Raw genomic sequence first — 474,592 nt, forward strand, 5'->3', positions numbered from 1 at the left:
TCTAGCACAGGTGGAGAAGCAGTCTACTTTGTTAAGATGTCAGGATTCAATTTTGCTATTGTACAGCCTTATGTCAGAGTGATTAAGAGGTGGAAGGAGGTAGAGGAGGAGTCAAATAAATCAATGACATTTTATCAATTCTTGATAAAATATTCTCCCTTTTTTTACTTTGATGGAAGAAATATTATTTTGGGACGAACGGCAGAAAGTAAACAAGACGTCCTCCATGAGCAGTCAATTCCACAAGTTGTATCCAATCTCAGAGGTGGATGCCTCTTCTCTAGAAACTATTTTTTGGCACTACTGCACAGACCAATGCCAGGATCAATGGGTGGTTTCCACAGTCAAGTATGACCACTGCTGGACTTTTAACCATCATCTTCCTCTGTACTTCTTCATGCCCACCAGCCTGTCAAACTCTCTGTAGAAAGTAAGTGTCCTCTCCCATTATTTACAAACTCTGAAGCTTCCACATGCAATTATAGCAGTGGTTACCTCAGGAAGATGTACAACATTTGACTTTTCTCTGTTTCTCAATCAGAAAAAGACTGGAGTCTGGAGGCCAGTTATCAACTTAAAAATTGAAAATTTATCTGCCTAGAAATTTTCAAAATAAAAATGCTGCTGATGATTATCCAGGCCATGCAGTCAGGAGTCGGTAGACTTGCAGGATGCTTACCTTCACATCCCTATCATCAATCCTGACGTACAATTCTACTCCTCTAGGGAAGGTAACTGCATATAAGGTCAATGTTGCTGAAAGCAATTGCCTCCTCTGTGACAAAAAGGTCCACAGATTTCTTACTGGAAAAAAGTGCCCCAGTGTTACAGGTCAGTGAAATGAACAATGCCCCAGTGTCATTGGCCACAGGGAGAAAAATATGCAGCACTGGTGGGGGGTGGGAGACATAAAAATACCCATCAGTGGGAGGATGAATGGCACATAGTTGATTTCTCTGCAAGAAAGAATACCCCATTATTGGTCTCAGTTGGAGAAGGAATGCACTAGAATTAGAATAAATGGTTACTTACCTTAAGAGATGCTCAGTGGCCCACTCCCCTGCATGAAAGTGCAGATGAAATCAGCACAGCAACTTTACAGGCAGATCGCTCCATACTACAGGTGGCCATTCCATCCCAGGAAGATTGGGCCCATAGTATAATCTATTACTGGATTACAGTAGACAGTTTCACTTGCCCTTATTTAAAGGACTTACTGTCAGTGTTCCTAATACAGAGGGGACTGTCTGGGAGATGCTCTCACTTTCGCACTGTCACTTTTACAGACAGATCCAATTTGCATATCAGGAGCACTAACAGTGTCACATTCTTTATTCTGATATAACACCCTGTAGTGTAGATATTTTTTTCTGTACACTTAGAAGTTTGCTGCAGCCTGGGTGTGACTCAACCTGGGTGTGAGTCAGCAAGGTTAGTTTAGGTTAGAGCTGGAGGGCTCTACAGTTCAGTTTTCTAGTACCTCCCCCTGCTCTATTGATTTGGAGAAGTTTCTAGAAGCCAGTGGACAGAGGTGAGGAGAGGCTATTTATGGCAATCTGATTAATCCCACGCAATAGGCCTGGCAGTGTGGGAGATCAGACCATAAATATGGGAGCACCTGGTCAGCAGGGGAGTCAGGTGGAAGATGGAGTGAGGAAGTGCTGCTAGTGTGGAGCCTGGGAGGGGACCCCAGAGGAGGAGGGTCTACCTACAGGCTTGGAGCGGGAAAGAAGGCCACTCTTCCATAGTCTACAAGGAAGGACAGCCTGTCGGCAGTGAAAAAATGCCAGCCCAGCGTAAGGCCTTTAAGAAGCTTTACCTTTACAGCTACAGGAACAGGACAGTGTGAGTTCCTCTACACCCCCTTGGGCCTACAAAGGAGAGAGCAGTCAAATGCAATACCCAACTAGTTCTCCCTGGGACAGCATTTCCATGTGTCTAGGAATCCTTTACCCTGGGATACTCTTCACAACAGCCAGGTGAATGAGGAGATTTTCATTTGGGGTCTGCAGAAGGTTCATTTAAGGGGACTAACTGCTCCTAGAAAAGACTGTGAGCTGATCGAATTTTTCCAATTTTTGTACATAAGAAGTTTGTTTTCAAAGTTGTTTCAGTTCCATTGGGCGTCCCATATACCCCTAGACCTCATCCAAGTTGTTAACTCCTAATAAAACAACAAAAACCAAGCTCATGGACTGTTTACTGACTTTGGATTCAAAAGTGAAAAAAATGTGTGTTGCCTGGCTGTGCAGAGCTTAGGGGGAAAAAAACTCAGTGGCTTCTGCGGTGGTAGTGCTACACTTACACTTTTTTAATATACTTCCAACAGGGATGAGCTTGCTGGTGTTTGGATCAAATTTTGATTCTTCCTGCTTTTGTCTGAACGCCAGACTTTTAGCCTGTTTAGCAAGAGATGAACTTGGTATATTGTTGTGGGTTTTTCTCTTGCTGCTATACATGATAGCTTCCTTTTACAGCTGTCAATGGTTGTTAAGGAAGCGTCCTTAGCAGCCATGACCTCACCATGCCTCATGCATTTGCTAGCTGGGAATCCTCTGCCATGTAAACAAAGTGGCCTTGGATAGCATAAAAAGAAAAAAACAAAACAGCACGGGTTTTCACCCCCATATTTCATAACGTGCCCTGCAGGTCTGGTATGAATTTTGATAAGGACCCCGCACAAATAAAATAAAAACATGGAGTCTCCTCTAAACCAAATCTTTTTTGACAAGTCCTTTAATAAAAAAAAAAAAAAAAAAATGTCCTATGCACGATGTAGATCCATTGTCAATCACATCAGCAAGCAATGACGACTGCCTGCCCCTCTATTGACAGATCTGGCATATGACCAATGTCGGTTTTGCTGTAGTAGGTTGTATACATCCTACAGATGCGCCACTTCTCAGGCAGGGTCAGAGCATCCCCCAGGCTTGTTATTTACAAGAATCTTGCATTTTTAATGTGGCATTTTATGTATTAAAATCACTGCTTTTGTTTGCATCTAATCCCTCAAAATGTTAACTTGTGCTTCAGTGGCCCTCACATCAAAACCCCTTTACCCCAGGAGATGTTACCCATCCATAGTGCAACCTCTCAAGAGAGCCAGCTATTGCCACTGCACCATACTTAAAGGCTGATACTCTTTATACATGGTGCAACCTACATTCCAGAGTCAGGTTTTGTGCACTTTGCACATTGTTTTTTTCCTTATATAATAAGCTCCAAGATTTTAAAGTGCAGCTAAAGGTCAAGGGATCCCGCTCTAGGACATAAATATTTGTGGGGTAAACCACCATGGAGATGTAATATTTTTAAATTTAGGTTCACTTTAATGTAAAAAAAATGTAAAAAGGTTTTCTAACAGTAAAATAATACATAATGACCTTTAAATTAATCATTGTCAGCCACATAGACAAAAAAGGCAATAAATTAAGGATCAATTTATTAACTCAATAACAAATGTATTCATTATAAATTCTAAGGGGCCTGTGTGGGAGCTTCCCAGCCAGAATGTAAATGATGTCATCTTTCCTTAGTTTTTGTTTCCAAGTAGCCCAGGCTATGATGGGAGTGAGAAAGAAGATGTAAATTTTAGTCTAGCCTCAATAGTTGCCAATGAACTAGCCAGGCACTCTCACTTTATTCATTGAAGACAATGGCTTATCTCTCTGAGCATGCCTAGTACAGACATTCCCCCAGCCCGTAAACTGTGAACAAACCTGTTTGTACTGTTATACAGTTCAGCACTGCACAGATAAATCCTAATTGTTATTCAGCTCCTTAGCATAAGCTCCTGGCATAGCTCACAGTCTTCACTGGTACTAAGACTGTCTAAAATAGCAACAAGAATGCATGCAACCTAAGACCCAGCGGGGGGACGGGAATAATTGTATCCTGTAATCTGGATTCTGAGTGTGGGACAATTTTATAAAGTTTCAGAAATGTTCAGTGTAATGTACTTTCTCCGAAGCTTCTTCAAGGTAAGCCATATTCATTTCTCCTAACTATGTAAAGAATGCTTCTCCCTAATAAGCGAATGTCAAGGCTTTCTGAAGGAATGCAGAAAAGCAGTCCTGGAAATAATGCTTACTAACTGCTTTAATCTATTGACCAGCTCATTTTTTGTATGGGATTTGTTTTGTGCCGTACAAAACTCTAAGCAGTACAAAAAGTTCTCTCTTGCTTAAGTACACTGTTTAAATAAAACAAAAAGTTTATAACTTTTCTCTATGTGGTTGGTTTATTGTGTTATTTAGTTATACGACTTCTTTTTTTGTCTGGCTCAATTTAAATTAAGTTTTATAATACCTGTGAATATCAGCATGTGATTATTGCTAAACACTGCACATAACATGTGCAGGACAAAATCACCTCAAGCAATATCGCATTCAGGTGCAAGCATTTATTTTTAGTTAAGGGTGGAAAGTTTGTAATGAACGGGTTTAGTTTACATCAAGGTCCAAAAATAGTTTGATTCTATGCACCTAGAAATAGATAAAGGGAGGTGTATGCTTGGGATGAAACCTCATTAGAGGTGTGGGGGAGGATTGTGTATAAAATTTAATTTGAAAACTTTTCTAGGATTGCTCTATGATCATTTTAAAATCAAGCAGCACATAGTTAGGTGATGGAGGGGTCGATGTTACAGGTGCTCAGAATCTCCTCCCATGAGCAGCATCTATTGAATAACATAGCAAAACAAAGTAATTTTCTAGAAGAGAATAATCAATCATCATTGCCAATAAAGTGCCCATTGTCAACCCTGATTTGCAGCAGCTGAAAGATTGACAGACGCCAAGACTAAAATAAGTCATGTGATTTCCCCCCCCCCCCCACCCTCAAAACACCTCAGAATGAAGTTCATTCATCCAACTCGCAGTGCATAGCCCTTGTAAATGTGTGTGTAAGGCTTTTTCAAATCATATATTTGTTATAGACGTGATGTTTTGTATTTGCAGATTGTTTACATACACAAAATATGAAGAAAGCAGGTATCCTTTCTAATACTAGACCAGTCCTTAAAATAAATTTCAGGTTTCAGGGAACCCTTGCAAAAAACATTTCACTGGTGGTTAGTGTGAAGAATGGTCCTTTACATTGATGGTCAGTAGAAAGAATGTCCTTTACATTGATGGTCAGCAGGTAGAATGCCCCCCCCTTATGTAGATGGTCAAAAGGAAGAATGCCCCCCTTACACTGATTGATGGCCAGTAGGAAGAATGCCCCCCTTACATTGATGGTTAATAGGAAGAGTTCACACCTTACATTGATGGTCAATAAGAAGAATGTCCCCTTACATTGATAGTCATTAGGAAGAATTACCTTCTTACATTGATGGCCAGTAGGAAGAATGCCCCCTTACATTGACTGCCAGTAGGAATAATGCCCCCTTAAATTGATGGACAGTAGGAAGAATGCTCCCTTACAATGATTGTCAGTAGGAATAATGCCCCCTTACATTGATGGTCAATAGAAAGAATGCCCCACTTACATTGATGGCCAGTAAGAAGGATGTCCCCCTTACTTTGATAGTCAATGGGAAGAATGTCCCCCTTACTTTGATAATCAGTGGGAAGAATGCCACCCTTACCTACATCGTCAATAGAAAGAATGCCCCTCACGGTGGTGGCATTCCACCCTTATAGACAGCTAAAAAGTACCCTGATTTTGTGCTGCTGGGTCTGCCAAGTATCAATGGCCCTGGAACCATGGAGGCGCCATCAGATGGAAGGTCAATCAAAGTTGAAGTAAACCCTAGAAACCTCTGGAGAACTGTGGGGCTCCGTGGAATGATGGTTAAGAGTGATATAATAGACAAATGCCCATGTACTGTTTACAAAAGCTATTCTTCCTGTCACAAACTCTTGTTATTATCTAGAACAGTATTTCTTGAATGTAGAACACTATCTACCTTTTATAACGACCATTTAACAGTTAACTCCAGGTATGTGTAAGTATATTTCATGGAAATCCAAAGGTGTGTACATCTTTTTGTAATACACTTATGTGGTTATCGGTACTTTACAAGCAGTTCCATAACTAAATGCTTTTAAAATAGCCAACGTAAGTGAACCATTTTGTTTTGTGTAAACCTGAGTATTTTTGATAAGCACAAGTGACCTTAGGGGTACATAACACACAATGGTGGAACCATTGACTCAGAATGTTGTTTTTTGAGGATGCATTGGGCCACTTCTATGCAATGCCAGTAAAGGCCAGAAACAACAACTTTTTTTCATGTGGAAATGTTAGTATAGGTTTTTAGTAATAAAAATGTTCCTGAACAATTTTTTAAGCAGAAATTCTACCAGGCAGGATATGTGAGTTGTCTATACCAGCCTTTCTCAACCAGAGTTCCCAGGCACCCTGGTGTGCCTTCAGGCTTCTTCATGGGTGCCTTGGCAAAATGCCCAAAAATTGTATTCAAGCCAGCAGGTGGATCAATTCTGCCTTTTAGTACACAAAGCCACAGGTTTTCATTGTGCACTTTTATTGCCTTCTAGCTGCCTGCATCCTAACAACCATTGACATCATAAGTTGATAAGGAGGACGTGGGGTGCATGCACATCATCTTTGTTTGCCCCTCTCCATCAGCACTGGGGTCACATTAGCGGAGTGAGGGAGAGAAACAGAGAAACACACTGGACTACTAGTCGGTACCAGTGTGCAAAGGTGTATTTGCTTTGGAAGAATAAATCACCTCTAACGTTGGGTGTACAATAGTTTTTTACATTTTAGAATGGGGTGCCTTGAGTTTGTTCAGAATTTTAAAGGGTGCCTTGAGATTATCCATAATTTTAAAGGATGCCTTGACTAAAAAAAGGTTGAGAAACACTGGTCTATACAATATTATCTCACACATTGTTATCAGCCCTGCCCAGTTCTCCTTTGTCAAGGTGACAATGCTGCTTCTCCATGCATACAGTACAGCAAATGTGTGTTGTCACCTAGGGACAGGAAATGTTACTGGAAGGATCACTAGGTGGCAATTAAGAAAAATGGCTGAAAAAAGAAAACCAATGCAGCCACCACAACAATGAACTAGTAGCTGCAATATACTGTATATCATTCAAGTTCTTGGGTTTAGATACACTCTAAGTTACATAGGTTCTTTATGAAACATGGCTGACTTGTAATTAACTGTATAATAGACTGTAAATACATTATGATTCATAAATTATTGTCATTGTTTGTGGATGGGAATTTTTAAAGATGCTTCAGTTTAGTGTATAATAACTTTGTGCGTATATGTTTAGTGCCATTTATGAGCGGTGTTCAAGCGGTGTTACACAAAGTAACAAGTCAGCTATGTAAACATACATGTCATCCTTTTCTAGTATGTGTAATGACTAGGTTGTTACCAGATGCACTATTGCTGAGTTTTATTGAAGATTAAATAATCTGTGGTCTTCTGGTTGATGTATGTAAAATAACCTGTACAGGGGCGGAATGACAACTCATGGGGCCCCCATGGCAATAGGGGATGATGGGGCCCCTGTGTCCTCGCCCACACCCAAAATAGCCTATGAAAAAGCCAATGAAAGGTACCAGGGGCATCTCATGGGGCCCCCTACTGACCCGAGTGCTCAAATGGTCAGTCTGAACCTGTACCAGTAAGGGTACTAATATAGCTGACATTGGCTTTCCTTTTCTTTGCAGTCTGTTTTATGATCTTCCCCATCGTAGGTTATATCAGAGGCTTAGTGTTGGTATTTGGCACTATTTTCTGAGGGATTACTGAGGAAAAAGTTACCATGTTTAGTATTCAGCAGAATATCTTCTATACAGTGCCTACATTTTCAGCTCTGTTTAGCTCTTGTAAGCCAAAGGAAATTTTAGATACTATACGTATACTTATCTGTTGCACTGCATTGGGCATCGTTGACCAGCGCTGCCCAATACAGCCCAATGGGGCTGGTGTGAATGAGCATAAACAAGGCTGCTTGCCTTAAGTACCATTGTTTCAGTTCAGTTCACACCAATAAGTCGTAGGAAAGGTTGCAATTTTATGCAGCGCAGCATATTGCAATGTGTTACAACACATCACAAGGCATTGCTGTGCATAGAGTTGAGGGAAATGTCATTTTGTGACATTTAAATAAAGTTTAAGAAAAAGAACAATGCACTGCACACCAGTGGGTGTGCTTTATACAGAGCATATTGCATGCTGGCTGGTATGACTAGGCCCTGAAGGATAACTTCACCCAAAAGTAATATTTAGTTATAGGTGGAGTCTGATGTGGACTCCAGCAGTGACAAGTCCCTGTTATTTTCTAATCTCCTCAACTGACTGTTCCCAAAGAGGCCAAGTTTGGAAAATCCAAATTAAGTTCTAGCTTCACCAAATCCAGGCAAATAATAGAGGGATTATACTGTATGTCTATGGTTACCCTAAGAGGCTCTTCCCTGCAATTTTCATATATCATCCACAGCCAACGCTGCAATTAAATGAAAAGTCCACCTGACTTTGAGGATAAAATGTAACCAAGTACAACTCCGTGATTACAGAAGAGTTTCTGTTTTGAAGAACTGCATAACATTGAATGAAGTAGGAAGCCATATCTCATCTACAGTACATCACATAATATGGCATAAGGTCAGGGCCAGATAAGCACAGAAAGCTTGGTGCCTTAAAGCGGAACTAATGTCGCGCGTACTAACCTCTACTCCAGTGGCGTCCTGCTCCCTTGTCAGCACCAAATCTTCACCCAGTCTTTTTCTGGGTTTGGCATCTTTCCCCATCTGGACTGGCCGGGCCATTATGACGTAACTCACACACATGCATACGGGATTTAAAGTGTTAATAAACCCAGTACACAGAACATGGAAATGCAATTATTTTAGTAAATATAAACTGATAAATACCTTTTCTTATCAGCATTATATAGCAGTAGTGTGACTTCTATCAGTGTCTGGCTGAGCACTGATTAAATCTTGTAGGAGGTGTTTTCATTCTCCTCTGACTGTCCTATGGGGCTGCAGGACCCCTGACTCCCTGTCCGTACAGTGCAGATTGGTCCTGTACATGCACCCTCCCCAAGAACAAAAATTATCTAGCAATACACACCAAACTGAGCATGTGTCGAGCGCCTCCTAGATCTCTGTACTATCATCAGATGGATTGGGGACTGTGGAACAAGGGGAGGATCAGAGAAGACAGGATCAAACAGCCTTTTTACACAATGCAGAGGATTAACCCCTTAGGATCCACAGTGAGTATAACAAGCATGCTTTACTGCATATACAGACTGATTTTACTGTTGTGGGTTTAGTAACACTTTAATTCATCCCAGCACCAAGGTGTGCCAAGAGGCTACATTAAGCAGCACATGCACAGCTTAGTGTTCATTCTAAGATACCTTTGAGATGGGGTAGATTCTGTTCCTAACAGCAGTGGATCAGTTCACAGCTTATAAACACTCTAGGCAGGAGAGCACCCCTAGAAAACACAGTTCAGTTGAAATGCAGATAGGCAACGAGAGGCAGTGTGCCAACAGCGTCTGTTTCAGAGCACTGAGTACTGCCTAGCCGGTCAGGTCCCAACGGGAAGGCTTACTCAAAGGATGGCAGAGCTGTATCCTGCCCCTTCTTGTCTGGAACGTTTCCCTTCTGCTAATCATAGACATGGTCTCTCTCCCTGCACTAACTACTTTGCAAAAAGCACACCAAAACCTGGGGGCAGGGACCTATATAGGCTCTGTTGACCCAAGATGGCCACCAGGGATCACTTGGATGCAACTTAGCCAACCAGAACACTGCTTCCAAGACCTAGGAAACCATAGAGAAACCCCATTTCCACTCACTTCCTCTCCACTTGTGGTAACACTCAGGTCAAGTGCCACCTACAGTGGAGAACACAAACCACGCCTGCCTGCAAACAGACTTCGCCTGTTCGTTTACACCCAACTACCCTCCAATCCACCTAAATGGAAGAGGATGGATCCACTTCTGGTTTTTTAGTGAACCAGATCAGACTTGGAGGCAGGTGGGAGTCATTTCCAGAATGAATGGACCTTCTGAGAAGGTCCGCCTGACAAACTGACAGGTGGATCTAATCAGCTTGTCTGTGTGAAAGGGGCCTAAGGCAATTTATTTCTTGAAGCGGATCTTTACCTTTACAATTCTGCATCAATAATATCCTGGCATATCACAATATTCATACACAGTACCTCTTTCCAAATCGTTTATCGTTACGATAAGGATAAACCATATCCTTTTTCTCCATGAATAATCCATATACATCCTCTGCTTAGTGACCCTGTAATCCATTTTGAAACGGTTTCTTACTTTTCCTGCCTCCTTGTAACATGCTCTGTGAGCTCCCACACCTCACCTTTTCCCACTCACTTCCATTTGCTTCATGCTACTTGTGCACATTATTTGCAGTCACATGCCCAGTTCTATAGTGGAACTATGAACAAACTTAGCCACCCTATACAAGAAGTCGGATCAAAGCAGCAATAAAAAAGTAATTTGGAGGAGGATGAGAACAATAGAAGTTATTTTTTGAGTCAAGAATACATACTTAAATATACCTATATATAGGTACCTATACCTAATTATACCTAAAGGCAAAACTTTTTTTGACAATTGCACGGTCATTCAACGCTGCACCCAAATTAAATTTACGTCCTTTTTTTCCAATGAATAGAGCTTTCTTTTGGTGCAATTAGATCGCCTGTGCGATTTTTATTTTTTGCGCTATAAAAAAAAAGACCGACAAGTTTGAGAAAAAAACAGTATTTTGGACTTTTTGCTATTAAACATGTCCAGTAAAAAAATTTTAGAAATCAAAGTTCTTCATAAATTTAGGCCAAAATGTATTCTGCTACATGTCTTTGCTAAAAAAAATCCCAATCCGTGTAAATGAATTGGTTTACGTGAAAGTTATACCGTTTACAAATGGCAGTATATATACTGGGATTTTTTTTTTATTATTATTTTTACTAGTAATGGCAGCAATCAGCGACTTATAGCGGGACTGCGGCGGGCATTCTGACACTGGGGAGAACTGACTTTGTGTCACTGACATCCCCAGTGACATCAATACAGTGATCAGTGCTAATACAAAGCACAGACATTGTACTAATGGCACTGGGCAGGAAGGGGTTAACATGTGGGGTGACCAAAGGGTTAACTGTGTGCTGTTTTATTGTAAACTGTGTGTGTGCTTCACTGTAAGCACACTGTTTTACATGGCTCTCCTATGCAAACCCATGCATAGCAGTGTGCAGGAGCTGACAGGGGAGAGAATTGTATTGTTTACTTACAGTTCTCTCCCTCCACCGCTAATGCTCCACGATCACGGGGTGCCAGCGAGTATGCACCGGCTGGGACCCGGTGATTGACAGCCGAGGCCGCGAATGCAAAATCCCATATAATCCCATCACGACCAACAACGCCACCATCAGCCCCACCACGCAAGCCAGAGTACTAGGTGTCATTCTAGACTCCAATCTGTCTTTCCAGCCCCAGGTCCAATCGCTGACAAATTCATGCAGACTCCACCTCCGCAACATCTCCAAAATACGCATGTTCCTAACTCCAGAAACTACAAAGCAACTCATTCACTCCCTTATTATATCACGACTTGACTACTATAACTCCCTCCTCGCCGGCCTACCCCAACACAGGCTATCCCCGCTTCAGTCTATCCTGAATTCTGCGGCCAGACTCATCCACCTTACCAACCACTCTGTATCCGCCTCCCCCCTCTGCCAATCCCTCCACTGGCTTCCGATTGCCATAAAATTCAAAATATTAACATTAACGTACAAAGCTGTTCATAATACTGCCCCAAACTACATCACCGACCTGATATCCATCTACCACCCAAAATGCACTCTCCGCTCCTCACAAGACCTCCTTCTCTCCAGTTCCCTGGTCTCCTCCTCCCATGCCCATCTCCAGGACTTCTCCAGGGCTTCCCCCATCCTCTGGAACTCACTACCCCAATCCATCAGACTGTCACCTTCCCTCCTGACCTTCAGGCGCACCCTGAAAACCCATCTCTTCAGAGAAGCCTACCCCGCCCTCACCTAATTTGCTGATCTCCTCTGCTCTTCCCACCACTCCATCCCCACAGCTATTTCCTCCTGTACCACTCTCCCCTCCCTCCTAGATTGTAAGTTCCAAGGAGCAGGGCCCTCAAACCCCTCGGATATTGTATTGTATTGTTACTGTACTGTCTCGTGTACTGTCTCCCATTGTAATGTACAATGAGCAAACCGTTGGCGCTATATAAATACTGTATAATAATATATATATATATGTGTGATTTTGCGCACCCCTGCCACCCTCTAGCAGTATATCTGCTATAGGGCGACGGGAAAGCGTTTAAGGAGATTCACCCTCTCTATTTTTCCCATTTATCATTATCACTGAAAGTGAAAGTAAAAGAAAATCCCAAATTTTGGGTTGTCCCCAGAAAAGTAATAGAGAGGAAATCTTTTAATTGGGACGCTAGTTCTGGTGGCCTGGGGGTCCCCAATTAATTCCCTTAATTTGCAGAGATTTCCTCTCACTTCCTGTTTGGCTATGGGACAGGAAGTGAATGTAAATCTCCCCAATGGGACAAAGAGGGCAAAAATATACCTTACTGTGGTTATAACCCTCCCTTACTCTATCCATATTTTTTTTAAATGTTTAAATAAGGCATTTGATAGGTGTTTGCCAAGCGTTAAAATCGCACCACAAATGCCTATATGAAGTTTAATGGTATTAACGCTCTGCAAACGCCTTGCAAATGCCTCACAAACACCCCGCAAATGCCTGCCAGGCATTTGAGGAGCGTCAACATAGATTTGAATGGGAGGCTTCAACTCCTTCTGACTGGACATGAGGCATCAATTTTACAGTGACGTGACGCTAACGCTTCAGTGTGAACAGCACTGTGAGCTGCCTTGTGTAGAATTTTCAGAGGCGTTTGAGGAGCGTTAGAAACGTTTCCCAAACGCCTGTCTAACGCCTGCTAACAAAGCTAGTGTGAACTTAGACTTACACATTACTTAGCACACATGAACCTACCATGACAAATAGATCTTTAGATAAAAAATGGAAATCGTTTTCTGTATTATTCTGTTTATTTGTGCCGTGGTTCTACCCACATCGCGGCCCCTATGTCACCTGTGGATTAGCAGATGAAACAACACTGAATGCCAGGGGAAGCAGACACCTGAAACTCCTGGACAAATAACATGGGATGATACTGCTGGCAACTTTGCATTGTAAGAGATATAAGATACCAAAAAATATTTTATAAAAAAAGCAACACTTAAACTGAGGGTTAACAAGGGGTAAAATTCTTTTACAAAATAAAACTTTTTTTTTCCACTTACCAGTTTGCTTGACTGGCATTATGTGCCACTCGGGGAAAACCTTTCAATTACACATAAAATAACTCATTTAGGCCTGGTTCACACCCATGCGTTTGTTTAATGCCTTTATGTAGAAACGCACTACAGTCCATTTAACATGGTTTCCTATTGGACATGTTTGCATCTATGCATTTTTCAGCCTCTTAACTTTTGGAAAGAGTCAGGGTCTTTTTTAAACGCAACACAGTGTTTTTGTAGTTCAATAGACTTCAATAGACACGGGGCAGAAAAATGCATGTAATAGTTTTTGATGAATTTTGGTTTTTTTGCAAGTAAGAAAGTATTGACTTTGATGCCTATCTGGATGGGTGCAACTTTGATACAACTTTGGATGGGTGCAACTTTGATACATCTTTTTTTCTAAAAGGAAAGTATGATAGCTAAGTTCATGTAGTGTGACTTTGATGTGACTGTACACTCTCTGGCACTCAAGTAGCATCAAATTTGCACCAAAGTAGCACCAATCCAAAGTTGCATCAAAGTCACACCCATTCAAAGAGGCATGATAGTTGAATCCAAGTCGCATCATAAGTCGCACCCATCCAAATTCACATCAAAATTTAACTAAAGTGGCATCAAAATCAATACTTTCTGATTGCCAAAAAAAAACAAACACAAAACCCATCAAAAACGCGTTCAAAAACTCAAAACGCACCGCAAATAAACGCGTTGATGGCAACACGCAGAGGTGTGAATCTAGCCTTAGAATTAATTGTTCAATGGAGAGCCTTTGTCAGGACTCCTGCAACAGAGACAATGACCCTGCTGTGTAACAGGCTGCTTTATGAAGAAGGCTTGAAAACAGTCTACAGGCATTCTTTTTTACCTATACTGGTGTTCTGACAGTAGCTCTTGAATAACACAGCTTGCAAACGCTGTTTGCAGGTTTCATTTATACAGAACCTGCTGTATGCACTACTGAAACACCGACTGGGACCCGACTGTCAAAATGTGAGCCAATCCGGGAACTACTTCTTCCATAGCAGTGTCTATAGGCACAAGCCTACTGTCCAGCCCTAAGTACAGCATATCATTTGAGAATATTGGCGGGTCTTTGTGGACAGTGGTAGCACATTGATATGAGTGACCCTAAGTACAGCATATCATTTGGGAATATTGGCGGGTCTTTGGGGACAGTGGTAGCACATTGATATGAGTGGCCCTAAGTAGAGCATATAATTTGGGAATATTGGCGGGTCTTTGGGGACAGTGGTAGCAAATTGATATGAGTGGCCCTAAGTAGAGCATATAATTTGGGAATATTGGCGGGTGTTTGGGGACAGTGGTAGCACATTGATATGAGTGGCCCTAAGTAGGGCATATAATTTGGGAATATTGGCGGGTCTTTGGGGACAGTGGTAGCACATTGATATGAGTGGCCCTAAGTAGAGCATATAATTTGGGAATATTGGAGGGTCTTTGGGGACAGTGGTAGCACATTGATATGAGTGGCCCTAAGTAGAGCATATCATTCGAGAATATTGGCGGGTCTTTGGGGACAGTGGTAGCACATTGATATGTGTGGCCCTAAGTAGATCATATAATTCAGGAATATTGGCGGGTCTTTGTGGACAGTGGTAGCACATTGATATGAGTGGCCCTAAGTAGAGCATATCATTCGAGAATATTGGAGAGTCTTTGGGGACAGTGGTAGCACAGTGATATAAGTGACACTAAGTAGATCATATAATTCAGGAATATTGGCGGGTCTTTGGGGACAATGGCAGCACATTGATATGAGTTGGATCAGTGAATGCTCTTTGCTATCTTGTCTTAATTTTAGTCCTGTTCACATATCTGACTTCACAACCATCAGAACGAGGCACACAGGCAAACTACGTAACTGACTACTACTGTGGGGGTATTTATTTTTTTCCATTTTTTTTATAGTATCATATTGGCAAGTGCTACTCATAGGCCACTGTGTTACCCATGTTTAAAACATTATTACTAAAATGGATAAACATGGGGGATCTGGTTGTTCAGAAGCAAATATTTATACAATGAAATCCTATAATATAAACATACTTTTTTTAATATGACCTCGATAATCAGGGGATCTATTATTGTTCCAGGTCTTCATGTTATATAATACTCTGTGCTAATGAGGACATCGCTAGGCTTGTCACTGAACCATGACTACATGCTTATTAGTCACCCTGCCTTGTGTAGTGTTTATGTATAAAAAGAGATTCTATAGCAATTCTAATCAATTTTGGAATGACACTGTGCACAATCTGCACCCTGAATGGACAGAACAAAAAATAATATGCAGAAAGGATCGATATTTATAACCTAACCTTAGTACCTTAGTAAATGGTATATGTGCAGACTTGGAATGCTTATTTGTGCAAATGTAACCACTTGTTGCGCAGAGCAATTTTAAAATTTTTCACATATGTGTAAAAATCTTTTTTAATAAAATTATAGTTAAGTGTTATAAAATGAATTCAAACATCATGTACAGTATTTTCTGAAAGCAGAGGCCATGGAGAATGAAACAGTAGTTGTTGCAATTATTTATGTCACACAATATTTGCACAGCTGTTTATCCAATGCAAATTTTCAGTTAACCACTTGCCTACCGGGCACTTATACCCCCTTCTTTACCAGGCCAATTTTCAGCTTTCAGCGCTGTCCCATTTTGATTGACAATTGCGCGGTCATGCAACATTGTACCCATATGAAATTTTTGTCATTTTTTTCTCACAAATAGAGCTTTCTTTTGGTGGTATTTAATCGCCACTGGGCACTTTACTTTTTGCGCTATAAACAAAAAAATTGCAAAAAAAGTTTTTTTGTTTCTATTATAACATTTTTCAAACAGGTAATTTTTCTCCTTCACTGATGTGCGTTGATGAGGCAGCACTGATGTGCGTTGATGTGGCAGCACTGATGGGCACTAATAGGCGGCAATGATGGGCACTGATAGGCAGCACTGATGGGCACTGATAGGCAGCACTGATAGGCGGCACTGATAGGAAGCACTAATGAGGTGGCACGGATAGGCAGCACTGATAGGCAGCACTAATGAGGTGTCACAGATAGGCGGCACTGATAGGTGGCACTGATAGACAGCACTGATAGGTGGCACTGACTGGCATCACTGCTGGGCACTGACTGGCGGCACTGCTAGGCATTGACTGGCGCAACTGGTGGGCACTGACTGGCACAACCACTGGGCACTGACTGGTGGCACTGACTGGCAGCACTGCTGGGCTGCACTGATGGGCACACGTGGGCACAGGTGGGTGGCACTGGTGGGCACATGTGGGTGGCACTGCTGGGCACAGGTAGGTGGCACTTCTGAGCACAGGTGTGTGGCACTGCTGGGTGGCACAGGTGGGTGCACTGCAGGGCACAGGTGGGCGCACTGCTAGGCACAGGTGGGTGCACTGCTGGGCACAGGTGGGCAGAACTGGTGGGTGGCATTGTTGGGCAGCGATCATCAGGGCATTGATCATCAGTGCCCTAATCATCGGTGCCGATCCCTGCTCTGACAACTGCCGGTTCTCGGCAGTACTTTCCTTGCGCTCTGACAGCGTGAGGAAAGTGCAGCCGAGAACTGGCAATTGCATTTCCCGGTGATCAGCGTGTCCTTCGACACGGCTGATCACGTGGTAAAAGGCCGCTGTGACTGGCCTTTTACCACATCACGTGATCAGCTGTGTCCTACGGACACACCGATCATGGAGATCGCCGGGTGCGTGCCCCCGGGGGAGCACAGGGGAGCGCGTTCTGGGAGGATGTCATATGACGCCCTCCCAGAACTGGCCGGCCGCAGTGTAGCTGTCATTCAGCTATCTGCGGTCAGCAAGTGGTTAAAAATAAACTTGTATGCATTTTAGTGCACACAAACACAATATAATACCAATTTTTTTTGTAAAATATAAAAGATAATGTTGCGCCAAGTAATTACATACTAAACAAAGTATAGATAAACTATGGTACCTAAACATTTCCCTAGGTGACACTTTCAAAACCTTTTTTTTTTCAGGTTACCAGTTTAGAGTTAAAGTGTTACTAAACCCACTACAGTAAAATCAGTCTGTATATGTAGCAAAGTATTCTTGTTATACTCACTGTGGAACCTAAGGGGTTAATCCTCTACATTGGGTAAAAAGGATGTTTGATCCTGTCTTCTCTGATCCTCCCCTTCTTCCACAGTCCCCAATCCATCTGCTGACAGAACAGAGCCTTGAGGGCAAGCTGCACATGCTCAGTTTAGTGTGTATTGCTAGTGATTTTTTTTTTTCTTGGGAGAGTGCATGTGATCAGCACAGGGCCAATCAGCCCTGTCCAGACAGAGAGTCAGGGGTTATGCAGACTCATAGAACAAACAGGGGAGAATGAAAACTCCTCCTACAAGCTTTAACCTGTGCTCAGCTGGACACTGATAGAAGTCACAAGACTGTTATATACTGCTGATGAGAAAAGGCATTTAGCCGTTTATATTTACTAAAATAATTGCATTTCCATGTTGTGTGTACTGTGGGAGACCAGATATAGTGAATGCAGGGTCCTGGGTTTATTAACACTTTAAATGTGAACTCTGGTGCTAGAATTCTTGCTCTCACTCTGAAGTTTGCAGTGATACCTCACTAGTGCAATCACCGTTTACATATGCAGGCAGGACCTACATGCACGTTTGTATTTGCACATGAGCACAGGGGGACGGAGCACTTTAATTTTTTTTTTAACTTTATTTATTTTATTTAAATTTATTTTGTACACTGCTTTTTTATTTATTGTTTTATTCAACGTTATTGCTATCCCAGCTACTGGTCAGTAATGGACAATAAACAAAGAACTGAAAAAGGGAGTAATAAAATCATTTTCACTTTTGGCTTCATTTGTCACAGAAGAAGGGGAGGAACAAATGTTCCTCCTTTTCCTCTGTTCTCAGATGACCCAACTGCTTGCAGCGGTGCTGGGCTGTCCAGTACAGTGGCAGGCGGCAGTCCTGTAAAAGCTATGTTTATCTCATGATCTGCTCATCGTTGGGCTGCACAGCTTTTGCAGAGGGCAGCACTGTGAGACGGACTTAGCAGGCCCATCCACTACAGGCTGCCTGCAGAAAGCAGAGGCCGATACAAGATACAATAGAAGTGAGAGAGCAGCAGTGACTGGTTTTTATTACAGGAAGCTTGCAAACAGAGGAAAGTTTCACACTGGATTACTGCACAGATCTGAAAGAAATACACAGAGCACACCAAGATTCAAGTAACAAATACACAACTCTTGTATTTAGACAATATTTGCTTATCCTGTAGTTCAACTTTAAAACCTAAATACATTCAAAACATATTTTTAGTTTTGAATAGAGTGTGGTTAACTCTATTTCTGTCCCCAGTTGGGATATTCCTCCTCACTTTTTATTTGACAAGTGTCAGACAGAACAGGAAGTAGGGGAAAATCTCCCCAAGAGGACATAAACTGTCAATGTCCCCATGTCAGCGATAAATTCTCACTTTCTGTCCAGGTGACTGGTGTCGGACAAAACAGATAGCTAGGTGAAATCTCAGCAGGGATACAAACAATATTTAGAATTTGGCAGATGTTCTAACCTTTTCTTTGTCAACAAGTAAATTTTTTATTTTGTGGCTGGAATTGGGCTTTAATGTTCTTTATCCACTTGATTGCTGGCAGGTTTTACAGCCTTCATGACTAGGCCATTTTTTGCTATTCATCTACAAACAAATGGTACACTATATTGGCAAAATATTAGGACACCCCCCAAATCATTGGATTCAGGTGTTCCAATCGCCTCCATGGACACAGCTGTATACAATCAAGCACCTAGGCATGCAGACTGCTTCTACAAACATTTGTGAAAGAATGGGTCGCTCTCAGGAGCTCAGTGAATTCAAGCGTGGTACCATGATAGGTTGCCACCTGTGCAATAAGTCCATCCATGAAATTTCCTTGTTACTAAATATTCCACGGTCAACTGTTAGTGGTATAATAACAAAGTAGAAGCAACTGGGATCAACAGCAACTCAGCCACAAAGTGGTAGGCCACGAAAAATGACAGAGCGGGGTCAGTGTATGCTGAAGCGCACAGTGCGCAGAAGTAGCCAACTGTCAGCAGAGTCAATAGCTAAAGGTCTTCAGATTAGCACAACAACAGTGCATAGAGAGCTTCATGGAATGGGTTTCCATGGCCGAGTAGCTGCATCCAAGCCTTACATTACCGAGTTCAATGCAAAGCGTCGGATGCAGTGGTGTAAAGCATGCCAACACTGGACTCTGGAGCAGTGGAGACATGTTCTCTGGAGCGACAAATACCATTTCTCTGTCTGGCAATCCAATGGACATGTCTCGGTTTGGCGGTTGCCAGGAAAACGGTACTTACCTAACTGCATTGTGCCAAGTGTAACGTTTGGTGGAGGTGGGATTATAGTGTGGGGTTGTTTTTCAGGGGTTGGGCTTGGCCCCTTAGTTCCAGTAAAGGGAACTCTTAAGGCATCAGCATACCAAGGCATTTTGGACAATTTCATGCTCCCAGCTTTGTGGGAACAGTTTGGGGATGGCCCCTTCCTGTTCCAACATGACTGCACACCAGTGCACAAAGCAAGGTCCATAAAGACTTGGATGAGAGCGTTTGGGGTGAAGGAGCTTAACTGACCTGCACAGAGTCCTGACCTCAACCTGTTAGAACACCTTTGGGATGAATTAGAGCGGAGACTGCGAGCCAGGCCTTCTCGTTCGACATCAGTGCCTGACCTCACAAATGCGCTTCTGGAAGAATGGTCAAACATTCCCATAGACACACTCCTAAACCTTGTGGACAGCCTTCCCAGAAGACCTGAAGCTGTTATAGCTGCAAAGGGTGGGCCAACTCAATATTGAACCCTACGGACTAAGACTGGGATGGCATTAAAGTTCATGTGCGTGTAAAGGCAGGCATCCCAATACTTTTCCCAGTATAGTGTACTGTATATATAATTAAATTTTCATTTATTCCTTTTTTTTTATACTATTAATGGCAGTGATCAGTAACTTATAGTGGGACTGTGATAGTGTGGCAGGCAATCTGACACCAACTGACACTTAGTGAGAACTGACTAACTCACATTACCAGTGACACGAATACAGTGATCTGTACTAATACTATACACTGTCACTGTACTAATGACACTGGCTGGGAAAGGGTAACCTTTTGGGGTAATCATGGGGTTAAATGTGTGCCTAACAAGTGTTAATGTGTGTAATGTTTTCTACTTTTTACTAAAGATTGCTTTGTTTACTTCTGCCTGCTTTGCAGGCAGAAGAAACACAGAGATCATTCACTATTTACAGAGACCTGTGTTTTTTGTCAACACAGGGCTCTGGGCTGTGATTGAATACAGCTGATGAGCAGTTCCCAGCACTGAATCATTGGCCGGGACTTGCTGACTAAGTCCTGCTGTGTTCAATCACAGCAGAGTTGGTTGGCGGAGGCGCGCCCTAACCTGAAAGAAAGGTGCAACATACAGGTACATTACTGTACTGTGGCAGATCAGCTGTGGTTATAATTAATTGAATATTGATTAATTGTTTCTTTTATTACACTGAAACTGTCACTTTGACTAGCAGACAATGACATTCTAGCTGTTGGGAAGACAGACTATGTATACAAATCTATACATTTTTATCATAATATTTAAAAAATCAATGTAGTGAAAAGTTGTTGTTTTTTCCTAAGTTGGTATTGTTTTTTTGTGAAAAAATAACTGTTGCACCTGGTGTTATCTATAGAAGGAAAACAAAGCATAGACACATTCATACAGAAATATCTCCACAAACAAGCAAATCTGGTTTGCCTAAGTGTGTCAAGTAATAAGGTTATACCAGGGAAACCAGAGAATGTACTCAATGATAACTCCGCCAAGCATTATATGTCGGGTATAGAGCTTGGAATGTCTTAAAACTCTCTCTCCTGTCTATTTGAGGCAATTCACATAACACATTGGGGGATGATGCTGTGGACACTTGTTTGGTGAATGGCCAAGCATAGAAGGGGGACACACGACACCAGCACTGGTGCTTGTCATACCTTCAACGCTGATATCAGTGGGGGAGTGGAAGTACATTGGGAGTTGTACTTTACAACAAAGTTAAAGCTGGCCTTAAAAAAAATTAAAAGATTCATCCATCCACACAAATGGTGGATGGAGGATTCCCCCCGCCGGGATGTAGTATTCTGACAGCAGCTCCCGTCACTGTCAGAATACACTGATCAGCTGATTGGCTGAAGCAGGGAACAGGCTGTGGCTCATCAGGAAGCTACAGCCAGTTACCAAATCCAAGATGGCAGTGTGGAAGAACAGAATTGGCAACATAGAAAACAGCATTGGACTTCATGAGCAGGTATATGTTTCTTAAGAGTCAGCAGCTACAGTACTTGTACCTGCTGACTTTTAATTTTCCTTCAGTTTGGTGTAGTTCCTCTTTAAGAGAGCCACAAATATTGTGCTAGAACCACTCCAACTGTTCACTTCATCAGCTGGTGGACTGGATTGTGCCATTGGATTTCCATCTACAGCTTGGCCATGCATCTGATACTGCTGGTGGTCATGGCCAAGTTCTGTGTTCTCAGGCTGATTCAGGTTGACTTTTCAAATAAAGTAAATCTATCTTGAAATGAATATGGGGGCTGACATTGGTGATTTCATTTTGAAAATGAAAGTCCACTGGCTGTATTGGTGAGCCTTAGGTTCAATACTTTTCAAGTTACTGACCAAGAACAAGTATGCAGATCAGGAAAGATAGATGCCAGCACTTGAACACAGGACAGCTGGTGAAACGGGCTGGAGGGAGGAAACTGCGGGATCAAGGGACAGGTAAGTGGCTGTTTTTTAAAACTCAGCAGCTACTGTTTTTGTAGCTGAAACTTTTATTTTTTAACAGTGTGACTGGAACTCAGCTTTAAAGTTTAGATAAATGGAAGACGTCTTACCAATTTGTGTTAATTGCTTTGTATGCATGTATAGTGCAGGGATCAACATTAACATGGAGAGGTTTGAAGTCCACTTGCCAAGGTATGTTTCAAAGAGTTTCAGCCTACTTTTATTTGTCATTGACTTTGAATAACACAAGATCCTCGCACAACAGGCATATTCTAGCCCAACACAACATAAAAGATTTTCCAGCTTCCTGGCTTTTTGTTATACAGAATTGTTTTTGCCCAGGGAGGCTGACACTGGAGCCAAAAAAAACATTCAAGTTCTAACCTCCTTGCTGGACTGGCTCTTTCAATCTGTAGGTCAAACTCTCAATCTGTATAAAAGTAGTGAGTCTTCAGTGGTGGATGGTTATTTGGTTAGAAAAACAATCTAAATCCAGCATCACATGAACACCTTGATGCATTTTGCACATTTATTGTTATGGGATTATGGCTTACTTCTCTCCATAACCCTTTGCTACTCTTCAATATGAATAGGCATCAATTCACTACGCTGCATAATTATTGGATCTGGGTTTGTTATTGTAGCTCACAATAATTTTCTCATTAAAATTTTCTGTAAATAATGAATATCAGTTTTGCATCACTATTTTTTTGTAGGAAATATTTTATCATTACAAGTCTGTATTTCCCACTAAGAAACAATAAATCTTAAGAAATCTTTGTGAATTTACAAACAAAAGAATACAAAAATCAACACAATAGCATACACCCAAAGACATGCTGGTAGGTTAATTGGCCTCTGTCTAAATTGGCTCAAGTATGTGTATGTATGAATGTAAGTTAGGGACCTTAGATTGTATGCCCCTTGAGGGTTAGGGACTGATGTGAATGTACAATATATGTATGTAAAGCGCTGCGTAAATTGACGGCGCTATATAAATACCTGAAATAAATACATTCCATTAACCAGTACTATACAGGCTAGCATTTGTCTTGTGTGTTAACATACTTTTCTTCAGTTTGAATGGGCTGCCAACATACCTAGCTTGGCTAAAACTGCACCATACCTTGCTGTGTATTGCGCCGAGCGGCAGTGCAAGTGCGTTGCTTTACTGCAATGGAGTGTCATACGGAATTAGGAGCACAACAGTGTTCTAATGTACAGTATGTACCACAATAGTGTGAACCCTGCCTGAATGAATCCATTTTTTTTTAATTCTTAAAGGTGAAAGCATAGCAGTAAAAAATGAAAGCATGCATTATGCTTTCATGATGTCATAGCACCAATGGCTAGGTGCTACTAGTTTTTATTGCAGATGTTGTTGATGCTGCAGCCTAGAGTAAATCCTGCAGATTCCATAACTATCCATGCCTTACAAACTGTCCATAACACTGAGCTACTCCCTTATAGTTAACCCTCCCGTGCCTGAACCTGTAGAGGAAAAGTTAATTTTTGGAACATGTTACATGTTCCACCTGTAATTAGGGCGGTACATGGATCATGTTCCAACTCCTGCCTGCTCTCTACTTGACCCCCCCATGACAAGGGGTGGGGGATCTTCTCCCTGTACCTGCTGTAAGAAATTAAAAATAGAGCAGCCATGCGAGGCTCCGCCCACACGGCCTCGTCATTCATTTACAAAGTTCTGTGAATTAATGAACTACAAGTACCGTTGGCTGCCTTGGCCGATGACTTGTAGTTCCCAATGAACTTTGAGGGTGCCGGTGAGCTCTCTCGTAGTTCATTGCTTCTTCCTGCAACTCAATACCTGCCTGCCCGTACGAGGTTCGAGTAGACAGCTGCACTGATTGTCTGCACCACTGCAGATCAGCAGATTGTGAGTGCAATGTCTCACAGGCTGCAGAGTAAAGCAAAAAATAAATGTACATTCTTTTACCTGCAAGGCTTTGTTGGCAACCCTCTTCTTATATACATATATATCTTTCTACTTAGATTTCTAGTTGGAATTTTTTGAAAGATCTGTAGACTGCCCTACAGCTTTAAATGTATCTGTACAAGTACCAATGTTATGGTGCATGGGATATATACCGGTATATGTAGTGTCTAGTAGAGTTTTTGATGATGCCTTGGTATTTTCTATAGATTAATACAGTCTTCTTCAAGTTTTGAGGAGCACTGTCACCCTCTTCCCCTTGTGTGTGACCTTTGGGGCTGTGGGCTGGTTCCTGATTGTCCTCTCCGCTTTTGTGAGAGTATACCCTGAATATGATACACAATTATTGTTTCCTGTTTTTGAAAATGTAAGTCTATCGATATACATCTATCTATCTATCTATATATATATATATATATATATATATATATATATATATATATAATTTGAATGTTGGAAAGTATATATCATGTTATTTTGTTTTTTTTGTGTGCTTTTAGCAGCAAATCACAACTATACCCCCTGAACCCCTGAAGAAGCTACAGTGCGAAATGTGTCAGGACCAGGAATATCCTCCCTTTCATAGACTGGAACATAGTGGCAAGCAATATATGATATCATCTGTCTATTTAGGAGGGGAAGTGCATTTTTGGGGTTGTGATATTGAAGGTTCTGTTGTTTCAGTATACTTTGATTTTATCTTATGGGAATATGGAATACCCTGTTAATTTTTAAACTAGTTGTACAATAAAAACTGTTTATTTTATTATAAATAGTGGTTGTTATTGTTCTGAGAGAATATATCAGCACCTAAAAAATCCCAACTTTTAACAGTTTTCCTATTGACTGGTTTTTCATATTTAGGGATGTGGTGGCTGAATGCACCAGCCGGACCTAATATTACTTTCATGTTTAATATTATTCTGGATATTGGCTTTAAAGCCTATCTAAACCCAAGAACAAAAAGTAACATATTGAAGCTTTCCAGTCCTTAGATGTGGCTTTTCTTCTTTCAGGCTTTCTATTTTTTATTATCACCTAATGCTCATGCCAGTAACACTTCCTGTCCTAGGGTGACAACGCTCATTCACTATACTGTAGTTATGGAGCAGCATTGTCACCCTAGGTCAAGAAGCATGTCAGGACTACAGAGCACATCCCTCTCCTTCTCTCCATTTCATAGACCAGCATTTCTCAACCTTTTTACCCCAGAGGAACCCTTAAAATATTTTTCAGGTCTTGACAAACCCCTGCTAAAATCAATTCATCCAGAAACAGCGGAAAACTGATCAGCGGAGAGCCACACTTGCAAATGGATTAAAAGACCTTTGGTGCCACATTGCTGACTCTGTCAAGTGGCATTGGCCTTGCTATGCAGGCACCATCAGATGGGATGTCAGTCAGCTAAGGCACAGCTAAGGGAACCCCTAGACACCTGTGAAGGAACCCTAGTTGAGAATGGCTGTCATAGAGGAGAAGTGTTTGGGAGCTCACAAAGAGAGCTGGGAACAAAACTAACTGATAACATTGTAGCACAAGCAAAGAGCACAGGAAATGTTCAGCTTAATAGATTTCTGGCAGGATCAACATGTATTTTCTTGCATGTATTAAACAGAACAAAACACTTGTCCATGGTATAATTTACAGACCAAAAGGGTGAAAATAAGAAAAGTTCAGTGTTTAGGAATAGGGTGTATTCACATGGGTGCAGAGACCCATATAGTGTCTGTTTATGTTCCTGGGATTGAGATATGTACTTTCCACCAGCAGCCTGCTGAAAATCAATGACATGAGCAGCTGTAGAGATCTTCCTGCACATATGAATATTTACATTCTTACAGGGACAAATGCACAGTCCTGGATGCAGTCTGTCCATGCATCTGTTCCTGTAAGATTGTAAACGGATGTGCAGGAAAATCCATACAGCCGCTGCATCTGTCTGCCTCCTGTCATTGATTTTTAACAGGCTACTGGCCGGATTTGATTGGTACATCTGTCACTCCCAGATGCATAAACACATTGTATGGGCCTCTGTATCCATGTAAATGAGCCCTAACACTTCAGCCTAGTACACATGGACCTAATGTCGGACGGCATCGGCTGGTTCATTAAAAACCGGGTGACATTCAGCCTGTGTGTACAGCAACCAGCCTGACAGAAGCTGGCTCTGTCGAAGGGGCATGACCGAAAAAGGACTGCTGATTGCCTCTCGATCAGCGCTCACAGCCAATGGCTGAGTGCTGTCCGGTGTGTTCTAGCGGGGGACCGTCCCTTGTCAGAACACAATAGCTCACATCAGATTGTTAGTACAGCAGCTCCTCCTGAGCTCTGCAGTTTTTTTTTTCGTTCAGCCTCCTGGGTTGAACGAAAGAAAACTGCTAGTGTGTACCAGGCTTTAAAGCCTCCAGTTTTATCATTTTGTGATATTCCTTTTATCTCACAATCTACTTGTGAGTAATCTGTTTGTCAGTAACTTGACTTCCTCTTCTCGGTGCCTCCCTCCCCACCTTTGTGTCTTCTTCGGTCCTATTTTCCTAATTAATCCCATATTCACATATCCTCATTAGTAAATCCTAATGCAGAATTTGTCTGGGCCTGGCAAACCAGCTTTTCCAAGTCACTGGGGTGTCTCCCGCAACTCTCCGCCACCCTGTCATGTCTCAATTCCTCCCTCAATCAAGGGGTGGAGAGCAGCTAGTAACTGCACAGAAATAAAACTCTTATAAGAAGACATTGGAGTCTGGTTAGTCATCAGAAATGCCATAAACTCTGTTGCAGACAACGTGATTAAACTTCTCAATTGAGGAAAATTTGATTTGAGCCTTCTTCCACTACTGGACTATGGTAATGTTACTTTTTCATGTTGCAATGTGTATGCTCGCACCATGTATCTGAGAAGGGATGTTTCCACTGGTAGACAAAGGTTTATCACTATCCTCTTGTAACCTTGCAGTGAGACAAAAAACTAAATATTTCAACGCATTTTTTTCAAAGCATATTTTTCTCACGCACAGCCAGGCTCAGAAGTATTGTGACAGGCAGACTCACGGCTGATAATTTGTATCTATTTGTTGCACTATGTGACTCACAAAGGGATCACTGAGCTTCTACAAAGCTTTACTGTTGGCTTATTAAAGCATATATAATGATTATATTGATGTTTCTGTTGAGTTTTTATAGATATTCATATTCACTAACATTCTTGTTATTAAAGGGTACTTCGGGTGAAGTTTGCTTTTAATATTGTGCGTGTTTTTGATTAGGAAGAATAGTAAATTATTGCAAATATGTTATAAAATTAATCGCAAGTCACCCTCTATGGCATTTCTCACTCTTTTATATATATATGGAAGCATCTTAAACTTTATGTAACATGGACCCCATTTATTGTAGTGCCAGGTTTTGTAAGCCAACTGAGCCATGACCTAAGGCTACAGTGTACTAATTGATGGCTGACTTTTCATTACCTTCTACAGTTTCATTCCTGTAAAAGCATATTTTTTTTTTTTGTTATAAGTAACATACATTGGAAACTGTTCAACAACAAAGGAACAGAAATTAAGTTTAACCAGAAGTAATTTGTATTATAATTACGGATTACGGAACGCCAAAAGAATCAATTTTTTGTTTTTAAAGTTCGTACACTTCAGTTGCTGTAACTAAGCCATTTCATGAAATAATTGGCAAAAAGCTAGATCCATTTGTTGATAAGAACTAATATTTTGACTCAAACCAAAAAAAAAAGTATTTTAAGTTCTTAATCAGATGATACAGGCAATTAAAAATATGGGACAAATACGTCCCTTGGTCCTCAAAGGGTTAAGTCAGTGGAAGAACATTTTAGCCCACAAGTTTTGATCAAGGTGCTCACATGTTAGTAAAAAACTACTTAACACTCCTACCAAAAGCGTAACGAGAACCTTCAGGGCCCCACTACAAGAAACCATAAAGGGCCCCCCTGTCCCTCCAGCCGAGGCCCTTCCCTTCAGCCCACGGCCATTCCCACTGATCCCCAGGCACTTTACTCCCATCATGGGACCCTTTATTACTTTCCAGCAAAGGGACCCTTTCACATGCTCTGCAGTGGGTCCCTTTCCTGCCTTCGTGGGGCCCCCTTCACGGTGGCAGAACACCAGGGCCGGTTGCAAGTGCAACCTTTGCAACCTTGGTAGATCCAACACTGGTGTCAGTAATTTTTTATTTTTGTTAATTCATTTTTTATAATTTTTTTACCATTTTATTTTTGCAATTTTTTTTAGGAGCCCACGTTGGGGGGGGGGGGGCTTTGGTGAGATATCAGGGGTCTAATCAGACCTCTAATGTTCAACCTTTGAGACAGTAAAAGGAGATTGAGAACACAGTCCTCACAGCTGCACAGAATGAATGGACAGGAATAGCTCTGTACTGAGCTTCCCGTTCATTCATAAACTGAAGTATAGTAAACTGTTGCCTGCACAGAGTCAATAATTGGTACTGATCGCTGACTCTGTCCATTTAGAAAAGGAAGGGGCCGGGTCTTTTAGATTGTAAGCTCAACGAGCATGGCCCTCTGATTCCTCCTGTATTGAATTTTATTGAATTCTATTGTAACTGTACTGTTTGCTTTCACATGTAAAGCATTGTGCAAACTATTGGTGCTATATAAATCCTTTATAATAATAATAATAGTAATAATAATAATAATACATTCTGTTCTCTGTCCTGAAAGCATCCCCCACAGCAGCCAGTGGGAGAGGGGAGGAGGAAAGCCAGCAGTGCTGGGGGGGGGGATCAGGGGAGCACACAGGGGCCTGGGGCTGCAGTACCTATATAGGAGGGGTGGCGGAGGTGGCATATAGAGGAACCAGTGCCTTCTATTTTCCTCTTTCAGGCATTCAGGGGCTGCAGGCAGGAAATAGAGGGCATCAGTTCCTCTATATGCCATCCCTGCTACCCCTAATATCCAGATGTACAAGGGAGCTACACAGGCCCCCTGAAACGTGGGGCCGGGTCACAATTGCGACCTATAGGTACGTCCCTATTTTCTCTTTTAGCTGAACTTCAAGTTAAAATCGTCCCTTGCAGTGAATCTGCCCCTGCACTGCAAGGATGAAATGTTTTTTTGCATCTAGGGGACCCAGAAAAGCAGTTTAGCTTACCTGGTCTTCCGCTACCACAGGCTTCCCCTATGCTGCAACACTGGTCTTTGCAGCCTCCTCTCTCCTTTGCTCTGGCAATCGGATAACCCTGACGTCATCAAGCCTGATGCAGGGCCCATAGCCTTGTACTGGACAGGAAAACACCATGGAAGATTCACTTCTGGGGCTTAGGGGAGCAGATGATCAGGTAAGTATAACTGTTTTAACTGTCTTTAACTGTCCCCTTGACCTAAACAAGCATTTAACTCTTGCAATGTGGGAGAGCTCTACTGCAAGGGAGCATTTTTACTTTCCTTGGAGTCGGGCTTTAGGATCTGACTATACAACCTTTGTACAATCAACTTTGAATTTGCAAAACTATGTAATATGAGCACCTTTTATCCTACATCATCCAACCAATAGCTATGTAGTCAGGCAGACCCTTGCACTATCCAGGACTCAGGAAATCTAGAGGCATTTGTTCCATCAGAACAAGGTGTTCTCCAATTCTTCAGGCTTATGCTAGAGACAGGCACTGTGTTGGACTTCTAGTAGTCCTGACAAAACTACAGTCCTTCCTGGATTCATAATCTCACCACCCAGATTACAGGATATCCCACTTTATACATTCTGGAATCCCTCGTACTTCCTTCCACATGCAGCCTTATCAGAAATTTCTAACAATTTTGCTTCTCAATGCAACACAATCAGTTATCCCTCTATATTGGAAATCTCCCACATCCCCTAGAATCATAGTGCTCCCAACAATTCACCTGTGGGCAGTGCAAAAGCTAAATGGTTAGCACTTCTGCTTGGCAGTACCAAGATTGTTGGTTCAATTCCCAACCACAGCACCACCTGCCTGGAGTTTGTATGTTCTCCCTGTGCCTGTGTGGGTTTCCTCCAGTCTCCCATACTCCAAAGACATGCAGGTAGGTGAATGGCCCTAGTATGTGTATATATGAATATAAATTAGGGACCTTAGATTGAATGCCCCTTGAGGGTTAGGGACTCATGTTCAAATTGTCAGTGCTATATAAATACATAGAATAATTCCAACTTTGCTCTGATGCAAAGTAACAGTTACAAAAATATGCTGTCAATTAGCAATATTTGCCAGTTCTGTCCTGAAACATCTAATACCAATCCAACACTTTTTCTTATTCTCTCTCTTCTCTTTTAGTTTCTTCATCTCCTTGCCCACTTATGCACTTGACCTGCCTATTACAACCTTCACCTACCTTAGATTGCCCTTTACAGCTCTCACCCTTCATTCTAATAGACATTTATCATGAACCAGATTTCCTCTCACAAAGCTCACAATACACAACTCCTTCTATTTCTTTTTATATTTTAGGGAATCTATTCTAGTGATCCTCCCTTATATGCCTTAATACTAAACAGTTGAGTTTATAAAAAAAAATAAATAGCCAATCGCCCAGTGAAAGGGCACGTACATGTGTTCTGTGCGAATGGGCCAAAAAATGAATGTAAATAGGTTATACGCCGTGTTCTTTGAATATAAATTGTTTATTTACAAATGGAAAATACTACATTTGGCCACTAGATGGAAATAAATATCACACAAATTTCCTCTAATACTTAGCTCCATCGAGTGGCCAAATACTGTATTTTTACTTTTGTACAGCACATAGTGTATTTACAGTTATCAGTTTTTGCCCCATTCGCACAGAACGACTGTACATGCACTTTCACTGGGCAAAGGGATGTGTGAATTCTTTATAAATGAGCTCCTAAGTATCCTTAGCACCTGTGATGACTTGTTTCCTCTTTCTTTGGGAAGCGTTGCTATGTTTGTATCTTTTATGGTTGTGTGATCACTCCCTGTAAACTTTCTCTTCTTTGCAGATTGGATGAATAAAAGTATGTGTTCCCCAGGGGGCAAATGTGAGAATGAGCAGTAAGGGCTTGTTGATACCTTTGCTTATCACTGGAGAAGGAATGCATTCATTGTAGGAAGTTTATTTAACAATAGATAATAGGAGTACAATATTCTGCATTTTGGAAGTTCAAGGATATCAAACCTACCAATGTTTGTGTTAGCAGTGAACATCTGGAAGAAGAAAAATGAGTGTACTTTCAACATGTGACTTATTATAGTAGTTATAGGGATTATCAGACTGCTCAGGTGCAGGCTTAGTCATCTAAGTCTCAATTCACTAAGCTAGATATGTTATTTTTCTTACAGCTGGAAATTACAATCACATAGCTAAAAATAACAATCATTAGAAAGAACTGGAATTCTGTAGCCTCAAAATAGGCATTTTTTGAAAAGAACAAATCCTAGATGTTTAAATTGCAATCAACTCCACCCAAAACAGACTAAACATTTTCAGTGGTGCTTGGGAAACAGCTATTTGTGGCATATCTGAAGATAATAATAGATATGTGATATTTTAATGTATATAGTATGTGCATTGTATTTCCAGAGTTTTATTTTAGGCAAGCATGTTAAAAAGGATCAACAAAATGTAAATTATTTTTTAAATATATCTACAAGTGTTCAAAACCTTCTTTGTTTGTATAACATGTGTACATGGGGGAAGCCATATTTTCTAATTACACATGCTACATTTAAAAATGACAAACTGTAAATGACAAGTTACTGTTCTTTTCTGAGAGTACACGTGTGTGAGTCACTCGACTCAGCTCAGTGAAAACACTGTACTCCTGGTGTGGCTGATATTGTTTATGGCAAACTATTAATGGACCAGGGTTCACTTTCTGTTTTTAATATTTTGATAAAACTATTTATTAAAACAAGAAATAAAACAGTAGCGTTTAGGGCAATAGTGGCAAACCTATGGCAGACTGCCGCAGCGGGCACGCAGAACCCTCTCTGTCGGCACGCGAGCCAAGTCGCACCAGGAGCCAAGCACTGGATAACAACGCACATAGGGATCAATGCACATGCTCGGAAAGGAGTAGTGGCGCCAGGCGATGACGTCATAAGCCGCGACTCATTAGCTGCGACTCATCCGAGCTTGCGCATGGCCCGTCAGTGCGCTGCAAAGGATATATATATATTGGACTGGCTGTGAGTTTTAATACATTCATTTTTATTAACACAAGATTTTAGCTTGTGCTGGTGGTCAATGGAACTTTGCCCCTTGTGTTGGTGGTCAGTGGAACTTTGCCCCTTGTGCTGGCGGTCAGTGGAACTTTGCCCCCTTGTGCTGGTGGTCAGTGGAACTTTTGCCCCTTGTGTTGGTGGTCAGTGGAACTTTGCCCCCTTATGCTGGTGGTCAGTGGAACTTTGCCCCCTTGTGCTGGTGGTCATTGGAACTTTGCCTCCCTGTGCTGGTAGTCAGTGGAACTTTGCCCCCTTGTGCTAGTGGTCAGTGGAACTTTGCCCCCTTGGGCTGGTGGTCAGTGGAACTTTGCCCCCTTGTGCTGGTGCTCAGTGGAACTTTGCCCTCTTGTGCTGGTGCTCAATGGAACTTTGCCCCCTTGCGCTGGCGGTCAGTGGAACTTTGCCCCCTTGCACTGGCGGTCAGTGGAACTTTGCCCCCTTGTGCTGGTGGTCAGTGGAACTTTGCCCCCTTGTGCTGGTGGTCAGTGGAAGCTCTGTTATTGTGTTTTTCTTTTAAGACAAAAGACACAGCGGATCACGTGATGAGGTAAAAGGCCAATCACAGTACCCTTTTACCACGTGATCAGCTGTGTTCAATGACACAGCAGATCACGGAGTAAATACAGTTGTTGGTTATTGGCAGCATTTTCCTCACGCTGTCACAGCATGAGGAAAGAACTGCCAATAACCGGCAGCTGTCACAGAGGACATCAGCACTGATCATCAGGGCACTGATGATCAATGCCCTGATGATCAGTGCCACCCACCAGTGCCTCCCATCAGTGCCACCCATCAGTGCCCCCCAGCAGTGCCTCCTCATCAATGGCCACCAGTGCTGCCTATCAGTGCTGCCTCATCAACGCACATCAGTGAAGGAGAAAAATTACCTGTTTGCAAAATTTTATAATAGAAACAAAGAAAACCTTTTTTTCAAATTTCATTGTTTTGTTTATAGCGCAAAAAATAAAACATCCATTGGCGATGAAATACCACCAAACGATAGCTCTATTTGTGTGAAAAAAATTATAAAAATTTCATATGGGTACAGTATTACATGACCGCGCAATTGTCATTCAAAGTGCGACAGCGCTGAAAGCTGAACAATGGCCTTAACACGAAGGGGGTAGAAGTGCTCAGTAGGCAAGTGTTAATGTACGGGTTGTTTTCTCTAAACTAAAACCTCAGTATTCAGGTTTAATTGCAGTGTTGGCACTTTGCGATAAATAAGTTGGTTTTGGGTTGCAGTTTGGGCACTCGGTCTCTAAAAGGTTCACCATCACTGGTTTAGGGTGAACTTTGTGTTTTATTGTAATTTTATCTTTTAGTTGTATCTGCCTGTTCTCTCTCTCTCTCTCTCTCTCTCTCTCTCTATGTATATGTGTATATATATATATATATATATATATATATATATATATATAGCACCTTCAGCACTGAATGTATGTAATGGCAAGGGGTGCTGTTGGATCTATTGTTGCTGGCTGCTGGGGGATATGTTTTTGTGTGATGGTCTACTGTTGCTGGGGGGGTCTATTGTTGCTGGTGGGGGATATATTGTTGATAGGGGTCAATTGTTGCTGGAAAGGACCTACTGTTGAGGTAGGGGTCAATTGTCTATTGTTTGCCACCTGCTGGAGAGTCTATTTATGCTGGCTGTTAGGAAATCTGTTGTAGCTTCTGGGGGTCTACTGTTGCTGGGGTGGTATTTTGTTTTTGGGGTCCATTGTTGCTGGAGGAATCTATTGTTGCTGGGGAGTGGGGGGTCTATTGTTGATGGCTGCAGGGATTTATTTTTCTGCTTTTCTTGTTATCATTAACAAATTCCATACAAATTATTCAGCACTACAAAATGATACTGTATTATCTAAAAGGAGCAGTACTGGGAGGTGAGTATGGGGGTGGCGTCAAGAAGTGACTCAAAAGGGGGAGGTCCTGCACCTATTTTTTGAGAAAAAAGCCATATCGATATATATATATATATATATATATATATATATATACACCCACAGTCTTTATTGATTATTGATGACAGAGAATTCCCAAAGCACTTTGTATTAGCTAATTAGCTAAAAAGACAGCACAGTAACCACAGATCGAGACATCTAAATAAGGGATGAGTAACTGTAATATTTCAGTTCAGTTCTGTGTAAAAATTGCAGTCTGAGTTACTGAACTCTGTAACAGGAATTTTTTCCAAAAACTCTACAGTGGGGCAAAAAAGTATTTAGTCAGCCACCAATTGTGCAAGTTCTCCCACTTAAAAAGATGAGAGAGGCCTGTAAATGGCATTATAGGTAGACCTCAACTATGAGAGACAAAATGAGAAAAAAAATCCAGACAATCACATTGGCTAATTTGGAAAGAATTTATTTGCAAATAATGGTGGAAAATAAGTATTTGGTCAATATGAAAAGTTCATCTCAATACTTTGTTATATATCCTTTGTTGGCAATGACAGAGGTCAAACGTTTCCTGTAAGTCTTTGCAAGGTTGGCACACACTGTTGCTGGTATGTTGGCCCATTCCTCCATGCAGATCTCCTCTAGAGCAGTGATGTTTTGGGGCTGTCGCTGGGCAACACGGACTTTCAACTCCCTCCAAAGGTTTTCTATGGGGTTGAGATCTAAAGACTGGCTAGGCCACTCCAGGACCTTGAAATGCTTGTTACGAAGCCACTCCTTCGTTGCCCGGGCAGTATGTTTGGGATCATTGTCATGTTGGAAGACCCAGCCACGTTTCATCTTCAATGCCCTTGCCGATGGAAGGAGGTTTGCACTCAAAATCTCACGATACATGGCCCCATTGATTCTGTCCTGTACATAGATCAGTCGTCCTGGTCCCTTTGTGGAGAAACAGCCCCAAAGCATGATGTTGCCACCCCCATGCTTCACAGTAGGTATGGTGTTCTTTGGATGCAACTCAGCATTCTCTCTCATCCAAACACGACGAGTTGTGTTTCTACCAAACAGTTCTATTTTGGTTTCATCTGACCATATGACATTCTCCCAATCCTCTTCTGGATCATCCAAATGCTCTCTAGCAAACTTTAGATGGGCCCGGACATGTACTGGCTTAAGCAGGGGGACACGTCTGGCACTGCAGGATCTGAGTCCCTGGCGGCGTAGTGTGTTACTGATGGTAGCGTTTGTTATGTTGGTCCCAGCTCTCTGCAGGTCATTCACTAGGTCCCCCCGTGTGGTCCTGGGATTTTTGCTCACTGTTCTTGTGATCATTTTGACCCCATGGAGTGAGATCTTGCGTGGAGCCCCAGATCGAGGGAGATTATCAGTGGTCTTGTATGTCTTCCATTTTCTAATTATTGCTCATACAGTTGATTTGTTCACACCAAGCTGCTTGCCTATTGCAGATCCAGTCTGCCCAGCCTGGTGCAAGTCTACAATTTTGTTTCTGGTGTCCTTCGACAGCTCTTTAGTCTTGGAGTTTGGAGTGTGACTGTTTGAGGTTGTGGACAGGTGTCTTTTATACTGATAACAATTTCAAACTGGTGCCATTGATACAGGTAATGAGTGCAGGACAGAGGAGCCTCTTAAAGAAGAAGGTACAGGTCTGTGAGAGCCAGAAATCTTGCTTGTTTGTAGGTGACCAAATACTTATTTTCCACCATAATTTGCAAATAAATTCTTTCCAAATCAGCCAATGTGATTGTCTGGATTTTTTTTTCTTATTTTGTCTCTCATAGTTGAGGTCTACCTATGATGCTAATTACAGGCCTCTCTCATCTTTTTAAGTGGGAGAACTTGCACAATTGGTGGCTGACTAAATACTTTTTTGCCCCAATGTATCTGCTGGCTTAAAAATACAACATATTGAATTGTAAACTGTTTTTACCGTTTAGGAAAATTTTTTTAGCCCTTATACTACAGAAAATATGCGATAAACCCATATGCATTCACTTTAAGAGACAGATTGCTCTTAGCCACTGAGGCCTTCCTCTAGTGACTAATCCACAGAACAGCAAGGGAGAGAAAGAAAGGTAAGTATATGCATCTATGGAGGTCTGAATTAAATGGAACCTGCAGCTTTACCCCTCCATTCTTTTCGAATGATGTCCCAATGCACATTTTTCAGCACCACTTAACACATGTGCATTTCAGTACACCACAGTGCATAAATATCACACATTGATTTGTGTTCTCCACAGGAGTGAACAAAACCTAAGGTAAAGGCTGCCAATAAAGCTTAATATATGAGCTCAGTGAAAATAGACTGGACATTCCCTTTAAAAAATAACAATTTAAAAATCAACAAGGGAGATTTGATAAGGAACGGAGGAGAGGAGAAGAGAGGAGAAAGAAGGGGCAATAGAATGGGAGGAGGACATGTGTGCAACCAGAGCCACACGAATCACGAATATCCCAACTGGAGTATTTGACATCTTTGACTTTATGGATCACTGGTTCATGCTTTGTATTTGGGGGAACAGGTAAATTCAGTCCAGAAGAATCACGTTTTATGGATATAATCTCTTTGGTTGGCCCTTAGCTTAATTTCATCACCTTGGCAAACTACAGACTTGTGGGAGGAACAACAGTTTGATTATAAAATAATGGACTGCATGCCTTTGTCGCATTAAGTAAATGTAGCAATAGAGAGTGCTTGTAGCGCTTCACTGACATAGGGGTTAGGCAAAGGACAAAGCAAGCAACATCTGATGGCATTTGGACGTCTATCAATTTAAAAATTCAGTACTTAACTTGCATTCAAAAGTCAGTGAGAACCATACAAGGCCAAAAATCTTGAATCAGAGACCCTTCCTTTTCCCGTAATCTCCAACACATTGGGGAACTCTGTAGGAACAGTTTATGTAAGAACGTGGAAACCCGGTACCACCTGTTTAGGGTTTTTTACCCCATCTCCTGGGTTTTGCTTGAAATTGATGCCCTCTGGGTCCAAGGGAGGGTTGATGCCTGTATGCAGGCAGTGAGCCCTTAGACTGGCAGATTACTAATTCGGCTGTATAGTTTGTTGAAAGATTTCTCCGGCAATAAATGAACTAGTAATCAGTTGCTTTCAACCCTTCAGATAACAGCGTACAAAACGCTCTACATGGCCTCATAGACCACCACTTGGAAAAATGCCTCCCAGGATGTTTTTGCTACTGAATACAAAGAGGCTGTGTTACTTTCAATGAATTATCCCGAAGTATCTGCTAATTAAAAATAAAGATGTTGATTTGAGATAGTTATTACATTATTATAAAGGTTCACACATAAACAGAATACACACCCCAATGACTGTGCAGAGTAGCTTACAGTGCTTATCATTTGTATCATTTATAATGTGACTCCCACAGGGTGCTGTGTATTCCTGGCATAGAGAATATATCATTTCATGGGAAAAAATTGTTAACTCTTGCCATCCAAGGCTTCCTCTGCCCACGTAAAGCTAGCGCAGAGGGTTTAATAACCGTTCCTAGTTGGTTCCTTCTATTAAAAAAAAAAAAATGTGAAAAAATAGAAAGTATGTATATTTATTTTAGGTACTTATATAGCGCTGTCAATTTATGCAGTGCTTTACACATATCTATTGAACATTCACATCAGTCCCTAACCCTCAAGGGGCGTACAATCTAAGGTCCCTAACTTACATTCATACACATATTAGGGCCAATTGAGACAGGGTCCAATTAACCTACCAGCATGTCTTTGGAGTGTGGGAGGAAACCAGAACACCTGGAGGAAACCCACACAAGCACAGGGTGAACTCCATGCAGGAGGCGTCATGGTCAGGAATTGAACCCATGACCCATTTACTGCAAGGCAGACGTGCTAACCACTAAGCCACCCAGAAGTTACGATTTAAATCATTTCTAAACCCCAAAACAATAATGTAATATATTGCAGCTCACTAGCCCTGAAATGTGGTGGCTGTATTAGTTTTCTATTTTGAGGACTTTTGCATTGTGGCAATGCATGTTTCATGCGCTGCTGCATTGGTGTGTCATTCATTTTGAAAGGCACTGCACATTTGTTTCAGCTGCTGCAATGCACCATATTGTATTGTAGTGCATGGTGTTAGATATTTTGTGACACATCCGATTTTTTTGGGACATTTTGGTGCATTGACACTATTTTCAATAGGTTGCCTTAACACAATGCGGGATAATGCACAACGTAACCCACATTAATGCAATTGAGTTAACACACCACACAAATTTACATGTACGGGAGGTCACCCCTTCCACAATGAAGTTTGCCAACTGGCTTTACCTGCTTCATGCTCCCATAGGTGCAGCTGACAAAATACCACATTAATGTGTCTGCTGTTGCTTCTGCAGGAACTTCAAAATCTTCAGAAGCAGAATGGAAACAAATATTAGAAGACAAATTCTAATGGTGGGACTAATAAAGTAGGCTACAGAGAATTAGAGGCCTTTGACCTTATGCTCTAGGACAGCAAGCCCAGATCGCGGGTTACCAACCCGCCAGGGGCGGACTGACCATTTGGAAACTCAGGCACTGCCCGAGTGCCCGGGGTCAGTAGGGGGCCCCATGAGATGCCTTTGGTACCTTTTTCATAGGCTTTTTTGAGTTTGGGCAAGGACACAGGGGCCCCATGATCCTCTATTGCCCCATGAGCTGTCAGTCCGCCCCTGCAACCCGCTATCCAAAAGCAACAGTGCGCATGGAGCTGGCAGCAGAGGAAGCAAGGAACTGCAGAGGGAGCAGGAGCTGCTTAAGCTGATGCTTCCTCTGTAGCGCCGACTCCTGTCCCAGGCGGAGTGATTCCAAGTGCCTGGGACCTCCCTAGCAGCCTAGAGATGCCAGCTGAAGCTGGAAAAGAAAAAGTCAGTTTGATAAACATCACACAGGTTTGCAATGGGCATATTAGGACTTTTTAGGCAGCTTTCACACTCTTCTACGGGTGCAGCGCAGTGCATCTGAGGCTTTTCCTGAGGGTTAGCTACGCTTACCTCTCCCTCCCCCCAGCATTCAGCAGCTGCAGGCGAAATATGTTCATTATACTATTCAGAATAAAAAAAAATAAAAACTCTGCACCATATAATTTAATTGTGGCCCGCAACCAGTTACCAAATCACTCTTGAAAAAGTTGAGCACCCCTGTCTCAGAACATTGAACATTAATATTATTCTGGAGATAGGCTTTAAAATATAAACCCCAGAATAAAAAAAGTATATTGCAGCTTACTAGTTCTTAGATGTGGTGGCTGCGATAGTTTTCTTTTTTCAGGGTTTTTTTCTTTCTTGTCACCTGATGCCAGTAACAGGGTGAAAACTCAACATGATGAAGCAGCTTTGTCACCATAGAGCAGTACTAAAACACCTTCCCCATCTCCCTGCTCCATTAAACAAAGGGAGGGTACTCTAATCCTCAGACAGCATTGGAAACAATGCAACTGATAAAAATGCAGCACAGAGTGCACATGTCTGTATCAGCCAAGATTTCTTTTTCAAGATCAACAGGTATTTTTGCACTTATTAAGCAGAAATCGCAAAATGCTTTCACTCATATATGTAAAAAGAACCGCGTTAGAACAGTTCTTTGTTAGGGTTTACATTACGAATGAGATTGTACTTGTTCCAAACCAAGTTTGGGTCAAAACTCAGAAGTCAGCTGTCATTCCTGAGCAAATGAGCTGTGAGTGAGGGATACCCCACAGGTGATGTACACAAAGGGGTGGGGATGCTTGTGACATCATTGACCTAATATGGTCACATGGAACAGTAGCTAGGGTGTTCCCACCACTGAAAAATAATATGAAAAAGAAATCGATTCACGTTGAGTAAAACAACATCAGCTGGTAGTGAATTAACACATGGCCAATTATTTTTGGCTATGTATATTTTTATACTTTAGTTTTAGATAATTAACGACTGCATTGATTTCTCAACACATGTCTGTTTTATGGGGATGTGACAGAGGAAGTAATAAGTAATAGTTAAAGCTTAATATTGTGCAATTACTTTTGTAGTTTGGCACCATACATCAAAATTAGGGATGAGGTTCAGGAAGGCTGCTACCATGGGTCAGAGACAAATCACGCAGGTTTGAGATTTATTAAATCTTAACCAAATATATGTGCAGATTTGCCTGGAAGAATTCATAATCCACTGCATGGTCTTTGAATTATGACCAGAGGAGCCAGAAATGGACTATTTGGTTAGTTAGACCCTGCACTATTAAAGAGGGGGACAAAGCAGTCATAGTGTCAAAGAATTGGAAGCTGCTGTAAGGAAATGCTAGTGAAAGCTGACAATCTACATAGAGAGAGTTTAGGGTAAGTTAGGAAACTGTCCTTTAACCACCTCCCACCCACCATATAAGGTAATGATGGGGGCAAGGCGGTTCTGTCGTTCTGGGAGGATGTCATACGACGTCCCCCCACTCTAACCGCGCATGCGCGATTCCGGGGGCGTGCAGGGCTGCGATCAGTGGTGCGCTGTGTCCCTCAGACACAGCGGATCACCGATCCACGGAAAGAGCCGAAGATGTCGGCTCGGTCATGTGATCAGCTGTGTCCAATCACAGCTGATCGCATGTAAATAGGGAAATGCCAATTATCGTCATTTCTGTCCTCTCAAACTGTCACGCTTACAGCTCGAGAGGAAAGAAGAGCCGGTAATCGGCATTCCACAGAGAGGACATGTACACTGATCATCAGTGCCACCTGTCAGTGCCCATCAATGCCAGCTGTCAGTGCTCATTAATGCCACCTGCCAGTGCCCATCAATGCCACATATCAGTGCCTAGCAGTGCACATCAATGCCACATATCAGTGCCCATCTGAGCTGCTGTTCAGTGCCACCTATCAGTGCCAGTCAGTGCCACCTATCAATGCCAGTCAGTGCCACCTATCAGTGCTAGTCAGTGCCACCTATCAGTGCCAGTCAGTGTCGCCTATCAGTGCGCATCAGTGCCACCTATCAGTGCCCGTCAGTGCTACTTATCAGTGCCGCCTAACAGTGCCAGTCAGTGCCACCTAACAGTGCCAGTCAGTGCAGCCTATCAGTGCCAGTCAGTGCAACCTATCAGTGCCGCCTATCAGTAGCATATATGAGTTCTGTCTTTCAGTGCCCATCAGTAGTGCCTGTCAATGCCCATTAGTGCAACCTATCAGTGCCCATCTGTGCAGCCTATCAGTGCCCATCACTGCAGCCTCATTAGTGCACATCAGGGAAGGAGAAAAGTCACTTATTTACAAAATTTTATAACAAAAACTAAGAAAAAACATTTTTATCTCAAAAATTTTAGTAGTTTTTGGTTTGTTTAGCAAAAAATAAAAAACCCAGAGGTGATTAAATACCACCAAAAGAAAGCTCTATCTGTCTCAAAAAATTTATAAAAATTTCATATGGGTACAGTGTTGCATGACCGCGCAATTGTCATTCAAAGTGCGACAGCACTGAAAGCTGAAAACTGGCCTGAGCAGGAAGGGGGTATAAGTGCCCTGTAGGCAAATGGTTAATTTTGATTGCTATTTTTTTTTGTCAATCAACCCCTTTGCTGCCCTTTTTTTTATTATTATTGGGTGGCTTTTTTTGTCTTTTCATTTAGAGAGTTTTTTTTAATTCCATGTTTATAGTGCCTTTATTTCAGGTCAAATTCTTTTTTGTACAAGGTTTCACAAAAGTGCACTTTTGTTTTAAGGGGTGGTATTTTGGGGTTTCCATTGATTCCCTGAGTTGCTATGGTCTTTTTTAAGTTTGGGGTGCTCAAAGTGGAGCATTCACTTGTTAAAACAATCTGTTCTTGTAGCTGCCTTTTTTTTCACAGCCTTCCGCAACATCATTTGAAAGAAAGTGCAAGAACAGTGTGAACCTAAACCACAGCACATTACATCACTCACAATTGCTGTACCCCCCAATCCCCATATCTAAAATAAAAGTTAGGCACATACCAGCTAGTTCTATTATCCCTGATTAAAACTGCTATGCTGTCCACCAATTTCACACTGCTGTATCGTCATAAATATATTCATCCTCAGAAATATATTCATTCTTGCAGTAAAACCCCAGCCTGTTCTCTTTGTCTCTGGTAAACACAGAACATGATGTAAAACAGCACACAGTTAACCCTTTGATCGTCCCAGATGTTAACCCCCTCCTGCACAGTGGCATTAGTACAGTGTCAGTGCTTTTTATTAGCACTGATCACTGTATTGGTGTCACTGGTGATGTCAGTGATACCAAGCAGTTCCCTCCAGTGTCAGACTGCAGTCCCGCTATAAGTCGCTGATCACCGCCAAATTAAAAAAAAAAGCCCAGTATATATACCGCCATTTCTAAACACTATAATTTACACATATTGGGATTTTTTTAGCAAAGACGTAGCAGAATACATTTTGGCCTAAATTTATGAGGAAATTAGATTTTTTTTTACTGGACATGTTTAATAACAAAAACTCAAAAATATTGTTTTTTTTCTCAAAATTGTTGGTCTTGTTTTTTATAGTACAAAAAATAAAAACCGCACAAGCGATCAAATACCACCAAGCTCTATTTGCGTGGAAAAAAGGAAGTGAAGTTAATTTGGGTGCAGAGTTGCATGACCGCGCAATTGTCAGTTAAAGTAACGCAGCGCCGTAACTCAAAAAATGGCCTGCTCAGGAAGGGGGGTAAATCCTCTGGAGGACAAGTGGTTATACAAAATTGAAGAGGCACATATCCCCCATGGCATTACCCAGCTTACCATGCCTTTTTTACAGTAGTTTGTCTATTAGTCCTAAAAATAGCCAGAATGTAAAAGAGAAATAGGACTAAAGTTCTTTTGGCCCCACATTTCCTATAGCTCACAGGAGTGCACTAATTCTGTACTTCTGTAACCCATGTTCATCCATCAGCGGGCGTTATGTCCCTGAGCCAGTCCACGCTCTGGAGAGATCCCAACTATTGTCAGGATCCGCCCAGATTTCTGACTGGCAGCTGGCGAGCCACTTAGCCATCTTAGTGAGCCACTGAGAGCCTGAGCCAGCTGCTCCTGCTCCCTCCACAGCCCGGTGCTCCAGCGAGTGATGAAAGGGCAATGCACAGAGCCAGCTCTATGGTCACTGACCACCAAGAACTGAGCTACCGGTGGTCTTTGATCATCATTCAGGGGACAGATACAGCATCCACCTAGATGAATATGAATGTTTGTTTTTTCAATTCCTGAACTTCTCTATTAACAACAATATTCCCCTCTAATTTCCAGTTTGCCAAACCCTTGGTGAATTCAACTTAGGCACATTAGCACATCACTAGTCATAATTAGTATTCACATCCAATCAATTAAAAGGGGGTATCAATGTACATTTCTGTTCTTAGAATATTTACAACTGACCCATTGCCATGATTTTCTGCATTTCCAAATGAGGCAAAATGCATAGAAAATGCTCTCCAGAGTAAAAATGCACACAAGCTGCAGACTAAGTGGTATTTAATCCTCTTGTTCTGTTCATGTGTATCACTCCCCCAGGTGCCCCCACTAACCTGGCAGCTGGTGCTAATCTATTGTACAAAATTGTCAGGTGTAAATGTAAGATGAATAGGTCATAACTAATTCTATTATTATGTCACATTGGTGTTATATTAAGGCGTCATATTGTTTTCTATTAGGTTGGTTCTCTGTGGATTGTATCTTTCTTATAATTTAATATCCAAGTGTTCCCTGCGTATTTTAATCACTATAATTTTAAGTATATTTACTTTTAATGGAATTTTGCATCCTAGCTATTATTTTTTGCTTATCTACTGTGATAAGACATAAAAATTTTAATGTGTTCATATTGGCTATGGTTGGATTAATTTTCTTGTTTGTAAAAATTATATATTCTTTTATATTGTTGGCTGATAATATCATAGCTATATGCATATTTTCCATTTAAAGCTGAGCTACAACTTTAAACACACAGATACACAGTTGAAATGCAAATATGTGAACTGTCATATCCCCAAAAGGATTTATAACTCTCTTAAGCCACTTTTGTGAATCATAAACCTCTGCCAGATTTCAAAGTCGAGAGAGTCAGAAATACAGGGATATCATCACTACTATGTTCAGATAAACAGACAGGACATCAGTGTAAGTAACTAAACAGCAAACACAGAGTTTAACCTTTTGATGTCAGGTCCATTACTAGAGATTATGAGGGATGCTCCTGGCTGTCTTGCACTGCACTCAAGCTGTCCCCTAGGTCCCAGTCTTCTCTAAGATTTTGGGTATGTTGGCTGTTAGGTACTCACTCAGTCCCTTTAAATGGCTCCTTGAGTCCAGAGAGCTGCTGCATGGGCCTTGCTGTGGTACAGGCTCATTTAGGCTGGGAGTCCCCAGCTAAGCCTAGCTGGAAATGTGGCTAAGTGAAGTCCTGGAGCCTTCTTCTCTTCTGTCTCTTTCCTGCTACTCTTTATCTTGCTTCTGTCCCTGGGGGCAGAGCTCCCCAGCATAGAGGGCCCCTCCAGATGATTGGACCCCAGATTCTGCTTCTTCACACTGCAATGCTTCTGAGAATTTATGGGATGTAAACCAACCCTTCTGGGTCCTGCCTCCCCAAGGATGTGCAACTATGAATAAAATATGTAGTCAAGGACACTTGACACTGTGCTGGATTGATGTCAACTGAGTGTGTTTTAAAGATACCTATCAAGAGCTCCCTCTTTGGAATATATGTTCCTTGACTACCTTGACCACCATGCTGCTTTTATGGTAACTTACATTGGGTCTGAATGGTTCCCCATTGAGAAGTTGGTCCTTCTACTTTACATTGGCTGTTTACTGAATGTACCAGAATTTCCCACCTGAGAGGGAATGGCTTCACCTTGGCATACTTATTTGCACCTCTATGGGCAACATGCACATGCTATGAATTCCAGTCTACCCTACTGGCTCACATTATTAAAGATTAGGAATGGGTTCCATTGTACCGAAGTACAAAGTTGTTTTTACAGTACTCAATTTATCTTCTAAATGTCCATACAAAGTCCTTGACTACATATTTTATTCATGGTTGTGCATCTTCACCCTTTCTTGTGTGCTTCTGACTTTGACTACAAGCTGCAATGTGCACTGACAGGTTCCACTATAGTCACCACAGTAAATCTGTGACATTCAGCCACTGCTAGAGCGAGGACATGTCCTCAGGAGGTTCATACAAAGTTATAGGTTGTGCACAGGGCAGAGAGAGAAAAAATTCGAACAAATTAAGAGGGAAAACGTTTTTGTTAGCAAAAAATATTGCATTCCTGTTTTACTTGAAGTAGAACTAAAGGCGGGCTTGATCTCTCTTGTCTACTCCGCTATTATTTCTTACAGGACACCCCCAGTCTGCTCTTATCATCAGCATTCAACAATCGGAACTCGGGGGTTGTCTAGATCAACAAGACTGGCGGATCATGACTCAAGCGTTGTCTAAATGTTCGAGGAATGTTATTATTTTAGAAAATGCCTATAAGGTCCTCTACAGATGGTATTATACGCCTGCCAGGGTGGCCCATTTTTTTTTTTTTTTTTTTTTAATTTAAATATTTATTAGTTTTTCATATTATTACAAAAAATTCCATAAGAAGAGATAACAATACATATAAATATTCCATACATTTCTACCTTGCCCCTTCTAATAAATCTTTTCTTTCCCTCCCCTCCCAGCCCTTTCCCACCCCCCTTCCCCCTCCCTCCCCTTAGCACGTTCTATACTCTCACGAGGCCCAATAGTTTCTTAATTTATAGTTTTCTATACTTCTCTTTCATTCCTGATTTTTCCCATTTTTCCCATCTTGTATAGTATATTCCCATCCTATCTTCCTGCATATAGTAAGATCTTTCCATTCTACTTATCTGATTTACTCTGTTGATCCAATCCTCCTCCTTCGGCACCTCTGTTTTTTGCCAGAACTTGGGTATCAACCCCTTTGCAGCGTTTAAATAGTACCATATGCCTGATTCTTTATATTTATTTACTGAGATCCCAGCATTGTGTAGAAGACACATCGTTGGGTCTAACCCTATGTCATTTCCAGTTATTATTTCTATTGAGTTAACTATTGTCTTCCAGAAAGCCTGAATTTTCGGACATTGCCACCATATGTGAAACACCGTGCCCTCCTCCCCACAACCTCTCCAACACATTTTAGAGTTCTCCCTCCTCATCTTGTGCTCAATACTCGGTGTAATATGCCATCGTGTCAAACATTTATAATTAATCTCCACGTCTCTCATACTAACATTCTCGTGTATCAATCTATATATCTTGTTCTGTTGGTCCTCATCTAACACCACCTCCATATCTCTTTCCCATTTCGTTATAAAAATTAACTTTCTGTCTGTGTCTAATTCTGTGAGTATTCTATAAACCTTGGCAATACCGTGTTTCCCATCTCTACGTGTTTCTAACAACCTTTCAAACCTATTCCAATCCTTTTTTAATCTCAGGGGTTTTGGTAGTTTTCCAATAAAACATTTTAACTGATGATATTTCCACTCGTCTATTCCAATAAAACTTTCTCCCTTCTTCTCTTTTAATTCTTTAAATGGTCTCAATTCCCCCTCATCCAGTACATCTCTCAGTTGGATATCTTCCCTTTTAAACCATCTACCTGATATCTCATCCTTTCCTGGGGGGAAATAATCAGAATTTACAAGAGGCATTAATATAGAATTGAATTCCCATTTCCTACTTTTGTGTAAATTATCCCATGCCCTTAAAACATTTAAAGTGTAAATACTTGTGCTTTCTTTAATTCTTCTAAGATGTGCTGGGACCCATATCATCTTACTCAAACTAATCCCACTCAATTCGTTTTCAATTTGTACCCAACTCTTCCCCTTGTGGTTGAATGTCCAATCATAAATTCTTGCTAAAATTACTGCTTTATAGTATCTCTTGACATCAGGTAGTCCCATTCCCCCTTTCTCTTTAGTTCTACTCAATATTTCGTATGCTATTCTTGGTTTTTTATTCCTACAAATATATCTTATTAACATTTTTTTCATTATCTTAAAAAAGGCCTCTGGGAGTTTAATTGGGACCATTTGGAATCTATACAGTATTTTAGGTATGATTACCATTTTAACTAAGTTTATACGTCCTATCCATGATGGGTTTCCTCCTTCTAATATTTTTAATTCTTCCTTGGTCTCATTTATTAAAGAAATATAGTTTAATCTATACAGTTGTTTATATGAGATAGCAAGTTTTATTCCTATGTATTTTAAATCTTTTTCTCTCCATGTAAAGGGGAACTCTTTTTGTAGCTTTTCCTTTTCACTCTTTGGTACGTTAATGTTCAAGATCTCTGTTTTTGTTGGGTTAATTTTTATATTTGATAAATCGCCATATTCCTTCAAGATCTTCATTATATTAGGTAATGTTATTCGAGGGTTGTCTACATAAAACAATAGGTCGTCCGCGAAGGCCGCAACTTTATGTTCTATATTTTCTATCTGGATTCCCTTTACCGCTCCACTATTCCTTATCGTAGACAGCAGGGGTTCCAATGACAGAACAAACAGCAAGGGGGACAGTGGGCAGCCCTGTCTTGTTCCATTGGACATTCCAATGGATTCCGACCTCTCCCCATTTACCGTGATAATTGCAGTGGGCTCTCTATATAGTTTACCTATCCACTCACGCATTCTCTCTCCAATCCCCAACACTTCTAAGTTGTCCATCATGAAGGCCCAGTCCACTCTATCGAACGCCTTCTCGGCATCAATCGACAGTAGTACCGCCGGGGCCTTCCCTTTTCTACTTTTCTGAATGAGCATCAGAGTTCTCAACCCGTTGTCTCTACCCTCTCTCCCTGGGACAAAGCCCACCTGATCTCCGTGAATCCATTCAGGCATTAGATCTTTCAGCCTATTTGCTAGGACCTTTGCGTACAACTTAGTATCGGTGTTCAATAGTGAAATTGGTCTATAACTAGAACACTGGGAAGGGTCTTTTCCCTCCTTTTGAATGAGTACAACATGGGCCTGAAGAGATTCTCTTCTACCCTCCATCCCTCCTCCCAGTTCATTCATATACTTCTTCAGCTTAGGTAACAATATTTCACTATATTTTTTATAGTACTTAACTGTATACCCATCCGGACCTGGACTTTTTCCACCCCCTGTACTTTTTAATGCTACTTTTATTTCATCCTGGGAAATTTCCGCATCCAAGGCATTCAATTGTATTTCACTTAACTTTGGTAATCCTGCATTTTTTAAATATATCATCCTTTTTTCATTAATATCCTTTACATTTTCCTTTGAAGAGCCATGGGGGTTAATATTATACAGTTTTCTATAGTATTCCGTGAATACTTTAATAATCCCTTTGGTTGAATAAACCAACTCTCCTTTAGAATTTTTTATCCTTTCTATATAATTTCTATTTTTCTTTTTATTCAGAGCTCTCATTAAATATTTTCCTGGTCTGTCGCCCCATCTATATCTTTCATTTAGTACTTTGTTATATACTCTTCTCCTCTCTTCGTCCATCAATCTCTCTAATTCATCTTTTTTATCCATTAACTTCTGTCTTATTTCCCTTGTTATTTTCTTCTTTTGCATCTGCTCTAGATCCAGGATTTCTTTTAGGAGCCCACTAACCCTCTCTCTTCTTTCTCTTTTCTTCCTTGCTCCCATCGCAATCAGGATACCTCTTATATATGCCTTGTGACTTTCCCATACTGTGGCTGTCGATACTTCCTCTGTCTCATTCTCCCTAAAATATAGCTTGATCTCTTCCCCAATCTTCTGAGCTATGTCCTCATCCAAAAGAAGGGCCTCATTTAACCTCCATCCTAAACCTCCCGTCCACCGTCTTCCCCATCCCATTTTCATTGTGACAGGGGCATGATCCGAGAATGTACTCATCTCTATTTCTATTTTAACCAATAGCTCTATGAGTTGATGATCTATCAAAATATAATCCAACCTCGAATATATCTCATGTGCCTTAGAGAAGAAGGTGTAGTCTCTGTCTCTCATATGCATTATTCTCCAAGTGTCCACCAGTTGGTACTCGTGGATCGCTTTCTTCAAAGCTCTCAGAGACCCACCCCCCTCTCTCCGCACAGGGGAGGTTGCATCCTTTTGGGGATCCATGCAGAGATTTAAGTCTCCTGCTACTATCAAACGCCCTTTTTTAAAGTCCATCAGTTTTTTCAACAGACCCTTCAAATAGATCTCCGGCTTTTTGTTGGGGCAATATATATTGGCTAATGTACACTCGATTCCCTGTAATTTACCTTTCAAAAATAGGAATCTCCCCTCCGGATCAGTTCTTCTATCCTCCAGCTCGAATCTCATGTTCTTTGCCAACCCTATTGCCACCCCTTTTGCTCTTTTAATTGGGGAGTCAGCGTAATACCATGTTGGATAATATTTAGATTTTAATTTCACATTTGACTCTATCTCAAAATGTGTTTCCTGTAAAAATACCACTGACGTTGCCCTGTGGTGTAACTCTTTAAACAACTTAAATCTTTTCCCAGGACAGTTCAACCCGTTCACATTATATGTTATAACCTGTATTTCTTCCATCCTTCTTAAATCTGTCTATCTCTCTTCTAATAAACCTCTTTCTATTAGGCCCTTCTATCGTGTAACATTTTAACCCCACCTCCCCTCCCCCCTCATCCTCCCCCCCAACCCCCATCTCCCACTCCCACCCCCCCTCCCTCCCCCCCTCTCTTCTTTTTCCCCTACCCGTTTTTAGGCTTATAAACTGCCTGCAAATCATTTGTGGATCTATTTCCACCTTTGATTTAAAACTTAGGGCGTAAGCTCCGCCCATGGACGGCTCTCCTCTCCTCCGACCCCCCCAGATCTTTTCTCTCTAACGTCCAGGCTCAAGAAGAATCTTAACTTCCCTCCCTTCACCAGAGTGTTCTGAAGGACCTCAACATCCGGAGGGGAGAGACCAGGGGCGAGAGATGGAAGCAGGAGAGAGAAAAAAAACAAAAAAACAAAAGAAAAAACATAATTTCTACTTAATTCTCCCTCCCTTCCCTCCCCGACCCCAAAATCTCCCTCCCCCTCCCCCCGACCCGCTGCCAGTCCTCTTTCCTAGTAACATCTGTATCTCCTTTATCTTCTTCTTCTTCTTCCCACCCCGCCATCTCCATTCTTTGCAAATCCAGTCTCTCGCAAAAGTCCCTTAGTTCCTCCGGAAATCTCAAATAGGCTGTGACCCCGTTTTTCCAGCCAATCAGAGATGCTGAGATACCCCATCTATACTGCACATTCTGTTTCCTCATTTGCTCCAACAGGGGTCTCAGGGATCTCCTTCTCCATAGGGTCTCTGCTGTTAAGTCTGCATAAATTTGGATAGTCAAATCTCCATACTTAATTAATGATCTTCCCTTGGTCTTCTTCCAAATCTCATCTTTGACCCCAAATTTTTGGAACTGTACAATTATGTCTCTTGGTCTTTCCTTCTCAGTAGCCTGTTTGAGCTTTCCTATTCTAAACACTCCGTCTAACTTGATCCCGTCTGTTTCAGGTCTATCTCTTATGGAGTTCAAATTTTTTTTCACTAGTTCATATAGTGTTTCGCCTTTTGCAGTCTCTGGAATTCCTTGTACCCTAAGGTTACACCTTCTTTCTTTATTTTCTTGGGCTTCCATCCTATAGGTCAATTTTTTCTGAGTGTTTTCCAATTGGTTTATTTTTTTCCTTAAGTTATCAGAGTTTTGGGCCTGAATTTTAACTTTCTCCTCTGTTTCTTCTATTCTTGATAGCAGGTGCCCTAGGTCATTACGAATAGCTGTCATTTCATGTTTTATCATTTTTTCCAGGTTCTGAAACATTTCTATCATCTCCTTTTTGTTTGGTGCTTGTAGTTCCCCATCTGGTTCTCTTTTTCCCGAACCATCCTCTATTTGTTGGCTGCAGCTGCTATTCATGCCCAATGATAATCTCGGACTATTACCTGAACTAATGTCCATTTCCCCTTTTGTGCTTGTGCCCTGGGCCCTTTCTGGCGTAATATTTCCATATGATGTAAATTTCTTTATTGTTCCTGTTTGAGACCCTTTGGGCCCTGCTGCCTTGGGACCCTTATTCTTCATATCCTCTGTGAAATTTCTGTTATTAAATTTTTTTTTTTTTCTTTCTATATCCTCAAGATGGGATTGTACCTCTCCTTTATAATTTCTGGACCAGACAAACTTGCAATTTTTTATGTTTTATTTTCCTAGAACACCTGGGCCTCCTCTCTTCTTCTCTTCTAACCCCTGGAAATCCTCCCCTCCCCTTTCACCACCTGGTCTTCTATGTCACTCTGGGGTCCACAACACAGCAACACAGTAAGTCCCCAGTAGTTCTCACTCACCCTTCCCTTCTCAAGACGGTAGCTCCATGCTTGTACGGAGGGCCATCACTGCTGCTCAGTCCTGGGGGGGGGGATTTCTCAGGGTTTCCGATGTTGTGTTGTTTTTCTTCCCCTCTTCTTTTCCTTTCCTTTTTCCTCTCTTCTTCTTTTCCTCCTTAGGGTTCGTCCCAAGGAGGCAGGATGGGTTTCCTGGTATTCCTGGCTCCACCAGGCCCAGTTGCGGACAGCCAGCTAGGTAGGGGGGTATAGGCAGCAGTGAGCGTCTCCCTGTCACATCGGGGAGGCAGCCGGCTTCCAATTTCACACGACTCTCCTTCCCCCTGTCCGCCTTCGACCGGCCGGCTTCCCTGCTTCCCAGGGATGCACCGCGGCTGGTCACGTGCCCCGGCCGCGCCTCCTCGTCTCCCGGCAACCAGGCTCAGCGTCCCAGTCTATCTCCACTGCTCTCCGGCTCCAACCGCGCACCGCTGCCCATCAAAGAAAGCCCACCAGGCCGAGGTATATCTCTGCCATCTAGGGCTCCATACCGCTGGGGGGAATTAAGACCGAAAATAGGGGGGGTCGGTCAGAGAGGGCTCGTGCGAGAGCTCCTAGCTCGAGCTCTCCGCCGCCGCCATCGTCAGGCTCCGCCTCGGAACGCTTTTTGCCAGGATGGCCCATTTCATCCCCTCATACTCACTGACTTGTTTTCAGGGTTGTCAACAAATAGGCACCGTGGCTCATATAAGGCGCTATTATTTAAACCAATATTAGGCCTACTTTGTCCTGAGCAGCAGCTGGCATCACATCTATTTATGGCTACCAAACTAACGATCGCGAGAGCTTGGAAATCCCCCCTTAGCTTTGAGGCAGTCAAGAACAGGATGAATTTTATAATGGTTAATGAGAAGCTAACGGCCATACTGTTGGCCACCCACCCAAAGTTTCTGCAGACCTGGTGCTCCTGGATTTATGTGGCTGAGCCGTCTAGATTTGACCAGACCCTTCTGTCGATATAAGACTCTTCTGGCGCGATCCCCTGGTGCCTTTTATTTGTCTTTACTTTCCTTGTTTCTCCCTTTTTTTCTTCTGTTCTGTTAGTTCTCATGATATCTGCACTGATTGTAATACTCCTAGAGAATCATACTAGCAATATTTTATATACCTGTCGGACTTTCTCGAGAGTCCAAGGTGTAGAATACTGTTATGTATTCAGTAAGGCTCCCTGTTCAGCTTTCCATACCCTTTGTATGCTATTCTTGTGATTATCTTTGGCCTTCGCCTATTAGCTCATTGGTCTCTATTTGTTTGCCATGAATGCAAATTATAAGGTTTCATTTAATCTCTTTATGTATTGTGATTATGTACTTCGTTTATTCCTCTGTCAATTGTTATGTCCTTCATCAGAAAAACTGTATATCTTGTTCTTTTGTGCCAGTGATCTTGTCTTTGACTGTTTCTTTGATGTTGTATTGTCTATAATAAAATCCATTGTAAGATAAGTAGAACTAAAGGCAAAACTTTTTTTTCAGTTTGGCTAGAGGAAGAGAGAGTTATAATCTGTCAGTGTTCTTTAGCCCTCTGTGTTCTGTTGGGGAGATTTCCCTTCACGTCTTGTCCTATAACCAAAAGTGGAAGTGAGAGGAAATGCCTGCTAAGTGAGGGAATCCCTTGGTGTCGCTATGGTCACCACAACTAGTGTCCCCATTAGAATATTTCACCTTTATTCCCAAACAACCCCAAATTTTGGATTATCTTTCACTTTCATTTTCTGTTATAGCATCCTGCACTAGACTGGACAAATTTAGATTTGGGTCTGCTGTACCAAGCTGAGCAGTAAGGTATCCCAAAGCCTGGTGGTTGATTTGCTCCTGCCTGCCTCTGAAATACGTTTCCAGAAATAGAGTGGGAGGGGTTAGTCCCTGGGTTATGAATATTTTTCTGACCTCAGCCAATCCCTAGGGGGTAGACCCAGAAGGTGTGGATGGGGAGAAGATATATGTTTGGGAGGGTCTGTTCACAGCTGTCTCTCCTGGGGCCTCCTCCCATGGGAGGACACCTGTGGTACTGAAGAGCTGTTAAGCCTCAGCATGTGCTTGGCTGAGGGCCTGAAGGAGCCTGGATTAAGGAGAACTTGCTAGAGGAAACTACCTGTGGAAAATTGGCTGGAGAGGTGGGGGCCATATTGCCTGAAGCCTCAGGTTGGAAGTACTTATTTTGAGGGTAGACACCAGAGGTTGCTGATGTGTACTGGGACTGCTCTTATAAAGTCTCAGATTGTTGGTTGTCTCCTTTTTCTCTTACTGCTGGAACCAGGATATTTAAGGAAGATGTCCTATTATAACTGTGAGTGTCAAGAGTATCCTGCACCCTCATCCTTCTACCCGCCTGTGTTCAAGTACTACAATAAATCTTCACAAGATACCCCTAGACTGAGCCTGTGTTTTGTCAGTGTGCTCTGGAACTGGTATCTGGGCCTGGCAACCTCTGAACAAGTAACAGACCTGGATTATTTCCAGTGGCCCCTTTGGGGATTATCGCTACACAGTGATAACAGTAAACAGAACAAATAGAGAGATTGTATTCTAGTACTGCGTCCTAGTGAAACCTGACAGGTGTTCTAATCCCTCTTCTCCCTATCCAAAACTAAAAATAAGTTTTTCGTTTAGTCATACTTTAAAGCGGACCTTAATTCAAAAACACACTTTGTGCCCTTGTATTTCTTCCACCTCCATATTTTAAAAAGACAACTTTTTTGTGTTTATTTACACTTTTATTTCTTTAAATTCAATCATGCCTGCTGCCTCGATTCTCGCCTAAGCAAAAATAATGTAGAGCCCTGTTCCTGATGCCTCCTGGGATATCCACATTAAGTATTCCAGGAAGACTTGGCTTCCACATAGCAGCTGAAGGAGGAAGGACCTGAAGGCACATAACGCCCGACTTGCACGTTTGCCTGTGCATGTGCCATATGAGGTCTAGCACATATTGTTCAATGGTAGATCACACTAGATCTCATAAGGTGCATGCGCCAAGGCCAACTGCACAAGAACAGTTTTTTCTGTTTACTAGTGCACAATAGCAAACCAAGATTGATCTAATAAGGCGTATGCTGTTTGGTTGCCACCTCATGCCTTAAAAAACGAACACATATTAGTTACACAGATTCTGTGGCTGATTAAGGTGGTAATTAAACTCACTTAGTTTCTTATCTGCTATAAATTAGCCTCAGAACCTGTGTAATTAATATGTGTTCAGTTTTAAAGGGATGAGGTGGCATCCCTACACATGTGTCAGATCAGACAATGTTACCTGGAAGATACTAGTGCCGACCCATCGATGACTGCCTTGCCTGATGATCTATAACCCGCGTAATGGGTGCAGCCTCTACCTACGTAATTTGTGCTAAAAGGCTTTTTCAGACAGGCAATTAGGGGGAAGTAAAAGTAGGCGGCTGAGCCACTGTTTTTCACCCACCCGGACTGTCACAATAGAGAACTGCACACGTGACTCATGGCCGCAGCATTTTTAACTCAGGGTGCAGAGTTTGACAAGCAGCACTGCTGTACTCCATGAAATGCATATGAGTGTGGAGTGTGGCATTACAGGGTTAAATTAGGTGGTGAGGAGGCAATATAACACCTCCGCACTTTCTGACAAATGCCCTGAAATGTGATCCGAACATAGGATTGTTCTTCAGAAGGCACCACAAATGTGAAGGAGCCCTAAAGGTATTAAAAGGCATTTGCATCTCTGAAAGCTGAGAGGTATAAATAGTAATTGCAATTAATGTTTTTTTCCATTACCTGTATCATTAGAAAAATTTAATTCACGTGAAATAAAAAAATGAATGTCTGAATTAAAACTTGAGAAAAATGTAGTCACTTTAGCAGAGATTATGGTACCAGTTGGGAGGTCTGTGCACAGCTCCTGGGCAAAAGGAATTGTTTATTCACACTGTGTCTTTCAATAAGGGGGAGAAACACCCAAGAGAAGTTGAGGCATTTTTATTTTATATTTTCCCCTCTAAATGTTTCAAACAATGTTTTTTTCTTTTTTTTGTATGTTGAATGGGCAGCTTTGTAATTACAAAGCATTACATGAAGGCTGATCCTTTGCTTTTAAATCCCCTCTTGCTGGGGCAGCTTTTCTGTGTTGCTATGTTACTATAGTCCTATGCGGAAATGTCTTCCACTCTACGGCACAATTACCCACTTACACACAGGGCTAAGAAAACATTTGTATAGCTAGATTGGGACTTTTCATTTAAAGTACTAGCCAATTGTGCCTCTAAAATGCTATATAAAGATTGCTGTTGTTTTTTTTCTGGAATTTTCAAAGGCTTGGTAGTTAAAATCAGGGTAAGCTAATGAAGGTAGCAGAGGGTCCTTGTTCTTCCAGAGAGGATAAGCACTTCCGACCATCATTCCGCCTTTAAGTACAGTTGATGGCAATGAGATTTAACAGGTGAAAACAGTCAGATGTGCTTAACTCCTCCACACAATGAAGCAGTAAGTGTTTATGAGCATAGAGAAAGCTACTTAATGAAAAACGACCTGATGTATTTTAATTAAAGGGTATTACTGCTCTCGCTATGGAAGAATATGTAATGTTTGTTTACAGGGACTTAGCAGGTATTTCTTTGAAGTAAGTGAATGTAGGCGAAGAGTAAAGTGTCATGCCATAAAGAGCAAAACACCAGAAGTGTGACAGGTGTTTACCCATAAACTATGCCTTCCATGTACAGAACAATTACCCAGATAGCACTTAATGCTATGCCTAATTAATCAAACATAATCAAGCATTAGGCAACAGAACTGTTGCTGTGTAGGCCTAGATTTGTGGAAAGAAATCACAGGCTGGGCCCTAGGGATAAGATTCAGTCTGCCCATTATATCCATTTTTATTCCTCTTATCTAAAAGGGCCTACAGACATTAGAGAACATCTGACATTATTGTCAGGATTAGGAAATGGTAATATATCCATTGGCTGGATGAAACATCTCCAAACATCACTGCCTTGGGAAAGGTGATTGGTCAGGATGGATTCTTCTTGGCAGACCGTCTGTTTTTTTATGTAATATGATGCAACTATGCATGTTTGTAGCATGAGCTTTCTGTAGAAAAGCAGCTTACAGTGACATTAAAGTTTATTTTTATCATACAACATAATAATATAACTTACATATATATGCTGGGTTTTTTTTTATTTTTAAATCCTCCTCTGCATTTACTTGAAAGTGTCCCTCACGCTGACACACTTTCCATTCTATATGTTCCCTGTGTTCCCGCATACCTATCAACTGTCCCGGATTTACCGGGACAGCCCTGGTTTTAAGTTGGTTATCCCACAATGTCTATGTCCTGGGCAGCGTCCGGGGAATTGAGCTCCGTCTCTCTCATAGTGCAGATTCTACACAATGAGAGGGGCAGAGCACAATTCCCAGGACATTCGCCACTTAGAAGCCAGTTTTTCACCCCGGTGGTGGCTAGTGAATGAACAATATTGTGCTGGTGGGAGGAGTTTTACCAGGAAAGTCCCGTTGCCTTGTTACAATAAAAACTACTTCTCAAACTCCACCCACTAGTGTGACATCATTCATTCATTACTATGAGAGAGGCGGAGCTGCAAAGGGTGTGAGGCACATTGTAGCAGAGAGAAGGAAAGCAGATTGTAGCGGGGAGGATCTTTTGAAAGGAGGTGAGAGCCTTCTTCTTGCATAACTTGCAATACAGAAGCACTTACAGAAAATTGTCTAACTGTTCATTCCTTTTCACTGTGTATCTCGGTCCTCTGAGAGGTGATAGCACTGGTGAAAGGGGGAGAGAATGGGGGGCACTGTGTGTGGGGGTATACATGGAGGTCCTCGGGGCCAAAGTGTGTGTTGGGAGAGGGGGATGGGGAGTACTCTGTGTGTTTTACTAGTGGAAGCGGGGAACTGTGGACTTTTCTGTGTCCCCACAGAACTGGAGAACTCTGTGTATTATGGGCTCCTTACGGGTCCCCTGCACTTTGCACTTTACACACTCCTGACCTATGAACTCAGTGGGGTTTATTTACTAAACCTGGTTCATTTAGAATCTGGTGCAGCTGTGCATGGTAGCCAATCAGCTTCTAACCTCAGTTTGTTCAATTAAGCTTTAGCAATGAAACCTGGAAACGCACAAGATTCTGAGTGAACCAGATTTAGTAGATAAACCCCAGTGTGTTGCACATCCCTGCACTCTGTGTATTGTTTATCACTGACCCTTGCACTCTGTGGGATACACATCCTTGAACCTTGCTTTACTCACTCCTGACCCCTTCACTCTGTGCATTACACACCCCTGAACCCTGCACTCTGTATGTTACACACCCCCGATCCCTACCTAGATCGGTCTAGGGCAGGGGTCTGCAACCTTTAAGACATAAAGAGCCACTTGGACCCGTTTCCGAGAGGGAAAAAAAGACTGGGAGCCGCAAAACCATTGCAACATTTAAAACAAATCTGACACTGCATATATTGCAAAAAGCGCTCTGGTCATGAAGGGGGTTTAAGGGCCCAGTAAGCAAAGGGTTAATCAGGGCCATAGTGTATCGTCATAATCACAATCATAGCCTTAGGTCAGTGGTGGGCAACCTTTTTTTTCAACTGAGCCAAATCTCGCCAAAACCACGATTGAAATTTATTTTGAGAGCCACATTTTTAAAACTGAAAATACATCCCCCATATAGTAATTCATCCCCCATAGTAATTCATCCCCCATAGTAATTCATCCCCCATATAGTAATTCATCCCCCATAGTAATTCATCCCCCATATAGTAATTCATCCCCCATAGTAATTCATCCCCCATATAGTAATTCATCCCCCATAGTAATTCATCCCCCATATAGTAATTCATCCCCCCTAGTAATTCATCCCCCATAGTAATTCATCCCCCACATAGTAATTCATCCCCCATATAGTAATTCATCCCCCATAGTAATTCATCCCCCATATAGTAATTCATCCCCCATATAGTAATTCATCCCCCATATAGTAATTCATCCCCCATAGTAATTCATCCCCCATATAGTAATTCATCCCCCATATAGTAATTCATCCCCCATAGTAATTCATCCCCCCTATAGTAATTCATCCCCCATATAGTAATTCATCCCCCCTATAGTAATTCATTCCCCATATTGTGTCAATTCACTTACCTTTGCTCCGCGCGTTCCTCTCGCCGTGTTCCCGCGCCGTTCCGGTCTTCAGGGCGGACTGTGAGAGGAGAGGAGTTCGTCACGCTGCCCCGCCTACATCCTGACAGCCAATGTTTGCCACGCTCCGCGGGCCGGATTAAAAGGTCCGCCGGGCCGTAGTTTGCCCATTGCTGGGCTAGCTGCAGAGTCCTGACTTTTGGGGCGGCCGCCCGAGAGGAGGGAGGGGAGCGGGCGCCCGGCACACAGAAGAGCCGCAGCAAAGGTGAGAAAGAGCCGCATGCGACTCTGGAGCCGCGGGTTGCCGACACCCGGTCTAGGGCAAGACATTTAGGTGCTAGGCTTGTCACATCCATCATTGTGTTGTACATAGTCTGTGCAGGGATAAGAGCTGGGGGAGGGACCCAGCAGCTTCACACGCTATAGGCTGCCTGCAGAAAACTACAGGAGGGGTGGAGACAAGACCAGTTATCCTGCACAAGGAGAAAGAGCAGCAGTGACCGGTTTTAATTACAGGAAGTTCCTGCACAAAGGCAAAGTTTCACACTGGATCTGCACAGATCTGGAAGAAATACACAATACACATCAAGATTCAAAGAAGAATAAACATGATGAATGTATTTAGACAATATTTGCTTATCTCAGGGTTCAGCTTTAGGCTCCATGCACATTGAGCATTTTAATAATGCTGGTAGCGTTAGCTGTGTAAAGTCGCATTTTTTACACAAAAAAATAAAAATTTTGCTCAAAAAACACCCAAAAACACCAGTTTGCTGCATTTTTACATCTAAAAAACATCTCTAGAAACCCACTAGTTCTGGGGGGTTTTTCCAGCCAAAAAACACCCCTTTCAAAAAATGCTGATTAAAGCCTATGTGTGCATGGATACATAGGATAGCATGCTGAGGAGTTTACTGGCTGTGGAAAAAAAATGCCAAAAGCCAAAAACAGCAGCTGTAAAAAGGTCCAGTGTGCATGAGGACTTAGTCCTGCTGTTTTTGGCTTTTTTGTTGATATTTGTTATGTACTGTACACATGCAGACATTGTGGGGTAGTTTTTTATTGTGGCCATTTATATTATTAGCCAGGTGTGTCCATTTCAGAATGGGCATGATTGCAGTGATGAGAGCCCAGAAGTCAGCGTGGGGTTTTACAGACACAGTGGGGAGAGCAAGTAGAAGATAGGACGTGGTTCAGGTGTTAAGAGGGAAGGAGCCTCCTAGAAGAGAAAGTGTGGAGAAAGGGTGCAGGCAGGGGCCCCATACAGCGAACCTGACAGCCCCCCCCCCAAAAAAAATACATGTTAGTATGCTTCATTTATGAATGAACACAGTGAATGATCAGTACTGATCGTTCATTGTGTTCATTCAGGAAAGGAAGCAGTTGGTAAATTTGACATATTTACCAGACCCTTCCCCACTCTCCATCCTGAAGGATCCTATTGTGTGCTTGCAGCTGCTGGTGGGAAGGAGAGGAGGAAAGCAGGCAGCACTGCCGGGTAGAGGCAAACAGGGGGTCCTGAGAAGCAAGGGGAACGTTTAGTGCACAAAGAGGGTTATAGGTGCAGCGGGGGAAATTACTGGAACCGATCCCCTGTATGGCTCTCTCTGCAGCAGCTGAAAGCCAACGGGAGGGAGAGGAGAAGAAGCAGGCTTTCAGCTGCTGCAGAGAGAACCATGCAGGGGATTGGTTCCAGCAATTGCCCCCCCACCCACCATGCTGATCACCCTCCCTGCCCACATCCAATTCATCCAGCTGCCTGGGCCCCCCTGCTGTCCTGGGCCCTGTACAGGAGGACTGGTGGTACCCCCTTATCCACAGCCCTGGGTGCAGGCTCAGTGTTGAGAGGGGGGGGTATCATCATTGATGCTACATGTGACGTATACTAGACCCAAGAAAAAATGTCACATGTTTATACAATCCTGAAATCGTATTTGTGTTTGCAAAATCTTAACATCATCCCAAGATTCTCTTCAGCCCTGTTTTCACTATCTCGTGTTTTATTTAATTTATAGAGGACAATTCTATTACAACAGACTGGGGGCATTGTTTCTATGAACAGTACAATTGATCTGCTCTTTAGCTGCCTGTGTTGGCATTTTGTTGAGTCAGGAATATGTCACTATGCTGCTAGGTCATCTTTGTGCTCATTGGGAATAATGATGCTGATTTATTGTCCAGTAAGCAGGCTGAATGTGGAGAGATGACAATGAACACTGCAAAGCTGAACAGGGAAACAAGAGTGGCATGGTAGCAGTGTGACCAATATGTATGAATCATAAAATTGGCTGAACAGAATTACAAAACATGTGCCAAGTTAAATAGAAAACAAATAGGTATTTCATTTGTGAATATAGTTGTTTACCAGAAATTGTCTGCCCATCTGGGCAAAGTGTTATATCTTAATTTAGCCTGGATGTAACTCTACTCCTTACACAAGACAAGTAATTCTCAATAGGAGGCATTGACTACATTAATCTACCATCATATTTGGCACTGGATACTCTTTGTAAAATGTTTTCTCTGCTGCTCTTGCTTATATTTGCTAACCTGTTTATATTATAAGAATTTTGTTTCTTAGAATTTATATACTTTTAGAATTTGATTAAAATTAATTTGAAATATATTTCCTGCTTCACTGTTTGCTTTTTTTTTGCTTATCTAACAATATGCCATTTAGCCTTTCAAGTCTTTATGCCTAGAAATGTTTCCTTATATACGCTCTATAATATTTATTTAAACTATATTTCAAGGAAATAAATGTGTTTTTTATTTTTGTTATTTATTTAAGACTAAAAATATAATTTTTTGTCAAGTCATTAAAAAGTGGCTTATGAATAATATTTTTCATATCTTTACAATGACAATCTTAAAGGATAGGTTCACCTTTTCATTAAAAGAAAATGCACATTGTTTTGCAGGTGTAAAAATGTGCATTTATTATTTTTTTTCTAAGTAGCCTGTAGAGCATTGCACCCATGATCAGCAGATTGCAGGTGCAATCTCAGGCTCTCAGCGTAGCTGTCTACCTGTACCTCATATGGGCAGGCAGTTACCTGAGAGCAGGAAGAATCAATGGACTACAAGAGCACTCACTAGCACCCTCACAGTTCATTGAGAACTACATGCTGTCTAATAAGCTGGTCTTGATTGCTCTAAAGTGCACATGAATTGAAAGAGACAGCGAGCCTGTTCTTATATGTTTACATAGCCCAAAGTATAACATTCACTCAAAATGTCACTTAAACTGTACATCAGCTCCTCCCTGATACTCCTCATTACAACCACCACCACCCCCATGCTCATTTCTAGGACTTCTCCGGAGCCTCTCACATCCTCTGGAACTCCCTACTTAATCTGACCATCTGTTTCCTACTCTGTCCACCTTTAGGTGATCCCTGAAAACCCACCACTTCAGGGAAACTTATCCCTCCTCCAACGGAAAACCTACTTCTTCCATGAGCTCATCCTTTACAGTTATTACATTTTGTATAACTTTTACATTGCAAGTCGATATGAGCAGGACTCTCCTAACTTTCTTGTATTGTATTGTAACTGTACTGTGTCCCTTTACTTTGTAAAGTTCTGCACAAACTGTCAAATCAGTTCAACCTGAGTGTGTATGTATGTCTACTATTTTCCATATTCCTGTACATTGTATTTGCTAACAAATGCATCTAAAAATGTTTTGAATTTATCTACACTCACCACTGACACCACCAACAGTGTTAGAGAGTCCCACCTCTATACCGCCCTAACAGTAAAGAACCCCTTATGCAGTTTAAAGTAATTCTAAAGGTTTGTTTTTTTTAAATAACAAACATGTTATACTTGCATGCTCTGTGCAAAGGTCTTCCTCTCCTCAAGTCCCCGGTGGGTGCTTCTGGCTCCCCCCCTTCTTGCTTGCTCTGGGGCACTCATGTGTGCTTTCTCTCGAGCCACCTCTGTGTGTCTATAAGATAAACAATACACGGCTCGGCCCCAACCCCATTGCCTCTTCGCTGGCTTTGATTGATAGCAGAGGGAGCTTCTCAGCTAATAAGAAGTGAGAGAGCCATGAGAGCCGCTGTTTTCCTGCACATCACTGAATCAAAGCAGAGCTCAGGTAAGTATTGGGGGGCTGGGGGAGAGCTGCATGAAGAAGTTTTTTTACCCTTATGAATAGAATGCATGAAGGTAAAAAAACTTCTGCCTTTCAACCACTGTCTTTTTTTTAGAGACCTATGATTATTTTCCTCTCAATACTAGATTCCCCATTCAAAGATTTGTTATGTATTGTGATCATATGCCCTCTTAAGTGCCTCTTCTCCACAGAGTACAAGATTTGTAAATGTAGTCATTCCTCATACTTGAGGTCCTCCAGCCCCCTTTTTAGAATTGTTGCTCTTCTCTGGACTCTCTCCAGTTCATCCTTCCTGAGGACTGGTGAGCAGAACTGGACAGCATATTCATGATTTCATACATACAATGAAGTGCTGTGGTCCCATTACATACATATAAATATTGTGCTCTTGATTGTAAGAGCATGATATTAATGTATATAAGGGTGCGCAGCACATCTTTGGGCCGAGCCATGTTCCGTGTATCTAATGAGCACACAACGCTAGCTCAGGAGGGAGCCCACATGGACTATGGGGGTACTTGGTGGGGAGGGAGAAGCCAGGAGCGCTGGTGGGGGAACCCCAGAAAAGGAGGATCGGGGCTGCTCTGTGCACACTCAGAATCTGGTGCAGCCATGCATGGTAGCCAATCAGCTTCTAAGTTCATCTTGTTCGATTAAGCTTTCACAATAAAACATGGAAGCTGATTTGTTTCTCTGCAAAGCTGCACCATATTTTGCATGCTCCAGTTTTTAGTAAAACTCCCCTTCTATGTCCACAGGCCTTCCTCTATCCAAATTACAGCTTATCTCCTGATAGAATGTTAAACGGTTGGTCTGGCAAGAATGGTTCTTCATAAACTAATGTTGGTTGCTAATAATGATACTATTTTAATTCTCAAATTCATGGATATGGTCCCTTATCATTCAATAGTTGACATACAATGTACTATTGATGTTATCTCAGCCCTTTTTTGAATACTGGTACCACATTTACTTTTCCAATCTGCTGGCATCATTCCAGTCAGAAAGCTGTCCTTAAAAATTAGGAACAAAGGTCTGGTTATAACATGGCTAAGTTTTTTGAGAACTCTATGGTTTAAACTTGGAGATTTATTCACATTAGGTTTTCAAGATTTTCTTGAACACAGGTCAGCCACAAGGGTACATTCAATATTTAGGTTAGTAACATTACTGTCTTGTTTGTTATACCCATCCTTTTCATTCATATAAACTGAGGGGAAGAATGTATTTAATACAGTTGTTTTCTCCCTGTCACTTGTGATCAACTTCCCTGATCATCTTTTATAGGACTAATATGTTCTACTATTAAGATATATAAAAAACTTTTGGGGATTTTTTTACTCCCCCCTACAATGTGTCTTTTGTAATGTATTTTAGCCATCTTGATCACACTGATGACCTTTCGGCCTTATATTTATTAAAGAATTGTTTTTCTTTTTATGTTAGTATTTAGTTACCCAGGTTTAACTTTTGTTCTTTTATATTTGTTGCCCAGTGGAATGCACTGACAAATGCCGTAGTTTATTATGTCCTTAAAACACTTCCATTTTTCTTCAGTGTTTTTTGTTGCAAGAATTTGATCTCATTTAGTACCATGCAGTAAGGAGCACAGCTTAATAAAATTGACTCCTTTAACATTTTGTGTTTTTTGCCCTACCCTCATGTCTCCTTTTTCTAGATTTTATAGCAAATGTAATTACTCTGTGATCACGGTTACCTACATTATCCCTACATCCACATCTGCAATCAGCTCTGTGTTTATTTGTAATTAGTAGGTCCAGCAGAACATTATCTCTACTAGGGGCTTCCAACATTTGACTCACAAAATTGTCCTGAATTATATTCAAGAAATGACGACCTTTAATTGAGTGAGCTATTCTGTTTGCCCAATAAACATTAGGATCAAATCACCCATGATTATAACATTGCCCTGCCTCTCTACATCTCTAACTGTGAAAGTAGATGGGTCTCCTCTTTAATGTTAAGGGGCCTATAGCATACACCCACAATTATTTTGTTATTTGTTTCATCGCTTTGAAGCTGCAACCACAAAGACTCTACCCCCTCACCAGCCCCATTAGCAACGTCATCCCTCATATTCACTATCAAATCACTTTTAACATACAAGCACACCCCTCCTCCTCTTCTACCCACCCTGTCCCTCTGATACAGGGAGTACCCCTGGACAGTTGCAAGCCAATCATATGAGCTGTCAAACCAGGTTTCTGATATTTCCACGGAGTCAAAATCATCCTCATGTACCAGAAGTTCTAGTTCTTCCATTTGATTAACCATTATTTTATTATTTATTATGTGTGCATGCCTTTTTTTTTGTACACATCCACATTTTCTCCTTGCACACTTTTAATTCCCTTTAGGTTCAGCATTACTGGTAGCCTTGGAGCTATCCCCACCCCTCCCCCCAGCCCATTTAGGTGCAGTCAGTCTCTGCTGACCGAGCACAAAGTAATCCAATTCTGCAAGAACCCAAAACCATTGTTCTTACACCAGTTCCTCAGCCACTTGTTTAGTTCTCTAAGCTCCTGCTGCCTCCCTGGTATAGCTTGAAGTACAGGCAGTATTTCTGAGAATACTGCCTTGGGGGTCTTTTTCTTTAATATATTACCTAAGTTCTTGAAACCATTTTTAAGGGCACTCCATCTTCCTCTGACTTTGTCATTTGTACCAATGTGTATCATGACAGCTGGGTCCTGTTTGGCAATCACAGTCTTTGTGACTGATTGCCCTATATGTCTTTCTAATTATTGAGTCCCCTACCACCAGTATCTGTTGATCCTTGCCTGCAACCTTACCCCTATCCTAACTAGAGTAGTTATTTTTATAGCAGCTAGGGGAGGTAGTCTGCTTTAGCAATACCACTCCTAAGCTGGTATCTCCAACATCATGCAATCAGGTATATTTATTGGAATGTATCAACTTATGAGAAACCTCTTTAACACTTCTTCATCTACCTTTCCTTCTAACTGTAACCCAACTACTTACCTCTGGAACCTGCACCTCCATACCACCACCCCCCTCTATACTGACCTCAGCTATCCATGTTTTTGATGCTTCATAGAGTTGCTAGCTGATTCTCTAGATCCAGGATCTGGGCTTCCAAACATACAACTTGTTCTCTAGATCCAGATCTGGGCTTCCAAACAATTTCTTCACATCTTACAATTAGACAACGTGTTCTCTAGATCCAGATCTGGGCTTCCAAACAATTTGTTCACATCTTACAAATAGACGTGTTCTCTAGATCCGGGATATGGGCTTCCAAACAACTTGTTCACATCTTGCAAGCAGACAACTTGTTTACATCTTGCAAACAGACAACTTGTTCACATCTTGCACAGCAGTATATTTTAGTAAAATTAGCTCAGGTGTAGTACTTCCAAGAATGCAGTCCTTCCGCATAATCTTATTTTAAAATCTTTTCTTGCCCACTTTTATTATCCACTTACCTACTGGTCACTTTTACCCCCTTTTTCAGATTTCTGTGCTGTCGCACTTTGAATGACAATTGCTCGGTCATGCAACACTTTACCCATATGAAATTTTGATCATTTTTTTTCACACAAATATAACTTTCTTTTGGTGGTATTTAATCACCACTGGGTTTTTATTTTTTGTACTATAAACAATAAAAGATTGAACATTTTGAAAAAAAATGTTTTCTTTGTTTCTATTAAAACATTTTGCAAACAGGCAATTTTTCTCCTTCGCTGATGTGCTTTGATGGGGCTGCACTGATAGGCAGTACTGCTTGGAAATGCTGGGCAGCACTGTTGGGCACTGATGGGCAACACTGTTGGGCACTCTTGGGAATGCACTGATAATCAGGGCACTGATATCAGTGCAGATTTCTCCTTTGACAGTTGCCGGTTATCGGCAGTACTTTCCTCATGCTATCAAGTGTATTTACATAGTGATCAGCTGTGATTGGAAACAGCTGATCACATGGTAAAAGGCCGCTGTGACTGGCCTTTCACTATGTCAATTGATCAGCTATGATTGAAAGGCAGCTGTGACTGGTCTTTCACCATGTCATTTGATCCAAAGAACACCGCGATTGCAGAGAGCGCCGGGTATGCGCCACTGGGGGCACGCGGGGCAGCACAGTCTGGGAGGACATTATATGGCACCCTCCCAGAACTGGACGACTGCCCTGTAGCTGTTATTTGGCTATAGCATGGTCAAGAAGTGCTTGAAATACCACTTCAAAACACATGGCACCTGCACCTCCATATCACCACCCTCCTCTATATTGATCTCAGCTATCCAAGTTTTCGATGCTTCGTAGAGTTTCCAGTTGATTCTCTGGCCAGGATCTGGGCTCTCAGACAACTTGTTCACATCTTGCACAGCAGTATATTTTAGTAAAATTAGCTCAGGTGTAGTACTTCCAAGGATGCAGTCCTTTCGCAAAATCTTATTTTAAAGGCTTTTCTTGCCACTTTTATTAAAATACCACTCCAAAACATGGGTTACCTTGTAAGGGTTATTCAGCACTTCACTTCTAGTGCCACAAACCATAAACACTCATCCCCCTCCTTGCTTTCACCTGCAGTGTCACTTCTCTGGCCTCACTCTTTAGTCATTGTCTGTATCCTCCAGACCAGGTGTGTCAAACTGGTGGCCCTCCAGCTGCGAAACTACAAGTCCCATCATGCCCCTGCCTTTGGGAGTCATGTTTGTAATTGTCAATCTTGCTCATTGGAATATTATTAAAAACATCTTCAATGTGATTTTCACCATTTGTGATGCAAAGTTCCATGTGCTTTGCAAGATTCACATGAACTTAATCCAGTAACTTCACTTTTCCATCAATTTGAGCATATTCATTCATGATGCGTTCCTTCAGGTGATTCATATCTGTAATTTTCATTGCGTACACCTTCTCCTTTAGCATACCCCCAAAAAAAGAAGTCAATGGGGGGTGGGGGTCTGGTGCGCTTATATAGTGATATATTATACATATATACTGTATATACACATAGTGATATTTCCCGTGTGTCCAGACTTTAGGGACACCCTGTATATCTCTATCTATCTATCTAGCTATCCAGGGGCGGACTGACCATTTGGAAACTCGGGCACTGCCCGAGGGCCCGGGGTCATTAAGGGGCCCCATGAGATGCCCCTGGTACCTTTTATCTGTTTTTCCATCCTTCTGTAGGCAGCCATTAATGAGCAATAATTCAAAATATCATCTACCAACTGAAGGCAACAAAAAGCAAAGCATGGACGTTGCGTGAATGTCCATCTGCATAATCCACTTATGGGTTTCCATTTTCAGAAAGTCTGCTCGAGACCTATAATAGCATTGCTTTCCTCTGACACTGCTCTTACTGTCAAGTGTAACTAAGATCGTTATCTACAGTATGTGTTATGTTTAGTTTTACAAAATATGAATCATACATGTAATATGTTCCATAATACAAAAGTAATTTAATACAAGTCATACCAGATTCTTATACCAGTTTCTGGTACTCTGCTGTGTGTTGATAACTGACACTGTGTGTTCAACTCTGGGATAGCAATTAGTGAAAATGAATACTTGCAAATTACATTGTTGGGCCCTTGTAAGCAGGGGTAATTGCGGTTGTAATACTTTCATTTTAGTTATTTTTTTCACATCATATTTTTTTTTCATTTACAAAGTACATAGGAGCAGTGTAGTTGTCTTTTTGCCACTTAATAGTAAGTGGCATATTTTATCACAAAACATTGATTCTGTAGCTTTTTCTGCTTATAGATCACTTTCAAAATTATGATTATCATTATTATTATACAGGATTTATATAGCTCCAACAGTTTATGCAGCACTTTACAACACGAGGGGCCTGTTCTTTAGAGCGTACAATCTGAAAGTGAGGGTCAAGTGATACAAAAGGTTGAAACTATGGGAGATGAGCTGTTGTAGAAAATAAAAGTACAGTTGTTAGGTGGGGGTAGGATAGACTTCTCTGAAGGGAAGGGTTTTCAGGGATCGCCTAAAAGTGGACAGAGTAGGAAATAGTCAGACAGATTGGGGTGGGTAGTTCTAGAGGATGGGGGAGGCTCTGGTGAAGTTCTGGAGATGAGCATGAGAGGAGGTGACAAGGGAGCTAGAGAACAGGAGGTCTTGGGCAGAATGAAGAGAACAATTTAGTTGACATTTTGAGACTGGATTAGTGATGTAGCTGGGGGCCAAGTTGTAAAGCGCTTTGTAAGTTGTTGTTGTAGTCACCACAACACGGGTTCAGGGTAAATAGTCAAAAGAGGATACCTATTCCAGTGATTACTGTCTAAGATAATATTTCTTATCATTTCCTGTTGTTTCTACAGGACAGGAAGTGAAGGCAAATTTCCTCAGACACAGACAGGAAAATGTAAATTGACATGGGCTTTAATTCTTCCAGAACCGAAAATCTTGATTTTTCATACATCTTTAACTTTGTATAACCTCTTAACGACCGCTGTACTATGGACGGGCAAAGTGACAAACGGATATGTCACTGTCTACTTCCAGGTTTGGGGCATGTGCCTGCCCCCCACTGGCACCCACTGTGATTGTACATAGCAGGAGCCTGTCAGTAAGTCCCGGCCAATGATTCAAGTCCAGGACCTGCTGATCGGCTGTGTACGACCACAGCCCAGACCTCTGTGTTGGTAAACAACACAGAGCTGTGTACAGAGGGAGAGATCTAGTATCATTTAGTAAAATCAGCACACTTTACACATGGTTAGGCACACTTCAACCCCTTGACCACCCTATATGTTAACCCTTTCCCAGTCAGTGCCATTAGTACACTGGCAGTGCATAGTATTATCAGTGATCCCTGTATTAATGTCACTGGTGATGTCAGTGGCAATTAGTCAGTGTCAGTCAGTGTCAAATTGCCCACTGCACTTTCGCGACCCCATTATAAATCTCTGATCGCTGCCATTAGCAGTAGAAGAAAAAATTCCAGTATATATACCATACTTTGTAGGCACTATAACGTTCACGCAAACCAATCAATATACACTTATTGGGATTTTTTTTATCAAAAACATGTATTTATGGGGGGCGCTCGTGAGCAGCAGCCAGGATGGCTGCCTATTAATTTACTGTCTCGGCCGCCGGACACATCGGCCGATTTCTGACCCTCAGGGGGGGTCCCTCCGCTTCCTCCCTGGCCCCCTGTCCTTCCAGCACCCTGATGGGGAAAAAAACCCCGGCTGCCCGCACCTCCAGCGTCCAGCGGATTCCCCGTTTTCCGCCCGGGACAACAGCTGAAGCCCTGGCTGCAAGTTTGGGTCCCCTGCCATCACTACCTGCAGGTGAAATGGATCCTGGTAGTGGGGAGGACCTGGATTCTGAGCCATCCCGGCAGTCGTAAATTCCATCCCTGCGGGATGCTGAGCTCCTGCACCGCTTTAAATGTATGCTACAATCAGAATTGTCCTCCGCTACCTCCAAGCTGGCCGACCGTCTTTCGCGGGAAATTCTGGATTTGGGCAATCGGACGAATGATCTCGAGGATAAAATGGATGCTGCAGCCACGGTCATTGAAAATCACAAACAGGACCTGTGCGACCTTAAGAAGGAATTGGCGGACGCACTACTGCGGCTTGAGGATTTCGAAAACCGTTCCCGCCGTGGCAATTTGCGGTTAAGGGGTATTCCGGAAACGGTCACGGATCTTACCTCCACTGCTACTGCTCTGTTTCAGGAGCTGACACCCGCTATTCCCATTGACCGGCTCGAATTTGACCGCATACATCGTTCTTTGGGCCCCAGACGACCGGATGGGCCCCCGACGGACATTATCATCAAGTTTACTTATTACCGCACTAAGAAAACTATCCTCTTGGCGGCCAGAAATAACCCTGATCTTAGCTTCCAGGGGCACCGCTATCAGCTTTTCGCGGACCTCTCTCAGACCACTCTCCAGAAAGCGACGCCAGTTGAAGCCCTTCACTTCGGTCCTGGTGAAACACAGAATTAAATATGCCTGGGGCTTTCCGTTCCGCCTCACCTTCACCTACCAGGGCCGCAGTCATTCTGTGGCTACGCCGGAGGAGGCCCATTCTCTCCTGGAATCTCTACATCTTCTCTCACTGGAAGCTGCTGATCGGAGCCCGGCTCATTCATCTGGATCCTCGGCAAGGCCGCCTCCTCTGGGCCGCATCTGGGAGCGGTCGTCCAACAGGAGGGGGGCTCTCCCTCAGACCCCTTCGCGATCAAGTCCTTCCTGTTCTTCTCCAGGCTGAAGATGCGCCTTGGAACTCCCACATATCGTCTCACCGAGGGACTACCCTGACGAGATCGTGAGTTTGGCCCTTAGGGCCTCCCCGGTTTGTCGACATTCTAGGTTGAGACTGCTCCGGCTTGCCCTTTTGGGTTTCATCTCGGGTTGGGGGGGGTCTCTTCCTGGACTTAGGAATCGGGACTTTTTGCTGCCGCAGCCTATTTTGGGTCCATATGATGGTAATTGGGTCTCCGTTGGTGGCATTGGGTGATGGTTTCCTTGGGCTCCGGAGTGGGAGGTTGACCCGGTGGGCCTGGTTGGGTGGAGGGGGGTTGGCCCCTATGGTTCTCCAGGTTTTTATGGGGAGGTTATCGCGGAGGTTCCTGCTCCTGGGACTTTTAGTTTATTAAGATTTACTATATTCTATTATGTTCATTGCCTTTTTGCCCCCTGAGGGCTTCTGTTTTGATGTTTCCATTTGCAGCCATGTGTCCGGTGGTAGAGTTACCCCTAACTGTATCCTTCATGTGTAGGATGCACGTCACCATTGGTGTGACACGATTGCACTGTTGTGTATACTTTTTGTGTCTTTTTCCTTTTTTCTTTCTTTGTTCTTCTCTTTTTCTCTGTTTTTTTTTGTTTTTGTTTTCTGCAGGGTTCGGGGACGCCATAGTCCGATCGCCATTGGGAGTGGAAATTGCTGGCTGCTTTGGGCTTTTTTCTGCTGAGCGTGTTGCGTTGATACCGCCATGGCCTCACCCCTTTTGAAAATACATTCACAATATGTTCAAGGCTTCAATTCGCCTCAGAAACGGGCTAAAGTTTTTCATCACCTCAAGTCGCAACAAATTGATGTGGCATGTCTACAGGAGACCAGGTTTTCTCAGTCCTCCGCTCCGCGTTATCTTTCACCTCACTATCCCATATTTTACACGGCCTCGGCTCCTGAGAAGCGTCGGGGTGTTCTGATAGCTTTTAAACGCAATCTCCCCTTTGTCTGTGCTCGGAATATAGCGGACCCCACGGGCAGGTATTTGCTTCTGCAAGGCACCCTCTGGGACCAGGAGGTTACCTTTGTCTCTTACTACGCGCCTAACCGTTTCCAGCATAAATTCTTTTCGCATCTTTGCACCATTGTTTCTCGACAATCTAAGGGTCTTCTTCTTGTTATGGGGGATTCGAATGTTACCTTGGATTCCACATTGGATAGGCGATACGCACAGGGAGCGACCCCCTCTCATGACTTGGTGCTGGAGGAACGTATGCGCTCTCTTTTGCGGACGGCGGGGCTAGCGGACGTCTGGAGGGAACTTCATCCAACTGAACGCGACTTTACGTTCTATTCTAATCCTCATGACAGTTTTTGTAGAATTGATCATATATTCATGCAGGTCCAGCAACTCCCCTCGGTCCGGCGGATAACTATTCCCTCCTCACCCTGGTCAGACCATGATCCTTTGGTACTCCTCCTTGCCCTTTCTGGGTCGGAACGACGCCCTTTTCATTGGCGCATCAATGACTCTTTACTGACCACTCAGGCTACCTGCCAAGAAATAGAATTCTTCTTACGGACATACTTTACGGAAAACTCAGGATCGGTCTCTTCAGCAGTGCCCCTATGGGAAGCGCATAAGGCCACGGTGCGGGGTCATGTTATACAGCTGGCTGTAGTCCGGAAGTGGGAGCGGGAACGCCGACTCTTGGAGCTTCATTCTCTTCTGGCCTCTGCGGATGCGCGTTGGAAGTCATCTCCATCCGTGGCCCATAAACGCGCTCGGGACGCTCTGGCGACAGAATTGGACCTCCTTGCCTCTTCGGAGGCGGAACGGGCCTTGCGTTGGACCAAACATTAATTCTATTCCAGTGCTAATAAGCCCGGTCCCATGCTAGCCAGGAAACTCAATTCTGTGGGGAAACCCCATAAACCGATTCGGCTTCGACTTTCCACGGGTGGCTGTACTTCTAATCCCCAGCAGATTGTTTCCCGATTCTCGGACTTCCTTTCGCGCCTCTATGCTGCCCCAGATCCCTTCCCTGTGGCCCAGGCAGAGGCATTCTTTCAGGACCTCCATCTTCCTGGATTAACCGAGGCAGCACAGGCGGCCCTCAACGCAGGTGTCACCGTACCAGAAGTGCTACATGCAATCAAATCTTTACGGTCCACCGCGGCCCCAGGTCCAGACGGCTTCTCCGGTCTCTATTATAAAAAATTCTCAGCCCTATTGGCGCCCTTTTTAGCTGCCTACTTTAATGAGTTACGACAGGGCTCCTTGCCCTCTCCGGACGCACTTAGGGCACATATCTCTATGATTCCTAAGACGACCGATGATGTCCAGGAACCGCAAGCCTTCCGGCCCATCTCTCTTCTTAATGAAGACTTGAAGATATTGGGCAAGATCCTTGGTTTTCACATCAATAAATATTTGTGTAGCCTGGTCCACAGGGACCAAGTAGGGTTCGTCCCCGGGAGGCAGGCGGGTGATAACGTCAGTAAGGTGGTCCATCTTATACATTTTCTGCAACAACAGAAAATCCCAGGATTCATACTGTCCTTGGACATATATAAAACTTTTGATTCTCTATCCTGGGAATATCTGCGGTTTGTGCTGTCTCGCTGGGGTTTCGGGGATTCTATTCTCTCTTGGATTCAAGCCTTGTATTCCTTTCCTTCGGCTTCCGTTAAATACGCTGGGTATTTCTCAGATCCCTTTCCTGTTGGGCGAGGGACGAGGCAGGGCTGCCCGCTGTCCCCGGCGCTCTTTGTCCTGGCGCTTGAGCCACTGGCTTTAGCGCTCCGGACCGACTGCAATGTATCGGGGGTTCCATACGCGGGACAGGAGTTTAAGCTGAGCCTCTTTGCGGACGATGCCCTCTTGACCCTTACTAATCCTCTGACGAGCCTTCCTAATTTGCAACGGGTTCTTGAGCGCTTCTCCTTGATCTCAGGTCTACATATTAATTTGGATAAAACCGTTGCTCTCAATATTACTTTGGCTTCAGATTTGGTTTCGCGCCTACAATCCCACTTCCCTTACCGGTGGGCTTCCTCTTCTCTTGAATACTTGGGCATTCGCTTGACCTCCACCTATGACTCCCTTTTTGCTGCAAATTATTATCCTTTGCTTAGCTCCTTATCTTCTCTTATGCATTCCTGGCAATTTCCGCACCTGTCTTGGATAGGACGGGTTCATTCAGTGAAAATGACCATCTTGCCGAAATTGTTATATTATTTTCGCACCCTCCCAGTGCGGGTTCCCCCTCATTTTCTTCGGTTGCTTCAGGCGAAGTTTATGCGTTTTATCTGGGCCAATAAGCATCCCAGAGTCTCTAGAAATACGCTCTTTGCTCATAGACTCCAAGGTGGTCTTGGGGTACCCAATGTAACTAAGTATTATCAGGCGAGCCAAATTGCCCCGCTGTCTATGTTGCACGCTTCCTCCGATGTTCCTCTCTGGGTCCTGCTGGAACTACCTAATTGTGCCCCTATCGCACTGTCGACACTTCTATGGCTTCCCCCTGCCCTGCGCCCTATGGCGCTGAGTCCGATGTTGCTCCATGGCCTACGAGTCTGGGACTCGGTACGTTACTCCAGTGGCCTGATGTCACCCTTTTTGCCCTTACTTCTAATCGTTAATAACCCTCTTATCCCGCCGGGTCTAGATCACCCGAGGGCATTTTCTTGGTGGGTGGCTCATGGTTTCTCACAGGTGCAACACTTTTTGACTTTTCGGTCCTTTCCCACCTGGAATGTCCTCCGGGAGTCTCGGGATGTTCCCCCAGCGGAATTTTTTCGGTACCTTCAATTGCGGCACTGGCTACTCTCGCTGAGGGCCACTTCTGCTTTCCCATATCAGAAATCTGCCTTTGAACAGCTTTGCCAGCAGCGTCCGGGCGCCCCGGGCCTTATCTCCCTTCTTTACGCAGCTTTGAACAGATGCTCGTCGCACACTTCTCTTTCATATGTAGTTCAGTGGGAACGCGACCTGGGAGTGGCTGTGGATCCGGAGGACTGGAATAAAGCCTGGTCACTCATAGCTAAATGTTAGTTTAATACGACCACGCTGGAAGCAGCCTATAAGGTATTGTTTCGTTGGTATTGAGTGCTGGCTCGTTTGGCCCAGGCTAACCCTGCCTGTAGTGATCCATGTTTTCGGGGTTGTGGCCATCGTGGCGATGTACTGCATATCTGGTGGTCATGCCCGAGGTTGGTTCGTTTTTGGTCTTGTGTGTTTGGCCTCCTTTTCACTTTGTTTCATCTCTCCATACGCCGGGATGCTCGGTATGCTTTGCTTCATTGCCCCATACCGGACCTCTTGGCTCGTCAGCAGCGGTTGGCTTCCTATTTGTTTTTATCGGCCACTAGGACAATTGCTCAGGCCTGGAAGAGTCCGTTTGCACTTTTTCAGGGGGTGCGGGATCGTATGACTACTATGATGCTCAATGAACAGATGTCGAGTATATGCAACGACTCTCAACATAAATTTTTGAAAATATGGGAGCCGTGGTTGCAATATGCCTTTCCCACGCTCCCCCCGGCCAGTGTAGGGAGGTGATGGAGTTTTGTATTGGCGCTCATGGACCCTTGCTCTTTGGTGTGTGTTTTTGTTTTTGTTTTGTTTTTTTGTTTTTTTTTCTCTTTCTTTCTTCTCGGCTCTTCTTCTCTCCTTTTCTGTTTGTTTTGATGTGACAGTGGACAGCTGTCTTTAGTTGCGATAATCTGAGTTTCACTGATGTTATTGTAACCTATGTGCCATTGATAGCCCCTGCGTGGGCATACGTTTTGCCTTATTGGAATTAGAGCGTTGTCTGCTCTATTATGCATTTTCTATTGGTGCAATAGATAGCCCCTGCGTGGGCGTGTTTTTTTGCCTCTGTTTTTATACTGTTTAAAATTAATAAAAACCATTGAAATACAAAAACATGTATTTATAAAGAAATTTGATTTTTAAAAAAATTTGCTTGGTCTTTTTTCATTTTTATCGCAAAAAAATAAAAAATCCAGTGGTGATCTAATACCACTAAAAGAAAGCTCTATTTGTGTGAAAACAAGATACAATTTCTGTTTGGGTACAGCGTTGCATGACCTTGCAATTACCAGTTAGAGTAGCGCAGTGCGGTATAGCAAAAAATGTCCTGGTCATGAAGGGGATAAAACCTTCCGGAGATGAAGTGGATAATGAATGTTGATTTAGATATTAATGGTGAAGCTGAGTTTACATCAATCATCTAATCTTGTGCACAAAAAAAATATTGTCTTTTGATTTTCAGCTCTATATATGGTTGGACATTTAAAGGTAAATTAGCCTTAATTTATCCAATCTTAAATGAATATTCTCTATGCCTTTGGTAAATTAACCCCAGTGCAGGGGTGGACTGACCATTTGGAAACTCGGGCACTGCCCGAGGGCCCAGGGTCAGTAGGGGGCCCCATGAGATGCCCCTGGTACCTTTTTTTTGTAGGCTTTTTTGAGTTTGGGCAAGGACACAGGGGCCCCATGATCCCCTATTGCCCGGGGGCCCCATGAGTTGTCAGTCCGCCCCTGCCCCAGTGCATGCAGTTTCCAGGACCTATCCTGTGATCCAGGCTGTTAATATCAACCAGAGTGCTCGCTCTTGTTAGTGCTTCGGCCCAAGCTTGCACGTTCACATGTACTTTGAAGTTCACGGTATGAGAAGGTGCAGAAAATTAGGATGTTACTTTGGATAACAAAGTTTGAATGAAATTTAGAGGCATCCAAATCCAAAACTGAAATCCCTGTACTGATGTACAGTACAGGGATTTCAGTTTTTGAAATGCTTGGATCCTTCCTGATTTAAATGCTAAAAGCATCCGACCTTTTCCTAACAGCCTTGGTTTCTATGGGACTGTTTAATAGTAGTTTCCATCTACATTGACGCCTGCTGGTGACATATGGTATCACAGCTCAATAAGATAAAATAACTATGCACTATTTTTACTTGATGGAGACTGATTGAAGTCAATGGTAATACAAGTCTTAGACAAAATATCCCATTTAATACAGTTTTAAGCAGTAACTATCTATGGTACGCTGGTGTTTTCCTAAATCTTCCTATATGTTTGATCAAATAGTCAAATAAAAATACGTCCGGGTATTATGTAAATTTAACCACTTGCCTACCAGGCACTTATACCCCCTTCCTTACCAGGCCAATTTTCAGCTTTCAGCGCTGCCGCACTTTGATTGACAATTGCGCGGTCATGCAACATTGTACCCGTATGAAATTTTGATAATTTTTTTCTCACAAATAGAGCTTTCTTTTGGTGGTATTTAATCGCCACTGGGCGCTTTACTTTTTGCGCTATAAATTAAAAAAAGTGCAAAAAATTTGAAAAAAAAAAAAAGTTTATTTGTTTCTTTTATAAAATTTTTCAAACAGGTATTTTTTCTCCTTCACTGATTTGCGTTGATGAGGCGGCACTGATAGGCGGCACTGATGGGCACTGATAGGCAGCACTAAAGGGCACTGATAGGCAGTACTAATGAGGTGGCACGGATAGGCGGCACTGATAGACAGCACTAATTAGGGGTCACGGATAGGCGGCACTGATATGCAGCACTGATAGGCGGCACTGATAGGTGACACTGATGATGGGTACTGATAGACGGCACTGACTGGCATCACTTCTGGGCACTGACTGGCGGCACTGACTGGCACAACCCCTGGGCACTGACTGGTGGCACTGACTGGCAGCACTGCTGGGCTGCACTGGTGGGTGGCACTGGTGGGCAGCACTGGTGGGTGGGCACAGGTGGGTGGCACTGGTGGGCACAGGTGGGTGGCACTGGTGGGCACAGGTGGGTGGGCACAGGTGGGTGGCACTGCTGGGCACATGTAGGTGGCACTTCTGGGCACAGGTAGGTGGCACTGCAGAGTGGCACAGGTGGGTGCACTGCTGGGCACAGGTGGGGGCACTGCTGGGCACAGGTGGGGGCACTGCTGGGAACGGGTGGGCGGGGCTAGTGGGCGCACTGCTGGGCGGAACTTGCGGGTGTCACTGCTGGGCACCGATCATCAGGGCATTGATCATCAGTGCCCTGATGATCGGTGCCGATCCCCGCTCTGACAACTGCCGGTTCTCGGCAGTACTTTCCTCACGATCTGACAGCGTGAGGAAAGTGCAGCCGAGAACCGGCACTTGCATTTCCCTGTGATCAGCGTGTCATTGGACACCGCTGATCACGTGGTAAAAGGCCGGTGGGATCGGGCTTTCACCACATCACGTGATCAGCTGTGTCCGTAGGACACAGCGCTCACGGAGATCGCCGGGTGCGCGCCCCCTGGGGCGCGCAGGAGAGCGCGTTCTGGGAGGACGTCATATGACGTCCACTCAGAACTGGCCGGCCGCAGTGAAGCCGTCATTCGACTGTCGGCAAGAGGTTAATTGTTTTATTATTGTTGGTAATATTATTTAATAAAGTGGACTATGTTTCCTAATTTTAGTTCATAATATTTTTGAATTTTATGTGTCACATGACAATTCATTCATAAACTGTGTGACTAAGTGAGCAGTGTAATGTATGTTGTAGATGTGTTTTTGTGAGCATGGAAACAAGCTTTTGATTACAATCCAAATTCAAGTTTTCATGGTTCTTTATTATTATTATTACTACTTGATTAAAGTAGATGACACAAAACCGAGATTTCATTGAGTCACTTTAAAAGACTCTTTGGCAGCTTTATGGCTGTCACTCTTGTCAATTGTAAGCCTCCAAAGATAATAAATAAAATCTGCAGACAAGTTTTGGCACACATTTTTACCAGAGTTACATAGCTCTAGTAACTATTGCAAATCTCCTTGGAAACCTAAAATTTGTTGAAAGGAGCATTGCAGGTTGTGAATAGTGGCTTCGTTTGGGTGGATCAGCACCATTACATCACTTGTCATTTATATTTTATTCAGTCAATGGAGACATCGTGAAAAGTGATGACCCCTGAGCTAATCCCTGTTTCATTTGTGAGTGTATTAAATAGACCAAAGAGAACAACCCTTGTCTAATGCTAACTGCTATATTTCCAAGGAGACATACATGCACGATTATCAAAAGTACTATCTTTCAGTTTGTAGATATTAAAGCTGGTTGTACATGGCTTGAATTTCCGCTGATTCTTGTACATTGGCTGAAATTTGAGCTGCGGGTGGCCCATCATGACAAACTTTGATCAAGAAGGTAGGTGGAAAATTGTCAGCCGAACATGAAATCAGCAGCAGTATTCAGAAAGTCGTGGGTGCTGGCTGTTCAAATACAATAGCTGGCAGCAGGAGTTTTGTCCATCCATGCTGTTTAACATAGATGGAGTAATCTATTGATTTCTCTGTTTGACTGGTTGAAATAAACTTTATGTGAGTGGTAAGCTTTAGGCAGATAGCCATCAAGCTGCATCTTCAGAGATCCATTAAAGCCCAGAGTACTGATGTAAATAAAAACATGTATAACTGTCTCCATGTACTTCTAGGTTGCACACTGTCTGTATGTACCTCTATATCGCATACAGTCTCCATGTACCTCTATGTCGCACACATTCTCCATGTACCTCTATGTCGCACACAGTCTCCATGTACCTCTATGTCGCACACAGTCTCCATGTACCTCTATGTCGCACACAGTCTCCATGTACCTCTAGGTTGCACACAGTCTCCATGTACCTTTATGTTACACACAGTCTCCATGTACCTCTATGTTGCACACAGTCTCCAAGTACCTCTATGTTGCTCACAGTGTCCATGTACCTCTAGGTTGCACACAGTCTCCATGTACCTCTATGTCACTCACAGTCTCCATGTACCTCTATGTTGAGCAAAGTCTCCATGTACCTCTAGGTTGCACACAGTCTCCATGTACCTCTAGGTTGCACACAGTCTCCATGTACCTCTAGGTTGCACACAGTCTCCATGTACCTCTAGGTCGCACACAGTCTTAATGTACCTCTATGTCGCACACAGTCTCAATGTACCTCTATGTTGCTCATAGTGTCCATGTACCTCTATGTCACACACAGTCTCCATGTACCTCTAGGTTGCACACAGTCTCCATGTACCTCTATGTTGCACACAGTCTCCATGTACCTCTATGTTGCTCACAGTCTCCATGTACCTCTAGGTCGCACACAGTCTCCATGTACCTCTATGTCGCACACAGTCTTAATGTACCTCTATGTCGCACACAGTCTCAATGTACCTCTATGTTGCTCATAGTGTCCATGTACCTCTATGTCACACACAGTCTCAATGTACCTCTATGTTGCACACAGTCTCCATGTACCTCTATGTTGCACACAGTCTCCATGTACCTCTATGTTGCTCACAGTGTCCATGTACCTCTAGGTTGCACACAGTCTCCATGTACCTCTATGTCACTCACAGTCTCCATGTACCTCTATGTTGAGCACAGTCTCCATGTACCTCTAGGTTGCACACAGTCTCCATGTACCTCTAGGTTGCACACAGTCTCCATGTACCTCTAAGTTACACACAGGGTGTTGCGCGAGTCTGCTCTTGGATGTTGTGAGTTCTCTATGTACCTCCAGGTTGCACACAGTCTCCATGTACCTCTATGTTGAGCACAGTCTCCATGTACCTCTATGTTGCACACAGTCTCCATGTACCTCTATGTTGCACACAGTCTCCATGTACCTCTATGTCATTCATAGTGTCCATGTACCTCTATGTCGCACACAGTCTCCATGTACCTCTATGTCGCACACAGTCTCAATGTACCTCTATGTCGCACACAGTCTCAATGTACCTCTATGTTGCACACAGTCTCCATGTACCTCTATGTCGCTCATAGTGTCCATGTACCTTTATGTCACACACAATCTCAATGTACCTCTATGTTGCACACAGTCTCCATGTACCTCTATGTTGCACACAGTCTCCATGTACCTCTATGTTGCTCACAGTGTCCATGTACCTCTAGGTTGCACACAGTCTCCATGTACCTCTATGTCACTCACAGTCTCCATGTACCTCTATGTTGAGCACAGTCTCCATGTACCTCTAGGTTGCACACAGTCTCCATGTACCTCTAGGTTGCACACAGTCTCCATGTACCTCTAAGTTACACACAGTGTGTTGCGCGAGTCTGCTCTTGGATGTTGCGAGTTCTCTATGTACCTCTATGTTGCACACAGTCTCCATGTACCTCTATGTTGCACACAGTCTCCATGTACCTCTAGGTTGCACACAGTCTCCATGTACCTCTAAGTTACACACAGGGTGTTGCGCGAGTCTGTTCTTGGATATTGTGACTTCTCCATGTACCTCCAGGTTGCACACAGTCTCCATGTATCTCTAGGCTGCACACAGTCTCCATGTACCTCTAAGTTGCACACAGTCTCCATGTACCTCCAGGTTGCACACAGTCTCCATGTACCTCTAAGTTGCACACAGTCTCCATGTATCTCTAAGTTGCACAAAGTCTCCATGTACCTCTAAGTTGCACACAGGGTGTTGCGCGAGTCTGCTCTAGGATGTTGTGACTTCTTCATGTACCTCTGTGTTGATGCAATCCCAAAGTCCTAGAGCAAACACCTAGAATCCAAAGCAATGATCCTGTTTGTAGGTAGTGACAGGGAACTCCAAAAACAGTAGAAGACATGCCAGTGGTCACTTACAGAAAGGGCACATCCTAAAGGTGTCTATATCTCAGACAATTCTAGTTGTCTGACCTGATTGCTGTCTTCAGCATTTTCTAAATCCCTGATCTGAAACAAGTTGCTGTCAGTACTGTGCTGTCAGTATTAGCCATAGATAGCAGTAGGAAAGCAACAATACATATCTTTTGTTGACAGTAAATGACAAAAAGAGAGAACACCAGCCTTGTGCAAGATCTTCCATAATACTTTATTAATCAATACTTCTCATATTCGTAAAAGTGCTTTAAACAACGAGCATATAAAATGTGGCATCCATCCAAGTATAGATTTCCTCAGTTTGCCAGTTACAGATAACCCACTGTGGGACCTGTTCAGCTGGTCCCTGTCACTGCCTCAGTTGTGCAAAATGTTGACACGTTTCAAGGGCAAGTCCCTCTTCCTCAGAGCTCTGTATCTGATGAATTGAGGGAATCTACTTGGATGGATGCCATGTATTATATGCTATTTTTCAAGCACCTTTATGAGAAGGATTTACTAATAAAGATTTACTGTATATCTTGCATGAGGCAGATGTGCTCTTTCTTATATTTTGGTGTGTTTTGTGGTTGTATGAAGATTCCCATCTGGAGACAGTTGCCAGGCTGTGAACATCATATTGATAATCCTATTGGAGTTTTTTGAATGAACTATACACAACATATATTTTGTTGTCTAACTGGAAATTTTTGTAGTGCAAGCTTTTGAGAAGCACAGGGGGAGATTTACTAAAACTGGAGAGTGCAAACTCTGGTGCAGCTCTGCAAAGAAACCAATCAGCTTCCAGGTTTTTTGTCAAAGCTTAATTGAACAAGCTGAAGTTAAAAGCTGATTGGCTACCATGCACAGCTGCACCAGATTCCGAGTGCTCCAGTTTTAGTAAATCTTCTTTACTTAGGCTGGCCATACATTATACAATTTTCTGTTCAATTTCTGCCCAATTTCCTTTAGATTTCCTACTTTAGATTTACATACTATTTCAAATATGTAGCACAAGAGCCTGCCTAATTGGATACAATTGAAAGTGTTGTTTAGGTTTGACCTCCTATTATATTGTTTTTGGTAAATCAAAAGCAACAGTCTCAAGAAAATTGTATAATGTATGGCCAGCCTTACTGTATGTGACCACATATTATGCTTTAAAAAGGTACTGTGACTTCGCCAATTCAGAGCAAAGTGATGGTATCTGCATAAAGCCCAGCCCCCTGGGTATTCTTACCTAACCAAGTTCCCTCACCACCTCCTTGCTCTATCATTCCCACTTATCTAAGCATCATTATTGACCAGAGGTGGACTGACCATTTGGAAACTCAGGCACTGCTCGAGGGCCCGGGGTCAGTAGGGGGCCCCATGAGGTGCCCCTGGTACCTTTTCCATAGGCTTTTTTGAGTTTGGGCAAGGACACAGGGGCCCCATGATCCCCTATTGCCCGGGAACCCCATGAGTTGTCAGTCCGCCCCTGTTATTGACTGATGTCAGAGTTAGACAGGGTGATGAAATCATGGCATCCCCCTTGTGAGAGTGTTTAGACCGGGTAATTGGCTACTTGGGGGCAAGCACTGCCTAAAGGGTGAGGTCTCATTTACAGCAATGTCAAAATGTTACTGCAACTGGGACAATGTGTACTAGCATGGTGGCTGACCATATTAACTTATGGCTCAGCAGTCCCGGGGTGGTATGGAACGCATGTGTGAATGAGACCCAAGAGTGAGTCAGCAGCTATAAAACAGTGCAGCTGACCATGCATTAGGTAGTAACCAGGGTCACCTATCTTTTCTCATTTTAGAAAACCTGTCCTGTTGTTACACCAAAAAAGAGAAATCGTACACAGCTCCAAACAATTAAATATGACAAATGTCAAAAACAAGTATTCTAATGTCACCTTAGAGAGAAGAAGATGCAAGATGATTTTCTAATCATACGTAAACATCACAGCAGTGACAGTGTGCAATATTTCTGTCCCTAAACGTATTTATGAAAGTAATTGGCTTTGGTTAATGAAGCAGCAGCTGTTGACTGCCAACTTTTTTCTTAAAGTGTATTAAAAGCCCAAAACATAAATGTATTATATTGCACCTTACCACTTCTTTTTTGCAGTAGCAATCCTATGATGACAACATTCACTCAACCTTCTCAAACAAGATAAGAGTACAGTGTGCTGCCTATCTCCTATTGTCCATAACAATGATTCCTAATGGCACCTCTACGCATCTCGCAAACACAGTTTGTGTTCATGGCCAACAAAACGCAGAGTACAGCAGTACCATGCGTTTTGGTGTGGTGCAATTTCAAAAGTCACTCCTGATGTTCTTTTTGTGCATTAGCATGGATTTGGCAGCCTATTGAAAATAATGGGCTGTCATAAATGCGTCAGAATGTGCAAAAACATTGCGCACTTGGATGCGCCAAGATGGTGTGAACTGACCCAGAGAGAGATCTCTTAGATTGTAAGGCCCAAGGAGCAGGGCCCTCCTAACCCTCTTGTATTGAACTGTATTGTGGCTGTATTGTCTCCCATTATATTGTAAAGCGCTGAGCAAACTGTTGGCACTATATAATAATAATAATAATAATAATAATTTCCCCTCAGCTCCTGTCCTGGGACAACCTTCTTACTAATGAAACGAAGCCCCTGATGGCAGTAAAACCTGACAGGAGTTTGTATCCTAACCCACCCTATCCCAAACTAAAAAAAAGGTTTGGACTATAAGAAACACTTGAATGAAGTAAAGTTGAACATGTGAAAATGGGACATATAGGCCAATCTGTTGTTGGGGCAGGTTTTACGTTCAAGAGCTTGTAAAGACTGTGCAGCTGTGAGCATATGTCCAAACATACTTGAATATCTTAAGGTCACAGATATAATCAGTTGCAGCCTAGGAAGTGGAATCTCCAGTGGATCTCCTTTCCCCGAGGGGTGATTGGCCCACGCTCTCTTGAAATGCAGGCTTCCTTTTGGTTGAATGCTGCCACTCAGCTCCCTACAAAACTGGTAATGGCCTTCTGGACTATTGACCCACTTTTTGCCAGTTCACTATTCCTGCAAAGTGCCTATTAGCCAAGGATGTGATATGGCAAATTACTGGCAAAGAAGATTTTCTATTATTTACTTATATCTGGTTGGTTATGTTTTCTCTTTGTCTGCACTTGTAAACTTAGTCAAAAAATTATATAAATAAGTATATTCACATGAGAGATTCATCTCAGTATTTTTCCCCGGTGACTAAGGGCCATCGCACATACACATTGCAATCAAACCATGCAAACTTTGTATAACCACCTTTAGAGTTACCAAAGGTATGTAACAAGTGGACCTAGCTAAACATCCCAAAAAAATCTGTTTTCAATCAGACATGGCCTTGCAGTACATAATTGTTAGATCTAAAGGTAATAATCTAGGTGACACTGCCTCTCTCATGCTTGTTGTCTGCAGTGGTCACATATCACAGGTTTTAGATATTTTACATTCTTTTTTCTACTCAAGTTACCTATTTATTTTTGTTCCACGCAATCTGTTTGCTAAAGAACAGATTTCAGCTGTATGTCTAAACAGGGGATTAAGTCGCATACCTTTACATTCTGAGTCTTCATCTCTCAGGCCTCTCTCTTTTTTTCATGTAACTGTGTTTATTCTGCTCTGACTACAGTGGAAATGGTTTGCATACTTTTATACATTTACAAAAGCGTGGTTATTTTATATATTTTTATTCCACTCACGAAAGGCAGAACTGTTCCATCTGCAGAATCATGCTTGCGCTATGGGTTTTGGTGAGAATGCAATTCAACCAAAAAGTTACAGCAGGTTTTTTTCTGTGCATTTGAGATGTACTAGCTTACAATTGATCTCTAGATTTAGTAGACATGTAGTTGTTAAGCAGATCTGTTATTTTTCCAAACCAAAAACATAGTTTAGAAAAGGTCAAATTTACAGTATTGCTGTATGTTATTACATGTTGTGGACATGAAAGAAGCAGGGCTTTTTTTCAGCGGGAACGTGAGGAACGCAGTTCTGGCACCTCCAGCACTGAATATATGTAATGGGAAAGGGTGCTGATGTGTACTGGAGGGTCTATTGATGCTGGCTATTGGGGTCTATTGTGGCAAGAGCGATTATTTTTGTTGAGGGGGGTTGCTATTGCTGCTGGGGAGGTCTACTGTTGCTGGTGGGGTATATGTTGTTGCTGGGAGGTCAACTATTGCTGGGAGGAATCTACTGTTGAGGGAGGGATCTACTGATGCTGGCTGCAGAGAGATCTGTTGCTGCTGCTATAGGTCTATTGTTGCTGGGGGGTATTTTGTTACAGGTGATCCATTGTTGCTGGGAGGTCCACTGTTCCTGGGGGGTCAATTGTTGTGGTGGATCTATTGTTGCTGTTGGGGGTTTGCTGACTGCTTTGTTTGACTGCTTTCCTTGTTATCATTAACAAATTCAATACACATTACTTAATATATTCTCTGACAGGGGTAGTACTGGGAGGTGTGTAGTGGGTGGAACCTAGGAACGGTGTTCAGAGGTGGGTAGGGGGCGGAGACAAAGGGTGACTTGGAAAGCAGGAGTTCCTGAACCTATTATCTGAGGTAAAAAAGCCCTGGAAAGAAGACCATTCTTGAGCCCACCCCTCCACCCCTATCCCCAACCAACTACTCCTCTTCTGCTCATACAACCACTTCCCTGTTCACAGCTCCTTCCTCATTCCTGCTCTGCTTCCAGCATAATCTCCCTCCCCTTTTTTGAATCCATCCCTCCTGTATTGCTGTCAACCCAACCTGCTCCCAACACACTCCCCTACTCCTATCTATCGCTCTTGTAGTGCTGTCAGCCTACCTCTGCTTGCAGAACAGCCCACCTCCCTTGCCCCCAATGCATTCCTTCTCTACTGCTGTTGGCCATCCCTACTTCCAACATAATCTCCCTCCCCTGCTCCCAATCCATCCTGCCTGTACTGCTGTCAGCCCACCCTTGCTCCCACCACACTCCTACTCCCCTGCTCCTAATCTCCGTGCTCCTGTACTGCTATTGGCCTACTTCTGCTCCCAGCACATTCCCTTTCATCTGTTCCAATTCCAATTCATCACTCCAGTATTGCTGTCAAGTGATCCCCACTCGTAGCCCTCCCTTTTTTTCTTCTCCTTGTCCTCGCCTCCTGTCCTGCTCTCAGTCCCCCTTTCCAGTCTTTTTCCCAGCCCACCCAACTGTTCCTCTACTAGTCCACCTCTCACGTCCTCTTCTCAGTCCACCACTCTGATCTTCCTTCCATCCTACTCTATTTTTCTTCTCCTAGCCCACCCCTCCTTTCCTACTCTCAGCCCCTGTTCTTTCAATCTTCCACCATACTTTTAGTCTTGTAGCTCACCCTTCCTGCTCAGCTCTCAGTCCCCTCTTCCTGTCTTGCTCCCAGCCCACCCTGCTTTACTTTTCCTAGCCTACCCCTCTTGTCCTGCTCACAGTGACCCTTCCATTCTTGCTCCCAACTTACCCTAATGTTCCTCTCCTAGTTCACCCCTCTTGTCCTGTTCTCAGTTCACCCTTCCATTCTTGTTCCCAATTAACCATATTGTTCATCTCATGGACCACCCCTCATGCCCTGCTCTCAGTTCACCCCCTCCATTCTTGCTCCCAACCAACCCTAATGTTTTTCTAGCCCAGTGGTCTCCAAATTTTGGTCCAGGGGCTGGATATTGCCCTTTGCTTGATTTTATACAGCCCTTGGGGAATTATTCCTGCCACTGACACCAACAGTGGGGCATTATTCCTCCCACTGCTACCAATGATGGGGCACTATTGCTCTTAATGCCACCAATGATGTGGCACTATTCCTCCCACTAGTACCAAAGATGGGGCATTGTTTTATGCCACTAACAGCAAGACATTTTCTACTCCCGCTGGTCACAGTCCAGCCCCCCTAAAGTTTGAAGGACAGTAAACTGACCCTTTGGTTAGAATGTTTGGAAATCCCTGTTCTAGTCCAACCCTCTTGTCCTGTTCTCAGTTCACCCTTTTTGTCTTGTTTACAGTCCACATCGTCTATCTTTAATCCAAGTCCACCCCTTCTGTTATGCCAATTTAAGAATTATTATCTTTTAGAGTGACTACTAACTAGCAGATTTGATCTCAATCTATATTATTTGAAGTACTGTGACTCATGTTCTGGTTTATCTCTGCCTTATTACTGTGATTCCATATCTGAATTGATCAATAGTATAATGGAAATATTTTATTAAGGCTTCAGATGCTATATGGTTCCCATTAAGTCCCATTCCTATAATTTTAATGGCAAGTTCCTCAGGCTCCATTACAGTGATTCACACTGGGTGTTTCTCATTCTAGCCTCGGGAGGTGTTCCAGAAAATTCACTCTGTACCTGACGCATCACATTCTGCACTAAGCAGGCTTATGTTCTATACCTGTGTTCATAATCACCACCCTATTCAAGGGAATAAAAACAATACTCATTTATTTCACCTCACCTCTTGTTCTCGAGTTTAACAACACTGACTATTACTCAGAATAATATTCTCAATGGCGAATGCATTCACACATTAGCCTAGAAATTTTTAGTGTAAATTCCTTTGTCCCTCTATGATTGTGTCTCATTTAGAGCACTAGGTAGTAGCATTCATTTTCATTTTCACATATGTAGAACTAAACCCAATAGCTAAAATCTCATATAATCAAAAACATGTTCATGTCATTGTAAAATGTGTTTTTAGTCTTTTTTTAATCAGCAGCTTTCAATAAAATAGATGGTCCTGCCATGGGGGTCCTTGTCTCTAAATTTTGCTCCTGTGTTGTCACCCTGTCCTGGTTGAGATTACAAATAGACGTGCTGACACACATTGCACAGGCACTGTTGTTACTTTCAGGAAGCTGGTCAAAAGCATTGATGTTCAGACGACACTGGAGAAAATGTATGTTGACAGGGAATGGCTGAAAGATGTTGGAGGAGATTAGCAGCACTGGTAAGCAAAAAGGGAAGAAAATAATCAAATTTTTTTTTTCAATCAACATCCAAAGCAAGCCGTAGATGGTTTGAATCTCAGCCAGTTCAGCAGGAAGCCAAGATTTGAGCCATCTTTGGGTAGGCTAATTGTACCCAAATCGATTGTTGTATGACTTTGACTTGGGTACAACCAGCCTGTTGGATTTTTAATGTGATTATAGACACTAGCAAAAATCTTTGTGTTCTTCTGGCAGGTAGGCCCCCTTCCCCCCTGCCCCCGTGCCTCCCCAAACTTAATAGCTCCACAAGAGGGTATCCCTCCTTCAAAACTGACTGAAAATCATCATCTAGGCCAGCTTAGGGCAGGGTGTCTAAGATTTTGACTTTCCTGGGCCACATTAGGGGAAGAGGAATTGTCTTGGGCCACACATAAAATACACTAAGAGGGATAGCTGATGAGCAGAAAAGGTTGGGCAGAGAAGCTATCGATCACTGATACAGTCATGGCCGAAATTGTTGGCACCCTTGATATTTCTCCAGGAAATCATGTATTTCTCACGAAACGTATTGCATTAACACATGTTTTGCTATACACATGTTTATTCCCTTTGTGTGTATTGGGACAAAACAAAAAAAGGGAGGAAAGAAAGCAAATTCGACATAATGTCACACAAACCTCCAAAAATGGGCTGGACAAAAGTATTGGCACCCTTTCACAACTGCGGATAAATAAGAATGTTACAAGCATGTGATGCTCCTGTAAACTCACCTGGGGCAAGTAACAGGTGTGGGCAATATAGAAATCACACCTGAAAGCAGATAAAAAGGAGAGACGTTCACTTAACCTTTGCATTGTGTGTCTGTCTGTGCCACACTAAGCATGGACAACAGAAAGAGGAGACGAGAACTGTCTGAGGACCTGAGAACCAAAATTGTGGCAAAATATCAACAATCTCAAGGTTACAAGTCCATCTCCAGAGAACTAGATTTGCCTTTGTCCACAGTGCGCAACATTATCAAGAAGTTTGCAACCCATGGCACTGTAGCTAATCTCCCTGGTCGTGGACGGATGAGGAAAATTGATGAAAGATTGCAACGCAGAATAGTCCGGATGGTGGATAAGCAGCCCCAAACATGTTCCAAAGACATTCAAGCTGTCCTGCAGGCTCAGGGAGCATCAGTGTCAGCGCGAACTATCCGTCGACATTTAAATGAAATGAAACGCTATGGCAGGAGACCCAGGAGGACCCCACTGCTGACACAGAGACATAAAAAAGCAAGACTACAGTTTGCCAAAATGTACTTGAGTAAGCCAAAAGCCTTCTGGGAAAACGTCTTGTGGACAGATGAGACCAAGATAGAGCTTTTCGGTAAAGCACATCATTCTACTGTTTACCGAAAACGGAATGAGGCCTACAAAGAACAAAACACAGTACCTACGGTAAAATATGGTGGAGGTTCAATGATGTTTTGGGGTTGTTTTGCTGCCTCTGGCACTGGGTGCCTTGACTGTGTGCAAGGCATCATGAAATCTGAGGATTACCAAAGGATTTTGGGTCGCACTGTAGGGCCCAGTGTCAGAAAGCTGGGTTTGCGTCCAAGATCCTGGGTCTTCCAGCAGGACAATGACCCCAAACATACGTCAAAAAGCACTCAGAAATGGATGGCAAAGAAGCGCTGGAGAGTTCTGAAGTGGCCAGCAATGAGCCCAGATCTAAATCCCATTGAACACCTGTGGAGAGATCTTAAAATTGCTGTTGGGAAAAGGTGTCCTTCCAATAAGAGAGACCTGGAGCTGTTTGCAAAGGAAGAGTGGTCCAAAATTCCGGGTGAGAGGTGTCAGAAGCTTATTGATGGTTATAGGAAGCGACTGATTTCAGTTATGTTTTCCAAAGGGTGTGCAACCAAATATTAAGTTAAGGGTGCCAATACTTTTGTCCAGCCCATTTTTGGGGTTTTGTGTGACATTATGTCATATTTGCTTTTCTGCCTCTGTTTTATATTTGTTCCAATACATACAAAGGGAATAAACATGTGTATAGCAAAACATGTGTTAATGCAATACCTTTTTTGTGTGAAATACTTGATTTTCAGGAAAAATATCAAGGGTGCCAACAATTTCGGCCATGACTGTATATGTAATCTGAGCAATAAAACTTTATTTTTTAAAAATATTTTTACAAAAGTAAAAAGAGAGCAACATAAATCTAGTGCGATATTTCACACTGTTTTTGACAAACTAATCTAATCAGTTTTATGACTATTAGCTAGCTTGACCCCCTCTGTGTGAGTGTAGTATCCCCCCTCCCCCCTCCTTTTGCTGTATCTTATCTGTAGCCTTTTTCCTTTTTTTTTTTTTTTCATCCCTTCTAACATTCTGCTTAAACTTTGTGATTTGTAATAGTACTGCTTGGACTTTGAAGAAGGGGACATACCCCGAAAGCTTGTCCTCAAAATTGTATGTTAGTGCAAATAAAAAAAGTATCACTTGGTTCTGATAAACTAATGAATCAATATACGGTTCAACTGATATAGTAATAATTCCCAATAAATTCTCAGGGTGCTCATCAAATATTTTGGACCTTCATGTGCTTCATCATAGAGAAAGTTGCTCACAAATATAGGTGCTGCCGAAAACTGATGACATGAATAAGGTGACATTGTGAAGAGTGGGATATTTTTCTTTGGGAAGATAGGACTTATAAAAGTCCAGTAAAGAGACACTGTCAAATGTTTCTTTGGCAGCATGTGTTCGCCAAGCATAAACACATTTCTACAAAAAATATTTTTAAAAATGCAACATTTTTAGGTACATTTACAATTTTGTGTCGGGTCACATACATAACCATCTTGAACGGCATGTTGGACACCTCTTATCTAAGGTATTATTCAGTAGGACAAGGCCAAAAATGATCAGCCGCCTGAAGGTGCAATGTGTCTGGATCTGTCCTACGAGGGAGAAACAAAGTGTCAGGGACTTTGTTAGGAGGAACCTTTTCTATGTATTTTTTTTTTCAATCATGATAATATAATGCTGTGGGTCATGGATCTGAAGTGTGATTAGAAGTTCAAAAAGTGGCTAAACATAGCTAACTGTGGCTTAAACAAGGTACATATAAACACAGGAAAAAGTGATCTGGAAGACTTTAGGTTAGTCTTTATGGGCAGTAAGGGGTGGTAAAAACAGGCAGCTGAACTGAGCACCAACCTAAAAGACTGCATGTGTACAAAGCAGGCTGTACACATGCTGTAGCTACAATGCTTTGCTTTATGGCCATGGAAAATCTAACACAGGTTGCAACAGTGTAATTCCATTCAAAGTCCAAACAGAAAAATAAAAAAGGAATTCAGGAGGTGGCTGTATTGCCTTCTGAACACCTGCAAGCTACCGCTCCCCCGTGGATTGCTTTTCAGATGGGCAGTAGAAACTGCTGCACATGTAAACTTAGGTAGCCCATACATTAGTCATTTGTCTTACATTCAACTAGCAGATTGAACAAAAAAAACATTACACATTCGAGGTAGATGGGGGAATGACTCTCACTGTGCTATTGTGTTCTGATGGCAGCTAGACTTCGTCACTGTCAGAATACACTGATCAGCACTGTTTTCTATAGCTAACAGGGTCCTTATACAGAGGTGGATCGGTAGATCCACTTCTGTACAACCAGCCTGCCCATTCATGGGTTAAAATTTGGCCAGTCTCTGCTGAACCAGCCAAATTTAAATTCATGTATGACTTCAGCCTACTTTGTTCATACTTCCCAGTTATCTTCTGTATTTCAAAAAGCTAAGCAAATTAATGTCAGTGTGAATGAGGCCTTTAGATTCCAAGATCACATTTTCCTACACTTAAATGTCCCTGACCTTAAGCTGTGTTTAGATGCATTTTCATGTGTTTAGCCATGTTTATAGTGTCTAATTGGATCCTGGATGCACAAAATTGTATTTTCTCTAAATGCAGCTATACTGCATACAAGCAAACCCTTAGCTTGAAAGGTACCATTAATAAATTATTGCAAGCATTTAGAAATGTCCCCTAAATGCATGCAAACACATATTAACAGTGTCAGTGTGAATGATACCATTAAATTCCAAATGCAAATTGATCAAATAAACACATCTGTACAACAGAAAAGTGCAGGACACATGTGGCGGTTTGTTCCATTTAGTGAAATTAAGGTAAAAACATAAGTGGAATTTAGATTTGCAACATGTTGTAAAGTTTCCTACCGCTGTGTGGCGGCATCATGTGCTAAAATCAGTTCATCTGTCAATCCAATGTTTTGCTTGATGGTGTGATGTGTGTTCAGGCAGCAGGTGTAGGTGCTCAGACATTAGAAAATAGTTGTCAGCATTGCTGTCACATACAATGTGTGACAGGCTGACGTAGCCACCAGCCATAGAAAACCATTAGAATGTGTCTGTTCCACCTGCATTTCTGGGACAGCCATATCACAGGTGTGCCCAGCTTGGCCTTCACTTCTCACATTACTTGTTTTGGGTTCTCTACCTCTTCCAGCAATTATGTATATCATGGGTTTCCAACAACATCTTAAATACGACCTCCAAAATTTTTGATGTTATATCAATTACAGTAATAAACTAGTATTAGTTGTATTTTCACTGAGGGCATTATGTATTAATGCTGAGCTTCTGTGTGCATAATACAAATGTTCTGCTAGGCTAGCATCACATGAATATTCAGGCCTAAGCACTTCTTTTCATTTATATTTTTAAATTTTTTCCACAGGCAAATTTAGGCATTCCTTGTTTTTTATAATCTGTTTTTTTTATTGGATACTTGACAGCCCACAGGCTAAAGAATATATGGTGTGTTCAAAAATATACAAAACAGCTGTTACACATCAATATATATTTATATAGTTCTTGGACTTTTGTTGTTGCTAGCCCTATTTTGAAGTTTGTTTTGGGTATTAAGCATCTAGATCAGCCATTCTCAACCAGAGTTCCTCAAGAGGTTTTTAGGGGTTCCCTGAGCTGTCAGTGATTGACCTCCCATTTAATGCTGCTTGTTCCAGAGCCAAAGCCACTTGCCAGAGATCTTTTTACCACTACAGTATGGATGGCAATTTGACCTCTAACAGATTGGTTTTAGTAGGGGGTTCTTTAAGATTTGGAAACTATTTCAAGGGTGCCATGGGGTAAAAATGTTGACAAAGGCTGATCTGGATCATGCTAATTTTTTTAATATCAAGGATTTTTCTTGCATTTTTCCCCTCCCACCAAGGCTTAGTCATGGAGATCTATATGACTAAGCCCCCCGGTGGGTGGGGTTAAATGCATAAAGAGGCGTGGTCAGTGGAGTAGCACTGGTTGAGGCTGTATGTGACCTTTAAATGCTGGCAATCCTACACCTGGGAACTAAACATCTGCAAACACAACATACTCCTGCTTGGATCAGCACTGTAAAGTTTCTGGAGTCACAAGGATTTCTCTCTATTGAAAACATGGGAATGGTACAATAATAGCAAAGTTCAAGGAGGTTCAAGTAGTCATTGGGGTTGATTTACTAAAACTGGGGAATGCAAAATCTGGTGCAGTTGTGCATGGTAGCCAATCAACTTCTAACTTCAGCTTGTTAAAAAAAAATACCTGGAAGCTAATTGGTTTCTATGCAGAGTTGCACCAGATTTTGCACTCTCCATTTTTAGTTAAATAATCCCATAGAGTGTTACAATCACAGTAGAACAGGCCACAGCTATATGTAGGCATACGAGGTCAACAGTGGATCATACAAATGTACATATACCAGTGTCAGGGTTGCCAACCCCTCCACTACTTTTTTTTTACAGACAAAACCTAGAAAGTTTACTGAAAAGCTGCATTTTTTTTACTGACAACTCTAAATATGACAGAAACTTAAAAGCAAAGACAATCAACATTTAAACAATATGTAGATATTAACAATACCCATAACAAGTAATCTGCTTGGCTTTACAATTAAAAATTCTGTATGACAAAAATGGGAGTGTGACTAAGATTATGAAAGACCTGGAGAAAATTTGGATGGGGCAGAAAAACACATGCTGAGGTGCGTGTAGCACACTGTGGCAAACTATTGCTCTGGCCAGAACCTGAGTCTAGTTGCTGTATACAGGGCCATGGATAAGGGAGTACCACCAGTCCTCCTGTAAGGGGCCCAGGCCAGCAGGGGGCTCCAGGCACCTGGGTGATCAGCATGGCGGGGGGGGGGCAATTATCAGAACCGATCCCCTGTATAGCTCTCTCTGCAGCAGCTGTCTTCTTCTCCTCTCTGTCCTGCTGGCTTTTGGCTGCTGCAGAGAGAGCCATACAGGGTATCTGGGGGTAATTGCCCCCCGTCTCAACGATCACCCTTCTTATGCATCATATATTTCTCTCTACTGCCCAGGCCCCCCTGTGTACCCCCCTTACCCTTGCAGTGCTGCCCGCTTATCTCCTCTCCTTCCCACTGGCAGCTGCAAGCACATAATTAATTGGATCCTTGGGGGAAGGGTCCAGTAAATATGTCACATTTACCATCCCCTTCCTTTCCTGAATGAACACAATGAGTGACTGGTACTGTTCGTTCACAGTGTTCAGTCATAACTGAAGCATAGTAAACTGTGTTTATTTGAGGAAGCCTTGTCAGGTTGGCTGTATGGGGCCCCTGTGGTCTCTAAGAGAAGCCCTGGCTGTCTATACTGAATGCCTATGCCACAGTTTTGTTTACCACTAATACTCCTAATTACTGCACCATAATTGATAATCTCACAGACACACACATAAACCGCAAGAGTAAGGATCATTTTATTCAGCCAACTGTTAGTCTGATATGTGACCTATTCTAAACTGATGGTTGATACTTGCTGCACCCTCTTTATTTTTGGTCCGTTGGCCGTCTCTAGATCTACTTTCTCTTTCCTTCCATATAATTTGTTTATATTAGACCTATTGTCTACCATTTATTGTTGTTATTTTACAGGTCTGTGATTGTCAGAGACAACATTGCTTCATGAGGGCGTGACTCTCTATGTGTCTCTCTATGTTGCTGTTTTTTATGTATTTCTTATACCTCTGTATGTTGTTGTGGGCCTACTGGCCCTGTGCCTTATGTAGTGTTACTTAGACCCTACTACGGGTCTTATATGGGTATCTCTGTGTCTCTTGTATGATGTCTCCCTTTTTTTTGTTGTCTGTTATCAGTTTGTATCATATGACTTGTAATGGTTTGTATGTTACTTTCAACATGCTTAATAAAATCTTTGGTAAAAATCTATTGTTCTCTATGGTGCCTGTTCGTGCGATCAGGATTGAACAATAGAGACCAATTGGTTTTTTAAGTTTAAACTTTTTTGGAGCTTCAAACTTCAAGCTACAAAAACACCCAAATATGAATGCAGCCTTAATGAGACTTTACCCCTGGTTCACATATATGTGGCTGTGCGTTCCGCGTTTTGCTCGGGCACAAGAGCCCATTCATTTGAATGCACTCCCGTGCCCGTGACATGCTGGGAAGAAGTCTCTGCACTTCTTTGGAAAACGCAGCCCGCACGGGAACCTCGGTTCCCAGTACGGTTGCGTTTTCCAGTGCGGCCGGTGTGCCATTAGAACTGATGGCACCCGCCCACGGGTCCACATTCCTCTGTGCAGGTGGTGTGGCTGCACGGATTTTCGTGCGGATCCGCAGCCACACCACCCGCACGGATGTGAACCCAGCCATAGACATTGGACACCCTTTGTTGTGATGCACCTGGAATGTATTTAGTTGATTTAAAGCTGGGAGTTCAATTGGGCCTTATATCTGCTATTATTATTAGTAGAAGTAGTAATAGGAGCTGTAGTTGTTGTTTCACTGATGAATTATAAAGAGCCAGCACCTACAGACTGAGAAGATACAGGGGATAGAAAAATCACATAAACAGGATACAGTAAACGGTAAAAAGAATAACCGTGACAAAAATATCTGTAGCCTTAAAGGGCTTCTCCTTTCAGGTTCACAGCTGGAATGGGGCTGTAGATTCCGGGACATGTTTAGGATAATTAGGTGGTACTAGTGAGATTTTTGTCAGTTCTATGAAAACAAGAGTCCTTTTAAAAGCACCTCTCGTGTTTAAAAACTCTTTGAGATAACATAAAAATGGAAAAACAGATACTGCACAGGCTGAGACGGATGACTAACCCTTTCAACTCCTAATGGCTGTCAAAGAACGCAGTTCCTTGTAGCTTTACCTAACAAAACATCTCGTTATGTTAAATGATTTCAATTATATGTTGTTCTGTCTGGACATCAACATTGTATTTTGCATTTCTTTGTACGCCTGTGTGTTGTTATTGTGCTCTAGTATATTGTAAAAAAACATATACATTAAAAAAATAATAAAATCAGATACTGAAGGGTATCTGCACATACATTTATTTCATTTTCCTGAGTGTCTGAAGAGCAAATATCCAACTTCCAGCATCAAAATCACAACTCTGACATGCTTCCCTGTATTCATTAGTGGGTCTCATTACACTGCATTGAGGGATGCGGGTGTGGGTGTACCCCAGCCTGGTCCCTTCTCTGTTCCTAAACTCAGAATCAGCTATTTGTAGATGGGGGCCTGGGGTTTGCAGACTCATGGGCACACAGGACAACTAAGTCTAGGTTCACACCTAAGCGTTTTCCATAGCGTTTTGCGGAAATGTACAGCAGTCCGTTTAACAGGATTTCCTATGGGACAGGTTCATATCTCATTTAATTTTTTTGGAAGGAGTCAGGGACTTTTTTAAACGCAAAACGTTACGTTTTTGGTTCTATAGACTTCAATGGAAATGCTGCAGAAAAGCATGTAGTGTGTTTTTGATGTGTTTTGCTGTTTAATCTGCCTAGCAACAAGGGAATAAAATGTAAAACGCATCAAAACACATGTACAAAAATGCAAACAAACGCAAACTGCATGGGTGTGAACCTAGTCTTAGGCATATGCAGGATCTACTTGTCTGCTTTTTGTTTTTCTCTTAGCTTAAAAAAGAAGTATGACCAAAGCTGCCTGATAGATGGCATGCCGCTGAGAGCCTTAGCCAACCGCTCCTGCCTCTACCCCAGTCCTGTACTCCAGTTAGCAGAGCAGAGCAGGAGGAGCAGAGCAGAGAGAGGTGACTGACAGTCACTGCTCTCCACTCGAAGTGGACCGAGAACTAAGGCTCCATGTACACTGCAGCTGATAAACTCACGTTTAGGAGATGTTCAGCATTTTTTTCAGCAGCCCCTGAACTCTCCCTAATGTTTTCCTATGTATCCATGTACACTATGTTGTTTAGAGTCGTTTACAGGCAGTTGAACTTACAGTCGTTTTTTTGAACACAGCAAACTTGCATTCAGGAGTAGATTTTATCAGCGTTTCAAACACTTGTAAACGCGTGTAAAGGCAGCTAAGCACGTTTATAAGCGTTTGCGTTTGGAAAATTTTTTCAACCATTTCCAGATGCTGTCCAGAGCCTTTTTTCATCATGAAAAATGCATGCAAAGCATTTTCTCGGTACTCAAATGGACCTGGTACACCATACTTTGAGGTTTCGCATGAAAGAAAATATGTTAGACACTGCTGCAATAATTTCTGCACAGAAATGAGCTGGAACACATCCAAACACCACAAAAAAAAAAAAAAAGACAGCTAATCTCAACAAATACTGCTCTCTCTGCTTCTGCTCTCTCTATATCTCTCAAAATGTCTGATATAGTTAATTTTTTACTGTTTTTCAGTGCATTCTGGGCATTTTGGAAGGTCTCCTGAGGTTATCTTTAAAAAACGCTTCTAAACACAAATGCTCATAAATGCGCATAAACGTGCATTGCAAACGTGGTTAAACAGACGTTTTTTAACCTACGTTTTCCAGCAGTCAGTTTCTATCTTTCAGAAGTGTTTTCCAAATGTCCCGTGTACATTGAGCCTAAGGGATCACTGGTCATGTGATTGCTCAGTTCTTGGTCTTATAGCCAGCGTGGGACAGCTGCATCTAGACACTGATGCTGCAGCATGGAGGTAAGTATTATGATTTGCATTTTCCATATCCCATACTTCTCCATTAAATAGATTTTTAATGTTTAGTTTAACGGGGAGCAATATGATTAAAGTCTAACTCCAGGAAGCCCTAAAATTATCCCGTGCAATGGGGCTGCACCTGCAAGGTTTATCTTTTCATTTTGTCTAGGGGGGAGTGCTTTTACTTACCCGATCCTCCACTCTACCATACTCCAGCGCTGGACTGTCCCTCAGTGCCATACTGTCTAGTGCAAGGCTATGATCCCTGCATCAGCCTTGATGACATCAGGACCTTAGACAACTGGAGCGTGGGGGAAAAGATGCTGTGGGAACAGAGGCAGACTGACCATTTGGAAACTCGGGCACTGCCCGAGGGCTCGGGGTCAGTAGGGGGCCCCATGAGATGCCCCTGGTACCTTTTTCATAGGCTTTTTTGAATGTGGGCAAGGACACAGGGGCCCCATGATCCCCTATTGCCCGGGGGCCCCATGAGTTGTCAGTCCGCCCCTGTGTGGGAATGGGTCTAGCAATACAAAGGAGCAGAGGATCAGGTAAATAACTTGTTTACCAACTCTCCTAGATCTAAAAGAGCAATGAACCCTTGCAGTGCAGACACAGACCCACTGCAATGGATAGTTTTAAAGCTTCCTAGATTTGGGCTTTAAAGTCCTAAAGCTGTTGGGAAGAAGAAGAGGTATTTAGACAGATTGGGCTGAGCTCAAGCCCGATTTAAACGACTCAGGCTCTATAGGGCTGATTTACTAAAGGCCAATAGGCTGTTCACAAGGGAATTTTCCCCAGAGCTTAGGGAATGTGGTGAAATGTCACTTTGCAAAGAATAACTAATCACATGTGATTGGATTATGAAAGTCAGCAGAGCTTCACCTTACTCACTAAGCTCTGACGAAAATTCACTTTCAAAATTCAGCTTTTCCTTGCAAAGTAAATAGTCTATTTGTATTGAGCAAATAACCCCCATGCGTATGGTCAGTGTCAGTTTACCGTTCCTACTAAAGCAAAGGTGTTCCCTCCATGTACTGTGTGCCAAGCTCTTGTGAAGAAAACAGCTATATATAAACATGCCATCCCAATATTATTAATCATACGAGAGACCTGACTCATATCTCAAGTGGTTTTGACGCAGCAGATTCTTATCTTTATACTTCTACTTCATGCATACCCCAGAGCAGTGTCAGCAAGTACAAGATATATATATAGAGGAGCCAATTATGATATTAACACATCAAATGAAAACAATGTAAATGGTTTTAACAAGTACACCCATTTACATTCATGTAGACAAATAAAAAAAAACTTTCCCATGCTACTTTGTTTACTACATGCATGAAATTAAGGAGAAACCCAGCAAAGAAACAGACACATTGTACTATGAGGTGCTTGCCTTTATTTCCCACCCACTTCCCCAATACTGGGGTCAGATGAAAAAAAAAGCACAGGTGAAATGTAACCCTTCTGATGATGTGACAAAAAAACTACAGCTCCACCTGCTGGCTGTCCAGAAGAAAGCGTGACCGAAAAATCTTAATACAGTAAGTCCTCTACTTACGAACATTCGGGTTGAAAACTTTCATAGATATGAACAACCTCCAAGTTGCAAATTTTCAAAGAAGCAAACATGCATTCACATGCCAAATCACGAAAGTAGCTCACGTGTCTGCCGGACATTGTCAGCTGTGTGCACCCTCTGCCACAAGCGGTTGTTCTGCTGTGTACTTTACTGTATAGTACAATAGTGTACAGTAGTACAATGTTGATTTTAAGCCTAGGATGTCTGGAAGCAAGCATAAAAGCAGCGGTCTTGTCTGGTCACTCCATGCCAGATGCCAGCCCCTGTATGTCAGCTGTTGTACTGTACTACTGTACCTTTCAAGGTACTGTAAGATTAAACATCCTCTCTTTACAGTTTTTCTCGTGTTTGTTTTTTATGCATTATTTGTGTGAAAAGAATTATAAACCTTACTTTGTTGGACTTACAAACAAATTGGACTTATGAACGAACTCCCAGAACGAAACTCGTTCGTAAGTAGGGGATTTACTGTATTTTAAATCCTGCCCATAATACACAAAGAGATAAAATACATACCAAACCACTATAGATTCCATTTAAAGACAGAAATAACAAGGCAACTGCCATTTTCAGAAGAAGGACAACATTAGCAGCCCTGCTAGAGGATATGGATTACCTGCTCATTGGCTCTAATTTAACATCTTCTGGAGCTGGCTGCCTTTGTTAGTATAATCCAATTAGTTGCTAGTATTCTTATAAAATGCCCCTTGCCTTTCCCAATTCAGAACAAGGCAGCCAAGTACAAGGTTCATGGAATGTCACAAGGGGGTATGGAGGCTTGTTTAGCAATACAGTGGGACTAATTTACCAAAGGGTTTGCATGTACAATGGGACATTGGTACTGCATGAACAAGCAAAAGAATGCCACATTTATTGTGCACCTGTGATATGTGCACACAGGTTTCAGCATACAGTATATCTATGGAATTTACTAACATGGGTGGTTTGCTATGGAATGTATGCTCCAGTGTCTGAACACATGTCAGTTACTGTGAGGTGTCCAAAATACAAATGTGTTTTAGGGGCTCTGTTATCATACATGTAGGAATAAAGCAGCATTAAATCAAATAAAAAAAAACGCTGACATATGGGACTCCATACACTGCTGATTGGAATTAAGATTACAGTGATAAATATCTGTACGTTCGCAATTTTTGTTTTCATTAGGACAAAAAACATAGCGTACAAGTTTTTTTTTCATATATGCTGATGCCTGACTGGTGTGAGGACCATTTGTGGACCTAGAGTTTATTACAAGATATGCTTTAATCATATATATATATATATATATATATATACATATATATGGAAGATGCTGGATATTCCCTCTTCATCTTTGTAATGCTTATCTATATAATAGTGAAACCTTGGATGGTGTGAACTATACCCTCCCTTTATATCATCTTTGTGCCTCTGACTGGCACTGCTGGGTGCTCCCTCATCTGGTCTGTTTTTGCTCTTGGCTTCATGTGAGTTCCTGATGGGCCTCCACCTGTATAAGCAATAACCTTTATGTTTTGGATGATGTACATTTTTCTGTACTCCCTGATGAAGCTCAGCTTGCGAAATGCGTTAGTAATTACACATCCCTACAATTCTCTTAATATGCAATGCTTCTATATGGTTAAATTGCACCTTCTGTATGAACATTAGCACATTAAGGGAAGGTATTGTATATAGGGGTTTGCTGAATTATGTATGCTGTGAGATTCATTCAGATCTGTTTTTATTGCTTTTATTGGTTATAAATACCCACTTTTTAATATATGATGCTGTAATAAAAATCTGTGGTTTTAAATATATGATGTCTGTGTGTCATCCTCCTGAGGGTGATGTATATGCACATTTAATGCCCCATCTATCCAATTTCTCTTTGTACTATATGTTCTAATTGGGATGTAGTGCTGGAGGTTATGAATCATACCTATTTTTTACGATTTAAGAAAGTCATTTTACTTTTTTGTTTTCATTTTAATTGATTTTTCATAAAAATGTTTGCAGGCACATTCTGTGCTGCACCTTATGGCTAGGTTTAGACCTGCGTCTAAACTGCTGCTCCTCTGAAAGTGATCAGCGTTTGAATCGCTTTTTAGAGCTGTTTGATAGGCAGTCAAATATGAACATCCAACATGGGTGTTGGATATCCAACAACCACGACAAACTAGGACTGTACCATATACCTGGAATATTAGATTATGTATGGAAACATTCAAGTACACATTCAGGTTCACAATCCAAGAGTACCCTGCTCTTCTGTATTTACAATCAAAAGAAGATAAAATTACTGTACATGTAATATTTTGTGGTTTACCAGTCCTTAGATGCACTGGCTGCTTTCATTTTTATTTCAGGCTTGTTTCCCTATATTTTCACCTGGTGATCCTACCAGTAACACATTGCCTGTCCTAGAGTGACAACACTCACTAACTGTACTGTATCCATGGAGGAGCAGTGTTATGTAATGAAAGGGGATGGTGCTGCGCTGAGACAAATAAATCTAAATAAAACTATGAAAGGCGGGAAAATAATAAATAACCCACAAAAACGTGACACATGTGAACCACAAATATCACAAGTGCACTATCATAAGTGAAACAACATGAATGGAAAACACATCCTAAACTCAAGACGTGCCAAAGTGATATAAGTGAACCGAGCATATGGTAAGGGAAAAAATAATGTGAACAAATATGGAAACAAGGGATGAACCGGTATAACAGTGATCAATCCAAAAAAACAAATGTGATATATACCAGTGCAAAAATAAGTATCAGCGAAACAAATATCAAAAAGGAATATAAATGAATGAAAAGTGAAACACAAAAAATGAACACGTCATAAATAATGTCAAAAATGGTGTAAATGTCCACAATACTCCTCCGCCCCTTGAAGACGTCAAGTGACGAAACGCGTTGGGCCTGGCCTAGTGGATGTGACGTTGGAACGTTCCTCCCAGCTGTCGGCTGTTTGATCGCAGTGCAGGAGGTTCGTCCCTTGGTTTTTCCCTTGTGGATGTGGCATTTTAGAGGCTGTCATTGCTGGTGTCGGCTAGACACCTTCTTAGTGAGTGCAATACTTTATTAATAACATTTTACTGGTTTTAAGTGTACTGCACCATCATATCTCTTCTTATTCCTCGAGCTTTGCCCATGTTATTGGAAGATCATTTGCTGCTTAGCTGTTCCATATGTGCTGCCTAGCTGTTCCATATGTGCTGATTGGATTACTATTGGTTGCTGTTCCTCTACTGGGATATCCTGCAGATCATCGCTCCCAGAGCAAAATGCTATCATGCTGGTTTATAATATAATCAGCATATAGCTCTGATGAGTGTATTCATTTCATCTGGTGTTGGATTTGCACATGGGTGTTTGTTTTCAAGATTGACATTAAGTTGATATTGGACTATCACTGTTATGTTATGGTAGCTGGACTTATGTTTATATTTATGAATTCATTTATTTTTATTATTTATCCTTGCATGTTTTGTGAATAATTAGCGCACTTTTTATTTGTACACTAAAAGTCCACAATAGACTCCTATGTGTAAAGTCCAATATATAATTCCCAAATAAACTTGATGGGTGATAGTGAAAGTGATCGCCTTGAGCAGAAATCCACCACTGGCTAAATTGCCTGCTCACCTCCACGCTGCGACCCCAAAGGTCCAACGCACTTCAGAAGCTCTCAGCACTAAACAGATCAGCATCCAATAGGGGTCTTACGCACTATTCCAGGAACCGTCAATCCTCAACAACAGTGGTGGTATCCCCCTCATGGAAAAAAAGCGGGCAGCCTCTCACACGATCCAGTTCAGCAAACAGGTCAGGTGGTAAAGATTTAATCAAGTTGCTGGACTTTTCAAAGCCTGCTCCTGACAGCTCCTTCTCCAACATCCTTACACCACAGTGTGACAGCACTATTTCCCATCATACCCAGCGCTGTAAGCACCTCATGTCTATAACATAACAAGCAAAGGTGTTCTATAGTCCACAGGCTGAAACAGGAGGGTAGATAACATTGTTTAGGATTTCACTGCAGCACAGTTAGGAAGTAATGATTTCTGGATGGATTTACAACAAAATTTGCATTTATCAAGCAAATATAACAAAATGCTTTTTAAATACGCAATTTGTATAAATGTTGTAATCTGCCAGAGGTCCCCTTTAAGGTGGAACGGATATGTAGCCTGGAAAGGAATCTCCCTCCTCTGGATCCTGAGCTGCTCTGCAGCCGTCCTTCATACAGGGCTCTGAAAATTACCAGCTCGATGTGGAGCCAAGAAAGAAGGCACCCATAGTGTAGTATTTCAAGGTTTATTAAATAAGCAAATATAGTATAGTATATAGTATAATATAGCAACCACATGATAAAAATGTGCAAGTTAAAAGTAAAAGCTGTGTAGTAAGCAGTGACCAGCCACAATGTAAGATGGCCGCCGGACCTTCAAGAGGCTCCGGCGGCGTGACGTCATGGCGTACGACTCCTCCTTGGTGTGTTTTGTGCCACGCACATTATCAAAAGGGCACACCCCTTTTAATAACGTCCATGGCACGAAACGCATCAAGGAGGAGCCGTACACCGTGACGTCACGCTGCCAGAGTCTCGTGAAGGTCCGGTGGCCATCTTACATTGTGGCAGTGTCTTTGAAATTGCATGGTGCTTTTGCACCATGCGATTTACATGCAGTTCCCAAACCCGCAAAATGCACTGTGGTTTTAGATGCATGGCCCATGCATCTAAAAATGCAGTACGTTTGCAGTCTCTCATTATCTCCTGTAGTACATCTGCAGTTTCTGGTCATCTTCTGTAGTATGTCTGTAGTCTCTGGTCATCTTCTGTAGTACATCCGCAGTCTCTGATCATCTCCTGTAGCACATCCGCAGTCACTGGTCATCTTCTGTAGTATGTCTGCAGTCTCTGGTCATTTTCTGTAGTATGTCTGAAGTCTCTGGTCATCTTCTGTAGTATGTCTGAAGTCTCTGGTCATCTTCTGTAGTATGTCTGCAGTCTCTGGTCATCTTCTGTAGTATGTCTGCAGTCTCTGGTCATCTCCTGTACTATGTCCGCAGTCTCTGGTCATCTTCTGTAGTATGTCCGCAGTCTCTGGTCATCTCCTGTAGTATGTCCGCAGTCTCTGGTCATCTTCTGTAGTATGTCCGCAGTCTCTGGTCATCTCCTGTACTATGTCTGCAGTCTCTGGTCATCTTCTGTAGTATGTCCGCAGTCTCTGGTCATCTCCTGTACTGTGTCCGCAGTCTCTGCTCATCTCCTGTACTGTGTCCGCAGTCTCTGGTCATCTCCTGTACTGTGTCTGCAGTCTCTGGTCATCTTCTGTAGTATGTCCGCAGTCTCTGGTCATCTTCTGTAGTACATCCGCAGTCTCTGACCATCTACTGTAGTATGTCTGCAATCTCTAACCATCTTCTGTAGTATGTCTGCAGTCTCTGGTCATCTTCTGTAGTATGTCTGCAGTCTCTGGTCATCTCCTGTACTATGTCCGCAGTCTCTGGTCATCTTCTGTAGTATGTCCGCAGTCTCTGGTCATCTCCTGTAGTATGTCCGCAGTCTCTGGTCATCTTCTGTAGTATGTCCGCAGTCTCTGGTCATCTCCTGTACTATGTCTGCAGTCTCTGGTCATCTTCTGTAGTATGTCTGCAGTCTCTGGTCATCTCCTGTACTGTGTCCGCAGTCTCTGCTCATCTCCTGTACTATGTCTGCAGTCTCTGGTCATCTTCTGTAGTATGTCCGCAGTCTCTGGTCATCTTCTGTAGTACATCCGCAGTCTCTGACCATCTACTGTAGTATGTCTGCAATCTCTAACCATCTCCTGTAGTATGTCTGCAGTTTTAAATCATCTCCTGTTGTATGTCTATAGTTTCTGTCTATCTCTATTAATGTGTCGTATTACTCGCTCAATTATTTGGGATTACTCCACTGCTCTGTGAGTGTTAATTATAGTGCAGTAACCTCTAGCAACTAGTCACTAAACAGTAGTGATCTGCTGTAATATCTAGCAACCAATCAGCAATAATGAAGTACAGTAACCTCTAGCAACCAATCAGCAGTGATGATGTGCTGTAGCCTTTAGAAACGAATCAGGGTAATGATGTGCTGTACCTTCTAGCACCCAATCAGTGAGCAGTAATGATAAGCAGAAATCTATAGCAACCAATGAGTGAGCAGAAATAATGTGTTGTAACCTCTAGCAACCAATTGCAATCGCTGCGTGATTTCGAGTCTACCTGCTATTTTTATTTGTATAAGTGGGGGGGGGGGGGGGGGGCAGCAGGAAAGTGTTTGCCCAGAGCCCAATCAACATTAAAGACAGTCGTGCTGTTGTACTGTGTATTTGTGTTAAAAAAGTATCTTCTTTCTTTTTTTATTGCATCCTCTGTGTGAAATACCCGGTGATCCTGCCAGTCCCTCTGCTTTCCTATTTCATACTTACCATGCTTATCATAGAAGCACATCCTTCCTAGACTGGTCAGTTTTATGGCTATGCTGGGAGAAAAGCTTGTGTGTCTTCCAGTGATTAGACTTGTGCTGCCATGTCTCCAACTGCACAGCCATTCACTGGGAACATCAGGGTACTGCTTTCTCCTTGCCTCCTGCTGTCATGCCCCCTGGAGTCTCCACCCCCAGCTTTCTAAGCCCCTTATGCAGCTGAAAACAGAGGTCATGTGCTCACTTATAAAAAAAGAAAAATAAAGGTTTTATTATTTTTTTGTTTATATCTCTACACAAATGTTTTGCCTTTTATTTATATTTTAAACTGAATGGATTGTTTTGAAAGGTAAGGGTTCACATATATTTTAACAAACCAAAGGGAGACAAAAGAAATGTTTATTCTTAGGGTTTACATACAGTGGGGCAAAAAAGTATTTAGTCACCACCAATTGTGCAAGTTCTCCCACTTAAAAAGATGAGAGAGGCCTGTAATTGTCATCATAGGTAGACCTCAACTATGAGAGACAAAATGAGAAAAAAAATCCGGACAATCACATTGGCTGATTTGGAAAGATTTTCTTTGCAAATTATGGTGGAAAATAAGTATTTGGTCACCGACAAACAAGCAAGATTTCTGGCTCTCACAGACCTGTACCTTCTTCTTTAAGAGGCTCCTCTGTCCTGTACTCATTACCTGTATCAATGGCACCTGTTTGAACTTATCAGTATAAAAGACACCTGTCCACAACCTCAAACAGTCACACTCCAAACTCCACTATGGTGAAGAGCAAAGAGCTGTCGAAGGACACTAGAAAAAAAAATTGTAGACCTGCACCAGGCTGGGAAGACTAAATCTGCAAGAAGCTTGGTGTGAACAAATCAACTGTGGGAGCAATAATTAGAAAATGGAAGACATACAAGACCACTGATAATCTCCCTCGATCTGGGGCTCCACGCAAGATCTCACCCACACAAGATCTCACCCCGTGGGGTCAAAATGATCACAAGAACGGTGAGCAAAAATCCCAGGACCACACGGGGGACCTAGTGAATGACCTGCAGAAAGCTGGGACCAACGTAACAAAGGCTACCATCAGTAACACACTACGCCGCCAGGGACTCAGATCCTGCAGTGTCAGACGTGTCCCCCTGCTTAAGCCAGTACATGTCCGGGCCCATCTGAAGTTTGCTAGAGAGCATTTGGATGATCCAGAAGAGGACTGGGAGAATGTCATATGGTCAGATGAAACCAAAATAGAACTGTTTGGTAGAAACACAACTCGTCGTGTTTGGAGGAGAGTTGAATCCAAAGAACACCATACCTACTGTGAAGCATGGGGGTGGCAACATCATACTTTGGGGCTGCTTCTGCGCAAAGGGACCAGGACGACTGATCCATGTACAGGACAGAATGAATGGGGCCATGTATCGTGAGATTTTGAGTGCAAACCTCCTTCCATCAGCAAGGGCATTGAAGAAGAAACATGGCTGGGTCTTCCAACATGACAATGATCCCAAACATACCGCCTGGGCAATGAAGTAGTGGCTTCGTAAGAAGCATTTCAAGGTCCTGGAGTGGCCTAGCCAGTCTCCAGATCTCAACCCCATAGAAAACCTTTGGAGGAAGTTGAACGTCCGTGTTGCCCAGCAACAGCCCCAAAACATCACTGCTCTAGAGGAGATCTGCATGGTGGAATGGGCCAACATACCAGCAACAGTGTGTGCCAACCTTGTGAAGACTTACAGGAAATGTTTGACCTCTGTCATTGCCAACAAAGGATATATAACAAAGTATTGAGATGAACTTTTGATATTGACCAAATACTTATTTTCCACCATAATTTGCAAATAAATTCTTTCCAAATCAGCCAATGTGATTGTCTGGATTTTTTTTCTCATTTTGTCTCTCATAGTTGAGGTCTACCTATGATGCCAATTACAGGCCTCTCTCATCTTTTTAAGTGGGAGAATTGCACAATTGGTGGCTGTCTAAATACTTTTTTGCCCCACTGTATACTTTAATTTAATAAAATAATAAATCAGGCCCAGTTGCTTGCTTTAAAGAGTATCATCTCCCCTCTTGCCCCCCAGATGGGATAATGCCTACTTTATATTCATTACATGTTCTCATTCATAAAGCATAACTTACAACAACAATAATTACTGTTTCCCTTTTTACTTGCTTAAAAATCCTACCTAGCTTTCCCCTTCTAATATTAAGGAGGGAGCCGGGGAGTTAAAACCCTGTCTACACTGTGATGGCTGATCTCATTATCAGTTGTAAACTAAATGTGCAAGGCCATCTTTCCTAACAGAGGGTTGAGAATTTCAAGTCTTGGGTGGTTTATTGTAGGTTGAAGTAAAAAGTCCCAAATCTGTCAGCTAATTGCACATTACAAGCTATTCTGAACAATTTCAAGCTGCCTGCAGAGTCCTTTGTATACAGCCACTCCAAAGAAACAACTAGAAAGGCAGGATTATTTTTAGGGCTTATTCACATGGGCATATGTGTATTTTCTGCAAGGAATGCAGGTACCTTCTGGCAGAGCTAGCAGAAGATCCTGCACCCAAAGTACTCATGGTCAGACAACTACAATTCTTGTAGCGATTTTACTCATGTCTGCATATACACTTTTACATACATTTACACAAGTAAAATCAGCAAATATGTATAGCCCTGGATGCAGCTGTTCCCTACTTTTTGTATGCTGCTAAATTTGGTGCACAATTTAGTTTGTAAAAAATGAAGAGACCCCATTGACTCCTATAGTGATTTGTTTAGATGCATACAAGAATATGCTTTGTACACATTCAAACACGTCATTATAGACACCCATGTGAATGAGCCCTTAGGTATTCTACGTGCATGGCAACACAAACATATAGTGGGGGTTTCTCAAATTTGACTGCAAAGTGGAATAATACCTTAAAGAGGAGTTCCACCCAAAAGTGGAAGTTCCACTTTTCTGCCCCCTCTTCCGCTGCCACTTTTGGCACCTTTTGGGGGGGAGCAGTTACCTGGTTTTGACAGGTACCCGCTCACACTTCCAGCTGAGTTTGCCGCGGCAAACTGAGCCGGAAGTTTGGCACCCCCCGCAGCCCTCTCGGACACTTCCAAGGTCCCAGAGGACTGCAGCCCATTCACAAAGTGCAGCGCAGTAGGAAACCGCCAGTGAAGCCGCAAGTCCTGCCTGTTTCCCTATGTCAATATGGCAGCACCAGCACCCAACAACTGACTGAAGAATCTGCTCAGGGTGAGGACACCACTGGATGCCTGGACAGGTAAGTGCCCTACTATTAAAAGTCAGCAGCCACATTATTTGTAGCTGCTGCCTTTTAATTTTTTTTTTTGGGGAGTTGGCAGGGGCTGGAACTCCTCTTTAATTCACAGTAACAACAAATTGCAAACACATGGATACACCAAGAGAGAAGAACCACACTCTTTACATATAGGAATGTATGAGTTTGTTTATATACTGTCCATAGCTAAACTAATAATGAAACACACAGCATACATGAACTTACGTGAGACAGCATTATTTGTCTCCACTGTGTAGGCACTTCAGAGTACATTGTAGACAATTTGTATATGAATCTCTTGGCTGAGACACAACACTCGGGTTTTCCTATTTATATCATTTTGCATTGCATATATACAAAATGTGGGTGTTACACGAACCAAGTGGTTTGTTTTTAGTAATATTTAAACAGCCAGTTATAACTTTGCTAAAAACTTGTCAAACCGGTAATGTACATGTCTCCCTAATGATAGAGTATAGCAGGAGCAGGCACAATAGCTGTCTCGTGTTTCTCCATACATTACTGAGCCAGCAGGACAGTCCTGACTGCTCCCATATCGTCGGTTCCACAAAACTTGAAGGTAAATCTTTCCATATTTCTATTTATGAAAAAAGCAGAACAGTGTAAAGGTGTCTTAATATGTGCAATTTGCTGTATGTGTCATCTGGATGGCATCCATACACCAGCCATTGTTCACGTCACTGCCAGTCTTGCCCCTTCTTTTTGTTTGAATGGATAAGTGTAATTATATTTGTGCTGTGTTGTTGCAGAAGAATGATTATGTTTGTTTAGAGATCTACTGGATTAATGTTAATTCAGAGCAGAGGTTAGTGTATGTGTTTTTTAAAAAAAAAAGTGCTACCAATTCTATGGAGCTGAAGGTATACACATGCATGGCAACCAACAAGCATTCATGATAAAGATTTACTTGGGATATGCTAATCTTTTCTTGTATGGTTAAGGTGTACACTTCAAGATTGTTTCTGGCAACACAATTTATGTAAACCCTGCTGACTGTAAATTGGTCACTTAGGGGCTGCAGAAAGGACAACTCTAAATGTCAGGTCAGCTTCAGATATTGTCCAGAGAATTAATGCCATCCATTTTTATATACATTGCTTTTTTTTTCATGTATCATCTCACCGTGTATGTACTAGATAGAAAAATGAAGGATTTAGAAGTGACTGCCATTGTGGTACCAGCTAATGGTAATTCAGTTAAGGATAGAAAGATCTCATAGTCTTCTACAATTTATGGGATTTTCCAGTTTGTCACCAAAGTAGGTAAAAACCTTCATTTTAAAAAGTTGATTAGTCAATGGAAAAGAATACCAACTCGCTGGCAAATATCGATGAGTAACAGTCTGAGACTGCCAGTCGCAGTAGCTGAGTCTGTAAAACATTTTTTCTGAGCAGGCATTGACAGGCATTGATATATATAAAATATCTTTTATGAAAATTCATTCAAGATGTAAGAAGTACATCAATGTGAGTGTATGGTGCTTTAATTGCTGGGATCGCTCAACAAAGAACATTTCGTTGGATAAGGCTCCATGTACACAGGACACTTCTGAACGATGGAAACTCACTGCTGGAAAACGTAGGTTAAAAAATGTCTGTTTAGCCGCATTTGCATACCGCGTTTATGCACGTTTATGAGCATTTGCGTTTAGAAGCGTTTTTTAAAGATAACCTCAGAAGACCTTCCAAAATGCCCAGAATGCACTAAAAACAGTAAAAAATTAACGATTTCAGACATTTTGAGAGAAATAAAGAGAACAGAAGCAGAGAGAGCAGTATTTGTTGAGATTAGCGGTCTTTTTTTTTTGTGGTGGTTGGATGTGTTCCAGCTCATTTCTGTGCAGAAATTATTGCAGCAGTGTCTAAATTATTTTCTTTCATGCAAAACCTCAAAGTATGGTACACCAGGTCCATTTGAGTACTGGGAAAACCCCTTGCATGCATTTTTCATGATGAAAAAAGGCTCTGGACAGTATCTGGAAATGGAAGAGTTAAAAAAAATTTCAAACACAAACGGTTATAAACACAGTTAGCCGTGTTTACACGCGTTTACAAGCGTTTGGCACGCTGATAAAATCTACTCCTGAACGCAAGTTTTCTGCATTCAAAAAAAGACTGTAAACTCAACTGCCTGTAAACGATGATGTGTACATGGACACATAGGAAAACATTAGGGTGAGTTCAGGGGCTGCTGAAAAAAATGCTGAACAGCTCCTAAACGTGAGTTTATCAGCTGCAATGTACATGAGCCCTAAGTTGGATAACAAAAGCACACATCTACGTAGTCTTCTTGGTTATGTAAAATTAGATTTTTTAATGTGTACGTAATACTGTATACAAATACTGAATATATATATATATACACACAGTATATATATATATATGTTCATTTCCTGTGACCCCTATGACAGTCCCTTATATTAACACTCACACTCCTTATTTAAGGCATTTTGACTATCTCCATCGTAGTTACCAATCATAGTACCATAGTGCCAAGTCTTTTGTGATCAATGAATGGATGGGACAATGTGTCCATGTATGTACTTTTTTTCAGCAGCAGCAGCAGCAGAATGTTGTTCCATGTTAGCCATCATCAAAAGCAGAGGTTTGGATTTAGGGCCATACCATTTATTGGCTAACCAAACAGACTTTAGTCCAGTGCAGTGTAGTGTTGAGAACAATGTTTTTAATTAGCTAATATCACCCTATATCACCCTAAACCATAATAGTATCACCCTAAATCTAAACTTCTACTTTTTCAGGTCATTTTTTTATTCATTTAAATGTAATTTCAAAATTAGGATTTTTCCATATTACTGTGTCTGGGAGAAACAGAGCACAATTAATTGTTCTGATGACTCACAATGAGCTGGCGAATATTACATCTTACAGATTGCATATATATGCATATATACAAAGGAATATATTACCTTTAATACTCTGGCCTTTACCGCATATGCAAACACTGATGATTAAAACACAACATATGCAATAGTAGTTCCTGTGTAAAATTAAGTAGATGTTATCCATGTCACTGAACGTGTTGTGAAACCTTTGTTGCCTGTACTTTATACAGTGCAACATACAGGGGGTATGTTGGGCTCATGTAATAAACAACAAATGGAGGAGATGTATACTAAGGGATTTATTTACTAAAATTGGAGAGTGTAAATTCTGGTGCAGTTCTGCACAGAAACCAAGCAACTTCCAATCTTTTTTGTCAAAGCTTAACATGTTACTAAACCCAGGACCCTGCAACTACTCTATCTGGTCTCCCATAGTACACAGAACATGGAAGTGCAATCATTTTAGTAAATATAAACAGATAAATACCTTTTCTCATCAGCAGTTAGAACAGTCTTGTGACTTCAATCAGTGTTCAGCAGTGCACTGGTTAAAGCGTGTAGGAGGCATTTTCTTTCTGCTCTAGGAGGATGCAGAACCCCTGACCACTGTCTGGACAGTGCTGATTGGCCTTGTGCTGATCACATGCACTCTCCCAAGATAAAAAAAAAAAAACTTTCCATCTCTAGCAATACACACCAAACTACATAGTTACATAGTTCGTCTGGCTGAAAAAAGCAAAAAGTCCATCTAGTTCAACCATAAAAAAAATTAAAATAAACAAAAAAAGTTATGATCCTTCACCCACAGTTGATCCAGAGGAAGGCAAAAAACCCAGCAAAGCTTAATCCAGTTTGCTCCTGCAGGGGAAAAAATTCCTTCCTGATCCCGAGAGGCAATCGGATATTCCCTGGTGATATTTCCAAACTGAGCATGTGCAGAGTGTCTCCACACGATATGTCTTATCAGGAGATAAGAGGGGGACAATGGAAGAAGGGGAGGATCAGAGAAGTCAGGATCAAACAACTTTTTTACATGATGCAGAGGATTAACCCCCTAGGTTCCACAGTGAGTATAACAAGCATGCTTTAATGCATATACAGACTGATTTTACTATTATGGGTTCAGTAACACTTTAATTGAACAAGCTGACGTTAGAAGCTGATTGGCTACCATGCACAACTGCACCAGATGTTGCACTCTCCAGTTCTAGTAAATCAACCCATAAGGTTCCGCGTCTAGGGAGTTAGAATGTAGCTTTATTTTCTTTTCATCTGTTTGGTGGGGAAAGACATCCAATCTTGATGGCTGCTATTGGAAGTGCAGTACCAAATAGCAACCAATCAGATTTCAGTTTACGGTTTGCAGGGCTTAATCATGACATGGCATCTGTTTAGTTCCCATGGTTTGTTGCATGTAGCACATCTCTGGCTGGCTTTGCACTTGCGTGTCTACATATTAGAATAAAAACGACACATCTGCCCATCTGGTCTCATAGGAATGTGTGCCAGCTTTCCTCACTATAGACCTTGTACAGTATTAAAAAATAAGCAGATAAAAATTGGTACATCTTATTACAACCAATCGGATTCATGCTTTTATTTGAATGCTGTATATGACTAGAAATTTATTAGAAAATGCAAAATAAATGGTTTCTATGAGCAGTGCCACATTTTTGTGCTTTCTGCTAGTGGCATACAGAACCTCATGTCTCAAAAATGATGAAGTAAATACAAATGAATGGCACAATATTATCCAAAGCAGGCATTTAAAAAAAGAAAAATAATTTTACATATTTCCTTAATTACAAAGCATGCAAGGATCTGCAGCTATACAGCAGTTTTGGCAATTTTCTGAAGCCAAAATTGTTAGGATTGCTTAACCTGGTGGTGTTAAATGCACAGACATCATTTTTATTGCTTGTTCACTTACTGTATCTGTGAGCAATGTAACACATACTACATCTGGAATATTTCATGCCATATTGCTGTTTTCTCTGCAATTATGTACTTTGATTATTGTAAACATTTTTAATATAACACCTACAAGAATTATAATACCCTTCAGTTATTGCCACAACATACCTCTATGGAGTTTTTGTGCAGAGAGCATACAGAGATGATAAAGAGTAGCACTTCACTAGAAAGACGTCATTGTGTAGGATGAGGCCTGGCATGTTCCTGGTACAAGTCCAGGCAGGGACACCCAGGATTCCTTACAGGAAGAATCTAAAATGATCAGTTCAGATATTCCAATCAACAAAAAGCATGAGAGAGGAAGCTAAAGTAATAATGTTTAGTTTATCCTTCTTACTGCATAGTATGTGAAAGTACAGTTTATGCATCTCAAGCTTTCTGTCGAGCTGGGAGTTCTATGTCAATGTCTAGTAACATGACAATTTTGTTTAATAAGCAACATTTATTTTTACAAAATGTTGAATCTTTATCATAGTAAGATTATTTTAAATATAAAGCATTAAAGCCCAACTCTGGAACTGTGAAGAAAAAACCCTTGCAGGGGGCACCCCACACTGCAATGCTCGTTAAAGTGGTTGTAAAGGCTGAAGGTGTTTTAACTTCATGCATTCTATACATGAAGTTAAAAAGCCTTCTGTGTCCTGCTTACCCCCCCCAGCCCCCCCCCCTAATACTTACCTGAGCCCCCTCTCGATCTAGCGATATGCACAGAAGCCTCGGCTTTCCCAGATCTCTCTCTCCTCATTGGCTGAGGCACAGCAATCACTGCCTCCCACTGCTGTAAATCGCAGCCAATGAGGACAGAGTGGGGGCCAGGGCCGAGCCACAACTTTATGTGTCTTATGGACTCATAGAGCGGGGTTTGGGAGCAAACACGCATCAGTGGCCCCATAGCAAACGGCTTGCTATTGGGGGCACTGGTCAAGGGGGAGGAGCCAGAAGTACCCACGAGGAACCCAAGATTAGGAAGATCAGGGCTGCTCTGTGCAAAACCACTGCACAGAGCAGGTAAGTATAGACTTGTTTGTTATTTAAAACAAACAAACCTTTGATATTATTTTAAGTCTAAGGGGCAGAGAAAGAGGTGGCATTACTTACCTTATGTCTTTGCTCCAACAGGCTCCGGTGCTGTCTTCTTCTCCCTGATGCTCTGATGCTCAGGTTGTTGGTATCATAGTGTACAATTAACCTTGCATTGTAGGTGGAGGGGGCAGGCATGCAACTGCAGTCAGAAGTGCCTTACAGAAGGGGCTTCATGGCAGTGGTCGCATGGATATAGGGAGCCTATAGGAGCAAGGTAAGTATTACTCCTTGTCCCTGTACCTCTAGATTTAGGGAGCAGCTAACCGGAGATCCAGAGCAGTTAACCGAAGATCCTGCAATCAGAACTGGATTTGCCATTAGGCACAGTAGCCAGGTGCCTACAGGTGGCAGAAACAAAGAGGTGGCTTACTTAAACCTATTTATACATTGTCACAATATCATAAGCCAGGTTAGAACCAATAAGAGAAGACATCTCTATGTAAAATAGGTGATCTTAGAAGCACTGTATTTCTTTTGAGGCCAACGGTTGTGTGCTTACAGGCTCCCAAGATGAAAATTGTCCCTGTCCACAGCTAATGTCCCTAAAAGATATGAAGTGTTCCAGCAGGTAGAGAGATAGATCTGGGTGTCATCAGCATAGAGATGGTATTGGAAGCCATGGGAAGTTATTAATTGGCCCAGGAAGGAGGTGTAGAGAGAGAAAAGGAGGGGCCCAAGGACAGAGCCTTGGGGTACCCCAATGGAAAGAGGAAAGGAGTGGAGGAGTTGTTGTATGTGACGCTGACAGTGCGCTGAGAAAGGTAAGAGGAGAACCAGGAGAGAGCGGAGTCACAGAGGGCAATGGAGTGGAGTTTACTGAGGAGGAGTGGGTGGTCAACTGTGTCAAAGGCAGCAGAAAGGTCTAGGAGTACAAGTATGGAGTAATGGCCATTGGTTTTAGCAGTTAACGGGTCGTTAGTGAGTTTTAACAGGGAAGTTTTAGTGGAATGTTGTGGGCGGAAGCCTGACTGTAGAGGATCGAGAAGGTTGTTGTCGGTGAGGTAGCAATTCAGACGGTTGTGAACCAGAAGCTTGGAGGCAAACAGGAGCAGGGAGATGGGTCTTAAGTTATTCAAACAGGTGGCGTCCAGCAAGGGTTTTTTAAGTATGGGGGTAACCAGTGCATGTTTGAGCAGGGAAGGAAAGGTGCCCATGGAGAGTGAAAGGTTGAAGATGTGGGTTAGAGAGTTTAGGATAGAGCAGGAAGGAGGCTGCAATAATCATGAGGGGACAGTGTCCAGGGGACAGGTTGTGAAGTGGGCATTGGAAAGGAGTTTGGTAACTTCCTTGTTGGTAACAGGGTCAAAGGAGGAGAGTATTGAGTGTGGTGTTGGGCCTGGTATGTTGGAGATCTCATCACAAATTGTATTGATCTTGTTCTTTAAATGACTGTCAATCTCCTGTGCAGTAAATTGGTGGGTGGAGGCAGTGTGGAGTAAGGAATTTAGAGTAGAAAAGAGTTGACTAGAATTGGATGAGAGGATTTTGATGAGAGTGTTGTAGTAGGTTTGTTTAGCAGCATGGAGGCTGGAGTTATATTTGAGAAGGGCAGATTTGTAGAGGGTAAAGGCTTGCAGGGATTTAATTTTACACCATGCTCACTCAAGAGCACGGCTGCGTCTCTTGAGACTTCTGGTGCCATCTGTTTGCCAGGCTTGTGACAGGCGAGGCCTGGTTCTGCGTGTAGAGAGAGGAGCAAGTGTGTCCAGGGAGGATGATAGCAAGTTGTTGTAGGCAGATGTGGCCAGGTCTGGGCAGGACAGGGGCGCAATTTTATCATAAAGGCACTAAGTAGTAGAGTGAAGAAGATCAGGGCTGAGGTGGTGGAGGTTTTTACCGGTAACTGTTTTCTGGTTGGAAGCATGGGAGGTAGGAGGTTACAGGGAGTGAATAGGAAGTGCCTGAGCAAGGACCTTCATGGATGGACCAACAGGTATTATTTTAACAACAACTGCAAACTTAAAAAGATTGAAAATTACTTTCTGATATTACTATAACATGTAAAGCTTATATAAGATTTTATTGATTTAATTTATATCTACATACAGGTGTTTCATGTTTTTCAGAGTATATATTTTAACAGACTTTACCACTCAAAAGGTTTTTTACACCAAAATGCAGTTCATGCTAAACACAAATGCTAAACTTTAAGATGATAACTGGACTATGCCTTCTGTAACTACCCTACAAGTAATAAAATTAAAAAGAAAAGGAACAGCAAGCCAAGATTTTCTGTAGTTCAATTTAAACCATGACAAAACACAAAAGGTTAAGCATTTTCTTTAATAGTTTTTTCCTAAGTGATTACAATTTGAGTAGATTTTAAATAACTAACGCCTATTATTTTGTTGTTTTTAAAATACATAATTAGATTTTGGTTATTTATATAATTAAAGTTTGGTTATTTATTTCAGGAACTTACATGTGTTTATCATTACAGAGTCCTGACGTAACTGAAGATTCAGACAAGCTAGAACCTAATGAAGACCCTGATGCTGAGCACTGTGAGCATGGATACAGTCTAGACCAAGATGAAGATTATTTTGAAACTAGGTCATGCTTCAGTGAAAGTCCATCTGAATTAAAAAGTGAAGTGTTTGAAAGTGTATCGGACATTGACTCAGTGTGCAGCGACACGACAGATGAACTGAACAAAAGATCTGACAATCTTCTACTTGAAAAAAACAAATCTGTGTATTCTGATATCCAAAACAACATTCATTCAAACACATATTTCTCAAGAGACACTCTATGCAGCCAAAATGATCAATCAAAGTTCTCTTTCTGTTCACAAACACAACCCATTTTATGTCAGAAAAGTCTTACATCTGATCTGAGCAACACGAAAACAGAAGATACAGACACGGAACCAACCATAAGAAATGATTTGCTCTTTTCAGATCTAAGAACTAGAGATGATGCAGATAACAATAATGTACCTGTGAATAACCAGCAGGATAATGTAGCAATAAGGGTACACACACAAAGTTGTTTAGTAAGCACTTCAGCTAAACAAAAGGGAGTTAACAGCATATCCCTATCAGAAGGATGTCTATCCTGTGCAAAATCTGATACTTTAACAGTTGCCTATTTAAATGAATATCATCAAAGCCTTCCTAACATTAATTTTAAAGCCACGTCTTACCATACTACAAGTCCAATAATATATAATAATAACACAAGAATCAAGGAGACAAGTGCAATTACAAAGTCTTTCTCTACAGAAAATCTTAATCTGAATACATCTTCTATATGCCTTGATCAGTGTAATGGAATTTTAATGAGGACATCAACGGAAGAAGAAATTGAAGCTCAGGGAGCTAGCTATCAAGAGGACATCCATGCCTCGAAAGACTGGAATAACAGCTCCCAAGATCATTGGACACAACAAGAGCCACTTCCTAGAGATCCACAACATACATTACATGTTGATACAACAAAAGATGATGGTGCAACACCACCAGATACAAGTGAGGATGCTGCTCGGAACTCATTAGTAGCCTATACATTTAATTCTTCAGAGACAAAGACAACAAAACCCATTGTGCCTCAACATAACACAAATGACATTGATAACGCACTGAAGCATGTTAATGGAAAAGAATACAACTCTTCAGAATCAGAACGCACTAATGCAGCTACAGATTCCTCTAATAAACCTGCTGTTATTATAATATCTATTCAGAGAACAGGTGCCCAGGCAACACGAAACAAACTTGATGATATCAACTCTGCTGAAGAACAATGTATAGAGACATTTCATTCAGAAACAAATTATTTACACTATAATAGTGAAATATCCACTCAGGAATGTTCCAGATTTGCTTCTATCAGCGATTTAGACACAGATACGCTGAAAAATAAAGATGTAGCCTGCACAAAAAACAAAACAGAGGACAATAATGTCACTGAAGAAACTATAGATATGAAAGACTTACATGAAATTGATGTAGACCATGAAGTATTACAAACAAATCAAAATATACAAGATCCTCAACAGTGGGATAAGAAGTTAGATGGGCCTTGTACAGAAAATTACACTTCTCTTATTTCTGAAGAAAAATACATGGAGATCAACAAGGAAAATCTTTTAGATGGGCAGTCTACTGTGGACCTAACTGTTTCAATAAATGGACCATGTAAGGCAGAAAATAGCTCTATGATATCTGATACAAAAGACATAAATGTAAATAATGCAGAGAAAAAATCAAATGTTGACCTTTTAGTTTCACCAAATGCTCTTTCATGTTTGTATAGTGAAGAAAGTTCAGATGGTTCAGATAATCAAGAATTCAGTTTCTCAGATGAAGACTTTGATGATGAAAAGGAATGTTATGACTCATTACATAAAGAGGGTAATATGAAGGATACTTTGTGTCCTACACAAATTTCCATTTCTGGGAAAACAGGAGGAGCAGAGAACATGTCTTCTGATACCAGGTCAAATATGGATGAGAACACTACCTCTAATATCTCTAATGGCACTGAAAATGAAGAAAACTGTGAAAAGTGTGAACAATCTAGGAACAGCGTAAAGGTGGAAGATGATACAATAACATATATAAGCAGTGAGTATTCAGTTTTGTCTCCTGTTTCCGAGATACCAGAAGAAGGCCCTGATCCAGTCAAAGTGGAAAATGACACAGAGATAAATGATAGTGTTAAGTCACCAGAAACAAAAAGCAACACAGAATGCAAACCTCTACTATCTCTTAAACCCCCAATTTTAAGCAGTAGGCAGATTGCAAACTTATGCAAAGATGAGCATAACTCAGACTTATCTGATGATGATCTATTTGAAAGTAGTTTTCTGTACAACAGAAGCATGCGAAAGGCCTCTGGGCCTGGAAGAATAGATATGGATAATTTTACTAGACTCAGATGCAATATGTCAAATATCAGTATTCCAGAACCTACTGAGAGATTGCAAAACAATGACCTAACCAAGTCTCAGTCTGAAAGCAATGACATGAAGAGCAATAAAAATGTCGAGAGCAAAGGGTTAAAAGAGAGGTTGTCTTGGGCTCATAAGTCTTTCTCCAGTCTCTTCGATTTTAAAAATCTAGAAAAAGAAAATGTGGCTCAACAAACTGAGATGGATGTCAAGGAAGAAAAGAAAAAGTTGAGAGCTCATCAAATGTCCTGGAGAGCACTACGAAAAAGCAAAGAAAGGGACTCACTTAAAAGACTTAGTGTGCTAAATTTGTCAACACATGCCATCAGCTCAAACAAACCAAGAATACCTTCTAAAGAGAAATTGGAACCTGGCATTGAAAACTTTGAAAACTCATCAGTGGTTCCAGACCTGCTTAGCAGTTCTCCTGCTGAAATGAGAGAAAATAACTGCACAGAATCTAAATGTGACAAAGGTACAACCACACACTCACAAAACCATAGGACTGAAAATGTAGATAGAAGAAGTCCTCCAAAGTGTGGGGCCAATCCAAGGACTTCATTTGATCAGTCTATGAGCTGCTCCACATATAACACAAATGAGCAGCCTTTACTGGGAAAGCATTCGCCCACGACTTCTTATTCTAATATATTCTCAAATTCTGATCTAAACTCTATGCCTTGTCGACCTATGAGCCCGAAACCACAGAGCCAATGGCCTAGTTATCAACGTAAAAGTTTGCGTAATTCCAGGGCCAGTGCTACCTCCATGACTTCTCTTGGAAACTGCTCTCCACTGGAGGGGTATTTGGACTCACAAGAAGCATCTACAGTGTTTAAACCTTGGCCAATGAGCTCTTTAGAAAGTGAGTTCCAGAAAGAGGACAGTGGCATCAGCAGCCAGTCTCAGGCTAGCATATATACTACTTCTTCAACAAGTGACATACTACGTGATGAAGTAAGTATCTTATATTTGCTGAGAATATGCTGTAGATATTAAAATATGCTGGTTTTATTGCTGCCTGTGTCCCCACTAGAAGATTCTCTCTCTGTGTTTGTCCTGGTGTCCATTGTCACTGGGACTGAAAGTGAGGGACTGTCAATTCAGGAGCTGAGTATTTTACTGGGCTACATATAGATTTTAATGGGCAAAATATGGTTACACAAGGTACAATATGCAATATGTAATGGATAGAGTGGTAGCCCCATTCGGAGCCCTGGCAGGCAGTGTCTCAAGTTACCAATAGCTTATCTCATTTGGTGCATGTACACCTGCCAATCGCTGTATGCTATCAGTAACCTGAGATGCCACCGAGCTCCAAGTAAGACTACCTCACTATCCATTACATATTGGACCTTCTGTAAGCATATTTTGCTAATTAATATCACTATATTGATCAGTAAACTACTTACGCAATGATTGAAGGGACAATAGGCAGGGATTGACCATCTTGTGCCTTCTTCAAACAACATTACATATAACCTATATGCCTGTCTGTCCATAATGAAAGGATCCTGTGATACTGTAGAATATGTGCAAAAGTTATCTCATTTTGGAACCTTTATTGCAACTGGAAGTAAAGTCATTGTTTTAAAAATGCTGCTTTTTGTATGACAGAAGAGACTGTGTAGGTCTATTCTGCCATAGAAGCTTCTACTTGCCTGCCAGCAGTGGGAAATTCAATGTACAGTCTCAGTATGAGTGTATGGTGAAAAACTCCCTTGCACATACACAGAAGTTACATCATCTAGACCCAGCCAATCAGGAGTGTGAACGGCCACGAACCCAGTGGAAGACTGGGAGAAGAAGGAAGCGCCAGTGAAAGAGTAGAGCACTGACCTTACATTGATAGAGAGGACTGCTTTCTTAGGTAAGTCTGCCAAAATTTGCAAATATGTTTTGCATGCTGCACATTTTGGCAAAAACCTCCTGGAGGCTCAAAGTCTTAAAAAGAATCTGGTGGTTTTTGTCTAGTTTAGAATTTTTACATTATTTTTATTGTGGAGAAATTGGGAGGCATTCCATGTGATGAGCTGCGTTGGAATTCTCTTGAAATTAAGGGTTATTCCAATCTTGAGTGCAATTAGGAGAAATTGGGAGGCATTCCATGTGATGAGCTGTGTTGGAATTCTCTTGTTATTCCAATCTTGAGTGCTTTTCACTATTCACCATAAATTGACATAAATCAAAAAAAAGTGTCCAAAAAATATATCATACATAAATATGTATAAAAACTTAATTAAAACTTAAAAAAGTCCTTCTTCCCAAAGGTGTATAATGATAAACAAATCTTCTCCCAAAGAAAAATCAATGGTGGATGGTGGAAGCACATTTTTCTTTGGGAGAAGATTTTTTAAGTTTTAATTAAGTTTTTAAACATATTTATGTATGATATATTTTGTGGACACTTTTTTTTAAATTTATGTTAATTTATGGTGAAGAGTCTTGTGTTTTGCACTGTTATATGTCTTTTTCTTTAAATATTGGTGTTTTACACTGTTGCACAGCAGCATACCGGTATCTTTATCACGTTTTAGATTTAATTTAAATTTCTTTATGCGCTGGGGTTCACGATATATAATTGCTTTTCACTATTGTTTGAAAGTGGGGAAAAACCTAATTAATTATGTTGTCACCAGAAAAGCAATAGACAAGAAATCTTACAACAGAGGGCAATTTTCCTGTGAAAACTGTCCTGGAAGAGATTTACCACACTTTTGAAAGGTTTCCTCTCACTTCCTGTTGTTTCCACATGAAAGGAAAGGGAGTGGGACACAGATGGCAAGAAACCTTTCCAAAATGTTTTATTTATTCCCGATCAAAAATACTTTTTAGATATACTTTAATGAATGAGCTGGTTACCCATACCATTCTAAATACGAGGGCAAGGACAGGACATTTATTTTATACAAAAGTATTGTTTTCGTTCAAAAATGATTTATATTGGAAAGTATTTGCAAGCCTGCAGCTCTTTCTCTAATTTGGGAATTGATTTTTGGTTTATGCTGTATTTAGCATTTAGGCAGCATTTAAAATACTTTATGGCTCATTCACCAGGTGCGCTGGGATTGTGTTGCAGTGGTACACACTGAAAATAAGTACTCCATGCAGTACTTATTTCAGTGCAGCGCATAGCAATGTAAACTATCATGACATGGCGCTTCTGTCTGAATGTAACATTAAGAAGTATGAACATAAAGAAAGTAAACAGTGTGCTGCACTGGGATCGATGCATCGGCACTCTTCCTTCCAGTGCACATAAGCGACTATGCGTTCAGAACGTCTGTCTGGGGTGAATGAGCCCTAATGCATTTTAGAAATGTTGATTTTAAAGGCTGTGCAAACTAGCCTGAAAACCAGTGCTCAGGAATGCATCAATACACAGCTCTTCACAGATGGAATTCTATATAATGGTTCTTAGGTATAAGATCAGTGCCATTATAAATAAGAAAATGATGCAGCAGTAAATGTATTAGATGTTATTGAAATGCAGAAATACCTTCTGTCTGAATTACCTGTCAATTGTTTTGCTGTCTGAATATACATCTGAATAGACACAAGTGTTAGTACTGAGGTTCCTGTGCTGCTAAATCCTCTGGCTGGATAGCATTAGATATCCTGATCCACCAGGCCGCAAAGTGAAGTCAGAGCTTGAGCCATATGGGCAAGCTACCAGTAGATGGCATAAGTAGTCAGTAACATTATTGGGAATATTCTCCAGAATAACTAATGAATAGGCCCTCAAAAAGGTTTAGCATGGGTTTCTTTATTAAATATGTCCCGTATGACAATATTTTTTGGTTTTGTATTTCATGCTGTTAGAAGTAACAGAACATAATTACATAAAATGTATTAAGAATATAGTATGAATAGCGCCACAGTGAAAATATATAAATAGCTGCCAGCAAAAATGATGCAAATATAAAAATAGTTACATGAAAGTGTTGTGCTTATTTCTATATAAAAATATAAAACAAAGTGTCGATAATGTGAAGTGAATATACTGTAAATACCACTGTGAATCACTCACACTGTAATTACTGTCATATATAATAAAACATCAATATTGCAAGGTGAGTATACAGTGGGGTAAAAAAGTATTTACTCAGCCACCAATTGTGCAAGTTCTCCCAACCTAAAAAGATGAGAGAGGCCTGTAATTGGCATCATAGGTAGACCTCAACTATGAGAGACAAAATGAGAAAAAAAATCCACACAATCACATTGGCTGATTTGGAAAGAATTTATTTGCAAATTATGGTGGAAAATAAGTATTTGGTCAATATCAAAAGTTCATCTCAATACTTTGTTATATATCCTTTGTTGGCAATGACAGAGGTCAAACGTTTCCTGTAAGTCTTCACAAGGTTGGCACACACTGTTGCTGGTATGTTGGCCCATTCCTCCATGCAGATCTCCTCTAGAGCCACTCCTTCATTGCCCGGGCGGTATGTTTGGGATCATTGTCATGTTGGAAGACCCAGCCACGTTTCATCTTCAATGCCCTTGCTGATGGATAGAGGATACATGGCCCCATTAATTCTGTTCTGTACATGGATCAGTCGCCCTGGTCCCTTTGAGGAGAAACAGCCCCAAAGCATGATGTTGCCACCCCCATGCTTCACAGTAGGTATGGTGTTCTTTGGATGCAGCTCAGCATTCTCTCTCCTCCAAACACAACGAGTTGTGTTTCTACCAAACAGTTCTATTTTGGTTTCATCTGATCATATGATATTCTCCCAATCCTCTTCTGGATCATCCAAATGCTCTCTAGCAAACTTCAGACAGGCCCGGACATGTACTGGCTTAAGCAGGGGGACACGTCTGGCACTGCAGGATCTGAGTCCCTGGCGGCGTAGTGTGTTACTGATGGTAGCCTTTGTTACGTTGGTCCCAGCTCTCTGCAGGTCATTCACTAGGTCCCCCGTGTGGTCCTGGGATTTTTGCTCACCGTTCTTGTGATCATCTTGGCCCCACGGGGTGAGATCTTGTGTGGAGCCCCAGATCGAGGGAGATTATCAGTGGTCTTGTATGTCTTCCATTTTCTAATTATTGCTCCCACAGTTGATTTGTTCACACCAAGCTGCTTGCCTATTGCAGATTCAGTCTTCCCAGCCTGGTGCAGGTCTACAATTTTGTTTCTGGTGTCCTTCGACAGCTCTTTGGTCTTCGCCATAGTGAAGTTTGGAGTGTGACTGTTTGAGGTTGTGGACAGGTGTCTTTTATACTGATAACAAGTTCAAACAGGTGCCATTGATACAGGTAATGAGTGCAGGACAGAGGAGCCTCTTAAAGAAGAAGGTACAGGCCTGTGAGAGCCAGAAATCTTGCTTGTTTGTAGGTGCCCAAATACTTATTTTCCACCATAATTTGCAAATAAATTCTTTCCAAATCAGCCAATGTGATTGTCTGGTTTTTTTTTTCTCATTTTGTCTCTCATAGTTGAGGTCTACCTATGATGCCAATGACAGGCCTCTCTCATCTTTTGAAGTGGGAGAACTTGCACAATTGGTGGCTGACTAAATACTTTTTTGCCCCACTGTATATGTTACAAATCACTGTTGAACATAATAATAATAAAGTTCAATGGTGCTCAAAGCCCAAAAGTCGACAAAATTAGTCAATGCAGACTTATGGGGACTTTTTAGACTTTGAGCACCATTGGTACTTACTATGTTCAACAGTGATTTGCAACATATATACTCACCTTGCAATATTGATGTTTTGTTATATATATGACAGTAATTACAGTGTGAATGATTCACAGTGGTATTTATATTCACTTTACAATATTGGCATAAAATGCAATGTAATAGTTTTAACTATGAACTATTTTAACTATTTTTATTTTGCGCCAACATCACAATCTATGGAATATAATTCTATTACTATATATTTTGAGGCCAAGCTAAAATACCAGCTGACTGCATGGAGCCCTTTTGTGCTGATCCTTATCACTCTGACAAGTACTGCTATGGCTATAGTCCAGCCATAATTGATATTTAAAATACAACTAAAGGCAATTTTTTTTAAAGTTTTGGACAGAGTGGAGATGGATTTGAGCCCCTGTCAGTTGTTATTGCTGTCTGTGCCCCCATGAGGGAGATTCACCCCCCTCTTGTCCTGTTTACCGTCATCATTGAAAGGGAAAGTAAAAGAAAATCCCAATCTTTGGGCAGTGCCCAGAATAGTAATAGAGGAAAGATCTTCCAATGGGGACACTAGTTCTGGTAACCTGAGGGGTCCCCTAGGGATTTCCTTAATTTGCAGGTATTTTCTCTCACTTCCTGTTTTGGCTATGGAACAGGAAGGGAAGGGAATTCTCCCCAACGGGAAACAGATGGTTATAATTTAAGTTTGTTAAATGACTGTTAAGATGAATAGCCCACTGGATTACTTTATCTCTTGAGGACTATTGTGACTGCTGCCCTCACCAAAGAACCCTTTCTGCTTGGGCACTCTTTGGAGTCTTGCGCTTCCTATTGCTGCTGAAGGTGTCTATCCTTACTCAAAAATCAAAAATAAGATATTGGAGATTGAGATTAAAATGGAGTGAGTAAGAGCCTTTTGTAATGGTTACGACAGATTGGCACTACTGGTGTAGTCTAGGCTTCCAGCTGTTTCTGGACTCACACTAACCTTGTCCCATCAATTGGGATTGATGTCTGCAGTTTCCTCAATAGTGGGCACTTCAAAGTGCCTGCATCTTCCTGTGCCTCATTCCAAAAAATGTTCTGCTTCCAAAAGACCCCTAAAGATAGGTGTGCACTATAATCAAGGCTAACCATTGAAAGCACATGACTCTCTACTTGTTGACTTATAGAGTGTCACTCCTAGAAATGTGAAATTTAGCGTCAGAACTCTCTACAGTTGGTTGAAAGTCAACATTTATTTAAATTCTAAATCTTTAATGGTACACAAGTCTGCTAAAATCTTTCTTTGATGATTTATGCTACAGACTATAGTGGATGCCACGGCACCAGAACAAAGACATCATTTAGTAGAGAAACCCAGGTCACATGATCCTGCCATCATGAATCATATTTAAAAAGAAGCAGCCAAGAAAAAGATAATTGTAGAGGCTCTAGATGGTAATGTGATGTAGTTTCCTGCCACGGAGAGGAGATTGCATCAGTAAAACACTCACTAGGCATGGCACGGAGAGCTACAATGCTGCAAGGACATAACGAGAAAAAGGAGCAATCATGTCATTAGAGGGTCTACCACCACTGCACACTCTAAACCAGCCTTTCTCAATCTTTTTGTCATGGAGGAACCTTTAAAATAATAATCTGGTCTTAGAGAACTCTTGATAAAAAGGGTTATATCCACAACTCATGGTGATTAGTAAGTTGTGGAATGTCGTAAATAAAAGAATACAAAATGTAGTGCTTCTTGAGTACTTGACACCCCAAACAGATTTTTAACACCACCAGCAGTATACCACAAAATTATTTTCATATTATATATATTTAATTTATGAAATTGTATTGTCCCCCAACATCAGTAGTCAGTGTAGATATCTCTTACACAAAAATGTCCTCCTTGTATTACCGGTCATTATAGGTGGTAGATGAATTCACCACTGTCCTCTGCTCAAGGAACTCCTAGAAACCTCAGGATGAACCCTGGTTGAGAAAGGCTGTTCTAAATCATGGTGGCACTTCGGCTCATATAAATTGATATTGAGGTCAGGAGTAAAATATAGTGATTAATGTCAGCAATTCTGGCTTCTTTTCAGTAATGTAAATCTAAGGTTTATTGTTTAGGCATATAGTTTGCTCTAGTTTAAAAAAGTCCCTTGACTTCTACTTTAACATCATTAAGGTGAGTGTCAGCACAACCTGATCTTACATAGTTTTTACTTAATACTAATGAAAACAGGATAATAGACCAAATCAAACAACACCTATAAAGATGCAAAGAGAGAAAATACTCCAGAAGAGGAAGACCTCTGAGCTGCTGGTTTTCACTTTCTCTAACACCGATACAACCAATAAAACATCCACATTACCCCTGCTGGCCTCTGCTGGATGCAGGAAGAACTCAGAGAAAAGAAAGACTCAGTCACTCTACAGGAGCTTCAGCTGTGATGACCTATGGGTAAATCAGACAAAGCAGTCAATGAATGTAAACAAGTCAGGAATCTCTAATCCAGCACAAAGCCCAACGAAGAACACACAAGTAAGAATGACATCCATCCTCTTGCTCTGTCCTCTTGTCACTGCTTTCTTGTCTTTGCATGCTCCTTCTATTCTATGAGAAAAGCAAATCTTTCAACTGCACCTGCTTTTAAGTGACTAAAACATGGGGATGGGTAGATAAGCGTGGAGTTACGCGGAGGTGGGGCCTGCAGCCATCCTAAAATTCAAGTTTTGGTAAACTTTCTTTGCCAGACCCCTGAAAAGAAACTACAAAATGGCTTACATCAAACAGTTTTATTAACTTTGGAGGACTGATATGTAAATATTTCAGGCCCTTATCAGAACTGATATATTTAAAGTAATAACAGCATTGTAGGGAATAATAGCTACAGATGACATACTGTACACGATTGATGAGCTCAGACTTGTTCTGATCCTAGGCCGAACCCACCTGAGCAAGCCCACTAGGAAGATGTCACCTGTACTGGGTCAATTAAAGGGGAATTCCCTGCCAAAGATTGCCCCAGTACAGTGACAGCCTCCTGGCGGGCTCACTCAGGTGGGCTAGGACTAGGACAAGGCTTGGACTAGGATCTGAGATCATCCCTACTGTTCAGTAATACCATACGTAATTTCAGCTGTTACCTTTGAAACCTAATTTAGCAGATCACCTACAGATTACTCAGCATCATACCTCCAACTGAAATGGGAAAAGGGGTGCTGTTTAGTGCAAAATGTTAAGACAAAGGATACTAATCATCAATGGTGAGGCTCCTTAACAACTACTTATTCTTTAGCCCTGGTTGACTCTGGATCCAACATTGAAACTGTGCGACTTCACTTGAAGTTGCACGATATCCGATACCGCATGTCAGTGTGATTTCAGGTGTGACTTGGCTGACATCTGTGTGACTTCATGAACAGATGTCTATGCAAGTCTCATCTGAAATCTCAAAAAATAGTGTAGGAACCTTTTTCAAATCGGTGCGGCACCTCAAAGTCGGAGTTGCACTGATTTGAATAGTTCCATTGCTGACAATAGGGCGCGACTTGCCTTGCGATTCGAAACTGTCAAATCGCATGGCAAGTCACACCGATGTGAATCAGAGCTTAGAGTAACATCTAAAAAGAACAAAGGGAACATTTTAAAGGCTGGATATTACAACAGCAATATAGATCAGACTAAACATGAAGGACAGCTGAGGATTTGCGATGGCCTGCAAGGTATAGGAACTAAAATTAAGCTGCCTCATACATATACATGCATCAATATTCCTTTACCTTTATAGTATTCAGTATTCTGGACAATAGTTACCAGAGGCAGGCAGATTTTTGCAGGCAAAGGTGTTCCCAGACCTCCAAAACATTTTGCATATTGACTTCTAAACAAATTCTGCATTTCTAAAACAAATGTTTTGTTCCCATTACAAATTTATATTAAAAGAGTTAGATTCCGACTGAATAAAATTCATGTAAACCATGCAGTGTACCATGACATGGAAGAATTAGACTGCTTGGAGATTACCGTAGATGTGGGCTGCTGCAACTATATCATACAGTTTGCATGCTACCATTAAATTCATAAAAAAAACATGATTTCCCTCAGGATTTATAAGAATAATATCATGGAATCTTTCATGTAGATTCTCTGATGACTATAACATGTTATAAGTTGTTATAAGTTACACAAACTAAGACAAATACAGAAAAGCTTTGAACTAAAACAGCTTTAGAATATACAGCATATATATATATATATATATATATATATATATATTTTGTAGTTCTATTTTAGCTTTAGCTTTCTCATGTAATTGAAAAGAAGGTTGTTCCAAGGTTGCAATCATTATGCTTTCTTCATTTTGGCTGAGTTACTGGAAGAAGCTTTGGTGTCTGGATTCTTGATATACAAATGCTGGTTGAGCATCAGCAACTCACCTGGTAGTGAAGGATAAGCAGGATAGCGCCAGAATATGTACCTTCAAGATGGCAGCTCTCATATTTTAACCCTGACAGATTCCCTTTAACAAAGCACCTAAATAACAATGGTAAAAAATGCTTTAGAAACTCCGCTCTACAGTTAGCATGTGGCCAAAACATGAAGGACAGCCATTGCGCATCAGGGTTGAAGTACAGAGGGAGAAACATGCCATTAACATGCCCTAAGCGGCCATGCAATACATACATAAACTATATTGAAGGAATATTTCCATAGGAAATAACTTGGACCAAACCGTATGACCAAATATTTGAATTACGGAATGTAAATTGGAGATTCTACTGTAATAATGAAGCTCACTATCTCAGACATAATTAAAGCAAACATCATATCATATTTTTTTTTATTTTAGTGAAACCTTCCAAGTTTCACAGTTTCTATCCTCTCTTTTTGGTGGCAAAAAAAGCTTTCGATATTCCACGGTGGTTCACTAAAGTTACATCTTGTTATAGAGATGAACTATTAATCCAGTTTTCCCAAGCAGAGGTGGTGGTGGTGGCGGAATATGGCTTTTGAAGATGCATCACATATACTGTACATGTGTGTATCTTTGTCATCTAAAAGTAGAACCGTAGCCAGGCTGAACTATGATGAACTATTAATCCAGTTTTCCCAAGCAGAGGTGGTGGTGGTGGCAGAATATGGCTTTTGAAGATGCATCACATATACTGTACATGTGTGTATCTTTGTCATCTAAAAGTAGAACCGTAGCCAGGCTGTAGACTTTTACATATTCACATTTTCTGAATAAATAATCAATAAACTTTAAAACAAACAATAGCTGTCCTCTGTAACTACAGACACTGTGGGGTAATTCATCTTCAAATTTTATGCAGCATTCATCACCAAAGAAGCCACTGTTGTTTGGATTCAGCTGTTCCTGGTGTTAACGACCTTCTAACTTCTAATTCTGTCTGACACACCAAGGCTTTTTTGTTGTTATTTATTCAGCAGAGCAAATAACAACAATAATAAGTGCAAGGCCTCTCACCACTCTGAAGTCTACCATGAAGTTCCATCCCTTGTAGTCCAGCACAGTCCCTTTTTCAGTCAGGTTGTCTTCCTGGAGACTACATTTCCCACCATTCCTTGCAGCTCTCCTCAGGCTGAGGGTCATCTTTTCCTCTTAAGGCTGTGACTTAAGCACCCCTTATTACTGTGGCGTCAGCTTCTCCTTCTTCCCCTGCCAGTCCTACTGCAGCTGGGGGAAAGATAACAGCAGCAGCTGTGAGGGTCACCCTGTCAGCACCAGCTCAAGTCATGTGGCCACCAAACAGACAGGCACTGCTAGCCTAGCTACATTTAGTGTTGAAGTCCTGCAAGTCTGGTCTTAGCGCTCTGCTCTCTCCACTAATCTTGTGCACCTACTCTGTACTCAGAGTGATTAGAGGGCTGGAAGGCAGATACATCACTGCAAGGAGGGGGGGAGCAAAACAAGCCAATGAGAGAAAGATAAAAGTGATTTCACTGTAAACTTCAAGGATGGATTTCTCCACAGTGCCTGCAGATAGAGAGGTCAGTGAGGACTATTTACTGCCTGCAAAGAATATGTAATATTTAAATGTCCAAAGCCTGACCACAATTCTAGTTTAAAGTAAGCTTTCTCAAACTTGACATATATCAACTTGAGCATATGATGAAAAAAAAACATAAGTAGAGGTTACTTTTACACAACACAATCAAGGATTTACAGGATGGCTCAGCAAGTAGAATATAACAGTGCCTTATCTGACACACAGGAAAATTTTAAATCTGCAGATAAACGTACCTGTCATTATTTTTGAATCTGCTCACTGTTGCAACATCTAGTTTTTGCTGAACATAACCTCTACTTATACATTTTGTATCATATGATCAGGTCGAATTTCCCAAGTTTGTGACAGATTCACATTGATATATACAGATTGAGGATGGATTCTACATTTAATATATGAATAAAAGAAATTGTTTAAAATTGACACCCTGTTGTCTTGCAGGGAGTGTTCTGTAATAGTTATACCAAGTTTATAGAGCATTGAAACCTGGATCAAAGGAATATGCTACTGTTGCCCATAGCAGCCAGCCAGATGCCTCATTCAGTTTCTGCTCTGTACAGGAAGATCTAATGAGTTGTTATGGCAACATATTCTCTGTCCTCCATTGAACTTTTATTAGCTTTTTATAGTTACAGTACATTTTAATTTCTGTACAGAAGGTGATTGTAGCCGTATTAGTGCATTTGCGACAGAAACAATTGAGTACTGTCCATGATACTTTTTGTATTTGCACTAACATACAATTTTGAGGACAAGCTTTCGGGGAGTGTCCCCTTCTTCAAGGTCCAAGCAGTACTATACCTATAGGTATAGGTAAAGTACTACTTGGACCTTGAAGAAGGGGACACTCCCCGAACGCTTGTCCTCAAAATTGTATGTTAGTGCAAATAAAAAAGTATCACGGACAGTACTCAATTGTTTCTGTACAGAAGGTGAAATTCAATACATTCAGTAGAAAAGTCCTTGAATGAAACAAAAAGCTAGAAGCCTGGTTGTCATGACCAGAGCTTTTTTTTCTTAGAAATTAGATGCAGGTATTCACCCCCCCCCCCCCTTCTGCCAACTCACTGCCTCCTTCCCCCTGTCCCCCAGGTAAGAGAAGTAAAGTGGCATGTGCAGCGTGCTGCTCTAAATGGTGTGTGCGGCCAGGACCCAGAACTGTGTATTGCACAGTGTGCAAGGTTCAGGAATGCATAATGCACTCAGATGTGCAAACTGTGCAGGGAGCAGCGTTCAGGAGTGTATTTCATACAGAGAACAAGTTTCAAGTTTCCAATAAAGATTATGATTGTCTATACTAAGGGTGTACTCCCAATGGGCACGGTTAATCTGAACCATGCTCAAGAACGATTGTCCCCTTTCCTCCACTGGTCTCTGCTGAAAATGTGTTTGAAAGGAGGCATCTCCGGGCATGTTTACACCTTTGCCAACCAGATTGTAGTTGTCTCTTCTTTCGTACTTACATGGGCGGGTTTTAAACATTTATTTTTATTTTTTGCACAAAGATGCAAACAAGGTGCAAAAAATTAAACCTAGACCCAGATAAAGTACAATAATGGGACAGGAGACCCCAAGACTACAACAGTCAAAAAAAGACAAACAAACAAGACCCCGCCACCCCACACAAAAACCGGTCTGTCAATTGACCGCACAGGGTCATGCATTGCATGGTAGGTAGCCTCTCAGGGCTCCAACAAGACACACACAGTCACAGAATAACAGTACCAAAAAATAAAATAAAAAAACACAAACAAAATCTAAACCTTGGAAAACCATTAAACAACCCCCCCCCCCACCCCACCCCCCATTGTACTTCCAAGCTGTGGCTCGCAATGTGAACCAAAAAAAGGATATTCAGATCAGACCAGAGTATGCCTATGGCTAAAGTAGGGTAGAGATTTGGGATCCATAAACTACTTGGCCATATTGTAAAGGACTAATCAAAGCTTTGTTTCACAAACATATCGGCTCAGTACCGAGTTATGTCTCACCAGTTCAATGTATAATAAGTGGAGATATCTAGGGGCCATCCTAGACCATCAAATTAATAGATAGAACTAATGAGACGGAAGAAAGTTATAAGAGGGCAAGAGGAAGGCTCAGGCATTGGCTGAGAAGTTGGTCAGCCGGGGCTGCCAAACCTTGTTGAATTTTCTTCGGCACCCCCTGCTTAGATATGTGGCCTTATAGTAGTGGTCAGGCATGGTTTGAACTCACACTGAAACACACCATATTGCAGATTCATTCAGTGGAAGAGATCAAGCAGAAACTTCCAGATACCTGTTTTCAATGGAAATGATCACCTAACCAGATCCATACAAGTGATGAAACTGATGAAAAGTCATCTTATGTAAGGCAAATGAAGATCAGCATAGCTCATGGGGAATATTCAATTTATTTTATCACAGCAAAGATGCAGACAGAGTATAAGGATGTACACATTTTGTAGGGTCTATTCACACCATTTCCTAGTGGTAAAATGTAAACATTTTACTGAATGAAAATGCATTTTAAGTAGACATTCCATTAATTCCTATGAGGTTAGTTCACTGCAACATAGCACGAAAAAACATGTAACATTCATGCTTGATAGGCAAGCCCACAGCAATGAATAGTGAATGCACTAAACAACACATATTTATATTTTCCAAATGTTTGTGCATGTGCACCATGGAAAATATATATTATAATTGTTTATCCCAAATTTTGAGGAATGCATTAACATAAATCCACATCCATAAACACAAACAGAACTTTTTGTAGATGTTTCACTTCATATGCATTGGTGTAAAAGGGCCCTAAGTCCAGTTAAAGTCACTTTCAGTGTATAACCCCCAATATGAGCAGCAGTAGAAGTATCCATTGTGAGAAGCCTACATTTTGTTATGTTTTGTTATGAACACCTTGAGTACATACTTGTTCCCAGTAGATTTGTACCTATACACTCAACCATAGAGATTAACCATTCATTTCTGATACACTTTTGTTTAACATAACAGAGAAGGGTGTAAACATAATTACTGTATCCATTGGATATACTGTACATTTATATACATGGGATATGTTAATACTGTTGCTGTTGTATAAAGGGGATATTGCCTATTAAGATATGGCAGACACTATAATAAAAAATAGCAAGTAGGGTGGTAGTATTTTAGCCCCAAACTTATGTAATGCAGTAATACACACTCATTTTACTACACCTGTTTTCATACATTTGGCAGGGGCAAATATGTTGCCTGCTCTACGTGTTTTGCTGCACAGGATCCCAAAAGGACAAGAGGCCTTTAAGAGATAGCCAGGCAGTCAAAATAGAGGAGATCCCTTCCATTCACTAAACATCTGGAAGATGTTTATATTCTGTAGTATGAGGTTTAGTTGTGCTAGTTAAGTCAGTAATCGGAGTGATGGAGCAGTGGGATTATAGTTGAATGTGCTAAAGAAAGTGGGTGTCATATGTACTACAAACGGCCTACAGGTGACTAATAGACAGAAATTCCAGGTACGTGACACCGTAATAACAGGGAATAAGAGTAGGACTTAAAAAATATGAGTAGCAGGAAAAGGGGCAATGTCCTATAATAACCAATCAAAAATAACATTTCAATATACTTTCTACTTCTAAACTGATGAAGGCTGTATTGGTTGGTATAGTTCCTGCACAGTTTTATTGGATGAACACTATAATACATTTGCACATTTTACAATAGCTCTATGTTTTGCAGTCTCTTCTCCTTAAACTATTTTGTTGTGCACAGGTAATACAAATCATTACTAACAACATTTCTCTGTTTTCTTGTTGTATATATTCCTAATTTTATTTAATACATTGTTCTTTCCAGTGAACTAATATTTAACACAGTAAACATTTTTTTGTATGTCAGTCTAAGTGGTATCTTATGGTCCATAGGGTGGAATGGGTGGAGAGGTGGGACTAGAGAAAAGCCTTACTCTTCTTTTCCTTCTTAGGTTAGAATGAATGGAAGTAAGTCCACAAAACCGTATGAAATATTTCGCTTTCTTCCATTGAAACTACACTCCTTTTCTCAAAGCACACCAACTAGGCTCGATCTTGTGGGCTGCAGCAGAAGGGTTACATTTCCAGGTAAGTACATTAACATTGTAACATTATTAAAGTGTTATTAAACCCATATCATTAAAAACTACCAATAAATGTTGTATTACATGCTGTTCATACTCGCTTAGTCACTATGGGAGTTTTCTGTATTCTGAAAAAAACCTGGTTGATCCTGCTGTTCTCTGTCTTTCGCTCCTGTCCATCCTGTCCACTGCAGTTGGGGATTCTGCATAGCAGTGTTGGCAGCTAGTGCACATTTTCAGTTTTTAGTGTATTTCTATCCTAAGCACTCCTCCCTATCACATATCAGCAAAAAATCAAGGCTTTAGAACCACTTTAAAGAGACTGTAATACCAGTTTCCTGTAACATATACAGTCTATGACTGCCTCCTAATGCATGTCTCCAGTCTCCAACAACTCCCATAGCATGCTTGGTCATGCATTTTCTTTAACTATCTCCTGTAGCATGTCTGCGATCTCTGATCATTTGCTGTTGCATGCCAGTAGGATTTTACAGCATTCTGTAGTATTACATTTACTACAAATTATGTGTGGCCATTTGGCGATGGCATGGGCCTTGGCCTAGAATGGTAGAGTTGCCAGGGGCATTGTATTCCTACACATCATATCCCTATCAGTCAGTAACTCATATCTGTGTTTAATAAAAGGTTACAGTCTTCTGCTAGTACAACCTAGCTGGGCTCCCTTTGTTGGTGGAATAATGTACTGTGTATTTACAGTTCTTCTGACATGTGAACACCTAGAACTGAATTGCTGGCATGGTAGGACAATAGTCTGCCCTAGTCTTCTAGTTGGTGGCTCTAGGTGTTTTTGCACAGAGAGGGCAAATGATCTCTTTCAGTCTCTCCACCCGGCTATAGCGTACCTTGCATGGCTATGAAATCTGATAATGTTAGTTTTGCACTGTAACTAGCAAACTGACTAAAGGGTAAGAGGGGTGCAGCACAGGACAGTTGGCCTCGGAAGCAGGTAGCCTAAATCTGGTCCTGATCATCTGTGTAAGGAATTTAGTACTGCATTTTCATGACCAGTATTAAAATGTAATATAAAAGTGCTTCGTGCTGAGAGACAATAGTAGCATCACTGACTGAAAACATCCAGCATACTGGGGAATGTCTATGCATTCCATTTAAGAGAAATGTTTAAATTAGAATATTGACATGTGGCCATAATGATCATTCAGAGTGGCCATTTCCTGACCTGTTTACAGCTCTACTAGATAGTTAACCTTACATCTGCTAGGAATCTCTGCTGTCTCTAGATCCTTTGGCTGACAGTATACTATATATTGCTAGCAGTCACATTATTAAGAGTCCATATATTGGGCAGAATGCTCATATTGACTAGACGTCTGGCAGGTCTGGCAATTGAAAAGTGCACTGTAGGCAATACACGTTCCACAAGTCCCCCAGTATGGCTTTACATTTTTAATGGTGCCAGTGTGACTCCATTATTCTTTAACTGTGACTCCAGTTCAGTATAGCTGGCTATACACTAGCAGAATTTCATTCAAAAATTTTCATTTTAAAAACGTTCCTTCAAATTTCTAATCAGTACTGGGGGCAAATCGACATTCGTTTTCAACAAAATCAAAAATTAGAAGGAACAGGATAGAAAATCTTCCTTGAACAAACAAATTTCTAATAATGTATGTGGTTATCATTTAGTTACACTAGTTCCAAAATCAAATGTTAAAAGCAAACGTAATTTTGAAGTACATTCTTCAAGTCATCGAAGGTACTGAGAATTTCCATACGAACGTTCATTCAAAAATCCACTAATGTTTGGCCAGCATTAGGGCAGCTACTGTATTTTAACCTTTCTGACTGTAACCTCCTTTATAACGCATAGCAATGGGACTCGGTTACAAGGTGACCAATGTGATTCTCTGAACTGGCTGGCAAACAGAATACAGCCTTAAACCAGAAACACTTTACATACTACATTGCTGGCATTCATCTCAGTCATAGCCTCTTGGCATCTGGAAGATAAACTGCAGTAGGAGGTAACCTCCCATCAAGGACACGGCTCTGACTTCAACAAGGAGATACTGCCCACACACATTTCTGATGAATGCATACCGACATTGCTTTTGTTCCAGTGTTCTTGCCATTAGATTTTGTTGTTTTATTTGGTGCAAAATATGAGTGCCTCTGTGTGCACTTTTATGTTTAAAATCAATCAAGCAATACGTCCATTTTCAAACAATATCTACATGTCTGCCAGAAGGTATACTTCTACAACATAGTCCTAATTCAGGCATGCTTTTTTCCTGAATGTCGCCTAGAAGGGTATAAGGACTATAAGGCCCCAATGCTGCTCCCCCTTCCACCCACTAAAGGCTACCTACAGAAAACTACAGGGGGGTGGGGACAAGACCAGTCACCCTGTACAAGGAGTGGGAACAGCAGTGACTGGTCTTTATTACAGGAAACAGAAAGTGGCAAACACTGCTTTTGAACACCCTGCTTCTGAAGAAGCATTAGGCAAAACACATTGAACTCTTCCAAAGTCAATATTGTGATTGTTAGATCAATGCCCATTCCTGTATGTTACAGTTACACTTTGTGTCTCGGGTGGCACACGAATTACTGTTGACCCCCAGGTGGAATCTGTTATAAGATGCTGTGAATGAGTTTTTAAGAGTGGTGTTCACAAGGGTTTTTAACAATGGTGAGGTTTTTGTTGCCTTTTTTATACTAGCCACTTTCTGTTTAGTGGTTAATGTATTAATAAAAGATTCAATTTTAGCAGTTGTGTTTGTATTGACGTTCCTTTGAGGCTAGGTTTGCATCTATGCAGACTGCAGTTGCTGCATTTTTTGGGTACATTTTGTGGGTTTTTTTCACACCTGCTTTTGATGCTTTTTTATGCATTTTGTGTGTTGTGTTTTGTGTGACTTTAAGCTGGTTGTTAAGGAGCAGGCGGTGGCCAGTGGCCCTAACAACCAGTAAACAATATGGCTGTTAAGGAGCAGGCGGCCACTGCATCCTTAACAAACAATGAGTAATCAATTGTCAGCATGCTTCGGTCGATGCCATCACGAGGGGCGGGGCCACCCAGTGATGTCACTGAGTGGCTCCATCCTTTAGCTTATTTAAGAGCTGTCAGAAGGTGGGAGCCTTCGTCGGGAGCGGAGCTCTTTCTTTTTTTTCCTTTGGGTCAGCGGTGTTCATTGCAATTGACGTTGAATCTACTGTGGGGGACAATTTTTTTTTTACTTTTTTAATAAAGGACTTGTCAAAAACTGTTTGAGTTTTTATTTACTTTTGACACTTTTTTGGTGAATGAGTATGGGGAACTATGTACCCTATACTCATTCACATGGGGTGGTGGGCGGCCCCCCATGCTGTTTTTTTCCTGATTTTTTTCTTTTTTAAATTGCCAGCAATAGATTTGTTTATAATCAGCTGGCAGTGGGAAACCCACTGACAGGTGATGACTCATTGGTTGTTAAGGACACAGTGGCCACCCACTCTTTAACAACCAGCTTAAAGTCACACAAAACACACACAAAATGCATACAAAAATGCAATAGTTTTTGGTGCTGTTCTATTACATGCAAAACGCAATCTTCTGCAAGAAAAAAAGTCCTGCCCACACATTGTTTGAATCACAGACGGTTCCTGTTGATATTTGAACCGTCTAAGACCAGTCTTTGGCTAGGTTCACATCTGAGTGGGTGTGGGAAGGCATGTAATTGCACGCCTTCCTGCACTTGCAGTGAAAAACGCGTTGCTGCTTAAGTGATGCATGGGAGTACATTAATCCTAATGGCACCTCTACACACCAGGAATTGCACTTAACTGAGTTAAAGTATACCTAAAGGCAAAACTTTTTTTTTACATTTGGGATAGAGTGGAGAGGGATTAGAACACCTATTAGGTTTTTATTGCTGTCTGTGTCCCCATTAGAGAGAATCACCCTCTCTATATGTCATGTTTACCATTATCATCAAAATTGAAAGTAAAGAACACCCCAAATTTTGGGTTGTCCCCAGAAAAAATAACAAAAGGGACATTTTCCAATGGAGACACTAGTTCTGGTTACATGGGGTTAATTGGCAGGGATTTTCTCCTGTTTTGGCTATGGGACAGGAAGTGAAGGTTAATTTCCCCAATGGGATGGCAAGAAATAAACTGCCAGGGGTTATAACCCTCCCATACACTATCTAAAATGAAAAAAAAAGGTTTTTATGATAAGAATTCACACTTGAACAGAATTTTTTTTTAAATCAGAGTTTAGTGTCACTTTAACCACATGCAATCCAATTATCACCCAATTCAGATGAGTCATGTTTTTACATATAATTAGTATCTGACAGGCCTTGTATAGGTATCTGCAACCAAAACTGAAATAGCAGAATATAACATATTATACATTTTGTAAAGTGCTGTGCAAAATGTTGGCATGCTATGAATCCTGTATAAATACCAATAATAATAATAATAATAATAATAAATAATAACGTCTTATTAAAACTGAGCCTTATAATGAAAATGTAAGAACTGGAACTATGCATTTTCTCTTTCTGTAATGAAAATGAGAATCGATAAGCAGAAACTAATTAGAATGTAATTCCTTTCCTACTCGAGAGACACATAAATCTCCCTGTTCCAAGATGAATCAACACTGGGAAACAAATCCAGCGACAACCCAAGGGTTCCATCAATGGGACGCAGCGCAGACATTGTATTGGGCTCTGCAGGGCTTCTCTCACATGTTTCACTCCCAGATAATAGAATGATTCACTTGCCCATCCTTAAGTTAAAGCCATCCAGCTAAGGGCACTGGCAGCAGTTGCTAAGATATTCTGGTGGCACTTGGCCATGTGTAACAAGTGAGTTGGAGCAATGATTCTGCTGATGATTAGAGAATCCCCCTAGAGGCCCCCTATGATGTCAGGTTGCAATCTACAAGGAGCGCCAGGCAGCTCACAATTCAGCCAGCACTACCAGGTACAAGTGCCTGGGAGAAGCAACAAGAGGCTCCTGTCTGCTCCAGCTGCACCGCCAGCCGGAGTGCCCAGATGAGGACTCAGCAGCAATGTCCAAGTGCTTCAATGAACCCTCACAATAGCAGTGGGAGCTCAGGGCTTTCCTCTGGCTCAGATTCTGACAGCAGTAGCTGTGTTGGATGGGGTGGTGCTGGAATGAGAGGACTGCTGTCTAGATACTGGAGTCTGGAGAGCCTGCAGTCTGCTTCTGGTAAGGAGAATTGCTTCTACATCTAGTTCTACAAGGCTGTGACAAGTCATGACATTAATGATGGGCTGAGGGTGATAGACAATGCAACAGAGAATTCAGGAATAACTGGCAAGTGCGAGGCGTTAGAGCTAGTCACAGTGATCACAAGTGTATTTTGTGTTTTTTTCTTTTTAAATGTCTATATTGTTGAAGCAGATCTTCATTTTGTAAACTCAGATGCAATATTATTGTGATTGTAACATTGAAGAAGCTCACAGAATCAGGCTTGTGGAAGTTACTGTAGAATCAATTTACAAAATATCAGGGTGAGGATCTTTATTATGAAAAAAAAAATGACAGTTGAGTCTGATGAGATTTGAAAATGTCATTTGCATGGCTGGAAATAAAGATCCTTATCCTTGTGTGTTACATAACGGCAGAACACATCTAGGGAGGCAATGTGGAGACATAATTCTGGATTAAATACCAGTAAAAAGTTGGATACTAGCAAACTGCTGTATCATCTATTTAAAAATTCTGGGTTTAGTTGATCTGCCAAATGCAGTAACCCTTGACAGTCAATCATATTCCAGTAGACTTCTGTTCAGTGCTCTGGGTTACAGCGATGTGCTGGTTTGCCTCGACACCGAGGATATCTGTATAAGGGATCAGTCGTGCAAACAATATGAAGCTTACGTAAAACTCTTAAGATGGATTTCTTAGAGGCATTTGATGCTTTATGTGATTATTATGAGTATTTGTATTGGTATTTCTGTATATTCGAGACCCATAAAATGTTTGGAGGATGACACATCAAAAGTAGGTGAAAATCAGCAGCGCAGACACCCTGCCCCTCCCCCAGCTGACCTCCTCATCACTTCTGCCTTTGGTTATAGTAATGAAAGTGGACAGGATGTCATTGTGTGACCCTTCTCCGCTTCTTCTGCCAATCTTCAGTGTCAGCAATCATGGCTGTAGTTTAGATCTCAAAGAATAGGTCTCTAAAGGAAACTTATAGTGAGAGAAATATAGGGAATGGCGTTGCTGACCTCTGTCTTAGGACTCATTCACACCAGCTGCTGCATTATACTGTGACTACCGGTGTGAGCTTTGGGGCCTCATTCACATCTGCGTGTAGCAGGAACTCGCGTTCTCGCTCACTTTTTTCACGCATTAACGCATGTCACGCATAGGTCAGCCATTTATTATTATTATACAGGATTTATATAGCGCCAACAGTTTGCTCAGCGCTTTACAATATAACGGGAGACAATACAGCAACAATACACTCAATATAAAACCAATTAATACGGCGCTAAATATGCAGAGTTATATATACCATATAATGTAGTAGCTGACATAGGAATAGCTGACATATATATATAAAGGATATAACATGCATGAAGGTGAGTAAAAACGTGAATAATGTCCTAAATAAATGAACATAAAGTGAATGGTGTCCTTAGTGGGTCACACGGACTTCATGCAGGTGTGAGCCACAATGTGCCAATCCTCTAAGTCTGGGGTGCCCCCTCACCTTCCTGCTCAGGCCCCCAGGGACCAAAGAGCTTATAATGCTGGTAGTGATGATCCTGCTGGTCAATGGATCCTGCTGGTGATAGTAGTGCCACTCACTCCTCCTGGTAGGTCTTAGTAGGGAATGGTAACCTCAGCACTGCCCGTGGTGTCTCTCCGATAGAGGCTCTCCAGTACGGTCACCAGTGAGGCAAGAGAGACTTACATAGTATAAAACCTTTTATTTTGAGTAAAAACAACCAAGAGCCTACTTACACGAATCAGATAGTAAGCAGGCCTTTACACCTCTCCAAGGGTGTACTGTATTCAAAGCTTGGAGCACCAAGATGGCGTCCACGCCGGATGTGATGTCAAGCCGTCAATCGTAGGAAGCTCCTCCTTCTGGCGTATCTACGCGTTACGTCACTCAAACACGTGACTTCATCAGGATATCCTGATGAAGTCACGTGTTTGAGTGACGTAACGCGTAGATACGCCAGAAGGAGGAGCTTCCTACGATTGACGGCTTGACGTCACATCCGGCGTGGACGCCATCTTGGTGCTCCAAGCTTTGAATACAGTACACCCTTGGAGAGGTGTAAAGGCCTGCTTACTATCTGATTCGTGTAAGTAGGCTCTTGGTTGTTTTTACTCAAAATAAAAGGTTTTATACTATGTAAGTCTCTCTTGCCTCACTGGTGACCGTACTGGAGAGCCTCTATCGGAGAGACACCACGGGCAGTGCTGAGGTTACCATTCCCTACTAAGACCTACCAGGAGGAGTGAGTGGCACTACTATCACCAGCAGGATCCATTGACCAGCAGGATCATCACTACCAGCATTATAAGCTCTTTGGTCCCTGGGGGCCTGAGCAGGAAGGTGAGGGGGCACCCCAGACTTAGAGGATTGGCACATTGTGGCTCACACCTGCATGAAGTCCGTGTGACCCACTAAGGACACCATTCACTTTATGTTCATTTATTTAGGACATTATTCACGTTTTTACTCACCTTCATGCATGTTATATCCTTTATATATATATGTCAGCTATTCCTATGTCAGCTACTACATTATATGGTATATATAACTCTGCATATTTAGCGCCGTATTAATTGGTTTTATATTGAGTTGTTGTCTTTGGTGCTGTGGCTGTGGCACTACTAATACAGGCTGCTTTTTATCATTTAATTATTTACATCCACATTTTGGCGCAGGAGATTATCCTTTTCATTTTACAGCAACAATACAGTTCAATACAAGAGGGTAGGAGGGCCCTGCTCCTCGGAGCTTACAATCTAGGTCTCTTGAATGGGCAGCCCTATGCATGACAAAAGCCCCAAAGAACTTCTGTATTTTTTTAAGTGAAGCGTGACGCTTTTTTTACAGTAAATCATGATGCTTTTTTTTACAGTACTTATCGATGCATTATAGCGCATTTGTTGCATGACAAAACACACAGCAAATGCGTGCCTGCTACCTGTGTTTAGGGTGCCAGTAAAGTTTAATGGCATCACAAGCACAATGCGAGTTAGCAGTGCATGTATTTTCGTGCGGCTCGCCACACGATTGGAAACACTGAAATGTAAACAGGGCCTGAAGGGAGCGGTGCTGATTAAAACATTAGCACTGTTTACTTTTTGCCACTTGAAATGTAATGAAATGTCATTTCATTTTTTTTTTTTTTAATTCATTGCTGTGAAATGCGGAGTAGTGCATTACAACACACTGCACTGAGAAAATGTACAGAATGTCCTCCCTTTTTTCATCTCACACCACTGCAGAGAGTCCTATGATGTCAGGTTGCAATCTACAAGGAGCGCCAGGCAGCTCACAGTACAGCCAGCACTACCAGGTACAAGTGTCTGGGAGAAGCAACAAGAGGCTCCTGTCTGCTAGGACTCAAAGCAAATTGCCGTGTGTTTGCTTTGTGCCTGCATTGGGCAACGCTGCCCAGCACAGTACAACGGGGCTGGTATGTACAAGCCTTTAAAGTGTATCTAAAGGTAACATTTTTTTTTCACTTTTGGATACAGTGCATGGGGATTAGTTATTTGTCCTGTTTACCGTTATCATCGAACGTGAAAGTAAAATAAAATCCCAAATTTTGGATTGACACCAGAACAAGAATTGAGGGGTAATCTTCCAATGAGAACACTATTTCTGGTGACCCTAGTGCCACCCCGGAATTTCCTTGCTGTCCTGTTTTGGCTATGGGATAGAAAGTGAAGGGAAATCTCCCCAATGGGACACAGATAGCAAAAACAAAAACACCAAAATGAAAAAAAAAAAAAGTTTTGCCTTCAGTTACACTTTAACTGCTTCTGTTCCGCCCTATAGCAGAAATACTGCTACAGGGTGGCACGGGTGCGCAAAATCATGTATATATAGGTGATTTTGCAGTTCCAGGTAGGGGGCGCTCGGCCATTCATGGCCTTGGCTGTCAATCATCAGGTCACAGCCAGTGATTCCCCACTGGCACCTGGTGTTTTCTGAGAATTACTGACGAGGGAGAGATCTGTGTATAAACAACACTGATCTCTCCCCTGTCAGCTCCTGCACACTGCTTTGTATGGCTCTGCATAGCAGACCCACAATCAGGACCAATGCAGAGAAGATAGCTGGGCAGACTTGGAACAATTCCTTTTTTTGTATCTATGATTATAGCGACAAGGCATCAGCAGATTTTTACATACTGGAAAGCCATGAGGGTTGATACACACAGTGGAATGTAGATGTGTACATGAGAAAACAATGTAATTAAAAGATTATAAATGACACACAGATGACACACTGACCCTTTTCCATAAATCCTGGGGAGGTTTCATTACAAATCACAATAGAAACTATTTAATCCTTCTTTGCAATTCTTCGGAAACATGTTCTACTGGACCGCTGGCAGTTATGTAGCTAATTGGCTGGTATTTATTTATTTTTTTTGTAGTAAGATTTATCACATCTTATACACTAATCACACCTGAAAAAATAACCACATTGAAATCACTTTACTGTAAGGGTCAGTACACATTGCAGAGACTGATCATATTTAAATGCTACATGCTGGGTTTGACAGGTGGCACTACCTGTCACACTCTCCCATGGGAGTGAATAGGACTGTGCCACAGCCATAGGCCAAGGGCTTGCGGAGTAGACATACAATGCAAAATCTCAATTCAGCAGTTAAAAAAACAGGCAAAAAAATGGCAGGGAGCAGTATTTCCTACTGAACACCTGAAAACCTGAGAAAAAAATAGAGAGCACATGCACCAGCCTAGAGTATTATCTCTAAAATCATTTATTAAGTAACTGGAAATATATCTACTCACAACGATGTGACTGACAAGGCACATCAAAGTAATACAATTGGTCTGTTCACTCCACGTGCTCCTGAATGTGGGAGGACATTCACCAAAGATCCAAATGCCTTACAGGTTTTGAGGGCAGTACCCTCTTCCTCAGATCCGAAGCAAATCTCCACTGCCATTTATTCCATCCAAGTGGCTGCCTGAATACCCAAACAGTGACTGCGTGTGATTGGATGGAGTCACTGTTCATCCACCAAATTTCCACCCAATTCCTTTGATTTTTCAGCTGAGTTTTGACAAGTTCAGTGGTGCTGACAGTGTCAACCACAGCTCAAATTTCTGCTTATTCAGCAAAACAGGCCAAAATTCAAGATGTGTATGGCCGGCTTATGGGCCAGTTCACACCACATGCAGTCCAGTGCATTTTTTGCAACATCAAAAATGCATGGAAAGTAGGTTATATGGTTTCTAATAGCATAGTTTACACCAGTGCAGTCAGTTGCAGGGCATTCCAATCCCAGAAAAAAAAGTAGAACATGCAGGATTTTTCCTGCTCTGGACTGTACTGGAACACAGTAAAATGAATAAAAAACTCACTGGAACGCATCCTAGTACAGTGAAAAAAAACAAGAAAAAAAGAAGAAATAAAGCATCTGGAATGCATCCAGAAACGCATCAAAGATGCAACAAAAACGCACCAGAACACATCAAAACAAAAACGTGTTAAAACACACATGCAGAAATGCATCCGAAACAGATCTGGAGTGCGTTTTTGTGGTGTGAACTGGCCTTAAACCAAAACTAAATTTTCCATTCCTTTACAAGTCAAGGAAGCCTCTGATCTGCAGTTGCCATGATGCTGCACCTGAGCTCAGCTAGGACACCAGCCATTTGATGGCTTGACAGTTCGGCTGAGAGCACAAGCAACTGTGACAGTTATCATTCACAGCATTCCTTGAATGTAACTGTTTTGGGAAACAAATAAATTGATGGGTTTAGTTCCTCTGTAATGTTCATACAGGGCATATCAGTGTTTTTCAAAATGCAAAGCTGTGTGTGCAGCTTGGATCTCTCTGTACATCTGCAAGGCTGCATTCACAGCATACAAGTGACATGGAAACGTGAGCAGAAACATGAAATTCTGCCCACATTTCCGAAAATGTGCGAAAACACATGTCGTGTTTGCAGTGCCATTATTTCTTAAAGGCACCCCAAACACGGGTAGCAGTTGCGTGTTTTGTCAAATGTTTTTCACACAAAAAGAACATACAAAAATATGGCACTTGGAATTCTTTGGTGTCTGTTGTGTGACAGGCAGCCCATTCAAGGCAGTGGGCTGTAGCACGACAAATGCACCAAAATGCATGTCGCAAAATCAGGTGTGATGCACCCCTCTCTATGGACTTACAGGCATTATGACAACAGCCCATGCTCATGATTTCTGAGTTTGCTTTTTCAGTTGTTCATGTTCTGTAAGGCAAAGAGGGGACTGGTTATTATTTCTGTTCCCCTTTATGGTGGGACTATCAATACAACCCCCACTCATGTCAATCAGAAGGGCATATGTGATCATTACCAAATCTCATGAAAGTGTATCTATGGTCTAGATGTAAAATTCTATAATCCTTGCCACCTTGTATTGTCAATTATTTTTAGCCTGCTCCTATGATTCTGAAAGATCTCTTTGTTTGTAAACTTATTTTGTGATGATCTCCACACATTTACTTCCCCTTAAAGTGGTAATAAACTCAGTATGCAAATCTTTCCCCCTGTGCATTCATAATATACATACTTCTTGTTTATACCTTCAACATACTCTAAGTCCCTGGTCACAGCGGGTGGACTTGGCATGCACAATGGCAAGTCGTACCCTATTGTCCGCAATTACAGCGGTCATACTGGTGCGGTTCTGACTTTGACGGAGCTGCACCGATTTCTAAAGAAGTGCATGCATTACTTTTGGTGCGATTTGCATTGACATTTGTGTCAGATGTTTTGCAAATCGCACCTCAAATCGGCATGTCCCCCAACTTTGATATCATGCAAATTCACTGTAAGTCGCACGATTTCAAAGTCGGGATCGGTGTGATCGAAATGTAAACCTTTGCTGTTTACATTTCCTTGTTGGGATGATGTAATGCTCCATCTCCAGCACAGGAGTTTAATGTGGTTCTAAAGGCTGCATTAAAGTAAAAAGCATCCCAGTATTGGTATCACCCCCCCCCCCCCCCCCCCTTCACCTCCCTGTGTACTGTACTTACCTGAGCCCAATCTTAATCCAGCACTGCGCCCATCTGCTGCAGCTCTCTCCTCTCTCTCTGCTTACAGGAGCCAGTGGCTCCTGCTGCTGTCAATCAAATCCTGTGAGCATAGAGTGGGGGGCTGGCTGACCTGCTCTGTATGTGTCAATAGACACGCACAGCCTGACTCAGGATCCAGCCCGCAGGTGCGCCCCCATAGGAAGCGGCTTCCTTTGATGGCGAACCAAGAAGAGGAGCGGCAGAGAGTGCCAGCAGGGAACCCAAGAAGAGGAGGCTCAAGGCAGCATGGATATTGCACAGAGCAGGTAAGTATTACATGTTTATTATTTTAATTAAAAAATAAAGCTTTACAATCACTTTAATCTCAAGAATCTCCAGAAAACCTCACTTGGTTTGGCTTGGCTCGAGTTCTGTGTGCATGTGTGAGATTACAGGATGACATCTGTGGAAGAGCAGAAGAAAGGTTTTGGGGGGTAAAAGGGAAAATATCCAAGATGGGAGTAGGGAATAGGATAACACCAAATACAGGAGGCATAACAATCAAGGTGAATAGAGCCATTACTAATGTTAGGGTAAGGCTTGAGAATGATGTCATGACTTTTTCTGGATATGGACTGTAGAGTTTAATACCGCTTTCACCTGAACCAAACCCTTTACATTACTCTAAAGCAGTGGTCTCCAAACTGTGGCCCAGGGGCCAAATGTGGCTCTCTGCTTGCATTTATCCAACCCTTGAGGCACTATTCCCCACCTCTCATACGAGGCACTATTCCTCCCACTGACACCAACAATGGGGCAATAATTCCATAATACTGGCCCTGTATTTAGAAAGTCTGAAGACCCCTTGCTTTAAAGCAGGGGTCTCCAATATTTCTAAGCAAAGGGCCAGTTTACTGTCCTTCAGACTTTAGGAGGACTGAACCAAAAAATGTCCCGGCATCAGTGAGAATAAACAATGCTCCATCTTTGGTTTTAGTGAGAGGAATTGTGCCCCATCGATGGTGTCATTGGGAGAAATTGTGCCCCATCATTGGTGTCATTGGACTCCATTCTTGGTATCATTGGTTGGAATTGTGCCCCATCATTGGTATCACTGGTTGGAATTTGTTAGTGTCAGTGGATTTGAGGAATTGTGCCCCATTGATGGTGTCATTGGGAGAAATTGTGCCCCATCATTGGTGCTATTGGGCTCCATTCTTGGTATCATTGGTTGAAATTGTGTCCCATCGTTGGTATCACTGGGAGGAATTTATTGGTGTCAGTGGATTCAATAGTGTCCCAAGGGCCAGATAAAAGCAGGCAAAGGGCCACGTCCGGCCCCTGGGCTGCACTTTGGAGACCACTGCTTTAAAGGGAAGCATAGAAAAAACATGGATGCTGCAGTTGTAGACTCAGGCAGATAAGAGGTTTGCACTCTTATTTCCCTGACCTGTATACTTGTTTCAGGTCAGTGGCTCACAAAGCGTTGAATCCAAGGGATCAGCATAACAGTCAGGCAGCCTCTCAGGAATGGTTAACTTTCAGCTTCAAACGAAATATATAGTATCATGATGAAACATGTCCAGGTAGTGTCATTTCCTTTTCCTGGATGTTCCTAGCTGATTCCCCGGGAACATGTTGGGTTTGCCTTGCAGCCTCCTCTTAGTACCAACTGTAAAGGGAGCCTGTAAGACAGCAGTCAATAAATGGTGGACTGGTGTCAGCGAACGGCCCCTGCCCCTTAACATAACGTGCCCATCAGAAAGCCCCTTAATATAAATGTGCCCATCAGAGTGCCCCTTAACTTAAAATGTGCCCATCAGCATGCCTCTTATTTTATGTTAAGAGGCACTCTGACTAGTACATTTTATGTTAAGGGGGACTCTGATGGGCCCATTTTATGTTAAGGGGCACTCTGATGGGCCCATTTTATGTTAAGGGGCACTCTGATGGGCCCATTTTATGTTAAGGGGCACTCTGATGGGCCCATTTTATGTTAAGGGGCACTCTGATGGGCACATTTTATGTTAAGGGGCACTCTGATGGGCACATTTTATGTTAAGGGGCACTCTGATGGGCACATTTTATGTTAAGGGGCACTCAGATGAGCCCATTTTATGTTAAGGGGTACTGTGATGGGCACATTTTATGTTAAGGGGCACCCTGACGGGCCCATTTTATGGTAAGGTGCACTCTGATGGGCACAACATAGAATGTTCCCATCAGAGGGCCCCTTAACTTAAAATATGCCCATCAGAGTTCCCTTTAACATAAAATGTGCCCATCAACATGCCCCTTATTTTATGTTAAGGGGCACTCTGACGGGCCCATTTTATGTTAAGGGGGCACATACTGTGGAAAGGGGCACTCTGATGGGCACATGTGATGGAAAGGGGCACTCTGATGGAGAATATGATAGAAAGGGGCACTCTGATGGGGAAATATGATAGAAAAGGGTACTTTGAGTGTAAGGGGGTACTCTGACAGGAATACCTGATGTAAGGTGGCAATGTGATGGAGATACCTGATGTAAAGTGGCACTCTGATGGGGACAACTGATGTAAAGGAGCACTCTGATGGGCACACCTGATCTGATGGGAATAAATGATTGCACTCTGATGGCTACACTGATGGGCACGCCCTATTCGGACCTCGGCTCTAAGAGGACATCTGTAACGGCGGTGTAAAATACATCAACTGGTGATCACACCTAAACATATTTGGGCCCTTAGATCATCTGCTCTGATATAATAACTTGGGCTAATTATATTTTTAAAAATGGATTGATTTGTAATCCACTGAAGATTCATGAGGATGTGATCATTTTACTGCAGTCCACTAAGTGCTGCAACATTTTTCTTTATCACACAGTAATTAAGTAAGGTTTGAGTCACCATGCAAAGATCCTGGCCTTTATGGGATCATCAAAGATGAGACTTAAAGTGTTACTAAACCCACAACAGTAAAATCAGTCTGTATATGCAGCAAAGCATGCTTGTTATACTCACTGGAACCTAAGGGGTTAATCCTCTGCATGTAAAAAGATGTTTGATCCTCTCTTCTCTGATCCTCCCCTTCTTCCACAGTCCCCAATCCATTTGCTGATAGAACAGAGCCTTTGGGGCAAGTTGCACATGCTCAGTGTTGTGTGTATTGCTAGATAGGTTTTTTTTTTCTTTGGAGACTGCATGTGATCAGCACAGGGCCAGTCAACCCAGTCCAGACAGAGGTCAGGGGTCTTGCAGCCTCATAGGGCATTCAGGGGAGAATGAAAACTCCTACAAGCTTTGACCATTGCTCTGCTGAACACTGATAGAAGTCACAAGACTGCTCTTACAGTTGATGAGAAAAGGTATTTATCAGTTTATATTTACTAAAATAATTGCACTTCCATGTTGTGTGTACTGTGGGAGACCAGATATAGTGAATACAGGGGCCTGGGTTTAGTAACACTTTAAGTCTGTAAGTACAAACCTAGGACTTATGTGGTTGTAAACCTCTGAAATTAAAAATGAACGGCACATATCCCTCTGTAGTGTGTACTTGCCTCAATCCAAAGCACTGAGTTTGATTTCTGTCTCCCCTCTCATTCCTCTGTTATGTGAATGAGTCACTTCTGACAGGTTATCTGGACACCACAGAATTTGTGGAGATGGCCCAGCTCCCTATGCAGCAAACAGAGGATGATTGACAGCCTCAGGTGGCAATGTTTCTCTATGAGACTGTGTAGAAGGGGGTGTGTCCTTTCCAGGGGTGGACTGACAACTCATGGGGCCCCCGGCAATAGGGGATCATGGGGCCCCTGTGTCCTCGCCCACACCCAAAAAAACTATGAAAAAGCCAATAAAAAGGTACCAGGGGCATCTCATGGGGCCCCCTACTGACCCCGGGCCCTCAGGCAGTGCCAGAGTGCTCGAATGGTCAATCTGCCCCTGGTCCTTTCCCTCCATTCAGGTATCAGATTGCTCTCCCTGCCCCTTGCATGCTGAAGCTGAGAAATAGCTTTTGATCTGTATGTTTTAGAAGGCTGTAGAGCAGGGGTCTCCAAACTTTCTAAACAAAGGGTCAGTTTACTGATCTTCAGACTTTAGGGGGCCAGACTAGGGCCAGTGGGAGTAAACAATGCCCTATCTTTGGTGTCAGTGGAGGAATAGTACCCCATCGTTGGTGTCAGGGGAAGGATTTCTGCCCAATTGTTGTTGTCAGCATAAGTAATTGTGCCATTTTGTTGGTGTCATTTGAAAGAATAGTGCCCCGTTGTTGGTGTCAGTGGAAGAAATTGTGCCCTATCATTGTGTCAGTGGAAGGAATTGTGCCCTATCATTGTGTCAGTGGAAGGAATTGTGCCCCATTGTTGGTGTCAATGGAAGGCGTTGTGCCCCATCGTCGCGTCAGTGGAAGGAATTGTGCCCCATTGTTGGTGTCAATGGAAGGCATTGTGCCTCATTGTTGGCGTTAATGGAAGGAATTGTGCCCCATTGTTGGCGTTAATGGAAGGAATTGTGACCCATCATTGTTGTCAATGGAAGGCATTGTGCCTCATTGTTGGCATTAATGGAAGGCATTGTGCCTCATTGTTGGCGTTAATGGAAGGAATTGTGCCCCACCATTCGATCGGATCTGCGGATTGAGCATAATAGATCGGAGTCTGATCCATTATGCTCCCCAATCTGCAGATCCGATCCATCCTGCGGGGATCATCGGCTTGCTTTACAACTTACATTTTCGTGGAGTGGGTCCAGTGTCACCCTGTATAGGTTGCGTGCCGACGATTCCCGCAAGATGGATGGGATCTGCGGATTGGGGAGCATTATGGATCAGACTCCGATCCATTATGCTCAATCCGCAGATCCGATCCATTCTGTGGGGATCGTCGGAGGGGGTGTCACCAAGTGTTATCGCACCGGGTGACACCAACCCTAGGGACGCCTCTGTGTACATCTATATTAGAAGCTGTAGCCAGTCATACAGACATACATTTCTTGGTTGAAGGACATCCAGCATCATCTAGCTCTTTTCTTCCTAGCTGAACTGTCCTAGACCCACTCCCTTCATTCATTGGATGTCAGTTATTTCAGTCATAGATGCTCAATATCACATGTGAGTTTTACCTAGGGTGGTCTGCATGCAAATACATCCAGACTAGGAACACCCACTCCTCCATACTGACATCTACCCATAAATTCATTATAATATTTGCATCACTACTCCCACTGACTATATCAGGGATGAGGGCTCTTGAGAGGAGTACTGAGGTAGGGTGATGTTATGTTTTCAGGAAGCTATGTACAACACTCTTCCGACCCCTCCCACCAGCCAAGATCTGCATGCATTGCATAGAGAAGTACAGAGACCCAGTGATAACATCACTGTGTCTAAAATAAGCCATGCAATGGAAATGGAAAGGTTACAAAAAAAAAAGTCTTTAGCATGTTCATGAGAGGAAGGAAGGCACAATATAAGCAGATTACATTGCAGAAGAAGTGGGCAAACACATGCATCTTCTGCTATTACACTGCCGTTCAGATGTTCTGCAAGCTAAGGGGAATACGACATTCTGGTTCATTAGAGGCTGTTAAACACAATCTGAATATATGTATGTGTGGAGACGAGAAATGGGTGGAATCAGGAGAGCTTGTCATCTTGAATTATGGAACTGTCAAGTCATAGTAAGCTGGCATAGACAGGGACTTGGAGAGAAAGAGCTTGTGAGTTATAAAGGTCATTATTCTGTAGACTGCAGAATATAAAGGGAAATGTTCTCTGATTAATGGGCACATCCAGCAAATATTTTACCGGAAAACGAGTATTCATCTCATTGTGTAGAGTACATTACCCTCTTATATTCAAGGATGTTTCCATGACTCAAATGCAGCTTAGAAAAAAAGAGTGCGAGGGCAATCTAGGGGGATCTAGTACATTTACAATGAGGGATCAGCTCTGCTTGTTATGGATGTTCCTCCATAAAGTTCTGTCTCTCCAGCACAGCAGTTTAGTCTTTTTTTAAAACAATTACCAGCAATGGTAAAGTGGTTCTGAAGGCTCAAGTTTTTTTTTATCTTCATGTATTCTATGTATGAAATTAAAAAGCTTCTGCGTACAGCTCCCTCCCCCACCTGCAGCCCAGCAGATCCAGGGAACGTAAGCCATCCGCTCTATAGCTGATTTACTGCTACAAGGTGGAAGTTCTGTGCGTATATAAATGATTTTTACTTCCGCCGTAGAGAACGTGTGCACGCTGCCGGAGTGCTGCTTCTGCTGTGATTGGACACAGCAGAAGCCAATCAACAGGTGCTGGCCAGTGGATGAGCACAACTTTGACTATGTAAACAAGGCAGAGCTGTGTCCTGTCAGCACAGATCTGCTAGATTTTCTTTCTCTGCAAAGCAGGGAATAAAATCTAGCAGATTGCCTAGTAAAAACACCTAACACAGTACACAAAACACATACTGTAGCTAGGCACACACTTTGATCGCCCTGGATGTTTAACCCCTTCCCAGCCAGTCAGGATCGTGGATAAAGGGGTACCACCAGTCCTCCTGTACGGGGCCCAATCTGATGTGGGCAAGGAGGGTGATCGGCACGGAGTGTAGGTAATTACTGGAACCGATCCCCTGTATGGCTCACTCTGCAGCAACTGAAAGTTGGCTCTTTCTCTCCTCCCTCCTTTAGCTGCTGCAGAAAGAGACATTCAGGGCATCAGTTCAAGTAATTTCCGCCTGCCATTCTCATCACCCTCCCTGTGCACCATAGGTTTCCCTCTGCTGCCCATGCCCCCCACCACCGCAGTGCTGCTGGCTGTCCTACATATGTGGCAGTGTCACATTTACCAACCCCTTCCTTTCCTGAATGAACACAATGAGCGATCAGTACTGATCAGTCACTGTGTTCATTTATAACTGGAGGATAGTAATTTTTTTTTTTGGGGGGGGGGGTTATGTCAGGTTGGCTGTATGGGGCCCTGTTGTTTCCAACAGCAGCCCTGCAGCCAGTTTCATTAATACAGTGACAGTGTATATTTCTAGTACTGATCACTGTATTAGTGTCACTGGTTCCCACAAAGTGTCAGTTAGTGTCAGACCGTCCACCGCAATATCGCAGTCCCGCTGATCGCCGCCATTACTAATATAAAAAAGGACAGTATATATACCATAGTTTGTAGACGCTATAACTTTTGCGCAAACCAATCACTATACGCTTATTGGGATTTGTCTTTACCAAAAATATGGCGCAGAATACATTTTTGCATAAATGTCTGAAGAAATTTGATTTTTTTATTTTTTTTTATTGGATATGTTTTATTGCAGAAATTTTAATGGTCTCCAATTGACTTTCAGATCTTGATTGAATTTGGGCATGCACATTGTAAAAATTTGCATATTAATCACATACATACACAAGCTGCCATTGCTGACCTTTTGATAAAAATGTTAGTTGACTGGCTGTTGAGCTGACCCACCAGCTTTAATATATTCTGACTCATTGATGCTGGAACAAGTACAGTACTCAGGCAAGACAGGGAAAAGTCCGTATTTGCTTTCTTGTTTTGGGTCTGTGATTCAAAGTGTTGAGGACGGAGGCTCAGCCAGACAGCCAGGCAGCTAGCATTTTCAAGGGAAAGGTCAGAAAGTGCAGCCTATATGTTTTTCCAATGACAAACTTCCTTCAAAGTGTATGTAAAGCCAAAACCTTTTTATAGGTTTTAGAGTAGGAAAGGGTTAAAACCCCTGTACTTCCTTTTTTTGTTGTTGGTGTCCAGCTGGGGAGACCTTCTCCATTGCCCTTCCCTTCTTTCCAAAGTGAAGTGGCCAGGAGGCGGTAAAAGTAGGAGATTGAACCCTGGCTTTACTGCCCACCTAAACACAAAAAATGAAGTCTCTTAGGACTTTACAAATGCTGCTGAGATTTTGTGGTACCACCAACGAATGCAACCCTTTCAAGTGAATGGGGCCATGCCTCAACTGCCCTGTAAAATCAATCAATGCACATGACTACAGTGCAGTGGGTGGGCATTTTGAGGGTTAAAACAAGAAGTGCAAATGTGACATATCACCTCCTCGACATGTGTCAAACACCCTCTGAAAAGCAATCCACTGTGGTGGCAATTATAACTGTACATGTGAACGAGACCTTAGAGAGTCGTCATCAGAACATATGATCCCTTTTGGTGTGATGACAACTCTAAAATTAAGTATTTCTCCACATTTCCTCTATCCATGATACTGTTTAAAAAGGATAAATAAAGAAGGCAAATCTCCCTGGGGAGGACATAGGCAGCAAAAACTAAACCAAACTAAAAAAAAAAGCAAGTTGCTGTCATTTGTACCATATTGATATGTTACAGGAATTTTTATTGCACCATTCATTTACACAGCACTTTAATAACCTACATTCCCATCAGTCCCTGCCCTCGAGGAGCTTACAATCTAAGGTCCCTCTCTCATATTCATGGACACACTTTCTAGGGCCAATTTGGATAGTAGCCAATTAACCCAACAGTATATCTTTGTTGTTGGAGGAAATCCACGCAAGCAGAGGGAGAACGTGCAAACTCCATGCATATAGCCAAGTACCCCAGTGTCGCAAGGCAGAAGTGCTAACCACTGAGATACTGTTGAGAGTGGCTACAACTGCATTAATTCTCTGGATATCTTTATTAAATCCCTCTCCAAATTCTGGCAAATGACCGCTTTAGCTGCAAGCAGATATGTCAGGAGGAACTTTGGACCTCTGGAGCTTTCTGAGATATGAATAATTCAACACACAATCTGCTTTATTACAATCCCCACAAAATCAAATACTTTTTGGCAGAGCTTCACTGTCATATTTTAGGATTCCTTAGTTTCTCTACACCAAACTTTCAAATGAAAGGGTCAGGCTGCTGTCCCTCATACTTTAGGAGGGCCAAAATGTGGTCAGTGAGAGTAGAAAATGCCCCAGCCTCAATGGGAGTATAAAATGTCTCAAGCTTGGTGGTCAGTGGGAGTAAAAAAATGACATAGCTTTTATGATCAGTAGGAGGAGGAATAGTCCTCAACATGTGTCAGTGGGAGGAATATTGCCTCATTTTTGGTATTAGTGGAGGAATAGTGCCCCACCATTGGTGTCAATAGGAGGAAAAGTACCCCATCATTGGTATTTGTGGAAGGAATAGTGCCCCGTAATTGGATCATTGGTATTAATGGTAGCAATAGTCCCCATAGTTGGTGTCAGTGGGAGGATTATTGCCTCATCGTTGGTATTAGTGGGAGGAATAGTGCCTCATCTTTGGTACTAGTGGGAAGAATAATACCCAATCATTGGTATTAGGAGGAGGAATAGTGCCCCATCATTGGTGTCAGTAGGAGGAATAGTACCCCATCATAGGTTTTAGTGAGAGGAATAGTGCCCCATCATTGGTGTCAGTGGAAGGAATAGTCCCCATAGTTGGTGTCAGTGGGAGGAATGTTTCCTCATTGTTGGTATTAGTGGGAGGAATAGTGCATCATCTTTGGTATTAGTCGGAAGAATAGTACCCCATCATTGATATTAGTGGGAGGAATAGTGCCCCATCAGTGGTTATGGTGGGAGGAATAGTCCCCATCTTGAGTGTCAGTGGTATGAATAGTGCTCCATCATTGGTATCAGTGGAAGGAATAGTGCCTCGTGATTGGTATTAGTGGGTAGAATAGTCTCCACCTTGGGTGTCAGTGGGAGGAATAGTGCCCCATCATTGGTGTTAGTGGGAGCAATAGTCTCCATCTTGGATGTCAGTGGGAGCAGTAGTGCTCCATCATTGGTGTCAGTGGTATGAATAGTGCTCCATCATTGGTATCAGTGGAAGGATTAGTGCCTCATGATTGGTATTAGTGGGAAGAACAGTCTCCATCTTGGGTGTCAGTGAGAGGAATAGTGCCCCATCATTGGTGTTAGTGGGAGGAATAGTCTCCATCTTGGATATCAGTGGGAGGAATAGCGCTCCATCATTGGTGTCAGTGGGAGGAATAGTCTCCATCATTGGTGTCAGTGGGAAGAAACGTACCTTATCATTGGTATTAGTGGGAGGAATAGTCCCCTTCATTGGTGTCAGTGTGAGAAATAGTGCCTCCTCAGTGGTGTCAGTGGAAGGAATAGCATCCCATAATTGCTACTGGTGGGAGGAAAAGTGCCCCATCATTGGCGTCAGTGGGATAAATAGAGCCCAATCATTGGTATTAGGGAGAGAAATAGTCCCTCATTGTTGGTGTCAGTGGGAAGAATAGTGCCCCATCATGGGTTTCAGTGGGAGGAATAGTGCCCAATTGTTTATATCAGTGGGAGGAATAGTGCCCCATTGTTGGTGTTCATGGGAGAAATCGTGCCACAGGGACCAGATAAAGGCAAGCAAAGGGCTGCATTTGGCCCACGGGCCGTAATTTGGAGACCATTGCTCTACACACATCACCTTTTAGCATCATACATATAATCATGTATTCTAGATTATTTTCACAAATTTAGTCTATTTTATCTACCCCAAAACCCATCGATAGACTGTACCATACGTTGGTTTTAATGGGGTCCAGCTGACTATCTGCTATATGTTATTTGGGTCAGTGTTAGTGTAGGCGTTTTAAGTGACTCACAGAGGTGTGTTCTCTGCTTTGCAGACAGGTCACAGTGTGTTAGAAATGATCTCTATTCTGCGTTAATAAAATTCACACTTACATTTGGAAGAAGAAATGTTGTCATGGAAATGCATTGGCAGGAACACCTGATGTTGCACTCAGTACTAAGGAGGCTCAGACGCTGATCACAGATCTCTGTTCATATAGTTCCATCTCATCATCATTTCTCTGTAAATCAGTCTTGTGATAGTTCACACGTTCAAGTGAGCTTGTTTATTGTTTTTTTTTAAATCATTTTGATCTATGAATGTTCTCCAGCCAAAACTAGTAAAAAGAGATCATTCAAAGTCCATCTGGGAGAATCACTGACCAGACCCAGCCACACTGTGGATCAGCTCCTGTAGTTTGTTACAGAGACACAGTGCAAGGCAAACACTTCTAAGAGCATCTCCCTGTATTGATGGTTTTGCAGCCAATCTGTCTTAATGAATGACATGCTGTGACTAATGGGGCTGTCACATTATTCCTCAGGGGTATAAAACTTAGGTGATTTCTTAAAGTGAACCCAGACTTAAAGTGGAAGTCCAGCCAAGATTAAAAAACAAACATCAGAAGCTACCACATCGGCCGTCCTGTATCCTCGACATCTTCAGTGTGGACACCCGGCTGTAACGGCTTGCGGCTTCACAGCCGGGTGCGCTTTGTGAATGGCCCCGTAGTCTTCTGGGACCTGTCACGCATCCGAGAAGACTACGGGGAGGGGGGAGGACAACTTCTATTTCCGATCGCCTAGATGATTACAGTGGAAGTGAAAGAAGGTATCTGTCAGATCTGGGTACCCCCACTCCCCGAAAGTGCCAATCTTTAATAGGGAGCTAGGGACGAAGCCTCAAAGTGGAACTTCCCTTGTGGGTGTGTGTTAAAGCGGTAGTAAACTCATGCACATTAAGAAAAAAAATCTGTATCGCATACTAGCACATTAAAAAATACTTAAAATGAAGCCCTCCAGCTGCATGCTGTCACGGCTTCCATCTTCACCCAGTTTTCCTCGTGGGTTCACGGGCTGCAGCCACTTGAATGGGCAAGCTGCAATGATGTATCTCCTGTGCACATGCCATGGCACGCGTATGTCATTCCTTCAGAGCGCATATGCTGGTGGTGTCACTGGCTGGAGCAACACTGAACATCTCCTAAATGGTGCATGTTTAGGAGATATTCCTTGTACCTACAGGTAAACTCTATTTATTTCAGGTACTTATATAGTGCCATCAATTTAAACAGTGCTTTACATATATATTGTACATTCACATCAGTCCCTAACCCTCAAGGGGTGTACAATCTAAGGTCCCTAACTCACATTCATACACATACTAGGGACAATTTAGACAGGATCCAATTAACCTACCAGCATGTCTTTGGAGTGTGGAAAGATACTGGAGGAAGCCCACGCAGGCACGGGGGGAACATGCGAGCTCCAGGCAGGTGGTGCTGTGGCTGGGATTTGAGCCAGTGGCCCTGGTGTTGCTAAGTGGAAGTGCTAACCGTTTAGCCACTGTGCTGCCCTGTATTATAAGCTTACCTGTAGGTACAAGTATCCCAGTGGTGTTTATTACCACTTTCAGCAAACCCATCTTCCAGACAGTGTGAAACAAGTTGATTGTGAATAATACAGCACTACAGCAAGTATCCTGTAGCTGTTCTTTTGCTCAGGGCAATTTATTCTTTTCAGTTGCCCTGTCTTTGAAGGATATCCTACATCCAGCCTGCTGATGACAGCATCAACCCTAGGTTCACACCCAAGCGTTTTCCGAAGCGGTTTGCAGAAATGCAGTACAGTCCATTTAACATGATTTCCTATGGGACACGTTCACATCTCCACGTTTTCACCCAGTGCATTTTTTTGGGAAGAGTCAGTGACTTTTTTGAACGCAAAAAGTTACATTTTTGGTTCTACAGACTTCAATGGAAACTCTATAGACTTCAAATGGAAACAATGGAAACTTCAATGGAAACACAGCAAAAACCCCCAATGTAGTGGGTTTTTGCTGTGCTTTTCCTGCATTTTGATGCATTTTGCATTTTTTGCCTAGCAACAAGAAAAATTTTTTTAAAAATGAAAAAAAACCATGCAAAACTTATTACAAGCGCGGCAAAAACGCAGTGCAGAAATGTCTGAAACGCAAACTTCATAGCCCTGTTGCATAAGACATCAGCAGTCAGGTGTGGGAAGAAGACACAGATTCACCATCCAGCCTTGCTGCCGGCAGCCTGTAAAGCTCTGTGAGAGGCTGACAACTGATGCAGCTAGACAGTGCACCAAGCAATACTAACATTTAGCCTTGGTTCACACTATGAATTGCACAGTAACTGCAGCACATTCCTGTGCAATTCGTTTGTGCACCACATTCCTGTGCAATTCGTTTGTGCACCACATTCCTGTGCAATTCGTTTGTGCACCACATTCCTGTGCAATTCGTTTGTGCACCACATTCCTGTGCAATTCGTTTGTGCACCACATTCCTGTGCAATTCGTTTGTGCACAACATTCCTGTGCAATTCGTTTGTGCACCATATTCCTGTGCAATTCGTTTGTGCACCACATTCCTGTGCAATTCGTTTGCGCACCACATTCCTGCGCAATTCATTTGTGCACCACATTCCTGTGCAATTCGTTTGCGCACCACATTCCTGCGCAATTCATTTCTGCACCACATTCCTGTGCAATTCGTTTGCGCACCACATTCCTATGCAAATCGCACCAGTATGGTGCAATTTGAGCCCATTAATTTTGAATGGGATCAAATCGCATCGCACCAAAGACAAGCATGTACCAATATTGGATTCACACTGCAACCTGATCGCATGGTCATTTTGCACGACGTGAATTTGGGGTGATTGCACTGACACCAGCTGCAGATTGCAAGGGCAGTGAGATTTGAATGTGGTGCAGGAAACAGCCATGGAGTGTGGGTTTCCCACTTTCTAATTTGAACCTAGGCTTAGGGCAATATATGAATCCCTGAAACGCAAGCGGTCAGCCTTCCAGGCATTCGTTCCTGTGTGTATACTGCCATAAAAAATTAGAACCACTCATGTTACCATCCAGCCCCATCCAGCAGCAGCTTTTTTATTCTCTCCTAGGGCTTTAGAGGCTGCCGGCAGGAGGCTTGATGGAGAAGAGGCCTAAATGTTAATTTTGTCTGGGGTTAAGCTGTAATCAGCAGTAGTATAACAGAGACGTCACCCATTTAGCAGAACATTTGGACCTACCTCAAATGATATGACGCATGTGTTGTATGTAACCGGCACTCCCTAAACATTTTTACTAGCATTTCAACATTTCGACACCCAAGACAAAAAAAAAAAAAAGAAACACTTTTTGGCACACAAACACTCAATGAATGCTGTAGGCAAAACTGTGCATAAAAAGAAAACAGAGGAGCACAGAGGACTTTTGTGCCTTTGCTGGCACCCAATTACAGAATGGCACATTGTTCCATTGTTATTCCTTGATCCGACATCTAGTAAACATATGTGACAGCACTGCCTTCTAAGACATAAAAGTGGCTGACAAAGTAAGACTTTCCTTGCAGTATGTAAGCAGGACAGTTTAACCTGTGAATGGAGTTGTTTCTACAAATTGATTTTGCTGAGCTATCAAACTGCTGAAAAGGGAGGATAGATTAATAATCAGCTCTATTTAAATTTAGTTGTGCCGGCCATGGGGGTTTTAATGGAATGGCTGCAGTAGGCATCAACAGCAATCATTCCAAATAATATTGTATGATTATGCTTGCTGAATGGGGATCAAGCATGAATAAGGCACCTCATGCTTACATTCTGTTTTTACAATAGTCTTCAGTCCTCATGCACCTGTCTTAGGGCTCATGTACACTGTAGCTGATAAAATGACGTTGAGGAGCTGTTCAGCATTTTTTTCAGCAGCCCCTGAACTCTCCCTAATGTTTTCCTATGTGTCCATGTACACTTTGTTGTTTACAGTCATTTATAGGCAGTTGAGTTTGCAGTCGTTTTTTTCAACGCACCAAACTTGCGTTCAGGAGTAGGTTAACCGCGTTTAGAAGCATTCGCGTTTAGAAGCATTTTTTAATTGTTCCATGTCCAGATGCTATCCAGAGCCTTTTTTAATCATCAGAAATACATGCAAAGCGTTTTCCATGTATTCAAATGGACCCAGTACACCAGCGCAGTCAGTTCCAGGTTTCGCGTGAAGGAAACAATGGTAGAATGTGCCACATTATGCTCATGATGGGATCCATAGTGAATACAACCAGAAAAGACAGATCATCTCAGCACATACTGATCTCTCTGCTTCTGCTCTCTTTATTCCTCTCAAAATGTCTGAAATAGTTCATTTTTTACTATTCTTTAGTGCATTCTGGGCATTTGGGAAGGTCTCCTGAGGTTATCTTTTAAAAAGTTTCTAAATGCAAATGCACATAAACACGCATAAACGCGGTATGCAAATGCGGCTAAACTGACGTTTTTTAACCTGCGTTTTCCAGCAGTCAGTTTTCATCATTCAGAAGAGTTTTCCAAACACCCCGTGTACATGAGCCCTTAAGCTGACCATATGCTATACAATCTGCATATATATCTGCATATATAATCTGTTTTAGATCTACCATCAACTATGTAGTATAATGGCTTTTCTGATTTGATACTAATTGAATGGATAGTTTAGGTTTTTCCTCATATTACATAGTTTTGCTAAAGGTAAATGAGTCTATACAATCATATTGTATAGTGTATGTATAGCTTTAAGGATGGTTTACAACAGTTGTTTTCCAGTGCATTTTTAAACCATGTTTGCCATGTATTCCAATGGCCCTAGTTCACACCAGTATGGTCAGTTCCAGTGCTTCCAACATAAGTACAACTTGCTGCATTTTTTTGTTCAGAATGCATCAAAATGCACGCAACTGCACCAGAAAGCGCATTGTCCTAATGAAAATAAAGATTTTCCAAGTGTCCAAATTAAAAAAAAAAAGCAAAATTGCCTCCAGAATGCTGAAATGATGGTGTGAAAAAGCCTTTAATGTTTTTTTACATCCTCGGTCAGTTGAAGTTATTAAACTGAACAAGACCGCATTCAACTCTAAAAAATACATTATGGCTACACTTACCTTACATTTGTGTTCTGTTACTCTTTTTGATTTTTATTTATTTTTTTATTTGTAACGACTGTTTATATATTCTGTTTATATAGACAATTGTCTTTACATTCTAAGGCCTGGTTCACACCAATGCATTTCGCAGAAACGCACTACAGTCCATTTAACATGGTTTCCTATGGGACACGTTCACATCTATATACTTTTCAGCCACTGCTTTTTTGGAAGGGGTCATTTAAATTAAATTTTATTTAAATTAAATTTTTTAAGTGCAATATGGTGCATTTTTGGCTCAACAGACTTCAATGGACATGCAGTAGAAATGCGGGTAGTGCATTTTTGATGTGTTTTGGGTTTTTTGTGTCAATAGGAAGCTATTGACTTTGATGCAACTTTGATGTGACTTTGGATGGGTGCGACTTTGATTTGCCTTTTCTTTTCTTTTTTTTTGCTAATAGGAAAGTATGACAGTTTGTAGATGTGTGGAGGTTATTTTCATGGAAAAAGAAATTAAATGACCTTTTATTGCAGTACTTCAGTCTAAATGGGAGAATAATAAATCTCTATCTTCATGTCTGAAATGAAGAGTTAATAAAGTGTTTTCAAGGAAGAAAGTTGTAGCCTGGGAACACTCCTTGTGGTACGACTCTCTGTCACATATTATCGGAAGATTTCTTGGAGCTTGCCTTATTTTGACATTTTTAGGTCAACGGCAGATGTCAGCGAGAATAGAAAGCTCCTAATCAAGGTTTGCAGACTGGGATCGGGGAAGATTTGTCTGACTTATTTACTGATAGAAAATGTGCAAATCTAGTAATTACAATGAAATCCACTAATGAATGCTATTTGAACCCCCCCAAATATACAATCTGCATCATGGTTATAATAACACACTAATGGGTGTTTGCACATTCCTGGAATGCACAGTGTATTGTTCCAGAGAACTTGGCCACAAGTGTCTTGTGTCTAATGAATGCATTAACTGTAAATGCTGTGTTTCATATAATGGCCTTTCTATGAACTTTTTTATCCCTTGGTCATGTGTACATTCAGTAAAGCCAAATTCTCACACTCGCAGCATAGCAATCATCTTTAAAGAAGATCTTAAAGTTGTTGTAAACCTCTGAAATGAAAAATGAACAAAGCATATCCTTCTATACCATGCACTAGCCTCAATCCAAAACACATGGTGTGATTTCTGTCTGCTCTGTCACTAATCTATCTCACTTTTGATAGTTAATGCTCACACCAGACAATCCCAGGAGACATCCTGACCCCCTTCCCCAGCACACAGCTGGTGATTGAAAGCCACAGCTGTGCATGATTCCCTGTGAGACAGTGGGGGGTTCATCAGATTAGATTCAGCCCCCACCTAAGGAATGTGTGGTATAGTAGGCTGCAGAAAAAAAGAGTGCTGCAAAACACTCCCCCCACAGTTTCCTACACCCCCCACCATCCCACTATCTAAGAGCCAACCTCTTTTGTTTATTTACGTTTTTAAAATCTTACACTTTGCCCTGCCCTCTGCCTCCATCCCACAAAGGTTTGTCCCCACTCCTCCAGGGGAATGACTTTCTGATTTTCAGCTTTATCGACCCTTGTTACAGAAGGCTTTTACTATGACTGACAGCTGTGTCAACAAGTCAGAGAGCACATTATATCTCCTTCAATCACAGCAGAGCTGTACATATGACTTGTCCTGTAGGGCCTGGTTATGACTTTGTAGGCCACATAGGATATAGGGGCAACCTATTTTGCCTCGGTTCCTACTTCACTGCTTACCCAGGGCTTCATCTTTCCATTATCAGCAACCCAAAGGCGTAGCAGAGGAATGTAGGGAAGGCAAATATAAGCAGTTGGTGGAGCCACCATGTAAAGTGAACCTTTTGCTTTGGCCTTCAATGGTAAAGCACGAGTTCATTTTAAGTATTTGTCTTTTTAAAAAGGAGAATTTGAAGCAAAATTTAACAGTAACCCTTTACAGGATTACATAATGTGAAATTAGTACAGATTATATTCTGTATATTTGAGGAGGTCCTGTATTGCAAGTTAAGAACAGTACAACCAGATTTATTGAACTTTACTGCAGGAAAAGCACATCTTAGTCAAAAACATTAGTCAAAATTTGCTGAATGGACATAGAAGGAGTAACAGCACAGAGATTAGGTCACTCTGCTCTTTCCTACTGTCAGCATATCCTACAGCAGAGCCTGATGGCCTCCTGATTTTTCCCCTCCCTTTTGCAGTTAGATTGCTGCTGTGCAGAGGATTACAGAATGTAAGGTCAACTAAAATGCAGAATTGTGCACAAATTACTATAAAAATTCATTTAAACTGTTTAATTATTTCATAACTGCTTTTATGGTGTGTTTTCATGTTTGGCTGGAGTTTAGCTTTAAATGTCAAAAGACTGATGGATCTCAGACAAATGAATACATTGTAGACATAACTGAATTAATAATACATATACTATGTAATCATTACGATTTTGCTGTGGTTACTTTTGAAAAAGATTGGAGAAAAGAAAAAGTAAGGACGATGTGGTAAGGAATGGGAGAGCTCTAAATAGTGTAGCTTCTTTGGCATTTAAAAGCTACAAGTAGAAATATAGTATTACTTACATCTGTGTAAGTTTCAATAAACCATTAAAATGGTATGCAACCTGTCTTCAAACACGTGAAGAATATTTCCATGCAGATCTTACTTTGGGTGGACAATACATGGAGAGAACCAGACCTTACTCCCTCAGGGAGGGCTGTGTCAGGAGTGGTTGTAAGATGGGAGTTTTGGTGGAGCAAAGAGATCTTGAGTCCACTGTAAAAAACAGTAGTTGAGAGTTGCCATGGAATGTTTTATACAGCGTTTTACCTAACTATGACAAATAAAATAGATTTTATCTATTGAATGAAAGATATCGTAAATTGTCTGCTCCACCAATACTGGATACCTCTGGAAAGAGTCAGTTGACCAGCTTATTGTACTTTCCATGTGCACCCAAATTTCTTAAAGAAGCACATACAGTACATTTTACGTTCATTTTTACTGTATTTAATATGAAGAATTCTTCATGTTTTGGCAATAAAAAGTGATTTGTTTGCTCCAGGTGGTGGGGTTCTGGTTTTAAATAGATCCGGTAAGAAGGAGGCCTGCATTCATATGTATACAATTCCATCCTGCTTTCCTAAGACCTGCTGTGTAGTACTCTATTGAATCTTGTATTTTAATATGCATACAGGACTTGTGTGGGCTGAATATACTGTTGTCTTACTCAGTAGTTCCATTCTCCTGCATATTACCCTCCACTTTGGATATGAGCTATAGGCAGGATCAGGATATGTGTCCGGAGGGGCGACCTGTATGTGGAACAAATTCGACATAGTGAGGTTTGCTTTATACTTAGCAAGTCTACTGAGCTACTGTGTTTTAGTCTTCAATTTGTAGGTTTAAGGGTTCAAATAGCCTAAACATCATGGTGACATCCTGTATCACTCACCACTTCAACATAATCCATTCTCATTGTTTGGTTCTACCTGCTACAGAGCTCCTTGTAATATGTGTGCGTGGTAGAAGGAGAGGGACGGGTAGGAGATGGAAATACAGAAAAGGCTTTATAGTGCTAGGAGAAAGGAGTTAAATCCATCCTGACATACAAATATTGGGGGCAGGCCTAGTCATAATGGTCATTTGCTTTAGAACATGTATTGCTGGAGGATTAAACCAATTGGTGGTTGCCATGACTACAATCTCCCAAGATAAAATGCTGTTAAGACAATCATGAATAATCTGTTATTGTGCATTATGGCAGAGCTTTGTCAGATTTCATTTACATACTTTCTTTATTTGTTCTGCTGCTACATATATTTATCCCTCTCATGGGAAGCTGCGGATAGACAAATATGGATGACTATAACACTGTAACACTACAAACAGCTGAACAAAATAATAATAAACTAAAGCTAAGACTATATTAGAGTTGTAACATTGTTGTAAAGGTCAACTATGCAAAGAAACTGGTTGACATGATAATGAGGTCTAATGAACTCCAAACTGTGTGTTTGGGTCATGAAACGTGTTGAGACGTATACATCTGATTGGCGGACTTCAGTAAACAGTTATTATAATTGTGCCTATAAGTTATGAACTAATGTATGTAAAGCGGAACTTCACCCTCTCAATCAACAATGACTATTTTTAATCCTTATGCTGCTAGCAGTAGTAATTAGACAGGAAGATATATTATATTTACTTGTTTTACTTTTTTTTTATACATTTTTTCAGTTACTGCCTGGTTTCCATGCCTAAGCAAATAATGTCTTGCATCCCAGGGGTCTTCAGCAGGGGAGGAAGGGCTTTCTCAGCTAAGCACATCCTCCTGTCTGCATGTCTGAGCTAAGAGCAGATGGACTCCAAGAAGTAAATGCTTCATGAATCATCCACTCTTACTCAAGATGGCCATGGCCAGAAATACTAGGGGGTGATTTTCAAAGTGATTTCTCAGCAAAATAAAGCTTGGAGACATGGATGGATGGGGAAATTTGCTTTGAATACTAAAACTGAATTAAATCATGTTTTTGGTTTGTGGTACCCAGATGCAGTGAAGTTCCACTTTATTAGGAGGCTCAATGCCTGAGGATGTATAGTGTAATTAGCTGCGGAACAATCAGATGAATCAGCCAATGTTTTTTTGAACAATTACTTTTTATCCATACATATTAATAAAAGGATTTTTTATTTAAACATGCAATTGAAGCATATGTGTGCCTAAAAAAGTCTAATTCTCTTTGTATATTTGTTCAAGAGTAAATAGAGGACTCATACAGAACACAGTGCCACACTCAGTTTTCCCAAAAGTCACAAGTTGGTAACAAACATGGTCACATTTAAATCTCATGTCTGTGCTAAGCATTCATGGAAAGTGAAACATTTGATAAAACACAGTCCAGTTTAGGACACATTCAACAAAAAATAGCACAGGTATAAAAAATCCACTAGATAGGGTATTTAAAAGACTCCTAATGAGGCCTGTCGCAAATGGCTATGGTAAACAGTATAGTGGAGTAATACGCATCTGCAAGTCTGGTTTTTTGAACGAAAACTGAACTTTCATACATCTCAAGCTCCCAATTCTATCTTGATTACAAGGTCCAAAAGGCTAATAAGATATATTAGACTACCTAGTAGACAGACATATGGTCTATATCATATTTAGTCTCTAACAAATTGTTATTAATTCCATGAAATAAGATGTTTGTTTTTGGTTTGTGACACCTTGTCAGATTGGAGTATAGATGTATTGTCTCATGAAGTCTTTGTCCTGTGCTAAGTCTGGATATCTAAGTGTGAAGTGCTGTCACTTATGCTGCCCAGCTCTGCCCTATTGCCATGTACAGATGACTCTTGTGTCAGCATTCACCTGTAAATAACCGGAATTCATATGCAAATAACAACGGCATTCATATGTGAATAGCGGCAGCAATGTGGCATTCATATGTAAATAATGGCGGAATTCACCTGTATATTATGCCTCCTGAGATTCCAGCCACCATCACCTCTGCTGAATGCTGCCCACTGGAGAGGTAAACAAGAGGAATGCTTGAAAGCCCTGCCTTCAATTGTGGTCACTGAGACTACTATCAGTTCTGTAAATTTAAAGCACAGTTCCACTCAAAAGTGGAAACTTCGCTTGTTTGCCTCCTCCCCCCTCCACTGACATATTTGGTACCTTTTGGGGGGGGAGCGGAATACCTGGTTTTGACAGGTACCTGCTCCCACTTTTGGCTTTGTTTGGCTGAAGTTGGTTCCCCTCCTTCCTCCCGCAGTCTCCTGGGAACCTTCACAGATCCCAAAAGACTACCAGACCAATCAGAATGCGCAGCGTTTCTCGCGCATGTGCAGTGGGTACCCAGCCGTGAAGCCACAAGCTGTCACAGCCTGGTGCCCACAGTTGTGATGCCATCACTGATGGGAGAAGAAGAGAAGGGACAGCTCGGGGTAGCACATCGCTGGACTCTGGGACAGGTAAGTGTGTGTTTATTAAAAGTCAGCAGCTACAGTTGTTGTAGCTGCTGACTTTGAATAAACACAAAACTGACTGGAACTCCGCTTTAAACACTTGCCCTCCAGAGGATGTTCCCCCCTTCATGGCCAGGCCATTTCTTGCTGTTCGGCACTGTGCTATTTCAACTGGTAATTGTGCAGTTGTTCAATTCTGTACCCCAATGAAATTTATGTCCTTTATTTCACACAAATAGAGCTTTCTTTTGGTGGCATTTGATCACCTTTGCGGTTTTTACTTTTTGCGCTATAAACAAAAAAAGACCAAATTTATTTTTAAAAAAACTATATTTTTTACTTGTAGTTATAAAAAAATATCCAATAAACTCAAAGTTAGTCATACATTTAGGCCAAAATGTATTCTGCTACATGTCTTTGGTAAAAAAATCTCAATACATGTATATTAATTGGTTTGTGTGAAAGTGTCTGACTGCCTACCACATTTATTGTTCCATACAAACACTATACTAGTAATGGGGGTAATCAGCGAACTTTAGCGAGAGTGCGATAGTGTGCGGGCAATCTAACGCTAGCTAACCTTGGCTGGGTGGAGAGCTTACTGATTCTGACATTATCTGATGTCACTACTGGCAGGAATACAGTGATCAGTGAAAAATTTTATATACTGACACTGTACTAATGGCACTGGCTGGGTGATGGGGTGATCAAATGGTTAATAGGGGCAATCAAAGCGTTAAATGTGCTAATCTAACATATGTGTGTAAAATGTAGTGCTTTTACTCGGTGCCATGTTCTCTCTTCTCCCCCTGGACCAACCAGGGGGGCACAGGCGCATTCACAACACCCCAAAACAGGAAGTGACACAAGATTACATCAATTTACCAAGAGATGCCTGCAAAATGCGGGTAAGCGGTTGGCAAGTAGTTAAAAAAAAAAAACCTTAAAAAAAAAATTTCAATATGGCATTTCTATTTTTTACTATACTTTTATCAGAATAGTACAATGTTACCATATTAACATTGTACTACTGTGGGGGGGGGGGGGGGGGGTGATCAGGTATAATTTTTTCATTTTTACACGTTATTTTGCAGGAGAAATAAAGATCATTTCTCCTGCAATGCAAAGGTTGCTGTCATGAACCTAACTCAATCATGAGCTGTCATTTGATAGTGATCTGTGATTGGCTGGAGCTGGTCACATGGTACAGGGTGCTGTGATTGGCCACATGTATCATTTGACAGGTGTGGGCCAATCACAGCTCACTAGGAAGAGAAGCAGAGCTGTTATGAATGAGATTGATTCATAACAGCTTTGCTTACATTGTGATCGTGTGATTGTATAGCGATCACATGATCACCGGGTCCCGTTCACTGGGATCTTCATTCCGCTGTGTCCGCCGGACACAGCAGATATGGGGGGGGGGTACATCAGTTATGGGGGGGTACATCACTTCGCCTGTAGCTGCCGCCCGGGAGCAGTACATTGTGGGCGGGTGGGTGGGCAGGAAGTGGTTAAGCAAAACGGGGGGGGGGGAGGGGTGTGCAGAGGTAAGCAGAAAAGGAATTAGGTTAGCACTGAAATTTAGGATGCAAAGGTGTGGTTATTGATGTATGTCATGTATAGGGCAGCCCATTCATTTCAATGGGCTGCTCTATGTACTGGAAATGTAGAAAAAAAGTCCTTGACCCTTGTTCAAAGTTACACCGAGCCACACAGTGCCACAGCACTGTGAACTTTGCTGCATGTAAAAAAAGCATCAGCAGATGCATGAGGGTGTCATTAGCAATTAAGGGCTGTGTATCTGCTAAAGGGCAGAATGTTTCTGTGGTGTCAGGAAAGCTATTTTGCATGTGTTCCTGACACGCACTAATGTGAACATTGGCTAAATGTCTCAATTACATTGGTGGTCAGTGTATATATTCTCACTACATTGGGGCATGGTGTAGAATCCTTTCATTCACACTTGTTCCTCTTACATTGGTGATCATTGTAAATCCCTCCTTAAATTGGTGGTTACCTTGAATGCTCCTATTACATTAGTGCTCAGTGTCAATCCCCTTTACATTAGTGGCCAGTGTAGAAACGCCTCTTTATGTTGGTAGTCAGTAAAAAATCTTAACTTGCATTTGTGATCAGTGTCGAATCCTTCCTTATAATGGTGGTCCATGTAGAATCTCCCCTTAAATTGGTGGTCAGTGTAAATTCCACCTTACATTGGTGACCAGTGTAGAAATGTATTGGTTCTTGGTGTAAAAATTCCCCATTACATTGGTTGTCAGTGCAAATTCCCCCTTACACTGGTGATCAGTGTAAATCCCCCCCTAAATTGGTCATTAGTGGAAATCCCCCCCTAACATTGGTGGTCAGTGTAGAAATGTCACTTCCCACCCCCATCTAGCACTGCCACTGATCCCATCCACCCCAAGCACTGCCACTGATCCCATCCCCCACCAGCACTGTCACTCATCCCATCCCTCCAGCACTGCCACTTCCCCCCCCCCACCACTGCCACTGATCCCACCCCCCCCACCACTGCCAGTGATTCCATCAAGCCCCCCAGCACTGCCACTAATCAAAATCCCCCCTCCCAGCACTGCCACTGATCCTGGGAGTCCTAGGATCCCTTGAAGTTTTCTGTCTATTGGTGTGTCCCCTAATTTTCTCAGTCCATGGTGTGCAGGCAGTGAGGAGATGATGTGTTGTATCCTTCAACAACCAATCAGTGGGATGTAATTAAGTGCTGTAGCCTCTAGCAACCAATCAGTGAGCTGTAATGATATGCTGTAGTCTCTAGCAATCAATAAGTTGTAATGATGCACAGTAACCAATAACAACTATTCAGTGAGCAGTAATCATGTGCAGTAACCTTTAGCAACAATCTGAGCAGTAATGATGTGCAATAACCTCTAGCCACCAATCAGTGAACTGTAGTGATCTGCTGTAAGCTCAAGCAACCAATCAGTGAGCAATAGTGATGTGTAGTAACCGCTAGTAACCAATTAGTTAGCAGCAATGATGTTCAGTAACCTCTAGCAAACAATCAGTGAGCAGTAATATCACGTACCTGGTGATGGAGGCCAATGGAGAGAGGGCTTCCCTTGCGGCTAAGTTCTGGACTCCCCTGAGAGTGGGACAGCGGGAGTCTGGCCCAAAGTTGCACAGGTCGCCTGTAGCAGTGCTGGTTGTTGGTCCACTCAGAAGCACAGCTGGTGCACGGAGACAGATCTGCAGACAGGAGGCGCCTGTGCGTGGTATGCAAGCCCCTCCGGGATTTGGATGTTCACTGGGTAGTCGGTTCAAGCCAAGGTCAGGTACCAGGTGGGAATCAGAGTGGTTGTAGTCAGATGGGATAGCCGAGGTCCTTCACAGAGGAGCGAGAGAGAGAGAGTATCCGTTAGCCAAGCCGAGGTCAGAACAAGGGTAAATCAGAGTAGGCAGGTCCAGGAGCAAGCTGAGTCGGTAACAGGAAATCACAAGTCAGAATCACAGGAAACAGGAACCAGGAACAGGGCACGGGGAGCTAGAGATCATCCAGCAACTAGAGGAAGTGATGAGCCTCCTTATAAAGGCCGTCTGGCACCAGCCTGAGGCTGATGTGTACTTCTGCGGCCATGTAGAGTACTGGCAGAAACGCCAGATCTTCCAGAACTCCTGCCGTGGACAGGACCCTGACAAGTAATAATGTGCAGTAACCTCTAGCAGCCAATCAGTGAGCGGTAATGATGTGCAGTAACCTCTAGCAAACAATCAGTGAGTGGTAATGATGTGCAGTAACCTCTAGCAACCTATCAGTGAGCAGTAATAATGTGCAGTAATCTCTAGCAACCAATCAGTGACCAGTAATGATGTGCAGTAACCTCTAGCAGCCAATCAGTGAGCGGTAATGATGTGCAGTAACCTCTAGCAACCTATCAGTGAGCAGTAATAATGTGCAGTAATCTCTAGCAACCAATCAGTGACCAGTAATGATGTGCAGTAATCTCTAGCAACCAATCAGTGAGCAGTAAGGATGTGCAGTAACCTCTAGTAACCAATAAGCAAGCAGAAATCATGTGCTGTAACCTCTAGCAACCAATCAGTGACCAGTAAGGATGTGCAGTAATCTCTAGCAACCAATCAGTGAGCAGTAAGGATGTGCTGTAACCTCTAGCAACTAATCAGTGACACATAAGCTGTGCTGTAGCCTCCAGCAATCAGTCAGTGAGCGGTAATGATATGCTATAACCTCAGGCAACTAATCGCAGTCACTGCCTGATCTGCTGCATTGAACTGATTTTGAGTCTAGCTGCTATTTATTGTATGTCTCAGAGCAGGCCGAGAGCTAAATTGCATGGGGGTGGTCCAGGAAAATTTTTGCCCAGGGTCAAATCAATATTAAAGATGGCCCTGCCTGGTATATGAGCTGATCATTATCCAAATGAGGAAACCTTGGTTAATAATTAGTTGTGGCCATATAATCGCAAGCTTGGTAATGGTACCAAGCGTCAAGATCTTTCAGATGTGGTCATTATAATTCTGCAGGACAGTACTGTTCAAGCTGAGCTTTATTGTCATGCAAGGCTACAAGGATAACAACTAGTATTTATTTAATTTCTGAGGGGGAACCCATGCTTTGCAGTCATATGAGAGTTCTATACCTCCGATTTCATGATCTGTATTGTGTCTGCATTTCAGCTATATTACTATAGTAATATAATTATAATAACAGCTTGCCAAGCAAACAAAAGCAGACAGACAGATGTGAACAACAACAGTCTGCCTCACAGCATAGCATACGAGTTGGAAAATGTAGGGCTTTTTCATTTGCATTTTGTGCTGGTCTATTAATATGTCTCTGTAAACTTGCATTCTCTCTAAGTGATGCGCTGTTTCTGTCCTCACAGTGATTACAGATGGATCCCTGGACAGACCATCTCTCACTGATGACATGGGAAGTGATGAGGACCTCTATGAAGATTTACATGTTTCCAGCCACCGGTATGGTGGAGGGGGAGAGCAGCTGGCAATAAACGAGGTACTTAAATTACACACCGTTCAGCTCTTCCATTTTTTAATTCTTTTTGTGTACTTTATTATTTGACCTATATTTATTATATGCATTTTTTTTAACTCTCGTGTCTCATAACATCATATTGGTCAAAAAGTGTAGAAATAATGGGGTTATATTTTGGTAGTGACTTCTTTAAATGGTGAAAAGTGAACCTGCCTCTAATGCACTACATTGTGTGATAGCAGGCCCACATAAGTGTCTAAACATTCTATTTGCGGTTTATTTAAATAGTCCCCTTGACTCCAGGTAGCCTGTAAATCTGTGCATAACATCCGCAGATTTTGATGTCTTACCAATTTGAGGAATTTGTTACAGCAGCCCCTATGTTGAGAAGTCCCACATTCCCCCATGCTATCTGGGACAGAAATGCTGCTTCCATTTTTGCATTAGCATTCTGTATCACAGAGTCTCTTCAATACCACCTAACATGCTTTCTAAGAAGTGCACTCAGAGTGCTTAACACATAGCCACATGCAACCGTTCTGGAGTAGGAGTCAGCAGGGCTAGTCTTTGGTTAAATGGCATCCTGTGCAGACTTTTAGTCTGTTGCTCCCCCTAGTGAGAAAAGCAGGCTTGGTTAAATGCCATGGAACCACTTCCACTGAAGATGACATCAACAAAAGTGGCCTTGTGGCGACATTTCTGATTCCCCACATTCTGGCTTGCCATTGCAGCATACAATACCCATTGCAGAGATTGTCTCACTTTGTCAGAGGGGAAGACTTTTGACAGTAGATCTATGGATTTGAAAATTCTTTTACATAGCAAGAATAAAAAAGAGGGAGTAGGAGAGCAAGTGCTCCAAATAAAAAGCAATACTACTGTAGAAGAATTCCTACTGAATGTTATTGAATTGTAACAAATGTTTTAAAGAAATAGAAAAAGCTTTTAGTGCCTGCCACAGGATGGTGCCCTTGCATCTGTTAGGTTGTATGTACAATAGTTAAAGGTGGCTATATGAATGGCATCCTTGGAGAGAAAAAAAGGCCTTACTGAGAATGAAGATGTTTAGCTTCAGGGATTGAGATGAGCTGAGTACTGAGAGGGAAGATAAATGCAATGAACGGGGCAAGGGCACAAGCCTTCTATTTCTTCTATAAGGTCATTTACACCTAGGAGCTGCAGACCCTATTTCTAAACCATGTGAATGCTGACAAACAGTGGCAAAGCTATAGCCATAACAGCCAACTCAGCTGCTATGGGGCCAGAGGGTGGAAAGGGAGCCCGCTAACCCACATGGAAGAAAAATATATTTGAAATATATTTAAAAAATATTCTTCCCAAATATATTGCCATATATTTGAAATGCTACAGTTTTGGCCATATTCAATATATTTCAAAATATATTTCAATAAATACATATATATATTTCAATATTTATATATATATATATATATATATATATATATATATATATATATATATATATATTGCATGCTGAAATGCATTTTTATTACAAAATATCTGAAAAATATTTTTAAAAATACATTTCAAATATACTGTATGTCTTCAAAAATACAAATCTACATTTTTGGAATGCAGTTACAAATTGTGTTTGTTAAAATTAATTTTTTATATGTTAAAAAAAATCTGAAGAATGTATTTTTAAAAAATATATTTTTACAAATATTTTTCATATATTTTGGAATATATAAACAAAATGCATTTCAACATGCAGTATATATATATATATATATATATATATATATATATATATATATATTATTTATTGAAATACATTTTATTTTATATTGAATATGGCCAAAATTGTAGCATTTCAAATATATGTCAATATGTTTGGGAAGAATATTTTTAAAATATATTTCAAGCATATTTTTATTTCATATGGGAAGGGGGTTGTCTGACGTCTCCATTCCAGAAGAACCAACATCAGATGTACAGGATCATGGTGTTGTTAGACACATCTCCTTTGCATCCCACTTATCTGTCAGTAGATTGGATGCCTTGAGAGCTGCTGGTCATCCTGAATGACCTGTTCTGCTGCCCTTCTATGGCAATTTCTATCCACAGCACTGCTCCCTAATAGTTTGCTGACTGTCTTACCAGCTTTAGTGCTGTCTGTCTTTGGTTTAAACATACGTTATTGATCAGTTACACCATTGTCCTAATTGACATTGACATTTATTACAAAGAGAAGTCCCTGGGGGGATCCCATTAAAATTTTGCTATGGGGTGTCATGAATTTTAGTTTCACCTCTGCTGTTATACCTAGAAACAAATGACAGCTAATCAGATCCACTTCTCATATATCATGAATCAACACAATTGTAGAATTGGTATATTGCAATGTTACCTTAGACAGGAGAATATTTTATTTTGGTTAGTCTTCTTCTTATTTATTCCATTTTAGAGAGGTTCATAACATAAAATCATTTCATCAGATAGTAGAAGTGTCATTTAAAGTGGTTAAAATTCTCTGCATCAAAGTAAAAATCTTTCCACTAGCTATTCTTCCCCCCCCTAAAAACTTACCTGAGTCCTCTCACGATTCAGCTCTGCCCCAGGCTGCAGCAGCGCTGCTTTCTATTCCAGTCTCACTGGAGACTCTGAGAGCAGAGAGGGCCGTAGATTTCTGCTGCTGTCAGTCAAATCCTATGAGGAGGGATGGGGGGCATGGCTGAGCTGCACTGCATGTCTCTATGGACGCACACAGCGTAGCTCCGGAGTGCGCCTGCACTGATACCCCCATTAGCACACAACTTTCTGATGGGGTACCTGCTTGAAGGAGGGACTTCCAAAACAGAGATAAGAGACCACTGTGGGCAATACTATTGCTCAGTGTGGGTATGTATAACATCATTTTTTATTTTAAGTTAAAAAAATTGCCTTTAGTATCTTTTTAACACAATAACTGTTCTGTAGTCCTCTTTTGGAGAACATGTCTGCTTGGAAGTCATTTTCAGTATCCTGAACACTAACAAACGTTTCATATACCAGTAAGAGACATGTACAGTGGTTCAGTCCTGCTACCTTGTTTGGCGCCTTTCCCCACTTTCCATTTGAGCATAACATACTTGATTTCCTAAAGTGTTACCAAACCCAGGACCTTACATTCAATATATCTGGTCTCCCACAGTACACAGAACATGGAAATGCAATTCTTTTAGTAAATATAAACTGCTAAATACCTTTTCTCATCAGAAGTTAGAGCAATCTTGTGACTTCTATCAGTGTTCAGCTAAGCACTAGCTAAAACTTGTAGGAGGAGTTTTCATTCTGCTGTAGGAGGATGCAAAACCCCTGACCTCTGTCTGACCAGTGCTGATTGACCATGTGCTGATCACATGCACTCTCCGAAGAAAAAAAACCCTCTATAGCAATACACACCAAACTGAGCATGTGCACAATACCTACGGTTCAGTCTGTCTTATCAGGAGATAAGAGTGGTCACTTGAAAAAGGGGAGGAACAGAGAAGAATGGATCAAACGGCCTTTTTACACAATGCAGAGGATTAACCCCTTAGGTTCCACAGTGAGTATAACAAGCATGCTTTACTACATATACAGACTGATTTTACTGTTGTGGGTTTAGTAACACTTTAAATGTCCAGTATCAGTTATTCTCATGAATGATAACCATGAATAAACCTGAGCTGACAATAAACATAGTAGACTGCGAGTACATAATGGTACATACATGTGTGTTCAGATATGTTCCAGAGGATCCCAAGAGCCTTTAAAGCTGGGGTGACTAGTTATGCAAATATGAGATGTTTTAGAATCATCTTATTTGTTCCCGTTTCAATGGATTCTGTTTGAATGCTTGAAGCCCAGTGTGGTCTTCTAAGAAAGGTGACTTTTTTGGGGACTTACTTATTTGATTTAGTAGACTTTTAATTAATTAGGGATATGATTTTGGTTGTTGTGTGATGGTTGTAGCATTTTCAGTGTAAGACACAAGCAGTTTTGTTAACTTTTTTATAAGAATAGGACAATAATTTATTTCTTCAAGTGCAGAACTGGCAATATCAATTTGGTTTTCTGAAGAGTGGAGCCCATCCTAATAATGAGTGCAGTGAAATATAAATAAAATTGTGCTAAGATTTTTGGCAGATTGTGGTTGAGCTTAGGTGTATATTATTTATTATCGAGATGAAAACTAAATGTATGTTGTAGCAAAGCTTATTAGGGTGTAAAATATTAACAATCACGGTAATTGATGGTAAATGGGTCATGTGGCATATTAACTACATTGTATGCAGTGCTCAGTGAGCTGCATTGTTTGAACTGCTTTGTAGAGATCTCCCCATGGGAAGCTCTTATCAGAGCTGTTCTAAGTGGTACCAAGACCGGGGGATTAAAACTTCGCAGATGGCCTGGGAACACCCAGGAATCCCTCAGGAGGAGCTGAGTCATTGGCTGGGCTCAGCTGTGCCAAGGGAAGTCTGGTGGGTCTGCCCAGCATGCCTCCCTCACCCACCACATAAAAATAAATAGCTTAGAAAAGGTGATTATAATAATGATGTATTGCCATACTATTCTGTTACAGTTAAAGATGTGAAAATAATTCTTGCATTATTCAGAAAGGTAGTCAAAAGGCAGTGTTGATATACAAAGTGTAATAACCTGGCGCAACCAATGACAATGCATTTGACTACAGTATATTGAATTCTGTTCTGTACTCTTCCTTTTGCATGTTATCACCACTTTTCACAGTACTTAAAAGGCCATCTGTGTTGCCCATAGCAACCAATCAAAACTTTTGATTAAAAATTTAAACCTTTCAATGTAACTTTTTACAGACCGGCCACTGTACATAAACGGCCAGTCAGCTCCCCTATTTTCCTGGGAAGATGTAGTGGTACGTCCTTCAGTAACAGAATGTGTAAGAGGAAAGAAAACCTCCTGACCACAAGCCAGCAACAGTGAAATCTAGAAAAAGTGCAAACAATAATAAAATACACCTCTATAATGTTATCCACCCCTCCACAGTATATGTCAGCCTCATCCTGTCTCTGATCTGACTTGTATATTAATCCCTCACCACCCTTATCCTCCACATCAAGTTATATTGCAAGAATTTTATCAAACGCTGTTGCAGATCTCTACCTATTTCTGCTCTGAAGAAATAGCTGTTTGACCATGTCCTGTGCAGACTGATTATGAATGGAAGGGTCTAGTTCATTTTAATCAGCTGGTGCCAGGGGTGGACTGACCATTTGGAAACTCGGGCACTGCCCGAGGGCCCGGGGTCAGTAGGGGGCCCCATGAGATGCCCCTGGTACCTTTTCCATAGGCTTTTTTGAGTTTGTGCAAGGACACGGGGGCCCCATGATCTCCTATTGCCTGGGGGCCCCATGAGTTGTCAGTCCGCCCCTGGCTGGTGCACTCTCACAGTGGCTGTATCCCTTTAGAAGTAATTAACTCTTAGGCTAGGTTTACACCTATGAAGTTTGATCCTTTTCTGCAGTACGATTTGCATTTTTGCACATGCATTTTTGTTGCGTTTCGCTTTTTTTCTTGTTGCTAGCCAGATTAAAATGCAAAACGCATCACAAATGCAGCAAAACCGCACTACATGCTTTTCTGCAGCTTCTCCATTGAAGTCTATAAAACCAAAAGTGCAACGTTTTGCGTTTAAAAAAGTCCCTGATCTTTTCCAAAAAATGCACCAGGTGAAAACGCTGAGATGTGAATGTGTCCCATAGGAAATCATGTTAAATGGACTGTAGTGCGTTTCTGCAAAACACAAAACGCTGAGGAAAACGCTTAGGTGTGAACCTAGACTTAGGAAGTTTCTCACCAAAAATGACACTCCTGCTGCAGAGGATAACGAATAATTCCTGCCTAACATTTACTAGATTAAAAAATATCCTCTCCCCTCTCCTGCTACCTACACCAACTAACCTATGTTAAAGAAATGTGTATACCTACCTATTTTCAGTCTGCCTCAGTCCAGTCATGTGATCGCGTTCCTCCATGTTAGTCAGCTGCAGGGGAGAGGAAGGACCACCGACATCTGCTGGGACATGGGAGCCTAGGGGTGATGCCATTGCTCCCAGAATTCTCAGCTGACTGACACAGGGGTTCACGTGACAGGACTGGAGCGAGTTGGAAAAAAATAAAAATAAAAAAATAATACATATATTTAGTTTTATTTTTACACAGGTAGGTCAGCATAGGTAGAAGAAGCAGAGAGGGGACTTTGTGTTAAGCAGGAGTTCTACTTTAAAGTATATGTAAACCTTCACCTTGTGAAACAAGCCATTCAGTTGAAAATAGAAATGAAAGGCAAAACATTTATAAATACATATAAAATAGCCAGTTGATACTGACTCTGAGGAAGATGTGTAGCCTCAAAACACATCAGGAATTTGGAGGTCTATAATCCCATTTTAGACACCATCCAGGGAGATTGGTCTGTGCTGTATTTCGTATGATGTGCCTTTGATTTTTATCCTTTTGTGAGTGCTGTATACCACTTTTTATACAATAAACCAATTTTCTTAGGTAATGCACTAGGCCAGCGTGCCCTCTGTTAGTTTTTTTGAATGCAGTTCATTTGGATTTCCCTGGTCCATTGAGGGTAGCAACGCATGCATCCTATAGGCATCCTATGTGTGGTTACAGTCACTGTGGAGTCCATCGTCCAGTGTGGGAGTCAAAGCATTTGCTTGTTGCTTCTGTGGGAAGGGGGGCTGTCAGCACAAGTCTTATCATTGAAATAGCTCCTAGCACAACTAGAGAACTAACCACGCTGTGCTCTCCTGCCCAGTGTGGTCAGCTTTTCGTAGGAAAGCAGAAGGACTGGAACAGGATACTTTTTCATATAAGTACATGGTACAGTAGGTACATACCAGGAATATGAAATGTTGGGTTTACATATTTTTTGAAAGCTGACTTTTATCTTAGTGGAAATTTCTGTGAAAAGTATTGAGCCAATCACACGAGAAGGAACATTTTTGGAAGCGTTTTGTATACCAACAATGTACAGTACTCCTGTTTTTCAGTTTTTTTTTTTAATTGAATTGAACTTTACAGAACATGAGTTTGAAAAGGAAAGGTAATTTTTGATAACATTAAATGACAATGTGGTTTGTGTAGCAATTGTACAATATTTGCTACATTATGTTTTTATTTGCTATATATTTTTTCCCATGAAAGTGGAGTTACCTTTTCCTGTATCTAGTGCACCACTACCAAGGGCCATGTTTTAACCCCCTCATTACCAGCATATTACTTCATTTTAAAACAATTTGTAAAAAATCAGATCACCTTGGGGTATTTACAGTATTTTCCATAATGGGGTCAATTTAGGGGTGTTCATTCTGCCTTGACATTTGTTTTTGCTGTATTTTAAAACAAAGTAAGGGAAACATTTTTTTTTTCAGATTTTGTTGGCCTTTATCTATAAAATGTATATACAGTATTTAAAAAAAAACACTGGTTGTTAAATACCACCAAAAGCAAGATCGTTCAAAAAACGATATAAAGTATATATATATATAAAATTAATATATTCATATACTTCATTTTGGTACAGTGCTGCATGACAGAGAAATTGTCAGTCAAACTATTGGAGCACTGAAAAATGAAATGTGCTGGTACTGAAGTGGTTAACAAAATCTAAAACATTGTTAGGCTCCATGTATATGGGATGTTTGGAAAACACTTCTGAACGATGAAAACTGACTGCTGGAAAATGTCTGTTTAGCCGTGTTTATGCGTGTTTATGTGCGTTTGCGTTTAGAAGCGTTTTTTAAAGATAACCTCAGGAGATCTTCCAAAATGCCCAGAATGCACTGAAAAACAGTAACAAATTAACTATTTCAGACAATTTGAGAGACATAGAGAGAGCAGAAGCAGAGAGATCAGTATGTGCTGAAATTACCTATCTTTTCTGGATGTATTCACTATGGATCCCATCATGAGCATAATGTGGCACGTTCTACTATTTTTTCCTTCACGCAAAACCTGGAACTGACTGCGCTGGTATGCTAAGTCTATTTGAATACATGGAAAATGCTTTGCATGCATTTCTGATGATAAAAAAAAAGGCTCTGCATATGAAACAGTTAAAAAAACTCTTCCAAACGCAAAGGCTTATAAACGCAGTAGCCGCGTTTACAAGCGTTTGGCTTTTGAAACGCTGATAAAATCTTCTCCTAAACGCAAATTTGGTGTGGTCAAAAAAACGACTGTAAACTCAACTGCCTGTAAATGACTGTAAACAACATAGTGTACATGGACCAGGGGCGGACTGACAACTCATGGGGCCCCCGGGCAATAGGTGATCATGGGGCCCCTGTGTCCTTGCCCAAACTCAAAAAAGCCTATGAAAAAGGTACCAGGGGCATCTCATGGGGCCCCCTACTGACCCCGGCCCTCAGGCAGTGCCCGAGTTTCCAAATGGTCAGTCCGCCCCTGACATGGACACATAGGAAAACGTTAGGGAGAGTTCAGGGGCTGCTGAAAAAAAAAAACACAGAAAAGCTGCTAAACGTGAGTTTATCAGCTGAAGTGTACATGAGCCCTAATACTGAATGAAAGAGAGTATCTGATTCCTACAAAGCAACACGTCATTAAGACACTTGCCATTGAGACTATTTCTTGTGTTGCTTAGTCTAAAATTTCACAAAACAGCATCTGCCTTGTGCTTGTAAGGCTTGCTGGGACGTGTAGTTCCACAACAGATGGCAGCTTAAGCTTGGTAACAGCACTCAGCTAGCTGTGCCCAGTACAGCTCAACTGGAGAAATAGGCTCAGTCTGCAGCTCCTTCTAATTGAATGGCTTAGACAGCCTGCACACATTAATCCCAGTCTCTTGATATGTATGCCAAAGCACATAAGGTGACGGCTAGATCAGTCGTATAGCTTTCTGCTATTTTTTTTTAATGAATTCTACACCATAAGCCGAAGCAGTCATTTAACAAAAACAATCTTCTGGAGCCATTTCTAATCTGTTTCAGTATGTCGGCGTACACCTTTCTTCCTTAACCCCTTTTAAACTGATGCGTTTCCTAGATACCATAGTCTGCAGTCAGCTGATTGGCTATAGAGAAAGCCAGTAACTCCCTGTCGACCACTGCTCCACAATGTACGGCGTTTCTGGTAGAGGGATTTCTATACCTCCATTATCCTACTAAGACTGGGAAACATCTATGCTGCTTCTATTAGACTGCAGATGACTTGCTGCAGAGAGGGGATGGAATGCTCTGGGTTGATTTGCTGAATCCTGAAGAAAGGTAATCATTTGTGCCGCACGCACAGCCCTCCACAGAAGACTATGCGGAATAAATAGATCTACCGCCTCTGACAGCTGCACAGCCCCGTCTTTTTGTTTGCGGCCAGCAGCCATTAGGATCTGCACTATTTGCTTATCTCAGGCCAAGCTATGGCAAGGGACCGAGCCAGACAAAAATGGAGCACCCTTCACGCCATCCTTCGCTGCAACATGAACCCCGAAACCCAGCGCATCGTGGTCTTTGTCATCCTGCTCTTTCTCATTTTTATTAACGTTGTGCTCATGTTCCTCCTGGCCTTCTCTTGAGTCAGCCTTGGACTATCTCTCCGGAAGCCAGCATCTGATCAGCAGGTCAGCTTGCCATTGTCTGTCACCAGGTCTCCTGGTCACCTTGACGATGCGTCTGGTACCAAATAATCGCAGCCGACACTTGTGCCTTGAAGACATGCCATTCACAAGATGGAGAGACTTCATTACATAACTGCTGGCACTGCCTTTGTTCCTGCACAATACAATAGTGTTTTTTTTTGTCCGTTTACATTTACATGCTTGTATTTTTTTTGTGTTAAAATGGCGGTTTTCGAAAAAAAAAAAATCAAAAACAAAACAAAAAAAAAAACAGGTACATACAAAGAGATGTTCACAGATATTGGCCTTGGAATGGTCCTTATCCAGGACATTGTGTTTGTTATGGAGCGTCAGCCATAGATTCTCTTCAGGTATTCCAAGAGTACGGAAGACAGGAGCCAGTACCTAACAAGAGCTGTACTACTCTCATCCTCGTTGGGTTCCGGCATTTTTGTAACTGTGAAACCTTATCGTATGCTGGTTCATTATTGCACAGTGACAGATGCCTCAGAGAACCACACAGGCACATTCCTCCTCAGCTAGCATTGATTCCACGCCGTCTTCTTTGGCTGCCATGCACAGGACAGATCTACCATTTATTTCTATTTATTCCATTTTTTTTGTATTTCCTATCGTATCTCCATACATGGACCTGTTATTTTTTTTTTTCTATACACAAAGTAAAAAGAAGCAGTCAGGAAAATACAGCGTGAAAACCGTTAACAAATACCCAGTGTTGAGTTATAGCCAAAAAAGCCTTATGACTGCTTTTTACCATAAAGAACAATGAAGGATGTAGTATTATTTACACAACACATGCCTTCCGGTATGGAGGATTCGGGGTTATTGTAGCAGGGCACATACAAGTAGATTTAGTCTTATTTTGATGCTAGAAAGGCATTTTTGTACGCTTTGTCTGTTGTTAGAGATGATTACGTGGCAAGTCTTTTTTCCCTTGTGGTTTTGGAAATGGTAATGTTATTAAGGTCAGGTTATCATGGCACGTTAGGTCGATTTAAATGTCTTCTGCATTTATTAGCCTGACTGCCAGGATGGGCCATCTGTCAGTGTATGCTTTCACTGTACGACTCCTCTATTGTCCTCGTTTAAACAGATCTTTTGAGAATCAGGAATCTCCAATCTACTTTCACTATTTTATGTTAAAATCTCATTCAGTCATTTTGAGTATAATATGTATGGTGGGTATTGGACAGAATAGGTTGTTTAAAGCTGAGCTCCAGGAATTATTTGTATTGCATAGTTATACTTGTGTTAGCACAATGTAAGTATTTACATCTTATACCTGATGGGGAATCTGACACTCATTGAAGTAGTCAATGCTACTACAGTGATAGCCGTGATCCTCCAGGTCCTTGTTCGCTCATTTATAGAATGCGTTGTATTTTTTTTTTTTTTTTAAGAATACAAGGTGTTTTGTGATTGGACAAGGTGGAGGTCATGATGTCACCACCCCTCCTTTCCACCTATTCTATTTCATTAGAAAAAATACAGTATTTTTCTATGAATGGCAACTGTGCCGAGCGAGCAACACCCTCTGGTCAACTTTCAGATGGGAAGCCGCTAATAGAGGACACGGAAGACTTCTACAGTGCTTTTCAGCTTCCCCAGTTGACCATCAGGTATAAGTAATGCATGCTCATATTGTACCAAGCTGGATTTAAAGATCATACCTGGAATTCAGCTCACCACACATGCAAGGATCTCACAGCCTGACCTGTCTCCAGCTCCAGTGGCCCAATTTTAAAGGGTTAGTTCACTTTTACCAAAAACTGCCTATGCAGATCAGTAGTATCTGTATACGAAAACCTACCGTGCAGCCCTGACTAAAGTTGAATAATGCATTTGATATAGGTGTAGGCCATTTATATACCTCATGAAGCCTGACTGGAACACTTACAGGCCGTGGCTAGGACATTGCTAAGTGAGGCCTAGTCATTACTGTTCATCTCCTCCATCACAGGAGCGAGCTCTCAAACACTAAGCTCAGAGCTAAGGCCTAGTCCTTACCGCTCACCTCCACCATCACAGGAGCGAGCTCTCAAACACTAAGCTCAGAGCTACTACATCGGGGAGAGAGAGATAGCACGTGAGGGGGTTTGAATCAGAGAAAGAGCTCACTCCTGTGATGGTGGAGGTGAGCGGTAAGGACTAGGCCTCACTTAGCAATGTCCTAGAAACGTTATGAAAGTATTCCAGTCAGGCTTCATGAGGTACATAAATGGCCTACACCTATAGCAAGGGCATTATTCAACTTTAGTCAGAGCTGCACAGTATGTTTTTATCTACAAACACCCCTTATCTGCAAAGGCATTTTCTGTAAAGGTGAACCAACCCTTAAACAGCAAACACCTATGTTGCATATGACCAAGTCAACTGTTGGGTTAGCACCATTGCCAAACATTTAAGTCGTATTGGGTGCAAAAAACGTTGCTCAGTGACCACAGAGAAAGAAAATTGCAGTCAGGTGTACATTTTGTAGCATGTCTGAACAGTCCCTAGGTAGCTAATGATGAGGTGGGAAGTTATCCGTACACATGATGATAATCAGATTAGGACTAAAACAACCATTTCTAGCTGATAACTGTCAAATGTAAAGGGCACCATTAGAAAAGCAATCATATGCAACCGAACACTTGATTCTATGATGCTGTTGTCTGCTTGAGTGTACAGCCATATGCAATGTATTTTTCTCTAGAACATTATTCAGACTTTAAATATCGATTTCTTACAGATTTGAGTTAACGTGTGCATAGAAAAATCTGCACAAATATGGGCCTCTGAGTTTGGGCCCAATTCACACAGCTGAACATAGTGTTTTCATACCTTCAGCTTCATATTTGATGACACTTTGACAGTATGTAATACTTTGGTCTTTATTTAATATTTGGGTCAGTGCAAAGAGCAGTGCCAGGTACATCCAATCCCAATTCATCTCCCTGGAATTGGTTGTGCATAGTGAGTCCACTGAAGAACTATTGCTGGGTATTCATGCACTTTGCTCTTATGCCTTATTAAATAAAGATGTTATTAAAGGGAATGTATAATTGCTTTATTAATGGCTTTTTTTGAATGTTTACAAATTTATATACTTATCTTTTATATCTTTTTGTCATTACTTGTAAATAATCTTTACTTTAGGAAGAAAAAAAGAATTCTGGGTGCTTCCATTATACTTTCTTTGTAGAATGTGCTTGGTTTTCTCTCACAAAAGCATCGGCTGTTCACTTTTGGTGGTCTCTTCCCAACTAAAACTTCATATGGGGCCATATGAGCTACAGACAGGTTGAGGAGTGTTGCTCTGATTCATTCAGATTCTTGTTTGTTGTGACTACAGCTGCAAAGCAAACAAATTACACCTGGCTATTCACAGTATAGCAGTATAATAAATCAGTAAACATGTAGAGAAGGGTGCTTGAGTACACCTCCTGCTGGTAAGTATGTAATATTTACATAAAATATTTCATATTTACCTGACTAAAAAGAAACAAAGTATATTTTTAAAATGTAATTTTTAAACAAAAGAAATATAAAAATCTACTGAAACACTCTACATTCCTTTAATGTGAACCTATACTTTGCCCTTCCAAAGCAAATTTAACAGATTCGCTGGATGGCAGGTCTCTTCTGGTTTTTGTACTTCCAGCTGCCCCCCTACTGCCCAATTTGCCCACCAGAGCCCCCTGAAAACACCATTTCTGGGTATTGAGGAACTTGCCTCTCTCCACTTACTACCACAGTGCAGCCAATCTGTAGGCTTGAATGCTGTTATGTGTGGATGGGGGAGATAGGGTTTGACCCATCATCCTGGCACTCATGCAGCAATTTTTGGGGGCTCTGAAGGATAAAAAGGCCATTTGAGGAGCAGATGGAAGGTAAGTACAAGCTACATAGGGTACTTGTTTTTCAGCAAACCAGTTATTTTGTCCTGAATAGGCAAAGTACGGGTCTGCGTTAAAATATGTCTAATTAGTTTAGCTACAGAATTAAAAATGACTTTTCTAGCATCAATTTTATGCCAAAATTGCCTTCAAAATTGGGGCTCTGTGCAACTTGTGTTTGCCCCAGTGAGCACTACAACTTGATATCTTGATATTTTGTGACATATTACAAAAATGTAGACAGTATAGAAGTCCGATGTTCTGCCTAGTACATGTCCCCTTTTTTTCCCAACTTTCTGGTGCCAAAATGTATGTTTTCTTTTGCTAGTCATTGTCTTTTGTTAATGGCTAAAATCTCTGTATGCACTTTCAAAAAAAATAAAATAAATCTCTTTTCTAGACTTCATGAATGTTCCTTTGCCTATATATTGAAAATCTTCACTTCACTTCAATTTTTACCTACACATGGACTGAATATTGGGCAAAATCAGCCAGTAGAGTAGATATTCGGCCCATGTGTACAGGTCCTTGTTTGACAGAAGCCGATCCCATGTGACCAGACTGGAGCGGGTTGGGGGAAAAAATTATATATACATACTGTATATATTTTTTTATTTCATTTTTTTTTTCACACAGCATAGGTAGCAGAAGCGGAGAGGGGACTTTGTGTTAAGTAGGAATTCTACTTTACAGTATATGTAAACCCTCACCTTGTAAAACAAGCCATTCAGCTGAAAATAGAAATGAAAGGCAAAACATTTAAGGATTCATATAAAATACCATTACAAATACCTTTTTTATAAGTGATCACATACCTTCTGTTCTCAGCTGCATAAGGAGCTCAGGGAGGAGAAACAAACAGCACACTGATCTTCCCAGTGAATGACTGTGCAGGGGAAAAAGGGGGGCTGTCAGTACAAGTCTGATCATTGGAATAACTTCCAGCACAGCAGAGAGACTGGCAGGATCACCAGGGATTTCACACAAAGGAAGCTATACAAAGAGAACAGGATACTTTTTCCTACACGTACATGGTAAAGCAGGCACATATCAGGAATATGAAATGTGGAGTTTACATATTCTTTAAAGTGCTGGAATAAGCAAAAAAATTTATTTTTTTTGGAGAGAAGGATTAAAACTCCTGCCATTTTATTTTATTTTTTTTTGCTATTATGCCATATATGTGCAGGAAATGTACATTCACTTCCTGTCCAAGAGGAGCAACCAGAAGTTCAAGGACATTTCAGAAGTTCAAGGAAATCTCCCAAAGCGGTCATGTGACTGCTTTACCAAAGTCAAACGTAAACTTTTTAGTGATAATATTTTATTAGAAAGAGTGAATATATTAAACTAACATTATTTATAGCACACTGAATGATTCAGGATCTTTAGTATTCATGAACACTTTTAGGTGGAACTAAGCCCTCCTCTCCTTTACAACCAAGGAAGCTGCCATCTTAGCCTCTGTTTAATCTACAGCTGACATAGTGCTGCACATGTGATCTGTTATGACACCAGCCATTTGATGACTGTTCAGTTGGGAACACAAGCAACTGTGATAGATATCATTCATATCATGCCTTGAATGTACAATAACTGGTTTGGGAATTTTAAATCAATGGGTTTAGTTCTGCTTTAAGATTTTACCTGTGATCACAGTCTTCATGCAGTCTTTACTGCTAATTCAGATGTAGTGCACATTTAATTTATTATGCGGCCAGAAAAACCTATACACGTGTTACAAATAACAAAGAGGCAGATTCTTAATAGTCAGTACAGGAAGGACCAAGCTGTGTGATTGTACCCTCCAAAACCACCAAATACTCTCACACATTTTGTGGCTGTAATGGTATGACGGACTGCTATAAATGTTTCACACTGGAACATGTTTTCTAAAGTATGCGGAGTGATTTTATACTGAATAAACACCAACGCATGGCTACAGATGAGAAAGCACATTGTATTTGTTATTTTAAAAACTGGTAGCTGAACGTATCCTTCTAAGAATCTTTCCAGAACTTTCATCCATCACAATACAATAGCAAGAAGGGAGGAACAAGGTATTTGTATTTAGATGACTGATCACGAATAGTGACTTATATGAAACACCTGCTGAATAGGGAGGTGAGCTGTCAAAGAATTAGTAAACTTAAATATGTATGTAATATGTTCATATAGCTTAAAGAAAACAAAGTGCACCACCCCATCTCTTTCAGATATAGTTAGATGCAGGCAGGTAAAGTTGGTTAGTGCTTCTCCCTGTCACGGCCATTCTTTTTCCACTCACTTTAGCGTAAGAGAGGTAGACAGTGCACTTTAGGGCCCCTTTCGCACGGGCTGACCGATTGGGTCCGCCTGTCCGTATTTCAGGTGGACCTGTTCAGAACATGTGAAAGGGGCCTAATTTCATAAATAAGCATTGCCTTCCCTACCACTTGGCATGGATTGTCCCATCAAAAGTCAAATATGACTGTTCAGTCATATCTGATTCTTGGTGGTTGTATGGGACAGCTCTCTGGACACCATGTTTGATGCACTTGAAAGCCTTTTCCATAGAGTTTTCATGGCCAGTTTTTTTATGAGGTAGATGCCTAAGTTTTTCTTCAAACCTCCCTGATTGGTCGGCTTTGGACCTTCAGTTATTAAATCAATTTAAAGTATATGTGTACTTTAATTTCAGAAAGAACTCTTGCCTTTTCTACCACCTGGCCAGGACAGTCCTGTCAAGAGTTGAATATGACTATTCAGTCATATGTGACTCTTGGCGACTCTATGGGCCATCTCTCTGGGCACCAGGTCTGCTACGCTTGAAAGCTAGAATTTTCATGACAAATTTTTTTAAGAGGTTGGTCGCCAGATCTTTCCCCTCCTAAGTTGCTCAGATTGGGATCTGTATTTTCTAAATGTATTTAAAGGATATGTGCACTTTAAAGTAGTTGTGAACATACAATGTTATAGATACTTTCTAGTGCAGTTATACCTATGCAGGTATCATAATTGCATTTGGTTAGTTTCAGTAATGATCTTGCTCACCTTTTGTACAAGGTTAAAAAGTTCTGTTATGTGACCATTCATCTCTTCTTCCTGATAGTGGACAGGACACTGGACACTGTGCAGGCAAATGGTATACCTGTATTATATATACTGTTCATCCTGAAGTAACATGCAGGCTGTGCTGGAGCAGGGGGTGTGTTCAAGAGCAAGCTGTGATTTGGGGAGTGTGTGTGTCAGAAGCAGGCTGTGATTGGTCAGGGGCATGGTGGCTGAACAAACTACCCAATACAGGCACGCTGTGTTTCTGCACAGTGTCCTGTACCTCTGAATGGCCAGCCAAAGGATTCAAACTGACCATGCAAGCATGGATCAGCTTGTGCGCTTTGCGTGGTCACTTTAGAACAAGGAAGGAATGTCACTGGCAGGCTCAACCAGGTACTTCAGTTGGAATAAGCACATGAAGATCATTATTTATAAAATACACATATGTGAATACACAGAGAGAAAACAAATAAACAAAACAAATAAATATTTAGGGTAACTTACAAGTGTTGCATTCCCTACCACTTAGCCTGGGCTGTCCCAGAAATTATTTTAGTTTATATAGCTTAAAGAAAACAAAGTGCACCACCCCATCTCTTTCAGATATAGTTAGATGCAGGCAGGAAAAGTTGTCACACTTTTGAAATTATTTTTGTTTTTTAGTTACCTGTCCAGTGTCAGCCCGGCCAAGGTGTCTTTTGCTAAGCTACCAAATTCCCTTCCCTTCTTCTCAGCTCCATAACATAGGATAACTTGTTTTGTAGCCGATAATAAAAACTAGGAGGAACAATTAGACTCCTTGAAATAACACAAAAAAAATGACATTTTACACAAAGAGTAAACATTTCTGACAGCTTTTTTTTACCTATTTACCAGATATAACCAAATGTTTACAATGGTATACTTAAATCTAAACTTTAGTTAGAAAATTAAGTCCTGCTAGATCACTTCTGTTTAAAATCTGCATTCTTAGGTATTGCCAAATTTGGAGAGACTGATCTGTTGACAGCCTTAAAGTGGAATTAAACTGTCCTATCCTTTACAGCCAAGGAAGCTGCTTCTGTTTGATCTGCAACTGCCATGGTGCTGCACATGTGATCAGTTATAACACCAGACATTTGATGGTTTAACAGTTTGGTTAAGGGCACAAGCAAATGTGACAGTTAGCAATCCTGTCATTCCAGGAATATAACTGTTTTTTGAAACCTTTAAATAATTGGGTTTCATTCCAGTTTATGATTTACTGCTATTCAGGGGCTCTGGGCTTCGGCAAAATGACACCCTCCAACAAGAAGAAACAGGGCCATGCTGGAGGCAATTTACAGCACACACTCATTTCAATAGCATAATTAATAATGTGGAATGTATGTTCTTTGCTAAAGAACATTATTTTTTATCAAGTTGTACCACTTTAAATTCAAACTTTAAAGTGTTGCAAAACCGACAACAGTAAAATCAGCCTGTATATGCAGTAATGCATGCTTGTTATGCTCACTTTGGAATCTAAGGGGTTAATGCTCTGCATTGTGTAAAAAGGCTGTTTGATCCTTTCTTCTCTGTTCCTCCCCTTTTTCAAATGACCACCTCTTATCTCCTGACTGAACCATAGGCATGCACATGCTCAGTTTAGTGTATATTGCTAGTGGTTTATTTTTTGTTCTTGGGTGAGTGCATGTGATTAGCACAGGGCCAATAAGCACTGTCCAGACAGAGGTCAGGGCATTTGCATCCTCCTAGATCAGAAAGAAAACTACTCCTACAAGCTTTAGCTACTGCTTGGCTGGACACTGATAGAAGTTACAAGACTGCTCTAACTGCTGATGAGAAAAGGTATTTAGCAGTTTGTATTTACTAAAGTAATTGCATTTCCATGTTCATGTGTTGACAAGAAGCATGCTGATAGTAGAAGAAAGCAGAGTGACAAATGGTTGAGTTATTGGTTGTGCAGTTCTCCTTTCACTGTCCAGTCACAAAACTGGACAGGCTCAGAGGAGTGGGTTGAATGATGCTGGCCATCAGACTGAGGACATTTTGTGCCAGAAAAGAAGTCATATGGGGGAGAGCTCTGGATTGAAAATGAATACTGTAACAAAAGCTGTTTTTTATTGTATCTTTTGAAAAAAACAAAACAAAACCAAATAACAGACTTTCATTGTTGGGGTTAACACATTTTAAAGTAGTGTGCATGTAGAGTTTCTCTGTGTTGTCTCAATCAGGGCAAGAATGTCGATTTTTCTGGAAGCCCCTTGAGTCTCAGACCTTCACACAGTTTTGAAGGTTGCAGTGCTAGCGCAGCACATAGCTGATCATTAGGCAAATCTCAAAACACCATAGCTCAACATACTAATACAATACAGTCAGCATTTAGTGTGTGCAGTTTAACATAATATACATATTGTATAAGGTACAGTACATTGCTAAGAACAGAACAGAACGTAATATGAAGTTTAAAGTCTGGCATAAATGATACATAGTATGGGTATGTATGTATGAATGTGAGTTACCTTAGATTGTATGCTCCTTGAGGGCAGGGACTGATGGGAATGTACAATATATATGCTGCATAAATTGACTGCGTTATATAAGTACCTTTAATCAATAAAGGCCATAAATATGTGTCCATCATAACTGCTAGCAAATCACAATACACACTCACCATCTACCAGCCAAGATGTTAACAGTTCAAGCAACATTACATCATTCTTCAAGAAAAAGGTCTGCAGTTGGATTTTTCAACCAGCACACACATACTAGGACCAATTTAGGCAAGGCCAATTAACCTACCAGAATGCCTTGGGAGGAACCCAGAGGAAACCCATATAAGCACAGGGAGGAAATGCAAACTCTATGCAGTTATTGTCCTGGTCGACATTTAAACCAAGGACCCCAGTGCTGCAAGGCATAAGTAATAGCCACTAAGCAATTGTGCTTCTCTGAAGAGACATTTCAGAGGGCAAAGTATGGCATTATCTTGGATTAAAGCCAAACACCAGGAAAACTGCTCAATACACAGTAATAAATATCTGAAAATTGTGGTAAATGCCAAAGGTGTTGTGATTCTGTTTAGCAAGCCTTGTGATCCACGTCCCCCTAACAGGCTGCACATCTGGGACCTGGAACTTGCTACAAACTACATAGCACATTGTGATCTTCTGAGTACTCACCCCAGCCTGTGACTAGAAAATAAAGGAGCAGCAGGATACCAATAAGGTCATCTCTCATCTCCTCACCCAGTATCCGCGAACACAGAGAGCAGCCCTCAAAGGCTCAGAGTGTTAATTAGCCTTCTATCTCCCATTCTGAGACCTGCAGTGCAGAGGATTCCAGGAGGCTAATATGAAGACAGATTCAGATATTTATGCTAGTTATATGCAAAAAATATATAAGTGGATTAACTGGTGCTAATATCTGATAGGATTAATGCCTAGTACACACGATGAGAAAATTGGACAAAAAATATCGCTTTGGAGCAATCGTCTCATAATTTGATTGTTAGTACACAGCTTTTCAGAGCCAATCACAACAGTCCCTATGACATTAACTAAAGGTACAAGCACAAACATTTCTCTCGTAGGATACCAGAATGAACGATTTTTGTTTAATCAGCACAGTATTTGTCTGCAAAAAATCAAGTGATCAATACCGTGAATGATCGGAAGCAAAAGAATACATTACAATACATTATATCACTTCCAAAGTTGTATTCTGTCTTATGAGACTTTTTGTAACTTTAGTAACCTATTTGTTTTCGATATGAGACTAGAAAGGAAAAAAATTTACAAAACGGACTATAATTCGTCCGATATTCTCATCATGTACCAGACTTAAGGCTTTAATAATGTTTCAGGGTAGTACAGAGAATGACAATCTAGGTATTTAAGGAAAAGACTATACACTGGCAAAAATTGTCACATAAATATTAGATGTGAAGTTCACTGGAAATGACAGAAAATGTGTATTCCCTGACAGCTGATCAGTGATGGCAGCGTGGTGTATGCAGAAGCTCTGTGGGATCATGTCACTATGGATGAGCAGGAGCTCGGCTTCAAAGCTGGAAGTGTCATTGAAGTGATGGATGCCACAAACAAGGAGTGGTGGTGGGGGAGGATCCTAGACAGTGAAGGATGGTTCCCTGCAAGCTTTGTCAGAGTGAGTATTGAATCTGATCCATGCCATGATAAGGAATGATCACTAGATGAAACTTCTGGTACATTATTAATAGAAAATATCAATCATGCCTATAGAAGAGGCCACCTCCTTGCCTTTATAATGAAACATCCATGTGTCATACATGATATATCTTCGCATTAGGAGTCAGGGTCCACCTTAAGAGAAGAAAAAAAATCTATTCAATAGATCGGTAGTCTGAAAACTTCACAGCCTGACAGGGAAGGAGTGACATCACAGACATGAAACTATCACTGAATAATTGGCACCCCCTGTAGCCAAGTTGAAAATAGAGAAAGTGGAAGAAGAAGGCTCGAAGTGATCCATCAGCAGGCAAAGGGATGGCTACAGTCTTCTGGGATTCCAAGGGTAGACAGAAGCAATGCAGAAGACTTGATGGAATGCTTTGAGCCTTCTTCCACTTTCTCCATTTTCAACTTGATGCCAACTGTTTGCAAAGAGCACATGAAACCCATATAGCGCACATTCGCCATTTTCAGTGCAAAGATCTGGAAAAGTGTGGTCACTCCTTCTGTGTCAGCCTGTCAATTTTTCAGACTATATGCTGTATATAGTAAATCACTGTATTACCAACAATATTTAATGATGGCACTGGAAGCATGGACAGTATGCTATCAAACATGAAAATATCAGTCATGCCTGTACAAGAGCCATCTCCTCATCTCTATAATGAAACATCCATGTGTCATATTAGATGTTAGTACTTGCCAAGTTTAATATCCCAGATATGAAAATATCAGTCATGCCTGAAGAAAGGCTTTTTCCTCACCTCTGTAATGACAGGTGTCATACATGACATGACTTCCCATTAAGGGTCAAGGTCCACTTTGGCACCTAGATACATTCATGTCTGTAGTTTGTTTTCTTGATTATTTTGCAACATTACAACAATCCAGAATTTGTGACATAATATTATGGTACAATTTTACACTACACATTTCTGTTAGAATGGCAAGTATCCTTTAAAGCAGGGGTCTCCACATTTTCTAAACAAAGGGCCAGATAACCATCCTCCAAACTTTAGGGAGGCCGGACTGTGGCCAATGGGAGTAGGAAATATCCTGGTGTCACTAAACAATGCCCCATTATTGGTATTAAGGGAAGTAATAGTGCCCCATTGTTGGTATCAGTGGGAGGAATAGTGCCTCATTATTGGTGTCAGTGGGAGGAATAGTGTCCCATTGTTGGTGTCAGTGAGAGGAATAGTGTCCCATTGTTGGTGTCAGTGGGAGGACTAGTGCCCCATCATTGGTGTCAGTGGGAGGAATAGTGTCCCATCATTGGTGTAGTGGGAGGAATAGTGCCCCATCGTTTGTATCAGTGGGAGTAATAGTGCCCCATCATTGGTGTCAGTGGGAGGAGTAGTGCCCCATCGTGCTATCAATGAAAGTAATGTGCCCCATTGTTGGTATCAGTGTGAGGAATTGTGCCATATCGGTATCAATGGGAGGAATAGTATCCCATAGTTGGTGTCAGTGGTAGGAATCGTTGTTGGTGTCAGTGAGAGGACTACTGCCCTATTGATGTGTCAGTGGGAGGACTAGTGTCCCATCATTGGTGTCAGTGGGAGGAATAGTGCCCCATCGTTGGTATCAGTGGGAGTAATAGTGCCCATCATTGGTGTCAGTGGGAGGAATAGGGCCCTATTGTTGGTGTCAGTGGGAGGAAAAGGGCTCTATTGTTGGTGTCAGTGGGAGGACTAGTCCCCCATCATTAGTGTCAGTGGCAGGAATAGTGCCCCATCATTAGTGTCAGTGGGAGGAATAGTGCCCCACCATTGGTATCAGTAGGAGTAATAGTGCCCTGTCATTGGTGTCAGTGGGAGGAATAGTGCCCCATTGTTGGTATCAGTGGGAGGAATAGTGCCCCGTCACTGGTGTCAGTGGGAGGAATAGTGCCCCATCATTGGTGTCAGTGGGAGGAATAGTGCCTCATCGTTGGTATCAGTGAAAGTAATAGGGCCCCATCGTTGGTATCAGTGAAAGTAATAGGGCCCCATTGTTGGTATCGATGTGAGGAATTGTGCTGTATCATTGGTATCAATGGAGGAATAGTATCCCATAGTTGGCATCAGTGCTAAGAATAGTCGTTGGTGTCAGTGAGAGGACTAATGCCCTATTGTTGGTTTCAGTAGGGGGAAAAAATGCCTCAAGGGCGGGATAAAAGCACACAAAGGGCCACATCTGCCCCCAGGTCGCAGTTTGGAGACAACTGCTTTAAAGCATTCTTTCCCAAGTATATCTATGTCTAAGAATAGTCACTTCTATATCTCACTGCAAATACTGTGCAATACTGTACATTCTACTGCATACAGTGCCATCTAGTGACCAAAGTTTGCATAGCTTAGTTCCATTTCATTTCTGCATAGCCTAACATAAGGAGAATGACCCAGTGCTGTCTCTGAGTTATCAAATATTGCCCGTTTTTTACACAGCTCCGTGTAAACCAGGATGAACCGCTAGATGAATATTCCTGCAAACCTGGAGACAAACAACAGGATTCCAGGAATGTCTTAAGACGTCACGGTTTTGGCCCAACAAACAAGGACCAAATGAGAACCAATGTGATAAACGAGATCTTGAACACCGAGAAGGACTACATAAAGCACCTGAAGGACATCTGTGAGGTAAATTACAACCCCTAATTCACTGTTTAATCGCTTGCCCTCCAGAGGATTTACCCCCCTTCCTGACCAGGCCATTTTTTGCGATACGGCTCTGCGTTACTTTAACTGACAATTGCGCGGTCGTACAATGCTGCACCCAAATGAAATTTACATACTCCCCCCCCCCCCACAAATAGAGCTTTCTTTTGGTGGTATTTGATGGCCAGTGCATTTTTTATTTTTTTGCTCTATAAACAAAAAAAACACAGTATTTTTGACTTTTTGCTATAAAACATGTCCAGTAAATAAAATTCAAAAAATAAAATTTTGTCATAAATTTAGTCCAAAATGTATTCTGCTACATGTCTTTGCTAAAAAAAAATCCCAATATGTGTAAATTAATTGGTTTACGTGAAAGTTATAGTGTCTACAAATGGAGGTATATATATTGGAATACTTTTATATATAGTAGTAATGGCGGCGACCAGCGACTTATAGCGGGACTGCGGGAGCGCGGCGGGCACTCTGACACTTGGTGGGAACTGACTAACTGCCACCCCCGGTGACACTAATACAGTGATCAGTGCTAATAAAAAGCACTGACACTGTACTAATGGCAAAGGGAAGGAAGGGGTTAACATCTGGGGCGATCAAACGGGTTAACTGTGTGCTGTTTTGTGGTTTACTGTGTAAGCATGCTGCTATGCAGAGCAATACAAAGCAGCATGCTGGAGCTGACAAGGGAGAGATCTGTATTGTTTACATACAGACCTCTCCCCCGTCAGTGTTCCTCGGCGATCACCGGGTGCCGGTGGGGAATGTCCGCCCGCAAACCGGTGATCAACAGCTGTAGCCGCCAATGACAACCCAGAAATACAAAATCACATATATATACATGAGTTTGCACAGCCCTGCCACCCTGTAGCACTAGTTCTGCTATAGCGCAGTCATGAAGTGGTTAAAGAAGACCTGTCCTGAGATAATACACATTATTGTTCATTCTGTTTTCATGGCATACTGGAAGATGTACATATCAGTTGTCAAAGTGCCCTAATGCCACTGGCAAAAAATGCCATCGGTGCTAGAATGATAATGCCAAATATTACCACAATGATTACTAATTAATACTAGAGTAACAAAACCTTGGAATTCCACATTGATCATTGTTCATAAATGATAAATAAAGTATTACTGAAATCCAGCCTGCCCCTCTAGCCAGCCCCACACAGGCCTGTACAGCGGTAAACATGAGACTATATTATTATTATTATGCAGGATTTATATAGCGCCAACAGTTTGCTCAGCGCTTTACAATATAAAGGGAGACAATACAGCAAAAATACCAGTTCAATACAAGAGGGATAAGAGGGCCCTGCTCCTTGAAGCTTACAATCTAAGAGGGAGGGGCTAGTGGTACAAAAGGTAATAACTGGGGTGATGGACTGGTAGGAGGAATAGAAGATTCCATTATTAACTGAGGGCAGGATAGGCTTCCCTGAAGAGATAGGTTTTCAGAGATCGCCTAAAAGTGAACAGAGTAGGCAATAGTCTGATAAATTGGGGTAGAGAGTTCCAGAGGTTTGGGGAAGCTCTGGAGAAGTCCATATATCTATATAATTAATGTAGGTGCATACATATATACTAAAAAGGTAAGTCATTCTCCTCCGCTCAGATGTACAATGGGACATTTAGCTGCAGCAGTCATGAGCAGGCCATTTGGTGTGATGCTGCAACATTTTGAAATACCAAGTACTGAACACACGTGAGAAGATGGTAATGGTCACTGACTGCAGACTCCTGTCAAATGTACCAGTATTCATTGAATGATTGTCTTCTTGTTGGTAAAGGGTTACATCAAGCAGTGCCGTAAAAGAGCAGACATGTTCACAGAGGAGCAGCTGTGGACTATTTTTGGGAACATTGAAGACATCTACAAGTTCCAGAAGAAATTTTTGAAGACTCTGGAAAAGCGAATTAACAAGGAAGCTCCACATTTGAGTGAGATTGGTTCCTGCTTTCTGCAGTATGTAAGTTCTCGAGTCATTTCCCTCACTGTGTCATTATTGGAAATCTGCATTTAACAAATCTTCCCCTAGCCATTACATTATAGATACAAGACGGAAGAATTTTGCCATTATTTTTCTTCTAGTTCTAATATTTATAAATCATTTTTTAACTCTATATACAATTTATAGAATTGGTTTCATTTTGACATGTCTTTACATGTAAACATTTCTCATCTTTACATGTCTGTTATTAGTACATCATGTAAATGTATTTTGTTTTCTGTGTACTTATTTTTTATTTTTTTTAAGCTCCTAGAAGCTAAATAGTGTCATCCTATGTGTTCATGCACACTATATTAGGCTAGTAGAATTTTTCAAGCTTCAGCATTTAGGAGCAGAAAAAAAAGTTTTTGTAGGGTTTTTGGGAGCATTTTTCCAGCAGAAATGCTCCTTAATTCTCCTAAATACTACTTAAACACTCCTAACAGCTTTTATCTAGCTTTTTTTTCTACCTGTACTGTATAAACGCTTCTAAACACTACTAAAATGTTACCATAAGCTGGCACAAAAATGCTATTTATTCAGCTTTTCTTGAACTTATAAAAAAACGCTAGTGTTCATGGAGCGATATATGAGATTTATGTGCTGTATATTTGACTGGTGGTTGCTACAAATATGTGTTACTTTGTGGCATTTTTCTGATATTCGTGCTTTTTTCAATGTCAGCAAACAGATTTTCAGATCTACTCAGAGTACTGCAACAATCATCCGAACGCCTGCACAGAACTTTCAAAACTTTGTAAAGTGAAGAAGTATGGCTATTTCTTCGAGACATGCCGCTTAGTACAGAAGATGATAGATATATCACTGGATGGATTCTTACTGACACCAGTGCAGAAAATCTGCAAATATCCTTTACAGCTGGCTGAGCTTCTCAAATATACCAACCCCCAGCACAGGTATGTCCAGAGTAATTCATGTGACACAATTTTTATTACCTATATCACACACATTTATTTAAATTGAATGTCCCATTTCTTTTGGCAACCAGGCCACTTGACCAATGTCTATGACTGCTGCATTTTAACCTCTTGCCGTCCACCTGCTGTTTATAAACGGCAGGGCGGTGGCAGTCCAGGGGCCGGTTGCCGTTCCTAAACGGCACCCACCTTTTCTAGCTGTGCGCGCTCCCTGGGAGCGCGCACCACCACGATCCGGTGCCCACTGTGTCCTCCGGACACAGTGAAACACCGATCGTCGGACGGGACCTCTGTACGAGGTCCCGATCATGTGATCACTGATTGGCGAATCAGTGATCACATGCAAAGTAGTAAGCAAGATGTCACTTGTGACATCATTGCTTACTACGTGTGAAATCTGTGAATGATCACAGAGGTCACATGGTACAAGGCTTTTCACAACAGCCTTGTACCATGTGACAAGCTGTGACCAATCACAGCTCACTCAGTACTTCTCAATGACTGCAAGAATGCAGACAGAGAGAGAGAAATGATTGCTTTTACATCCTATATGGGTGTAAAAGCAATCACTGTAAAAAAAAAAAAAAAAAAAATCTTTATCACCCCCCACAAGTAGTACAGTGTCACCATGGTGGCACTGTACTGCTAGGGTGCAGTATGTAAAAAAAAAAATACAAATAAAAAATAATATAAAAAAAATAAAAATGTAAAAAAAAATGTTTAAAAATTATAATTGTTGGTTATAAACTAATTTGGATTTTTTTTTTACTAAAAAAATAACGGAATAAATTTTGGCCAAGATTTATGATGAAATATTTTTTATTTGCAAAATTTTATTAAAAAAAACACTTTTTTTCAAAATTTTTGGACTTTTTCATTTACATAGTAAAAAAAAATTAAAATCCCAGTGGTGAATAAATACCACCAAAATAAAGCTTTATCTGTCTCAAAAAAATGGTAAAAAATTCATATGGGTACAGTATTGCATGACCGCGCAATTGTCATACAAAGTGTGATAGCGCTGAAAGCTGAAAATTGGCCTGGGCAGGAAGGGGGTAAAAGTGTCCGGACAGGAAGTGGTTAATCCTGAAACTTTCATAAAATACTGTTAAGTCTTGAGTAAAGATGATGGGGACAGGCTAAGTACTTACCTCTATGGCACATTGTGAAGCTGTTGGTCATTGAACCCACTCCTGGCTTCTCTGCTGTTGTAAGTGTCTGGGTATTGGACAATTCCTCATCCCAATCAGTTGGGGTTTACATATAGAACATACAAGTGTGCAATAAAGACTGACATGGTCAGAAAAACATCACAGTGTTTACCCTTTATAATAGACACCAAAGGTAATTTTCATTTTAATATTGCAGAGATAAGTCTGTCCCAGTTTACCCTCCACCCTTCAATATGAAAACTGTAGAGCAAGCATCACTAAATGGTGGACCGCGGTCTGAATACGGACCGGGTGACAGTCCTGTCCGGACCATGGCTACACCACTTAGCAGCCTGAGTGGACTCCTCTCCTCCCGCCACTGCAGCTGTTAGAAATCAGGAGGAATGGCAGGGTGGACTCCTGTTCTGTATGTACTCGCCTGCCAACGCTGTAGTGACTGCTGCTGTTAAAGTCACAGCAGGGAAGGGGGCGGGAGGAATGAAAGGAAGGACTCTTCTTCTGAATGTACTGCCTTGCTGCCACCGCCACTGAACTCAGAGCAGGGAGGAGGCACTGCAGGTCTACAGGGGGGGCAGGGGAGGGGAACCAACCTTTCATATTAACAATCGGGTTACTTGCCTTTTAATAAGCAGAGTTGGGCAGCTCACACCCTCAGTGGAGACCTTCAGTGGCTCCTGCCCTCATCCCTGCTCTGAGTTCAGCGGTGGCAGCAGCAAGTCAGTACATGCAGAAGAGGAGTCCTTCCTTCAATTCTTGCTACCCGCTTCCCTGCTGTGACTTCAACAGCAGAGGTGATGATGGTGGCGGCAGGCGAGTACACGCAGAACAGGACTCCACCCTGCCATTCCTCCTGCCCTCCACAGTTCTGAATTAAGGTAGGGGGAAGATTATGGGTGGGAGGGGGTTGTGATGTCATATGGGGGATCTGTGATTTGGGGGGGCTGTGAGAGGGGAACTGTGATATGGAGGAGCTGTTATGTGGGGTGCTGTGAAAGGGGGGAATCTGTGATATGGGGAGCTGTGATATGGGGGACTGTGAAGTGAGACAGCCCCCATATCTTCCCAGCTATGATATGGGGGCTGTGAAGTGAGAGGAGGGAGCTATGATATGGGAGCTGTGAAGTGAGAGGGGTGCTGTGGAATGGGGGGCTTTGAGGGTGGAGCTGTGATATGGAGGGCTGTGAAGTGAGAGGGGGAAGCTGTGATATGGGGGGGCTGTGAAGTGAGGGTGGGGGGAGCTGTGAAATGGGGGGCTGTGATAGAGGGAAGCTGTGATGTGAAAGAGGGGAGCTGTAATACTGGGGGGGGCTGTGATGTGAGAAGAAGAGCTTTGATATGGGAGAACTTTGATGTTAGAGGGGGAGCTGTGATATGGGGGGCTGTGATGTGAGAGGAGGGAGCTGTGATATGAGGGGTCTGTTATGTCAGGAGGGGGGAAACTGTGATGTGGGGAGTTGTGATTGCATGGGGGACTGTGATTGTGATGTGAAGGGGGGCTGTGATATAATCAGGGCTATAATGTTGGGGGGGCTCTGACGTGAAAGTTGTGATGTACGGGGGCTGTGATGGGAAAGGGGGGACTGAGGACAATAATTAGGGGCTGTGATGTGAAAGGCCTGAGTAATAGAAGAAAAATGAAATTCGGATCTCTGCAGAAAGAAAATGTTACTAACCGGACCTCTGTGAATTTTAATTCAGTACCCCTCCTGTAGAGGATTCTTTTCGGAGAGCATGTCTCATTGCTGAATTTGTGCTTAATATGGTACATTCCAATATCAGTAAGAACTTATGTCAGTATACAGTATATCTTTTGAACATATTAACCAGCTTAGTGTTTTTTTAAAGTGATACACTGTAGTTTAGTTTCAGTTTGTAGCTAAAAAGGATTTTTGTAGCTTCCAAAATTTTTTTTCTTAATTTTGTTGCCTTCATCCTCTTAGGGTGATACAAAATTACCACATAAGTAGTGTGGCAGGGTATCTTTTTCATCTCCAGATCTGGTTCTTGTTGTATAGTGGGGTAAAATATATGTTGAGTGCCAGTCACTTTATTATTATAATACAGTATTTATATAGCGCCGACAGTTTGCTCATTAAGGTGGGAGACAATTCACGAGGGGTTCGAGGGCCCTGCTCCTAGGAGCTTACAATCTAGGAGGGACGGGATAGTGGTACCGGAGGAAATAGCTGTGGGGGATGAAGTGGTAGAAAGAGTGGAGGAGTTCAGTAATTAGCTGAGGGCGGTGTAGGCTTCCCTGAATGGATAGCTTTTCAGAGTGCGCCTAAAGGTGAGCAGAGTAGGTGATAGTCTGATGGATTGGGGTTGGGAGTTCCAGAGGATGGGGGAAGCCCTGGAGAAGTCCTGGAGACGGGCATGGGAGGAGGAAACCAGGGAGCTTGAGAGTAGGAGGTCTTGTGAGGAGCGGAGAGTAAGTTTTGGGTGGTACTTGGAGACAAGATCGGTGATGTAGTTTGGGGCAGTATTATGAACAGCTTTGTACGTCAGTGTTAGCGTTTTGAATTTTATCCGTTGGGCAATTGGAAGCCAGTGGAGGGATTGGCAGAGGGGGGTGGCAGATATGGAGCAGTTAGTAAGGTGGATGAGTCTGGCCACAGCATTCAAGATGGACTGAAGCGGGGATAGCCTGCGGTGAGGTAAGCCGGTTTTTATTGAAAAACTCTATTCTAGAAGAGAGAGTTTAGGGATGCAGGATATTCAAAAATAGTACAGAACTAGGGCAGTTATTCTAAAAGTAGCAGTAGTAGTAGACCATTTAAGAGCAGCTTCTTAGCAATTACCATCCCCGTTAGACCATCAAGAAAGCGTGATGACCCAGTGAAGGCTTGTTTGCACCAGCAGTAGCCCCCTGAAGAGCAATCCATGACGATCACTTTTCTGAGAGCATTTGACAGGTGGGGATGAGGTGTAATGTTGGCACCTCACTGACTATTTTAACCCCTAAAAGCCTGCACCACTCCTGTGTAACTATGTGCATTACACATGGCTGTTGAGGGGGATAATTTGTGTTGCAACATGTGCATACTCTCTGTATGGCTGCCTTTGCAGCTTAGGGGCTGGTTGGCTCAACTGCCTGTTTTCACTGCTATTGTGCTTCACTGTTCCTCCTCACAATGCAAGTCTATGGGGTTGATTTACTAAAGGCACATAGACTGTGCACTTTGCAAAGTGCAATAGCACTCTGCAAGTGCTGTTGCTCCAGAGCTTAGTAAAGGAGGTAAAGCTTCCCTCTGCCAAGAATACCCAATCACGTGCAAGGAAAATAAGAAAAAAAACAGCTTTGCTTGCACATGATTGGATTGTGGAAGTCAGCAGAGCTTCTGCTCATTTACTAAGCTCTGGAGCAACTGCACTTGCAGAGTGCTATTGCACTTTGCAAAGTGCACAGTCTAATTGCCTTTAGTAAATCAACCCCTATGAGTTGACCAAACCATTGAAAGCAATGGTGACCCTTCCCTGTGTGGTTCACATTCCATTTAAACAGTCATCAAGCAGAGAGCGAAATTATTATAAATTGATTGATAATACTTTTTTTTTCATGTAGGGATTTTGCAGATGTGGAAGCAGCACTGAATGCCATGAAAAATGTGGCCAAACTGATCAATGAGCGAAAGAGGAGGCTAGAAAACATTGATAAGATAGCTCACTGGCAAAGTTCTATAGAAGACTGGGAGGTAAGTCTCCTTTCACTATTATTATACCAACTCACTCAGGAGACCTGTGATCTTGGGGCTAATTTACTAAAACTAGAGAGTGCAAAATCTGGTGCAGCAGTGCATGGTAGCCAATCAGCTTCTAATTTCAGCTTGTTCAATTCAGCTTTGACAAAAAAAAACTGGAAGCTGATTGGTTACTATGCACAGCTGCACCAGATTTAGCACTCTCCAGTGTTAGTAAAGCCAGGTATACACAGTAAGAAAATCATACAAAAAATGTTGTTGATCAAATGATCGGCCAATTTTCTCTTTGTTGATGAGCAGGATGTTATAACCGATAACGATATTGTGAATGAAAAAATCCGGTTGAACAACAGTGAAAAATGTTGTTTAGCATGCGAACGACCGATTCTCTACACGGTGGTATGACGGTCGTCCAAAAAAAATATATCAAGCTCTATCACACATGAGCAGAAACAGAAAATGACCCAAATGTTTATGTCCAAGGATCCATAAATGCAATTTATTCTGATTAATTCCTAGGATTTATGTTGAATTGCTCGTTCTGGGTGGAAGGGCGTGACTACAAGGTCACACACACACTGCATCACTTCCACTTGTACGGAAGATGTCAACACTATGTATTGCTTGACAAACTATTTTTTTCAATTGGTTAATGTGGGTCACGATTTTGACCCACAAACGAACGCCGATTGGTCGTCGGATCACCGATCGGTCGATTTTCTTACCATGTATTCCTGTCGTAAATCTCCCCCCTTGAGTCTTATCTCTAGTACACCCAATGAGAAAATCAGATGAAAATACCAAATTCAGAACAATTGTCCGATACTCTGATCATTAGTAGACAGCTTTTGAGAGCCAACATTATCATGAAAACAAAACATGAAAACAATCCTCAAGGAAAAAGGGCAACGAAAACAATCTTCGTATGCAACAAAAATGCTCCTAAATACGAAAAAAAAACATGGTTTTCAGGACGTGAGGAGAGCAAATCCACGTGCTGGGACCAATGCACGAATATGCTGCGACACTCTGAACGGGTATAGCCAAAGGTGTGGCAGAGGGGTCACATGTATATGACATCACCTGATTACACACCATGTGCTATGCATATGGGAAGTTGTACAAGCATTTTTCTATGTTTAGTAGCACATTCATTTTCAATGTGAGAGTAGCATGCAAAAAAACATGAAACCAAATATTCACCCATTTCAGTCAAGGCACCCTTTAAAATTATGGACAGTCTTGAGGCACCCTTTAAAATTATGGACAGTCTTGAGGCACCCTTCAAAATTATGGACAATCCCGAGGCACCCTTTAAAATTATGGACAGTCCCGAGGCACCCTTGAAAATTATGGACAGTCCCGAGGCACCCTTGAAAATTATGGACAGTCCCGAGGCACCCTTCAAAATTATGGACAGTCCCAAGGTAGCCATGAAAATTATTGACAGTCTTGAGGCACCCTTTAAAATTATGGACAGTCCCAAGGCACCCTTGAAAATTATGGACAGTCCAAAGGCATCCTTGAAAATTATGGACAGTCCCGACATACCCTTTAAAATTATGGACAGTCCCGAGGTACCCTTTAAAATTATGGACAGTCTCGCGGTACCCTTTAAAATTATGGACAGTCTTGAGTCACCCCATTCTAAAATGGGGTGCCTCAAGACTGTCCATAATTTTAAAAGGTCACCCCATTCTACATTGTGAAAAACTATTTTAATAGTTTTATATAACGCAGCAACATCCACACATGTAGGACACCCAACAGTAGAGGGGATTTATTCTTCCAAAGCAAACACACTTTTGCACCCTGGTACTGACTAGTATTCCAGTTTTTCTCTTCTCCCTAACTGAACTAATGTGACTCCAGCACTGATGGAGAAGGGCAGGGGAGGATTAAACTAGGATGCTGTGCAGGAAGCTAACATCCTCCTTATCAACTGATGATATCATTGGTTGTCAGGACGCTGTCGGCTAGAAGGTTGTTATGGTGCAAAATGAAAACCTGTGGCTTTGTGTAACTAGAAAGCCGGCTTGTTCCACCCGCTGGCTTGTACACAAGTTTTGGACAATTATTAGACATTTTGCAAAGGCACCCCTTAAGAAACCTCAAGGCACCCCAAGTTACCTGGGCACCCTGGTTCAGAAAGGCTGGTCTAGACTATCACTACAAAAGCTGCTATAGCAATCATATTGAGAACTCTCATTTCCCTATGCACACCTAATTATGAAACCCTATTTTCTATAGGCTACATTGCTTTATTATCAATCGTATTACATAATCGCATAGATGTAAAATAATGCATACCTTATATCCAGAATTGCGATTGCACAATGCCATTTAACAATTAAGAAGGTGCAAAGAAAAGCAACCCGTCACCTTCAATTTTCCTTAATAAATAATAAATCAACAAAATGTACACAAAACACAGAAAAGTCTCTTTAGGATCTACTTTAAAGGTTATAATAAAAGCTGAGGTCTCAGTTGTGTCAACCGCAATCAAGGTTCCCTTTTAAGTGTGGCTCCTCTAAGTGTAACTGTTGACCTCTATCACTTCCATATACAAAGTGCAAGAAGGTTATGTTCAGAGCTCTGTATGTCTTGTGATCAAAGATCATCTATTCCTCCATCTGTTATAAGGGTGAAGACATTTTGACAAGAAGTTCGGAACTCATCCACTCCGGTGAATTAACAAAGATCTCACAGCTGCAATCAAAGGGGCAACAGCGGATATTTTTTCTTTTTGATCATCAGATTGTCTACTGCAAAAAGGTATCTTATAAGTAATCTTTTAATTTTATTGTAAAGTTCTCGAACAGAAAACAATGGAACTTTTATACTTACATACAGTATATAGAGTTACTGGTATATTTTAGGACTTAAGTGAGCTGCTCTTGCCACTACTTTTAAACATCTAGTATTACAGCTGAACTCCAGGATAAGCAAATATTGTCTCAATACTGTATAAGAGTCATGTGTATTTTTAGTTGATTCCTTGTGTATTTCTTCAAGATCTGTGCAGTAATCTAGTTTGAAACATTTCCTCTGTGCAGAAACTTCCTGTAATGAAGACTGGTCACTGATGTTCTCTCTCCTTGTGCAATGTGACTGGTCTTGTCTCCACCCCCTCCTATGGTTTTCTATAGACAGCCTATAGTGGATGGAACCTGCTGGGTCCCTCTCACAGCTCTGCTTTCTGCAGTGGCTATGTATAGCGTTGTGATGATTTATTTATTTGAGGTACTTATATAGCGCTGTCAGTTTACACATATATATATTGTACATTCACATCAGTCCCTAACCCTCAAGGGGTGTACAATCTAAGGTCCCTAACTTACATTCATACATCTACATACTAGGGCCAATTTAGACAGGATCCAATTAACCTACCAGCATGTCTTTGGAGTGTGGGAGGAAACCAGAGTACTTGAAGAAAACCCATGCAGGCACAGGGAGAACATGCAAACTCTAGGCAGGTAGTGCCATGTCTGGGATTTGAACCAACGACCCTAGTACTGCCAGGTAGAAGTGCTAACCATTTAGCCACTGTGCTATCTGCAGTTATAAAGATAATTGATGCACACAAAGTTGATTTATATCCTTTCTGGTTATTGAGGAATATATTTAATTGAAATAAATTGTGTCTGGAGTTCAGCTGTATGATTCAGTCCAAATTAGCAATCTGTAGTCAAACTCCCTTACAACCAATCAATAGCTCATCTATTCTTCTAGAGAAGGCCTCTCTATGCCGTCAAAAGATGACAATACCTGTAGCTTGTCTACCACAGTTTACAGTCTGGTGGCCAATCCAAATGTTAGTCTTTTATTTACATACGTGCAAATAATTAAGGCTAGCCGAAACCTTTTATGGACACTAAATGATCAACTTTGCAATACTGATTATAAATTGAAAACATCTTATCAGTTACAGTATATTATGTGATAAAACCATCAAAGATGACAAAAGCAATATTCCTTTGGGCCAGTGTCAGTGGTTGCCGTGTGACATTCAGGAATCTCTCTGCTATCTGAGATATCACCAAATAAGTATTCAAATCTCTATCAAAGCACTGTGCTACCACTGCTCTTTAAAAGATACTATATTGTGTATCGTCCACAAGCAGTAATTATTTCTTCTTAAATATCCTTAGGACATTCTGAGACGGGACATTTTATATTACAAAGGAAAGATCAACATGGATGACATGGAAGTTATTAATGTGGAGGATGGTAAAGATAAGGACTTTAACATTACTGTGAAAAATGCATTTAAGCTGCAGAGTAAAGTCTCTGATGAGGTTCACCTTCTCCTGGCAAAAAAACCTGAACAGAAGCAGCGCTGGCTGCAGGCTTTTGAAGAAGAGAGAAAGCAAGTGCTTCAAGATGAGCAAACAGGTAATATGTAATATGATTGAAGAACACTGGGGATTGGGGCTTGCTACTTCTGTACCGGGGCACTCAGAGAGTACATTATCTCTTCCCATGCTTGCCTACAGCACTTCTCCAGAGCGCCTCCCTTCCTCTGGAACTCCTTAACCCAATTTGTCTAGCTATCTCCTACTCTGTCCACCTTTAGACAATTACTGAAAACTCATCTCTCCAGGGAAACCTAAGACTTCATGTACACGAGTCTACCCTGTCTGCCGACCGCGGGAAAACGCAATTAGTGGCAAAAACGCGGTACCGCAGCTGCCGCGTTTTGCGTTTCCCCACAAAACATTCCTAGAGGGAGGTTTAACCTCACGGCAGCTCCTAAACTCTGCTAAAAGCCTATGTGTACATGGACACATATGCTTTTATGGAGGTGAGTTTAGGAGCTTTGGCGAAAAAATGCCCCAAGCTCCTAAACTCGAGCTTAGGAGCTGCTTGTGTACATGAAGCCTACACCTCCACCAAAAAATTGTACTTCCACTTTCTCAATCAGCTCATACCTCACCGTTATCACTTTTTGTATCACCTCCAAGACTGTAAGCACTTTCAAGCAGGGCCCCTCTAACCCTGTTGTCATGAATTGTATTGTAACTGTACTGTCTCCCTTTTTATTGTAAAGTATTGGGCAAACTGTTGACACTTTATACATCCTGTATAATTATATAACGTGTCCCATGGATCTGCAGTAAAACACTGATGTCTGTATATGTCACTAGGTTTCAGCATCAGTGAAATTCAGCGGAAACAAGCAATGATTAATGCCCACAAACCGCGTCCTGCTGGAAAGCCAAAAGGTGAGTGTCCCCTGCAGTGTGTTTTGCATGCTAATGCCAAAAAATAAAAACAATTTTTAGATGATCAACTACATTAAAAAGTGTATATTAAGCCCAAACTTGTTTTAGTTTAGACTTATTTTAATAACGTTTAACAAAGGTATAAAAAGGTGAGGTATAGAGTATCCAGGGTACATACTGTACTAATGAACATAGCATAGCCCTTAAAGAGTAATGGTAAAAGATACATCGGTAGGCCACAGGGGTGGACTGACAACTCATGGGGCCACCGGGCAATAGGGGATCATGGGGCCCCTGTGTCCTTGCCCACACTCAAAAAAGCCTATAAAAAAGGTACCAGGGGCATTTCATGGGGCCCTCTACTGACCCGGGCCGTCGGGTAGTGCCCGAGTGCTCGAATGGTCAGTCTGCCCCTGCTAGGCCATCAACGTGCAGAACAATTTAGAGAAGAGAACACATCTATAAAACATTGTCCATCAAATGTCTAAAAAAATTGACCAGATTAGACAAAACTTGTTTTTAGTTAACCACTTCGCCATCCTGAGGATTTACCCCCTTCCTGACCAGGCCATTTTTTGCGTTACGTTACTTTAACTGACAATTGCGCGGTTGTGCAATGCTGCAACCAAATGAAATTTATGTCCTTTTTTTCCCACGAATTGAGCTTTCTTCTGGTGGTATTAGAAAAAGACCAACAATTTGGAGAAAAAAAACGATATTTTTGACTTTTTGCTATTAAACATGTCCAGTAAAAAAATTTAAAAATTCAAATTTCGTCATAAATTTATGCCAAAATGTATTCTGCTACATGTCTTTGCTAAAAAAAAATCCCAATACACATAAATGAATTGGTTGACGTGAAAGTTATAGAGTTTACAAATGGATAGATACTGGGATTTTTTTTCTACTAGTAATGGCGCCGATCAGCAACTTTTAGCGGGACTGCAGTGTGCCCGAGCCAACAGGGAGGAAGACTGTTAGTCAGAGATGCTCAGTAATCACCGGGTGCTGATGGGTAATTACCGGCTGGGCCCTTGTGATTGACAGCCATGGCTGTGAAGAGCAGCGCATGTAGGGCACATGCGCAGCTCGCGCGCACCCCTCACCCGGAAATGCGAAATCACGTATATATACATGATTTTGCACACCCCTGCCGCCCTGTAGCAGTATTTCTTCTTAATCTAGTAGGGAATGGTTAAAAAACTTGTTGGGTTATTTCTTGCTGTCTGTGTCCAATTTCCCACTTTCTGTCTTGGAGATGCTAATACCATCTTTTAGAGTTGTCACCAGAAAAGACATCACGCTAGTGACAGCTCCAATATTTTGTCCTTCGTCTTACTTTCCGTTTCAGTGACCAGGACAAATAGAACAGAAAAGGTTTTGCCTTCATACGTGCATTTATAAAGTATTTAGACCTCCTTCACTTTTATCAATTTTGTTATATCGCAGGCTGATATTAGGGTTGTTCTGTGAAAACAGAGTTTTAGAAATGTTTGCAAATTTATGAAAAAGGAAAAACTGAAATATCACATTGGCACAAGTATTCAGACCCTTTGTAACAACACTTGAAATTTAGCACAGGTGCCTCCCATTTCACTGCTGAGATGTTTCTACACCTTGATTGGAGTCCACCTGTGGTAAATTAAATTGACACACACCTCTCTATAAAAGGCCTCACAGCTGACATTGCATACTGTATAGGAGCAAAAGCCATGGGGTCAAAGGAACTGCCTGAAGAGCTCAGATCTGGGGAAGGCTACAAGAAAAATTCTGCTACACTTAAGGTTCCCAAGAGCACAGTGACCTCCATAATTCTCAAATGGAAGATGTTTGGCACAATCAGGACTCTTCCAAGACCTGGTCACCCTGTGAAACTGAGCAATCGGGTGAGAAGGGCCTTAGTAAGAGACGATGATCACTCTTACTGAGCTCCAGAGACCCAATGTGGAGATAAGACAAAGTTCCAGAAGGACAACTATCCCTGTAGCCCTCCACCGATCTGGGCTTTATGGTAGAGTGGCTACACAGAAGCCTCCCCTCATGTGCAAAACACATGAATGCCTGCTTGGAGTTTGCAAAAAAAACTGTTGTTGCAAAGGGTCTTAATACTTATGCCAATGTGCTATTTCAGTTTTTTCTTTTTCATAAATTTTCTAAAACATTTAGAATTTAACATTTCTAAAATTCTGTTTTTGCTTTGTCATGGTGTACTGTGTGTAGATTAATGAGGACAAAAAAATGAATTTTTACAACTGAAGTATCAGGTTGCAAGATAACAAAATTGAAAATGTGAAGGGGGCTCTGAATATTTTATGAATGCACAGCATTTAGGGCTCATTAAGATGGACAATGAGACCCGTCCTTTGTGCTGAGCTGCTTTTGGCTGCATGTTCATCGACCTCGGAGCTGCATGCAGGTAGCCTATAGAAGTGGATGCAGATGCAGCAGTTGCATGGACATAGTCCCATATCTAAATTTGACATGCGGGCAGGAGCAGGTGCATGAATCCAAATGCAGACACTGTGCGTTCAGATTTGTACACTTACTCCTGCCCACAATAAAATTTTAGGTTCAAAAGGTTGCTAGCAAGTGGAATTACACACTGACTTCCTTTATATACAGTATGTGTGTGTATATATGTATATACGGTTACAATGATGATGATCATATGAAGCCATTTATTATCACATAGTTGTTTGGCTCCTTTTTAAATCATAATGATAACAGAATTCACCCAAATGGCCATGATCAAAAGTTTACACACCTTGGAATGTTTGTCCTTGGTACAGACACGCAAGGTGACACACAAGGTTAATATGACAATTAGAGGTTAATGTCCCACATCTGTGGCTTTTTAAATTGAAATTAGTATCAGTGTATAAATAGTCAATGAATTTGTTAGCTCTTACGTGGAAGCACTGAGGCTAGGCTAGATACTGAGCCATGAGGATCAGAAAAGAACTGTCAAAGGTCCTGCGTAACAAGGTAATGGAACAATTAATGGCAGTTATGACTGCAATCTTTCTTGCTCTACCTGTACTTGGCTTGGTATCAAGAGATCCCTGAACTGCAATCTTTCTTGCTCTACCTGTACTTGGCTTGGTATCAAGAGATCCCTGAACTTTCCACTTCTTAATAGGTGATTTAACAGTACTGATTGGCATATTCAAGGCTTTGGACATCTTTTTATGTCCTTTTCCATCTTTATAAAGTTCCATTACCTTGTTACACAGGACTTTTGACAGTTCTTTTCTGATCCCCATGGCTCAGTATCTAGCCTAGTCAGTGCTTCCACGTAAGAGCTAACAAACTCATTGACTATACACTGACACTAATTTCAATTTAAAAAGGCACAGATGTGGGATATTAATGTCTAATTGGCATTTTAACCCTTGTGTGTCACCTTGTGTGTCTGCACCAAGGCCAAACATTCCAGGGTATGTAAACTTTTGATCATGGCCATTTGGGTGATTTCTGTTATCATTATGATTTAAAAAGGAGGCAAACAACTATGTGATAATAAATGGCTTCATATGATCATCATCCTTCAATAAAAGAGCAATTTTTGGCATGATCAACCATCGTTTCAATATCAATGCCAAAATTACACAATTTATGCCAGGGTATGCAAACTTGTGAGCACAACTGTGTGTGTATGTATGTATGCATATATATGTATGTATGTGTGTGTATGTATGTATATATATATATATATATATATATATATCTATATATCTATATATATATATATATACTGTATATATTAGTCCACGTGTAAGATAGTGTTATCATCCTATCAAGATTTAATCTTCTTCATGAATACCATGGAGTCATATAACCACAATGGATTCTTATTATGTTCAATAAATTATCGAAGACTCCAGCTGGGAGTAAGTGAAACCATTTCTAGGGCCTTGTGGGAAGGGGCAGGGACAGTGTTATGAAATCTCACCTCTACAGTCTTTGAGAGATATTGAAAGTAGCAGGTGACTTGATCCACTGGAGTACAACTAAAACTGAAACAGCAATGCAACTGTGTCAATGACAGGTACTCTTTTACATAAACTGAGCTGAATACCTAGAAGAGCTATTAGCTTTGAAAAAAAATGTATTCCTCCCTCTCACATTCCTTAGTCCTTTCAGTAGATGACCTCATAGTATGGGTCTGGTACATACAACTGACAAATAAGAAGAATAGGGGAGTCTTTCCCTTTGCAACACTCTTATCTTACTACAAATAAATAGTAAATCTGTTCTCCTGACCTTTTATATTTTTTTTTTCAGCTGTTAATCGGACATACTATGACTTCTGGATGAGACAGAAGCATCCCACGTTGCCCGCCAACCTCCCCCAGCAACAAGTCTTCATGCTTGCTGAACCCAAGCGCAAACCCTCCAACTTCTGGCAGAACATCAGCCGGCTGACTCCTTTCCGAAAATAAAAAGCAGCTTTGTGTTCTGCTCTTGCCTCCTGTACAAAGAAAGCACTTTACTCACAGTTGACAAGAAGTGCCCGTGCCTGGGACTCCTACTTTTCCTCTTACAGGGCATGGTGCTAGCTGGTACACTACAGTATATTTATTTTTTAAAATGAGTTGGACATCTTTTCCATGTTTTGTTGTTGCTGCCTCTGCCCAGGTCAAGTGGCCCATCCGAGAAGTGTTGTAGTTTCCTCTTTGCTGTTAATGTAATGGACTTTATGTTTGTTTTTACACTGTTTACCAGCAGAATCTTTTATAAACTCCTACTGACCGTATGCAATGGATATTAGATTGAAGTTGATGTAGCAGGCCTCAGAGTTTCAGAACAGTCTGTTATGCTGATAGCAAGCAATCAAAGTCAATGTTGGCCATCCTGCTCTCATTTCAAAAGCAGGTAATATCTGATTGGTTGCGGAGTGGCAACGCAGATATTCATTTCAAACAATCTGATCAATGAGGCCCAGAGATTTAGAACTATTTCTATGATGTTGCAGGATATTAGTGGCCATACTTGTACAAAACACAGGTGTATTCTACACTAGACTGAGGCAATGGCACACATTTGTTCCATGAGGGAAGTTTACAAAGACAGAAGCCATGCAGAAAAGGCTCAGCAAGTGGCTAGCAGAGACATATCAGCTTACAGGTTCTTATTTAAATGTTCCCCTCTAGTCTTCAGAATTTGTTACTGTTCCATAGAACATGTGGTGGTCACCAATTTATTTGGAAATTTGGCAGATTTGCTAATCTACTTAACAAAGAAGACAAAAGTAACACAAATTATTAACATATATGTCCAACCAAAACCCTTTTTTCAGTTTTAGATGGGGTGGGAAGGATTAGACCTCCTATCAGGTTTTTACTGCTGTCTGGGGTTCTGTAAGAGAGGTCTCATCTCACTTCCTTTCCTGCTGACAGTGTTTTAAGGCCCCATGTACGGAGCTGTTAAAGGCCACATACGCTATTTCCATGCCCGGGAAGGCCAGGTGCTCCATACAGCAGTCCCATAGACATGAATGGCTGTGACCAGCTGTTCATAGGTATACCCTGGTACTCACATAAACATGTGCATAGCGTACAGTCATGTTCTTTGAATTTGGACTTTCTGTGTTTGGGGACTACACTTGTGCTTGTTTAGGCAAGTACCAACCTATACCCAGATACAGGTATGGGGTGGCTGTACATAGCACCTGGGCTTCCCCTCTGCAGGGTTGGATGACAGTAGGATTGTGTATAGAATACTGGTTCTCAACCCACCACCAAGCCATGGACTCCCTCATCTCCGCCTTCTGCTAGCTGCAGATCACCTAACTTTCCACAATGCCTCCCAGCTCCTATAGTGCCACCCAACCTCCCATAGTTGCCTGTAGTGCTCCTCAGCCTCGCACAGTGCCCCCAGGCCCTTTAAGAGCCCTCAGTCCCCAAAATGCTTGCCAACCTCCTACAGTGCTCCCTAGCTTGCATCAGAGCCTTTAGCCTGCCTTCAGTGTGCCACCGTGCCCTCCAGTCTTTCATATTGCCCCTACAAAATCCCAGCCTTGTGAAGGGACCCACCCCTCCAACTCCTTCACTGATGCCATCCCCCACAGTTGCCCCCAGCTCCCTGCAGAAACCTCATCCACTACAGGGCCACAAAGTCTGCTGCAGAGTCACTTAACTGGCTTAATTCCCCCACAGTGACACCCAGCCCCATCCAGATCTGTTCTCAGGTTATATTCTCTGCAGATTGAATGTGTGAATGGGATAAAAGACTGCATTATGGCCAATAGCTGGCGCTGAGCGTGCTAGGAAATATGTATGCTCCTCATCTCCATCTAGTGGTCATAATGAAGTATTTTCCACATTCACACATTCTATCTACCCCAATCACACAGAACAAATTGACGTGGCGTTTCGATAGACGAGCATCTATGCAAATGTTTTACACGTACATCCTGTGGCATAGTGGACTAACTTGGTTCCAGACAAACACCTGTGATTATGATTGCTGATGAGGCCTGTAGATTACAAATCTGCTAAAATTTGCTCTATGTATGGAGTAGAAACAAATAAAAAACAATGAAGGGTTATCAAGCAACTTAGGACAGGGTTATAATGGCTGTATATTTCAAGAAATTGTATTTATTGCTGAGTAAGGCAGGGTCAACAGCTAAGTGCTCTAGTAAATATGAGTATGAAGTAAAGAAAAACATCCTAAACTGAAAAGTTCTGAAGAGCTGGACCATCTTTGACATGAATCCACCCTGCCAGTGTGAAGAAGGCCAAAAACTTGTGATCAGATAGTTTTCAATGCAACCAATGTCCATTTAAATATGAAAGCTGCCGTATTTATTGCTGTCTGGACTGAGGAGGTCTTTCTGAATGCCACTGATACAGTAATATAAACTGTTTATTGTAAGCAGCTAGTCTGAAGTCCCCATTTGTTGCAGGGAACTTGCTAATTTCTAAGAGCCAACATAATGAAGTGGTGCCAATCAACAACGTACACATTTAAAACCCTTAAAAGTGTAATTTATATATAGAGATGTATATATATTATAACATTGAAAAACAATGTGCCTAAACTAAGATTGCTGCTTAAGGGTGGCAACATATATTATGGTATGACATAGTACTAGTGCTTTCACCAGAGAAAACCTATTACCATGAAAAGTGCCCTACTGCTATGCACAGAACTCTGCGAATATGAAATATAAAGGAAACCTTCCCTTACCCCTGGTTCACATATATGCGGCCGTGTTTGAATGGACTCCCGTGCCCTGTGACATGCAGGGAAGAAGTCCCTGCACTTCTGAAAACGCAGCCTGCACGGGAACCTTAGTTCCCAGTATGGTTGTGTTTTCCAGTGCGGAAACTAATAACTAATGGCACCCGCCCGCGGGTCCGCATTCCTCTGTGCGGGTGGTGCGGCTGCACAGATTTTGATGTGGATCCGCAGCACCACCACCCGCACATATGTGAACCAGGGCTAAAGGTTAAACATGAAGGTTGTTATTGCTGACTTCTCATTCTACAAATGTTCATTGACTGGAATTTTCTGACCCTTTGCTTTCAGTACTTTGAGCCTCTAATCCAGAACAAGTATGTAAATAAAGATTTGCGACTTTAGGGCCATTTTAGGGTGCAGGGTGTTGTCTGTATACTTTGTATTGTTACAGCATAGGGCACTGGTTACCTTTTTTTAAATTTTTGTTTTAAATGTGACTGATTGTCATTTTATTTACTTCTATGCATTGCAGCTTTCTGTAGTGCAATAAGTTGCGTTGACTGGAGGTGCGGTGCAAAAAAAATGCAGCTTGTTTGCATTTTTACATACCAGATCTCAACACAGCACTGCGAACAAGACACATAGAAAACAAATGCTTTCTTTGTGGCCTGGTGTTGAGTCTGTGTTGATCTTTGCAGATCAGCGCAGCTCAGCTGATGCAATGTGACTGAGCCTTTACTTGTTTCAGGGTAGTGACTCAAAGCATTGCAGCCATTGGGCCAGCATAACAGTCAGGCAACTAGCAATTTAAGAAGGATATAAATTTAGGTAAGTTTAAAGCTGAATTCCAGGTGTGCATGTTTTTACAAAGTTGCACTAGACCAGCTTGGGTCATCGTAAGTATGTACTGTATGTGCCATACCTGTGGAATCTGGAAATCATTGTAGTAGAAACCACTACTATAGTGAATGCGGCTATCTTCCACATCCCATGCTGAGTGGTTGCCCTGCTGCTCAGTGAACACAGGAGGTTGCTTGTACTGCACAGGCACCATTCAGAGAACACTTTCTCAATGAATGCAAAGCGTTCCTTGTTTGGATAGCATCACCATCTTGCATCTCCACCTCATCCAATCAGAAAACACTTTGTATTCATTGAGAAGATACAAATTGTTCTCTGAATGAGGCTGGTGCTGAACGAGTGACCTTATGTGTTCACTTGGCAGCAAGGCAGCTACTTGTCATGGGACCCAAAAGTTAGCAATGATCACTGTAGTAGCAGTGCCTATTTATTTCTAGCTTCCATGGGGATTGGCCAGGTATGACAATTGCATACTTACATTGATCCAAGCTGGACCATTATAACTATGCAAAAACATCCATACCTGAAATTCAGCATTAAGAATTGCAGCTCCCGGATTTCTCCTAGTGAAAGGTTTACAAAAATGTCCTAGCTGCCCATATGGAAGAAAAATATATTTGAAATATATTTTAAAAATATTCTTCCCAAATACATTGCCATATAATTTGAAAGGCTACAATTTTGGCCATGTTCAATATATTTCAAAAATATATTTCAATAAATATACGGTATATATATACGGTATATATATATATATATATATATATATATATATATATATATATATAGATATATACTGCATGTTGAAATGCATTTTTATTACAAAATATATGAAACATATTTTTAAAAATACATTTCAAATACACTGTATGTCTTTAAAAATACAAATCTACATTTTTGGAATGCATTTGCAAATATATGTAAGAATATATGTTAAAATTACTTTTTTATATGTTAAAAAAATCTGAAGAATATATTTAGAAATATATATATTTTAAAAAATATATATTTTTTAAATATATTCTTCAGATTTTTTTTAACATATAAAAAAGTCATTTTAACCTTTAAGCGCTGGCACCTCCCGGCCCTTTAAGAGTTTCAGAAGCCGGAGGCGTGACGGGATTTTAGGGTCGTGATTCGCCGTTACGGCGGTCAAATGATCGGAAAAGGTCCCTATCGAAAGATGAGATCGGGATCTTTCCAGGAGTCGCAGATATATGTGCTGGGAGCACGCAGGGAGCGTGCTCTCAGCACATATGTATTTTTTAATTGCACGCAAATATGCGGGTGCTCAGAGTCAAGGCCCAGACGCCGAGAGGCCACATATTTGCGTGCGATCGGCGTCAAGGGGTTAACATATATTTTTACATATATTTGTAAATGCATTCCAAAAATGTAGATTTGTATTTTTAAAGACATACAGTATATTTGTAATGTATTTTTAAAAATATTTTTCATATATTTTGTAATAAAAACACATTTCAACATGCAGCATATATATTTATTGAAATATATTTTGAAATATATTGAATATTGCCAAAATTGTAGCATTTCAAATATAAGGCAATATATTTGGGAAGAATATTTTTAAAATATATTTCAAATATATTTTTCGTCCATGTGGGTGTTTCTACCCTATTTGACTGTGTAGAGCTTATGAGCAGCAGCCCTGTGTTGTCTACACTGCTTCAAGGATAGAGGTCTTCTTAAGTAGCACTGGCAGAATCTAATTATAAGCGGCAGAGTCTAATTCTCCTCCAGGTAGCGCTACTGATTACCTTTTTAATTACGAACCTGGCTGTGTAATCCAGGGTGCGCTGTCTGGCAGGAGATCTCTCCATATAATGATCAGAAGCAGCTGGGAAATATTCAGGAAGCACTAATGTACACAATGCCAGTGTGCCTCCACACTTATGCAGGCCATAGACGGCTCGTTTATCTGCCGATTTTTCATCTGGAAAACGATACATCGGTCGTTCTGTTGCCACCAATGATTGCGAAAATCGGCCGTTTTTCACAAATTTTCCAGCATGACCGATAAAAGAAATGAGGAGGAACTGCGAAAATCGGCTGATGCCATTGCCCCACTAACAGTGCGAAAATCGGCCGATTATTCTTTTGGATGAAAACTCGGTTGATAAACGAACCGTCTATGGCCTGCATTAGTGACAGTAGTGTCAATAACAGCACACCTGGCTTGGCAACTTCTTTTTCAGCAGCAATGCTAACAATCGCTTATTTTCTGTTTTCTAAAATCTTTGCCATCTTTTTTTTATGTTCTGAGATAATTTTATTTATGATAAATAACACTGATGTACTTTTAAGTGTCTGTAGTAACATCTAGTGGGTTATTTTTATGACTGTTTTGCAATTGTAAATTTGTTCTTTACAGATATGAAATAAAATTGCCTTACACAGGATAAAACATCAAAGCCATAAAGAAAGACAGGAGTTGTATTTGAATCATTATGCTAACATCACCCACATCAAAAGTATCCATTACAAAGTGTTCCAAATAAAAAGGCATAAATAAGTATAGGTAGATGTCACAAGTAATGGTTGAGATTGACAAGAATACCATTCCTTCTATAAATGGGTTCTAACCTCAAGATTGTTGCACATCTTAATTAACCTCTTGCCCAGTGGAAGATTTACCCCCCTTCGTGACCAGGCCATTTTTTGATATGTGGTGCTGCGTTACTTTAACTGACAATTGCGCAGTCATGCAATGCTGTACATAAATTAAATTTGTAATTTTTTCCCACAAATAGAGTTTTCTTTAGGTGGTATTTGATCACCTCTGCGGTTTTTATTTTTTGTGCTATAAACAAAAAAAGATTGACAACTTTGAAAAAAACAAAACCTATATTGTTGATTTTTTGCTATAAAACATCCAATAAAAAAATAAAATTTCTTTATAAATTTAGGCCAAACTCTATTCTGCTACGTTTGCAAAAAAAGAAAAAATCCCAAAAAGTCTATATTAATTGGTTGACGTGAAAGTCTACAAATGGCGTTATATATACTGGAATTTTGTTTATATATTTCTACTAGTATTGGCAGCGATCAGCGACTTATAGTGGGACTGCAGCGGCAATTCTGCCACTGACATCCCCAGAGACACCTATACAGTGATCACTGCTAATAAAAAGCACTGACACTGCACTAATGACACTGGGCACAACGGGGTTAAGATCTGAAGCAATCAAATGGTTAACTGTGTGTTAGGGAGTGATTAAACTGTGTACTGTGTGCTGTTTTACTAATGCAGGCCATACATTGGTTCGAATTCTGAACGAATTTCCTTTAAAAAATTTAAAATTTTGTGCATTTTGTAACCCGATGGTGCCACCACTGATTTAGAAATTCGACCTACCAAGCCTTCAATTTCACCTCATGTTACCGAAAAAAAATTTTGTGACAAAGAATTTTCTTTTCTTTCCAGGTCAAAGCTCATTTCTGTTTTGATTATATTTCCTGTGCAATTCTCCCATTATTGATTAGAAATTAGTTCAATTCTCAACAAATTTCCAACATGCCAGGTCACTCAAATTCGATGGTCAGACGAATATCGTCCGTTTCTGTGGCCCACTAATGGTGCAAAGTTCAAACGAAAATTCTTAGATTTTTTAAAGTAAATTCTTTTGGAATTCGACCCATGTATGGCCGGCTTAAGGAGACCTGCTGCTTTCTCTCTGCTGTGCAGAGATAGAAAGCAGCATGTCCATGCTGACAGAAGAGAAGCCTGTGTTGTTTACACACAGATCTCTCCCCTCTCAGCTTCGCCGATGATCACTGAGTCTCGGCTGGGAATCACCAGCCTGGACTCGGTGATTGACATCCTCAGGAGCCAATAGGGCGTGCCACCCTACCTGGAAATGCAAAATCACCTATATTTACATGATTTTGCACAGCACAGCACAGCCTCCCTGTAGCAGTACATCTGCCATGGAGCGGTGGGCAAGCAGTTAAAGTATAACAACAAACTTTTTTTAGTTTTAGACAGTGGAGATGGATTAAAACACCTATTATTATACAGTATTTATATAGCGCCAACAGTTTGCTCAGCGCTGTACATTATAATGGGAGACAGTACAGTAACAATACAATACACAAGGGGTTCGAGGGCCCTGCTCCTTAGAGCTTACAATCTAGGAGATTGGTTTCTATTGCTGTCTTTGTCACCGTTAGGTAGATTCCCTCTCTCTATTTGTCCTGTTTACCATTATCATTGAAAGTGAAAGAAAATGAAAATCACAGATTTTGGGTTGTCTCCAGAAAAGTATCAGGAGGGGAAATCTTCCAATGGGGACACTAGTTCTGGTGACCTGTCACCAATGGAACACAATTGTCCGGAAAAAAATTCTGACAGGGGTTCCCTCCCTTACCCTATCCAAAATGAAAAAAATGTTTTACCTTTATTTAGGCTCTGTTCACATGCAGGCATTTTGAATCGTTAGCAAATTTGGCGCGATTCCGCCTGCAATTTCAAAATGCGCTGTTAAAATGTCAAATCGCACATCAGCATGTTCAGGTGCCATTTTCAATGGTACCTAAAAACATTTGACGAATCTGCCGTGCTGCAATCACGCAAACCAAATTGCACGATATGTGTCGCCCCAACAGAAGTTCCGGAACTTCTGTTGGTCGACAAACCTCACACGGTCTGGTTTTCAGCAAATGGTTGTGAGACAATCATAGCAGAAGTGCCCTGCATCTTTAGGTGTCATTGGAAATGGCACCTGAACACGTCGATGAGCAATTTGACATTTTGATAGGTCATCTTGAAATTGTGGCGATGCCACACGATTCAAAATGCCTATATGTGAATGGAGGCTTAGTTCTAATTTAAGTTCAGGGCATCTGCTGTGCAAAGCTTTTTTTTTTTTTTTTCCTAATGCCCATGTTATATGAACCAGCACTATGGCCATGCTCTTCAGATCTCTGTATTGGTGGCTCTTTATGTAACCCTGTCCCATTACACAAGTATATGATAAAAGAGCTTACCAAATGTTCAGTGGATAAAGAGGTAAACTGAAGTTCTATGCAAATTATGACTTATGCTGTGTAAGTAAAAACGGACTCCACAGCTCCGTATTGGTCCCTTCATGTTCTAGCAGTAGCAGCGTTTGTGTTTACTTTGTTCAGGTATTTATTGTATATAGTGCCGACAATGTATACAGCACTGTACATACTTAAAGCAGAACTACAATGTATCTGAGCACCACAAACCAAAGCACTGTTTAATTAATTTTTAATACTTAAAGCAAACTCCTCTGTCCATCCATACCTTTAATTTATTTTGCTGATAAATTGCTTAGAAAATTACCCGCTAGTATTGCTGGTAACGATTCATGTAGCTATTACTTCCTGGAATCCATCTGCCCTTAGACCTTTCATACAGGAACGAAGCTGTGCTTAGCTGAGAAAACCCCTCCTCCCCGCCTGAAGATTCCTGGGATGTATGACACTTGCCTAGGAATGGAACTTGGAAAGTAACTAAAGAAATATATAAAAATTGTTTAAAATAAGTAAATACTTTCTGATCTGTGTACTAACGCAAACATAAGGATTATAGTTGATGATTGAGAGAGTGAAGTTCCTCTTTAATTATACAATGTTCCTTTAGATTAAAAAAAAAATACAGGGCCTTTTTCAGCAGGAACATGGGGGAACGCAGTTCCGGCACCTCCAGCACTGAATGTATTTTATAGCAAGGGGTGCTGGAGGGTCTATTGATGCTGGCTGCTGGGGAATCTAGTGTTGTGGGGGCCTATAGTTGCTGAGGAGGTCTACTGTTTTTGGAGATGAGGTCTTATGTTGCTTGGGAATCAGTTGTTGCTGGTCTACTGTTACTGACTGCTGGAGGATCTATCGAAGGGCCCACTTGGCTCGGTTTTCTCTAAAAGGGGTGGTACTGGAAGGTACGTTGGGGATGGAAACAAGGGACGTTGCTCAGAGGTGGTTAGGGGGCAGAGACAAGGGGTGAGTACCTACACCTATTCTCTGAGTGACCCAAAAAAAAAAAAAGCCCTGCCAAAATCCATATAGGTGTAAAGGTCAAACCTAAACAACACTTCACTTTTACATCCAAACAGGCAGGCCCTCGCACTACATAGTTGAAGATAAATGTAAAGGAGATTTGTAATGTATGACCAGCTTCACAGAGAGAACTAGGGTCCCTATCTCACATGACTACATAAAAACTTATTGAGGACAATTCAAAGAGATTCATTTGCCTACCAGCATGTCGTTGGAATGTGAGAAGAAACCCAAGGAGAACATCAGACTCTACGCAGATAGTATCCTGACTTAGATACTGGAAATCGAAGTGCTGCAAGGCAGAAATGCTAACCTCTGAGCCACCGTATTGGTTTACTGCATTTTATTCCAATACTTCTGCTATTCTCAAGTCTTTACTATTCCCCTTCTGGATGCACACACTTTCAAATGTTAATGGTGTACCAGCACATGAAGCATTTTTTTTTTTATTTCATCATACAGTACAGACATAGTTGTAGATGCCTGGGTTATATGCACCAATCACCAACAAATAATCACTACCTATGATCACTATATCAAAAACAGCACATGTGCACGCAGTCTTAAAGTGACATCTTGGGCTGCTGAAGGCAGACTCTTGGCCTAGAAAGCATTGTACCAGCAATAAGCAGATTACTAGTGCCATGCAGAACTCCTAGACCTGTTAATGTAGTTGTGTCCTCATATGGGCAAGCAGATACACACTGACAGGAAGAGTCAATGAATTATCATGGTAGTTCATTGAGAACTACAAGCCAACAGCCGCAAAGGCTGCCGAAACGTGTAGTTTACCCATTCACAGAATACTGTGAATAAGTGACATGGTGGGCAGGCAGGGCCCCCCTTTTTTTTTTTTTAAAATAAATTGTGATAGATAGCAGGGGGAAGAAGATCCCCCCACTAGCTGTCAAAACAGGGGTGTAACAGGTAACATGTTTTGAAAGGTGGACTTATCCTTTAAAGCAGGGCTTAATATGTCAAGTCCTGAACTACTAACCAGGCCTTAAGAGTTACTCGCCACCAACACACCCACAGATACACATACATACACAGAAATACACACGCACAGACACATGTACATACACACAAACATGCGCACACAGACATCTACACACACATATGTACATACACGCAGACACATGTACATGCATACACAGACACACACACGCTAAGTTGCGCTCTCCTCTCCCCTGAAGCCACCACTGGCTGACAGAGGATCAGGTGATCAGAGAGCTGAAATTAGGTAGGCGTGCGTGCACACACCCCCTATAAAAAGTTGTAGTACTTCGTTGTTCACTCACAGAGCTGGGTACTGCACTCTAGGGGGAGGCAGAGAGCACAGCACACTCCTTCCTTTGCTTTCACTGCGCTCAGCTATTGAGCAGTCTGACGGCTCCCAGTGCCACTGACAGATCCGGCCTGAGCTCTGAGCCTGCTCAGCAAGATGGCCTTGGGGGACACACTCGCCCCCACCATAATTTCCACTCGCCATTGGCGAGCAGAAATTTCAAGGCCTGCTTTAAAAAAAGTCTTTTAAAGTGGTCTTTCCAAGCCAAATGCCTTTAATGCTCCCGGTGGGTACAGTGACCTTACTGTGCCTTCCATCAGAGCTGGGAGCTCAAAATACCACAAAAATGCACTCCAACTACCGGCAAGTGTGTTCTTGCAGGAATTCAAGCTCCCAGCTAACCCAGCGGGCAACAGTAGTGAAATACAACGACATTAGCAGGGTTAAGTCTTTTTTTTTCCCCAGGCAAAAGGTTTACGAATAACTTAAAAGCACTAACACTAGATCCCATAAACAAATGAAAACAGGTATATGGCTTTATAATAGATAAAGTGGTTGTAAAAGCAAAATTATTGTTTTTACCTGAATACATTCTCTGCATCAAAGTAAAAAAAAACCTCCAGTTTCTCTTACCTCTTCCTTCACAAGTCCTGCATCGATCCAGCATTGTGCCTGGCTTCAGTTCTTCGCTCTCCTTTCCCTACAGTCACAAACTTGGCCGAGTGGGAGCTATTGGCTCTTGCTGCTGTCATTCAAACCCTGTGAGGAGGGGGCAGGTGGTGGGAAGAGGCCAAGCTGCAGTTTGTCTATGGATGCACGTAGCCTGGCTCATGATCGAGCCCACACATCTGCCTTCATTTTAAGCAGCTTGCTATAATGGCAGACACAGAAGAGGAAAAGTCAAGAGTGCCAACAAGGGATCCCAGAAGAGGTTAAGGGACACGCTGGACAATACCACTGCCCACAGCAAAGAGGTACAACTTTTTTTTTCTTAACTCCTTCCTGCTGGCCCTACGCATATATGAGGCCCCTCAGCAGGTGGAATATGCTGAGGCACCGCATATATGCAGTCCTATGTAAACATCTGTGCCAAGACTGCGCACTCCCAGCAAAGTTACCGGCGGGTACTGAAAAGCTTCCAATGCATACTTGCAATCAGTAGCTTTCCAATCATGTGACTGCCAATAGCAGCTGTCACATGATCAGAATGCCTGCCTCCTGGCATTTAGAATCTCTTAAAGGGCCGGGAGGCAGCAGGGGAAAGCGTTTAAAATAACAAGGCCTTTAGAGCCACTTTAATAGTCAGGTCCACCAGGGCATAACCTTGGGAAGTTGAAATCTATGCATTTCTGGGATGAAGCAGGGAATGGCTGGCTAAAGTGTCCTTACGACAACAAGCTCCCTGGCAACACAGTGGTCACAAAAATTCAGATTATTTCCAAAATGATATGGCTATATTCACATGACGGCATCGGCATGGATCGTTTGCTGCACGCGGAGGCAGCAAAACTTTGCCTCTGGACACAGCAACACTGTGCTATGGCCACATACAAACTGACCTATTCATGGCGGCCAATTCATGTGCACCCAGATCTCCCCTGGACACACACTGACCGCATCCAGGATCAGTTGGTGGCTCTATTCACACTTATCCACTCCAATAAAATCAGGCAGCCGCTCCTGCTCACAGGAGGCAGTGTTTAGAATTGCCAGCAAGAATCTACCAATTCTGGTCAGTGGCTGCCCCTCTGTAGCCTTAAGTGTGGCCAAAAAAAAAAAAAAAAAAAAAAAAAAAAAAAGGCACAAAATCTCAACTCTCATAAGCAACACAAAAGTCAATCTTTATTCAAAACAGTATTAATACATAACAATTGTTACAATAAACGTGCTTTTTAAGAATTTAAATCTGAGCTGATCTAATCACATTATACAAAAAGTATACATAATTGAACTGGCTCAGAATGGGTACACCATCCACTGACTATTGGAGAACTTGTGTAATGTAAGAATGGTACTTTTTATTTTGTTTTGGAAGACAACATTAATCTACATATAAAAAAGTATGGAAACTGCAAGTAAAATAACATTTTACATTTCTAACAAAAATTCCAAAGCCAAAAAAATTAAAAATAATCCATGAACAATGTAATTCATGCTCTAACACTTGCCGACAATGTGGCCAAATAGCCTGTATCAACCATATTGGGCTGACCCTGTTACAGTTTGACAGAAGTGCTACTTGCATTTCTCAGGTCTGTTTAGAATGTATGCTTAAGGAAAATGTATTTGGAACCAAACTACACTGCAATAGGGCTATTCCAAGCAATAAACTGTGCTTCATTTTAGTTTAAAAAAAAAAAAAAAAAAAAAAAGTATAACTGAACCTAGTGGCACAAATCAGAGATTACCAATTCAACAAAATGTCAGCTTTTTGGTTACTTTTAGAGGTGAACTTCATACATAGTTCGTAATAGATCATTGGCTACAGGCCGATTAGGTGACCTAGTATGAAATGTTCTGGTTTCTAGCACTTAGTCTTAAACATCCGCCACTGTAAAAGTTCCTTCTGTCCCAGCTGTTCCCAGTGCTTTGCTGGTCAGCCATTCTAACTTAACAGAAAGTACAATAGGAGCCATATAGCTAACCAAGCACCTTGCAATTGCTATTCAATCTCCTTTAGGTCTTCCAAAACTATGGAATAGCTCAAACAATCCACTCACGTAGGCCATCATACTTTCTAATGGTTGGCAGAACTTACAGTGGATTACTCAATTAGATTGCATAGTGAATGGCAATCTATTTGAACAAGGATCACAGATGTCCATAGTAGGGCACTGGAGACAATTCCATCCATCAAGAAGCTTAAATTGATCTCCACTTAAAATGGCAATAATTGCTTTAGGTGGTGTTTATCACCATACTGTTTACAGCAATCAAACATGATAATACTGTGCAACAATATATAGGAAGATATAGTTTTCATATATTATGATGCAGGACATTTTTTTTTTCAAAAGCACATAACTAGGAACACAGGAATTACATTAAAAATAGATATTTAAAGCATTACATTTAGTACAAAATGTAGCAAAAAGCTGAATTTTGACACTCTCCCTGTTTTAGCCATACAAATCCTGCAGTAATAGGGGCAATGTGGATCCCATGTCTACCATCCACAAATACAAAAGAAAAGTGTACTTCAATAAATGTACGATTCAACGGTGAATATTCTCTGGCAGTATTTTAAGAGTGCTGTTTTGTTAGACTTGCCTCACCCCATGCTTTATAATAAAGATGGCAACTATAAAATCTGACATTGCAATCGTTTAGTAAATGTGGAAGAAAAGGAGTTCCAAGTCAGAGCAGTATCTAGCTGGGTGGAAGGTGGGTGCAGCGCTGTTCTGGGGGAGGATAGCAGAATTACATGACCAGAAAGGTCTGTACAGTCGCTAACAAAAGAGATGGATCCATATACTCAATGCCACAAGCTGGGTATTGGAGTGCGTGATGCGTGTCAAAGTGGTCAGATGATTTGCAGAATTTATAATTTAAAAAAAAAAAAAAAAAAAAAAAAAAAAAAAGTGTATGTGCACATGTGCTAGACATGAAAAAGTTCTAAAGAGTCAGAGGAAAAGAAGAATTTCTGTCCCATACTAAAATCCTTTTGAGATTGTTACACACACACACACACACACACACCTTTCCCTCCTTATTGTTATATATTCTACATGTGGACATACTTTTTCAGATGTAATAGGTGAAATTTCATAAGTCCCACAAATTTTAAAAAGCATGTGTATGCTGCAAAAGGGGAAACCCGAAACATGAAAAGAAAAAAAAAAAAAAGAAAAAAAAAAAAAAGGGGGGGGGGGGTTTGTTAGTTATGTTTTGACCAGCCAGAACGCAGAATTCTAAGATGTTTCACAGGTAATATGTGGAATGCCACTCACAGCTCATACAGCCAGCCTACCAGATACACCTGACATAGGATAGTATCAAAGACTAAACAAAGATGAAATGAAAATCTTTAACCAATATTTAAGAATGATCCATAACATGCACCCAATAGTCTGCCTGAATATTGTCTTCAGGTAACACTGAAAGCATGCATACATTAGGACCAAAGCAGATGTTAAGTGCATTCATCCCCCTGAAAATGAGGTGCCCCTGCACAGAAAAATTATAGAAGCTACAGAAATGCTTGTTTGAAAAAAAAAAACAAAAAACAAAAAAAAAAAAACAAAAAAAAAAAAAAAAAAAAAAAAACACACACGACCTTTTAAGCCTTTACAGATCATAGAAACAAAAAAAACACACAAAATGGGCGAAATTTTGATTATATTTTACTACTTACGGACTGCCAAGTTCCCCCCTAATCTCAGAGGTAATGCTCTGGCATCTAAATGTACAATCACTGTAACAAAGCTCATTAGTAACTCATTTATGCACACTAGAATTAGGAATGTTCAGGATATTTATTTACTGTGGAATGCAAACAAAACTTCTGCACAAAGTGAGCATAAAACTAAAACTTCAAAAAGGAAAAGAAAATCATTTAAATGTAATTACTGTATCGTATGAGCTGAAAGGGGGAACCAATCTCCACCTTTCACTTCCTTTTCTTCACATTTCCTAATGCATAGATTTTTTTTCTCTCCTTAATTTCTTTAAATCAAAGAATGAGCGCATAAGAAGCAGGTCTTGTGTGTTAGCGGAATGCTAAATGTGTCATTTCTTTTACCTGCAAGTAGTGCAGAGTCCATATTAAACACGTTTAAACAGCCAACTTTTGTGTGGCAGTAATTGTACCCCATAATGATATAGACTGATAGAGTTCAAAGCCACACACTGCATCCTAACACCAAGAAATCTTCTTAGTCACACAGCTAGCTGGTCACATCAAAATGAGTCAGCTATTCCTATTTAACACAAAATGAAGAGGAAAAAAAAAATAAAAAAAAGGAGTATTTCTAGTGTGAAGCTGGGTATATTATTCTGAAATACACTATTTTATATGATGTAGTAGATTACGTTTCTCTTTAAAACATGGCACCATTTAACTAGCAACAATCTTCAAAAAAATAAAAAAAATAAATGGTAGAGCAACACTCAAAGTACACACTGGGTGATTAGTCTTGCCTCAAAGTCAGGAGGCCTTCCAAAAGGGTAAAAGGCCTTCAAATCTCTTTACCTATAACCTTTGGATTTTGCATATGATGTTTTTTGCATATGTCACTGCAATAACTGAGCAAGCTTCAGGTTGTGTTTTAACATGCATTCAACTAGATATGGATTGAAACGACTTTATAACTCCCTTTTTATCATTAGAATTAGCTAAAAAAATTGCAAGACTGTCCACAAAACAGGATTTTCATATTAAGACAACCACTAGAGTCCCAAGATGTTAAGATATGCAATAATGGAAATCTTCGAATCCTGAATTAGTGTTAGGCAAAGTGTTGAGAGAATTCAGAAGGAAGAAACTTCTTGCTGGAGGCAGGAATGCTTCAGCACCAACTAATGAGCCTCTTTCTTGCTTGCATATCTTCCATCTTTAAACCTGCAAAGAGGAAAAAAAAGTTTGTTAATCTATCAAAAATACATACACTACACTTAAAAGGAAAAAAAGACTGTATACAGCAAAAACATTACACCTTAAAGTGTTACTAAACCCAGGACCCTGCATTCACTATATTTGGTCTCCCACAGTACACATAACATGGAAGTACAATTATTTTATCAAGTTTAAACTGCTAAATACCTTCTCATCAGCAGTATATAGAAGTCTTGGGACTTCTATCAGTGTCCAGCCAGCACATGTAAAAGCTTGTATAAGGAGTTTTCATTCCGATTTAGGAGGATACAGAATCCCTGACCTCTGTCTGGGCAGGGCTGATTGGCCCCGTGTTGATCACATGCACTCTCCCAAGAAAGAGGAAAAAAAATAAAAACCACCACACAACAAAAACCTCTCTAGCAATACACACCAAACTGAGCATGTGACAACACAATATGTCTTATCAGGAGATTAAGAGGGGGGCACTGGAAGGAGGGGAGGATCAGACCGCTTTTTTTTTTTTTTAAACACAATGCAGAGGATTAACCCCTTAAGCTTCACAGTGAGTATAACAAGCATGCTTTACTGCAAATACAGACTGATTTTACTGTTGTGGGTTTAGTAACACTCTAACCACTTCCCAACCACCTTATAGCAGAAGTACTGCTACAGGGATAGGAAAAAAAAAAAAAAAAAAAAAAAAAAAAAAAAAAAAAAAATCACACGCACGCACAATTTGCATCTCCAGGTAGGGGGCACGTGCTCCCTACCCACACCACTGTTGGCTCCTCGGCATGTCAATCACCGGGTTGATTCTCAGCTGGGACTCAATGTCGGCAGAGCTGATAGGGAAGAGGTCTGTGTGTAAACAACAGAGATCTCTCCCCTGTCAGCAATACAAAGCAGCTTGTCTACATAGTAAAATACACATAGCACACTATGTAAAACACAGCACACTGTTAACCCTATCATCCCAGATGTTAACCCCTTCCTGCCCAGTGTCAGTACAGTATCAGTGCTTTTTATTAACACTGATCATTGTATTGGTGTCATTGGGATGTCAGTGGCAGTTAGTTCCCGCCAAGTGTCAGAATGCCTGCAGCAGTCCTGCAATAAGTCGCTAATCGCCGCCTTAAAAAAAAAAAAAAAAAAAAAAACCTTACAGAATATACACCGCCATTTGCAGACGCTATAACTTTCATGTAAACCAATTAATTTACACGTATGAGGAGGGTTTTTTAGTGAAGACATGCAGCAGAATACATTTTGGCCTAAATTTATGAAGAAATGTTATTTTTTTAATTTTTTTTTACTGGATATGTTTTATAGCTAAAAGTCAAAAATATTGTTTTTTTCAAAATGGTCAGTCTGATCAAATGCCACCGAAAGAAAGCTCTATTTGTGGGGAAAAAAGGACAGGTTTCATTTATGTACAACGTTGCATGACCGTGCAAATGTCAGTTAAAGTAACGCAGCACTGTATCGCAAAAAATGGCCTGGTCAGGAAGGAAGGGGGGGGGGGGGGAATCCTCTAGAGGGCAAGTAGTTAATGTGAGTTCACTTCATACTGAGGATCTGATTTACTAAAACTGGAGCACTCATAATTTGGTGCAACTGTGCTTGGGAGCCAATCAGCATCTAACTTCAGCTTGTTCAATTAAGCTTTGACAAAAAAAACAAAAAAAAAAACAAAAAACAAACCCTGGAAGCTGATTGGTTATTATGCAGAGCTGCACCAGATTTTGAACTATCCAGTTTTAGCAATTCTCCCCCACTGTAAAACCGAACAAGTCAGTCATCAGGGTAGCAGCTCGGACATGAAGAAGCAAAGCCCTGCCTATGCCAAGATGGCCGTCATCACACAGAGAAGACAGCATGATAATTCAGTAATTGGGAAAATATCAGTTACAAGGAAACCACACGCAGTACTGGTTACTAGCCATTTTCCATCTACCTTTTGAGCACAATTCCCAGAGTTCAGGTCCTCGTAAAGGGTTACCAAACCCCGAACAGTAAAATCAGTCTGTGTTATATTGTAAAGCGTTGAGCAATATAAATCCTGAATAATAAGCAGTAAAGCATACTTGTTATACTAACTGTGGAACCTAAGGGGTTAATCTGTAAAAAGGGTGTTTGATCCTGTCTTCTCTGATCCTCCCCTCCTTTCTCCAATCCCTCTGCTGATAGTCCAGAGCACCAGAAGGCATTCTGCACATGTTCAGTTTTATGTGTATTGCAAGAGTTTTTTTTTTTTTTTGGGGAAGGGTCCATGTGATCAGCACAGGGCCAATCAGCACTGTCCAGAGACAGGGTCGGGGGTTATGCAGCCTCAAGACCATCAGAGGAGAATGAAAAAACTCCTCCAAACTTTAACTAGTGCTCGGCCGGAAACAGATAGTCACAAGATTGCTATATACTACTGATGAGAAAAGGTATTTGGCAGTTTATATTTTTTAAAATAATTGAATTTCTATGCCCTGGGTTTAGCAACACAGAATTTCTTTGAGGGGCTTTATTTTAATCAAAATTGTAACAAGAAACCTAAATCCAGAACTAAAATAAACATACATATATAACAATATCCCAAACATGTGCCAGAAGACTTAATTATATAGAATATCATACACTTACACTGGTAGGTTAATCACCACTGTGGTGGGACATAACTATAAGTTGGTGTCCCTGGAGGCCGGTATGCAGGCATTGTGACTTGGTGAGGAGCTACTGCTGTGGGTGAATGGGTGGTCAACAATGTACCTACAAAACAAAAATATTTCTATTAATAAAAGCAACATCCAGATATTATAGCTCCATAATGTACTACTAAAACACACACACGCGGTCACCAGAAAACATGCATGGCACAAACCTGGGTGTTACAAATGGAGCACAAAATGAAATATGCAAACACTATTACTTTACCAATAGAGACCCCAAGAGGGGTAAACATCTACAGAAAAAGCAAAGGCTTGCATATAACTAACTGCTGACATCTCTGGATCTACTGATCGCTTTGTCAAGTGATTTACACTGACAGCAGCCTCAGTTTAGGCATCTCACCACATGTTTAGTGTCGCTCACGTAATTTTCACAGGTTTACTTTACCGTCAGATTGAGCAAACACCAATTTATTTATTTCAGGTACTTATATAGCACCGTCATTTTACGCAGTGCTTTACATATATATTGTACATTCACATCAGTCCCTAACCCTCAAGGGGTGTACAATCTAAGGTCCATAACTTACATTCATACATACACATATTAGGGTCAATTTAGACAGGATCCAATTAACCTACCAGCAGGTCTTTGGAGTGTGGGAGGAAACCTACGCAGGCACAGGGAGAACATGCAAACTCCAGACAGATGGAGCCGTGGTTGGGATTCAAACCAACGACCCTAGTACTGCCAGGCAGAAGTGCTAACCATTTAGCCATCGTGCTGCCCAATCAAAAAATGGTTACACTTGGCTGTTACATTGCCTCAGGTAACACAAAATTTAACTGAAATATGTATAAAAAAAAAACAAACAAAAAACAAAAAAAAGTACCTGACATCGCCATGGTGGTCCCAGCTACCATCCCCATAGCCACCCCACTACCTCTAGGAGGTTGGAGGGGTGCAGGATACATAGTTGCAGGCATTCCATTTGGTTGCACAACAGTGGTGTGATGGATTACGTGTGGAGGAGCTGCGTACAGAGGCTGTGTGTAGTATGTTCCTTGCTGTAAAAGGATAATAAAACAAAAAGACAAACCTTATGTGTTAACAGTTTCCAACAAAGAAAAACTGCATGAACAAAAACCATGGAAAATTTCTAAATGCAGCCACATACTTTACTATCGAATTGTATATTCTCCTAGTCACTGGCTTAGCCAATGGCTACTGCTGCTGTCTCTGAGCCAATGAAGGATGGAGAGAGCTGCAGCTCCTGTGCACAACAATGGACTGAGATCGGGCTCAGATAAGTATAAAGAGGCTTGGGGTTGAGGAGCTGCACACAGAAAATGCATTAAGGTAAAAAAACCTTCAGACTTTAGAACCTCTGTAAGTTCCCTGCTGCTGCAGCCCACCTATCCTGAAATGGCTGAGCAAGTTTTTACTTTTTAATTCCATATCTGTATAGGCCTTTTCAGACTACCTCTGTTCAACAGGGTTGGGGCCTGATGACTGGCACATAAAGTTGAACTGGGGGGGGGGGGGGGGTCACTGAGCATGTCACATGTTCCCTCATACCTAGCATTTTTCAGGGTTCTGCTGTTGGATCAAGAGGCAAGCGAAGAGCAGGGAAGGTTAGCATACACACTGCTATGCAACAAATCCCTGTTTTTAGTATGGGCAAAGCAGATGTCTATTTTACAATTAAATATGTGAAGTCTCACACATTACATCATAGAATTATCAAATGGCAACAAAAAACGAATTTTTCCATTAAAATATACCTTTAGAGAAATACTTATATTAAAAAAAAAAAAAAAATTACCTGTGCATATGGATTTTGCTGAGCATAGGCACTTCGTACTGGGTATACTGCAGTCTGGTAGGGATTTGGGGAAGAAGAATAAGGTGGCACAGCCCCGCTTGTGGGAGAACATGATACTTTGTATGGCGTTCCTGGCGTATATCCTTCAACAACAAAACAACAATTAGCACAGAACTTCTCATCTTTTATTGCTGGAAGAATGTTAGATAAAATCATACAGTTTGGTTACTGATGCATCTCTACTTGCATTTTTCATTGTCTAACTAAAGTATTTATCCCATCCAAAATTCAAGGGTGAGGATCAAGTTATTGCTTAAATTTATATTACCTATGAAGAAAATACAGCTTCATACATCTAAAAAACAAAAACTATACAGTCCTTTCCGGATGTCCTCAGTTATTGTAATATCTACCTGGAAATCACTTCCAATAAGATTGGTATATTTGAGTTGCTGCTGCATCTCTCAACTACTGTATTTCAGAGATTTAAAAAAAAGCTTCCTTTAGTGGTAATCTATATATCAGGAAATGTGTTTGAGCTTCAACAGTCATGGAGGGAATACTAATCAGCCCTGCGGTGGCCATACACACATCAATATAATCATTCAATATGGCTAAACTGGTCAAGACGGATAAAAATGACAAACAAAAGACCCTCCAACCAATCGATTTAATGAGCTCTCGATCCAGTTCAACTCTGCCAAGCTCATGGCAGGAATTTAGTAGATCACTTAAAGCCCATCTCTGGGCTTTAATGTCAGCATATATGAAGATTACCTATTTATCCAGTGCCCTCTGATCCAAGAATATATAGAACGTTAATGAGAAATTGTAACAAACAGTCCTCCTTCAGTGGCTTTCCCAGCTGCATTTCCTGTGCAGGAAAGCTAAAACACCAGAGTCTGCTGTATGTACTGCACAATGACTGGTCTTCAACATCCCCATGTACTTTCTGCCATGGTTTCTGAACTGTAAATGTTTAATAAATCTCTATCCAGCTCAAAAAAAAAAAAAAAAAAGCCTGAATACCTTCAAACATGGTGTTTATTTAGGCATCCAGTGAGGCCAATAGAGATTGTTGATTTTTTTTTCCCCCCCTCCCACTAAACACTGATCTAAATGCAGCCCATTGTTGTTCTTGGGCTTGTGCACACAGGAGTGCAGAACATTTGCGGTTTATAGCTCAGTTAAAAGAAAAAAAAAAAAAATTGAAATTCTGCCCTAATGAATGAAATACTCTCTCTACAGCTCTAAACAGTAAGAAGAGCAGCCATCTACTCGTCATAGCCAGGACACACATCAGTATATTGTCTATTTTCCTTCACTTGGTACTAGAGCAGGAAAAGCAGACTTAAGTGAAAACAGACAAAGTGGGAGAGATTTATTGAAACTGTTGTACTCAGCTGTGCATGGGAGCCAATTTGTTTGTAACTTCAGCGTGTTCAATTAAGCTTTGACAATAAAACCTGGAAGCCGACTGGTTTCTATACATTTTCACCAGCTTTTTCAATGTCCAGTTTTAGTAAATAACCCCCAGTGTGTCCTGCCGATGACAGGAGAACACTGCTTCCCCCAGGAAAGAGCAGATGATGAAACGTGTGCTTTTAAAGTAAACCTATAATGAAAATAAACAGTGTGGTGCAGCTCCAAAAAGGCATCAGAACATACAGTTTCATTTTCCAATCCAAATCAGATAGAGCTCCACAAATTGTATACACAGACTCCCAAAAAAGTGCAATCCGCCTTTCGAATGAATGATCACCAGGAGGAGGTGAGAGAGGAGGCAAGAGCTGGAACATGTTACACCCTTAATACAGTTTTAACATGTTCCAAAGGTGCCTTTAAGCTGTGGAACTAGCGCACTTCTACTCCCTGTACTCTAGCGGCAGCTAGTTGGTTATTCCACGAGGCCCACAACAAATTCTGGACAGCTGAAGAGCAGAAGTATGCTGTCTCTACATTTGTACAGGATAAAGGTTTCTGAATGTACAGGACCCTCAAACTTAGTGGGTCCAGTGATGTAGTGTGCCAGAGCTTAGCAGGTCTGCTAAATACACTGAGGGGACAAGACACGGAATTATACATCAATGGCCATAACATGGATTGTCCAAAGAAATGTATGCAGAATTTGCCTAGACAGGTGATGAAAGGTGTGTGTGAAATCTCAGCCTGTCGGGGATGAGCTCTGTGCCAAAGTCCATTGCATCATTTAAAATTCACTGGGGTAACAAACCCCGTCTTCCATTTTTGACAGATATGCCCTTTAACCACTTGCCCTCCTGAGGATTTACCCCCCTTCCTGACCAAGCCATTTTTTGCGTTATGGCACTGCGTTACTTTAACTGACAATTGCGTGGTCATGCACTGCTGCACCCAAATGAAATTGACGTCCCCCCCCCCCCTCAAATTGAGTTTTCTTTTGATGGTATTTGATTGCCTGTGTGTTTATTTTTTGCGCTATAAAAAAACAAAAAAAAACAAAAAAACAAAAACAAAAAAAAAGGACGACCAACAAAAACCACACAATATTTTTGACTTTTTGCTATTAAACATGCCCAGTAAAAAAAAAAAAAAAATTGTGATTAATTTAGGCTAAAATGTATTCTGCTACATATGTTAGCTAACAAAAGAAAAAAATATGTGTAAATTAATTGGTTTACATGAAAGTTATAGCGTTTACAAAATGGCAGTATATATACACTGGGATTGTTGTTTGTTTTGACTATCGGCGGTGATCAACGACTTATAGCGGGACTGCAGCGGATATTCTGACACTGGGGGGGGGGGGGAGAAACGGACTTGGTGTCACTATCAATACAGTGATCAGTGCAAAAAAACAAAAACACACTGACACTACTAAGTATGTGCACAGCCATCCAAAGCAGTGTGCCCGAGCTGACTGGTAGGAGAACTATTAGTAAACAAAAACATTCTCCTCCCCGTTGGAGATCCTCAGAAATCACTGGCCGGAACCCAGTGATTGACAGCTGCGGCCGCGAATGGTGGCGTGGGTAGGGCTCGTTCACGCACACCCCCTACCTGGAAATGTAAAATCACGTATATACACACTGTACATATTTTTGCTATGGGGCAGTCGGGAAGGGGTTAAAGTCCATCTTAGGGCAAGGTTGAAGCCTTTTAGACCCATTTACAATTTTGTTTTATTCTTTTAATTCCCTTCTACAGCCATCTTCTACCTACTGAACTCTGCCATCTAGGGAGTGTGGGAGGACCACACCACAGGACATCCAATAGGAAGTGTACATTTCACCAAGAGAATGATGTAGGGGGAGGAAAAACTCAGGAACCAGTGTGTCACATAACTACAGAATATTGGCACGTGTAATGGGCTTTTAGGTAGTTTTTGTTAAAACCCGGTAATTGTAAGGGGTGGAAGTTCTGTGGAGCGTCAAGCAAATTATATCTAAAGTGAATCCATAAAAAATAAATATAAGTCTTCACTTGACCAGAGAACTGAGCGACCATTTGAAGTAAATGGATAACAAGTTCAATATCACTGTCTGAACAGCTGAAGTGCATATGAAAGATTGAGGATTTTACACAATTGACTTCTAATCGGCTACAAAACTATCTAGATGTACAACGAGAAGAACAAACACCTTACCTGACGGGAAGGCAGGATTTGCACCAGTGTACATACTGGGTGAGTAAGCAGGAGCTGCAGCAGTATATCCCATTGGAAAGCCAACTGGAGAGGAAGAGGTAAGTTATAAAAAAAAAAATTACAGTAAATACGAGCGATTATATTGAAAAAAAAAAAAAAATATATAAAAGGCTGATGTATAAATGTACAGAAAGACAGTGTTCAATTTGTTAGGTCCAGAAACATTTATATAAAATGAATGCATTGCCCCAACAGCCATATTCCAGCAGCTCTCTAATAGAATCGAATAGCAAAATTTTTTTTTTTTTTTTTTTTTTAAACTGCCCACGTTTGACAAATTCACCCTAAAATGTGCCAATGAAGGTTACATATATCTTGAAGTGATTGTAAAGGATAGACATTTTTTTTTCACCTTAATGAATTTGCTGCATTAAGGTATAAAATGTCCCAAGTAGCAGTATTGCCCCCTCACTTCCCAAATACTTACACATGGAATGAACGGCAGGTACCCTGCAGAACGTTCTGCAGAGTACCTGCCATTCATTCCACGTGTTCAGTGTCTCTGGTACTAAGAACCACTAAGATTCTTTTTCTTGCTCGTTATTCAACGACCCCTCAGGTGGAGTCCCGCAAATACATCCGCTATATGCCCAGGATTGGTCTCCAACATTGGACGTGATGCTCCAGGAACCTGTGAGTGAGGTCTGCTGATCACCTGACGTGTGCCAGATGATTCGGAATACACCCATTCGTATCCAGATGGCCATGACAGGATTTATATACACAAATGCTCTTATTTATTGCGTTTCTAGTTAGTGCAATATTATACAAAAGCTTCCAGCCACCGAGTCACAGATTTCACTTATATTTATCATCTTTTGCATTTGGACTTGATTATGTCATACATTGATCACTGAATGTCACTTCATGTTTATGTTCGCCATATCAATACGTCATAATTAGACAATACCACTATATTGTATCACTTAACCATTTCAATACTGTGCAATTTTACACCTTCCTGCCCAGGCCAGTTTTCAGGTTTCAGCGCTCTCACACTTTGAATGACAATTGCGCGCTCATACAACATTGTACCCAAACTAAAATTTTATCATTTTCTTCACACAACTAGAGCTTTGTTTTGGTGGTATTTAATCACCGCTGGGGTTTTTATTTTTTGCTAAATTAACAAAAGACCAAAAATTTTGAAAAAACACGTTTTTCTTGGTTTCTGTTATAAGTTTACAAATAAATAATTGTTCTTCATAAATTTAGGCCGAGATGTATTCTACTACATGTCTTTGGTGAAAATAACCCAAATTAGGATGTATTTTTTAGTCTGTAGGAAAGTTATAGAGTTCACAAACTATGGTATAGATCTGAATATTGATCAATCCTGAAGTACTGACGGCCAATCTAATTTCTTGAGGTCCAAGAATGTCAGAACAGTACAGATATCCCCAAATGACCCCTTTTTGCAGAGTAGACAGTTCGACGTACTTCATAAGAGGAATGGCGAGTTTTTTGAAGTTGTATTTTTTTTGTCATAATTTTTCGGAAAATGAAAAAATTTAAAAAATTATTTTCACATTTTTTTTTTTTTACTACTGTCACCAGTGCAGTACAGCGTCATCATATAACTGGCATGGCGGTGATCAGGGACACTGACTGGTGACAGTATGAAAAAAAAAAAATATTTTTTTTTTATTATTTTTAATTTTTTATTACATTTTTTTTATTTTTTTTTCATATTTTACTATGACCAAAGTAGTACAATGTTACCATAGTAACATTGTACTACTTTGGGGAAGTGATCAGTATTTTTTTTTTTTACACACAATTTGCTTATAGCAAAGAATTACTTTGCTATAAGCAAGCATTTACCAGAATGCAATCGATTCATTGTTTTTTTTTTTTTTTTGTGCTTAGCTGTGATTTGGTCACAGCTAATCACATGACATGTGCATGTGACCTGCTGTGACCATTCACAGCTAGGCACTAGTATACAATGGATGGCATGAATGAAGCCATCCATTGTATACAACTGTCATGTGACCTGCTGTGATTGGTCACAGCAGGTCACATGGTACCAGCAACAGGAGCCGGTACTCGGATCTGTCATCGGCCGTGTCCGAGGTACACGGCCGGTGACCGATCGCGCTGCTGCGCTGCTCTGCAGTTGCACGAACTGAGCATGTGCGGGAGCACGCCAAATGGCGTGCACCCGGAATGCAGAAGCACTTTTGCCGCCGCCGGGCGGCCAATGGTTAAAGCGCTCCTTAGCGCCTACACTTTTCTATATATATTTTTCACTTTTAATATCTGTTCTCAGTGCTGCATTTCTGTATTACATATTTATCTAAAGGGTCTGAGGTTTCACCTTAATGCTAGCGGCTTGTTACCTAGCGCTCGGGTTTCTATCCTTTTATCATAGATCAAATCCTATGACTAGAGACCAGGGGACGGGGCCGAGCAGCACTCTGCATGTCTATGGATCCACACAGTCTGGCTCGGTAGCAAGCCCACACGTGTGCCCCCATAGAAAGCGGCTAGCTATGTTGGCAAATGGAGATGGGGAGGAGCCATAAGTGCCAGCGGGGGACCCCAGAACAGGAGGTTCAGGGCCGCACTGTGCAATACCTTTGCACAGGGCAGAGTATACAGTTTTTTTAATTTAAGGGGAAAGAAAAAAAAATAAAATAAAAAAAAAACCAAAAAAAAAACAACTTTAGAACAGTTTTATTTGCCGAAACTGGGTAAAGTAACTTTATAGAAGACGCAATGCGCCTGTGCTCAACCACCAACCCTGATTCACCACCACATCCCTGGGAAATGCCCAGGTTTTCCCAAGCATGGTGGACACTCCATCCTAACTCCTATATTCCAGCTTTAGCGTGACGGCTAAGGAGGACTGCACTATCTTGTGCAATTTTTTAATTTCTCAGTAACTTACAGAAGAGTTTCATAGCAGGGAAACACAGGCATGATGACAAGATTCCTATTGTTACTTCTGTATGTTTCTTTGCCTACTATAGGCAATATTAAGGTTTCAGTGTAAAGATAACATATATATACAGGGGTGTGGACATTTTTTAAAAAAAAAAACTACTTGTCCCGCAGGACAATCTACTTGTTCAGATTTAAATGAAAAAAAAATTTCACCAAAACCGCATTTAAATCTGAGGTGCTTTCAGGAATGTCTGGGGCTTTATAGCGACTTAAACATTTAATTTTTTTTTTTTAAACATTGCGCTGTACATCTCCTCCTACCTTCCCTGCCTGTCTCCAGCACCGCACCCAGACACTAGAAGGGAGGGCAGGGACCTTGCAGTGTAATAGGCACCAATTGGGTGCTCCTCAGGAAAGGGGAGTGTCGGGCTTATCCTTTATGCTGCCAAAGCCGTTTTTACATACTTTTTAAAAAATCATTTCAAGCCTGAAGATTACACAAAACCCGCAAACATTTTCTGAAAGCAGAGGACCTTGAGAATAAAATAGTGGCAGTTCCATTTTTTCATGTCGTACAATATTACCGCAAAGCTCTAGAAAAAGGAAAAATGTCAGTAAAAAATACACTCAAGTTCATTTTAGGGCACAAAAAAAACAAAAAACAATAAATTAGTCTATTTTTAAACAGATATCAAACATGTAAAGCCTTGAATTTGTGTGCACTCGTGAAATGGCAACAGACTTCAGTACCCTATATTTTCTATAGCTGACCCTTTTAAAGCCCTTATAGGTCATCAGTATAGTGTTATGGAGGTGGTCCCGAGTTAGAATTATTGCTCTCATTCTGGCATGCGCAGCGATATGCAACATGTCTATCGCAATCAACATTTTCATGAGTAGGCACCCCAGCGCATGCTTTTATGTTTGTACGTGCAAATATGTGGGGTTGGGGGGCCTCAAATTTTTTTTTTGTTTGAGGGGATGTTATATGCTTGGGTGTAACTAATTTTACATTTAAAAAAAACACAGTTTTTTTTTTACTTAAAGTGGAGTTCCAGCCATTTTAGTGTTTATTAAATGTCAGCAGCTACAAAAACTGTAGCTGGCATCTCAACTGTTGGCACCAGGCTGTGACAGCTTGCGGCTTCGCCCTGCACCTCCTAACCTAGTCTGGCAGTCTCCTGGGACCTGTGAAAGTTCCCTGGAGACTGCAGAAGGGAGGAGGGGGCCGAACTTCCGGCACACTTCGGTGTGGCGAACTGAGCCAGAAATGGGAGTGGGTACCTGTCAAAAACAGGTATTTACTCTAAAAGACCCTGGATATATCCCCTGAATGTAATGCAATGTACATCACACGCCATTACATTTTTTCCCAGCCTCAATGGCCAGGAAATCTGTGAAAAGGATAACATCATAACGTCACTTCCGGGTCAGGACAAGGAGGGGACCGGACATGTTCGCTCTCCTCCCTCCCCTCTACAGGAATGGAAGGGGATGGAGGCTGGCACCGTAGTGGGCTGTGTAAAAGCAATCAGGCAGTAGTGCAGCTGCCAGAATGCTTTTACCTGACAGGTGAGTCCTGCTGCTTGCCCACAGGAGGGCTAAAGATTAGGGGTAAAAGGGGAGAGGAAAAAAAAAAAAACTACCTGCCTTGAACCTTGGAACTACATGTCCCGGGCATCGGGACAAATTCAACTTACCTGTACATAAAAGTAAATGGATACTTATGTCAAGCAGATTCAAAATGCAAGTGGACAGATTATGGGTTACTGCAAGATTTATGTGATGGAACAAAGCCAACTAGCTGCACTTCAACTATATATTCAATCGTGTTTAGTCTTCTATATCTCATGAAGAGTACAGGGTCACACCAAGCAGGATCAAACAGGTACATTACTACAGTGCATCCTGCCTCAAATACGGCTAAAAATGCACCCTCCCAGCAACTAGTCCCATGACTTTGTGACTACAGCTGCTTTTACTAGCATAGACACTGCAGGCATCTGGACTCTACATCCCTGTATAGTTTCCTTAGGTTCCACAATAGAAGACAACAGAAAGCGCTTAAGGATGCCATCCCACACAAAACTCTTAAGTCGGTCATAAACTGATCGAAAATTCAGCTGGTTCAGGAACAGGCTGAATTTTTATTCATGTATGGGCAGGCTGGTTGTGCTGAAGTTGATCACTTGATTCATTTCGGTTAAAACTGAGTTCCACTCACACTGTCAAAAAATAAGTCAGCAGCTACAAAAACTGTAGCTGCTGACTTTTAAAAAACAGCCACTCACCTGTCCCTCGGACCTGCAGTGTCCTCCCTGCAGCCTGTTTCAGCAGCGGTCTGGTGTACCAGGCGCCGGCATATTCAGTGTGGGCACCTGGCTGTGACAGCTTGTGGCTCCACAGCCGGGTGCCCACTGCGCATGCGCGAGTAGCGCTGCCCTTCCTGAATGGTCCCGTAGTCTTCTGGTACCTGTCACATGTCCCAAAAGACTACGGGGAGGGAAGGAGGGAGAACAACTTCCGTTTCTGATCGCCTAGGCGATCACAGCGGAAGTAGGAGCAGGTATCTGTCAAATTCTGGTACCCCCCCCCCAAGGTGCCAACCCTTAATGGGGAGCTGAGGACCTGTCTTTAAAGCCGAACTTGCCCTTTTGGGTGGAGCTCCGCTTTAAGCCAGCCTGTCAGGTGTTTTTCATTCGATCACTGCTGACAGTGATTATTGTATTCTGACAGCAGGGAAAACTCCCACTGTCAGAACACAAACTTCGTGAGAGGGATTCCCCCACCAACAATGAATAGGGGAAACTGATCTTTCCTGCACTGCTTAATGTACAGCCTGCTTTACTTTTCCCTGCAGCAGAACAGCCCATGGTACAAGTAAATAAAGTGAAGCAAACACAACTTACCAGGATATCCAATACCTTTGGCATTTGCATATGGAACCCCAGAAGACCCAGGGCTATAGACAGGATTCATGATTTTAGATCTAGAAGGAAGAAAAAAAAACAAACAAAAAAAGAACAAAAAGTTATTACAGTCATGAGGATATTTGGTTCTAAAGGCTCAAGGTTTATAACTCCATGCATGAAGGTAAAAACAAAAAAAAAACAAAAAAACTTTATAATGGTCAACGAAAAGTTGACAGCTATACTGTAAGACACCCATACAAAATTTTTACAGAGATGGGGTCCTTGGCTTGATATAGCTCAACCGTCAAGATTCGACCAGTCCCTCGTCGATATAAAATTTATATACCAGCTTATTTTTATATTTTCTTTTCTCTACCACGGTCCCCCTGGAGCCCCCCCCCCTTTTTTTTGTTTTTGTCGTTGGTGTCTGTTTCCTTTCTCTTTGCTCCTTTCTTTCCTCTTGTCTAGTCTTATTGAAAAGTAACACAAATTGGAAAACTTTAAATGAAGAAAATTAAATATATAAAAATTCAAATGTTAAATAGAGGTGTTTCTGCACTGCAGTCAATAGGGGGTGTTTTTACATTTAAGTCAATGGGACGCGATTTTGCATTGAAGTCAATTATTAAATCGGCACGGTTTTTTTTTTGTAGCAGCAAACCGCAGATAACCTATTTTGGGCGACCAATAGATCAGTGCATCACTAGATATCAGGTATACAGTTCAGAGACAACTTGGCAAGCTATTGCCAATCCATTAAGCAGTGGGCCAGTCAGCCAAGAAGTGCTATGCAAGCTTGGCACAGTTTAATGCTAGAAGTCTGTTGCACAGAGACTCTAGGACAGCTATCCCAATGCAGGTTTTCCAACTAGTGGCAGAAGCAAGCATTCAAGACAATGCTGACAGGTTATGAATAATACAGCCCCAGAAAACCAAGTCGGTATCAGCACCACCACCTATTTCTATCATTGCAGATTCACTAACAGATGCATGAATTACTTCCAAGTCACTTTACCCAATCTGGTAATAGTTTATTTCAAGATATAACTACACCCCCAATTCCAAAATAGTTGGGATGCTAATCTACATAAAAATGGAATGCAATAGATTTGCAAATCTCACAAACCCATTATTTTTTATTCACAATAGAAAACGTCAAAAAAATATCTACACTGAGAAAATGAACACTTAAGAAAAAAAATAAAAAATAAAATTGCCATGTCATCGAAAAGCGCAAATTAAAGCTCTATGATGCAAAGAAGCCATATCTGAATATGATCCAGAAACACTGCTGTCTTCTCTGGACCAAAGCACATTTAAAATGGTCTGTTGCAAAATGGAAAACTGCACTTTGGACAGCCAAATCAAAATTTTACATTTTAGCAACCATGAGTGCAGCATCCTCTGGACCAAAGAGGAGAGGGCCCTTCTGGCTTATCAGCGCTTGGTTCAAAAGCTTGCATCTCTGATGGAATGTGGGGTGCGCGTTAGGACACACAGAATTGGCAGCTTGCACATCTGGAAAGGCACCATCAATGCTGAATCCAGGTTTTAGAGCAGCATATACTGCCAACCAGAAGACATCTTTTTTCAGGGAAGGCCTTGCAGGTTTCAGGAGAACAATGCTAATCGCATACTGCATCTATGACAACAGCATGGCTTCTCATTATTAAAGAGTCGGGGAGCTTAACTGGCCTGCCTGAAGTCCGGCGCTTTCACCAACTGAAAATATTTGACGCATCTTAAAATGAAAAGAAGACCCAGGACTCTTGAGCTGTTAGAATCCCAAAACAGGCGAGAAAAGGTACAACAATCTGGTTGACAATCTGAGACAATGGTATCCTCACTTCCCAGATGTTTACAGAGTGTTGTTAAAAGAGGGAATGCTACAAAACGGTAAAATGGCCCTGACATTTTTTCATTCTTAAACTGTACATTCTCAGTTTTCAATTTTCTTTAACATTCTTTATTTAGAACATACATTTTTGTTAAATACAGAAGCAGAGGAATGCCACCTACACAGGAGTTGACCCAAGTACATTCACAATCGCATAATTATGCAATTGTCACGACAAAACTATATTGAATCAAACATTAAGTCGAGAACCTTGGCCAAATGGTAAATGGTAATAACTATACAAAATGAGATCGGCTCCCTTTCTGCATGTACAGAAAAAGAAACATAAAAGAGGACGAAGAAAGAAAGTAAAGAATGAAAACCAGAGGTACAAGGGTAGGGGGAAGGGATTTTTGAGTCCTTGACACATTCAGTGGCTTGATCACTAGAACAAGTAAAAAGGGACCTGTGGACCCATCTGCAGCAGAACTACCGTATTTGCCGGCGTATAAGACGACCCCCCTACTTTTCCTGCTAAAATGTAGTGTTTGGGCTATACTCGCCGTATAAGGCTACCCCTCTTCCAATGCACACCAGTGGGAGGAATAGTGCCCCATCATTGATGTCAGTGGGAGGAATAGTGCCCCATCATTGGTATTAGTGGCAGGAATAGTGCCCCATCATTGGTATCAGTGGGAGGAATAGTGCCCCATCATTGGTATTAGTGGCAGGAATAGTGCCCCATCATTGGCATTAGTGGCAGGAATAGTGTCCCATCATTAGTATCAGTGGGAGGAACAGTGCCCCATCATTGGTATCAGTGGCAGGAACAGTGCCCCATCATTGGTATCAGTGGCAGGAATAGTGCCCCATCATTGGTGTCAGTGGGGGGGGGGGGGAATAGTGCCCCATTGTTGGTGTCAGTGGGAGGAATAGTGCCCCATCATTGGTATCAGTGACACCAATGATGGGGCACTATTCCTCCCACTGAGACTTGCTGACCCTGTTCTCGTATGGTGCTGCTGCAGCCAGCATATGTGGTTGCAGCAGCACCTCTACACAGAACACTTACCTGCTGCTCCGGCACTCAATTTTCACGGGGCTGCTCGGCTCCGCCCCCTCGCCGGTGATTGGCCGCCTGTGTGCCTTTCCTGAGCTACAGTTCTGGCGGCCAATCACAGGTGAGGAGGAGGAGCCGAGCAGCCGCACGAACATCCAGTGGCCGAACTGAAGGAGACGCCGCGCTTCCTGGACCGGATCGTCGTGGGACTGGATCCAGGTAAGAGACGTCAGCCCCTGCAAACCCCTGTACTTAATGCCGCAGCCCCCCTAAACATGTGTACCGGCGTATAAGACGACCCCCGACTTTTGAGAAGATTTTCAAGGGTCAAAAAGTCGTCTTATACGCCGGCAAATACGGTAGTCTTCCTGGCCACAAACTGCAGCCATGATACTTAGCATTGAATTGATTTCGTCAATCCTTTTCAACCAAATGAAGGGAAATGGGGGAGACTCCTATTTCCAGAGAGATGGTATGCAAGCCCAAGCAGCATTAAGCAGGTGTATTAATAGGCAGTTCTTGTATTGCTTCTTTGTGAACTCTGAGTGGAGCAGTAGATACTTTGCTGGGTCTTCCCCCTAGGTCAGGGGTGGGCAACCTGTGGCTCTCCAGCTGTTGTGGAACTTCTCATGAGGAATTGCAAAAACCGTAAATTACAAGATGACTCTACAGGTCCCATGAGACACTGTAAAACTGACTGTTACAGCTATAACTTGCAGAGGCATAATGGAACTTGTAGTCCTGCAACAACTGGAGAGCCGCAGGTTGCCCACCCCTGCCCTAGGTCAACATCTGTCAAGCGTTTGATAGTCTCTCTAACTAGTGGCCAAAAATTGGCTAGTTATCCACAGGACCAAAAAAAAAAAAAATATGAAGGAACAAACCGCCCCCTTCCTTACAAGGCCAGCAGACCTTCGTTGCCTCCGGATAGATCTGATGTAAGGTGACCGGAACCCTATACCATCAGGTGAGCGGTTTGTATCCCAATTCCTGTTATTGAATGGTGAAGAGCGGTTGGCAAAATATAGAATCTGATCTCTGTTCAGTCGAGAATTTCCTACCCAGCACTTCTTCCCGCTTAAGTAAATATGGTGGTACAAAAAAGAGTCGGCAGGTTTGCTGAGCAATTTGTAGGTCATCCAGATTGCATGAAAGGTGGGGTCAGGGTTGACACAGATCCTCAAAGGGTGTATTGGGTCCCTGATCTATTCCTCTATGGGACAAGCTGGTCAAAAAATGAGTTGCTGTAGTCTCCAGTCATCTAAGGGTGGCGAAAACATCATCTGTATGTCCAAGGGAGACTTCATCACCTGGCCAGCCATGAAATCCCAAAGACGAAAAGTGCCCCAAGATAAGAGGGATAGAAATCTCCCATCAAAGATCCCCAGTGGAAAACTAGGATTGCCCAACACTGGATACGATCGCAAAATTGTAGAATGCACAAGCTGATCACCATCGCATAGTTTCAGGACCCCTATAGTAGCACCTATCAAAGGGTGGGTTTTGATGGCTGGGAGTTTGATGAGATCTAGCCACGGTAGACACTGAAGAGGAACATCCATGAAACACTGCTCCATCTCCACTCATTGTTTGCGATTCCTGTCCCTACACCAGGCAAGGATTCTGTCAAGAAGTACCGCACAGAATAATAACGAACGGGATCTGGGAAGGCCATCCCCCCTACTTTTTTGGAAATAAGGTGTGGGAGATATGTGGATGAGATTTCACACAAACGAAACAAATAAAGGCACTGCAAACCGGTTTCAAAAATGATAAGGGGAATTGCTATTGGGAGCATCTGGAAAAGATACAAAGGTTGTTCATTTTAGGTATTGCATTCTTACCCGTCCAAGAATGAGCATAATCAGCCCACTTGTGAAGGTCTGCAGTTATAGCACGTAGGGTAGGGGGCAAATTAGGTTTGAAAATCTGATCTAGGGTGTGGGTAATCTTGACCCCTAAGCATGAGATAAAAGAGGAAGCCTCCTGGAACGGAAAGGAGGCACAGAGTACGAAACCTAAACCAGAGTATAGAGATGTTCAAAAGCTCTGATTTATGGGCGTTTATGTTGAAATTCAAGAGGGACCTATAGAGTCGCAATTCCGCTAAAAGATTTGGGAGGGTGGCCTCCGGCATTGCTACAAAAAACATAAGATGGTCGGCGAAGGCTGCCACCTTCTGTCTGGCCTACTGGTAATCCCCTAACATTCTGATTCAGTTAGATATGTCTCAAAAACCGTTCTAAGGACAAAATGAATATCAGGGGTGACGGGCCACTCCTGCTGTGCCATTAGACAAAGCAAAATAGGCATAGGTGGCCTCATTGGTTCAAACTGCTGCTAACGGGTGTGAGTAGATGGCTTTGAATTAAGTAAGGAAACCTTGTCCCACTCGCAAATGACTAAGCGTCTCCTTCAGGAAAAGCCAGTCCACCCTGTCAAATGCTTTCTCTGTGTAGGCAGAAAGCAGACAGCTTACATGAATGGGCCCATTGGATGACATTCAGGACCTTGGAGGTATTGTCTTTGGCTTCCCTAGAGGGCATAAAACCCACCTGGTCAGGATGGCCTACTTTCTGAAGAAAAGGCCACAATCGAAGTGAGAATTTTCATGAAGATTTTTAGGTTGGTATTCAAATGCGAGATGGGCCTATAATTTATACACTAGGTGTAATCCTTGCCCTGCTTCGGAATGACAGTTGTATGGGCCTGCAAAGAATCCAATGGTAGGGGATTGGTCCTCAAGGAGGGAGTTGAAGGGGGCCACAAATCTAGATGCAAAGATAGGGGCAAATGCTCTATAGTATGCCCCTGTGGGACCATCTGGCCCCAGGGCTTTCTGAGGCTTAAAGGAGCTTAACTGCAAATTCCTCGGTCAACACTTGGGCACCAAGACCTTCCGTCTCTTCAGGAGAGATCGAGGGTAAGCCCGATTCAGTCAAATACTCTCCAATTTGTCGCTATTTGGTGGTAATTTGAACAGGCGTCAGAGGAGCATTCAGATTATAGAGAGATTATATAGTTGCTATGTTTTCGTGCACAGGACATGTGACTAAGATTAAACGACTCAACTATGCACGAAAACATAGAACTGAGGCGCAGAAAGCTGGCAGCAGGTGCTCTGGACTGATGAGTCAAAATGTGAAATATTTCACTGCAGGAGGAGGCAGTTTGCTCGTAAAGGGATAGAGAGTGGTACAATAATGAGTGTCTGCAGACAAAAGTGAAGCATGGTGGAGGTTCCTTGTAAGTTTGGAGCTGAATTTCTGCAAGTGGAGTGAGAGATTTGGTCACGATCAATGGTGTCCTCAAAGCTGAGAAAACAGGCAGATGCGTATCCATCATGCCATACCATCAGGTAGGTGTGCGATTGGCCCCAATCCTATTCTGCAGCAGGACAATGACCTAAACATGCAGCCAATGTAATTAAAAGATAAGTTCACCTTTTAACAAAAAAAATAATAAAATGAAATTTTTTTTGCAGGTCAAAAAAAAAAAAATGTGCATTTCTTATATTTTGTTTGTGAAGCCTGTAAAGCATTGCAGGCACCCCCCCTCCCGACCGGTCAGTATATTTTCCTTTTCATACATCCCTTATGAGCAAACAGATACTTACTGACAGGAAGGCTTAATGAACTACCACAGCGCTGTGGAGCACCATGGTAGTTCATTGAAAACTTCAAGCCAACAGCTGCAAAGGCTGCCAGGACCTGTAGTTTTCCCATTCACAGAATACTGTGAATTTTTATATTGAGACAGCTAGCGGGGAGAAGCTCCCCCATTAGCTGCCACAACAGGGGTCTGGTCCAATTGTAAAATGTTACACCAGAATATAGGTGCAACATGTAACAAAAGGTGAATGTATCCTTTAAGAGCTATCTTCAGGATAAAGAACAAGGAGTCCTGGAAGTGATGGTTTGGCCCCCCACAGAGCCCTGGTCTCATGGAGTCTGTCTGGGATTACACAAAGGCACAAAAAGATTTGAGGAAGCCGACATCCACAGACCTGTGGTTAGTTCTGCAGGATATTTGGAACAACCTACCTGCTGAGTTCTTTCAAAAACTGTGTGCAAGTGTACATAGAAGAACTGATGCTGTTTTGAAGGCAAAGAGTGGTCACACCAAATATTGATTTGGATTTCTCTTCTGTTCATTAACTCTCCATTTTGTTAATTGATAAAAATACACAATTAACACTTCTATTTCTGAAAGCATTAATTCACACCTGCCTAAAACATTTGAACTGTACTGTATACTGAAATTACACCTTTCATTGTGTGTTCCCCCACAATACAAGGGTTAATAGATTAATAGATTGCATGATCAAGGGGGTGATGAATTTGATAAAATACCTTAGCAGCTGATGCTCCTCTCAGCTCTCTGGAACCTTCAGCAGGATCAGTATGCAATGACATAGGAGAGCTTTGACCGGTTGAGCAAATAGAAGGAGTTTCAACAGGCCAGTAATACAGCACATTGAATGATGCAGATGAAGTATTTCACCTCCTAGTCTGAATGAGCTATTAAACCTTGCAGTGCAGAGGAGGGGAGAATTCCCACTGAAAGCTGAAAATTTCAGTATAGCTGGAGCTCAGCTTTAAAATCTTATGCCGTGCATATATAATTTCAAGACTATATAAGGCCCAACTCCTGCAGACTTGGACATCACTTTGTGAAATTCACTGTGAATGAAGACAAGTGACTTGCATTATAATGTACTTACATATGGACTGATGGTTACTTTAAGTATTCTGCGATATACTGCAGGACGTACATACTTTTAGGTCAGGGGTGTCAAACTGGCGGCCCTCCAGCTGTTGCCAACTACAAGTCCCATAAGGCATTGCAAGGCTGACAACTGGAGGGCCGACAGTTTGACTCCCCTGTTTTAGGTGGGTATTTTGTAATTGTGTTAAAGAAAAAAAAAGCCTTTTTTATTGCATTTATGCTGCAATATTATGAAAGTTCCATAATGACTTATTTTGTTGTTGTATAAGTTAGGGAAGTGGATACCACTCAGAATCAATTGATTCATCTCAGGGTGGATTTGATTTAAATCAAACGGATTTAAATCACAATTTAAATCACTAGTCAGTAAGGCTTGATTTAAATCATAGTTTTCTGCATAGACTAATTCTTGCTGGTATAACTTTAATATACAAGTAGATGAAGATTTTTAGAATAACAACTTTTCATATTAGTTTTTTTATCCCCAGTTAATAGGTTAATCATTCATATTTGGACAACTTTTCTGCTGTACTTAGGAAGGAGAAAAATAATCATTACCTTAATAATAACAATTTAAATAAATTTATTCAACTGAAACAATAACATTACAGCATATGATATTTGCTTAAACATCCATGTTTGTTAACTAATTTGGCTAAACAAAATATATATATTTTAAGAAACTTAGACTGTCAGGCCCTTCCTCCTCACACTTAGTTTCACTTTCTTCTTGTGCAGATCTATTCCACTCCAAACAACCAGAAAAATATTGTTTCTATTCTATTCACTGAACTTCTTGAAACTTAGCACTGAAGGGGTTGATTCTGTATTCATAGGTTTGTAGAAGTTAGGATTAAGGTCTTTCTTAACTCTGTTCATGTTATAACATTTTTGCTGTGAAGAAGAGGCATGTGATCTCCGCTGAGTCAAATTCAGTTTTGAGAACTGCAAAGTAAACCAATCATCTGTGATAATATCTTGTAGGCAGACAAACTGCCCAATAATCTTACAAAAACCTCTGGAAGAGCATGACATTGTGAATGGATTCATGGAATTTATTTGCAAAAAAATTAAACATATACAGCCTTATTCTACATAATTAAAAACTAATCTTTATTTCATGATGGAATAACCTTTGGATAGTAATATATTTTCCTCAAAAAGCATTTTATTCAAAAAAATCCGATTTAAATAAAAAAAATCCGATTTTTTTTATTTTTTAAAAAAAATCTTTGATTTTTATCCACCCCGATTCATCTGCTTTAGTTAATATATGTTCTAAAGCAATGGTCTCCAAACTTTGGCCCGGGTGCCAGATGTTGGCCCTTTCTTACCCTTATCCAGCCCTTGGGGCACCATTCCATCCACTGACTACAACAACAAAGCATTATTCCTGCCACTGACGCCAATGGGGGCACTATTCCTGCCACTGACGCCAACAATGGGGGCACTATTCCTGCCACTGACGCCAACAATGGGGGCACTATTCCTGCCACTGACGCCAACAATGGGGGCACTATTCCTGCCACTGACGCCAACAATGGGGGCACTATTCCTGCCACTGACGCCAACAATGCTGCTTAAGGAAAGGGGGGGGGTTTAAAATGTGGCTCAATTACCTACTTTTTCTGCTTCCCAGCCACAAGTTAAGTGAGCCCGTAGTGGAAGGTTCTCTTGATCCTTTAAAATATTTGCTGGTTGAAAATCTTCCAGCAAATTTTTACATACGCCAATAACATCACCTCAGAGAACTCCCAAGAAAGTTGAACACAGAAACCTACTCTCAGGAAGATGTTATCTACCTCTGTCTGATCCCTGGCTTCCGTCACCCTTTTCTGCCTTCTTTTTTCTCCTTCCCCCTCACCTCAATACACCCCTCAGACATACACACTTCCAATCTGGTGTCAGGTTATTTATAATGTTGTTAAAGCAGAACAAAACCCTCCTATCATTTGCAGCCAAGGAAGCTGCCATTTTAAAGTAGAACTTTAGGCTATAAATAAAAAAAGGGGCGAATAGTCAGGAATTTTAATACAGAAGAGACATGCTTTGTCTTCTGCATTAAAGTTACCTGCCTGTCCGTCCCTGTAGTGAGCCACGCAGGTGCAGCTCACTGTAGAAATTTAATGGCGAATCTGAACTCCTGCGCATGCGTGATGTCATCCCCGCCCAGCCAATCACAGCGGCTGCGTTCGGGACCCAGTAGCTGGCTGCCCGAAGATGTCAGCAGCCCGGTGGGGAGTTCCAGAATAGCGCATCGCAGGATTGGAGAGTATAGTCCCGCTTTAACCTCTGATCTTCAACTGCCATGATGCCGCACATGTGATCAGTTACAAGACATTTGGTTGTTTGACAGTTCAGTTGGGTGAATGCAACTGTTTTATCAATGGTTTAGTTCCACTTTAATGCTAGTTTCAGTTATAAGGTTCTAATAAACAAAAACAGTTCTACATGTTTTACAGAACTAAACCCATTGATTTCACCAGTTTCCAAAACAGTTACATTCAAGGCATGCTGTGAATGAAAAAATGTCACATTTGCTTGTTCTTCCAACCAAACTGAAAACCATCATTTGGCTGATATCATAGCTGCTCATGTGTGCAGCACCATGGTGACTGCAGATCAAATAGCGACCAAGATGGCAGCTGCCTTTGTGGTAAAGGATAGGAGGGTTAAGTTCTGCTTTAATGGGGAAGTAAAACCGATTACGGTTTGCAGAAGCAGTGCAATATGTTGTTAAAACACAATGCGCTGTTTACATTTTTTTCTTTAATTTACTAGTGTCACAAAATGACACTTCGTTCAAGCTAAAGATGAATTTTATACATTACATTGGTCCAGCTTGGATCAATGTAACTATATGTCATATCTGGCCAATCCTCCTGGAAGCTGGATATCGCTGAAGTAGAAACAGATCTCTATTTGCTATGAGTCCCGTGCTGAGCGCCTGCACTGCTGCATTCTGAACACAGGAGGTCAGCAGTGTGACTCAGACACCATTCAAAGAACACTTTGTATGGTCTGAATGACCGCAAAGCATTCTCGGATTGGCTAAGGGGCAGTGTGTGACATCACCACCCCACCTCTCCAGATTGTCCAATCAGAGAACATATTGCAAACCATCCTCTTAATGGCGCCCATGCTAAGTGACTGACTTCCAATGTTCAGAATGCCATCAGGCTGGCCCCTCAGTCGAGGACCCAGAAGCAAACTGAGATCACTGGGGTAGAAGTGTCTACTTCAGTGATATACAGCTTCCAGGGGTATTGACCAGGTATGGTATATACATAAATACATTGGTCCAAGCTGGACTAATGGAACTATGCATAAAATATTTGTACCTAAAATTCTTCTCTATGGCACAGCAGTATATTGTATTATGCTGTTACGAGGGGAGTTGTGTTTCATCAAAAAGCAGACAGGAAGAAGGGAATTTACCCAAACTGGAGAAGCTTTGCAAGGAAACCAATCAGCTTCTATCTTTCATCTTCAAAGCTTAACAAAAACAAGATAAAGGTGTGGGTGAGGAAAGGTGCTGAAGTATGTTACACCCTGAATATGGGGGCAACATGCTCCAAAGGGGAACTCAAATCCTGCCACACCAAAATGTGTGGTAATTTGTTGCCATGTGTTCGGTTTGCACAACTTCTCACAAATCCTAGTCCACTCACTGGTTACCTCTTGCCTCAACTACTGCAACTACCTCCTAATTGGATTACCTTTACATAGGCTACTTACCCCCCCCTTCACTCTATCATGAATACCTCCTGCCAGACTCATCCACCTTATCAACAGTTCAGTGTCTGCCACCCTTCTCTGCTGATCCCTCCATTGGCTGCCATATCCCCAAAAAAATTATTTCAAAATGCTAAAAATAACTTACAAAGCCATCCACAACTCTGCATACCAACCAAATCGTTCTCATCTGTCCTCTCAAGACGGCCTGCTCTCCCACTTTCCTTGTCACCTCTTTCCATGCTTGCCTCCAGGACTTCTCCTAAGCCTCTCCCATCTTCTGGAACTCCCTACCCCAATCTGTCCGGCTGTTTCCTACTCTGTCCACTTTTAGGGCTCTTTCAAACAGGACGGACCTGTTTAGCGGATCCACTAGCTCAGCAGGGGAACTCTCTGCTGAGCAAGTGGATTACAGCTCTGTGTCCCCTCCACTACTGCAGAGCGGACACAGAGCTGCTCGCTCTCCTCAATGGGAGATCGGCTGAAAACAGACCGCCTGTCTGTTTTCATGCGATCCAACGAACGGAAGGGGAATTGGATCCCCATCAGGCCCGGCAGGGCGGATCGGATGACAGTGGGTGTAAACGGACACGTCGATTTACACCTGTTGCTCCATAAAGGAAAATGGAGGTTCCGATCGGGTCCGTCTGAAAAACGGGCAGAGGGACGCAATCGAACGTTCGTGTGAAAGAGCCCTTAGGCAATCCCTGAAAACATTTCTCTTCAGAGAAGTCTATGCCTCTACCTAACAACGGTACAAGTATTTTCTCCATCAGTTTATCCCCCACAATTATTGCCTTTTGAATCTGTTGGTTCTCCCATTTTAGATTGTAAGCTCTAATGAGCAGATTCCTCCTGTATTGAAATGTATTGTAACTATACTGCTTGCCCTCACGTTTTAAAGCACTGCGCAAACTGTTGGCACTATATAAATCCTGAATAATAACTTCCACAAAGTGCCATTAACAATAAACCACTTGCCCTCCAGAGGATTTACCTCCCTTCCTGACCAGGCCATTTTTTGCGTTACGGCGTTGCGTTATTTTAACTGACAATTGCGCAGTCATGCAACACTGGACCCAAATGAAATTTACATCCTTTTTTCCCCACAAATAGAGCTTTCTTTCAGTGGTATTTGATCGCCTGTGCGGTTTTTAATTTTTGAGCTATTAAAAAAAAAATAAATAAATAAAAATTGAGGAAAAAAATTATTTTTTACTTTTTACTATTAAACATGTCCTGCAAAAAAACTCATTTAGGCCAAAATGTATTCTCCTGTATGTCTTTGCTAAAAAAAAAAAAAGAAAAAAATCCCAATACGCGTAAATGAATTGGTTTACGTGAATTACCTGGCAGTTGTGGCTGGAATCTTTCTTGGTCTACCTGACCTTGGCTTGGTATCAAGAGATCCCCGAACTTTCCACTTCTTAATAGGTAATTTAACAGTACTGATTGGCATATTCAAGGGTTTGGACATCTTTTTATGTCCTGTTTCATCTTTATAAAGTTCCATTACCTTGTTACACAGGACTTTTGACAGTTCTTTACTGCTCCCCATGGCTCAGTATCTAGCCTAGTCAGTGCTTCCATGTAAGAGCTAACAAACGCATTGACTATTTATACACTGACACTAATTGCAATTTAAAAAGCCACAGATGTGGGACATTAACCTCTAATTGGCATTTTAACCCGGGTGTGTCACCTTGTGTGTCTGTACCAAGGACAAACATTCCAGGGTATGTAAACTTTTGATCATGGCCATTTGGGTGATTTCTGTTATCATTAAGATTTAAAAAGGAGCCAAACAACTATTTGATAATAAATGTCTTCATATGATCATCATCATTCATTAAAAGAGCATTTTTTGGCATGATCAGTCATACTTTCAATATCAATGCCAAAATGTCATAATTTCTGCCAGGGTATGCAAACTTTTTAGCACAACTGTGCACGTATATGTGTATACACACACACATACCCATACAAAGCAGTATGTAGGAGCCAACAGGGGAGAGAGCTGTATTGTTTACATATAGTTAGACTCCCCGCCCCCCGTCGGTAATGCTTGGTGATCGGGTGCCGGCGCAGATCACATACACGCTCCCCCACTACACATAAATCACAACTTGCTAACCGCCAAAGCTAATGGCCACTACTCAGTGCTCCTACTCCTTGACCTCTCCGTGGCTTTCGACACGGTTGACCACCCCCTCCTCAAAAAACTATACTCTTGGCTTCAGGGACCCTGCTCTCTCCTGGCTCTCTTCCTATCTATCACAGGGCTCCTTCAGTTGTACCTATAACGCTGCCACTTCCCCCTCACTCCCCCTCTCTGTTGGGGTCCCTCAAGGCTCTGTCCTCGGGCCCCTTCTCTTCTCCATCTACACCTCCTCCCTTGGCCAACTGATACATTCTCACGGCTTCAACTACCATCTCAATGCCGACGACGCGCAAATCTCTCTCTCTACCCCTCGCCTCACCCCTTCAGTCTCTGCCTGAATCACCAGCCTACTGAACGACATATCAGATTGGATGTCACTCCACTTCCTCAAATTAAACTTTTCCGAACGCCTAGTTTTCCCCCCAGCCCGCGCCCCCCCAACTTCTCCATCACGACCAACACCACCACCATCAGTCCCGCCCCACAAGCCAGAGTACTAGGGGTCAATCTAGACTCCAATCTGTCTTTCCAGCCCCAGGTTCATTCGCTGACAAATTCATGTAGACTCCACCTCCGCAACATCTCCAAAATACGTCCGTTCCTTACCCCAGAAACTACTAAGCAACTCATCCACTCCCTCATCATATCATGATTTGACTACTGCAACTCCCTCCTCGCCGGCCTACCCCAAACACAGGCTATCCCCACTTCAGTCTATCCTGAATTCTGCGGCCAGACTCATACACCTTACTAAATGCTCCGTATCCGCTGCCCCCTTCTGTCAATCCCTCCACTGGCTTCCAATTGCTCAAGGCATAAAATTCAACTTGCTAGCACTGACGTACAAAACTGTTCATAACACTGCCCAAACTACATCACCGACCTGATATCTAAATACCACCCCAAATGTACTCTCCGCTCCTCACAAGACCTCCTGCTCTCTAGTTCCCTGGTCTCCTCCTCCCATGCCCGTCTCCAGGACTTCCCCCATCCTCTGGAACTCACTACCCCAATCCATCAGACTGCCACCTAGTCTCCTCACCTTTAGGCGCAGCCTGAAAACCCATTTCTTCAGGGAAGCCTACTCCGCCCTCACCTAACGGCCAATCTCTTCCACTCCTCCTACCACTCCATCCCCCACAGCTTATTCCTCCTGTACCACTATTCCCTCCCTCCTAGATTGTAAGCTCCAAGGAGCAGGGCCCTCAAACCCCTCATGTATTGTATTGTCTCGTGTACTGTCTCCCAGTATAATGTACAGCGCTAAGCAAACTGCTGGTGCTATATAAATACTGTATAATAATATACACACGAGATTTTGCACACCCCTGCCACCCAGTAGCAGTATATCTGCTATAGGGCAGCGGGAAAGCGGTTAATGACCCTGCAGCACATGTGCAGAAGAGATGGCTGTTTATTGTGTATTATGCAATTTTGCATGCGTTCCTGCATCACATGAAGGTGACCCCAGCCGTCAAAACATGTGGACATATCCTGCTCTCTCTCCCTGTGTATGCTGTTACCCCTATAAACTACATAATATATGGGGGGGTTCGGTTAGAGTCTCCTAATTCCACTCATCTCAGGGGAACCATAGACTACTGCATCCTGATCAATGCCCATCACTAAACGGAATTCTCTACTACGGATGGATCTCTCTCTATATAATATATATATATATATATATATATATATATATACACATACATACATACACACATACATATATATACACACACACACACACACACACACACAGAGATAGGGGTTGATTTACTAAAGAATCAGACTGCTCTCTGCAAGTTGGTCAAGAGCTTAGTAAATGAAGTGAAGCTTCACTCTGTAAAGAATACCCAATCACATGCAAGGAAACAAAAGAAATTTTTTTTTCTTGCATATGATTGGATGATGTGAGTCCATCTAGCTTTAATAACCCCCCCACTTGTGTTCGATGTCCTGCACACGGTATACACAGATCCTCTCCAACAATGGATATGTACATCACACGGAGAGTCATTGGAGCATCAAACCCCTCTGTGATGTCAGTTCGGGGATGAGTAGTAACGATGGCCGGGGGGAAGGAGGTGTCTGGTCCATTGTGTCCTCTGTGCTGTGAGCCCTCCATTATGTACACACACAACTCCCTCATCACCAGTCCTCTTCCTGTATATCTACAGCAGTTACCCGAGCGCCGCCCTCAGGGAGCAGGCAGGGCGATGCCCGGATGGAGGGACACAGAGGACGGGGGATGCTAGGCCTCATCCCGAGTAGCAGTGATCCCTGTGTATGAACTCCAGGTGACGGCAGCACTGAGCGTCTCTCCCCCCACCTCCGGGCCGTTCACTCACCTACCGGGCTCCGGTCAGGACGCAGAACTCTCCTCACACAACCGTGTCCGGGTTTCTTCCTTTCTTTCTGAAGAGGGGAAATACCGTGCAGCAACAACCTACGGGCCCTTGTCGTCACTTCCTGCCGCAGCCGCCAGCTTCTCCCGCCCCCTCTGCTGCTGTACGACGGCCAGGGGTGGAGCCGGAGCTGCCTGTGTCACGTGGTGTTATTCGAGGCCTTCCCACTGGCTCCAATTATGTTTTCAAATTGTCCGTGTGAATTGTCATGCGTGGGGACACTGGGCGGACAGTGCAGGGAGAGCACAGCATGGAGCTATGACGGCCCCCTGGTAGCCAATTATAAGGACAGAGCAATGCTAGTTGCACAACGTCTATAAAGCCTGTCCATGGACACAGCTGAGCGGGTCTTATCAAACCCAAATTAAAGTAGAACTATAGACAAAACTTTATAGGGTTATAATTCCTGTCATTTATTTTCACCATCTGTGTCCCATTGGGGAGATTTCACTTCCTGTCCCATAGCCAAACAGGACGTGGGGACCCCCAGGTAACCAGAACTAGTGTCCCCATTGGATGATATCGGTAAACAGGACAAATAGGGTGAATCTCTCTAACGGGACACAGACAGCAATAAATCCTGAAAGGGGTTCTAATCCCTCTCCACTCTATACTTTAATGTGTACAGCCAAAACCTTTATCTGCAGTCTTGGGTAGAGTAGGGGAGCGTTAAAGCAGAACTGAAGGCAAAACGTTTTTTCATTCTGGATAGAGTAAAGGAGGGTTGTAACTATTGGGGCTAATTCTCTTCACTTCCTGTCGCATAGTCAAAACAAGTGGGAGGAAATCTCTACAAAGAGAATCCCTGATTGTCACCAGAACTAGTGGCCCCATTGGAAGATTTCTCCTATTCTTGTTCTGGGGGTGGCCCACAATTTGGGATTTTCTTTCCCTTTTGATGATAATGGTAAACAGGACTAATAGGGTGAATCTCCATAATGGGGGCACAGATAGCAATAAAATTCATCCGCACAAAAAAAAGAAAATTATACTATACTTACCATAATTTTCCTTTCCTGGTTCCTATCCATGGCAGCATACCTGTGATAAGCTCTGCCTTAGATTCCTCTCTCAGGACCAGTAAACATATAAAAGAAAGGATTAAGGTATCCCCAGCTTTCTGTAATATAGAGCACCAAGGGAGGGATCGTATGCTGCCATGGATAGGCACCAGGAAAGGAAAATTACGGTAAGTATGGTATGATTTTCTGTTTTCCTGGTGCCTCCATGGCAGCATACCTTTGATAAGTAACTAGCTGAAACGGGTGGGATCATGGTTAGAAAACGTTTTATTAAAAAATAGGATTTTTATTTGGAACAGGCAACGGTCGTTCTGATAGCTTGTCTGCCGAACTCCACAGACGAGAGAGCCCCTTGGTCCACCCAGTAGTGTTTCATAAATATGTATTGGGACGACCAGGTAGCTGCAGTGCAGATGGTCTCGATGGATACATTCACCTGAAGTGGAGACAGACCTGGTCAAACGTGCCTTGATTGAAGAGGGGGGTTCCAAACCACTGGCCCTGTACACCTTATGAATTAATTTGATTATCCATGAAGCAATTGTTCTTGATGAAGCCTCTTTTCCCTTGTTTTTGCACCAGGGGATGTAAAATAGATTAGATAAGTGCTTAAAAGATGCTGTAGCTTGAAGATAGCACCTTAGCACACTGGCGATGTCAAGCTCATGGAGGGTACCCGATTGCGGGTGTGAAAAGCTTGGCAGAGCCCATGGTTCTGAGAGACTGGAAAAGGAAGAAATCTTCAGAACAAATCCACACAGTGTTCTAAGTTCTGCCATATCTGGGTAGAAAGTAATATGGTCCACTTCCGCCCTAGAGCTTGAAGTTCTGACACTTTTACCAGATGATACTGCTATTAGAAAGGCAACTTTTAGAGTCAGATTCCACAAAGAGGGACTCGGACAGAGAAAAGGGTTGGTTGAATAAAACCTCTAGGACAGGGGTGGGCAAACTTTTTGACTTGAGGGCCGCAATGGGTTCATATATTGGACCCGGGGGCCGGACCAAGAGTAGATGAATGATGTGTATGTGTCATCCATAGTAAGTATAGTAATATTCCCCCATAGTAAGCATAGTAATTAATCCCCCATATAGTAATTCATCCCCCATAGTAATTCATCCCCCATATAGTAATTCATCCCCCATAGTAATTCATCCCCCATATAGTAATTCATCCCCCATAGTAATTCATCCCCCATATAGTAATTCATCCCCCATAGTAATTCATCCCCCATAGTAATTCATCCCCCATATAGTAATTCATCCCCCATAGTAATTCATCCCCCATATAGTAATTCATCCCCCATATAGTAATTCATCCCCCCTATAGTAATTCATTCCCCATATTAATTCATCCCCCATATTAATTCATCCCTCATATAGTATTTCATCCCCCATAGTAATTCATCCCCCATATAGTAATTCATCCCCCCTATAGTAATTCATTCCCCATATTAATTCATCCCCCATATTAATTCATCCCTCATATAGTATTTCATCCCCCACAGTACTATTCCCCCCCAAGTAGTAAGCCAAGTCCCCCCTGTGTCAATTCACTTAGCTTTGCTCCGCGCGTTCCTCTCGCCGTGTTCCCGCGCCGTTCCGGTCTTCAGGGCGGACTGTGAGAGGAGCCTAGCTCCCCTCACGTTCCTCACGCTGCCCCGCCTACACACATTCTGACAGGTGATGTTTGCCACGCTCCGCGGGCTGGATTAAAAGGTCCGCCGGGCCGTATACGGCCCGCGGGCCGTAGTTTGCCCATTGCTGCTCTAGGACTACAGACAGATCCCAGGTGGGAAAAGCTTTTTTGAGTGGTGGACATATCTTTTTAATGCCTTTGAAAAATTTAACCATAATTGAATTTTTGGCCCACCTATTGTCTGTTGCCGCAGAGATCGCTGCCACCTGCACCTTTAAGGTGCTCAGGCCTAGACCTAGGTTAAAGCCTGCCTGGAGGAAGGCCAGAAGCTGAGAAGTGGAGGGCAGATCTGGATTGAAGTTCCTGCTAGTTGCAAAAGCTTTAAACTTGTTCCAAACCTTGTCATACTTATTAATTGTAGAGGGTTTTCTGGCTTTGAGTAGAGTCAAAATAACTTCCAAAGAACATTCTAGGGCCTGCAACCTCTGCCTTTCAACAACCATATGTGAAGATTCAACTTGTGAGGACTCAGATGTGTGTGCTGTTCCTGACACAGAAGAAACGGTATGAGTGGGAATTTTATCGGTGAGAGAAAAAAAAAGACTACAGGTGAATACTGATGGTACTTCCAGGAGCTCTCAGCAAGGTCGGCTTTCACCAAAGCCGCATGAGGGCACACTAAAGCTCCCGGGATTAAATAGTGGAAGGGGAAAATGGAAACAAACTCTTCCTCCAATCTGGAAGGAAAAAATAAGAATTCAAGTAAGGGCAAAACAGTTTATTTGCCCATAATGAAGATGGCCACTGCAGCGTCCAGCCGCACTGCGCATGCACAAACTAGGCAGCTGTGGGACCCAGCCGGCCAGCCTGGTCATGCCAGGTGCCCGTGCATGTGCACTGTGCGTAGGAAGACGCCAACATGAAGGAAAGGCCAGAGAGAGGAGCATGCCAACTCTATAGGGGAGAGGAAAAAAAAAACGAAAGAGAAAAGCAGAGGATTGTACTGAAGAGGAAGGAAAGGGTACCTGGGGAGAGAGAGATGAATCACAGCAATGAAACAGGCAAGAGTGGGGAACAGAGGAACAGAGAAGGAAAGTAGGTGAACACCTGGGAAGCCATTGAAGAGAATGGACAGGAATAGCTGCTCTGTCTCCTAAGCTTCAGCAAACACCATGAACTTGTTGGCAGACATAGTGCTTCTGGATAAGCAACATCTGCTGTCCCAAAAGACCCCCAGAAGGGATTCTCTATCTTATCAGTGCCTTTAACTGATAAGGTAGAGCCTGCGGGACTGCGACTGGGAGAGGCTGAACCCAGGTGGAAGCTGCTCACGGCAGAGGTAAGGACAACCAATTTACATTCTCTGACCAAACGGTATGAGGAAACAAAGGAGAATGCTGGGGGTACCTTAATCCTTTCTTTTATATATACACTGGTCCTGAGGGAGGAGTCTAAGGCGGAACTTATCATAAGTATGCTGCCATGGAGGCACCAGGAAAAAGTTTTGCCTTTGTTTAAATTTTAAAACCCACAAGATTGTTTTTTGCTGTCTGTGTACCTTTGGGGAAATTTCACTGTACTTCCTGTCCCTGAAACACAAAAGGAAGGTACACCTCCCAAACTGAGTGAAATTTTCCTTTTAGTTGTCCCTGGAACATTTGCCCATTGGAAATAATCTCCTCTTACCTCCTTACTCCTTAGGCCCCTTTCACATGGTGATCCAAGCAGGTCCACCTGTCAGTTTTAGAGGTGGACCTGAATAGATGGTACATGTATCCCTAAGGACAGTGGGTGTAAACCTTCAATCCAATCCGGTCAGCTAAAAAAAAAAGTGGATCTGTCCTCTCCATCTAAGCAGATCGGAGGGCAGTTAGGTGTAAATGGACAGTCTGTTTACACCCGGCCGCCCATACAGCAGAGCAGAGCCGTGCCCACTCTGCATAAACTGAGTAGATTCAGACTTGTCATCGACCTGCTCTGCTCCGATCGGTCAGGAATCAGCAAACAGATCATCTGCTGATCAAATTGGATTCTGCCCTGTGTGAAAAGGACCTAGCTCCTCTAGGCTCCCTCCGCCCACATTACCACTCCCACAAAGCATCCTATCTAAAGTGCTCCTGGTCGGGGTCACATGTCTTCCCCCATCACATACAATGCACCCCTTGGCGGGGTGGGGTAGCAAGGCAGCCTACTGCAAGGGTTAGGCCTGATAAAGACCCTGATGTAAGGGGGAATTCTTGAGGCCTTCATGTAAGGGGGGGGGGGGGGCCTGATGGGGATTTTTTATGGCCTGTGAATATTTGTAAAATATTCAATGTAGCCCTTGTTCTGAAGTTTGGAGACCCCTGGGCTTAGACTTAGAAGCCTGCCAGAAGTGTAGGCATGATTTCACCATCAAAAGATCTTCCTTTCTTTGGATTTTATATAAACATGCATGTTTGGATCTCCTGAGCATAGATGGACACCTCAGGCACCTGTTAAAGAGACCCTGTCATCAACCCATGCCCACTAAGATGAACGTGTTGTGTGAATTCACTTACAATGCAAAAACCGTGGCTGCCTTTCTTTTCAGAATAAGCAAAGAGATGAAGTGGAGATCTCACCCTGAGTGTAGTAATATCTTTAATCACAGTGAAAGCAGAAGATAAAATACACTCACATGAGTAAAAGTATAAAAAAAAGCCCAGGTCCAGTCCAGTAAGACCTCCAACCATGGCCAGTAGTGGGATAGGAACTGCAAAATGTTTAGAAGCCTGGAATTGGCTCAATGAGACACACCAACAGGGTGTGGTATTTGGCCAAGAGGAGGTGGAGTTCCTCCCATGTTCAGTTCAAAGCTTGGGCAGTAAGCTAGTAGTCGGATTTCCTATCAAAAGGATGCTGCAGACAGAGCCGATGTTCTGCTGTTTCTCCAACACCTCTGGAAGTGTCCAGAGGCTCATATATCCAGCCTGACTTTACTGCTTTTTGTCTTGGCCCTGACATCTTGCAAGAAAGCTTTGCATATTCTGCAGAACTGCTTGGGCCACCTGTTGGTCTCTGCTGCCTTCTTGCTGAGTGTGCCCTTCTTAGCCAGGTATAGAGCATGGCCCTCTGTTCAGTGCACAGTTTCCTGAAGATCCTGAACTTCTGGGCATTCTATCCCCACAGAGCTTCCCAGGGAACTGCACGATCGGTGAGAGTGTCCAGAAGCACCTATAGTTCACTGGTGATCTCCGGGATACAGTGTCAGCCCCCCCCCCCCACCTAGTGCACCAATGGGGTTCTACCTGATATGAGAGTCTGTCCCCATGGCCTGTGGTCCCCTGTTGAGGGCTACATCAATGTTATTCTAGATGAATATGGTTCTCTTGTTATTACCATTATAGTAACAATTGCAATTACAGTTAGTTTACAAGCCTAGGCACTGTACAAGAGGTAGGGAAAAAAGTCATTGTTGTGCAAGCTCATAACTTGGGCTTGCACAGAGTTTCAACTCCCGGGTGAAGCATAAAGGTGATGAAAGACTTGAGAACTGGCAGTTGCTGGTGGTGGTGGTGTGGGGGGGGGGGGGGGGGGGGGTTCTTTCAAGAGAACCTACCACCCTGCCCAAAATAGAATAAATTATGTGAGAAAGTGTAATTTTCATCATCAGGAGAGAAGCTAGAGTTTACATTCAAATTTAAATTCAATTTAAATGCTAACGTGATGATCACAAACAGGAAGTGAGGTAAGAATAGGCTAATGCCTGCTCTAGCGGGAGTGGAGGATATAATATAAACAACATTTACCTGCATGGCACCCCTTGGCACAGGTTAGCATTATGGGCATGTGTCTTTATTACTGACATCTCCAGATTTCTGGGTTCTGTGGATGATTGGATTAGGTTTTTAGGGCTGATTTGTGAAAGCTAAGAAACCTAAGACAAAAGTTGAGTTGTGGGCCATGGCAATACAATATAACAAGGAATCTTGTGTTTGGCTTTTGCTCTAGCTTCAATCTTTAAAATGATCAATACAATAATCATAGGAGCCTAAAGTCATGGCAATATGTCCATAAAAACGTAAAAGTTGTCCATAATGTCAGGAAACAAATTACTATAATCATGTCACAGCACTCTTCTGAACTATCCAACAAAATGTTTAAAGAAAAAATCCGGGCAAAATTATTATTTTCCCATGCAGTGGGGCTGTGCGTGCATGACCCTGCATTCGCTATATCTGGTCTCCCACAGTATACAGAACATGGAAATGCTATTATTTTAGTAAATATAAACTGCTAAATACCTTTTCTCATCAGCAGTTAGAGCAGTCTTGTGATTTCTATCAGTGTCCAGCACAGCACTGGTTTAAGCTTGTAGGAGTTTTCATTCTTCCCTGATCATCCTATGAGACTGCAGGACCTCTGATCCTCTGTCTGCATAGCGCTGATTGGCCCTGTGCTGATCACATGCACTCTCCCAAGAAGAAAAACTCTCTAGCAATATTATTATTATACAGTATTTATATAGCGCCAACAGTTTGCTCAGCGCTGTACATTACAATGGAAGACAATACACGAGACAGTACAATAACAATACAATGCAATACACGAGGGGTTTGAGGGCCCTGCTCCTTGGAGCTTACAATCTAGGAGGGCGGGGATAGTGGTACGGGAGGAATAGCTGTGGGGGATGGAGTGGTAGGAAGAGTGGAGGAGATCAGCAATTAGCAGAGGGCGGAGTAGGCTTCCCTGAAGAGGTGGGTTTTCAGGGGGGTGCGCCTAAAAGAGAGGAGAGTAGGTGATAGTCTGATGGATTGGGGTAGGGAGTTCCAGAGGATGGAGGAGGCCCTGGAGAAGTCCTGGAGATGGGCATGGGAGGAGGAGACCAGGGAACTAGAGAGCAGGAGGTCTTGTGAGGAGCAGAAAGTACGTTTTGGGTGGTATTTGGATATCAGGTCAGTGATGTAGTTTGGGGCAGTGTTATGGACAGCTTTGTACGTCAGTGTTAGCATTTTTAATTTTATCCGTTGGGCAATCGGAAGCCAGTGGAGGGATTGGCAGAGGGGGGTGGCGGATACAGAGCAGTTAGTGAGGTGGATGAGTCTGGGCGCAGTATTCAGGATAGACTGAAGCGGGGATAGCCTGTGGTAAGGTAGGCCGGTGAGGAGGGAGTTACAGTAGTCAAGTCGTGATATGATAAGGGAGTGAATGAGTTGCTTAGTAGTTTTCGGGGTTAGGAACAGACGTATTTTGGAGATGTTGCAGAGGTGGAGTCTACAGGAGTTTGTCAGCGATTGGACCTGGGGCTGGAAGGACAGATTGGAGTCTAGGATGACACCAAGTACTCTGGCTTGCGGGGTGGGACTGATTTTGGCATTGTTGGTCGTGATGGAGAAGTCAGGGAGAGGGGGGCACGGACTATGGGGAAAACTAGAAGCTCAGTTTTGGAAAGGTTCAGTTTGAGGAAGTGGAGTGACATCCAATCCGATATGTCGTTCAGTAGGCTAATGATTCGGGCGGAGACTGAAGGGGTGAGGCAAGGGGTAGAGAGATAGATTTGCGTGTCGTCGGCATAGAGATGGTAGTTGAAGCCATGAGAGTGTATGAGTTGGCCAAGAGAGGAGGTGTAGATAGAGAAGAGAAGGGGCCCGAGGACAGAGCAAGGAGGGATCCCAGCAGAGGGGGGGAGTGAGGGGGAGGTGGTAGCGTTATAGGTAACACTGAAGGAGCGCTGTGATAGATAGGAAGAGAGCCAGGAGAGAGCGGAGTCTCTGAGGCCAAGAGAGTGTAGTTTTTTGAGGAGGAGGGGGTGGTCGACTGTGTCGAAAGCCGCAGAGAGGTCGAGGAGTAGGAGCACTGAATAGTGGCCATTAGCTTTGGTGGTTAGCAGGTCATTGGTGAGTTTGCGTAGGGCAGTTTCGGTGGAGTGTAGGGGACAGAAGCCAGACTGTAGGGGATCAAGGAGGTTGTTGCCATTGAGGTGGGAGCTTAGGCGATTATAGACTAAGCGCTCAAGGAGTTTGGATGTAAATGGCAGCAGGGAGATGGGTCTAAGGTTGTTCAGGTCGAAGGGATCCAGGGAGGGTTTTTTAAGTATGGGAGTGATGTGCGCGTGCTTCAGAGGGGAGGGGAATGCGCCAGTAGAGAGGGAGAGATTAAAGATGTGAGTGAGGGAGCGTAGGATGGAGGAGGAGGGAGATCGTAGGAGTTGTGAGGGGACAGGGTCGAGGGGGCAGGTGGTGAGGTGGGCTTCAGAGAAGACCTTAGTGACCTCTTCAGTGGTAGCAAGGTCGGAGTGGAGTGTTGAGGGGGTTTTAGTGTGAGGAATGTTAGGTGGGGTGGAGGTCTGGACAGTGGCGAGGGAGAGGGGTGTTGAGGGGGTTTTCGAGTGAGGGGTGCTAGGTGGGGTAGAAGTCTGAGCAGCGGCGATGTCCCTATGAATTGCATCGATCTTGTTTTTGAAGTGGTTGGCAATCTCGTGGGCGGTGAGTGAGGTACTGGGTGGAGGTGGGGGCGGAGAGAGTAGAGAGTTAAAAGTAGAGAAGAGCCGGGCGAGGACTGGAGGAGAGGGTATTGATGAGGGTCACAAAGTAGGCTTGCTTGGCAGTGTGGAGGGAGGAAGTGTAGGTGAGGAAGGCAGATTTATATCGGGTGAACGCTAGTTGGGATCTGGTTTTGCGCCGTAGTCGCTCCAGTGCATGACTGCGTCGTTTGAGATTGTTGGTATGATCAGTCTGCCAGGGCTGAAGCAGTCGGGGTCTAATGCTTCGTGTGGTAAGAGGTGCTAACGGGTCTAGAGCGGTTGACAGCGAGTTGTTATAAGCAGTAGTGGCCAGTTCAGGGCAGGAGAGGGGAAGGATACTGTCGTAAAGTTGGTCAGCTGCAGAGTGGATGGAGGCAGGGTTCAGGTTGCAGAGGTTTCACTGGTGATAGTTTGACATTTGGAGTGGTAGGTGTTTGAGGACGAGGAGATGGAGAAGGTAATAAGGTTGTGGTCAGAGAGAGGAAAGAGGGTGTTTGTGAGGTTGTGGGTAGTGCAGAGATGAGAGAAAACAAGGTCCAGGATGTTCCCATCGGAGTGGGTGGTGGACTGTATACACTGTGCGAGTGCAAAAGAAGAGGTTAAGTGGAGGAGTTGGGATGTAGCCGGGTTATTGATGTTGATAAGGATGTTGAAGTCTCCAAGGATGATGGTGGGTAGCTCGGAGGAGAGAAAGAAGGGTAGCCAGGCGAAGACGTCGTCGAGGAAGCGGGGCACGGGTCCAGGAGGCCGATAGATTACAGCAATCCTCAGAGGGGTTGGAGAGAATAGTCGGATGCAGTGGGCCTCAAAGGAGGAGGATAGAGAGGGGGGTTTGGGAGAACTTGGTAGGTGCTCAGCGGTGACAGGAGCATACCAACCCCACTACCTTTTCGACCACTGTGTCTGGCTGAGTGGGTCCAGATGAGACCTCCATAGGAGAGTGCCGCAGGGGAGGTAGAGTCAGTGACTTGGATCCAGGTTTAAGTGATCGCTAGGAGGTTGAGGGAGCGGGAAACAAAGAGGTCGTGGATGGCAGTGAGTTTGTGTCAAACCGACGTTCAGGAGTGCACATGAAAAAGGGGGGGGGGGGTTTAGGGAGCAGAGGGACAGGTATCAGATTGAGGGGGTTGCGGCAGTTCATGGAAGTGGGAGGGTGCCTTGTGGGTGAGTGAGGTGGTGGAGGACCAGGGTTCGGAGAGATGTCCCCCGCGGTTAGAAGAAGAAGGGTGAGAAAGGTGGCATGGGAGCGGGATGTACAAGAGCTCGTAAATCTACCAGTGGAGGTGTGTGGGTCAGTGGGAGAGTGGAGTATCAGGAGGAGGTGGTGAGAGCCGTAGAGGGGAGAAGGAAGCAGTGAGGGCGCAATGTACAGTTGTTTGGGAGGAGCAGAAGGATATTGAAAAGAGATTTTGGGAACGGAGGAGAGGGGTATGAGGAGGAGGAGTAAAGGAGGCATTTTAGGAAGGTAAATGGAGTGGCGGACAGGTGTGGTGGGAAGTTTCTCAGGTTGCTTGGTTGCAGATAGTCTAGACACACCAAACAGAGCATGTGCAGACTTGCCACTGCTGCTCTGTACTATGGCAGATGGATTGGGGACAGTAGAAGGGGGGATCAGAGAAGTCAAGATCAAACATCCTTTTTTACACAATGCAGAGGATTAACCCCTTAGGTTCCACAGTGAGTAAAACAAGCATGCTTTACTGCATATACAGACTGATTTTACTGTTGTTGGTTTAGTAACACTGTAAATGCTGTTTTTTGTCTATGGGCTGAGAAAGTAAAGATATACTTACCTAATCTGCCGATCCTCTAAGCGCAAGACCGGTCTCCACCACTCCTGCCCCCCCCCTGCATGCTAGTGGCCTTGTGAATGGGTTGTTCCGGACGTCATCACACCCATAGACCAGCTCTGGACATGAGGACGGCAGGAACAGTCCACGTGGTTTTCCGGAGGAACGGCGAAATGGGTGAGTAAAGCTTTTCTCTGAGCCCCTCGACAAAACAAGCACTTAAACCATGCAGTGCAGGCACAGCCCCACTGCATGGGAAAATAACAATTTTAACCGGGGTTCTGCTCTAATAAATAAATAAATAAATAAATAAATAAATAAATATATATATATATATATATATATATATATATATATACTGTATATATACACTGAGGGGCCCAAAAAATGTATACACACTTCCACATGAAAAATATATGCATAAAAATGTTATTACTAGATTTCTATAAACATCAAAGTGTAGCTGTAACTCATGTTTGAATTATGCAGTCACACTAGGCGCTCAAAGTGGTCACCATTAGCATCCAGACACTTTTGATTTTGGCGAACTACTGCATGAACCACACCATTTTCTGTACCATGTGTTTACAACCACTCACAGTACTCCATTCTTCGTTCAGGGTCATCTTTATTCATGGCATGTCTCTCAGGATGAACACTTTCCAGTGTGCTCTCTTCACAATATGTTGTATGCTTGATCTGCTAATTCCTGTCTCACATGCACATTGTTTGATCGACTTTTGTGGTGACCATGTAAACTGTTACAACACCATATCCGAGGAAGCAGAACTTGTTACTGTGCGACACCTCCCAGATCACAAATTTGTGTGATTGTTACTTGTGTTGGTGGTTCTGTTCCAAACTCACGTCGCCATGGTCGTCGAACTTCACACACATTTTCAAATTTTTCAAAATTTTCAATATTTACAATACCAATTCAAATGGTCAAGTGTACCTCCACCATATTTAGGGGAAAAATAATACTATGCATTGCTGCCATAATTCAGGCTTTAAAACAGAGCATAGATAACAACTGTTGAAGTGTGTATGCATTTTATATATATATATATATATATATATATATATATATACATATATATATATATATATATATATAATATTACAAAGCAATAGTTATGTGGGTGTTGTGGCATAGCATACTTTCTAAATAAAATTTCTAAAACTATTTATTTGCATTTTATTTCTTTATGCAATTTATGAAATGGGTCAGGGAAGACAGTAAACAAGTATAGTCAAAATACAAGTAAAAGTCAATAACTGGAGAAACAGGTATGCAAGAATGCAGAAACTAACACAGACTAGAGCCTTGGGCTAGAAAATGAACCTACTGCTTATGTAAGGGATGTTAGCAACACAAAATAGTGAGGTGGATTGACAGGGAAGGGACTGGCTATTTAGATTCTATATCAATCAGCTGCTGGGATCTGACAGTGGATGTAGCTTTCTGTCCTGTGCACCAAGGTAGGAAAAACCACATGTTGGTAGAACTAGAAGTAGAAGGTCATCTCTGACACACTAGAAAGTCCAGAGATAGCAATGGCCACATATGCCAATCCTCAAAATTAAAAGTAAACCAGTATTGAAAATCAATGCCATTTCAGGAGATACAAATTTGCAAGCAGTGGATCATTTGTTGCATGAGCCATGAGTGAATGCCTTTATTGCTGTTTGGCTACACAGTGTGACGGTGACCATAGGTGGATCGAAATTTGGCCAGTTCAGCAGAGACCAACAGAAATTTGATTCATGTGTGGTCACTGCAGTTGAACAGAAATTGTTACCCCATGCTGAAATGAGTACCAGAGCTGCATTTGAAAATAAAATCAAGAACCTGTATATTTGACTTGATCTGGTCCCCTTGGATAGAACACTATCTTCCAAGAGATCTTGATAGATCCCTGTTGCTTGCATGATGTGATCCTCTGATGCAGCTCTCCTCTGGCTTAATGGAGAGCTTGCCCTTTTGCATTTTATCCTCTTATTTTTCCTTCATCTTTCTGTACCTTCCTCTCTATATTTTACTTTATGATTTTCATCTAAATCTCACCTACATTTGCTTCACTATGCTTGTTTTCAATAACGTTGTAGCACTACCCCCTTAGGAGTCGCTGAGTTTTATGGGCCCCCCTATAGTCATGCACAGCCAGGTAACATGCATTTTCTTCCACATTTCCACACTGGAGACAGTAAACAGTCCTTGAGCTTGTTTCTGTGATTTTATTGAGGGGTTGATAACTTGGATGGGGTTGAGGGGTGTATTACCCTTGTATTACCCATTACCCTGAGTGCTGGAGAGAACCTATTCCTGCCATATTTTCTTGTAGCAAGAGACAGATGGGTGGTACTTCCTCCATGTTTCCCCTCCTCATTGGTTGCCAAGTCCCTGGGGTGGGTTCTCCTAGGCTTCACTGGGCACCTAGAACAGGGTCACTCACGTGTCATATGGGGTACTTTTACTGTACCATGCTTATCAATGCCCTGGAACAAGGCAGGGGTCGCTTTCAGGGATAACTCAACCTTAAGGCGGACCTCTAACTCAAAGATGGCCGTACACCATGTACACTTGAATAGATGGCTGAACTCTAGTTAACTCTTTTGAGCATCATGTTCATCACTACTGTCACATGTAGCATTTAGGAGCAACACGCAGAGCCAATGCCCTCTCCACCTGTTCAGCGTACCTCTGCTACCTCATTCCCAGTAATGGAATGGAGCACTCACTTAACTCTTCTCCATGCATGCACTCACTTAACTCTTCCTCTTTCATAACTGCACCCAGGCTGGGGATCTCTGTGTGATGATCCGCTCCCATTGCTATGGGAGACAGACCACCAGGGGAGATAATGCCGACAACAACTCCCTCGCTACAAAAGACTGTCCAACCTCTCACAGGTACATACTTCATGACAGACTGCTTGCTAGACCTTAGTTAACCCTAATAACCACTTGCTGTCTTCATACCCCAATGTGTTTACTGAACCAGGTTGGAAACTACATGTGTGCTGTTACCTGCATTAATAACTTCAGACCAAGAAAATTCAAAGTTTAAAAGCTTTACTCAAAAACTTTTGGCAAAATAATTTCAAACAAAGTGCAGTCTTTTCCTATCTACCCCAGTCCATAACTCAGGCTTGTGGCTGCCCCAGCATACCTGCACAGGCAAAAGTCCAGTCCTGGCGCAGTCCATAATGGCCATTCTCCAGCAGCTGGTAGATTTAGGGCAGACCACAGGTCCCAAGAGCCCCCCTACATTGTAGACAGCTTCTGGATACGGTGATCTACTGGACTCTCATGCTGTGCTACATACTGTGGCTTGTCTGTTTCTTTCCTTCCCATGCAGCAGAATGTGTGTCCAGGCAGCAGCCACCCCCTCTTTTTTTAAAGTGGTAGTAAACCGCATCACACAAGAGTCCCGGGCCATGGCACAGTGCTCTGATAGAATGGCACGGGTATGCTGTTCCTTCAGAGAGCATGCGCTGTCTATCAGAAAGGGATTATATCTCCTAAATGGTTCACATTTAGGAGATATTAATTTTACCTACCACTTTAACAACACAGGGAGAAAGGCAGAGCTCAGCAGAAAGTGTGGAAAACTGGGTTAACTCTGTCCCTCTCGGCTGGGGCAGCAGCTGTCTCACTAACCAGCATTTCAACCTACTTATAGAATGAACAAAATCTGTTAGTCAAAAATGAGAACAGTGAAATAGATACCATTTAGGAAAATTGCACTTTACTTTTTTCGACAATACAACTGCTAACCAAAAATGTAGGGGTAAATAGTGTTTATACATACAGTGGGGATCGAACGTTTGGGCACCCCAGCTAAACATTTGTATTAATGTGCATAAAGAAGCCAAGGAAAGATGGAAAAATCTCCAAAAGGCATCAAATTACAGATTAGACATTCTTATAATATGTCAACAAAAGTTAGATTTTATTTCCATCATTTACACTTTCAAAATAACAGAAAACAAAAAAATGGCGTCTGCAAAAGTTTGGGCACCCTGCAGAATTTATAGCATGCACTGCCCCCTTTGCCAAGCTGAGACCTGCCAGTGTCATGGATTGTTCTCAATCATCGTCTGGGAAGACCAGATGATGTCAATCTCAAAGGTTTTAAATGCCCAGACTCATCTGACCTTGCCCCAACAATCAGCACCATGGGTTCTTCTAAGCAGTTGTCTAGAAAACTGAAACTGAAAATAGTTGACGCTCACAAAGCTGGAGAAGGCTATAAGAAGATAGCAAAGCGTTTTCAGATGTCAATATCCTCTGTTCGGAATGTAATTAAGAAATGGCAGTCATCAGAAACAGCGGAAGTTAAAGCAAGATCTGGAAGACCAAGAAAAATATCAGACAGAACAGCTCGCAGGATTGTGAGAAAAACAATTCAAAACCCACGTTTGACTGCACGATCCCTCCAGAAAGATCTGGCAGACACTGGAGTTGTGGTACACTATTCCACTATAAAGAGATACTTGTACAAATATGGTCTTCATGGAAGAGTCATCAGAATAAAACCTCTTCTACGTCCTCACCACAAAAATCATCGTTTGAACTTTGCAAATGAACATATAGACAAGCCTGATGCATTTTGGAAACAAGTTCTGTGAACCGATGAGGTTAAAATTGAACTTTTTGGCCGGAATGAGCAAAGGTACGTTTGAAGAAGAAGGGGCACAGAATTTAATGAAAAGAACCTCTGTCCAACTGTTAAGCATGGGGTTGGATCAATCATGCTTTGGGGTTGTGTTGCAGCCAGTGGCACAGGGAACATCTCACGAGTAGAAGGAAAAATGGATTCAATAAAATTTCAGCAAATTTTGGATGGTAACTTGATGCCATCTGTGAAAAACCTGAAGTTAAAGAGAGGATGGCTTCTACAAATGGATAATGATCCTAAACACACCTCGAAATCCACGGGGGATTACATCAAGAGGCGTAAACTGAAGGTTTTGCCATGGCCTTCACAATCTCCTGACCTCAACATAATTGAAAATCTATGGATAGACCTTAAAAGAGCAGTGCGTGACAGACAGCCCAGAAATCTCAAAGAACTGGAAGACTTTTGTAAGGAAGAATGGGCAAAGATACCTCAAACAAGAATTGAAAGACTCTTGGCTGGCTACAAAAAGCATTTACAAGCTGTGATACTTGCCAAAGGGGGCAGTAAAAGATATTAACTCTGCAGGGTGCCCAAACTTTTGCAGACGCCATTTTTTTGTTTTCTGTTATTTTGAAAGTGTAAATGATGGAAATAAAATCTAACTTTTGTTGACATATTATAAGAATGTCTAATCTGTAATTTGATGCCTTTTGGAGATTTTTCCATCTTTCCTTGGCTTCTTTATGCACATTAATACAAATTCTTAGCTGGGGTGCCCAAACTTTCGATCCCCACTGTATATTTTTGTACAAATATGCAACTTTATCTTTTTCCACTGTTGAAACTGCGATGGTTTGATTTGTATCCAATTTAATAATCTCTGATAATTAAAAAGAAAATAAAATCAAGATGTTCATAATACTCTGTTATTATTCATCTTTATCTGACGGCTGATCTATTGTTCAGCAACAAGATTGGCTTTACTGCCAGACAACGTTGATATCATTCAGTTTCTGATGACCGTTGCATTTGTCTCTCCTCTTTACACAAAGGGAAGCCTGTGAAACCACAGATCCCAGCAGCCCTGTAGGCTGGGAGACTTGTGAGCAGCTGCGTGTAAACAGCCATCATAAGACTGAAGTCAGGAGTGAAGGTGGTGCCCTGAAGAACTTGCTAGAGAGAAGAAAAGCGACAGACAGACAAAACATTGTATGGACACAGTCAGCTGTTAAGGGGAACAGAACAACAACAGGTATGTCACTGTCTCATCTGTAGAAAATAATAAAGTCACATTATAGGTTTTTTATAACAAGGACATAAAAAATATATATAGGCAGCTACTGATACAAAATAGAGACACGTTAACTTCTGGATTTCAGACTTTCCTGTCTTGTCTTAAAAAGAAACATTTCATGTAGGTTTTATTCATAAATCATTGTCATTATTGGTAATTAATAATTTGACATTTGCTCTTGCATTTTTCTGACTTGTTGTAAATAGATCTATGGTTATATGGTTACTCACAACCCATGAATCACGAATCATCGTTCAGTAATCTAACAGTTTTAAGATGGCGTCAGTTGGTTGTGCGTGCTTATTGGACAGTATTGTTTATTGTGTTATGTAATATTGTTGACAATAAAGCCCCAACACTTTTATTCATTATATCATTGTAAGGAGCAACCAATATTGTTTATTGCACTCAGATGTGACTATTTTCCTTTGTAAAGAAAACAAATATCTTTACTCACTTCTGTCAGACTGATGCTGCAGCTGTTCTGTGTCGGCGGCTCTAAGCCCAAGAACTGAGTGATCACAGGACTGCTGATAGTCTGCTCAGAGTGGAGAGTGGTGACTATCAGTCTCCGCTCTCCACTCTGCCTCTCCAAGGCTCACTGGAGAGCTGGGTGGAGATGGGATAGGCGCAGCTGGCTCCAGCTTTTAGCTGTGTGTTGAGAGACAGAACTAGATGTCAATCAGGCAACTAGGTGGATCCTGACAATATTGTCAGGATCCTTCTAGAGTCTGGAGCGGCTCTGCCACGTCAGCTGATAGTGGGCAATAGCTCGCTATATGCTGCCACAGCAGAGCAAAAATAAGTACACTCCTGTGACCCACAAGAGAGGTATAGCCATATTCTCTTTTAAAACCTGAAAAACTGTGCTTTGCCCATGCAGGGCTACATACCTTTTTGGTTGCCCCTCCTATGACTAAATGGAGTGGTGGGGAAGTGAGGTAAAGGCAAGAATATGCTAAGAGGTAGGCAGCTTCATAGTTTGCTTCAATGATGAAGTTTAGGAATGATAATTTTTACATAGTTATGTTGGTCTAGCTTTGACCAATGCAAGTATGTATGTGTCATATTTGTGGGATTCCTGTGGAAGCTGTAAATCACTGTAGTAGACACCGCTACTACAGTGATCTCTACTTGCCTCTGGGTCCCATACTGTGGCAACCTTGCTGCTTACTAAACAAAGGAGGTCCCTTGCTTGGCACGGGTGCCATTCAGAGAACACTTTGCATTTTCTCAATGAACGCAAAGTGTTCTCTGATTGGATGAAGTGGAACTCACGACATCACTGCGTTGCCCATCATTCTATTCTGCATCCTCAAATATGAAAATTTGCCTTATGAAATGTGAATTTGCCTCCTGGTTCCTGTCATCCACTCTATAATTAGTACTGGAATCATTGGCCCTGAGTTTATTGCTTTGGTTTTGTTCACACGAGCTGGGGAGCAGTAAAACAATGCGATTGAGCCTCAGTTTTACAGAACCCAACTATCTGCCTAAACACTGACATGAAGCTGCTAACAGCTGTACAAATCCTGCAGCTGCGATGCACAATTTAGGCAGCATGTGGCTTTCAGCGTACGATGAATGCAGGTCTGTGGGGCCGCATCATAACTGCCCGGCAAGCTTGTGGAATGCACATGTTTGCGGTGCAGTAATGCAGCATCAGGAGGTGAGGAAACCTCGCCCACCAGCCATGATCTGCCTGCAGTACACAGAGAAGCACAGAGAACCCTTGATGGCTTCAATGTGTCTAAAAAAAGGTATGTCATAAAAACAGAATGGTTATATTTAAAAATGTAATCAGAATGTTGATAAGGGGAGAAGTAGAGGCAAGGAAGACAAAATATAGGCAGATAAAATTTTAGTTTTAAACAAATATCTAGTGTTCAGCATATTATGACAGACTGATGAGCTGTTGAAATGACTAAATACTAATTACTATTACCTCCTTGTATACAAGAGAACCTAATCTGCAGTCTAGGATTTGTCTGTTACATCCCTCCCACCATGTAATAGGAATCACAATCAAGCTGACCATAATACAATTTTCTTGTACAATTTAGATTTACCAAAAACCATATACTGTAATATGAGGTCAAACCTGAACAACACTTTTAATTTGTATCCAATAAGGCAGGCCTTTGCACTACTTAGTTGTACAAGAAAAATGTTTAATTTTATGGCCAGTACTTGGTTAGCACTTGGAAGTGATTAGCACTTCTGTCTTGTGGCAATAGAGTTCTTGGTTCAAGTCCCAACCAGGATACTGTCAGCAACATGCATGGAGTATGCATGTTGCCCTGGTGTTTGTGTAGGTTCCTTCCCACACTCCAAAGACATACTGCTAGGTTAAGTGGCTCCTGTTTAAATTCTCCCTAGTATGCATGTGATTGTAAGTTCCTTGAAGGCAAATTGTCAGTGCTAGATTAATACCTGCAGTAAATAAAACCATGACATTTTCCTGGTTCACACCTGCTAAGTTTAAGAGTAGCGGTCACATATCCTGCTCATTAAACTCACCTATATGTACCTGACAGTTAGGGCTTGTTGAGACATGCAGCTAGGGGGTGGTAAAATCAGGCCATTTAGCCTCAGTTTGATCACCCATCTAAACAAGGGTATGTAGTGGTTAGCACTTCTGCCTAGAAGCACTAGGGTCATCGGTTCATATCCCAACCACGGCACTACCTGCCAGGAGTTTGTATGTTCTCCCTGTGCCTGTATGGGTTTCCTCCAGATACTTTGGTTTCTTCCCACACTTCAAAGACATGCTGGTAGGTAATTGGCTCATGTCTAAACTGGCCCTGTTATGCATATTAATGTGAGTTAGGGACCTTAGATTGTAAGCTCCTTGAGGGCAGAAAATAATGTGAAGGTACAAAATATGTGTAAGCCGCTGTGTAAATTGATAGCGCTATGTAAGTACCTGTAATTAATAAATACATACATAATAAATAAATGCAACCAATCAGGGCTATACACATGCCACAAAATGTATATTTCCTGCCAAGTTCACTGGGCCATTGTGCAGCTGAACATAACCTATTCCAGTGTATGGGGCTGCAATGCAACTGCCCTGCAATGCACATGGTTATGGCATGGTGGTCTGCACTGTCAGTATTAAAACAGGTGGTGGATAGGTGACATATCGCCTCTCAGCATCGGCAAGGCAGATCTTCATGGTCGAGGGGCAGCAAGGGCTGCTGCATATGAGAATGAGCCCATAGAGCTAAGGGCGGTTTTATATTGGTGTAACACCCTTCATTAATACTGGTTGCAGGATGTTAAGTGAACACAAGATGGCAGTGTTCTACGGTTCAGCTATGAAGACTCTGTTAAAGAAAAGCCTTGTTGAACTTGTATGCTGATATCAGAATCTTTGTGCTCAGGCAAGGAGTAAACAGACTACATTTCCCAGAACAGCTGACAAAGGGGTGTGAGCATATATATTCAGTAGCCTGGGAACCTTACAGGAAGGAAGTGGATGGTGAAGGACAGATGACGAGTGTGTGGAGAAGGCTGTACAGGATGCTGGAGATCCAGGCCAGGTCAGGCTACCGAGCGGAGAGGTGAAGAGGGATCATGTCGCTCCTTAACAGTGGGACCAATAAAACATGCCTCCCCCCCCCACTGAGGAGCTATCTGCTACTCTACCGAGGCTACATATCGGGTGAGAGGGTTCCATACCCAGATCATCACAATTTTCAAGTGACTGTGTTAAGTTACATTGTTCATTTCAGTTCAGTGCACCTTCCATCATAGCTTATCACACTGAGGCCTAGACTGTCCATCTTACTGCAGCCTACTAATTAGTGCTTTATTAACATCCTAAGCTTCAGGACTTTGCTACAGCATTTGCACCCTGCAGATAGAATCACATTAGTGTCTCTTTTCCAATCTCCTCTAATGCCCAAGGAGCTTCTTCAGACTAGCTCACCATCTTCGAGGTGTCCACCTCTTCTAAAGTCTTCTTCTGCCCTTTTTACAATCTTAGTAAATCTTTGCCTTCACCCTTTTGTTTAAAAGAGATCTCATTTAAATTCAGCATCACTTCAAGGAGGAGTTTTCCTTTTCTGAGACTACCCCATCCTGAGGGAAACTTGCTTTCACACAAATAAAAAATATGAACTTTAATGTGCACCAACTAGGGCCCCATCGTGCACGTAGAAGATTGGACACTTTTGCTAAAAAGCTATACCAAAAAGGGACATTGTTGTTTTTCAACAAAGAATTCACGCCCAGAGTTAAACCCAGTCACCAGCAACTGAGAGCCCAAGAGTGAGTTATTCTGAGTTCAATAGTCCTCCCAGCTCACTTGGGTAAAGACATCTCAAAGCCTTTGACTGATTTTAAATTCTGATCCTGCAGGACATTTGGGAATTGCTTAAAGTGGTACTGTGTTACAATATTTTGTTGAACCTTTTAAAGCATTTAACTCCTATTGCATGCTCATCTACAGGTACAGTTGCAAGAAAAAGTATGTGAACCCCTTGGGATTACGTAGAGTTTTGCATGAATTGGGCATAAAATGTGCTCTGAACGTCATCTAAGTCACAACAATAGAAGAACACAGTCTGCTGAACATAATACTACACAAACATTAGATGTTGCCATGGTTTAATTGCACATAACATGTAAACATTCACAGTGCAGGGAGGAAAAAGTATGTGAACCTTTAGACTTAATAATTGGTTAACCCTCCTTTGGCAGCAATAACCTCAACCAAAAGTTTCCTGTAGTTGCAGATCAGACCTGCACAACGATCTGGAGTAATTTTGGACCACTCCTCTTCACAAAACTGTTTCAGTGTAGCAATATTCTTGGGATGTCTGGTGTGAATCACTCTCTTAAGGTCATGCCACAGCATTTCAATCGGGTTGAGGTCAGGACTCTGACTGGGCCACTCCAGAAGGTGTATTCTGTGCTGTTGCAGCCATTGTTTTGTTGAATTACTTGTATGCTTTGGGTCATTGTCCTGTTGCATCACCCATCCTCTGCGGAGCTTCAGTTGGCGGACAGATGGTTGTACGTTTTCCTGCAAAATGTCTTTATAAACTCTGGAATTCATTTTCCCATCAATGACAATAATCCGTCCAGGCCCTGAGGCAGCAAAGCAGCCCCAAACCATGATGCTCCCTCCGCCATGTTTTACAGCGGGGATGAGGTTTTGATCTTGGTGTGCTGTGCCTTTTTTTCTCCACACATAGTGTTGTATGTTCTTCCCAAACAACTCAATCTTGGTTTCATCTGTCCACAGTATATTTTGCCAGTAGTGCTGTGGAACATCCAGGTGCTCTTTTGCAAACTTCAAACTTGCTGCAATATTCTTTTTGGACAGCAATGGCTTCCTCCGTGGTGTCATCCCATGTACTCCATTCTTGTTTAATGTTTTCCTTATTGTAGATGTGTCAACAAAAATGTTAGCATGTGCCAGAGATTTCTGTAGGTCTTTAGCTGACACTCTGGGATTCTTCTTTACCTCATGCAGCATTCTGCGCTCTGCTCTTGCAGTCATTTTTACAGGACGACCATGCCTAGGGAGAGTAGCAACAGTGCTAAACTTTCTCCATTTGTAGACAGTCTGTCTAACCGTGGACACATGAACATCAAGGCTTTTGGAAATACTTTTGTAACCCTTTCCAGCTTCATGCAAGTCAACAATTCTTGATCGTAGGTCTTCTGAGAGCTCTTTTCTGCAAGGCATGGTTCACATCAGACAGTGATTTTTGAAACCAGTAAACCCAAAACAGGTGTGTGTTTTTTAAGGGCAGGACAGCTGTCAGCAACACATCCAATATCATCACACTGATTGGAGTTAAGGTTGGCTCACTCCTGGCTCCAATTAGCTCTGGGAGAAGTCATTAAGCTAGGACCGCTCATACTTTTTCCTCCCTGCACTGTGAATGTTTACATGTTATGTGCAATTAAACCATGGTGACATCTAATGTTTGTGTAGTATTATGTTCAGCAGACTGTGTTCTTCTATTGTTGTGACTAAGATGACGTTCAGGGCACATTTTATGCCCAATTCATGCAAAACTCCACGTAATCCCAAGGGATTCACATACTTTTTCTTGCAACTGTATCTTTTGTTGTGCTTGCACTCTTATTATTCTGACCTCAATATAACCCAAATACTTGTTCACCCTAAACTGTGTGTGTTTATTTTATGGTTCAAAGCCAGGCGGTCCTCCTGGTCAAAAATTGATGGTGGTGTCAGCAGGGGTTGAGCTTCCAAAGCAGGCCGACAGGTAACCCAAAAATACTCAGTGGCCCTTAAGGGGGTAGTGCTACATGGGTTATATTGCCCCCAGAGTAGGTTGCTATTTTGTGAAATAACATTTGTGTCACCTCATGTGCCAAGTTTAGGTCTAAGCAGATTTCTTCTTTGGGTACAGAATTGTAGAACAAGACTCTTTTATTACATTAATAAAGCGATGCGCCATACATGTATTTGATCCTTGATGTTTATTTACAATAATTTTGGTAGTGTGTTCCCCATATTCATTTTATATTTTTATGGTGACATTACTGTATGTGTTTTGTTGGTTTAGAATGTGAGGAGTAGATGAGCTCAGCCCACCAGCCGGAATGTGTTATCTGTAGAACAGAGGGTTGATTGTGGAAGGTTTCACAGCATTCACTTGTGAAGGGTGGCTAACTTGGAATCTCTAATCAGACGTCTGTATTCTGCAGTATTTCACTCCCCGTTTACTTGTCTTTTGTATTTTCCTCATTACAGATTGTAACATATGGTTAGGATTTATTATAACTTCCAGCCACTTGTTCATTACTGATATCTTGTGTAAATACAAAAGGACATTTTCTTCCTTCTGGGTGATATCAGGAACTTTCTAAAAGAATCATGTGACATTTATCAGTTTGCTGTTTAAATTGTACTCTTTGTCAAGTTAGTTCTCAAATAAAGTAGCAGGGCTGATATAATAAGGGATACTTATTTAGCATAGAACTATTTTTATTAATGACAAATATGTAGGAAGTTATATAATATTTGTACATATATACATGTGTCTGCAGTTCTCTATACAAACATACTGGTATGAAAAAGAGTGTTCCCATTCCTAAAGCATAGCTCCCAACTGTCCCTGATTTGATGTAAACCATGTACCAGGGTGGGCTCCCCAGGATACAGTGAAGTCACGAACGAGGAAAGCAACCCCAATACCAGCTTTTGTCACAACAGAATTTTACTTAGATGTGGCAAATAAACAAAACCACAAATGCTGGAATATACAATAAGTTTACATACACTCAGCCCAAAGGCTGAGACCCTTGTGCTGCACAGCACGGCGCCTCCTGATGGATGAAGGTAGAAGGTGTAGTAATTTACCTACTGGTGGGCACAACTAAGCTGCCACACCTTACCTGTTATTACCCTAAAAGAGCAGGAATCAGTGTATGGGTATACGGTATGGGCTAGCCTGCGGTGCAGCACAACAGCTTACAATCTTACACAAATCTACAGTATTCTCCCTCCCACAACTGGTCCTGTAGCACGTGCCTGAGTATTCCTTCTGAGCAAAATGCCAGTCTGGCTTGAGTTTGTAGGATTTTATCAGTTCTCCAATGTGAAATGTCACTTTAAGTTGTGGAGTCCTTCCAATGATCAGTAATAACACTTGTGGCCTGACACAAACAGAGACCCTAACTAACTAACTATAGGCCTGTCTCAGTCTTATAGGCACCAGCACTGAAATGAGGTGCATGCACAATTCTTACCGACCTGGGTCTGTATTTCAGCCGCTGATGACTCTGAACAGAACAGATGTCTCTCCACTAATCATGCGATATTAGCAGCAATGTATGTTGCTTTGCTCCTCTGTCCTCATCAGCTTCCTGGCAGCAAATCTTCCCCTCTTTGAACAGGATTAGCATCTTGGACACCATCAGCTTCACTCAATGGGATTTCTGATTACGGAGGGCAGTCTTTACCGCTGGATGGCCACGGATTCTCCGATCACTCATCCTTCTCTCTCTCTCCAGTATGGCTTCTCTTTTCTCTTCCTGTTCACTCTCCTTGAGAAAACCCCACCCCTTATTGATTATAGAAATAGCTATGCAGTCTGAGGCTGTGTTAGAAACAGTGACATCTTTTGGCTAAACTGCAGAATGTCAGTCAGAACGTTTTTAATTTACTTCAATCAGTGTTCAAACAATGAAAGCTGTTTCCCCATCTCACATTGAAACAAAGTCCTTCTGTCCCTCTTTCTCCTCATTTGTCCCTCATTTTGGGCTGATCTACAGTGAGGAACAGAAGTATTTGAACACCCTGCGATTTTGCAAGTTCTCCCACTTAGAAATCATGGAGGGGTCTGAAATTCACATTGTAGGTGCATTCCCACTCTGAGAGACAGAATTAAAAAAAAATTTCAGAAAATCACATTGTATGATTTTTAAAGAATTTATTTGTCTTGCACTGCTGAACATAAGTATTTGAACACCTGAGAAAATCAGTGTTAATATTTGGTACAGAAGTCAAACGTTTCCTGTAGTTCTTGACCAGGTTTGCACACACTGCAACAGGGATTTTGGCCCACTCCTCCACACAGATCTCCTCTAGATCTGTCAGGTTTCGGGGCTGTCGCTGAGTGACACAGAGTTTCAGCTCCCTCCAAAGATGTTCTATTGGATTTAGGTCTGGAGACTGGCTAGGCCACTCCAGAACCTTGATATGCTTCTTACGGAGCCACTTCTTGGTTATCCTGGCTGTGTGCTTCGAGTCGTTGTCATGTTGGAAGACCCAGCCACGACCCATCTTCAATGCTCTGACTGAGGGAAGGAGGTTGTTGCTCAAAATATCACAATAAATGGCCCCATTCATCCTCTCCTTAATACAGTGCAGTCGTCCTGTCCCCTTTGCAGAAAAGCACCCCCAAAGCATGATGTTACCACCCCCATGCTTCACAGTAGGGATGGTGTTCTTGGGATGCAACTCATCCTTCTTTTTCCTCCAAGTGAAGTTTAGACCAAAAAGTTCTATTTTGGTCTCCTCTGACCACATGACTTTCTCCCATGCCTCCTCTGGATCATCCAGATGGTCATTGGCAAACTTCAGACGAGCCTGGACATGTGATGACTTGAGCAGGGGAACCTTCCGTGCAATGCATGATTTGAAACCATGACAGCGTAGTGTTCTACCGCCAGTGACCTTTGAAGCTGTGGTTCCAGCTCTCTTCATGTCATTGACCAGCTCCTCCCTTGTAGTTCTGGGCTGATTCCTCAACTTTCTCATCATCAGTGATACCCCACGAGGTGAGATCTTGCATGGAGCCCCAGTCTGAGGGAGACTGACAGTCGTCTTTAGCCTCTTCCATTTTCTAACAATTGCTCCAACAGTTGATCTGTTTTTACCAAGCTGCTTGCTAATTGCCCCGTAGCCCTTTCCAGCCTTGTGGAGGTCCACAGTTTTGTCTCTGGTGTTTTTTGACAGCTCTTTGGTCTTGCCCATGGTAGTAGTTGGCGTCTGACTGACTGTGGGGTGGACAGGTGTCTTTAAAGAGCTCAGACAGGTGCTACTAAGTTAGATTAATGAGTGGAGTAGAGGTGGACTTTTTAAAGGCACAGTAACAGGTCTTTGAGAGCCAGAATTCTTGCTGTTTCTTAGGTGTTCAAATACTTATGTTCAGCAGTGCAAGACAAATAAATTCTTTAAAAATCATACAATGTGATTTCCTGAATTTGTTTTTTAATTCTGTCTCTCAGAGTGGGAATGCACCTACAATGTGAATTTCAGACCCCTCCATGATTTCTAAGTGGGAGAACTTGCAAAATCGCAGGATGTTCAAATACTTCTGTTCCTCACTGTATATAGTTGTATATAAATGCACTAGTTATCTTTCAAAAAGTGTTCCACAGTACTAAACAATTCACCCAGTTTCTAAATTTCTGCACTGGTAAATTTCAAAAGCCAGGATAAAGGAATAGTAGTGGTAATAAAACACAATGGGTTTAACTAACCATTTATTTTTATAATTCTCCTTTAAGGGGTCGTGTTCTATGCCTACATACTTTTCCTAATAGGTTTCCCTTGTTCCTATGAAAAGCGGTTGCAAAGTTCCTGCAGTGTGGAGAAGTACACCTTTATATGTTCAATTCTTGGGACGCATGCGTTTTTTGACCTTACGTGATGTGAGGTCAAAAACTCCAGGTGAGGGCACGTCTGGTGGTTGTTTGGTGGAGGAATTAATTTATATGACGACAGAAGGTTTACCCAAGTTGGAGAGATTGCTGATTTAAGTTGAAGAAAATTTGAGAAACTTTGCATTGACACATTTTCACTATAATGCATGTTCACAATACAGGCGTACCTCAGTTTACAAACACCTCGGTTAACGTAATTTTCAGTTTACGAATGAAAATCCATTGAAAATAATGCCTCGGTTTATGAATTGTTTTCACAATACAAAGCAAGTTTTCCCAGGATGCATTGTGCCTGGAAAGTTTATAGCGTCGGCCCTGTGCCTTTAAAGTGAATTTACGAAGAGTTTTGAACATATAAGACTATTTTTTTACTTTTCTCTAACCTCCAGAATGGATTAATTGGTTTTCAATGCATTTACAAATTTTGTTCGCAATACAAGGCAAGTTTCCCCAGGATGAATTGTGCCTGGGAGGTTTATAGCGCCGGCCCCGTGCATGCTGGAGTCTGTGGGTAGCATGTGGCATTGAATGTGGAAGTGTTGGAGGGGTTTTTGCATCGAGTTTTGGAGCCATTCTGGAAATTTTTAATCATGTTCCTGTACAGTATTTATGCCTTTAAAGTACACTCTATAAAGAGTTTTGAACTGACAAAAGATTTTTTTTTAACTTTTCTGACCTCCGGAACGGATTAATTGGTTTTAAATGCATTCCTATGGGAAACCACGTTTCGGTTTATGAATTTTTCACAATGCGAAACGACCCTGAGAATGCATTAAATTCGTAAACCAAGGTACGCCTGTTATTGATATATGTTTACTATATTTTGCACATAGAATTGGTTTATGTGAATAGAGAAGTGCTGCACGGTTTATTTACTTTATATTCTTATGCACATGTTATGAGTATGCGAGTAGTGTGAGCAGCTTTCACTAGTTTAGAGGGGATTAAGTATACACGGCATAGCTCGTGAGAGACAAAATATTTTTTTGGTTTGTTAAAAAGTGATTTCTCAACAAAATAAAGCATGGAGACATGGATGGATGGGTGAGTTTGTTTTGAATATTAAAAATAAATGGAATAGTGTTTTCAGTTTGTGGTGTTCAGGTACAGTTATGTTCCACTTTAACACCTTTACTACAATAATATTTATTCCAGATAATAACTAAACATTAAAATTTTCCAGAACTGTTGTAGAACAGGAGGCCAGGAACAATTACAAAGTCAAATTTCCAGAGACGAACCAAGAGAACGCTAGTGATCTATCTATGTATGTCTTCCAAACCCTCCTCCTTCAATGCCTTCTAAATGATGGCATGGAATCAGCTTGGAGTACATTCTCTCAGATCATGATCAAATGCAAATGATCTGATTCTTGACTGCATCTGTTGAGAAGGTTGGAGATTTCCAAATTGTGGCATTCTGGATTTTGTCAGTCATGATGACATATTTTATTCATGTTTAGATATATGTTGCCTAGGAGAATGACAATGGGAAATATGAAATATTGAGGATAGCACTTTAAACCTCAAGTTTATTCTGTTTATATTGTGACTTTCCTGGTTCCTACTGGCCCCTTATAACATGCTAATGACATTTTTAAACGTAATATTCCCATTTTCATTGCATACATTTTAGACTCTGTGACCTCATCACTAGTTCTCTATGCTTCTATATGCAATGAAGGCAGATCCTGGCTTTTGAGAGGGGCCAGTAAGATGCTGTACATAGCTTCCTGAAAATATCACAGCACCCTGCCTTAGTACTCCTTTCAGCCCTCAGCCCTGAAATCGGTCTGTGGGCTAAAGCCCACCTTGTTATCTCACCTTGATGCATCACAATAAAGTATTTTAACACCTACTACACTATGGGGGTATCTCTGTTGCCCCCTGGGGGAGTGCTTTAGCCCACAGACCGATTTCCTGGATGGATCATTGCTGCACAGTGAAGGTCTGCCCACCCAGAGGGGTACCACCCACCAGGATTATAGGGGGACCCCTAAAGGAAGAGGACCACCTACACCAGCTTTACACTACCTAGTATTAGAGGGAGGACCACCCCCTATCTGATGACATCTGGATTATTTTACACAAAGTGCTTTTGACATGCGCATCCGGTGAGTGCGCATTACCTTCACCACTATTGCACGAATACCGGACCCTAGAGTCACCAGAGCACAAGAGTTACTTTATTTTGGATCACATTATCATTTGAACTTTTTTATATATATTTATGTATGTATTTGGACTGGTTAAGGGATATTTATCCATACCCATTCATTATATATTTTATTTGTCTTTGCTCTATTTAGCGCTGCGCTTTTTTATATATATTGATGTTCTAGGGTGATATTGGTTACCTTTTTGTGCATAGCAGCTTTTATTTATTTATATCAAGGTGCTTTTACTTATATTTTACACATATAAGGAAAGATTGGACTTCATCTTTAATAATAATCTGAGACCAGAATATGAAAACTACAGGGCAGTGACTCCATATCTGAATGACTGAGTCTGCTGACTAGCCTCTGATAAGTAGAGGAAATCTGTTTAGGATTATTATCTGGTACCAGATATCTGGTCTCCATAAGGTTTCCTTTGCTGAATGCGGTACAACATTTGTGCCAGCTGTCTATAGATAGATTGATGCTTAACCATTTCCCATCCGGTCGCTGTTTATGAACGGCGGGACGGGACACCTCCAGGAGCTGGTTGCCGTTTCTGAACGGCGTCCTGCATCTGAGGCTCGTGCGTGGCTCCTAGAGCGCGCACCCGTGACCCCGATGATCGCCGAGTCCGACGGACACGGCGGATCAAGTGACATGGTACAGGACCAATGAAATCGGTCCTATACCATGTGATCAGCTGTGTCCAATAAGGACACAGTCTAAGTGTAAACAAAAGCTGCATGGTGCGGCTTCCGCCTCCTTCTTGTCAAGGTCCTACCTTTCCTCAGGGCTGTGCTGCTCCATGTGCTGGCATCCATCTTAGGTGTCTGCAAAGCATTGTGGGATCCTTTATGCTTTCAGTCCTCTGCGGCTCCTCCCCCAGGAGGTGGCGGCTTATCTGCTGTTTGTGGCTGTCCATTGCATTAGTGTCCTGTCTGTTGCACAACAGCAAGCTCCTGTTTAGCTACTCTTTGCTTTCCTGAATACCGACTCGGCTTTGGCTAAGACTCCTCCTGGCTGCTGACCCCGGCTCTGGCGACCATTCTTCCTGGCTCCTGATCCCAGCTCTGGTGACGATTCTTCCTGGCTCCTGATTGCGGCTCTGGTAACAATTCTTCCTGGCTCCTGATCCCAGCTCTGGCGACGATTCTTCCTGGCTCTTGATCCCGGCTTTGGCTACGATTTCCGCTGTTGGACTTGCATAGACTCTTGTCTTATTTTTCTATTAATAAACCTACCTTTAATTGCACCTCCTTGTGTGTCTGGCTCCTCGCTCCCTGACACTTCTCCTCACACGGAGTTCTGTCTAAGAGAAGAGAAGGAGCAGATAGCAAAAAGTAGAAGAGAACAAACTGCGCTCCACCTCAGTGACACCTGATCACCCCACAAGTGGCCCTGATTGCCCACAAGTGGCCCTGATTGCCCCACAAGTGGCCCTGATTACCCCCAAGTGGCCCTGATTGCCCCACAAGTGGCCCTGATTGCCCACAAGTGGCCCTGATTGCCCACAAGTGGCCCTGATTGCCCCACAAATGGCCCTGATTGCCCACAAGTGTCCCTGATCGCCCCAACAAGTGGCCCAGCAGTGTTCCTGATTGTCCCAGTGTCCCTGATCACCACATAGTGGCCCAGCAGTGTTCCTGATTGCCACACAAGTCGCCCAACAGTGTTCCTGATTGCCGCAGTGTCCCTGATCACCACAGTGGCCCAGCAGTGTTCCTGATCGCCACACAAGTGGCCCAGCAATGTCCCTGATCACCACAGTGGCCAAGCAGTGTCCCTGATTGCCACACAAGTGGCCCAGCAGTGTCCCTGATTGCCGCACAAGTGGTCCAGCAGTGTCCCTGATCACCGCAGTGTCCCTGATTGCCGCAGTGGCCCAGCAGTGTCCCTGATTACCGCAGTGGCCCAGCAGTGTTCCTGATCACCACACAAGTGGCCCAACAGTGTCCCTGATTGCCGCAGTGGCCAAGCAGTGTCTCTGATCACCACACAAGTGGCCCAGCAGTGACCCTGATTGCCACACAAGTGGCCCAGCAGTGTCCCTGATTGCCACACAAGTGGCCCAGCAGTGTCCCTGATTGCCGCACAAGTGGTCCAGCAGTGTCCCTGATCACCGCAGTGTCCCTGATTGCCGCAGTGGCCCAGCAGTGTCCCTGATTACCGCAGTGGCCCAGCAGTGTTCCTGATCACCACACAAGTGGCCCAACAGTGTCCCTGATTGCCGCAGTGGCCAAGCAGTGTCTCTGATCGCCACACAAGTGGCCCAGCAGTGACCCTGATTGCCACACAAGTGGCCCAGCAGTGTCCCTGATTGCCGCACAAGTGGTCCAGCAGTGTCCCTGATCACCGCAGTGTCCCTGATTGCCGCAGTGGCCCAGCAGTGTCCCTGATTACCGCAGTGGCCCAGCAGTGTTCCTGATCACCACACAAGTGGCCCAACAGTGTCCCTGATTTCCACAGTGGCCCAGCAGTGTCCCTGATTTCCACACAAGTGGCCCAGCAGTGACCCTGATCACCACAGTGTCCCTGATCACCGCACATCGGCCAAGCAGTGTCCCTGATCACTGCAGTGTCCCTGATCACCGAGCAAGTGGTCCAGCAGTGTCCCTGATCACCGCAGTGTCCCTGATTGCTGCAGTGGCCCAGCAGTGTCCCTGATCACCACACAAGTGGTCCAACAGTGTTCCTGATCACCGCAGTGTCCCTGATCAATGCACAAGTGGTCCAGCAGTGTCCCTGATCACTGCAGTGTCCCTGATTGCCGCAGTGGCCCAGCAGTGTCCCTGATCACCACACAAGTGGCCCAGCAGTGTCCCTGATCACCGCAGTGGCCCAGCAGTGTTCCTGATCGCCACACAAGTGGCCAAGCAGTGTCCCTGATCACCACACAAGTGGCCCAGCAGTGTCCCTGATTGCCGCAGTGTCCCTGATCGCCGCACAAGTGATCCAGCAGTGCCCCTGATCACCGCAGTGTCCTTGATTGCCACACAAGTGGCCCAGCAGCGTCCCTGATCGCTGCAGTGGTCAAGCAGTGGCCCTGATCGCCGCACAAGTGGTCCAGCAGTGTCCCTGATCACCACAGTGTCCCTGATTGCTGAAGTGGCCCAGCAGTGTTCCTGATCACCACACAAGTGGCCCAGCAGTGTCCCTGATCACCGCAGTAGCCCAGCAGTGTTCCTGATTGCCACACAAGTGGCCCAAGAAATTAGATGTGTAATTTTTGCCCTTAGAATGCTAACAGGTGCTTATTGGATGTGGAGCCCCTCTATGTGGCCAGACTGTGAAAAAGTCTCACACATTTGGAATCGCCATATTCAGCAGGAGTTAAAGAATGTGTTTTGAGGTGTAATTTTAAGTATGCCTATGCTGTGTAATAGAAATATCTCATAGATTGACAACTTTGCGTAAAAAAAAATACATTTTCATTTTTATTTCACATTTTCCAAAAACCTGTGGCAAAAAATGAAGTCTTCAGAGGACTCCCAATGCCTTTTAAAACATACCTTGGGGTGTTTGCTTTCCAAAATGGGGTCATTTTGTGCGTAATTCCATTGTCCTGATGCTCTATGACCTCCAAAACGGCAATAGGTAGTCAAGAAATTAGATGTGTAATTTTTGCCCTTAGAACGCTAACAGGTGCTTATTGGATATGGAGCCCCCCTATGTGGCCAGACTGTGAAAAAGTCTCACACATTTGGTATTGCCATATTCAGCAGGAGTTAAAGAATGCGTTTTGAGGTGTAATTTTAAGTATGGCTATGCTGTGTAATAGAAATATTTCATAGATTGACAACTTTGTGTAAAAAAAATACATTTTCATTTTCTTTTCACATTTTCCAAAAACCTGTGGCAAAAAATGAAAAAAATGAAGTCTTCAGAGGACTCCCCATACCTCTTAAAACATACCTTGGGGTGTTTTCTTTCCAAAATGGGGTAATTTTGTGGGTAATTCAATTGTCCTGGTGCTCCAGGACCTCCAAAACTGTGATAGACAGTCAAGAAATTAGATGTGTAATTTTTGCCCCTAGAACGCTTAAGGGTGCCTATTGGCCTATGCCGTGTGAGAGAAAAAACTTTTTAAATGACAACTTTGTGGGAAAAATAAATTGTTTACTTTCATCATTTCCCTCAAAAATTGGCAAAAAATTACAACTTCAAAAACCCCCATGCCTCTCATTAAATACCTCAGACTATCTACTTTCCAAAAAGGGGTCATTTGGGGGGTATTTGTACTGTCCTGGCATTTTAGGGCCCCAAGAAATTATATAGGTAGTCAGTACATTAGGATTGATACATTTTCAAATATATATACCGTGGTCTGTGGACTATATACCTTTCACAAAGACTAAATAATACACACTGATTTGGGTTATTTCTACCAAAAAAATGTAGCACAATGGATTTTGGCCTAAATTTATGAAGAAAGTATATTTATTTGCAAAATTTAGTAACAAAAACTAAGAAAAACTATTTTTTTTTTTAAAAAAAAGTGATTAAATACCACCAAAGGAAAGCTCTATTTGTTTGAAAAAAATGATAATAATTTCATTTGGATACAGTGTCGTATGCGTGAGTAATTGTCAATCACAATGTGAGAGCGCTGAAAGCTGAAAATTGGCCTGGACAGGAAGGGGGTGAAAGTGTCCAGACATGAAGTGGTTAAAATGTGTTAGCCAAAAAAGTTTTGTAGTTTTGGATAAATTAGGGAAGAGCTAATCCATATTTTGCTGTCTGGTATTTGTTTGGTTGCTTAAAAGTTGAATAAAGCTAGAGTATTATCCTTCCACATTTTAGGACTTGGCAGCAGTAGTTCCCTAACATTGACCTGCAGGTCAGCTCTGGCTGTTACCAAACTAATAAAGTGAAATACTTAAAAAAGATAGTAAGTCCTATTAGGGGGTTAGCTATATCTTACAATAATAACAAAAATCCTGCAAACCTTAACTCATTTAGGAAAATACCATTAAATTACTCTTTGGGGGTGTATACATTAAATTTTTGCTGTGCAGATGTGACAGACATCTACCAAGTGGGTAATTGCCAAATTCACTCTAATACATGTAGCCGTATATCATCATTGCCATCTAGTGGCCACAATGCACTTTTTTCTGGAGATACCTTAATCAGGAAAAAAAGCCAATATGGCCACTAGATGGCATTGTTGATATAGAAACGAATGATAGAGAAATAAGGCCAATTTTTGTTCTCACTGCACAGATGATTGTCACAGTGAACCTTTTACACATAGGCTCCATAGGCTTCCATTTTTTTTACCCGTTTGTTATTCATGTTCAAATAATTTTTGTATTCTCATCTTCTGTGCCAGTTTATTATGAGATAATGTATTGAAAACTTTAGCAAAATCCAAATATATTACATCCATCTTCCAGGTTTAAACTTACATCGTAAAAACTGATCTATGCCTACCTTTCATACGCTAATTTTAATTCTTTGTTATGAGATACTGTAGTTTGCTACTATTTTTTTGTATGAGTTTTATTTGTATTTTTTTCAAAATACTTTCAAATAATTTTCACAACAGAGGGTAGGTTGGCAGGTCTATATGTACCCAGTTCATTTTTCAATGATGATGCATCATCTGCTGTATGCCAGTATATATTTCAACTATTTATTCAACAAATACAGTATATCTGACTCTGTTTATCCACTTTTGAGATTCAGACTCTACTGTCTCCCCACATAGGAAATGACACTTCTTTCTCACATAGGAGAGGATGTTCCCTGTGTTAGTCTAACAACACCTCAGCAATGCTATAGGGAAGTGTTTTTCAACCAGGGTGCCCTTTAAGGTCCCCCAGGGTGCTGTGAGCACAAGAGTCAGTTTGTCCTGGATCAGAGATGGGTTAGAGGACTCTGTGATCGGGGTGGGACTCTTTGGTGATAAGGGAATCTGATATGATGAGGGGGCTCTCATCTATAAGGGTGATGGGGCCTCTGACTCTGTAACAGGGGGACTCTGTGGTGGTGGGGGGGGGCTCTGTTGTATAGAGGGAACTTTGATGTGATGGGGGACTCTAACATGTAGGTAGGGTTGCCAACTCATTCCTTTAAAACCGAACACATATTAATTACACAGGTTCTGAGGCTAATGTAATGCAGATAAGGCACTAAGTGAATTTAATTACCACGTTAATCAGCCGCAGAGCATCTGTAATTAATATGTGTTTGGTTTTAAAGGGATGAAGTGGTAACCCTACATGTAGGGGGACCTCTGATGTGACGAGGGCCTCTGATGTGAAGGGGGAACTTTGATGTGAAGGGAGGGCTTTGATGTGATGGAGGGACCTCTGGCGTTTATTTATTTAAATTTATTATAGGTACTTATATAGCGGCGTCAATTTACACAGTGCTTTATATATATATATATATATATATATATATATATATATATATTTTGTACATTCACATTGGTCCCTAACCCTCAAGGAGCATACAATCTAAGGTCCCTAACACATATACATACTAGTAACAATTTTAGACAGGAGCCAGTTAACCTAACAGCATGTCTTTGGAGTTTGGGAGGAAACCAGAGTATATGGAGGAAACCCACGCAGGCACAGGGAGAACATGAAAACTGATGTGAAGGTAATTTTATCATATTGATATTTATGTTTTCTACATTTTATACTGGGTACCTTGAGATTTTGCATACTTTCAAAGGGTGCCTCCAGTGGCTATTCTGTTTTAATGCATACAGTCAGTGTGTGTTGTCTAGTGACGCAGCAAGGTTAAATACAAGGCTGTCAGGTCTCATGGGAAAGCTTGCCCTGATCTCAGGTTTTACATTGTAAACAAGGGATACAAGATGCAAATATTGCTGTATAAAATGTTCTCTGATTTATCATATAGGTATATACACCGGGCATGCATATTCACTGGGTATATATAGTCATTCGGCAAATTTAATGTCACTAATTATCAAATATAGAGGATATCATTCCAAGGAATATGCAAATGTATATGTTTGACGGTATAATAACGGTTTGAATTCTATGTACAGAGACAATTTCACAATAAGCTTTCAAAATGTTATTTTTAGTGTAATACATTGTATTACATCAACTATCATGTGATGGTGAAGAGTTGCCCGTGAAACAACAGACCCAAGGGTGACAACTCTGTAATGTAAACTCCCAGCTCAACAACAAGGCTGTAAATACTTTACCTAATCCTCAGTATACTTCAGGTACTTCAGTCCTGCAATCATATTTGTGGCTTCTACAAAACCATACCATAGCAGACATCCTCCAATATGACCAGCAATATGGCACCAGGGGATCCTGACCTTGCTCTGAGCCAGAAACTGAAAAAGGGTATGTAATCTGAAGCATGAACTGGGCTAAGGTGCTATATTTAGGACGTAATCCCTATAGTGGTCATACACATATAGATCTATTCTGCCAATAAATTACCTATTTTGGGGATATAACTGAATGTTTAAAAATCATTCATGCTGCTGCAACTGCATCCAGTCAATTGTTCTGCAATTTCAGGGGTACATTAGCCGATTTCAATAATCTTTTAATTGATATTGAATTTTTAAGGTTAGATTTAATCAGTAAACGTCCGCCATTAGCTCCTGAAAATCATTTTTATTTTCTGTTTGCCACTGCTCTGAGGACTGCTTATATACATAGGAAAACTTTTTACCCTTTTTTTTTAACAATATCATTGATTTTTATAGATATCTGATTGAGAATTGATTGAAATCGGTCACCTGTGTATGTTAATGATAACCAACTAATCTTATTGTATTCAAATCATTTAGTATGCATGATTACACAAATAAGAACATTGGATTTCTTGCCCCACTTGTTTAACATGTGTGTTACATTGGAAGGAGATTTACTAAAACTGGAGCACACAGAATCAGGTGCAGCTATGCATAGTAACCAATCCACTTCTAGGATTTATTGGCAAAGTTTAATTGAACAAGCTGAAGTTAGAAGCTGATTGGTTACTATGCACTGCTGTACCAGATTCTGTGTGGACCAGTTTGCGTAAGTCTCCGCAATGGACATGGCAGGCAAACCCATGTCATGTGTCACAACAAGTGCCAAACACTGGCAAATTTGGCTGTTACAAGCTAAATCTGGGCAATAACTGGCCTGTGAAGGGGTGTCTTAAAGGGCAACTCCACCTTTATTATTTCTAGACAAACATTCTAGATGAGTACTTAATGAAATAGGACAGTGAGATGCATATATTTAGAAATTATTGTCGATATTTATTTTGTGTCATTATATCTGTACAGGGTCTTTCTGCTATGCAATGTTTAAATTTGCTGATTGCAGAGCTATAGGCCTGAATCAGTAGGGGGGTGTCGGACCTCTGCAGAGACACCACTTCTTCCACACAGATACAAGGGTCTCACTCTGAGCTACTAGCAGGGGACAGGCTATTTAGTCAGGATGTGCCTATTTTAGAAAGAGATCACACTAAAGAATGCTGACAAACTTTTTTTGATAAACCTGAATGTATTTAGTCAATTGAAAATGAGAGTTCTTTTGGTCTTTAATCTAGTGTATGTAGCACTACCCTTGTAAGGGTTGCTGGATTTAATTGGGTCCCCCTAAGCTGCATTGCCAGGCAACACGTATTTTCCACACTTGTACTTTCAGAGTCAGTAAAACAGTCCTTGAGCTGGTTTTTAGTTGTATTTATTAAGGGGTTAACAGCTTGAATGTATTGTAGGGGTACATGGGATGCCCAAGGAACTGTAAAACACAAACTTCTCAGCAACTATGTACAAAAAGCGTGGACTAGCAAACTAAAATGTTTACCGATGTACCTCCTCAGACCCCAAATGAATCCTCCTCTTCACCCAGTTGTGCTAAGGGTATCCCTAAGCAACGGGTTCCCAAGAGCTTGCTGTTAAGCAGTTGCAGGTGAAGACTAGTTGGGTATTACATCTGACCGCCCTCTCTCACCTTATCCATCCCAGGGGGTGTAGGAGTACTCACAATGTCCTCGCCTGCTAACAGGTTGGCTCCTTCCCTGCTAACAGGTTGTCCCAAGGAAAAGTTGAGGCATTAGAGATTCTCCCATCCAGCATCTTGCCTGTAGGTAGGCTTCCCTCCCTGGGGCCCCCTCCCAGGCTCCACACTCCAGCCTTTTCTTAATCCATCTTCCTACCCACTCCCCTGCTCCCCAGGCTCTGTGATATTTAAGGGTTGCTCTGGTCACCATGCCCAGCCTCCTGCCTGGGGATTTGCCAAGGTACCTCAAACATGCAGATCTGGACCTCCTCCCCTCCTCCACCCCTGTTCCAGAAAGTTCTCAAGTTGGGAGAGCTGCACAAGTCCTGACCTCTAGAATCACCCAGCCTGTCCTGAGGTGAGCTCCTGCCTCACTCCCAGGCTGACGCATCCCAGGCTATCTCTAAGCCTCTTTCTAAAAAAACATCCAATCCCGCTACAAAACAGCCATGTCTTCACTGGCTGGGGAACAAAAATGGCTTCTCAGCCCAGAAGCAAAGCATCCTATATAAAAAAAAAGGGGAGGGGATAAAGGGAACAAACTTGGAAGGGGAAATGTACAAGTAAATATTTCAGTAGAAAAATAAAATATGTAAACTTTACATGTTTACATTTGCAACATATGTACATCCTGACTACAGCTCCCTGTAGCTAACAGCAGGAAAAACAGAACATGAAGTCGCTGCAACATATGTATAGGCACATATTAAATGAATATGAAGCACCTCCCTCATGAGGGAAATCCTTCATAGTAGTAAAAAGTCTTCTTGTTATTGTGCAAGGGATACAGCCATCCTCAAGTACCTGCAGAACAGGGGAAGAACAAGCATTACAGTCCTAGCTTTAACTAGCTAACTGACTAGATAGGCACTTTAATAAATGTCCTTTTGTAAATATCTTAAGGAGGAGCCCCTCCTGATAAGGTGATAGTGCTAGGCGCCATCCCAGCTTCTCCCCCCCTTTAAATTAACACATTGGGGAAAAATAGAAAGGGATGAGAGTGCAGCCTAGCCTGAAGAAAACAGAAATGAAAAGATCTGCTGGGCTAGGATCCTGCGTCAGCCATGTTTCAGCAGTACTTCCAGGAGTTAGGAAGCCTGACCATTGTGCCATCAGGCTTCCAGACAGCTACTGAGTAACTCTGACTGGGCTGACCACCACACAGTCCCTGTAGATGGCTCAGCCTCTGCTCCATTCCTACTTGATGTCTGGAAACCTGATCCAGGCCTCTTCAGTATGAGACCCCATTAAAGGCCTGGGGACATGCATGTAGTCCCAGAACAAATCATCTAACTATTTTGTTCTGGACTCCTCAATGATGTCCATGATGTTTTGTGGGACATACAGATAGTCCAGTCCCCACTCTAGGGCACCCTTTTCTGTACCTTCCTCTGGAAACAGGAGAACAGGGGAAGCCATCCCTTGTTTCCCAAACCCGGCTGTAAACAAGATCGTGGGGACCGAAGTATCCATTGTTTCAAAGAAGAGTTGTTGGACCTGGTCTTAGGCCAAGAAGAGGCAGTATTTGGATGGGTTCTGTCCTTCTAGAATGTCCAGCTGAGTCTGGTTTGTGAGAACTACCTGACAGTCCCATCAGCTAATCTAAGTCCTCTGTAGTCTCCCCCCCCCAGTCTCATTCTTCCTCAGTGTCATCTGGTACCAGTCCTCTTACTCAAGGGGCCCAAGCTCAATTTGCAGTCTGGGTGACTCCCAATCTGTTCCCCCACCACTGACACTCTTCATTGGCTCACTTGAGGAGTTAGGCTCCTTCCAGATGGAACTGTCAGGGTTGGAGGGTGAGGCCAGGTGGTCTGGAACATGTGCTGGTTTCAACTGGGCAGCACTGGTGGGCACGGAGCCTTCAGCGGTAACTCCAGATTGAAGATAGGTGATGGCAGGCAGCCATTCTCTGCTGCAGTCTGCCATCTGGGCATGTGAGTCATGGTCCCTGGACTCAACCCCGCTCTGTGCTCCAAACTCTAAACACATTCCGGCTCTCCGACTCTGTTTCTCCAGCTTCTCTGTACACAGGCCCGATTACAGGTCCACACTGTAGTTGAAAGGCGCCAGGCTGCTGGGCATCAGCTTACTGAGCAGCTATCCACAGTACCCACACTTGATCAAAGCACTGACCAAGGCAGTGGGCTTCCTGCAGCCAGGACAAACGACACAGTCTCTCTGCTCTCTTGATCATGCTCCAAATGGACTCCTGTGTCCACCAGAGTCACCTCCGACATCTCGGGCCACAAAAACTCAGAAAACATATGTTTGCCACCCTTCATCTTGCTCCTCTTTCTCTCACTCTCAGCAAGCTGGATTTACTGGGCAGACTTAAGGGTGTGGCCATGCCCAGGGCTGTCTTTATTATTGATTGGACCCTGGGCAATTATTATTGAGTTGGACCCAGTGTCCACTCCGTTTCCCCTGCCTGCATGTGAGGGGGGGAGAGAAAGAGAGGGGGAGTTAGAGAGGGGTGAGAGAAGGGGGTGATAGAGAAGGGGGTTGAGAGAGAGAGAGGAGCGATGAGAGAGAGGGAGCGGGGTGAGAGAAGGAGCGAGAGGGGGATGGGAGAGAGAGGTGGGGTGAGAAAGAGGGGGAGTGAGAAAGAGAGAAGAGGTGTGAGACAGACAGAAAGGGAGAAAGAGGGGGGGTGAAAGAGAGAAAGGAGGGAGGTAGGGAGAGAGAGGGGATGGGGGTGTCAGAGAGGGGGAGTGAGAAAGAAAGAGGGGTGAGAGAGAGGGGAGGTGAGAGAGAGGGAGTGGGGGAAAGAGATTGGGATAGTAGAGAGAGGTAGGGTGAGAGAGAGAGGGGGAGTGAAAAACAGAGAGGGGAGAGAGAGAGAGAGAGAGAGGAGGGGTGTGAGAGAGAGAAAGGAGGGAGGGAGAGAGAGGGGTGTTGCGGTGACAGAAAGGGGGGGTGAGAAAGAGAGAGAGAGAGGGGTGAGAGAGAGGAGGATGAGAGGGGGGATGAGAAAGAGAGGGGTGAGAGAAGGGGGATGAGGGATAAGGGGGTGATTGAGAGGGCGGGTGAGAGAGGGGGAGAGTGAGGGGGATGGTAGAGAGGTGAGGTGAGAGAGAGGGGGAGTGAGAAAGAGAGGGGTGTGAGAGAGAGAGAAGGTGAGAAGGAGGGGGTGTGAGAGAGAGAAAGGAGGGAGGTAGGGAAAGAAAGGGTATGGGGGGAGAAAGAGAGAGAGGGGATGAAGGAGGGTGAGAGAGAGGGAGTGGGGGAGAGGGGAGGTGAGAAAGAGAGAGGGGTGAGAGAGAGATAGAAGGGGTGAGAGAGGGGTGTGAGAGAGAGAAAGGAGGGAGGGAGGGAGAGAGAGGTGTACTGGGGTGACAGGGGGAATGAAAAAGAGGGGGGGTGAGAGAGAGGGGGGGGTAGAGGGGGGATGAGAGAGAGGGGTGGTGAGAGAGGGGGGATAAGAGAGAGGGAGGGTGAGAAAGAGGGGTGTGAGAAGGGGGATGAGAGAGAAGGGGATGATAGAGAGGGGGGTGAGAGAGAGAGAGGGGGGTGGGGGAGAGAGGTGGGGTGAGAGAGCAGGGGAGTGAGAAACAGAGAGGGGTAAGAGAGAGAGAGAGAAAGGAGGGAGGGAGAGAGAAGGGTGTGGGTGAGAGGGAGAAGGGGTGAGAGAGAGAGAGGGGGATGAGAGAGTGGGAGTGGGGTGGGAGAGAGAGGGTAAGGGAGAGAGGGGGAGAGACCCCTAGCCCTGCCCCTGTCTGCAGTCCTTCCTGTGCCCCCTGTCTTAGTCCCAGTCTGTGGGTAGGTGAGTGTGATGCCTAGTTCCTACCTCCCACCCGTCCTTATCCTCTGTACATGGCCCCTGGTCAGCCTGTCCTCCTGTTGATGTCGGAGATAGGAGCGGAGAGGAGGTTCAATAAAGAGTCCAGTATTTGGAAGGTGCTGGGGATGCTGTGCCCGCTGCTGCTCACCTGAAGCAGGGAGGTGGTGAAGGTCTTTTCCTTCCTGGGCTCTTGATCCTAGCCACTCTTGTGCTGCTAGCCTTCCCCGCGGCGTCTGTCTCCAGGGCCCGCCCAATCATCCTGCCTGCACGCTGAAGACGCTGTCAGCACCAGAATAAGCTGCCCTGCTTCCCACCACCACTGGACTCTCCATCACAAGGGATTCAAGGAGCAACTGCCTTGGACCCAACAATAATGACTGGGCCCAGGGCAGCTGTCCCTTTTGCCCCAAGTTAAAGATGGCCCTGGCCACGCCTCTCTCTTGCACATGTTGGCTCCAGGGAGACTGCCATGCAAAACTTTTCCTGCGCTTGTGTTAACCTCTGCTTCACCAAGCAGGAGTGTGCTGACTGGTTTGCAGGCTTGTAGAGCACTTTATCTGGGCAGTAACACAAAGACAGTTCACAAACAGTAGCAGAATATTTGGCTGCAGCTATTGTTGGGTAACTGGGGATTGGCCAAGGTACCTCAAACATGCAGATCTGGGCCTCCTCCCCTTCTCCATCCCTGTTCCAGAAAGTTCTCAAGTTTCTGGAAAGGAGGGAGGGCTCCAGAAGTCCTGAACTGTAGAACCACCCAGCCTGTCCTGAGATAAACTTCTGCCTCATTCCCAGGCTCACTCATCCCAGGCTGCTACTCAGCCTCTATCTAAAAAAAAAGAAAACAACAAAACTTAACTAACCTACAGGTGTTATATGTGGATTCGGTAATGGAGGCAAACGTGGATATTTTCTAAAACTGGAGCACTCATAATCTGGTCCAGCTGTGCATGGTAGCCAATCAGCTTCTAACTTCAGTTTATTCAATTAAACTTTGACAATAAAACCTGGAGGTTGATTGGTTACTATGCAGAGCTGCATCAGATTTTGCACCCTACAGTTTTTGTAAATCTCCCCCAACTTGTTTGCAACCTGGCATGAAAGAGCTCTTTCTTTACAATGTTAGTTTTCTTTTATAAACATAAGTTTGCATATTATAATATTTTTTCATTAAAAAAATGTGTATATATATATATATATATATATATATCAATCAATCATAGCTCCAGGCAAACATCTGTTTAACCTGCCTAAGGAAGTGTATTTTTTGTCAGTCGCATTTTTTAGATTTGCAACACGGCACAGCCAAGTTGGGCAGGCAGGAGACCTAATTTTTCTCTCCCCAAGTTAAGTAATACTTACAGGTCTGGTCCCTCCTCCAACCTGTGAGTGGACAGCCGAATACAGGTACTTACTGGTTGTATAAATATAAAGTTTAACAATGTAATACTGCATACAGAACTACATTATCTTGTGTATGTTATAACTGCCTGAAGTTTATGTGTAAGTATAAAAAAGGTAATTGAAGGCATAATTATTCTATTGTTTAATAAGCTTTGTTTGAATGTGAAATAATAGTGCCCAGATTATCTCAGCATGGTGAACAATCTCCAATTATGCAGGATTAACTGTATTATGTAACAGAACTACTGATGTTGGTTTTATTTTACACAATTTGTGTGCTCTGCCTTACCTAGCAACACACTGTCCCAGAAGACAGCTCATCTCAAAGGACAGCTGTGTTTTTCCTAGCCTTGTTAGCACGTGTATGGAGGGGTTTCTTAATTGAAGTGACACTAAACTCTGTGAAAAGTATACCTTATGAAACTGCTTCAAGCTGTGGATGGAAGAAGAAGGATCACTCCACCAGCAAGTGAGAAGAGGGGAGCATGAGTCCGAGCGATTCCAGTGTCAGCAAATACAAGTGAAGGGATGTATGCTGCTCAACCAACCCCAAGAGCAGGGGTGGACTGACCATTTGAAAACTTGTGCACTGCCCAAGGGCACAGGATCAGTAGGGGGCCCCATGAGATGCCCCTGGTACCTTTTTCATAGGCTTTTTTGAGTTTGGGCAAGGACACAGGGGCCCCATGAGTTGTCAGTCCGCACCTGCCCAAGAATCCAGTGTTGAAGAATGGCCTCAGCCGCCGTTCTGGCCACCCCTCTGATACATTTTGCCCCACCCACTGGGGCTTGATCACAGAGGTTAGAGCTCTGTGACCATAGATGTGTACTTGTGAACCTAGGCCTTACTTTAAAGCGGAGTTCCACTCACCCTGTCAAAAAATAAAAGTCAGCAGCTACAAAAACTGTAGCTGCTGACTTTTAAAAAACAGCTACTTACCTGTCCCTCGTTCCCGTGGTGTGTCCCCCGTAGCTCGTTTCACCGGCCGTCCTGTATTCCAGGAGTCCAGCATCTTCAGTGTGGACACCCGGCTGTGATAGCTTTTGGCTTCACTGCCGGGTACCCACTGCGCATATGCGAGTAGCGCTGTGCTTTGTGAATGGTCCTGTAGTCTTCTGGGACCTGTCACGTGTCCCAAAAGACTACAGGGAGGGAGGACACCTTCCGTTTCCGATTGCCTAGACTAAAAGTGGGAGCAGGTACCTGTCAAATTCGGGTACTCGCTCTCCCCCCGCTCCCCAAAGGTGCCAATCCTTGATGGGGAGCAGTTATTAAAGCGGAACTTCCCCTTTTGGGTGGAGCTCCGCTTTAACATTTAGCATTCTCCTTTTGTTGATGGATATGATTTAGTTGTGTATGCGTCTATGCTAAATGTCTGTTTGTTACAACGTCTGTTTGTTAGCCCTCCGAAGAGGGATCCACTGTGAATTGCTTTTTAAAGAGCATTTGATAGGTGGTGAGGAGGCTATATGCCCCTAAAAGCCAGCACAACTTGAATGTGTCAGGTATTGTGAACTAAAATGTTTCAGGCCTGGTATGTGTACACCCTTATCCCCTGACATTGCACCTTAGGCCTCATGTACTCATGAACTCACCTACTTGTTAAACTCTCCTGGCAGCAAAAAAACGCTAAACGTGGCAAAAACACTAGTAAACGCTATACCTCGTTTAGCCACATTTACCTGCATTCCATTTCCTGCATTACCCACATTAGCGCATTTATTCATTTGATTGGCCAGAATATTTTCCATTAACATAGATAAATGCCCGTGCGCTAAACACGGCCAGCATTTAACCCTGTTTACATGCGTTTTTGCCGCGTTTAGGAGCTTTTGCCATTTTTTTTGCCAAAGTCCCTGAACTCAACTCAATAAAAGCCTGTATCCATGTACACCTAGGCTTTTACCAGAGTTTAGGAGCAGCAGAGGTTAGAGACAGATAAACGTTCCTCTTCTGAACGCAAAATAATCACGTTCAGGAGAGGAACATTTTGGGCAAAAATGCTAAATGCGGCAAAAACACGTGTAAACGTGGCAAAATGTGTCTAAATACAGTTAAACGTTAGCCGCATATAGCACATGGGCGTTTATCCATGACAGTGGAAAATACTCTGGCCAATCAAATGAATAAACGTCCAAGCACTAAAAGCGGATAAATGCAGTACCACGATTACATACGGTTTTGCGGCATTTAGCGTTTTTCTGCAGCCAGGAGAATTTAACAACTAGGTGAGTTCATGAGTACATGAGGCCTTATTCTGCGTACATGAACACATAGGCTTTTATTGAGTTGAGTTCAGCTGCTTTGGCAAAAAAATGCCAAAAGCTCCTATATTCACATTTAGGAGCAGCAGTGTGCATGAGACCTTAAAGTGGTTTTAAACCTCAGACATGAAATATGAACAAAGAATATCGCTTTATAGCAGCCTTTCTCAACCTGGGTGCCCAGGCACCTTGGAGTGCCTTGATGTTTCTTCAGCGTGCCTTGGCAAAATGTCTAAAAATTGCCCAAAACCTGTATACAAGCCAGCAGAGGGAACAAACCTGCTTTTTAGTAACACAAAGCCACAGGTTTTCATTGTGCACCATTACGACCTTCTAGCCGCCGGCGTCCTGACAACCAATGACATCATCAGTTGATAAGGAGGATGTCAGCTGCCTGCACAGCATCCTAGTTTGACCGTCCCCTGCCCCTCTCCATCAGTGCTGGGGTCACATTAGCTCAATGATGGATAAAAACTGAGAAACACTGGAATATTAGTCAGTACCAGTGTGAAAAGGTGTGTTTGCTGTGGAAGAATAAATCACCTCTAATGTTGGGTGTGCTACATGTGTGGATGTTGCTGCGTTCTATAAAACTATTAGAATAGCTTTTCACATTTTAGAATGGGGTGCCCTTTTAAAATGATGGACAGGCACCCTATTTTAGAATGGGTTGCCTCAAGACTGTCCATAATTCAAAGGGTGCCTTGGGACTGTCCATAATTTTAAAGGGTGCCTTGGGACTGTCCATAATTTTAAAGGGTGCCTTGGGACTGTCCATAATTTTAAAGGGTGCCTTGGGACTGTCCATCCATAATTTTAAAGGGTGCCTTGGGACTGTCCATAACCTTAAAGGGTGCCTTGGGACTGTCCATAACCTTAAAGGGTGCCTTGGGACTGTCCATAATTTTAAAGGGTGCCTTGGGACTGTCCATAACTTTAAAGGTGCCTTGGGACTGTCCATAACCTTAAAGGGTGCCTTGAGACTGTCCATAACCTTAAAGGGTGCCTTGGGACTGTCCATAATTTTAAAGGGTGCCTTGGGACTGTCCATAATTTTAAAGGATGCCTTGACTGAAAAAAGGTTGAGAAACACTGTTCTATAGTGTGTGCTACTGTGCTTGTGTAATTTCAGAGCACTAAGTGTAGTTCTGTCCGCTGTATTGTTCCTCTGTTACACAACCTGTAATTGACAACACCAGCTCTGTTCATGTGTGCTGTATGAAGGAGGGGGGGGGTGTCCCTTCCCTCCAGTCAGTCAGAGCTCTCCTCACTGATGTAGCTTCAGCTCCCTGCCCCCCTGCTTTTCATAGCTGAGCGATCCTGTGTAAATTCTGCACTTTGGATGTAGGGGAAAGACAGTTGAAGCTAAACAGGTACAACTTATGTAGGAGGATTTGTTTAATCTCCGTGCATCATCTAAGGCCAGCCACTTTACAACCACAGAAGGGGGGGAGTTGATAAAAATGTGTCTCAACTGCATGTTTTTACTGCCCAATCCCAACCACAAGTGTAAACAAGAACCTTAGACTGCAGAAGCCTAGAAAGACCTAAAGCTCAATTTTTTTGTTCATTTTTTTTTCATTTAGTTTTGGATAGATTGGGTAAAGGTTAGATTTTGGGCTTTGTTATGGTTCGTTCCCATGTTTGGATGATTGAAAGATGGTCACCAAGCTGGCAGTGTGAAGCCAAATCTCCAAAACATTGCCAAATACAGAAAAAAAATAACACTTTTTTGTAGAATAGGAAGAAATAAGAACTTCTCACTGGTTTGCTCTCTGCATCCAATCTAAGTGATTTCCTCACTTCCTGTCCTGGTGATAGGTGGTCACCATGAGATGTCAAGTCACAGATGACATTAAACAGATGCTCTCACCTTCCTCACTCTATCCAAAACTAAAAACAAAGACAAGCTTTGACTGGATTTCTAATTTAAGATTTTCATACTATCACTATATGGCAGTATAAAACATTTCAGTACTCTTTTTTTTCTTTTCTTCAGAAGCTGAGGATATGGCTTATGTAAAAAGCGGATGGCTACTTCGACAAAGTAAGTACATGATGCAGTATGTAATAATACATGAAGAAAAGGAAAATATAGCAAATATAAAGTACAGCATACACAATTGCTACACAAACCATATTGTAATGTAATAATACAAAAATAATAAAAAAAAAAAATACAAAAATGAATGTGAAATAATTCCCAACATAAAATGATGCTGCTCCTTAGTGATTTCACTAATACAAATAAGAAAAAAAGAAAAAACAGTGCAAAACAATTTATATATATAATATAAATCAACTGCCAAAAGAACTAAATTGGTGCAGAAATGTGATAGACCCACTCCAAAGTAAGTAAAATTCAATATATTAGATAGGATACAGTCCTCTCCCAAAAAACAAGAACCTTGACCAATGTTCACACCCGTTGTGTTATTTCCACACACCGCACTCACCAGAAATAGGTGAATGGAATGCCTTAAATTATAAACTCAATACATCAGGAATCATAGTAGAACTCAGATCAGCCTCAATCCTCAGGGTTAGGCAGTGTCAGGGCTCCCGGGTGTGACCAGAGGTGTGTGACTGACGCAGGGAAACGCAGACTTCAGATATGTTATAAACAATGTAATTTATTAACACTAACAATACAAACATAAACGCAGTGCAATACTAAAACATAACGCAGTGCAAACAAACCAAACCAACCACCCACAGATAACAGTACATACAATGCAAGCGTCGTCAGGCAGGCCGGGTCAATATCAATTGGGCAGGTAGGTACAGGGGGAGCAAGCGGAGAATGGTCGGGGTCACAAGCCAGGTTCAGCAGGTAGCGGGCAGCGTGGTACAGAGGGTCAGGCAGAGGAGAATGGTCAGACAAGCCAGGGATCAGAGCAGGGTCAGCAGAGAATCAGACAGGAACAGGGAACAGGAACAGGAAACAGGGCCCAGGAGAAACACAACACCAAGGCAGAGTCTGCAGGTCTGAATGTCCCTTAAATACACCAGTATAATTAGTTCCAGGTGTTTGACTGGCAGCAAGGTTGAGTCTCTGATTGCTGGGAGCACCCGCTGGCCAGCCCTGGCACTGCAGCTCATAAGGCAGCTGAGTCCCACTATTGCTGGCCAGTCCATTCCTGACAGTACCCCCCCCCTCAAGGAGCGGCCTCAGGACGCTCCAAACAGTCCTAGCTGGGCAAAATGTTCCACCGCCCGGGTCTGGTAACTGGCGGGATATCAAAGACTGGCACACCGGGCAGAGGCACATCGGGCAGGTTCCGGGCAGAGGCACATCGGGCAGAGGCACACCGGGCAGAGGCACATTGGGCTGGACTCCGGGCAGAGGCACATCGGGCTGGACTCCGGGCAGAGGCACATCGAGCTGGACTCCGGGCAGAGGCACATCGGGCTGGACTCCGGGCAGAGGCACATCGGGCTGGACTCCGGGCAGAGGCACATTGGGCAGGACTCCGGGCAGAGGCACATCGGGCAGGACTCCGGGCAGAGGCACATCGGGCAGAGGCACACCGGGCAGAGGCACATCGGGCAGGACTCCGGGCAGAGGCACATCGGGCAGAGGCACACCGGGCAGAGGCACATCGGGCAGGACTCCGGGCAGAGGCACATCGGGCAGGACTCCGGGCAGAGGCACATCGGGCAGGACTCCGGGCAGAGGCACATCGGGCAGAGGCACACCGGGCAGAGGCATAAACATTAAATTAGTGAAGCGCTTGTATCTCATGAATACAATCATGTGTCTCCATAAAGTATAATAGTAAATCAAAGTGACCACTATATATATAAAAATATGTGAACTCCCTCTAGTGGATAGAAAAAATAATGTCAACTGAAATGACTATAATAGCTAAATATCACACATTAAGAACCTAAATATGTAGTGCATAAATCAGATATACTAAACAAAGTATATATACATGAAAACAGAATAATTGGCCACATACAATGGTGTCTAAATCAAACATAACTAATATATGCCATAAGTGAAAAAGACAATATCAAAGGTGAAAAAATATTCCATGCATGTGACTGTGCTTTAAGCTGGAACACACACGTGATCTCCACTTCTAAGTGCAAGTACTCTCCTTCAAATGGCAGCAATGCCTGCTCACCTCCCTTCCTCGACCCACACAGGGCCTCAAAGCAGTTACCAACTCAGTGGTGTATTCCTCTGGCAGACTCCTTAATCCTCCTCCTCTCTTATGCAACTCATAAAAAGACAAGAAAGCCTTCCATAGTGTAGTAAGTTTTAATAGGCAAAGTAAAAAGTGACAAAGTAAACCACTCACATGCTCCTTTCCATAAACAAGCGTTTTTCCCAGCCTGTGGGTAGATATGCATGCACCTGGGGGAATCCAATATGGCACATCGGGCAGGACTCCGGGCAGAGGCACATCGGGCAGGACTCCGGGCAGAGGCACATCGGGCAGGGCTCCGGGCAGAGGCACACCGGGCAGAGGCACATCGGGCTGGACTCCGGGCAGAGGCACATCGGGCTGGACTCCGGGCAGAGGCACATCGGGCTGGACTCCGGGCAGAGGCACATCGGGCTGGACTCCGGGCAGAGGCACATCGGGCAGGACTCCGGGCAGAGGCACATCGGGCAGGACTCCGGGCAGAGGCACATCGGGCAGGACTCCGGGCAGAGGCACATCGGGCAGAGGCACACCGGGCAGAGGCACATCGGGCTGGACTCCGGGCAGAGGCACATCGGGCTGGACTCCGGGCAGAGGCACATCGAGCTGGACTCCGGGCAGAGGCACATCGGGCTGGACTCCGGGCAGAGGCACATCGGGCTGGACTCCGGGCAGAGGCACATTGGGCAGGACTCCGGGCAGAGGCACATCGGGCAGGACTCCGGGCAGAGGCACATCGGGCAGAGGCACACCGGGCAGAGGCACATCGGGCAGGACTCCGGGCAGAGGCACATCGGGCAGAGGCACACCGGGCAGAGGCACATCGGGCAGGACTCCGGGCAGAGGCACATCGGGCAGGACTCCGGGCAGAGGCACATCGGGCAGGACTCCGGGCAGAGGCACATCGGGCAGAGGCACACCGGGCAGAGGCATAAACATTAAATTAGTGAAGCGCTTGTATCTCATGAATACAATCATGTGTCTCCATAAAGTATAATAGTAAATCAAAGTGACCACTATATATATAAAAATATGTGAACTCCCTCTAGTGGATAGAAAAAATAATGTCAACTGAAATGACTATAATAGCTAAATATCACACATTAAGAACCTAAATATGTAGTGCATAAATCAGATATACTAAACAAAGTATATATACATGAAAACAGAATAATTGGCCACATACAATGGTGTCTAAATCAAACATAACTAATATATGCCATAAGTGAAAAAGACAATATCAAAGGTGAAAAAATATTCCATGCATGTGACTGTGCTTTAAGCTGGAACACACACGTGATCTCCACTTCTAAGTGCAAGTACTCTCCTTCAAATGGCAGCAATGCCTGCTCACCTCCCTTCCTCGACCCACACAGGGCCTCAAAGCAGTTACCAACTCAGTGGTGTATTCCTCTGGCAGACTCCTTAATCCTCCTCCTCTCTTATGCAACTCATAAAAAGACAAGAAAGCCTTCCATAGTGTAGTAAGTTTTAATAGGCAAAGTAAAAAGTGACAAAGTAAACCACTCACATGCTCCTTTCCATAAACAAGCGTTTTTCCCAGCCTGTGGGTAGATATGCATGCACCTGGGGGAATCCAATATGGCACATCGGGCAGGACTCCGGGCAGAGGCACATCGGGCAGGACTCCGGGCAGAGGCACATCGGGCAGGGCTCCGGGCAGAGGCACACCGGGCAGAGGCACATCGGGCTGGACTCCGGGCAGAGGCACATCGGGCTGGACTCCGGGCAGAGGCACATCGGGCTGGACTCCGGGCAGAGGCACATCGGGCTGGACTCCGGGCAGAGGCACATCGGGCAGGACTCCGGGCAGAGGCACATCGGGCAGGACTCCGGGCAGAGGCACATCGGGCAGGACTCCGGGCAGAGGCACATCGGGCAGAGGCACACCGGGCAGAGGCACATCGGGCTGGACTCCGGGCAGAGGCACATCGGGCTGGACTCCGGGCAGAGGCACATCGGGCTGGACTCCGGGCAGAGGCACATCGGGCTGGACTCCGGGCAGAGGCACATCGGGCTGGACTCCGGGCAGAGGCACATCGGGCAGGACTCCGGGCAGAGGCACATCGGGCAGGACTCTGGGCAGAGGCACATCGGATTACCAGGCGAAGCAGCAGGCACCGGGCCCCCGGGCGGGGCAACAGGCACCGGGCCCCCGGGCGGGGCGACCAGCATCGGGTCCCCGGGCGGGGCGACCGGCATCGGGTCCCCGGGCGGGGCGACCGGCATCGGGCCCCCAGGCGGAGCGCCGGGCGCCGGGCCCCCAGGAGGGGCGACAGGCGTCGGGCCCCCAGGCGGGGCGACAGGCGTCGGGCCCCCAGGCGGGGCGACAAGCATCGGGCCCCCAGGCGGGGCAACAGGCATCGGGCCCCCAGGCGGGGCAACAGGCATTGGGCCTCCAGGCGGAGCGGCGGGCGCCGGACCCCCAGGTGTAGCGACAGGTCTCGGGCCCTCAGACGGAGCGGCGGGCGCCGGACCCCCAGGTGGAGCGACAGGTCTCGGGCCCTCAGGCGGAGCGGTGGGCGCCGGACCCCCAGGTGGAGCGACAGGTCTCGGGCCCTCAGGCGGAGCGGCGGGCGCCGGACCCCCAGGCGGAGCGACAGGTCTCGGGCCCTCAGGCGGAGCGGCGGGCGCCGGACCCCCAGGCGGAGGAACAGGTCTCGGGCCCTCAGGCGGAGCGACAGGTCTCGGACCCCCAGGCGGAGGAACAGGTCTCGGGCCCTCAGGCGGAGCGACAGGTCTCGGGCCCTCAGGCGGAGCGACAGGTCTCAGGCCCCCAGGCGGGGCGGCGGGCGCCGGACCCCCAGGCGGAGCGGCGGGCGCCGGACCCCCAGGCGGAGCGACAGGTCTCGGGCCCCCAGGCGAAGTGGCGGGCACCGAGTCACCAGGCACGACAGTGGGCTCCGAGTCAACTGGCATGACCGCGGGCACTGGGTCAGACATTGGATCGTCTGACTGGACAGCGGGCATCGGGTCACCAGGCATCAAGTCATTTGGCTCGACAGCGAGCACCGCGTCATCTGGCAAGGCAGTGGGCTCCGAGTCAACTGGCATGACCGCGGGCACTGGGGCAGACATTGAATCGTCTGGCTGGACAGCGGGCATCGGGTCACCAGGCATCAGGTCATTTGGCTCGACAGCGGGCACCGCGTCATCTGGCAAGGCAGTGGGCTCCGAGTCAACAGGCACGACAGTGGGCACCGGGTCATCAGGTACCGGATTGTCTGGCTCGACAGCGGGCATCGGGTCACCAGGTATGACAGCGGGAACTGGGTCACCAGGCATCAGGTCATTTGGCTCGACAGCGGGCACCGCGTCATCTGGCAAGGCAGTGGGCTCCGAGTCAACTGGTATGACCGCGGGCACTGGGTCAGACATTGGATCGTCTGACTGGACAGCGGGCACTGGATCAGGTACCGGATCATCTGGATCAACAGCGGGCATCGAGTCAACTGGCCTAATAGGATCGTCAGGCTGGATCAGTTCATCTTGCTGGGTAGAGGCATCAGGCTGAATGCCGGCGTCCGGCTGAGTAGAGGCTTCAGGCTGAGTAGAGGCTTCAGGCTGAGTAGAGGCTTCAGGCCGAGTAGAGGCTTCAGGCCGAGTAGAGGCATCAGGCCGAGTAGAGGCTTCAGGCCGAGTAGAGGCTTCAAGCCGAGTAGAGGCATCAGGCCGAGTAGAGGCTTCAGGCTGAGTAGAGGTTTCAGGCCGAGTAGAGGCATCAGGCCGAATAGAGGCTTCAGGCCGAGTAGAGGCTTCAGGCTGAAGAGAGGCATCAGGCTGCGTACAGGCATCAGGCCGAGTAGAGGCATCAGGCCGCGTACAGGCATCAGGCTGAGTACAGGCATCAGGCTGAGTAGAGGCATCAGGCTGAGTAGAGGATTCAGGCTGAGTAGAGGCTTCAGGCTGAACCACGGAAGGCAGGTTCACCGGTTTGGATACTGGCAGGATGGTATTGGTTGGAAAGAATTTTCGCTTTTTTCTGGTTTTAACTACTGGAGCACTGCAAGTAAACGCAGGTCTGCAAACGAATGGAGCAGCTGGAGACAGAGAAAAACTGGAGGATGGAACAGGAGAGGGAGCAGTTGCTACAGAGGGATTTTTTACAGGGTTAAAGGCAGGATAGGTGCAGCGAGTGGGAACAGAGTACTGACATGCGGTAGATAGCCAAGTATACTGGGCTGTAACTGGAGGAGCTGTTGGGAATACAGGAGTAGAGCTTTGAGGAAATAGATTAAAAGCAGGACTGGGTCTTTGTAAGCTGACTGAGGCTGGGTGCAACAAATCTGTCCATGTCTGCAGTATGGGTTGAACAAAGCTGAGCTTACACAAAGCCTGTCTGACCAAAGACTGCACTGCGTTTATACAATCTCTTAGTATCTGTGGTGAACATGCAGAATAACGCTCCAGAAAGTAACCCACATCATCCTCTAATAACCATACCAGGGACTCTACCTGGTCAGCACTAAATGGTGGCAAAAATTCATCCCTGCATTCGGGGGTACCAGATGAAACCAACTCAGCACAAACCTGAATCAATGGCTGCACCTCAGAGAATTCTGTGCCCTGATCTACTAGAACATGAGCGAGCCGTATACATTCTAGCAGTTCATCCCGGTATACTCCTTCAGAGTTTGATAAGCATACTCCCTGTCATCAAACACTAGCAGAGATAAATACGCAATCTCATCCAGATCCATCCTTCCCATCAACAAACCAAGATGGCTTCCCTGTGCAGCCACTTCTGGTCAGGATTGGCCTTGGTGTAATGTCAGGGCTCCCGGGTGTGACCAGAGGTGTGTGACTGACGCAGGGAAACGCAGACTTCAGATATGTTATAAACAATGTAATTTATTAACACTAACAATACAAACATAAACGTAGTGCAATACTAAAACATAACGCAGTGCAAACAAACCAAACCAACCACCCACAGATAACAGTACATACAATGCAAGCGTCGTCAGGCAGGCCGGGTCAATATCAATTGGGCAGGTAGGTACAGGGGGAGCAAGCGGAGAATGGTCGGGGTCACAAGCCAGGTTCAGCAGGTAGCGGGCAGCGTGGTACAGAGGGTCAGGCAGAGGAGAATGGTCAGACAAGCCAGGGATCAGAGCAGGGTCAGCAGAGAATCAGACAGGAACAGGGAACAGGAACAGGAAACAGGGCCCAGGAGAAACACAACACCAAGGCAGAGTCTGCAGGTCTGAATGTCCCTTAAATACACCAGTATAATTAGTTCCAGGTGTTTGACTGGCAGCAAGGTTGAGTCTCTGATTGCTGGGAGCACCCGCTGGCCAGCCCTGGTACTGCAGCTCATAAGGCAGCTGAGTCCCACTATTGCTGGCCAGTCCATTCCTGACAGGCAGAAACCCCAGAAGTAGGTAAGTGGAGTGCCTTTGTATGAATGCATCAGAGACCCACAGTGGAACTTATATAATATAGTGTAATACTGTAGGACCCAGACAGGATAAATCCAAATACCAAACCACTCATATTTTAAAAGAATGTAACCAGCCTTTTATTAGTATATCTGGAGCCAAACTGCCACATAGCCAGGGTAAAGATCTCACAGTCAACAATAGATGACAACATGTATAGACATCAGTGGTTTTTTCCTCAATCAAGATAGCCCCTGACATGTTTTGCCCTCCTCCAGGGCGTTTTCACAGGTCTGTGAAAATGCCCTGGAGGAGGTGCAAAACACGTTGACGCACTTCTGGCTTCGCCGTCCAACATACCACGTCACTTCCGGTGAGTGGAGCTCACATCGCGGTGCGGCGCTCTCAGGGGTCATCTTGCTGATGGATTCCTGATGTATTGAGTTTATAATTTAAGGCATTCCATTCACCTATTTCTGGTGAGTGCGGTGTGTGGAAATAACACAACGGGTGTGAACATTGGTCAAGGTTCTTATTTTTTGGGAGAGGACTGTATCCTATCTAATATATTGAATTTTACTTACTTTGGAGTAGGACCAGGGGCAGACTGACCATTCGAGCATTCGGGCACTGCCCGAGGGCCCGGGGTCAGTAGGGGGCCCCATGAAATGCCCCTGGTACCTTTTTTTTTTTTTTTTTTTCTTATAGGCTTTTTTGAGTGTGGGCAAGGACACAGGGGCTCCATGATCCCCTATTGCCCGGGGGTCCCATGAGTTGTCAGTCGGCCCCTAAGTGGGACTATCACATTTCTGCACCAATTGAGTTCTTTTGGCAGTTGATTTATATTATGGATATATAAAAATTGTTTAGCGCTGTTTTTTCTTTTTTTCTTCTTGTTCAAACATTTTATTGTTTTAAAGTACAACAACATAAGTTATAAGTAAGCAAATGGGATATTAGAGGTGTACAGTAAATGAACAGGTAAGGTTCCCATTTATACTAGTCAGGCAGCACTAACAAGAGTGAACAACAAATATCAAATAGAGCCTAACATGAAGGAAAGGAGGAGGGGGGAGAGGAAGGGAGGGATAGGGTGTACGGCACCAAGGAAGGGGATACTGAAAATAGCCAAATAACCGCAGTATCAACAAAGGACGGTTCCCATAAAGCAAAAAACATAGATTATGGGTTGAGAAGGGACTCGTCAAAGTTGGGCGGGAGGAAATGCTCCACCCATGGGTTCCAAATCTTTTTAAACTTGGGGATGGAATCCAGGATAGTGGCTTCAATTTTTGCGTGGATCATCGCCTGAGTGACCCTAGTCATGACTGCAGTCGTATTCAGTAAGGGTGATTTCCAGGCTTTAGCGATAACCTGTTTGGCCGCAGTGGTGACTTGCAGAATAAGCTTAAAATTTGCCTTTGTGATGTCTGGTGGCCGGTGATTGAGAAGCGCGACTAGAGGACTTGGTTGGAGGGTTGTGGCGCTGAGTGCAGACAGTGTTCTGAATACCTCCGCCCAAAAAGTTCGGATGATTGGGCAATCCCACCAAATATGAAAAAATGTTCCTAGGTCTGCGCAGCCTCTGAAACAAACTGGGGGATAATCAGGGGTAAATTTCGCAATTCTGGTTGGGACAAGATACCAGCGGGTCAGGACTTTGTAATTGGTCTCCGGGGCCACAACATTTTGCGAGGACTCCTTGGTATTGTTCCAAATGAGGTCCCAATCTGACGGGTCGATTTGCCGGCCTAAATCAGCTTCCCATTTATCGGTATATGAGGGTAATGGAGAAACAGATGGGGTTGTAAAAAGGGAGTATAGATAGGATATGAGACCTCGTCTATGAGGGTCTCGGTGACATGCTCGCTCAAAAGGAGACAGTGAGGAAATTGGGTTGGCAGCCAATGTGTACGGAGCAAAGAAATGTTTCAACTGCAAATATCTAAATAATTCAGAGGTGGGGAGGTTATGGGACTCACATAGAGAGGTAAAAGATTTAAATTGATTCCTGAGTACAAAATGACGGGTCTGGGTGAGACCAGCCGTTGCCCATTGAGCAAAGACGTGCGGTGCGGACCAGGCCAGGGGGAAGGCTGGATTACGAAGATAGGAAAGGAGGGGTTATGGGGAGATTGTAGCAGGTAACGAGATTTCAGTTTGTCCCAAAAGGACAAAAAATGCATAGTAATGGGATTCTCAATCGTGCGGCGGTCAATGCGTCTCAACCAAAGAAGGTTTGCTATAGAAAAGGGGTCGCACTCGATGGATTCGAGAATGACCCACTGCGGGATTTCGTAGGTAGCGTGATATTTTGGTAGTTGTGCCATATGCGCCGCTTGGTAGTATTTGCTGATCTCAGGGAGACCCAGACCGCCATGCAGTTTAGATCGGTATAGAGTACTGCGGGGGACACGGGGGCGGACTTTGCCCCAAACGTAGGAAGAAATACGGCGCTGCAGAACTCGCAGGTAATGAGTGGGTACAGAAATAGGGAGAACTCTGAAAAGATAAAGGATTTTGGGAAGGATCGACATCTTTACGACCGCTATTCTGCCCAGCCAAGCTAGAGGAAGGGAGGACCATTTAGTCATAAGTGCCGCTAGATGGGCCAGCATAGGGATGTAGTTAGCGTTATAGAGACCTGAGATATGCGGGGTGAATTTTATACCCAAAAAGGGGACGGAGTCTTGCGACCATGAGAATGGCAAGATCTGTTTGAGGTGGGTAAGTTCGTTAGGTGGTAGCGAGATATTAAGCGCCCATGATTTCTGGGGGTTAATTTGAAGGCCAGAGAGTGCGCCAAACCTATCAAGAAGACGAAGTAGAGTAGGCGTAGATGTTAAGGGAGAAGTGAGAAAAAGTAGGACGTCATCAGCAAACAAGCACAGTTTATGTGAGGTGCCTCCTATCTCAAGCCCTCGGATATCAGGATCGGTTCTAATCAATAGTGCCAGTGGTTCTATGGCTAGTGCAAAAAGCAAGGGGGAAAGGGGACAACCTTGCCTGGTGCCACATAAAATCAGGAAATGGGCGGACCGATGTCCTAGATATTTAATTCTGGCCGAGGGGCCCTGGTAGAGAGAAAATATCCAGGTTAAGAAATGTGGGCCAAAGCCCCAACGGCGCAGGATGTAATGTAAGTATGACCATGAGACTGTGTCAAACGCCTTCCGAATGTCTAAGGACAAAAAGCATGTGGGAACATTGCGGGATTTAGCTAAATGTGCTAATAGGGATGCACATCGAACGTTGTCTCCTGCTTGCCTAGTTAGTATGAAACCAACCTGATCGTTGTGGATTAGGGAACCAATACATGCGTTGAGGCGAGTTGATAGGATTTTGGCTAGCAGTTTAACATCTACGTTAAGGAGGGAAATTGGTCTGTAATTAGACCATTGCGTGTCATCTGAGTTTGGCTTCGGTATCATAGAGATGTTGGCTTGCACAGTATCTGGGCTAAAGATATGATTCGAGAGTATGGCATTAAAGGCGTTCGTCATGACAGGCGTGAGAATGGGGGCAAACTTTTTATAGTACGTGGCTGAAAAGCCGTCAGGTCCTGGGCGTTTGCGGGGCTTCAAGAAATTTATAGCATTTGTGACTTAGACTGTGGTGATGGGTCGCTCTAGCGTAGCAAGATGCTCACCAGCCAATTTTGGAAAAGGAAGGGAACCAAAAAGGGCATCGGCCTGGAAAGAGTCAAAGGGAGCGGAGGCAGAGTAGAGACTCGAGAGGTGTTTGTGGAAAATTCGTAGAATCCGTTCCGGGTTGCTGGTGAAATTTGCCGATGAGGTCCGCAACTGTCAGGAATGGACTGGCCAGCAATGGTGGGACTCACCTGCCTTTTGATCTGCAGTACCAGGGCTGGCCAGCGGGTGCTCCCAGCAATCAGAGACTCAACCTTTCAGCCAGCTAACACCTGGAACTGATTATACTGGTGTATTTAAGGGATGGCCAGACCTGCAGACTCTGCCTTGGTGTTGTGTTTGTCCTGGGCCCTGTATCTGTCCTGCATCCTGTTTCTGTTCCTTTGCTGACCCTGCCTGATCTGAACCGCTGATCCCGGCTCGCTCCTGACCATCCCTCTGCCTGACCCTCTGTACCACGCTGCTTGCTACCTGTTCTGATCCCTGGCTTGTGACCCTGACCATCCCTCTGCCTGACCCTCTGTACTACGCTGCTTGCTACCTGCTGAACCTGGCCTGTGACCCCGACCAATCTCCGCTTGCTCCCCCTGTACCTACCTGCCCTATTGATATTGACCCGGCCTGCCTGACGACGCTTGCTTGTATGTACTGTTATCTGTGGGTGGTTGGTTTGGTTTGTTTGCACTGTATTATGTTTTAGTATTGCACTGCGTTTATGTTTGTATTGTTAGTGTTAATAAATTATATTGTTTATCACATATCTGAAGTTTGCGTTTCCCTGCGTCAGTCACACACCTCTGGTCATACCCGGGAGCCCTGACAGCAACCTTATAGGCTTGAGGGTGTGGTCTAGTTTACGGAGAGAGAGAGCAAGAAAAGTGTCGGGCTTATTGGCTTTAGTGTAAAATTTGTGTCGTGACCTGCGGATGGAGAGCTCGGCTTGGTCCGTAAGGAAGAGATCTAGGGCTAGTCGAGAGTGTTCAAGGGCTTCTTTGTTAGCTGGGGTGGGGGATGCTTGAAAGGCACTATGGGATTGGTCATACTCTTGTTCAAGGAGGAGGCGCTTCTGCCTCCTTTCTCTACTCAGGAAGGAGGCTTTACTAATGCAGAATCCGCGGATTACTGGTTTATGCGCTTCCCACAATAGGAGGGGGGAAATCCCGGGGGTTTGATTTAGGGAGAGATACTCTTTAAGGGCAGCAGCAATCTCTGTGCAGTGGGCTGGGTTAGCCAGCAGGCGTTCGTTGATGGACCAGGAGGGATCAGCGGGAGAAGGGGCTAGAGAAGCAACGGTGGTGATCACAGCACAGTGGTCTGACCATGGGATCGGAAGAATATCAGAAGCCAAGATACGAGGGGAAGAACTGGCGGTCATAAAAATATGATCGATTCTTGAGAAGACTTTGTGTGGGTGGGAGTAAAAAGTGTACTGGCGTTTAGTAGGATTGTGTTCCCTCCATGAGTCGACCATTGAGTGCTGATGCAGAATGGATTTAAAGGAGTGTCTGGGGATATGTGGAGTGTGAGATTGTGGGGATTTATCTAGAAAAGGGTATAGTGTACAGTTGGAGTCTCCTTAGACTATAAGCGTGCCTCGTTTATGATGAGCAATAACCGAGAAGAGATGAGAAAGGAATGGCAAAGGACCCTGGTTTGGAGCATAGTATGTGGCAATGGTGACCTCAAAATCCAGCAATTGCCCTACAAGTAGAAGATAACGACCTTCCGGATCTTTAATTTCGGTGCATAATTTGTAGGGTGTAGTACGGTGAAGAGCAATTAAAACCCCCCTGCGCTTAACAGTAGCAGAGGCGGCGTAGACCTGTGGGTAGCAGGGGCCAAAAAATTTAGGAGTGGAGGTAGGAGTGAAATGTGTCTCCTGCAGGCAGACTATGTGGGCCTTATAGGACGCAAAAGAACGAAAGGCTTTGTTGCGCTTCTGCGGGACATTAAGGCCCTGAACATTCAGGGTAAGGATATTCAGGGAACCCATGGGTGGAGGAAGCGGTGATTTGGTAAATATTGGAGTCCCTTCAGGAGAGCCATCTTGCGAATTGAACTAGGGGAAAATATGCGGTTGTAGAAACTGGATAATAACAAGGGGCCGTACAGAAAAGTAAGGGTTGAGGTGGGGAGGGGTAAGGGTGGTCTAGGGTAGGTAAAGAGGGCCATAAAGAGGCTGGAAGAAAAAGAAAAGGAGAACGGTCCCCGGGGGTACCCGGAATCCGGGTGGTCCGGGGAGCGGTTGTAGCCCGAGTGGTGTAAAAAAAAACGGGACACCAAAGGGGCAAGTGGAGAGTGCACAGGTGCGTGGGCGGCAAGTAAGACAGCATGTAGACATATAAATACTTGAGCGATCCTGGAAAGAGAGAAAACATCAAACATAATGGGCAGGAAGCCCGGGGTGCCCCGGTGCCGGCGACCCCGACCCACCCGGCACAGCCTCTAAAAGACCGGAACCGGGCGATCCGAGCCGCCGGGGCCGGGGGTCCAATAGGCAAGGTAGAGGCCCAACAGTAGCCCCAACTTAGCAAACAATAAGGCAGGTAACACCCCAACGCAAGACATATCTAGGATGGCCTGTATCCTGAGCTGGTCGAAAGAAACAGTTATGAAAAAAACAAAAAACGAAAAAAAAAACAAATAAAGCCCAGCAAACAGGAATAAGGATACAGGTGTGCAATGTAAACCGTCAGATGGGGGGGCCGATTGATTTGACTCAGCAAGTAGCGACTACAGGGGATGGCCACGGACCACCACACGAAGAGCCGGTGGGAGGAGTAGAAGTGGTCAACAGGATTCAGTCCATAGAGTCTTGTGGTGAGGGAGCAGGAGATGAAAATCGACCGCGTTTGTGTACATTCAGGTGACCATTAGGGATCGACGGAGGCTGTAGTTTCTTCGGAGAGCACGATGCCGTTCGCCTTCTGGAAGTCTCTGGCGGTGTTGCGGGGGGGGTGTAGCTGGAGGTTCCGTAGCGTGTCCAGGAGTTCGTCCGTGGTCTTGCATACGTGGTCCCGGGCTTGGTATCTGAACCGCACAGCAAAGGGAAAGCACCATTTATATGGTATATTATGCTGCTGAAGCACATGCAGGTGCGGTTTCATGGCTCTGCGCTTGGTGATAGCAGTGGGGCAGAGGTCCTGAAATAGTTGATAGGCATGACCTTGAAACAGGAGGGACTCCGAATTGCGGGCGGCTTGAAGTAGTTGCTCTCTTGTGCGGAAAAAATGGAGTTTAGCTATGATATCTCGCGGCGGGCCGTCAGTGCGTTTAGGAGCTAGTGCCCTGTGAACCCTGTCCATCTCAAGGCGTTCTATTGGAATAGCAGGGGCGAGCTCTTGGAATAGCGCAGTAACTGTAGAGTGGACATCAATGATCGACTCAGGGAGGCCGCGAATACGTACATTGGAGCGTCTGGCCCGGTTCTCAAAGTCCTCTAGACGTGTCTGAAGTGTAAGGTTTTCGTCCCGCAGCAGGTCAATTTCGTCCCCCTGCGTTTGAAGTGTTGCATCAAAGTCATCCACCCTCTGCTCCAGTTCTGCAGTGCGTTGCCCCAGCTCGCGGATTTCCCTGGACAGCTGGTCAGTAATGCGGTCAGAGGTCTGTTTCAGGGCCTTGTGCAACATTTTTTCAAAGCGGGTCAGAAGGTCAGAGGCAGTAAGGTCAGGTGTCGTGGTAGTCATGGGGGTCTCAGATTCATCTGCAGACTCACCCTCCGAAGAGCATGGCTGGCTCGGTTGCTCTGGCTGTAGGACTGCAAGCCTGGAGGATGCTGGCTGGGCATTGTAGTTCCCCGACGCGGCGGCCATCTTGGATGAGGCTCGAGCTAGGGCCTCCTTTATGGGCTTGCGTGGCGGCGCCACCTGGTGTTTATGACCCCCCTGACCATTATTGCAGGTGGCCGGGGGGTTATACTGATGATCGGGGCCGCTCGTGGAGCAGTGCGAGCCCGGATCGCGCAGCGGTGAGGCTGTCTTACCCGCGGCACGGAGGAGCCTTAGGGAGACATGTCCCGTACCGCCGGCCGCGCATGCGCACTCCCTTTTCTTTTTTTCTTATATTGTAATGTAATATTATTAAAAATTATCTTTCCTTTTCAAACTGCAGCTGCTGTAATTTTCTGTAGAATGCAATGCAATATGGCAACTTGGAGGCATTCTGTACACAGTTGGTGTACAACACTTCCCAGCATGGCCAGTTCCTGCTTGTGTGAAGAACTCTGCACTAAGATACAAGTCAGGTTTTAGGCATCCACTTCACCAAAATGTGAAAGTGGTAAAAATTCGTTTTGCAAAGAATACCCAGGCAAGTGCAAAAGCAAAAAAAAAACCATTTTTTTACTAGCACATGATTGAATGATGGAAGTCAGCAGAGCTTCCCCTCATTTACTAAGCTAAGTCTGTCACCTGGTGAGAAAAAAATCAAGACTTTTATTTACAGTTATTCACAATTCATACCCCACTTTTCTTTTCTTGGCTACTACAGGGAATAGAACATAATGTATCTCAAGATTCCAGCCATGTCAATACAGACAGGAGTATTTCGTCTTTTTTGTCTGAAGCCACAATATGCAGTACAATAACAGCTTCTACAGGTTTTTGTTCAGGACTAAAGAATACAGTGGATATAAAAAGTCTACACACCCCTGTTAAAATGTCAGGTTTCTGTGATGTAAAAAAATTAGATGAAGATAAATAATTTCAGAACTCTTTCCACCTTTTAATGTAACCTATAAACTGTACAACTCAATTGAACAACAAACTGAAATCTTTTAGGTGAAGGGAAGTAAAAATAGAAAACTAAAATAATATGGTTGCATAAGTGTGCACACCCTTAAACTAATACTTTGTTGAAGCACCTTTTGATTTTATTCCAGCACTCAGTGTTTTTGGGTATGAGTCTATCAGCATGGCACATCTTGACTTGACAATATTTGCCCACTCTGCCTTGCAAAAACACTTAAAATCTGTCAGATTGCAAGGGCATCTCCTGTGCCAAGCCTTCTTCAGATCACCCCACAGTTTTTCGATCGGATTCAGGTCTGGGATCTGACTGGGCCATTCCAAAACTTTCATCTTCTGGTGAAGCCATACCTTTATTGATTTGAATGTATGCTTTGGGTCGTTGTCATGCTGAAAGATGAAGTTGCTCTTCATGTTCAGCTTTCTAGCAGAAGCCTGAAGGTTTTGTGCCAATATTGACTGGTATTTGGAACTGTTCATAATTCCCTCCACCTTGACATAGGCCCCAGTTCCAGCTGAAGAAAAACAGCCCTAAAGCATGATGCTGCCACCACCATGCTTCACTGTGGGTATGATATTCTTTTGGTGATGTGCAATGTTGTTTTTGCGCCAAACATATCTTTTGATATTATGGCCAAAAAGTTCAACTTTGGTTTCATCAGACCAGAACACATTTTTCCACATGCTTTTTGAAGACTTCAGATGTGTTTTTGCAAAATTTAGCCAATTTGGATGTTTTTCTTCGTAAGAAAAGTCTTCCGTCTTGCCACGCTACCCCAGACATATTTATTTCAGGTTCTTATATAGCGCCGTCAATTTACGCAGCGCTTTACACATACAGTATATATTGTACATTCACACCAGTCCCTAACCCTCAAGGGGCGTACAATGTAAGGTCACTAATACACATTCATACATACACATACTAGGGCCAATTTAGACAGGAGCCAGTTTACCTACGAGCATGTCTTTGGAGTATGGGAGGAAACCGGAGTACCCGGAGGAAACCCACGCAGGCACAGGGAGAACATGCAAACTCCAGGCAGGTGGTGCCGTGGTTGGGATTTGAACCAACGACAATAGTACTGCCAGGTGGAAGTGCTAACCATTTAACCACTGTGCTACCCATATGAAGATGATGTCACATGTACCACACAATCAATACTTGCCATATATTCCTGCAGCTCCTTTAATGTTGCTGTAGGCCTCTTGCAGCCTCTCAGACCAGTTTTCTTCTCGTCTTTTCATCAATTTTGGAGGGACGTCCAGTTCTTGGTAATGTCACAGTTGCGCCATATTTTCTCCACTTGATTATGACTGTCTTCACTGTTCCATGGTATATCTAATGCCTTGGAAATTCTTTTGTACCCTTCTCCTGACTGATACCTTTTAACAATGAGATCCCTCTGATGCTTTGGAAGCTCTCTGTGGACAATGGCTTTTGCTGTAGGATGCGACTAAGAAAATGTCAGGAAAGACCTACTAGAACAGCTGAACTTTATTTGGGGTTAATCAGAGACAGTTTAAATGACGGCAGGTGTGTACTAAATCCTATTTAACATGATTTAGAATGTGATTGTTTAATCCTGAACACAGCTACATCCCCAGTTATAAGAGGGTGTGTACACTTATCCAACCACATTTATTTTACTTTTTTATGTATACTTCCCCCCTAAAAGATTTCAGTTTGTTTTTCAATTGAGTTGTACAGTTTATAGGTCACACTAAAGGTGGAAAACATTCTGAAATTATTTATTTTTGTCTCATTTTTTTACATCACAGAAATCTGACATTTTAACAGAGGCGTGTAGACTTTTTATATCCACTGTAACAGTCCTCTTTGTAAATTTCATTATATCATGTTTGCATTTACAGGCAGCAGGTGGTAGGCTAAGGGTTACCATGCACGTTACAATATGTCCATACAATATTTGCACAATTAACTTTATATTTATCAAAACTATGCAATAAAGAACCAACCAATTTTATCCAATTTGTTTCTAGTTAGACATACACTTGCATTACATGGTTGTGGGTAGATTTAAAGAAGATTGCACAATCCGATTGTAATATGTGTGTAGGGCTTAAGGTCCTTGTCATATGTTTATAAGGCTGTCCTTAACTGCTCAGCTGAAAAAAAAAGCCTTTTGTTGACAGAGCTCAATAGTTCAAGCTAGGATTTTAATCCACAGTTAAATGAGTCAGAGAAGTGACTCATACCCTCTCCCCCTCCTTCCTGTCTGATATGTTAATACAGGGCCATGTGGAATCCAATTAGATAGACAGTCTGAAAGAAAACAGTTCTACTGTGCTCTCTCTAGAAAACCCATAATGCTCTGTGACAGCAGTACCATATGACTACCTTGTAATAAATATTTAAAGAGATACTAAACACTGGTTAAAGCCCCGATCATCCTCTTCTCATGTCCCCCGCTGGCGATTCTGGCTCCTTCCCCCTAAGCAGTGCTCCCATAGCAAGCCACTTGTATGTGCTTGTCCCCGAGTCCCACTCTCTGCATCCATAACACACAGCAGAGTCAGACTTGGCCCTGGCCCCCACTCCCTCTTCACAGACTGTGGTTGAGAGCAGCAGGAGCCAATGGCTACTACTGCTGAGTCTAAGCAAATGAGGCAGAGACCCAAGAAAGCTGAGACTCCTGTGCACATCGCTGGAGCAAGATCAGGCTCAGGTGAGTATTAGGTGGGCTGGGAGGGCGCTTCACTCTGAAGGTTTTTTTACCTTCCTGCATACAATACATGAAGCTAAAAAACCTTAAGCCTTTAGCGTGACGATCATGGCGTCAGACCCCAGCCCTTCTCACCATACTCGTGACCGAAGGACTAGCCAGTCTAAAACCATGCTGCCACGCGCGTAACAATGCCACGCCCAGCTGCACCCTGCACAAAGATTTTCCAGCTAATGGACCACAACCTGTGTGCCGGCAGCCTGGGAGCGATTGTTACTGGGTCAGGTTAATTACGCAATTAACCCTTCACACTGCCACCACCTCCTTTTTGTATAGAGAAAGAGGAAACTCGGCAATATCAGCAATAACACTATGATGTTTGCTTAAGCGTCGGTATACCACTGTCACCGCAGGCAGCGATATACTGAAGTTTAAAACACACACACAGTAGCGCTCTCCAGAGGGTTCTTTAGTTTGCATTAAAGAGCTTTAGAAACAGTTCAACACTTTCAGAAAGTAAGATTTATTACTAAAAGGTCAAAAGGGTGCAATAAAAATAATTACAGAAAAAGATGTAGCCAATATATATATAAATATAAAGAGAACAATAGCACAGTAAAGAGATAACAGAAAGGAATTTAGATAGATAAGGTACTTGCCTTCAACCTGGGTTAAGCAGGTCAGGTTTCAGAGCAGGGCCTTCTCCCAGAGTTGGTTCCGATGTTACAAGGGAGAATCTTCAACTTAGCTCAACTCAGCTTAGCCTAACTTCAAGCATCACAGCCTTTATCTAGGAACTCAGCAGGGTGTCTCCCTGAAGCAGAGAACCAATCGCCTCATTTGGGCAGGTGTGGTAGGCAGAGACCCAAGCTATGACCAAAAATCCCTCCTAGCTTATATTATGGTTCATAACTTACCCTGGATACATATAACATCCTATCCACTAGTAGATTAATACGCAGAATCTTCGGCTGAACGTCTACATATGAAATATGAGATACCTGCTGGGATGGTTAAGGAGATATTATTTTCTGCTCTACTGTTGATCTCAGCTAGGGGATGTAATATATCAAATGATTTGTATTAAAGTGAGCCATCCGAATATGTGCTCCATGTTTGTGTAAGTCTTTCATAATCCAAGATATGTAATCATAGGGGAAAATGGATGTTTAAATGTGAGTCTGTTTTATGGCTTATCTGGAATGTCTTTGAACTCAGTGAAGGACTTGGTTTATGGTTTTACGATATCCCAGATTGCGAAGCTAACAGGCATCTAGGCACCAGCTCGGCTGGGGTTTTATAGCCATGGAGCTCTCCCACTCGGGCCTGTTGCCTTTTGAGCTCAACACTGTCACTCAACAGAGAGGGGGGGGGAGATGAGGAAAACTGATTTGGGAGTAGAAAATGATACAAGATGGAGGCCTTTGCCAAAATGGAGGTTCGCATCCATCTCTGTGTGCATGATTGCTACATTTAGAACCACTTTAATTGTCAAATATAGACTTTATATAAATATAAATATAATATCCTATACTTTTTCAGATATAGATATGTAGCTATCCTCCTCCTCTGCCTGTATGCCATCTCCAAGCTTAAAGCGGAGCTTCACCCCAGCATCCTTCTACTCCCCCCACCCCTTGTCTGCACTGTCATTTTTAACATGAGGGTCAATCAAAGGGTTAACTGTGTGCTGGGAGTGTTTTACTGGGGGGCCATGTCAGTGTGCTTCACTGCAAGCACACTGCTCTGGATGGCTGTGCTGTGCACAGCCATCCAGAGCAGTGTGTCCGAGCCGACAGGAGGACTGTTAGTAAACAAAGCAGCCCTCCTCCCTGTCGGAGATCCTTGGTAATTACCTGGCAGTGGCGGGCAATCACCGGCTGGGACCCAGTGATTGACAGCCGCGGCCGCGAATGGCAGCGTGGGATCCCTACCTGGAAATGCTAAATCACATATATATATGTGATTTTGCGCACCCCTACTGTCCTGCCCAGTGCCAGTAGTACAGTGTCAGTGCTTTTTTTTTTTTTAGCACTGATCACTGTTTTGGTGTCACTGGGGATGTAAGTGACACCAAGTCAGTTCCCCCCCAGTGTCAGAATGCCCGCCGCAGTCCTGCAGTCCCACAGTCCTGCTATAAGACTCTGATCGCCAGCATTACTAGTAAAAAAAAACAAACACTCAGTTATATATACCGTCATTTGTAAACACTATAACTTTCACATAAACCAATTCATTTACACGTATTGGGATTTTTTTTTTAGCAAAAACATGTAGCAGAATACATTTTGGCCTAAATTTATGACAAAATTTTATTTTTTTAAATTTTTTTACTGGATATGTTTAATAACAAAAAATAAAAAATATTTGTTTTTTTCTCAAAATTGTTAGTCATTTTGTTTTTATAGCGCAAAAAATAAAAAATGCACATGTGATCAAATACCACCAAAAGAAAGCTCAATTCATGGGGAAAAAATGACATCAATTTCATTTGGTTGCAGCGTTGCATGACCGTGCAGTTGTCAGTTAAAGTAACACAGTGCTGTAACACAAAAAATGGCCTGGTCAGGAAGGACGGTAAATCCTCAGGAGGGCAAGAGGTTAAAAATGTAGCAGGTACACATATATGCCACAGGGCTCTTCTTATTCTATTTGGGAACATAAGTTGTTAGCAGCTTTGAACAGCATCCTATAGTGATAAATATACATCCCCAAGTCCCTTGTCAAAGTCTCTGGCAGTCTGCAGCCAGATGAGGCTGAATGCTGTACTGACTAGTAACCAGATTTAGGTCTCTTTGCTTTCAGGGTCCAAGGTCCAGAACGCAGGCCTTCTGCATGCTGCTTTCACTTCCTCCCCTCTTCTGCTCCCACCTTTCCCCCTCCTCTCTCTTATATCCCTTCCCCAATCTCTTTCCTCTGCCCTCTTGCCAAAGACCAGTGCAGCCAACCATGCTGAACTACTCCCCAACAGCTGGGAAACCAGTAACTTTGCATATTGGTCCTAGGCAATAGGCTGCAAATCTCTACTATTATTAGAGCCATTAGTTTTGTTCTGATATGTTTTGTTATATGCACCCTGTGTGGGCTACAAAGCTATCATCATTTTCAAAATGAATACAAATATTGGAACCAAAAAATGTGTTCACTAATCACTGCATGTTATTTTTCTCCTAAGGTACAATTTTAAAAAGATGGAAGAAGAATTGGTTTGACCTTTGGTCAAGTGGATATTTGATATATTATAGTGACCAAGAGAGAGAAGACATGGAAGATAAAATTCTTATGCAGCTAGACTGTATGGACATTCGTGTGGGCACTTCCTGCAAAGGTACAGAATATTTTATGGTGGATTTTATGGTGGACTTAAAGTAAAACTATAGGCAACACTTTTTTTTTTCATTTTGGATAGAGTAAATAAGGGTTATAACCTCTCTCAGGATTTTTGTTTGCCATCTGTGTCTTATTGGGTAGATTTCCCTTTACTTCCTGTCCCATAACCTCAACAGGAAGTGAGGGAAAATCCCTGCAAATTAAGGGAATCCCTTGGAGACCCCAGGTCACCAGAACTAGTGTCCCCATTGGAATAATTCCCCTCTATTACTTTTTTAGAGACAACCCAAAATTTTGGATTTTTTTTTCCACTTTTAACCACTCGCCTACTGGGCACTTCACCCCTTTCCTGCCTAGGCCAATTTTCAGCTTTCAGTGCTGTCACACTTTTAATGACTATTGCGTGGTCATGCAACACTGTGCCCAAAGGAAATTTTTAGCATTTTTTGAGACATACAGAGCTTTCTTTTGGTGGTGTTTAATCACCACTGGGTTTTTATTTTTTGCTAAACAAATGAAAAAAGACCAAAAATGTAAAAAAAAAAAAATTTCTTAGTTTCTGTTATAAAATTTTGCAAACAGGTAATTTTTCTCCTTCACTGATGTGCATTGATGAAGCTGCACTGATGGGCACAGTTATGCAGCACTGATGGGCACTGAAAGGCTGCACTGATGGATACTGATGAGGCTGTGCTGATAGGCAGCACTGATGGACACTGATAGGGTGCATTGATGGGCACTGACAAGGAGGCACTGTTGAGGCTGCACCGATATGCGGCACTGATAGGCGACACTGAAGGTCACTGATAGACAGCATTGACTGGCGTCACTAATGAGCACTGACTAGCGGCACTGATGGGCATTGCCTGGCGGCACTGATGGACACTGCTGGGACTGCACTGATGGAAACTTCTGGGACTGCAGTGAGGACACTGTTGGGGCTGCACTGATGTCCCCTTGGGGCTGCACTGATGTCCCGCTGGGGCTGCACTGATGTCCTCTGATGTGTAAATACACTTGCCGTTTACCGTCTCTCCTCTCTCCTCACGCTGTGACAATGTGAGGAAAGCGCAGCCGATAACCGGCAACTGTATTTACATTGTGATCAGTTGTGTCATTGGACACAGCTGATCACATGGTAAAAGGGCACTGTGATTGGCCCTTTGCTATGTCATGTGATCAGCTGTGTCCAAAGGACACAGAGCTCGCCGGGAGGCGTGGTTCTGAAGGACATCATTTGATGCCATCCCAGAACTAAACGACCATGCTGTAATCATCATTCGGTTATAGCCCAGTCATCAAGTGGTTAAAGATAATGGTAAACAGGACAAATAGAGAGGGAGAATCTCCCTAACAGGGCCACAGACAGCGTCAAAAAGGAATAGGTGTTCTATCCCCCTTTCCCCTCTATCCAAAACTAGAAAAAATGTTTTGCTTTTAGATATACTTTAATTCAGACTCTCTAATCCTTGTGGTTGATTGTGTGGGCAGCCTGATAACAAGGAGCAACAGGAGCAATACTACACACTCAGATACACAGCATGTTTGCCAAGAAGTCTCTAGACCTGAAATTACACTCAAACATAATATCTCATTTACATTATTTTGGTTTATTGTCATTCATCTTTTTTTTTGCAACAGATATAAGTTTGCCAGAAGGAAAGTCGAAGGACTGCTGCTTACAGATTATCTGCCATGAAGGAAAGGTCATAAACCTCATTGCCGAAAGTACAGATGACTGCTCGTATGTATTCACACACTTTTAATGGACATAGAAATACCTTTACCTCCCATAAAAGTGTTTCAACCTGTTCCATAAATGCTCACTCTATACCTCACTATTATTTCTTGCGAAAGCATTTACTACTACAGTTATAATTTATACTGTGTGTGTGTATATATATATATATATATATATATATATATATATAGGCAAAAATATTGGCACCCCTGCATTTCTGTCAGACAACGCACCACTTCATCCAGAAAATTGTTGCAATTACAAATGTTTAGGCATTCTCATGTTTATTTCTTAGATTGTAAGCTCTAACGAGCAGGGCCCTCTAATTCCTGCTGTACCAAATTGCATTGTAACTGTAATGTTTGTCTTCATTTTGTAAAGCACTGTGCAAAATGTTGGTGCTATATAAATCCTGGACAATAATTATATATGTTTGACCCCGGGCCCTCGGGCAGTGCCTGAGTTTCCAAATGGTCAGTCTGCCCCTGGTGAGATTATACCTTATCTAACAAGGCTACTCAATACAATATACAGTAGGTACTCTCCAGTTTTTCATATCTCATGATTCCACACTCTAGTTATAAGATTTCCTATCAGCAGTCCCCTCCTCTCCCTCCCTGCTCCTTCAACAAGCCATCCTGACAAAAGTGTCTGTCACAATATAGGTGCTTTGCCAGCCCCAATTATTCATTTCTTCCTTAATCCCATACTTAATTCCTTGTGCCCAAATGAAGTATATCCTTAATTAATTCCTTACGTTCTTGTGCAAAATGTTCCCAACTTCAATCAATGCATTTCCCCCCTGTCATCCTGCCAAATGTTCCCAAATTCAGTCAATGTATTTCCTCCACTGTCATCCTGCTTTATGTTCCCAAATTCAATTAATGCCTTTCCTCCCCTGCAATAATGCATTCCAACCCAAACTTCGTTAACAATTTCCTCTCTGTCGTTTGTGTATTCTAGCCCAAACTTCCTTAGACAATTTCCTCTCTGTCGTTTGTGTATTCTAGCCCAAACTTCCTTAGACAATTTCCTCTCTGTCATTTGTGTATTCTAGCCCACACTTCGTTAACAATTTCCTCTCTGTCATTTGTGTATTATATCCCAAACTTCGTTAGCCACTTCCCCCCTTTCAGGATGACCGGCCCCCTGCTGTCTCTCATCCTGCCTCAGCTCCTTGAAGCCGAGCCTCATTGCCGAGCAGTGAGGCACGCCGGCCACGGCCTGCCCCTAGTTGCCAGGGTGACCGGGAAGCTTTCTACAGCGGCTTTAGAGGCCGGTGCTGGGCTCTCCCCGTTCATCCTCTTCTGCTGCGCAGCCATCGAGGGAGCCCAGCTGCGGCGGGACCCTCGTGGCTAAACTCTGCCTGAGACCCCAGCCAAGGGGGAGACTGCACGCTAGCTCTGCCTGAGACCCCAGCCAGAGGGGAGACTGCACGCCAGCCCTGCCTGAGACCCCAGCCAGAGGGGAGACCGCACGCTAGCCCTGCCTGAGCCCTCAGCCAAGGGGGAGACCGCACGCCAGCCCTGTCTGAGACCCCAGCCAAGGGAGAGACCACATGCATTCTCCAGACTTCGGCAGGTACCTGTGTCATACTATCTTGTCCCCTGGGAGACCGGGCACCCTGTTGGATCCGTGAGTACATGCTTCCCCTGTTTTGCCTGAACTGTTCTTGAACTGTTCCTCTGCCTCACTGTTGGATTACAAACTGTCTGCAGAGACCTTAACTTGCCCTTGGGGCTGGACTACAAGTGTTTTGGCCCTCTCCTTACTATTCCCCTACTGGTGAGGTCACCCTCCCTGCAATCTCTCCATTGAGTGACTGTCATTTTGTCTCAATAAAGCTTTGTGTGTTTGCCATCCGCTTTGTGTGTTCTGTCCTGCCTACCCTCCGTCGCAGTGTCCTTCTCTCTTCCCTGGAATTGCTAATTATTTATTTTTTTTATTTTGCATTATGGAAAATATTTTTTTTTTAGCGGCTGTGGAAATTGAGTACTCAACATAATGAAAATATCCTACCAAAAGGAGTATGCAAAAAGTATCAGAAGCTAGCACAGGATCCTGCTTGTCAGAAACAGTATAATCCCAAAATAGTAGTTTTCAGTATATCTGAGCTTCATTTTAAATCTGTCAGCCATTATAAACTTGGTAAACAGAGTAAACATATGCTGTTATTTATTTTTTATTTTTTTTATCTTATCAATAACAGTACCTTAATGTCAAAAAAGGCCACTATTATTAGAAAGAAAAATGATACATGATCTATGAATAGCCCGGGGCCGTGCCAAGAAGGCAGTATAGCCATGTCCCCAACCTTCCTTTTCCCTGCTGTCAAAAACAGTACAGTGTGCTCAATGACCCATCGCAGTCTGTTGGGATATATAAACTTATACTTTATAATATATTATAGTTCTCAGTCAGACAGATAGATGGGAAGTGCCCATATCCCTACATTTCACAGCTTGTTTTATGCAGTAAGAAGAGTTCAAAATAAAAACTGGCCAGTACGGCCAGATCAGAAAATGTAGTTTTATATCTCAACTACATTCCAGGAAATTGGATGAAATGTTGTTTGTTGAATATACTTGTAACATAATAGTTGACTTCACTGGTATGAATGATCTTTTTCAGAGCCTGGGAAACAGCTCTTCGGGATGCCAGAACAAAAACAGTATGTACTGCATACTCAGTATATATATATATATCCCTGCATTTTATTCAGGGTCAGTGTTAAGTTTTTGACTTTGACATCTGAATGTACAAATTAGTTGTAAAATAAACTAAATTTGAAACTTTGAACTGTATTCTTGCCTATTTTAGGAATTACTGGTAAAATAAATAATTTGACTCAACATGGTATTTCATCTTGAGATGGCAGCACTGATATAAACATGCTAACTTGTTTTAGTAATAGTTACAATTTTGTAGTTACTTTTTGTTTTCATCTATAGAATATCCTGCCTCCACCACTGATGTATGACCAAGGTATACTCGGTCCTGCTCCTCCCTATACTGAAATTGATGCTCCTCCTGTAAGTGTTCAAACATTTTTAACATATGCCAGTCGTTTTGTTCACTTTTAAAATGCTCCTAAGCAGGGGCGGAATGACCATTTGGAAACTCGGGCACTGCCCGAGGGCCCTGGGTCAGTAGGGGGCCCCATGAGATGCCCCTGGTACCTTTTTCATAGGCTTTTTTGGGTTTGGGCAAGGACACAGGGGCCCCATGATCCCCTATTGCCCGGGGGCCCCATGAGTTGTCAGTCCGCCCCTGCTCCTAAGCAATCTATCAAATTAGACAGAACTGCAACTACAAAGAAATTGTACAACGAATGACTAAGAAACTTAAGGATAGCCTTTTTTAGGTCAAGATTTATATTCATTCATATTCATTTTAGGTCTGTAACATTGCATGGCAAGGAAATTTCAATATACAAGACATAACATTAGGCAGGGAGTCCCTTCTGCAATGTTGAAGTGATAGTATAAATGTAGTGCTCAACCTTGGAGGGAACTGACTGCCTCCCAGCTTCCACTTGACACTCTTCAGTGAAGGAGACCAAAGATCCTTCAGGATAGAACTTCAGGATAGTGCACTCCAGCAACAATCCCTTATTAAATCTTCTTTACGTCTTCAGCTCACCAACTTCTGAAACCCAAACTGCAAAGCTTCACTCACACTAGCTGCCCCCCCAGGGGCAGTGGCCCCAGGAGATTTGGAACCCTCCTAGCAGAGAACAGAACACTCTGGAAAGGCCTCCCAAATATTTACCACCTTCCTCAGCCACTTTTTCGGTGCCCCCTCCCAGGGATCTAATAAATATTCATAACAGTGATTGACCCTCCCTGCTCTATTTTTTTCCAGCTCCCTTCAGAAACAGGAAGGAGCAACTAATCACTCAGCCTAGAAAACCCTGAGCAGACCAAAAAACAGATCCTTGCTCTACTGATCACAAGTGCAAAGCTTTTAATGCACCTGTGGGGAAAAAATTAATGGACATTTTTTCCTGCAAAAATATATGCATTTATTTAATTTTTCCTAAAAGATGAACTCAGCCTTTAGGCCCAAAGACGTAAAGTAATGGTTGCCAGTGTATTGCCTCATTTAAAATTTAAACGTAGTAAGAAGTTGAAATTTGCAGTAAAAAGAAAATAGCTAACCATAATATTCTCTCATTGTTAGCCTTATGGATATGATCAATATCCCGGTACTTATCCAGTTCAAGGATCGCAGGTTGTCTATACTAGAGATGGACAAGCTTATACTGCATATCCATATCCAGCACAAGGTGAGGATTTGTGCATTTTAACATGTATTAGTTATTTTAAATCCTAAAGTCAGAGCTGAATCAGAACTCCTGATCTTGTTCATTTTCATGAGTAGATGTCTTGGTAGCCTACATATTTCTCTGAATACCATTTTTTAAATATATTTTTGTCTGTAAAGAAGATGTGAAAGCCTCCACATATGAGTTCTTTGCAAACTGCATCCTTTTTGCTTGCTTTTTTTTCAGGATAGCTGATTCTATGGTCTGTCATTTGTTTACATAACTAGAAAATGATCATTCATAAAAATGTGAAAAAAGAAAATGAACTGAAAATTGGAGTTGTTGCACTTAGTGATCAATCAATTCTTGCTTGAGTTTCCATAATAAAAGATAAAATATGATTGTTTGCTGTCAGCACCTACTCCACACAACCAACTGTGATGAGAATTTGACAACTGTTTTATTTTCTTTTTAATTTGTTCAGGTCCTGGCACCACCAATCATATCATCATCCGAGAGAGATACTATGACAATGATGGGGACCTGGCCATGGGAATGCTGGCAGGAGCGGCTACAGGGATGGCACTTGGATCACTGTTCTGGGGATTTTAAATGCCATCTTAGTTTCAAAAGCAATTATTTATTAAATTAACAAAATATATTTTATGTAAATAGGTTTGTTTGTGTGTTGAACGACTAATGTATTAGGTCTGTAAAGGACAGTGCTAATTTGAGTTAGTTGGAAAAAAAATCACTAAAGAAATTACATTTTTCAATAAGATATGTTTATGTGACTTGATCAGCATTTATTGTAGATAGTGTACAATGCAGCAAACTATGAGGGAATAACTATTCATGTTTAGAGAACATGTTAAAACTTTAATAAGTTTTTAAAGTGTTGTTTAACTGTTAATACGGTTTTAACTGGAATAAGATAAAATGTAGCTGTAAATGTATTGTTCAAAGTCTTACTAAACTCAGGACCCTGCATTCACTATATCTGGTCTCGTAAAGCACAAAGAACATGAAAAGGCAATTATTGTAGTAAATATAAACTGCTAAATACCTTTTCTCATCAGCAGTATATAGCAGTCTTGTGACTTCAATCAGTGTCCAGCTGAGGACTAGTTTAAGCTTTTAGGAGGAGTTTTCATTCTGCTTTGGCTGTCCTATGAGGCTGCATGACCCCTTACCCTCTGCTGGACAGCCCTGATTGGCCCTGTGCTGATCACATGCACCCTCCCAAGAAAAAAAAACTGAGCATGTGCAGAATGACTCCTAGAGCGCTGTACTATCAGCAAATGGATTGGGGACAGTAGAAGAAGGGGCGGATCAGAGAAGACAGGAACAAACAGCCTTTTTACACAATGCAGATGATTAACCCCTTAGGTTCCACAGTGAGTATAACAAGAATGGTTTACTGCATATACAGACTGATTTTACTGTTGTGGGTTTAGTAACACTGTAAGTTTTAAAAAGCAGAATTTTTATTTGTACTAGGAGTAAATTTTGTTTTACGATATGTTGGCAAGAGATCTACCTTCTCATCAGGACAATCAGTACATGGGGCCATTAAGAGTATACTGTAAGTCAAGTTTAAACAAATTAATGAATTAATACAAATACATTAATGAAGAAAATTAAAAAACTAAAGAATATGTTAGATACTGTGTTTTATTAAAAGTGAAGAATAATAAATCTTTGCTCACTCCAAGCATCCAATTGTGTGCAAAGCAATGTAAAAAAACAAAAGCCTATGCCCATAATTGGCTTTATTTCAGTAAATCTTTTTCAAAGTTTTAAACCAAATGTACCAAATTTTTATATTAAATTTAAAAAAAAAATCTAAGTTCCACCTATATGATGAATACGAATGTGCCATGTCAGCAGACATATAACATACTACAGAACAACCCCTCCCCCTCCCTAAAGGGAGAACACTGCCTGGCATTTCAGTTCAAAGAGGGACTATGTTGTCATCTCACATCAGGAAGTTAGGAGCTTGTTGGATTTCTTGTAGATTAACAGGTATTTTTCTGTACTTATATAGGTAAAACATGGGAAAATGTGCATGCTTTACAGAAATGTACAGAGTGTTTTTTGCCCAGACATATTTTAACAAAGTTATTGTGATCAAAAAGACTTGGCAAAGAATTGTAAAAAAGGGGAAGATGCAAGAAGTAATTAAATCCATCTTAAATAAATATTGTAATAAAATGAAAGCCTAGCAAATATTTTATGTTCAAAATCTTACAAAAGTGTATGTGCATTATTATGGTGGTTATGTGGTTAGCACTTATGTCTAGCAGCACTAGAGTTGTTGGTTCAGCCATGGCACTACCTGCATGAAGTTGGCATGTTCTCCCTGTGCCTGTGTGGGTTTCCTCCCACACTCAAAGACATACTGGTTGGTTATTTGGCTCCTGTCTAAATTGGCCCTAGTATGTTTATGTATGAATGTGAATTAAGGATCTTAGATTAGAAGCTCCTTGAGGGCAGGGACTGACGTGAATGTACAATATATATGTAAAGTGCTGTATAAATTGACAGTGCCATAGAAGAACCTGTAATAAATAATATAATATGTTTATTTTATTATATGTCATTTAGGTGAAACTACACTCAAAAAGAAAAAAAATACTATGTTGTAGAGACAATTTAGAAATAGTAATTGTCCCTAAGAAGTTTGTTGAAAATCATACCTTTTGGCTGGATTTTTTGGTATGTGAGTGTTCCTAGGCACACTTGTTCCTACAGCCTCATAGCTGTATGCCTGCAGTGAGTGATCTAAGGCACTGTTGCCTATGACTGGTAATCTTAGGAGATTTAGGACATGATTTCTTGATGTCGCTACTGTGCTGCTCACTGTTGTTCTTGCTGGAGGCTCTGACATGTGGAAGCCCGGTTGTACCAAGATGCCCATCGCTACATACAGACAGAGAGCAGAACAAGGCAAGTTAGTAACATAGAAAAACATAGAAAAGTGTATAGTGTATTCGGTTTTTCTTAAACTGATTATAATCTGGATTTGGTCTGATAAATGGCTTCCCACTGTGTTCATTATGACAGGCACCCTATAAAGGGTAAAACTCCCTTAAAATTTACTGAGATCCAAGCTATGCCCTTCACCTCAGTTTTGACAGACCTGACTGGTATTTGTGCCACACACTACCATCAAATGTATCTTGGTTTACATGTTATAGGAAAATAGTGTATATTCTAATAGGTCTAGGGAAAACCTACCTGTCATAAATCTGAACAAAATCTATCATGGTAGGGCTAGGTCAGTGAAGCTGAGATCTCAGTTGGAAATCTTCTCACCAAGGATACTAAATCACCTATATTCCCAGTTTAATTAAACCTTGAAAAAGTCCACTGTGATGGACTGCCTTATTATATGTCTTATTTACTGGCCCCTTCCTTCCCTGAGTGAACACAGTGAGTGATTGGTACTGATCATTCAGTGTGGTCATTCATAACTGAAACATAGTAAACTGTGTTTACTTCCTCAGTAGGATCTAACTAATGAAGTCCAGCCCCCCGAACGCAACACATATAGGAGGGCGGAACCTCATTGATGAAGTCATTCCGTGGCCATCTTGTATTGCTGTTTGGTATGATCAGTACATGCTGTTACTGCCATTAGAGATTGTGAAATGATATTTAAGCACGTGTAGTGGTTTTTTATTTTTAAGTGTTTTTAACCCATTTCTTGTGCAATTAAAGGTATACATAGAACACTATTAGTCTCTTTTTGCTTTTTTTATACATAATCTTATTTATCTGAGCTTGTCCTCCAGAGATTTTAAAGGGATATTAAAACTAAAATGTATTTTATTGGAGTTTACCAATCATGAGATGTGGTGTCTGCATTAGTTTTATTTAAGGCTTTTTTGCCTCTGTTTCTGCCTGGTGATCTAGCCACTAACATACCTCATGTATTAGAGTGTCCCCATTCTGGAAGAATAAGCACAGGGGGCACCTTTGGACAGCAGCATTGTCAGTCTGGGGAGAGGGGAATGTTAGTTGTACTAGAAGATTTGAATACACTAATAAACTAAAGCCAACCTAATACTTTATAATCAGTTACAGCAGACAGTTTTTTCCTTTTGGAATAAAGGTTTTTCCATAAATAAATAAAAGCTGACCATTGTAAGCACCCCTGCCTGTGGTAAATGGTTTGTCTAATCCCTGTAAGCTGTTACATTTGCAGGAGAGCCTGTGCTTTTGAAAACAACAGACTTTTTAGCAGGATCACCAGGTGAAAATAGAAGAAAGAAAACCTAAAAAAGAAAATGAATGCAGCCATCACATATAGGAATTGGTATATATTGCTGTGCTGGCCCACAGCATCCACATGTACTGGCCCACAACACCCATTGACGCCGGGCCCTGTTGCGCCCACCAACGCCTAGCCCACTCCACCTCCAGACATCGGCCTATACCACCTCCAGATGTCGGCCTATACCACCTCCTGCCGCCGGGCCTTTAGCACCTCCTAACGCCGGGCCTTCATCACCCCCTGACGCTGGGCCTTCATCACCCCCTGACGCCGGGCCTTCATCACCTCCTGACGCCAGGCCTAAAGCACCTCCTGACGCCGGGCCTTCAGCACCTCCTGACGCCGGGCCTTTAGCACCTCCCGACGCCGGGCCTTTAGCACCTCCCGACGCCGGGCCCTCAGCACCTCCCGACGCCGGGCCCTCAGCACCTCCCGACGTCGAGCCTTCAGCACCTCCCGACGCCGGGCGTACAGCACCTCCAAACACCGCGTCCTACGGCTTGTTCAGTCGCCGAACCACTGTACTCACCGACGCCGTGCCACAGCACCGTTGGACGCCGGCCTACAGCACCCACAGACTGCAACTAGCCAGCTGCTGACCCAGCCGCCCACCATTCCCACTCTCTTCCTACAGATGGACACAGATGAACTCTGCCACGACATGACAGACTCTCCGCATCATCACGTCCTGATTGAAACCTCTCACTTCCCCTATCTGACCAGTACTCCGCTCACCCTAACATGCCACCTGCACTCCTCCTCCTTGTTTTCCTCTCCTCCATTCCCAAAATCGCCTCCCTCTACCCCCCTACTCCCCCAAAACAGCTCTACATTGCTCCTTCACTCCTTCCTTCTCACCACTACGGCTCTCACCACCTCCTCCTGATACTCCACTCTCCCGCCGACCCACACGCCACCACTAACAGATCCACACGCTTCTGCACATCCCGTTCCCTTGCCACCTTCCTCACCCTTCTCCTTCTAACCGCCGGGGACATCTCCCTGAACCCTGGCCCCCCACCTCCCCACTCCCCCTCTCAGCACCCCCCTGTCCCCGCCAGCCGCTGCAACCCCCTCAACCTTATACCCGTCCCCCTCCTCCCCTCATCCACCCCTCCTCTCTTGGTTGCACTCCTAAACGCCCGTTCGGTTTGCAACAAGCTCACCGCCATCCACTCCCTCAACCTCCTAGCGGTCACCAAAACCTGGATCCAAGCCACTGACTCCACCTCCCCTGCAGCACTCACCTATGGAGGCCTCGTCTGGACCCACTCACCCAGACGAGTGGCTACTTCCCAACTCCTCCTCCTAACCTCCTCTTTCGCGCTCATGCAGCACACACAGTCCTCCACCCACACCGATGGAAACACACTGGACCTCGTTTTCTCCCACCTCTGCACCCTCCACAACTTCACTAACACCCCCTTCCCCCTCTCTGACCACCACCTCCTCACATTTTCCATCTCCCCCTCCTCTAACTTCCTCCCCCCAAAGCGTCAATCCATCACCAGCCGTAACCTCCGCAACCTGAACCTGGCCCATCTCCACCCGGCAGCTGACCGTCTCTACAACAGTATCCTTCCACTGTCATGCCCTGACCTGGCCACTACTGCGTACAACGACTCACTGTCAGCTGCCCTTGACTCCCTGGCACCCCTAACCACGCATAACATCAGACCCCGACTGCTTCAACCCTGGCAGAACGACCATACAAAATGTCTCAAACGACGCAGTCGCGCGCTCGAATGATTATGGCTCAAAACCAGATCCCCTCATGCGTTCTCCCTTTACACATCCTTCGCTCCTCACCGGACCTCTTTCTCTCTAGCTCCCTGGTCTCCTCCTCCCACGCCCGACTCCAGGAGTTCTCCAGGACTTCCCTCATCCTCTGGAACTCCCTACCCCAATCCATCAGACTGTCACCTACCCTCCTCACCTTCAGGCGCACCCTGAAAACCCATCTCTTCAGGGAAGCCTACCCCACCCTCACCTAACAACTGATCTCCTCCACTCCTCCCACCACTCCATCCCCCACAGCCACTTCCTTCTGTACCACTATCCCCTCCCTCCTAGATTGTAAGCTCAAAAGAGCAGGGCCCTCGAACCCCTTGTGTATTGTATTGTTACTGTATTGTCTCATGTTCTGTCCCCCTCGCTATTGTACAGCTCTGAGCAAACCCTTTGGCGCTATATAAATACTGTATAATAATAATAATAATAATAATTGGTAAGCTGCAATATATTAAATGTTTCCTTTTGGGTTTAATACTCACATCACATTTATGTAGACTGCATGGATTGAATTTCACAATTTTTTTTTTTCGCCCAAGTCCCCAAACTTAGTTTTAAAAAAAAATATTAAAAGATAAAAGAAAATTAAAACACAGTGCAAAAATATTAAAAAAACTTAAACATTGTAAAAAAAATTATTAAAAACGTAAAAAATCTAAAAAAAAACCCTCAAGGGCTCATTCACATAGGTTCTCTGGCCCATACACTTTGAATGAGCTTTTGGTCATGCGGCTGGAGCCACCTGTTACTTTATGGGGATGTGGCGGCTCTATGAACACAGCCGTAGGTTCTAATTTGACAGGTGTGCAGGTGTGAGTGAGTGGCTTCAAGTGAACATGTCTTTGTCTGGCTCTGTACCCCTGCACCCACACACCTGTCAAATTAGAACCTGCAGCTGTGTTCATACAGATGGTGCTTCCCATAGCGTAACATAGGCTGCCTCCACACAATTCCAGCCACATTAAAATAGAAAAATCTTCGGGGGGGAGGGGTGCCCTGTCAGGTAGGCTGTATGGGGAGCTATGTCATGGTCCTGCCCACAGAATCTGGTCTGTGTCAGTGGGTCTCTGTATGGGTTAGCCTGCTGTTCACATTGCTGGTGGTTCTGAACTTGCAGAAAACACAGACAGGCAGGGGCCGGAAAACGTTCTGAAGATAAGAGACTGGCAGGATCACCAAATATTTCCACCTCATTGTCCTAAACAAAATTAACTGAAGGCTGATTTTATTAAAGACACTGTACATTTTCAAAATTGTTTGTTGTTTTAAATGGGTGTTGTGGTTGTAATTTGTAGTGTCATGGCCGATTGATTTGCCTGTGTCCATGTATTCATTCACCTAGCTTGACTCTATGCTCTATAGCAGTGGTCTCATCCATTGACACCAACAATGGAGAATAATTTCCCCCAATGACTCCAATGAAGGAGCACTGTTTGCTCCCACTAATGCTGGGACATTTGCTGCTCCCACTGTCCACAGCGTGGCCCCCATAAAGTCTGAAGAACAGTAAACTGGCCCTTTGTATAGAAAGTCTGGAGACTCCTGCTCTATAGCAACAGGCAACTTCTTGTTCCAGGTCACACAGTGTCCAGTCCAAACCTGGTCATTTCCTCTGTGTTGCATCACAAATGTAGGAGTACTAAGGTGATGAAACCATAATCTCTCTTTTAGTCCTTGTTGACATGGGTGTACATAAGCATGCACCCATGTGAGGGCCGTGTTTTTCCTGCACAGGATGCACAAGTGGTCTATGCATTTGTCTGCAAGCAGTCCCATTCATGTCAATTGGGACACATCTGTTGCATGGACACAGCCATTGCTCCTAATCTGCCATCTGGATGTGGTGCGTACAGTCCTCGAATGCAGAAAGTGTAAATTGGGGGACCTACAACCACATGGAAGTCAATTTGGGAGCAGTGGAACTGTCCATGCAGTTGCTGCATTTCAATTGATGCGATTGTGACCCCCCGGAACATGGCCCTACAACATACTTCCCAACTTTATTAGATGGGAATGAGGGACACCTATTAGGAAAAGTATGTAGGCATAGGACACACCCCCTTCCACATCCCCCTTAAAGGAGTACAAAAATGATTGGTTAAACCCACAAGTGCTTTTTTGCCACTACTATTTCTTTTTATTAGCTTTTGGAATTTACAAATGCAACAATTGGAATTGGATGAAAGGTTTGGCACTAGGAAACACTTTTTGATAGGTAAGTATTGCATTTTATATACAACTATACAGATCAGACCAAAATGAGGGACAGAATGAGGAGGAAAGAGGGACTAAATGAGGGTTCCAAATGAGGGACAGTCGCTCGAAATCAGGGACAGTTGGGAGCTATGCTACCAATGGTTATACACTTACGCCTATGGAAACTAGGCCTTAATTGCTCTGTTTGCTTGTGTCTGTGTCAGATCTAATTACTAGTTAACTCTCACCTGCAGAGCACTTGACTGAGATACCCTGGAATTGTGGATTATGTTGTTTCTTCACAGGAAATGTCAGTTCTCAGACTACAAACAGAGGTAATGCATTAATCTGTGCGGTGCCATGCTGAATGCCTCACCTTTAAACACAAACAGAAACTTCTGACGTGAAGATTTACACTGCTATAGGTTGTGTGTACTGGGCAACAGATAACACTATGAATCTACATGATCAATGCATATCTTATGCGAGTAAAAAATATGAGGTGAAGGCAGGAAGGTGTATAATCCCTTTAAAGAAAAGATGTACCTTGGAATGGTTTTAGGGAAACTTTTTGTTAGGTTTATATATACCTTAACTGTTGTGACAACACTGAATTACGCTAGTTAAATGTGGGGGTGGGGGACAAATAAAATTCTGTATTGAACAAGGTGTTGTGTATTGGCAATAAAAGCATATGCAAAATTAAATCCTGGGTGTACAAAGCCTGAAATCAGCAGTATTGGATTGCAGAGAGAACCAATAACCCTGATGGATATACCTGATGTGAATGTAGAAGGTAATATATCATCCTTTTATTTTAAATTGAGCTAGCACAGTTTAAAGCTTTGACAATGGAGAAACCTAGTTAGTGATAGCAGTATGCTCCTGTGGGGTGGCATATAAGAGCAAGTTAGGAATGAACACAATGAAAGCAGAGCTCTGACAGTCCTGGAAATATAAAGATGGGTGACTCAATGAATGCTTATACGGGTTTCCATTTATAGAAAGGGCGGCTGTAAAGGGTAATAAGGCTTGGTTACTCAGGCGTAAGGTGACATTAAGGTCTATTTTCTTTTTCATAAAACAAATAATAATCATATAACATAGCTGAATTTGTTGTTTTTTCTAAAAAAAAAAAAAAGCCTCCTTTGCATATACTTTTGGCCGCACTGACAAACTCCCAATTCTATATGTTCCCTCTGTGCTGCCAGGTCTTATGGACACTTATAGCCGTCCCGTGGTGTATTGTAACTGTATGTGTAGTGTTTAACGTGCCATACACATACACCGAATGTGAGAGGGACACAAAGAGAAAAAGTCTTCTCTTCAAAGTGCAGAATTTATACAGCTTGTCACAGCTTTCAGAAAGCAGGGGATGGAGAGCTGAAATTACATTCTGCAGAGCTCAGTGAGGAGAGCTGATTGGAGGGAAGGAACACACGCCTACCTTCACAGGAGCAGAGCTGCTGGAGGTCCCTCTCTTGCCACCATTTTTCTCTTGGTTTTAGGAAAACTTGTCAGAAGTGATTCATACTGATAGAAGAGGAACGAAGCAGAAGACAGAAATGACATTTAGTGCTCTGGATAGAAACAAGTACACACTATAGGTGGATATGCATTGTTCATATTTTACGTCTGAGGTTTACAACCACTTTAAAGGGTTATTGTGGACAGAATAGAGAGTGATTACAGCCCCAGCCAGGTTTTTATTGTCTGTGTTAGGGAGATTCACCCTCTCCATTTATCCTGATTACCAATATCGCCAAAAGTAAAAGTGAAAGAAAATACCAAATTTTGTGTTTTCACCAGAAAAGGATCAGAGGGAAAATTCTCCAATGGGGACACTAGTTTTGGTGACCCTGGTGACATCCAGGGATTCCCACACTTTTGAGTGATTTCCTCTAACTTCCTATTTTGGTGATCAGACAGGAAGTGAAGGGAAATCTCCCTTCACTGGAACACAGATGGTAAAAAAAAATACAGAAAACTAAGAGTGGTTTTAACCCTCCCACACTCTATTCACAAGGAAAAATGTGTATTTGAAAATAGTTGTAAACCTTTACATATACCCAGTGAAGTGACTGGCCTCAGGTGATACAAAGAGATTGAACAAATCCTTCTACATAAGTTGTACCTGTTTATCTACAGTATTCTCTTCTGTTCATCCACTCAAAGTCCAGAATTTATAAAGCGTGGCTAAGCTGTTAAAAAAAGGGGTCGGAGAAATGAATTTACACACTGCAGAGCTCAGAGAGCTGATTGGAGGGAAGGGACACCCCCCTTTTTTCACACAGTATACAGGAACAGAGCTGATGCTGTCAGTCATAGTCTGTGTGAAGCAGCAAAAAGTAATTACACTTAGCGTTCTGCATTCCAACAAGTACACACTATAGAGGGATATGCTTTGTTCATATTTCATGTCTGAAGTTTACAACCACTTTATTAGTTGGGTTAATTTTTAAGTTTGACATCTCTCCATATTCTATTAAAGATTTCATTAAGTTTGGTAATGTTATCCTTGGATTTCCTACATGGAACAACATGTCATCTGCATAAGCTGCCACCTTATGCTCAATTTCTCCTACCTGAATTCCTTTTATATATACATTATTCCTGATGGTAGCCAAAAGAGATTCCAAAGACAGTACATATAACAATGGAGACAAAGGGCATCCCTGTCTTGTTCCATTCTACATTAAAAAATTAAAAATAAAAATTAACCCAACTAAAACAACCACTTTATTGAATATCTAAATAATATGTGTCAGCGCTCAATGGTAGGACAAAGCTGTGTGCAATAGGTATAGATATAAAAAAAAACAACTTTAAATAATATATAAATAAAAAATGCAGCGTTCCAACAAAAACAAAAGTAATCCTCGTGTGGTGCATGGGAGGGGTGCCATGCGCAGACACAATGTCACTCCCCATTGGCTGGCAGTCGAAGCTCCAGAAGTCTTAGGTTACGCAAGAGGTGAGTGTGGCAGGGTTGCTTCTGCACAGCAGCCTTAACTAGTACGGCTCAAGAGTATTTTTGTTAAATTTTTCACATCCATGGAAAAATCTCAGTTTTTGGCAATAAAATGACTTAAATCCCCAGAACATTATATATTTTCTGAAAGAAAAGGCCTTGTAGAATAAAAAGGTGATATTTGCACTGTCTTATGTCACTTGTCACTTATGATATTTGCGTAGCTGTTTATTAAACACATATTTTCTGGAAAAAATATAATAAAATACATTTTAGTGCAAAAACGCACAATAGAATACCCATTTTTGGTTAAAATATAAAAGATGAGGCTTCATCAAGTAAAGAGATACCAAACATTCCATGTCTTAAAATTGAGTGTGCCCACGATATTGCCAGAAACTACGATGCCCAAAAATCACCATAAGTGACGCTTTAAAAGCCTTTACAGTTCATTATTTTAGAGTTAACTAGGAGCTCTTGTGCTAGAATTATTGTTCTCACTCTGACATTTGCAGCAGTATGTCTCAAATGTGGTGCGACTGCAGTTTACATACACTTGCACACCCTAGGCTTGAGTTTGTGCAGGTGTGCGGGGCAATGGGGGTTACGGCAAAAAAAAAATGTTTATTATATTTTATTATAATTTTAATTTTTAAAACTTTTTTTTAATGTATTTTTTCTTGATTTCTATCATAAGGTGTTAATAAACCCCCTGCATTGGACAGGTAACAGATACTTTTTCTAATAGACCCCAATGTCTCCTCTGCCCTTCACACCATCTAACCAAGCACATATCATCTTGGTTAGATGTGTCCCCTGGCTGTACTGGCCAGGAAAGGGTGTATCTGAAACTGGAATTGATATTACGTCCGGTCTCACTGTTTGCATGTGAGATTGAGACATGGATTTTCCTCGGTCTTACAGTGCTCTCCCTCCCCTAGCTGGAGGATGCGTTCCCAGGCTCTGGTAAAATCCAGAGCCTGGGAACGCAAAGGAGGGAACCAAAGGAGGAGGGGGGGTGCCAGCAGAAGGGAGGGGGGCACCGCGCTGCCAGTCCTGTGAATGTAATCGCCAGGTATAGAGTTGCCGCATCCTTTCGCTTTCAAGCTGGCAGCCTTAGGCAAACACCTAGTTTGCCTAATTAGAAATCCATCTCTGTATTGCTCCTTCTAGGAACTTGGTGCTCCATTCACTCTATATACAGTATGGTCTGCCCAGTCATTTCGCTCTCCATTAATGGATCTCAAGAATCCATAAAATATGGCCCACACATATAGATTGAACCACCAGCAACAAAAAAATACTTATAGTGCAGTATTTATTAGTGACTCAGATCCAATATATCATGATAAAAACAATATAAAAAACACTTGAAAATATCCACTGCTGTTAGCACTTACATCGATAGTCACCAGTCTAATAAAGAGTGGCAGCGGTACCTCTGGCATATCAATTCGCTCTACAGCTGTTTCACATGACTTCAGATGCATATGATGTATTGCAATCATCATTATGTAGTCCATATCAAGAATCCAGAATGTAATTTCCAGTGCCAGTCGGAGTGTGTAATGTCACTTCTGGTTATAGTGCCATTTTGTCTTAGTCCATAACGTCATTTTTGGTCCAGCACCATTACATTGAAGACTAGAAACCGGACTCAGACTTAAAAACGGCCACCATTTTCTCAGAAACTATTATTAATGGGGAATACATATATATTATAATATCCATCAGAAATTAATACTAAAAGAAAAAGAGAATAATCTCTATGCATATACTAGAATCTATAATAATACTAAGAAAGGATTAAAAAATTAATAATAAAAGAAAATAAATAAACTAAACGCCATATTAGTGGAGTTCAAAAAAGGAGAATGAACACCTAAAATTGTATATGAATTATAATGTTTATGGGAATTGAATGGGCCATATATCACCAAATATAAATTCATAAATAGAGATGAGCGAAGAAATGAAAAATTCGATTCGGCTGATTCGGCGAATTCCAGTGTGAAATTCGATTCGATGCGAATTTCTCCGCTACGAAGATGACTTATTTAAAGGGTTTCTAGGCTTCAGAGAGCCTTTAAATTAGTGCAGAACACTGTACCTTTAATTTAAATGCCCTTGGAGATGAGGAAGGAGAAGGAGAAGGAGAAGGATGAGAAGAAGGAGAAGGAGAAGGATGAGAAGAAGGAGAAGGAGAAGGGTGAGAAGAAGGAGAAGGATGAGAAGAAGGAGAAGGATGAGAAGAAGGAGAAGGAGAAGGATGAGAAGAAGGAGAAGGAGAAGGATGAGAAGAAGGAGAAGGAGAAGGATGAGAAGAAGGAGAAGGATGAGAAGAAGGAGAAGGATGAGAAGAAGGAGAATGATGAGAAGAAGGAGAAGGATGATAAGAAGAAGGCTGAGAATAAGGAGAAGGATGAGAAGAAGGAGAAGGAGAAGGATGAGAAGAAGGAGAAGGATGAGAAGAAGGAGAAGGAGAAGGATGAGAAGAAAGAGAAGGATGAGAAGGAGAAGGATGAGAAGAAGAAGGATGAGAAGAAGAAGGATGAGAAGAAGGAAAAGGATGAGAAGAAGAAGGATGAGAAGAAGGAGAAGGATGAGAAGAAGGAGAATGATGAGAAGAAGGAGAAGGATGATAAGAAGGACAAGGAAGAGAAGAAGGAGAAGGAGAAGGATGAGAAGAAGGAGAAGGATGAGAAGAAGGAGAAGGATGAGAAGAAGGAGAAGGATGAGAAGAAGGAGAAGGATGAGAAGAAGGAGAAGGATGAGAAGAAGGAGAAGGATGAGAAGAAGAAGGATGAGAAGAAGGATGAGAAGAAGGAGGAGAAGGATGAGAAGAAGAAGGATGAGAAGAAGGAGAAGGATGAGAAGAAGGAGAAGGAAGAGAAGAAGGAGAAGGAGAAGGATGAGAAGGAGAAGGATGAGAAGAAGGAGAAGGATGAGAAGAAGGAGAAGGAGAAGGATGAGAAGAAGGAGAAGGATGAGAAGAAGAAGGATGAGAAGAAGGATGAGAAGGATGAGAAGAAGGAGAAGGATGAGAAGAAGGAGAATGATGAGAAGAAGGAGAAGAAGGAGAAGGATGAGAAGAAGGAGAAGGATGAGAAGAAGGAGAAGGATGAGAAGAAGGAGAAGGATGAGAAGAAGGAGAAGGAGAAGGATGAGAAGAAAAAGGATGAGGAGAAGGAGAAGGATGAGAAGAAGGAGAAGGAGAAGGATGAGAAGAAGGAGAAGGATGAGAAGAAGGAGAAGGATGAGAAGAAGGAGAAGGAGAAGGATGAGAAGAAGGAGAAGGAGAAGGATGAGAAGAAGGAGAAGGAGAAGGATGAGAAGAAGGAGAAGGATGAGAAGAAGGAGAAGGATGAGAAGGAGAAGGATGAGAAGGAGAAGGATGAGAAGAAGAAGGCTGAGAATAAGGAGAAGGATGAGAAGAAGGAGAAGGATGAGAAGAAGGAGAAGGATGAGAAGAAGGAGAAGGAGAAGGATGAGAAGAAAGAGAAGGATGAGAAGGAGAAGGATGAGAAGAAGAAGGATGAGAAGAAGAAGGATGAGAAGAAGGAAAAGGATGAGAAGAAGAAGGATGAGAAGAAGAAGAAGGATGAGAAGAAGGAGAATGATGAGAAGAAGGAGAAGGATGATAAGAAGGAGAAGGAAGAGAAGAAGGAGAAGGAGAAGGATGAGAAGAAGGAGAAGGATGAGAAGAAGGAGAAGGATGAGAAGAAGGAGAAGGATGAGAAGAAGGAGAAGGATGAGAAGAAGGAGAAGGAGAAGGATGAGAAGAAAAAGGATGAGGAGAAGGAGAAGGATGAGAAGAAGGAGAAGGAGAAGGATGAGAAGAAGGAGAAGGATGAGAAGAAGGAGAAGGATGAGAAGAAGGAGAAGGATGAGAAGAAGGAGAAGGAGAAGGATGAGAAGAAGGAGAAGGAGAAGGATGAGAAGAAGGAGAAGGAGAAGGATGAGAAGAAGGAGAAGGATGAGAAGAAGGAGAAGGATGAGAAGGAGAAGGATGAGAAGGAGAAGGATGAGAAGAAGAAGGCTGAGAATAAGGAGAAGGATGAGAAGAAGGAGAAGGAGAAGGATGAGAAGAAGGAGAAGGATGAGAAGAAGGAGAAGGAGAAGGATGAGAAGAAAGAGAAGGATGAGAAGGAGAAGGATGAGAAGAAGAAGGATGAGAAGAAGAAGGATGAGAAGAAGGAAAAGGATGAGAAGAAGAAGGATGAGAAGAAGGAGAAGGATGAGAAGAAGGAGAATGATGAGAAGAAGGAGAAGGATGATAAGAAGGAGAAGGAAGAGAAGAAGGAGAAGGAGAAGGATGAGAAGAAGGAGAAGGATGAGAAGAAGGAGAAGGATGAGAAGAAGGAGAAGGATGAGAAGAAGGAGAAGGATGAGAAGAAGGAGAAGGAGAAGGATGAGAAGAAGGAGAAGGATGAGAAGAAGAAGGATGAGAAGAAGGATGAGAAGAAGGAGGAGAAGGATGAGAAGAAGAAGGATGAGAAGAAGGAGAAGGATGAGAAGAAGGAGAAGGAAGAGAAGAAGGAGAAGGAGAAGGATGAGAAGGAGAAGGATGAGAAGAAGGAGAAGGATGAGAAGAAGGAGAAGGATGAGAAGAAGGAGAAGGAGAAGGATGAGAAGAAGGAGAAGGATGAGAAGAAGAAGGATGAGAAGAAGGATGAGAAGGATGAGAAGAAGGAGAAGGATGAGAAGAAGGAGAATGATGAGAAGAAGGAGAAGAAGGAGAAGGATGAGAAGAAGGAGAAGGATGAGAAGAAGGAGAAGGATGAGAAGAAGGAGAAGGATGAGAAGAAGGAGAAGGAGAAGGATGAGAAGAAAAAAGGATGAGGAGAAGGAGAAGGATGAGAAGAAGGAGAAGGATGAGAAGGAGAAGGAGAAGGATGAGAAGAAGGAGAAGGAGAAGGATGAGAAGAAGGAGAAGGATGAGAAGAAGGAGAAGGATGAGAAGGAGAAGGAGAAGGATGAGAAGGAGAAGGATGAGAAGAAGGAGAAGGAGAAGGATGAGAAGAAGGAGAAGGAGAAGGATGAGAAGAAGGAGAAGGATGAGAAGAAGGATGAGCAGAAGGAGAAGGATGAGAAGAAGGAGAAGGATGAGAAGAAGGAGAAGGATGAGAAGAAGGATGAGAAGAAGGATGAGAAGAAGGAGAAGGATGAGAAGAAGGACAGTTCTGTGACAGTTTCTGTCTATTTCTGACAGTTCTGGGACATTCACTCCATACAGCGGTTTCAACCGCTGTATGGAGGGAATGTCATAGAACTGTCAGAAATAGACTATTAATGACAGTTCTGGGACTGTCCTTCCATGCAGCGGTTGAAACATTGTATGTATTTGTTTCCATAAATGGATCCATTTATGGAAACAAATACATACAATGTTTCAACCGCTGCATGGAAGGACAGTCCCAGAACTGTCATTAATAGTCTATTTCTGACAGTTCCATGACATTCCCTCCATACAGCGGTTAAAACAGCTGTATGCAGTGAATGTCCCAGAACTGTCATAAATAGTCTATTTCTGATAGATCTGGGACATTCACTCCATACAGCTGTTTTAACCGCTGTATGGAGGGAATGTCATGGAACTGTCAGAAATAGACTATTAATGACAGTTCTGGGACTGTCCTTCCATGCAGCGGTTGAAACATTGTATGTATTTGTTTCCATAAATGGATCCATTTATGGAAACAAATACATACAATGTTTCAACCGCTGCATGGAAGGACAGTCCCAGAACTGTCATTAATAGTCTATTTCTGACAGTTCCATGACATTCCCTCCATACAGCGGTTAAAACAGCTGTATGCAGTGAATGTCCCAGAACTGTCATAAATAGTCTATTTCTGATAGATCTGGGACATTCACTCCATACAGCTGTTTTAACCGCTGTATGGAGGGAATGTCATGGAACTGTCAGAAATAGACTATTAATGACAGTTCTGGGACTGTCCTTCCATGCAGCGGTTGAAACATTGTATGTATTTGTTTCCATAAATGGATCCATTTATGGAAACAAATACATACAATGTTTCAACCGCTGCATTGAAGGACAGTCCCAGAACTGTCATTAATAGTCTATTTCTGACAGTTCCATGACATTCCCTCCATACAGCGGTTAAAACAGCTGTATGCAGTGAATGTCCCAGAACTGTCATAAATAGTCTATTTCTGACAGTTCTGGGACATTCACTCCATACAGCGGTTTCCGGCAAAAAGTGTATGTGCAGAGTTCCTCTATTCTGCAGATACACTTAGAGGAGCTCTGCAGATACACTTAGAGGAGCTCTGCACATACACTTTTTTCCGGTTTGGAATTATTCTTATTTTCATCCTACTTCTTCTTCTTCTTCTTCATCCTCATCCTCATCCTCTTCTTCTTCTGAGGATGAGGATGAAGAAGAAGAAGAAGAAGAAGAAGAAGTAGGATGAAAATAAGATTAATTCCAAGCCGGCAAAAAGTGTATGTGCAGAGCTCCTCTAAGTGTATCTGCAGAGCTCCTCTAAGTGTATCTGCAGAATAGAGGAACTCTGCACATACACTTTTTGCCGGCTTGGAATTATTCTTCTTTTCATCCTACTTCTTCTTCTTCTTCTTCTTCATCCTCAGAAGAAGAGGATGAGGATGAGGATGAGGATGAGGAAGAAGAAGAAGAATGAAAAGAAGAATAATTCCAAGCCGGCAAAAAGTGTATGTGCAGAGTTCCTCTATTTCTGACAGTTCTCTCACAGCTTCTTCACATGTACAGCGGTTGAAATATCTGTATCCTAAATGGAAACTAATAGATACAAATTGTATCTATTAGTTTCCATTTAGGATACAGATGTTTCAACCGCTGTACATGTGAAGAAGCTGTGAGAGAACTGTCAGAAATAGAGGAACTCTGCACATACACTTTTTGCCGGCTTGGAATTATTCTTCTTTTCATCCTACTTCTTCTTCTTCTTCTTCTTCTTCTTCTTCTTCTTCATCCTCATCCTCATCCTCTTCTTCTGAGGATGAAGAAGAAGAAGAAGTAGGATGAAAAGAAGAATAATTCCAAGCCGGCAAAAAGTGTATGTGCAGAGTTCCTCTATTTCTGACAGTTCTCTCACAACTTCTTCACATGTACAGTGGTTGAAACATCTGTATCCTAAATGTAAACTAATAGATACAATGTTTCAACCGCTAAACATGTGTTCCTTCTGTCAGAGAACTGTCAGAAATAGCGGAGCTCACTGCAGGGACACTTTTGCCGGCTGATCGGGAAATGTTCGATTCGCGCACCCGAAGTAGGCAAAATTTCGGTTTCGACACGAATCGAATATTTCCTGAAATTCGACTCGAATTCCGGTTCGCCTAGTTCGATTCGCTCATCTCTATTCATAAACATCAATAACCAAAACATTAGTTCACAAAATAAATTGGAGAGAGAAAACTGAGTATATAGTATGGGTATATAAATTGAATAAATAGGTAATCACAAATAAACCAAAAAGATAAATAAAACTGGATATTAATTGGTGTCAATAAAACAATTGACATCCCAGTCAACCTTCAGACGTAAGGGAGAGAAATATTTCAATTCATAAAACCATTTCATTTCTAGCCTAGATACTTCCCTAGTATGATGACAACCTCTCCAGTGTGGTTGTGATTTGTCAATCCCCACAAATTTGAGATAGTGACATGCTTGGAAATGAGCCGATAGGCTATGGTTTTTAAAGCCTTTCCTAATGCTATAAAAATGTTCCCTTAACCGGTCTCCTAATCTCCTTGTGGTTCTCCCTACATATTGTTTTCTGCAGGGACATTCCAGCAAATGCACTATGTGTTTAGATTCACAGGAGATGAACGTGTTAATTTGATACTCTTTACCAGTGATAACTGAAGAAAAATAGGTTATTTTCAATTTCCTATTTCCATCCACTGTACATATTACAAGTTTATTACAGGGATAGAACCCTTTTAGTTCTGTAAAAAATGGACCTTCTAAGGAGGATTTATAATATTAGGGGCTAAAAAATCTCTTAGATTTTAAGCCCTTCTAAATAATATTTCTGGTTTGTCTGGTAGAGCTTTGTTAATAACAGGGTCCAATTTCAATATAATATTTTTTATTTGAGAATGTTGTATAGAAAAATTAGTAATTAGAGCACAAAACAATTTTCTTTCTTACTATTAGGGGCTATTAATGGTTACCTATAATAGTGGTTACTTCTTTTATAGTTTGATCCAGAGTATTTTCACAGTAACCTTTTTCTATAAATGTTTTTTTCAACACCAGAGATTGTTGAACAAAGTCATTATAATCTCTGCAGTTGCATCTCATCCTTAAAAATTGTCTCTAAGGAACATTTTTTAGCCATAAAGGGTGGTGGCAGCTGTCAAGGGGGATGTAACTATTTCTGTCAGAGGATATAAAGAAGGACTTGGTGTAAATGTCTCCATTCATTATCTATAAATTAAGATCCAAAAAATTCAGTTCTTTTACTATACAGTATGTGAATGATAGGTTATTGTTTTAATCATTATTATTCAAATAGGACATTCGATTATTTAACCACTTCAAGTCAGGACACTTTCACCCTCTTCCAGTCCAGGCCAATTTTCAGCTTTCATTGCTATCACACTTTGAATGACAATAGCATGGTCATCCAACATTGTACCCATATGCATTTTTTTAGAATTTTTTTGAGACAGATAAAAGTTTATTTTGGTGGTATTTATTCACCACTGGGATTTTTATTTTTTTGCTATATAAATGAAAAAGTCCAAAAATTTTGCAAATAAATAATCTTTCTTCATAAATCTTGGCCAAAATGTATTCATCTATCTTTTTAGTAAAAAAAAAAAAAATTTGTTTATAACCAAAAATTATAATTTTTAAAAAAAAAATTATTTTTTTTTATTTTATTAGTTATGTTTTTTTTTAAACATGTTGTCACCCTAGCAGTACAGTGTCACCATAGTGACACTGTACTTCTTGTGGGAGGTGATGAAGATTTATTTTTCTCTTTTTACACTGATTACATTTACACCCATAAAGGCTGTAAAATAAATAATTTCTCCTTTCTGGCTGCATTTCTGTAGCCATTGAGAAATACTGTGCAAGCTGTGATTGGTCACAGATTGTCACATGGTACAAGGCTGTTGTGAATAGCCTTGTACCATGTGACCTCTGTGATCATTCAGAGATTTCACAAGTAGTAAGCAATGATTTCAGGAAGTGGCATCTTGTTTACTACTATTCATGTGATCACTGATTGGCCAATCAGTGATCACATGAATCAGGACCTCACACAGAGGTCCCATACAGCGATCTGTGTTCTGCTGTGTCCTCCAGACACAGTGGGCACCAATTGCGGTGCCGTGCACTCCCAGGAAGCGTGCACAGGCAATTAATGCGGGGTGACGTTTAGAAATGTCAACCCACTTTGGCAGCGCTCCCGTCTGGATGTTTATCTACATGGGCCAGACAGGAAGTGGTTAAGGAAGTTTAATCACCTCTCCATAACAGTAAAATATCATTCATATAACGTTTATAAAGGAGTAAATTATTTCATTGTTTATCATATATAGACTCTAATTCCCATCTGGACATATAAAGGTTTGCCAAACGTGGGGCAAATTTTGCCCCCATGGCAACTCCCTTTTGATGTAAATAAAAAGAGCCATTAAACCAACAAAAATTGTGTGACATAGCAAAATCCAACAAAGATAAAATAGTCATTTTGTGCCAGATAGTATATCACTAGCTTGTAGATAAAATTGGATAGCTCTCCTTCCATCAGTGTGATTGATGTTGGTATGGAGAGAAGCCACATCAGCTGTAACCAAAAATGTTTGATCATCAATCTGGATATCTTTTAAACCCTTAGTTTCTTTTAGATATGCACAAGTTTTTACCACCAGTGTCTGCAAAAACAAATCTATATATTTTCCTATTCTATATGTTAAAGACCCTATTCCACTAATGATTGATCTGCCTGATGGGTTTATAGGGTCCTTGTGGTCTCTGGGGAGAAAATAGATAATGAGAATTCTAGGAGCTATAGGTATTAAGTATTCACATTCTTTTTTTATTAGGAACCCCCTTCTTGTATCCACTTTTAACAATCTGTTTAAGAACTTATTTTATATTCTATAATTGGATCTCTATTAAGTAGAGAATATGTAGTACTGTCATTCAAATTATTATACATTTTATTCACATAAATGATTTTATCCATAAGAACTATTCCTCCCCCCTTATCTGCAGGTCTAAATATTAAATATCGCCTCTCAAGTAACTTTTTCATGCCCATATGGCTGTCCTTGCCATCTCTAACTCTTTTGATGTTGAACTTTTCCAAGTTTTGAATTACCAAGTCTTTAACCACACCAATAAGAAAATTACCACTATTAGGTGATTTAAACAATGAAGCATTTTTCAAAGTGGTATGTTGATATATAGAATGTATATTATTATGCACAATTGGGTTCTGCATAAATTTTTTTTTATACTAATCTGTCTAATGAACCTCTGTATGTCCAAAAAGTTTGACTCTTATTTAATTTTGATTTTGGAGCAAACTTTAAACCCTTGTTCAATATAATTTCCTCTTCAGGACTCAATGATATCGGGCTAAGGATAAAAATACCTAATTAACTTTTTACATTCGTTTTTTTTTGGTTTCTATTAACTCTTCTTCCTCTTTTGGATCTATGCTTCCTTTTCTGTTGTAAGTTGCCCCTAAAAGAACAGCCAGAATCGTATTGATTTGATGGTCGATAAGAAGTGAATGCTTGAGAATTATACATCTTATTAGAAGATGATCCTCTCTCCTCTTCATACTTATACTGTTCTCTATCATCCCATCCAATTTTCTTGAGACCTGCACTTTCTGACGGATCAAAATTAGACCATTGAGATGATAATTATATTCCCCTCTCTGGGGTCCTTTATAGCAACCCTGGTGATTGTTCTTAAATCTACCTCTAGGGGGTCCTTTGGAGTATTGGTAATAATTGGTATAACCACCTCTAGGTGGTCCTCTAATGTTGCTCTGATGGTGCCAATACATACATCATATGCACATGCTCCTGAAGACTTGGGGTCACGTGAAACAGTTGTACAGCGGATTGATATGCCAGAGGTACCGGCCACCACTCTTTATTAGACTGGTGCCTAACAATGTAAGTGCTATCAGCGGTGGATGTTTTTAAGTGTTTTTTATATTGTTTTTATCATGATACATTGGATCTGAGTCACCAATAAATACTGCACTATAAGTTTTTTCTTTGTTGCTGGAGATCTGGATGTGTGGGCCACACTTTATGGATTCAAGAGATTTATTAATGGAGAGAGAAATGACTGGGCAGACCATAGCGGTTATGGAGTGAATGGAGCACCAAGTTCCTAGAAGGAGCAATACTACAGTATTGAATGCATTTGGCTGTTCTATTTATATAGACAGCAATACAGTTTGGTGAATGTGTATTACTACCTAAGGTGGAGGGTCGGCACTGTGGATGATACTGTCTGGTGAAAGACTGGCTACAAGTTGTCTTCGGGATCACTTTATTATTGGACATTTTATATTATAGTCACTGTTGTTTAAGGACACTATTATAATTTGCATGGGTGTAATTACTTTTGTTTTTTGTTGGAATGCTGCATTTTTTTACTTGTATTGTTTTTTCTATATACATTTTTATGCAGTTTTTTATTAATGATTCCAGTTCACACTGGGAATCGCAATGAAATGCACTGTGTATACCTTTGTGATTCACATGCAGTTCTGTGTGGTGCAATTTCAGCCCATTCATTTTGAATGGGCTGCAATCAGACCCCACCAAAAGTAGGGCATGCCCTACTTTTGGAAACTTACTGCAACCGCATTGCTTGGTACTCCTGGACCATGCAATCTGGTGTGGGCAGAAGCACTGTGTTTGTGACCTGCGTTTGGGGTCTCATTAACTTAATATTAATGTCCAATGCAGATCGCAACTGCAATGTGTTTTGAACACGGTGCAGGAAGCTCACACAAAACGCATGTTTCCGATGCTGCATTCAGTTGTGAACTGCCCTTAGACATATTAAAGCAGAGTTCCAGCCATTTTTGTGTTTATTAAAAGTCAGCAGCTACAAAAACTGTAGCTGCTGACTTTTAATAAACACACACTCACCTGTCCCAGGGTCCAGCGATGTGCTCACCCACGCCATCTCTTCTCTCCTCCACGGTGTTGGCATCTCACCTGTGGGCACCAGGCTGCAACAGCTTGTGGCTTCACAGCCTGGTGCCCACTGCACATGTGCGAGTTGCACTGTGCCTCCTGATTGGTCCGGCAGTCTTCTGGGACCCGTGAAAGTTTAAAGGGGCTGCAGGAGGAAGGAGGGGGCCAAATTTCTAGCTCACTTCACCCCTCCGAACTGGGCAGGAAATGGGAGCAGGTACCTGTCAAAACCACTCCCCCCCCAAAAAAAGTGGCAAATATGGCAGGGGATGGGGGGAGCAGCCAAACAAGCAAAGCTTTCATTTTTAAGCTTTAAATCAATTTTCGTGAATGTTAGCTTTTTGCCACTCTCAGCATTTTGTTTTATTGACAGTGCACATACAATTTAGCTTTTTAGTAACTTAGTGTCCTGGGTTTACTACATTGTATCAGTATATAATATAAACACAAGAAGTTCAGTATTTGCTTGTAAAATTACTTTCTGTTAAATTGCATTCTCCTTTGCCCATAATATTAGTGAATGATGTTTATATGTCTCCATCTAGAGGTAGAATTGAGAAATTTCCATTGTTTAATGTTTTTATGAATGACATACTGTACTTCATAGTTTGTAGATATATTGTAGCCAGTTTTTATATTTAGTGACATTAGCATGCCTACATTTTGCAGTTTTATTTCATTTTATGTCTTTTTATTCTGTTATTTATTGTTTGACTTTTATGTTTTTTCCTTTTCCTGATTTTAGTCTCTGACAAGCATTAGCACTATACTGTATATGACCTTTGTCTTTGTTTAGCAGTAAGGCTTGAGAAAGGAATTATTCCCCTAAAATGCATTGCCCATAGCAAGCCACCCAAAAAGCAGTGTGCCTCTTTCTGAGATGTATCCCAAGGGACTTCCACTCGATTTTACTATTGAGTAGCTCTCTGTAGGTCTGGCACAGGCAGCCAGGAGATCCTATCTACAATCCCACCACTGGCCACTTACAGCTTTTGTACCTCTGGATCTCCAATACACTACTTCACTAGCCACTCTTGTGAGTTGTTTACTGCTTTTACTACACTAGGTAATGCTGAGCCTCCATGACCAGAAGAACTGAATTTCAATGAATGAAAGAGATGGGCCAGGGACAGTAAGGCTGCGGAGGAAAGAGCTAAATGTTGTTGGGTGCCCTTTCATGTAAACTGCAATACCTATGTAAGGGGATAGGGTGGTGGTTATTTGTCACGTCCTCCATGTTTTCCAATGAACTCATTGGGCACCAAGTCTGGGAAACATGAGAGGCCTACCTCAGGGTGGGTTCTTCTGAGCTACACTAGCACCTTGTACAGAGTCTCTGTCTCTCTATTTCACACACATGGGGTACCTTTGCTTTGGTGCCATTTTCACAAATACCTTGGGACAAGGCTGAGACTGCCACGGGGGAATACTCAATCTTATGGCAGATCTCTACCTGGTTTTCTCCCACCAGGGGCGGACTGACAACTCATGGGGCCCCCGGGCAATAGGGGATCATGGGGCCCCTGTGTCCTTGCACAAACAAAAAAGCCTATGAAAAAGGTACCAGGGGCATCTCATGGGGCCCCCTACTGACCCCGGGCCCTCGGGCAGTGCCCGATTTTCCAAAGGGTCAGACTGCCCCTGCCTCCCACACTCCAAAGACATGCTGGTAGTTTAATTGGATCCTGTCTAAATTGGCCCTAATATGTGTATGTATGAATGTGAGTTAGGGACCTTAGATTGTACGCCCCTTGAGGGTTAGGGACTGATGGGAATGATGGTAATGTACAATATATATATATATATATATATATATATATATATATATATATATACAGTTGTGTTCAAAATAATAGCAGTGTGTTGAAAAAAGTGAATAATGCTCAAAATCCTTCTAATAGCTTTTATTTCCATACACACAAATGCATTGGGAACACTGCACATTATATTCCAAATCAAACATGAAGAAAAATATATCAATTTTGTGTTGTTCCTCTAAAAAAAGTGAAGAAAAGTGAATATTAGACTGTTCAAAAAAGTAGCAGTGTTTGTATTCTTCTTTACAAACTCAAACATTCACTATATAAACTGAAAAATGTTTGAAGATTTTGCTTTCCTTTGAATCACTTAATGAATATTTAGTTGTATAAGCACTGTTTCTGAGAACTGCTGTACATCTGTGTTGCATGGAGTCAACCAACTTCTGGCACCTGTGAACAGGTATTCCAGCCCAGGATGATTGGACTACATTCCACAGTTCTTCTCTATTTCTTGGTTTTGCCTTTTTGATGTCACCCCACAAGTTTTCTATTGGATTAAGATCCGGGGATTGGACTGACCACTCCATAACTTCAATCTTGTTGGTCTGGAACCAAGATGTTGCACGTTTACTGGTGTGTTTGGGGTCGTTGTCTTGTTGGAACACCCATTTCAAGGGCATTTCCTCTTCAGCATAAGGCAGCATGACCTCTTCAAGTATTCTGATGTATTCAAACTGATCCATGATCCCTGGTATGCGATAAATAGGTCCAACACCGTAGTATGAGAAACATCCCCATATCATGATGCTTGCACAACCATGTTTCACTGTCTTCACAGTGTACTGTGGCTTGAATTCAGTGTTTGGGGGTCGTCTGACAAACTGTCTCCGGCTACTAGACCCAAAAAGAACAATCTTACTTTCATCCGTCCACAAAATGTTGCGCCATTTCTGTTTAGGCCAGTCAATGTGCTCTTTGAGAAATTGGAACCTCTTCAGCACATGTCTTTTTTTCAATAGTGGGACTTTGCGGGGGCTTCTTGCAGATAGCTTGGCTTCACATAGGTGTCTTCTAATTGTAACGGTACTCACAGGTAACTTTAGACCTTCTTTGATCTTCCTGGAGCTGATTGTTGGCTGAGTCCTTGCCATTTTGGCTATTCTTCTATCCATTTGAATGGTAGTTTTTAGCTTTCTTCCACGTCTTTCAGGTTTTGGTTGCCATTTTAAAGCATTTGCGATCATTTTAGCTGAGCAGCCGATCATTTTCTGCACTTCTTTATATGTTTTCCCCTCTCCAATCAACTTTTTAATCAAGGTATGCTGTTCTTCTGAACAATGTCTGGAACGACCCATTTTCCTCAGAATTTCAGAGAGAAATGCACTGTAACCAGCATGTACAACATTTACTGCCTTCCTTCCTTAAATAAGGGCAATAATTGCCACCTGTTTTTCAAAGAGTGAATGACCTCACTAATAGAACTCCACACTGCTATTATTTTGAACATGCCCCTTTCAATTAGTGATTCAATTACACAGAATCAGCAGCTTGCATGTCATGACTGTTGGGTCTGTTGGATTTCTATTACTCTACTACACCTGCTAGTAAATTATTTGCCATGTAGAAATATCATTTCTACCAAAAACAGTGATTGATCAGGTTAGTGATGTCTGACTGCTATTATTTTGAACACAACTGTATGTAAAGTGCTGTGTAAATTGATGGCGCTATATAAGTACCTCTAAGAAATAAATACATAAGTAATAATCTCCAGAGATGAATATACACCATGTACACTCGCACAATAACTGTTCTCCAGTTAACTCTCAGGTCCTCGTGTAAATGTACATCTTCCCACTGTAGCTTGCAATTAGACAGGCCATAGCGGAACTTGACCACAGCCACTTGTCCAGCGTTATCCACTATCAGTCCTGGTAGCAGCAAAGGAACCCGCGGTGTGCATAGCACAGGCTCCAACGTTCACTTGACTTTAACTCTTCAACTTCTTTACCTATGTACAGGATGGAGACATCTGCAGTTCCATTCTATTCTGTTCCGGTTGCTATGGGAGACAGAATGCAGTGTAGGGAGTGCTGGGAACATCTCCTTGGAGGCTAGAGGCAATGCCACCTATAACAGGTACACGTTTCTGACAGGCTGCTTGCTAACTGTACTTTTGTTGCTTCTGGAAACCACACGTATAACTGGCATTAAGGTGACTCAACATGCTGACTCTTCATACCCCACGTGACAGTGACCCAATCTAAGTGTGTGATAGTGCTGGGTACTTGCAATGCACCCCTTTTAAGGACTTTAGGCCAAGCAGAAGGCAAAGTTTAATGCTTTACTTGAGTTAAAGTTCAACATTACAAAAGAGTCCAAAGCAGACAAGATAGTCCAGTAGAACTTCAATAAAATAGTCAGCATGCTAAGTCGCTAGTCCTTATATCTAACAGGGCTATGTGCTGCCCTGGTGTACCTACACAGGTAGAGTCTATGTAATACACAGTCCATCAGAGGCATTCTCCAGCATCTGGTGTCTTCAGAATGAACTCCAAGTTCTGATGACTCTGCATCTTGATGGCAGATTCCTCTTGGGTGCAGTTCTCCTCTGGGAACTGGGAGAATGGGCAAGACCACTAAACACAGAAGCAGGGTCAGGCAATCACACTGACAAACCCCCCAGACTCGGCCCGTTGTTCTTTTTTGTATCACAGGTGCAGTGGGTTGAACCCAAGGATCCTGCCAAAAGACCAAACAACCGGGAAAGGCATTAACCCGTTCCCTCCCATATGGGGCAGCACCTATCTAACTACAGTCAACCTGCTTACACATAACCTGTAAAACAGAATAACTTAGGCCACCCAACCATATTATAATAAATTAGTAATTTTGGTGACCATTGATCTTTATGGCTAAATAACCTATCTCAGGCTTTCTAGCACTAATTGATGATCTGCGGTTAAAAGTTCAGTCCACTGAAAATTGATTACTATATTAGGACAGTGCATCCTTATACGTTAACCCTTCATGCAACAAAAACAGCACATAATAGTAGCAACATATTTGTATTTATTTATTTACTGAAATTAAAAATGGCTAAATCTGGTGCAGCTGTGCATAGAAACCAATCAACTTCCAGATTTTATTCACAAAGCTTAATTGACATGATGAAGTTAGAAGCTGATTGTTCGTTTGAAGAGCTACGCCAGAGTTTGTGTGTACCAGTTTTAGTAAATCTACCCCTATATACTGTATCTGTGTTGTAAATACTCCATATATACTGTGACATTAGCATTAAATGGCACGAGAAGTGGCATGGATCTGAACATAACAATCCAAGAGTACATAGGAGATATCAATGCAGCAGTAAGTTCACAGACAATGTTAGCTTAAAGCTGAACTACAGGATAAGCAAATACACTCATATGTCTTGGTGTGCTTTGTTTATTTCTTCCAGGTCTGTGCAGTAATCAACTGCAAAACTTTCTCTGTGCACGATTATCCTGTAATAAAGACCAGTCACTGCTTCTCTCTACTTGGGCAGGGTGAGTGGTCTTGTCTCCGCCCCCTCCTGTCATTTTCTTCAGACAGCCTGTAGTAGGGGGTGCTGCTGGGTCCCTCCCACAGCTCTTGCCCTTTGCACAGGCTATGTCAGTGCCAGTGATGATGCAACTGCTACTTTCACAAGGTAATAACTGGGTTGGTAAAGGCATTTGGTGCACACAGAATTATTCTGTATCCTTTGTGGCTGTTTAGGAATACATTTAAATGAATGTTTTCATGCCTGGAATTCAGCTTTAAGAGTTTCTTACCCATGTTAGTCCTACAAACAAGTATTTCCTTCAGGAGTAAACTAAAAGAAACAGAAAAGGTCCATAGAACAGAAAAGCAGTTCCCAAATGTTTGTTTTCTCTAGCAGCACAATTGGTTTGGCATGGACTGTGTTGGTTGACTGGAGCAGTTCTTTCAGAGAGAGCCAACCTCCATTCAAGCACCAGTGGCCTCCCAGCCAGGTACCATAACCCAAGGAGGAGACACTCAGCATGATAGGCACCACAACCTAGGCACAATCTAAATCCCACAAGACTAGATTCCTGGGGCCTTTTGTCAAAACATGCAAAATTCTAAATCTATATATTATTATATTTTAACATTGCTACATAACTACATACATAACATTGCCACGAGTCTTTGGTTATAAATTGGCAGCTTATCAGAATACATTATTATAAACTTAAAGCAGAACTTCACCCTAAAAGGAAAGTTCCACTTTATGTTCTCCTCTCACCCTCCTCTAACAATTTCAAACATTTTCATAATTTTTTTTTTTGGGGGGGGGGGGGGGGGGAGTTGGTACCTAGTTTTGGTAGGTACCTGCTCCCACTTCCAGTTGGATCAACTAGGAAATTCCACTGGAAGTTCAGCCGGGCATGCGCAGTATCCTTCGCTGGTGGTGGAGCCACAGCAAGTTACAGATGGCTTTCCACACTAAACGTGCCAATGCCAGGTATCCACCAGTAAATTAGCAGTCATAGAGCTGGTTTGCCCAGCGAAGAAATAATGCTATTAAACCAGATGAGTGATTTCTACTTGTACGGTCACTGGTGAGATGACACAAACATGCATCTTATTTTTTCCTACCTATGCACAGCAAGGCAACTCGTATGTTTTCTATTGCATGCATTTTAGAATGGGCCATAGCACAAGAAAATGTCTTGTGCTTTGAGTGAACAATGAAACATGCGCAAGGTATGTAACAGTATGAATGGACACCTAAAATATAAAAAGATCCATACAACAAATTTTAGTGACACCCATAGTGCCTAAGTGACACATAGGTTATTGCAAGCATGATTTTTAAAATTTTTGTATTTAAACATAACTCCATTAAAAATTATTCAAATACCTGTTTACAGAAATTATTTACATTACCGGTATAATATATATAAATTACATGTTCATTACATATACAATATACTTTACAATTTACAATACTATTTTAATAGCTGCTTTTATTATTACTACACACCTTGACTTGGAAATTCTAAAAATGAGGCAACTCCTATCCTAAAATGATCAGTGGTTCAAAAACAATAACTACTGCAGTAGGGAACAGATACAAAAAATTAAACTCAGCATTCTTCCAAATACCTGGATCACATTAATATTAAAATTGTAAGCAGTACATAGGCAGGCTAGTTTCTTATCAGGGTCTTAGGAATGTGAGTACATGGCAGAAGAGTTAGTATATTTCTAACAATGTTGACTGCAGGAGACAAACCTTACAAAATGAAATACATGTAGAATATATACAGAGTTTAACATTTCTATCTCAACCTCTAAGAAGGCAGTAGCTCACTTGCGCTCCAGATAAGTGTTATGGAGGAGGAAAGGGAAACACACAATCCTGGTTTTGGGGAAATTAATATTGATCAGCCAATGTTTTCTAATCTGCTTAGTTCCCAATATGCACATACAGTATGGGGCTGTTGTACACTACTCCATAGACATTGGATTGATCTATACAAAAGAATGTCAGATCTAATGTCCATGGGCAGGTTCAGAAAAACCTTCTGAAAACTCTCTTCTAATGAACAATATGTCCCGAGGTCAATGTATTGCCCAATTAGTATTGATTTAATAGGATGTTTCAAATGACCTGAAGTGGCAAGAATGCATTCCCTGGAGGAGACTTGCAATCAATAGATGGAAAACAAACTGATTTGTAATATTTCTAATCATTATATTTTAGTCAAAGGTTTAACTTAGTGAGAGTCAGACCTTGGCATTCCATAAGTCTTGCATATTTCAAAGGCAGATTCCCATTTGGATGTTTCTACCCATCACCATAATATTTTATATACAAGTGGAAAATACTTTCCTCCTAATCCATATTCATGCCATTGATGTATTTAAAGGTTTCAATCATGTCTCCCCTTTCCCTTCTTTCCTCCAGATTATACATATTAAGTTCCCATGGTCTCTCCTGATATGGTTTATCCCTCAGACATTTTCACCATTATTGTTTCCTGCCCATGGATTGCTCTATTTTATGTTTTTGTAAGTGAGGTCTCCAGAACTGGACACAGTATTCTAAATGAGGTCTAGCAAAAGATCTATAGAGGGGAATCAGGACTTCCTTCCTCCTGCTGATGACCCCTCTAATGATCTCAGAATTCTGTTTGCTTTTCCTACCACATGGCCACACTGTCCATTTTGCAATCATCTGAAATAAGTACCCTCAAGTCTTTTTCCTCTGTATGGAATCAATTGCAACTTTCCATGCAAAGTGAACAGCCTATTTGCCTATAGTAAGTCAACCTAAGAGGGTTCTTACCAAATGTTTTGGCCTCTAAATACCTACGAATTTTACAGTTGTCACTTTCTCTAAATGCTTGGAAATGATGGGGCCTCTTTAGTTTCTTGCAGTTATTACATAGGGAACATGGGAGTTTTCTACTACAAATTGTCAATCGTTTGGCTTAGTAGTGTAGTAGAGTGGAGGAAAAAGTATATGAGACTTTTTCTTTTCTTTCTCCCTCCCCTGTATACAGAAACGGTGGAAATTGTGAAAATTGTCAGTGATGAGAAAGGTTGCCATTTGCTATTTGTTTTATTTCCTTCTTGCATATTTCACCTATGTATGCTTCAAACTCACAAAACAGATGGATTTTGTGATCCAGTGTCTTTTTATGCCTATCTACTGCATAGACAAGGTACATTAAACTTACAATTGGTCATGGGGCACTATAAAGAGCCATAGGGGTTATATCAATTAAGTTGATGATGCCCAAGGAAATATGAAAAGGTTATCAGAGAAGTCAGTTTATGAGTTCTATACACACTTCTACTTGCTAATATATATATATATATATATATATATATATATATATATATATATTAGCTAATGACCACTGAAACCTAAGCTCAACTCCTATTTAAAAGTAGAAATATTTTCAAATCTTTTGAACCTGGAAAGGACAGATAGACATATCCTAAAGAAAGCTAAATATGGTTGTGACAAAGATGTGTGGTGTGTGCAGGCTACGTAATTTGTGCAGTGAAACTGTAAAGTTAACTGACATCAAGGTCTCTGATGTTTAACCCTGGGCCTCTCTGATGTAAACCAAAGTTTGTACAACAGTGTGTAACTGTTGGATGGTAGCAAAGTCCTGTTCGGGCCATCAGAAAGGAAGGATATTAAATCTGAAATCGGTAAATAGAGTTTTCATCTATATATATCTACACTGCTTAATGTATTTTTTTAAAGTGGGATGATATCACAAAACTATGGGGGAATAGATGTTTATCTCCCAGTTACAGTTAGGGATGGAACTGGGCTCCTTATCTTTTGGTAATGGCTAGGTTGTTTTTTCAGTTGCAAAATGATTCCAATATATATTCTGATTTAGCAGGGTTATTTTTATTTTAATCATCAGAATAATTATAATTTTAAAAATACATTTTTGTTGTACTACTTATCCATATCTATATCCTGAACAAATACAGAGTACATAGAGTGTTCAAATGAGTCACAGTTTTAGACATGTTGTTAGTCTAAAAGATTTAAGACCCTCAAAGCTTCACCGCTTCCTGTCTCGGAGATCCACACTGCTTATGTACTGACGTTTTCTAAAAGATTTCTGGAAAGTTCCATCCTGTTCTATAGACAAAATTCAAGTATGTAGTTATATTTGCTCTGACAAAAAAATAATTCTTCTATTTGTCCAGTAGGAACATATTCAATAGCTTAAAGTTGTAAAAAAATAATTTCGCTTTATATTATTTGCTTATGTATACTGTATGGGGTATATAGAGGAATACAGTTGACATCATGCCTGCTGAAGATAACTGAACATTTTTGAAAACACTACAATACAATGAGGTTCAAATTAAATAGCAGTGAAGTTTTGAGGTTTGTTTAACTTTCCCTTGCACATTATATGGGATTTGAAGTAAAGGTAAAGACAGGTTCACCTTACTTACTAAAATATACTTTACAAAATGAACATCCACTTTTGTGGATAAAATGTCTCTACTGCTTTCCTGCTACTGTGTATAACTAACAACGTTATGTAAATACACTGAAGGACTAGATACCTTTGAGCCCCTGTCGAGCTTCCAGATTCTGATAAAGCCCCCACGCATTCTCTCACATCTGTTTCGGGCACAGTATGTAGGGATGCCAAACCCCCTTGCAAGGTACCCTCACAATAATGAGGGGATGTGGGCTGGTATAGTTCAGGTTGGGAGGTGCACACTAAGTGAGACTCCAATGTCAATCATGTCATCCAGCAATGCAGACCATGTCAATCATCATGATCATGAACACCAATTGATGATGTTGATTTGCTGCCACAACAACCCATAATCTGATGATGCTGCCCTGTTGCAACTCTCACTTCAAGTGACATCACTGGTCATCTAGTGGCAATGATTCAATATTAAATGACAAATCCCTACCTGCAGTTGGTAAACATACAATAGTACCTTAAAATTATTACATCTTATTGCATGTGCAACTTCATGTGCAGGTTTAAGGCATCCCCAAAGCATCTTATTTAAAGGTTACAGCTATTTTTAAAAATCTTTACTTTGCTTTTGTACACATCCCCATAGCAGCACCCATTTATCCTTTTTTTTCCCTAATAAAAGCTTGCACAGTATGCTTGATAAAGGCCAAAAAAATAAAAATAAATAAAATTTGACTCCCATAGATTTCAGCACTATGTTCCCAACGAGTTTGGCAAATATGCAGCCAACCGAACATTGCCAGATTTGCTCATCATTATTCATTAAGTCTGTCTTGCATCGGCTTTATAATAAAAGTGATGCTACCAATGTAAGTATCATCCTACCAGAATTACCAATTAGTCAATAAACTTCTCCCAAAGGGAAAATTCCCATACTACACCATTTAGTAGTCTTTCTTGTTCTCTCTTCCTTTTTACCTTTTTTCCTTTTCCATTTTTTGAGACATCTCTTTCAGTTGGATTGGATTGATGTTTTCTTATGTTTGTAAGTACTCTTGAACCTTTAGACAACAGGTGATTGTTCACAAATAATCCAAACTGAACATTTTCCTTGAATAGTTATACCCATATATGTGCACACTTAAAGCAGAGCTACAATGCATCTGAGCACCACAAACCAAAAACACTATTAACTAATTTGTAATATTTAATGCAAACTCACCCATCCATATTTGTCTCCATGCTTAATTTTTTTGGGAAATCACTTTGAAAACCCCGCTTAGAATTTCTGTCTGTGGCCATCTTAAATAAGGGCAGATAATTCATGTAGCATTTACTTCCTGGAATCCATCTGCCTTTAGCTCAAGCATGCATGCAGGAGGATGTGCTTAGTTGGGAAAACCCCTCCTCCCTTCGGGAAGACTCCTGGGATGTATGATATCTTTTACCTAGGCATGGAAACCAGGAAGTAACTGAGGAAATTTAAAAAAAAAGTTTAAAACTTGTTAATATGATATACTTTCCTATCAATTTTACTAATGCTAGGAGCATAGGATTAAAAATAGTCAGTTTTGATTGAGAGAGTGAAGTTCTGCTTTAAGTTATACACTCATTGGCCACTTTATTAGGTACTGTTCAATTGCTTAGTAACACAAATTGCTAATCAAACAATCATGTGACAGCAACTCAATGCATTTAGGAATCTAGACATGGTAAAGACGACCTGCTGAAGTTCAAATCGAGCATCAGAATGGGGAAGAAAGGGGATTTAAGAGACTTTGAACCTGGCATGGTTGTTTGTGCCAGATGTGCTGATCTGAGTATTTCAAAAACTGCCGATCTACTGGGATTTTCACACACAACTAACTCTAGGGCTTACAGAGAGTTTTCCAAAATAGAGAAAATATCCATTGAGCAGCAGTTGTGTGGACAAAAATGCCTTATTGATGTCAGGGGGGCAGAGGAGAATGAGCAGACTGGTTTGAGATGATAGAAAAGCAACAGTAACTCATGTCAATATGGTACAAGTTCTGAAGGCATAAGAGGGTCCAACCCAGTACTAGCAAGGTGTACCTAATAAAGTGACCGGTGAGTGTATATAGTGTATGTATGAAACACTCTGTGAAGATTTTATCTTTGGGAAACAATTGCCTATCAGCCAAGTAATCAAACATTGGGTGGTCTCCACAGTTTCAGGAATCTCTCAAACATGAAAAATGCTAATTTATTTATGGTGAATATATTTTTATTGTTTTAACAGGATTACACTTAAACATTGGGGATGTAACATATAAATGCAAAATTACAATGAGGGAAACAATCAACGTTTCTCTGGAGTTAGGATTACATAGTTGTTGTCCAAAGACTAGTTTACAATTTGATCAGACATTAAAATGCAATATTTTAAATGTCTTGTTCTTGCTGGTATTCCATATTGATTAAGATGGATAACTGTCTTTTCAGTGGAAATATATCTCAAATTTATAATTGGATCCTGATGTCTATGTGTTTACTTAGGCACAAGATACATCCAGCTCATCATGAATAGCACCCCCTTCCAGGTCTGTGCCTTGCTGCTTGGTTTGGGAGGGATGACCTGTGTCCTGGTATCCACAGTATCCGTTAAATGGAAAACCTCCAGCGCTTCCACTAACATCATCACTTCCACCTCCATATTTGAAGGGCTCTGGATGAACTGTGTGGGCACCTCTGTGGGCTCTGTGCAGTGTAAGAGGTTCTCGTCACTTTTCAGTCTGTCCAGTAAGTAGTTTTTATTTCTTGAAACCAGAAATATTATAAATGTTTACTGCATTCTTTTACTGCAATTGTGCTAGAATTATTCTATAACATAAACCAGGTGGTCAAACTGAGTTAAAACGAAAGGCCTGCATAAAGAAGAATATATTGATACGATCATATAATCGATCATTCAATGCAACGTAACTGATTGAATTCAATAAGATGTGCAAACCAAAGACTCTCCATTTGATTGCTTTAGCTTGTATTGATTGGTGTGGACTATGGTGAAATTTTGTCAATAGTTTCCGAGTCAATCAAAAATCTGCCTGTGCATCAGAAAACCGATTATAATTCAGGTCAAATACAGTAAATTACAGTTTTAATAGATTGTTTTCATGTATAATTGATAGATCACATTTTTCAATTAGTATTGTCAGTGATTTGCAAAAGGTGGAACAATGCCATGTTTATTGCAATATTCTGTATTTTAATGAGTAGTTTACTGCTTGTACTTAAATCGACCCTGTTACCAGACCATTCATTTCAACAACAATTTCAAAATTATACGGGCATTAAATGTATTTTAACCATGTTATTTACTTGTAAAAGCTTCCAATGTGTAGACATCAAAAGCCCTGAGACTGCTGTAGGGCACCACCAACTTGGATGTATGTCAGCAGCCCCAGCAGATTCACGTGAGTGACACTCTATAGTATTCCCCTTCATTTTTTCCCATAAAATGTTATTTAGGATGGTGAGGCGAGGGGTGTAGGAGCTTGACCAGCACAGACAGTAATTAAGCAGCAGAAGTGAGGGCTAAGATTTGCAAGAAAGGAAGGTGAGGGCTGAGCTAGGAAATTGACTCTTCCTGAAGGAGTCAAAATTGCTGCCAAGTTCAGAGGCACATTGCAATTCAATTACAAATTGTTTATAAAACAAAAAATGCTAAAGTACTTTTACCTGCAGTTTGTTTAAGGGACCATAGGGTTCCATTGCTATTCCTTCTTAGTACCTATACAACCTCATGACTTTATAGCACTTGTGCTCCCTACAATTTACCAAATTTCTTTTTCATGTGAACTCATAAAACTCAATTATTCCAGGGGAAAGAAACAAAGCCATCCAGGAAAGCTATAATTGTTGTAAGAAAAAACTATGTAGTAGATCCTTACATGCTTCACGTTTAGAGATAGTGAGTGTAATTGCTTAAACTAAGTGCCAATGTAGTGCCCCTCTAGTTAGCTAGGGGGAGCTACATAGGTGTTCAGTCAGAGGCTGAGTAGCAGCCTGGGATCAGTCAGCCTGTGATGAGTCAGCCAGGTCAGGGCTGAGGGCTCTGCAGATCAGTTCCCTGATACCTCCCCCTGCTCTAAAGACTTGAGAAGTTTCTAGAAGGCAGTGGGCAGGGGTGAGGAAGGGCTGATCTGCATATTCAGAGGACTCTGGCCAATCCCCAATCAGGAGGCTTGGCATGGTGCAAAGCAACCTTTAATTATTATGGAGCCTGCTCAGAAGGTTGAGTTGTTTCGGGTGGAAGAAGGAGTGAAGGCTTAAGTGTGGAACTTGGGAGGGGGCCCAGGAGAGGGACCTACCTGCAGCCAGTAGCTGGAAAGGAGGATTTCTCAGCCTCAACCGTCCCCTGAGAGAGGACAGCTTGGGAAGAAGGGAAGGAGCCAGCCCAGCGTAAGGCCTGAAAGCAGCCACCAACCCACAGGCTTACAGGAGAGGACTGAGTCAGTAATCCCACACCTACTGGGTCAGATAGGGGGAGAGGGCATTGTGGTGGGAAACCTAACTAGTTCCTCACCCAGGACTGTTAATTTTAAAGTGGCAGTTTCTGGGCCCCCTTGTTCAGGGATTCCATCAGGCAGCTGGATGAGATTTCATCTGGGGTCTGAGATGGTGCACTCTGAGGGCTGGAGAGCTCTTAATACCCTTAATAAAATCTAAAAACCAAGCTCAAGGACTGTTTACTGTCTCCAGTGTGCAAGGTCTGAAGAAAATGCGTGTTGTCTGGCTGTGCAGGACCATAGGGGGACCCAAAACTCAGCAGCCCCTAAGGGGGTAGTGCTAAACTAAGATTGAAAGTGTTGTCTATTATAATTACACAACCAGGCTAAGTGTAGGCAGCAACGCAATTCCCGGGTGTGCCTTTATACATAATAATCTTCTTACATACAGGCACAAGGGGACTGCTTGAGGGCCCGGGCCAGTAGGGGGCCCGATGAGGGGCTCTGTCACTGCCCCTCTACTTGTTGTAGAGTATTAGTTGTACATCGGTCTCTGTACAGGGTGTTCTCCTCAGCAGCTTCCTGTAAGTCCCCATAGATCAGTGCTGTGAAAGGTGCTATGGAGGCAGCAAATTTATCACAGCAGCTCTAGATCCTGCCTGAGACTAGGTGAGAGCAACCTGGGGTCATAGTTCTGAGTAGCAGACATACTTAACATCCCCCTCACCATCCCTCTCTCTCTCTCACCTCTGTCCCTCTCTCCCCCATCACACCCCTCCTCTCTCTTGCCCTCCCCCCTCTCTCTCACCCCCTCACTCTATCTTTCATCCACCCTCTCTCTCTCTTGCCCCCTCTCTCACCCCCCCTCAATCACCCCCCTCTCTCTCTTGCCCCCTCTCTCTCTCATCCTCCCAGGTCTCTCCCCCCTCACTCTATCTTTCATCCCCCCTCTCTCTCCCACCTCTCTCTCACCCTCCCCTCTCTCTCTTATTCTCCCATCTCTCTCTCTCGCCCCCCTCTCTCACCCTCCTCTCTCTCTCCCCCCTCTCTCTCTCATCCTCCCCCTCTCTCTCTCATCCTCCCCTGTCTCTCACCCCCTCTCTCTTTCACACTCTTCTCTCTTGCCCCTGTCTTTTTCTCTCATTCTCACACACACCATTCCCCTCTTTCTCACCCCCCTCTCTCTTGCCCCCCCTCTCTCTCACCTTTCTCATCCCCCTTTCTTTTGCTCTCTCAGTCCCTGTCTCTCCAACCCCCCCTCTCACCCACCCACCCTCTCTCCTCCTCTCTCTCTTCCTCCCCCTCTCTTTCACCTCTTCTCTCTCTCTCATCCCCACCATTCCTCTCTCTCTCTCTTTCTCTCTCTCGCCCCCTCTCTCTCTGACTCCCCTCTCTCTTACTCCCTCCTTACCCCCTCTCTCTCTTTCTCTCTCTCTTACCCCCCTCTCCCCCCCTCTAACACTCTCTTACCCCCTTCTCTCTTACTCCCCTCTCCCCCCTCTTTCTCTCCCCCTCTCTCTTACCCCCTCTCTCTCTTACCGCCCCTCTCTTTTACCCCCCTCTCTTTCTCATCCCCTTCTCTCTCTCACTCCCCTCTCTCTCACACCTCCTCCCTCTCTCTTACCCCCCTCTCTTTCACCTCCCCTCTCTCACCTTCTCTCTCTTTCTCTCAATCCCACCATTCCTCTCTCTCTCTTGCTCTCTCTCTCTATGACTAGCCCCTCTCTCTCACCCCCCTCTCTTTTTCCCCCCTCTCTCACCTTCCCCTCTTACTCATCCTCCTCTCTTTCCATTTCTCTTTCCTCCCCTGTCTCTCTCACCACCTCTCTCTCTTCCTCCTCTCTTTCCCTCTCTCTCATCCCCTGTCTCTCTCACCACCTCTCTCTCTTCCCCCTTCTCTCTCTCACCTCTCTCAACCTCCTCTCTCTATCATCCCCCTTTCTCTCTCTCATCCACCTCTCACCCGTCACCCCTCCTATCTCTCTCGCCCCTCCTCTCTTCCTTACCCTCCTCTCTCAACACCCTCCCCCTTTCTTCTGCCCCTCCCCTTTCTCCATCTCTCTCCTAATTTTCCATCTCCCCCATCCCTCTATCTCTCCCTCCCTCCTATTCCTATCTCTCTTCCCCCTCCCCCCTCTCATCTTCTGTCTCTATCCCTCCACCCCACTCTTCACCTCTTTAATGTCTAATAGGAAATTATGTCATAATTCAGAATCTCAGTAAAAAATGCACTCTGTCAGTAAAGTTTCCATGTTAAAAAAAAGAAAGTTGTGGAGAAGCTGGCAACCCTGTAAGGAAGGAGCTGAGTGGGAGCTGAATGCCCAAACAAAGCAATTAAAAATTATTGTAAAGGCAGATTTTTTTTTCTTTAAAATAACATACAGTACATGTCATACTTGCCTGCTCTGTGCAGTAATGTTGCACACAGCAGCCTCAATCCTCTTCTTGGGTCTCCCCCAAGCCGCTGGTCTGCGCATCCATTCATACATAGATAAGGCTCGGCCCTGCCTCCTGCTCTCCCCTCATTGGATCAATGGCTGTGACTGACAGTAGTGGGAGCCAATGGCTCCCGCTGCACTTTCAGCCAATAAGGAGGAAGAGACCTGGGACAGGCACTGCTCTCGTGCACATAGCTGGATCAAGATGGAGCTCAGATAAGTATTGGCGGGGGGCTGCTGCACACAGAAGGTTTTTCGCTGTCATACATAGAATGCATGAAGGTAACAAACCTTGAGCCTTAATCACTTTAACCTCTCAATCACCAGGCATATTTACTGTACTATGTAGCCAGCAGGTGCTACCTACAGCCTCTGAAAACCACACCCAATTTTTGTAGCAGCGCGTTGTGTGAGCCACACTTTTTTTTATCTAGTATTAGGGCCCAAGTTATGATCTTATACACAGGCCCACTGGTTTCATAAAATGCCACTGGTTGCATCATAGAGATAGCTGCTGCACATTGTCCATCTTTAAGCCTGAAAGTACCCATTGGCTTCTACAGAAGGAAGCCAGGAACTTCCATGCAGGCTATGCTGCAGTGGATATTTAAATGCCCCATCTATGCAGCTGAGTTATATTAACCAAATAATCAGGCTCACAGAGATTCCTGGAGGCATGGTTGAGAAGCCTACGGGCACCTGACCGGTTATCAGTTGGCCCCCACCTTTGAACCTGTCATGTCTTTGGTGGCTTCCCAGCAATGGCAAGGGGAATCTCTGTAAGCCTAAGCTGCAGACAAGAATTGGGCATTGGCTCATTCCTGAACATGATGGTGCAACAGCTTCCGCAGTTTTCTGACGGGCCCTTCTGTGCAGCTGGGATGCAATATGTGGAGGATGGCTGCCACAAATGCATGTAATGTAGGCAGTGCAATATGTAGGTGGAGCTTTGTGTAGGTGTGGCTTGAGTGTGGGTGGGGACACATGGGGCCCCATGATCTCCTATTGCCCGGGGGCCCAATGAGTTGTCAGTCTGCCCGTCTTCTAATGATTATTAAAATCCAATTGCAGTAAAATGATGGATATTGTCCAGGAGTCCTGTAATCTGATTTTAGAAAGTGATTGTGGTAATTGTTATTATACTTAAATTACTATACAGCTTGAGCAATTATACAGAGCATATTTATAAAGTAATGAATCTGGCATTAACCAAACATTTACTGCAAGTGAATCTTCCTGGTACATATGTTTTAAATGTCAGTAATTGATTCACCACCAATGAAAGCTACATTTATTGCTTTATAGATATGCCTTTCAAAATGGTACACAGGGATAGAAATCCCTCTGGTTCAGCAGGGACCAGACAAATTTTGTCCTGTATGTAGACTCCCTGTTCATCAGAAGCTGATTGTTAGATCGATGTCTGTCAAACAGGCCTGCTGGAAAACTTTGTTCGATCAGAAGCTTGTAGCCAACCTGCTGCAGCACTGATCAGTGTATTCCCTGCTGTCTGAATACAATGTCACAGCTGGGGGGATTCCTGCCTCTACATCCTTTGTGTGGATACAGGAATCTGTCTGGTTTTCTTTTTCAGTCCACTGGCTGAATGAAAAAAGAAAAACTGACAGTGTGTATCCAGCCTAAGTAACGAAGTTGGAGTTTTCATTTAAGGTGAACATTGTAATTATTAATATGAAGTATATACAGTATAAAGTGTACTAACAATAAAGGATATGTTATTCCACAATCAGCGTAGCACTGCTCCCAACATGTGTTATAAAAATAACAGTCCTGTATGCTGGAAAATTTCTGCTATATAAGCCAAAACTAAATTTAAACAATATAACTAAAAAAAAAAATCAACATCCATATATGTGATATTTCCACATGTAATAGCGATACACTTTATATACTTTTAACACAAGCTATCTGCTACTGTATATGTATATTCTGTGAAAGTCTTTGTAATGTGTATGTATTCTGTGACAGTTTATTACATCACTCTTTCTTGAGCACTTTCATTGATCACCCTTGTGTCCTCCACCCCACACACCAACTGCTCACCTTCTTTTTTGACCTATAAATTATAATAGGTCAAACTGCACCTTCCGCTGTACATTTGGGGCTATATATATGTCCACTTGATCCTCTCTCTCCATCGGATACCACACTTCTCCTTTGTGTCCTCAGTATCTGCGATCCTCTTCCTCACTCCCAGTTTATATGGACATATAAACTACACAACTTTTTATTTTTGTAAAGGGTAAACCTAAACAAAAGACAAATACATCCTCATAGCACATTTCTGTTAAAAATAAAAAAACTGCACTCACATGGCTCTGTGCATTTAACTGGCACACCACAGATAAAACACATACACTGGCTCTATTTATGCCTGTGGGGCCAGGCTTCAAAAACACAATGCCGATTCTGTCCTATACACCTGACATCATCAGCTCCACCCCTTACGTGTTACGTCAATCACATGGCTTCATCAGAGGGATTATGTGTTTTGTGTAAGCAGCAGCTCAATTGAACAGAAACACAGAAAAAGAGAGGAGAGTTATTTCGATTGCACAGGAGTCTATGTATATATCGTGATAAAGGATATGTAGAATGCAACATTCAAGAAAGTTCTTTCTTTCATGAATATTAGCAAGGATACAGACACAACACAGACTCAGTACACAGTATATGTCCAATCTATATATATGCACCTGTGTGTCTTCCACGCATGAGCATGCATCCATATGTACTGTATACCAGGGGTCTCCAAATTTTTCAAAGGGCAAGTTTGTTGTTCTTCAGAATTTAGGGGGCCAGATTGTAGTCAGAGGGTGTATAAAATGTCCAAGGCATCAGTTTGAACATGACCTCATGGTTGGTGGTCAGTAGGAGGAGGAGTAGTACACCATCATTGGTATCAAGTGTCATTGGGAGGAATAGTGCGTCACATCATTGGGAGGAATAGTGCATCATATCATTGGGAGGAATAGTGCGTCATATCATATCGTCAGCTCATCCACTCCCTCATCATATCGCGACTCGACTACTGCAACTCCCTCCTCACTGGCCTGCCTCGCCGCTGGCTATCCCCGCTTCAGTCCATCCTGAATACGGCTGCCAGACTCATTCACCTTTCCAACCGCTCCGTTTCCGCCACCCCCCTCTGCCAATCCCTCCACTGGCTTCCGATTGCGCAACGGATCAAATTCAAAATCCTAACGCTGACATACAAAGCTGTCCACCATACTGCCCCGAACTACATCACTGACCTAATATCCAAGTACCGCCCAGCACGCACACTCCGCTCCTCACAAGACCTCCTTCTCTCTAGTTCCCTGGTCTCCTCCTCCCATGCCCGCCTCCAGGACTTCTCCAGGGTGTCACCCATCCTCTGGAACTCCCTGCCCCAACCCATCAGATTATCACCTACTCTCCTCTCCTTTAGGCGCACCCTGAAAACCCATCTCTTCAGGGAAGCCTACCCCGCCCCCTGCTAACTTGCCGACCTCCTCCACTCTTCCTACCACTCCATCCCCCACAGCTATCTCCTCCTGTGCCACCATCCCCTCCCTCCTAGATTGTAAGCTTGAAAGAGCAGGGCCCTCGATCCCCTCATGTTTTGCATTGTATTGGTATTGTTCTGTCACATGTTCTGTCCCCTTTGTAATGTACAGCGCTGAGCGAACTATTGGCGCTTTATAAATACTGTATAATAATAATAATAATAATATCATTGGGAGGAATAGTGCCCAAAGGGCCAGATAAAGGCTAGCAAATGGCCCAATCCAGCCCTTGGGCTGCAGTTTGGAGACCCCTGCTCTATATCGTAGGCCAGTGGTTCCCAACCTCAGTCCTCAAGTACCCCCAACAGTCAATCATGTTTTCAGGGTTTCCTTAACCTTGCATAGGTGCTTTAAATCAATTTCAATGGTTTGGTATTAATGACAGCTATTTTATCTAAGGGAAACAAACAAGGGCAGTTGGGGGTGCTTGAGGTCTATTGCAGGAAACCATTGTCCTAGGCCATTCCTTCCACCATCCTTTTAGCAGTTTCATTTTCCCATTGATAACCAGGTTACAAGCAGTCATTGGAGGAGTTTTGGACTGGCTGATCCGATAATATCTTTGATGTTTCATTATTTAAAATAATCAGTACATTCTCTAGGGGTAGTTAGCTGATCCCAGCACTGTTCACTTAGGGGACATATGCAAGGCCTAAGCAGCATTTCCCAAAATACTCTTGCACCCCCTTCCTGAGCGTATAATATAGATCAGCTTCACAGAAGGGAAGACAGCTTTAAGGCTTGAAAAGGTCCATAGTAGAGATGACAGGGAGTATAAACAACAGGGGTGGGTTTACCTACAAGGGGAGTGTCCCAGAGTCCAGCATGCAAAGTACTCCACCCTTGCACCACCAAGCTACCCCCTGAGGAGGAATCACCATTGTAAAAGCCTTGTAACTAAATACTGATCCATCCATAGAGGATACAGGTGACCATTTCTCCAGTAATTGATACTACTCCTACTTGTTTCCCGCCAAGCTATGTATATGCCTCTAAATTTCTATTGCATGGTACCACTCTACCTGGGCAGGGTTGCCACTTAACCCCAGTAAATACTAAAGTCAAAATTCACAGAGTTCACACTCCACCTATGGGAATATCTAGTGAAAGGACAGGGTAACTAAAGTAGGTCACATCTATGCAAAGCAATCAATCTTCTGATAGTCCCTCCCCTGTCACTATTTTTCTCTTGGTGTCAGGAAAACTCGTCATAAGTGACTCATGCTGATAGCAGAGGAATGAGGCAGTGGACAGAACTGACACTCAGTGCTCCGGATTGAGACAAGTAAACACCGTAGAAGGATATGCTTTGTTCATATTTCCTGTCTGTGGCTTACAACCACTTTGAAGCAAATACATTTGGGTTGATTTACTAAAGGCAAACAGACTGTGCACCATATAAGGTGCAGTTGCACTCTGCAAGTGCAATTGCTCCAGAACTTTGTAAATGAGATGAAGATTCACTTTGCAAGGAATACTCAATCATGTGCAAGGAAAATTGAAGAAAGGCACTTGTGCTTGCACATGATTGGATGATGGAAGCCAGAAGAGCATCTGCTCATTTAGCAAGCTTTGGAGCAACTGCTCTTGCAGAGTGCAACTGCACTTTAAAAAGTTTACAGTCTATTTGCCTTTAGTAAATCAACCCCGATGTGTTCTAATTAACTAAAAAAGAGTAGGATTGTTGAAAAAAATAATAGCTACTCGTATGTTTAAGCCACCAATGTTTTATAGTTTATTGGCCATTTAACCATTCCTACAGTATAAAAGATGTATGTGACGTGGAAGGAACAGAATACATCTTCTACAATTTTTTTACCGTTTTTGTTACAAAGAAGATTTTGGCAACTGTTGAAAAAAACAATTTTGAATATTGTGTAACAGGTTTTAAACACATAATGTGATGTGTCATTCTACTATACGTGATTATGAGGAAGGAGGATGGGTTGGTTTCACAGAAATGGTGGTGTGGGTGCAGTATCAGTGTGTCACTGTCTCTGGCTTAGATAATTAATCCTTCTACTGAACCTTTGGTCAATTTCCAGACATTATAAGTCACGTGACCCGATAATAAAATAAACTGTGACAGAGACTGTTTACTCAGGGATTAGATCATTCCTACTACATATCAATATTCTGTCAAACATTAATTGCTTTTTTGTCCTCCTTGTTCTAAGAGATTAGGAGGATTACAGTTTACCGATCAAGACAGGTGCGGTTATTTTAAACCTGATACCGAAAGTCTACAAATTTTGTTCTTTTTTTATTGTGGACATCTCAGCTTAGATATACATTAAACAGATTATCTAATGTGTGTTAATGTTTTTTGTTCATTCACTTCCATTAAGTTTATGAAAATGCCAAAATTGAAGGAGAAGTGACACATACAGCTTTCCGCTCTGAACTATGCCAAATCTAAATAACCTATGGGTTACATACCTACAGATTTGCAATACCAAAGTACTTTACAAAGTGACCTGACTAAAGTTCCCCTTGTTTTGTTTGTTGGAAGATGTTGGGGAATCTTGCAGAACTTTTTTTTTCTTGTGTAAATGTTATATTAGAAACAAAAAACATTGTTTTGTGTTAAAGTGATTGTAAAAGTATTATTATTATTTAAAAAATAAAAAAAACATGTTATGCTTACCTGTTCTGTGCAATGATTTTGTTCAGATCAGCCCTGGTCCTCCTCTTCTGGAATACCCTGCCAGCATTCTGGGCTCCACCACTTTTTTGTGTGCTGCCATAGGATACCGCTTCCTTTGGTGGCACAGGTGCAGGTTCGATGCAGAGCCACACTCTGTGTCCATTGACACACACACAGTGTGGCTCAGCCCTGCCCCCTGCTCTCTTGTCAGTGGATTTAATTGACAGCAGCAGGAGCCAATGGTTCCTCTGCTCTCATTGAGTCCAGTGAGGAGGATGAGAGAGAAACGCTGCTGCTCTCAGGGCACAGAGCCGGATTGAGATTGGGCTCCGGAAAGTATTTGGGGAGGTGCTGACATAAGAATGTGCAGGGTACACATTAACCACTTCCTGTCTGGCCCATGTACATAAACGGCCATATGGGAGCAGTGCAGGAGCTGGTTGCCGTTCATAAATGATGCCCGCATTTTTAGCCTGTGCGTGCTCCCCGGGAGCGCGCAGCACCACGACCCAGTGCCTGCTGTGTCTTCTGGAACTCTGTGTGAGGTCCCGATCATGTGATCACTGATTGGCCAATCAGTGATCACATGAATAGTAGTAAGCAAGATGTCACTTCTGACATAATTGCTTACTACTTGTGAAATCTGTGAATGATCACAGAGGTCACATGGTACAAGGCTATTCACAGCTCACACAGTATTTCTCAATGGCTGCAAGAATGCAGTCAGAGAGAAGGAGAAAGTATTGCTTTTACAGCCTTTATGGGTGTAAAAGCAATCAGTGTAAAGAAAAAAAAATATTCATCACCCCCCACAAGTAGTACAGTGTCACTATGGTGACACTGTACTGCTAGGGTGACAGTATGTAAAAAAAAACCACATAAATAATAATATAAAAAAAAAATAAAAATGTAAAAAGAAATTGGCTATAAACTAATTTGGGTTATTTTTTTTTACTATAAAGATAGCTGAATACATTTTGGCCAAGATTTAGGAAGAACGATTATTTATTTGCAAAATTTTATAAGAAACACTTTTTTTCAAAATTTTTGGACTTTTCATTTATATAGCAAAAAAAAAAAAAAAATCCCAGTGGTGAATAAATACCACCAAAATAAAGTTTTATCTGCCTCAAAAAAAATGCTAAAAAATTCATATGGGTACAGTGTTGCATGACCGCGCTATTGTCATTCAAAGTGTGATAGCGCTGAAAGCTGAAAATTGGCCTGGATAGGAAGGGGGTAAAAGTGTCCGGGCTTGAAGTGGTTAAGATACAAACCTTCAGCTTTGGCAACCACATTAATTGTATAATTACATGGGAGAAGCCACATTTTCTTATCACATACATAGGCTCTGCTTTACAGTGCTACACAATAGTAATACTTTACTGCTCTTTTTACCAGTGGGCCAACCTATTAAAAATAATATCTGACATTATTATCTCAGACTTTAGAGCAGAACTCCACTATGCAGCAATCAATATGTTTGTCTGTTGCAGCTTACTGCCTTTATTTTAACATCTGTCTGGTGTTTTCTACCTTAACCATTTCCATACCGGGCACTTTTACCCCCTTCCATTTTTCAGGTTTCAGCGCTCTCACACTTTGAATGACAATTGCGCGGTCATACAACACTGTACCCAAACTAAAAGTTTATCATTTTCTTCACACAACTAGAGCTTTCATTTGGTGGTATTTAATCACCGCTGGGGTTTTTATTTTTTGCTAAATTAACAAAAAAAGACCAAAAATTTAGAAAAAAAACCCCACGTTTTTCTTTGTTTCTGTTATAAAAGTTTGCAAATAAATAATTGTTCTTCATAAATTTAGGCCGAGATGTATTCTGCTACATGTCTTCGGTGAAAATAACCCAAATTAGGATGTATTTTTTAGTTTGTAGGAAAGTTATAGAGTTCACAATCTATGGGATAGATCTGAATATTGATCAATCCTGAAGTACTGATGGCCAATCTGATTTCTTGAGGTCCAAGAATGTCAGAACAGTACAGATATCCCCCAAATGACCCCTTTTTGCAAAGTAGACAGTCCAATGTACTTCATAAGAGGCATGGCGAGTTTTTTGAAGTTGTATTTTTTTGTCATAATTTTTCGGAAAATGAAAAAAATAATTTTCACTATTTTTGTTTTACATACTGTCACCAGTGCAGTACAGCATCATCATATAACTGGCATTATGGTGATCAGGGACACTGACTGGTGACAGTATGAAAAAAAAAAAATATATATATATTTTTTTAATTTTTTTTTAATTTTTTATTATTTTTAATTTTTTATTAATTTCTTTTTCTTTTTTTTAAGATTTTTTTTTCATATTTCGCTATGTCCAAAGTAGTACAATGTTACCATAGTAACATTGTACTACTTTGGGGAAGTGATCAGTATTTTGTTTTTTTTTTTTACACAATTTGCTTATAGCAAAGAATTACTTTGCTACAAGCAAGCATTTACCTGAATGACATCGATTCATTCAGGGTTTTTTTTTTTTGTGCTTAGCTGTGATTTGGCCACAGCTAATCACATGACATGTGCATGTGATTGCTGTGACCATTCACAGCTAGACACTAGTATACAATGGATGGCATGAATGAAGCCATCCATTGTATACAACTGTCATGTGACCTGCTGTGATTGGTCACAGCAGGTCACATGGTACCGGCAACGGTTGCCGGTACTCAGATCTGTCATCGGCCGTGTCCGAGGTACACGGCCGGTGACAGATCGCGCAGCTGCATGGATCTGCAATCACGAAAACTGAGCATGCTCGGGAGGACATCATATGGCGTCCACCCAGAAATCTACAGCATTTTGCTGGCCGCCAAATGGCTATTGGCCGGGCGGCTATTGGTTAAACACTTTACTACCGCCATATGTTCATAAACAGTAGAGTGGAGGACATATTTTTCTAGAGCACAATTTTAAAACAGGCACTTTGTTTACTACTTGTGCATACCTGGTATGTAAACAATGCCCAGAAGCTGCCATTGGACATTTCAGATCGCAGGTAAAATGCACAGAGCCAACCAGAGCAACTTTGTGAATTGTGATCGCCGTGATGACTAGCCACTTGCCGTCCGCCCTATAGCAGAAATACTGTTACAGGGCGGCACGGGTGTGCAAAATCATGTATATATACGTGACTTTGCAGTTCCGGGTAGATAGTGCACACCCTACCCGCTGCGCCATTCATGGCCTTGGATGTCAATCACCAGGTCCTGGCTGGTGATTACTCACCGGCACCCGATGATCTCCGGGTAATACCAACAGGGGGAGAGAACTGTATGTAAACAATACAGTTCTCTCCCCCGTCAGCTCCAGCACACTGCTTTGTATGGCTCTGCATAGCAGAGCCATACAAAGCAGTGTGCTTAGAGTGAAGCACACACACAGCACATAATGTGAAACAGCTCACAGCACACAGTTAACGTTTTGAGCACCCCAGATGTTAACCCCTTCCTGCCCAGTGCCATTAGTACAGTGTCGGTGCTTTTAATTGGCACTGATCACTGTATTGGTGTCACTGGGGATGTCAATGACACCAAGTCAGTTCCCCCTGGTGTAAGAATGCCTGCCGCAGTCCTGCTATAAGTCGCTGATCGCTGCCATTACTAGTAAAAAAAAAATTACAGTATCTAAACCGCCATTTGCAAACGCTATAACTTTCACGCAAACCAATTAATTTATACATATTGGGATTTGTTTTTAGCAAAGACATGTAGCAGAATACATTTTGGCCTAAATTTATGATGAAATTTGATTTTCATTTTTACTAGATATGTTTAATAGCAAAAAGTGAAAAATATTGTTTTTTTTTCAAAATTTAAATTTTTTTTAATAGCGCAAAAATAAAAACCGCACAGGTGAACAAATACCACCAAAAGAAATCTCTATTTGTGGGGAAAAAGGGCGTAAATTTCATCTGGGTGCGGCGTTGCATGACCGTGCAATTGTCAGTTAAAGTAACACAACGTCGTATCGCAAAAAATGGCTTGGTCAGGAAGGGGAGTAAATCCTGGTCAGGAGGGGGAGTGGCTAGTTACAGCGGTCACAGATATAGACATTACTATTGTTTACATTTTAGAGCCTTCCCCTTCCTCTCACAATGGAGGATGGGGGAGGAGGTAGATTCATTGAATGAAGGGATTGTAGGCAGCAGCAGATTCAAGGTGGGGGGGGTCCTCATTTATTTTATTGTGGGATTTATTGCCCTTTCACCCCTACTCCTTTTTCTCCTCTGAGTGAGAGCTATGCACCTTAATTTCATCCTATCTCTGTTTTTAAAGAATGTTACTCCAACATTTCACATTCCTGATCTGTGTCTGCTGTACCATGTACTTGTGTTAGGAAGTATCCAGTTCTCTTTGTATTTCTTCCTTTCTGTGAAATACCTGGTGATTCTGCCAGTCCCCATGCTTTCCTATTTCAAACTGACCACCCTAGGCATGAGAGCACATTCATCTTGTAGTAGGAAATCTTGGATGGTTTGTATACAAATGTACACATTTAATACAAAATATGGAAGAATAACAATATGGAAGATAGAACCCCATATAAAAGTGAAAGTCATATCAAAATTACTTTCTAATATTAATGTATGGAGCATGTACAGCAGTTCTGCATATTTGCTTTCTATTTTTTCTTTATTTAAAGCATTTCTAAGTTTTAAACTTTTTTTTAACTACCTGTTCCCCCTCCCGCACCTCTAAACATTTATTTTACCCTCCAGATCGATTCCAGCACTGTGCCTGGCAGCAGGTTTTCTCCCTTCACTGGTCTTACAGGGACTCAGACAGCTGTCAGTCAAATCCTGTGAGAAGGGAGCAGAGGCAGGACTGAACCATGCTGTGTGTGTCTATGGACACACACAGCCTGGCTTGGGAATATGCCCACATGAGTCCCCTCTTAGCACACATTTACCATGGGGAGATCCACAGGGAGAAGAAGTGGGGACCACTAAAGAAGCGATAATGGGGCGCTCTATGCAAAACCATTGCACAGAGCAGGTAAATATAAACCTCTTTTTTAATATAATAATTAAAAAAACTAAGCTTTAGTATCACTTTAATAAGATAATGGCTAAAAAAATCATTCATTAATTTTTTTTTGTTTTATCCCTTTTCATGTGTCTTTAGGACTAGTCTGAACTAGTCTTACCTGCTATGCTGAAAAATGCCTGTTTGTGTTGTGCGTAGAATTCAGTAGCTCAAGCCCCAATTTATGATACACTCACATTGGGCACGGTTCAACTGAACTGTGCCCAGGTTAATTTGTCCCCCTACCCACTGGTCTGCTCATTACACACACTGGGCTATAAACACGTGTTCCCAGGCTCACTTACATCACCAACTAAACCAAAGTAATCCCTGCTTCTGTGCTCAGTGATCTATGAAGAGTCCTGTGCTCTGGTACAGTCTGCGCATACATTGAAGTGAACTGTACTGGACCACAAGTGAACTGTGTCTAGGACCATTTTTCCCAAGTGGTCCCAGGTATGGTACACAACCATTTCTGGGCACGGTTCAGAGCACTGATACTATGCAAACGAACTGGACCAAGGGGGTGAACCATGCCCAGGCTTAGTTAAAACTGCCAGTGTGAGTGCAAGCTTTACCTAAAAATGCCTTCTCCACCTCCCTCCCGCTTTGTATAATACAAAGTTTCAATCAGAGTGAGGAAGTCTGAAAGCAAACGGCTTCTGCTGTGCTATCTATTTAGAAAACCTAACAAATATATGTAAAACATTGGTTTAAAAATATATTTATTTTGAAAAATACAGCTTCAAAGTCTTAATTGTGGATGCAGGTATCTTTGCAGCCACATGGTCAGCTCATGCAAGGTAGTTATTATTTAAATAAAGCACATGCAGGTACTCAGGGTCTGCATGCCAGTTTGTACATCACAGCAGATGTGTACATCCTAGCATGAAAATGCTGCTTCTGAATAGGCAGACTCTTAGAAAGTGTTGTCATCCTAGGAGCAGAAGTTGAAGGGAAAGCTTTTACTAGCAGGATCATCAGATAAAAATAAAGGAAAATTGATCCTGTAAACAAATATCAATAGATTGACCACAGCTATGGGAAGGTAGGTTGTGCTCAATCTAAGTTATTTTTATGTTTGCATGCATTTGAACAAATCAACCGATGTACAGTTAAAGCTACAGTTTTTCTTATCATTATTGAAGCAATAGAATGGGTTCCCATTTTCTGCCTGGGTTCTACCAACAGATCATGTTTATTCTTGAACTCTGCATATTTCAGCAGATGGAAAGTTGTCTGTGCCCAATGTTACTGACTATGGCTCATTGATTACCTGTATGTCATTCAGATATTGCTGGCAGTAGTTTATTTTGGATAGACCCACACTGAGAAGACCTTTGTCAAAAGGGAATGCCACTTACTATATGATCAAAACAATTATTCTAACTTGGATAACTTAACACAGAGCTCAAGGTGGAAAGATAATATTAACTTCCCAGTTACCACCATCAAAAGCATTTAACTCCACAATTGGAGAGGCATTTAGGATGGGCCATCCTTAGGCATGTGTGGAAATATGTGTCATGTACTGATCTGCATGTCAATCTGTATCACATACTGTAGTGTCATTGTTTTCTTCTGGATCATTTAAATCAATGGCTACAATGTCTGCTGCCTTGGAACTGGTTAGATATTTATTGGGGATGTCTGGGAGTTTAGTGTCTGGAGATGCTTTAGCAAGCGAGAAATGAAAACTCTTTACGGTGATCAGGGGTATGATCGGCACTTCCATCTTGAATGAAAATCTTTGGAAGAGCTGTGCTACAGCAAACACCAGTATGACCAACTGCAACAACTTTAATTCATTGCTGGCCATGCCTTTTAAGTTCATTAGTATACTGAGGGGGAATGGCGGTCCAGTTAACCACTTTCCTGTAATAGATCTTATGGACTAGTTGTATTTCTGATTGTAAGTTTGCTATTTTTTCAAAAGTCATTCTAGGTTTTCATTTTGGAACATTGGAAATGAAAGAAAATATCTGAAAGTTGAACTGCCTTTTTATCCACGGCAACCAATTAAATCACTGCATTCATTTCGATGGAGGTTTGAAAATAAAGGGAAGTATCTGATGGGTTTCCAGGATTCAACGAACAGTTGTTGCAGAGAGTTGAATAATGAGATATTTCTTGTTTTAGTGGTAAAACACCAATGAGATATTAATTGAAATAAAACATGATGTTTGCTATTCCTGACCCCTCCTTCTGAAAATGCTATTTGCGTAGATGTCATTTTGATACTATGGCTTCAATTCTGTCAGTCATGGAAATGGAATACTATAGGTATGTAAGTTGAAAGTTCACATTTTTTTCTGATTTTCCTGACCTGCAAATTCAATTCTGGTTCCTCTCCTCTTGTCATAATCAAATTGGAGTAAGAAGGGAAGTAGGAGTAGAGGGAGTAGGAAGTGGCTTGCTTGACTTTTTTCTTTTTTGTTTGAACAGCCCTTGTTTGGGGAAGAGTGAGCAGCGATCATGACTTTTAATTTTTGATGCTGCCTGCCCTTCCCGACATATTTATTTCATTATAGTCAGGGCACTGGAGACATAGCTGCAGAGGGAAAACCAATTTCTATAGGATGCCTTCCCTTCCAAAACACAGTGGGAAGGGCAAACAGAAGTAAAAGAAAGGGGGAAACTATAAAGCTAGAGGAAGGAAAGGCAGCAAAATTTAAATGTAGAATGCTATGTCATAGACTGCCCGCACTTCCTCAAATCTTTCTTTGGTATTCGAACATATGAGAGTGGCAGTCTGGAGGCTGATATCTGCTGTCTGGTTGTGCTATGTCTGTGGCAGGTTGCAGAGGAATCAGACCACTTGTAGTCCCTTGCATTTGATGAGTTGTTGGACATAACTGGAATAATAGTTACATGCACAGCCTCTGCGCTATTTTCTAACACACTTTATTTATTTACATATTTACAGTTTTTAAGTACTTTTTATTTAACAAAGAATTTTAAATGTATTTCCTTGTAAGCCCTTCCCTGGCTTGGTCTAGCAGACACTGGCAGAGACAGTAATGTAAACTGGATAAAAATAACTGGGAAGAGGAGCACAATTGGAATTTTGGGGGCTATCACATTTGATGGGAGACTCATTTCAATCCCATATAGTCCCCTTAGGCCTTTTTCAGCATGTCTTTCTCCAGGGACAACAGGGGAAGGACAGGAAGCAGCATAAACTAACCATACAATCCTATGCCCATAGGCTGCCCATCCTTTCCCAGAGTGAAGCCTTAAAACGTAAAGCAGCACTCCCCAACACCCACCCCACTATTTTCAATTTCATTAAACATTATATGGAAAGCCACACAAAGAGGCCTTTGTCAAAAGGGAAAGCCAGTGACTGTGATTGAGAAAATCTAACATGAGTAATGTGACACTCAGCTCAAGTTGGACGGGTAACATTAACTTTCCAGCTATCACTATCCAAAGCAATAAACTTCACAATGGGAGAGGCATTTAGGATGGGCCATCCTTGAGTATGTGTGAGAATATCTGTCATATTAATGATCTGCATGGCAATCCTTATCACACACTGTAGTGTCAGAGCAAAGAGCAAAGGTTTTACATTTTATCTAACCGGGAAATCCGCGATGGGAAGTCTTTTCTTTCATTAGAGACAACTGTAGCGTATTTGTTGCTTTAAATTTTTATATTTTTTTTTCTCTGGTTCAATTAAATCAATCTCTACAATGTCCACCGCTTTGGAACTGTCTGGATTTTTAATGGGGATGGTTGGGAGTTTACTTTCTGGAGTTGCTTTAGCAGGCGAGAGATGGAAGGTCTCCACGGCGAGCGGCAATGTGATCACCGCAATTTTCTATTATGAGAATCTATGGAAGACTTGTGCTACGCAGAGCACCGGTGTGAGCAACTGCAAGAACTTTGATTCACTGCTGGCATTGTCTTGTAAGTTAAAAAAGCATACCGAGAGGGAAAGTCTACTTAACCACTTTCCTATACCAGTTCTTATGGAATATTTGCATTTTTGAGTTTAGGTTTGTTTTTTTGTTTTATATTTGTTTGTTTTTTACTGTCATTCTAGGTTTTCACTTTGGTACTTAATGAATGAAAAGATCTCTAAGCTGAACTGCCTGATTAAAAACATGAAAGCATTAAAATAACCAAGTTCATTCCTCTGCAGATTTGAAAATAAAGAGAAGAATCTGATTGGTTTCTAGGACTTTCAGTTCTTCTTGAGGATGGTTTGATTAGCAAGGTCTATTGTGTATTAGGGGTAAGACACAAATGGGATGTTAATTGAAGCAAAACATGAAGTTTGATATTTATGGCCCCCTCCTTCTGAAAATGCTATTTGTCTGAATTACATATACCAGAATAAGCATGTACATCAGGAGTCCAGATTTTTCTTTGACTCTTCTGATTTGCAAATGTGTTTACGGTTCAGTGATTCAGAAAATTAGAGACAACCAGTTGACTAGCCCTATCAGAAAGATCTGAGAAACTGTACCCACTATCATGGGATATCTACAGATCATGGGGCTCCATATGAAAATTTTGTTGGGGCCCGTTGACATCCTTCCTACTGTCATTGATTTTAACATAAGGTATGTCAAAATCAAGAACAAGTAGCTGTAGAGCTGTCAGCATAGTCAGTTCTCTGTTAGGAGCTGGTGCTGTGGACAGGAGCAGGTAAGAGGGGGAATCACCACATTGAATTAAATTTAAATATAAAATGTACAGACTAGTGTTCAGAATGGGGCAACGTGGGATATTAAAGGTACCATGTACATAATTTGGCAGTTTGAAATGGGGACTGTGTACTATGACATACCAAGTGAGATGGTGCAGATTAAGGATTGTACAGTGCAGAATAATGAATTAGGTGGTGTTGTATATACCGTGTACAACAAGGCCTGTAGGATGAGGCAGTGTGAAATAGTGAATGTGCAGCATGGCATATGAAATTAAGTGGCGCATACAGTGAAGGAAATAAGTATTTGATCCCCTGCTGATTTGCCCACTCACAAAGAAATGATCAGTCTCAAGATCGAATGGTAGGTGTATTGTAACATTGAGAGACAGAATAGCAACACAAAATTCAAAATAAATGCATGTCTAACAAATTATGCACTGATTTGCATGTTCCTGAGGGAAATAAGTATTTGATCCCCTATCATTCAGCAGTATTTCTGGCTACCAGGTGTCTTTCATACAGGTAACAAGCTGAGATTAGAAGCAGTCTCTTAAAGGGAGTGCAGCTAATCTCATTTTGTTATCTGTATAAAAGACACCTGTCCACAGGAGCAATAAAACAATCAGATTCCAAACTCTCCACCATGGCAAAGGCCAAAGAGCTGTCCAAGGATGTCAGGGACAAGATTGTAGACCTACACAAGGCTGGACTGGGCTACCAAACTACCGCCAAGCAGCTTGGTGACAACAGTTGGTGCAATCATTTGCAAATGGAAGAAACACAAAACAACTGTCAACCTCCCTAGTCTGGTACACCATGCAAGATCACATCTCGTGGAGTGTCAATGATCATGAGAACAGTGAGGAATCATCCCAGAACTACACGTGAGGATCTTGTCAATGATCTCCAGGCAGCTGGGACCACAGTCACCAAGAAAACAATTGGTAACTCACTACGCCAACAAGGATTGAAATCCTGCAGTGCCCGCAAGGTCCCTCTGCTCAAGAAAGCACATGTCCAGGCCCGTCTGAAGTTTGCCACTGAACATCTGAATGATGCAGAGGAGGACTGGTTGAAAGATGAGATCAAAATCAAGCTCTTTGGCATCAACTCAACTCATTGTGTTTGAAGGAGGAGGAATGCTGCCTATGACCCCAAGAACACCATCCTAACTGTCAAACATAGTGGTAGAAACATTCTGCTTTGGGGGTGTTTTTCTGCTAAGGGGATAGGGCAACTGCACCACATCAAAGGAATGATGGACGAGGCAATGTACCATCAAATCTTGGGTGAGAACCTTCTTCCCTCAGCCAGGGCATTGAAAATGGGTCGTGAATGGGTGTTCCAGCATGACAATGACCCAAAACACACGATCATGGAAACAAAGGAGTGGCTCAAGAAGAAGCACATTAAGGTCCTGGAGTGGCCTAGCCAGTCTCCAGACCTTAATCCGATTGAAAGTCTGTGGAGGGAGCTGAAAGTTCGAGTTGCCAAACGTCAACCACTAAACCTTAATAACTTGGAGAGGATCTGCCAAGAGAAGTGGGCCAAAATCCCTCCTGAAATGTGTGCAAACCTGGTGGCCAACTACAGGAAATGTCTGACCTCTGTGATTGCCAACAAGGGATTTGCCACCAAGTACTAAGTCATGTTTTGTGAAGGGGATCAATTACTTATTTCCCTCATGAACATGCAAATCAGTGCATGATTTGTTAGACATGCATTTCTTTTTAATTTTTTGTTTTTTGGTAGCCCCCAAATTTCCAGCCTGCACATTCCCTGTCCTGCAAAACCTTAAACTGGATGCTATAATGTACATTCCCTATTCCACACTGTCCTACTCCATGTGTCATGCTGCATGCCCATACTTTACATTAAGGATAAAGGTCTGGTATGTATTTTTAGGGTTTTTGTGTCAGGTGCCCCATTAACATATATACAAGACCCTGATCTAGGATAAGAGACTAGTATAGATAAAGGGAACCATGGTCGCCTTGTTTACAAACAGAATGAGGCAGCCAGGAACTGTCATTTGCTGGCAATTTAGATAGCATTTTTATTTCTTTGTAAACGTCAGTTTTGTTGTAGTACTTTGTGTACATTGAACATATGCATCACTTTAGAGGAAGGTTAAGGGCATCTCTCAGGCATGTTATTAAAAGTGGTTGTAAACCCCCTACACATGCCCAGTGAAGTGCCTGGTTTCAGGTGATACACAGATGAAACAAATCCTCCTAAATAAGTTGTACTTGTTTATCACACACACCTGATGTCACACACTGCACGGCATAGAACTGAGTGTAATCTGAGACCTGAGTGAAGGAACACACCCTCTCTACACAATTTCATAAGTCATCTGTCAGAAATAGGTATCCACTTCCAGATAAAAAAAACTGCAATGACAAGGTGGGTGGAAGGGAGAGGAGGATGAGCGGAACTTCCCATTTTAAGTGACATTCCTCTTTAACTCATGACAATTATGAGAAACCTGTCATGACAGAAATATAGAGGCTACCTCTGTTTATCTAAAAATGGAGGTTGCTTGGCTATCATGTGAACCCATGGCAGGAATTCAGAATCCAAAATCCATCTTGTACTGGTCTCATTTTTCGAATTTTGATTGCTTGTTTTGGTTAACTTAAAAATTAGCCTATAAGAAAAAAAGAACTACTTATTGGATATAATTAAAGCTTAACTCTAGGATAATAAAAAATCCACCCTTGCAGTGAGGTCCCACATGCTGCAAGAGTTAATTGCTTGTTATGTCTAGGGAATTGTAGAACAGCCTCTTTCACTTACCTAATTCCTTACTCTGTCCTGGCTCCAGTGCCCTCATTCTGTGCCTCATGTTCCAGCCACAACTTACTGGTTGCAGTGCTGGAGGTAGCTTTCTGAACCATGGGGTAAAATAAGTATTTATATCTCAATCCTCTGCCTGCTAGACTAAATGAGCATTTAACACTTGCAGTGCAGGAGGGCCCCAATGTAAGAGTAGATTTTTTTTATTTTCCAATGTTGCTCCATAAAATTTATCAAGAAACAAATAATGTATGGGTAATACTTGTAATATGCAGAGAAAAAAACATATCTACAGGACCCTCAGCAACATATCCGGGTAGAAGTAGAGGAGAAGAGACTTTGAAGTACCAAGGGACTTGGAAATACTAAATAGGGGCTTTATGGCTTATGAATATAAAATTCCATAGTTTCCTGAAAATTTACTAGGTTGTCCAGTAAACTACATCTCACGCTTAAACTATAGCTTTTTTTTTAAAAGGCAACATATGCTTAAAACAATATGGGTTCTGCCATTGCTGATGACTTTATGATGACTTTGAAAATTTTAGTTACCTATTTTACTGATCTTCTGGTTTTAATATTTTCATTGACTTCGAACAAGTATACAAGTGCAGACTCCCACTATTTGCTCTTGTGTGTACAAATGGTGGGTTTGACATCGAACTATGTCTTCCCCCAGTCCACCTAGTACTGATCCTTCGGTCAGAGCTACTTATTAACCTCCCTGGCGGTATTCCCAAGTGTAGCTCGGGGTAAAGTTTCAGCACCAAAAGCGGTAACCCAGAGCTACACTGGGGCTTACCATGCGGCGCTGCTCCGGGATCTGTTCTTCTCTTACCGTGTCCTGCTCTCCCGCAATGTCCCTCCTGCAGTATCCCCTGTAATGTCCTCCGACATGCCGACATCTGTCTTCCAAGTTCCGTTCCCTGCGACGTCAGGACGTACGGGGATGAAACGGCGGGAAATTTGAAAATGACAAAAAGTGACATTCACTAAATTCACTAAAATCACATAGTAAAACATTACTGTATCAAAGCATTTCACATACATTTTGTCCCGAGTGCTTTGTCCTGTGCCCTGCCTGCATTTTTACTGTTCTTTCTGCCTGGAAACTGAGAAATGTCCATGGCGTCCAAAAAGCGTCCCTTTAGGTCAAAAGTGGTTTTAGACCAGCTAGAGAACAGCGATAGTAAATCAGAACTACTTGCAGAATTGAGTGATAATGATACGTGGGGGAAATTCGTCATCAGACACTGAAAACGATTTTGCGACTTTGCTCAGTGATGTGCGAACTTGGTGCTATATTTCAAATTTCAGTGTTTTTGGTTTGATTATATTATTGAATTAAATTTATTATTATATTATTATTTTTTATGATTATTTACTAAATTATAATTTATGATTTCGTGTTTCAAATTTTAACATAGCCGGGATGTTTACTAGACTCTTGTTCGGACAGATTTCAGTGAGTTATTCCTAAAAATTACAGCCTACAATAAAAAAAATACATATTTCCATGCAAAAAAATTTACCTCTTTGAGCACAGAAATATGGACATAATCAGACCGCTAGGGAGGTTAAAGTAAGGTGTGACAGGCTGGAGAATTTGTACTTTATTGAATTTTAATGTTTGGACAGTATTATTTTAGTTGTATATGTAACTTATATGTGTGCAGCTTCCAGTTTTAAATATTTTGAGTGTGGATTTTTCACCTTTTTATTGTATATCATAGTTACATAGTTAGTCTGGCAGAAAAAAGACAAAAGTCCATCCAATTCAACTCTCTCTCTCTCTCTCTCTCTCTCTCTCTCTCTCTCTCTCTCTCTCTATATATATATATATATATATATATATATATATATACAGTCAGGTCCATAAATATTGGGACATCAACACAATTCTAACATTTTTGGCTCTGTACACCACCACAATGGATTTGAAATGAAATGAACAAGGTGTGCTTTAACTGCAGACTGTCAGCTTTAATTTGAGGGTATTTACATCCAAATCAGGTGAACGGTGTAGGAATTACAACAGTTTGCATATGTGCCTCCCACTTGTTAAGGGACCAAAACTAATGGGACAGAATAATAATCATAAATCAAACTTTCACTTTTTAATACTTGGTTGCAAATCCTTTGCAGTCAATTACAGCCTGAAGTCTGGAACGCATAGACATCACCAGACGCTGGGTTTCATCCCTGGTGATGCTCTGCCAGGCCTCTACTGCAACTGTCTTCAGTTCCTGCTTGTTCTTGGGGCATTTTCCCTTCAGTTTTGTCTTCAGCAAGTGAAATGCATGCTCAATCGGATTCAGGTCAGGTGATTGACTTGGCCATTGCATAACATTCCACTTCTTTCCCTTAAAAAACTCTTTGGTTGCTTTTGCAGTATGCTTTGGGTCATTGTCCATCTGCACTGTGAAGTGGCGTCCAATGAGTTCTGAAGCATTTGGCTGAATATGAGCAGATAATATTGCCCGAAACACTTCAGAATTCATCCTGCTGCTTTTGTCAGCAGTCACATCATCAATAAACACAAGAGAAGCAGTTCCATTGGCAGCCATACATGCCCACGCCATGACACTACCAACACCATGCTTCACTGATGAGGTGGTATGCTTAGGATCATGAGCAGTTCCTTTCCTTCTCCATACTCTTCTCTTCCCATCACTCTGGTACAAGTTGATCTTGGTCTCATCTGTCCATAGGATGTTGTTCCAGAACTGTGAAGGCTTTTTAGCTGTCGTTTGGCAAACTCTAATCTTGCCTTCCTGTTTTTGAGGCTCACCAATGGTTTACATCTTGTGGTGAACCCTCTGTATTCACTCTGGTGAAGTCTTCTCTTGATTGTTGATCTGGCCAACTGTTGTGAAGGGTGTTTTCTTCACCAGGGAAAGAATTCTTCAGTCATCCACCACAGTTGTTTTCCGTGGTCTTCCGGGTCTTTTGGTGTTGCTGAGCTCACCGGTGCATTCCTTCTTTTTAAGAATGTTCCAAACAGTTGTTTTGGCCACGCCTAATGTTTTTGCTATCTCTCTGATGGGTTTGTTTTGTTTTTCAGCCTAATGATGGCTTGCTTCACTGATAGTGACAGCTCTTTGGATCTCATTTTCAGAGTTGACAGCAACAGATTCCAAATGCAAATAGCACACTTGAAATGATCTCTGGACCTTTTATCTGCTCATTGTAATTGGGATAATGAGGGAATAACACACACCTGGCCATGGAACAGCTGAGAAGCCAATTGTTCCATTACTTTTGGTCCCTTAACAAGTGGGAGGCACATATGCAAACTGTTGTAATTCCTACACCGTTGTAAATACCCTCAAATTAAAGCTGACAGTCTGCAGTTAAAGAACATCTTGTTCGTTTCATTTCAAATCCATTGTGGTGGTGTATAGAGCCAAAAATGTTAGAATTGAGTCGATGTCCCAATATTTATGGACCTGACTGTATATATAAAGTTATAATCCTATACCCACAGTTGATCCAGAGGTAGGCAAAAAACCCAGCAAAGCATGATCCAATTTGCTCCTGCATGGGAAAAAGTTCCTTCCTGATCCCCCGAGAGGCAATTCTATTCTATATTCCCTGGATCAACTTTACCTATAAATGTTAGTAACCAGTTATATTCTGTATATCCAAGAAAGAATCCAGGCCTTTTTTAAAGCAATCCACTGAGCTGGCCAGAACCAACTCTTGAGTCTTTTCCACATTTTCACAGCTCTTACTGTGAAGAAACCTTTCCGCGTTTGGAGATTAAATTTATTTTCCTCCAGATGTAAAAAGTGCCCCCTTGTCCTCTATGATGACCTCAAGGTGATTAACTGTACACCGAGTTCACTATATGAACCACTTATGTATTTATACATGTTGATCATATCCCCCCTTAATCTCCTCTTCTCAAGAAAGAATACATTCAGTTCCTCTAATCTTTCCTCATAGCTGAGCTCCTCCATGCCTCTTATCAGTTTGGTTGCCCTTCTCTGTACTTTCTCCAGTTCTTTTTGTGAATTGGTGCCCAAAACTGAACTGCATATTCCAGATGAGGTGTTACTAATGATTTGTACAGGGGTAATATGATATCTCTCTCTCTGCAGTCTATACCTCTTTTAATACAATAAATGATTTTGCTCACTTTGGAAACCGCAGCTTGCCATTGCATGCCATTATTAAGCTTGTGGTCTACCAGAACTCCCAGATTCTTCTCCACCATTGATTCCCCCAGTTGTACTCCCCCTAGTATATATGATGCGTGCATATTCTTAGCCCCCAAGTGCATAAACTTATATTTATCTACATTAAACCTAATTTGCAATATAGTTGCCCAATTAAACATTGCAGTGCAATATCATCTTTAAGATTTTGTCCTCTTCAGGTCAGTAGATAGTCTTGGGTGTAATAAAGCCCATGACAGGGGAAGCCCAATGCCAGAAATCAAACATGGTTCTATTACTTCACGCATTAATTTTGCCTTTCTGGAATACACCCAACTCCCCCACTAAACTCCACTCACCCTATATAAGGGAAGAGTTAAAATGTCACTTCTTGCAAAGAGGACCAAAATCAAAGGGAAACAAGTTAACCCTTTTTACATACAAAAGATCTGACTTTACATGCTTTATGCTTGTTCCAGGCCAGTGAATTAGAAAATATTGAAACAAAGCCAATCAGCATTTTTACCAATAGCCTACATATTTCTTTCACTTGGGTGATTATGCAGACAATCCTCATTGCAAGCTGTCATCAGAATGCTTTCTATTAACTTGTAAGCTTGACTAGCTCACCTCATCCAAGCTTGCACATAGTTTTAAAGGGAAGGGATGAAACAAAGAGCCAGATTTTCATCTTGGTTATCATTGGACATCAATTGCAATTGAAACAGAGTTTGTAACCTGTCTGATTACTGGCCTTCACAAGGAGCAACCTGGCTGCATGCGCAGAATACACTCAAAAACATGAGATGTTTGCCTGTTGCAACTGAAAACTACAGGATCATGTGATGGTCAGCTTATGTCTTTGGATGCCTTTAGCTTTAGAAATAGTCCATTCCCGAAAACTGCTACATCAAAAACTAAAGTTCATTATTCATAACCAAAAGGGCTAAACTATATTTTACATGTGAGTAGTGGAAGCATAGACATTCTGGTGGGTACAGGCATTAAGTTTGCGGTAGTCCATAAAAAATTGGAGATTTCCATCTTTCTTTCATACCAGGACCACAGTGGCAGCCCAGGGACTGTGTCTTTCCTGTATCACCCCGCTCTTTAGCATGTTGTAGAGTGGATCCTTGGCCTTCTGGCACAGTGCTAGGAAATGTGTTTGTACTGTTCCTGAATGGGTGGCGTATCCTCTGTGTGAAATGGGTGGTCAATAGCGAATGCCATCAATAGTGAATCTGTAGTCTTCCAGGCTTGTGGCAAATACTAGCGTGCTTCTCCAGTAGCTGATGGAGTAGTCTTTGTTATGGCAGAGGGAAGTCTTAGAAAGGTATGTCCATCTGATCCAGCAGTAACATGTATTGGGCCTCGTCCAATGACATCATGGCTGCCTGTAGGGAAGCGCAAACCGATTCCACCCTGGGTTGAGCTTCTGAGATGCAGTGAGGAAGCACCATGTAGAGATCCTCTACAGTGGCATAGCCAGGGAGTGATATTGGGGTTGTCTCCATTTTAATGAGCTGTACCAAGACTTTTCTTCTGTGAACTGTAGACAAGGTACAGCCCACCAATCACCCTCCTGGTGTCACAAGGTCATTACAGGGTTCAACCATAACAGTGGCTCCTTGTAGATTTTTGTGGGCCCCAAGGGGGAGTGGCCACACCACCACTTGTAGGGGTGCTAGGACTAATTTATGCTTGGGGGGGCATGCAGACCATCCTCACTTGTACAGGCTGTTTCCTAACTGCCCTTTGTTGGGCCTTGTAGATCTTTCCCTGCACAATCCACATTGCAGAATGCACGCCAAAACCTGGGGGCAGGGACCTAAAAAGGCTCTGTTGACCCAAAATACCCACCTAGGGTCACCTGGATGCAGCGTAACCAACTGGAACGCTGCCTAAGGAGACCAGGTAATTATAAAGAAACCAGGTTTCTCCTGAGTTCCCCTCCATCTGCAGTACGGCTCGGGTCCATCGTCATCTGCAGTGAAGAAAGCAGACTACACCTGCCTATATACGTATATCTCTTATCAACTCCCTATATAGTCGGTGCTACATTTACTGGACACATCCTATTGATCAGACAATGTCTTACCTGAAACCCAAAGTTTGTTATCTATGTATGATGGATGATGATCAGACAATCTTGCTGAAATAAAGGAGGCCCAGAGCAATACATTTCCATATCATTCAGAAGCCAGCTGGCAGATTAATATCATTTCTCAGCAACCACCACAAGCACTAGCATGATTATCATTATCTGCTCTTATTCTACACAGTTGACCTTACAGTGTCAGGACAGGGAGGAAATATGCAGTGGTTGATTTTTACTTTATAAAGATGGGTCCAATGTTGCCTTCTAATTGAGGTGTGTTAGCAAATATTGATAAGAGCACTGTACGTGACTAAAACATCCCCACATTTGCCTGTTCAGCCTCATTATGAGCTACACACCCAGTATGCTAATTGATAATATTGTCTATATAATTGTATTTGAAAAAGAAGTAGCTAGTAGGTCAGGGTTGAGACTGTTTGCAGCTGGTAGTTTCAGTTGTTTCACTTAAGCAAATATTATGTGCCATCAGTGAAGGTTACCGTGTTCATGTCCTATCTATAAATAGTAATGTCAGTAGATATCAGGCATAATAAAGGATATAACAGAAAATTCTCTAAATGGCAAACACAGAATTTTTGGTTACGATAGAAGTATAACGAAATATAGACCCTCATTCAGATCAGATCAGGAGTTTCGAGTATTGGGATCGTAAAAATGATTTTCAGGTTTGCGATTTGACTTAAATTCATGTCCATGTCAGATTGTCAATTGCAATAGCCTGGGCCTCCTCCATCAATGGTTGACCCTTCTCCTCACGTCTGCAACTGTGGGATGATATATATTTCTCTAGTGGCAAGGGATGAAGGTTTTGACTGCATTAAATAGGTGTACCATCAGAGGTTATTTTTCTGTATGCAAAGAGTGATGTCGACATTTTGCCTGCAAAATTAATTTGAAAGTTGTCCAAATTCTTCAAAGGCCTTCAAAAGGTTAGGAACCATTGTCAGTGATTTGTTAAGGTAAAAAAGCTTAACTTTTTGTTTAGCCTTTTTTTCTCTCTGTTTTCATCTAGTGATCTGGCCTGTAACACACCTCCTGTATTAATGTGCCCATACTCTGGATGAATGAGCACAGGGGGGCACATTTAAACAGCAGCATTGTCAGCCTGGGGGGATGTACTAGCAAATTTAAATACACTATCATATTGAAGCCAAACCCCAGCTAATACTTTAGAAGCAGTTACAGCAAATAGTTTTTTCCTTTTGGGATATAGGGAATTAAATAAATAAAAGCTGATCATTTTAAGAACCTCTGTCAGAATTAAGTGGTTTGTCTCATCATTGTAACTTAGACATTTGGAAGAGAGCTTGTTCTTTAGAAAAACATCAGATATACTGGCTGCATCAGCAGAGGAAAACAGAAGAAAAAATGCCTAAAAAATAAAACTAATGCAGCCATTACATCTAAGAATTGGTAAGCTGCAATATAATAAATGTTTGCTTTTGACTTTAATACCTCTTTAATGTCCCTCAAGGAACTGATCATTCTGCTAAAAGTTAATATTATTAAAATGAAAATGAGTAGGTGCAGGGGTCATCTCTGTTGAGTCCCATTGTGGATAAACAGCTGGTCAGAGAGAAGCCTATTAGTTTTGACCGAAGAGCTCAAGGGATATCACGCAATTCTTGCGTAATTTAGAAAGTTTGTGTACTTGTTCTAGTAAGGAAACCTTTTGGACCGTCTCATCTATTTCTTGGTTTCTGAGTTTTAAAATTTTACTGCCTAAAATTCCATGACCTCGCCTTTCTGTTTACATTTGTGGGCTCCTAGGTAGTGAAATGCAGTAAGATTTGTTTTCGTAGAAAAAAAAGTTTTGAATACTCTGTTGGAGTTAGAGAATATGTAATTCATTGGAAAGCAATGACAAGTTCAGCCACTAGTTCCATTGCTTATACGTTCACTCTTCCATTGAGAGGGTCACAGTTATAGGAGTATGATTAGGAAAATTCTGTTTTTAAGTCTTCATTTTTGCTCCTCAGAAGTGCATCCTGAGGAATAAAAATGTAAGGCACATATAGTTTTGATGAAGGAAAGTGAAAGTAACAAATGTATAGTCCTGTGTGTCAGGGTGAGGAGTTCACCATATGTATGAGAGGCACAATATATGTCTGTTTTTTTCTTTTCAAGGCTCCATATGGCAGTGAGGATTTCCCATTTGACATTTGTCAAGTTGTGGGTTAAATGTAAAATTTAGGTACCCTCCCAACATCAGTGCACTTTCATGGACAGAATTTATCCATAGCTTTTGGAGGCATAGCAGAAATCAACATTGGGTTTCAGGGTTATCAACCCATCTGATTTAGGAAAAACAAAGTTCATGGGAAAGAAGGGTAGGATGAGGGTGGTCAAGAGTGGGGGAAAAAAAATGGGTTAAGGAAATTTATTTAGGGAAGGGGGAAGAAAGAAAAGAAAGAAGAAAGGAAGTAACGGACCTAAGCAAAAGACAAAGAATAGAAAAAATGATAAGAAGTTGTTTTATGTGTGATGTATTTATTGGTTTAAAGGGGTTTGTTTTCAGTAGGAGGATTTATGTAGGTGTGTGTGTCGGAGAAGGGGGGGATAGGTGAAGCAAAACAAAGGCAATCATCTTTTATGTTGCAGTGGAAAATCAAACCTAGATTTCCCCTAGGCATAGGGACCTCTTTTAAGGCCCTTTTGTATATAATGGCTTTATTTTCTAAATGGCTGTGATTAAGGTGTGACATGCTAACTCATGCGAGGTTCCTGGTTACCTGGCTCACATAAATGTAATGTTCTGCAAGCTACAAACTCTTCCTGGTGGTTCCAGGCAGCCAAAGACCCCTTTTCTTGGGATAGATATTAGGGATTCTGTATATAACCCTACAGAACAAACACACAATCCACATGTGTTTATCTGCTGCTTCTCTGCAAACAGAAAACAGTAACTTTATTCTGAGAAAAGATATAGAGTCTAATCATGGACGCAGCTGTGACAATCTAGGAGCGCAGAGAGAGAGCACATGGAAACAGATCACATGGAACCCGATGTGTGGGCATTTATTGGGGAGTTTATTGGGGTGCAGACAATAGGACAGCTAGTCCACAGAACAACACAAGACACAGCAATACAGGGGGTTCTCAGGAGGGCAGTATGGGACAACAGAGGGCCGATAGTCCATGGGGACAATAGGACAGAGCAGCAGGGGCACCACAAGGGTTGGAGTCTGCGAGCAAGGGTTTCAGGCAGAATAGGGTTAAGTCCAGCACAGGGCATAGGTCAGAGCACAACCGGGTTAATCCAGTACAAAGGATGCAGATCAGGGCTGAGAGGGTTAAGTCCAGCACATGGCAGAGGTCCAAGTTACCATCCGGGGCATGGCCTTCTTGGTGAGGTCCATCAGGGTATTTGCAGTCTTGCTGAAATGGGGAACAAACTTGCTATAATAGTTAGCAGCGCCGAGAAAAGCCATAATCTGTTTCTTAGTCTGGGGGATGGGCCATTCCCTAATGGCTTCTATTTTAGCTGGTTCTTTGCGCAGTTTACCCCCTCCCACCCGGAGTCCTAAATATTGTTCCTCTGCCATCCTTATCTGGCACTTGTTTGGTAGGATGGTGAGGTTGGCCCCTGCAATTCAGTCCAGGACAACGCCCACATGCTGGAGGTGGTCTTCCCAAGTTTCACTAAAAATGGCGATATGATCAAGGTACTGTAGGTGCAAGCAAAGTCATGACAGCCCTGCAGCAGCTTGTCCACCATGCGCTGGAAGGTGGCAGGGACATTCTTCATTCCAAAGGGCATGTTGAGAAACCTGAACAAGCCGAAGGGGGTGATGAAGGTGGAGTGCTCCTGACCCTCTGCGGTTAAGGGGATTTGCCACTAGCCTTTTCTTAAGTCCAGAGTAGTGACATAGTGGGCTCCAGCCTGACAGTCCAGCAGGTAATCGATATGGGGCATTGGGTAGGCATCACTAACCATGTGATCATTGAGGCATCAGTAGTCTACACAAAATCAGATGCTGCCATCTTTCTTAGGGACAAGAACAACAGGGGAGGCCCATGGGCTTTGGGAGGGCTGAATAATTCCCAGATCCAGCATTTCGTTCAGTTCCTCTCTCATAGTGTTCTCAACGGCGTCGGGGACACTATATGGAGCTTGTTGGAGGGGTTGGGTCCCCACATAGTGAGTGGTGATAGTGGTCTTTCCATGTCGGGCAGAAAAAACAGAGCTGCGCTGGCCCATGACAGCATTCATGCTGTGATAAGCTGCAGTCCCAGGGGAACCTGGTGCACGTCAGTTGGATGGCGGGTTGCTTCCAGGAGATCTGGCACAACCTCTCCGTCATCCTCAGAAGGTATCAGGCAGACGGCCATGACAGGGGGGGTTTCAGTCATGGTACTCCTTGATCATATTGACATGCACTGTTTTCTGCTGCCTTCCCCAATCATCCAGTCCAAGAACATAGTTAGTCTCATTCACTTTCTTAATGACCCGGAAGGGTCCCTCCCATGTGGTTTGCAGTTTACTCTTTGGGTTTGGGATAATCATGAGGACTTGTTGGTTCTCAGTAAACCCCCGCGTGCGAGCCTTGCGGTCATACCATGTCTTTTGCCGGGCCTGGATTGCTTTAAAGATGGTCAGCTGCGAGGCCGGCTAGTTGGCCCATCCTTTCGTGCAGTTCCAGGACATAGAGCACCACAGGGACCCCAGTATCTGGTAGTCGACCCTCCCAGTATTCTTTCAGTAGGGTCAGAGGGCTGTGGACCTTCCTCCCATACAGCAGTTCAAAGGGAGAAAATCCTGAGGTACCTCCTGGTAGGCAAAGAGGAGATGGAGCAGGTATCGTTCCCAATCTGGCTCTATGTCCGCAAAGGCCTGAAACATGGCCTTCAGGGTCCCGTTGAAGCTTTCACACAGTCCATTTGTCTGGGGGTGATAGGGGGTGGTCCTTATGGCCTGCACTCCACAGGTCTGCCAGAGGGACTGAACAATGTCCAACATGAACTGAGTCCCTTGATCTGATAGGATTTTGGCAGGGAAGCCCACTGGCATGAAAATGGTAAACATGGCTTCAGCAACTTTGGGTGCTGTGATGCTTGACAGGGCAACTGCTTCTGGATAACGAGTAGCACAGTCTACGATGGACAGGATGTACCGCTTTCCAGATTTGCTGGGGCAAGCTAAGGGTCCCAGGATGTCAATAGCTACTAGCTAATGTAGTTGTTGCACAAAATATATGTATACTGTATTGTAACACCCCCACTCAACAACTACTCCTCATATTATATCCATTTTGGATCTTAGTTCTATAAATCTGTTCCAGTTCATCTCTTCATTGGCAGTTCTCATCTACTTTTGTTTCTGATGGATTGGAAGTCTTTAACCATTAGCCGCCCGGCCAATGGCCGTTTGGCGGCTTGAAATGCGCTCCTAAATTCCGGGTGCACGCCATTTGGCGTGCTCCCGCACATGCGCAGTTTGTGGCACAGCAGAGCGGCGCAGCAGCGGGATCTGTCACGGGCCATGCACCTCGGACACGGCCGATGACAGATCCGAGTACCGGCTCCCGTAGCTGGTACCATGTGACCTGCTGTGACCAATCACAGCAGGTCACATGATAGTTGTATACAATGGATGGCTTCATTCATGATGCCATCCATTGTATACTAGTGCCTAGCTGTGAATGGTCACAGCAGGTCACATGCACATGTCATGTGATTAGCTGTGACCAAATCACAGCTAAGCACAAAAAAAAAAAAAAAAAAAAAAAGCTGAATGAATCGATTTCATTCAGCTAAATGCTTGTTTATAGCAAAGTAATTCTTTGCTATAAGCAAACTGTGTATAAAAAAAAAAAAAAAAGAAAATACTGATCACTCCCCCAAAGTAGTACAATGTTACTATGGTAACATTGTACTACTTTGGTCATAGTAAAATATGAAAAACAAATCTTTAAAAAAATGTAATAAAAAATTAAATATAATAAAAAAATAAAAAAAAATAATAAAAAAATATATATATTTTTTCATACTGTCACCAGTCAGTTTCCCTGTTCACCGCCATGCCAGTTATATGAAGACGCTGTACTGCACTGGTGACAGTATGTAAAAAAAAAAAATAGTGAAAATAATTTTTTTAATTTTTTTATTTTCCGAAAAATTATGACAAAAAAATACAACTTCAAAAAACTCGCCATGCCTCTTATGAAGTACGTCGGACTGTCTACTCTGCAAAAAGGGGTCATTTGGGGATATCTGTACTATTCTGACATTCTTGGACCTCAAGAAATTAGATTGGCTGTCAGTATGTGAGGGACCGCCGAGCGGCACCACTAGCACTCCACTGGTCAGGCGTGCCCAGAGCGCGGAGTCTAAGCCCCAGGGTACTTGTTCACCAGGGCCCCTGATGGTGGGGATGGACTTGTAGTACCCCGAGACCAGGTCGCCTCTACTGAGCACACCTGTCAGTGGTAGGGGTGTTCGCCAGGGGCTCCAACCAGGGAGAGCCAGATGTGAGGAGGTCGGGTGACCCCGATGGGATGGATGGATGGATGGCTGAGCAAGTGCGTAGTCAGACAGGCCGAGTCGGTAAAGTAGAGGACGGTAAGGTACAAGGGAGCAGGCAGAGAATCGTCGGGTCACACGCCAGGTCAGCAACAGGAGGTCAGATCTAATGGGGGGCATCCAGGGAGAGAGGTCAGGCAAGCAAGGGTCTGGGCAGGAGAAATCAGCAGGTCAATAAACAATCCGGGTCAATAAACTTACTAGGCACAGGTACAGGATCACAGGGAGCAGGTAAGACCAGAAGGCAAGGAAATGACAGCTCAGGGACCTTTAAATATCCCGCCCTGCACTGCCATTGGTGCCCAGCGGGCGGGCGCGGCTTCTACTGCGCATGCGTGAACTCGAACGCCGCGGCCGGCCCGGACCTAGTGCCCGTGTACAGGGCGGAGCAGTGCGCCTGCGCCGGGACCATCGCGGCAGGGATCGAGGAGATCCCTGACATTGCCCCCCCCCTACGGGCAACCTCCGGATGCCCACCCGATCTCTCCACCACGGGTGATCACAAAGAAACCTCCGGACAAGTCTAGGTGCATGGACATTATGGGCCGGTTCCCACGAATTGTCCTCAGGGCCGTAGCCCTTCCACTTGATGAGAAATTGGGTCTGGCCCCCCCTTCGTCGGCACTTCAAGATTGCCTCCACCTCGAATTCTTCTTCCTCTTCAACCGTTACGGCCTCCGGGGGCCTGGATTCCCGTTCCGGGAAGGCATCAGGGGCTACCGGTTTCAACAGGGACACGTGGAAGACAGGGTGGATCTTGAGTGTCTCAGGGAGAACAAGTTCATAGGCCACTTCATTGACCATCCGTTTGATGCAAAAAGGGCCTATAAATTTAGGTCCCAACTTTTTTGACGGGCAGAGCATCTTCAAGTTTGACGTAGCCAGCCAAACCTTCTCTCCGGGCTGCAACACCAGGTCCCCTCTTCGCTTCCTATTAAAAGCCCTCTTATAGTCTTCTTGGGCTTGACGGATGGCTTCCCGTAGCTTCTTATTGTTGGAGGTGAAGAAGGTCAGTGCATCCTGTGTCGCTGGAATCGGGCATTCCGGGACTAAGTCCGGGAGGAAGACAGGATGAAACCCATAGTTGGCGAAGAACGGGGACTGCCCAGTTGCTGAATGGCAAGCGTTGTTGTACGCGAATTCTGCCAAAGGGAGAAGTGGCACCCAGTCGTCCTGAGAGAATGATGTGTAGCATCGCAGGTATTGTTCCAGGGTCTGATTGGTCCTTTCGGTCTGACCATTGGTCTGAGGGTGAAATGCCGAGGAAAGGGACAGCTTGATATCCAGGGCTTTGCACAACGCCCTCCAAAACCGTGAGGTAAACTGCACCCCTCGGTCCGAGACGATGTCTTCGGGAACCCCATGCAGTCTAACGATCTCTCGAATAAAGACTTGCGCCGTCTCGGCTGCTGATGGAGTCTTCCGTAAAGGGATGAAATGGGCCATCTTGGATAAGCGGTCCACGACCACGAGAATTGCTGTGTGGTCCAGTGAAGGTGGAAGCTCGACTATGAAGTCCATAGAGATTTTCTGCCAGGGCCATTCAGGGATGGGCAATGGACGTAGCAGGCCCCACGCCTTATTTCTTGAAGGCTTGTTCCGCTGGCAGATGGCACAGGAGCCCACGTAGTTCTTACAATCCTTGGCCATGTCCGGCCACCAGAAGGAACGTCGGAGAAGTTCCAGGGTCTTGACCGGCCCAAAATGTCCTGCCAGTGGATGGTCATGGCAATGTCCCAAGACTAAGGTTCGGGCATCCTCCGGCACCACAATCCGGTCCTCCCTCCATAGGAGTCCCTCCTTGTTCTGGAGGGGGGCCCCATCGGAGGTAGACATTGCTGTGGACGCTCTCAGGATCTCGGAGCGAAGGTTCGTCTGGAGGGCCAAGAAATTTCCTGCAGGAAGAATAGTGTCGGGTACTGGGATCTCCTTGGTGTCCTCGTACATGCGCGACAACGCGTCAGGCTTCGTGTTTTTCGAACCGGGCCTGTATATGATGTGGAACTGGAACCTCGAGAAAAACAATGCCCATCTTGCTTGTCGTGGGCGTAGACGTTTGGCCGTCCTCAGATATTCCAGGTTCTTGTGGTCCGTGAATATCAGGATGGGATGGGAGGCACCTTCCAGCAGGTACCTCCATTCTTCTAAGGCGGTTTTGATAGCCAGTAGTTTGCGATCCCCAATGTCGTAGTTCCTCTCCGCAGGGGTAAGTTTTCGTGAGAAGAATGCTACTGGGTGAAGTAATTCCTTGGCGCCCTTCCGCTGGGAAAGGATGGAACCAACCGCGTTTTCTGATGCATCTACTTCTAAGATGTAGGGCAGGGAGGCGTCGGGATGACACAGAATGGGTGCCGAGGTAAATAACCTTTTTAGTCCTTCAAAAGCTTCCTGTGCCTCGGGCGTCCATCTGAATCGCGTCCCAAGCTTAGTTAACTGAGTGATGGGGGAGACCAGACCCGAGAAGTTCTTGATGAACTTCCGGTAGAAATTTGCGAACCCAATAAAACGTTGGACGCTTTTCCTGTCCGTGGGTTCAGGCCAATCTAGGATCGCTGAGACCTTCTGAGGGTCCATTGCGACCCCCGTGGTGGAGATAATCAGACCCAGAAATGTAACGCTAGCCTGTTCAAAGCAGCATTTCTCTGCTTTAGCGTACAACCCGTGCTGCCGCAACCGCCCCAACACCTTTGTTACATGTACCCTGTGCTCCCCCAGGGAGGATGAGAAAATCAAAATGTCGTCTAAGTAGACGATGACAAAGATGTCCAGGAAGTCCCTAAAGATGTCGTTTACAAAGTGCTGGAAGGTGGCTGGCGCATTGCACAACCCGAAAGGCATGACCAGGTATTCAAAATGGCCGAAACGGGTGCGGAAGGCCGTCTTCCACTCATCCCCCTCCCTTATGCGAACCAAATTGTAGGCTCCCCTTAAGTCCAGCTTGGTAAATACTACTGCAGCTTTTAAGCTCTGGAATAATTCAGGTACCAGTGGTAACGGGTAACGATTTTTAATGGTGACCCTATTCAGCTCCCGATAGTCAATACATGGCCTCAAAGTCTTGTCCTTCTTTTCTACAAAGAAGATCCCTGCACCTGCTGGGGAAGTGGAGGGACGGATGAATCCCTTTCGGAGGCTGTCCTCAATATAGTCCTTCAGGGCCCCTAATTCTAGCTCAGAAAGGGGAAAAATTCGCCCGAACGGGATTTCAGAACCGGGCAACAGATCAATAGGACAGTCATATGGGCGGTGGGGGGGTAGAGCATCTGCTCTCCGTTCACTGAACACATCAAGAAACTTATGATAGGCTGCAGGAATCACTTGTTTTAGACTGTCATCCCCTTCAGAGCACAGGAGGACCTGGGGGACCTCCGGGCCCGAAGTTCGACACAGTTCCCGACAATATGGGGAAGGGAACGAGACAACCCCAGTTTCCCAGTCAATTTGGGGGTTATGGGCCCGCAACCAAGGGAGCCCCAGAATGACTGGGAAAAGGGGTGATGCAATAGCATCCAGGCGGAGGAGTTCCCGGTGCTGACCGGCAATGGAAGTCACAATGGAAGGGGTCTCCTGGTTAACTACTCCTGACTTTATCCGGGAACCATCAGCCAAAAAGATGTGAAACCCCTTCTCCTTTGGGCGGAGGGGGATACCCTGCTGGTGAGCAAAATTGATATCCACAAAACAGCTGCATGCCCCCGAATCAACTATGGCCGTCACCTCCACGGTCCTTTCTGAAAGCTGAAAGGAGAGGGGAACAACTAAGTACTGGGATGGATTCATATTGCCAACAGATAAAGAAGATGAGGTGAACTTACTCAGTTTCTGCGGGCAGGAACGCACCATGTGACCAGGTTCGCCGCAGTACAGACACAGATTCTGGGAGCGTCTGCGCTGGCGTTCCTCAGGCGATAGTTTAGGCCGTGCCAGGCCTAGCTGCATGGGTTCGGGAGCATCTTCAAACGGCAGGTTCTGGATGCTTGGCTTAGCAAGTTGACCGGATCCCTGAAATGACCCCCAGGGATTTCCGCGACCCTGACCAGACCTCTCCAATCTGCGCTCCCGTAGCCTACGGTCAATTTTAATGGTGAGTGCAATCAAGTCCTCTAATGTCTCGGGCACCTCCACCCGGGTGAGCTCGTCTTTCAGAGCCTCAGAAAGGCCCATACGAAACTGGTGCAAAAGTGCGAACTCGTTCCAACGAGTGTCACCCATCCAGCGCCTAAAGTCAGAGGCGTATTCCTCAGCCGCCCGCCGACCTTGTCGGAGTGCGTATAATGTGGCCTCGGCCGAGGCCGCCCGTTGTGGGTCATCATATAAGATGGCCATGGCGTTAAAGAAGCTGTCGACCGTAACCAGGTGAGGATCATTGTTTCCCCTTAGTCGGTGGGCCCAGTCTTGGGGTTCACCCTGCAACAGGGAGACAACAAACCCCACTTTCACCGATTCTGTCAAAAAGGTCCGTGGCTGCAGTTCAAAATAGAGCAGACAGGAGTCACGGAATGACCGAAAGCGTGTGCGATCCCCATGGAAGCGCTCGGGTAAGGGTACTCGGGGTTCCGCCATAGGGAGTGATGTGGAAGGCCCAGGAGCCGGCTCGTGGGCTGCTGCAACCGGTGGTGCAGGAGCCGGGGCCTGTGAAACAGGAACAGATATGGTGCAGGCCTGAAACCGATTCTCGATCTGCAGACATCTGTCCTGTAATGTGTTTACTGCTTGCGTCAGGGTAGCCAGGTGCCTGCAAACCTCGTCCAATGGGGAGAGTCCTCCTCGAGGCTCAGTCATGGCCTTCTGGTACTGTGAGGGACCGCCGAGCGGCACCACTAGCACTCCACTGGTCAGGCGTGCCCAGAGCGTGGAGTCTAAGCCCCAGGGTACTTGTTCACCAGGGCCCCTGATGGTGGGGATGGACTTGTAGTACCCCGAGACCAGGTCGCCTCTACTGAGCACACCTGTCAGTGGTAGGGGTGTTCGCCAGGGGCTCCAACCAGGGAGAGTCAGATGTGAGGAGGTCGGGTGACCCCGATGGGATGGATGGATGGATGGCTGAGCAAGTGCGTAGTCAGACAGGCCGAGTCGGTAAAGTAGAGGACGGTAAGGTACAAGGGAGCAGGCAGAGAATCGTCGGGTCACACGCCAGGTCAGCAACAGGAGGTCAGATCTAATGGGGGGCATCCAGGGAGAGAGGTCAGGCAAGCAAGGGTCTGGGCAGGAGAAATCAGCAGGTCAATAAACAATCCGGGTCAATAAACTTACTAGGCACAGGTACAGGATCACAGGGAGCAGGTAAGACCAGAAGGCAAGGAAATGACAGCTCAGGGACCTTTAAATATCCCGCCCTGCGCTGCCATTGGTGCCCAGCGGGCGGGCGCGGCTTCTACTGCGCATGCGCGAACTCGAACGCCGCGGCCGGCCCGGACCTAGTGCCCGTGTACAGGGCGGAGCAGTGCGCCTGCGCCGGGACCATCGCGGCAGGGATCGAGGAGATCCCTGACACAGTACTTCAGGATTGATCAATATTCAGATCTATACCATAGTTTGTGAACTCTATAACTTTCCTACAAACTAAAAAATACATCCTAATTTGGGTTATTTTCACCAAAGACATGTAGCAGAATACATCTCAGCCTAAATTTATGAAGAACAATTATTTATTTGTAAACTTTTATAACAGAAACAAAGAAAAATGTGTTTTTTTTTCAAAATTTTTGGTCTTTTTTTGTTAATTTAGCAAAAAATAAAAACCCCAGCGGTGATTAAATACCACCAAAAGAAAGCTCTAGTTGTGTGAAGAAAATGATAAAATTTTAGTTTGGGTACAGTGTTGTATGACCGCGCAATTGTCATTCAAAGTGTGAGAGCGCTGAAACCTGAAAAATGGCCTGGGCAGGAAGGTGTAAAATCACACATTATTGAAACGGTTAAATCTCACCCCATAATTCTGGCTCTGGTTTTAATGCTACACAAGCAACATAGAACAGATGTTTGGCTGGCATGCCATTATTGCTTCTAGTGGATTTCCTGATTGAAGGCTTTTGTGGCTTGGTTTCTTTTTTTACAGTGTTTGGATTGTTTGCATTAATTTGTATTTCTGAGTCACTTTGTTGCTTATCTTCATGTGACTGATGTGGAATTTCCCTCAGTTTGAAGTGTTTGTGTTAATTCGTGAAATTTTGAACACACTGAATTTTGACACAATTACACTTCTACTGATGGTTACCTTGTTTGTGTCTTGGTTTAGAATTCTGTATCCCTTTTGAGATTCACTGTATCACACAAGTACACCTTCCTTTACGCGAGCATCCCATTTTGTATGTTTTTTTTTTTAACCACTTGCCTACCAGGCAATTTTCGTGCCCAGGCCAATTTTCAGCTTTCAGTGCTGTAGCACTTTGACAATTGTGCGGTCAAGCAACATTGTACCCATATGAAATGTTTATCATATTTTTCACACAAATAGAGATTTCTTTTGGTGGTATTTAATCGCCACTGGTTGTTTAATTTTTTGCACTATAAACAAAAAAAGAACAAAAAATTTGAAAAAAAGAGCTTTTCTTTGTTTCTATTGCAAAATGTTGAAAACAGGTAATTTTTCTCCTTCACTGATGTGCGTTGATGAGGCTGCACTGATAGGCAGCACTGATGGGCACCGATGAGGTGGACTGGATAGGCAGAACTGATGGGCACTGATAAACTGCACTGATGAGGTGGCACTGATGAGGCAGCACCTGTGGGCATTGATGAGGAGGCACTGATGATGCTGTACTGATATGCAGCAATGATGGGCACTGATAGGTGTCACTGATGGGCTGCGCTGACTGGTGGCACTGACTGGCGGCACTGACTGGCGGCACTGACTAGTGGCACTTCTGGGCACTGATGAGCGGCACTGATGGGCGCAACTGCTCAGTGGCACTGCTGGGCAGCACTGGTGGGTAGCACTACTGGGCACTGATCGGTGGCCTTGCTGGGAATGTATGGGTGGCACTACTGGCCACTGATTGGTGGCACTGCTGGCCAGTGATCATCAGGGCACTGATGTTCTCTGTGTCATTTGCTGGTTATCGGCAGTACATTCCTCACGCTGTCACAGCATGAGGAAAGTGCAGCCGATAACCAGCAACTGTATTTACTCGGTGATCCACTGTGTCATTGGCCACAGCTGATCATGTGGTAAAAGGCTACAGTGATTGTCCGTTTACCTCATCATGTGATAAGCTGTGTCCATAGGACACAACGATCACGGAGAGTGACAGAGGCACGCAGGAAGGTGCATTCTGGAAGGACATCATATCATGCCCTCCCAGAACTGGACAACCGTGCTGTAGTCATCATTCGGTTATAGCGCGGTTGGCAAGTGGTTAACAGTTGCATTGTAAGTATTTCTTTTGGGATGTGCACATAGGCTTTGCTTCCAAAAATGTTTAGATGGTTCAAATTCATGGCCTTTCCATTCCACTGTTCATATGGAGTTTTCTTCGTTGATTTTCCTGGTAGTCAATTTTGGAGATAGCATGTGGTCATAACTGCCTCTCCACAGTATGTGGTTGGCATACCTGCATCAAACATCATGGTTCTTTCACTCTCACCCAGAGTACAGTTCATTCTTTCTGCAATCCCGTTTTGTTCTGGGTTGTATGATACAGTAGTTTGAAATATTATGCCATGCTTTCTGAGAATTGCCTGTGTTATCACCTGTATATTCAGTTCCATTGTCTGTGCGCAATATACACTGGTACTTCACTTTTGTTGTGTAGCAGATATAGATATAATATACCTGGAGTAATCATCTATAAAAGTGAAGAAATACTGTACATCTTCTTTCCTGGTGTCAATTTTTCTATTGGACCTCAAAAATCTAAATGAATTAAGTCCAGGGTTTTTTTTTTTAGCTCTGCTGTTACTGTGCTTTGGAAAAGCTTTTCTTGTCAATTTTCCTTTTATACTTCTGGTACTTGTCATTGTTCGATCACAGGGACTCATTTTTTTTCCACTTGCATAGTCATTCTCAGTTAATGTCTTTACTAAGTCAGGACTTCTGTGCCCAAGACATCTGTGCCATGTGTGAAAGCAGTCTGAACGTTTTTTTTTCTCCTTGGCAGTATTAACCACCTCATTGCAGTTTAGCTGATAAAGCTTATCTGTAATTTTAGCCGTCGCAAGTAAGACGTCCCCTTTTGTGATGGCACAACTTTCACTTTGGAATGTCACCTCATTGCCTTGTTTTGTGAGCGTCTTCATTGACAAAAGTTTAGTTTCAAAAGCAGGGACATTTTTCACAGGTATCTTTCTGGTGACCCTCTGGGAAACAGGGCAGTAAAGAAAAACAATCTCCTGTTCCTTTTGATTCCATTATTTGCCCATTAGCTGTGGTGATTTTTTCTGTTTTACTCTGGTCAAGGTAAATAAAGACATTTCTGTGATTTATGATGTGACTCGTAGTTCCTGAATTGACACACCATGCCTGCAAAGAAAAGGTGAAACATTTGGATTAAAAAACATTCATTATCTGAAGAAAAATCAGTTTCTTCCTTCACACGTTTGGCCTATTGTAGTTTAGTTTGTTTTCGCAGTCTAGTTTTCCAGATTCTGCAATCTGTTTTTAAATGGCCTTGTTTCTTGCACACAAAACATTCACATGTTTCTTGTTGCATGTTACTGCTTTTATTCCTATTTTTTGTTTTATATGCAGACTCTGCAAAAAAAGCACCATTACTAATTATGCTTTCTGTTTTACACTTATATTCATCCATAAACTTGCCCTTAACATATTCCAATGTTAGTTCATCACGTAGACATGCGTCAAGTGCTGTGACAAGCATTTCATAACTTTCTGGTAAACTACTAAGTAATAGTGCTGTGACATGAAAATCTTTTTTTCTTCTCCTATACCTTTTAGCCATTCAACTATTTCCAATGTGTGCCTTATGTAATCCTACATATCCTGGCCTTTTATCAGCTGGGTTTGGCATAGCTTTATAATCAAATACAGTTTATTGCTGAGATTAGCTCTTTCATGCACCTTTTATAATCCTTCCCACATTTCTTTAGCAGTTTCACACTTACATATATGTATGATTTGATCATCCTCTATGATAAGAGAGATTGAGCTCTGAGCTTTCTGATCTTCCTCTATCCACTCATCTGAAGGGTGTTCTGGCCTGACTTAATTTATACATTTCCACGTACCTTCTCTTATTAGTAGCATTGTCATCTTGAACTTCCAAGACTGGTAGTTCTGGTTTGTCAGGTTTGCAAATGAAAGCTTCATTGCAGCTGTGTTACTGGCTATTTTCTGTTATTCTGTTGCAGTCTTCTTTCTGTTGCAGTATCTTGTACTTCTTTTGCTGTAGCTGGCTATGACTGGGTGTCTTGGTGGGTGTCTGGGCCCATAACCTGTTAGAGATTTTGTATTTAGCCTTACAGAGCAGTCAGTGCACAGTCCACAGGTGTTTACCTGCTGCTTCTCTGCAAACAGGAAACAGGAACTTTATTCTGAGAAAAGAACTAGAGCTTAATTATAGACACAGCTATGAACCTATAAACAGTGCCATCTACTGGCTAATGTAGTTCTTGCACAAAATACATGAATGCCGTTTTCCAACTATAGAGATTTTTTTTCATAATTTATTGTGACTCTTGCCACTTTTTTAGCATATTGATTACTTTATCCACTTTTCTTTGTATAAATTGTTAATTATGTTACAGCTGAGCCTCCTACCGCTGTAGAACTAACAGAGAAAATAAGTTTTCTTTGGTCATAAGAGAAAGTAGAAGACCGGAGCACAATCCACACTACCATGGTGGGGCATGAATCCCATTACTAGTACTCTTGAAGCCTTGTGGCCACTTAGATCTAAGCTGCTCAACTCAAACACTGTCGGTGCCAATTCAGCTTCAAAAGAGTACACACGTGACTGCCTAATAGATCCCTGATGTCTCCCTAAAGAGAACCTGTTGCCTGTACTATGCTATCACATAGGGAAAATGCCCCCACAGGCACATACATGCTCATATGAGCACAAATGTGGGTGTTGGATGCTCAAGCATACAAAACATTGACTGTATTTGTTATCATGGTATGTCAGAATGAGAGGAATAATTCTATAGCCAACATTGATAATTATCTTGTTGATAAATTGTTAAGATGCAAAGATTACTAAAGGGATGACTATGGACAATCTTGGACAAAATAGCTTTCTGCCACTTTGCAGGTGACATCTTTGGTGTCTATGTACTCGACATAACTTCTTTTTTATGTTCTACTACACTGGGGACTATATTGTTTTAGTGTGCAATAAAATTATGTGTATTTTATACTGAAAATAAAGATTTGTGAAATGTGTGACATAAAAAATTGCTAACAATGTTTTACAATATAGGGCAGTGGTATCCAAACTGCAGTCCAGGGGTCAGATGTGGCCCTTTGCTTGCTTTTATCTGGCCCTTGGGGCACTATTCCTTCCACTGATAACAACGGGGCATAAATCCCCCCCGGACACCAATGAAGGGGTACAATTTGTCCCAATGATACCAACGATAGGGCACAGTGACACCAATGATGGGGCATAGTTTCTTTTAATGACACTAACGATGGGGCGCTTTTCCTCCCACTGACACCAAAGAACTTTTCTATTCCAACTGGCCACAGTCCGGTCCCCCTAATGTCCGAAGGATAGTAAACTGTCCCTTTGCTTAGAAAGTTTGGAGACCCCTGCTATAGGGTCTCTGCTTTCAGAAAATATAGAAAGTTTTGGTTTTAAGTGCATTTTCATGTACAGGTCATACAAAGAGGAGGGAGGAGGTGAAGGGGTTAATATACAGATCACTTACAGTGGGAGGATGAAGATGAAGGCTTCATGTGTTGGAAAAGGAAGATGAAGGAGTTAAAGTATATGTGAACTCTCACCTTTCAACCCTTTCAGTTTAAAATGGTTATAAAGGCTGTAACCTTCAAAGTGAAGCTCCCCCCTCAGCCCCCCCTAATACTTACCTGAGCCTGATCTCAATCCAGAGATGTGTACGAGAGCAGCGGCTCTCCCGAGTCTCTCTCTCCTCATTGGCTGAAACATGAAATTGAAAATAATGTCACATACATATTCATAGAATAGAAAACCTCCTCTGAATGGCTCAGTAGAGCTCAGGCCAACCCGATTTTGTTCCAGAAGCAGGACAGGATGTTCTTGTCCCACTGCCAGATCACATCACTGTATTGTATGTAGCTGAGTCTATATACAATGTATACAGCACACACAGCCACTGCATCTGTTAGTGAAGTAAATAGTTAATTTGGGCCAGCTTGGAGAGACTTAACAAAGCCAGAAGCCATGTTAGCACACGTTGCCACAGTTGCGATGAAGTGACAGTTTGCAGTGAAAACTATACAACCTGCCTCATCTAGCGGCTGGAACTGCCATTCAAGTGCAGAGCAGTTGCTGAATGGACCTGTGGGCTTTAGCTGGATAAAACAGGCATTTGGGAGGTGATGTATCACCTCTGAGCTGCTTGTCAGATGTTTTTGTAAAGCAATCCACCACAGATCGCTATCCAAAAGGGTGGTCAACTCTGCCATATATATACAGTCAGGTCCATAAATATTGGGACAGCAACACAATTCTAACATTTTTGGCTCTATACACCACCACAATGGATTTGAAATGAAACAAACAAGATGTGCTTTAACTGCATACTGACAGCTTTAATGTGAGGGTATTTACATCCAAATCAGGTGAACGGTGTAGGAATTACAACAGTTTGCATATGTGCCACCCACTTGTTAAGGGACCAAAAGTAATGGGACAATTGGTTTCTCAGCTGTTCTATGGCCAGGTGTGTGTTATTCCCTAATTATCCCAACTACAATGAGCAGATAAAAGGTCCAGAGTTCATTTCAAGTGTGCTATTTGCATTTGGAATCTGTTGCTGTCAACTCTCAAGATGAGATCCAAAGAGCTGTCACTATCAGTGAAGCAAGCCATCATTAGGCTGAAAAAACAAAACAAACCCATCAGAGAGATAGCAAAAACATTAGGTGTGGCCAAAACAACTGTTTGGAACAGTTAAAAAGAAGGAACGCACCGGTGAGCTCAGCGACACCAAAAGACCCGGAAGACCACGGAAAACAACTGTGGTGGATGACCGAAGAGTTCTTTCCATGGGGAAGAAAACACCCTTCACAACAGTTGGCCAGATTAAGAACACTCTCCAGGAGGTAGGTGTATGTGTGTTAAAGTCAACAATCAAGAGAAGACTTCACCAGAGTGAATACAGAGGGTTCACCACAAGATGTAAACCATTGGTGAGCCTCAAAAACAGGAAGGCCAGCTTAGAGTTTGCCAAACAACATCTAAAAAAGCCTTCACAGTTCTGGAACAACATCCTATGGACAGATGAGACCAAGATCAACTTGTACCAGAGTGATGGGAAGAGAAGAGTATGGAGAAGGAAAGGAACTGCTCATGATCCTAAGCATACCACCTCATCAGTGAAGCATGGTGGTGGTAGTGTCATGGCGTGGGCATGTATGGCTGCCAATGGAACTGGTTCTCTTGTATTTATTGATGATGTGACTGCTGACAAAAGCAGCAGGATGAATTCTGAAGTGATTCGGGCAATATTATCTGCTCACATTCAGCCAAATGCTTCACAACTCATTGGACGCTTCACAGTGCAGATGGACAATGACCCAAAGCAGACTGCAAAAGCAACTAAAGAGTTTTTTAAGGGAAAGAAGTGAAATGTTATGCAATGGCCAAGTCAATCACCTGCCCTGAATCCGATTGAGCATGCATTTCACTTGCTGAAGACAAAACTGAAGGGGAAATGCCCCAAGAACAAGCAGGAACTGAAGACAGTTGCAGTAGAGGCCTGGCAGAGCATCACCAGGGATGAAACCCAGCGTCTAGTGATGTCTATGCGTTCCAGACTTCAGGCTGTAATTGACTGCAAAGGATTTGCAACCAAGTATTAAAAAGTGAAAGTTTGATTTATAATTATTATTCTGTCCCATTACTTTTGGTCCCTTACCAAGTGGGTGGCACATATGCAAACTGTTGTAATTCCTACACCGTTCACCTGATTTGGATGTAAATACCCTCAAATTAAAGCTGACAGTCTGTAGTTAAAGCACATCTTGTTTGTTTCATGTCAAATCCATTGTGGTGGTGTATAGAGCCAAAAATGTTAGAATTGTGTTGATGTCCCAATATTTATGGACCTGACTGTATATGTGTGAACAAGGCTTTACCAAGATACATTTTTGTTGGAAAGTCTGGATCAAGGAACTCTCTCCCTCAGACCCCACAGTATTTATGGGCTCCCCTACCACCTTCTGGGCACACCTTCTCAAAGATTGGCTGGAATCCCATAACTATTCAGGCTGCCCACTTTGATTTTCCCCCCACTATTATTCTAGAATCCTCTACAATACAGTGGGAACTAAGCAGAGCATAATTTACCTAGAAATCTACACTACTCTAGGAGGTTGCTACATGTCTATGGTGAACATAGAACTTGTGGTCCAATATTCTTTGAGTTACATAATGTATGTTGCCATTAACTTAAAGCTGAACTCAAGGCAGATATAAAAGGCACAAGTTATGCCTTGTCCACACTGGCACTGAAAGCAGGAGTTTAAGGTGGGTTTTTAATGCTCCCCAAACGCCTATGCAAATGATAATATGGACAGGACATGTTGCTGTTCACATTGTCAAAACATGAAGTGTTAGTGTCAATTCGCTTCAAAATTGAAGTTTCATGTGGAGTTTGAAGGAGTTGAAGCCTTTCAACTCCTTTTATTCGAATCTATGGTAACATGTCGCAAACGTGCTGGCATGCATTTGTAGCTTTTGTGGTGTGATTTTAACTTGCGTCAAACGCAATAAAAATGCACATAGGGCATTTGAGGGGGCGTTATAATGTGTGTTAAACGCAGGTCAAATCCACCTATTAACGCACATTAATTCTGTATGAGTGTTTGTTAAGAGTCAGCATTTTGAGTCAAGTGTGTACAGCCCTTAAGCGCTTACCTGCTGCTGTATAGCAGATATAGCAAAATAATGTATATATACGTGATTTTGCCTTTTTGGGTAGGGGCCGCAGATGTCAATCACCGGGTCTCAACCGACAATTACCGACCAGAAGTAAGACTGTTTTGTTTACTCTGTCAGCTCGGGCACACTGCTTGGGATGGCTGTGCACAGTACAGCCATCCCGATCAGTGTGCTTACAGTGAAGAACCCCCGCCCCGTAGTAAAACACTCCCTACACACAGTTAACCCTTTGATCAGCCCTCACATTAACCCTTTCCTGCCCAGTGTCATTAGTACAGTGTCAGTGCTGTTTTTTTATCACTGATCACTGTATTGGTGTCACTTTGGATGTCAGTGACACCAGTGGCGTCCTGAGGCAGGTGCAGTACGCCCCGGGTGACACTGACCGCATGGGGTGACACCGGACCCACTCCACAAAAAGGTAAGTTGTAAAGCAAACCAACAATCCCCGCAGGATGGATCCGATCCAACTTACCTTTTCTAGGAGTGGGTCCAGTGTCACCCCGTATAGGTTGCATGCCGATGATCCTGCGGGGATTGTCGGCATGCAACCTATACGAGGTGACACTGGTGTAGCGGCAAGATGTGTCTCCCATGTAGATATGTCCCCCTGAAGCAACTGCGCATGTCCCGGTTGATCGTGCCTGAAACCGGGACATGCGCAGTTGCTTCGGGGGGACATATCTACATGGGAGACACATCTTGCCACTACACCGGACCTGCTCCAAGAAAAGGTAAGTTGTAAAGAAAGCCGACGATCCCCGCAGAATGGATCGGATCTGCGGATTGAGCATAATGGGTCGAAGTCCGATCCATTCTGCGGGGATCGTCGGAGGGGGTGTCACCAAGTGTTACTGCACTGGGTGACACCAACCCTAGGGACGCCTCTGAGTGACACCAAATTAGTTCCCCCCAGTGTCAGAATGCCCGATGTAGTCCCGCTAAAAGTTGCTGATCGTCGCCATTACTAGTAGGGAAAAAGAAATCTCAATATCTATACCACCATTTCTAAACGCTATAACTTCATGTAAACCAATTAATTTACACGTATTGGGATTATTTTTAGCAAAGACATGTAGCAGAATACATTTTGGCTGAAATTTATGATGAAATTTGATTTTTTAAATTGTTTTACTGGATATGTTTAATAACAAAAAGTCAAAAATATTGTTTTTTTTTCTAAAAATCGTAGGTCGTTTTTTTGCTTATAGTGCAAAAAATAAAAAATGCACAGACGATCAAATACCACCGAAAGAAAGCTCAATTCGTGGGAAGAAAAGAATATAAATTTCATCTGGGTGCAGCGTGGCATGACTATGCAATTGTCAGTTAAAATAACGCAGCGCCGTAACGCAAAAAATGGCCTGGTCAGGAAGGGGCATAAATCCTCAGGAGGGCAAGTGGTTAATGCATTCATAAACATGATGTGTTATATCTTTAAGCCTGGGTTCACATACATGCTGTGCGGTATATCGCATGTGATTCGCACAGGAACCGCACCGCACCGCATTCTTGTGCAAATCACATGCAATTTGTGTGCAGTGTGATTGGAGCCATACATTTTGTATGGCTCTAATTGCACCACAACCGCACCAAAAACGTGTAGGACCTTTTTTTTGGGTCTGCACTAGAATCAGATCGCATGGGCATTCACACCTATGCGATCTGATTCTGCACATCGCACCATATTTTGTGGACCGCTTTTGGGGTGTTGTTAACTTAACATACACACCCACAGCGGTTTGCATGAATGCGGTGCGATTCTGATGCAGTGCGGAATTCGCACTGAAACCGCTGCAAATTCGGCACCGCATCAGTGTGAAGCAGGGCTTAATGTTTTTTTTTTTATTGCAGGCAGTGTAGATATGTAAGTTTGACTTGGTATCAGCCTCTTGCAGTCTGCTTTGCAGTCTGTACAGCAGAGCTAAGAGAGGGGGTGCAGAACAAGAAGCTGATAAGGTGTTGTAGAGTGCAGGAAGCAATAATGACAGAAGGAGAGAGCAGAGTGATAGAGAAATGAGCTCATCAGTGTGCTGCTTCTCCTTTCACTGTCCAGTCACTGAGTCAGGGCTGGAAGAAGACCTATATGTCAAAGTGAAACTGCAGCAGAAAGATCACGCTAGATAGAGCTGCACAGTGTGGCAGAACTGTGTACATCTCAGGACTGGATGGACAGAAATACAAATTTAAAAAATAAAATTCTCATATACTGTAGATTATTAATCTGCATATTTTATCTGTTTGCCTGGACTTTAGCTTTAATTTAAGGATCAATATCTTATTATTTTTAGCAGGTGTATAGACTGAATTAACCATTTTGTGTCTGTGCCTGCAGCTTATACCCAGGCTTGTCGTGCCTTGATGATCATCTCTCTCATCCTTGGCCTCTTAGCTTGTTTAATCTCCTTGTTTGGACTGAAGTGCACCAAATTTGGAAGCAAAGATGAACACACCAAGGGAAAGATTGCTCTGTCTGGAGGACTCATTTTCATTGTAGCAGGTACCTCACTTTATATCTCAAACATACTGTAGTACACACTGAAATAAGTGTTTTTTCCTGTGAAGTCAAGAGGTCTGTTGAAATAATATATTTTTTTAAATCTGAATGAAGTTCCTTTTCACATTAGCAGACCAATGGGGTCCTACTGTCCGTTTTTCAGGTGGACCCGATCTGTCCATCCATAGACTTCTATGAATCAGCAGGTGTCACCTGTCACACCTGCCAGCAACCAATCCGATCCTGTATGCCAAAAAGAGACACATGGGGATCCGTTCCCCATCCATCCAGCGGATCAGATTAGATGACAATCAGTTGGAAACGAACAGGCGGTCAGTTTTCATCTGACCGTCCCATTGAAATCAGTGGGCAGTGTCTTTGTCCGCTCTGCAGCAGCACAGTGGAGAGAGACCTGTCATCCGCCTGCTCAGTAAGCATCAGCGGAGAGACCCCCCCCCGTTGAGCAGGCAGATCATGCTGATGGATCCGCCCCATCTAAAAGGGGCATAAACCCATCAATTTAATTGTTGCATTCCAAGTATGCCGGGAATGGTAATTGTCACATTTGCTGGGGCTCTCAACAAGCAATCAAATGGCTGGAGTCATAACTGATCACATGTGCAGCATCATGGCAGTTGCAGATCAGAGGCCAAGATGGCATCTTCCTTGGCTGAAAAGGAGGGTTTAGTTCCTCTTTATGTCATTTTATAGGATGAACAAATGTATTATGAAGTAGCATCATCACTGTGGTATGATCCAACCTGTTACAGTTAAACAGAAACTCCACTTTCATTGAGAAAAATACATTCCCCTTGGGGTGATCTATGTACATTGGGGGGATTTTAACAAACTTGGTTGTAGATTCCTACCTTTTGTTATTCTGAAGATATAAGTTCTCCCACTTAGAAATCATGGAGGGGTCTGAAATTCACATTGTAGGTGCATTCCCACTCTGAGACAGAATTAAAAATAAATTCAGGAAATCACATTGTATGATTTTTAAAGAAATGTATTTATCTTGCATTTATCTGAACATAAGTATTTGAACACCTGAGAAAATCAGTGTTAATATTTGGTACAGAAGCGTTTGTTTGCAATTACAGAGGTCAAACGTTTCCTGTAGTTCTTGACCAGGTTTGCACACACTGCAACAGGGATTTTGGCCCACTCCTCCACACAGATCTCCTCTAGATCTGTCAGGTTTCGGGGCTGTCGCTGAGCAACACGGAGTTTCAGCTCACTCCAAAGATTTTCTATTGGATTTAGGTCTGGAGACTGGCTAGGCCACTCCAGAACCTTGATATGCTTCTTACGGAGTCACTCCTTGGTTATCCTGGCTGTGTGCTTTGGGTCGTTGTCATGTTGGAAGACCCAGCCACGACCCATCTTCAATGCTCTGACTGAGGGAAGGAGGTTGTTGCTCAAAATCTCACAATAAATGGCCCCATTCATCCTCTCCTTAAGTCGTCCTGTCCTGTCGTCCTGTGCAGTCGTCCTGTCCCCTTCGCAGAAAAGCACCCCCAAAGCATGATGTTACCACCCCCATGCTTCACAGTAGGGATGGTGTTCTTGGGATGCAACTCATCCTTCTTTTTCCTCCAAACACGACGAGTGAAGTTTAGACCAAAAAGTTCTACTTTGGTCTCATCTGACCACATGACTTTCTCCCATGCCTCCTATGGATCATCCAGATGGTCATTGGCAAACTTCAGACAGGCCTGGACATGTGATGACTTGAGCAGGGGAACCTTCCGTGCAATGCATGATTTGAAACCATGACGGCGTAGTGTTCTACCGACAGTGACCTTTGAAACTGTGGTCCTAGCTCTCTTCATGTCATTGACCAGCTCCTCCCTTGTAGTTCTGGGCTGATTCCTCACCTTACTTATCATCAGTGATACCCCACGAGGTGAGATCTTGCATGGAGCCCCAGTCCAAGGGAGACTGACAGTCGTCTTTAGCCTCTTCCATTTTCTAACAATTGCTCCAACAGTTGATCTATTTTCACTAAGCTGCTTGGCAATTGCCCCGTAGCCCTTTCCAGCCTTGTGGAGGTCCACAATTTTGTCTCTGGTGTCTTTTGACAGCTCTTTGGCTTGCCCATGGTAGTAGTTGGCGTCTGACTGACTGTGGGGTGGACAGGTGTCTTTAAAGGGCTCAGACAGGTGCTACTAAGTTAGATTAATGAGTGGAGGAGTAGAGGTGGACTTTTTAAAGGCACAGTAACAGGTCTTTGAGAGCCAGAATTCTTGCTCTTTCTTAGGTGTTCAAATACTTATGTTCAGCAGTGCAAGACAAATAAATTCTTTAAAAATCATACAATGTGATTTCCTGAATTTTGTTTTTTAAATTCTGTCTCTCAGAGTGGGAATGCACCTACAATGTGAATTTTAGACCCCTCCATGATTTCTAAGTGGGAGAACTTGCAAAATCGCAGGGTGTTCAAATACTTCTGTTCCTCACTGTAGCTATTTGTTTGTCTGTGTCCATGTGCAAAGAAAAGGAGAATTGGAGTGGTTTTAAAATTATCAATCAGCTGCTACACTAGCAGGGTGAGGAAATTGGCAGGGCGTGCATCCCTTTGGACATGATTTCCCTTCAGAAGTATCTCACAAAAAATGACACTTTTTTTGCAGGGGATGCCAAAAATCTGATTTGTATCTTAGTGCAGACTTCTGGGAAAATCAGTAAGTCAATCACACAAGCAGGAATTGACATTTTCAGGGGCGTTCTGTACACCATCTGTGTGCAGAACACCTCCAGGTAACCATATTGCATTGCATTTTACAGAAAATGCTGCAGATTGAAAAGAAAAGGGAATTTTTCATAACATTCAATTACAATATGATTTGAGTGTATACACTATATTATTTTTTTCCCATGAACGTGGAGTTACCCTTTAAATGAGATCAGAGGAAATTTCCCTGATGAAGTCACAGGACCTGCTCTTTTTTTACTTCATTATGCATTAACCAGGAAGTGGCAAAGATAAAAAGCTTTTAACGGTTTTACGCAGTACACAATACTTGGTATGTTTTTGTTTGCCTTGAATGACAGAGGAGCAGATTGGTGCCTACAGAGTCTGAACTCCAGGAAGGGGAAAAAAGCAGTGTAGGAGCTCTATAATATACAGGCCATCCTTTTAAAGTGAGAGCATATCTAGACTTGTGATGGAAGAGGAGTGCAGTGAACCACTGGGGATACTGCACAGAGGAAATGGAAAATCTGTGGCACCTTGGGTTGATTTATTTTTTGGACAACACAGTTGGACTATAATGATTTATGTCGGGATTTAACTTTCATTGGATTATACTACAGGACTTTAATTTTTTCTTGTACAAAACATTTTATTTATGGTGTATTGTGGTTACATGAGAGTAGCACTGCACTTTTATACTCTATAATTGATTTTTATTGTGTGAACCGCATATTAGTGTTAGCTGGCCACTGTGTTTGTTTATAGATGTTTTATATATATATATATATATATATATATATATATATATATATATACAGTGGGGATCGAAAGTTTGGGCACCCCAGCTAAAAATTTGTATTAATGTGCATAAAGAAGCCAAGGAAAGATGGAAAAATCTCCAAAAGGCATCAAATTACAGATTAGACATTCTTATAATATGTCAACAAAAGTTAGATTTTATTTCCATCATTTACACTTTCAAAATAACAGAAAACAAAAAAATGGTGTCTGCAAAAGTTTGGGCACCCTGCAGAATTTATAGCATGCACTGCCCCCTTTGCAAAGCTGAGACCTGCCAGTGTTATGGATTGTTCTCAATCATCGTCTGGGAAGACCAGGTGATGTCAATCTCAAAGGTTTTAAATGCCCAGACTCATCTGACCTTGCGCCAACAATCAGCACCATGGGTTCTTCTAAGCAGTTGTCTAGAAAACTGAAACTGAAAATAGTTGACGGTCACAAAGCTGGAGAAGGCTATAAGAAGATAGCAAAGCGTTTTCAGATGTCAATATCCTCTGTTCGGAATGTAGTTAAGAAATGGCAGTCATCAGGAACAGTGGAAGTTAAAGCAAGATCTGGAAGACCAAGAAAAATATCAGACAGAACAGCTCGCAGGATTGTGAGAAAAACAATTCAAAACCCACGTTTGACTGCACGATCCCTCCAGAAAGATCTGGCAGACACTGGAGTTGTGGTACACTATTCCACTATAAAGAGATACTTGTACAAATATGGTCTTCATGGAAGAGTCATCAGAAGAAAACCTCTTCTACGTCCTCACCACAAAAATCATCGTTTGAACTTTGCAAATGAACATATAGACAAGCCTGATGCATTTTGGAAACACCTTCTGTGGACCGATGAGGTTAAAATTGAACTTTTTGGCCGGAATGAGCAAAGGTACGTTTGGAGAAGAAGGGGCACAGAATTTAATGAAAAGAACCTCTGTCCAACTGTTAAGCATGGGGTTGGATCAATCATGCTTTGGGGTTGTGTTGCAGCCAGTGGCACAGGGAACATCTCACGAGTAGAAGGAAAAATGGATTCAATAAAATTTCAGCAAATTTTGGATGGTAACTTGATGCCATCTGTGAAAAAGCTGAAGTTAAAGAGAGGATGGCTTCTACAAATGGATAATGATCCTAAACACACCTCGAAATCCACGGGGGATTACATCAAGAGGCGTAAACTAAAGGTTTTGCCATGGCCTTCACAATCTCCTAACCTCAACATAATTGAAAATCTATGGCTAGACCTTAAAAGAGCAGTGCGTGACAGACAGAGCACAGAAATCTCAAAGAACTGGAAGACTTTTGTAAGGAAGAATGGGCAAAGATACCTCAAACAAGAATTTAAAGACTCTTGGCTGGCTACAAAAAGCGTTTACAAGCTGTGATACTTGCCAAAGGGGGCAGTGCAAGATATTAACTCTGCAGGGTGCCCAAACTTTTGCAGATGCCATTTTTTTGTTTTCTGTTATTTTGAAAGTGTAAATGATGGAAATAAAATCTAACTTTTGTTGACATATTATAAGAATGTCTAATCTGTAATTTGATACCTTTTGGAGATTTTTCCATCTTTCCTTGGCTTCTTTATGCACATTAATACAAATTTTTAGCTGGGGTGCCCAAACTTTCGATCCCCACTGTATATATGTAGCAGTGCAAGAGTTTCACAATATAAAATACACTTTTAGTTAATAACCTCAGCATTTTAATAACAATATATGCAATATAGTGGCTATAGAAAAGAATCACTTCTCTAAAATAATCGCATTTTATTGCTTTGCAGCCTGAAATGAAGACAGACAAAATTTTGTTTTATCCAGCTGTATTTACTTATAACATCCAAGTGAAAGACATAACACCAACATGTCAGAATATTAAAAAAAAAAAAATCAAAAACAGAATCGTTGAGTTGGAGAAAGGATCAGCCCCTTGTATCAGTATTTTGTTGAACGACCTTTTGCTTTAACCACTTGCCCTCCAGAGGATTTACCCCCCTTCCTGACCAGGCCATTTTTTGCATTACGGCGCTGCGTTACATTTACTGACAATTGCACGATCATGCAACGCTGCACCCAAATTAAATTTACGTCCTTTTTTCCCACAAATTGAGCTTTCTTTTGGTGGTATTTGATCGCCTGTGCATTTTTTATTTTTTGCACTATAAAAAAAAAGAATGAATAAATTAATTGGTTTACGTGAAAGTTATAGCGTTTACAAATGGCGGTAAGTATACTGGTATTTTTTATTTTTATTTTTACTAGTAATGGAGGCGATCAGCGACTTATAGTGGGACTGCTGGACTGCAGGACTGTGGCAGGCATTCTGACACTGGGGGGAACTGACTTGGTGTCACTAACATCCCTAGTGACACCAATACAGTGATCAGTGCTAATAAAAACCACTGACACAGTACTAATGGCACTGGGCAGGAAGGGGTTAACATCTGGAGCGATCAAAGGGTTAACTGTGTGCTGGATGTGTTTTACTATGGGGCTGTGTCTGTGTGCTTCACTGTAATCATACTGTGTACAGCCATCCAAAGCAGTGTGCTCGAGCTGACAGGGAGGAGAATTCTTTTGTTTACTAACAGTTCTCCTCCCCCATTGGAGATCCTCAGCAATCACTGGGCGCTGGCAAGTAATCACCGGCCGGGACCCGGTGATTGACAGCCGAGTGTGCCCCCTACCCGGAAATGCAAAATCATGCATATATACATGATTTTGCACACCTGTGCCGCCCAGTAGCAATATATCTGCTATAGGGCAGACGGGAAGTGGTTAATTGCAGGCTTTAGTCTGTTGGGATGTCTTTACTAACTTTGCACATCTAGACTTGGCAATATTTGCCACTCTTCTTTACAGAACTGCTCAAGTTCAGTTAAATTTGATGGTGACAGTTTGTGGACTGCAGTCTTCAAGTCATTCCACAGATTTCAGTGGGGTTTAATTCTTGGCTCTGACTAGGCCATGCAAGGATATTCACCTTTTTTCTCCTTCAACCACTGTGTGATCATTTTTGCTGCTTGCTTTGGGTCATTGTCATGTTGGAAGGTAAACCTTCTTCCCATTCCCATTTGATGGTATTTTGTCCCATTCATTTTTCCTTCTATCCTGACAAGTAGTCCAGTTCCTGCTGCAGAGAAACACCCCCATAACAAGATATTACCACCTCCATGCTTTACTGTAGGAATGGTGTTATCTGGATGGTGAGCTGGATTGGATTTCCTCCAGACATATGGTTTAGTGCTGAGGCCAAATAATTCAATTTTAGTCTCATTTGACCATAACACCTTTTTCCATGTGGCCTAAGGATCTTCAAGGTGCGTTTTGGCAAAGCTCAGTTGTGACTGCATGTGGTCTTTTTTGAGGAGTGGCTTTTTTCAACCCTCCCATACAAGCCACATTCCTGTAGTTCCTGCAACTGCTTTAGAGTTGCTGCAAGGCTCTTAGTACCCTTCTGACCAGTTTCCTCCTGGCTATTTCATCCGGTTAGGAGAGATGTCCTGATCCAGGGAGGGTCTGTGTTGTAACAAATACATTCCACTTTCTTAATAATATACTTCAATGTGCTTCTAGGCATTGATAAAGCCTTTGAATTGTTTTTGGATCCATCTCCTGACTTGTGCCTGTCCACAACTTTATCCCAGAGATCTTTTGATAGTGCCTTGCTACCCATAGTTGATTGTTTTTGCTACAGTTGCACTACCAGGAACTGAAATGCTCTTTTCATGCTGAGTTAATCAAAAAGGCCACAGCTGATCACAGTTGAAAGTAAAATGGCTTTGTGTGCCATTGAGAAGGTGATTTTAGGAGGGAGGAATCTATAATTCTAATTTAAAAAAAAAATATTTCTGACATGTTGGTGTTATATCTTTCACTTGGATGTTATAAGAGTAAATACAGCTGGATAAAACAACAACTGTGTCTGTCTTCATTTCAGGCTGTAAAGCAACAAAATGTGATTATTTTAAAGGGGGGGGGGATTCTTTTCTATACCCACTGTAGCTATATTTGACAATCTAATATAAGCTTAGCTCAAAATTTCTTCTTTCATGTTGTGATTGCTGCCTCTCGAGGTGCTTATCATGACCCTCTTTATGTACCCTCAGCCTTTTGTACTCTACAGCAAAGGTTTCTATGAAACTTGCTTAATAGCCTAGAAATAGTTTCAAGAAATGACAGGCACACTAAGGTTATAATGGTTGCATTGAAATGTTTTACTAATTAAATATAGCTGGAAGCACAATATCCTCAAACTCTTCCAGTAGACTTACTGCAATAACACCTTCATTCCTCAAGCTGCTGCAGGTATAATCTCCAGAATGCACTCTGCTTTCTACCCCAGAAGACTACATTCTTCTGGGGTAGAAAGCAGAGTGCATTCTGGCACTCTGCTTTCTACCCCAGAAGAATGTAGTCTAAACCAAAGTTCTCAAATAGCAGTACATGCTACTTGTATACTTATTATTATTATATAGGATTTATATATCGCCAATAGTTTGTGCAGCACTTTACAAAATGAAGGTAGACATTACAGTTACAATACAATTTGGTACAAGAGGAAACAGAGAGCCCTGCTCGTTAGAGCTTACAATCTAGGAGGAAGGGTTGAGTGATACAAAAGGTAATAGCTGTGGGGAATGAGCTGATGGAGGATATAAAAGGCAGTTTACTAGTTAGAAGCAGCATAGGCTTCTTGTTTGTTGTAATTCGCTTGAAAGGTCTACTTACTGTAACTGAAGATCTACGTTATTGTCTAATAAAAGGGTACAAAAAAACAGCTACAATATGTAATGTTTAATATGTATGCAAATATTGTGAAATATCACTCTTGCTGTGTGTTTGGCTGTATCCTACTATCTCCATTTACAATCAAGACGAATACAGTGTATTTGTACACCAGTTCCCAAACACGCTATAGCTGAAGGGCGGCTACAGCTCGGTTGTATGGTTCTGGGACGACGTCCATGGACGTCATTTCAGAACACGCCCCCTTCGCGCCCCCAGCGGCACGCACCCGGCGCTGCTGGTGATCGCTGTATCCTACAGACACAGTTGATCACGTCATATGGTAAACGGCGAATCACGGCGTCCTTTTACCACATGATCAGCTGTGTCCAATGACACACCAGTTCACCGGGTAAATACAGTTGCCGGTTATTGGCTGTAGTTTCCTCACGCTGTCATAGCGTGAGGAAAGTACTGCGGAGAACCGGCAATTGTCAGCGAAGAGATCGGCACTGATTATCAGCTCCCTAATGATCAGTGCCCAGCAGTGCCGCCCACCTGTGCCATCCACCTGTGCCCATCAGTGCCACCCACCTGTGCCCTGCAGTGCCACCCACCTGTACCCATCAGTGCCACCCACCTGTACCCATCAGTGCCACCCACCTGTGCGCAGCAGTGCCGCCTATCAGTGCAACATCATCAGTGCCAGCTCATCAGTGCTGCCTATCAATGTCGCCTATCAGTGCCTCCTATCAGTGCCCATCAGTGCTGCCTATCCGTGCCACCTCATCAGTGTCCATCAGTGCTGCCTATCAGTGCAGCCTCATCAATGCACATCAGTGAAGGAAAGAAATTACCTGTTTGCAACATTTTATAATAGAAACAAAGAACATTTTTTCCCCCAAATGTTTTGTTCTTTTTTTGTTTATAGTGCAACAAATAAAAAACCCAGTGGTGATTAAATACCACCAAAAGAAAGCTACGTGTGTGAAAGAAATGATAAAAATTTCATCTGGGTAAAATGTTGCATGACCGCACAATTGTCATTCAAAGTGTGACAGCGCTGAAAGCTGAAAATTGGCCTGGGCAGGAAGGGGGTATAAGTGCCCAGTAGGCAAGTGGTTAAAAACTGCATTTTGTATTTACTCGGGTTATCTTTGTGTAATATTAACATTTGTTTTATGATCTAAATCATTTAGGTGTGACAAATATGCAGAAAAAAAAGCAAAAAAGGGGGGAGGGGGAAATACTTTTTCACAGCAGTGTATATAATCTCTGGAATATTTTTTCCATTACAATTAAATGCGGGCATTAGTAGAAGTATCTCAGCTCCATAGCTGCATAGCATTCATCCTATTTGATACAGGAAATATAGGAAATAGAAATAACTTAGAAGGATTAAACACGCTAAACCCTTTTGTGCATACTGAAGTTTTATACTTTCATATTTTCTTCTAAAAGTTAGTTGCCTCAAAACCAAACTTTCAGTTATTGCTGTGGGGAAATCCATTTCTAGGTTTGTGAGAAAAGTATATTAAAAGTAATGGTGATTTATGGTTGCTGTAGGTCTGTCCATCACTCAGGCAGCAGACTATGCTCCTAGATATGTGTCTCTTTTTTGCTGTGTGCGGGTCTCACAATTTATTCTTCTCTGAATCTGGTCTCATGGCTATAAATTGCAGATCAGACAAAAAAAGCAACACAGGAGAGCAGAAGCATTGCTTATGTTTTGCGTGAATTTAAGTGGTACACTGCAATCTATGCCAGGTAGACAGATATGAGTAATGTTTAATGAATAAATCTTTTCATATTGGAAAGAATATGCATTGATATGCAAGCTTCCTGTTAGAATTAAAATCAGTAAAAGCTTGTGCCACAAACAGATTTTTTTCCAAAAGATTACAGTTGAACCAGTGGAAGTAAACACTCTTACTTTAGGAGATACACAGAAAGTTTTTGGCAAAACAGCCCTGTAGCAAATACTTAGATTAGATTACGGGGCAAACATAACATAGCACAAAGTGAATTGATTGGATATTATAGCATACTGTCATAAAATATGTGATCATGTGATCTTTACCTTTTTAAAAGTTTGTTATTGGTTAGTTTGTTGATAGTCTTTCATTTGAAGATTTGTAGACTTGTAAAACACACTCCCTCCTCGGCCAGATCCACCACCCAAGCCCCAAGAAAAAATGGTAATTCCAGGTACAGGGCACACTGGTTACCCCCAGGCTCCTCCAATTCAGTAGCAGCTCATCTGCCAAAACCTGCTTTGTTCTTTGTAGTGTATGCTTTGCTGAGTAAAGTTGCTGCTTAAAGAATTAGTATGATTATGTTACTATTACATCCTACTTGATGTTTTAGTGTATTGTTGTGCCAGTGATGTTAGCTCCAAAAATGGAAGGTAGGTACAACCATGAAGAAATGACAAATTGTGATAGGTATCCCTGAAAAATGTTCCCTCTAATGGCTATTTGAGTAAAGAGATATGAATAGCATGCCTACTTGTGGGCAGTGTGGAGCATCCTTCCTGACTACTCCAGGTGGCAAACCCACGGGCTCTAGGACTCTAGGCAGTGGACAGGGTCACTTGCCCTGCACATGGAGTACCTTTCCATGTGTGCATGCACTCATCAATGCCTGGGACCAGGAGGAGGTTGTGTTTAGGTGAAAAAAACCTTATGGCGGCCCCCAAAATATATGGCACTACCACATGGCTGCCCAAATAACACCACTGGTCCAACTATTTGCCGGTTCTTACTTTCCCCTCTGGGTCATGATAGACACCTTGACGTCTGTCTGCTTTCTATAACTTCCCTTTCCTTGGCTGCCCTCTATAAATAGGCCAAAACAATTAAACCCAATTTTTACACATACACTGAAGGTGTGGGACTCCTGCAAATATTCTGCGGGACTAATGTCTCCTCATGTACCTCTCCTTCAATTGTTTGATTGCCCCCTCTTTCCGACAGGGATGACAGACAAGCCTCCTTTCTCCTGGTGGATTTCCCACGGCTTTGAGACTATTCACTCAATGCTAACAGTGAAGGGATTGCGAACCTTTGCCCAATTCCAGGAAAATTAACATTTTCCCACTACTGAACTCTGTAGATACCTTTAGCTTCGCCATTTTATTGCAACTCTAGTGAAAAATCTTACTTACCCAAAGAACCTTACCAGATTTGAATCACTCTGCAAATCTTCCTCAACCATTTAGGGTACTCAGTCTATTCAAGACCACCAGAGAGAGGAATTGCCTTCTTACTGCACGCAATGGTCTTAGGACCTCAAGGAAACCCTATCATTGGAGCACGGGATACCGATTTGGCAAGCCACCTCAAAATGCTCCCAAAACATCCAGGCATTGGAAAATTCATACAAGGTTCTCACCCAGTGGTGTTTTACCCCTGTCCGCATATCCAAGTATGTTCCAGGATATAACCCCTCTTGTTTCAGGGGGTGTGCGCATATAGGAAACGTTCCATATTTGGTGGTCCTGCCCAAAAGCTTACCGCTTGTGGACTAGTGTATATAACTTGATTAATTCAGTCACTCATGTCAACTTGTGGAAAAACCCAAGCAAAGCTCCCCTTCACAGACCATTACAAGAGATCCCAGATCAAATCTAGGATATTGATTGAGTTCTTCTTCATGGCAACCAGACAAACCATAGTGGGTGCTTGGAAATCTCCAACACTCTCTTTTAAAAAAGTGAAATCTAGAATACAGGGTATCTTCATTAATTAAAAATTGACAACGGTATTGAGGGGCAAGCATGACTGGTTTCTGTCAATTTGGCAGCCCTGGCTTGATTACCAACCAGTCTCTAGCTTTACAACTAGTCTAGTGCATATGTAACTAGCATTTCCATCACACTGTCCACCTTTATACAGACTTCCCTCCAACATCCCCCCACGGCAAGAAAAACATCCCATCCTCTTCTATCCTCCCTTCACCTTACTTTGTTTTTCTTGATATTCCTTTGTGAGCCCTCTGGATCCTGTTTCCTATAACTCATGTGAGGACCCTTTCTCTTTGCTTTTTTCAAATTTTGACCTCAGCAGCCCACCATCATTGATACACGTACTCTGGTCTGGTGTTTACGGTTAAACAACCAACTCGCATGTTTTTAAAATCAATCCCTTTTTCATTATCATTTTTTTTTATATTAAAACACCAGGCGTGTTTACCAATCTACCTGGAGAGTTGCACGCTGTGCAACCTCAGCTATCAGATATAGGATAGGCGACCTTATCATTGTAGTTATGAACCATAATGACAACCCCTTTGCCAAGCTACTTTTGTCTGCGACCCCTGCGTGGGTCAATGTTATTTCATTTTATTTTTCTCAAAACTATATTGTATTCACTAATGTTTACTTTTGTTACACCCGTGTATGTGCTACTTTGATATGCCAATAAAGCTTTTTTGGTACTAGAAATCATTTTTAGGTCTGAAGGAACCCCTGCTAAAGTTAATTCTCTATGGGTCAGTGGGAAGAATGCCCCCTTTACATTAGTGGTCAGAATGCTTCCCTTCCCAACAGCTAAAAAAGATAATTGGTGCACTGCTGCTTGATCTATCAAGTGCCTATGAACCCAAAACTATGCAGTTGGGAGATCGGTCAGCCACAACTGGCCCCCCACCAGAACACTCGGATCAATGGCCGAGAGCGCTTATCGGGAGCCGACTTTTTCTGTCATGCCCCTTCGACTGAAGGCAGACGGCTTCTGTCGGACCGGCTACCCTACACACAGGCCTAATCTCATTCGGTTTCTATTGAACAAGCCAATGCTGCCTGACACTCGGCCCATGTGTAATAGGCTTTAATGTATTGTCACTAAACAAGGCTGATAACAAGGCAAGCATAAAATTAAATTAACAATGGTAGTAATGCATAAACAGTAGAAAGGCCTCCTTGCTGAGCAGTAAAATGCTTATTCCACCCAATACTGGAACTATACTGCCAGAGTGCATAAATGACAGTTATGTTAATTCTTGTCTGACTGGGTAAGCACTGTCTGTAGAAAAAAAAATGTTAGAAAGGAGAATGTGGTATACCTAAAGTCATTGCAATCCCTCACCTTGTAAAACAATAAACTTAGTGTAAAATAGAAATGAAACGCAAAACATTATATAACATTATAAATAGTCTTTTTCACCTTTTGATATGTGACCACATTCCTTCTGTTCTCAGCTGCATAAGAGCTAGGGGAGGAGAAACAGCAGTCCAATGATCTTCTCAGTGAATGGCTGTGCAGCGGGGGAGTTGTCAAGTTGTCAGGACAAGTGCAGGAGAACACGTTCTCCTGCATAATATGGTCAGTTTGTGATAGGAAACAGAGGAACTGGCAGGAACACCAGGGATTTCACACATAGGAAGCAATAGAAAGAGAATAGGATTATTTTTCATACAAGTACATGATATGATGAGCACATATCAGGAATATGAAATGCTGTGTTTACATATTCTTTACTATTTTGTCTCTTGTGACTCTAACGGTGTGAATGATGGCCAACGGGCCTTCTCACCAGTTCTTGCAGTGCAGCTGAGAGCTTTCGCAATAGAATGGGGGCTCCCTGTTCTTTATCTCTCTCTCTAGGATGCATCCAGAGTCTGCCTGTGGGAAGCAGAGGGTGAAAGGACACTCTGGTCTCCCTGAAGCTATGGTGCCATGCAATCACGTGATCTGTGCTGCATGGCCCAGGGTGTCCCTGTTCCTGGGCTTCCGGTTCAGTCCCGCTGGTCTGGCCTCTCAGCAGTCTGACAATAGGCTGCAGATCTGCACTCATTGGTTCCCACGGTGCCAAAAAAAGCAAGGTTTCCTGGGCAGTTCAGTAAAAAGCCATCTCACCATTCCCCCTGCTTCTTAGTGCCTTTTGGGAACTGTAATGTGAAGAGTCCATAGGCCCCACTGTATGGATGCTGTCTCACACTACAACTTCCATGGTTTTCAACGCTCTGCATTGAACTCTATGGGCTGGCTTGCCTATGGCTTTCCCCCTGCTGGCTGGAGGGGATAGTGCATCATCACAGTAGAGAGTGGAGCAACAAAGCACATTGTGGTTGATTTACAAAAGGGAAAAATAATGTGCACTTTGCAAAGTGTAGTTGTACTCTGCAAGAGCAGTTGCTACAGAGCTTAGTAAATGAGTAGAAGCTCTGCTGCCTTCTATCAGCCAACCATGTACAAGCAAAAATGCTGTTTTTTTAATTTTACTTTCATGTGATTGGATATTCTTTGCAAAGTGAATCTTTATCTCATTTACTAAACTCCAGAGCAGCTGCCCTTGCAAAGTGCACAGTCTATTTGCTTTTAGTAAATCAACCTCATTGCCTCCTTTTTCATGTTGTTGTAGCCAAGCACAAGCAAGTGTAGGCTACACAGACATAAAAAAAGGAACATTTGTAGAGGGATACAGATCCAGAAGAGTGAAAAGTAGGATCTGCTTATAGCTACTGTATATAATATGGCTTAGATGTGTGCACATATATATATATACAAGCTGTACTGTAAAATGAGGTAAGTCACTTTGCTTTTTGATTCTTAGAACCAACAGATCCAAATCATCTGGCAAAAGTCTCTTTTGCATCGGTCTGCAGCAGCAAATTTAGCCCATTTATGTCTAACTGTCATGGCTAAAAATAAATGTTTACTGGGCACTGGTCTCAAAGCCTGAAGTCATATATATAGATTTACAGCATTGCAGTATATATAGTACAGTTGTAAGTAGTTATAAATCGGTGCATATTTTATATCCAGAGATGTAACAATATGTTTCTGCACATATAGCGCTCTGCTGCTTAGTGGCAGTGTCTTGGTATGCAGCCATGATCACTCAAGAGTTCTTCAATCCTCTCTACCTTGGAATGAAGTAAGCAATTTATATTTTACATTGTCTTTATACACTGCTCAAACAAATTAAAGGAACACTTTGAAAACACATCAGATCTCAATGGGGAAAAATATGCTGGATATCTATACTCATATGGACTGGGTAATGTGTTAGGAACCTAGGATGCCACATCGTTTGATGGAAATGAAAATATCAACCTACAGAAGACTGAATTCAAAGACACCCTGAAAGTCAACTTGAAAAAATGATGCAGCAGGCTAGTCCATTTTGCTGAAATTTCATTGCAGCAACTCAAAATGCTACTTAGTAGTTTGTATGGCCCCACGTGCTTGTATGGATGCCTGACAACATCGGGTCATGCTCCTAATGAGATGACGGATGGTGTCCTGGGGTATTTCCTCCCAGATCTGGACCAGGGAATCACAGAGCTCCTGGACAGTCTGAGGTGCAACCTGACGGTGTCGGATGGACCAACACATTTCCCAGAGGTGTTCTATTGGATTGTGTGGCCTGTAGAGGTCTATGTGTCCCTCCATGGATAAGCCTCCCCAGACCATCACTGACCCACCACCAAAACAGTCATGCTGAACGATGTTACATGCAGCATAACATTCTCCATGGCTCCTCTAGACCCTTTCACGTCTGTCACATGTGCTCAGGATGAACCTGCTGTCAACTGTGAAAAGCACAGGGTGCCAGTGGAGGACCTGACAATTCTGGTGTTCAATGGCAAATGCCAATCAAGCTCTATGCTGCAGGGCAGTGAGCACAGGGCCCACTAGAGGACGTCGAGCCCTCAGGCCACCCTCATGAAATCTGTTTCTGATTGTTTGGTCAGAGACAATCACACCAATGGCCTGCTGGAGGTCATTTTGTAGGGCTCTGACAGTGCTCATCCTGTTCCTCCTTACACAAAGGAGCAGAAACCAGTCCTGCTGATGGGTTAAGGACCTTCTACGGCCCTGTCCAGCTTTCCTAGAGTGACTGACTGTCTCCTGGAATCTCCTCCATGCTCTTGAGACTGTTCTGGGAGACACAGCAAACCTTCTGGCAATGGCACATATTGATGTGCCATCCTGGAGGAGTTGGACTGCCTGTGAAACCTCTGTAGGGTCCAGGTATCGCCTCATGCTACCAGTAGTGACACTGAACCTAGCCAAATGCAAAACTAGTGAAAAACAGTCATAAAAGATGAGTAAGGGGAAAAAATGACAGTGGCCTTCACCTGTAAAACCATTCCTATCTTGGGGATCGTCTCATTCTTGCCCATGTAGTGCACCTGTTGTTAATTTCATTAACAACAAAGCAGTTGAAACTGATTAACATCCCCCTCTGCTACTTAACTAACCAGATCAATTTTTAATTTTTAATTAACTTGATGCTATACTTTGATTAAAAAGTGTTCCTTTAATATTTTTGAGCAATATAGTTATCCTCTGTTTTAAAATATAGCGAGTAATAATCTAATTTGCAGTGAATAAAAAAATATTTAAATTGCATGTGTTGCAAAGAATATCATTTTTCTGATGTGACAGACATTATATTACGCTCCTTCAGGGGTGGGAATGAACAAACGAATAAACAAAGGAATGGTCAAGGTTCACATCAGAAAAGAGATATATGGATCTACCTACTGTACACAGAAATCAATTCAAAATACTGTATTTACCGGTTCTGCATCTGCGCACTTCATTATGTAATATGATAGGTTATCATATATTTCTGATGCTTACTTAAAATTCATATACAGCCAAAACCTTTTTTTTCCTTTTTGAGTTTTACATAAAAAAATCAGTCTATTTGTTTTCATCTGTGCCCTAATCAGTAGACTCATTTCCCATCCTAGAAACACCACACAAAACAAGGGGACATTTTTAGAAAGTTAACAGAACCCACCTTAAAGAACTGTGACATAAACAGATGCTGACATTGGAGGATTTTACCTCACTGCTGTTATGACAACTCAACATTTTTGGATTTCTCATCTTTTTTTTTAATTCTTTATTTACCTTTATTTTCTTTTACCTTTACCTTTATTTTCTTTTATTTTTCAAAGTACAAAAGGGATTTCACAATCAGAAATAGAAACAAAGCAAAGAAAGAGCAGTCAATGAGCCATGTTGTCCCATGAACCAAATGTATAAATATACAAGCACAAAAAAAAAAAGCTGAGACAAGGGCAACAGCCCCATGGTGATTAATGGTATCCACACCATACATATTTCTAATTATTTTTGCACCAGAACAAACAGAGGGGTGAAAATTCTCACCTGGGATGTAGTCAGCAATAAAAAAACTGTCAAAGGATCTAACCTTTCCCCATATTAGCCTTTACATACATTTAAAGTAAACCTTTCATGAGAGAACTTCAAGGACTGCTATTGGTCAGTGACCAAAAATACTGAAGCACGGAAGTCAACAAAGCAGTCAGGCAACTAACATTTTTTCGAAATAGAGGCTAGGAATGGCGGCTTTCCTATTTCTCCCATGACAGCTGTACTTTAAACCACAGCAGACCAACATTTTATTAGGGAGCAGACTATTCTAATAAATACATGACATTCCAATTCAAATTATACTTAAAGACAAAGCTTTGTTTTTTTGTTTCAGATAGTGTCTGTGTCCCCACTGGAGAGATTTATCCTCTTTATTTATCCTGGTGACCATTGTCTCAGGTCCAGAAAGTGATGGGATGTCCAAAATTTTACAGTTTTCACTGTAACAGAAATAGAGGGGAAATATTCCAACGCAGATACTTATTGACTACTATTCAAACAGGAATTTACCCTAATTTTGTAAAGTCTTCCCTTAGTGTCGCCAGGATGGAAAATAAAGGGAAATCACAATTTAATGATATCCGGGAGTCAAAATATCTACAAGACTGTCAATCTAGTCTTGAGTTTAGCTCCTCTATACATTTGTTTCCATTACAACAAGCGCAGACTCTGTGGAACATCTAACAAAATTTTAATCTGATTTCTTTATATTGTTTGCAATTCACAATTGAAATGTAAACTTGATGTTTTCTAAACCTTTCTTAGGCTCCATGTACACGAGCCTACCGTGACCGACGGCAGCGGGAAAACGCAAATCATGGCAAAACCACGGCAACCGCGGTACATTGTTTTTGCAGTGGTTTTGCCGCATTTTGCATTGTCCCGCGGTCGGCGGTCAAATCATTCCTATCCTGAATGCAATTCTTCTGCATTCAGGAGAGGAAGGTTTAACCTCACCTAAATGCGGCAGCTCCTAAACTCTGCTAATACCCAATGTGTACATGGACACATAGGCTTTTATGGAGTTGAGTTTAGGAACTTTGGCAAAAAAATGCCAAAAGCTCCTAAACTCGAGTTTAGGAGCTGCTCATGTACATGAGCCCTTAAACTCAATAAACATGTTTCAATTTATTGAAAATGAAAGTGAAGGTAAATCTACCCAATCAACAATTGGAACAGATAGCAAAAACAAAAAAACCCTTGACAGGGGTTTAAAAAAGTTTTGGTATTGCATATTGTATTTAACTGTTGACATATAATGGTAGATTTACTATAGGTGGAGCACTCAGAACCTGGTGCAGCTCTGCATGGTAGCCAATCAGCTTCTAACTTCAGTTTGTTCAATTAAGCTTTGGCAATAAATCTGGAAGCTGATTGGGTTCTATGCAGAGTTTCATCAGATCTTGCATGCTCCAGTTTTAGTAAGTCAACTCCATAGTATTTACATTGCACTAAACAGTGACACATTCTGCCAAGTCCAATTTTGTCACCACTGTTTGTATATTTCACCATCTCAGGTATGAGCTTGGCTCTGCTCTGTATATTGGATGGGCTGGATCTCTTCTGGCAATTCTTGGAGGTTCTTTTCTGTGCTGCTCATTCAAGAAGAAGCAAACACCTGTCAAAAAAGGGTATGTATCATTTATCATGGATACATAGAGAGGAAATAGTGGTCAAAAATCAGGAACAGTGTATAAGTCAAATATTTGATAGTGCTTGGAAGGTCCAGAGATGTCCAGGATTGTAGGACTAATTGCAGCTTATAAAAGAGTTTTGCCAGTTCACTGACCAGGGAGTCTCTTTCTTCATGCATTATGAATAATCGTTAGCAGACAACAGACACTGTATCCCTCTACCAAAGTGCTTTGGTCAAGACTGGGAGTACTGACTATAAAGGTTGTCAGACTTCTGAGAGCTATTACATTGTACATAGTAAAGGCCCTTGTTACAAGTACACCAGCAGGAAGTCATGACTTTATTAATGATGATTATGTTTTACCTGAACATTATAACTATTTCATTGCTTTCTTTATTCAGAATCTACAAACACAACTATTCAGGAGCACCAGACAGTGAATTCACCCAATTCAAAGAGAGGAAAGAAGGAGCTTCAATGGACAGAGCATATGTTTAACCTGCAATCCAGACTCCAAACTGTGTTTAGTTTCACTGTTTCAGTGACTTTATACTTTTTAATGTATGGTTCGATTTGTTAGGCACTATGGATATTAGAATTTGTTCTGTGTACATAAAATAGACAGAAATAAACAATGTCGAATAACTCAGTATATATTACAATTAGGTTTTTGTATAAATTGTCTTTGCTTGCCCAAGGGCTCATTGACACCAGCGAGGCACCTCAACGTGCACATTAATGCATGCTCGCTAGTGTGCATTGTGTGCACATGCTGTGATGACCTGTACAATGCATCACTATGCTCGCTTTTTTTTCCATTTTTTTAAAACTTTAATAAACATAACAGTTCATTAAAATCTATGTTTGGCAGTTCATTGTGATGGGATATAGTGCTTCGTAACAACCTGTGCTATGAAAAAAATTCAACATGTCTTACCTTTTTCAGCACACACCAGTGCATTGTGTTGGTGTAAACTGAAGCAATAGGACATAAAGCAAATTGTCTTGCCTGTGAACCAACCCTTATGTTTTGTAACCCCAAAAAATAAACGATCCTGCGCTAGGTGAACCTTAAAAAGGATAAGAAACTGCAGGACCAAAATTCACAATCCAGATACAAGTCATGCTAAACATAAAATAAAACCACATACAGGTGCACTGGCCCTTTAAATTGAATTTCCAATTATATGTGCAAATTTGACATTACTAATCTGTCATAAATGCATGTGTAAAAAAAGCAGTTCATAAACCGTCAAATAAACTGCTAAAAATGTAAACACATTCATAAAGTGCAATCTCACAAGTAGTGAAAAGTGCAATTGAGCAATAAATTACCAAACATAAATATAACAAAATAAAATAATAAAAAGTCCCAATTCATGAGAATCAAGCACAGAATTCATACAAGAGCAAAATGTATGAAATAAGTCCCCACAGATAGCCGGCTTCTGAGTGAACACACAGAGACAAGATCCTACCACAGAAAAAATGTGCCACAGGACAGCTCCACCAAAGGGTTGATAGGCTCCTTACTAAACAAATAGATCCCACACAGAGATCATTTAGCGCCTTGCTCTACATAGTATTGAAAAAACTGCTTCTTTTCAGCAATAGCACTTACATCATGCATAGACATCTCTGCATAACACAAAGCAAGTCCCGCCGGAGTCCCCTGACAGCTTGAAAACGCCCTGTTGGTGGGGCGAAATGCATTGACGCACTTCTGGTCTGCCGTCTTCTTGGCCTACGTCACTTCCGGTATTTGGAACGCATGCCGACTTTTGCGGTTAAAGCAGCCATTTTTGAGGTGGAAAGCTGGTCATCCTCTACAGTGATCCTTAAAGCGTGAGATCCCTATATTTACAATTTGGAAACTTGTTCCTTTGAAGCCTTTGAGGCTATTAAACAAGACCTGTTATTTTATTGAAACATGTGAGTGTCCTTATTCTATTGATTTATATGGTATTGAGTGGCAGTATTACACTATGTAGCCTTTCTTTCCTTGCACATTGAGGATTCCATGGAGAAGTAGAGTGGAGTCGATTGCTGTATCTAAGCAGGGTGAAGGTGATTTGAGTTCCTCCTGAGGGGCTATAGGATCCCTTATATCCTATGAGGCTTATTACTCACCTCCATCTGGTGAGTGCGGTCAATATTATTTTTCATGTGGTGATTAGGTGGAAGCACATTTTGGAACATTGTTTTGAAAATCCTTTTGGGAAAATAAGGACTTATGTTTGAAATATTATATATATATTTTTGCACGGACATTTATTTATTTGTGATTAGTTTTATGTATTTAATTTTTGCGCTGTTTTTTGTGTTATTTATTATTGGTGGTTTTCACTGGTGTACAGCTGCATAATTGTATACTTTCTTTGATTGGCGCTGGGATTTTTTTAGTATGCATGGTGACGTCACGTGTGTGGCCCCACCCCAACATGTGAATAATGAAGCAGTTTTTTTGATACAACTATACAATGGTAGTCCCTTCTTTGCTTGAAATCGATTCTAAAGGCTCAAGGTTTTTTACCTTCATGCATGTGCATGAAGGTAAAAAACCTTCTGTGTTCAGCGCCCACCACCTGCTTCCCCCCCAATCCTTACCTGATCCCTCTCTGATCCAGCGATGCTCACAATAGCCTCAGCTGTCTGGGGGCTTACCCTCCTCATTCACTGAGACAGAAGTGGGAGACCACTGGCTCTCTCTGCTGTCAGTCACAGCCAGTGAGCCAATGAGGAGGGAGTGGGGGAGACAGGGTTGAGCCACAGGTCTATGTGTCTTATGAGTGCATAGAGCAGCGGCTCAGCAGCAGCAAACAGCGGCAAGCGTATTACTCTGGGGGGCACTGCTCAAGGGGGAGGAGCCAGGAGCGCCGGTGGGGGACCCGAAAAGAACTGGATCGGGGCTGCTCTAAGCAAGACTACAGCACAGAGCAGACAAGTATGACATGTTTGTTATTTTGAAAAAAAAAAAGCGAAGCTTTTGTATTCCTTTAATCCTTTATACTGAGCACTCACATTCAGGACTTGGAAGGTGTCCTTCAGCTGGCCAGAGTATATAGAGCTGCAGGGCAGCAAGGCATGGCTCAATGATCTCCTTGCTTGCTCTTTAAATCCTCCAAATTTATTAATTCTCCATAAAAAACACAATGTTCAGACAGCAGATGTTAAAGTGAAACTAATGTCTTGTTTTTTTTTAAATAACAAGCATGTCATACTTACCTGCTCTGTGCAGTGGTTTTGCACACAGCAGCCTAGATCTTCAAATTCTTAGGTCCCCTGCTGGTGCTTATGGCTCCTCTTCCTGCCCGGTGCCCCCTGAGCAAGCAGCTTGCTATGGTGGCACCCTGAGCCGCAGCTTTGCTTGTCCATTCACGTGGCTCGGCCAAGACGGCAGTACAGGACCTAGGTTGTCACATATGAGCAATGGATTGCTGCAGGACAACGCTGGATCCATTGGGCAGAAAAGTATGTGAATCAAGGACAACACTGCATAACAAGTGAGAGGGAAAGTGAAATTTTCCAGCAACTATAAAATACTTTTAACTCATCTTTCAGACCAGTGTTTCTCAACCTTTTTTCATTCAAGGCATCCTTTAAAATTATGGCCAGTCCCAAGGCATCCTTTAAAATTATGGACAGTCCCGAGGCACCCTTTAAAATGATGCGAAGCCTTGAGGCACCCCATTCTAAAATAGGGTGCCTCAAGACTGTCCATCATTTTAAAAGGGCACCCCATTCTAAAATGTGAAAAGCTATTCTAATAGTTTTATATAACGCAGCAACATCCACACATGTAGGACATCCAAGGTGATTTATTCTTCCAAAGCAAATACATTTTTGCACACTGGTACTGTTCCAGTGATTTTCTTCTCCCTCAGTTTTTATCCATCACTAAGCTAATGTGACCCCGGCACTGAAAGAGAGGGGCAGGGGAGGGTCAAACTATGATACTGTGCAGGCAGCTGACATCCTCCTTATCAACTGATGATGTAATTGGTTGTCAAGACGCCAGCAGCTAGAAGGTCGTAATGGTGCACAATGAAAACCTGTGGCTTTGTGTAACTAAAATGCAGGTTTGTTCCGTCTGCTGGCTTGTATGTAACTTTTGGGCAATTTGTAGACATTTAGCCAAGGCACCCCTGAAGAAACCTCAAGGCACCCCAAGGTGCCTGGGCGCTCTGGTTTAGAAAGGCTGTTTTAGACAATGCACTGTAAATTTCGTTTGAAAATAAAACCTGCCTCTTTTCTTAAACTGCAGCCTAACCAACCTGCTTACCTACTGTCCTACCACTATACAATAATCATGGCTATTGTCTTTCAGATAATACACTCTAATGTTTATTTCCAGATCAAATCTGCTTCATCCAATCCTCTTAAATTGTGGCCTAATCAAACTGCTCAGTTACATTCCAGATACTATTAAAAACTTTTGTCTAATGTCTCTGAGATAATACACTCTAATTTGTAGTTCAAGATAAAATCTACCTAATTTCTCCCTCTTACATTGCAGCCTAACCAAGCTGCCTACATACTGTTCAGCCACTATACAATATTTGTAGTATTGTCTCTCAGGCAATACATTGTAATGCTTATTTTGACATAAAACCTGCCTAGTGCCACCTTCTTATATTGTGGCCTAAACAAGCTTCTTGCATTTTAATGAGTGTGCAGTAACGGGTTGGACAGATTTGGTCTAGCATGTGGTAAGATTCAAAGCAGGTTACAATCTTAGGGGGATCAATATCAATAAATGTAAGACTTACTCAGAGAGGTCTCTTTGTAGTGGCATTATATTTGTGGTAGCTAAGGGGCCAGTTAGTAATTTGTTATATTTGGGGCATCTGGGATAATTTAGGGAGGTACATGGTATGGCAAGGCAGTCTCTGTCTTCGGTTGTACATCAGAGTGTTTGTAGGATATGCAAGGGACCTGGATTGGAAGAACTCTATAAAGGTATAGTAGCTTAGGGTGTAGGGACATTTTCATTGCTGCCACTTGACCAAACCAAAAAATTAGTCAAGGTCGATAGGAGTGTTTTCAATTTCTGAAGAGAATGGTAATAAGATGTGAACAAGGTGTCATATGAGTTTGTAAAGTGAATCCCTAGCTAGGGGGAATGGGGCTTTGAAAATGAAAGGATTGCTTTATGGGATAGACTATGTCACAGGGTACAGAAAAATTAAGGGATTTTGACTGGGCATTAATATGATAGCTTACCTAATTGATCTAATAGATCTAGAAGGTTAAATAGATGTCATGGATTTGGTGATCAAATGCAGGGCATCATCAGCAAAAATGTTCAATTTGTCATGAGTTCCTGCTAATTAAAAGCTCAGAAAACTGAGATTCTCTACGATTAGGCAGGTTTTGAGGTGAAACGTGTTAGAACGAAGTGGTATCTCTAGGAGTGTTCCATGTATAAAGCAGGGACATGCTTGTGGATAAGCACCCAAAGTTTGGACCAAAACACTGCGGGGAGGATGTATGCACTTGACATGCACCTAGTGTTTTCTCATGCTTTGTACTAACTGTGGAAATATTACGGCTTGGGGTTGCTTTGCTGCCTCAGGGCTTGAGAAGCTTGCAGTCATCAAGTCAACTATGAATTCTGTATCATATCAAACTGTGCTTAATGAGAATATGAGGACATCTGTCAGCAAGTTGAAGTTAAACCAAAAACGGATCTTTTAACACAATAATGATCTGAAGCAAACTAGAAAATAGACAAATGAAAAGACTAAAAATAAGGAACAAGGGGTTATGGACTGGCCTCATCAAAGCCCTCAATTCAATACTATTGAAATGTTGTTGGGAAAATTGAAAGGTACAGTACATGCAAGGAAACCCACAAACATTGTGCAACTGAAGAAATTTTGCATTGAGAAGTGGTCACAAATTTTAATACAAAAAATAGTAGGCAGCTGTGCAAAGCAAGTTTATTCAAGTATTTCCCTTATATCTGTAGGTACTGATTGAATGATGATCTAATTTGCATGGGGTGTACTTTTTCATATGACTAAGTGTTTCCCATTGATGGACAGTGATCATAGGAGGAAACATGAGAGAAAGGGGTTTGGTCTGTATCAGGTGCATAGTATGAAATTGGAGGAGTTCTGTTAGTGGCATATATTGGCCCGGTGGGGTAACTGATTTCTGTTAAACAAATTGCCCTACTCATTTGGATCTAATCATGTCCCCTCTTGGTTTAATCAGATCAGAGGGATAGGGGGACCTTTTGTAAACATTTGCTATCTGCCCGAACAGATCAAAACCAAAAGACAGCCTAAGTGCTCTTATTGGCTGAATTTAGACCATGCACTGTCAGAATGTTCATAATCATGGTGGTAGTTTGGTTGAAAGTATATAAGTAATAAGTATGGCTTCTCAAGAGTATCAGTAGGGATTAGTACACTATGGAACCCCAGCTGTCTGGGGAAAAGAAACAGACACTGAGGTGTAAGAGAAAGAAGTGTGATGAGACCATGTGATAGCACAGGAGGTAAAAAGAAGCACTGAAAAATGGCAAAACTGAGAACGGGCTGACAATAACCAATTTGTTAAGGAAGTCAGACTGAGAGTGTGTATAGTACAGAGAAAAATGTGCTATCCCAACTAAAACAGCAAAATCAGTATTCAAAGTTGTCCTATTGTCAATGTTTTGCAGTAAATTCAGTTGTAACATGATTGCACAAATACAACAACAATGTACAGAAACCCTTATCAATGTGTTTTGCGGTTGTATCCACTTCCTCAGGACATCAGTTTCAGCTTTATTGCATCTAAAAAGCAAATCATAGACTGACGAGAAAATCTATATGATTATAGCAAAGAATTAATCAGCACAAGAGAGTCATATACATTTCCAGAAATACTGTCTATACCTCATATTAATGGAAATTAAATTCAGTTACAGACAATGAAAGTCAATATACAGAATGCTATACAGTAACAATCTCAAACAAAATTATATTATATAGTATATCATTTGAAATAACACTGAACTTCAAATATCAAAAGCTGAACAAAATACATGTCCAGGTCTGAATGCTTATACTCCCAACAACGATATCAGATCTATTATCAGAAAAAAGGTGACAACTGGACATCAATATTACCCTGGGAAAAAAAGCTGTGGACCTCCAGAAAAGAAGACTCTTGCAATATGTGGAGCAGCATGCCTGGGTGAAGGAAGGGGAAAGGGGGTCGGCAGGAAGGAAAAAACATAAGTGAGATGACCACCAGGAATCAAGACTGGGAGAGACACCAGGAAGAGGCACAGATTTAAAAAGCTGCAAATCCCAAAGGTATTTTCTTCCCTGCAAAATCTGCCTGGCAAAACTTCACTTTCCAGAATGCCCAAGAGGTATATTACAATAACCTAAGAATGCAAATGACCCAAGCAGAGCAGGGGTTTCCTTGCAAGGGCCTGGGTGTGGAAAGATGATAAAGATTATCACCATGAGCCCTTGGGGTGCATAGTGTGCAGAGGTTCATAAAGTGGTTTCACCAGATGTCTGGATAATGAATATTTGTATCCCTGTACAGGATCGGGTGGTGCAGAACAGAGACAAATTACACAGTCTGTTCCTCTAAGAAAGAGTGGGGTATCACAAAGGAGTTACCAGGCACATCGAATGAGTGTGGACCCACTTGATATTTAGCTGTACGCAGGGTCACTGGTGCAGAGGAGAAACTGAAGAAATTGGCAGGTCTGAAGATTTTCAGATCATCCATCTAAACGAGATCTTGAAAAAAGTGGCTTTGGGCTTGGACTGGCGATGGACTATAGTGGCTTATTAGGTGAGGACTTCACAGTGGGGCTCGCGGTCCAAGCATGGTAAGGTGTGTGCAGGATGACCTTGAGACTTATCATGTGGGCTTGTATATTTTTTGGGATAGTGCAGGCATATTTTTGTCTGCCATCAACAGTGCAAAGGAGCCTAAAGGAAAACCTCTGTATGTAAAGAATTCTATGTTTCAATGGAGGCTTTTATGGCTCTCCTCTTGGTAATTTTGAAAGCTTAGATATCTGTAAAAACCTGATACCGATGACCTTGGAATGAACGCTGGCCCTTCTCTGTGGCTAGAAGGAGAAACTCATTCAAGTGGTATATTAGCAACTTAACTGAAATATTTCTCTAAGATTTCACTGTCTGTTTGGTGAGAACTCTTTTGATCTCCAGGTGCTTGACTGGGATATCATGAGCAAGCTCCTGGAAGAGGACCGTCAAGGAGGCCAAAAGGTCTGTTCTCAGCAGCTTCTATCTAATAATGGAGCAGGGCATTTTCATCGTAGAGGGATTCCAGGTCCTTCTCGTGGCCATTAACCATGGTAATGATGTCATCCATTCAGGTTTCCTGAGCATTCGTATGCTGATCCAGCTCCCTAATTTCACAAGGAGTCTAACTGTCATCTGTTTAGATGTGGTCTGCAGAGCTTTGTGAAGCATTGCTTCAATTTTGTCAAGCAGAGCTGTGGGAGTAACAAAGACCTAGGCATGATCAAGGGATCCATCTTCTTGGTTGCTCTCAGATTTGGCTGGTGTCCTAGTGACAGAGGGGCTCTCAGAGGGGCTTCGTGTTATGAACACCATCTGGCCAGAGCCTTGCTATCAGCTTTGATTTGGGCTTCTTAAGTTACCTTTTAAAAATAATTTTCAATGTCTTGAAATCTACAGGTTTTAAGAAAATAATACCTAGAAATCCTGTCATGAAGGTCCTATGTTAGCTACTTTCTATTACAGGTTGACAACGCTTTGTCCCTCTCTTCCAATTGTTCTCCTGTGTTGTCACCTTGTCACATGCACTTTTGGAGAAAAAAGTGGAGAACTGGTGGAGACTATAAATGCTGTGCTGACACATATTGCAATGTCATTGCAATATAAAAAAATTAAGAAAAGGTAAATATTCCAAAAGAAAAAAACACGACATTGTTTAATATGCTCAATGCTTCAGTAAACAATTCTACTTAATACAGTAAACTGTAAAATCATTTTTAAATCTCAGATGGAACTCCAGATTGACCAAACTAAAAAAAAAAACACCATGTAATATCAAGAGCTCCTGTCCCAGTACTAGTGTCCACTAGTCATGTCACTTATAATTCCAACTTCAAGAAATTATGTTCAAAGGGAGACTTAACGTGATATCTATAATACCTCAGCAGCATGGGAGTATTACTGTGTTAAAATTGACATTTCAAAATATATTATTACACAATATGACAGTTTGGACCACACAGTATTTCTGTATTCAGTTGTTCTTTTGAAGAGATTTTTCATATGATTCCAACTGGGACCAGAATCCAGCATTGGGCTCTACTGATGGTCTTACTGTTTTAATCACCTGAAAAAGAGAAAATATTTATTCACATTAGACTTATTTCGGTATACTTTCACAATACTCCCTATATTCAGTGATATTTAAGGGACTTATCACTGGTCTTGGAAATACCAAAAAAAAGTTTACTTTATGGTAGCACTACTGTAATATGAAAATACAAATCTGTAGAATATTCTCAACATTTAGAAAAAAAGTCTAGTCATAAAGCCCAATTACACTTTTCCTTCAAATGTAAAATAGTACAAACAGAGTAGCAAAATAGGTTCACAAGCTTTATGGGTCTCAATCCTTATATACAGTAGATATACAGTAAGATTTAATCAACCAGTGATCAGTAAGGGCTCGTTCACACTAGGCTGTTTTGCCAACGCTTGCCAAACGCCCCTATAGCGTTTGGCAAGCGTTGGTCCGGCGTTTGCGGAGCGTTTTTTAACGCTCCGCAAACGCCGCATGCGCGGTTTAGCGGCAGTTGCTAGGCGTTTGCCGAGCGTTAATAACGCCCCACAAACGCCTATAATGCAGTTTGAGTGGTGTTACCGCTCCGCAAACGCCCCGCAACCGCGTCGCAAACGCACCGCAAACGCCGGCCGGGCGTTTGCGGAGCGGCACCATAGACGAGAATAGGAGGCTTCAAAGCCTCCTGACTCGTCCAGAGGCGTCCGTTTTGCCGCGACGCAACGCAACGCGACGCAAACGCTCCCGTTAGAACAGCACCATGTGCTGTAATGTGCAGAATTGGCAGAGGCGTTTGGGAAGCGGTAAAAACGCTTCCCAAACGCCTCTCTGCCGCCTGCACACAAGGCTAGTGTGAACGTAGCCTTATACATTAACCAAGGATTAGCTTTAATGCTGCATATGCAACACTGGGAACTCTCTACAACCCCGTAACTGTATATCCCACACACACAGACGTTTGTTGGGTGGTGAAGATCCTTAGGCAGTTGCAGCTCGCCAACAAGCAATGATAGGAGTCACCAGCCTTTTGAAGGATATCATAAATTTTAACCTTAATGTAACCACCAATACCTAAACTGACCTCTAAAACAGTGGTCACATGAGAAACTGGTACTGTTGTGGAGGGCCAAGCCTCTTTTTCCTTTTGAATGAACCATAAAAAGTGTTCTTTCAATACTGTAGATGCATTGCCCTGAAAATCTCAGAGGAAGTATCACCAAACTCCCAGTCTGGAGCAGTGCACGGCTCATCCTAGTCATATGCACTGCTTCCCTTCTACTACGTTTCCCATGAGGCCCTGTGCTCAAGTAATGCGTTGCACAAGCATGAATCAAGGATCCTCAGGACTGATGGAATCAGAGTAGGGTGTACCTGCCAGCGCTTGCTGGGTCATAATATATACTTGTAGTCCAGCAGCTCTGTGAAACAGAAAGTCCCTTGATAAAAATGTAAAAATAAATCTGACTGAACAGTAGAAATCAATATAAAGTATAAGGTAATACAAGAGATTTTCCCTCACTTCCTTTCCTTCTGACATCAGTTTCACCAGTTAGGAAATTAGGGAAATTCTGCTACAGAAACAGGTCCTAATCTTTTCCAGCTCTATACAAAAGTATATAAAAAAAATTGAATGGATATTCAATTTAACCGGAAATCTGACAAAATGTATACTAGCATAGTGATGAATACCATTTTATCACGGTGATAAACACTATCATGCAGGGGCGCACTGACCATTCGGGCATTGCCCGAGGGCCCGGGGACAGTAGATTGCCCGTGAGAGGATCACTGTCCAGTGACAGTGTGGGGAGCAGAGAAGGAGGCAGTCTCAGATCCCGATCCAGACGTTGCTCACCTGTCACTTCACCTGATGGCAGAGTGAGTCAGGTGACGGGTCCAGACACTGTGCTGGTGATGGAGCCGGTGGGCAGTGGGAAGGTGACAGGCATATCATCCATGGGTGCGGGATGTTCACTGCACACACCCTGCGCACACACCCTGCACACACCCCGCCCCCATGGATGATCTGTATCAGGAAGAAAGGCGGAGGTGATCAGTGCAAGGGAGGGACAGTGACAGCACCGATCTCCCTGCATGGATTTCAATGAAGCATCTGAAAGCTGCAGGAGGGAGATACTTCCAGCTGCCTTGTTGAAATCCATGCAGGGAGATCGGTGCTGCACCCATCATCCCTGACTGTGCATCGGATTCCCCTCCTGGGCCCCCTCCCCCCTCTGTGATCCTCAGCCCCCCCTTGCAAGTCTCTGATGCCTCGTCTTCTCTGACAGTGTCCAGCCCCTCCCCCCATCCTCCACTGCAGAGCAGAGGAGAGAGGATCTGCTCTGCCTCTCCTGTCCAGATCAGTGGGCAGCTCTGTGATTCTCCCTCTCTACCCCTCTCCCTCTGTCAGGAATGGGCTCAGCACAGGTGGTGCTGGGGCTCACCTGCCTTGTGGGCTGCAGTACCAGTGCTGGCCAGCGGGTGCTCTGAGCAGCCAGAATCTCACTCCTGCAATCAAGCCATCACCTGAGGCTGATTGCAGGAGGTGTATTTAAGCAATGGCCAGACCTGCAGTCAGTGCCTTGGTGTTTGTTTCCCATGAGCCCCTGTACCTGGTATCCTGTGTTCCTGCATATCTGCCTATCTGATTTGTTGCTGACCCTGCTTTGATCCTGACCTCTGTTGACTTCTCCTGCTCTGATCCCTGGCCTGTCTGACTTCTCTTGGATACCCTCATTGGATCTGATCTCCTGTTACTGACTCGGCGAGTGACCCGACTATTCTGTGCCTGCTGCCTTGTACCGCGCTGTCCCCACCGTTACCGACCCAGCTGTCTGACTACGCTTCTGCTTAGCCATCCATCCTACACGGACCCATCCGCCTCTTCACGTCAGGCTCTCCTCCAGAATATACCTCTGGTGGATCCCTCCACCATGGGTGGGTGTACTTAGGGGCCGCGACCTGGTCTCTGTCTGCTCCAAGTCTATCCCCACCATCAGGGGCCCTGGTGAGCAAGCAGACTGGGACTTAGGCTCCGCACTCTGGGGAATCCTATTCCGTGGGTTGCTAGAGGTACCGCCAGACGGTGCATTACACACCCATACGGCCTGCCTGACCATTCCACCTCTCCAGCCCTGACCACGCCTGTGTTCCCACACATTTCTGGTCATACCCTCTCTCTCTCTCTATCTCTCTCTCCCTCCCCGCTCTCTATACCTCCCCCTCCCTCTCCCCCCTCTCTCTCTCTACCCCTCTCCCCTTTCTTCATTCCTTCCTTTCTCCTTCCATTCCATTCCTCCCTTTTCTTCTCTCCTTCTTTCCTTCCTTCATCTATTCCCTCCCTCCCTCCCTCCCTTTTCTTCCTTCCTCCCTTCTTTCCCTCCCCTTCATTCCTTCCTCCATCCATTTCCTTCCTTCCTCTATCCATTCCCTCCCTCCCTCCCTTTTCTTCCTTCCTCCATCCCCTCCCTTCATTCTTTCCTTCCTTCCTTCCCTCCCTCTCTCCCTTCCTTCCTTTTGCTTTCCCTCCCTCGTCTTCTTTCCTTCCTTCCTTCATCTATTTCATCCCTCCTTTTTCTTCCTTCATTCCTTCCTTCCTCCCCTTTCTTCCCTCCCCTTCCTTCTGTCCTCCATCCATTTTCTTCCTTCCTTCCTTCCTCCATTCCCTCCCTCCCTTTTCTTCCTTACCTTCATTCCTTCCTCTATCCCCTCCCTTAATTTTTTCCTTCCCTTCCTCCTCGTCCTTCAATCATTCCTTCCTTTCTCCCTTCCTCCCTCCCTTCATTCTTTCCTCCCTCCCTTCCTTTCATATCCTTCCTTTCTTCCTGCCTCCCTCCCTCCCTCCCCTCCTTTCATTTCCTTTCTTCCTCCCTCCCTCCCCTCCTTCCTTTCTTTTCCTTCATTCTTTTCTCCATCCATTTCCTTCCTTCCTCCATCCATTCCCTCCCTCCCTTTTCTTCCTTCCTCTATGCCCTCCCTTCATGCTTTCCTTCCTTCCCTCCCTCTTTCCCTTACTTCCTTTCATTCTCCCTCCCTCCCCTTCTTTCCTTCCTTTATCTATTTCATCCCACCATTTTTTCTTTCCTTCCTTCCTTCATCCATTCCCTCCCTCCCTCCCTTTTCTTCCTTCCTTCCTCCATCCATTTTCTTTTTTCCTTCCTTCCTCCATTCCCTCCCTCCCTTTTCTTCCTTACCTTCATTCCTTCCTCTATCCCATCCCTTCATTTTTTCCTTACCTTCCTCCTCATCTTTCAATCACTCCTTCCTTCTTTCCCCCTCTCCTCCCCTTCCTTTAATACTTTCTTCCATTCTCCCTTCCTCCCTCCCTTCATCCCCTCCCTTAATTCTTTCCTCCCTCCCCTCCTTTGATATCCTTCATTCTTTCCTCCATCCATTCCCTCCCTCCCTTTTCTCTCTTCCCTTCTCTACCCCTCCTTCCTTCCTTTCTCTATTGATTCCCTTTTCTTCCTTCCGTCCTCCCTCCACTTCTTCCTTCCTTCATTCCTTCTTTCCCTCCCCTTCCTTCATCCCTTCCTCCATCCATTCCTTCCTTCCTCCATCCATTCCCTCTCTCCCTCCCTTTTCTTCCTTCCTCCATCCCCTCCCTTCATTCTTTCATCCCTCTCCTCCTTTCATTTCCTTCCTTCCTCCCTTCCTTTCTTCTTTCATTCCCTCCCTCTCCTTCATTCCTTCCTTCATCCATTCCCTCCCTCCCTTTTCTTACTTCCTTCACTCCCTTCTTTCCTTCCTTCCTTCATCCATTCCCTCCCTCCCTCCCTTTTCTTCCTTCCTTCCTCCATCCATTTCCTTCCTTCCTCCATCCATTCCCTCCCTCTCTTTTCTTCCTTCCTCCATCCCCTTCCTTCCTTCCTTCCTTCCTCCATTTCCTCCCTCCTTTTTCTTCCTTCCTCCCTCCCCTTCCTTCATTCCTTCCTCCAACCATTTTTTAGGGTATTTACATCCAAATCAGGTGAACGGTGTAGGAATTACAACAGTTTGCATATATGCCTCCCACTTGTTAAGGGACCAAAAGTAATGGGACAATTGGCTTCTCAGCTGTTCCATGGCCAGGTGTGTGTTATTCCCTCATTATCCCAGTTACAATGAGCAGATAAAAGGTCCAGCGTCCATTTCAAGTGTGCTATTTGCATTTGTAATCTGTTGCTGTCAACTCTCAAGATGAGATCCAAAGAGCTGTCACTATCAGTGAAGCAAGCCATCATTAGGCTGAAAAAACAAAACAAACCCATCAGAGAGATAGCAAAAACATTAGGCGTGGCCAAAACAACTGTTTGGAACATTCTTAAAAAGAAGGAACGCACCGGAGAGCTCAGCAACACCAAAAGACCCGGAAGACCACGGAAAACAACTGTGGTGGATGACCGAAGAATTCTTTCCCTGCTGAAGAAAACACCCTTCACAACAGTTGGCCAGATCAAGAACACTCTCCAGGAAGTAGGTGTATGTGTGTCAAAGTCAACAATCAAGAGAAGACTTCACCAGAGTGAATACAGAGGGTTCACCACAAGATGTAAACCATTGGTGAGCCTCAAAAACAGGAAGGCCAGATTAGAGTTTGCCAAACAACATCTAAAAAAGCCTTCACAGTTCTGGAACAACATCCTATGGACAGATGAGACCAAGATCAACTTGTACCAGAGTGATGGGAAGAGAAGTGTATGGAGAAGGAAAGGAACTGCTCATGATCCTAAGCATACCACCTCATCAGTGAAGCATGGTGGTGGTAGTGTCATGGCGTGGGCATGTATGGCTGCCAATGGAACTGGTTCTCTTGTATTTATAAATGATGTGACTGCTGACAAAAGCAGCAGGATGAATTCTGAAGTGTTTCGGGCAATATTATCTGCTCATATTCAGCCAAATGCTTCAGAACTAATTGGACGCCGCTTCACAGTGCAGATGGACAATGACCCAAAGCATACTGCAAAAGCAACCAAAGAGTTTTTTAAGGGAAAGAAGTGGAATGTTATGCAATGGCCAAGTCAATCACCTGACCTGAATCCGATTGAGCATGCATTTCACTTGCTGAAGACAAAACTGAAGGGAAAATGCCCCAAGAGCAAGCAGGAACTGAAGACAGTTGCAGTAGAGGCCTGGTAGAGCATCACCAGGGATGTGTTCCAGGCTGTAATTGACTGCAAAGGATTTGCAACCAAGTATTAAAAAGTGAAAGTTTGATTTATGATTATTATTCTGTCTCATTACTTTTGGTCCCTTAACAAGTGGGAGGCACATATGCACACTGTTGTAATTCCTACACCGTTCACCTGATTTGGATGTAAATACCCTCACATTAAAGCTGACAGTCTGCAGTTGAAGCACATCTTGTTCGTTTCATTTCAAATCCATTGTGGTGGTGTATAGAGCCAAAAATGTTAGAATTGTGTCGATGTCCCAATATTTATGGACCTGACTGTAAATTCCCCTTCTATGCAGCTGAGCTGCAATATGTAGGTAGGGTGCTGTGTGGGTGTGCTTCAGTGTAGGTGGGGGCACAGGGGGCCACATTATCTCTTACTGCCCGGGGGCCCCATGAGTTGTCAGTCCGCCCCTGCTATCATGGATAGACCAACAGAAACATGTTGTATTTTGTTAACATTTAATGCAACACAACCTTTAATCACATTACAAGCAAAGTGCAAGTTAGTTTAAACATGTGCCAAATAAACTGAAAAATGTGGACACTGAAATTAAATGATTGGGGTAACTTTTTGGAATTTTGTTATAATGTGAAGGAAATATCCTTGCAATATCTATCAGAGCTAATGTTTTTAAAGATAATGTATCTTTCACAAATATGTCCATGTAATAAAGTATATGTTTTAAAAAATGTATTTTGAGCATATGTGCAATTATATGGTTGCTGCATTAAACTCCCATAGGGGGATTCTTTATTTACATTTATGTTGGGGACGAGTATATAGATACTCGATTTTCAATGTGCTGCAATTTGAATATAATTAATTTGAATGGGCTGAAATTGCACTGATTTGCACCAAAAATAGTGCAAGCACTACTTTTAAAAATGCACTGTGGTACCATACAATCTGGTGCAGGGAAATGCACTGCATCAGGAGTGGCATTAGGAAGCTACTGAGATCCGTAGCAGATCACATAGTGCGTTTGGAATGTGGGTTTCCTGCATGTTCTGGAGTGAGTGGGCCCTCAGACCCTATGGCAAGAAAAAATTGATGTTGAAAACCATTCCATTTGAATAAATATTATTGTTTGTCATCTAAAAGAAGTTTAATGTCACTGAATCATGAATCATCAACATCATGCCTATCAACTTAAGATGATAGACAAAGACACATTTTAGTCCAAGATTCTTTTTTATGAACAGGTTTCCTTTCCCATAGCCCACTGTCATATTTCCATCAATAGGAAGAAACAGGTAATGTGCTCATACTGGGCATATTAAAAGGTTAATTTTACTCTAAAAGCAGCATGACTAGACCTACTGCAGCTCCTGTCCGCCTCCAGCACATCCAGTGGTCATGTACTCATCCCTGTGAGACAGCACTTGGGTCTGGCAATTGGCACTTCTACACCCAGCGCTGGATTGTGAGTGACAGATATTTTTTTTTATGGAATGGAAGGAAGGTATATGGTGGTTATACACCAAGAAGAATACTGCCTTTGGAAGGGTCAGTTTAAAGGCGCACTTCAACATAAGATTTCTCAGCATTGGTGCGGAGTTTGGTGGAACAGACAGCAGGAAAGATGGGTATGCACCAAGGGCGGACTGACCATTTGGAAACTCGGGCACTGTCCGAGGGCCCAGGGTCAGTAGGGGGCCCCATGAGATGCCCCTGGTACCTTTTTCATAGGCTTTTTTGAGTTTGGGAAAGGACACAGGGACCCCATGATCCCCTATTGCCCGGGGGCCCCATGAGTTGTCAGTCTGCCCCTGGTATGCACTATCTTCTTTTACAGGCAGGGCTTGCTTGTAAATATTTTGTATAGGGACAGGGTTGTTCTAATAGTATAACATAAGATCAGATGTCATAGCCGAGGCTGGGATGAAAAAGAAAGTTTATGCACTGTGCCTCAGAAGCAATGGATAAAAGAAGAGGCAAGCTGTCACCTTAGTAGTTCAGCTCTAGGTATACAGACCTATAGAGGTTGAAATCTAGGCAACAATACAGTACACCAACAAAAACTGTTCAGGGACAACAAAAAGGACCCAACCAAAAGTTACTGGCAGGCAAGATGGCAGTCTGGCACCCTTTAATACACAAGAATGTATAATGAACAGTCAACAACATGATGTGTGGGCATGTTCTGCTCCCTGAAGCCATGGCTTATGTTGGTTATGCAGAAATATGGCCCAGGATGCCAATGTATACTCTTTCAGTAGTTTAAAGTACACTTATTTATAGCAATTTATACATGAGATCTTATACAGGAACAACTGAGAACAAAAGGCTATAGAAGGATTTGGGTCCAAAAAGAATCCCTGTCATTCCAAAAGATTACATGCATACTGTGGGAGCTACATGTATATTACTGCAAACACATACTGTATAGTTAGTGGGCTTAACATGATGGAATTATATTCAAACAAAAGACAAATACATGAGACTGGTATACCTGGAAGGCTTCCACCAGGGTCATGTTTTTGCATCTCATCAAGTATGCAATACAGATTGTAGCTGATCGACTACGTCCATGCTTACAATAGACCAGGCACTTCCCCCCGCTGCGAACAGTGCTGTCTATCAGATCTACACATTGGTCAAAATGTTCAGACAGGTTCTCCAGTGGGTGATCAAACACAGGAATCCGAAGAGTGTGAAGATTATAGTCCGGGAATGGCTGCCTCCTGGAAATGTTGATGCAACAAGTCACTCCCTCTGATATGAGAAGTTCCTTCTTGCAGGCAGCTCTAGCATTGCTTATCAATAGGGAGTCTGTAACTTTATACAGTTCAGACATGTCACCTACATTCTACAAATAACAGGTTACTTGCATTCAGCAACACGGGAACTTCCAACATGAAATACATCCCTTCCTGACACCTGCAGCTTGATTGTCCTAGAAATACAGGCTCTGTCCCGGCCAGATCTTCTGCGGTTATTTTAAGATCTGAGCCTCTGACAAGATATCCCTGCTGTGAGGAAAGCATTCCTTATTAGTTATAAAAATAGTCATAGGCTCAAGTCACAAAGCTTTATACAAGATAATGATCAAATTCTACTGAACTCAGATGAAAAGAACTGTCACTATTTGAAAATAAGGATCTTTAACTAGGTGTTTCAGTATAGTGAATTGAGCCTAGGGCCTGTTCACTCCATTATGTTGCAGTAATGTGTATGTTACCGCAGTACATGGTAGCACACCAAGCACGGTGCAAGGTGTAGAACCTATCAGTAAATTCTGAATGATCCTTCTGATCTGCAATTAATCACTTGCCCTCCAGAGGGTTTACCCCCCTTCCTGACTAGGCCATTTTTTGTGATAAGGCGCTGCGTTACTTTAACTGACAATTGTGAGGTCAGGCGACACTGTACATAAATGAAATTTATGTATTTGTTTTCCCACAAATACAGCTTTCTTTCAGTGGTATTTGATCATGTCTGCATTTTTTATTTTTTGTGCTATAAATAAAAAAATACCGACAATTTAAAAAAAAAACAATATTTCTGACTTTGTGTTTAAAACATCCAATAAAAAATTTACAAAATCAACTTTCTTCATACATTTTGGCCAAAATGTATTCTGATACATGTCTTTGCTAAAAATAAAATTCACAATAATTGTATATTAATTGGTTTATATGAAAGTTATAGAGTCTACAAATGGAGGTACTGTATATATATACTAGTAATGGCGGCGATCAACGACTTATAGCAGGACTGTGGGACAGTGGTGGACATTCTGACACTGGGTTGAAACTGAGTAACTGCCACTTACATCCCCAGTGACACTAATACAGTAACCAGTGTTAATAGAGAAAGCACTGAAACTGTCTAATGACACTGGGCAGGAAGGGGTTAACATACATCTGGGGCGATCAAAGGGTTAACTGTATGCTGTGTGTGTTTTACATTGTGTGCTGTTTTACTTGCGAGAAGTGCTGCTTTGTATCTCTCTGCTGTACAGAGAGACACAAAGCAGCATGTTCATGCTGACAGGAGAAAGACCTGTGTTGTTATCACACAGGTGTCTCCCCTGTCAGCTTTGTCGACGATCACCGAGTGATGTACATCCCCAGCCGTCAATATCGGTGCAGAAATGCAAACCATGTATATATACATGATTTGTGCAACCGTGCCGCCCTGTAGCAGTACTTCTGCTATAGGGCGGATGGCAAGTGGTTAATCTGTTTCAAGCATTCTTGCACTAAGATGCCAGGGAGAGATTCAGATGGACGGATTTCCTATTTTTGCCCTTCTGTGCCCCCTGCCACCTTGGCCCTGATGAGTGATCCTAGTGACATAGGCACTGTTTACTGTGTATCAGTGTGGGACTCCTGTTATTAGCATTCTATCCCTGTTACTTTATTCTTCTACTGTATTGTAGACTAGAGCTAGAAAAATCTGCTTCTGCAGCTCTGCCGAAACTTAACAGCCACTTCAAGTCCTGGGTCACCATTGCCTGATTCATTCCACAGCTTCCTGCAAGCCATGTGAAGTAGGTCTTTTGTTAAAGGTCTTATTAGTTGACATAGTAGCATACTTTAATTAGCAGCATCTTTTTTTTATTTTATAAGTAGGCTGTCAGAGGACAATGCTGGCACATCACAGATTGCAGCATCAAAACCTGACTCTGCACTATTGCACTGAACAGTAAAACTATTGTAGGCCACTTTTGCGTGTTCCTATGTGAAACGCCCAACCACAAAAAGGATATTCCACTAAACCGGTAGGTAAATAAGAGAACCAGAACTTTTGCTAAGTAGAAGAGTGGGTTTGATAATAAAGTTGACAGTGCCTCCACCCAGGATAGGGCCTGCGTGAACAGAGAGGATCCCCTTCCAGGGAAATTATCCCTTATATATTCTATTCTATTATATTCTAATCAAATTAACTGGAAGCAGAAGAACTATATAACCAGCATATAACATTTACTGTAAGCAAATAAATGCACACCAGTATAGAAATAATACAAGTTTCAAATAAGAAAATGAATAACAGTACATACTATAGTGCCACCCCCGAAGGAGCCGCTTGGTAATCTTTAGGTTCCCTGTTCTGCGCCTTGACTCCAAGAACAACCTCAACCCCTCTGACACACCTGGTTGAATGAAGAGCACTACAAACACGAATAAGAATAGCAGTGGAGAATACCTTTATCCTGTCTGTGGGTAATGGCGGGAAACAGACACACACCCATTTAGTAATGATATATTATTACAGTTTAGGATATGGCAATTTACAGCACTGATAAACCTTATTGCAGAGTATCAATGCAATAGAAACAACAACCTTTCATGTTTGGCAACTATAAGTATAAGAAAATGGCTGTAATTTATATACTGATAACACAGGCGGTAAGGGGGAGGAGAGAAGGTCTGTCAACTTTTCAGCTCCCTCTGGGCCACAAACACAGTTGAGAGATAAACAAAAATGAATTACACAAATACAGTAATACCACATATGCAGAAGATCTGAATATACATACCAATAGTCTAGACCCTATTAGTGGAAAAGGTCCCTTTAAATGCAATAGGGTAGCAAAGTTCTGTAGGGTGGAGAGTACTGATGTCTTCTGCTAGCAAGCTGTGGGGCCCTTGTTTTAAGTGTAGGTTTGAACAAACTTAAACTATGCAGTACCCATCTCGGATGTTCCATTAGGTAGTAATTCATTAGGGCAAATAGGTAAATGGTGGTGTCAGGAATGGACTTGCCAGTAATGGTGGGACTCACCTGCCTTGTGGGCTGCAGTACCAGGGCTGGCCAGCGGGTGCTCCCAGCAATCAGAGACTCAACCCTGCAGCCAGCCGAACACCTGAAGTTGATTATGCAGGTGTATTTAAGGGATGGCCAGACCTGCAGTCTCTGCCTTGGTGTGTGTTTTTCCTGGGCCCTGTATCTTGTTCCTGCATCCCTGTTCCTTGTTCCTGCATCCCTGTTCCTGTCTCTGTCTGATTCGTTGCTGACCCTGCCTGATCCGGACCTCTGCTGACTTCTCCTGTTTTATCCCTGGCTTGTGACCCCGACCACTCTCTGCCTGACCCCCTGTACCTACCTGCCCGATTGTTATTGACCCGGCCTGCCTGATGACGCTTGCATTGTATGTACTGTTATCTGTGGGTGGTTTGGTTTGGTTCGTTTGCACTGTGTTATGTTTTAGTATTGCACTGCGTTTATGTTTGTATTGTTAGTATTTAATAAATTATATTGTTTATAACTTATCTGAAGCCTGCGTTTCCCTGCGTCAGTTCACATACCTCTGGTCATACCCTGGAGCCCTGACAGGTGGCAGCTCCAAACAAGCATCCTCCGACGCTTGTTAAAGGGGAGTTGGTGTCTACATGCAGTGTCTGTACTGTGCTAAGAAGGATGGTGGGTTTACACCCGCTCACCAATCCTCTGTGAGATGACACAACTAAAATCCCAAATGCTAGTTAGGGCTCCTGGCAATGTAGTGGGGCACCAGATGACCTCCTGACAGGGTGGTGGGTAGCGAAACTTGCGAGGTGACCGAACAGCAACCAACCCAATATCTGGAAGGATATTGCGATCCCTGCAATGGTGTAGGTCATCCCCGCTGAGCCAGGTGGTGCTGGGCTGCTGAGCAGGATCACTGTGCTAAACGGTTGTGGGTCGCAGCCTGGCCTTGAATAAGAGAGAGACACACTCCCCTGTGACCAGCCCCAAATCCTCACACCAAGCCCTCTCCATGTCCACAGGTCACAGCTCTGCATTGACTGACACAGAGAGGGATGTATATTGGCAGCAGCTCTGTCCTTCAACTTCCCTTGGCAGTGTGGTGTCAGACAGTAATGGCTCCCCACAGCACGTCCTCTCTCTCTTCTGTCACCTGTAACCTCACCTGTGCTCTGGGAAATGCAGTCCAACTACAGAAATACAATGTCCTGATGCTGCTGACAAACTTCACTTCCCATTGTGCTTTGTTTTTTTTTCTGAATGTTCAGGAAGGAAAGGTCAGCATCCCCATATTCCCATTTTATGGCCAAAAAGAGAAATTGCACAACTAATACTCTTACATTATAATCTATGGATTTCCTGCATGACTTAATGACAGTATGCCTGTTACAATACTGTTCATCCAGTGTGCAAACAGGAATTATCACCAAAGGGCCTGATATATCCGGGGATATATAATTATTTATAGAGATTCCTACAGATAAATGTTGCAGCAGAGTCCCATTGCAGGGGCCTCTGAGGATGATGTAGCATCTGTGTTTGTGTCAAAGACCTGAAGACAAGATCTGTGGTTATGAGGATACCCTCCATCTGTTACCCTACCAGCCTGGAATGCAGTCCTAGTTATCTGGCACTGTGCATGTGGGATAGTATTAGGGCAGAGAAATTCTGTTTGAGAGAAGGATTCAGCAATACACTAAAGAAGCTATGGCAGCTGCAGTAAACTATTAGAATCCCTCAAACAGGAATGCTGTAAAATTTTCCAATTGTTCGGTGTATACTTTCTTGCCTGTTCAGGATAGGAGGATTTAATTCCACTTTAAATTGGAACTATACTCATCTCCACTCTTGCGCTGTTCTGAATGGCTTGGCTGAGATGACATCAATCTTGCCCACGTGCAGGAGTCTTGGCAGCTGAATGCGCTCACTGTACAGAAACATTAGGACAGCATGTCTCTTCTGCATTAAAAAATACAAAGTATTTATTTAATTAAAATTACACTTTAAATTGGTGGGTTTAGTTGCACAAAATGTCTTATCAAAAGCACAGAAAAAAATGTGACCCTGGAAATATATTTTAAATGTTGGCATTGGGGATGAGCTCAGGTGTGTTCAGCAGTCCACATAAACTATCCCACCAGGAAGCTGTCACTGTGGACTGCCAATGATAAACAGCATGACATATAACAGAATATACACTTCCCACCCCCAATGTACTGTGGACGGGCAGCTGCTGTAGGCAAAGCATCTTACCAGTACGTTACTGCCTGCGCACCTTACAGCTGACACCTACACAGCGGAAGCCTGCTAGCAAGTCTCAGTCAATGATTTATGACCGGGACCTGCTGATCGGCTGTGTACAATCTCAGCCCAGAGCTCTGTGTTGACAATCAACACAGAACGCCGTACACAGGAAACTATTTCTCTGTCTCTCATCCCTGCTAACAGAGGTCTCTTAGTAACGCAGTACACTTTACAAATAGTTAGGCACACATTTAAACCCTTCATCACCCTAGATGTTAACCTCTTCGCAGCCAGTGTCATTAGTACAGTGACAGTGTATAATATTTTCCCTCATCACTGTATTAATGTCACTAGTAATATCAGTGGCAGTTAATCAGTTCCCCCCAGAGTCAGTTAGTGTCAGATCACCCTCTGCACTATCGTAGTCCCATTATAAGTCACTGATCACCACCATAAGTAGTATAAATAAATAAATAATCCACTATATATACCATAGTTTGTAGGCGCTATTTGTGTGAGAAAAAAAATATGCAAATTTTGGTTAGGTTGCATGACTGCGCAATTACAAGTTACAGTAGTGCAGCGCTAAATAGCAAAAAAAATGCTATGGTCATGAAAGGGGGGGGTAAATCTTCCAGAGCTGAAGTGGTCATACAAGAGGTGTGTATATGTGCAACTGCAGGGGCAGAGAATGCTTTGGCCACTTATGATTGGCTGTCGACAGTGACAGCTTCCTGGCAGTGGGCTCAGACTTTTATCTGAACATGCCTTAGAGCTGATTCACACATGTGCGGTGCGGATTGAAGCTCAGGTTTCATAGCTAATTGATACAGTAGTTGTTCAATGGTTCATGTCAGGTTTACATCAGGTCCAGGACAGGATTAGGTTAGGATCTTTTCCTGTTCACACATATGCGGTTTAGAAACGTTTCCCATAGAAGTCAATAGCCTCTGATCTGCACCTGAACCTGAAGGCACTTCTCAGAAATCAGACATGACTCTTTTTCAAACCGCACCGCATCTGCACTGCCAGTGCACCAGACATATGTGAACAGGCACCATAGGAAGCAATATTTTTTCACGTCAGGCGGATTGGATGTGGTTCAAACCACATCCAATCCGCATATATGTGAACGGGCACTTACGTGAACCTGCGAACAACTACTGTATCAATTAGCTTGCAAATCATATGCCAAGTTGCACCCTATTGTCTGCAATTACATTGGTCAAACCAGGTCGGAACCGCACCGATTTGCATAGACATCTGTGTCAGATATCTAGCAAATCGCACCTGAAATCGGCATGTCCCCCAACTTTGAAATCCTGTGACTTCGCTGTAAGTCGCACGATTTCAGAGTCTGGCTTGTTATGACCGGGGTGTCAATCCGCACCGCACATGTGTGAATCAGCGCAGCTCATCCCTGGTTGGAAGCAATGCAACCTGGTAGTAATGTTATTACAGGACTGAAGAAGGTGCTGACATAAAACTTCCAGCTCATGCAGTTTTCTACAATAAGTTTATGAAAATACAATTACATAAGCCTGGATTCACACTGCTGCGGTGTGGAATTCGCACCGGTTTCTGTGTGATTTCCTCACCACATCATAATCGCACCCTGTTCATACGAACCGCTGAGGGTGTGTACTTTAATGACACCCCAAAATCAGTTTGAAAAACGTGGTGCAATGTGCAGAATCAGATTGCATGGGTGTGAACACCCATGCGATCCGATTCTAGTGCGGACAAAAAAGGGTCCTGCACTTTTGGTGCGGATGTGTTGCGATTTGAGCCATACAAAATGTATGGCTCAAATTGCACCGCACAGAAATTGCATGTGATTTGCACAGGAATGCAGTGCGGTTCCTATGCAAATCACATGCGATGTGCCGCACCACAGAAGTGTGAACTCGGGCTTATAGTACAAATACTGTGGGTGAAATAAGAACACACATCATTTATACCACAATTAACCGCTTCCCAACCGCCCTATAGCAGATATATACGTGATTTTGCATTTCCGGGTAGGGGGCGCGTCATTAGTGTCTGCGGCTGTCAATCAACGGGTCCTGGCCGGTGATTGCCGAGCTTCTCCAAAGGGGGGAGAACTGTATGTAAACAAAACAGTTTTCTGTCAGCTTGTGCACACTGCTTTGGATGGCTGTGCACAGCACAGCCATGCAAAGCAGTGTGCTTACAGTGAAGCACACGGACGCAGCACAGAGTAAAACAGCACTCAGCACGCAGTTAACCCTTTGATTGCCCCTCATGTTAACCCCTTCCTGCCCAGTGTCATTAGTACAGTGTCAGTGCTTTTTTTCTTATAGCACTGATCACTGTATTGGTGTCACTGTGGATATTAGTGACACCAAGTCAGTTCCCCCAGTGTCAGAATGCCCGCCACAGTCCCGTAATTCCTCTATAAGTCACTGATCACCGCCATTACTAGTAAAAATAAAAAATGTAAATAAAAATCCCAGTATATATATACCGCCATTTGTAAACGCTAAAACGTTCAGGAAAACCAATTAATTTACATGTATTGGGATTTTTTAGCAAAGACATGTAGCAGAATACATTTTGGACTAAATTTATGATGAAATTTGATGCTTTCAATTTTTTTACTGGACATGTTTAATAACAAAAGCTCAAAAATATTGTTTTTTTCTCAAAATGTTCTTTTTTTGTAGTATAAAAACCGCACAGGCCATCAAATACCATCGAAACAAAGCTCAATTTGTGGGAAAAAAAAGACATAAATTTAATTTGCGTGCAATGTTGCATGACTGTGCAATTGTCAGTTAAAGAGCCATAACGCTAAAAAATGGCCTGGTCAGAAAGGGGGGTAAATCCTGTGGAGGGCAAGTGGTTAAAGCCCAACTACAGTTTGAGTAGATGAGAGAATTAAAGCGGAGTTCCACTCACTCTGTAAAAAAACTGTAGCTGCTGACTTTTAAAAAAACAGCCACTCACCTGTCCCAGGATCCCGCATTGCCCCCGCTGCAGCCCGTTTCACCGGCTGTCCTACATCTTCAGGGTGGGCATCCGGCTGTGACAGCTTGCAGCTTCACAGCCAGGTGCCCACTGCGCATGCGCTTCATGAATGGCCCCGTAGTCTTCTGGGACCTGTCACGTGTCCCACAAGACTTCAGGGAGGGAGGGTAGGAGGACAACTTCCATTTCCAATTGCTAGGCGATCGCAGCAGAAGTGGGAGTGGGTATCTGTCAAATTTGGGTACCCGCTCCCCAAAGGTGCCAATCCTTAATGGGGAGCGGGGGACTAATCTTTAAAGCGGAACTTCCCCTTTTGGGTGGAACTCCACTTTAACAATATGTTGAGTCATTCTATCATTCTAAGACATTCATTTAGTGTTCTGTTTATTTATGTGTATAAGGGTTGGAGGTTGACCGTTAATGCCAGCTGCTCATTCCATTCTACCTAGCGCTCATATACTTACTTCCATATTCATTCAGTGTGATTACACCTCAACTCATAACTTCAAATGACAGTTGGAATGCAATAGCATGTTTCTTATTAAAAGAAGAGAGAGAAAGCACAGCCTGGCATTTCCCCGAACAAAGATGGACGCCACGTGTACCGGACGTCATTCTCCGGCTTCCATGGAGACGTTGCTAATACCGGGTCACGTGTTCCTCTGGGAGCCTATCGGATTATAATGTTGTCTGTATCTATGGGAACGGCTGCTACAACCAAGCGAATGCTAGTAAGTCCCAGCTCATGAGGTAACCCGTGCGCCCCCCGGTGTGTGTGGTGTGTGTGGTGTGTGTGGATGGCACAGTATACCGGGGCTGGCTGGAACACAGCTACACATTATTCTCCCGGCTGTGAGCCCTCTAGTACCATGTGTGCTCCTCTGTCAGCACTACAATGAACAGAAAACCGCTGTGTGCTCACAGGAAGTATGCAGCTAGGCTGTGAGTTGTTATGACAACGTTTCTGTTAGCATCATATGATCATTTCCAGGGACACCCTGTTGCTAATGACGTATAAAGTACAACTTAGGAGAAAAATCCCAAACTACCCTTTAGGTGCACCCCCCCTGCACTGCAAGGGTTAAATGCTTGTATTTGCAGCACCATTAGATAAGAATTTGACTTACTTTGGCTCTGGCTCCTGCAGGCTCCACCTCTCCATGCGATCGGTACCCCAAAGATGTTTCTGTTTGGTGCCCAATCCATGGGTCACACTCTGACGTCATCAGGACGCTGAGCGCTCACCCACAAGCGTCGGAAGGAAGAGGAGAGCGCTGGCAGCCGAGGGAGCGAGGGATAAGGTAAGTAAAGGTGTTTTATAATGGTTCTCCCAAACAGAACCAAGCTGTAAAGCCCCATGTACACGGGACACTTCTGAACGATGGAAACTGACTGCTGGAAAACGTAGGTCAAAAAAAGTCTGTTTAGCCGTGTTTATGTGCGTTTGCGTTTAGAAGTGTTTTTTAAAGATAAGCACAGGAGAACCTCCCAAATGCCCAGAATGCACTAAAAAGTGGTAAATTGTTAACTATTTCAGACTATTTCAGAGTAATACAGAGAGTAGAAGCAGAGACAGCAGTATGTGTTGAGCTTAGCTTAGGTATGAGTTGCTCATTAACATTTCTTTTGTTTCCAAGGGTGGGAAAGGTGTCTGGTGGAGTGAGTCATTAAGGTCACCTGGCAGGGGGTCTTCATGAGGAATTTGAAGTGTGAATGGTCAGTAACATATCTTTTGTTTCCAAGGGTGGGAGAGGTCTGAGGTGTGAATTGGTCATTACAATGTGTGACAAGCTTGGTAGGAACATCCTGTGTTCAGTGTTTTGTCCATTTGAGTACCTTGAAAACTTTGCATGCATTTTTCATGATGAAAAAAGGCTCTGGAGAGCATCGGAAAATGGAAGAGTTAAAAAAACATTTTCAGATGCAAACGCTTCTAAACGCAATTTGCCGCGTTTACAAGTGTTTACAAGTATTTTGCGTTTGAAAAGCTGATAAAATCGACTGCTGAACGCAAGTTTTCTGTATTCAAAAAAATGTCTGTAAACGACGATGTGTACATGGACACATAGGAAAACATTAGGGAGAGTTCAGGGGCTGCTGAAAAAAAAGCACTGAACAACTAAACGTGAGTTTATCAGCTGCAGTGTACATGAGCCCTTACCCTAGGTTCACACCTAAGCGTTTTCCAGAAATGCACTACAGTCCATTTAACATGATTTCCTATGGGACACGTTCACATCTCCACGTTTTCACCTGGTGCGTTTTTTGGAAAGGGCCAGAGACTCTTTTGAATGCAAAAAGTTGTGTTTTTGGTTCTATAGACTTCAATGGAAATGCTGCAGAAAAGCATGTAGTGCGTTTATGCTTCATTTTTGCCGCATTTAAATCTGTCTAGCAATAACAACAATTTTTTAAAAGCGCAGAAACAGGTCAAACACAAACGGCATAGGTTTGAACCTAGCTTTAGGGTACATTCATGCTTGGAAATGCACTTACACTCTGATTAGATGCAAGAAGCCCAGCAGGGGC

The 474,592-nt window shown here is 42.4% G+C and overlaps 5 protein-coding genes across 10 annotated transcripts; 3 read left to right on the plus strand and 2 right to left on the minus strand.

Moving 5' to 3' along the window:
• Positions 1–3,780: 3,780 nt before the first annotated feature.
• Positions 3,781–218,963, plus strand: ARHGEF4 (Rho guanine nucleotide exchange factor 4). 3 transcript variants are annotated; one of them, XM_089672347.1, is made up of 14 exons: positions 3,781–3,980; positions 118,462–121,872; positions 128,800–129,099; positions 136,563–136,698; positions 175,553–175,683; positions 196,177–196,356; positions 198,830–199,021; positions 200,848–201,027; positions 201,733–201,965; positions 206,721–206,850; positions 209,500–209,631; positions 211,011–211,254; positions 212,007–212,084; positions 216,369–218,963. In XM_089672347.1, the coding sequence occupies exons 1-14, from the start codon at positions 3,942–3,944 to the stop codon at positions 216,524–216,526; spliced, it is 5,544 nt and encodes a 1,847-aa protein (XP_089528473.1). In that variant the 5' UTR covers positions 3,781–3,941; the 3' UTR covers positions 216,527–218,963. The 3 variants fall into 3 exon arrangements, with proteins under 3 accessions (XP_089528473.1, XP_089528474.1, XP_089528475.1); XM_089672348.1 differs by lacking the exon at positions 128,800–129,099 and having other exon boundaries at positions 3,782–3,980; XM_089672349.1 differs by lacking the exons at positions 3,781–3,980; positions 118,462–121,872; positions 128,800–129,099; positions 136,563–136,698 and adding an exon at positions 141,609–141,899.
• Positions 218,964–229,283: 10,320 nt separating this feature from the next.
• Positions 229,284–263,015, minus strand: FAM168B (family with sequence similarity 168 member B). 2 transcript variants are annotated; one of them, XM_089672350.1, is made up of 7 exons: positions 262,859–263,015; positions 246,987–247,066; positions 241,129–241,212; positions 237,504–237,646; positions 236,571–236,745; positions 235,652–235,777; positions 229,284–233,023 (listed from the first exon to the last, which is right to left on the minus strand). In XM_089672350.1, exons 2-6 carry the CDS (start codon positions 247,054–247,056, stop codon positions 235,665–235,667), a joined length of 585 nt encoding a protein of 194 aa, XP_089528476.1. In that variant the 5' UTR covers positions 247,057–247,066; positions 262,859–263,015; the 3' UTR covers positions 229,284–233,023; positions 235,652–235,664. The 2 variants fall into 2 exon arrangements, with proteins under 2 accessions (XP_089528476.1, XP_089528477.1); XM_089672351.1 differs by having other exon boundaries at positions 262,863–263,002.
• A 12,242-nt stretch (positions 263,016–275,257) lies between these two features.
• On the plus strand, positions 275,258–342,267 carry PLEKHB2 (pleckstrin homology domain containing B2). 2 transcript variants are annotated; one of them, XM_089672354.1, is made up of 9 exons: positions 275,258–275,332; positions 279,530–279,729; positions 310,545–310,592; positions 332,362–332,514; positions 334,158–334,260; positions 336,889–336,928; positions 337,209–337,289; positions 338,440–338,545; positions 339,009–342,267. In XM_089672354.1, the coding sequence occupies exons 3-9, from the start codon at positions 310,556–310,558 to the stop codon at positions 339,134–339,136; spliced, it is 648 nt and encodes a 215-aa protein (XP_089528480.1). In that variant the 5' UTR covers positions 275,258–275,332; positions 279,530–279,729; positions 310,545–310,555; the 3' UTR covers positions 339,137–342,267. The 2 variants fall into 2 exon arrangements, with proteins under 2 accessions (XP_089528480.1, XP_089528479.1); XM_089672353.1 differs by lacking the exons at positions 275,258–275,332; positions 279,530–279,729 and adding an exon at positions 299,320–299,433.
• Positions 342,268–370,840: 28,573 nt separating this feature from the next.
• LOC149467021 (claudin-15-like) lies at positions 370,841–446,527 on the plus strand. Of its 2 annotated transcripts, XM_089672355.1 has the most exons (6): positions 370,841–370,950; positions 374,226–374,468; positions 426,523–426,687; positions 441,695–441,776; positions 445,552–445,665; positions 446,072–446,527. In XM_089672355.1, exons 2-6 carry the CDS (start codon positions 374,249–374,251, stop codon positions 446,166–446,168), a joined length of 678 nt encoding a protein of 225 aa, XP_089528481.1. In that variant the 5' UTR covers positions 370,841–370,950; positions 374,226–374,248; the 3' UTR covers positions 446,169–446,527. The 2 variants fall into 2 exon arrangements, with proteins under 2 accessions (XP_089528481.1, XP_089528482.1); XM_089672356.1 differs by lacking the exons at positions 370,841–370,950; positions 374,226–374,468 and adding an exon at positions 393,465–393,791.
• Positions 446,528–452,426: 5,899 nt separating this feature from the next.
• On the minus strand, positions 452,427–464,057 carry DUSP28 (dual specificity phosphatase 28). The gene is made up of 2 exons (XM_089672357.1): positions 463,587–464,057; positions 452,427–455,021 (listed from the first exon to the last, which is right to left on the minus strand). Exons 1-2 carry the CDS (start codon positions 463,929–463,931, stop codon positions 454,929–454,931), a joined length of 438 nt encoding a protein of 145 aa, XP_089528483.1. The 5' UTR covers positions 463,932–464,057; the 3' UTR covers positions 452,427–454,928.
• Positions 464,058–474,592: the final 10,535 nt, after the last annotated feature.

Source organism: Staurois parvus, unplaced genomic scaffold (genome assembly GCF_062004578.1).
Source record: "Staurois parvus isolate SC_StPar_1 unplaced genomic scaffold, SC_StPar_1.0 ptg000126l, whole genome shotgun sequence".
In the NCBI taxonomy this organism is placed as follows: Eukaryota; Metazoa; Chordata; class Amphibia; order Anura; family Ranidae; genus Staurois; species Staurois parvus.

Excerpts from the sequence above, each read along its gene's own strand:
- LOC149467021 (XM_089672355.1), top strand. The coding sequence starts at position 374,249 with ATGAATAGCACCCCCTTCCAGGTCTGTGCCTTGCTGCTTGGTTTGGGA. Across the intron at positions 426,688-441,694 it reads ACTCATTTTCATTGTAGCAG|CGCTCTGCTGCTTAGTGGCA; the intron begins GTACCTCACTTT and ends CTGCACATATAG. Across the intron at positions 441,777-445,551 it reads CCTCTCTACCTTGGAATGAA|GTATGAGCTTGGCTCTGCTC; the intron begins GTAAGCAATTTA and ends TCACCATCTCAG.
- PLEKHB2 (XM_089672353.1), top strand. The coding sequence starts at position 299,373 with ATGACCAGCAATATGGCACCAGGGGATCCTGACCTTGCTCTGAGCCAG. Across the intron at positions 334,261-336,888 it reads GAAAGTACAGATGACTGCTC|AGCCTGGGAAACAGCTCTTC; the intron begins GTATGTATTCAC and ends GATCTTTTTCAG. Across the intron at positions 337,290-338,439 it reads CTGAAATTGATGCTCCTCCT|CCTTATGGATATGATCAATA; the intron begins GTAAGTGTTCAA and ends TCTCATTGTTAG.
- DUSP28 (XM_089672357.1), bottom strand. The coding sequence starts at position 463,931 with ATGTCTGAACTGTATAAAGTTACAGACTCCCTATTGATAAGCAATGCT. Across the intron at positions 455,022-463,586 it reads CCCTGGTGGAAGCCTTCCAG|GTGATTAAAACAGTAAGACC; the intron begins GTATACCAGTCT and ends TCTCTTTTTCAG.
- FAM168B (XM_089672350.1), bottom strand. The coding sequence starts at position 247,056 with ATGAATCCTGTCTATAGCCCTGGGTCTTCTGGGGTTCCATATGCAAAT. Across the intron at positions 241,213-246,986 it reads CAAAGGTATTGGATATCCTG|TTGGCTTTCCAATGGGATAT; the intron begins GTAAGTTGTGTT and ends CTTCCTCTCCAG. Across the intron at positions 237,647-241,128 it reads AAATCCTGCCTTCCCGTCAG|GATATACGCCAGGAACGCCA; the intron begins GTAAGGTGTTTG and ends TTGTTGTTGAAG.
- ARHGEF4 (XM_089672347.1), top strand. The coding sequence starts at position 3,942 with ATGTTCAGTGTAATGTACTTTCTCCGAAGCTTCTTCAAG. Across the intron at positions 199,022-200,847 it reads ACCTGAAGGACATCTGTGAG|GGTTACATCAAGCAGTGCCG; the intron begins GTAAATTACAAC and ends TTGTTGGTAAAG. Across the intron at positions 209,632-211,010 it reads AGATTGTCTACTGCAAAAAG|GACATTCTGAGACGGGACAT; the intron begins GTATCTTATAAG and ends AAATATCCTTAG.